At 48.7% G+C, this 550,357-nt stretch overlaps 12 protein-coding genes, 4 long non-coding RNA genes and 2 pseudogenes across 77 annotated transcripts in view; 6 read left to right on the top strand and 12 right to left on the bottom strand.

Annotated features, from left to right (window-relative positions):
• The window catches only part of MLXIP (MLX interacting protein), a 61,330-nt gene extending 8,375 nt beyond the window's left edge, over positions 1-52,955 (bottom strand). The window contains exons 1-11 of one of the 3 annotated variants that reach the window (XM_082418054.1): positions 52,418-52,954; positions 8,954-9,060; positions 8,206-8,291; positions 6,395-6,484; positions 5,929-5,970; positions 5,400-5,571; positions 4,655-4,744; positions 3,994-4,082; positions 2,371-3,025; positions 1,806-1,927; positions 1,488-1,704 (exon numbers count right to left, since the gene is read on the bottom strand). In XM_082418054.1, the coding sequence (XP_082274180.1) occupies positions 1,488-1,704; positions 1,806-1,927; positions 2,371-3,025; positions 3,994-4,082; positions 4,655-4,744; positions 5,400-5,571; positions 5,929-5,970; positions 6,395-6,484; positions 8,206-8,291; positions 8,954-9,060; positions 52,418-52,830 (2,083 nt within the window). In that variant the 5' untranslated portion in view covers positions 52,831-52,954. Of the gene's footprint in view, positions 1-1,487; positions 1,705-1,805; positions 1,928-2,370; positions 3,026-3,993; positions 4,083-4,654; positions 4,745-5,399; positions 5,572-5,928; positions 5,971-6,394; positions 6,485-8,205; positions 8,292-8,953; positions 9,061-52,417 lie in introns of all 3 variants that reach the window. The other 2 variants (XM_082418055.1, XR_014251982.1) reach the window with 2 other exon arrangements.
• A 13,371-nt stretch (positions 52,956-66,326) lies between these two features.
• Positions 66,327-99,817, bottom strand: BCL7A (BAF chromatin remodeling complex subunit BCL7A). 4 transcript variants are annotated; one of them, XM_082418110.1, is made up of 7 exons: positions 95,889-99,817; positions 95,364-95,459; positions 88,371-88,452; positions 84,499-84,595; positions 79,700-79,867; positions 72,317-72,501; positions 66,327-69,223 (listed from the first exon to the last, which is right to left on the bottom strand). In XM_082418110.1, exons 2-7 carry the CDS (start codon positions 95,453-95,455, stop codon positions 69,152-69,154), a joined length of 696 nt encoding a protein of 231 aa, XP_082274236.1. In that variant the 5' UTR covers positions 95,456-95,459; positions 95,889-99,817; the 3' UTR covers positions 66,327-69,151. The 4 variants fall into 4 exon arrangements, with proteins under 4 accessions (XP_082274236.1, XP_082274238.1, XP_082274235.1 ...); XM_082418112.1 differs by lacking the exon at positions 95,889-99,817 and having other exon boundaries at positions 72,380-72,501; positions 95,364-95,597; XM_082418109.1 differs by lacking the exons at positions 95,364-95,459; positions 95,889-99,817 and adding an exon at positions 93,594-94,566.
• A 7,970-nt stretch (positions 99,818-107,787) lies between these two features.
• Positions 107,788-174,481, bottom strand: CFAP251 (cilia and flagella associated protein 251). 10 transcript variants are annotated; one of them, XM_082418038.1, is made up of 22 exons: positions 172,937-174,481; positions 171,522-171,994; positions 170,455-170,868; positions 163,261-163,401; positions 160,447-160,556; positions 155,486-155,597; positions 155,148-155,228; positions 150,237-150,314; positions 148,476-148,526; positions 145,716-145,930; positions 142,751-142,945; positions 141,776-142,026; positions 141,289-141,440; positions 140,050-140,223; positions 138,845-139,029; positions 131,540-131,654; positions 130,748-130,911; positions 125,801-125,891; positions 125,447-125,590; positions 110,934-111,162; positions 109,714-109,815; positions 107,788-108,526 (listed from the first exon to the last, which is right to left on the bottom strand). In XM_082418038.1, exons 2-22 carry the CDS (start codon positions 171,972-171,974, stop codon positions 108,390-108,392), a joined length of 3,594 nt encoding a protein of 1,197 aa, XP_082274164.1. In that variant the 5' UTR covers positions 171,975-171,994; positions 172,937-174,481; the 3' UTR covers positions 107,788-108,389. The 10 variants fall into 10 exon arrangements, 8 of the variants coding, with proteins under 8 accessions (XP_082274164.1, XP_082274165.1, XP_082274162.1 ...); XM_082418039.1 differs by lacking the exon at positions 172,937-174,481 and adding an exon at positions 172,306-172,927; XM_082418036.1 differs by lacking the exon at positions 172,937-174,481 and having other exon boundaries at positions 171,522-172,927.
• A 147-nt stretch (positions 174,482-174,628) lies between these two features.
• On the bottom strand, positions 174,629-196,322 carry PSMD9 (proteasome 26S subunit, non-ATPase 9). Of its 5 annotated transcripts, none has more exons than XR_014251988.1 (6): positions 196,089-196,315; positions 191,874-191,976; positions 187,772-187,983; positions 185,263-185,375; positions 175,332-175,420; positions 174,629-175,008 (listed from the first exon to the last, which is right to left on the bottom strand). XR_014251988.1 is itself a non-coding variant. In XM_082418121.1 (6 exons), exons 1-6 carry the CDS (start codon positions 196,224-196,226, stop codon positions 174,981-174,983), a joined length of 669 nt encoding a protein of 222 aa, XP_082274247.1. In that variant the 5' UTR covers positions 196,227-196,316; the 3' UTR covers positions 174,629-174,980. The 5 variants fall into 5 exon arrangements, 4 of the variants coding, with proteins under 4 accessions (XP_082274247.1, XP_082274246.1, XP_082274249.1 ...); XM_082418121.1 differs by having other exon boundaries at positions 175,332-175,417; positions 185,274-185,375; positions 196,089-196,316; XM_082418120.1 differs by having other exon boundaries at positions 185,274-185,375.
• A 9,540-nt stretch (positions 196,323-205,862) lies between these two features.
• LOC309640031 lies at positions 205,863-221,124 on the bottom strand. 4 transcript variants are annotated; one of them, XR_014251992.1, is made up of 3 exons: positions 220,704-221,124; positions 220,257-220,310; positions 205,863-207,079 (listed from the first exon to the last, which is right to left on the bottom strand). It is a non-coding gene; the product is annotated as an uncharacterized lncRNA (long non-coding RNA). The 4 variants fall into 4 exon arrangements; XR_014251993.1 differs by lacking the exon at positions 205,863-207,079 and adding an exon at positions 209,662-210,575; XR_014251994.1 differs by lacking the exon at positions 205,863-207,079 and adding an exon at positions 217,831-218,403.
• Positions 219,205-228,839, top strand: HPD (4-hydroxyphenylpyruvate dioxygenase). The gene is made up of 14 exons (XM_082418087.1): positions 219,205-219,308; positions 219,427-219,453; positions 219,993-220,055; positions 220,395-220,499; positions 221,132-221,174; positions 221,366-221,448; positions 222,421-222,510; positions 223,450-223,553; positions 223,948-224,025; positions 224,543-224,705; positions 224,840-224,911; positions 226,552-226,674; positions 228,276-228,392; positions 228,467-228,839. The coding sequence occupies exons 1-14, from the start codon at positions 219,306-219,308 to the stop codon at positions 228,575-228,577; spliced, it is 1,182 nt and encodes a 393-aa protein (XP_082274213.1). The 5' UTR covers positions 219,205-219,305; the 3' UTR covers positions 228,578-228,839.
• On the bottom strand, positions 221,455-223,443 carry LOC309640028. The gene is made up of 3 exons (XR_014251989.1): positions 223,199-223,443; positions 221,745-221,876; positions 221,455-221,656 (listed from the first exon to the last, which is right to left on the bottom strand). It is a non-coding gene; the product is annotated as an uncharacterized lncRNA (long non-coding RNA).
• Positions 228,840-232,884: 4,045 nt separating the features above from the next.
• SETD1B (SET domain containing 1B, histone lysine methyltransferase) lies at positions 232,885-256,498 on the bottom strand. Of its 3 annotated transcripts, none has more exons than XM_082418001.1 (17): positions 256,428-256,498; positions 255,489-255,676; positions 255,143-255,241; positions 254,222-254,492; positions 252,012-252,124; positions 249,788-251,026; positions 245,171-245,998; positions 244,442-244,703; positions 244,012-244,355; positions 243,821-243,926; positions 242,786-243,271; positions 240,161-241,420; positions 239,137-239,303; positions 237,859-237,990; positions 237,653-237,772; positions 237,436-237,573; positions 232,885-235,563 (listed from the first exon to the last, which is right to left on the bottom strand). In XM_082418001.1, exons 2-17 carry the CDS (start codon positions 255,660-255,662, stop codon positions 235,390-235,392), a joined length of 5,913 nt encoding a protein of 1,970 aa, XP_082274127.1. In that variant the 5' UTR covers positions 255,663-255,676; positions 256,428-256,498; the 3' UTR covers positions 232,885-235,389. The 3 variants fall into 3 exon arrangements, with proteins under 3 accessions (XP_082274127.1, XP_082274126.1, XP_082274125.1); XM_082418000.1 differs by lacking the exon at positions 256,428-256,498 and adding an exon at positions 256,173-256,397; XM_082417999.1 differs by lacking the exon at positions 256,428-256,498 and adding an exon at positions 255,785-256,164.
• A 92-nt stretch (positions 256,499-256,590) lies between these two features.
• Positions 256,591-289,110, top strand: RHOF (ras homolog family member F, filopodia associated). 14 transcript variants are annotated; one of them, XM_082418102.1, is made up of 11 exons: positions 256,591-256,765; positions 257,179-257,221; positions 258,617-258,721; positions 260,685-260,781; positions 264,247-264,296; positions 266,973-267,142; positions 267,432-267,519; positions 275,051-275,202; positions 277,198-277,307; positions 277,395-277,529; positions 278,655-280,250. In XM_082418102.1, exons 5-11 carry the CDS (start codon positions 264,268-264,270, stop codon positions 278,817-278,819), a joined length of 849 nt encoding a protein of 282 aa, XP_082274228.1. In that variant the 5' UTR covers positions 256,591-256,765; positions 257,179-257,221; positions 258,617-258,721; positions 260,685-260,781; positions 264,247-264,267; the 3' UTR covers positions 278,820-280,250. The 14 variants fall into 14 exon arrangements, with proteins under 14 accessions (XP_082274228.1, XP_082274229.1, XP_082274230.1 ...); XM_082418103.1 differs by lacking the exon at positions 256,591-256,765 and having other exon boundaries at positions 256,837-257,221; XM_082418104.1 differs by lacking the exons at positions 256,591-256,765; positions 257,179-257,221 and adding an exon at positions 257,234-257,362.
• On the bottom strand, positions 280,217-327,942 carry TMEM120B (transmembrane protein 120B). 3 transcript variants are annotated; one of them, XM_082418088.1, is made up of 12 exons: positions 327,750-327,942; positions 306,487-306,605; positions 304,558-304,674; positions 300,614-300,673; positions 299,894-299,989; positions 293,974-294,063; positions 286,531-286,596; positions 285,956-286,017; positions 283,802-283,894; positions 282,882-282,946; positions 282,458-282,526; positions 280,217-281,944 (listed from the first exon to the last, which is right to left on the bottom strand). In XM_082418088.1, the coding sequence occupies exons 1-12, from the start codon at positions 327,816-327,818 to the stop codon at positions 281,831-281,833; spliced, it is 1,020 nt and encodes a 339-aa protein (XP_082274214.1). In that variant the 5' UTR covers positions 327,819-327,942; the 3' UTR covers positions 280,217-281,830. The 3 variants fall into 3 exon arrangements, with proteins under 3 accessions (XP_082274214.1, XP_082274215.1, XP_082274216.1); XM_082418089.1 differs by having other exon boundaries at positions 280,217-281,880; XM_082418090.1 differs by lacking the exon at positions 293,974-294,063.
• A 25-nt stretch (positions 327,943-327,967) lies between these two features.
• Positions 327,968-331,550, top strand: LOC309640029. Its single transcript, XR_014251990.1, has 3 exons — positions 327,968-328,092; positions 330,888-330,969; positions 331,227-331,550. It is a non-coding gene; the product is annotated as an uncharacterized lncRNA (long non-coding RNA).
• Positions 331,551-341,341: 9,791 nt separating this feature from the next.
• MORN3 (MORN repeat containing 3) lies at positions 341,342-359,352 on the top strand. 7 transcript variants are annotated; one of them, XM_082418113.1, is made up of 7 exons: positions 341,342-345,296; positions 347,690-347,862; positions 351,496-351,653; positions 353,230-353,389; positions 356,565-356,749; positions 356,986-357,069; positions 357,471-359,352. In XM_082418113.1, the coding sequence occupies exons 2-6, from the start codon at positions 347,718-347,720 to the stop codon at positions 357,061-357,063; spliced, it is 726 nt and encodes a 241-aa protein (XP_082274239.1). In that variant the 5' UTR covers positions 341,342-345,296; positions 347,690-347,717; the 3' UTR covers positions 357,064-357,069; positions 357,471-359,352. The 7 variants fall into 7 exon arrangements, 4 of the variants coding, with proteins under 4 accessions (XP_082274239.1, XP_082274240.1, XP_082274242.1 ...); XM_082418114.1 differs by lacking the exon at positions 357,471-359,352 and adding an exon at positions 357,236-357,448; XR_014251985.1 differs by lacking the exon at positions 356,565-356,749.
• A 1,945-nt stretch (positions 359,353-361,297) lies between these two features.
• On the bottom strand, positions 361,298-375,488 carry LOC309640018 (calcium release-activated calcium channel protein 1). Its single transcript, XM_082418094.1, has 2 exons — positions 374,981-375,488; positions 361,298-362,308 (listed from the first exon to the last, which is right to left on the bottom strand). The coding sequence occupies exons 1-2, from the start codon at positions 375,281-375,283 to the stop codon at positions 361,700-361,702; spliced, it is 912 nt and encodes a 303-aa protein (XP_082274220.1). The 5' UTR covers positions 375,284-375,488; the 3' UTR covers positions 361,298-361,699.
• Positions 375,489-399,777: 24,289 nt separating this feature from the next.
• KDM2B (lysine demethylase 2B) lies at positions 399,778-522,739 on the top strand. Of its 14 annotated transcripts, none has more exons than XM_082418013.1 (23): positions 399,778-399,899; positions 401,899-402,043; positions 404,998-405,076; positions 406,328-406,374; positions 427,029-427,207; positions 427,421-427,527; positions 438,131-438,224; positions 439,268-439,421; positions 447,324-447,439; positions 453,113-453,239; positions 455,352-455,833; positions 471,843-471,929; positions 503,154-503,378; positions 508,579-508,722; positions 509,934-510,021; positions 510,195-510,463; positions 510,640-510,753; positions 511,401-511,439; positions 511,570-512,249; positions 512,923-513,086; positions 513,176-513,337; positions 514,017-514,235; positions 521,428-522,739. In XM_082418013.1, the coding sequence occupies exons 1-23, from the start codon at positions 399,846-399,848 to the stop codon at positions 521,607-521,609; spliced, it is 3,957 nt and encodes a 1,318-aa protein (XP_082274139.1). In that variant the 5' UTR covers positions 399,778-399,845; the 3' UTR covers positions 521,610-522,739. The 14 variants fall into 14 exon arrangements, with proteins under 14 accessions (XP_082274139.1, XP_082274143.1, XP_082274133.1 ...); XM_082418007.1 differs by lacking the exon at positions 399,778-399,899 and adding an exon at positions 400,359-400,652; XM_082418014.1 differs by lacking the exon at positions 399,778-399,899 and adding an exon at positions 400,360-400,834.
• LOC309640025 (RNA guanine-N7 methyltransferase-activating subunit-like protein pseudogene) lies at positions 411,301-413,483 on the top strand (annotated as a pseudogene). The gene has a single exon. The product of its transcript is annotated as an RNA guanine-N7 methyltransferase-activating subunit-like protein pseudogene (transcript).
• On the bottom strand, positions 418,360-422,304 carry LOC309640024 (ferritin light chain pseudogene; annotated as a pseudogene). Its single transcript has one exon. The product of its transcript is annotated as a ferritin light chain pseudogene (transcript).
• Positions 486,365-490,809, bottom strand: LOC309640032. Its single transcript, XR_014251996.1, has 2 exons — positions 490,379-490,809; positions 486,365-489,113 (listed from the first exon to the last, which is right to left on the bottom strand). It is a non-coding gene; the product is annotated as an uncharacterized lncRNA (long non-coding RNA).
• A 3,012-nt stretch (positions 522,740-525,751) lies between the features above and the next one.
• RNF34 (ring finger protein 34) lies at positions 525,752-544,540 on the bottom strand. 3 transcript variants are annotated; one of them, XM_082418091.1, is made up of 6 exons: positions 544,106-544,540; positions 532,149-532,367; positions 530,723-531,130; positions 529,190-529,282; positions 528,728-528,929; positions 525,752-526,699 (listed from the first exon to the last, which is right to left on the bottom strand). In XM_082418091.1, the coding sequence occupies exons 1-6, from the start codon at positions 544,109-544,111 to the stop codon at positions 526,509-526,511; spliced, it is 1,119 nt and encodes a 372-aa protein (XP_082274217.1). In that variant the 5' UTR covers positions 544,112-544,540; the 3' UTR covers positions 525,752-526,508. The 3 variants fall into 3 exon arrangements, with proteins under 3 accessions (XP_082274217.1, XP_082274219.1, XP_082274218.1); XM_082418093.1 differs by having other exon boundaries at positions 530,723-530,773; positions 544,106-544,250; XM_082418092.1 differs by lacking the exon at positions 528,728-528,929 and having other exon boundaries at positions 544,106-544,250.
• Positions 544,541-550,357: the final 5,817 nt, after the last annotated feature.

Raw genomic sequence — 550,357 nt, 5'->3', positions numbered from 1 at the left:
CAGCTGCGCGGGGACACCCACCCTGAGCCTCCAAGGCAGCCCCACAGCAAAATCGGGAGGGATCCTTGCCACCAGGCGGGGGCAGGAGGTGGGTTCCGTTAGGCCTGACGGACGCCAGCGGGACACTGCAGTCGCGGGTCTGGGGGCTGCGAGGAGGCCTGCCTCCTGGGCCGCCAGGGGCCCCTCGCGCCTGCGAGGCTGCAGTTCTCACCCTGGGTGGTGAGCACACAGCTACCTGTCCTTTTTTTGTTGTTCTTTAATTTCTACATGTATGTTTTCTCACACTTTTTCAATCGTACCCACCCCCGACATTTTTTAATTAAAAAAACAAAAGGGCTATTTTACCCTCAAAGAACACGGTGGAAGAAACCTGTGGCCCAGGCTGCGGAGCCACCCGCAGGAAGCCCCTCCTTGGCCCTCCCGGTCGGTCCCGCTTCACAGAACGGATGCCTCAGGCTCGGCCCCCTCCGCTCGGCTGCTCTCCCCACCCTGCTCTCAAGGCTCTAACCTGCAGGGACCCCCGCTCGGTGGCCAAGGCGCCGTCTCCCTGAGCCCGAGCCCCATGCAGCATCCCAGGGCCTGACTCATAGCTAGTCTGCGTCCCCATCTTCCCAGATGAGGGTCCTTATTCTTCAAAATCTGTCCTGGGACAAGTCCCTATCTGACCCCTCTAAGTAGAGAGCCTTCCCCCTCGTGTCCTGCCCTCCACCTCGGGAAGGTGCCTCTGCACAGGGTGCCGGGAGCAGCTGCCACGGTTTTGCCTGAGACAGGAAGACACCTTGGCCTCCCTCCGACCTGGTACCTGGCTTCCCCCCAGCCCGCAGCAGCACAGCCTCGGGAAGATCATCTACCCTGACCTCTCAGCTCTTCAGACGTCCCTGGGCAGTATCAGTCCTACCCCGGCCACCTCACCAACGGAAGACCAAGCTGGGGAGGAAGGAAGGGGGCTCCCGAGGCACGGTGCCGGCCCACTGCGGGGGAGGGGACAAGGCCGGGGGCTCCCGTGGCTGCAGCAACAGCAGGCTCGTGCTTTCTGGAAACTGTCGACGCGGCCCCCTCAAGCCCTTTTGTGGATCGGAGCTGGCAGCTCAGAGCCAGGCCTTTCTTTGTTTTTTTAAATTTATTTTTTAATTTTTAAAATCTATTTTGGTCACTTCGCGTGGCACGTGGGATCTTAGTTCCCTGACCAGGGAATGAACCCGTACCCGCTGCGTTGGCAGCACAGAGTCTCAACCACCGGACCCCCAGGGAAGTCCCCATCCGAGCCAGGCCTTTCTGAAGGAGGCTGAGCGACGTCTCCGCGAGCATACACACCGCCTGCGCTGCGACGCGCCGGCTGCTTTCCCTGGTTTATCCTGCCCTTTGCCGAGCGCTTCCCTAGCCTGGGCCACTGGCAGCTTCTCATCACTCGGCCTGGAAACCCAGGCTCAACCCCGGGCACCCTCGGCAGCCTCCCCAGTCCAGAGCGGGCCCGTCACTCCACTCACGCGGTCCCAACCGTTCCAACCAGACAGCAGACTCACTGGCACCCGTGGCAGGGACCTGGGCGATGCCCCCATGGGGCGGGACCTGCTCGCCCTTTACCAGGGAGTCCGGCACTGTGCTGGGAGAGAAGAGCCGGGAGAGGGAAGCAGGCTGGCTGCCCGTGCCGTGGCCAAGGTCTGTCACCAGGATGCCGCCGTGGAACTCTGTGACCCCAGGAGCCTGAGGGGACACAGGGGAGAGAGGTCACCCCCGAACACAGTCATGCTGGGTGAGGGCCACCCAAGCTTACAGGATGCTGAGGGCCTGTCTGGGCCACTCACCCTGGCGATGGCAGCAGGCGTGATGACCATGTTGGACTGGGACACGGTGGAAGCCAACATCCCTTCTCTCTTCAGAGGGCCTGATGTCATGATCACTGCTTGGGGCTGTCCTGAAAAGGCAGCTGCCAGAACAAGGGGGAGGTGAGGGTGGCGGCCCAGCGGGGGGCCTGCTCCTGACGCCAGGGCTGGCCGGGCTGCATGGGGGGCGGGGGGGCCCTAGGAGCAGCACACGACCCCTCTGCTGCCACTGAGATGTCACCGCCTTGCCGCAGGGCATGGAGACAAAGCTACTTTTTTGCAACTTCTCCTTGGAGGGCACAGATTACAGACCGGGGAAAGAGATGACCAGGACCATGTTTTTTTCAAACTGGGTTGAGACTAACTAAAAGAACAACACAGAATAGAAAAAACAGACTAGATCTACGCATGTAGTCTTTCATAACCCTTCTGTTTCCCATCACAATGTGTGCGCCATGAGTTGGCAAGCCTGGGGACGGGAAACATCCCGGCGGCGGGGGATGAGGGCGGGGGGAGAATCCCACTTGCTTCCCTCCACCTGACTCACCTGGGGCGAGGCAAGCATTCTTCAATACCAAGGACATGGGCTCTGGTTTGGGAGCAGGCACTATTTTCGGGGGCTGCTTGTGCCTCCCCCCAGGCAAGGATACGGGCTTGGGGTGCACGAAAGTTAAACGGGGTTGAGGAGGCCCGACGGTTGGTGGCCGGGTGACCGGAGACAGCGCCAGGCCACAGGGGGACACGGAGGGGGTGGGGTAGTGGGTCGTGATGATGAGGCCCTGGCTCTGGCTGAAGGTGGTGGCAGAGGCGTCGTGGGTGAGGGTGGCAGAGGCCGTGTGGGTGATGACAGGGGGCGACTTGCTGACTTCGGCAAACTTCTGTGGCTGCAGGAAGGCAGGGGGAGTCGGGGCGTTCAGGGCAGTGGCGGGAGGAGGGCCTAATGGCAAGACGGGGGAAGCAGGTGCCGGGGCTGGGCTGGGCGACAGCAAGGGCATGGTGAACACGGGGAGGAAGGGCTGGGGGACACTCAGTGGTGGTGCAGAGGGACCTAAGTCTGCGGGCTGGAGAAAGGGGTCCCCCGGCTGGGAGGTGTGTTCACAGCCCTGCCCATGCGTGGGGTCCAGGGCCGTGGCTGCAGGGGGCGCGATGAAGCCGTCGGGGAGGCTTGCGGTGGGCAGAGTGGTGGTTGGCAGGATGCTCTCCTAAGAAAGGAAGAGAAGACGTGAGGAACGCACGCTAGAGCCACACTGCTCGCCGTCACTCTCCAGCGCTGCACACCACAAGGTCCGACACGGTACCCGGCGCCTGGGACGATGCCCCGGGCAGAAGGGACAGAGGCGACGTCTCCCGGCCCTGGGACTGCTAGTCTGCGGGGGATGGATCTGGGTCTCCCCAGGCATCTGCAGGGGTCTTGTTTCCACTAGGAACTCAGTGATAACACAGGGCTCAGACACAGTGACTGTCTGCACACGCTTGGCTCTCGGCCTGGGGATATCTTGTTTCTGGAGTCCGGCGGGGTCCCCCCGAAGTCCCTGCCACCTTCTGTTACAGAGCAGGGGCAGCCTGGATCACAGCTGCTCACGAGGCTCCCCCAGGACAGTTTCACGTGTCAACTTCTAGAGGGGTCACCTCTTCCTAAAAGGGAAACGCTACAAGGAATCAACTGTTCGGATCTCAGCCTCTACAGGAGAAACTCTTCACAGAGCCAGATGGAAGGAGAGAGGGTCAGGTCACGGGCGCCTAACTGGCTACGGGCACCAGCCTGAGAGTCTCTTAATGGCAGAGAGCCGTGCCTCACTCAGCTCAGCCGTCCCAGCAGCTGGTAACCAACTTGTGTTGCGTGCTGAGTAAAAAGTAAAAGAAATACACGGAACTTCCTCTTCTCAGCGATCTGCGTTTTTCTTTGCTGTCTCACTGGCCCTGTCTTAACTGGTCAAGACAGAGCCCGCTGCACACAGTTTATTTGGGCCTTAGGCGGGAGCATACGCTTACTGACAGAGTCTCCCACCTCACGGATACCTAAGGATGCTTCCAAGGAGGGCTAGAATAACTTCTTTACACATTATATGTGAGTTCACCGCTGGATCTAGCCACCCCTAGCACTTTGCTTATGGCTGCAAAGGTTTGATGACCAGTCCGGTGCCCCTTCCCCCAAGTTCCCTCTACCTACAGCAGGTGGGCTGTTGTGATCCGGTGTGGGCCCTGAGGCAGGTGCAGGCAGCATGGAGCCGAAAATGGAGCGGCTGGAAGAGAAGAGGTCTGAAAGACAACATCAGGGGCTCGTGAGCTCTGTGCCCATCACTTCACTGCATTAAGATCCAAACAAATCAGGCACTGAACCCCACCTTACCCAGAGGAATGCCATGGCTAGAGGGCATCTCCCCGCCCCCCACCGCGAGGTAACTCTGTAGAAAGAGGCCCTCTGATTGGAGCTGCACAGGCTGGCAACCAGTGTGGCCTCTGAAACACTCCCAGGCCTGGGTGGCACCCGCTCTTACAGTGGCAGGAGCTCAAGGACCAGTTCTAACTGCGGGAGACTGCGAGGAAGTGGCTGTCGTCGGCGCACTCTGCTGCCTAGTGGGGGAACTGCTTACAGTCAAAGCCAAGCCTGAGGCTCTGAGACGTGCAGGATGAGACAGAACAACATCCCAGAAACACTTTCCAGGCCTTGCAGCTACTAGCAAAAAAAAAAAAAAAGTTCTGGAAAAATTCTAAGTCCTCTCCCTGGTCCATTCTAACAGTTGCCTCTATGACAGGGAAGCAACATCCACTTTGTCCTGGGTAAAGGGAGATGCAGGTAGCCATGCTCTTTCTCTGCCCCAAGTCCTCACCCTGGAAAGGCTCAAAAGTGTCCATAAAGTCCAGGTTGGGCTGCAAAGGAATCAGCCCCGGTTGAATCATGTCTGCATTTCCCAGATGTGCTGTAAGAATCAGAAAGGAGACAGAGGAATCATTTTGCCTTCTCAGACCGTGCTGTAGGGACACATTAAGGGCCTGGAATGGGTCTTCCTGGCCCTGCTCGCATTCTAGATTCTTCCAAGGAGAAACGCAGGCCACTGGCTGGGATTTCTCGTCAGTCCACGGGCATCGTCCACCCTCAGAGGGCAGGAAAGAGAGTTTTCGTAGGAAAGGTAAACTGAGTATCCAGGAAGGGACATTCCCCAGAAGCCGTGAGCAGCTATGCAGAGACCCCGGGTTCTAATTTCAGCCTGCGGGCTCTCCCCTGAGGGGTTACTGGACAGCTGCACGCTGCCAGGTGAGAGGCCAGCCCAGGAGTGCGAATGATTTTCCTGAGAGTGAGTCACGGGCCCTGTCACGCGCCCCAGGCCCCTGTCCTCCGCTGAGGGACAGTATCAGAAATGCGGAACTGGTTCAGACCAGACCTCCACTGTTCCCTGGCGGTGGCACCACGGGCCTGACGGGGCCCTCACACAGCAAGGAGGTTGGTCAACCCTCCTCCTCACTGCTCACCCTAGACAAGCGACAGCAGCTCAGGGATGGCCCCGAGGCAGAGCCCGCCCTGGGGGCCTGGTGGAGAGGGCAACGTGTCCAGTCTAGAGTCTAGGGGCAGGTTACCTATTTCGCGCGGGTTGGGCCAGGCCACGGGCGGGTGCGAGGAGAGCGTGGAGAAGAGGGTGTCGCTGAATTCCGACATGAGCATGTCTGTGCTCAGCAGCGCGTCCTCCTCCATGGGGACGGGGGTCTTCCAGCCATCCCCGTGCTTGTGCCAGTAAAGCAGGTCATCGTCCTGCCACCGACGGGGGGAAGGACAAACCAAAGGGGCGGGAGTGACTCGGGAGTTCCCAGCGCGCCCCATCAGGGAAATACGCTGCACCGTTTCACAGAGCAGCAAGGGCTCCCGCTTAAGAGACGAGGCGAGGGGGTGGGAACTGCAGGGAGAACCCCCCTCCAGCCCCCCAGCAGAGAACTGGCTCGTTTCCTTCACATCCTTCACGTGAGAAGGGGGGCGGCCCCTCCTCTAGCCCCAGGGAGAGTCCACGCCCCCACCACCTTCTGCTGCAGTGCTGGGCCACCCAAGTCACTGCTGTTTCTTGTCAAAGGGGGAGGTCCCATGAGGGTCCCCATGGCCCCCAAGCTCACACACCTGGGCCAGGCTGGAGAGGTCCTCATCCTTGTGCTGCTGGAGCTGCGGAGAAAGGACAGAGAGGGCCGAGGTGGTCACTCAGGGCCCAGGCAGGGGACGAGGCCCTCGGCCTCTCCTTCCTGGAAGGGGCTAACCTCCAGAAACATCTAGGCCTTCTCCCTCTGGGAGGCGGGCGGGGCGAGGGATCCTGCCCCTGCCATCCCCAGGCCAGCGCTGGACACCGAGGAGACTCCCAACCAGCGTGTGTGGAGTAAAGAGCCCTGGCTCCCAGCTGGAGACGCTGAGAGCAAAGGTCACACGACCAAAGCAGGCCACCACTTGGGCTGGGCTAGAATGCTGGGCCGAGGAGAGGGGCGGCCAGCTCCGGGCCACAGCCTTGGGGGCCAGTGTTCTGAATCCGGGCTCACTTCTTCTCTCCCCTACGGGGCTTCCTGAACGTGCTCTCTTTGGAGCCCGAGCCAGATACCCTTTTCTTGAAGTAGGTTCTCCACTTGTGGTACTCCCGGATCACGATCTCAATGCGGCTCTTCCAGTACTTCCCTTCCGTGGTGATGGCCTGTGGGGAGACGCAGGGCAGAGTGACACGGCGGCGCTGGAAGAGCCACCCTGCCAACAAACACGCGTCTGGCTCCGGAAGTCAGGCCCGGGCAATCCAGCTCTGAGAAGCAGGCTGCCTGCCGGCGGCTTCGTCCACAGAATGCGTCCCGCCTCTGCTGGGCCACACCCGGCCTCTGAGTGATGGGGAGCTTTCATTTCATGGCCCATGATAACCCAAGGGGCTTCGGCGGCCCAGGTCCTGGAGGCTGGACCGGAGCAGGGGTCAGACAGAGTGCCTGGCAGGGGAGAAGCACAGAGTTCCCGGCGCTGGAGGAACCTCCAGAGACCCGGGCTAGCTCTCAAATGCCCTTAGCCTCCGCCACGTTTCCAAAGGGTGAAAACAAACGGCCAGTCACAGAAGGTTCGGGTGGAAAGTGACCTCTAAGATACAGTTCAGCCTCCCCACTGCGCAGGGCAGGGAGCCCCTCCACAGCAGCCTTGAGGACCTCTGGTGACGAGGAGTTCACGACGGCCTCCGAGAGCCCACCTCACTTTCAGATTCCTTTTTTTTTTAATGGCTGGAAAATATTAAAGCAAGTCCCAGATATCCTATCATAAATCCCACATAATTTCACCCAAAAATACTTCACTGTGTGTCTCTGACAGTGAATAATGCAATATTATTACCAGACCGAAAAAAGTGATATTCCTTAATACTAACACCAGATCATGTCCTATGGCTCCGAACTGTCTTTCATTAGGTTACTTTCCAAGTTTTCCCCTTTTCATGGTAACAGTGAGACATGCTTGGACAAAACTAAAACGGTGAAGAAGAGTAAAAAGTGAGAGAAGAGTCTTCCCTCCTCCTCACTCTAATCCCACGAGGAAACAATTTCTGTATATCCTTCAAGACATTTCCTATGCATGTACAATCACACAGACACACGCTTTAAAAAATTAACCTAAAGATACTCAAATACTGTTGTGCAACTTGCTTTTATTCATTTACTATTTCTTCAACATCTTTCCCTCTCAGTATATAAAGATCTCGAGGTCATTCTTTAATAATTAAAGATGTCTGCCTTGTAAGGAGTCAAGATCCCTCCCCGTGGGACATCCCTGGCGGCACAGTGGCTAAGAATCTGCCTGCCAACTCAGGGGCCATGGGTTCGAGCCCTGGTCTGGGAAGATCCCACATGTCGTGGAGCAACTAAGCCCGTGCACCACAACCACTGGGCCTGTGTGCCACAACTACTGAAGCCTGCACTCTAGAGCCTGTGCTCCGCAACAAGAGAAGCCACTGCAGTGAGAAGCCCACGCGCCACAATGAAGAGTAGCCCCCGCTCGCCGCAACTAGAGAAAAGCCCACGCGCAGCAACGAAGACCCAACACAGCCAAAAATAAATAAATAAATAATTAAAAAAAAAAAAAAAAAAAGATTCCCTCCCCATTGACTTCCAGAGAAATACTGACATTAAAAGAAAGTAGAGGGTAAGTCCCGGTTGGAGGACCCCCCCTCAGTCCCTAGGTCAGCCCAGTCTGAGAAGGCGGGAGCCTCTGTGGGGTGTCAGAGGCCACCTGCCCCCTGCATCGCCATCGCTTCTCAGGGTCAAAACAGCTGCCAGGACAGCACAGCCCCAGCACCCTGTCCTGCGTCCTCCCTCTGCAGGACCCAGAGCCCTCGGTCCCACCTTTGTGAGTCACCTCCTCCCGAGTGAGGGCCCACCACATGCCAAGTACCTCTGGCCGCCGGTGCTCGTCCACTTCCACGGAGCCGTCCAGTGGAGTGACAAAGTGGCACACGGGGTTCTTGCGCTTCTCCAAATCTGGGCGGGGAGAGGGTGAGATAGCGTCACTGAGGCAGAGACCCCCGCAGGAGCTCCGCCTCTTCTGTTCACACCCCACCCCTCAGGGGGGACCCTTAAGGGTTCTTTCCTTCTCCTTCCCTTGGAAAACGAGATTTCAGGGAAATAAAGGGGTCCAGGTCCAAGGAAAAGAGTCTGGCAGTGATGTGTGGGCGAGAAAGGGAGTCTGGCTGATCAAGAGAAACACCAGCCTAAGCCTAGGGGACCCCGGGCACGCCAATCTCCTGCAGAAGTCACCAGATCCACCTGTACCCAAGCCAGCTGGACACAGGACGCGGCCTGGGCCTGCATCGTCCCAGACCTGCTGAAAACGGGAACTGTTCCCCGACTCTCCAAATGCCACCTCTCGGCTGTACACCCGTCCCTCCTCCTCTGCCTTGACAACACTGAGCACACTGGTTGGGAGCAATCGGCCTACACTTCCGCCTCCTGCAGACGCTTGGCTGGGCCCCCAGTGCTGATGGCGATAAGGGTCCAGTTCACTCGGATTTGGCCGCACACGGCCCGAGAGAGACTTCTGTTTGACACACAGTGTTACAAGAGCAGGCTCCGGGGCCCCGAGGTGCAAAGGCCTCCTGGTGGCAGAACCTGGAGGGTCTCCGGCCCAGCCACGCGGCACTTACACTGCATGTACCACGCCCGCCAGATGGCATTGTTGAGCCGGATCTTGTCTCTCCACTGGAGCTTCAGGCCCTTGAAATTCTTCCACTTCGGAGACACTAACTTCCCACTGAAAGGTAAAATGAAGAGGGGAAACTCAGTGGTTTCTCTGAAAATGGAATGAAATCACAAAGTGCCACCCAATCACTCCAGGCCTCAAAATTCTGGATTAACCCATGTAAGCCACAGGCTAGGCTTGACAGGATACACAAGGCACTTTAGGATTTCTTCAAAGTGATATGGATGGGGTAAGGGGGGCAATGGTGTTGGGTATGGAGGAATCAGGACTGGCCGTGGGTTGGTAACTGCTGGAGTGAAGCGATGGTACACGGGGTTCACTATCCTATTCTGTCTACTTTCAAATATCATTAAAATTTTCCATAATTAAAAGTTAAAAATCTGCTGATTTTGCCTCATACGTGTATCAAATCATCATGTTGTACATCTTAAACTTAAACAATGTTATATGTCAATTTTATCTCAGTAAAGTTGGGGGAAGGAAAAAAGAAATCTGCTGACCACCGAACGAAAGCCAGCCCCCTTGAACCTGGTCTTGGCCACCTCCTTTGCCACCAGTCCCCCTGAGGCACTTACAATCCAGGCACACAAATGCCCCACTGGCCTTAGAACCCGCGGGCCCCCTCCTGCCTCCAGGCCCCTGTGCTCGCCGTCCTCACCCTTCACGGAGCTCCCTCCGCCCCTGGCCACCTGCTCAGCCTTCCGAGTGACGCTCAAACACCGTCTCCTCCGAGCCGGCACTGGCCTCTCCCAGGCTGCTGCCAACCCCTTCAGGATCCCTGAGCGCTGTTCACACCTCAAGGACAGCACTCATGCACTCCCCGTAGAGCAATGTGTCCCCACACCTCCTGCCACTAGACCGCAGCTTCTCGAGGGGAGGGCCCTTCCGGCATCCTCATCTTAAGTACCCAGCACAGAACTTGGCACAGGGCGGGGGCTCGTGTAATAATTCTCCATTGAATGACTTAAAGGGCCCTTGCAAACAAAGCTGACGGCAGGCAAGGAATGCTGCCTGGTGGCACAGGCTGCTCAGATAGTTTAGTTTTCCAAGGGCTGTGCCAGGAGCCACCTCTGAGCAGCTGGCATAGGGCTTCCCCTCTTCAGATGGCTTGAGAGGGGCAAGGCACTGTCACTGGCCCATACAAAGGAGGTTCTGTGGGTTCTACATCACTGCAGGCCACAGCCCTGCCCCTTCTCCAAACCTACTCAGAAATGCCACGTGACAAGCAGTCACAACAGCTGGGGTCTTCAAAGACAGTGCCTGAGCGATAAACCTTCCCTGAACCCGAACACCTGGTTTATAAAGCAGAAGCCCCTGGCAGCGCACCTGGCAAACCTCATGCCCCCGCCCCAATTCAACCCAGCACTGGCCTAGGCTTTGGAAGAAGGCTGTGACCACCCCCCTCCAGAGAAAAAGTCACAGCAAATCCTCTGAGAATTTGAGGGACAGACAGACAGAAGCCCCCTCAGCTCAAAGGGTCAAGGGCTTCGAGCCCATCACACGCCTTCCTCCTCCCGCCTCTCCCCGGTCCAAATGCACCTCCACCCCAACTGCCACCTGCGTTTAACTGCCAGCAGCCCACTGTTTCTGAGCCTGTGTGGCACGACTGCCCACTGGCTGTGAACTTTCACAGTCACTTAACTTCTCCGACACACCAGTTTCCTGGGTAAAATTACAATAACACCATTGCCTCCAGAGTGTTTTAATAAGGATTAAATGTACACACACACACGTTCTTAGACACACAGGACAGGTAACCCCTAAGGTAAAATGTAAATGTAAGCTATTAATAACCACCTCAGTGATCTGGATTTAAGTTATTTTCCGAAGGCCTGGCTTTTAACACCGCCTGACTTGAAAAGTCCTCTCTTTCGTGTTTGCCGCCACTGTTGTGGGGTGCCTCCTCCCCACAGGAAGAAAAGGTGACACCCATGGGCCCCCCTCTTGACACCAGCGAGCAGAGACCACGGCAAAGGTCAGCCCTGACCCCCGCACAGCTGCAGAGCCACTCGCTTCCTCAGGGCCCGGAAGGCAGGCCTGGGTCCATCTACTCACTCGACAAGTGTTGAGGACCTACTGTGTGTCGTGCACACGCTAGGAGGGGAGGGAAAGGATGGATGAGGCGGATGAGGTCCCGGCCCTCATGGAGCACATGAGCTGTTGAGGCATGAGTCCTGCCTACGTGCTGAGTGCCTCGAACAAGAGCAAAGGGCTGTGGGAACACAGTCGGCATAACTAGCCCTGTCTGAGCAGTCACAACAGGTGTTCTGGAGAAGGTAACATCTCAGCTGAGGCCCAGAGGATGAGGAAACTTCAGCTAAACCAAGGAGAGGCAGAAAGGCCCGTGCTGGTCCTTCTGCCTGGCTTGACAGTCCTCAGGAGATCAACACAGGTCCGGTCAAGGCCGTAGAAAACACCCAGAATGGCAGGAGCTGGAGGGGTGGGGGAGGCGGGGGGATGCTTCTAGGCCAGTCTGGAGGGCAGAGAATATACCAGAGTATATTGGTCCCGCCTCTGGGCAAAACCAACCCTCTTTCCCCTCTTCTGAAAGATCTTCCAGCAACCCGCTGTCTAGCCAGGCAGGGTGTTCCTGCCTGTTCCAGGAGAAAACAAAACAAAACAGAAAACCCTCCCTATTTTTTTATTTCCTTAAGGGAAAACAAAACTTTTCTATAATTGACAGCTTCCTATGTTGAAGGCCAGGCTTCAAACACCACTTTCTCTGTGTGTCTAGCAGGACCAGAATCCTGACCCGGCGTCTGCCACCTGCAGAGACAGCTGCCGAGGACAGAAGCAGGAGAAGAGATGGGATGGAAAACGAGGGCTCCTGCGGGGAGAAACTTTGGTGTCCTGCAACGTTCCGTTACATTTTTTTTTTTTTTTTTTTTTTTTGGCCGCACCGCACGGCATGTGGGATCTTAGTTCCCTGACCAGGGATCGAACCCGTGCCCCCTGCAGTGGAAGCGCGGAGTCTTAACCACTGGACCGCCAGGGAAGTCCCCTGCAACATTCTGTTAAGAACTGACCACCAGGCTTAATATAAACCCACCCTTACTCCTGCTTTGTTACTTAAGACAAAGTGGCTGATGTGAGCATACAGCATCTTCTCAGAGAAGTCAGACAATGCCAACAGCTTCAATTACTTACCACGAAGGGGGTGGGAAGATTCAGAGAGAGGTCAAACCCTGGAAGGCTAGAAACCAAATCTGATAGGGTATAGTTTGGGCTTCTCATCTTCTTCCTCCTCAACTGCTGGGATGTTTCCCTCTTCCCTGATGTTTATTTCCAACTGCTATCACCCATCAACTGAGGCTTCTGTAATATCTCAACAGCCAACAGGCGGCGCTCAACCAACGCAAAGAAGTAAGTCTGCAACCAAAACCAAAACCTAAACAGCCCTCAGAGGTGGAGAGACGTTTCCTTACTGATGGGCTCCCTGGAGCCTTTGATGTGCTGATGTCACTATCAATCTTCAACGGGGAGAGGAGACATTCCCTATACAGACATCCGAAGACAAGGACTGGGACCCTTTCTATGGAGGTACCCCAAGTCTAGTTTCCCATGGAACATACAGGAAACGCTGCTCTAAAGAGTTCTAAAAGGGACCGTGCAGCTCCTTGGTGGAGCTCCCTTGAGCAGGACGCCCACAAAGCACCCATGGCCGGACTCCTGCTCCCCTCAACCCCGTCCCAGCTTCACTCGGCTTCCAGACTCGGCTGATTGGGATACTTCTTAGTCTAACTCAGGGTTCTGCCATATTCCTTCTTTAAAGTGCTACCATTGGGACTTCCCTGGTGGTCCAGTGGTTAGGACTTTGCCTTCCAATGCAGGGGGTGTGGGTTCAATCCCTGGTCGGGGAACTAAGATCCCACATGCTTTGGGGCCAAAACACCAAAACATAAAACAGAAGCAGGGGCTTCCCTGGTGGCGCAGTGGTTAAGAATCCGCCTACCAACGCAGGGAACATGGGTTCAAGCCCTGGTCTGGGAAGATCCCACATGCCGCTGAGCAACTAAGCCCGTGTGCCACAACTATTGAGCCTGCGCACCTAGAGCCCATGCTCCACAACAAGCGAAGCCACCGCAATGAGAAGCCTGTGCACCGCATCGAAGAGTAGCCCCCACTCTCTACAACTAGAGAAAGCTCGTGCGCAGCAACGAAGACCCAACACAGCCAATAAATAAAAAAAAAAAAAGAAGCAGTATTGTAACAAATTCAATAAAGACTTTAAAAATGGTCCACATCAAAAAAATCTTTAAAATAAAATAAAGTGTTAGCAGAAACACATTATCAAAATTTCTGAGACCACTGGCAAGACCTCCTCCAGCCTTGCCTCCCAACCCCACCTCCTTAAACGCCTGGGAACCCACACACACACAACAGCTTCCTGATCAGAACAATGACCCTGATTCACCCCCCACTCTCCTAGTCTTACTCTGGGAAGGCCAGGGTCTGGGTCTGACTCAACCCAGCACAGTGCCTGGCACGTGGGAGGTGCGATTAAATATGGAATTACTGAGTGCTAAACTTTTCCATAAAGAAAAATCTTCATCCCCACCCTGCCACAGCAGCCCTTCCTAGAAGACAGGTTCATGACACGGGCAGGAAATCTACAGCACAACAAAAGTCTCTCTCAAAACTGCCATTGGGTGCAACGAGCAAACTGAATTCTTCAGAGGTCTGGCAAGAGACTGCTTTGGAATGAAAATTAAAATGCAAGCCTTGCACAGACAGGAGCTGGAATTAAGAAGAACGGGGGAGAGTGAGACTGGGGCGGGGATTTGGGGTTCTGTTGGTCCCAGGTAGGATTAGGTCCCAGGTCCTAATTCCTGGCCAGACCATTCTCTCCAAAAGAAAGCAGGCAAGGGTTCTGGGGTCTACCGGTGTGGGGCCCAGAGAGTGGTGGAGTCCATTCATTTGGTCATGCAACCATATTTGCTTGTGAGGCAATACTTCTTCACCATTCCTGATGCTTCCTGGAAACCCACGAGCAAAACATTCCGAGGCCTGTACTACCCAAAGCAATATACATATTTAATGCAATACCTATCAAAATACCCATGACATTTTTCACAGAACTAGAACAAACAATCCTAAAATTTATATGGAACCATAAAAGACCCAGAATTGCCAAAGCAATCCTGAGGAAAAAGAACAAAGGAGGCATAACCGTCCCAGACTTCAGACAATACTACAAAGCTACAGTAATCAAAACAGCGTGGTACTGGCATAAAAACAGACACATGGATCAATGGAACAGAATAGAGAGCCCAGAAATAAACCCATACACCTATGGACAATTAATCTTTGACAAAGGAGGCAAGAATATACAATGGGGAAAAGACAGTCTCTTCAGCAAGTGCTGATGGGAAAGTTGTACAGCCACATGTAAATCAATGAAGCTAGAACACACCTTCACACCATACGCAAAAATAAACTCGCAATGGCTTAAAGACTTAAATATAAGACAAGACACCATAAAACTGCTAGAAGACAGCACAGGCAAAACATTCTCTGACATAAATCATACCAATGTTTTCTTAGGCCAGTCTCCCAAGGCAATAGAAATAAAAACAAAAATAAACAAATGGGACCTAATCAAACTTATAAGCTTTTGCACAACAAAGAAAACCATAAACAAAACAAAAAGACATCCTACAGAATGAGAGAAAATATTTGCAAATGATGCGACTGACAAGGGCTTAATTTCCAAAATATATAAACAGCTCCTACAATTCAATAACAAAAAAACAAACAACCCAATCGAAAAATGGACAGAAGACCTAAACAGACATTTCTCCAAAGAAGACATACAGATGGCCAACAGGCACATGAAAAGATGCTCATCTTCGTTAATTATTAGAGAAATGCAAATCAAAACTACAATGAGGTACGACCTCACACCAGTCAGAATGGTCATCATTAAAAAGTCTACAAATAATAAATGCTAGAGGGGGTGTGGAGAAAAGGGAACCTTCCTACACTGTTGGTGCGAATGTAAATTGGTGCAGCCACTATGTAAAACAGTATGGAGTTTCCTCAAAAAACTAAGAGTAGAACTACCATGTGATCCTGCAATCCCACTCCTGGGCATACACTCAGACAAAACTATAATTCGAAAAGATACATGCTGGACTTCCCTGGTGGCGCAGTGGTTAAGAATCCGCCTGCCAATGCAGGGGACACAGGTTCGAGCCCTGGTCCAGGAATATCCCACATGCCGCGGAGCAACTAAGCCCATGTGCCACAGCTACTGAGACTGCGCTCTAGAGCCCGCAAGCCACAACTACTGAGCCCGCGTGCCACAACTACTGAAGCCTGCGCGCCTAGAGCCCGTGCTCCGCAACAAGAGAAGCCACTGCAATGAGAAGCCCACGCACCGCAACGAAGAGTAGCCCCTGCTTACCACAACTAGAGAAAGCCTGCACGCAGCAACGAAGACCCAACACAGCCAAAAATAAATAAATAAATTTATTAAAAAAAAAAAAGACACATGCACCCCTATGTTCATAGCAGCACTATTTACAATACCCAAGACATGGAAACAACCTAAATGTCCACTGACAGATGGATAAAGAAGATGTAGTACAAATATACAATGGAATATTACTCAGCCATTAAAAAGTGAAATAATGCCACTTGCAGTAACATGGATGGACCTAGAGATTATCATACTAAGTGAAGTAAGTCAGAAAGAGAAACAAATACCATATGATATCACTTATATGTGGAATCTAAAATACGACACAAACGAACAAATCTACAAAACACAGACTTACAGACATAGAGAACAGACTTGTGGTTGCCGAGGAGGGTGGGGTAGGGGAGAGAAGGACTGGGAGCTCTGGATTAGCAGATGAAAACTAGTATACATAGGATGGATAAACAACAAGGTCCTACTGTATAGCACAAGGAACTAAATTCAATATCCTGTGATAAACCATAATGGAAAAGAATATGAAATAGAATGTCTATGTGTATCACTGAGTCACTTTGTTGCACAGCAAAAATTAAACACAACATTGTAAGTCAACCACATTTCAATAAAATTTAAAAAAAAATTAAAACAAAAAAAAGGGCTTCCCTGGTGGCGCAGTGGTTAAGAATCTGCCTGCCAACTCAGGGGCCACAGGTTCGAGCCCTGGTCCAGGAAGATCCCACATGCCACGGAGCAACTAAGCCCACGCGCCACAACTACTGAGCCTGTGCTCTAGAGCCCACGAGCCACAACTACTGAGCCCACGTGCCGCAACTACTGAAGCCCGCGTGCCTAGAGCCTGTGCTCTGCAACGAGAGAAGCCACCGCAATGAGAAGCCCACACACTGCAATGAAGAGTAGCCCCCGCTCGCTGCAACTAGAGAAAGCCCGTGCACAGCAATGAAGACCCAACGGAGCCAGAAATTAAATAAATAAATAAATAAATTTAAAAAATAAAACAAGCAAACAAAAAACATTCCTAGGCCTGTCTCCCCTTTACTCCCTTCCAGCTAGGTGGAGTGGGTGAGCTACGGAGTGTGGAAAGCAGGACTGGCATGGGGAGCCAGGCCCTTCTCCTTTCCTCTTGCGGGAAAGCTGCCCACTGAGGGCCCAGGCCCCTCCTGTTCTGCTCCTACAGAGAGAGCCTGGGGTCGGGGAGGCCTCTCTTAGTCCCAGGCTGCCTGGAAAGACAGTCTGGGGTTCCCTTATAAGCCACATCCTCAGCTTGATCAACAACACGGAGAATAATTTAGCCAGCATCTGCTGAATCTTTTTCGTTGTGTAAAATACATGTAACATAAAAGTTACTATTTTGACCATTTAAAAATGTACAATTCAGTGGCATTCAGTACGTTCACAGTGCTGTGCAACCACAGCTGCTACCTAGTTTCAGTGCTGTTTTCATCACCCCCAAAGGGAGCCCTGTACCCACCAGCGGTCTCTCCCCATTACACTCCCCCTGGCCTCTGGCAACTACTAATCTACTTTCTGTTTCTATGGATTTCTTTCTTCTGGACATTTCACATAAACAGAATGATAAAATATGTGGCCTTTTATGTCTGGCTTCTTTAACTTAGCGCAATAGTTTCAAGGGTCATCCACACTGTAGCGTGTGTCAGTACTCCCTTTTTATGGCTGAATCATATCCCATTGGATGGAGAGACCACATTTTCTTTATTCTTTCATCTGCTGATGGACACTTGGGTTGTCTGACATTTTGGCCATTGTGAACAGTGCTGGTGTGAACTGACTCCAGTTTTATTTCCCAATCGGCTCAGAATGCTGGTTAAGGGGGAGAGGTCTGATCATTACACTGGCACCGGGGACATGATGATGGGCAAAAACAACTGTGACCTTTGTTGGAGGGCAAGCGGGCAACTGTCTATCAACATTTGAAATGCACATCCCTCTGACTCACGATTCCACTGTTAGGAGTTGAGTCTGTAGACACATTTGCACGTGGGCACAAAGACATAAATAGAAGACATTAAACGGCAGTACTGTTTGTGGGAGCAAAAGGCTGGGAACAACACACGTTTATATGGGCTGATGTACAGGCAAGACCTGCAAGATGTATTAAGTGGGAAAAAAAAAACAAGGTGCAAGATACACAGGATGGCCACCATTTGTATTTTCAACAGGGAGATATGCACACAGACACACACACACACACAGGAAGGGAGGGAGAAGGAGGGAGGAAGACAACCAGTCAATCTCAGGAAAGACACACAAGAAACAGGTAACAGTGAAACAGTGATTTCCCTTTAGAGAGCTGAATCACAGAATTAAGGGGGCTCAGTCAGAGAGTTAGTGTTCACTGTTTACCATTTTTCTACTGTTTAAATATAACACAGGAATGTATTATTTTTTCAAAATAAACAAGAGAAAAAGACCAGGTATAGTCCAAGACCTTATAGGGCTTCTAGTTAATTGGGGAAGGAAATTAATCACATGAGCAGATATAAAACTTGTATGCAAGTCAGTTTTGTGCACCGGATCCAAATATGAGGATAATAGCTACTAAGTGGTTTCTTTAATGAGTGACTGGATCAGTAATGCTCAGACTGGTCTCTCTATTCCAGGACTCCGATTCTTTTTCTTCAAAAAAGCGGTCTCTATTGGCTTTCCCTGGGATCTGGGCCTGGTTCCACAGGCTGCTAGGAGCCAAAACTAACAGGCTCCAGACAGACAAAGGTTCATTGAGGAGCCAAGGCGTGGGGAGCGGCCCTGCGAGCGGCATGGCAGGAGGAGGGCACCGTGTTCAACGGAACCGCCCTGGAGCCACGGGCCCTCCGCCCTGGGCCACCTGCCCAAGCAGAGTCTCCACCCGGAGAAAGCCTGTGAGGTTTTCAGGCCCTGCTCCCACGCCCAGGTGTGGGTCCTCTCTCCTGCACCCCAAATTCATCCTCCTCCTGGGGCACTTGGCATCTTTTTTTCTTTTTCTTTTTTTTTTTTTTAACATTCAAAGAAAGTCGTATTGGAGAAGCAGGATCGGAGGGCGATGGCAGCAAGGCAGGAATATGGGCTCCCGAGGTCCTCATTCCAGGTCTGTCCTACTGACGAGGGGGGTGTGTGTGTGGTTTGTGTGTGGTGCATGCATGTGTGTGTATGTGTGTAGTGTATGCTTGTGTGTGTGGGTATGTGGGTACAGTGTGGTGTGTGTGTGTGTGGTATGTATGGTGTGTGTGAGTGTGTGTGTGGGTGTGCCAGTGTGTCTAGGTGTGTGTCTGCTCACATGTGTGAGCATGTTTGTGAGGACTGGGGTTGTCTGCTTTGTGTAAAAAGCAGGGAGTAATCATGTCCATGACCATCGAAAGTTAGAGCACCACGATGGAGTTGAAAGAGGCAAAATCGGGCTAGCCGCAGCGGTGGCCCCTTCGCCCTGACTGTGAAGGTCAGTGACTTGTGTCCTTGCTGGGAGCGCTCCCTGCTGTGTCCCAGCCTCCCATCTGCGGACAGACACCGCCATGCCTACACCATTCCCAAGCAAATGAGGAAAGAGAGTGCTTTCCATTTCTGGGCTGGTGACAACGGGAGCTGTCGGAGCCCCACCTTTGGTAAAAAGGGTGCCGATGTCCCCTCCCCGACAGGAGAGCCGGGGACCACAGGAGGCGTGAAAGGACTGGGCCTGGTGCAGAGTAAGTGCTGCCCAAATCTGGGGCTTGCTGCTGAACACTGAAGTTGAGTCTTGGGCATGTTCCTGAGTGTTAAAGCCTGGCGTTTCCTGTCCGATTCGAGCCACCAATGGCCTTTCAGGCAGGAAGCAGGGATGCTGGGCAGGGCACCAGTTAAAGCCATAACCATATGTCTATTTGCCAGGAGAGTAAACTTGAATCCAGAACCCAGGGTGTTCCCGACTCCTCTAGACTGAGGATGGGACCAGACCTACAACGGGAACAAGTGGTGTCTCACTTCAACTGCATCACTTGTTAATAAAATACTTTTAAAAATCTGCATATTAGCTATGTGTCTCTTACTTTATGAGCTGTCCGTGCCTTCTGTCTTTTAAAAAACTTTTTATTTTGAAATAATTATACACTCACAGGAAGTGAAAAAAAATAGTACAAAGCGTCCCATGGACCCTTCGTCCAGCCTTCCCCGGTGGTGGCACCTTCTCTAGCTGTAGCACAACCTCAAAACCAGGAAACCAGCTTTGGGAACATTGTTGTTACCTAGACGACAGATCTTATTCAGTTTTCACCATCCGTTGAAGTGTTAGTTGTTTTTTTCTTGCTATTTTATATTGGTAATACTATAATATTAATGATATTAACGCTTTGTGATATTTCTGCCCATGTTTCCCCTAGGTCTTGGTTTTTACTTCTTTTTATAGCCTGTCTTTTAATAAGTAGGTTATATTTTTGTGTAGTCATATCTACTGGTCTTTAGAATTTCTTTTATTGCTTCCCTGCCTGCCCACCCACCCTATCCAGAGATTTACTTTTCATTTTAATCTCTTTTTTAGCCTTTTTAGTTTTATCTGATTTTTAAATAAATTATATACTCACATTGAAAGAAAATTCAAACAACACAGAACAGTACAAAGAACAAAAGCAAAGTCACCTGCAATTCCACCACCTAGAAATCACCATTGTTTAAATTTTGGTGATAACATTGTGTAGTGAAGAAATAACCTCATTCAAAGAGAAGTCTAGCCCTTGCCCTCAGCTCTTGAGGGGTAACCTCTAGGCCGCTGGAATGGCCTGCCCGACAGGAGTATTTGCGTTTGCCTGGGGCTTTGGCCACAGGACAACCTCACTATGTAATTACAATGGAGGCCCTGGAGCAGGGGGTGTCAGTTCCAATCTCCAGAGGAACCCACGACTAAAGGTATCAGCCGTCTCTGGGAGGGTCTGGAGACGAGAGGCCAGCCACACAGACAGTGATCCGGCCCCTGTAGAAACTCTGAAGACCGAAGACTCAGGTGAGCTTCCCTGGTTGACAGCATCACACATCGTGGCCGGAGGGAGGTAACGCCGCCCACTGGGAGAGGACAACCAGAAGCTCCACATGGGGACCCCTCCTGGACTCTGCCCTATGCATGGCTTCCCTTGGCTGATTTAACCTGAATCTTGTCCCTGAGATAAACTGCAAGCATGAGTATAACAGCGTTCAGGGAGTTCTGTGAGTCCTTCTAGCAATTACAGAACCTGAGGATGGCTTTGGGAACTTGCAATTGGTGTTAGAAGTGAGGGAAGTCTTGGGAAATTCCCCAGCAGTCCAGTGGTTAGGACTCCAGGCTTACATGCCGTGGGCCCAGGTTCAATCCCAGGTCGGGGAACTAAGATCCCACAAGCTGCGACACGTGGTCAAAAAAAAAAAAAAAAAAAAAGGGAGTCTCGTGGACTACCCTCTGCAACTTTGTAGTTGGTCCTAAATCCTTATAATATATATTTATTTGATTACGTATATATGTGTGTATTTATTCAGATTAAAACATATGAAAAAAGTATTTAAATATATGGAATTATTTTGTTTTATAATTCATTTTTTCACTTACAGGTCATGGACATCTTATTATAGTTGTATACAGCTTTTATTGGTTACAAAATATTCCATTATATACATTTATCACAATCTACTTAACCACTTTTCAATAAATAGGCATTCGTTTATATTAATGGACATACATTGTTTCTATTTTTCACTGTTATAAACATAGTGCTTTGATGACCATACTGCTACTTACTTTTTGTGCAATTGCACGACTGTTTCTGTGAGATAAATTCCTAGAAATTGGAAAGCTGAATCAGAGGGTATTTGTACATTTATAATTTTGTAATAGTCAAAGAATCTTTCAAGGTTTATACTAATTTACACTCCTAATAGCAGTGAATAGTACCTACTTCTGCAAACCATTACTCAAATTAGTTATTTAAAGATTTTTTTTTTTTTTTGATGTGGACCATTTTTAAAGTCTTTATTGAATTTGTTACAATATTGCTTCTGTTTTATGTTTTGGTTTTTTGGCCCCGAGGCATGTGGGATCTCAGCTCCCTGACCAGGGATCGAACCTGCACCCCTTGCATTGGAAGGCGAAGTCTCAACCACTGAACCACCAGGGAAGTCCCAATGTCTGCTAATCTTACAAACAAACATTTAGACCACTAATTTTTTAGTTCCCACTTATTAGTATCTTTTATGTTTATTGGTCATTGGATTTTTTAATGTTAACTGTCTGCATGTCTTCCGCTGGTTTTCTGTTGTTTGAAAGCTCTTACTTTGGTGGAAATGTCTGCCACACACATGGCAGAGTTAATGTGTCCGTCTTGACTATTTATCTTTGCCTCGACTATTTTTGATGTGCTTTGTTTTGCTGTTTTACTCTACTTAATTTTTTAATGTATGGTGAGTTTTTGTTGTTATTGTTTTAGTTGACATTGTTCATTAATGCAATCAAAATTTTAAAGTCCTTTATGTTTCTATCTTTTGTGTCATAATTAAAAGGGCTTTTCCACCCCAAGACTGTGAAAACACTTATCTATGTTTTCTTCTAGTTCTTTCACAGCTTCACCTTTTACATTCTTCGCTCCATCTGAAAGTTGTTTTGGTTTCATTAAGATACTGGGATCCTGCTTCAGTCAATGGTTCCTACCTATTCACTCAATAATTCATCCTTCCCCCGTCAGACTAAAAAACCATCACTATCATACACCACATTCTCATATATAATACCTGGGACCACTTCTGAGCACCCCAGCCAGTTCTTTTGGTGTTTTGTGCATATGTTTTAAATGGTTTCACTTTTTACATTTAACTCTGACTCATCTGGGGGAAAAATCAATTTAGTTCTTTACACAGCTCACCAAAATAAATTCCGACTAGCTATCTGATTATCTCATCTTCCCTCCCTAATTTATGACACTTCCATGAATATATATTAAATTATAATATACACTAGGGTCTGTTCTGGGGCCTCATATCACTGATTCATGTTGAATCCTGTCTTAGTATTACAGTGATTTAATAACTATAAATCTGTGATACACTTTACTACCTAGGTAGCGTTAGTCCCCAGCATTTTTAAAAAATATTTATTTATTTATTTTGGCTGCCCCGGCTCTTAGTTGCAGCATGAGGACTTCTTAGTTGCGGCACGTGGTCTTCTTAGCTGTGGCATGTGAACTCTTAGTTGTGGCATGCATGTGGGATCTAGTTCCCTGACCAAGGATCGAACCCGGGCCCACTGCACTGGGAGCGCAGAGTCTTACCCACTGGACCACCAGTAAAGTCCCAGTCCCCATCATTTTTTAAAACAAATTTTAGAATCTTTGCCTATTTATTCCTCCATGTTCCAACTTTACAATCATGTTGTCAAATCTCAAAAGAAAACTATTCTGGCATTTTGATTGGAGTTGCACTTAACAAATACACTACTGTGTGTCCACCACTGACCATTCCAGCTGGGTCATCTCCATCCTAGACTGGCCTATGTTTCTCTACTTATTCGAACAAGTTAACCTATTTAAAAAAGAGAAGTCTGAAGTTGTCTTCTGTAATTTTCTTCATAAATGTCCTTCGCATTTCTAATCATAATACTCAAAATAATGTCAAAAGAAAGTTTAAAAAGTGAAGCCAGCAAAACAAAACAAAATTACATAGTTACACACCCAAACACAAGCACTATTCACACTTTATTGTATTCAGCACAGCACCCGCAGCTGATATGGTAACTGCCACCCTCACCCGGATCAAAGTGGCCAACCCATAGATATAAGTGAGAGGTTTCTATTATATTCAGTACCAGGAATAACCAACTACCCGCAAAGAATACAGCCTTTCCCTAGCACTTTCATCCACCTACGGGAAAAGGTAATTAATAGGTTCAAGTATTCACCAAGGTTAAGATTTTTATGTAAAGAATGGAAGAACTCCACCCCATCTCAGACACCTGGTGTAAAGAGGAAGTAAATTAACAGAGGTCTCCGGCCAGAGTACACACCTGGAGTCAAGAAACTGGCTGCCAGAGATATAACAGAAATAGATCACGCTTGCAAATGTTTCTGAGTTCCTACGAAGATTGGCAAGAAACAACTTTGTTATTATCACCATTATTAGCCGTTTTTGAGGCACCGCCAGCTACATAACCTACTTAAAAGGCAGAGAAATCTGAAGCTGTCTGATGCATTTCAAAGGATAAGGTAACATCCTCCGGGTAGCCAAGACCTATAAATAGGCTTTAAAAAGCATTGGGTCCTTTTTTAAAAGTCAACGTTGACTATTAAAAAAAACCCATGGAATCTGTTCTTGATTGAATTTGAAACTTCAAACCTTTGACAATAACTTTGACAATATAACTAGGATCACAGTGACATTATGGGTAAGTTAACCGAAGTTGCTCTGGGTACACCTAACAAATTCTAACCTTTCTGGGGCCAGAAGCTGAAGCCAATAGTTCATTCTATGTAGTACCTATCATAATGCCCTGTGTAAAACAGTGCTTAACACCAGAAACGGGTTGATGGTAAGAAGTGGAACCTTTTCAGGCCGCACATGGGCTATACACAGCATGAATACTGTAGCCAGATTAATCTGGCTGAAATACCACTTTCTTTGTGACACTATCCTGATTCATCCACCCAAATCTGTTATTTAGGACTGTTCTAGGTGCAGAGCAGTGAACAAAACCAAGTCCCTAGCCTCGTGGAGCTTATATTCTCCGGGGAATGACAGACAGGCAGGCGCCCACAGGCCTGCGGTGTCGGGAAGTCCTCAGTGGTGTGGGGCAAACGCTAGGGGAGGGGAGCCGGGAGGCAGGGTGTACACGGGTCGCCGCCAAACTCCGCCAGGCTTCCTCTTTGGGCTCCTCCCCTCCTGCCTCCCCCCCCCCCCCCGCCCCCGCCCCACCCACCCAGGAGGCCAGAATGACCTGGACATCCCGTATGTGTCCATCTCTCTCCCGCACTGAGACTCCTTCAGGGGCTGCCCTGCTTGTTAGAGAGAAGAGCATCCCTGCGTATTCACCCCGGTGGAGCCCCGCAGCTGCACATGTCTGGGTTAAACAAGAACCTCATTCACCTTCCTTGTCTGCCTCCTGGATGGCTCTCAAGGTAAATGAGTTAGTTGGCTACGACTTCTCACAACACCCTGTACCTACCACAATCTGCGACTGCCTGTGTGTGTGTCTGCTGACGGTGTGTCTCCACAACCGACTGCATTTTCCATGAGGGGGGTAACAACTCCGTCTGTTTTGCTCACCAGTACCTCCCCCCGAGCCCAGCAAAACGCCACCGCACAGTCAGTGCTGAGGGAACTCCAGAGCGAAAACCCTCTTCCCTCGGGCCCCGCCCCCCCAGCCCCACTCCTGCCCCCGGCCCGGCCCACACCTCCCAACCCTTCCAGGACCCTTCCAGCGGCCCTCCCCCACCAGCCCCTGCCCCGGGGTGTCCCTGCCGCGGCACTCCCTCCTCCTGCCAGCCCCTCCCCCGTCGCTCCCTCCCATTTGTCCCTGCCCCGTCAGTCCCTCCCCTGACAGTCCCTCCCCTGACAGTCCCTCCCTCTGTCAGTCCCTCCCCCCGTCAGTCCCTCCCCCTCTCAGCCCCGCCCCCCGTCATGCTCACTGAAGTTCCCCTTGGCCTGAACTCCAGACTCTCACATGGATGTGTTACTGTCCGTTTGTTCTCGATTTATCTTCCCCCCCCATTCCACCTCCCTTCTCTTCCCCCCAACATTCAAAATCAGACCACAGGGCTTTGTAAGTTAACTGATTGTTACTTTTTCCAGGCTTGCTTCATTTTAGAGAAGACACCTAGATGAAAAGGAAGGGTCTTAACAGAAACTGAACAAGACAAAACCAGGTGGAAGGCTCCAGCGCTGCAGCCCCAGTTCTGACGCTGAATAGCAGTGTGACACCATCTCTGCTCCACAGGTCATTTCTTCGCCCTGGCCTCAGCTTCCCTTTCTTAGATGAGAGAGAACTGAATTAGCTTACCCCAACTTCCTTTCCAATTCATAGGGTCTAGAACTGCACCCCTCCCCAGAAAGGGAGAGGTTGGCCCTAAAGAATACACTGGAGAGGCACCCATAGTAGAGGGGTGTTAGGGTAACACCAGCTACCATTACGCAGAAGAGGGACTAGAAAGGTCTGTAACACCCCACGACAACCACAGGCTTCTGGCTTATCTCTGAGGAGGGGGACTTTAAAAAGCAATACAGGGGCTTCCCTGGTGGCGCAGTGGTTGAGAATCTGCCTGCCAATGCAGGGGACACGGGTTCGAGCCCTGGTCTGGGAAGATTCCACATGCCGCGGAGAAACTAGGCCCGTGAGCCACAACTGCTGAGCCTGCGCGTCTGGAGCCCGTGCTCCGCAACAAGAGAGGCCGCGATAGTGAGAGGCCCGCGCACCGCGATGAAGAGTGGCCCCCGCTTGCCACAACTAGAGGAAGCCCTCGCACAGAAACAAAGACCCAACACAGCCATAAATAAATAAATAAATAAATAAAAATTAAAAAAAAAAAAAGCAATACAAACAAATAAAAAACTCTGCACAGCCCTCTTCCCCTAATAGACATTCCAAAATAAAATCTGTTCTACCTCTGCCAGCTAAAGAGAATTTTCCTTCCGTCTGCTGCTGAGAATCAGTTGTCACCCTAAATCTCTCCCTCTTTTCATCCTTCTCCCATGCCTGCTTTTTAATCAACCTGCTAAACTTCCAAGTGGCAGAGGCTTTGGGGATGAGCAGGAGAGCTGGAGACGAACCCACTCAATCGAAGGCAAGCTAGATAATCTCATCAGATTGGTCTCTGCTTCAGAAACGCTGTATATCTCCACACCGACCCAGCTGAGACGAACAACCCTCTGCTGACACTGTCTCCTGAGACGTACGTAAATATTATGTCTTTATCACATTCAAAATACCTACATTTTTCCTTTCTGATATACTCATTTTCACTATGCCCTTTCCGTCAGAAGCAACAACTTGTTACTCATAAAACCAAACTTAAAAACAGCGGTGAAAGATAAAAAGAAGTTTTGATTTATTATCATATCCCAATTTTAACCTCAGACCTTTATATGTTATGAACCCAGCCGCATAGTTATTTCCCATCTTAACTGCTGCTGCAAATGCTTAAAAAGAAAAGAAACGTGTGTTTTTTATGGCTCCATGAGAGGGCAGACACACCTTTAGATACTACGGTGCTATAAAAATCAAGGTCAGGGTAACTTATCTCTTTCATTTCCCTGTTTCAAGGCCTCCTGGGAAAACAGACAAAAATAAAACGAGAATATTTAAGGCAAAATAATTCAACCAACTACAGAGCAGGGGAAAAAGTCAACTCAAAAAGTGACGAACATTTTATTTTCTCAAAATTGAAGTCCCTGATATGCTGAGTTTTTCCCTCCACATTCACACACAAAATCAACAAATGGGCCGGGCGGGAGCTTGTGCGATAACGACAGACTGAACCAAATAGCAAGGAGATTTTGTGCTTCTTATTCCACAGATCTTTGGGGACCAGTGTGCATTTTGGTGGAGGAGGAGTAGGGGGAGAGGTACTTGTGAACGAAACCTAAAGCCTACCATTTATGAGGATTTTTGACTGTAAAGTTGCAGAGTCTTCATATTATGGCAAGGGCCAGCTACACTTTCTTGGCATAAAGAAGAAGGATAACATCTGATTCATCTGATGTCAAAATTCCAGATTTTACTGAGGAAATCTGATCCTGTCCACTGTGCTGTCCTGATGTCATAAAAAGTCATCTATCAACAGAATCTCAGGCCAGGCCACCTTCACGGGTGGAAACACCACGTGCCTCCCGATTAGGGCTGACTCTGAAGTACAGCAGAAGCTTTTTACTCAGAAGGACGCTTTCCTAACCACCCACCCTGTGACCTGCCCACCGGTGTCCTCACCTGCCAGCCATGCGGCCTCGCACAGACATCTGGCCTTTCTGAACTTCACTTTCCTTGGGGAAAAGAAAAACAACCTATTTCACAGAGCTGTGGTAAGAATTAAACAAAGAAGGTATTTAGAATGGACTAACAGGGCCTGGAACACAGGAGGCTCTCAATAAAATGGACTAATGCATCCAGCTGACATTCCCCATGATGTTCGGAACTGTTCTGACCCTGGGCTGTGATAAAGCACAATTAAAGGCCTCTAGGCCACAGCAGCCAAGCCTCCCTCCTAGCGACTCGACTCAGGGAACAAAGAGAGAATAACTGTTAGGGGTGGGTGATGAGCAAAGGTCCTTGAGAGCCGGAGAGAACTACCATTTAGAGATTAGATACGCGGTTCTTCAATGAAAACGCAATAGAATCCCACCAGTATCGGTGGCACAGATACAACTGTCTCTCTTTTTTTATTAGCACTAGTTCACTCTCCACCACAGACGAGTATCTATGTAGTATAAAAGGCTAACAGCTCTTCAACAGGAGCTGAAGCCTCCCATTCTCTGCACTCCCAGCCTCCTGAGCAAGAAAAACCACCACCGGGAGCTGATCACTCACCCCTAACCGCGGCTCTCAGGCCCCCTTCACAGCAATGTCCCTTATCAAGCACCACTCAGGCAGACCAGCGAGGGGAAACCTGGGAGAGGGCGGGAGGGAGAGAGGAAAAACCCGAGAAGGAGTGCTGAGGACGCAGTTCTAAACCCTGCAGGTGCTCCAGGAGAAAGTGGACAGCTCTGTGGGTTTATATTTTAGGTCGTGTTGCTGACGGCTAAGCCTCTTTCAGTTCAAAGTCCATAATTCCATGAATCTAGAAGAATAAAGAATAATGAAAGGTACCAAGTGAGAAACGATTACCCTAGAATGATGAGAAGGCAGCTAGAAGGCAGCTGGAACAATTAAAAAGGGAAAGGCCAGAGTTTTCATTCCTCAGCTCTTTATAAGGTACAGAGAAATACATGTCTCAAAAAAAGCCTGCAACGCCACCTTGCTTTCACGCCCAGGAAGCAAACGCATCCATAACTGTAGGGGAGAAATCATCTGCAGGCCAGGAAGTGAAATCTCCCAGCGACATTTGTCAAGAGCCTGCGAGGTGTCCGGCTCTGTGTGGAAGACCGGGCAACAGAGCTGGTCCCGGGCTCTTAATCCTCGGACCTTACAAGCTAATGGGAAAGACAGAAGTGTCTTCCTTCGAGGGAGCGAAGGCATGTGTGCAGCGTATGGAAACACAGGGCAGGGCGCTCGATGGTGGGTCCCGGACAGCTTCCTCAAGTCGGATGCCTGAGCCGAGTCTCCAGGATGGGCAGGAGTTAACCAGGGAAAGGGAATGTAGAGAAAAAGCGTCTCAGGCAAGAGGCATAAAGAGGTCTTTCTCAAAATATCAGCAGTTTTGACTTCTGGTCCCCTCCCTCCTCCATCCTTAGCTTTGAGGAGAGGAGTCAAGATAAGAGCATGCGTTGTGTGGAGCCTCAAGGACCAAAGTCTCAATCTCACTGCTGGCTCCCCTTTGCCAGAGGGCTGTGATCAGCTACAGCAGTTATGTTCTTGGAAAAATAAGAGACAGCTATGGAAAGTCAGTGCGTCCGTATCTCACATTTGGGTTTAAGTGCAATTTTCTGAATCTGTAGTCCAAAAAGATGATAGAACAGAAGGAAGAGCTAGCTTCTCATACCAGTTATTTAAATAAAGCAGAACGAGAAAGTGTGGGGGCGGGGAGAGAGAGAGAGGAAGGAAAAACGGGGAGAGTAGGGTTTAGGAAAGGGACGTTTGGAAAGAAATCTCTTGTACTATTGGGCGTTTAAATATATAAAAGTGAAAAATCTCTTCTAAATCAAGAAGCAAAGTTAGAAGATCAGTGCCAAGCTGAAAGAAAGACTGTGAAAAAAAGTTACTGCATAAGGAGTTCTACGAAATCAGTTAAGCTCCCCAAATTACTAGTAATTGCACAGAGAAAAACATATCTTTAGTGTTGTATGAAAGGAGAGAAGGTTAGCACTCCCCTTGACAAGGACGGAAGAGGCCTTCGGGCCTATACAACACGCATACGGTTAAGGCATTGCCACTTACTTCGTGGCATCTAACCACTGTTTTTCAATTATACTTCAATAAAGATGTTTAAAAAAAAAAAGAATCTTTCCAGAAAAAAAAAAAAAAAATCTTTACAGTGAAGAGATCTGGCAGTTACCTGTAACCAAATGATCAGATTTGGTATCACTAATAGTGGGACACCCTGACACTGCGCATCTTCGACGTGACTATCTGTGAAGCAAACTCATCAAAAATGTTGAACCTAAATGTAATCAAGCCTTCGGGGCCTACCATGTGGTTTACAGGAAATACAGGACCCAGAGGAACACGTTAAACAAAACAAAACACAAATACGGAATGTAGGACGTTTTTCAAGACAACTGGACTGGTCACTTCCAAAAGTCGATGCCAAGAGGGAAAAGGTAGAATGATTTTTCTATGTTAAAAGAGACTGAAGAGGGGCTTCTCTGGTGGCGCAGTGGTTGAGAATCTGCCTGCCAATGCGGGGGACACGGGTTCAAGCCCTGGTCTGGGAAGATCCCACATGCCGCAGAGCAACTAGGTCCGTGAGCCACAATTACTGAGCCTGCACGTCTGGAACCTGTGCTCCACAACAAGAGAGGCCGCGATAGTGAGAGGCCCGCACACCGCAATGAAGAGTGGCCCCCACTTGCCGCAACTAGAGAAAGCCCTCGCACGGAAACGAAGACCCAACACAGCCAGAAATAAATAAATAAATAAATACAATTTTTTAAAAAAAAGAGAGACTAAAGAGATGAAAACCAAATGCATAGTATAAGCCTTGACTGAATCCTGATTCATAAAAATCAGTTACAAAAGACATTTTGACAGGAGAAATTTTAATATAGACTGTATGTTATATAAATATTTTTTGGCATGAAAATGACATAATGGTTATGAAATGAAATGCCTTTATTTTTAGGAATAAAATGTCATGATGTCTCCAACTTTTCTTCCTGAACCATTTGAAACTAAGAAGACAGACACATAAAGCAAATATGGCAAAAGCTAGCAAATGTGAGCTGTGCAGGTGGTGGTTATAAAGGTGATGGTTGCACCTTTATTTCAACTTTTCTGTTACAATATTTTTATAATAAAAAGTTGAAAAAAAATGGAAAAGGAAAGACCCACATCTCAACTAAAAAAAGAAAGAGCAAATCGGAAGAACTAAAAGGAAATTCACAAATATAAAATAAATGGTTAAATTCAGGGAACAAAAAAACACACTAGAGATCAAAGAAACGCAAATTAAAACACCAGAGGTGCCATTTTTTTTTGGCCTATCAGATTAACAGAGTTTTGAACGCACAGTAATAATGGTACACAAAATTTTTGTAAAGGTACAGCTATTTTGAAAAAGGATTCTTTGTTTTTCATTTATTTATTTTATTTATTTATTTTTGGCTGCAATGGTCTTCGTTGCTGCGCGTGGGCTTTCTCTAGTTGCGGTGAGCAGGGGCTTCTCTTGTTGCAGAGCACAGGCTCTAGGCGCCCGGGCTTCAGTAGTTGTGGCGTATGGGCTCAGTAGTTGTGACTCGTGGGCTCTAGAGCGCAGGCTCAGTAGTTGTGGCGCACGGGCTTAGCTGCTCCGCGGCATGTGGGATCTTCCCAGACTGGGGATCAAACCCGTGTCCCCCGCATTGGCAGGCAGGTTCTTAACCACTGCACCCCCAGGGAAGTCCCAAGGTACAGCCATTTTGGAAAACAGTTTGGCAGTTTCTTATGAAGTTAAACATACACTTACACATGACCCAGCATTTACCCAAGAGAAATAAAAACATACGTCCACACCAAGGCTGGTACAGAAACATTCAAATCCGTGCAATGATACTGATACAAGTACCATCACAGATGAATCTTAAAAATATGCTGAACAAAAGAAGTCAGGCAAAAAGTGTATATACTGTATGATTCCATTTACACAAAACACAGGACAAATCTAACCTATAGTGAGAGAGACATGGGGAGGAATACCTGGAAAGGGTCTGGGGGAACCTTCTGGGGTGATGGAAATGTCCTGTATCTGGACTGCAGTGATTACACATGTGAATACATTTGTCAAAGTTACTAAGTGTGCATTTAAAAGGGTGAATTTTATTGTTTACGTATTAAACCTCAACAGAGCTGATTTAAAATTTAAAATTCCAGCAGTGACAACCCAGCGCTGGGGAGAAGGGGGGGGAATGGGCTCCTGTGCACTGCTAGTGGGAATATTAGTTGGTAAACTTTTTCTTTTTAGGGGGTAACAGCTTTATTGGGACATAATTCACATACAATTCACTCACTTAAAGGGTACAATTCAATGGTTTTTAGTGTACTCACAGACTTGTGCAACTATCACCACAATCAAACTTAGAACATCTTCACCACCTCAAAAAAATATGCTGCACCCCTTGGTCTTCAGCTCCCAAACCGAAGCAATTACTAATCTACTTGCTTTTTTTTAAGTATTTAATTATTTATTTATTTTATTTAGTTTTTTGGCTGCACTGGGTCTTCGTTGCGGCGTGCGGGCTTCTCTCTAGTTGTGGCGTGTGGGTTTTCTCTCTAAGTTGTGGCGTGAGGGCTCCAGGGCGCATGGGAGTCTGTAGTTTGCGGCACGCGGGCTCTAGTCGTGGCGCGCGAGCTCAGTAGTTGCTTCGCTGCCCCGCGGCATGTGGGATCTTAGTTCCCCGACCAGGGATCGAATCCACATCCCCTGCATTGGAAGGTGGATTCTTTACCACTGGACCGCCAGGGAAGTCCCCCACTTCCTGTTTCTCTATATGTGCCCATTCTGCACAGTTCATATAATTGGAATCGTATAATGTGTGGTTTTTTGTGACTGGCTTCTTCCACTTAGCATGTTTTCAAGGTTCATCCATGTTGGAGCGAGTGCTTCATTCCATTTCATGGCTAATATCCCATTGTATGGATATATCACATTCTGTTTATTTATTCATTAGCTGATGGGCATTTTAACTGTTTCCACCTTTCGGTTACGACGAATAATGCTACTAAGAACATTCGTGTACAAGTTTTTGTACGGACATATGCTGTCATTTCTCTCAGGTACATACCTAGGAGTGCAACTGCTGGGGCAAATAGCACCTCTATGTTCAAATTTTTTTTTTTTTTTTTTTTAATTTTTGGCCACAGGGCATGTGGGATCTTAGGTCCCCAACCAGGGATTGAACCCAACACCCCCTGCAGTGGAAGCGCAAAGTCTTAACCACTGGACCGCCAGGGTAGTCCCTATGTTCAATTTTTTAGGAACTACTAGGCTGTTTTCCACAGAGGCTGCACTATTTTACATTCCCACCAGCAGTGTAGGAAGATTCCAATCTCTCCACACCCTTGCCAACATTTATCACAACCTAGTGGGTGTAAAGCAGTATCTCAGTGTGTGTGGGGGGGGTTTTTTTTGTAAAGATTTTTTTTGATGTGGACCATTTTTTAAAGTCTTTATTGAATTTGTTACAATACTGTTTCTGTTTTATGTTTTGGTGTTTTGGCCGCAAGGCATATGGGATCCTAGCTCCCCGACCAGGGATTGAACCTGCACTCCCTGCATTGGAAGGCGAAGTCTTAACCACTGGACCGCCAGGGTTCTCTGATGATTAATAGTGTTGAACATCTTTTCATGTGTTTATTGGTCCTCTGTATATCTTTGGAGAAATATCTATTCAAGTTCTTTGCCTGCTTTTATTTGGGCTGTTTGTCTTTTTACTTTTGAGTTGTAGCGTTCTTTATATACTCTAGATACACATCCCTTATTAGATGTATGATTTGCAAATACTTTCTCCCATTCTGGAGGTTGTCTTTTCCAATTGGTACAACTTCTGAAAACCAGTCTGGCAACATATATCAAAGATTTCAGTGTGAATGCTCTTTGATCTTACAGTTTTACTTTTAAGAGTTTATCTTAAGATAAAAGTTAAAGAAGTAGAATGAGAAAAGCTATAAACAAGAACATTCATCAAAGTACTTCTTAAACTGAATCTCAACCCTTACCTCACACCATTTGCAAAAATTAACTCAAAATGGAGCATAGTCCTACATGTAAGAGCTAAAACGATAAAACTTCTAGAAGAAAACATAGGAAAAAATCTTAGAGGCCCCGGGTTTGGCAAGATTTATTAAATAGGACACAAAAAGCATGAACCATTTAAAAAAACATGCACTAGACTTCAACAAAATTAAAAACTTTTGCTCTTCAAAAAACAACTGAAAATGATGGTACAGGTCTATTTTTACCTATACAGGCACAGAAAAAAGTAAAAAGGGCACAGTGACAAAATAAAGTAAATAAATCCAAGAAGAACGTTTCAGAGGATGCTGCTCTTTTCTATCTTTCTGAAATGTCTGAATTCTCCATCTGACAATGAGTATGTATTTCTATATGATAAGGAGAAGGGCTGGAGAGGACCCTCCATAAAGCTATTTCTATTTTGAAAAGGGGAAAAAGTGAATTTCTTTCTGGTAAGTAATAGAAAGTAATATTTAATTAGCCAGGGGACATAGTTTACCATTGTGATTTGGAGTTGTTTTTTTTTTTTTATTTGCCACATTTCAGAAATGAGAATAAACTGTAATTTTCTTAAGAGCTTAATATTCTTAAGATTTGCAGATAATTTCTTTCATACAAACAAGTTAACCTGGTCAACAAATTTCAGTGATGTAACTTGATAATAATGGCTTAAAATTACACTGTAAAAGAAGTTTATATGTATAGCATTATCTCGCAACTATCTGGAGCTTAATTTAGTTATACCAAAGTAAGTACAAATAATTCAAGATAGATAGTAAAGGTCTGTGCAATTGACTCAGAGAGTCTCTAAACCCTCACTAAGTTAATTACTCTCATTTTACACTCAATTTAACAAGTTATGCAAACCAATAGAAAATGAGAGGCACCAGACAAAAAGGGAGAGTAAATGGCAAACTCACTGCAGAACAAGTGGCAGCCAACAGCCTGGAGGAGACGATCCATTAAAGATTTGAAAACTCAACTCCCGAGGGAGGCTGAGATGGTTGAGTAGAGAAGTAAACATACCTGATCAGTGCAACTTCATCAAGAAGTCAGGATGGTACTAATACTGCAATAAGTAACATTCAGAAATAGGTTTCTAAATAATCAAATGTTATATTAGACTCAGTATGTTCAAGAAAGCAGTGAAGATGATTAAGCATTTGAGAGGGATTTCCATTTCCCATTAAGAATGGTTAATTTTATAAAAGAGATGATTAATGAAATAAACAACAGTGATCTGGAAAACTGGCTTATATCAAAGGAAACTCTAGTCCTTAAGAGAAGGGCAAATAAATGAGTCATTTTTGCAAACATATTTTAATAGCTATCCACCCAACTTTAATACCACAAAACTCAAAGGACTGAACTAAAGAAGTAATTTAGCTCCATTGATAGATTCTTCTGTGCTCCCCGAAGTACACCATGTAGGTGGTTTCCAATCCCTCAGGAAGAACTAACGCTGTGGATAAGGTCATTTTACATCACCCCCTCCCATCCGTCCGGCTCTGTCCTCCTCGTAGACTCTCCTTGCCTTTGCATCTCCGTCTCTGAGAAAAATCACTTTAACTTGCCAGTCTGGGGCCAGGGTCATTTAAAAAATGGTTTCTCATACTCTGCATTTCTCCTAAGTTCTTCAGATGTCATATTGCGACCACACTGCATTTGGAGAGCTATCAATTCAGAGGCAGGAAAATGAAGTTCCCGACTCTGGAAGCAAGTGGAGGAGGCTCTGTCTTCCCTATGTGAGCTCCTTCACTGCAATGGGAGTTCCTGTTGTCCTCACCCGAGAGGCTGGGATTTCCACAAACACAGCTGGGTCTGACTAATCTGACCACACAAACACGAAAAGCAACGAGGGGCAGAGGTGAGACAACGCAACCTAATCAGCATCAGAAAGAACCAAAACACTGAGTGTCTGTCCCAGGCTCGCTCGAGCGACTGTGTCTGGGAGTCCAGCCAGAGGAATGATTCGCTCTTTGGATTAACTCCGCAGCTTGAGCTATCATGACAGGGACAGACGGCAGGCTAACAGGTCGGCAGGGAGGTCAGCTGGGCAGCAGCGCAGCAGGCAGGGAACCTGGCCGGGACAGGTGAGCGCCAAGGGAGGTTGAGGCCATGAGCAGGCAGCCTGATTCCTAAAAGCTCCACTCCTCCAAGAGGCCACGATGGCTGCGGCCCAGCTGGGGTCCAGGAGTGGCCTGGGATGCCCGCTGACCAGGAGAAGACTGTCTGCTCTGGATGGTTAACTGATCTGCTGCTGAGCAGAGAGGGCAAAGGAGAGCAGTTTCTCCCCTCTGGATCGGGCAGTCCTCCTTCCACCTCCCCCCAGGAACGCCGCTGAGGTAGAAGAATAACAGCCGTTTCAGAGCACTGAAGCGATGGAGCCATTCAAACCGAACCAACTGGTACTTTAATCCAAACAATGATGGTTTTGTCAGAAGACTGCAACAGCCCACCAAATCCTGCCCTCCTCTCCTCACTTCTACCCCTGACTTTGAGACACCATGCTAAAAAGAGGGAAAAAAGTTACACACATAAACCAACATCGGCCAACGCACGTGACTCAACACAGGCGGGCCAGCTGCCATTCAGTGACGACACATCACCGGAGCTGACCGTTGTACAGCCGTGGAGCTCCTACTCCAGGGACATATTTGAGTCTCACATACTGACACATCTCCAGCAATCCCAGACAACAAAGAACACAGGGCTGAAAGGTCAAGTTGCTCTACGGTGCTGCTGGGTCACTGTTCCAGTCGATCGGGGCGGGCAGCACACCCAAGACCTCAGCTGGAGCTACTGAGCCGAGGCGGCTGCTCCCAGCTTCACGGGAGCCTGAAAGCTGTTACCCTCTAGGACAGGAAGCAGAAAAAATTTTCTCTGCAGGGAAGAACTGAGGGATGAGAGGCACCAGAAGATTACAATATTTCTCATACCACACCCTGCCCTGCTCACTTCATCCATACTTTACCAATCAGTGGCAATCACCTCAAACACTACCACAGACACACCCATCACTCCAAGGAGCCAGCAATCGGCATAAAAACAGAGATAAGCAAACAAAGTTATCGGGCAAAAAGCAGCTGGCCACATACAGGCTGAGCCAGCTCAACGGCAATCAGTAGGTCCTCCGGTAGGCTGCTCTACCAGAGAAGCATCTGGAGGAGGCCGTGCCCACCACAGGTAAGTTTCCCCAGCACCACCTGCCTGCTGGCTCTCAGGTACTGTGCAAGGACATCACCAAGGACAAGCCAGGGGCGGAGCTCATAAGTGGGTTCCTTGCTTTTCTGAGAAGGCTTTTTCCCCATGGAACAAAGTCTTCTGCCAAGGTTTCTCGTGGGGGAAAAAAATCATGAATTTCAAAGCCAGAAGGAAATAGAGGCTGGTCCAATAAATAGGGAACCAGCCTGGGAGAGCACTAGGAGGCTGGGGCCAGGCTCTGCTGGGGTAGGAGGTGGAGGCCGCAGTAAGGAGCTCTGGGCCAGAATGTAGCCGGTGGACCCGGATGTCACAGGGGCAGCCTAACCTTGCCACTGGGCCTAGGGAGTCGTAATGACCTGATCCAGCGTTTAAAACGTCACCAAAGTCCTCTTGTCTCGGCTCAGCCCCTCTGCCACCACTCTGTCACCAGTGTGGGTGGTCGGATAGACGGAACCATAGAAACCCCACCAGTGATCACGCTGACAAGTAAGGCTGCCGAAAAGCCAGAAATCAGCATCTCTGGACTCGATGTGACAGAAAGCATTTAAATTGTTTTCCAGAGAGCTGAGTCAGCTTTCCCTTCCGTACACCAAGTCATCCCAGCGTCTGGTCTGTGGCTCGCAGGAACACGCCTCCACTCGGCTCCCCATCTCAGGTGGGCTCGCCACAGCTGGGCAGACTCACAGCTGGAATCACCGCCTTTCGTGAAGCTCAACGCTCTCCCTGCCTCTGGAACCACAAAAAGCCGAGGGACGGCATCCACCTGCTGGCATGAGTGCGGAGCCCTGGCCTCGGGGCGTGAACATGCAAGCTCAGCCTGGGTCCAGGCATGCTGCTGAGGGGTGTGTCAGACGCCTTCCGCTGTGTCCCCTGCCCTTCTGCAGGCTCAGAATGCAGCCAGCCTTTCTCTCTGTCGCCTGAGGCGCAGACAAAGGCTGCTGCTGAGCTGCATACCTGCTCACCACCACCTCCACACACACCTTATCCATGCGGGCAGGAGGGTGGCACAGGCCAGGCCAGGTGCCTTTTTTCCAGAGTCCTGCTGAAAGGTTCTCAGGTAAATGGTTCTTTCCATCAGGAAGGAGGAAGAGGCAGAGGGACATTTTCATAGAAAGTAGGGATACGGTAAGATAAATAGAACAGGGGCTCAGAAACACAAAAATATCATGAAATATTCTCAATGACCACCCGAGAGGGATTCAATAAATAATAGTACATTTCATTGTGTGGACAATGAAATACTATTCAGCCACTAAAAAATACTGCAGATGAGTATTTGGGGACTTGGAAAGGTGTTCATAATCTATTAAATAGAAAAACAAAATACACTTACCCTGCCAAAAAAACAAAAACCCCACAAGGTCTGGAAGGATAAACACCAGGGAATTGACAATGGTTATCTGTGGGTGTTGGGATTTTTTTTTTTTTCTTCCCCTGTAAGGAGACCCAGAAATACAGTCAAATTCCAAAAAGTAAGGTGCTAAGCTCTGAAGAGTACTTCCCCAATTTCTCAGTAAGCGTGCTTAACTGCACCCCTGAGAAGTACAAATTCTATTTCAATCTGGCTTAGAAGCAAAGTCATGGCCTTTAAGAACCATAAAGCTATTTGCCAACACCTTTATAGATCAGATCAAATATAGACAGAAAATCCAAGAGCTGGAAAGGCTCAGAACGTGTGCAGGGTGGCTGCATGGGAACGTGTGTGAGTGTGTGTATTGGGGGGAGGGTTCAAAGCAAGCATGTCCATTCCTTTCTTAACCACCTCAAGTACACGTACACACACACACACACACACGCACACACACAAGTGCACACGCACACATACACACTTAGCTGGGGAAGCACACACACAAGTACACACGCGCACGTACACACTTAGCTGGGGAGGCAAAGCCAGAGGCACGTCACGTAACGTCAAATGCGTAGGTTAGAAACGTTAAACAAGAGCCAAGCGAGAGGCCTCCGCAGGCTAACTTCAAGTTATGATTTTGTTTCAACTACAACCAAATCAACTGTCTGGAGTTAAGTCAAATGATTACCCCTTTCTTTCACCCCAGAATCACCCTATGAAAACAGCCCCACCCCAGGCAGCTACGGTGGTGAAGTTAAGGGGTAACCGTCAGAAATGGAATGTAAAGCTATGAGTGACCTACCACCCAACAACTGCACAAAGTGCAGAGCCAACCCTCCAGCTCCACGTCAAGATTATTTAAAATAATTGCCCTAGTTCCTCGTAACTCAGAGTAGCTGTCTACCAGGAGCATGCATACCTCTGGGGTTTACCAGAAGGATAGTCTTAGATTTTGTATTCAGAAGATGATGGTCCTGTGATCATATTAACTTAAACACAGCATGAAGGGACACTAAGGGTAAGAACACCTAACAGGACTTTCCCCGTGCCAGGGCTGACCTGCGGCAAACAGCACCACACAGCACCCCTTCATCTCTTAGGCCAAGACTCACTTCTAAACTAGATGCAACCGAGATTAAACTCATTTCCCCAGAATTCCTAATACCTGAACTCAGACATTAGGTAGAAACAGAAATGTAGAGTTCACATACAAATTCAGATTTCTTCCAATTTTCAAATATGCCAGACCGCGTAACACTGAGCTCACATTCCCAAAGAGCAAAAGTCGCCTGGCGCTGAGCGCTGGCTGCCCCCTTTAGACCAGGCACATATCCTCCAGTTCACCACAGACCGCTCCACTCCCTGTTGCCCTTCCATCACGGAGGCCCAGTCAATTGCAGTTTATGCTTGCATGGTTTTCATAATAAAGAAATGTTTCTGTGTAACCATGACTATATCAAAAGCCAGAAAATAAAAGACAGCAAATGTCTTCTTTGCCTTACCGATGACCACTTTATTTCCTGGTCCTTGTGGGCATTTGACTTTGTGACCCCTGACCCAGACAATGTTAAAAGAAAAAAAGGTCTTATCAGGATAACCTTAGGGTGATTTGCCAAGCTATGAGGTAACTTGGAGAGCCGAATTCCTGAGTCGATTTTAATCTAGGGGAAATGCCCAGGACAGGTCACCTTCCCAGTCTCTCATTTACTGTACACAGAAGAGATGGAAGATAGAGAGTCATGGAATTTCTAGACACTGACATATTTAGGATCTTCAAGATCATATGGTCCAGTGCTTCCCAAGTAAGACTCCCTAAAGATAATGCTGAAAACCTAAACTGTTTGGATTTTTTTTTAAATAACAGCTTTACTGAGACATAATTTACACATCATGAAATTCACCTTTTAAAAGTGTTCACTGGTTTCTAGTATATTCACAATGTTGTGTAACCATCACCGTTCCCTAATTTTAGAACATTTTCATCACTCCTTCAAAATACCCCATACTTGGGCTTCCCTGGTGACGCAGTGGTTAAGAATCCGCCTGCCAATGCAGGGCACACGGGTTCGATCCCTGGTCCGTGAAGATCCCACATGTCGCAGAGCAACTAAGCCCGTGAGCCACAACTACTGAGCCTGCGCTCTAGAGCCCGTGAGCCACAACTACTGAGCACACGTGCCACAACTACTGAACCCCGTGTGCCTAGAGCCTGTGCTCCGCAACAAGAGAAGCCACCGCAATGAGAAGCCTGGGCACCGCAACGAAGAGTAGCCCCCGCTCACTACAACTAGAGAAAGCCCGCGCACAGCAACGAAGGCCCAACAAACACAGCCAAAAATAAATTAATTAATTAATTTAAAAAAAAACCCATACCCATTAGCAGTGACCATCCACCCTTCCCTCCCCCAGCAACCACTCCTCCACTTTCTGCTTTATGGGTTTGCCTAATCTGGACATTTCATACAAATGGAATCACAGCACGTGGTCCATTGTGACTAGCTTCTTTCATTCAGCAAAATGTTTCCAAGGTTCATCCATGTTGTAGCATGTGTCACTACTTCATTCCAAAAGTTGTTTTCAATATTTTCAAACATATTTATTTGTCCATGATAAAGCCAGGTGGCCACTGTTTAAATAATGTGATTTTCTCATTTTCCTAACATTATGAACATTTTCAAACATACAGAAAAATTGAAAGAATTAGATGGTGAACGCCCATGTACCCACCACCTGAATGCTACGATTGCCACTTTGATGTATTTACTTTATCAAAATTCATCTACCCACCCAAAAACCCATCTTATTTTGCTTAAGCAGTGGTTCTCAAAGTGTGATTTGGAGACCCCTGAGGGCCCCTGAGACCCCTTCTGGGTCCAGGATATCAAAACTATTTTCAAAATAATACTAAGAGGTTATTTTCCTTTTTCACTCTCATTCTCTCAAGAATGGTGAGGTTTTCCAGACATTCGCTATCGCAGCAGACGAATGCAAAAGCAGATATGAGGATCCAGCTGTCTTCGAACTAAGCATTAAGAGATTTGCAAATGGGTAAAACAATGTCATTCTTCTCATTATTTTTTTTGAAAATAGTTGTTCTATATAAAGATATGTTATTTATGTTAACATGGTAAATGGGGTTTATTATTTTTTAAAGTACTTTAACAAATATTTTTACTTTTCCTCAGTTTTCATTTCTAATACAGTAAACATCGATATAATCCACAAACAAAAGCTCTCTGGGGTTCTCAACATTCAAGAGCACAAAGAGGTCCTGAGACCAAAAAGTTTGAGAGCCACTGTTTTAAAGCATTTCAAAGATAAGATGCTGACATCAGTACACTTCGTCCCTGAGTTCAACATTTGTCAATGGCTCTTTTTGTTTTGGGTGAGATTTACACATAATAAAATGCACAAATCTTGAGTGTACCATTCAGAGAGTTCTGACAAATGTATACACAACCCCCTTCATGATATAAAACGTGACCATCATTCTAAAAGGTTCTCTCCTGCTTCTCACCAGCCGGTCCCCTCTTCAACCCCCCCTCACAAGCAGGGACTGGTCTGATTTTTTTTCACCGTAGATTAGCTTCGCCTATTCTAGAACTTCATGTAAATGGAATCAGTATATAATCTTTTGGGTAAGGCTTGTGTCACTTGACGTAAGGTTTCTGAGATTCATCTGTGTTGCTGCACATACCAGTAGTTTGTTCCTTTTTATTGCTGAAAACAATTTGTTTCTAAGGCTACATCTCTCAAAAACATAAGGTCCATGGAAGAAAAATAAGATTGGTAACCATGATTCTAGTCTAACCCCTCCCACTTTTTTTCTTTCTTTACGGTTAAAGACACCCAGACTTATGAGGCTAAGGGATATGCTGCCAGTCAGTGGCACCACTATCCAGTGGTGTTGAATCCATCATCTTTCCACCATACTCACTGCCATTTCCTGTTCTCACCTTGTAAGGAAGTTCCTAGCTGAATCTGCAAGAGACCTTTACTACAGGAAATGGAAAGTCAACATCCAAATGATGAAGCTACTAGGCTTCCCTCAGAAACTTGCCTGTCAATGAATGGATAAACAAAATGTAGTACATTGACACAGTGGAACACTGTCCAGGAATAAAAAGGAACAAAATATGGATACGTGTTATAAACGTGGATGAACCCTGCACACATTACCCCAAGTGAAAAGAGCCAGACACAAAAGACCACATACAGTATGATTCCATTTATATGAAATGTCCAGAAAAGGCACAGACAAGCAGATTATAGACGTAGAAAGCAGATTAATGGTTGTCTGGGGCTAAAGTGGGAACCGGGATTAAACGTAAAAGGGTAGGAGGGATCTTAGTGGGGTGATGGAATGTTCTAAAACTGGATTGCGATAATGACCGCACAACAAAAAAATAAATCAATGAACTGCACACTTACAATGACTGCATCTTATGGTACATGAATATATCTTGATAAAGCTGTTAACAACAACAACAACAAAAACTTGTCTGTACAAGTGGAAGAAAGAGTCTTGCTCCAAGGCAGAGAATGATCCGTTTAATAATTTAAAGAACAAAGGAGGCAATGTAAAAGACCCCGCTACTCAACTGGAAAATAGTTGTTTAAAACAGCAAGCTAATATAATCATATACTGTTTTAAGAATTCGCTGAAAGTGTTTCATTTTATATATTTATTTATTTATTTGTTTGTTTGTTTTTGGCTGCGTTGGGTCTCTGTTGCTGCGCGCGGGCTTTTCTCTAGTTGCGGCGAGCGGGGGCTACTCTTCGTTGTGGTGCACGGGCTTCTCATTGCGGTGGCTTCTCTTGTTGCAGAGCACCGGCTCAGCACGTGGGCTTCAGTAGTTGTGGCACTTGGGCTCAGTAGTTGTGGCGCTCGGGCTTAGCGGCTCCGCGGCACGTGGGATCTTCATGGACCAGGGCTCGAACCCGTGTCCCCTGCATTGGCAGGCGGATTCTTAACTACTGCGCCACCAGGGAAGTCCGAAAGTGTTTCATTTTAATAAATAAGAGGAATTTATAAATTCACTTTCTCTAGAAAGCATAGTATCCAGCTATCTGGGCAGGTCCCATAAGATGAGGTAGTCCATTTGCAAATGGGTCAGTTACCACCTGAGCATATGAAGGGGTTCTTTAGGTTGTTTTTTGTTGTTGTTTTGTTTTTTAATAAATTTATTTATTTTATTTATTTATTTTTGGCTGCATTGGGTCTTCGTTGCTGGGCACGGGCTTCTCATTGCGGTGGCTTCTGTTGTTGCGGAGCACGGGCTCTAGGCACACGGGCTTCAGGAGTTGTGGCGCGTGGGCTCAGGAGTTGCGGCTCACGGGCTCTAGAGCACAGGCTCAGTAGTTGTGGCGCACGGGCTTCGTTGCTCCGCGGCATGTGGCATCTCCCCAGACCAGGGCTCGAACCCATGTCCCCTGCATTGGTAGGTGGATTCCCAACCACTGAGCTGCCAGGGAAGCCCTTGGTTGTTTTTTAAAAAGCCAGAATACTGGGTAAATATCTGGAAGCTAGGTTAATTCTCCTACTTTCTACATAAGAAGCTGTTTTTTGTTTTGATGATTGTTCCATGGTGACAGAGCAAAAGAGGTTGCCTTCTTCCCTATGCCCACAAGCCACAGAGGGAAGAAGTGGTAACTAGCGTTCAAAACAGACCCTCCTATGCACAGAATATTCCTCAACAGTGTAACTGTGCTAACAACACCCCCACGGGGCCCCCTCCGCACTGCTGCTCCTACCTGCAGCCTCGTTCTCCCTGCTGCCCCTTTATGAGCTCTTTTCTCCCTGGCCTCACTCTTCACTGTTCCGCAACCGGATTCTTTACGTTCACTTCTGAGACTCAAAAGCTATCGACAAGGAATTCAGTTTCTGGAATTATTTTTCCAGATCTTGTACATCCTTCTGGAGCTACCAAATAACCTCTTCTACACTGCCTCCTTCTAGAAGGTTTGTCTGATGGTGCAGTTTGACCCCAAACACATTAGGAATGCTAGATCTGGAGAAGTTTCCTCGTAGGGCATTCAAGACCAGGCGGTACTCCTCTACCACAACCAGACCCAAGTGAGTAAAAAATATCATTCGGGATATGATAGTATATATTTCACAGCAAAAAACAAAAAACAAAAAAAACTGCCATCCCAAATACAAGCTCAAAACGCCAAAACCTCCCATGGCCAACTGGCCCCTCATGAGGCACAACAGGGGTTAGGGAGGCAAGACAGAGCAGCTGGGACAGAAGAAAGAAGCCCGGCGCCTGGACTGGTCTAGACTGGTCGGGGCTAAGTGGAGAACTGCTCTGGCGACAGTGAGGACCTCCCTGGACACCACGGTGTCCCCCGACGCTGACAGCCCCTCGCAGCCCCTTCCCAGGGAGCTGCTCCGCCCACGGCCCACGTGGCCAAGTTCAGTGCACAGCGCCACACAGCAGCGTCCCCAGCACCACTCACCAGCCACGCGGCTGCCGGGGCTCCCTCGGCTTCCTCATTGCAGCCCTGGCCCCCACGGCTCAGGCCCAAACCCTCAGGGTCCCTGCTGATTCTTTTCTTACATCCCCTAGGTCCGATCCACCGGCAAGCCCAAACCTGCCCTGAATCCACGCACTTCTCACCACCTCCACTGCCCCCACTCTGGGACCCACGTGCGCTCCCCTTGCCCTCCATCCCCTAGTCCCCACCGAGCAGCCTCAACAAGCCAACTCCCAGAGCAATGAGCAAATATCCTAACCTCTTACCACCCAGCAAGGCCCCTTCCCTCCTCTTCTCCTACCACTCACCCTGCCCTCAATGTTCTAGCCACGCTGGCCTTGTTCCTAGCCCCGGAATGTGCCAAATTCATTCCACCTGGGGCCTCTGCCTGGGGCTCTTCCACCGCCTGGAATGACTACCCACGTCTGGTTCCCACTCGCCACTCAGGTTTCAGTTCAACCTGAAATGTCACCTCATCAGAACACTTCTCCGACCCGCCGAGATACGGTGTCCCCCACCCTGCCCACCCCCATCACTTTCCATCTCCCAGCGTGTTTTATGTTCTTTATTGCAGTAACGATACAGACCTGGTTTGCACACTGAATCCCCCGACAACAAACTCCATGATTTTACAGTACCTGTAAGTCAGGTCATTGTGCCGTACACCTTAAATGTGTACAGGGCTGTATGTCACCTGTATCTCAATAAAACTGAAAGAAAAAAAAGAATATAAATGCCATGAAGGCAGATGACTAATCGGTCCTGTTTACTACTGTACCCTGAAGGGCTAGAACAGTGCCTGGCACACAACAGAGGCCTGACTAATACTTCTGGAAGGAAAGGGCATCCTGTCCAAAGGCCATGGCTCGACTCACGCTCTGGGGTCCCTGAGGTTCTGCTCAGAGAGGGAGGGCGCTGCTGGTCTCCTTCTCAAGTACCTGAATTGGAGACAATGGACTAATTTAATTAGACAATTGGCAAAGAGCACTGATAGTAATGGGAAGCTCTAAGCAGGTCTGTGTGCGAAACACAGGCCATGGGCGAGCTCTAGTCAGGCAGACGCAGAAGCTCCCATAAGCAAGAGCTTTGAAGCAGAGAAGAGCAGGGCAGCAGGTGAGAGAGCCAGCTGGAAGCAGAAGATCCCAAAGAAAAGCAGAGCCTGAGAGAGGAGCTGAGTCACTTGATGGGGGTGAACCTTAAGGAAAGGGCAAGCTCCCCCTGCCGAGGGCCCACAGTGCCCTGGGACCCAACTCCAGTGTCCACTGAAGTCCGGCAGTCCTGGTAACCCTGGAGGTTCACGGGAGTACCAGCACCCTTCCTGATCCCTGCAATAAACCCCCATTACATGCGCTAGCACCAGAGGGTCCCTGATCCACGCGGCCAAAAGAGCTCTACCTAAAACTCAAGCCCTGTGGCCTGGAATTCTAACCACAGACAGAATTCCAACAAGATACAAAATACCTAAGATATTTGCTGTCTGAACTGCACATTTCATACCCAAGAAGTAACTCAATTCTGGGGAACAGGAGCTCACACTCTGAATTTTTCATCAGCCATATAAGAATCTTTAAAGATAAGTACTATTAACTTTCTACAATACCCTACTCTGGAAACTGTGCAAGGGAACCAGGATAAGACCACTTTACAGACTTTCTTTTATATCGCGGGCCCTCCTATCACTAGATCCCCTGAAGTGGTGCCTAATACACTCAGCACAGCTTGACATAACTGCAGGGTGGGCTGCTATGCTCTCCTGTGGGGGAAGACGCCTTCAGAAAGACTTTTATACATGTGTTATGTGCTCAAAAACATCACCTCAAGAAACTTTTGAAACCAGTCTGCATTAGTTTCCTATTGCTGCTGTAACAAATGACCACAAAATCAGTGGCTTAGAACCACACAAATTTACTGTCTTACAGTTCTGGAGCTCAGAAGTCTGAAATGGGTCTCTGGGGCTAAAATCAAGATGTCAGCAGCGCTGGGTTCCTTCCGAGGACTCCAGGGGAGAATCTGTTTCCTTGCCTTTTCAAGCTTCTAAAGGTCGCCCATATCCCTTAGCTCATGGCCCCTTCCTCCACCTTCCAAGTCAGCAACATCAGGCCAAGTCTCTCTCCTGCTGCTCCCTCTCTGGTCCTCTCTTCTGCTTTCCTCGTTTACGTTCAAGGACCCTTGTGATTGATCACACTGGGCCCACCCACATAATCCAAAATAATCTCCCCATTTTAAAGGCAGCTGATTAGCAACCCTAATGCCTCTCTGCCATGTAACCTAACATATTCACAGGTCCCGGGAATTAGGACGTGGACGTCTCGAGGGGCCACTCATCTGCCTAAAACCCCAGTCCGTGTGGGTCACAACACAAACACCACCCAGCAAAACACCACCAGGCTGTCCCACTCCACACCAACACCCCTGAAGCAGTCAGTGCTCCACAGAGGGTGTATCTGTCTTTGCAGAGCTGAAGATAAACAAGGTTCACCAGAGGCAAGTTGCTGACGTTGGCCGCTAGGCCCCTGAGCTTCCCTTTGCGATTCCACGTGTAGTTCTCAGCCACCCAGTATGTGCCAGGCAACTGTTAGGCTCCGTGGGAAAGTCAAAGGTGAAGAGAGCAGGAATCTTGGGAAGTCAGGTCTATGGAAGAATACCACGCAGAACCAATAAGGTCGTGGATTTGCAGAGGATCGTGGCATTCACTCCCTTTGAGAAGGACGGCAGGGCCATAGTCTTGAAGGAAGGGCAGGATTTTACCAGTGGGGAAGGGCAGCCCGAGGAAGGGCATGGAGCTGCCTAAGGGCATTTGTTTTCCCCATCTTGGTTTCTCCCGCCTTACATTCCTAGAGGAACTGGCGCTTTCACCTCCTCTCTTACGGAACTGCAGGCTTCTGTGAGAAGATGAGGGAGGTGACTTTTCAACTCCTTTTCAGCTCCCAGAGACACCGCCTTGGACAAGCTGACTCACCTCCCAGCAACAGGGCAAATTAACTTCTGTGCTCAGGTCTTCTTTCCTTTTTTTTTTTTTTTTTTTTTAAGTTTTAAAAATAGGAATTCCACCATCACCTGCCTGAGAGGGTTATTGTGACTTAGGATAACATAGAGACTCCAGGAGGGCGGTAGTTGCTCAGTTGGTGCGAATTTTCTTCCCTCCTCCCACCCTAGCAAATGAACTCCCTCCACGCTCCGAGCCAACCCCTTTCCCCGGGCTCTTCCAATTTGATCACCCTTCTTCGCCCTTCCATGAGGACGGCAATCAGCCATTCAGCCTCTACAGAAAAAGGAAACTTGGTCCTGGACTACCAACAAGGAGAAGATAGGCAAAAGGAACTCTGGGGCTTCCTGCATAATTTTTGACAGTTAACACGGGGAAGGGGAGATAGGTATGAAACCCCAATGTCAGGGGAAACTGTCCACACTGATCCCGATTATGCAAACACACACACACACACACACACACACACACACACACTGGCTTCTCCACCCTGCTTGGTGCTGCCGTTGGACCTGGTTCACGTTGTTTATCACAGCCCTTACTAACTGTTTTACAACTGTCTGTTTACCCCCACCCCAGGTTTGTGAGTTCCTGGAGGACAGAGACGGTCTTTTCTCATCTCTGCAGCCCACACTCCCATCTCCGTGCGGCCCTTTAATGGACACCATATTATGATTAAAGACCAAAGAAAGCGCAAGAGAAGAGAAACTGCTTCTCTTCAGCATGGTTGCAGAAGAATAAAACTAATTTAGTCATTTGTGTGAATGGTTCCCATTTACAGCTAGTTATCGCACCTAGGATTAGAAAGTTCCTCTATGGAAAACTTAAAACTTGGAGGACGAGATGCTCTAAACCTTTAATCCTTGGGGATCAGGAACAGAGGGTAACTATACATACGTATACAGGGTTACATTCTAGAAACTTGTATCCCAAGGTTATCTCACAGGTCCAAATTAAAAGGTCTCCTCAAATATCCACTGGAGCAGAAATCCACTGTCCAGAAAGCTACTGCTTATCTTTAAATACATAAAAGGACTGTCTCTCCCCCCGCCCCCCAGACATTCCCACCAAGGTTCCCTAATAAAGAGTTACATAAAAAGAGAAGCGATGGGCTTCCCTCATGGTGCAGTGGTTGGGAGTCCACCTGACATTGCAGGGGACATGGGTTCGAGTCCTGGTCCGGGAGGATCCCACGTGCTGCGGAACAACTGGGCCTGTGCACCACGGCTACTGAGCCTGCACTCTAGAGCTCGTGGGCCACAACTGCTGAGCCTGCGTGCCACAACTGGTGAGGCCCGTGTGCCTAGACTCCGTGCTCCGCAGCAGGAGAGGCCACCGCAATGAGAGGCCCGCGCACCACAATGAAGAGTGGGCCCCACTGGCCGCAACTAGAGAAAGCCCGCACACAGCAACGAAGACCCAATGCAGCCAAAAATAACATAAATTAAAAAAAAACGAGAGAGAGAGAGACAAGTGAAACCAAAACCAACCACAAAAAGCTATCTACTAGATGTGTTCAGAATCCGCATGGGTGATTTACATGTGTGACATTCCTCACAGTGTTAAGAGGGCAAGAACCATGAACTATGTTCTAGAGTACATAGCTCCTTTGTGGGGCCTTAGAAAGTATGGACAAACCAAGAATGCATCCATCTAGCATTTGTCAGGCAGGCATTGGAAAGCCACACTGAAGACCCCAGTCAGACACGTTATTTCCCTCAGTTTACAGATGAGAAACTTGGGCTCCTAATAAATGTCAGCTGAATGAGGACGCAGAATGGATTCAGCCCATTGAACCTCCTCTTGCCTCTTATTTGCCGGGTACTAGACACATTCACAGACATTATCTCAGTTAATCCTCACTTCCACCCGGCAGGGGAACTTTATCCTGCCCATTTTACAGTGGCAGACAGGAAGCCTTAGAGAAGGTAAGCCATGAACTTCTAAGCTCTGCCTTGGGGAGAGGCGACTTCTTCCCCTCCCAAACGTCCCAGTAATTGAACGCACACCGTGGGACCGAAGCAAGATGTTTCACTACAGGGCTTCTCAGCATCACAGCGTGGGAAGGATGTGCATGCCAGCTGCATGAAGCTGGCATCCATCCGCACTGTCACTTGCCCACGTGGACCACGGGGCACATTCACACCTAGTCCCAACTCCTCAAAGACCCTATTCCCCCACCCGAAGTCAGTCTTGCCAAAGACCCTTCAGGAGTTCAAGACTTTGCACGTTCAGGAACAGATCACATTCAGAGCCCCTAGGCCACTTCACACGACTGGGGAAAAAACAACCACAACTTCCCCTGCACTTAGTTCCTCCCCCAAAGAGCTGTTGAGCCTCATCTGGAAACAGCTGGGAGGCAGCAGTTAACAGGAAACCAAACCAAAAAAAAAAGCACAGAGTGTACCAGGGAGAGTTAGGCGGCTAGAACGAAGAGGCCAGGGGACAGACAGGAAGTTGAAGTTAGAAAGAGCCTAGGCCACAAACAGTCAGACAGAAGAGGAGGCCCAGCTGGCCTTCCCCTCAGCCCCAGGAGCAGAAAACCTGGAAAACAGTGATGAAGGCTCACACCGCACTGAAAGGGAAGTTAGGTCACCTCTGGGGTTAACTCTTCTTTCCTCCCTGCCCCCCATATCTCAACCCCCCTTCTCTGAAAGCCAGCTAGTGGTCGTGACAGGACAGCTGAGGTCAGAAACTCACTTCTGTTCTCATGCTGCTTTCTGGGCCAGAGGCTACAGCCCAGACAACTGGTTTTGAGTCACTCCTCTGTCAATCTGTAGCCGGGTTCCACACTGCCAACTCAACTCTGGGGCCATCCAAACGAGCCTCATGCGGAGACACAAAGAGCATCTTCATGAGAAATTACTAGGTGGACACATATCGGGGACCTGTGGTGGCAGGACTCTGCCTGGGGAATAGCAGCAAAGCAGGAGAGCCAAAGGGGCTGGAGGTCCTGAAGAACAAGGTAAACCTCAGACCAAACTAAGGGTGCATTTTGCAACCAAGAAAGTTAAATGAGCAATGGACAGTTGCCAAAATATTTTTGAAAGAAGTGAAAAAAAAATACCATTACTAAAATTCTTTGGTGTTATTTAATAATAAGCCTTTAGGTTATCCAAACTGAGGGCAAAGCGGGGAGACGGGTTTATTTTTCCTTCAGCAGAGCTTAGGTGAGTGCTTTCGAGCCCATGCCTCCCGCTACTCAATCAACCATTCTCTCTTTGTACGCGGAGAAGTTTATATTAAAATAAAGAAGAGGATTAAGTTCGCTTAATAAAGCACATTCCTGTCTTTCACCTCCAATTTTGTTTGAAAGGGCTCTCTCACACTGTAGCATATGCTACAATCTAGTTGCGTTTGAGTCCAGTGAAGTGCTCAAAATTTGAGACTGGGTAAGCAGGGCTAAACGAGGGCAGAGGGCTGCAATCTCAATGCCGTTTGGTTTTTTTCTTAAAAAAAAAACAGAACATCTTCACAGGCTAAGTGCCAGCTCAAGCTGGCAAGACCAGAGAATCAGAGCAGAGCCTAACCAATGTGCCACGCAAGGGGGGTTGGAGGAGAGCTCTGGGTAATGTAATGCAGCCATGTGGCAAACAAACCATCAGGGAAGCCTTCAAGAGAGGAAATGGGGGCGGGAAGAGTGGGGTGCGTTTCAGGAACATAACAAAGGAACAAGTTGACTAATCATTTATTCCAGAGGGGAAAATGCCACCCGGAGCCATGTACATCTAGTGTTTCAACTTCAGGTAAATGTGTACCTTGGATATATTTGGGGCTCCCTACTCTCCAAAAAAAGGGGGGGGGGTGAGGGTAACGTTCCTACTCTTCTTTACACTGTTTCTGGAGTCTCCAAGGAAACTTCCCCTGCGCTGCCTGCAGACTAGACCTGAGACAACCCCAGCCAGCCCAGTTACGACTGCAGTCACCTCCACTCTGCGGAGATGCTATCATGAGCTTTGGGCAGGGCTGGGCTGCTCTGTACTGCAGCTGGTCCGCAGAGGTTCTGCTGCTGAGGCAGAAATTATCTGAAGCAAATACCTAACAAACACACCGAGAAAGGGAGAGTCGAAGGACACGTTAACCCGTGAGGACCACGCATTTCTGTGACTTAGAAAAAAGGGGTCTCCGCCTAGAGCCGGAGATCTGTGGGTCAGGAAGACCTGTGGGCCAGGATGGTGCCTGGGATGCCTGCCCTGAACACTGACATCTCCATATAATGTTTCAGAGCCAGCCCAAGAACCCTCCAACTTGCCAGGACAGCCTGCACCTCCAAGAGCTGTGGCTCCAAGTCTTCCTAGGAGGCACCCAGGGCCCCTCCGAAGTTGGGGGAGGGCTTCCCAATAAAAGGGGATGTGAGAGGACCCAGCTTCCCTCTGCTGGGGCAATAAGAAAAGTAGCTCACACTTCTGGAGCAACCAATTATGTGCCAGGCACTGGAATAAGCACTTTACCTATCTCGTTCCATCCCCACAGCAGCCAATGGAGGCAGACACTACCGTCATCCCCTCTTTATAAAGGAGGAAACAGGCTCGGAAATTTGACTCAACCATTAAGTACTGGAACCAGCGACTTTAAGCCACCCTGGACAGGTGGTCCTAACCACTACTGGCAATTGCTGGAAACACACAAAGCTTTTGGGGGAAGGGTGGATAAAGTCGCGTAACACAAGGTACAACCTGTATTTATAGCTTTTTCTTATCCGAAATCGGTGGCCTCGGAATTGGAGGTGAGGGCCTGGATGGGGAACGTGAAGCCGGAAGAACCCAAGCCCTGCTGACAGGGAAGAGGCCAGGACCCCCGCCCCTCTCGCTTCCACTAGGGACCCCAGACCCATAAACCCTCCCGAAGACGGAAGACCCAAAGGGAATGCCTGAAGCCAAGAGGTCCCCAGGCGGCCCAGCCCTCCACGCTTGTTTTGTCAAAGGGAGCCCCGCTCGAGAGGTGGGGCCGGCCGGTCCTACCTGTAGGCCAGGGTCATGCACTCGAAGAGCTTGGTGAGCGAGGCGTCGATGGACAGGTGGCAGGAGCTGGTCTTGCCGAAGCTGTAGGTCTGGCACGTCTGCTTGTTGACCGTGTCGAAATCGTAGCCCTTCTTGGGCGGGTGCTCGCGGTGCGGCGACGACACCATGAAGTGGCCGCTGTGGATGATCTGCTGGCGGCGCGGAGGCTCTTCGCTGCCCGACCCGGCCTTGGGCGGCAGTGGCGCGGCGCTCGCGTGGCCCCGGGCCGGGGTGGCCGCGCCGGAGGCGGGCGGCGGAGACGGCTCATCCGTGTCCGAGTCGTCGTCGTCCTCGGGCACCTGGGGCTTGAGCAGCACCGCGCGGCCCCGGCTGCGGGGCCGGCGCGGAGAGCACATGAAGACGTCGGCGGCCATGGGGGGGCCCGGCCGGGGGCATCCCCCGGAGCCCGGGGCGACGCGGGTGAGCAAAGGTGACGGGGCGCCGGCCCGGCCCGGCCCGCGCGCCGACTGTCCGCGAGCGCGCGGCGGGGCGGGAGGGGGAGGGCACGGGCCGTCAGGGCCGCCTCGGCGCCGGCCCCGGCGTGACGTCACCGGCGCGTCCCGGCCAATCGGGTGCCCGCTTCGGCCTCTTAAAGGCGCAGGGGAACCTTTCCGTGTCTGGGCGGACAAAAAAGGGGGGCAGGGGTAGGCACAGGCCACGCCTCCCGGCCCCGCCCCTCGCCACCCCCTTCCCTCCGGGGTGCTGCGGGACTTGGTAACCGGGCGGTGCCACTCTCCAGTGTCTTGGCCTAGGAGAGGCGTTGGCCGAGCGGGCCGTGCCGATCCCGCCCCACGCTCCGGGGAATCGTTCTGCGACCTCGCCGCAGGCCGGGCGGGCGCTCCACGTGGTGGGTGGGGGTGGCGCTCCTTCCGTCTCCCAGGCCCTGCAGGGCCCGGAACTGTGGCTCTTCACAGATGTTGCTGGGCGCTGTGAGTTTTGTCCGCATTTTATTGATAAAACTGAGTCGCTGAATACCAAAGGGGTTTTTCTAATGCGAAAGCAAGCGTCACTGGACTTCCTTGGTGGCGCAGTGGTTAAGAACCCGCCTGCCAATGCAGGGAACACGGGTTCGAGCCCTGGTCTGGGAAGATCCCGTATGACGCGGAGCGACCAAGCCCGCGAGCCACAACTACCAAACCCACGTGCCACAACTACTGAAGCCTGAGCGCCTAGAGCCTGCGCTCTGCGACAAGAGAAGCCCCTGCTCGCCGCAACTAGAGAAAGCCCGTGCTCAGCAACGAAGACCCAACGAACGCAGCCAAAAAATAATTAATTAATTAATTAAAAAAAGAAAGATCACTAACGCTTCTCACCTCCACAAAGGTGGAACCTGCCTTTTTAGTCAACGTTAGTTAAGGCACTTTCCCAGGGCATCGCAACTAGTACGTGACAGAGCCACTAAAACTCGAAATACTGTCATTATTGCTAAGATCTTAAATTTGGAGGGCGAACCAGCCCCTAAACAATTCCAATTCTGAGCCACAGTTTTCTTCTCTGTCAAGTGGGGAATGATTCCTATGTCTCAGAAAGTTGTGACAGTTAAAAAATGACTATAAAGTACTTAGCACAGTGCCTAGCAGAGAATGAGCACTGAGTGTTAAATGGACTACAGACTGAAGAAACTGAAGCAGCCAGACCAGAGGCACCTAGAAATTGCCAATACTCAACCACTTTTGACTATAGAAACAGCAATTTCCTATGGTCCAACCTAAGAGATGACATTTATAGAAAGCTGTCAAGGGGCTCAAAGCCAGCCTGGGGTGGGGGCCGCGTAGGGACGGTAGGGGATGACAGGCCAGCAAGAAGGCCAGTGACGTCCCTGGGGCAGGAGCTCCCACTCTAGTCTCAGCAGGGCCTCCAGTGTCCTCTGCTGCTGCTCCTGTGCTCTGCTTTGAAGCCAGTTTCACTTCCAGATTCGGGTGGAGGCTGAGCTCCCTCCCCTGCCTTCCTCCTGACAAGGGCCTCCTAAAGGGGAGCGTGTTGGGACAAATGTCTCTTACCAAAGTGGCGGCACTAACTCCTTCCCTGGATGTCTCCAAGCAGGGATAGGCCAGACGGACTGGCAGCTGGTGTGACTGTGAGGGTCTCCCCACTTGCCCAAACCACTGCTCCCAACTCTGGCTGCAAACGTCTGAAAGTCCACCCTTTGAGTTGCCTTCCTTTATTCGAAGACTCTTCTCCTTGGTAAACGCTTAAATGCCCAGCCACATTTGATACAGTGATCCCACCTCTATGATTTTATCCTAAGGCTGTGGGTACAAGGATGGTGAATACAGCATCATTTGTAAAGAGTGGGCATTAGAAACAACGTAATGTCTAACAAGAGGGAATTCATTGAATATATTATAGTCCCCAATATAACGAAACACTGCATTTTAAATGATGCAAATGTATATTTACTGACATGGAAAGATGTCCATAATATGTTGTTGGGTGGAAAAACAACTTTTAAAAAGTTAGCCGTGGGGATTCTCCGGCAGTCCAGTGGTTAGGACTCTGCACTTCCACCGCAGGGGGCACGGGTTGGATCCCTGGTTGGGGAACTAGGATCCTGCAAGCCATATGGCACAGCCAAAAAAAAATAAAAAGTTATCAGTAGCTTGATATCAATTTTTTAAAACTATTTATTTATTTATTTATTTGGCTGAGCCAGGTCTTAGTTGCGGCACAAGGGATATTCGTTGTGGCACAGGGGATCTTTAGTTGTGCATGCGGGATCTAGTTCCCTGACCGGGGATCGAACCCGGGCCCCCTGCATTGGGAGTGCGGAGCCTTAGCCACTGGACCACCAGGGAAGTCCCCAATTTTTTAAAATTCATATATATATGTGTGTATGTCAGAAGTGCACCATAATGTTAACACTGGTTATCTCTGGGGCGGGGGGGTGGGTGACTATTTTCTAATTCCCAAAAGAGACAATTATTACTTGTATACCTTTTTTCTTTGCAGGGTACTCTTTATTTCTCTTTGGTCTCTTAACACAAAAGGCATCTATGTGGAAGGATACATACTTTTATTTAAAAAAAATTTTTTTAAGGCCACACTGCTCGGCATGTGGGATCTTAGTTCCCTGACCAGGGATCGAACCCGCGCCCCCTGTGGTCGAAGCGTGGAGTCTTAACCACTGGATCACCAGGGAAGTCTCAAGGATATATATTAATACTTTAAAAATATATATAAATAAATATCAATTTCCTGGGAGGAGATAAACTCTTAAGGCTGAAGTTGCAAACTGGCAACGTATAGGCCACATTCCGTGCACAAACATGCTTTGTTTAATCCTCACCATAAATTCCTAAAGATTGTGTTAGAAGAGAAGCAAGACTTGAGGAAAAGCAGTTAAAAATTCAGTTAAAAGCAGAGGACCACCAAGAGTGAGATCTGGAGGTTGCTCCAGGCTCACAAATCAATGGCTAGAAAGAGGTCTCAAGGGCAGTTTTCTGGAAAATATAGAAGAGTTTGCAGATGACTGCCCGCCCCCCCTCCTACTGAGTAGTGGGCAGCAACAGCAAGTGCCCGGGGGGACACACAGGGCAGTGCCCCAGGGGAGCCAACAACTCCCATGAAGGACAAAGAGCTTCCACACCTGACAAACCATAAGAACAGAGAATCTCATAGGATAACCATCTTCTCCCCAAAAATCAGAAGCAGCACTACATGGTAATCAAATCAGCAAACAGGCAAATAAGAATTCCCAAATACAGGGAATTCCCTGACGGTCCAGTGGTTAGGACTCCGCATTTTCACTGTCGAGGAGGCGGGTTCAATCCCTGGTCAGGGAACCAAGATCTCGCGAGCTGCACAGTGCAGAAAAAAAAAAAAAAAATACCCAATACAAAGTATTACAGACCAGCAAAAGTCGGCAAACAATTAAGGAAAGCCAACACTCTGGAAGAAAGCTACCTGAGAACTAACAAGTGAAAGGATAAAGTTAACAGAACAAACAGAAGACTTTAAAAATAACTAATAGCCCGAGAAAGAATGTAGAAGATTCTGCACACATTAAGCAACAACCCATTATGAAAAAGAAGCAAATAGAGGTCCTGGAAAACAATGAATACAAAATTATGATTTTTTAAAAACGCCAGGTTGACTAGCAAAATGAATAAGTCTGGAAAACACAGTCATAAACTGAAAGATTAATCTGAGAATTTCTCCCAGAAAACTGCCGAAAGGACAAAGGGAAGTTAAGTGACGTGGAGGATTCTTCCAACAAAAGTTCCAGCACCTGCCTAATAGTTCCAGAAAGGAAGAAGAAAGTAAAAGTGAGAGGAAAAATTGGAGAAAGGAAATAATTAAAGCAGCAATAAAAGAAAATTTCCCAGTGCTGAAAAAAGCAAACCTTCTGCACGGGTCAGCATAGGCTGATTGTGCCCTGATAACAAACTACACCCAAATCTCAAAGGCTTAAAACCACTCAGGCGTACTTCTGATTTAAGCTACCTGTCTATTGGCTACGTGTCCATCACAGGGTGGCAGTGCTCTCTGCCGGTCAGAGTCGCTCCCAGACTCTGTTGCCCATCACTGTGGCAGGGGGAGAGAGAGCTCAACGAGGTCGATTAAATGGTCTGAGCCAGAAGTGACGAGTACTCGCAACTCACCAGCCAGAACTAATCACGTGGCCCCACCCAAGCACAAGGGAGGCAGGAAGTACAACCCCATCATAAGACCAGAAAACAGACAGCCAGAAATATCTGGTGAACAGCACTGATGACCGATGATGACTATACTTTTGGATTTCAAACGTTTCCATAAATACAATACTCTAGATGACTCTCAAAAGCGTTATGCCAAGTAGAAGAAGCCAGACCTAAAAAGCCATATATTGTTTGATTTGATTTATATGACATCTGGAAAAGGCAAAATGGTAGGAACAGAAACCAGATTAGTGCCTGCCAGGAGCTGGAGGGGCAGGAACTAACTACACAGAAGAACAAGGGAACTATTTGGGGTGATGAAAATATCTCTTGGTTATGGTGGTGGTTATATGACTGCGTAAGTTTCTCAAAATCCTTGGAAATTTATACCTAAAAAGGGTGAAGTTTACTTATGTAAATTATACCTCAATAAATCTTGGAGGATACAGGTTAAATCGCCTTTTCATGTGTAGTCCATGTTTGAAAGAATTACTGGAGGTTGTTCTCCAGCAAAACAAAAATTCAAGTAAGAGAAAGATATGGGACACAAGAAACAGCTCAGAGCAAAAAAATAAAGTAAAACTTAAAACTGAATTTTTTTAATTATAATTTTTAAAAATTAATTAATTAATTAATTACTTTTGGCTGTGTTGGGTCTTCGTTTCTGTGCGAGGGCTTTCTCTAGTTGCGGCGAGCGGGGGCCACTCTTCATCACGGTGCGCGGGCCTCTCACTGTCGCGGCCTCTCTTGTTGTGGAGCACAGGCTCCAGACGCGCAGGCTCAGTAGTTGTGGCGCACGGGCCTAGTTGCTCCGCGGCATGTGGGATCTTCCCAGACCAGGGCTCGAACCTGTGTCCCCTGCATTGGCAGGCAGATTCTCAACCACTGCGACACCAGGGAAGCCCTAAATTATGATTTTTAAAGATTTTTTTTTAAATAAAATAAAGTTTTAAAAAATTAAATCATGTTAGATGGCTTATTAAAAAACTCCCTGCATGCCTCTGTGCCTACTGCCTCTGATTCTGGAGCTTCTCTGATTGAATTTCTCCAGATGCTAAACCTCTTGTCTGCAGAAGGGAGAGAGGGGCAGTCAGCAGAGACTGTGCAAGATGGGGGTGTGTGCAGGATGCGGGGGGTTTGGGGGTGGAGGTCTGACTGTCTCATATACAGATTTTCAACCAAACCCCATTTTCAGTCCCTTGCTCTCTGCAGTCCTGGGGCTTTCTGGGATTCTCGGCGAGGACTGGCCTGCTTCTCACTGAGATCTACTTCTGCAGCACTTGGGTCTGGTCTTCCTCCGCCTCGCAGAGTTCATTTCCATCCCTCCACCCTCCTGTCCATGCATCTGGGTTTCTTGTACTTTGTGGGTGATTTTGGAGGCAAAGAAAGGGATGAACATGCCTTCACAAGAGTAAAAACTAATATCCAAACAAGTTTTTTATTTGCTAACATTTAAAAAACCATGGGACTTCCCTGGTGGTCCAATGGATAAGACTCTGCGCTCCCAGTGCAGGGGACATGGGTTTGATCCCTGGTCAGGGAACTAAGATGCCACATGCCGCATGCCACACGACGCGGCCAAAAAAAAAAAAAAAAATCATGACACTTCATATAAATGTGAGGGTGTTAGGATTTTCTTGAACTATCAGAAGATCTGACAACACTGGGCTCTTACTATTTCCACATGGTAGAAGCTGGAGTTAAGGAGGGACTATCCCCTTTAGACACAGCATAGCTCTCCAGTTTTCCACAGTCCCCACCACTCCCTGTCGTCCCAGTGAGTTTTGCTATTTACGTTACCTGCCTGGTTCCTGTAGGCATTTGAGTTTGAAATCTCTGCTAAACCTTATTATTAGCTCTGTGCCCCTCAGTGGAAAAAAGTTAAGGGAAACCTTTCCTGCTGTGTCTGTGGGAGAGAGAAGACAGCCACAGGAGAAGGTGAAGGTTACAGAAGGAAGAGGGCACTAGGGATCAGACCAAAGGCGAGGAAATTAAGAAGGTGAGACAGCTCTGGGGACAAAACTTTCACAAACTGGGAATAATTAATACCTACTTCTCTGGGTTATCTTGAGGATTGAGTGAGTTAATATATGTATATGTAAAGAGCTTCTAGAGTGCCTGCCACATAGTAGGTGGTGCTATGTTGGCTATTATTATTTTTGTCTTATTTTGTTGGGGTATAATTTACATAAATTTCTCTCTTTTTTTTGTACAGTTCCACAAATTTTGACAAACATATACCGTCGTGTAATCACCACCACAATCAAGATGTGGAATACAAAAAAAAATAATAATAATAATAATAATGGGACTTCCCTGGCACAAGTTCGATCCCTGGTCAGGAAACTAAGATCCTGAATGCCATGCGGTGTGACCAAAAAAAAAAAGATAGTTCCCAACACTGTCTCACACACAAATTCCGTCTCACCCCTTTGCAGTCAACCCCTCTCCCCACCCCAGCCACTGGCAACCACTGCTCTGCTTCTTCTCCCTATTGTTTTGCCCTTTCCAGAATGTCATGTAAATGGAATCATTCAGTAAGCAGCCTTGAGTCTGGTTTCTTTCACTTAGCAAAGTGCATCTGAGATGCTTCCCTGTTGCCAAGGGTGTCTGTACTTCATTCCTTTTTGTTGCTGAGTTTATCTTATGACTGTATCACAATTTGTTTATCCACTCACCAGTGGAAGGCCAATTTAGTCGTTTCCAGTTTTTGGTGATTACGAAAACAGGCTTTTGTACATTTTAATTTCTCTTAGGTAAGTACCTAGGCGTGGGATGGCCAGGTTGTAGGGTAAGTTTAGGCTTCACTTTATAAGGATCTGCCAAATGATTTTCCAGATGGCTGTACCATTTTACCGTCCCACCAGCAGTGGAGGAGAGTTTTCATTGCTCTGCATGGTCACCAGCACTTGGTATTCTGGTCTTTTCAGCTATGCTAGTGGGAGTATAATGGTATCTTGCTGTGGTTTTAATTTGCATTTCCCTAATAATTAATGATGTTCAATATCTTTCATGTGCTCATTTGCCTTCCGTATATTTTCTTTTTTTTTTTCTTTAATTTTATTTATGTTTGGCTGCGTTGGGTCTTCATTGCAGCACGCGGGCTTTTTCTAGTTGCATCGAGCGGGGGCTGCTCTTTCTTGCAGTGCATCACAGCGGCTTCCCTTGTTGCGGAGCACAGGCTCTAGGCGCACAGACTTCAGTAGTTGTGGCATGTGGGTTCAGTAGTTGTGGCTCGCAGGCTTTAGAACGCAGGCTCAGTAGTTGTGATGCACGGGCTTAGTTGCTCTGTGGCATGTGGGATCTTCCTGGACCAGGGATTGAACCCACGTCCCATGCATTGGCAGGCAGATTCTTAACCACTGTGCCACCAGGGAAGTCCCCGTATATTTTCTGTGATGAAATGTCTGTGCAAATATTTTGCTAGTTTTTTTGGTGCGGGGGTGGGAGCAGGGGGTTTGCTTTTTTATTACTGAGTTTTGAGAGTTCTTTATATATTCTAGATATAAGTCCTTTATCAGATAAGTGTTTTGCAAAGATTACCTGCCAGTCCGTGGCTTTTTTTTTCATTCTCTTAACAGTGTCTTTAGCAGAGCATAAGTTTTAAATTTTGATGAAATCCAATTTATCAATTCTTTCTTTTATAGTTAGTCCTTTGATGTCATGTCTAAAAAAGCTTTGCCTAACCCAAGGTCACAAAGATCCTCTCATGTGTTTTCCTCTAGAATTTTTAGAGTGACATTTTGGTCTATGAGCCATTTGGAGTGAATTTTGCAATAAGATGTAAGGAATGGGCTGAGGGTCATTCCTTTTGCACATGCATGTCAAACTATTCCAGTGTCCATTGTTGAATATTTGCAATGATTTCTTTTTTCTTCTTTTCTTTTCTTTCTTTTTTTCTTTTTCTTTTTATGGCTGTGCAGCATGTGGGATCTTAGTTCCCCAACCAGGGATGGAACCCGTGCCCCCTGCAGTGGAAGCGTGGAGCCCTAACCACTGGACCACCAGGGAATTCCTTGCAATGATTATTAACACTATCAGGATTCCTGTTCTGGGGTCTGGGGGCAACAAGGGAGCATACTGACCCCACACATCCCTCAAACCTATCAGCAGGGGCCTGCTGCCGTTCTCTGCCGGCAGAATAATTGGTCTCAGGTCACTTTACCTCCTCTCTTTCTTCCTGAAATCTCTTGCATAAAACAAACCATGAAAGGGCAGGGGGGGCCTAGCGGTCTGGCAACGTCCCTTTGAAAATAAACAAGTGCAGAAACTGAAAGGCAGAGGCCATCTCTGGGGACTACTTGGAGAAACAGTTTGGGGCCGGTGCATCCGCTGCGTGTGGCTCTCTGACCCCCGCCGGGCGCAGGTCGGATATAGCAAAGCCAAACAGGATCCCCATTGCTTCAGATGAAACCTCTGGGAGGGAGACCCCCGTGCCTTTGCAGGGAGAGGCCAGACTGGTGGGGAGCGACAAGAGTTCCACGGCTCAACAGCTGTGGACAGTTTGCACAGCCATCCTCACACCTCTAAGGAAAATTCAGGCACAGGGGTGGGGGGGGGTGCGTGAAGAAATAGATGCCTGCGGGTTTGGGATTTTTTTTTTTTTTTTGAGCTTTATTGAGGTGTAATTTACATCCCATAAAATTCACCAATTTTAAGTGTACAATTCAACGAGCTTTAATAAGTTGATACAGTTGTGTAATTATTCTCACAATTCAGTTGCCCCAAATCATTCCCTCCTGCTTCTTTGTGGTCAGTCTTTTGCTCCTAGCCCCAAACAACTCAGCCCCTACCTTCTGTTTCCATAGTTTTGCTTTTTCTAGAAATTTCGTATAAATGGGATCTAACAGTCTGTAGTCACAGCGGGATTCCAAGCCAGAATCTAATGAGGAAGCCAGAGAGCCAGGACGGCAGGGACTCCTGCGCCGAGGGCTTTTCCTACCTGCTGTGTCACCTCACGGGCACCATGGTCTCTAACCTCAGTCTTCACATCTGTACAATGAGGCTAATTGGTCCCCCTCTCATGTTGAAGCCGGGGTGAAATGAGGTCCAATATCTTGCGTATTCATAATACTCCATGGAGACTGGAAACAGGCCAAACGCCCATCAGCAGGAGTGTCGTGACTCCAATGACATGCAACAATATGGATGAATCTCACAAACACCTTGCTGAGTGAAAGAAGCCAGACACAAAAGAGCACATTCTGTACGATTCCATGAATAGAAAGTTCAGAAAATGTTAAAGTTTAGAAAACATCTGTGCAGAGAGATGTCGGGGTAGTGATTACCCTTCAAGGGGCAGTGACTAGAAGGGGGGTTCATCCAGGGGGTTGTTTCTTGATCCAGTTGCTGGTTTTGCCGGTGTACTCAGTGAAAATTCATTGAGCTATGCCCTTTCATATCAATAAAAAATTCAGGAAAAGTCTTGCATGGTGTCTGGCACATAGTAGGTAATTATTATTGTTATTATTATTATCATTAATATCATTATTATTATCATATTCTTTCAACCACACAGTGTTTCAACAGGAAAGTGTGGTCAAGTGCAGGGGTTGGCAGACTTTTTCTGCAAAGGGCCAGGTGGTAAATAGTTTCGACCCTGCAAGCCAGTCTCTGTAGCAACTACTCAATTCTGCTGTTGTATCATGAAACCAGTCAGGGACAATATGTAAGTGAATGAGCATGGCTGTGTACCAATAAAACTTTATTTACAAAAACAGTTGGCAGGCCAGACCTGCTGACCCCTGGTCTAGTGGAAGACAGGCTGGGTTCCAAAGTCTTCTTCACTGAGTCCCTGCAGGACCTTTGTTCAGTCACTTCCCTGGCCTCAGTTTTCTTATCTGTATAATGGGGAGGCTGATCCCTGCTCTAAACTACTATCCAGGGTGACAAGGAGGTCAAATGAGCTCATAACTGAGAGAGCCCTGAGGGAGAAAAGCAGGATTTAAGAGTCTCTTGAGATTCTTTGATGCAAAGCAGATTGTTATCTCTGGCCAAGTCTAAAGAGATAAAGCCATTGACTCCAAGTCATCCAGTGCATCCACTGGCACCAGTGTACCCAGGGGTACCCGAGAGGGAGACAGGACCCACAGGCCTGGCACCACATTCTGGTCCTTGCCTCCCAGAGGCCTTTCCCCCGCAGAGCCTGTGGAGGGAGAGCAATGGTAAAGGAGAGAGGCTGGAAAAATGAGTCCCCAGTGAGCTGTTCCTCTGAGACCCGGGCCTGAAGCTCCCTGCTTGGGCGTGTCTTATAGAGCAGCCAGTGCCTGCAGCGGGGATGTGTTGTCAAATCTCCAGCCCTTTGCTCAAGCCCTTCCCTCGACCAGGAATGTCTTCCCTTCTGCCTGTTTCCTGGTGGGCTTCTAGTCATCCCACAAGGCACCACGCAGGCTCTGGATCACGTTGGGCGAGCTTGGTGGATAACTCCAGTGTCAATCATTTGGGGGAGAGGTGAGTCTTCAGGGAGCCAAGTGTAACTCAGAGGGCAAGCCCAAAGCAGCTGGGAGTGGGCGATTATGCCTTTCCCTGTGCTTCATTTTCTAGCAGCTGGATTTCTGGAGTCTAGATGTGCCTGAGGGTAATAACTACAATGGTAGTAACAATAGCAGCTAACATTATTGAGGTTTACTATGTGCCAGGGCTTGTCCCGAGCACTTTACATGTACTTATTAATTTACATGTATTAATCCTCACAGCAACCTGAGTAGGCACAATTATTCTTTCCATTTTACAGATGAGGAAGCTGGGGCCCAGATAGGTTAAGATACTTACCTAAGGTCACACAGCTCTGAAGTGCTGGAGTTCTGAGGATTCTAGAAGGGGCTGCTTCAGAAGTCCAAAACAGGTCCATGTTAGTCTCTGTTTATTTCCTTGTTTGTCATCTGCTGTGAAACTTCCGAGTCCTTCTCATATGGGAGCATTGAAAGGGCAAAGTTCGGAGGAAAGAGACACTCCCTCCAAGAAAATGACACCCAGTCAGGAGTCAGAGCTACCATCTTAGCAACCATACCTCTTTCTGGATTTGTCCAGGAGACTCTCCAAGCCCTTGGGCGGAGGGGTGGGGGCTCAGGTGGGGAAAGGCCCAGTGAAAACTGACCTAAACTATCATGGGCATTTATTGGCTCACAAAATGGAAAAGTTCAGGAGGAGGGCTGGCTTCAGGGCTGGCTGGGTCCCAGTGCTCAAATGCTGCTCTCAGGAGGCTCACACTCACCATCTTTCAACACTCTCCTGTGTTGGCTTCATTCTCAGGCAGGCTTCTCCCCACCTTGGAGCGAAGGTGGCCCCAGCGGCTCCATTTAACAACTCCAGCCAACACTCTAGCAGAACTCTTTCCCAACAGTTCCCACAAAAATCCCAGGGCTGACTCTCATTGGGCCACTTTAGGTCATGTGATCCTTGACCCAATTGCTGTTGCCAGGGGGAGGGACCTGGGTCACGTGGCCAGACTTGGGACTGAGAGTGGGTGAGGGGGACCCCTACTGGAAGAAGGGAATGCAACTGGCAAAGGCAGCCAGTGTCTACTATGAGCCTCTGGAGGAAAATATGCATTCCTCACCAGCCAGGTGGGGGGGTGGACTTGGTCTTTAGGGATTGCAATTCCTCCTCAGCCCAACCATGGACTTCTATGACATTTATCTTGGACCTGGACTAGAGCTTTCTCTGCCTGCCTCCTTCCCAACCTGTCCCCACCCTACCTGGCTGCAGTGCTGACTGCCTTCACACCACCTGCAGGCACATGGGCCCTCTTGCCAACTCCTGACCTCCTGCTTGACCTACTGTCCAGTTCCATAGCTGCCCTGCCCCCACCTCCAGTCTGGCTTTTTCCAATCCACGCCATTCACTAGCCACACTGCCCCCAGTCCAGCAGAGCCCTGGCTCAGAAACCTCCAACCACTCCTTAGCGTCCACAAGGAAAAATGAGCTTCTTAGCTCCATGCCTGGACTTCCTCACCATCCTAGGAGCCTCCCTGATCCCTGCCATCAAAACGCACCTCCCCCCCAATTCCAAACTGTGCTGGGCATCCTAATGCACCAGCTTATCTGCCTAGAGAGAAAGGGTCAAGTTTGAGTCACTGCTGCCCAGGGCCCAGTACACAGATGGCGCTCAACAAATACGTGTAAAGCCTAAATTTCCAGCCCTTGGGCACAACTGCTCCTTGAGGGAGATGAGAAGTCAGACACCTCCACAGACAGGGAACTGAGACAGAGAAGGTAAAGCAGAATGCCTGAGACAGAGACCCAGGGGGGGTGGAGACAAGAGTGGCAGAGAGAAGGGGGGAGATCCAGAGAGACAAGTCTGGAAGGAAGGGACCTTCATCCAGAGACTGAGACCCAGGGAACAGACCACAGGGAGCACGGGAGAGAGTGAAAGTGTGCCCGCTAAGGCACTTTTTTTTTTTGTTAAGCAAACAAGGCCCCTATGATTTGTGTTTTGTCAGGCTGAACTTTCCATATCAGTTTATTTTGCTGAGCAACCAATCCCGGTAAAAACACTGGAACATGTTAAAAAGGAATGGGGTGGGGAAGAGAGTCAGACAAAACAAAAAGGAGAGAACATTTGCCTGCAGGTCGGTCAACGGTCAACGTGGGTGACTTAGCACAGGCCTCGCTAGAACAATCGTCCCACCCCCATCGGCGGCTCACCCAGGGCCCGGTTTCAGGTGCCAGAGTTGGAAAAGGAGGGACTGCACAGAGAAGAAAGGAAAAAGTCCACTGGGGCAGGGAGTCTGAGCTGAGCGAGAGAAAGGGCCTGAGTTGCTGGGGGTGGGCGGTGGGGTGCGGGAGAAGGGCCCTGGGGCGGTTCTGCCTCCAGCCTGACCGCGAGTTAAGACAAGTGAAGACAAAGCTGATAGTGAACTGACACCTCAGAGTCCCTGCCATGGGCCAGAGCCTCCCAAAGTCAGGGACGCAGCAAACTTGTGTCCTGGGCCAGGACCCAGGCTGGGGGGCCGGGCGTAGCTGTAATTTACACCGGGGCTCTGACTCAGCAAGAGGCTGTCTGCATAAGGTGGCAAATAACACCCGCCCACAGCATCCAGCTGGTGCTTAATGATGGCAGCTATCATGACCGACCTACCGTGGGAGGCGGAGGCCACAGTGCCTGCGTGCAAGTTGTGTACAAAGTCAGGGCCACGTGGCCGTGCAGGCGACGCCAGAGCGGCCGGTGGGGGACCTTCTCACCATCCACCGGATTTTACTCTGTATCATGATGCTACAAAAATCGCATGGTGTTCATGATTTGAGTTTTTATTTTCTGAAATGGAACCATTGTACATTGTACAAACCATATCTACTGATGGAATAAATAAGTGAAAAATTATACTGCTGTACAACACACCAAAAACAAAAAATCGTAAGGAAAAGAAAAAATTAGGTAACAGTGAAAAAAGGTCTTTATACCTCTAAGCAGGTCCTTGGCTGATAACGAACATTCCGAACCATGACATCGTTGGTAATGGGAGGTCACCACCCTATGAGCCGGTCTACCGCCTTCGGGTTACGGGGTAAGTGCCAGCACTTTGTGGAATGTGTACGCAGCATCCCCAACTTCAAGTTTTTCGGGGAGTTAAGTTTGCCCTGGGAGCCCTTGAGGCCGCGGGGCCTGGTGTCCGCAGAAGGCATTCGCTTAGGACCCCCGCCTCTGGCTCGCCGGCTGAAAGGTCTTAGATTCTGTGGTGGGACTGGGGGCGAGGGGTGGGGAAGGGCGGCTCTGAGGAGCGAGCCGCGTCGGGGAAGGAAGCACGTCTGGATTTTTGCAGTCTCATCATCCCGCGTGGAAGGCCTTCCCGGCCGGCGTGGATGGAGTGCAGGGCCGCTGGCGCTCTGCCTGGCATGGCCGTGACGGGGCCCCGTCGGTCCCCGACCCCCGGCCCATTCCTACCTTCAGGCACTTCAGAGAAAAACTAATGACAGCCTCGTATCCTGGGTGTCCTCTTCGTTCATCCTCAACCGTGTCCACTCCCCTTGCCTGTCGAGAGGACCCTGCTGTTGCCACGGATGCGTGTGTGTGATTCTCCTTCAGCTGTCTTGCTTGTAACCTCTCGTTTCCCAAAAAAGAAGAGGAAATAAATATCCAAATTCATCTTTCATCCAAATGGAGTTTTGCTGCAAAGGAAAAAGTTAACTCTAACTCTATAGGGTCTGGAGGTAAAGCCGCCTTGAGATACGCGGAGAGGTAACGCAGGATACAGTTCTCCGCAGAACTGCCTGCTGGAGGGGCGAAATTGATAAGGATTTTTTTTTTTTTTAAGACAGAAACCTTTCGGCATCGCTAACTTCAACATTAAGATTTTCAAAGTTCGTGTTTTTTTTTTTTTCTTCCCTTGTTTCAGGAGACATTTTTGCATGAGGTATTTGAAATTCAGGAACATTTTGATTCTTCTTGAAGTGCAGGAAATAGATTGGCTCCCTTAAAAAACAAGTAAGAGCCTCACCCTCAGACACTCTTAGAAAATGGAATCTGGCAGACACTCCCCATGGTGGTCAGGAGAGAGATCCACATGTGAAAAAGGTGGTACCTGAATATGCACCAATTAGCCAAAACAAAAACAAACAAACAGAAAAAAAGAATAAAACAACCAACGAAACCCGGAACCCTCCCTCCCCGCCATACAACTCAAAGGGAGTTGGAACTCCAGTGCAGTAAAGAAAGCTCAGGAAAAGGGTTAAGGTCTGAGGAGTCTGTATAGGAATTAAGAGCAAACCAGGCCTCAGAACCAAACAATTAGGCAGTTTGTCCAAGGGGGGGGGGGCATCTCCATTTTAGTGAGAGGAAGCTGTCCCAGTGCAGGCAGGGGATGGAGGCGGAGGAGGGACCCGGCTGCCCCTTTCTGGAGGAGTGCAAAGCTCTCCAGTTCCTCGGTGCCTCGTTTCTGGCCTTCGAGGTCCAACCCTCAAGGCCCGCTCCCCCGTCGCAGCGTCTGGGAGCGTCGGTGCACCCGGGAATGAGACACGATCCAACTGTTGGCTCTGGGAGTCAGAACGGTATGTAGAAGCAAGCGGAGTTTGGATTTTGGCCAACTGCAACCTCGCCTCCTCTGCAGGTGGGGACGGGTGGAGCTGGGGGGGGAGGGCGGCGAACAGAGGGCAGCAGGTGACAGTGGATTTGAAATCCAAGCGACGTCCTATGAGAGAAAGTTCAGCACCAGCTATTCCTGCCGTCTGCTCCCAGCCTCCTCCGCCCCTTTATCGTCTTAAGGAGACAATCCTGCAGTCAGCGGCAGAAGCCAGTCCGTCTTCGGAGGTGTGGGAGAACACGGTGTGGTGGCGGCAGAGTGGGAAGTGCCAGGACAATCGAAGGGCTCTGTGGAAGCCCTTGGGGACAGTGCCCAGACATCGGAGACTCCTCGGACCCTGGAGGCTGGTGCTGTCCCCACCTGGGGCTCAGGGTGTGTCCCTCAGCCCACTGGACCAGGAAGTCAGGCTGCCGGGGAGGTCCTGCTTTTCTGCAGCCTCGGGCTCTCCTTCTCCCTGCCTGGTCCGCTCCAGCTGAAGTCCTGGGGCAGGGAGGAGAGAGATGTGAGGACCGGGGCAATGGCTGCCTGAACTGAACCAAGAGGGCACTTGCAAGGGGAGATGCAAAACAACCAGGAAAACATGCCAGAGGTCACCTCAAGGGCACAAGGCACAAAAAAAGAAAGTGGAAGGAATCAGTTGAACAGTGAAAAGCCCCGATGAAAAAGCGAATTCCTGATCGGTACCACCCTCAAATAGCTTACATCGTTAAATAGAAAAGTGGAAAAAAAAAAAAAAATACAGCAGCAACACAAATGTAATCTTGGCTTCAGAGACAGTGTGCAGACGCTCCTGAGCTGTCGACCCCGCCTTCCCCAGGACAGTCACTTCAAGATTCGAGTGTTTTGCTTCACAGCAGAAAGTTCTTCAGTGTCTGAGAAGTTACGCCGTTCTAGGTTTTCTTGGATTTGCACTTGGTAAACTTGAAAAGTTAGTAGTTCCCTTCACACCCAACAGGGATCCGCTCGGGTGAGGTTGTTCTAGAATTAAGCCTGCTGATGCATCTCCCGTGAGAAGTGGATCAGAGGACTGAACTCGGTGTCTACATCTCCTCGGAGTTTTGTTGCGATGCCTCCAGTTTCATCTTTTTGGAGGGTGGCACTCCTTCCAGATCCTTGGGGGAAGGAGAAGAAAAGAGAAACACAGGTTGAGACCACAGGAAAGCGACTCAGGTCAGCCGGGAGGTTGCAGATCAGCCCAGGAAGGACCCAAGGGCGGGCGTCCGCGGTTCTGACCCTGTGACCCTTTCGTGGACTCAAAAAGGTTCATGGACCCACGGGGAGCCTCACACCCAAGCTGCTCCTGTGTCCACCAAGCCCATGTCACTCATGTCTTCCAATCTCTCATTAGCTGCAGGGTAATTATATATGCAGTTTCGGGTTTACCTCTGCAAGCTCGAGGGCTAGACCAACCTGGCCGTGTTAACAACTGCTCATCCAGGGCTCAGCACAGGTGCCCGGCCCGGGGCAGACACTCAGCACTGTGGAATGTATACAAGTCTGTTATTCTGGGGGAAGGGTCCACAGTTGCCACCAAATTCCCAAGAAGTCCCAGGACTCAAAAAAAAAAGAAAGTTCAATGCTCACTCGTCTGCTTCTCCCTCGACTTTCTCACGCCACCATCCCAGGCAGCTCCAACCTGACCCACCACCCGAATCCAGCTCCTGACTTCGCCCGTCCTAACTGGTGCTCCCACAGCTGGCGACAGCACCACTGTCTGCCCGGGGTACAGTGAACCCTGGAGCCCTCCCTCCTCTCCGTGCCCCCACGCCCTCGGCCCACCCCCTCTGCCCTCCGCCTGCCACCCCGTCCACACCTGAGCCTCCAACCCTCATCTGGCTGGGGCAGCAGCCGCTCCACGGCCGCCCTACCCGGCCTTGAGCGGAGCCCGAGAGATCTTCTCAAAGTAGCAATCACACGTAGAATACTGTCCCACTGGCCTCAGAAGAGAATCCCAGCTCCTCGCCAGGCAGAGAAGGCCTCCCTCTCTCCCCTTCGTCCCGCCATCCTCCTCCTCGCCCTCCTGCTTCGGCCTCCCCTTGTCCTCAGGGCGGCTCCTGTCTCTGGGCCTGTGCACCCTCGGTTCCCTCTGCCTAGAAAGCCTGCCCTCGCCACCCTAACTTCTCACCCCTCCCACTCCTCCCCGCTTACGCCATCCAGGAGGGCACTCTGCTCCTGTTACGCATCTTCTCACTGCCCCGCTCCCGTTCTCCTGCGGCATGAACCGTGGCCCGCTTGCGTCTGCTGTCTCCCGACTGTCTCTGCCCACCCCCCGCCCCGCCGACCCCATGATGAGCCCCGCAAGGGCCGGGGGACCATGTCTGCTGGCTCACCCTGGCTACCTCGTACCCGGCTTACTGCCCGACACACAGTGGGTACCCAATAAATGTGAAACAGAGAGCCCCGGGCCTCGATGTAGGATGTGTATGAGTTTCTTGAGGAAAACCCTGAGAGCAGGTACGGCAGGGAGGCACCCCTCCCTTTTCCTTATGAAAGTGATAAAAGCTCAGTCTAAACGTAATGGGAGAAAGCGGGCCGCCGTGCCTTCCGGGGAAGGTGGATCCCATTCAGGTGAAGTGTCTGCAGAGCACTTGCATGGGGGGCGCGGTGGGGGACAGTATGTGAGCTTGGGAGCGGACTCTGGAGACAGGAGAACTGTCCTGTGTAAGGGACAGAGCAGGAGGGAGGGGTTGAGAAAAGGGACGGGAGCCTTTTTTCTTTTTTAAACAGGAATGGCTGAACATCAATGTCAAGCTGTTTGCTTTAGTGTGGCGTACCCTTCGCCTTGCTCACAAACCTAGCAGCTCTGGAGACAGGTGGCGTGTCTATGTGAGCATGAAAACGGCAGAAGAGGTCCCATTTCAGGTCTGGGTCCCCGAAAATGGGAGTGGGGGGGCGTGTTAGAATGGAAGACCCCTGGACTTTTCAGATGTCAGTGGAGAGCATTACATGCCCCCAGAGTGTGGATCAAGGTTTCAAGCCGATCTTTCCTCCACTGAGTTCAAGAGGCCAGGAGACCCCAGCTGCTTCTTGGTTTTACCAGCTCTATCTACATGAGGCTTTGATTTGTATCGTAGTATTAATCAAATGGGCTCGTGCTATGCTCGAGGCTCTGCCTTGTGTTTTTCATTTTACATTGTGAGAATATTTCTTTGTTCTCTATCTGTACCTGGGTCAACACACTCTTTTTAACAGCTGCATAGCAGGCTGTTTTATCCATGACCCCAGGTTTATTTAATCCTTCTGATACACTTAGGTTGTGGCCGATTTTCCGCCACTGCAAACACATCTTTCATCAACACCACCTCTGTGTCTTTGGGCCTTTGGAAGGGTGTTCTGTAGGCTGAAAGGGGGCTGCAGATACAAGGGTATGGAGATGTGAAAATCTGAGAGGCACTTTCCCTTGCGGAAGGCCTGGTTGAAGGCTCCCCAGAGTACAGACAGACAGAAGTACAGACTTCTTTCTGCTACTTGTCAATTTCTCCCTAGGTATGAAAATACTCAGCAAAGTGGAAACAGTTTTATTAGTTGAAGTTTTGATACCTGAGTCCTCAGACCTCTTAGGTAAGCACAGAGGGCTGACGGTAAAAAATCACCATGGAGGCCGAGGCAACACTGGGGCATCTCGTGCACGTACCTCTGTGTTAAGTGTGTTACCCACATTCTCTCCCTTCGCCCGCACCCTGGCCCCAAGACAGTTCCGTGATCCCATTTTAGCAGCTGGAGATACTGACACTCGTGTGTGTCAAGTGAAGGATCTGGGATTCGAACCCGGGACCTTGCCTCCTGTCCACAAAGCCACCTGAGCCTGCACTGTCTGATTCAGACCAGATTCTGGCAAACAGTGATGACCCAGAAAGAGGTCCGAGCAGGGGGAGTGTTGTCAGTTGCGAAATTCCAAAGGATGATTCATCCGGCATTTAGGATTTTGAAGTCTTATCTTCCCAGCTCTGAGGGAAGTTGACTTTGGGTCACTGAGACCGGGCAGCGCTTTTGTGGACCCGAATAAACAAAGTGGTGAGGCTGAGGCTGGGATAAAGGACCCACCCCAAGGGCCAGACCCGTGTGTCTCCTCCTTCACCATGGGCCCCAGTGACCAGCTCAGACACAGAAGGATGCCCACGAATCCCGCTCAATGAATACCAGACAGTTCCAATCGTCCAAAGAGCAAACAACGAAACAAAACAGCAGAACACCTTTTGACGTACCCCCGACACCCCAACGGGCTCCTGGCCGATCTGGCTGCCCCTCTGAGACCTCGACCGAGGTACCTGAGAGATTGTGGGTGTCTCTGCAGCCAGACCCACATCTCCAGATGGCTGCCGTTCTACTTGCTCTGAACTGTTCATCGAGTTTTCCATTGAAGACTGTGAATTCTGCTCATCAGAAGCATCTGAGGGAAAAAGCAAGATGACAGAAGCTGTTTTCAGACACGGGAGATGCGGAGCCAGATGGACCAACTACTAAAAATACCTGGAATTGGGTAGTTTTGTGGCCAGGCGGTCTGTCAGGACTGCAAGGAGCTGGGGGGCTTGGGAAGCCTCTTGCTTATTCTTAGGGTTCACATTTTAAGCAGCCAGGCCCCACTCTGGCCCTGCGGCCTCTGACCCTTCCCCTTGCACACCTATTACCTACCAAGTGCCCTGAGAGCCCACCTAAAGGATGCTACAGGATGCTTTGTGCTGCGTACACATGGCGCCCTCTGGTGGACACAGCCCGCTCCAACCATCATGGCTGCTGACTCCTCCCTCTTCCTTTAGGGAGCCTGCCTTCTCCAGCTGGGGAATCCACAGAGGTAACTGCCCCTTTGTAAACATTTCTCTTAATAATATGGATATTTTTCTGATTGTCATTGTAAGAAACAGAAAATACAGAAAAAAAAAATTAAAAAAATTAAAAAAAAAAAAATTAAATCACCAACTATCTCGCCATCCCCAGCTACCACGCCACTAACATTTTAGAGGATTTAGTCCCATTTTTCTGGATGTTTTCTCCCTACATGCATACAGTTCTACACTCTCCCCAAATAGGGATCTCATAGTATTTTGGAAGACTTTCTCCAAAATACATGTCCTCAAAAATTCTGTAAATACAAGAGCCTACAAGATGGCTGCATAGCATTCTATCAAGCAATCACTTATTTAATGAGTCCTGTTTTGCCAGTCATTTGAGCTGTTTCTCATGCATCGGTCTCCCTGCTCCCCCCGCCATGTTCCTTTAGCAGAAGGAAGGTGCAGGCCTTAGCAGGTTGTGTGAGGTGATGCGACTTTGGAAGAAGGGGGAACGGCTGCTGTACCTGAAGCTTATTTTGGGCACAGAGCGCATGGAGGGAGCAGCCGCATCGCGCCCAGGGCCCAGCTCTGCTTGCATTCAAGACACCAACAACATATGTCACCCTAATTTGTAAAAAGCGCACTACAATACTCAAGAATGCCTTACTTTCTGGGGTTTCTGAGGCAGAGGCATAACAAAGGGGAAAAAAATTCCAGGCTTAAGTTTTAAAGCAGGCAAGTAACATGGGGAAATGGGGGAAAGTAGGCAGCACTCCAGGGCTTGAGGACAGCAGGGCACACAGGGCTGGGGACAGGGCAGGAAGGAGCTGCAGCCCTCCTCCCAAGGAGGCTGACCCTCAGCCCGTCCGTCCCAGGGGAGCTTCGGTTAACACACGCTCTTACTTCCTCTAAATCAGCAGTCCTGAACGCTCAGGGCAGTGCCAGGAAACCCGACACCCCGCCAGGGTCTGAGCTGGGTTCTCCTGCTGCCACGGGGAGGGTCAGGGGTCCACCTCACTGAGGCCCCTGGGCTACGCCTACCAGCTGGTGTCTGGGGCGGGGGACACAGGGTCTAGAAACCAGCCTGGGTTCTAATACTGCCTCTGCCATTTGTTCCTGGGTCTCAGATCCCTCACCCTCCGTAAAGTCAAGGTTGACAGTAGCCGCCCTGTTGAGCCGCTGTGAGGATTAAATGGAAAGACAGAAGTATCCAAGCAGCAAAATAATCCCAGGTGGGAGTAAATGAGGGATTATCTAGGGCAGAGAAACAAACTCCCCATAAACCTGACATATCTTTGATATTTTTAGTTTTACCTTTAAAATCCATGTAACAGCAGTTCCTCAAAAAGTTAAACATAGAATTCCTGTACGACTCAGCAATTCCACTTGTAGGATAGACCCACAAGAACTGAAAACAGGTCCTCAAACTGACACCTGTACACAAATATTCACAGCAGCACTATTCACGACGGCCGAAAGATGGAAACGGCCCAGATGTCAATTAACAGATGAACGGATAAACAAAATGTGCTCCATCCACACAATGAAATATTATTCAGCTATAAAAAGGAATGAAGCACTGACACAGGCTACAATGTGGATGAACCTTGAAAACATGATGCTGAGTGAAAGAAGTCAGCCAAAAGCCACATATTACACGACTCCCTTTATATATATGAAATGTCCAGAAAATGTTTCTGTCTCTGTCCACAGAGACAGAAACCAGGCTGGTGGTTGCCAGGGACTGGGGGGAACGGGGAGTGACAGCCAAAGGATACAGGGTTTCCTTTTAGAGTGATGAGAACAGTTTGGAACTAGATAGAGGTGATGAGTGCACAACATTATGAATGTGCTAAATGGTACTGAACTGTTCACTTTAAAATGCTTCCTTTTATGCTACGGGAATTTCATCTCAATTTAAAGAAAAGAAAATATCCATGTTAACCTTATATTCTAGTTCATAATACATGTTTGCTTTAACAAACCTTTGCAATTGTTATCGTCCTCCTTCTCTGTGACTACAGATCCTTTTCTGCCCTACCTGGTGGGCTTTGCAGAGTGGAGAGGAAGGTAAGGGCCCGGTTGCAGGCTTAGAAATCATGAAGGTGGCCGGTCACCCAGAGAGTCACACTAACCTCTTGACCGGCCCAAGAGCGTGGTGGGAACTGGCCTTTGAGCTGGCAGAGCGTTCCAGGCCTCGCTGCAGCGGCCTGATTCTCTTAACCCAACAGCACTGGAACGCGCTCAGGGGAAATTATTTTCCGAGGGCCTAAATTTAGTCCAGGGAGTTTGGACATTATGTCATTCCCTGAACTCACTCAGCAGTAAACAAGTTCAAAGCAAGGTCAACAGCTGGAGACCAACCAGCCCTGTCCCGCAGGCAGTAGGCCCCAACCTGGGAAGGCCCGAGGGTCCGCCTCTTGTCCTTCCCACAGGAGCTCGGCAGCCCCGGGCCGTGGGCAGGCGGGCCCGGCCGCCAGCGCGGTCCCGCCGGGTCAAAGCTGGGCAACTGTGCCGGCCCAGAGGCCAGGCCCGGCCAGGAGGGACCCCGGTGTGGTTCCCACCTGGACCTGTGATGGGGCGTGGGGCTGTGGATGGTAGGGTAGGTTGTGGAAGCACCGACCCCAGACGTAATCCCGCAGCCGAGCTCTACCGGACCCTTTAGGGCAAAGGAGCCGCAGACCCCAAACATGGGAGAAACGAGGCCATGGCCAGAAAGTAAGAAGCCACTGGGACTTCCTGGCGGTCCCAATGCAAAAAAAAAAAGCAAAAAAAAACCCCCAAAAAAACAGCAGGCAAGAAGCCAGGAGTGGTCCGCACCGGGCCCCGCAGGCCCCGCCCCCAGCTCCCCAGGATCGCTCCGCCCCCCTGCTGCCCCACCCCCACGAGCCCCGCCTCCTGAGGAGAGACAACTTTTATTGGTCTCATCTTATGAACGAGGAAGCAGGAAGGCACGCAGGAGGTGATGCCGCTGGCCTGAGGCCACTCGGCCAGCAAGGGTCGGCTCGGATGTGACTAGCTCGTCCTGTGTCAACGGCCCCGTCCCAGCACCTCCCCCCGGCAGGCCTGGGCGGGGGGCCCCATGGGGACGAGAGGGGATGCCCACGTGCTGTACACAGGAGAAGGCGGCGCCAAAATCCCTGGGACAGAGTTCTCAACTGGGGACGATTCTGTCCCCTGCTCCCCCAGGGGACATTTGGCCCCATCTAGAAACATTTTTGGTGTCACGACTGGGGGTGGGGCATGCTACTGGCATCTAGTGACAGGGGTGCTTCTTAGCACCCCGCCACGCACAGGACACCCCACAGCAAAGACTCATCCGGCCTCACATGCCCACAGTGCCCAGGCTGAAAGGCCCTGCTCTGCCGTTCCGCCCACCGGCTCGCTGGAGGAAGACCCCGCAGGGCCTACGGAGGGCGTGCCCTTCGTCTCCACAGCCCCCTTCCAGGGCCGCGTCGTACACACCCACTCACACCTGAGCAAAGAGGCAAAGAGGCGTGCACACAAGACTCCCTCCAGCACTGTCGGTGTAGGAAAAAGACAGAAACCACCCAAATGACCACCAACGCGGGGACTATTTAAATAAATCGTGGCACATTCACGTCATTGAATGATAGGCTGGTAAAGAAAATAAGACAAATCCGTGTGTCCTAACGTGGAATTATCTCCATGGTGATGGCTAAGTGAAAGCGTTCTAAAGAGAAAGGTTATCATCTCATACAGATGCTTCTAGGTGCAGACTACCTCTGGAAGGCTTCAAAACAGACTCAGCAGTGGTCCGCCCTGAGGAGGGGGCGGACCCTGGAGAGCTGGGGGCGCACTTCAGTCTGCGTCCTAATTCATGGTTGTTTCCCCTGTGTAGGGTTACCTGCACCCCCTGCACAGAGGTGCTCCTGGCACATGGGCATCTTCCCCCGCAGGTCCCCAGGCACTGCCGGGCAGTCCCTTCTGCCTGGGTTGCTCAGTTCCCTCCTACCTCTGCTCATCCTTTAAGACTAAGTCAGACAGCACCTCCTCTGGAAAGCCTTCCAGGCTCCCTTTCCTTACTGCATCTCACCGTGAGCTCAAAAGCCCCCTTAGGGGCCAGGCAGTGCCATGAATGAGTCAAATATTTAATTCAGACACAAATAAGCTTTGTAAAGAAAATCTAAAGGAATATTCTCTTCTTCCTCAAAGAAATGTGCATTCCCCCAACCTCTCAGCCTTTTACTTTTCCACTCTTACTAGAGAAAAAGGTTCAAGAAACATATTAACTTTCCTTTTAAATCAACAATGAGAAAAACAGGGAATTCCCTGGCGGTCCAGTGGTTAGGACTCTGCGCTTTCACTGCCAAGTGCCCGGGTTCAATCCCTGGTCGGGGAACTAAGATCCCACGAGCCACGCAGCCAAAAAACAAACAAACAAAAACGGAAAACAACAGTGATCTCACGTTGTAATACATGGCAACTGCCTTTGGCCTCAGCGTCAGGGAGACAATAGGGCGTGGTGGGGAGTGTGGTAACTGGTGAATGTAGGTCCTCTTGGCCCTCTCTGGAGAGGCAGCCACATCTCTGCTCTAGCTGGTTGCTGCTCAATGGAAATGCAGGTCCAGTATTGCCAGATCTTCCCACTTTTCAAGAGAGGCTGGAAATCGATCTTATTTTAAGTGAAATTGCTCAACTTTTACATTTCGGCATCGACAACCTGCTGTAAAGCACAGGGAGCTCAGCTCAGTGCTCTGTGATGACCTAGATGCGGGGGGCAGGAGGTCCAAGGAGGAGGGGATATAGGTATACATAGAGCTGATTCACTTCATTGTACAGCAGAAACTAACACAACATTGTAAAGCAATTTTACTCCAATAAAAAAAAAAAATTTCGGCATCGAGTTCCAATTAAAAATAAAAACACCACTGGGCTCCATGGTCACACCCGCACACCACATGCTTGATCTAGTCTGTCTGCGACCTCTGTAGACTGTAATTCTCAGCTTCAATGCTTGTCTTGCCCATGAGTTCTTGGGAGTCAGGAGTGGGACTCAGCTGACTGTCGCCCAGGACTGGCATGGAGCTTTGCATGGGGCTGACGTGGGTGAAGTGTGTGGAACAGAACGGAAGGGGATGTGAATGAACTCCACAACACAGGATGGTCTTCTCCCAAGGAGATGCACGCCCTCCCCAAGCATCTGGAAGCCCGGACTCCAGGCCAGCTGCCTTGCCCCACTAGGTAAGAGCATATCAGCCCGGACCTCTCCCTGGAACCCCAAACTCTGCACTCGGGCATCTGCAGGCACTCCAGATGGCCCTGGCCCTGCCCCTCCACACTCTGTTGGCCCCGCCCCTCCACACTCCACACCCTGTTGGCCCCGCCCCTCCACACTCCACCGGCCCCGCCCCTCCACCTCTCCCATCACAGGTGGCGGCAAGGCCGTCCCTCCAGGTGCCGGAGTCACTCTGCACTCCCCTCTCTCACAGCCCACACACCACCCATCGAACACACTCTCACCTCTGCCCCCGAAACACACCTCGATATTAGACAATCAGGAACTACTGTTCAATTTCTTAGATGCAATAATGGTCATCGTGACTACGTAAGAGAATGTCCTTATTTTTAAAAGATGCATGCTGAAGTGTTTAGAGACAGAACGTCATAAGGTCTACGACTCAATGTCAAATGGCCTCAGAAAAAAATACTTTTAAGCAAAGCAAAAAAAAAAAAAAAAAACCAAAACCAAACCACAACCCCCCTCCAACAAAAACCAAAAACCCCAAAACATTAAACGTTAACAACTGACGAGTCTGGCTGGTGGGTATACAGGAGAGTATTATACTATTCGTTCAATTTTTCTGTATACTGGAAAATTTTTCATTTAAAGAGAATCCAGAGGGACTTCCCTGGTGGTCCAGTGGCTAAGACTCTGTGCTCCCAATGTAGGGGGCCCGGGTTCGATCCCTGGTTGAGGAACTAGATCCTACATGCCAGAAATAAGTGTTTGTGCGCCGCAACCAAGACCCAGTGCAGCCAAATAAATAAACATTAAAATAAATAAATAAATAAAAGACTCAAGATTAAAAAAATAAATACATAAAAGAGAATCCGGAAACCTCAAAATAAACAAACCTATACATACACATATACATGTATACACACGTCCTCCACAATCAGACCCCTTCTTACCTCCTCATCAGCCACCATCCTCTCCCATCTGGACAACTACAGTAGCCCCCTCGCTGGTCTCCCTGCCTCCGCCCTGGCCTCCCCATTATCTGATCTCAATCACGGCAACCAAGGTGATCCTTCATATCACGGCATTCAAACTCCCAAAGGCTCCTGTCTCACTCAGTATAAAGACCCGGGTCTGTGAAGTGGCCTATGAGCCCTGACACTCGAGGTCCTGCCTCCTCTCTGACCTCATCTCGCTTGTTGAGACCCTCATGCCTTCTCCTCCAGCCATGCTGAGCACGCTTCTGCCACAGGGCCTTTGCACTGCCCCCAATGTTCTTCTCCCACCTGGCTTGCTCCCTCCCCTAACTTGAGCCTCATTTGCTCTCATGTCAACTTCTCAGTGAGGCCTTCCCTGACCATCCTATTTAAAATGCAACCCTACCCCACTCCCCTTTCTTACTTTACAATTCTCCAAAGCACTTATTTTCCAAATATTACATTGTATGATTTTTTTAATTGCTCCTCAAGAATACGAGCTCCAGGCATTACCTTTCTTCTACCGTCACCTTCTGGGGGCTGGCACTTGGCAGGACCTCCTTAAAGACCCTTCCAACTGCCTGGCTGAAGGCTGGCTGGAGAGAGGCCCCTCCGAGCCAAGCCCATGAGGGCACATACCTTCGGCCCCGGGGAGCTCCTTCCCATCGGCCTGGGCCTCGTCCGCCTTGGCGTCGGTGCCATCACCGGGCGCGGCTGAGTTGGGCTCGGGAGCGGGGCTGGAGTTGCTGCTGTTCTCCTGCTTGATGGGGGAGGCGTCTGCAATGGAGCTCTGGTTGCTGTTATCGTCTGCATGGGGGGAACAGAACCACAGCGTGAAATGCTGCGGGTGCTGACTCAAGGCGTGGGGGGGGGGCTCAGTCCCCCCGGCCTTGCTGCCCGCAGCCCTACAGGATGCTCTCCCGGGGGAGGAGACCCCTCTTCCCCCTGAGGTCCCTGAGCTGCCCACCCAGGGCCGCCCCACATGTCCTGCGCGGGGTGGAGGCTCATCTGAGCTCCCCCTCCCCGACTCACTGATGGGACTCCTGTGTTAGCGGCAGCCGACCGCACATGGTGGCCCAGCACATTGAAAATCTTTGGGCCAAAAAAAAAAAAGGGGACTTCCCTGGCAGTCCAGTGGTTAAGAATGCGAGCTCCCACTGCAGGCAACACGGGTTCGGGTCTGATCCCTGGTCGGGGAACTAAGATCCTACATGCCACGCAGTGCGGCCAAAAATAAATAAATAAAACAAGATCTTTGGGGGTCACGTGAGGTCTCATTCTGGGTGAAGAAACCAGACATCCTGTGGGCCTGGCTCTGAAGCACTGCAAAGGCCAAAGCGTGGTCCCACAAGGCAGCACTGTCAAACCGTTTCATCGGATCTGATCCAGCTCTGGACCAATTCCACTCAATACAAAATAAAAGAGAGAGAGAGAGCAACAAGTTCACAACAGAAAGTGGATATTCTATAGGACAACCAGCCCAGGCTTTCCAACACGTCAATGCAACTAAAGAAAAAAAAAATAAAAGGAGAAGCAGGGAAGATTATTGTCATATTACAGATTAAAGAAATTTAAGAGACCTAACAACTAGGCATGACGTGTGGGGTTCATCTGCACCCTGTTGTGAATGTGCCAGCTCTGAGAGACATTTGGGGACAAAAGGGGCATCTGAATACAGTCTGGAGTTTAAAAGTAAGGAATTAATTTTGTTAGCAGTGATAATGGTACAGTGGGTAGACAGAAATGTCATTTATCAGTGATGCGTGCTGAAGTGTTTAGGTACAGACTTAAGTATCATGATGTGGGGAAATGTACTTTAAAATCTTCTAGCATGGGTTGCATACAATTGTCAGAATTCCCTGAATTTTACACTCGAGGGCTGTGCATTTTTTTACTTGTAAATTGTAGTTCAATTAAAAAACTTAACACGTTAAAAAAAATAGATGAGGCAAATGTGGCATAACGTTATGAAAACCTAGGTGGGTAGGCATATGGGTTTCATCATACTATTCTCTCTTATGACATTTTTTTCATAATAAAAAGGAAAAGGGGAAGAAAGTTAGCTGGGCAAGGGCATTAGGGGTTGAGCTGGGGAGCCAAGCTGGGGATCCTGGGGCACATCCCCCCCTTGCCCTGGACACCCTTTCTTGGGCACAAAGAGTCATTTTATTTTATTATTATTATTATTTTTGGCCGCACCGTAAGGCTTGTGGGATCTTAGTTCCCTGACCAGGGATCAAACCCGGGCCCTCAGCAGTGAAAGTGCTGAGTCCTAACCACTGGACCGCCAGGGAAGGCCCCACAGTTTGCCTTTGGATACTGAGTTATTCCCCAAGGGGGTGCACCATTCCTGGGGGTACTGCAATACCAGGTCGACGTGTGGAGGGGACACACATCCACACATAGCAAGCTCCTATTCCAACTGCCTGCTCCAAAAATCCGTTCAGTATATTGTCCTTGGATAGAGGACGTATCAGATATTAAACTGATAAGAACAGATACCACACTTGATCTTAGCTGAAAGGCCGAGAAGCGAGCAAAGAGTCATTTTAAACCATGGATACCCACGTGGTGTTACCCTGCTTTTCTGGGCCATGCTGTGCACCTGGGACCAAGGCCATTTTTGTAAAAATGAGAGAGAGAGAAAGAAAGAAACAGAGACAGGGAAGGAAGGAGAGGAGAGAAAACGAGAAGCACATCGACACATCCAGGGCACCTACTACATGCTGGGCACCAGGCCAGGGCATTTACAGTCACCTCGTTTAATCTCAACAACCTCCCAGATGGGGAAACTGAGTCCCAGCAGCAGAGCCCCTGGCTCGGGCTGGTCTGCCCAGCCCCAAACCCCGAGTCTTTCCTCTACCTCAACCTGGTGAGGAAGCGGCAGGCAGCCCTGCAGCCCTGACTTGGTAAATTGCATCTTATTTTAAGTGTACTCTGGGGCGCTCATTACACAAAAGCATCAGCTCGTGAATTCTGGGACTTAAAAAAAAAAAAAAAAGATATAAACTCCCTTGATTTACCTTTCGAGAAAATCTCAGCCTCCTTCCTATGCCAAGATACATGGCCGTGTGTGTTGGAAGCACAGAAGGCAGAGGCTCAACCTATGGGTCCCAGCATTAGGTCATGCTAATTAAGGACAGTAAGCGCTAATGTTTAACAAGTCAGCTGCCCTGAGCCTTGCCTGGTAACCTGGTAACGGCGTGACCCTGATGCTTGGGCTGACCTCAGGTGGATCCTGGAGACTAAACAGCTGGATGCAGATGCCCTGTCCCTTCATGTCCTCCTGTGCCCATCCTCCCGCCTGTAGCCTTCCAGATAACTCTAACCAGGCCCATAGCTTTCCCTGAGCTTTCACTCCCTGCAGTCGGACTTGGTCTTTCTTGGCTGCACATGTACTAAAATGGAAGGTGAGTATGGTTCCTGAGACGGGGACCTGGGTCGCTCAGTATTCTAGGTTTTTCTGGGGTGTTAAGTCTGGGCTAGTGGCCATGAACTTGAATTCTGCCTCCTCCAAAGGACCGCAGATGCCAGCACTGGCATTTATGAACTTCCTAACTCTGGACAAGTTACTTCGCCTCCTTGAGCCTTAGTTTCATCACCTGTACAAAGCTGGCTCGTCACCAGGATTAAATGAGGCAATGCCCAAAACGGGCTTAGCAAGATGCTTGGCACACTGTGACGGCTTCTTAAATGTTAGCGACTGACACGCCAAGGCCTTTAAGGGATTACCTTATTCAATATTCATAACGACCTTGTGAAGTAGGCATTACCACCCCAAGGCTACGTGTTCAATACCTAGCCCAGGATCGTGCCATGACGGGTAGATCCTAGGAGAGGCACATTAGAATCCAGGTGGGATCCTGCCCTCCGCTCGAAAAGGTTCTCACCTGTAATTCTATGAATTAACTGAAACTGAGCCAGGCCAGGGGCCTCCTCGGTCCCCAGAGAGTGGGGCTGCTGACCAGTGACAGAGGGACAGGGTACGTCCCAACTCAAATACCTATTTCTGAAAATGAAATGCATCCCGACTACAATTATATGGCCAGTTGTTGGTGTGTGTGTGTGTGTGTGTGTGTGTGTGTGTGTGTGCGTGTGTGACACTTTCTTGACACGTTAACTGTCAGCGAACACCCGCCCTGTGCTCCTCTGAAGCCAATTCAGCAACAGGCAAGACTCCTTGCCCTTGGAGCTTGTGACTGTTTTCCAGACTAGTCAGTTTGGGCAAATGGGGAAGTTTGCTGGCCTCCCTTTCCCCAGAGTAAGACAGCCCCGGACCTGGAGGGTTAGGAACTAGATCCAACCAATATACCCTCTCTTGATTTACTTGTTTATTTATCTAACATCACCTTGTTGTGCAAAAAGGCTTGGGGGGTCAGAAGTACAAAGACACTGAAACTGTGATCAAGACAGAGAAAGGCAAGTGCTGGGAGCTCTTAGACCGGCAGGGCCAGGCAGGGGACAAAACAGGAGGTGAGCCTGGTGGGCCTGGAGAGGCCATGCTCTCCCCGCAGGGACAGCTGCTCCTGCTCCAGCGGGCTGCGGCCTCGAGGAAGAACATGCCCAAGGGCTGGCGGATCTGATTTCTCAAAGGATGGGAGAAATGCAGATTTTCTGATTTATAAATATCAGAAACTCAATTTTTTAGAAACTTCTGGTTCAAATCTCTGAGGTGAGAAGTCAGGTAGTGGTTTTCCATGGCGGGGAGGGGAATGACCGGGAGGGGACACCACGGGGATTGCCAGGAACATTCTGTCCTGATTTGGGCTGGTGACAAAGGTGTGTGCAGTTTGTGAACATCTCATGGAGCCACACACTTACAATTTGTGCCTTTCCTCTCAGATAAAAAGGTAAAAAAAAACCCCACCAGCAGCATCAAAACAACTGCAGACTGGCTAAAGCATGTCACCAGCCTGGATCTGATCAGTGGGACACTGGTTACAACTTTTGAAATAAGACAGCAAAGGAAGTTAGGCAGTCGATGTAGAAGGGCACGTCCCAGGGTCCCAGACTGATTCACATTAAGTCAGAAATCCAGTTAGAGCTTCCCAGTAGCCCAAGCGAAATAGGAAATAGGAAATAAGAGTCATTGATATGTTATGTCAGGCCCAGGAGAGAAAAAGATAAGATTCCCCCCAAAAACTTCCTGGGCACATGGGACTAACAGAACATGTCCTGTGACATTTGTGTCACTGGGTGGGAAGGAGGTCTTATTCAATGTCTCTGGCTCATTTTATGCTTCTTGGCTTTGCTGCTCTGGGAAAAGCAGCTTCTTCTCCTCTGCTGAGCCTCCTCCTTGGCACAGAAGCCTCCCGGTCCTGCCCAGCCCTCCTACCCCTCGACTGGAATGTGAACAAACCTGCTGGTAAAACAAAAACACAACCAAGTGCTGCGGGCAGGAGAGGGGCCCGGCTGGCCGCTGGCAGCGGGGAGCTCACCGTGCATGTCCATCATTCCCGGGGAGGAGCTATTCTCCGGCGTGGTCACCTCTGAGCCACACTTCTCATCTTTGCCCTTTTTCTTGTTCTTGTTTTTCTGGAGGAGAAAAAGGATGCAGGAACCGAGTCACCAACTGTGTGTGTGTGCACACGCACGAGTGAGACCCTGGGGAGCGGGGTGAATATTTTACTCCGCTGACTCATCCTGGAGCCCCCAGGGCCCTGGAGGGCTCCACTGGCCCGCATGTGAACACGTCCCATGAGGAGCCTCACCTGCTTTGGAATCGCGGAGCCCTGTGGAGGGGAGGCTTCCGGGGCTGGGCTGGGGGGCTGGGGGCAAGGCTGCCTTGCTTCTGCGGCCAGCCCCGCAGGCATGCAAACACCCTGGCTGGCGGGAATTTCCTCTGGGGAAAAGGCCATGGTCACCCTGCCCGAAGCAGGTACAGTACAGGGCTGCCAGGTGAGGGATGGAAAAGACAGCTCACACATTTCCACTATCTTCAGGCCCCTGGGACTGCCTTCCTCAAAGGCAGTCAGCTGACTTCCGGCCCGACACTGGGGACCAGGTGAGGAGGGAAAGCCCAGGGGAGGAGGGCAAGGTCAAGGGGATGTTTTTTGTACGTGCTTCCATTTTTGGAATTGTGTGGAAACAACCTGTGTCCATTGGTAAAGGCCTTGTTAAACACATTACAGTACATTCACTCAACGCAGTGGGATGCAACAATTACAGAGTCCAAGTACAAGCTCTCCCTGTACTAATATGGAAGGATCCGCAGAAATATCCACATATTAAAATATTTCAGTACCTCCAAGATGTATAAAAGAAAGGTGCAGAACATGTGAACAGAATGCTGCCACTGGTGGTAAAGGAAGAGCATCAATGAGCGTGTGTTTGTATTTTTGCGTGCACAAGCTCTCTGGAAGGATAAACAAATACTGGTTGTCTCCAAGGAAAAGAGCTGGATGGGGTTGGAGGTGTTCAGCGGGGATGGGAAGCAGATGTATAAAAAGATAAGACTGTAAAAAAAAGTAACACTTGAAGAATATGCAAACCTATAGAAACAGAAAGTAGACTGGTGGTTTCCAGGATCTTGGGGAGGGTATACATTTTGTTTTCAGGGTAATGAAAATGTTCTGGAATTACAGCGGTGATGGTTGCACAACTGTAAATATACCAACACTGACTGGCACACTTTAAAAGAGTGAATTTTATGGCATGTGAATCGTTTTAGTTTTAAAAAAGAGTTTTAAAGTAACAGTTGAATTTTGTAACATGTTCTACCTATTTAAGAGAAGACAATTTTCAAGAGTTCTGAAGAAAAAAAAAAATGTAACTACGTCATTATTGGGTGTTTGAAAACAAGAAAAGAGGGAGTTCCGTTGGCGGTCAGGTAGTTAAGCCTCCAAGCTTCCAATGCAGGGGGCGTGGGTTTGATCCCTGGTCAGGTAACTAAGATCCCACATGCCGCGCGGCCAAAAAAAAACCAACCAAAAACAAGAACATGAAAAGCTATCCCTTCCCACTGCAGATTACCGGCCACAACCATCAGAGATTCGGATTCAGCTATCCAGGGCGAGGCCCAGGAACCTGCATTTTGTTGTGACTCCCAGGGGATCTAATGCTCAGCCAGGCGTGGGACCCACCACCCTAGAGAAAGGGGGGAGGAGTATTGTACATCTTGGCTCAGAGATGACAGCGAATTAGCATCCCAGCACCGTCTGCACAGCTGTGCTGAGCTAAGTTCTTCCCATATGATATACTGCCTTTGCTCTGTTGCAGAAACCCCAGGAGCCGGATGTTACTGTTCCACCGCACAAAAGAGGGAACTAACCCAGCAAGGTGGGGTCACCTGTCTGGCATCACAGGTTAATTGGGGGTAGTCTGTCCAAATCCAAATCTTGAGGTCTTCGCCCAGCCCCAGGCTGCCCTGTCCTTCCTGACAGCCCATATATTACATTCTCTCCTTCATCACAATCCATTTGGCACTTCCCTGATGTCTGTTACATGCTATTCTATAATTATCTTCCCCCAACAAGATTATAAATTCCTTGAGAGCAGGGACCACGTCTTCTCAAATGCAACCGGCGTTTATACAACACCTAATGATGTGCAAGGCGCAGACGTGGGCAAGAGCCAGGAGCTGCCTTCGAGGAGGCTGGCTGCACTCTGCTCTCCCTCCGGAACGGCCGGCACCAAAGGCCAGGACAGTCTATGTCGGTGCCTCTGGGGAAAGCAGCCCTGGTGGCTCCACGAACCAGCCCAGGCGAGGACCAGAAGGGATGAAAAGCCCCCACGTTCTCAGCCCAGCACCGACCCACCCAGGGGCCGCATGGGATCAAAGGGTCAAGAATGGAGCCTCAGCCCTGCCAGGAGACCCAAGACTCGTGGGGCAGGTCACTGGAGACTGTGGAGGGAGGCTTTATCCCGCGGTTTTTTGTTTTTTTTTTTTGGCCACGCCGCACAGCATGCAGGATCTTAGTTCCCCGACCAGGGATCGAACCCGTGCCCTCTGCAGTGGTAGTGTGGAATCCTAACCACTGGACCGCCAGGGAAGTCTCTGCCCCGCCTTATGGCCCCTAGAAACCTACCAATCATGCCCACTGTCACGACTGGAGGCATGTGGTCAGTGTGAGTTGAGCCATCCTTGCATAGTAGGGAAGGCACTCAGGCAGGAGGAACAGTCCATGCAAAGGCCTGTCAGTGGGACCATTCTGGATTTTGACTGGAAATGAGAGCAGCTGACCTGGGGGTCTTTGAGGGTAACTGGCCTGGGAGCCACCAAGCTGAAAAACTATCCGTGATGCGGGGCAGGCCTGTCATCAATGCCTCCCTGAGATCGAGCACAGCCACCAGGGCTCCCCCTAGTGGTCACAGTCACCGCCCCTCCCGGAACCCTCCCGTCAATGGCCCCTGCTTCTCCGCACCAAACTTGCAGCTCCAACCACCAGAAGGCTCTCCAAGAGTGGAGAGAGTATGTGCTTTGGAGTCAGAAGACCTGACATTTGCTGTGTGACTCTGGGGAAACAGCTTCGCCTCTCTGAGCCCGTGTCCTCCCTTGTCCAGAGTGGATAAAGAGCTCAACTCCAGGGCCTCCCTGGTGGCGCAGTGGTTGACAATCTGCCTGCTAATGCAGGGGACACGGGTTCGAGCCCTGGTCTGGGAAGATCCCACATGCCACGGAGCAACTGGGCCCGTGAGCCACAGCTACTGTGCCCGCGCGTCTGGAGCCTGTGCCCTGCAACGGGAGGGGCCACGATAGTGAGAGGCCCGCGCACCGAGATGAAGAGTGGCCCCCGCTTGCCGCAACTAGAGAAAGCCCTCGCACAAAACGAAGACCCAACACAGCTAAAAATAAATAAATAAAAATAAATAAATTTTAAAAAATAATAATAATAACATAAATAAATGTAAAAAAAAAAAAAAAAGAAAAGAGCTCAACTCCACAAAGTAATGCCTGGCAGATGGTCAGGTGCCAAGAACGGCACTACAATGATGGGGGAGGGTCTGCCCGTCTGCAGGTACCGCCACGCCCACCGCAAAGCCATGGTGCCCAGGGCCTCAGGGAGGGGATACCTCTGCACTAAGCAGTGTGCCCACTGGCAAACCATAGGGCTGTCAGCCCCGAAGAGGTGACTTACAGGGGACATTTCCCACCTCTCTGAGGGCCAAACTCTGGGGCTGGATGATGGGGGGAGGGGTAGACACAGGTCCAGCAGCCTCTCCAGCCCTAAGCTGGGTCCTTCTGCTGCCCAGGTGGCCTTGGCCCCAGGGTCCCCGCATGGTGGGTGGCAGTGGACAGCCCCCTCTCCCTGTGACGGGAGGGAGTGTGGAGGGACAGCCCCACCCCAGGGGACTGGCCCCACATACTCACATCGTCAACCTTTGGCTCCGTCACAGGGACCCACTTGTAGATTCGCAGGGATGTGTCACCCACAGTCACCCACTTCTTCTCCCTGCAGAGGACGAGGAAGAACCCATTACCAGGGGGCTTCGGGGGCAGGCCCCTGCTCACGCCGGTGGGGGGCACAGGCCGCACTCCCTTGGAGCAGCTGTGACACGGTGACAGCTCCGGGCCGGGCTGAGAGAACATCTCCGCATCACACAGACGAGGGCTTGAATCCCAGCTCTGCCGCTCGCTGGCTGGGGGCCCCTGGGCAAGTCACTTCACCAGCCTGAGCCTCAGTTTCCCCATCCGCTAGACCACATGGGGTCGTCAATCTCTCCAGGCTGCCGCGAGCGAGACAAAGTATGTCGACAGCTTCCTCGTGCCTGGAAGAGAGCGCCTGGTAAGACTGGAGGGGAGGGCGGGGCTGCCACTGGGATGATTCCTCTGGATGGAGAGAATCAGCCCCGGTTCCTCCAGCCTTCACCCCACAGAGCCGGCGAACTGGGCCACCCGAGCCCCTCTGGGCAGCAGAGAGGGCTTCAGACCAACAGGGCATTTCCTCCGTGGGGGTGGGAGGGTCTTCCCCAAGGGCACCCAGGGGCTCACCCTGCCCCCTGTCAATGCCTCCGAGGTCGTGGGAAGGGAAGCAGGAGCCGACAGCATGAGTAACCACCCCAGGCTCTTCCGGGCAAACGCCAGTTAGATCAGCCCCGGGGAATGGAGAGCAGGGGGGAACCTGGATGCCCAGTGGCCTCGGCCCCAAGGGCAGTCCCCAGATGCTGAAACCGAGGGGCTGCGACAGGGAAGCACAGCCTCGTCTGCGGGCAGCCGCGGCCGGGAGGTTGCCTGCCCCGAGACCCTATGCCTCGGTTCGGAGACAGGCGTCAGTTCCAGGGTCTCAGCTCCTAACGTCTGCACAGCTGCCCCCGATCCACCCCCAGCCGCATCCTAAACTCCTGGGGCACAGTGCCCAGGGCCCCCCAGCGGCCAAAGGCAGGTTGATGGTAAGAAGCAAATCACAAGCCACGAGAAGGAAAGGGGGTGACTGCTTTCCACTAAGGGTAATGATGATGGTAATTACCACTCTCTCCCCCTACCTCTCTGCTTCGAGCATCGTCCTTCTCTAGCTGTATCACCACAGCCTCCCAACTTCGGTCCTCGACCTCTGGCAGCCTACGAGTCAGGTCCTGCCACCTCCTGCCCCTAACACTAGGAGTGACAGCCAGAGACCACGTGCCTGAGGACACCACGGCTAAGGGAGAGCCCCCCCAGAAGGAAAGCTGGGGTTTCGACCAGGGAGCTGGGCTCTGGAGTCCACGACTTGACGGGACAGCCGGACGTACACCTGCTGCGGGTGGTACAGCAGCCGGGAGTCCTCAGCAATGTTAGCGACACGGGGTCCACCAGAGCTGAGAGTTACGTGTGGCTGTGGGCGCCTCGGCCAGCCTCCCCACCAAGACCTTGGCCTTGGGTCCTCTCCTCCATGGGCAAGTAGCCCTCCCAAGCTGGTGGGACACGTTACCGCCACCTGGCACCCCTTCACCACCGGGGGTTCCGGGTGCCCAAGCACACTCAAAACCAGCTGACCCAAAACACGGACACTTCCACTCCCCAGACTGTGCCTGCTCGGGTCCCAAAGTCCGAAGCGAGGGCCTGGCTTTTCCTTATTCTACTATGACCATTTCTAGTGCCTTCTGTGTTCTAAGCACTGTACACACTCTTATCTTCCCATAACCTCTTGTGGCAGTAACTGTCACTTTTCCTGTTTGACAGATAAAGAAACTGAGGCAGGGGGAGGTGGAGTCATTCTCCCCAGAGCCAGTGTTCCAATCTCCAGGCCACACTGCTTTTTGCAGCAGCCTCCCCTGCCCCATCCCTGCCCCGTTTAGCCCTGAGAGAATTAAATAAAGTCAGGCACGTAAGTCACCACCACCTGTCCCCAGCCTCTCAGAGGCAGGACGGACGATCCACAACCCCAGTCTTTCCCCACCTCCACGCTGAATACTCAGCAGGTGCCTGGAAGGGACAGAGACATTCCAAGAAACAACCCTGGTGACAAAGTAACAATCATAATGGCCATTGTGCACTGAGGGCTTCCGTGCCAAGCACTTGACTTACATGCTCTCTCTCCCGACAATTGCCAGCAGGCCTATGAGAGGGAGACTACTGTCACCCCACTTTATAGATGGGGAAATGGGAGGCCCAGAGAAGTTATACCAGTAGCTCATGGTCACACAGCTCGTCAACGGCTGAACCAGGACTGGACACGGGCTCTGACCCCTGCCCTTCTGTCTCCCGTGAAAAACTAAGAAATGACTCCACAGAGCACATCGGTGACAGAAGCTGGACAAAGAAGCACAAATCGCCCAAATCCCAAGCAAATGGCCAAAGGCACTCACTACTCACAAGCCCCTCAACTGGCTTCCTTGGCCCGGGCCCCACTAGGTCAGCAAATCCAAGGCTTGATTGTGTTAAAAAAAAAAAAAAGTAATTGACTTGCAATACACAGGACACCTCTCAGGGCAGAAAGTGTGCCAGATCTGGGCTTCGCAGGCCACACCTGAGCCAAGATGAATGTGTCAAGTGGCAGGTGCTTCCCAGAGAGGTTACAGGCCCTGCAGGTTCTGAGCTGAACACAGCTAGGTTCTGGTGCCTCCCTTGGCCCGAGTTCCCAACTCACCCCAGGGATTAGAAACCGTTCTCCAGTTGCATTTCTAGGTGTGGGCATTGAGGGGCCGTGGGACAGAGGGAAGAGCCTTGAGAACCCGACCTCAGCCTGGTGTCTGGCCAGCAGCCACCCAGGGAGACACAGGCCCCAGAGCTCAGGGGCGAGTCACTGAGTGAGTAGCGGGTACTTCGGACACACGACCAGGGAGCGCCGGGTGTGTCACCAAGCCAGTGGCCCGGCAGCGCCTCGGGAAATGACACAGGGACTCCAGAGAGCAGCTCAGAGTTCCCAACACCACCTCCAAACCCATCACCCTAGAACACACAGCCCCCCCAACCCCAAAGGAAGGTATTAAGCTGTACTTAATTACATCTGCAGTGGCAAACAAGTGGCCAACAGGCGTGTTCTGCCTGGCCTGCATGGTACTTTTAAAAATTTGAATCAATTGCCAGACTTAAAAAAAAAAGAAGTCAGACCCCACATTAAAATCCAGATTCCTGGCCACTCTCAAAAACACGTTCTGGCCACGAGGGGCCCACTTGCCCCGAGGAGCACTGACTCTCTCCAGATGGGGCCCTGTGGCTCCCTCGGATCCCCCAAGTCTCACCACCTGTAGGCACTGGGCTCGGATTCACCACAACCACCAGGCCGCAGACCAACCTTGCCACAAAGCTGCCCTGGCACGGCCTGAGCCCTCCTGCCTCGCTGGCCCCTGCTAACCAGCCAGGCTTAAGTGCCTCTCTCTTCCCCACCAGGCTCGGGCTCCTGGACAAAAGGAGCAAATGAGGTCCCAGCTGTAGGAACAGAGCCCCAGACGCTCCTGCCCAGCACAGGCTCCTGTGTAAACCATGAGCACTCTTCTCCCCAGATTCTCTAGGCCGAGGGCAATTTCTAATGTTCCCCCAAGGTCAGGTCCAAGGAAGGGCTAGCCAGCCAGGGTGACCTGATTCCCTCAAAGAGGGCTCCGAACCCCTCACTTCCGATCCGCTTCCCAGGGCTAGTCCTTGATGCCGTAGGAGGCCTGGCTACGGCTGGCCTCATCCTAACTAGGCCCAGGCCCGCTTGACCTGCCCTGTGCCTGGTAGAAGGGTGCCCCTGGAAGTACCAAGGTGAGGGTCTGGGCACAGTCAAACCTCCGCCCGCCCCCAGAGATGGGCGGGAAGTCTCGGGGAACAGGCCTCTCTCTGTCTTCACAAGCCACCGAGGGACCCTTCAGACCACGGATCCAGGGGTCCCAGGCCTAAGCCTACTCTGAGGCTCAAGCCTTTGCCTCCCGCCCAGGGACTCCCCCTGCCCTGCTTTTCTCTGCCCACACCGGGCCTCCTAACCCTGCCCCAGCTTCCCCAAAAGGAGCCCACCATTTTGTTCTTCCTTCGTGCTCTGGCTGCCTCTCACTCCACCAACCTGCCTTGCTGGGACACAGAAAGGAGAGGAGAAACGGCCGGCAGCTACCGACAGGGTGGCCACGGCTGGCTGCTGGCTTTTTCCAGGGCAGGGGAAGGGTAGGGCTGGCAGAAGGGGGAATTTTTAGGGGTCCCTGGGACTGAGAAGAAATACCACCCTAGGCTTACAGGCTAAGTGGTATGCCAGGCACCTCCATTCTGGATTTAAAAAAACAAAGCAAAACAAAACAAAACAGGATGCAGAGTTCAATTGGAATTTCAGATAAATGACGAATAATTTTTTTAGTATAAGTAGGTCTCAATTAGTGCATGGGACATACTTAGACTAAAAAAGAAAAAAGAAGTATTTAAAAATATTATTTCTTTGTTTATCTGAAATTCAAATTTAACTGGGTGTCCCATAATTTTATTTGCTAAATCTGGCAACCCAGTGTCCCAGCTAGTGGTGAAATGCACGGTTGGTGGCCACACAGTTAATAAACAACCCCAAACCACAAGGGCTGACTGGAAGACGCATTCTGAAGGCACAGCGAGGGTGAGATTTGGCTTCTCAGGGCTGGGGAAACCCAGGAAACAAGGCGAAGTCCTTTTTTACTTAGAATGGGCAGGAGAAAAAGAAAAAGAAAGAAAGAAAAAAAAAATCAGCAAAATGCAAGTTTCTACCTCACAGTGAGGACCGCATTTAATGACTGCTCCTGTGTGCAGGATAAGTGCTTTTCGAGACATGATGTTATTCCAGAAGGGGAGAAGGTAGCACAGAAGCCTCGTGTCGCGGTTAGAGAAGTTATGCGGTTAGCCCAAGGTCACACTGGAAGCCCAGCCATGAGATCCCAAAGCCTGAGGTCTTTAGAGGACTTGACTCGTAGTTTCCCAAGACACAAAAAAGGGAGGGAGACACGTTCTCCTCTCGTCCCCCCAAACACAGGCCTGGCCGGCAGCGTGCTGAGCAGCACTGAGGGCCACCAGGCCGGCTGCTCTGGGGCCGGCAGGGTGGAAAACCCCACACAGCTCCATCTGCCCTCCCAGCAGAGCAGCTGTCAGGGTGCAGGAGCCTCCGCCAGGCTGGAACCTGGAGCGCAAGGCCCCGCCAAGCCTCCCGCAGCACGGAAAGGCAGCTGGCCCCCACCCCTTTCTCACCTCCAGGCTGGTGACAGAAGGGACTCAGGCCCAGACAACAGCTCTTTCTTTGCACAGGCGTTCAGGCAGGGGACGACTCCAGCCTTCCCTCTGGGAATCCCGTAGGAGAGGGGGTGGTGGGCTTGTTTTCCGGTGTGCATTTTGGCCTGCAGCTGTTTCTGCCATTTTTAAATGGCTCCAGTCCGGGCACTGGGCGCCCTGCGCACCAGGGGAGCTCCCACGGCAGGGAAGACTTGGATCTCAACTTTGGAAGGCCTTCCCTTCTCACGGTTCTGAAAATTCTTTGTCCCACTAGAGCCAAACCCAGCCCTCGGCCGGGCATCCGGCCATCTGCAGACAGCCCTTTCCATAGGAGGCCCGGGAGCACGTGGACTTTATTGATTTTCCTCTTGCCTTTTTTGTTGGGTTTGACTCAGAAAGGACAGCTAACTTGTGACACGGCTGGACTGGAGGCTCGCCCCCAGTGGTTTTGAGGGACCGAGGCGAGGCGTTACTCAAGGAATGACACCCCTAAACATAAACAGAGCCCGCCACGGGGCCTGCGGGGTTTGCAGGCTTTAAATAAAGAGTCAGGACGAGGCTGCGGGCGCTGACACTCGAACGGCGCTGCGGCTCCTCTCCCTCCCTGACCCTGGTGAGGCCGTGGGAAAAAAAATAATAAAGTTGAAATCCGGGAGCTGGGAGTTTTCAACAAGTCCGCCCCAACCTGGCGATCGGCTCGCGCCTCGGGCCTGGCCCTCGGGCCGATTCCGAGACAGACCCGGACGAGGCCGGGGAAACGTTCAGTCGTATTAATTAGAACCAGGCCACGCCGGACGGAATCTAACGTGAGCTGGAGAAACGGCACAGCCGACACCGAGTCCCCCTCGCCCCCCGCGCAGAGAACAAAAACAACGGCTCTCTCCGCAAAACAAACGCGAGCTGCCGGGTTCGGACAGGCAGACGCGGCCCAGGACCGGGGTCTGGCCCCCAACATTCGCTCGCCCGGACCCCCGCGCCCGGGTCTGGGCACAGCGGGGCGGGAGGGGGGCGCCCGGAGCCCCGGGCCCCGCGGCCGCCGCCGGCGTTTCCTCCTCGCGCTCGCCCCCATCTTTCTTCCTCGCCAAGAGCCCTCGCTCCAGGCAGCCCAAAGCGCTAAATTTAAACGGCTCGCGCTCTGCAAACTCCGCAGACTCGAGGGCGCCGGGCCTGGGAGGCGGGGAGCGAGCGAGCCAGCCAGCCGGCCGGGGAGGGAGGGAGAGAGGGAGGCCCGGCGCGGGCAAGGGCGCGGGGGCCGGCGCTGCGCCGCCCGGGGCGCGCGGGTAGGAGACGGAGACGGCGGCTGCGGCCCGCTCGGTGCCTGCACAATGGAGCTCGCGCTCTCCCCTCTGCCGCCGGCATCGCGGCCCCGGCGCGCGGGAAGCCGCTTTCATGTGACTTGCACAAACGAAATGGCTTCTGGGGCCGGCCCCGAGCCCCCCTCCCGGGAGCCGAGCGCCGCGCCGGGGACTGCCCGCCGCTCCACCGCCCGGCCCGGGGCGCCCGTCGCCTCCAGGCTGCCGCCGCCGCGCCAGGTGGGCGACAGGCGCGAGCGCACCTGGGCAGCGGCCGCGGCCCCCGCCGCGCGCAGGTGACCCGGCTCGCGCGCCGCCCGCCCTCTCCAACTCCCGGGCCCGCGGGCGGCCCGGGGCGCTGCGCCCCGCCGGCTTTTTGTATCTGGTCTCGGGGTTCGGGGCGGCCGCGGCGCGAGCCTGCAAACGAACGAGAGAACAAGCCGGCGCCTCCGCTTACCATTTGCGCACTTTCTCGATAGCCGCCATGACCCTCTTGATATCATCTTTGGCCCGGCTCCTGGTCTCGGCTCGAACCGACCTGCCCGACATGGTTCTGGCGGGGAGAGAGAGGCTGGGGGAGCGCGCCCGCCGGGTCCTGCTCGCGCTCCGCGGCGGCCACACTCGCGCCCGCCCGCCCGCTCACTCACACACAGACACACACACACACACAGACACACACACACTCGCACACATACACACACACACACACAAAGCCTAGTGCCGCCGCGCGCCCAGGGCCCAGTGCGCAAGCGCCGGGCGGCAGCTGCACCGAGCAGGGGGAGCAGCGCCGCCGCGGCCGCCGGTAGTGCGGCCTCCGGGCGCCGCTGCCGCCGCGGGGCAGCGCCGCGAGCCTCTCCGTCCACCCGGGGGAGGCGCCCGCGACCCCCCGCTCCCCGGGGAGGCGGCGAGGGGCACCCGGCGACCCCCGGCTCCGGGCACGCGGAGGGGAGGCGGGCCGAGGGACGTGCGCGCGGACACCTACTCGGAGGCCGCAGGTGCCGGGGGGTCCCCGGGACAGGGCGGGCCGGCGGGGCGGCCGGCCGTGGAGGGAGCGCATTCCTGGGGAGCCAGCGCGGCAGCCCATCCGCTGCCCGGGGTGTGTGGCAGCGTCTGCAGTAATGGAAGTTTCCTGTGGGGCTCCCGACTTCTCCGAGTTGAAGGCGCCGATTCGGGACGCGAGGTGCTCTTGGAAAGTGTTGAGAAACGCGGACCTGTGCTGACCCTCTGCCCGGTTTAAATACGCGAGCTAGGACGTCGCTTCCCTATCCTTCGTCCCTCTGGAAGACGAGGGTGGGAGGAAAGGTGCCTGGGGTGACCACTAGAGACATTCGACCTTGCTTATGAAACAGCTTTCGGCGCAGGAAAAGCTCGATGATTATTTATCAGCATTTCAACAGGGGCTCTTAGACCTTTCCTCCTAGTGATAAGTTGCCCTCGCCATAAATAAGGTGAGGGGGCCCACGCTGGGGTTTCTGTTCGAGAACCACGAGTTGAGTTTAAGCCACTCCTGATGTAAGTCCCAGGCTCAGCCCAGGTGCTGCCACATCACAAATGACCCTGGCAGGTAAAATGGACTGGCCAGCGACAAGGAGGACTTCCGGGCTGGTTTCTTCCCCGCGGTGCCTTAGGACAACTCCGCACGAATCTACAATTACCAGGATAAGCCAGGGGCCTCAACCTTGTGTTCAGCTGCAGCTAAACTATATTGACCAGAGCCAGTTCGTGCCCAGGTGGATGCTGGGGAAAAAGAGTAACCCCGTTAGCAAGCCGAGTGCCTTGGAGATCAACTAACCCAACATCAGTCATTTTACATGGAGGGAAACTGAGTCCCAGGGAAGTTCAAGGACACAGCCATAAGCTAGATGTTTGTCTTCCGCTCATTCTAAAACCAAGCCCTTTCTCCTGAGGTTTTGGTTTGGGGGAGAAAAGCTTCTGGCGATACGGAGTAGAAGCTACACTGCAGGCCTTTTCCTATGCATGTCCTTTTACCATCCCAAACCCCAGGTTCCTGATGTGAGGATTATATGGGAAAACATGTAACAGTGGGTCATAAAACAGTGGTCTCATACCATTGGCCCTCTGACTTACCTGGCCAGCAGATACATGCTTAAGGTTACATAGAACTTTTTAAAGCATATATTTGAACTAAAAATGGGAAGATATATTTAAAAATCCAAGTATTGAATGATGAATGGACAAATGGGCATATCTATACAATGGAATATTATTCAGCCATTAAAAAGGAATAAAGTACTGATACATGCCACAGCATGGATGAACTTTGAAAACATCCTAAGTAAGAGAAGCCAGTCACAAAAGGACACATATTGTATGATTCCACTTATATGAGTTATCTAGACTAGGCAAATCCCTAGAGACAGAAACCGGAGGGACTGCAGGGAGGGGGGGAATGGGGAGTGACTTCAGATGGGTACAGGTTTTCCTTTTGGAGTGATAAAAAAGTTCTCAAAGTAGGTAGTGGTGATGGTTGCACAACATTGTGAATGTGCTTTCTGTCGCTGAATTGTACCCTTTAAAATTGTTACAGTGGTCAATTTTACATTATGTGTATTTTGCCACAATAAAAAGAAATCCAAATATCCAGCTTCTCTAGAGATAGCAGAAGACCTGCAAACTGGGCCCCAAGTGCCACATGGCAACAATCAGCTGGAGCTGAGGAGCCCTGTGCCCCTCAGATAAAGCTCACTAGGTCACCAACGTGTCACTCAGTCACTGTACTCATTTGTGTTACCACGTGGCCCCTGAAGGTGTTTGTGTTTTTGATCTCTGATTAAACTATAAAGCTCTCTACAAATGTTCTTTATAAATCTAGTGTGGCACTTTTTATAGTTTCCTGTCCCCTGCGGATATTTTTACACTTCTTTCTTTCAACAAAGCACACTTGTTTTATAGTCTGTGTCTGATCATTCTGATATTTGAAGTATCTGAGAGTCGGTTTCTGCTGGTTCTTACTCATGGTGTCCTATTTCTTTGTGATCTGTCCGGTTCTCCTTGACCTTGCTAGACATTGTATTTTAAAATTTATTTATAGGGATGATGTGAGGCCTAGAATGGAGTTACCTTCCTCTCGAGTTGCTTTACGTTTGCTCTGCCAGACTCCTGAGGGCACTGCGAGTGCAGAATGACTAACATCCAAGTTCAGGGCTTGTGGGTCCCTGGACCCCCAGGTGATGCCAATATAGGTTGCCTAAGTGAGTGAGACTGATTTGCTTACTGTCCCCAGGGTGGGGTGAGTGATGTGCTGCGGCTGACTGGCAAGCCTGCGCTTCCCAACTCTGTTCGGTGACCTCCTATCAATAGTTCTAAATCAGCCATGGCGGAGCATTTACACTATGGAAATTGGCCAGTGCTATAATACATCAGGACCCTTTCCCAACCCCACCAAGAGCTGGTGATAAGCATTTACCAGCACACCACTGGGCAAGGTCTCATCTCCCACCCAGTGTGGACCCTGGACTTTGATTTCCGACCTCTTGCCTCAAAAAAACCATTCACACTGAAGTTCAAATATGCCAGACTTGCCAAATATCTACAGGGTTCAAGTGGCTTCCTTGCTGGATTAGCTTTCAGGGTTCTCTTTTTCCTTCAGTTTCGCCTATTCCTTACAATCTTGTCAGCATGTGGTGGCTTTTAGGATTTTTTAAAATATGTTTTCTAGCATATGTTCTAGCATTTTTAGTTGCTTTCAGCTTGAGCGTTAGTCTGTATAACTAGTTACCAGAGACTGGAAGTCAAGCTCTCTCTGAATGTTTGTGATTATCTTAGACACGTTAAAAGAGTGATCGTGGGGTTCCAGAGGTGAGTTACTTAGTTATGGCTTGTGTCTTGACCTAACTGTGCCTCATCTGTAAAATGGGGATGAAAATAAGACCTGCCTCACAGAGTTATGTGAATTAAAAGCAGTATTTGTCAGGGAAAGTGGGGGGAGGGATAAATTAGGAGTTTGGGATTAACATATACACACTACTATATATAAAATAGATAACCAACAAGTACCTACTGTATAGCACAGGGAGCTATACTCAATATTTTGTAATAACCTATAAGGGAAAAGAATCTGAAAAAGAATACATATATATGTATAACTGAATCACTTTGCTGTACACCTGAAACTAATGCAACATTGTCAATCAACTATACTTCAATTAAAAACAACAACAATAACAAAAAACAAAACAGTATTTGTCAAGAATTTAGAACAGCGCTTGGCACACAGTAAGTGCTAGATACCAGAAAGCATTTGTTAAATAACAGACCTGGATGATATTTGCATCAGTATGCCCCACACTGGGGTTTGAAGTCAAACTACTCTTCCTAGGCTGGTAAATTCAACCCTTACGTCACTCCTCCTCCTCCGGGGATGAAGGCTCATTCACCATGGGGTGGGAGGTGTGGGGAGGGGAAGAATAACTCTGGAACAGAGATGGAGATGGGTGATTGTGAGGAAAATGCAGGCCCGGCCCTGGTGCTTCTGGGCACCTTGGTCCTCGCCTAGCAACTTGCAACCGAGCGCTGTTTTCATAAACAGAGGTGCTTTGGTGTTTGGGGAGCAGGTCGTTAGCAAGGCCCAGCCAAGAGGGAAAACTATGAAGGGAACACTCCAACCACAGAATGAAATACAGTCCCTTCCTCGGAGACAGGAACAGAAAGGATGAGCTGCGGAGGCTGAAGCCTCCCTCCTTTCACAGAAGAGGATGCTACTGGGACTTCCCTGGTGGTCCAGTGGGTAAGACTCTGCGCCCCCAGTGCAGGGGGCCCGGGTTCGATCCCTGTTCAGGGAACTAGATCCTGCATGCATGCCGCAACTAAGAAGTCCGCATGCCGCAACAAAGATGCCGCATGCCGCAACGAAGATACCACGTGCTGCAACTAAGACCCTGTGCAGCCTACATAAATAAATAAAATATTTTTTTAAAAAAGGGACGCTACCGTCCAGTCACACAGCCAGTTAGCAGAGTTCTGGCCAGAGCCCTGTTCTCCTGACTGTGTCTCTGGACCGGTGCTCCCCACTCCACAGTCATCAGGATGTGGACAGAATGTCTTCTCTCGCTCCCACGTGTGCAATCATTTTGGCCGCCCAGCATCTGAATACCCTTCCTAGTTCTGGGTGAGCCTTTGTGGGTGGAGGCTGCCCCCCACTACAGGAGCTAGAGGGGGCTTGTCCCTCTTTTTCCCAGGGGGTTAGGTCCTGGGCATGGGTGCCAACCTTACCCAGGTGGATGGTCTAGTAGGTTGATTTTCTTTTTTATTGAGGTATAGTTGATTTACAATATAATATGTTTGAGGAATATAACATAGCGACTGGTTCCTTTTTCTCCACATCCTCGCCAACATTTGTTATTTGTGGTCTTTTTGATGATAGCCATTCTGACAGATGTGAGGTGATATCTCTTTGTGGTTTTGATTTGCATTTCCCTGATGATTAGCGATGTTGAGCATCTTTTCATGTGCCTGTTGGCCACCTGTACGTCTTCTTTAGAAAAATGTCTATTCAGGTCTTCTGCCTATTTTTTTAATTGGGTTGCCAGTTGATTATTTTTAAATAATAGCTTTATTGAGATATAATTAACATACCATAAAATTCTCCCTTTTTTGGTTGTTCTTTTTTTTTTTTTTTGATGTGGACCATTTCTAACGTCTCCACTGAACCCGCCACAATATTGCTTCTGTTTTATGTCTTGGCCTTTTTTTTTTGGCCCCAAGGTATGTGGGATCCCAGCTCCCCAACCAGGGACTGAACCCACACCTCCTGCATTGGAAGGCGAAGTCCCAACCACTGGACTGCCAGGGAAGTCCCCAAATTCACCCTTTTAAGGTGTTTTTTAGTATAGTCACAGAGTTGTGAAACCATCACCACAATCAATTTTAGAACATTCTTGTCATCCGAAAAAGAAACCCTCTACCCATTTGCTGTCATTCTTTCTCCCCCCAGCCTTAGGCAACCAAGAGTCTATTTCCTGTTTCGATGGATTTGCCTGTTCTGGACATTTCACATAAATGGAATCATACAATATGTGTCCTTTTGTGCCTAGCTTCTTTTATTTAGCATATTTTCAAGGTTCATCCCATGTATTAATACTTCATTCTTTTTATGGCTGAATGATATTCCATTACATGGATTTACCACATTTTGTTCATCCATTCATTCATTGATGGACATTGGGTTGTTTCCACTTTTTGGCTATTATGAATAATGTTGCTATGAAGATAAGTATACAGGTTTTTGTGCAGATGTATATTTTCATTTCTTTTGGCTACATACCCAGCAGGGGAATTGCTGGGTCATATGGTGACTCTGTATTTAACATGTTGAAAAACTGCCAGACTGTTTTCCAAAGCAGCTGTGCCATTTTACATTCCCACCAGCAATGTATGAGGGTTCCAATTTCTCCACATGCTCACCCACACTTGTTAATGTCTGTCTTTTTCATATTAGTCTTGTGGTGGTGAAGGCGTATCTCATTGTGGTTTTGATTTTGACTTTGATGTTCGAGGGTGTGTAGGGGCAGCGGAGAAATGACTTCCAGCAGAAGTGGCCATTGGAGAGCCTAAGTGTTGGAGGCACTGAGCTCCCAGTGGTGGCAGCGCCACTGGCATCCTGGCTGCCGTTGGTTCCTGGTCATTTTCAGAGCTTGCTTATTCAGTCGCTCCATTGAGCCTATGAGTTACCTGATAGCCTTCACATAAAGTCCCTTTCCACTGAAGCTAACCAGAGCCAATTTCTATTACTCCAAACCAAAGATCATGGCTGATACCCTATTTAAGCTGCCTCTTAGTCTGTATACTTATTTATCCTTCCTGAATGCCTTTTCTCTTGTTGCAAACTTTCACTTCTCCCCAAACTACTATAATAATCTCCTCGCTGTGGGCCCTTTCCCCAGCCAACCCCTCTTGCCCATCACCCAGTCCTACGCCTCTGAGATCCAAGTTTGATCCACTTCTCCCCCTTCCCTTTAATATCAAGTCTAACCTCCTTGATTCAGCACACAAGGCCATTCATAATGTGATCACTATCTTCTCTGGGTTGCTCTCCTGCCACTGCCCCCAGGCACTGCTCAGATGGGCTTAGAGTGCCTCATTTATGTAATTTCTCCTCCACCTGCCCTGATCACCTCCTCCTTCCCACCCCACCTGCTCTGGACGCCCCTATGTCATATCACAAAATACTGTATTGACATGTCTGTTTCCCTCGCTACAATATAACCTTCTAAAGGGAAAGAAACATGCTTCCCGCCACATTTTATCTTAGGCCTTAGCACCAGGGCACACACAGTTCAACTGAGGTCACTATTAGAGGATCTGGCACAAGTTACTGCTATTCTCTCCTCTATCCTAGTGAAAGGCACAGGTGACTGACAGCACACTGAGGAAGGGGTAAGTGGCGAGCTCTGCTGCAGCTTCGCTGTACACCTGGCTGCCTTTGGGATACCGCCAGCGACTCAGGGGACTGTGTAGTTAAACATGGTTGTGCACAAAGGGACAACAAGATCACGGGGAAAATTGTGGTTACATCTTTTTAAAATGTTGAAATCCCTGGAAAAGTAAGAAGGATGTATTGATGCCGACTCAGGGTTTAAGGTTTACGGGGCTGAAACCCACGGTGAGCTTCCCCACGTTTGTCCAGCGTCACGTGAGAGAACACACCAGCTTCAGGGCTGGCTCCTCACAAGACTTATCTACGGTCTTCCCTGGGATTCTCTGAGCGGCAGCATACCCCATATCAAGACTCTTGTTTTGTTTTGTTTTTAAAAGCTTCTCCAAGGTTTTGTAATTAAATTTTTAAAAAATTTTATTTATGTATTTATTTTTGGCTGCATTGGGTCTTTGTTGCTGCCTTCTAGTTGTGGAGAGCAGGGGCTACTCTTTGTTGTGCTGCGTGGACTTCTCATTGTGGTGGCTTCTCTTGTTGCGGAGCACGGGCTCTAGGCATGCGGGCTTCAGTAGTTGTGGTGCACGGGCTTAGTTGCTCTGCGGCATGTGGGATCTTCCCAGACCAGGGCTCGAACCCGTGTCCCCTGCATTGGCAGGTGGATTCTTAACCACTGCGCCACCAGGGAAGTCCCATATCAAGACTCTTTGAAAGTGAAGGAATGAGAAAGGCCAGATCATCTTCTTGAAGACTTGGCCTCCCTCCATTCCTCCTGCCCATTGCCCACATGAAAACATTCTTGTTCGGACTCATGAGGAAGCATCATGCAACGGCAGTGCTGAAGGAATGCCAGAGATCGTTCTAGACTCCTGAGGACCTCACCTTGAGCCTACATCCCTCTCTAGGGTCTGACCACACAAACCTCTGGTTCACTGAATGCTTCTGGCCTTGGTGGCACTGTCCCCTCAGTCTGGAAGGTTCTCCCCACTCTTTCCATGACTGTCTCTTAACTTACAAGCCTCATCTTTGGAGAGACCGGCCCTGATCACTTAACTAAAGCACATTTCCCTCATGATATTCTATCTCATAGGCCCCTGGCTCTTCCTCTATGACTGCAGTTTGCAATGACATAGTTATGTGTTTGTTTAACGAGAGATCCCCGAAGACAAGGGCCATGCCCGTCTTGTCCACCACTGTACCCCTAGCCCTACCACAGTGCTGGCGCACACTCACTCTTTGCTGAATTTGTGAATGAATGGATGGATGAAGTCCATCTCCGAAGCAATCAGATGCACACGGAGGAGAAGCTGGGTGGCGGCCAGCACTTTAGACAGCGCCTACACCTGATGCGCTCTCTCTGCATCAGACCCAGGGTCACAATACCGCCCACGGCTCCCTCCGCCAGGACAGACACGCTGTGGGGACTATCCTTCACAGCACACGCTTCTGTGTTGTCTGAAGTGCTGGCAAAGAGCTTGTAGTGGTGGTTGGAACTAAACTCGCCCCCGTCCAAAGGAAAAAACCCACTTGCTTTAAAGACTAAGATCTAAAAAAATAAATACTATGTTTACATTGAAGTGTTTTCTGACTTCCCATCAACAAAAAAGGAGAGAACAAGAGGGGGTGCAGGGCCGAACACAATGGCTCATTCCCTTCCGTGCGGGCGACCTTGGTATTGAACTTCCCCACTCACAGCTGGTGATTTCAAACTATGGAGAAAAAGGCAGGGGTGCCAACAGTGGAGAGTGATCTTCGGGGCCCGATGCCTCTCGCCTGGGCACTGATAAATACCTATGGTTATCGGCGGGGGCGAGAGGCCTGCCTCGGGCATCAGCAGCTCAGGAAACACGGTAAAGAACCCCGCGACGGGTTTACTGTCCCACGAGCTTGGTCCCTACACTCAGCATTGCACTGCCCTGGAAGAATGTTGCATCAACTCAGGTTGTGTGCCTCTGTGTGTGTGTGTGTGTGCGTGTGCGTGTGTGTGTGTGTGTGATATTCCTTTACGCTAAGCTAGCAGAGGATGTTATATGACATATGAATAGGGTGGCAACTTACTGTTGAGTCCCAGTGTCGTGTGTCTATTTATTACAGTCAGTTTTGAGCCACTGCCTGCAGGGGAATCTCTGTCATCCAGATCTCTCAAGAACATGGTCAGGCCAAAAACCCCAGGGTCTAGGGCAGCCATGGCTTTAGGACACAGATCCTTCTGGAAAAAAAAAAAAAAAGCCCCTTTTTGTCTGCACTGTCGTGACGCACATCGGCTTCACGGAGGACAGTTGGCACATGAGGTAACCCAGGAGCAGGGGCCCGGACTGGCTTCAGGAGCATTGGCTTGAGAGCTCGTGGAAACACAGGGCAGCTCGTGGAAACAATTCAGGGGTAGCTGAGGCAGAAAGGTGGTACAGGACTTTTTTTTTTTTTTTTTTTTGGCCGCTCTGCGAGGCATGCGGGATCCTAGTTTCCGGACCAGGGATCAAATCCGGCCCCGGCAGTGAAAGCACGGAGTCTTAACCACTGGACTGCCAGGGAATTCCCTCATTTTTAAATATAGCTTTGATTTTGACATATTTTCGATTTGCAAAGGTAGTATGGAGAGTTAACACAGGCCCTTCGCCCAGCTTCCCTCGTGTTCACTTTTAGGCAACCAAGATACACTGATCGAAACTAAGAAATTAAGTTTGGCACAGACTTCCTCTGGGTTGCACCGGGTTCTTCCTAATGTCCTTTTTCCGTTCCAGAAACCCAGGATCCTGCTTCACATTTAGTCATCGTGTCCCCTTAGTCTCCTCCGACCTGGGACAGTTTCTCAGTCTTTTCTTGTTTGTCATGACCTGGGTTTTTTTGGAGAGTACTAGTCAGGTGTTTTACACATTCGTCGCATTTGTAAAAATCTGTTGGAAAGAGTCATCCTGGCCTAGGAGGTGAAGCAAACTGCAACCTGCGGGACAGATCCGGGCCGCCGTGTCTGTGTGGTCCGCAAGCTAAGAATGGTTTTCACATTTTTGAGTGGTTGAAAAAAAATCTCAGAAGAAGAAGATTTCACGGTATGTGGAAATTCTCACGAAATCCAAATTAGTTTCAGCGTCCACAAGTAAAGTTTGATTGGAATGGGGCCACGTTTGTTCTTTTCTGGACCGGAGTCTGTGTGGCTGCATTTGTGCTCCAGCGGCCGAGGTGAGGCGTCCAACAGCCCACTCGGCCCACAGATCCCCACTGTTTACCCTCTGGCCCTTTCCAGAGAGTCTGCTGACCCTGATGCGACGGCCTGTGGGGGCCGGATTCACTTTGATTCAAAAGCTAAGTCAGCTATTAAAAGAGCACTGGAGCTTCACGTTCATTCATTCAGTCGTTCCACAAATATTTATCAAGTGTCCTTTGTCAAAGCTTGCAGAGACCCCTATTTGAGCAAGTGTTAACAGATGCTAAAACCCTGGCGTCGGGAGAGATTAATTCTCATCAAACGTCTTCCCCAGTCTCAGGCACAGTTTCTGCCTGCAGTGATAATAGCTGCTGTCCTACTTTGAGCACTACGTTATGCCAGGAACACTTTTATTTGCAATATCTCTTTTAATCCTCACCACCAGCCCAGGAGTTGTTCCACGGGGAAACTGAGGTTTAAGAGATTAGCCACACCCAAGGGCACACAGGGTGCTGCTAAATGGCAGAGGCAGGACGCAAGCCCAGGCCGCCCCGGCCCGTGGGCTGGTGCTGTGCAAACAAGACACTCGTCCTGCCCAGGAGGGGCCTGGGGGTCTGGAGGAGAGAGTCGAGGGCGGGGGAGGCTTTGGGTGGTTCCTGGACGACCATGGCTTTTCCACGGGCTCCTGAACTCTGGAAGCAACAGGCCAGGATGCAGAGGTCGGTAGCCAGAGGCCCCATCTGAAACAGTATTGTTTTTTCAAAAGAACATCACATGGTGCTTTTTGGTGTCCAGCGTCTCGTCCCTACGTCTGATGTACAAGCCCAGCGAGACCGTCTTCGGTCTCTGCTCCCTCCATTTCTGGTGTCGCTGCTCTGCTACCCACATGGCTGGGAGAGTCTGAGCTCTCTGCTCTCTTGGCAGGAAGGCAGCCCTCCTCCTCCTCCCCTGGACCCGGGTGCTGGGGCCCGGCCTCTCCACCGCCTGCGTGGCCAGCAGGTGAAGACGCCCCGCCGGGGCTGGAAGGTGCACATAAGCTGCTCTTCACCCTGGTCGGACAAGCTGAGAGATACCCCGAGAAAAGCACCAGCAGAAAGGGAGAGAAGGGGCGCCCGTGGCCTGGCTGGGCCGGGAGCAGGGTGGGAACGCCGCTGACATGGTGCTGCAGTCCCCTGCTATTTGGGCCTTCCCGGTGAGCGGCCGCCCTGACCCTCCCCCTTCCCGGTGAGCGGCCGCCCTGACCCTCCCCCTTCCCGGTGAGCGGCCGCCCTGACCCTCCCCCTTCCCGGTGAGCGGCCGCCCTGACCCTCCCCCTTCCCGGTGAGCGGCCGCCCTCCCCCTCTCCCTCCCCGGACCGACTCAGCGCAGAGGGAGCGGCTCAGCCCGGGCCTGAGGGCGGTTCCTGCTCCCCAGCCCCGCCACCGCGGGTCCAACTGGTCACGGGCCGGTTCTGCTCCAGACAATGACTCCAATATATGTCGTCAACAAGAACCAAAAAGAGGGAGCCGGACCTGATGAGAGAAGCCCCTGGTGGGTGTCCAGAGTGCATCCAATTCTGAGTTATTTTTTGAAGAGAACAAGTCACTTGAGAGTTTTCTGTTCCCTAAAATGTCCCCGGGAACTTTGTAACTGGCTTGGTAGTCTGTCTCTCCTAAGCCCTTAGCAGCTGCAAAGTTGATTCACAAAGCTTGTTTTTCTTTTTGTGTTTTTCAAAAAGAACCAAATGTAAACCAGGTTGCAAAGCCCTGGAGGTATACAGCGTGACGAGCGGGCACCGGCTGTCCCAAGGCTGCGATGACACAGCCGGGTGGGGATACGGCTCCGTTCCGTGCTCCGGGCTGTCCCAAGGACCCACAGAGCCAGGTTTCCAAATGGCCGCCACGCAGGGGGCTCCGGGCCTGGAGGAGGGCGCGGCGGCGGCCGCTCTGCTTCCCTCACACGGACCCCTGCTCCGGGGGTCAGAAACATCATCTCAAAGGCTGGTTTCCCCGGGGAAGGAGCTGGTAGTGGCGGGCGGGTGTGTCGGACTAAGCACGTGTGGAGAATAACCTTCGGCCCATTTGCCTGAGCGAGACCTCATAACTGAGGACAAAACTCTCAAAATCAGACCATAACTTCCATCTGTTTATATGACGAGGGTGCCCTATCTTCAAGGTCAGAATGCTGCTGAAGCCTTAGTCACGTTCCCTCCACATCCCGAGCCGGGGAACCGCTTCTGCCTGCTACGCGTTCTGCAGCCCAGCGGAGTTCAAGGCTGCGGATCAACCACACGGGCCTGTGCAGCGCGTGCGCCGTGTGACGGGGCGGCTCCCGTCCGCTGAGCTCTGCCGCGGGGAGGCCGGCCGGGGCTCCGGGGCTGCTCTTCTGCATTCTCTCTGGCAGGTGCCACCGGCGTTAAGCATGGCCAGTGATGCTCTTCATAACGGCCGCACACAACTGCTCAGGGGTTTTGCTGGTAAGAAGCCACAAGCCGGGGCTCTCGGGAGCCCCAAGCAGCCAACGCCCCCCCCCCCCGGCCTAAGAGCAGGCTGGGGCGATCCGTATCAGGCCGCATTAGGCTAAGGGTCCAGGTGCCGCTTGAGGGGATAGAAATAAGGCCACACTTGCCACGAGGAAGGCCTGCTGCTGGCTGAGGCCCCCTCTGCCCCCGGGGACCACGCCACCTTCTCGTCCTGTCCAAACCCCCTCCAGGCAGCACTGCCGTGGATTAGGCATGAGAATGGCGGCCGGGGTCTCCAGCCACCCTTTCCATCCAGCTGCCAGTGTTTTTCTTGCCTCCACCCACTTTTCTATTTCAGAAACAGTGGAAATGTCCAACTTTGTGAATTCCATTGCTTAACAGAAATTTGCTTTTAATGTCTAAACGTTCTGAAGATTAGAGTAGGGGTAGGGAAATGCGGGAAAAGCAGTGCCTCTTGGAAGAAACACACACACACAAAGTCCTTTGTGCTTCAGGCACTCCTTTCAACTTCACTGACCGAAGGATCTTGTCCAGAATCTTGGGAAATGGTTAGGCCAAGAATTTGAGTCGTGAATATTTCTGCAGTGATTTCGTCTGGAAGTTCTTCTTCAAAGCAAATTTCTGAACCTAACCAAACAAGAAAAGAAAGCAAATGCCTTCATAACAATTAGGTTTCTAACTCAGAAGCATTTTCCAAAAATATGAGGAAATGATACTAAACAAAAGTGAGAGGAGCTTTGTGCTGGGATTTGGCTCTGATTCCGTGAAAACCCTCGGGTGGAAACTGGTTAAAATCCCTCCTTTGTGGTTTGGGCTTGGAGCACCGTTACCCAAGTCTCTGCACACTTCACTGGAAAGCCTCAGCTACAAGGCATCATTGATTTTACTGTTTTGAGACATTTAGGAACACTGTATACGTGTGTGTATATAAAACAATTGGTAAAGTTACATTCTGAAATCCCAGGTACACAAGGAATGGCGTAGAGGAGCTTGCAGGTTGGAAATGACCAATCAGATCCTGGAGTCTAGAACTGTCTGTGTTAGGAGCTCTGTTCAATTTGAAATTGGGAACAGACAATAGAAGGAGAGGGAGAAGGAAGCCTGGTGAGGAGTCTTTGCTCCCGACCCCATGGGGGCAGCAGGGCCTCACTCAAGGTTGTCCACGGACACGTTCCAGCACAAGGGGGTCAGTGAGCTAAAAGACGGAGGTGGGAAATCCTCAGACAGGAAAGGAGAGGAGGATTTTTTTTTTTTTTGGCCACACTGCACAGGATGCGGGATCTTAGTTCCCGGACCAGGGATCGAACCCATGCCCCCTGCAGTGGAAGCACAGAGTCCTAACCACTGGGCTGCCAGGGAAGTCCCAGGATGATCTTTAAAGATGTTCAAGCTCTGGCAGCTTGAAATCGGGCTCGTGCCTGCCTGCCAAGTCCCTGCCCTCTCCTCATCCAAGGCTCTCCTGACAATACCTCTTCTGAAACAGCTTCCGAACTGTATCCTCTACTAGTGGCCAGGATTCGCCTACCCAAGCTGGACAGATGAGGACTGGATCGGGGGAATAAAGGGAAGAAACAAGGCTGGGAGACACAAAGGAAGGACGGAGCACAAGAACAAAAGCTTTCATCTCTTAGACATGACCACCACTCCCTGGTCTTTTTATAACTTATTCATGTTGGGTTCCCAACAGACTTGCTTTGTTGTGTGCATGGTATGAAGGAGAGTGGCTTGCACCAGTTAGAAGACATAAATGCACTTAAGGCGCCAACAAATTAGTGCACCTCAGCTACGTGTCCAGACAGAGCTCACTGTAGTACCTTTGACAGAAGAGGCTGCGGGCTCGGATTTCCAGCCCTCAGGATTCAGTCCGAACAGTGTAGCGAAGCAGTCAGACATCTCCTCTTCCGTCATGTGCTCACCTGGGCGTCACAAAGGGAAAAGCAGGCTGTTCAGCTCGTGGGACTGAGCCTCACGTCAGAGTTCAGCATCATCATTCTGAGGTCTTCAAGAGGATGATTCCACTGTTTTCTTGAGACACAAAAACAATCTAGGGAGTCCCATGTTACTGTCACATAGACTTCCTTATATAGCACTACAAATGGGACTCCAACCCAGGGGACTGTGTTGGGGCTTGTGCAGAGAAAGAAGACAGCATTCTGACAAAGACTGTGCTTAGCTTCATTTCTAATTCCCTCACATTAGAAGCACCAGTTTGGCTAAGATGAAATGATCGCCCAGGGAAAAGGGCTACTTGACTTCCTCACATAAAAGGATGAGGAAGGACTTCCCTGGTGGCGCAGTGGTTAAGAATCCGCCTGCCAACGCAGGGGACACGGGTTCGAGCCCTGATCCGGGAAGATCCCACATGCTGCAGAGCAACTAAGCCCGTGCGCCACAACTACTGAGCCTGCGCTCTAGAGGCCATAAGCCACAACTACTGAGCCCATGTGCCACAACTACAGAAGCCCACACGCCTAGAGCCCGTGCTCCTCAACAAGAGAAGCCACTGCAGTGAGAAGCCCGCACACCGCAACGAAGAGTAGCCCCCGCTCGCCGCAACTAGAGAAAGCCCGCGCACAGCAACAAAGTCCCAAGGCAGCCAAAAATAAATAAATAAATAAATAAATAAATAAATAAATAAATAAATAAATAAATAAATGTATTAAAAAAAAATACGATGAGGAAGAGAATAGGTAAAAATGAAAAGTTTTACTTTGGTGTGGTTTCATTTCACAAATGCAACCCAATCTCATAGTAGCTCTGTGAGGTTGATGGCTGGCACTTGTATTCCTGCTTTACGAGTGAGGGTCCTGAATCTTGCAGTTCCAGGAAGTTGGAACATAAACTGCATCTTTCTGATTCCTGGCATCCTTCCCTTTACCCCGTGTTTGCCAGCCACGTGGGTCAGTAAGCGGCATCCTCGCGGCTGAAGTCCAGTCAAATCAGAGATGCCGGGGGGTGGTCTGTCTCCCAGCTCAGTTCTCTCCAGTGGGAATGGCTCAAGGGTGTTACGAGATATACCTATTTAGGTATTTACCTTTGGTTTGAAGCAGTTTCAGAAAATCCTCTCTTCGAATAGCTTTCTTTCCCTTTGAATTGGTAAAACCAAGAATGTCAAAGCTCCGCTGGATGCCACTCATGGTGTTACCGAAGGGTGGCCTGTGATTAAGGTAAACTTTGAAGAAATCCGGTAGGTTGATTTTGTCAATTAGTTTTCCAGTGTCCACATACTCACTAAATCTGATTTCGTTAAACATATCTTCAATCTAGGGAAGAGGTTTAGGAAAAAAAAAAAAAAAAAAAAGACCATGGTAAGCAGAAAAGACACTTTGATAGCCGTTAGCTTAGAACATGTCTGTTATGAGTTGACTGTATCCACGCCCCCCGCCCCCGCCAAAGAAAGATAGGTTGAAGTCCTAACCCCCAGTCCCTCAGTCCCTCATGGCAGATGTCATTAGTTAAGATGAGGTTGTACTGGAGGAGGGTGGGCCTTTCAAACAATATGACCAGTGTCCTCATAAAGAGAGGAAAGAGACACTCAGGGCCAAGATGGACACGTGATGGCCGAGGCAGTGGTTGGAGGGATACAGCTTAAGCCAAGGAACATCAAGGATTGATAGTAACTGCAGAAGCTAGAAGAGGCGAGGACACATTATCCCCTACATGTTTCATAGAGAGCATGACCCTGCTGACACCTTGAATTCAGACTTCCATGAGAGAATAAATTCCTGTTGTGTGAAGCAACCCACTTTGTGGTACTAAATTTTACAGCAGCCTTGATCCACTGTCCAACTGGTCAATACTATTAGCGCTGGCATGAACAGTGTTTCATTTCTTCACTTTTCACCTAAGTATCTCACAGTGTATCTACTACATCCTTGCTTTGTGAAGAAGATATTAGTTTCATTTAAAAGATGGAATCCTGAAGAATTTAGAAGTTAGTTTAGATGAATAAGCAAATAATTCAGTGTGAAACTCAAATATAGGACCTAAGGCTGTGGTAAGTTTCTTAAGACAACTAACTGCACCATGATTCTTTTTTCCTTTCTTTCTTTTCCATCTTTATCCTGCAATGTTTTATATACTCAAAAGATTCTATGTAACATACATACAACTTAGGTGATATAATTTTTAAAATGAAGACCTAAGAAGCCATCATTCATTGAAAATATCAACACAGTTGACAAATCTTAAGTGAGACTAACCAAGAAAAAAAAGAGAAAAGACTCAAATTATTAAAATCAGGAATGAAAGAGGGAATACCAGTACCAATCTTACAGAGATTAAAAGGAGTATGAGCAATTATATGCCAACAAATCAGATAACTTAGGTGAAATGGACAAATTGCTAGAAAGATACAAATGACCAAAACTGACTCAAGAAGAAAGAGAAAATCTAAACAGACCTATAACAAGTAAATAGATTGAATTAGTAACTTTACAGCTTCAGCAAAGAAAAACCAAGGACCAAATGGCTTCACTGGTGAATTCTACCAAATATTTAAAGAATACCAATCCTCCACAAACTCTCCCAAAAACACAAGAAAAGGGAACAATTCCCAACTCATCCTGTGAGGGCTGCTTTCTGATTTGGAAAGTCATTCTTTGCGTATTTTCCAAATTTCCTAGAATGAGCAGAGTGCTGACATGTCTGTGGATTCAAATGGAAATGTGGTGCCAGTTAATGCAGGTCTCCACACCGGGCTCCATGCGTAACTGGCAAAACGCCAGGAGGAGAGAAATAGAACACAGAAACAAACAAAACCACTCCTCACTCCCCTCAGCCTTCTCTGTGCAGTAGTTTTGTACCACGCACACTGCAATCGGCTAAAATTCAGAAACCTGAACTGTGCCTGACAAAGGGCTAGAAATGAGTAATTTATTTTAGTGTCTACATTTGAAACTAATATGTGTCCCTCTAAATTGCAGGGTTTTGAATTTTACAGAGAGAGAGAGAGAGAGAGAGAGAGAGAAAGAGAGAGAGAGAGAGAGAATAAGAGCCACAGAAAAGTGGGAAATAATTTTTTTTCCCCAGAACATGAACTCTTTTGGTCTGTAGGAATGAATCAGGAAGAGAATCTATATTTGTACACAATATTTATCAATAGATAGCCAATTTCTCTCTGTCTACTAAATAAATGTAGAGCAAAAATTGAAAGAGCACCAGTTTGAAGCAACGCCAAATATTAGCCTGTCTGGAACACCCTAGTGTCTTGGTCCTGCCCCAAGTAACAGGAAGAAAATACAAACCTCTTGCAGTCCAACCATCATTTCTGTGAAAGATCTGGGGTACCTTCCTTCCACTTTTTCCCATGCATATAAAATACATGTGTCTATTTTTTTTGCAAAACTGGTATGTGTATATTTGTATCCTGCTTTTCCCCTTTTTACACTGTATCTTAGTAATCGCCTAATATTTTCAAAGAAGTCATATATCCTCAATGCAACATTCCAGGAATGGTCGTTAGATATAACATCATTGGTTATGGATACAAATGAACCATAATTGGTACTATGCAAGTAGCTCTAATTGGTAACATTTTCATATACAGCATTTATTGAGTTTATATTATGTACAACTGCATGTTAAATTATGTACAATTTTGTGTATAAATAAAACTATCCAGTAGCATATATTATTTACAGATTCTACTGTATGATTTTAATACTATTAGTATATGCATGTGCTACCACTTACTATGAGCCAAAGGAGACTGGGGCTAACACTATGACCTTTGATGGCAGACCTAGGTTCAAAACCTGGTTCTTCCATTTTCTATATGACTTTGGGTGAGTAACTTAACATTCCTTATCCTCAGTTTCCTGTCTTGAAAAAGGGAGTAATATGGTAAACCATTTGCAGTGGGCTGATCTGACGCTTACCGTGACAATGTATCTAAAGTGCTGACATAGTGCCTAACACAGTCAGCACTCAACTGGCAGTAATTGTTCTTGTGATTATTATACTTCCTATGCCCTTGCTAATTACAATGCATGTAATTATAACATAAATTATAATTTATAAATACATAAATTATAATGTAAATGATATGTGTACTTTACAAACGCAATATACGATTCAAACTCAATTCAGAAATAGGAGACTAACCCAAAGAGGACAAAAAAGGAATCCAAAAGTGCCTGGAGTTACTCATACCCGGAGCATTCCAAAGATCTCAGAGAACATTCTTGGCACAAACCACTCTGTAGGTGATTCACCTCTTACTCTCTTTCCCCAAATGACTGACCAAAAATCACTGCTCAACAAGCAGAGAGCTGGCAGTTTCAGCATCACAACATTTCTTTCCCGAGCCTGCTCTGTGTTAGTTGAAGAGGCAGGTGCTGCTACGTGTCTAAACGAGGGTCATGCTTGGGAGAGGAACCTCGGAGCCCGAATGGAATGCCCAGAGCCTTCCCAAGGCCCCGGTGGGAGGAGTGGGAGGCCCCGCGGTCGCCCAGAGCGCTCTGGCTGGCTTCAGCCCGGTCTTTTATTGGCATTCTCACGCTGGCCTGTCATCCACTAAGGCAGTGGTTCATTTGATTCACCCAGGGAGCTTTAAACATTCTAAGGCCTCGGCCCCATTCCCAGAGATCCTGATTTAATTGTTCTGGGGTGGAGTATGAGCGGTCATAGTTTTTAAAAGCTCCCCAGGGGATATGAATGTGTGGCCAAGGTTGAGAAGTATGGCTTTAAGGCAGGGGATCTCAAACTTTATCAGGCATCAACATGAGCAGGAGGGCCCGATAAAACACAGACTGCTGGTCCCACCCCCAGAGTTTCTGATTCCGTGAGTCTGGGATCTGGGCCGAGAATCTGCTTTGCTTACAAATCCCCAGGTGAGGCCTGTGCTGCTGGTCTGGGGGCCACAGCTTTGAGAACCAGCTCTTACCCCACAGCGGCTAGCGGAGGTGATGCTCATGCCAGAAAGAATCAGCACCCGGCTCGTGATTTTCATCAGAGAGTAATGGTGGGTGGCAGCTGTGAGGCATATTCTAATTCTTCAGGCCCACATCTGTCTCCTCCATTAAGCTGTAGCAATAGCGTCCATCTCTATTTCCACAGCAGCTTTGTTCAGAGCCCGGCACATGGTGGGGGCCCAGAGAAACGTTTACTGAATGAATGAATGAATGAATGAAACACCGTGGGCACAATGAGGCCATGGAAGAAGTTCTCTTAAAACTCAAAAAAGGGGGGCTTCCCTGGTGGCACAGTGGTTAAGAATCCTCCTGCCAAGGCAGGGGACACGGGTTCGAGCCCTGGTCCAGGAAGATCCCACATGCTGCGGAGCAACTAAGCCCAGGCAACACAACTACTGAGCCTGCGCTCTAGAGCCTGAGAGCCACAACTACTGAGCCCGCGAGCCACAACTACTGAGCTCGCGAGCCACAACTACTGAAGCCCTCACGCCTAGAGCCCATGCTCTGCAACAAGAGAAGCCACCGCAGCGAGAAGCCCGCGAACCGCAACGAAGAGTAGCCCCCACTCGCCGCAACTAGAGAAAGCCTGTGCGCAACAACGAAGACCCAACGCAGCCAAAAATTAATTAATTAATTAAAATTTTTAAAAAAGGTAGAACTGTCAAGGTCGAGTATCTATTCAACAGCTTGTCATTTGAGTTATAACTTTTTTTTTTTTGGCCACGTGCCATGCAGCTTGTAGGATCTCAGGTCCCCAACCAGGGATTGAACCCAGGCCCTCGGCAGTGAAAACGCAGAGTCCTAACCACTGGACCCAACCAGGGAATTCCAGATTTATAACTTTTAAACATTTACACAGTCGGCCCCTGGGTCTCTGCTGGTACCGCTGCCCAGGCCCCGAGACGTGAGGATGGCCTGTCCTTGGAGGGCTGGGGTCCCCTGGCCCAGGACTGCTTTACTCCTGCCGCTGTCATTCTCCCCATAGGCCTTTGGGTTTGCGATCCTGTTGTCAGCCGCAGGAAGCCACTGATGGCCTTAGAATTGTGTCTTATAATTAAGTTTTATAACCTCCCTGTTAAACGGAGAGGAACATGATACACTTGAAGTGGGGCCATTCCTCGTCTTTATAAACGGGCTCCTGGTGCGGGTCGGTTTCTTCTGTGATGGTTTCATAGCCTCTCAGGCTGGAAGGGCTCTCCCTCCTCCTTAACACACACCTAGTGCTCTCTAGACCGTCCCTGGCAAATGAGGAGACAGTCTTTCCTCACAGCATCCTCTTCGCCTCACACCCGCTCCGTGTGGCCCATCGCGGCGGCGTTTCGCACTGACCTGGGGCAGGGGAGGAGGGGCTGGGCAGCAGCTTCCAGGGCTGGAGATGCCTCTGCTGTTGGCGCATCGCTCTGTCACTCACAACTGCCCCCCTCTCCAGTAACTATCTGCACAACAGCTGCCTCCCGTCAGGTCCTGCGCACTGGACGCCGACCCAGGAGAAGGCCAGCCCTCGGTGCTGGGCCACAGCGCTCTCTCCCTGCTGTCTGCCGGCTGGGGGGAGACTCAGAGATGACAACACCACCATTCCCAGCACCCTTTATGGTGACCTCCACCCAGCCCCTCACGGGGCCCAGGCTGCAAGCACTTCTGGGGATTCTTCCCCACCCCAGGTGAACGTTTTTAAAGGTTTTAAAATCTGAATGACAGATTTCCCTGGTGGCGCAGTGGTTAAGAAGCCGCCTGCCAATGCAGGGGACACGGGTTCGAGGCCTGGTCTGGGAAGATCCCACATGCCGCGGAACAGCTAAGCCCGTGTGCCACAACTACTGAGCCTGCGCTCTGGAGCCCGCAAGCCACAACTACTGAAGCCCATGCGCCTAGAGCCCGTGCTCTGCAACAAAAGAAGCCACCGCAGTGACTTCTCTTTTCTTTACTCCTCTAGAAAAAGGAGTGAAGTACTGATGATGCTACAACATGGATGCACCTTGAAAACAGTGAAAGGAGCCAGACACAAACTATGGCACATCGCATGATTCCATCTACATGAAATGTCCAGAAGAGGCAAATCCGGAGATGGGAAGTAGACTAGTGGATGCCAGGGGCTGAGGAGGGGGGATGGGAAGTGACGGCTAATGGATACAGGGTTTCTTTTCAGGGTGATAAACATGTTCTAGGATTCGATAGTGGTGATGGTTGCACAACTCTGTGAACATACTAAAAGCCATTGACTCACTTTCAATAGGTGAATTGTATGATATGTGATATAGCTCAATAAAGTTGATTAAAAGGAAGAAAAATAGGGAGTTCCCCGGTGGCCTAGTGGCTAGGATTCTGCGTTTTCACTGCCATGGTCAGGGGAGATCCCGCGAGCCATGAGGCGCGGCCAAAAAAAAAAAAAAATCATAAAAGGAAGAAAAATAGGGACTTCCCTGGCGGTCCAGCGGTTAAGACTCCGCACTTCCAATGCAGGGGGTGCAGGTTTGATCCTTGGGCGGGGAACTAAGATCCCACATGCTTCACAGTGAGGCCAAAAAAAAAAAAAAAGAAATATAATACAGAAATGAAGCAATGGCAAAGGCAAGTAACAAAGCAAATAACATCAGTTTTTAAAAATGTAATTTTCACCATGACTATGATCTATTCTTTTATCATCATAAAACCAGTAAAGATGAATATGTGCTTGTTATAAAAAATGCAAACACTGGAGATGTAAGAATAGAAGTAAAGTGCTCTATCATTCCCCATCCCTCAGCAATGGCCAGTGTTCGATGTCCTGACTTTTGTTTGCACTAAGACCAGCCGGCTGAGGTAAAGACCGCGGCCCTGAGTGGCCGAGCAAGCTTCCTCATTCCCCTAAGCCTCACTGCCCTGGCTGGTAAGATGGAGATGATAAACGCATCTGCTTGCTGTGAGGACGAAACGCCAGGGGGGCTGGCACGGTCCTCGGCTCTCAGCGAGCGCTCAAGCGAGAAGGGCTGGTCCGCTGTTGCCGCTGTTGGTGTTATTGATATTATCAGCTGCATTCTTTTTTAGTGGCCGCGCAGCATTTTAGGATTTCTTTCTTTAGATGCTGTAAGTGTGGCAACAGCAGCGCTCCCTGGCGTAGGGTTCTCAGTGGACCAGGAAGGCCTCCCGACAGCAGTGGGCCATTTCTCTCACTTTCAGGATGGAAACACCTCCTGATATTCAAGCTTCAGAACAAATCCAACCCACTGAGGACCTTTCTTCAAAGTGCGAATTTCCAAATTCCCATGGGGTCTTCATCAGAGCAGAAACTGTGCCCATGACCGTTGGCTCAAATTTCTCCTCCTCGTATGGCGGGCAGCTGTGCCACTTGGCTATGCTCCCTCCACCCCAGCTGGGACCGAGGTTTAGCCACAAAGATTAGCACACAAGGCTTGGGGAGGATTTGTTCGTTTATCTTTCTGGGTTTTGTTCTGAAAACAAAAGCAATACAAGCTACCGCTTGTAGTTGAGAAAAATTCAATTCTACAGAAATGTGTGTATGAGCCTCACCTCTCCCCGGCAATTTACAGCCACGATGGTCTTCTAAGGAGAGTGGAGGCGACTAAATGGGAAGTTTTTTCATTTGTAAACCCTACAGATGGGCTTATACTGCAGATTTGGAAACAGACGCTAAGAGCTGAGCTGGCATGGCCAGCGGAGGGACAGGAGGGGACAGGAGGGGGCGCTCCTCAGGGAAGGAAGAGGGGGAGCAGAGCTCGGTGGGGGTCAAGACCAGCAGGGAAGCCCCCCTGGGGGTGGTCATCGGGACTGGGAAGAAGGTCTAATGAGAAGTTTTAGGTAAACTGCTGTGGAATGTGGTTATGCATGAATCTGTCTGGCGATTCCCAGTTTTCCAGGGAAGTTGTCTTGTGTGGACGGGCTTTCTGTTTTTGTGGAAAAGGAGGAAGACGCTGAGCGTCACATCTGGAATGACCTGGAGCGTGCACACGCACACGGGGGAGCCCCGAGGCCAGGAGAGCGCGAGCCCCCAGGGCAGCCCCGAACTCCGACTACGGGTGGCAACCAGGGCTGGGTTCCAGCTGGTACCAGAGGCCCCAGCTGATGGAGGTGATAGGCAGAAAGTAGACAGTACAAGCTCTCACGGATCCCGTGCCTCACAAGTCAGTGCTGTTAAGGGTTTGGAAGAAGTTCTTTCAGTTTTGCTAGGCATATATGAGATCTATATATTATTGTTAATGAAGTGAGGTCATGCTTTACATACTGTTTTGCAACTTGCCTTTTGTCCTTTAACAATAAAACCAGCACATTCTTTCTGAGTCAAGCAAGAATCATAGGTCAGGGACTTCCCTGGTGGTCCAGTGGTTAAGAATCCGCCTCCCAATACAGGGGACATGGGTTCGATCCCTGGTCGGGGAACTAAGATCCCACACGCTACGGGACAGCTAAGTCTATGCGCCGCAACTACTGAGCCCACGCGCTCTGGAGCCCGCGTGCCGCAGCTAGAGAGAAGCCCGCGCACTGCAACAAAGAGCCCGTGCGCTGCAGCTAAGACCCGACGCAGCCAAATAAATAAAATTAAAGAATTAAAAAAAAGAAGAGAACAGAAATAAAAGAATCGTAGGTCAATTTCACTGTTTAATAACTACTAAGTGTAGGTGTGCCTTACTTGATTTACCCCATCTCCTATCAACGGACCTTAAGGTTGTTTTAATTTTCACTATTATAAACTATCCTGCAGTACGTCACTGTTACACTTGCCTGAGTTTTCCTGTAGGATATACTCCTAAAAGCAGAATTGCTGGGTCCAAAGGTAAGCACGTTTAAAAAGTTAAGTGATTATTTCCTCTCCAAACCCTCCTAAACAAGGCTAAAGCTGCTGAATAGACCAAATAGTTAGGGCTACTATTAATTACTCTGAGATCAAACAATAATGTCAGGGATTCTATCTTCCTTATTGTTTTTGCAGTCAAACATGACTGGTGAGCGTATCATTCATTCGTTTACTCATCCGACCAAGATTTGCGGAGCCTCCACGATGTGAACTCTTGCTGGGCACACACCTCTCTGTCAGGATTGGCCTTAATTTATAGAACTAAGTGGTTGAACTGCTGCTAATTCATTGCAAAAACTTACAAAGAATCTAAAACGCTCTGCAAGCTAAATAGAAACATAGCCACAAGTGACCAGGGAACACATGTGACGCACAGGCCTGGCCCCGACATGATATTCCAAAGTCCCGGAGGGAAAAATATATATAAAGATGGAAGATGAAACTTTCTCGTATGTGAAATCAGCTATACAAACTGTGAAGAGCCCTAACTTAGGAACCCAAACTTAGGGTTTATAACATTATAAACATTGCAGATCTTTCTTTGAAAAAAAATGAAGATTTGTGGGCTTCCCTGGTGGCGCAGTGGTTCAGAATCCGCCTGCCAATGCAGGGGACACGGGTTCAAGCCCTGGTCCGGGAAGATCCCACATGCTGCGGAGCAACTAAGCCCGTGCGCCACAACTACGGAGCCTGCGCTCTAGAGCCCGCGAGCCACAACTACTGAGCCTGCGTGCCACAACTACTGAAGCCCGCGCACCTAGAGCCCGTGCTCCGTGACAAGAGAAGCCACTGCAATGAGAAGCCCGTGCACCACAACGAAGAGTAGCCCCCACTCACTGCAACTAGAGAAAGCCCGCACGCAGCAACAAAGACCCAATGCAGCCAAAAATAAATAAATAAATAAAAATTAAAAAAAAAAAAAATGAAGATTTGTAAGAGCAGCCTACCTCACTTCTTTGGCTGTGTTCTGCAGAAGATGGGACTGGTTAGGGATTCTTTGGGGAGGGTTACATTCTTGTATAATTTGGCTTCAATCTACCACACTGACTAGATTCAAATCCCCAAGGCAGTTAAAATTACATAAGAAAAATATAAATAATGTAGAGCCTTGGGGGGCTGGCTTGAGTCTAAGTTTCTAAGTCTTTCAAGTAACCAAGTGTGAAAATACTCTTATCAGCGGCACGTACTTCTTCATGCAACTTCTCGGGGGAGGGGGAACAGCTGCATCTTAATAGGAAATGTTTCATTAACCATGACGAAGCCTGGGTTTAAAAGTTTCAAAGCCCCGAAAACATTTTTACTAAAATCACTATAAATCTAAGGGAAACTAGAGATCAAAAAGTTCTCCCCGGGCTTCCCTGGTGGCGCAGTGGTTGAGAATCTGCCTGCCAATGCAGGGGACACGGATTCGAGCCCTGGTCTGGGAGGATCCCACATGCCGTGGAGCAACTAGGCCCGTGAGCCACAATTGCTGAGCCTGCGCGTCTGGAGCCTGTGCTCCGCAACAAGAGAGGCCACGATAGTGAGAGGGCGGCGCACCGCGATGAAGAGTGGCCCCTGCTTGCCGCAACTAGAGGAAGCCCTCGCGCAGAAACGAAGACCCAACACAGCCAAATAAATAAATAAATAGTAATTAAAGGTGCTAATAATTTAAAAAAAAAAAAAAAAAAGTTCTCCCCTCGGAGCTTCAGATATAAACTAATTCATCAGCGAACAGTGTTTGCACTCGGATGTGGCCACATCTGGAACGGGGGCCTTCAGAAAACATCTCCAAAGAGTAAATTTATTTTTTAAGTGGATTAAAACCCCTGGAGTCCAGGGGATTTATGAAGACACTGAGTGGGGCACTGAAACCCCTTTTTAGCAGCTGGTGGGGGAGGGGTGACATAACAGTCAGTGACACAACAGTCAGTGACAACCTTGCAATGACCATTTTAATGTGGGTAAAATAATATTCAATGTCATTTTATAACATTTGTTGCAGACTAACCTTTTTTTCTGGGTACTTTTTTTTTTTTTTTTTGCCACGCTGCGTGGCTTGTGGGACCTTAGTTCCCCAACCAGGGATTGAACCCGGGCCCTTGGCAGTGAAAGCAGCGAGACCTAACCACTGGACCACCAGGGAAGTCCCTCTGGGTACTTTTTACTCATCAGCAAGATTTCGATAGGTTGTTAAGCTTTATTATTTTTGGCCAATGATAGGACAACGGAGTGAGCCTTTGGTAATTACACTTCTTACTTCTAGAGGAAGCAGAAAAACCACAGCCACTCTGTGCCACCCTCCTCCTTCAGCGATTCGTGTGGCAGGTGGGTGACAGTCACAAAGGATAAACACCCAGAATTCCCTTATCGACAAAGCAGGACTGCAGAGGACACATTTACATGAGCCCGGGGTTTAAAATTAAGAATCCTGAGTGAGAAGGCTGCCATCAGTTTGATGACTTTCGGCCATTTACATAAAGTCTCTTTACCAGACAAATCAAGAAAATAAAAAAATGATTTTAGGAAGGGTATTGTAAACAAAGATCCACAGGGTCAGAGAGACAGTCATCTAAAGGCCTTTTATAATCACACATCCAGAGACGAGGATAGGATGGATGGTGGAGGTAATAATACTGGATAGTGTTTTTTCAAACATTTAACATGTGCCCTGTACTGTACTAAACAGATACTCATTTAATCGTCACAATAATTCCAGGGGCTGGGTATTACTATTAGCCCCATTCTATAGATGAGGAAACTGAGGCTTAGAGAGGTTCAGAAACTTGACCAAGTCTCTCAGCTGGCGAGTGCTTATAGTCAGGAGTCAAACCCAGAGCCACCTGACCCAGGAGGCTGTGCTCCCAGCTGCTACCCGGAGCTGCTTCCTTAGTAGGATGGCTTGGATCTGCAGCCATCAGAGAGAGGCTCCTGAGTGCTTACAGGAAATGTGAGACATATGGCCCATGATGGCATTTTGGTGAGTTTCATATGAATATGATCCTTAGACACTGCAGGTAGCAACTGAGTCTGTGCGGCACTGTGGAGGAGGGCCTCTTCCCGGCTGGACTACCAGGTAAGGGGCAAAGTGGAAAATGCAGACTCCAGGCCCCATAATTCGAGATTTTGATTGGCTAGATCTGGGATGGGACCCAGGAATCTGATTTTTTAGTAAATGCTCCAGGTAATTCTGTTGCAGGTTGCCAGTTTGGGAAACAATGTTCTAAGGGACATGCTTTAGAAACACAGCCCTAGGGAACACTTTTATGTGGGTTGCACAGACTTTCCGGGTAGTTGCTTCTGTTTCTGACCATGTACTTTTACAAAATGAACACTGGTCAAAAGACCTTTTGAGGAGCTTAAAGAATCCCTGACTTTCTTTTTTTTTTTTTTTTGGCTGCGTTGGGTCTTTGTTGCTGCACGCAGGCTTTCTCTAGTTGCAGCGAGCGGGGGTTACTCTTCGTTGTGGTGCGTGGGCTTCTCATTGCTGTGGCTTCTCTTGTTGCAGACCACGGGCTCTAGAGCGCGTGGCCTTCAGTAGTTGTGGCACGTGGGCTCAGTAGTTTTGGCTTGCGGTCTGTAGAGCACAGGCTCAGTAGTTGTGGCGCACGGGCTTAGTTGCTCCGCGGCATGTGGGATCCTCCCAGACCAGGGCTCGAACCTGTGTCCCCTGCATTGGCAGGCAGACTCTCACCCACTGCGCCACCAGGGAAGCCCGGTTATTCGGCTTTTTGTGCTCCGCAACAAGAGAGGCCACGATAGTGAGAGGCCTGTGCACCGCAATGAAGAGTGGCCCCCGCTTGCCGCAACTAGAGGAAACCCTCGCACAGAAACGAAGACCCAACACAGCCAAAAACAAAAAAACAAAAAAGGATAAATAAATAAATAATAATTAAAGGTGCTAATAATTTAAAAAAAAAAAAGCCAAATAACCCACTTAAAAAATGGGCAGAAGACCTGAATAGACATTTTTCTAAAGAAGATATTCAAATGATCAATAAGTACATGAAAAGGTGCTCACATCACTAACCATCAGGGAAATGCAAATCAAAACCACAATGAGCTATCACCTCACACCTGTCAGAATGGCTTTCATCAAAAAAACCAAGAGAAAACAAGTGTTCACAAGGATGTGGAGAAAAGGGAATTCTTGTGCATTGTTGGTAGGGATGGATAAAGAAAATGTGGATTGTGTCTGTGTGCATGATAGAATATTATTGGAATATTATTTAGCCATAAAAAAGAAGGAAATCCTGCCATGTATGACAACATGGATGAAACCTGAGGGCATTGCTCTAAGTGGAACAAGTCAGACAGGGAAAGACAAATACTGTCCAATCTCACTTGTATGTGGAATCTTAAAAAAAAAACCAAACTCATAGAAACAGAAACAGATTGGTGGTTGCCAGGGGCAGGGGGTGGGGAGTGGGAGAAATGGGTGAAAAGTGGTCAAAGGGTACAAACTCCCAATTATAAGATAAACATGTCCTGGGGGTGTAAGGTACAGCATGGGGACTCTAGTTAACAATACAGTACAGTATACTTGAAAGTCGCTAACATAGTAGATTTTTCAAGTTCTCATCACACACAAAAAACTGTAACCATGCAAGGGGATGGATGTGTTAACTAACCATACCGTGGTAATCATTTTTAATATGTACGTATATAAAATCACTATATTGAATATCTTAAATGCACACAATGTTATATGTCAATTATATCTTAATAAAGCCAGGGGTAAAAAGCATATTATCGAGGAGTTTTCGCCACATGCTCACAAAACAACAGTTACTGAGAATGTTGCTATACACGTATACATATACATACACACGTACTCTGTAAAATGTTGAGATATATACCTATATACACCACATAATGACAATTCTTTGTTTATCTATTTCTAAATATAAAACAATAGAAGGAAGTCCACCCAAATGTTAATAATGATTACCTCTGAGTCATTTCTATTTTCTTCTTTACAGGTCTATTTTCTAAATCAGACACAAAGTTTTAAAATTAAGCTATATCCTTTATAAATCAAGTTTTCAGAGAATGGTTAATGAAATGGGAAATGCGTATTACATCATATCAAGTGAAAATATAGGATAAAAATATATATTCAATATGGTACCCATTAGTTTTTTTAAAATTATGTATATATATATGTATTATATATAAATCAATCCAGGAAGATACCAGTAACTGTTGTCTCTGTGTACTGGGATTATAGGTGATTACTTTCTTCATTCCACTTGTGTATCTTTTCCAAACTTTCTACAATGAGAATGTGTTAGCATTTCAAGTGAGAGTACCCAATCAGTTGCATTCTAAGCCACAGTCTCCACGAGGACCATTTCCCCTGGCCCCCGCTGGGAGCCCCTTACAGCTGGGGTGTGCTACGAGGCCCTGCATCTCCTGAGCTCCATCCGCAGCCCGGCGTGAGAACCCACTTCGCAGGAGCAGCCCATTCACACAGGCCAGGTGAACGGCAGCTACAGGGACAGGATCACAACAGCGAGCATTTACTGAGCTCTCCCTACGTCGCCTACTCTGTGCCAAGTGCTGTGCGGGCACCGGCTCTTTGAACTGGATGAGGCTGGTCCTCATGCAGCTAGGGGCCTTCTGTCTAATTCCAAAGCCCATGCTCTTACCAACATCAAACTCTGGTAAGGAATCCGCCTTGCAGGAATATCTTTACGGCAAGTCTGTTTCTAAGCAGTGCATCGGCTATGCCCAGGACCTCCTTTCTGATCCATTTATGTAAGAACAGTGTTAAATTTTTACTTTGACCTATAATGATTGCTCCCTGAGGTCGTTTTTATAAATAACACATCCCACGGCTGTTCTTGTTTTCATTCTACCTACCTTCTCTTCCGATGGGTAAAAGCCAATTGCTCTCATGACAAAAGGAAGCTCCGACAGGCAGATGTGTTCCGACACCTCTCTGGTCTCCATTGTATCAATACCTTGACTACGGAGCTGAGAATAGTAAAAATAGTCTTCCAGCTCCTATGTGGAAATAAAGTGGAAACACAACATGCATTTTTGGCTTAAGTCTGAAGCAGCCATTTAGACTTCAAGGACATTTTCTAGAAAGTACATTTTAAGCTCAGTGGGGAAAACAGCTTTGGCAAAAAGCAAGAAGGTTAACCCCGGGCACATCTGTTTTACAGACTTAACTAGATGTTACCAGGAAGTGTTTACTCTGAGGACAATTACCCTGTAGAATTTTCCTTCCCTGCCACCAGACACCAGACCATAGAATGGGGTCAGGTCTTCGCCCCCAAGAGAAACTGCTGCCTCCAGGGCACTAGAACAATCAGAGAAACATCGTTATTAGCCAGCAGTCAGTCGGGAAAGCAATGCACCGCAAGGCTGCCCAGCTGCGGACCTCCGAAGGGTATTACAGCGAGGATACGATTAGGGTCTCTGTAAACTTGTTAAGCAAATTCCCTCCAAAATGAAGCTGCAAATGGAAAATTCAATCTCAAGTGTGGAACCCGGTGGTACAGGGCACCCGCCTTAATGACGATGATATTCTCTCGTGTTTGACAGGGCAGACGCCTGGCAATTTGTCTGCAGTCTCTCGGGGGGGGGGGGGCGGTGGGGGGAGGGAGGGAGGGTGGTGAGTCCACAGTCCCCCGAGCCAAGCGGCCCTCCTGTAACTTTAGATCTGCATGTGACCAGAGCCAGAAGAATGGGATGTGGCACAGGTGGATGGCCGTGGCTAATTGCTTCCATAAAAACTCTGGAGGCCGCAAGGGACCCACGCTGGTCAGATAAAAATAACCTCTGCTCTCTAACACAGGGTCAGATTTTTCCAAAAATAGCCCCTTTAAGTGGTAAGAAAACCTACTTTTTGTATGAGGCTGACTTTGCCTCATACAAAATGCTAATAATAATATGAAATCATCTTAATAATCCACTAACTGGATTTCTGCTAATCAGACCATTAGCCTCTTTGTAGGGTTATTAAGACACACTTTGTGCAGACCATGGCGGGGAAGTGGTTATGTATACAGAAGCTGGAGTCAAAGGGACGTGCCTGTGAGCCCCGGCTCTGCCACTTGCAAGCAGTGTGATCACGGGCAAGTGACTTAACCACTCAGGGCCTCAGTTTCCTATTCTGCAAAATGGAAATAATTACAGGGTCTGCCTCAGGGGATTGCTGTGAAAATTAAAGTGAATGCACAGAAAGGATTCGACATGAAGCCCTTTATTTTCCTCCTGTGATGAATCTTTGTTGAGGTGTGGGGTTGATGTGAATCCCAGCCCCAGCACATTACTCCATTGCTTGGGCAGATCACTGAACCCCTCGGAGCTAGTTTCCAGATCTGTACAACAGGGATACCAACAGTGCCTACGCCACAGGATGGCTGTGAGGACACATCAGACAATACACGGAAAGCGCTCGGCCCCGGGCCTGGCTCAGGACTATTATTACTGTGGAACTGGGTGTTGAGGTGCACCTACGGCTCTCCTGCAAGAGTCAGCCACAAAACAGTCCTCGGCCCTCTTGTCACGGCCCCGCACAAGCCCCACCCAAGCAGGCTGCGTGAGGTCCATGGAGCTGGTGTACTCTCCAGGTGGGCCTGGGGTCCAGGTGGACCTGAGGACCGTCTCCAGTAGGGCCCAGTCTTCACCCGGCTCCTGGCTCTGATATTCACCCCGCTCTTGGCCCAGTCTTCTCCCCGCTCTTGGCGGGCATCGAGGCAGGTGTCCAGCTGAGAGGGCTCCCGCTCTGTGGCCTCCAGGCCAGGCCCAGGCCCAATCCCGACAGGCTCTGTGGGCAGTGAGGCCACTATTGGCCATTTGATTCTGAAGCAGGGCCAGGTAAAGGCCCAGGTGACATGGAGGAGCCAGTCGCCACCAGGAAGGCCGCAGGGGACAGGCGCACAGAGCTCCGGATTCTCTGGGAACAGCCCTCCAGCCGTCAGGACTACCCCACGTACCCTGCTTCCTGGCCACCGTCAGCTCAGCTGACCTGAGAGCCAGAGGGACGGGGCTGGGCTTGTCCCACCAGAGCTGGGGCAAGAGACTCCCTCTCTCTGGTGTGCAATCTGGGGACTGTCAGTGGCCGAGTTCCCGCTGAGTGATGAAATCCAGCTCTGCAGAGAGTGACAGCAACAGCAGAGGCGAGCGGAGAGCAAATGCTGAGGGCGGGCTGGTCTGCTCTCCCTGCAGTGCAGTGACCCGAGACCCCAGGACCCGCTCGTAACTTCCCCTTTCTGCCTAAGTTGGGTTCTAATGCTTGCCAGAAAAAAAGAGGTCATTGGGGCACAAGATGGAGGTACATTTATTGAAAACCTACTGTGTGTGTGCCCAGAAATATATTCAGTGCTTTTGGGAAAGAGCTAAAGCCCAAGAAACAGTGAGCACTGCAACCAGCATATAGCAAGAGCTCAGTAAACGCTCCCTAGGGGAGAAGGGAGAGGGGAGGGGAGGGAGAGGGGAGGGAAGAGGGGAGGGAGGGGAGAGGGGGAGGGGTGGGGAGGGGTGGGGAGGGAGGGGGAGGGGAGGGGAGGGGAGGGGGAGGGGAGGGGAGGGGGAGGGGAGGGGAGGGGGAGGAGGGAGGGGGAGGGGAGGGGGAGGAGGGAGGGGGAGGGGAGGGGGAGGAGGGAGGGGGAGGGGAGGGGGAGGAGGGAGGGGGAGGGGAGGGGGAGGGGAGGGGGAGGGGAGGGAGAGGAGAGGGAGGAGGGGGAAGAGAAAGGGGACCTTACCCCAAGATCTGGCCCTTCACTTCCCTGTGAGCTCAAACCAACAGATGATCCTTACTTGCCAAATGTGTTAGAGTTGCACCTCCTACTCCTGGGCCTTACACACCATCTGTCGGGGCTTCAGACCAGGGTAATGAGCAGAACTGAAAGTCTTCCGGATTCACAACAAAAAATTTTATAAATAGACATTACTGTTTAAGAATACGTCAGTTTTATGTTTTTCACAGTTGTTACTGTAAATACCTTGTGCCTGTTCATGGATTATTTTATTCTAAAATATTTTGTCAAATGTGTATCAACCAAATTAAAAACAAAGGCTTTCATGTTAGCAACAACAACAACAAAAAAAAGGGGGGGGGAGGGGAGGTGGGAGAGGAGGGGGAGGGGGAAAAGGAGGGGACGGGGTGGGGGGAGGGAGGAGGGGGAACAGCAATGGTAGGAATCACCACCCTCAAAACAGCTCTGAACATGGTGATAATATCCCCATTTAACAGACGGAGAAACTGAGACTCAGGGAAGGGAAGGGACTTGCCTCAGGTCATACAGCAAGTAGTAGGGGAGGTGGGATTTGAATCCAGGTCTTTCTGCTCTTGTCTGAGCAAGGCAGCAGGATTACAGGGGAGTGTGAGGTTGAGCACAAAAATGGGGGATTTTAAAACAGATGCCAGACAAGGAGAGAAAGAGGGTGGCCTGCCAGCCAAGACAGGGGGAAAGATGAGGGAAGGGGTCTCCCAGGGGAAGTCTGAGATGCTGCAATGATAGATTGGGGGCCTAGGAGTGGGCTGGTTAAAATAATGTGAACGTGAGAGGATTTATCGCCTTCATTTCACCCGACGACTCGCCATCAGTAGATCTGGTGGGGAATTTTGTTTGTTTACTTGTTTAGGGTTTTTATATTTCTTCCCATTAGTGAAGCACTGAACATATTAAAACACCAGAAGCAGCAATGAAGTGCTAATTAGTTTATAATGATCTTTTGTCCCTGCAACAGATTAAATTGAAATTCTCAGAAGCCTGGACTTTGGCCATGCTCAGGAAAGCTACTGGAAAGTGGGTGCTTTTTTTTTTTTAAATCTCTACTAGTGCAGATCCCAAGATGATTGAGAAGAGGACAAAAACGAAAGAAGGAAGACTGTTCTCCCACCAGGGTGTTGCTTGCCCCATTGGTCCAGGTAACAGGCTAGGTGTCCAGGAATTAAGCAGCTCATTCTGGGGCCCTGATCAGGAGGTTCTTTTCAAGGGGAGAGCTCACCTCCAGCTCCTAAATTCCCAAGATCTGCCCTCTTAGGTGAAGGCAGAGGTGAAGGTCAGAGCTGCAACTGCAAACTGAAACCCCCGCGGTTCCAAAGCGGATTAACCTCGCTGTTCTTGCTCCTATTCAGGTTAAGGGGCGAAGCTTCGATGTCTGCACAGAAGAAAGATGTGCACGTGGCAGACAGTAAGGGGTGTGCTTTTACTGGGAGCCATGAAGCAGGTTTGTTCTTTTAGGAAGCTCGGCGCCTCCAAGCTGCTTTTACCCAGCTCCTCAATGGGACCCTGCCAGGCAGGGGGCCACCTGAGAGGCAGGGGCTTGGAGAAGGTGGTCAGGCAAGGAACTGGCTCTGCCCCGGGGCTGCTCGCTGAATTTGGGGAGATGAGAGGATCACCATAGTGGTTGCCCCCTTTTTTAGTAACAAAGATCCTGAGCTCATAAGCAAATGCCTTTATAAGGAAGAAGAGACAAAAGGAAATGATTAATTTACTGAGTCCTTATCTCTGTGCTGTGTGCTTTACATGTATCAGCCTACCTGATCCTTATAAGGATCCTGTAAAAGTCCCTATTTTTACCCCCATGTACCCCCATTTCACAGACAAGGAATCCAAAGATCAGAGCTGCTAAGAAACCTGCCCTAGGTCCCACAGCTAGCAGAGAGTAGGCTTCAGATTTGAACCCTTGTCTCTTTGACTTCAAAGTCCGTGTCTCTCTGATGCTCAACCATGCAATTCTCCAGCCTCGCCCTAGGCAGAGATTCTCAGCTCAGGGCAGGGGGGTGAGAAGAGTAGACTGAAAATACACATTTCAAATGATACTCTTACTATTTCTGTAACACACTCTTTGGAGATTCAGGCTAGATCTCTCTAACTGGTGTGAATTTGCAGGCGGCGACAGGGTGAGAAGTATCTCATGGGGCCCGGGTGAACAAGGTGGAATCACACGGCCTCACCTGCAAATACCATGGGTCCCTGGGACAGAACAGTAACCTTTTGTCTGCACATTAATACGAGCGGGTGTCGCAGGGAGCATCCCAGAGGCAACGCCTGAGTCTTGGCTGTCTTTGGACCCGCAGGCCTAGCACAGTGCCTGGCATGTCGTAGGGGTTTAATACCTGTCTGCTGTTCCTGAGTGAAAAGAAGGGGTCTCCACTCGGCACCCTTCTTATGGGGCCAAGCTTCTCGCCGCATCACGTACCTTAAATTGATTTCCCACTGCACCACCGTCCGGTCCTGCCCTCCTGCTGTGAAGGCATAGCGGCCGTCATAGGAAACGTCCATTCCAGCCACCCCGCTGGGGTGGCATATAAGAGCAGATGTCTTATGTGGGTTGCCATCAACTGGTAAGATCTGAAGTCCAACCTAGAAAGGAAGATGTAACTAGATATTCAGACTCAGATAACCGGGCCCCAGGCCGGGCCTGGCAGGGTCACCTGTCACCTCCAGATCTGTTTACGGGAAGGACCTGTGTGTCTAGAACCAGCCATCTCAGTGTGAGAGAGCTGCACTTCACATGGCTGGGGCTTCGCACACACTGCGCCCTGCACGGTGGTCCCTTGGGAGACAGACGCAGGTTCCACCAGGGACACAGAAAGGAAGCTTTCCTCCTATCTTCATGGTCACATGTCCAGGCTTTTCCAGGACAATTCTGGCATCTTATGATTTTATGCCTTCCCATATAGATTAGTCATCAAATATACAACTAAGTGTAACTAACTTGTATGTCTTTATAAGATTTTTCCTTGTAAAGAAATCAGAAAAGAAAAACCCTTTGGTGGACCATGTGTCTTGTACTTTTGGGAGTAGAGAAAATGAGGTAACTCTCCTGAGAGTCATTCCCGCTCATTTATGGCCATTTTCACTGTGGAGCAGGATGGGAGTCGCGGGCTTGGCTGTGAAAGCCGGCGTTCTTGAGTCTTGAAATACCTGAGACTGCCTCCGGCTCCAAGTACACGGTCACCTTACGGGGCAGAGAGCAAAGGGCTGGTACCTTGTCCCTGTTAACAAACACCATGTAGCGTTTCTGAAGTTCCAGAGGGGTTTTCACTGGGAGGATTTGTATCTGCTCAATGGGAGATCCGTAAACTGGCCCGAGGAGTGTCTTTCTGCAAGAGAAAAAAGGAACGCTTTCTAAATTCCACAAATCCCAAGGCAGGTTTTATGACTTGCTCCCTTTCACGTTGCCTATACATTTTAAATTCTGAATTTCCTGTCTTGTTGCTCAGCTAAGCCCATTGTAAGAACCTCTCCCTCAACTGCCAACAGCGGCCGTAAATAAGGGGCAACAGCTCCAAACGGCGAACGCTCTGGGGAAACTCTGCTTGTGAAGGATGCTTTTCACAGCCGCGGCTCTGACTTTCCTCCTTGACAGCTGAGTGAAGGGAACATTATGCCTCGAGAACGTGCACACGAACAAGGGATGGGAAAAATGCTGCAAGGAAGGGAGGAACGTCAGCAGGATGCGAGGAAACACCCCCATCCCCACGGCGGGGCCGAGACCTCAGCCTGGCGTCCAGACAGCTGACAGCAGGTCTAAAGGCAACGCGCGGATTCCAAAAATCCATCTGCGCATCAAACTGTAATGAATCGCACCCTCACAGCAGTCCGACTTCTGAATTCAGACACTCTTACGCTAATTAGGAATCTGATCTGAGGGGAGGCTCCCGGACAGGACCTCAAGCCCAGAGGTGGATTTCCCCTGAAGCTGGCCAGACCTGCGCATCAGGACCCCTTCCTTGCACACACACCTCCTGAGGCCTGGGAGGGGCACTGCAGTATATCCTTGTAGCTTATTTTATTTATTTATTTGTTTGTTTGTTTGTTTATTTTTGGCTGTGTTGAGTCTTTGCTGCCGCACATGGTCTTTCTCTAGTTGCCGCGAGCAGGGGCTACTCTTCGTAGCGGTGCGCAGGCTTCTCATTGCGGTGGCTTCTCTTGTTGAGAAGCTCGGGCTCTAGGTGCGCGGGCTTCAGTAGCTGTGGCACGCGGGCTCTACTGTGCAGGCTAAATAGTTGTGGCGCACGGGCTTAATTGCTCCTCAGCATGTGGGATCTTCCCGGACCAGGGATCAAACCCGTGTCCCCTGTATTGGCAGGTGGATTCTTAACCACTGTGCCACCAGGGAAGTCCCCACTTTTTATTCTTAATTATATACCTTTTTTAAAAAAAGAGGACCCACAAAGCCAAATACACTTCACACCCCACAAAACTTGGGTCTGCCCCAGGGTAAGGACAGTAGCTATTTCATCTTATTATATTTTAAGCCCCTCATCGTTTGGACGTGTTTTCTCCCTGTGTCCCCTGCACCCAGCCCGTGTCTGGTGGGAACAGGAGACGCTCCTTGTATGTCTTTCTTGAGCACCTCTCTGTGCCAGGCACCGTGACGGGGGGTCGGGACTCAGAAATGAGTGAGATGTGGTTGCTAATCTCACAGCCTTGCGGGAACAACGGACATGGAAGCACCATGAGGGGAGAAGTGAGGTGACAGGCAAATTCCCGGCACGGAGCCTGCGCTGCGGAAGGAGTGATGGTACATCTATCAGGAGACATCTGAGCTGAGTTTGGGAAGGTGAATTGGAAAGGCAGAGAAAATATGGAGGTAACGGAAAAACAGGCAGTGGGCACAGGAGATCAAAGGTATGGGACGTGGACTGTTGCTTGAAAACTGCAGAAACAGTAAAGGAGAAAGAAGGCTGGTGGTGGAGGGAGTAAAACCGAAGAGGTGAGCAGGGGCGAGCTCTGAAGGCAGACTTGACCGTGACCACTGGGCTGCAGGATGCAGGAGAGTATCAGGCTGGATGATCCAGGATCAGGTTTACGTGCACAGAGAATTAGGTGAAATGTTAAAGACACTAAAATGACCAGCTGGTAGACAATGCATCAGCTAATTGTAAGTCACCCTTATCTAGTCATTTGAGTAGAAATGTTTAAGGACTTTCCTCAAATATCATTGAGTGGGTAGAGGCAGGGAAGAGGATGGTTAAGAGAACAGACTCTGGTTTGAATCCCAGCTCTGACCCTTAAAAATTAGAGGCAAGTTGTGGAGAAACTGGAACCTTCATATATTGCTGGCAGGAATGTAAAGTGGTGCAGCTACCTTGGAAAACAGTCTGGCGGTTCCTCAAACGGTTAAATATAGTTACCATATGATCCAGCAATTCTACCTCTAGGTCTACATCCAAGAGAAATGAAACAGATGTCTACACAGAAACTGATACACAAATGTTCATAATAGCCAAAAAGTAGAGACAACCCAACTGACAACGGATGGATGAATAGACAAAATGTGGTCTGTGGATACAACGGAATACTATTCAGCCATTAAAAGGAATGAAGAACTGACACAGGCTACACCATGGATGAACCTTGAAAACATGATGCTAAGAATCAAGACACCAGAAGTCACATATTATATGATTCCATTTACATGAAATGTCCAGAATAGACAAATCCATACAGACAGAAAGTAGACTGGTGTTGCCAGGGGTGGAGCAGTGGGGGATCAGGGGGGAAAGGACGTGAATGGGGAGTGACTGCTAACGGGTTTGGGATATCTTCTGGGGGGTAATGAAAATGTTCTTGAATTAAATAGTGATGATGGTTATACAACTTTGTGAATACAGTAAAAAGCCACTGAAAATGGTAAATGTTATGGTATATGAATTATACCTTAATTTAAATTATAAATAAGCAAAAGAAAAAAAAGTCAAGTTAGTCAACCCCTCTGGGCCTCAGGTTCCTCACTGGTAAAACAGGGATAATGACAGTATTTACCCCATAAGACTGTAGTGAGCACTAAATAAGTTAATATATATAAAGCACTCATAACAGTTCCTGGCACATAGTAGGAGCTATATAAATGCTACCTAGTACTGCCAAAATTTCTAACAATTTCATAAAACTAATATCTTTTTCTTCTGATTGAAAACATTTTACATATTCATTGTGAAAATTTTCAAATATTGAGACATAAAGTAGAAAATCTACCCGTAACTCTACATGGCTGCACCCTTTATCCCAAGATAATCATGGGTAATAGCTTGGTGTATACGACTCGAGAACTTCTTTTATATATATTCTAGCCCATATAATTATAATTTTAGATGAAAATATATAAGTTACATAAATATAATTTTAGATGAAAATATATTCATGCATATTTGGCAATTTGCTTTATCTCATATTATGCCTTGGAGATATTTCCGTGTTACTATGCAGAGAGCTATCTTCTCTCTTTTCTTTTTTTTCCTTTTCTAAAAGCAGCATCATGTTTCAGTGTACTGACAAGCCATCATTTAACTAATTCCCTATTAATGGACATTTGGATTGTTTCCATTTTTAAAAATATTTTCAAACAAGACATCCTTTTACTTATGTCTTGGCATCCTGTGTGAGTACTTCTGTGGGCTACATTCCTAGAAGTCAGAAGACAGGCTATAATTTAATAGAGGGTAACACACTGCTGTCCCCACACCTCCCACCCCCGCCCGCCAACAGCCGGTTGGTTCCCTTACACCCTTGCCAACGCCGGGCGCTATCCATCATTTTTATCTTTGCTAATCTGATTTGTGAAAAATGAAGTCTTGTTTTCATTTGCATCTTTGATGTACTGGTGAGCATCTGCTCATAGGTTTTATTGGCCTTTGTCTGTGAACTGCCTCTTCATGTTCTTCCAAATGCTTTTAAATGCATTTTTTAATTATTTTGGATTTATCATCAAAAGGCAATTCCTTCCCAATTAAGTTGTGGTTACAGGGCTTTATTATTCCTACAACTTAAAAGATGCTTTATGCAAGGTGTTTTTACTTTGGAGCGATGAGAATGTTTTAACTAGATAGAGGTGGTAGTTGCACAACACTGTGAATGGACTAAATACCAGTGATTTGTTCACTTTAAAACGGTTGGTTTTATGTTATGTGAATTTCACCTCAATAAAATATTTTTTAAAAAGATGCTTTATACTAATTTCCAATTGATCTTCAATGGCAGAAACTCCTAACTTCATGGCTCTAAATGAAAGCACTAATTAGAAAAGATATACACATCCCTATGCTCATTGTAGCTTTACTTACAATAGCTAAGATATAGAAGCAACCTACATGTCCATCAAAAGATGAATGGATAAAGAAGATACACAATGGAATAAAAATCTTGTCATTTGTGACAACATGGATGGACCTAGAGGGTATTATGCTAAGTGAAATGAGTCAGACAGAGAAAGACAAATACTGTATGATTTCACTTACGTGTGGAAACTAAAAAACAAAACAAATGAACAAATGTAACAAAATAGAAACAGAATTACAGATACAGAGAACAAACTGGTGGTTGCCTGAGGGGAGGAGGGATGGGGGAAGGAAAGAAATAGGTGAGGGAGATTAAGGGGTACAAACTTTCAGTTACAAAATAAATGAGTCACAGGTATGAAATGTACAGCATGGAGAATATAGTCAATAGCTATGCAATATCTTTGTACAGTGACATATTGTAGTGATCATGTTGAAATGAATGGAAGTATGTGTAAATGTATAGAATCACTATGTTGTGTAACAAGAACTAATATAGTGTCATAGGTCAATTATACGTCAGAAACAAAGAAACTCATAGAAAAAGAGATCAGATTTGTGGTTACCAGAAGGGAGGGGTTGGGGGAAGGGGGAACCGGATGAAGGCAGGCAAAAGGCACAAACTTCCAGTTACAGGATAAATAAGTCCTCGGGATGTGATGCACCACATGGTAAACAGAGTGAGCCCTGCTGTGTGTCACACATGAAAACTGTTAAGAGAGTAAATCCTAAGAAGTCTCATCTCACAGAAAAAAAATGTTTTTCTAGGGACCTCCCCGGTGGTCCAGTGGTTGAGAACCCGTCTTGCAAGGCAAGGGACGCGGGTTCGAGCCCTGGTCAGGGAACTAACATCCCACATGCCGCGCGGGGCAACGAAGCCCACGCACCAGAACTAGAGAGGAGCCCGCGTGCCGCAACTAAGACCCGACACAGCCAAAAAGTAAGATAAATAATTAATAAATTTTTTAAAAAACTGTTATAAAAAGTTATACAAAAAAAAGTTTTTCTATTTCTTTAATTTTGTACCTATAGGAGCTGAGGGATGTTCACTAAACGTACTGTGGTATCACTTCACGACGTATGTAAGTCAAATCATTACGCTGTATACCTTCAACTTATATAGTGCTGTCTGTCAATTATATCTCAATAAAACTGGAAGAAAAAAATAATAGCGACAAAAAATGCAATGGATGGAAACACTTAAAAAAAAAAAAAAAGAAATTTGCTTTATGCTAATTTCCCATTGATCTTCAATGGCAGAAGCTCCTGACCGCTTGGCTCTGTGTCTGTTACTAAGTGTTAGCGGCAACTCCAAGCCTGGGCCGCTCCATCCCGCATCCCCCAGCCACCTGCTCAGCCAGCTCAGAGGTTCTCAGGACCGGGTACATCTATGGGATATTCTTTGTCCAAAAAGTTTTTGTCGGTTAAAGATGCTGTACAAAGATTCTGAAATCTTCCTAAAACTCCTTTTTACATATTTCTTTCAAATGTCTCCTTCCCAGTGTTTTAATAGTTTAAAAAAAATTGTGCTGGATTTCTCTCCTGTCCCTGACACATGAAACGGCATTTTTCAGTCATTTTTCCTTGGACCCTTCTAAAAAGGGTTATTGGGGGAAAAAAAAAAAAAGATCCTGGGTGATCCTGGCCTTTTGAGGACCTATCTTATCTGAGATACATTTCCAAAAAAAGGTCTTCCTCAAGCATGGGGCCAGCTGCTGTTGGTGTTTTCCGACTTCCTCCTCCTGGGTGGGGTCACTAAAGCATTCTCACCTCCAGTTTCTCCTGACTCTGCTCTTCCCGGCCATACCCACGAGGCAGCCAAACCACAGGCAGAAAGAGGCTGCCTGCCAGGGCTGACTAGCTAGGATTCCAAAGCCAGGGCTGCAACAGGGCCCAGTGATGCCAAGGAGAGAACAAAGTCACAGCTTGGTTCAAGGGTCAAGTCCTGCCCTGACCAGCTGCTTGACCTGGGGCAAGTTTTATCACCTCTCTGATCCCCAGTGGCGCAATCCTTTGCAGGGTTATTGCAGATGAAACGGGATGACAAACGCAGGGCCCCGACACAGGGATCGTGCACCATAATCAGTGCTGATCACGAGAGGCAGAGCCTGGACCCACGGGCCTAGCAGCACAAGAGGCCAGACACAGACGCAGACCTACTTCGGGATGGAGGAACCACTGCTCTAAGATGCGAAGCTTTCGATGCCCTGGGCTTGGTCCTTTGACCGCTTCTCCATCTACCCTTCCCCTCTGGAATCTTCTCTCATCTCACGGCTTTAAACCACCAGGTGTGCTGACCTCAGACATGGGTCTCCAGCCCAGCTTCTAACATGAACTCCACTTCCCCAATAAAATGCAGATTTCATGGTGACAGAAACATTGTTTTGTTTTCATCTCCATCTTCAGCACCTAGAACAGCACCTGGCTCAGGTAGGGGGCCAGTAAATAGTTACTGAGAGAACAAAGAATACTATCAGTTGAACTTAAAACTCCTTTAAGAACGAAGAATAAGAAAAATTAAACAACTGGTAGTATTCAGGTGAAACTATCTGTTGTTTTTTCTTTAACATCTTTATTGGAGTATAATTGCTTTACAATGGTGTGTTAGTTTCTGCTTTATAACAAAGTGAATCAGCTATACATATACATATACCCCATATCTCCTCCCTCTTGCGTCTCCCTCCCACCCTCCCTATCCCACCCCTCTAGGTGGTCGCAAAACACCAAGCTGATCTCCCTGTGCTATGTGGCTGCTTCCCACTAGCTATCTATTTTACATTTGGTAGTGTATATATGTCCATGCCACTTTCTCACTTCATCCCAGCTTACCCTTCCCCCTCCCCGTGTCTTCAAGTCCATTCTGAAACTATCTGTTTTTATCCACGAGGGAAGAACAGAAGATTTCATCGCACATCAGCAACTTCTCCGGGGCCCCAGGGTCCAGTTCCTTCATTGAGCCTCAGGCACTGAGCTCTGGGTACCTTATCCCCGTGCAGTGCTGGACTCAGAAACGAGGGCTCTGGGTTTGAATCCTGACTCTGGCACTTCCTAACCATGTGACCTTTGGTGAGAACGACCTCCCTTATCTGTGCCTCAGTTTCCTCCTCTGCAAAGTGAGGAGGGTTGTGATGGTAGCCAAGCTGCTTGCAGGTCCTTAAGGTGGGACTTGAAATAAGCCGGACACTGAGAAACGGATCTACGTGCCATTAGTGGGAAGCTCCCATGCTTACCTGCACATTTTTGTGGTTGAATTAAAAAGCTTCACTTTGTAGCCACTGTTGCAAATGAGCAGGAAGAGCTCCTTGGTAAGTGGCGGGTACCAGACCATACAGGTGGGGTAGTTGCCCTGGTCGGTTCGGTGAATGTCCAGGACTTCCAGGTGGTCTTTGTAGCTCTTGAGTAGATTATACTCGATCTACAGAGAAGCCCAGATGAACACACATGAGGACTGAGGTGAATGAAGTCAGTCAACAGTCCTTTTCTGGGGAGAGACAGCATCAGGTCTTCTAGGAGGAGACTTGCCTAAACTTCTACACCTAATAAGCTACCAATACGGAGTGTCCATTATGAGCAAGATGATGCCATTTAGTACTCACGACTCCCCAGCAAAGCAGTACTGTTGTGCCCATTTTGCAGATGAGAAAACAGATGTTCAGAGAGGTTCAGTGGTTTTCCCAAGGTCACACAGCTAAGAAGTGGGAGGGTAAGAATTCAAATCTAGGTCCAACTAACTCCAAAACCTGAACTCTTACAGTTATGTTGTACTGCTTCACTTACCATTATCTTGGGAACTTTTTGAGGGTAGGAGCTAATTCATATCTAAATCTCAGCACTTGACAGTCATAAATTAGCAGCCTGCTGAATTTCACACATATGTAGGCTTTGGTGGCCAGACCAGCATGGATGGACAGAAGGAAGGATGGATAGAATAAAGGAAGTAAGGGGGGGGGAGGAAGGAAGTTAAGATGGATGCACAGATAGATCGATTGATTTTGAATCCTTTTGGCTCGATCATGTAATATTGCATTTGCCACTGTCTCTACCTTTCCCTCTGATATTCTCTGAGTTGTCACATTGAGGTAAAAGCCTGGCCCTGTCCCCTAGACACACAGAAAGTGTAAGTGTTGGCTTCCAGACGCACACTGAGAGGCGAGGGTGGCTGGGCTGTCCGTGCTGTGGGGAGCACGCCCCCCCACCACCGTCAACATGCCACTTCCCAGGAGCCTTCTCACTCAGGACACGAGTCTCTGTGTGGTGTCAGAGCCGTGTGAAGGCCAAGCGCCAACTCGGAAAGGTTTTCGCTGCTTTGTCGTACATTCATTTTCTCAAACACACGCACGCATACTGTGGGTCTGGTTCTGTGCCAGACGCCAGGGAGGTAACGAGAACGAGACATGTCCCTGGTGACCAGGCAAAGGAAAATGAAACAGCTCACCAAGAGTCTGTCTCTCCCGAGGCTCAGCAGTCTTGGCTCATTGCTGTCCAGATGAACCCCGAACAGGACACTTCGAATGCTCTTGCGATGAGAACGAAGTCTTGCCAAATACTCCCAGACCCTTCGTCCATTTTTGACTCTCACCACGTAAACGGCCACGGTGAAACTTACATCCTGAGTATGAGCAAAAGAGCAGAAGTTGCTCCTTTTTAGATTTTGTAACTTAAGAATCATCACTATGTTTTTCATACTAACTTTGCTTTTAGAAATTTTATGCAAAAAGAAAACCTTAGTCTATTGGAGCAAGTAGTAAAATCATGCCCGTTTTGCAGATGAGAAAATCAAGGTTCAAAGTAGGTAGGTGGGGGCAGGGAGAGACGGTATTTGTCTGACACTATGGTCTTACTCTCCTTGCCGGTCCCCACCTCATTCTCTGTTGGAAACTGAAATCCCGACTCTTTCTGCCTTTGTCCTCCCTTCTCTTTATCCGGCTACACAAAATTTTAAAAGGTATGATTAAAAAATATATACATGATGGCTGAGAGTGACATGGGTCGGGGAGTGGGCGGGAGCAGCCTGAAGGAACCTGGGGCGCCTGAGTCAGTGTATTGCTGGGAAGCGTGTAAGGGACAGAGGTTTAAGTGAAGCCGGCTGCTTCCCTGCAGCCCACCCCATCTCCCAAGAGAACTGGAATGAAGGGAGAGGTTGGGGAGTCCCAGAAAAATCTTTACTGAGATTAAGAGCCCTATTCACACAGGGAAGGACCAGAATCCAAAATGCTCGGTGGAAGACTCTGCTTAAATGAGAATGTCATCTCGTGAAAAATCAAAGGGAAAGATAAAACCCTGGATGCAGAGAAAGGGTTCCGAAAAACTAACAAACCAAAACGAGCTGTCAGAGTAGCAGAATCCAAGTCTGGAAGTTCTGAGGCCCTGGTCTTGTTTTCAGGCAGAAGTATCCCCACTTCCCCCACCCCTTTCTCCTTTTGTAACAGCTTTATTGAGATATAATTCACCTCCTACACAATTCACCCACTGGAAGTGTACAGTTCAACGGGCTTTAGTATATTCACAGAGTTGTGCATCCATCATCACAGTTTTAGAACACTTTCATCACCCCCAAAAGAAACCTGTACCCTCTAGCAGCTACTCCCCAGCCCCCCCACCTCCCAGCCCCTCCCCCTTGTGGCTTTAAATAAGGTTGCTGAGCCCCTGGATGGCACTGAGTGAAAATACTCACAGCGGTCGCCATATACTGGGAGTCATGGGAGAAGCTGACGTGAGTCACACTGGTTCTGGAATATTTGAAAGGCTCTGGGATTTCACTTTCTAAGGACATTGCATCAAGAATGTAAACAGTCCCTTCTGTGAAGCCAGCTCCGAGGAGAGCTCCTGAAATCACAAGCCAGAGAACAATGATCGAAAAGGACTTCATTCACTCAAGAAACATCGACTCCACGCCAGGCCTTGTTCTAGGTGCCGAGGAGACAGCAGCGAACACGACAGACAAGGTCCTGAGAAGGAGAAGTAAACTGGAAAGCATGGCATCGTGGGATGAGACCAGGCGGTACGGAGCTCTGCAGGGTCCAGGGGGAGAAGGCATCCCATCTGGCCTGGTGTGGGGAGAGGGTCAAGGTAACCTTCCTGGAGCTGTGACAGCCAAGGGGTTAGACATTTGGGTCTGTTTTCAGTTTAGAACCTAAGACAGGCTGACAAAATGAAAATACCTTCGGGGTTGTAGGTCAGACTCTGGACTCCAAGCCCCTTCTCAAAGATCCTGCTGAAGAGGTATTTTTTCTGTTCATAATCCCACACTTTGATCATCCCACAGAAACTCCCGATGGCAATGAGGGGTTGGTACGGGTGGCAGGAGATGGCACAAATGGCATCCTTGGGCTCTACAAATAACTTCTCAAGTTTGGTCCCATCTGCTGTTAAGTGGTACACTGACGCATCCGACGTTCCAATGATAAAATTCCTGTTTGCCAAGGAGAGACCCAACAGCATCAGTGTTTGCAGGGAATGGGGCACGCCAGCTATTCTGCTTCTAATTGCACATGAAACGCCTCTGTCGTCTGTAATTTAGTGACATTATTAACCCAACATCTCCAAAAATATACCACCAATACCCAACAGCCTCCATTTGCAAGTGAAAAAGCCCACATTTCTACATGTAAATTGAGTCATTAAGTATGCAGATGGACAGTCAGTTGTACAATTAGCTAATCTGCACATGCAAATATTCATTTGTGTATGCAAATATGGAGTTTGGTGCACACATACAGATGTGCCTGCAAATACCACAAGGGTAATTAAGCAGACTCACAGATAATTCTGTCTTGAAATGTTATGGTTATTAACTATCAAATCCCTTTAACTGTAGTGCTAGGACAAACTCAGCTTCGAGAAAGGAGACCAACCTACAGCAAAGGACTCCAGAGGCAACAGAGATTAGAGCCCTTTGCGGCTTCCCATCACTAGACGTTCTTAACAGGAGAATGATGTTTCGCTTAAAAAATCAATTAAATAGTGATTGTAATCAGCCAAGGAGATCCATCTGCAAGCCAGATAAAGGACTGACTAGGGAGGCCAGCTCCCTCGAGTTCCCATCCCAGGAACAGGAAGAAGATCCCACTGTACACAAACTAAAAGAAGACATCACTTTTTGACCATGCAAATGATGAGATTCATTAACAACTCACCTTACAATAAAAAGGTCACCTTTTAAAGTGCAGTCTGGAGGATAGTTTGTATTTTCGGTCGGAGGAGTTGCCGGGGTCTTTGAGAACGACAGGCTTCTTATGGAGCTCAGTTTGAAGTGGCTGTACCAGTTCACAATGGACAGGCTGTGATCGTAGAACTTGATGTTACCCCGAATGTCACCTGTGACAATATAGCTGAAATGGAGAATAACATCGGCTTGTTAAATAATGGTAATGAGTACCATCTATTGAACACCTAATTATATGTCAGCCCCTGGACTCTGGGCATTGTAAAAACTTTCACTTAGTACTGCCCTGGGTTTCCCTGGTGGTGCAGTGGTTAAGAATCCGCCTACCAATGCAGGGGACATGGGTTCAAGCCCTGGTCCGGGAAGATCCCACATGCCGCTGAGAAACTAGGCCCATGTGCCACAACTACTGAGCCTGCGCTCTAGAGAGGCCGCAAGCCACAACTACTGAGTCCGCGAGCCACAACTACTGAAGCCCGCGTGCCTGGAGCCTGTGCTCCACAACAAGAGAAGCCACTGCAGTGAGAGGTCTGTGCACCACAATGAAGAGTAGCCCCCACTCGCCGCAGCTAGAGAAAGCCCACACGCAGCAGCGAAGACCCAACACAGCCAAAAATAAAAACAAATAAATAAATAAATTTATTTTTTAAAAAACTATTGCCCTATGTGGCTGATTTTACTGTCATCCCAGTTCACATCTAGGAAACTAAGGCTCAAGGCCTCGGATTGCCAGATTTAGCAAATAAAAATTCAGGATACCCAGTTAAATTTGAATTTCAGATGAACAATGAGTAAATTTTTAGAATAAGTACGTCCCATATATTGCATGGTCCCAAATGCAGTTGCCCCATGCAACATTTGGGACGTACATAAACCTGGCAACCCTATCAGGGCCACGTGGCTAGACTATGCCGGGATCCAGGTGTATCTTATGCAAAGTCCATGCTCTCTGCTCTCCTCTTCCCTGCCGCCCAAGATCAGCCCCACGCCACGGCAGTGGGCAGTGATTTACACCCTCTGCCGTAAGACTACAGATGACAACAGAGTCCATCAACCATCCCTCTGAAATCACGCAGGCTGGCAACGGGATACAGGAAGACACTGCTGTGAGAGCGATCGATGGTAAAACCCTGTCCAGTCACCACAGCCAAAGGCAGTGCTGCGTGACAAAACAGCTTTTATTTCCAGTCCTCAGAGCCATCCCAAATGGGCTTGTTTTTTCTAAAGCCTCTGACATAATTCTAATCACGGGGGGCGGGGGGAGGTGTGGGATGAATTTTCTCTTATATACGCAAAGTGATTAAATGAGGTTTCTGATTAATAAGCAAGGCAGGTGGGCCGAGTAATTGGCTAGAATGTCATTCACAGCCCTCTGCTGGACAGAAACGGCAAAACAAGCCAAGTGTTTTCTGAGACCTTTTCCTGCAAGGGCTCTGGGGTCCTGGCTGGGTTTTATTTAACATGGAGAAAAGGAAACCCAGGCCTGGTCTTCCCTGGGTCCTAACCCCCAACAATTAAAAGTTGATTGCATCATCAGCTGCAATTCTACTACTGTCTTTTCGCATCAAGTGAGTGAAGATGACGATTTGCATTTGTCTTTGTAAAGCCACGCCAGGACCTCACTGTTCCTCTGTATTAAAAGAAAGGGTCAAGAAAGCAATGGGCTTCTGGGAAGCAGATGGCACAGTGACTCCAGCCATGCAGGCAGGGTTCTTGTCACGAGGCAATCGTCTCCAGCACTGATAATGGCTGTTGTACCTAGAGCTCCCCTGTACCAGATGGCATGCTAAGAGTTTTACAAGGCTTGGGAATTCCCTGGCGGTCCAGTGGTTAGGACTCAGAGCTTTCACTGCCTGGGCCAGGGTTCAATCCCTGGTCAGGGAACTAAGATTCCTCAACCCATCCTCACAAAATCACTCTGGCGAGACAGTATTGTTATGCCTACTTTACAGATGGAAGAATGGAGGCTCAGCACATTTAAGCCCCTTGTCCAAGGTCACTTGGCAAGGAAGGGATGCATCTGGCAATGTGAACCCTTTTATGTCTGAGGCTAAGGCATAAGGCTTAGATCATCTATGTGCTCCCGCAGTCTCTCAAAATCAAAGAGTTAGGGAACTTTATAAAGTTATGTTGTAGTTCATCTTTTCACGATGGGTAAATGTTATTCTGTAATCAGAAAGAAATATATAGCTATTTATGTCCTCTTCTTAAATTTAAAGTATGGGCAAAATAAGTCTAATTAGGGCAGAGGAAAAAAAAATTAGTAACTTTTTGTTTCACCAACACAAAAGGACTGTTAAAAGTAATACATGCCTGGGACTTCCCTGGTGGTGCAGCAGTTAAGAAGCCAACTGCCAGTGCAGGGGACACGGGTTCGAGCCCTGGTCCGGGAAGATCCCACATGCCGCAGAGCAACTAAGCCCGTGCACCACAACTACTGAGCCTGTGCTCTACAGCCCGCAAGCCACAACTACTGAAGCCCGCGTGCCACAACTACTGAAGGCCACGTGCTCTGGAGCCCATGCTCTGCAACAAGAGAAGCCACCGCAATGAGAAGCCCGTGCACCGCAATGAAGAGTAGCCCCCGCTCGCCGCAACTAGAGAAAGCCTGCGTGCAGCAACGAAGACCCAACGCAGCCAAAAATAAAATAAATAAATAAAATATTAAATTACTTTAAAAAAGAAGGAATACATGCCCATGATTTTTTTTTAAAAAAAGCAAACCAATCAGTACAAATGAGACTATAAAAAGAAGTAAATCCACCCCCATCCTTGATCCTAGATCTCAGTTCTTTTCCTCAGAGGCAGCCAATGTTCCCAGTTAATTGGCTCTCCCAAGAAACAATCTATGCATGTACAACATACGTGTATACCTCCAAAAGGGTTTTAAAATAATTTTATAATCATCTATAGCTACTTTTTAATTAATTAAGTACCTGTCAACTGTAGTAAGCACAGTGATACCCTCCTTCTGCAAATGAACCAGTTTACAAGGTGTGATGTGGGGAAAGCCCAAAGAGGTGGAGGCAGATGGCGGTGGGCGGTAAACGTCCCAGACAACCAGCTTCCCTTCCAGTGTCGCCGACAGTATTTGGGTTAAATTCAGATGAAAGACTGACTGGCTAAATTTTCCCACAAGCTTGTTGAATGTCTGCGTTTCAAGAGACAGGTTATGAGTTACCTTTGGGAGTAAATATAAAACAAAACATTTATCAACACGACGTTTTATAATGTTTTACCTAAATATAGTAGGAAAAAAATAAAGTAAAAAAAAAAAATCATTTAAAAAAACCCTCCCCCATGGAGTGCCATGATCCAGGCAGTTCTGAACCTCTGAAGGTTTGCTAAGAGCAAGTGAAGGGTTATGTACTGGCTTAATTAAACTATTTGCTTAAAGCAAATGAAGGAGTGATTAATCATTGTTTATATCTGTTCAACTTCTCTTACTGAGGTTTCAGAGACTGATAAAGAAACTAATGTCTGTCATGGACAAAGCATGCTCCAGCTGTAAAATACTATAAAACAATTCTCTCAGTTTATTTTTGATCATAAATTATTTTCCCATCCGTGGAAATTTAAGTACTGTACATAGAAATGCCCCAAGACTTCTTATTAAATGTGTGCTACGTAGGATAAGGCACTAGGCCATCTTTCTTAGAGAGTGTCTTGGAAATGAAGTATAGAAAGAACCCAGAGCAGTGAGTGAACCCTCAGTGAATGTTTACTGAGTGAATACATGAAGGAAACTCGGCGATCCGTCATATGATACAGTAAGTCTGCTGCCTGACTCTCTACTTAGGCAGAGAAGATCCTAAGGTGGACCTCTTTGACTTGAACACAAGAGGGTCAGGAGAAGCACAATTGGTCAAGCAAGGACATCACGTTCTTTCTAAGAACAGCCCTGTTTCAACACGAGGCATTTTTATCATTTCAAACTGCAGCCGATCCTCATTCTTTGTGGATTCGGTATTTGTGAATTTACTTACTTTCTGATATTTATTTGTAACCCCCAAATCAATCCTCGTGGCACTTTCACAATCATTTGCAGATGTGTGCATGTGCCGAGTGGTGAAAAACGTGACTTTCCCAGCTGACGTCAAACAAGGCAACTCCGTGCCTTCTTGTTTCACCTCTCAAACGAGAGACAAGTGTCCTTTTCCTAGCCTGTTTAATGTGATGTTCGAAATTTTTTTTGGTGCATTTTGTTGGTGATTTTGGTATTTAAATTGGCTCCTGAATATGGTACTGAAATGCTGTCTAGTGCTCCTAAGCCCAAGAAAGCTGGGACGTGCCTTACAGAGAATACACCTGTGTTAGATAAGCCTCATTCAGGAAGGAGTTCTATCTAGTGAGTCCAACATTAAGGAACCAACATTATATATTGAATATGGTGTCTTTAAACAGAAACATACATAAAACAAGGTCATGCATCTGTCAGTCGGTGAAAGTACTGTGACCCTAGGCTGGCAGGAGCCTATTCCTGTATCTCTCCTAGGAGCAATGATTCAGCATCCGTTAATTCAGGTCTACAGAGACCTTACAGAACATAACTGCTGCAAATAATGAGAACTGACTGTATTTTTTTTTTGATACTTTGATGTATGAAAAGCAAAGTTTGCAGACAGAATAATCTTGCCTTGTGTCCATCGTCTTTTGGCATGCCCTCTTGAAAAATAAAGTTTTATTGGTCAAACCAAAAGTGAAGAAGGGAAGCAGAAAAATCATTGTCAGATGCACAGTGAGAGCAGGTTATGTGAGTATCAAAAGCAGAAACTGCTGCAGGAGACAGGACTCGAGGTCCACCTCAGGTGCAATCACTCAAGGAAAGCAGGAACGATAAAACGTTCCCGCCACCGCCTGGCTCACCACCTTTCTACTGGCTCTTAAACATCTAAATACCCAACATCATTTTTAAAAAATGGTCCTATCTATCTATCTATCTATCCATCCATCTATTGTCTTATTTTTGGCCCTGCGTCTTTCAGGATCTTAGTTCCCCCACCAGGGATGGAACCCGTGCTGCCTGCATTGGGAGCACCGAGTCTTAACCACTGGACCACCAGGGAAGTGCACCCAGTATCATTTTTATTGCTCTGAAAACTGAGCAGCTTAAAGGGATCCACTCATGTTCAACTACTTTACTTATTTCACCCCAAATTAACTTTCATCTTTTGTCATGTGCACACATACATTATAAAAATCATCACTTTCTTGGGTATTTTTTCATGGTAGTAAACTTTCTTTGCCATTTATTTATTTATTTATTGTTTTTTAAAATACTTATTTGGCTGTGCTGGTTCTTAGTTGCGGCCCGAGGGATCTTTGTTGCCGCCCGAGGGATCTTTGTTGCCGCGTGTAGGATCTTCAATTGCGGCATGCGGACTCAGTTGCGGCATGCAGGATCTAGTTCCCTGACCAGGGATCGAACCCAGGCCCCCTGAATTGGGAGTGCGGAGTCTTAGCCACTGGACCACCAGGGAAGTCCCTGCCATTTATTTTTATTCCATATTATTTTGAACAATCCTTCCATTATTTTTAACTGGCCATTCAGTATGGTAAAGGACCTAAGTAAAAATTTCAAATTATTTTGCAATATAAAGACATACAAAGAGTAGCCCAAAATGACTAAGCTGACACACACATATTTATTCTCCACAAAGTCAGATGTAAAAAAAAAGCACAACAGGCATACTCACTTTTTCTGTTAAAAGTGGGGCACTGTGAACAAGTATATCTCCCTCTTCATACTGATAAGCACAGAAAAAAAAAATCACTACTAAAAAAAGACTTGGTTTCCAAAAGAAGAGCTACATAACAGCAAAAATCAAAACAAATGCATCTGAACAGGGTCAGAGCTTTGCAATTTCTACAGGTAGGATAACCTGCTGTCTCTAGGGACATCTAGAAACATTCTGAAAGAAAAGTAAATACATAAAAAATGCCACAAATGATTGTGACTAAGTGGTAGTTAATGCAAATCTGAATTCTACATTTATAAGGCTTTGAAGCTATAATTAATACCTGAAGGAATGAATATCACTGAAAATCAGCAATTCAATGTGTTTTTGTTTAGCATTTTTCTTACTGAGGAAAATTCACTTAATATAAAATTAACCATTAACCATTTTAAAGTGTAAAATTTAGTGCCATTTAGTACATTAACAATACTGTGCAACCATCATTCCCTCTAGTTCCAGGACACTTTCGTCACCCCAAAAGGATGCCCTCTATCCATTAAGTAGTCACCTCCCATCCCCCCCAGCCCCTGACAACCACCATTCTGATTTCTGTCTCTATGAATTTACCTATTCTGGACAGTTCATATCAATGGAATCATAGAGTATGTGGCTTTTTGTGTCTGGTTTCTTTCATTCAGCATAATGTTCTAAAGGTTCATCCACGGTGTGGCAGGCGTCTGTACTTCATTGCTTTTTTTTTTTTTTTTTTTGTGGCACACAGGCTTAGTTGCTCTCTGGCATGTGGGATCTTCCCGGACCAGGGCTCAAACCCGTGTCCCCTGCATTGGCAGGCGGATTCTTTTTTTTTTTTATAAATTTTATTTATTTATTTATTTATGGCTGTGTTGGGTCTTCGTTTCTGTGCGAGGGCTTTCTCTTGTTGCGGCAAGTGGGGGCCACTCTTCATTGCGGTGTGCGGGCCTCTCACTGTCGCAGCCTCTCTTGTTGCGGAGCACACGCTCCAGACGCGCAGGCTCAGTAGTTGTGGCTCACGGGCCTAGTTGCTCCGCGGCATGTGGGATCTTCCCAGACCAGGGCTCGAACCCGTGTCCCCTGCATTGGCAGGCAGATTCTCAACCACTGTACCACCAGGGAAGCCCCCACTTCATTGCTTTTAATGGCTCAATAATATTCCATATATGGATAGACCACGTCTGGTTTATCCATTCATTAGTTGATGGGCATTTGATTTGTTTCTACCTTTTGATTATTGTGAATAATGCTGCTGCTAGGAACATTTGTGCATAAGCATTTGTTTGAACGCCTGTTTTCAATTCTTTGGGGTATATACCTAGAAATTGGTGGGTCATATGGTAATTTTATGTTTAACTTTTGAAGTTTTTTTTAATCTCATGATTTTGCCCTGTGTCAGTATATACATGACCAATCTGTTTGCTAATTCCTTTTTGAAAGGAAATAAAGTCCAAGATCTTGAAAAACCCTTGATCTTGAACATATTTTAGACCTTAAATATATTCAAATAAATATTGCCACATTACTTTAAAAAATTAAATGAAATTTAAATTATCTGCTTCTGATTTAATATGCTAATTTCCAATGGGACTAAAATAAATGCTATAATTAAATCAAAACATTTTAATATATGTTTATTGCTTTCTAAGTAGATACTATATTGTTACTTTACCAAAAGATCTGTACTCAAAGAATAAACACATACTTGTTTATACATTTAAAACAAATGAAAATATTTCTACTTACCCACATATAATATATTGCTTGTGTTTTACTATTGCTCACCAATTCTTTATTATTTGTTGGATTAAAAGTAAGGTAGCTCTGAAATATAAAGTATGAAAATATGTTACATTATAATACATTTTCTGTTTCTCTCTGGTTAAGCTGAATGTTAAAGTTAAATAATATTTTTAATTAAAATAAATAACTGAGTAGGAATATAAAACAGAAAAGACATGGGGGATTTCCCTGGTGGTCCAGTGGTTAAGACTCCACGCTTCCACTGCAGGGAGCATGGGTTCGGTCCCTGGTCAGGGAACTAAGATCCCACATGCCTCGCGGCATGGCCAAAATAACAAAAACAAACAAACAAAACAAAAAAACAAGAAAAAAAGTAATTTAAATACTGAATGTTAAAATTAATGGTCTCAAACGTGTTTCCTTTCTTATTTAGTCTTATTTATTATAATTTATTATAATTCATCATCTATAAATTGGAGCAAGCAAAAGTAAACTAGTATTCACCAATAACCTTTATTCTGTGTCCTTTTGGACAAAGACTGCTGTGTATTCATTCCTAAATTTAACAGGGCCACAAGGTAACTTGGAACGAATGCAAAATATCAGAAGGGGCTCTGATTCCTGCAAAGATGGTGTGCAGCATGGGTTGCCCGGCTCCCTCCCCAAAAATCCACCCTGCAGACACTACAGAAGTGAAGGAAACCTGAAATGCAGAAACTAAGTAACAACAAGTGAGAAATCCCTGGGGAGACAAGGCGTACGTCTTGAAATGATATACGCATGGGAGGCAGGCGGCTGCAGCCTGACGTGGAGGGCTGCAGGAGACGGATGAGAGACGGGTTGGAGAAATGCTTTTTTTGTTTGTTTTTCAAAGATTTTTTTGGATGTGGACCATTTTTAAAGTCTTAATTGAATTTCTTACAATATTGCTTCTGTTTTACGTTCTGGTTTTTTGGCGCTAAGGCATGAGGGATCTTAGCTCCCCAACCAGAGATCAAACCTGCACCCCCTGCATTGGAAGGTGAAGTCTTAACCACTGGACTGCCAGGTAAGTCCCAAGAAATACTTTTTTTTTTTCTTTGATTTTTTTATCTTTATTGGAGTATAATTGCTTTACAATGTTTGTTAGTTTCTGCTGTATAACAAAGTGAATCAGCTATACATATACATACATCCCCATATCTCTTCCCTCTTGCGTCTCCCTCCCACCCTCCTTATCCCACCCCTCTAGGTGGTCACAAAGCACCGAGCTGATCTCCCTGTGCTATGCGGCTGCTTCCCACTAGCTATCTGTTTTACATTTGGTAGTGTATATATGTCCATGCCACTCTCTCACTTCGGCCCAGCTTACCCTTCCCACTCCCCATGTCCTCAAGTCCATTCTCTACATCTGCGTCTTTATTCCTGTCCTGCCCCTAGGTTCATCAGAACCATTTTTTAAAATTCCATATATATGTGTTAGCATATGGTATTTGCTTTCCGAGAAATGCTTTTTAAGTTCCATTCCTGCCTCTCCCACCCCATCTCTTATTCCTTGCCTGCTGATTGCTGCCTCATTTCAAGAATGTAAACTACCAATGCCAATGCCAGATGATCAATTTCAGGACAACACAAAGGCCTGGGTGGGGTGAAGAACTGGTGAAAGCAAGTGCATGGATGAGGCCTCACAAAGGCTGAAAATCAGCCTCAAATCACCTCAATCTCTGATTAGATCGAGGTGACCACTTTGCCAAAGGCCTCTAAGAAGCAAAAGTAAGTCTTCCTTGGAGGAAGTTATTATCAACCTGAGCCTCAAATTATTCCTATTCTTTTTAAAGCACAACATCTAGCATTCAATGAAAAATAACCAGGCATAGGAAAAAGACATGTCCAAATGACTGAAAAACAAGGGAGAAAAGTAATCTACAGAAAGACACCCCCAGGAGATCCAGGTATTTTTTATGGCTGAGTAGTATTCCATTATATATATGTACCACATCTTCTTTATCCATTCATCTGTTGATGGACACTTAGGTTGCTTCCATATCTTGGTAATTGTAAATAATGCTGCTAAGAACACTGGGGTGCATGTATCTTTTTGAATTAGTGTTTTTGATTTTTTTCAGATATATATCCAGGAGTGGAAATGCTGGGTCATATGGAAGTTCTATTTTTAGTTTTTTGGGAAACCTCCATATTGTTTTCCACAGTGGCTGCACCAATTTACATTCCCGCCAACAGTGCACGAGGGTTCCCTTTTCTCCACATCCTCTCCAATATTTGTTATATTGTGGTCATTCTGATAGGTGTGAGGTGATATCTCACTGTGGTTTTAATTTGCATTTCCCTGATGATCAGCAATCAGATAACTCTATTTAAAAAAAAAATCAAATGGAACTTCTAGATCTGAAAAAAAAAATGGTTTAAAAAACATGAAATGGAAATTGAGTTATTTTTAGTGAGGTGGATGGACCTAGAGTCTGTCATACAGAGTGAAGTAAGTCAGAAAGAGAAAAACAAATACCGTATGCTAACACATATATATGGAATCTAGAAAAGTGGTACTGATGGACCTAGTGGCAGGGCAGGAATAAAGATACAGACGTAGACAACGGACTTGACAACACAGAGGGGGAAGGGGAGGCTGGGACGTAGTGAGAGAGTGGCATGGACATATATACACTACCAAATGTAAAATAGATAGCTAGTGGGAAGCTGCTGCATAGCACAGGGAGATCAGCTCAGTGCTTTGCGACGACCTAGAGGGGTGGGATAGGGAGGGTGGGAGGGAGGCTCAACAGGGAGGGGATGGGGGATACTAACACAACATTGTAAAGCAATTATACTCCAATACAGATGTATAAAAAAAAGTGAATAAAGCATAGGGTGGGAGAAAAAGAAAAAGAAAAAGAAAAAAGAAAAAACACGGGACTTCCCTGGTGGCACAGTGGTTAAGAATCTGCCTGCCAATGCAGGGGACACGGGTTCGAGCCCTGGTCTGGGAGGATCCCACATGCCGCGGAGCAACTAAGCCCGTGCACCACAACTACTGAGCCTGCACTCTAGAGCCCGCAAGACACAACTACTGAGCCCACGTGCCACAACTACTGAAGCCCGTGCGCCTAGAGCCCATGCTCCGCAACAACAGAAGCCACCGCAATGAGAAGCCCATGCACCACAACGAAGACTAGCACCCACTCACTGCAACTAGAGAAAGCCTGCACGCAGCAACGAAGTCCCATGGCAGCCCAAAAATAATAATAAAAATAAATAAAATAAATTAATTTTTAAAAAATAAGTAAAAAATAAAAAACACAAAATATGGTTTAACAGAAAATTAAATATAGCCAAAAAAATAGTTAATAGAAAAGGAAGATAAATTATAGGAGAAAATATCCAGACTGAAGCATAAAGACACAAAAGAATAGAAAAAAGAATAAAAGACCTATGGGACAAGCTGAAAAGGTCTAACTTACATGTAATTGGAGTCCCAGAAGGAGAGGAAAGAAAGAATGTGGCAGAAATATATAGCTATTTATGTCCTCTTCTTAAATTTAAAGTATGGGCAAAATAAGTCTAATTAGGGCAGAAGAAAAAAGATTAGTTACTTTTTGTTTCACCAACACAAAAGGACTGTTAAAAGTAATACATGCCTGGGGCTTCCCTGGTGGTGCAGCAGTTAAGAAGCCAACTGCCAGTGCAGGGGACACGGGTTCGAGCCCTGGTCCGGGAAGATCCCACATGCCGCAGAGCAACTAAGCCCGTGCGCCACAACTACTGAGACTTCACTCTAGAGTCCGTGAGCCACAACTACTGAAGCCTGCACGCCTAGAGCCCGTGCTCCGCAAGAAGAGAAGCCCCCGCTCGCCGCAACTAGAGAAAAGCCCGCGTGCAGCAACGAAGACCCAACGCAGCCATAAATAAATAAATAAGTAAGTAAAATAAATCTATAAAAAAAAACAAATAAAATAAACAGAAAGACATCCATGCTTATGGACCGGAAGACAACGAACGCTGTTAAGATGACAAGACTACCCAAAGCCATCTATAGATTCAATGCAATCTCTATCAAAATCCCCAACGCATTTTTGGTAGCAATAGAAAAACCCATCCTAAATACCCAGGTATGGCTGGTAGCTTTGAGAAGTAAGGAATTTTGGGGGGGGCACTTCCCTGGCGGTCCAGTGGTTAGGACTCCACGTTTTCACTGCCAAGGGTGCAGGTTTGATCCCTGGTCAGGGAACTAAGGTCCCGCAAGCCATGCGGTGTGGCCAAAAAAAAAAAGAAATTTTTTTGAGGGAGCACAAGGAACGTTGGCGGAGGGAGAGCAGGAGAGAAAAGGGACATAAAGCTGATGATGATGTGTGCCTCGCTGAAGCCAGTCACCCAGACCCCCTGCTTGGGTTCTGGTTCACACAAGCCACGTACATCCTTACCACAGTGTCTGGTACACAGTAGGTACTCAATAAATGCAGGTGAATGACAGCTGCGAGCATGAATGAGACGATGCAGAGCAGCACAGTCAATGGTCTGGGTGCCCTCGGCAAGTCACCTCACGCAAATCGAGAATAAAAACTCCCCTATATGAAGAGCAGTTCAGAACATGCTTCTAGAATAAGAAAGGCTGCTAGCTGGGTGACTTTAGACCTATTATTTGATAGTTAATAGTAGCAATATGAATCCCACAGTAACATCTTCTCAGCATGTTTGCGTGGATTACATGAGATACTGTATGCAAAGAACTTAGCAGAATCTGGCACATAAGAAGTGATCAAAAAACTTAGCTATTATCATCAAAAATAAAATGAGATCACGGACAGGAGTTTTTAAAAGGCTCTAGTGCACCATAAAAAAACCCTAGTAAAGCAAAAAGTAGTTTTGAACTGGCTTCAGTGTACCTTTAGGTGGATCCTTACAGGCTCGAAATGAACTCACCTGAAAACCATACTCTTTGGGAAGGTTAAGAGTGCAGGCCGGTGTTTCCACTGCTAAAGTCCACCTCCAGATGCAAACTTTCTGTAAGTGATGGCAGACAGAGGAGAGTGAGAAGGTTCCTGAAGGCTACTGGAGGAACCTACACCCCTTGTGGTAAGCCAGTGACTTCCGCTAACTAAGCAAAGCACAGTGAGCTAAGCCGCAGGCAGGGAGCCCTTGACCAGTCACCCCCCTCCACCCAGAGAACCACAGACGCCACACGGCCTGAGCAGAGCTGCTCACAGGGACACTTGTGACGGGCGGGCCAGCCGCTGAAGCTGCCGTGACAGGCCCTGTACCTGGATCTCAGCGTCTGAGATGGTCGCCAGGTACTTGGCGTCGCGGGTGATGGCCATGGCCCTGATGCCGTCACCTTCTGGGCAGCTGTCAAATATCGTGTGCACAGGAATGCTGCAAAACAGGACGGGGGACACCCAGGTCAGGAACAGAACAGCTACGGAGAAACAAACGTGGTCCACCCACATGACGGAAAGTTGCTCCGCCATAAAAAAGGAGTGAAGCACTGACACAGGCGACAACACGGATGAACCTTGAAAGCATGGTGCTGAGTGAAAGAAGCCAGACACCAAAGGCTACATATTGTATGATTCCATTTATATCAAACCTCCAAGATAGGCAAATCCATAGAGGCGGAAAGCAGGTGCGTGTTTTCCAGAGGGTAGGGGAGTGGGATGTGAAGGCTAATGGTTTCAGGGTTTCCTTCTGTGGTGAAGAAAATGTTTTGGAACCAGATAGAGGCGGTGGTTGCACCACACTGTGAATATACTAAATGCCACTGAGTTGTTCACTTTAAAATGGTTACTTTTATGTTATGTGAATTTTACCTCAAATTTAAAACAAAAACTAACTCAGGGCAGCATGTAAACGTGCTATTTGTTCTCTCCTGGAGCTCTAGTCTCTCCTTCATTTTCGAGTGCTGATTCTGTGCCAGGCGTGAAGGATGAGAACATGAAACAAGATGTCTAGGACACTATCCTAGCTTTCAGGAAAGCCGGCGTCCTCCTCCAGAAGGGGGAGTGTAAACAAGCACAGGCTTTCTCGACAGCAACTTCCCTGCATCTGTCAAAATCCTCAATGCACAGACCCTAAGACCCGCCAATTCCACTTCTACAACTTTTTTTTCCTAGAGAAATAATAGCAAAAGTAAACAGAGATAAATGCCAATTCATGCTTATTGTGGCACTGCTTTAATAGCAAAAATCTGGAAACAACACAAATATCCATTAATATGGGATTTGTTTTAAAAATATCATGGTAAACCATATAATGAAAAAGTATGCCACCTTCCAAAAGAATAAGGTAGATTTGGGAAAGTGACCAAAATTTTGTGGAAAAAAGCAAATAGCAAAACAGTAGACGTAGCATCATCCTGAGAGAGAGAGAGAGAGAGAGAGAATGTGTGTGTGTGTGTGTGTGTTTATTTATATGTATAGAAAAAACTCTGGAGGAATGAACTCCAAACTACATGGTGACTCTGGATATAGGTTTGGGTGAAGGGGGACTTCCTTTTTTTTTTTTTTTCCTACACGTCTGTATTGTGTCACTGGCAAGACTTTAGAACTGTAAAATGCAGACAAAGCCTTAACACACGCAGAATTTAATTAGATGATATCTGAATATCTGAGAGAGCCAAAGAAATGCAAGAAACAGCTGAAGCAATGATGGAAGTAAGCTGTGATGTGGTGGGGGTCCCTGACTTCCACTGGAAGAGTGGGTGGTAGGAAGACTTAATCCCGGAACGCGGGCTATGCAGACCCCCCCGTTGGTTTTTCATTATGGAGACCTTGTTATAGAGAATATGCACAGGCCTCAGTATGTCACATCGGTGTCCCAATTGGCTGGAACCAAGTCTGTGCCCTAGCTGAGGACCTGTCTGGTTCTCTGTCACTTGAGAAATTTTATCCCACTGAGACGTGGCCCCAAAAATTCCCCTGGGAAGGGAGTCCTAAAGTTGTTGGGACTGACATAATGACGTTCTTCGTGGGAAGGTGTATCTCATCCCTGGGGATATTTAGAATTAAATGCAGAGAAGATGAAGTCAGTTGGACCTGTACTCTTAACATATTTGTGACAAGAGAATTTGTTCCTTTTTTTAAGAATGGGTCATGTTTAAGAGAATTTAACATATTAGAGTCTCTAACAGATTAATTTGTGATTCTAATTGAAATCTGTAGTTGATTTAGACTTGTGATTTTAAATTCAAATTGTATTAGGTTTATAAACAATACTAGAACACTTAAGAGAACTTAGGACTTGCCATATTTATGTCTAATTTATTAGATTTACAAGAATTACTTAAGTACTGGTGAAGGATTTATTTGTTAATCAGACTACTAAAGAACTTAAAGATGAAACTGAATATATTCAATTTCTAAATGCAGTTTAAAATGTTTAAAAGGAGTTAATAAAATTTGTGAGACCAAACATTAATCAAAGCCCCCTTACAGGCAATTGCAAAAATACGCTAGATTTACACAGTAAGATTTAAGTTGAATTAATCTCAAGGAAGAAGTACCATTTATCACTTTAATAAGGTGAATATTAATTCTAAAACCAGATAATCCTTTCTGGGTTCCCAGAGTCATCATTTGCAATATCATAAAACTCATATCGACATATCATTTTAATTGTTGACCACAGATACACTTCACTTTGTAATTTTAAAAAATGACTGCCAGAGTCACCCCCGGTCTAGTGGGGGAGACAGCTCTATAAACAAGAAAAAAGCAAAGGATAAACACTGTTTGAATGGAGGCCAGCTCTGCCTGGGGCAGGGGAGCTGTCAGCAAAGGCTTGAGAGAAGAGAGGCACCAGAGGGGCCCATCCTTCCTGCCTCAGGACTTCCTGATGCAGGAGATGACTTTCCCTCGTGTGTGTCAGATGGATGTGCCATTTCTTGCAGCTGAAAAGCATGTAATCGCTAGAGATGACCACTAGGCAAGCAGACAGGAATTTGATTTCGTGGGGGAGGTGCTTGCATGGCTAGGATGTGAGCGTGTACTCCCTGTAACAAGGGCTGAGCTGGCAACAGGCAGCAGGGGAGCCCATTAGGATTTCGCACGTGGGAAAAGATCACGCTCAAAATGTTGTAGAGAAAAACCACATGATGATAGATGATGATGGCCACACATGTGTATTTTGTTTTGGCCTCAAGGCAGGCAGGATCTTAGTTCCCTGACCAGGGATGGAACCCGTGGCCCCTGCAGTGGAAGCATGGAGTCTTAACCACTGGACCGCCAGGGAAGTCCCCTTACACATGTGCATTTAAAACAACAGCAAATGTTCTGGAAGGAAACACACCAAATTGACTACCTAGAGGACTAGGATTGGAGACGGTGGCCAAAGGAGACTTTAGCTTCCAATTAAAATGTATTAAAGTGATTTTTAAAAAATCAACAGATGAATGGATAAACAAAATGTGGTATATCCATGCAATGGAATCTTAAACAGCTATAAAAAGGAATGGAGTACTGATTCATGCTACAACATGGCAGAATTTTGAAAATATTATGCTAAATAAAAGAAGCCAGACACAAAGGCCACATATTGTATGATTCCACGGACATGAGATGTCCAGAATAGGCAAATCTTCAGAGACAGAAAGTAGATTAGAGGTTGAGGGGAGGGAGAATGAGGAATTCCTTAGTTCAGATTTTCTGGTTGGGTGCTGCGAGTGTTCTGGAAAGATTGGCGATGGCTGCACAACACTGTGAATGTAATTAATGCCAGTGAATTGTATATACATTTAAAAGCGGTTCAGTGTCACGGAGGCTGGGTTGACGAGTGAAACTGCAGTGGGGGAGATCGGTCAGGAGGCTACTGCAAGGGCCCACGCAGGAGAGGGCGGGCAGAGGCGGTGGATGTGGGGTCAGAAGTTATTTGGAGGTGGAGGCGCAGGACTTTTGGACGTTTTAGCAGGAGATGCCCGTGGGACGTGCAGGTGGAGTGTCCTCTAGCAGCTCCCCCATCAGCACACAGGAAACACTGAGACGGCTGTTGAGAGTAAGATGGCGCGGTTTCAAACCCTGGCTCTGCTCCTGCCTGGCTGGAGAGCATGGCCACAGCTAAGGAAGGGCCACAGGAGGATGAGGCCGAAAAGAGTCTGAGAGGGAACAGACAGTGAGCAGGACGAGGGCCAGGGGGACACGCTGTCAGAGGGGCCAAGGGAAATGATGAGGTAATACGGCCCCAGGGAGGCCAGCGGTCACCCGGGAGAGAGCAGCTCCTGTGTCATAGGACATTCAACATACCTTCCTCCTAACCTTCTTCTCCACCTGGACTCGTCCACCCCCCACCTCACCCCCTCCCACCCCCCTACACACCCAACCAAGGCCTTACAATCTTGTCGGTGAACCTAGCACTGCTCTCTGCCTCTAGGACCAGGAATTACGAAAGGACACACATCTGTGAGCATCTATCCTGGGCCGGGTGCTGTGCTCTGGATCTTCCCCACAATCCCGTAGGGTAAGTAGAGAAGATCAAAGAGCGCCCCCTCGAAATTCATTCCACCCAGAACCTCAGAATGCGAGCTTATACGGAAAGAGAGTCTCTGCGGATGTAATTAGTTAAGATGAGGTCATACCGGTTAGGGTGGACCCTAAACCCAATGCCTGGAGTCCTTGCAGAGAGACACAGAGCGGGAGATGCCACATGAAGATGGAAGCAGAGGCTGGAGCGACGTGTCTACAGGTTAAGGACCACCAAGTACCCGAAGCAGGAGGGGAGCATGGGACAGATTCTCTCTCAGGGCCCCAGGAGCTCCCTGCAGACTCCCCGGTTTCAGACATTTGGCCTCGTGAACAGTGAGAAAATAAATTTCTGTGATTTTAAGCCACCCAGATTGGGGTAATTTCTTACAGCAGCCCAGGGAAATGAAGACAGTAAGTACGATTAGTCTTTTTTTTTTTTTTGGCAGATGGTGGAAGTCACATGATTTCTCTGGGTCTCCCAGCTGGGTGAGCGTGAGTTGGCCTCCCTCAACCCAGTCTGCCTGGGGGCCACCGACAAACCAAGTTTCTGGACTTAAAGAGCCAAGAATCACCCATGGGAAATTCACCAAAGTAATGTCATCCCAACAGGCCTTGAGGCAATAAGACAACCTCCCCTGAGAACCTCGCCCCTCACCCTGCCTCCCAGCACCGGCTTCTGTATCCCCGGACTGGCATGACTCCTTTTTTTGCAGGTCACGGTGGCAAACGCTGCACAAAAACGCGGGGGGAAGCGGCTGCGACATGCCTACCCCGAGAAGCAGTCCCATATGATTATCAGGCAGTTGGGCCCTTTGTCGGCCGTGGCGACCCAGCGCCTGTCTTCGCTGATGCAGAGGCACGAGATGACGTTGGGGTGGCCCTGCAGACGTGGAGAGAAGTCGCTCTGAGACAGGGGTTGGGGGGGTGCCCAGCCCTGGCACCAGCAGGAAAGGCAGGGCCCCGGAGGCACACCTGAGCTCCCTTTCCAGATGCCGCTGGCTGAAAATCCTACTCCCACCCGCCTTCCCTGGTGTTTCTCCACAGCCAGAGGTTTTCAAACTTCCCCTCGAAACACTCGCAGGGTAAGCTGCGCTCCCTGCAAGAACAGTGGCTTCCTAGGGGTCGAGGCGTATACCCGACTCTGAACCCACGTGGAGAATAAATGTCCAGGTCCCCCCACCTCCAGCTCCCCCAAACCTCCCTACCAGCCTCACCTACCCCAGAACTGCTCACTCAGGCCACTGAGCAGCTCTGGAACCAAAGCCTCCGCAAAGGCCTCTGCTTTCATTCGTATCCTCCTACAGTCTTCCCCACACAACAGAGGAATCTTCTGGAAACACAAACAAGATGGCAGCCGGGAAACAGCCCCTGTTTCCCTCCTTCCATGTCACCCCTCGCTCACTCTGGCCTCCTCTCTGGGCCTCACACACGACGCCTGAAAACTCAGAGCTCTCTCTGTCTGTCTGGGATGCTCTTCCCTGCAAAATGGCCCCGGGTTGGTTCATGCTCAGCCTTCAGGTCTTAGCACAAACAGCACTTTTTTTTTTTTTTTAATTAATTAAGTTATTTATTTACTTATTTTTGGCTGTGTTGGGTCTTCGTTTCTGTGCAAGGGCTTTCTCTAGTTGCGGCGAGCGGGGGCCACTCATCGCAGTGCACGGGCCTCTCTTGTTGCAGAGCACAAGCTCCAGACACGCAGGCTCAGTAGTTGTGGCTCACGGGCCTAGTTGCTCCGTGGCATGTGGGATCTTCCCAGACCAGGGCTCGAACCCGTGTCCCCCGCATTGGCAGGCAGATTCTCAACCACTGCGCCACCAGGGAAGCCCAAACAGCACTTTTTTATTCCCTGCCCACTCAATCCAGAGGAAGTCTCCTCTCACCCTGATTCTTCCCTCTTAGAGCATTTTCACGTTTCCTTTCGAGCAACTGTTAAAATCTTTAGGTATATGCTTATGTGTTCACTTGTTTAACGACTGTCTCTCCATGAGGGGGGACTAGATCTATTCTGGTCATGACTACAGACCCTTCACCTGAAACACAGTGGTTATGATAAATACATGTGGGGTGTATGAATGAACGAACGCATGGCCGAGGCCACCCCCAGCCATCCAACCCTGCGGAGGCTGGACGCCCGCCTGGCTGCTCGCTGCTTCTCAGCCCCTCTGCCCCGCCCGCCCCCAACTCTGAGCCTGCCCACCACACTGTGCCTTCTCCCCCTGCTGCCACCTCTGTGCTCAGCGCTACACGTTCAACTCAGCTCTGAGAAGGGCTGCTTGCTGACTGTGTGTGTATTTCAGGACTTCTAGAAAGCAAATTCCTTAAGTTACACCCACGTGTCTTGGATCCCTGGCACGATGCTGAGTACTGGCTGAGCTCTTGGAAAATACTTTGTGAAGTTTCTGATCTAGGCATTGACTAAGGAAGGTCCTTATATGTCAACTGAAAAGGGTAACAGGGAACTGTTTACCGGGTTAACTAGTAGAAAGTCGGACACCAGGAAAACGTGACATTTGGACAGGTAAATGATGAAAACGAAAGAGGTCAAAAACATCCGGAACAGAGGAGGCAGAGCGGTGAGGGGAAGGCAGGCATGTGGGGCATTTGGGGAGGCACAGAGCCGGGTGTAAATAAAGCCAAGTGCTGGAGGGAGGAGACAGGAGGAAAGACTGACCTACTTAATACTTTCAAGTCAGGAGACCTGGATGTAAGACCTGGCTTCAACATCTGCTAGCACAGCCTTGGGCAAGTCAGCTAAATCCCTCTGAACCTCAGTTTCCTCTCCTGTGAAATGGGAATATTAACACTCACTTCTCAGCACGAGTAGGAGGATCAAAGCCCTCTGAGCCCTGGAAAGGAGTCTGAGTGTTTAGTAGGTCCGAATCCCTGCCCTTTGCATCTCACCATAGTCCTGTGGAGACAACATGGTCTCTCCTGACCACATTTTTACAGAAATGTAAAAAATACAGATGCTTTAGATTCTAGTTACTATAAAATTAAAGTCAACTGCTATTTGTAAATTGATTCTGATTAGAATCAGAGAGAAAACGAGCAATAAAATGTGTTCCTAAAAACAGAATTTGCTATGGTTCAGAAAAGAGGAAGGAAAACGTGAATGAGATGGAATGAAGTTGACCCCTGAAATAAAAACCAAAGTGCTGGACTTCCCTGGTGGCACAGTGGTTAAGAATCCGCCTGCCAATGCGGGGGACACTGGTTCGAGCCCTGCTCCGGGAAGATCCCACATGCCACGGAGCAACTAAGCCGGTGCACCGCAACTGCTGAGTCTGCGCTCTAGAGCCCGCGAGCCACAACTACTGAGCCCGCGTGCCACAACTACTGAAGTCCCCACGCCTAGAGCCTGTGCTCCGCAACAAGAGAAGCCACCGCAACGAGAAGCCTGCGCACCACAACAGAAAGTAGCCCCTGCTCGCCGCAACTAGAGAAAGCCTGCACACAGCAACAAAGACCCAACGCAGCCAAAAATAAATAAATTAATTAATTAAAAAGCAACAACAATAACAACCAAAGTGCTATATTCAGGTTAAAGACAACCTCTTTCACTTGAAGTAAGAAAACCTGCAAACCTGAAGATGGTGCTGGTTATTCTTGAAGACATTGTAGATGACCGCAGTGTGAGCACAGGCATACAGAAGAACTCTCTGGTTTTCGTCTTGAATGTAGTAAACAGGAAGGGAACTGTTCCATCCGAACGACCAGGTCATGGTCTGGAAGACAAAGGCAAAAGCGGGAAGACACTACGGTGCGCGAACCCAGAGCTGTGACGCGGGGTACTCCCGGCCTGAGTCCTGGAGCAGAAGGATTCACGCCATCAGCCAATGAAGAGACATCACCTTGAGAAGTCCTCAAGAGCACGCGACACCGCGGACGGACGACCCCTGAAACGTGATGCTAGGAGCCAAATGCAAAGGACCACATACTGTGTGACCCCATCTACATAAAGTGTCCAGAATAGGCAGATCCATAGAGACAGGAAGCAGATCAGTGGTTGCCAGGGGGTGAGGGGAGGGGGACTGGGGAGCGACTGCTTACTGCATATGGGTTTCTTTTTGGAGGGACGGAAATGTTCTGAAATTAGATACTGGCAATGGTTGCATAACCTAGGGAACAGGCTAAAAACCAATCAACTGGGGCTTCCCTGGTGGCGCAGTGGTTGAGAATCTGCCTGCCAATGCAGGGGACACGGGTTCGAGCCCTGGTCTGGGAAGATCCCACATGCTGCGGAGCAACTAGGCCTGTGAGCCACAACTACTGAGCCTGCGTGTCTGGAGCCTGTGCTCAGCAACAAGAGAGGCCGCGATGGTGAGAGGCCCGCGCACCACGATGAAGAGTGGCCCCCGCTTGCCGCAACTAGAGAAAGCCCTCGCACAGAAACAAAGACCCAACACAGCCAAAAATAAAATAAAATAAATAAATAAATTTTAAAAACAAACAAACAAACAAAAAAAAACCCAATCAACTGTACACTTTAAAAGGGTAAATTTTCAGACATAGAAAACAAACTTATGGTTACGAAAGTGGGGAAGGGGGGTGGGAGGGATAAATTAGGAGCTTGGGATTAACAGATACACACTACTATATATAAAATAGATAACCAACAAGGACCTACTGTATAGCACAGGGAACTATACTCAATATCTTGTAATAACCTATAAGGGAAAAGAATCTGAAAAAGAAAAAAAAAAAAATATATATATATACACACACATACATATGAATCACTTTGTTGTACACCTGAAACTAACACAACATTGTAAATCAACTATATTTCAACAAAAATAAATTTTAAAAACTTTTTTTAATTTTAAAGGGTAAACTTTACAAGGATGTGGAGAAACTGGGACCCTTGTGCGTTACTGGTGGGAGTGTGAAATGGTGCGGCTGCTGTGGAAAACAGTATGGAGGTTCCTCAAAAAACTGAAAATACAATTACCATATACTCCAGCAAGTACACTTCGGGTATCTACCCAAAAGAACAGGAAACAGGGTCTCAAAGAGATATGTGCACACCCGTGTTCATAGCAGCATATTTCACGGTAGCCAAAAGGTGGAAAACAAGCCAGTGTCCATCGACAGATGAATGGATAAACAAAAGGTGAGTATTATGCAGCCTCCAAAGGGATGGAGATTCTGACACATGCTCCGACATGGATGAACCTTGAGGACATTATGTAAGTAAATTACATCAGTCACAAAAAGACAAATATGAACTGAATGGTTCCACTTATATGAGGTCCCTAGAGTAGTCAAACTCATAGAGACAGAAAGTAGAAGGGCAGTAGCCAGGGACCAGGGTGGGGATGGGGAGCTGGTGTTTGTGGGTACAGTGTGTGTTTCACAAGATGAAGAGAGTTATGGGGATGGGTGATGATAGTGGCTGCACAGCCATGTGAATGTATTCAATACCACTGAGCTTTTACATCTAAAAATGGTTAAGGTGGTAAATTTTATGTTATGTGCCTTTTACCACAATCTTTTAAGAAAAAGTTAAGAGGGTGGATTTTATGGATGTGAATTCTACCTCGATTTAAAAAGAAAAGAAAAGCTACGTGGTGCTTACACAGGAGTGTTTACTGTGTAAGAATTCAATGAGTTCTACACTTGCGTGTGCTCTTTCTGTTTATATTTCAATAAAGACGTTTTCTTTAAAAGAAAGTCTTCAACAGTAAATAGAAACAACTTCCTATTCATCTTCTCCCCAGAACCTAGACCCAGCTCAGTACCAGACATACAGTGAGCACTTAACGTTGTGAAATTCAATTTACTGAATGAGAGTATGTACAATGGACAAGTTATAATAAAGTCACTAAGTAACTTCATAAGAAAGGCAATTATTCAGCCTGGGTATCTGTTCCTTATACATGATTTTCCCTGGAAGGATAAAGTATAAAAGAGACAAAACTCCCTTAGGAGGATTAAAAATTCCACACTGCCAGGAACAAGTCCAAAATAAAAATTTCATGAAATGAAAAATAATAGGTATTATAAATCTGACTACTGCTTCCAATTCAATAGTAGTTTGTTTATGTATATTTTTGTATTCAACGTCTCTTACAAAAATTACGGATAAACTGTGGTACGTTCATACAACGGAATATTATTCAGCAATAAAAAGAAATGAGCTTGCAAGCCATGAAAAGATGTGGAGGAACCTTAAATGCATGTTGTTAAGTGAAAGAAGCCAGCCTGAAAAGGCTACAAACTGTATGATTCCAACCACATGACACTGTGGAAAAGGCAAAACTATGGAGACAATAAAAATCAATGGTTGTTAAAAAGAAATGAAATGGAGGTATTTGTAATGAGGTGGATGGAGTTAGAGTCTGTCGTACAGAGTGAAGTAAGTCAGAAAGAGAAAAACAAATACAGTATGCTAACACATATATACGGAATCTAAGGGGGAAAAAAAAAAAAAAAAAAGGCCATGAAGAACCTAGTGGCAAGACGGGAATAAAGACACAGACCTACTAGAGAATGGACTTGAGGATAGGGGGAGGGGGTGGGGTGAGATGTGACAGGGTAAGAGAGTGTCATGGACATATATACACTACCAAATGTAAAATAGCTAGCTAGTGGGAAGCAGCCGCATAGCACAGGGAGATCAGCTCGGTGCTTTGTGACCACCTAGAGGGGTGGGATGGGGAGGGTGGGAGGGAGGGAGATGCAAGAGGGAAGAGAAATGGGAACATATTGTATATGTATAACTGATTCACTTTGTTATAAAGCAGAAGCTAACACACCATTGTAAGGCAATTATACTTCAATAAAGATGTTTAAAAAAAATAAAAAATAAAAAATAAATTGAAAAAAAAATCAATGGTTGTCAGGGGCTTGGGTTGGGGGGATGAGGGGGAGGGAGAGATGAACAGGTAGGGCACAGGACATTTTTAGGGCAGTGAAACTACTCTGTATCAAACAACAATGGTAGATACATGTCATTATGCACTTGTCAAAGCCCAGAGAATGTACAACACAGAGTGAACCCTAAGGTAAACTATGGACTTAAGGTAATTCTAATTCATCCGTATTGGCTCATCAATTGCGACAAATGTACTGCACTAATGCAAGACGGTAGTAATACAGGAGACGAGGGGGGAAGGAGGCACAAGGGAGTATGTGGGAATTCTCTGTGCTTTTCATTCAATTTTTCTATAAATCTAAAACTGCCCCCAAATAATAAAGTCTATTTAAAAAATTAACCAAGGCTGATGTGGTAGAGTGTTTAAAGTGATGGCTAAGTGATTAGTTACCAAAAATCAGTGGGTTATATTGGAGCATAGAAATGAAATCTGGTGATGGGATTTCCCTGGCGGTCCAGTGGTTAAGACCCCGAGCTGCCACTGCAGGGGGTGCAGGTTCCATCCCTGGTTGGGGAACTAAGATCCTGCATGCCTCACAGCCGAAAGAAAAATAAATAAAGAACTGAAATCTGGTGAGTTTCCTTTCTGATCTTTGATACTTAAGGTTAAATTGATGTACCGTATATTTCTCCCAAGACAGAGTGGGCGACGTGGCCGATTTCTCTCCTACACGCTTCATTCCCCATTCTCTCCTGATTCTATCTGCTCATTCGCTGTAACTTATATTTACATTTAGGTCTTTTATTGCGTGGGCGTGAGTGGTAGAATTACGGAATCATAATTGCCTCAAGCTGCAACTTCTAGGAACGGAACTATTTCATATCTGGCTGGTTCTTAAGAGCCAATTTCTTCAAGTGAGATGGTTCTTTTGGAAACCTGCTAATTCTAAAAGGCCTGATAGTCGTCCTGGAAATTTATTTTGAGATTCAACAAATTAGTTACAAAAAGAAAACACTCTTAACTAGACTCCTGTCTCCAGGTAAGACAACTCTTTCAAGGTCAAAACTGGGCTGACCTCACTCAGTAGTAACAGAACTTCCTTGCCTGAGCAGCCCTCACGTTAACCGAAATCACACAGTACTAACACTCATCGCATTTTGCACTAGTTTTAACACTCATGGCGAATGATGATGGAGACAGCCGCCTCTCACATCGATCTTCTTCTAAAACATGGTCATCTGGAAAACAAAACTTTATTGTCAAAATCAGATTTCACTGTATTTGATAGTTATATGATTCCTTCTCATAAACACATGATACCTTGTTACTTGGCCGGAGATGGTATTCACGGTTAGGTCTATTTACCATGAGCACTGCGAGTTATTACAGGCCTTTGGGATAAGCCGGGGGAGCCCAAAGGAGAAGGAGGATATGCTGCGAGCACAGAGATGGAGAGGCACACACGCACTGAAGCACCTTTGGGGAGAGCAAGAAATCAGAAACAGCATAAATGGCCACCAATAAGGAAACAGCCGAATTTAAAATGAGGAGGTGGGGCTTCCCTGGTGGCGCAGTGGTTGAGAATCCGCCTGCTAATGCAGGGGACACGGGTTCGAGCCCTGGTCTGGGAAGATCCCACATGCCGCGGAGCAACTGGGCCCGTGAGCCACAACTACTGAGCCTGCGCGTCTGGATCCTGTGCTCTGCAATAAGAGAGGCCGCGATAGTGAGAGGCCTGCGCACCGCGATGAAGAGTGGCCCCCGCTTGCCGCAACTACAGAAAGCCCTCGCACGAAATGAAGACCCAACACAGCTAAATAAATAAATAAATAAATAAATAAATTTAAAAATTAAAAATAAAAAAATTTAAAATGAGGAAGTGGATATACATGCACTGATATAAAAAATCCTCTAAGACATATTAAGTGCAAAAACATTTATGCAGAAATGCAGAATATCTCACTGGTTAAAAACAAACAAACAAACAACTAAAAACACAAACCGTGTGTGTGTGCACACGCAGATACATGTTTATATATGTACCAAAAAAGGTCTGGAAAGATACAGTTATACCAAACTGCAAAAGTAGTCACCTCAGGAAAACGGGATTGGGATGGGAGTGTGTTCGAGAAGAGGAATCTTTGCCTTTGTCTATTTTTTTTTATAAAGAGCACCTATTCATTTTAACAAAAAGAAGAAACAATAAAGGCGAAAGGAAAGGAAAAAGAAAGACGGCGCACCCAAAGAGCTAAGCAAACCTGCAAAGAGAGAAGGCCTAGGAAAGTTTGGTTCTGCAGTGAGCCCAAGGCTAACAGGGGGCCCAGACCTGTGCAGTGGCTCTTGTCAAGTCCAGGTAGCTGGGGCCTGGATAAAAAGATCGCTTGCTCTTATTAGGGACGTTACCTGATTTCTGGTTAGTTGGTTAAACAAGATAAATGTCTTCATGGGCTCTAAAACTCAATTATTCTTGGGACTTCCCTGGCAGTCCAGTGATTAGGACTTCGAGCTTCCACTGCAGGGGGTGAGGGTTCAATTTCTGATTGGGGAACTAAGATCCAACATGCCGCTCAGTGCGGCCAAATAAATAAATAAATAAACTCAATTATTCTTTCTTTCAGACTGAGCAATTGCAAGCTTGAACCTTTAACTCCATTGCTCAAAGTCAGCCAAATCTACAGAAAGGAGGCTGTCAGTTCTCTGCACTTCCCCCTCGGCACCCTTCCGTCACCACCACTAGCACAACCGTCACCACCATCACCTAGTTGTTAACACTTGTCAAGTGCTCACTCTGTGTTAGGAACTGCATTAAGTACACACAGTCCATCACTTACGAATCTTCCAAAGGCATGAATCTACAGTGGGGGGAGAAAAAAAGATGAATCCTAGGAAACAATTTTCAGAAAGTAGCAGATGGAGGAAGAAAGAAGGAGAAGGAAAAAAAAAAAACTCCTCTTCCTTCTCTTGGCAAATGATAATATTTTTACCCTCGCAGATGGCGCCTCCCTGGAACACTGTCAGCGGCAGCAAAGGCAGACTCCTTGGGACCGCCTGGTGCTTTTCCCGGTGGCTTTCACTTTTTCCAGACCTTTGACTTACTGATCTATCTTGGGATGGATAGTTTTAGGAACCTGTGGTGGTTTTAGGAGCTGGTAAAGGGATCAAGCCAGTTACAGCAGAAGAGGCGAGGAGAGGAGGGAAAGGGAAGGAACTGGTGGTATGGACGAGGAGTATTATGATGTGGGAGAGAGAGAGGGAAAGGGAGGGAGAGAGAGAGATGGAGCGAGAAGAGAGAGGGGAGAGGGGAGAGGTCGATTTGGAGTCTCCCCCAAGAAAACAGCGTCCTATACAACGGACAAACCACGTGCGGAATTTCCTGCCTGCAGAGCAATGCTGCTGAACCCAGATGCAGCGTTCGTGTCCACATACTGTCACACATGTCCAGCCACAGCTCCAAACTGAACTTTAAAACGACACAGGTCTGTGATTAGCTTAAAAAGGAGGGGCTTCCCTGGTGGCGCAGTGGTTGAGAGTCTGCCTGCTAATTCAGGGGACACGGGTTCGAGCCCTGGTCTGGGAAGATCCCACATGCCACAGAGCAACTGGGCCCGTGAGCCACAACTACTGAGCCTGCGCGTCTGGAGCTTGTGCTCTGCAACAAAAGAGGCCACGATAGTGAGAGGCCCGCGCACCGCGATGAAGAGTGGCCCCCACTTGCCACAACTAGAGAAAGCCCTCGCACAGAAACGAAGACCCAACACAGCCAAAATAAATAAAATAAATAATTACTTAAAAAAAAAAAAAAAGACTCTGAGAGATTAAGCCTTTGCTGTGTCTCTATCTTAAAAAAAAAAAAAAAAAAAAGGAGCTTTCTGGTGGTATTTTTTTCCATATGCATAAAATTCCCGTATTTCACAATACTCTCAAAACACTGGGGGAAATTTAAAAGCATGTTGCACTTACCAAGGGATACACATTGGCACTGTCATCCTTTTGGAACAAAATGTCCTCGGTGGCAGTGGAGACCAGTGACACCTTAGGGATCCTTGCTTTGGGCTGGAATTCTTTTTCTTTTTTCTCATTTACGTATAATACTCTTTTTTCTTTTCTCCCTTCTCTCTTTTCTGGCTCCAAGTCTCCCCTTTCTGGTTCCAAGTCTCTCCTTTCTTGTCCCAATTCATCTTGGGGCCTCTGGTCGGTTCTCTCTGCAAGGTCGCCTGAAGGCTGCTTTTCAGGGGAACTAAGCTGTTGTTCCGCAGAAGTGGTTAGATCCAAATCAAGAAACTCTAATTGTGAGACCATGCTTCTTGGAAGTTCGAGTGTTTCCAAAAGCTCTGATTGTAATGAATGCTTTGACTCTCTACCACTATAGGTTTTCTTAAAAAAGAAATAAAAAGGAGATTGTGATTTCAAATACAGCACACGCTGCTACATGCCCTCATTTAGTTTCCTTTCTCTTCCTAATCAGCCAGTCTTAGTGTTAGCCTCACGTCGGAATTATGAAGCACTTTTTAAAAAGAGCCTGGGACATTCTGTACTCAAATAACATGAATCGTGGGTGTGTCAGGTTTATCCTTTGCCTACTAGTAGACCCACAACAGCAAAATTATTCTTCTAAGTGGCACTGGTGGCCTCCAAAACCACCACAGAGCCACAGAGAGTCACTTCTCCTTGGACCAGAGGTGATTTCTACAGGCTGTTTAGACAAGCACACTCCAGCTAACCCCTGTCCTTTAAGTCAGCTCTGGTACACACCTCCTCCAGGAAGCTTTCCCTGATCATCCTCTAAGCTGGGTCAAGTCGGCCTTTATATAGATACATATCTCCTAGGTACCTCTCAATCACTGCACTTAGTTTTACAATGTTTGCCTCCCTACATACCCTAGAGCTCCTTAAGAGAATGGACTGTGTCTTACTTGGTTTTATATCCGCAGAGCCTGGCAGGTAAGTGGGTAACAAGCATTCAATTAATGATTAGGAATGAATGAATGAACACACAAATGATTGAATGAATGAAAATTCCTACTTACTGGGAGTGTTCCTGACAAGACTGATTGGGAATCAGTTGGTGTAAGTCTCTCCAAACTGATCATGGACTTGGTGATTTCTTGGGGCTTCACCGTGGTTTCTTCCTGTGCTCCTGCAACCTCCTCCTCCACTTCTTCTCTGACAGCCTCCTCCTCCTTCCCAAATTCTTCCCCCTCTTCCTCTCCCTCCCTTTCCTCTTCCACCTCTTGCTCCCCCACTCTCTTCTCCCCTTCCCCTTCTTCCTCTTCCTCCTCCCCTTCCTCCCCCTCCTCTTCCCCCTCCTCCTGAGACCCTCTCCATGCTAATGTGTTATCTTCTTTTAATTCCTGTTGCATATTTTCTAGCCCTTCATCATTTGGATATTTTTCTTCTTCTTCTTCATCTTCTCCTTCTTCCATTTCTATTTCTCCATATTCTTCTGTCGCTTCCAGTGGGTTTTCCTCTGCATCTGACATTCTTCTCTTTGGAGATGTCTCTAGAGAAACTTTGAGCATAATAATCAGCAGGGCCCTCTGTTTTCCATTTTGATTTCCTGGTCCACAAACCTATCAATGAAATGTGCAATACCAGCTCTGCTCCTTTCCATGGGAATAAAAAGAATGCCATACTCCTGGGAAAGCCTGTCTCAAATCTTTAAAAATATTGATCCCGGGCCTCATCTTTCTGAGAATAATTTTAGAGCCCTCTAACTCAGTTTATATATATTCATATTCCCACAGGCAGCAAAATGATAACCCAGGTATTAGCAACAATTCTAATAATACGAATAAGGGAAGAAGCAGGTACCTTAACGGTTAAGTATTGGCTTTCCAGTCAGCCTCTCCTGGCATTGAATCCCAGTTCCACCACTCAGTTGCTCTGTGACCTTGGGCAAGTCACTTTACCCCTCGGAGTCTAAATCTGCTCACAGGCAAAGTTAAAATGATAACCCTAAATTCTGGGGGTGTTGTGAAGATTAGATGAAATGACGTATGTAAAATGCTCGAGTTGCAGCACAGAGTGCTTGAGAAATGGTAGCAGTCTAGAAAGTTAAAAAGCCTAACATATTCTCTCGTTCATTCCTTACAGCAAACTTAAGAGTCTGAAGCTCTGAGAGGTGAAGTGACTTATTCAAGATCATACAGCGAGTAAGAAGCAGACCTCTCAATGTTCAGTTCCACCATCTGAAAAATTATCGCTAAGACTTAAAGTCTAGGGCCCTTAGTACAGAGCCTCTTCCGACTGCCAAACTTTGCCAAATTCTTCATAGGGGGTGCGGGGAGCAGGTGTGTGCGTCCGTGGGGGCACAAAGCCCAGGCGCGGCCCCTTCCTGCAGCTCAGGTCTCCCTGGAGCTGCCCCAGGCCGAGCCCAGGTGGGGTGAGCGCCCCCCAAGAGGCACCAGGCCCCTCCTTGCCGGGGCCCCCGCCCCTGACTCACAGAGCGCGCCCACCCTGGTCCTCAAAGACCGGGGTCTTCCCGCCGCGTGAACCCCTCGTCCACCTCCCGGCCTCCAGCTGCCGCCGCTTTCTCCTCCAAGGGCTCCCTAGTTACGGTCGCCACCCAAGCCCCGTCTCCATGGTAATCGCTGCCGCCGCAGGCGACGGGGCCGTAAAGCGAGAAGGCTGGCCGGCGGTCACGTGCCCAGAAAGCGGCGGGAGCGGCAGCGGGAGCGGGGAGCTGGTCGAGCTCGCCCCCTGCCGCCGCGACTCGGGAGGTGAAATCGGCTTTCCTCTCACCTCTCCTCTCCTCCCCTCCCACTCTCCCGCATGTTTTCCCTTGGTGCCATCCCCTGAGAAGCTGCAGCGGCCAATCCTAGCAACTCTGACTTTCTGAAGACTTGACAAAGTTATGTGAAGAAGTACGAACGGTTTGATAAAATTCTGTCAAAAGCAAACTAAATTTCCCGGCCTCATTGGTGCAGCACACAGCTCCTCCCCACCTCCTCGCCCGGGCACTACACGTTGCGCAGAAAATTTTAGCCAGCTGGGATTAAATGTTTCATAGGTTACATTATCTTATCACATAACGTTTCTGCCAAACCAGTTAAGTCTATTAGGATGATTCCACCTCAAAGTGTCTCTCCATTATAATCTCACAAAAGACAGCCCACCTGTGTGGCCATCTTGAGGTTTCTGAAGGGGGGGACTTGCAGGAAACCAGCCAAAGGCACTGATGCAGAAGACTCTCTGCTGCTATCATTTTAGGAGGATGTGAATGAGTCTCTCCATCCCCACCCCACCCTCATACCCCAATGCTGGTTGATGCATTTGCATACATCTCAGAAAAATAAAAGGGATTGCTGGATGGGACAAGCTGTGTTTATTATAGCCTAGGGCTTATAAAAGATTGGAAAACACGTGGAATTAGAAAAACAATTTAAACAGCAAACACTGGTAAACACAGCACGTCTGTGGCTACAAGGGGGGAAATCCACGTGGATATTCGGCTAGAGTACATGGTGTTTGGGGGCAGACACTCAACAGGAAGGCTTTCCAGTCAAGCATGAGCACCCATGGCTGGAAACACACCCGGTACTGACTCCCGTCAGGGCGAGCTGGTATCTGTATCTAAGCCAAGCAAATCCAGTCCTGAGGAACCCAAGCATGCCTCAGTAGAATGTGCCAGATGCCCTGTGAAACAGAAAGTGGTCTCCAAGAACTGTGGAAATAAAACACTGTGATACGGTGAAGAGAGAAAAAAAGTAAAACACGGAGGCACTAGGAATCACTGAAACTCACTTTGCCATGTTAAAGAGAGAAAATAAAAGGAAGGAAGGAGGAATCAGCATTTGCAAGAAGACAGCTCTGCACACACTGCTGGTTCCCATCAGCAATGTCAACACACCTTAGCAGTCTACAAAAGTGCTGATCCGAGGGCAGGGCCAGGAGATTCAATTATCCTGCATCCAGAGCAGCACTGCTGCAGTGCAAACGCAGGTGCAGCCTGAGCGTTTGGAACCCCCATTCACTAAACGATGATGGCCCAGAGATGTTGTTGGTCAAATCTTGACTTCAGTACAATTGTTAGTTTGTTCTGCCCAACTTTCTATGAGGCTGATCTAACTCCCATCTGAGCTTTGGTTTGAGAAGTTCACAGGAAATTCAGTTGAGGTGATAACATGGTCATATCAACACTGTAAAACTGTTTATTTGGGGGGAAAAAACAAAATTTCTAGAAGAATAAAGTCACATCAGCACCTACCAGAATAACTCCAGCCCACTTGCTCACAATCCAGAGGATTCCCATTTAGGGCCATGGCCTAATTTGCAAAAGATGCTGAACACAGATCAAGTTTTTAACAATGTGTTAATCCCAAGAGATCACGCTGGGAGGCCACAGCGTTTCCACCACCTAGAAGTTCAGGCTCCCAGCCTCTTCCAGATCCTTGAGCTTCAGGGAGAGAAGAGAAGGAGGAAATGCCCACTAGACCCAAGTCTGGGGCAAGGGAATATGCTTTCCTGTTTCTGTTCCCCAGGGACAATCATCTTTGCAAAGGAATAATGTTGCAGCTGGAAGGAAAAAAAAAGGAACAGTGTAAGTTTGGTGGCTCCATTCAAGAAGATCAGAGGTGAGTCGGTCCTGAGCTTTTCACCTACATGCTTTCATTCTTTCAAAGCAAATGTCCAGTTAATAAAAGAACCAGAGCGCCCAGGGCTCCCTCCACCTCCATACCTGGAATCTTATTCCCGCCACAAGGATTTATCATGAGTTGCTACAGGCAGTCTGGAAATGCCCTTCATTTCCCAACGACCCCACCTCCTGCCCTCAGCTTTGTGTCTAGCAAACATTCAGTGCACGCTGCAGTGTGAATGAACGGACACGGATACTTTACCCCAGCAGTCCTTTTCCCGCCCAGCGTGTTGGCACGAGTCTAAGCTGGTATTTCTCCCCTCTGCGGATCACTGTCACATTCAGGGGCTTCTGAAAGGAAAATGAGCTCATTTTATGTTCAACCTCCTTAGTACTCAAAGAGATTCAGGCTAGAATGCTGAGATACTGTCCTTTTTTTTTTTTGGCCGCGCGGCATGTGGGATCTTAGTTCCCCCACCAGGGATCAAACCCACACCCCCTGCAGTGGAGGCATGGAGTCTTAACCACTGGACCTCCAAGGAAGTCCCACCCACCAGACTGGTAGTAAGGATGCTTATTTTAGGCGTAATTCCTACAACTGCTGAGAATGTGGAGGACGCGGCACTCTGGGGGCAGGCAGTGGGGCTACAGATTTGGTTCCGTCTTCCTGGAAGAACACAACTGCTCCCAGCAACAACAAAGCATCTTTAAAAGGTGCATATAAGATATATTCTGCAAAAGTACAAGATGATATATGAACAAAGCATTTATCCCAGGACTGTTTATAAATTTCAAACACTGAAAACACCCAAAATATCCCTGAATAAGGTATTGTTCAAATACAGTATAGTGAATAGCAGTTTGTTTAGTAAAAACAAAACAAAACCAGCAAAGTATGAATCCATTTGAATATATGTCCTAAAAGGTCATATGTGTTGTAAAACAAGTATACTTCAATTTAAAAATAATAATAATTTTAAAATAAATAATAATAAAAAATAAAAGCTCTAAAAATTCAATAAATAAATAAATAGACATAGGACTTCCCTGCTGGCACAGTGGTTAAGAATCCTCCCGCCAATGCAGGGGACATGGGTTCGAACCCTGGTCCGGGAACATCCCACATGCCGCGGAGCTACTGAGCCCGCGTGCTACAACTACTGAAGCCCGCACACCTAGAGCCCATGCTGCACAACAAGAGAAGCCAACTCAATGAGAAGCCCGCGCACTAAAACAAAGAGTAGCCCCCATTCGCCGCAACTAGAGGAAGCCTGCGCGAAGCAACAAAGATCCAACGCAGCCAAAAATAATAATATTAATTAATTAATTAATATAAATAAATAGACATATGTGTTGCTTGGTGCATACAAAGTTTTCTGGAAGATAAACTGTTAACAGTGGTTACTTCCAGAAAGAAGCACTAGCAGTTTGGAGTAAGAGAAGAAGACATTTACTTTTATATCTTTCTGTACCATTATTTCTTCTTTACTATGCGTATGTATTACCTTAACAAAAAAATTAAAGTAGGCACAATACACACCAAAGAAAATTACAAATTAAAACAAGATTCATCAAATTTAAAAACTTCTGTACATCAAAGGACACTGTCAACATAGTGAAAAAGCAACCCACAGAATGGGAGAAAATATCTGCAAATCACATATCTGATAAGGGATTAATATCCAGAATCTATGAAGAATTCAACAGCAACAACAAACAACCCAATTAAAAAATGAGCAAAGAACTTAAACATTTCTCCAAAAAAGATATACAAATGGCCAATAAGCACATGAATAGATGGCCTACATCACTCATCATTAGAGAAATGCAAATTAAAACCACAATGAGATATCACCTTATACCCATTAGGATGGCTATTATCAAAAAAAAAACAAAAAACAAAAACAAAATAACAAGAGTTAGTGAGGATGTGGAGAAATCGTAACCCTTGTACACCGCTGGTGGGAGTGTGAAATGGTGCAGCCACTACGGAAAACAGCACGACTATTCCTTAAAAAACTGAAAATAGGGCTTCCCTGGTGGCACAGTGGTTAAGAATCCACCTACCATTCCCAAGCCCTGGTCCAGGAAGATCCCACATGCCGTGGAGCAACTAAGCCCATGTGCCACAACTACTGAGCCAATGCTCTAGAGCCTGCGAGCCACAACTATTGAAGCCCGCACGCCTAGAGCCTGTGCTCCGCAACAAGAGAAGCCACCGCAATGAGAAGCCCGGGTGCTGCAACTAGAGAAAGCCCGCGCACGGCAACAAAGACCCAGCACAGCCAAAATAAATAAATAAATATTTTAAAAAATTGAAAATAGAATAACCATATCAACCTGCAGTTAAACATATTGGTATATACCCAAAGAACTGAAAGCAGGGACTCGAACAGATATTTGTATAACCATTTCATAGTAGCATTATTCACCAAAATGGTGAATAGCATTATAGCCAAAAGGTAGAAGCAACCCAAGTGGCCATCAATGGATTACAGGATAAACAAAATGTAGTATATACACACAGCAGAATATTATTCAGCCTTTTTTTTTTTAATATAAATTTATTTATTTTTGGCTGCATTGAGTCTTCATTGCTGCACGCGGGTTTTCTCCAGTTGCGGTGAGCGGGGGCTGCTCTTTGTTGCGGTGCGTGGGCTTCTCATTGCAGTGGCTTCTCTTGTTGTGGAGCACGGGCTCTAGGCATGAGGGCTTCAGTAGTTGTGGCCCGCGGGCTCAGTAGTCATGGCACACGGGCTTAGTTGCTCCGCGGCATGTGGGATCCTCCTGGACCAAGGCTCGAACCCGTGTCCCCTGCATTGGCAGGCGGATGCCCAACCACTGCGCCACCAGGGAAGGCCCTATTATTCAGCCTTAAAAAGGAAATTCTGACACATGTAACAACCTGGATGGACCATGAAGACGTTATGCTAAGTGAAACACATGAGTCACAAAAGGACAAATATAGTATGATTCCACTTAGAGGGCTGTATACAGAGCAGTCACATTCATAGAGACAGAAAGTAGATTAGTGGTTGCCAGAACCTTGGGGAGATGGGAATGACCAGTTAGTGTTTAATGGGTAGAGTTTCAGTTTGGGAAGATGAAAAAGTTCTAGAGACGGTGGTGGAGATGGTTGCCGAACAATGTGAATGTACTTAATGCCACTTAAAAATGGTAAGTTCTATGTTATGTATATTTTACCATAATTTTAAAATATTAAGGCAGATCTATCAATGGGATCTCTGAATCGGAAAAAATAAAGCATGAAGAAAAACAAAAAAAGACGCCATTTTTCACCTCGACTGTCACAGAATAAAAGACTGACAATAACACAGTTGGGGAGGGGTCAAGAAATAAGCACTCACATACACTACTGGAGAGAACATGAACTAACGCAAGCTTCTGGGAGGACACCTTGATGACACCTATCAAATCGGTAAATGTGCATTGCATTGCCTTTAACCAAGTAATTCCACTTCTAGAAATCTCTCTGACAGAAACCCTCACACAAGACAAGAATATTCATGACACCACTATTTGTGGTGACCAAATATTGGCAACGGCTTAAATGTCCAGGATGGGGGGCTGGTTAAATGAACGATGAGAAACCAAGCCAGGGAATATGGTACATGTGTACCGAGGTTTTCAAAGGGGGAAACATCCAGAACAGTACATAGAGTAGGTCTTGTTTATGACTTCTTTTTCAAAAAGCAATCACTGTAGACATACACACCCACACCCAGAAAACGTGTGAGAGCTTCACTGATGTGCTTCCAGTTCTGGAAATGATGGCCCTGGGAGAGCTAGAAATCCAGAAGGTTTCTACCTATGGCACATCCTAAATGTCTTTCTGATTTGCCCACTTGTACCTCCAGCCCATTCGTCAAAGACACCACCATCTCTTGACCTGGCTGCTAAAACTCTGTCAGCCCTCCAATCAGCTCTCTACCTGGCCTCTGGAGAAATCTTTTCAAGGCACGAAGCTGCTTACAGCTGTTATTCTCCAGCTTGGAAGAGTGCACGGCTCTCTACTGCTGCTCAGGAACAATGAAGAAGGGCCCTGCCTCCTCCCCTCTCCCCCTCTTCCTTGCTCTGGGTTCCAATCAGCCTTCTCTGATCCTCTCACCTCAGGGCCTTGACCCTGCTGGTGGGCTCCTCTCCCTGACGGTCTTGATAAACTTCAATACACTTACAGGCCACATCTTCAGGAACACTCTCCTTCAACCCCAAACTACATCAGAACCCCACTATTTGCTCTCCTAGCCCCCTTGAACTGTCCCTTCATAGCACTCGTTGGAGTGTACAATTACATATCTGTGATTATTTGATTAATGCTCATCTCCCCAACCAAAATGTTCCCGCGGACCCTCGGTTGACCTGTTTTGTTCCCTGTTGTAGCGCCTGCACCTTGCCCAGGACTCAGAGCAGGGAAGGTACTACAAGGCAAGGAGAAATCCAGGACTTTTATCCTTACTTGAAATACATTCACATTGTGTAATTTTTTTTCACAATAAAAACACATTATTTTTATTACTGAAATATAATTCATATACAATAAATTCACCATTTTAAAGTATTTAATTCAGAGACTTGTCCAACCATCACCACTAACTAATTTCAGAGCATTTCCATCACCCAAAAAGAAACCCCATACCCATTAGCAATCACTCCCCATTCCCTCCTCCCCCAGCCCCTGGCAACCACCTATCTGCTTTCTGTCTCTGTGCATTTGCCTATTCTGGACATTTCGGAATTCTAAAATATGTGGCCCTTTCTGGGACTTCCCTGGTGGCACACTGGTTAAGAATCCACCTGCCAATGCAGGGGACACGGGTTCGATCCCTGGTCAGTGAAGATCTCACATGCCGTGGAGCAACTAAGCCCGTGTGCCACAATTACTGAGCCTGCGCTCTAGAGCCCGTGAGCCACAACTACTGAGCCCGCATGCCACACTACTGAAGCCCACACGTGCTCCGCAACAAGAGAAGCCACCGCAATGAGAAGCCCGTGCACCGCAACGAAGAGTAGCCCCTGCTCGCCACAACTACAGAAAGCCCGCGTGCGGCAATGAAGACCCAACGCAGCCAAAAATAAATAAATAAAATAAATAAATTTAAATAAATAAATAAATAAAATATGTGGCCCTTTCTGTTTGGCTTCTTTCACTTACCAGAAATCCTTTGAAGGTTCATTAATGTTATAGCATATCGGTACACCAATCCTTTTTATGGCTGAATAAAATACACATTATTTTTATAATAAAGAAAAATTATTTTAATTCAAGGTTATTTTCCTTTGAAAATATATGCATTCCAGAAACTCACCTTTAGAAAATTATCTAAAGAAACAGAGCTTTGTCTACAAGAGTGTTAATTTTCAGGTTCCCATAAAATTGGAAAGTACCTAAAAGTCTAACAATAGAATGCTGCCGGGTTTTAAAAAACTTTTTTTTAATTCACAGAGCAGAGACCATGGAAACCCAGATCCTTGATTCTCAAGCTGGGCTCTGGTTCCAGGAGAACCCCAGGCCCTGAGGACGTGAGGTCCCCCCACCCCCTCTAGCCTATCCCAGCAGCTCAGCTTTTATCTGTTTGATATATTGGAATTCCCCAGGAAATTTCACTTGAAGAAAAGGTTCTGTTGTTAGAAAACATTCAATGACTACTTTTGTAAAGAAGGTCTTATACAGTATTATTAACTATAGTCACCACACTGTGCATTTGGGTATACAGTAATACTCTATGCATATCTGACAGTGGCTAGAGAGTAAATCTTCAAAGTCTTCCTCACAAGAAAAAAATGTGTAACTATGTACAGTGACAGATGTTAACTAGCCTTACTGTGGCAATCATTTCCCAATATATGCAAATATTGAATTACTATGTTGTACACCTGAAACTAATATTGTGTTATTTGTCAGTTATACCTCAATTTTTTTAAAAAAAGGATTTATAGGCCTATAAAGAGCCTAAGAATATATTTAACTGGAAAAGACAAATTAAAAACCAGTAGCTATTATGAGTAATCACCAAAAACTGGAAAACCACCTAAATGCCCCACACTGGGAAACGGATGAAGAGTCTGGGGCTCATTACACAGTGGAGCATTACTCGGCAGTGAAAAGGGATGAACTACAGATGCACGTGACAACGTGGAAGAACCGCAGATTCATGATGCTGGGTGAAAGTAGCCAGACTTAAAGGGCTTCATAGTTTGCAGTTTCACTCATATGACATCCTGGAAAAGGTAAAGCTACAGGGATGGAGCACAGATCAGTGATTTCCGGGGGATGGGGGTGCAGGGAGGGCTTAACTACAAAAGCATGAGGTCATTTTGGGCTGTAGAACTGCTCTGTATCTTCGTGTGGTGACATTTACATAACTACGTACAGTTGACAAAATTCACAGTACTGGACACTGAAAAGGGGGAATGTTGCTGTGGGTCAATTAGACCTTAACGAAAGCAACCAGTAGCTCTGTGTGATGTATGAAGGACACACAGTTGGAAAGTGGCTGCCTTTGGAGGACAGGAAATGCACCTGGAGGAGAGGGAGGTTTTTCATTACATGTTCTTTGGTTCTGTTTTTACCATGTGTATGTATTACCTCTACCAAAAAAAAAAAAAAAAAAGACATATTTACAAAACAAACCAGTAACAATGAGCCCAGACAACTACAAAGTTTAAAAGTATGTGCAGCAAGGTACCCAAGAGATGTGAGTAAACTATGACACACTAGCAAGCTGGGGGTGGGGCGGGGAGGAAGGAGTGAAAAAGAGACTTTGGGTAAACATAACAGAATGAACCTACATCTGCATCATCTCTAGAAATCTCACTAAAATGATGATGGGACAGTAAAGAGGTAACAAAGGTACCATGCCACAAGGATAAATTCTTTGAAATTCCTTCCTTCTAGAGCTGAAGCCTAATTCCCCTCCCTTTGAGTGTAGGCTGGACTTCGTCGCTTCTAACGAATAAAGTGGCAGTGAGAGTGTGAATCCTCAGAGACTGAGTCAGAGCAGATGCTGCTGACTCCTCTCTGCTCTCACCTGGACTGCCCATTCTTGGGGAGGTCAGCCACCACGCTGTGAGGGCACTCAAGCAGCACTGTGGAGAGGCCCTTGTGATGAGGAACTGAAGCCTCCTGCCAACAGCCATGTGAGTGAGGGATCTTGGAAACAGATTCTCTAACCTCAGTCAAGCCCTCAGATGACTGCGGCCTTTGCTTATATCTTGACCACAACCTCATGAGAGACCCCGAGCCAAAACCTCCCAGCTACACGGCTCCTGGACACTGCCTGACCCCCCAAACTGTATGAGATAATAAATGCTTGATGCTTCAAGCTGCTAAAGCTCTGGGGTGATTTCTCACTCACAAATAGACAAATAATACACCCTTTATGGCCAGGGGTTAAAGGGAAGCAGAGCAGAAACAAATGGATTTGTTCCAGGGAACCCAGAAAGGCTCTGAACAAACAGACCAAAGAAACAGAATAAAGAATCACACACATAAGAATTATATAACAGGCTTCCCTGGTGGCGCAGTGGTTGAGAATCTGCCTGCCAACGCAGGGGACACGGGTTCGAGCCCTGGTCTGGGAAGATTCCACATGCCGCAGAGCAACTAAGGCTGTGCGCCCCAACTACTGAGCCTGCATTCTACAGCCCGCGAGCCACAACTACTGAGCCCGCATGCCACAACTACTTTAGCCTTCACGCCTAGAGCCCATGCTCTGCAACAAGAGAAGCCACCGCAATAAGAAGCCCGCACACCGCAACGAAGAGTAGCCCTCGCTCACCGCAACTAGAGAAAGCCTGCGTGCAGCAAGGAAGACACAATGCAGCCAAAAATAAATACATAAATAAATTTATTAAAAAAAAAAAAAAAAGGAATGAGTTCCTGACACATGGATGAACCCTGAAAACACTATGCTAAGTGAAAGTAGTCATAAAATATCACATATTGTATGATCCCATTTATATGAAATGTCCAGAATAAGCAAGTCCATAGAGGCAGAAAGTAGTTTAGTGGTTGCCAGGGGTTGGTATATATGGGGGGAATAGGGAGTGACTGCTAATAGGTACAAGGCTTTTTGAGGTAAGGAAAATGTTCTAAAATTGATTGTGGTGATGGTTGCACAACTCTATAAATAGACTAAAAACGACTGGATTATGCACTTTAAATGGATGACCTATAAGTTATGTGAATTGTACATCAATTAAACTGTTATAAAAAACAATAATAGGGAATTCCCCGGCAGTCCAGTTGTTAGGACTCCGAGCTTCCACTGTAGGGGGCCCAGGTTTGATCCCTGGTCAGGGAACTAAGATCCTGCAAGCTGCACGGTGTGGCCAAAAAATAAATAATAAATAAATAATAATAATAAAAAAAGATACATTCCAGATGGATTAAAGAAAAGCTAAAGACAAAACAATAAAAGTACTAGAAGAATTTCTTTAAGAAGACACAAAATGCCAAAGCCATAAAGCAAAAACCTGATGAATTTGACAAAATCAAAATTCTAAACTTCCACATAAGTACAGACTTGATGAAGGTGTCAATCAGTGCAGAAATGAGGGCCCGACCTCTAGCAGGGCGCCAACACTGGCCAACTGTTTCTTGGCCCGATGCCTGCCTTCTGATGAGTTACACGTGGATGAGCAGCGTGGCCAAGTGGGGGCTGAGTGGGTGCAAGACAAACCAAGAATTGTCGGTTGAACTGAAGATTTCATTTGGGAACCAAAAACTTTAGTAATTTCTCTGGACTTTGAGCCCCATATTTCTCCTGCAAAGTATGGATCTTTGCCAAAAAAAGTTTTGTTGAGGTTACATTACTGAGAAACAGGATGAGATGGTTACGTGGAAGTGTTTTTTAATGGCATATTCTGCCAGAAACTAGAAGGCTGCAGCCTATTTTGAATTTCAACTTTTATTATATCTTTAAGGAATGAAATTATCAAAAGGCACACAAATCAAGTTCTAATATACTACTGTTTGAACAGTACTACACTATTATGCACTGTACTGTATTTCTTTATTTTAATCCTCAGGTATGGTTTTGGCAGCAAAGAGCCCTGTAATATTGATAAATTTAACAAAATGGATATCTAAGTGAATTAAAAAAAAAAACTTTCAAGTAATCAAAGTTACCATAAAGAAAGTTAAAAGAAAAGGAGCTAATCAGGAGAGACATATGCAATGTGTAAACAGGCAAAGATTTAATATATAGAATATAGAAAGAGTTCCTACAAATCAATTTTTAAAAAGGACAAATAACCCAATAGAAAATAAGTGGGAAAAAAGACTAACAGACAATTCATAGAAATGGTACTCAATCTCACTGGTAATCAGGAAAATACAAATTAAAACAAGATGGCATTTTAGCAAAGTTATTAAAAGATCAATAATAGAGTACTGCTGATGATATGATACACAGTTGACCCTTGAACAACACGGGTTTGAACTGCTTAGGTTCGCTTACATGTGAATTTTTTTCAATAAATACAGTACTGCACAATCCGTGGATATAGAGGGCCAACCACGGGACTTGAGCATCTACAGATTCTGGTATCTGCACTGGTCCTGAAACCAATCCCCCGTGGATACTGAGGGAAGACTGGACTCACATACTGTTGGTCAGGGTACAAATTCGTAAAACTTTTTCAAATTACCTATTAAAATCTTAAGTGTGCATTTGCTGAGAGCTTGTAATTCTACTTCCAGGTGTGCACAGTTGTGAACAAGTATGCACGACTATTCACACTGGCATAAAACTGGAAATGAACAAGACGTCCACTGATAAGGCAGCAGGTGGACAAACTTCTATCCATTCATACCATGGAGTGCTATGCAGCAGTGAAAAAGAGCGAGGTGTGCGCCGAGATGAAAAGATCTCTAAGAAACCTTGTTAAATGAAAACGGGGATAGGAAGCAGGAGAGGGGTATTTTAGACAGGGTGGCTGGAAAAGCCTCACTGAGAAGGTGGCATTTGTACAAGAGGAGGGAGGGAAGGAAGGAAGGTGGGGGGTAAGGGAAGAAGATTAGCATTCTAGGCAGAGGGAACAGCAAATGCGAAGGCCCCGAGCGGGGACTGTGCCTGAGAAACAGCACTCTGAGGGCAGCCGTCAAAGGCCCCGGCCACGTTTCCTGGCCCCGGCAATTCCAGGGTTACTGGTCAGATGCCACGTAATACCTCCAACTCACCCCCTCACTGTGCTGGACCACACTGCCAATGTTCTGCAGCGACTGGAAGTTTTGGGTGTTCACAGAGCCAAACTCCACTATCTCGTCATCCACTTGCAAACCCTAAAGAGAGAAGGGCAAACAGAAAATCAGGCTAGAGGTTAAATGTTCTTCTGGTGTTCTTTACCCTCCCATGCGTTCCCAATTTAATAAGCGTGTTTTCTACAGGGGAGAACGGCAGGCGCGATGCAGAGGCTGGGATTTAGACACCTCGGGCAGGGAGGGGCGGTGGATAACTGGGCCACCTCCTCCGGGGGTTCCTCCAGGGGCAGATCTAATAAAAGGTGGCCAGGTCTGCCCAGTGTCTGAGAACAGCTGGCAGTTGTAAAGGCCTGGAGGAAAATGGGGAAAAGCTCTCTGGGGTCCTGACCCAGGTTTGGGGGCAAGAAGAGGCAGGCCCATCTGGCCTATTTTGTTCAGGGGTCAGAATTTAGACGCATTGGCCCTAAAGGCCCCCAGGCAAGCAGCCATGGGCACAACGCTGACCCAGGACTAGAGTGATCCTGTCACTCTAAGAACACAGCTCACAATTCACCCATCCCTTCCACAAATACTCGTCACAGGCTGACAACAGCCCTGTGCCAGATGCTGTGCACACAGTGGTGAATAAAACAGAGCTTGTGTGTAACCTGCAGTCTTGCGATCACTAAAGATGACTGGCAGGACCCAGGTCCACCTTCTAGAAGCTGTGCGTCCTGGCACGAGGTACTCCAGGTCTTTGAGGCTTTTCCTCATGGGTGAAATGGGGTAGATTAGTACCTACCCCCGAGAACGGCTGTGGGATTAAATATTACACGCAGGTGCACATACACCAAGGGGGGAATGTGGTGGGGGATGGTGGGATGAACTGGGAGACTGGGACTGACATGTATCCACTAGTAAGTATAAAATGGAGAACTAAGAAGAACCTGCTGTATAAATAATAAATAAGGGCTTCCCTGGTGGCGCAGTGGTTGAGAATCTGCCTGCCAATGCAGGGGACACGTGTTCGAGCCCTGGTCTGGGAAGATCCCACATGCCGCGGAGCAGCTGGGCCCGTGAGCCACAACTGCTGAGCCTGCGCTTCTGGAGCCTGTGCTCCGCAACAAGAGAGGCCGAGATAGTGAGAGGCCCGCGCACCGTGATGAAGAGTGGCCCCCGCTCGCCGCAACTGGAGAGAGCCCTCGCACAGAAACGAAGACCCAACACAGCCAAAAATAAATAAATAAAGAATTATTTTTTTAAAAAAATAATAATAATAAATAAACACAATAAAATTCAAAAAAAGACTAGACTAAGGCTGAACAACAACAACAACAAAATGCAGGTACACATAAAAATTTGTACATCATGTTCACAGTAGCATTATTCATAATGGCCAAAAAATGGAAACTGAGGAATGGATAAACAAAGCGTGGTCTATCCAGACAGCACATTAAACTCAGCAGTAAAAAGGAATGAAGTTGAGGGAGGGATAAATTGGGACATTGGGACTGACATATACACACTACTATATATAAAATATATAACTAATAATAACCTTCTATATAGCACAGGGAACTGTACTCAATACTCCGTAATGGCCTACATGGGAAAAGAATCTTAAAAAAAAGAAAAAAAGAGTGGATATATGTACATGTGTATATGTATAACTGATTCCCTTTGCTGCACACCTGAAACTAACACAACATTGTAAATCAACTATACTCCAATAAAAAATTTTTTTAAAATAAAAAATAAAATTTAAAAAAAAATTAAAAAAGGAATGAAGTTGAGATACATGCTCCAACATGGCTGGACCTTGAGAACATGATACTAAGAGGAAGAAGCCAGTCACAGAGGACCACATATTGTATGATTCCATTTACGTATATATGAGATGTCCAAAATAAGCAAATTCATAGAGACAGAAAGCAGACTGGTGGTTGCCAGGGCCTGGGGGGATGGGAGGGTTGAGGCGTAATGGCGAATTGACACTGGGTTTCTTTTTGGGATAATGAAAATATTCTAAAATTGATTGTTAATACACTAAAAGCTACTGAATCATATATGTACCTTAAACGGGTTAAAGTTATGGTATGTGAATTATATCCCAATAAAGCTGTTAAAACTTTTCTAAACACACCAGGTAAGCTATAACTCACTTGGCAGGACACGTGGTGCAAAGCGAGGGCTCAGCAAGTGGCAGCTATTGATGTCATTCTCATGTCCATTACTCAACGCCCAGCTAAAATCGGCCCCAAGAAGAGAGCCTCTTTGCCTCTCCGGGGACATCCACCACCTTCACCCTGTGTCCCAGGGTCTCTCTGCAGCTAGTTGAGGGGGCAGCAGGGGCCGACTCCTGCTGGGCTGCAGCAGGCCTTCACCGGCGTCTGCTGCACTGGTGACAGCGTGGGTCTGTCTGTCTACAGCCTCCCACCCCCAACCCTGCCCCAAGGCGCCCTCGGGGTGTGGATTTAGCGGGCCAGGCCCTGGCTTACTGCGATGCTGGCAGGCGAGCCGGGGCTGATGCTGTTCACTATGGCGAAGGCCTGAGCGGGGCTGAGGTCCTGGCTCTGGCCCAGGCCATGGCTCATGGCCTCCCTGCGGGCCTCGGCCAGGTCCCGGGCCTGCTTCTCCTTGTCGCGAGCATGCAGCTGGTGCAGGGCCTCCTCCACCTGCTTCATCAACGCCTTGTGATCGTTCTGCAAGCCTGGAGGAGAGCACCGTGTCAGGGGCCGAGAAGACAGCTGAGGACACAAGACCCACACGTTCATTCACTGACTATTTAACGAGCACTTATTATATGCCAGACATTGTGCTAGAAGCTGAGGACCTAGCTAGAAGCTGTGAACACGACAGAGGGGCTGCCCTCATGAAGCTTACGGTCCTGCAAGGAAAGCAGCTGTGGGACAAGTGATTACAATGACACCTGATGACTTGGATGACCAGGAGATCAGGGAAGGCTCCCCAAAGGCAGCACCGTTTCAGCTGAGACCTGAAAGGCGAGCAGTAGGAGGGAAGTGACCAGCTGAATCCACGGCCACAAACTCAAACGCTCACAAGGGGCAAACACAAGTAGAGCAGGCTGGGGCTAAGAAGGATTTCGCTTTTCTCTTAATGCCTCTAGAAGAAAAAATGATGCCAAGTCTACCAACACATGACTGGTGATATTCAGTCTGGGAGAGGCAACAGGGAGAAAAGCTGGAAATTAGGAGTTCGGGGATGAAACCTTCTGATTTTTTTCAGTACTGACGGTTAACTCAAGTGTTGGGAACGACTGTGTGGGTCAAGTAAGTCATCTCTGCAGGCCAGTCCGCCAGAGTGGCTGGGATTTGGGTTAACTTTTTTTTAGCCTAAAGACAACTTCCTCTACGGCTCTGGATTCGGCACCTCATTCAAGCCAGTTCCCTAGGACATCCCTGGTGGTCCAGTGGTTAAGACTTCACCTTCCAACGCAGGGGGTGCAGGTTCGATCCCTGCTCAGGAAGCTAAGATCCCACATGCCTCGCGGCCAAAAAACCAAAACATAAAACAGAAGCAATATTGTAACAAATTAAATAAAGACTTTTAAAAAATGGTCCACATCAAAAAAAAAAAAAACTTAAAAAAAAAAAAAAAAGCCAGTTCCCTGTGAAGAGCTCCAGAGGCCTGAACAAACCAGCACTGCCTGCCAATCCACGTCTAGCATCCGTAGGCCACAGACTTTCAGACTTTCCAGGCACCTTGGACTGTGGGCACGCAAGGCCACCTGACCTTGTTCCTCTGCTCCTGTCACTTTGGAGCACAGGTGAGGCCCTCAGGCATTACGAGCCTCCAGCACTCAACCCACTGGGGCAGACACGAGAAGGAGCCCAGACTTGAATAAATGAAGACATAAACCTGGGCAGGAAGACTTAAAATGGTGTCAGTGTATAATACACGGTCACTCTGACTAGAAAAGGTCCCCCAGGTGATAAGCTCCACGAGGACCCCAGAGCCTTCAGAGAGGCCTGGCACATAGTAAGTCTCAAGCTACTGCTGCTGGGTGAAGGAATGAATGACTGTATATACCATATACTGCAATTCTAATCAGAATCAAAAAAATTTTTTCCTTGAACAAAATGTTTCCAAAGTACATTTCAAAAAACAAACTTGCAATTATAACAAATGCAACATATTAAGGGAAGATGCTAGTAACAGGGAAAACTAGGTACAGAGTATACGGGACCTCTCTGTGTTATTTTCGCAATTTTTCTGTAAATCTAAAACTGTTCTAAAAAATAAAGTTTATTTTTTAGGGCTTCCCTGGTGGCGCAGTGGTTAAGAACCCACCTGCCAATGCAGGGGACAGGGGTTTGAGCCCTGGTCCGGGAAGATCCCACATGCCGTGGAGCAACTAAGCCTGTGCGCCACAACTACTGAGTCTGTGCTCTGGAGCCCGAGAGCCACAACTACTGAAGCCTGCAGGCCTAGACCCCAAGCTCCGCAACAAGAGAAGCCACTGCAATGGGAAGCCTGCACACCACAACGAAAGAGTAGCCCCCGCTCACCGCAACTAGAGAAAGCCACACGCAGCAACAAAGACCCAATGCAGACAAAAATAAATAATAAATTTTTTTTTTAAAAGTCTATTTTTAAATAAAATAAACTTGTGAGAATAGTTTTTTAAAAGAAGACCAATAAGGAATCGCTCAAACAGACTCTTACGTATATTAAAGTCATTAAGATGGCATGATATTAGCACCCAAAAAGAGAGATCAACGGAACAGAGCAAAAAGCCCAGAGACATAAGCACGTCTAAAGATTTAATACGCAATATTGTTAGTGTTTCAAATTAACGGAGAAAGAACAGACTAAATGGTGTTGCAACATCAGGCCAACCATTTGGAAAAAAATAAGTCGGTGCCCGCCCTCACACTGTGGGCTAGGGCTTCTCAAATTTCTCCCAGAATCCTCCTAACTAGGGAGCGAGTGGACTGCTTCCCTGGGGCGTCCAAGGGTTTAGCCAAAATCCCCAAATTTCCCTCCAGTCTGACTGTCTTAACATGGTTTTTCCCTACTCTGTATCTTCCTATTTGTTTCAATATTAAAATGGCATGCTTCTTTTCCCAACATCTTCAAGGAAAAGTGACGCTCTAAGAAGTCCTATGATCGTAGTGTCGCTTTGAGGAAACTTTGGCATCTTCAGCTGTGTCTCACCCCAGGGCTACCTGTACTCTCACTGAGAAACCTGGCCTTAGACCAAAGCACGCTCTATATAGAGTCAAGATTCACAGGTAAAACAGAAGTCATTAAGGCAGAAAGGTGGATGATAAATTCCCTTCTAATATGACTTTGTGGTAGAGACTGCTGGTTGCCTACCTGTGGCAGCGTGAAAAGTGGCCCCAAAGAGGTTCCCATCCAAATCCCCGGAACCTGTGAATTTGCTACTTTACATGGCAAAGGGAGCTTTGCAGGTGTGATTAAGTTAAGGGCCCTGAGATGGGGAGACTGGCCTGGATTATCCAGGTGGTGGCCCAATGTAATCACAAGGGTCTTTGTAAGTGAAAGAGGGAGGCAGGAGAGGGAGAGAAAGAGACGTGATGCCAAACCCAGAAGCTGGAGAGATGTGACTGCTGGCTTTGAAGATGGAAGGGGCTGTAGGTCAAGGAGTGTGGGCAGCTTCTAGAAGCTGGAAAAGACAAGGAAATGGATCCTCCCTAGAGCCTCCAGAAGGAACACAGCCCTGCTGACACCTTGATTTTAGTCCAGTGAGACCCACTTGGATGTCTCATTTCCGGAACTATAATAAATTTGTGACGTTTTAAACCACTAAGTCTGTGATGATTTGTTACAGCAGAAACAGAAGACTAATAAACTACCCAACCTCTACTCTCTGTGTTCCTTGACAATAAATACATACGTATATACATACATACAATACATCTACACACACATAAATAAGAGATTTTATTCAGGATAGCAACATGCCCATTGTGGGGAACATTTCTTGCAGGCAGAGGAGCCTATGAGAGGAAAGCAGAAATTGATGCAGGGGGTGGGAGTGGGACTTGCAGGACAGATCCTTAACAGGAGGGGTGCTAGCTGGCATAGGAGCTTGTGCCCTTCCTACCTTCTTCCTTCCCTTTCTTCCTGCCTGGAACATGGACATGGTGACCCTGAAGATGGATGAATTTCCTAAGGATGGCAGAGCCTGGGTTTCTGATGACCAGTCCTGTGCTGCCTACCTCCGAATGTCTTTACTGAGGAACTGAGCTAGTTTCTGTTTGAGTGACCATAGTTAGGTCATTATCGTTAATAGCTAAACATATTTCCTAAGACGTAATTGATTTGATTGGGACCATAAGCAATATCTGACTTGGGTTTCTGCTGTTATCGCAATAAAAGTTTCCGCAATGAAGCAAAGTCCCTAAAAACAAAGTGAAAAATGAAACCATAAAGACAGACCCCTAGAGTCTAACCCATTCCCTTAGTTCTCAGTCCCTTGATGGAGACAGTGAGATGATCCCATCAAGGCAGAAGCGAGGGAAGCAGATGATACGGAATACTGGCGGTTCCTCTGTGTGCCTTAAACATCCCCTGCTGCAAGGTGGGGGAACGTCCCCAGAGAGGGTCACTCACAGACGATGTTGTGCCTTGCGGTTCGGACTCGGTACAGGTCCACGTCTGCCCGGGGGTAGCCCTCGCAGTCCACCAGTGGCTCGTTCATCCCGATGCCTTTTTGCTGGAGGGAAGAAATGAGGTCAAAAAGATCTCACAGGTATGAAGTCCTCGGGCCTCTTTCCCCAGACTCTCTTCCTCTGCAGTCATAATAAAGGTGACAGTAACGACAGCGGCCATGTATTGATCACTTGGCACAGACCAGGTCCCTTCCCACATCCTCTCACGACTGCCCTCTGTGGTGGGCACCATTTTTTAACTGACTTTTAATAACGCCAGTAATGCGTGAATCCACTCTCCTTTTCTGAAGTTAGAGCAGCGCAGATAAAACTAAGGACTCCTTTGAGCGTCAGCCCCAAGGCCGGCCTCTTCCTCCGCTCCTCCAAACCCTCCTTCCTACGGGCAGCTGGCACCTGGCTGGCGGCCTTGCAAGCTGGAGGGGAGGAAAAACCCCAAAGAGCATCCAGCTGCGGCAGGACTTTGGTTTTTCTGAAATAAAAAGAGATGTAAAGGGGCCTTCAAACAGGCTTTTCATCCCTGGAAGGAACACTGAACTGGAGCCCCAGCTGCCGTCTGGGGAGAGGAACGGGGTGGCTAGGGGACAGCGGAGGGAGAGAGACTTTCTATTATGTATCCTTTTGTAGATTCTGAATTTTGACCACGGCAATGTATTCCCTATGGAAAACAATACATTTGTTTTAATGTTTGTTTTTTCGGCTGTGCTGCGCACCTTGTGGAATCTTAGTTCCCTGATCAGGGATTGAACCTGGGCCCTTGGCAGTGAAAGCGTGGAGTCCTAACCACTGGACCGCCAGGGAGTTCCCCTGTTTTAATGTTTTAAAGTCTTGTCCTACATAAGTCAGAGCATGGTGCACAAAAGCAATGAAACATGTTATATGACATACAGCAGGGATTTTCAGTCAGACTTTGATTTCAAGCTCAATTCTGCCACATACAATCTGGGTGACCTTGGTTAAGAGGTTCACCTCTCTGGGCCTCAGCTTCTTCAATTATAAAATGGGAATAACGGCATTCACCTCCCTTCCCACCTGTTCTGAGAATTAACGAGCTGACCTATGTAGGGTGCTTAGCACAGTGCCAGGCACAGTCACAGAGTGGTGAACAGCGGCCCCCAAAAGATATGTCCAAGTCCTAAACCCCAGAACCTGTGAATGTGACCTTATTTGGAAAAAGGATCTTTGCAGATATAATTAAGTGAAGGATCAGCAAGAAGAGGTCATCCTAGATTTAAGGTGGGCCCTAAATCCAATGATGGGTATCCTGATAAAAGAAAGGAGGGGGAGATTTGGGACACAGAGAGAAGGCCACGTGAAGACAGAGGCAGGGACTGGAGTGATGCAGCTACAAGCCAAGGATGGCCAGCAGCCACCAGAATCTAGGAGCGAGGCATGGAACGGACTCTCCCTCAGAGCGCCCAGAAAAAATCAAACCTGCCAACACCTTGATGTCACACTTCTGGACTCCACGACTGTGAGAGAATAAGTTTCTGTTGTTTTAAGCCACCAAGCTGTGGTAATTCGTTATGATGGCCCTAGGGAATTAATATACATAGAAAGTAATAAGTGATGGCTGTAATTATCAGCACGGAGACCAGCTGCCTAGTGTACTCACGTGCTAGCGGGAGGGATTCCATTCGTGTCTGTACCTTTCTCTCTGAAAGTGTACACGGGAGAAGGATTCCATTCATGTCTGTCCCTTTCTCTCTGAAAGCCTCTGGGTTACACCTACTGTTTCCTGTTCGCGGGGAAGGGGGTCTCGTACACTCTCTTAGCTCAGGACTCTCTATAGATACAGTATAAATGTGCCAGGGGCTAAATATCTGTATCTGCCTCCTGCCTGCCCACGATGACTAAGAGTTGACTGGCCTCTCCAAGTCAATACCACATCAGACACTGCTTTCCAAAGTTGGGACCCACACATCTGGCAACTCACACACAGGGCATTAAATAACCCATTCCCTTTCTAATTATCTTCAACCCTTCAATAATCAGGGAGAAAGTCTCCATTTGGTGCTGGTCTTTATATCGCCTCCAGATCACTTGTTATCTCTGGGCCTCTCCATTTTGTTTTTAACAGCTTTATCAAGATATAATTCACACACCATACAATCCACCCATTTAAAGTGTACAATTCAATGGTTTTTAGAATATTCACAGAGTTATGAAACCATCACCACAATCAATTTTAGAACATTTCCATCACCCTCCAAAAAGAAACCCAAGATCCACTAGCAGTCACTCCCATTCCCCCCTCCCCTCAGCCCCTGGCAACTACTAATCTACCTTCTGTCTATGGATTTACCTATTCTGGATATTTTATATAAATGGAATTATAAAATGTGTGGTTTTTTGTGATGCACTTCTTTCACTTAGCATAATGTTTTCAAGATTCATGCACTTTTTGTGGCCATGTGCCAGCACTTCATTCCTTTTTATTGGCTAATATCCCGTTGTATGGATAGACCACATTTCAGTTATCCATTTATCAGGTGACAGAGAGTTGGATGGATCACCTTGATATACACTTTTATCTTATATTTAAGGAAAGAGAGTCTCATTTTTTCATATGCTGTGAAGTTATAAGACTTCCTTTAAAAATAAAACTAAGTAAAAAAGTGAGGCAGGGGCTTCCCTGGTGGCGCAGTGGTTGAGAATCTGCCTGCCAATGCAGGGGACACGGGTTCGAGCCCTGGTCTGGGAAGATCCCACATGCCGCGGAGCAACTAGGCCCGTGAGCCACAATTACTGAGCCTGCGCGTCTGGAGCCTGTGCTCCGCAACAAGAGAGGCCGCGATAGTGAGAGGCCCGCGCACCGCGATGAAGAGTGGCCCCCACTTGCCGCAACTGGAGAAAGCCCTCGCACAGAAACCGAAGACCCAACACAGCCAGAAATATAAAAATAAATAAATTAAAAGTGAGGCAACTTAAAGAAAAATATCAAGGGAGTAACAGTACATGAGGTATACAGATAGAGCATATCCTGCCTGCAGTAGCAAAGTAACTAAGGTGTGAGAAATTGCTGGCACAACACTTGAAAGCACAGATTCTGGGTTCAACAGGCGTAAGATCTGAATCCCATTTTGTGACTCTGAACAAGTGACTTCCCCTTTCTGAACCTCAGGATAACAAACCAACTTCACAGAGTAGTTCAGAGGAGTCCACGATATAACACATACATAAACCGGCCCCCTTCAGGCACATAGTCAGCGCCCCGTAAAATGGTACCCTGACCTCCATATGATACTTCATCTTACTCCCATCACCTAAAATGCATTCCATCCACCCTACATAGAATGTAATTCATTTACTCGTCCCCAGCAAATTGATTTGTGGTTTTACACTAGGTGGCTTAAGAAAAACTGTATCCGTTTTGGAGCCAGAGAGACCTAAGAACTAGACCCACCACTGCCACTTCCGACCTACCTGACCCTAGGCAAGGATTTGCCCCACTCTGGGCCTCAGTTTCCTCCTTATACCATAAGGATAACGAGCCTTTCCTGTCACTCAAAGCTGGGTTCTTAGGCCAGTGCCATCAGCATCGCTGGGAATTTGCTAGAAATGCAGTAGCTGCTCCCACACATCTGTCCGCCAACAGAATCTGAATTTTAACAAGCTCTCCAGGTGATTCGCATACACACTAAAGCTTAAGAAGCTCTAAGGTAAAGTGGTTAGTAAAGCACAGGACATCTGGTAACCGTTCAACAAGGACTGATGATAGAGGTGATTATCACCCTGCCTCTGCAAATTTATTGGCCCTGTGACTTGAGGCAGGTTTAAGTAATGCCTCTGTTTTCCATCCCTAAAATGGTGGAAATGACAGAACTCACCTCAAAGGGTTGTTGGGAGGATTAAACGAGTTAACCAATGTCAAGCGCTTAACAATTGCGCCCAGCACCCAACAAGAACTCCACAAATACTTGCTAGAACATCAATTCTAATTGTTCCTAGTTATTCACGTTATTTGCCTCACTGCCTGCTGCCCACAGAGGCCGCAATTGCGGCGCCTTGGGCCTCCCAAGGAGGGAGAGATTCACAGCTGAGAGCTCAAGCGGAGACCGCCCGGGTCTCTCAATCCCCGCCCCGGCTCTGGGCGCCAGGTCGAGAAGGCCTCGGGGCGCCTCCCACGCCCGCCCGGGAGCCCCGTGCCCGCACTCACGCTCTCCAGCACTTCATAATTGGCTTTGATTTGCGCCTCGATCTCCTCCTTGCGCTGTATCAGTTCCTGTATGTCGCTGACAGTCACCCCGCTGGCCTCCGGGGAGCCTCCGCTCTGCCTCGTTTCCTTCTCCGACATCACGAACCTCGGCCCGGGAGTCCGGACGGCCGGTTTCCCGACCGCGGACGCCCGAGGAGACTGTGCCTACGGCTCCGCCCGCGGACCAAAACACCGCGGCCTTTCGCGGGAGCCTGGAAAAGCGAGGGGCGGGGTTTGTCGGTGGGGCGTGGTCACCGGAAGCCACACACTGTGGGAACATGCGGTACTGTGGTGACTCATGGAGGGGAGGTTTAAAGACGGAAGGATTCCCGGTCCCACCCAAGCGCTGGCCCCGACCGGGACAAGATGAACTCTTACTAGTTAATTCATTTTCTTTCCTCATTCATTCAGCTATGTATTGAGCGCCTACTGCATGTATGTACCAGCGCCCTGTGCATGGCGCTCCATTTCAGCTCTGCATCTACACAGCGCTTGAGGGTTTACAAAATAGTCAGATTCCTCATGCCCTGTTTCACAAAGCCTACAAGCTTGGGTTCAAATCTGGGCTCTTGCCTCTTACTGCCAGTAGTGACCTAGGTAAACTACTTCACTCCTCTGAGCCTCAGTTTCCTCATCTGTGAGTTGGTTGGGTATTGATAGCAATCTATGTCATAGTGCTAACATTTTGCCAACAAATATTTATTGAATGCCTCCTTTGTACCATACACTGTCCTAGGTGCTGGAGGGGTAAAGTATTGAGCACTGAACTCAGTGCCTGTCTCATATTAAGGTCTCTATAAATTTTAGTAAAAATAATATTGATGATGACAATAATAGTAATACTAATAATTTATCAAATACTTACAATGCATCACACTGTTCTAAGGGCCCTATGTGTATGAATTCAACAACCTCATAAACGAGGATTATTATTACCCTCATTTGACAGCTGAGAAAACCATCTCAATAATCCACTTGCCCGACTAGCAAAATAAACAGCCCAAATTTGAACCCAGCTTAACCAAACGGTGACATTTAACATCTTAACATGTCCCCCCTAATATTTTGCACTGAAAAGGATACACCATCACCTATGTAGTAGTCAAACATGTTTGCCCTGAATCCAGTCATGAAAAACAAGCAGACAAACCCAAATTGAGGGACATTCTTCAGAACAACTGTCCTGAACCCTTCAAAAAGGTCGTTATTGTGAAATATCCACACAGAAGCTAGGCAATCACCTAGATTAAGGACTAAAGAGACACAACAATTAAATGCAATATGTGATCTTGATTGGATCCTGGTTCCCTTAAAAAAAAAATAGAAAGAAAAAAAAAACTATATAGAACATCCTTGGGACAATTGGGGAAATTTTAATATAGTACCAATGTTAAATTCCATGATTTTGATACTCGTATTGCGTTATTTAAGACAATGTCCTTAGAAAATGCACCCTGTAGTATTTAGAGGCAGGAGAAGCAACTTACTTTCAAATGGTTCAGAAAAAAATCTCTATATATATGTAGATAGATTTGTAGACAAGAGAATGAAAAGGTAAAAGTGACAAAGTGTAAATCATTGGTGACTCTGGGTGAAACATATAGGAACATTCTTTGTACTATCACTGCAACTTTTATGTAACTTTGAAATTATTTCAAAATAAAAAGTTGCTAAAATAACCTTTATACAGAAAAAAGTAGAACCGATTACATTAGGCCTCCTACATTTTGTTCAATTATCTCTTTTTTTTTTTTTCTAGCCGCACCATGGCTTGCGGGATCTCAGTTCCCCAGCCAGGAAGTGAACCCCAGCCACTGCAGTGAAAGCTTCAAGTCCTAACCACTGGACTGCCAGAACACCAGGGAACTCCTGCCTCAATTATCTCTTAAATAAACATTTCTAACATTGATGCAAGAAAAGAAAAAAGAGAGAGACACAATAACTAGCTGCAACACACAATCTTTGAATTTTAAAAATAAAAAACAGCAGCTATAAAAGACATTATTAGGGGACTTCCCTGGTGGTCCAGTGGCTAAGACTCCACGCTCCCAATTCAGGGGGCCCAGGTTCCATCCCTGGTCGGGGAACTAGATCCCACATGCATGCCACAACTAGGAAATCCCGCATGCCGTAACTAAGACCTGGTGCAGCCAAATAAATTAAAAAAAAAAAAAAGACAATTGGTGAAATTTGAATATGGACTTCATATTATAGTGTATGGATATTAAATTTCCTTAGAAAGATAATGGTATTGTGATTATATTAGAAAATCTTATTCAAAGGAGATGAATGCTGGGCTTCCCTGGTGGCTTAGTGGTTGGGAGTCTGCCTGCCGGTGCAGGCGACGCAGATTCGAGCCCTGGTCCGGGAAGATCCCACATGCCTCGGAGCAACTAAGCCCGTGAGCCACAACTACTGAGCCTGCGCGTCTAGAGCCTGTGCTCTGCAACAAGAGAAGCCACGACAATGAGAAGCCGGGCACCGCGATGAAGAGTAGCCCCCGCTCCCCGCAACTAGAGAAGGCCTGCACACAGAAACGAAGACCCAACACAACCAAAAATAAATAAATAAATTTATAAAAAAAAAAGGAGATGAATGCTGAAGTGTTTAGAGGTTCAGTGTCATGATTTCTGAAACAAATTTGCAAGTTGTTCAGGAAAAAAAGCTATACACACACATATGTATGTATGTATGTATGTATGTATAAAATGAGAGAGTGAGAAAAAGAGGCAAAATGTAACAATAGGTTAATCTCAGTGAGGATATATAGTTGTTCATGGAAACTATCTTGCAACTATTCTGAGGTTTGAAATTTATTTTTCCAAAAAAAATTGTTTTCCTATACAGTCGGAAACCAGAGCTATTGTTTAAGTCACTATATTAAGTTGTTATTATTATAATGGACCTAGATCCTGTCCCTTCATATGCTTTCATAGCTCTCAAAGCCTTTCCATCACCTCCACCTCTGCTCTCATCCCACCACCCCAGATCTCCGAGGCCTCTCAACTTGTCTCAGCTTCCAGCTGCCGCTTCCATCCATTCTCCACACAGCAGCCAGAATAACCTACCCAAGGAATAACATTGTCACTCCGCTGCTTAAAAGCTTTCAATGGCTTTCCAGCACCTTCTCTTATCCTTCAAGACCTTTCTGATCCCTGCTTGACTTTTGACCCCTACGCCCGCCCCCAACACACACACACACACACACACACACACACACACACACACACATCCAGCCACACTAAATTGCCAGCAGTTTCTGGCGCATTTATCGCTCAGTCTCTCTCAGCACTGGGTCTTAGCGCCTGCTCATCCCTTCTCTAGGACATCATCTCAGGCCAGTCTGGTTTCAGCTCCTCCTTTAAGATCCATCCAGCTCTGGACTTCCCTGGTGGCGCAGTGGTTAAGAATCCGCCTGACAATGCAGGGGATACAGGTTCGAGCCCTGGTCCAGGAAGATCCCACATGCCGCGGAGCAACTAAGCCAGCGAGCCACAACTACTAAGCCTGCACTCTAGAGCCTGCGCGTCACAACTACTGAAGCCCGCGTGCCACAACTACTGAAGCCCGAACACCTAGAGCCCGTGCTCCACAACAAGAGAAGCCACCGCAATGAGGAGACTGCGCACCGCAACGAAGAGTAGCCCCCACTCGCCGCAACTAGAGAAAGCCTGCGCACAGCAACGAAGACCCAAATAAATAAATAAATAAATAAATATAAAATAATAAGATCCATCCAGCTCAAATCACCTCTCCTGGGAATCATCCTCTAACCTGCTCCAAAGCTGGACTGTTTACTGCACTTCCATCTGGTATCCTAAATGCATGTTTACCTGTGTGTCCCACGCACTGAGGACTCAGAGGCTGTGAACTGCGGCTTAGCTTCAGATGTTTGACCGAGTGTTTAATCAAGGATTCTAAGGGAACACACGGAGGAAATACTCTGCTCCTTCCCTATTCTGATTGTTCTGGTTCATCTTTTTTTTTTTTTAATTTTTATTGGAGCATAGATGATTTACAATGTTGTGTTAGTTTCAGGTGTACAGCAAAGTGAATCAGTTATACACATACATATATCCACTCCTTTTTTTTAGATTCTTTTCCCATATAGGCCATTACAGAGTATTGAGTACAGTTCCCTGTGCTATACAGTAGGTCCTTATTAGTTATCTATTTTACGTATAGTAGTGTGTACATGTCCATCCCAATCTCCCAATTTATCCCTCCCCACCTTATCCCCTGGTAACCATAAATTTGTTTTCTACATCTGTGACTGTACTTCTGTTTTAGAAATAAGTTCATTTGTACCCTTTTTTTTTTAGAGTCCACATATAAGCAATATCATATGATATTTGTCTTTCTGTGTCTTCAGTGTACTTCACTCAGTATGGCAATCTCTAGGTCCATCCATGTTGCCGCAAATGGTAATCTTTTGTTCTTTTTTATGGCTGAGTAGTAGTCCGTTGTATATATGTGCCCCATCTTCTTTATCCATTCCTCTGTCGATGGGCATTTAGGTGGCTTCCATGTCCTGGCTATTGTAAAGAGTGCTGCAGTGAACATTGCGGTACATGTGTTCTGGTTCATCTTACCTGCAGTGGCCACAGGCAGGCAACATAGCCTTTGTTTTACAAAGCTGCCAAGATGTAGGAGAACTTAAATTGTTTGCCTCTTCCAAACATCCATACCTTTCTCATTTTCATTTCAGAACAAGAAGGAGGCCAGGAGAAAGGGAATTGGGAAGTAGACCCGAGAGGTACCCACAAGACCTGGGCGGTCACAATCATACTCCCCGCCTCCAGGACCCTGCAGATCTTCCATATTTTCCCTCTGCCCTGGCCTACTGGGAGCCAGGCAAACTGGGAAGTCAATTACCCTCAGTACCTGCATCTATAAATCAAGAGGCTGGACTCCAAGGTCTTTTTTTTTGGGGGGGGGGGCCACTCTCCGAAGCTTGATCTTAGTTCCCTGACCAGGGATCGAACCCGGGCCCAAGGCAGTGAAAGTGCAGAGTCCTAACCACTGGACCACCAGGGAATTCCCTCCAGGGTCTTAACTGGTGTCACGTTTGTGTGAGTTGGCTCACTGAGAGTTTTAAGAATTTTAGTTGCTGAGTCAGTTCAGGGCCCCATCATGAAATAGCGGGCATACTCAGAAGGGTATTTAAGGTATGTTTAATGAAAAGGTTAGAGTCACCAGCAAATTTAAGGGAGCAAATAAGGGATAATGAAACTGGCTAGGACTGGCAACAGTGGGGTGGGCTATCACTCCCAGATCTGAAGGGGCAAGGGGAGGGAGCAGTTTGGGATCCCAGAGAGGGCCATAGCCACCCATAGGAGTGTGGTCTTCAGTAGAGGAACACAGCTGATGTTAAAAAAAAATCTGGGGACTTCCCTGGTGGTCCAGTGGCTAAGACTCCACGCTCCCAATACAGGGGGCCCGGGTTCAATCCCTGGTCAGGGAACCATATTCCAAATGCCGCAACTAAAGATCCCACATGCCGCATCTAAGACCCGGAGCAGCCAAATGAATAAATAAATAAATATTTTTTAAAAAACATCTGGCAGGGCTTCCCTGGTGGCGCAGTGGTTGAGAATCTGCCTGCTAATGCAGGGGGCACGGGTTCGAGCTCTGGTCTGGGAGGATCCCACATGCCGCGGAGCAGCTGGGCCCGTGAGCCACAATTACTGAGCCTGCGTGTCTGGAGCCTGTGCTCCGCAACAAGAAAGGCCGCGATAGTGAGAGGCCCGCGCACAGCGATGAAGAGTGGCCCCCACTTGCCACAACTAGAGAAAGCCCTTGCACAGAAACGAAGACCCAACACGGCCATAAATTAAAAATAAATAAATAAATAAATAAATAAAAATTAAAAAAAAAAAATATCTGGCAGAGGGGTCTCCCCCACCCCCCATCCCCCCACTGCCGGTCTCCTCTCATTTGCTGGAGCCTCTGGTTGCCGGAGAGCAAAAGGGCTTAGGGCGTAGAATAAGACAGAGAGGGAAGAGCCTTGGAGGGGCACAAAGACTATCCAGCACAGGTGCCAATACTTAAACATTTGGGAAAGTAAGATGCAGAGAGCCACAAAGTGCATGATACTGTTTTCATACAACAAAGTCATTTCCCCCTTATATGTGCCTGTAACATGCTTGTATATGATTGCCTAAGCATGAAGCAAGGTAGGGGATTATACATGTGAGATCGTTAATATTTAGTACCTGGGCAGAGTAGAAAGGGCAGGAGAGAAAGCAATTTAGAAAATAAGATATTTGCTAATATGAATTCAGAGTAATTTAACACAGGAATGATTGTTTAAGAGCACAAAACTGTAACTTCAAGTGAGATAGATCATTGTAGATGCTGTTTCTAATGGCAAGATTTTGGCAACAACCTAAACATTTGGTTCTAGAGGTTGGTTAAAATCATCACGACACGGCCTTTCAAAGAAAGACACGCACACTTATGATCAACATAGGTATTTATTAGCATGAACAGTGTTTACAAAGTATACACAAAATGTAACAGAAAAGTATCATATGTTTATACATTTTTAGAAGGCAGTCTGGGTGGATATGCCCAAATTGTCCATGGTGGTTTTCTGTGGTTGAAGGATTATGAATGGGTTAGTTTTCTTTACTTTCTTTTTCCTTTTTTCTCTCTCTTTTTTTTCACTTTTAATTATGTGTATTTTTTTCTATATCAACTTGCATTAATTCTGTTACAAAATATAAAATAAAATATATATCTGAGCTGGTTAAACAGGTGTGGTCAGTTTGTGAAAATTCAGAAAGCCATATACTTTTTGCATTTTTCTATGTGTATTATTAACCTTTGATAAAAATTCTTTCTATCAATATCAAATAACACAGTCATAAAAAATGTTAGAACAAATACATTTTTTTATTGAGATGAAAGCCACATGACATAAAATTAACCATTTTTAAGTGAACAATTCATTTCGTACATTCACAACATCATGTAACCACCACCTCTATCTAGCTCCAAAACATTCTCACCACCCCAAACGGAAAACCCCATGCCCGTTAGCAGTGACTCCCCAGTCCTCCCTCCTCCCAGCCCCTGACCCACCAATCTGCATTCTGTCTCTATGGATTTACCTATTCTGGTTATTTCCTATTAATGGAATTAAAACAAATTTTTTTTTTTGGCCACACCGCGCGGCTTGTGGGATCTTAGTTCCCCAACCAAGGACTGAACCCAGGCTCTTGGTAGTGAGAGTGCGGTGTCCTAACCACTGGACGGCCAGGGAATTCCCAAAATCAGAATAATTTTTAAATCAATGGATTTCACATAAAAATTCAAATTTCCAGCTTCTCTTGAACAAAATCTGGCCAAACTAGCCCACATCCCCACAGGGGATAACTGGCTGAAGCTCAGTAATCATCACCCTTGTTGACAAGGCGTGAGCATACGACTCCACAATTCCACCCAGCTCTTCTCTCTTCTACGTCACTCTCCTGGCTTCTGGGGCATTTGGGTTTCAAGTCCCAGGACTAATGACTACTCAGACACACACCCCCCTTTTTTTAAAAATAAATTTATTTATTTATTTTTGGCTGCATTGGTTCTTTGTTGCTGCACGCGGGCTTTTTTTTTTTTTTTGAATTTTATTTATTTTTTTATATAGTAGGTTCTTATCAGTTATCTATTTTATACATATTTGTGTATATATGTCAATCCCAGTCTCCCAATTCATCCCACCACCACCCCCGCCGCTTTCCCCCCTTGGTGTCCATACGTTTGTTCTCTACATCTGTGTCTCTATTTCTGCCCTGCAAACCGGTTCACCTGTACCATTTTTCTAGGTTCCACATATATGCGTTAATATACGATATTTGTTTTTCTCTTTCTGACTTACTTCACTCTGTACGACAGTCTCTAGATCCATCCACGTCTCTACAAATGACCCAATTTTGTTCCTTTTTATGGCTGAGTAATATTCCATTGTATATATGTACCATATCTTGTTTTTTTTTTTAATTATTTATTTATTTATTTATTTATTTATTTTATGGCTGTGTTGGGTCTTTGTTTCTGTGCGAGGGCTTTCTCTAGTTGTGGCAAGTGGAGGCCACTCTTCATCGCGGTGCGCGGGCTTCTCACTATCGCGGCCTCTCTTGTTGCGGAGCACAGGCTCCAGACGCGCAGGCTCAGTAATTGTGGCTCAGGGGCCTAGTTGCTCCGTGGCATGTGGGATCTTCCCAGACCAGGGCTCGAACCCGTGTGCCCTGCATTGGCAGGCAGATTCTCAACCACTGCGCCACCAGGGAAGCCCGTACCATATCTTCTTTATCCATTTGTCTGTTGATGCACATTTAGGTTGTTTGCAGGCTTTCTTTAGTTGTGGTGAGCGGGGGCTACTCTTTGTTGTTGTGCGTGGGCTTATTGCGGTGGCTTCTCTTGTTCCCGAGCTCGGGCTCTAGGCATGGGGGCTTCAGTAGTTGTGGCAGGCAGGCTCTAGAGCGCAGGCTCAGTAGTTGTGGCGCACGGGCTTAGTTGCTCCGTGGCATGTGGGATCTTCCCAGACCAAGGCTTAAACCCGTGTCCCCTGCATTGGGAGGCAGATTCTTAACCACCGTGCCACCAGGGAAGCCCTCAGACCCCTTTCATCTGTAAAAATCTTGAAGATCTCCAGACGCAGGGAGACACACCAGAAAAAAATGAGAAACTTGGACTGGGAGTAGAGGGAATGAATCCCAACTCTACCACTTATAGTATAAGCCACTTAGCTTCTCCAAGCCTCAGTTTCCTTAACTGTAAAATGGGTATAATAATAACACCTACTTCATAGGGCTGTTATATTAAATGCAAAGCATTGGACACATAGTCACTCCTATCCCTGTAGGTACCGAAGACTCATAAGAGCGCTCCCTAATATTCAGAAATGGAAAAAGGGAGTTCAGAGAGGTTAAGCAATATGTTGAAGGCAACACAGCAAATTGGAGGCCAAAGCTAACTTCCCTATTGCCCGTGTGAAGAATGAAAGTCAGTGTTCCGAACTGAAGGGTGTCAGATGTTCAAAAGTTTAGGGACTTTGGATGGTGGGGACGCAGGTTCAGTTCGAAAGGGATCAATGGCTGATCTTGAGTAACCTCACCCTGGGCTTATGCAAATAATGGAGCAACTGACGAGATAGTTGTTTGGCCAGAGAGGAAAGAGAAAACCCTTTGATGTGCCCTGGGCCCTGATGTCATAGCAGTTGCTCCTCCTCCAGGGCCACTGATGTCCTCTGCCCTTTCCCCAGTCATGGGGGCCTCCCGCCCCCTAAACCTCAGGCAACCAGAGCAGAGCAGTTCCTACAGGCTCAGGAGAGCCCACTGTGAATTCTTCAAGAAGTTTGAGAAAAAATTTTTTTAAATACCAGATTACTTAAAATTAAATTATGTATATTAAAAATTACATTAAAAAGCAGAAAAAAATTTAATATAAACTTACAACTAAATAAACTATCATGAAAACAAAGGTAATAAATGCCCAAATCTCATCATTTCCTAATTATTTCACTACATTTTAGTACTACCTAGGCTTTTGTCTATTTTTCTGTGTGATACGTTACTACTTATACTGTTCTCAACTCCAAGTTCAAACTAGCTTACGTTGGTAGTTTGAAACAGGCCATAGGGGTACTTATAGCACAGAATTCAGCAACTGCTACAAACTAATGCTTAATTGTTTTATTGATTGTCTAGGGCAGGGGTGAGCAAACTATTGGCTCTCTGTCCAAATACGGATGCTTGTCTGTTTTTTTTGGTTTTTTGCTCACAGCCTGTTTTTTGTTTAATTTATTTATTTATTTACTTTTAATTTATTTTTGGCTGCGTTGGGTCTTCATTGCTGCGTGCAGGCTTTCTCTAGCTGCGGCGAGCGGGGGCGAGTCTTCGTTGCAGTGCGCGGGCTTTTCATTGCGGTGGTTCCTCTTTGTTGCGGAGCACGGGCTCTAGGCGTACGGGCTTCAGTAGTTGTGGCACTTGGGCTTCAGTAGTTGTGGCTCGCGGGCTCTAGAGCGCAGGCTCAGTAGTCGTGGCTCACGGGCTTAGTTGCTCTGCGGCATGTGGGATCTTCCCGGACCAGAGCTCGAGCCTGTGTCCCCTGAATCGGCAGGCAGATTCTTAACCACTGCGCCACCAGGGAAGCCCCTCACAGAATGTTTTTGCAAATAGTTTTTGTAAATAAAGATTTATTCGCACACAACCATGCCAATTCATTTACATACTGCCTCTGGCTGCTTTCATGCTACAATTGTAGAGCTGAGTAGTTTCAGCAGAGGCTATATGGCCCTCAAAGCCTGAAATATTTATTTTCTAGTTCTTTATGGAAAATGCTGGCCAGGACCTGCTTTAGACTTTAAAAATGATAAAGTCCGGATCAGAGCCTTCACATAGTTTTCCCCAGTGGATGTTAAGCTCCTTGAGACCTGGAAAAAAGGGATTGGTTTTATGTTTGGACAGCAGCACACATAGTGATATAAACGTGGTCTGGATCCAAGTTCTTGTTCAGCACTTTCTAATCACAGTGGACAATTTATTATTTTTTAAAAAATTATTCATTTATTTATTTTTGGCTGTGTTGGGTCTTCATTGCTGCCCATGGCCTTTCTCTAGTTGCGGCGAGCGGGGGCTACTCTTCGCTGCGGTGCGCAGGCTTTTCACTGCGGTGGCTTCTCTTGTTGCAGAGCACGGGCTCTAGGCATGTGGACTTCAGTAGTTGCAGCACCCAGGCGCAGTAGTTGTGGCTCGAGGGCTCTAGAGCGCAGGCTCAGTAGTTGTGGCGCACAGGCTTAGTTGCTCCGCGGCATGTGGGATGTTCCCAGACCAGGGCTCAAACCCATGTCTCCTGCATTGGGAGGCGAAATCTTAACCACTGAGCCAGCAGGCAAGTTCCGACAATTTATTATTTGGGCAAGTCTTCATCTTCCTGAGTCTCAGTTTCCTCATCTGTAAAATGGGAGAAATAATAGTGAGTTGAGAAGATAAAATAGGCACGGTGCTTGGGAGTGGCACACCCAGCGGGGAGAGGCAGGGGGTGCTGCCCACCCCAGGTGCAGGTAGCAAGGCTGGTCATGGAATGGGTTCTCCAGAAGCAGAGGCTGAGACAGAGCTTGGGGTACAAGATGTTTTTAGGTGTCAACACCGGTGAAACGAAGGGGGGAAGCCAGACTGGGGAGAAGGAGTAGTCAATGGTGGAGGCCCAACAGGCCTTGGCCAACCCCAACCAGGGGCTCTGGAAACAGACTTGTGGGTCAGAGTTGTCCCCCACTGGGCTGAAAGGGCCACCTTTCCACCCCTGCCTTGTTCAGCCACCAGGTGCGGGCTGCCCTGGGAAGAGGCGACCTCGGGCAGAGTCTGTGCAGCTGCGGGAGATCCCATAGGAGCTGATAGCCAGCCACTCCCCCCATCCCCACCCCCGCACCTGGGCAGCAAGTCCTTCCTTGAAGGGAGGTGGAACAGAATATCTATCTCCATGCCTACCCCAGGGCTGCACTGTCCGTAGAGAATTTTAAAATAATAATAAAAACTGCTAAAAGTCTGTTGACTTTATCATTTTGTGCCAGCAAATCTAAACAATATCAATGCCAGTGGCTGAACAGACAACCGCCACCGCCCCCACCTTGGTTCCTGATATTGGATAAGTGCTCAGAGACAGTGTTGTCGTTGTTACTATTATTCTTAGTCTTAGTCTCTTTGTGTTACTCAGAATGGATGCTGGAGAGGCAAAACCAACAAAATCCAGGACACTGCTCAACGCCCTAAAGCCAAGCACAGAGGACAGCCTTCTGTCCTGGGCACATCAGACCCTGGGCACCCATTGCTTACACAGTTTGGGACACTGAGACTCACAGAGGAGCTGGAAGTGGCCCAAGATCACATCGTCTCCAGAGCCCAGGGATGCCGTATCCCATGCCATCAACTCTCTGGACCCTCCAGGCCACCACTGATGCCTGGTGATACAGCTGCCTGTCACCCCAAAGCTCAGGCACGTGGGCTCTGTGCCCCAAGAGATAAGGACCAGCCCCACCCAGCTGGCCCTGCCCCGCTGCACTAGCCCTGATAACAGCTGGGCACCCCGGCCAGCCCTCACACCCTCTGCTCCCCAACTGTTATTTCAGCCCTTGTTGGGGAGTCTGTGGAGCCTGACAGAGGAAGGGGAGGCTCTATCCACGGGCTGTGCCTCTGAATCCTCATTAGTTCTGTCTGTTTGGGGGTCTGGAGTTGTAGACTCTAGGAAACAGGGCACAGGGCTGTTTGACTGTTTGGGGGTCCAATTTTCAAATGTAAAGAAAGCCTTTTGGTTTATTTATGTTCCTCAAATATAATACAGAATCACAAATAGGCCACTGGGCCACTCCGGTACAAGCACAGCAGCTATCCACAGCTTTTCCCTATGCTGACCTTGAGCAGAAGCCTTTAAAGTCCTGATGATGTTGCAACTCTGCTATAAAACCTTCAAAAGCTCCTCATTCTCTCAAAGATAAAGCCCAAGCCCCCTAACCTGATATTTGAGACCCTCCCACATTCCTTATAATAATAAGCATAATCAGTAACTGTTAATTGAGTCTATCGTGTTCCAGGCACCAAGCAAAGCACTTTACGTACACTAGCTCAGATGATCCTCGTAACAACCCTATGAGGGAGGGACTACTATAATTCCCATTTTACAGATGAGGAAACTGAGGCTCAGAGAGGTGAAGTGACTTGCCTAAGATTGCTCAGCAGGAGTCCCCACCTCTGCCTACACCAGGGCTTTGCTCCCTGCTAGCCTGTCCACAGAGCCCCCCTGCAGGCCTGTAGTGCTCCTACCTCTCTCACATCCCCTCCCTGCACCCCCGCCAAGCCAACTCTTCCCAGTCAGCCACAAGCCAAAGGAAGAGGAAGCTTCTCCAGGGTCCAGGAGGCTGGTTTGCTCCTGCTGCTTGAAAATGGGCTCAGGGGTCATTCCCAAAGCATTTTCCAAAAACAACGACAGCATGGCGGGAAGTGGCTAGCATATAGACTTTGGAGAGAGTCAGGCTTGGGTTCAATTCTCAGTTCTGTCACTTTTTAGTTGTGTTCTAAAGGACACGCCTGTAAACCTCCATTTTCCAATCTGTAAAATGGAGATGATAGCCACTACCTCACAGGGTTGTTAGAGGATTTAATAATTAAAGGGCATAGGGACCTCCCTGGTGGTGCAGTGGTTAAGGATCTGCCTGCCAATGCAGGGGACATGGGTTTGAGCCCTGGTCCGGGAAGACCCCACATGCCACGGAGCAACTAAGTCCGTGCGCCACAACTACCGAGCCTGCGCTCTAGAGCCTGTGAGCCACAACTACTGAGCCCGTGTGCCACAACTCTGAAGCCTGCGCACCTAGAGCCCGTGCTCCACAACAAGAGGAGCCACCGCAATGAGAAGCCCACACACCGCAACGAAGAGTAGCCCCCGCTCGCCACAACTAGAGAAAGCTCGCGCACAGCAACGAAGACCCAACGCAGCCAAATATAAATAAATAAATTTATAAAAAAAAAAAAAAGAAGAATCTGCCTGCCAGTGCAGGGGACACAGGTTTGAGCCCTGGTCCAGGAAGATCCCACGTGCTGTGGAGCAACTAAGCCCGTGCACCACAACTACTGAGCCAACGCACCACAACAAAGAGTAGCCCCTGCTCGCCACAACTGAAGAAAGCCCACGCTCAGCAACGAAGACCCAACGCAGCCAAAAATAAATTTATTTATAAAAAATAAATAAATAAATAAAATAAAAATAAAGGACATAGCCCTTAGCATGCTTAGCCCAGTGCCTGGCACATAAAACAAAGCGACCAGAAAATCTGAGTTTTTGTTGTTCTTATTATTATCTTTTTTAAAGTGCTCTGCTTCCAGAGGTGACAACTTGAGACAGATCACACTCCTTCAGCTGAAAATCTTTTAAGTTAAAAAATCAGCCCCCCTCCTTAGATACAACACCAAAAGCACAAGTGACAAAAGAAAAAATAGATAAGTCAGACTTCACCAAAATTAAAAAATTTTGTGCTGCCCATGATTCCAGCAAGAAAGTGAAAAGACAACCCACAGAATGGGAAAAAATATTTGCAAATCATATATTTGACAAGGGACTTGATTCCTGAAAAGGGAATACATAAGGAACCATTACAACTCAGTAATAAAAAGACAAATAATACAATTAAAATGTAGGCAAAGAATATGAGTAGATATTCCTCCAAAGTAGGTATGCAAATTAACAATAAGCACATAAAAATCAACACCATTAGCCATTAGGTAAATGCAAATCAAAACCACAATGAGGGGACTTCCCTGGCGGTCCAGTGGTTAGGACTCCGCGCTTCCACTGCAGGGGGCATGGATTTGATCCCTGGTCGGGGAACTAAGATTTCACAAGACGTGCAGTGTCGGGGGTAAGGGGTGGGGGAGACCACTTCAATAAGAGCTGCAACAGCTAGAATAAAAAAGGTAGATGACAACAACTGTTAGCAGAGGATGTGGAGAAATTGGAACTCTCGTGCATTGCTGGTGGGAATGTAAAATGGTGCAGCCGCTGTAGAAAACAATCTGGCAGCTCCTCAAAATGTTCAACAGACTTACTCTATGACCCAACAGTTCCACTCCTAGGTATATCCCCAAGAGAAATGAGAACGTATGTCCACACAAAAACTTGTATGCGAACAGTCCTAGCAGCATTATTCATGATAGCCAAAAAGTGGAAATCAACTCACCAACTGATGAATATGGATAAATAAAAATGTGGTATATGCATACAATGGAATAGTCAGCCATAAAAAGAAATGAAGAACTGGCACAGGCTACAACATGGATGCACTTCGAAAATATTGTGCTGAGTGAAAGAAGCCAGTCACATAGGACCACATATTGCATGAGTCGATTTATATAAAATGTCCAGAATAGACAAATTCATACAGATGGAAAGCTGATTAGTGGTTGTCTAGGGTTAGAGGGCAGGGAAACTGGAGAGTGACAGCTAAGGGGTATAGGATTTCTTTTTGGGGATAAGGAGAATGTCCTGGAAGTAGGTAGTATAGATGCTTGCAGAACATTGTGAATATACTAAATGTCACTGATAGTAAATTTTACATTATGTGTATTGCACCACAATAAATTAAATTAATAGTTTTCTTTATTGAAAGATAATATCCATCCTGAAAGTACACAAATCTTAGGCACACAGATCTCAATGAATGTTCACAAAGTGAACACACTCTGTAATCAGTATTTCCAGCACCCCAGAAACCCTCACTGTGACCCTTGTGGTCACTGTCCTCTAAAAGGGCTTTAAGGGACTTCCGTGGTGGTCCAGTGGGTAAGACTCCATGCTCCCAATGCAGGGGCCTGGGTTCGATCCCTGGTTGGGGAAGATCCCACACGCCACAACTAAAGATCCCGCATGCCGCAGTGAAGATCCTGCATGCCGAAACTAAGACTGGGCGCAGCCTAAATAAATAAATAAATAACTTTTTAAAAATAAAAATAAAAAGACTTTAAGAAATAGAAATGTCCTCCCTCCCTGCTCCCATACATCTCCCTCCTCTTCTTAGAGGCCATACTCATTTGGGAGTTTCTTGTTTTGTTTTCTGGACTTACCTACTCACTGACATCTCATTATGAAGGATGAAGACATTTTTTTTTTAAGAAAAAGGACTTTTTCACACCAGCTTTGCCCCTTTCCACTCCCTGCTTCCATACAACTTATTTTAGTTGGGTTTCAATTGCTTTTCTTTATTGCTTTAAATAAAATTCTAGGGACTTCCCTGGCGGTCCAGTGGTTAAGACTCCACGCTTCCACTGCAGGGGTCACAGGTTCGATCCCTGGTCAGGGAACTAAGATCTCGCATGCCTCGTGGTGCAGCCAATAAATATATAAATAAATAAATAAAATTCTGAAACTTCTGTTTCTTGAGGTAACATGTTTAGAGAGCATAGCATAAATTCTTCTCTTTGTAAGATGAAGGAAAGTGTCTCTAAGCCCCTACTTTATTTTTTTTAAGTTGCAAGTTTTTTAAAAAATAAATTTATTAAAATTTATTTAAATAAATTTAAATTGGCTGCGTTGGGTCTTCATTGCTGTGCGCGGGCTTTTCTCTAGTTTCGGCCAGCGGGGGCTACTCTTCGCTGCGGTGCGCGGGCTTCTCATTCCGGTGGCTTCTCTTGTTGAGCAGCACGGGTTCTAGGCGTGCGGGCTTCAGTAGTTGTGGCGCACGGGCTCTAGAGTGCAGGCTCGGTAGTTGTGGCGCACGGGCTTAGTTGCTCCATGGCATGTGGGATCTTCCCGGACCAGGGCTCGAACCCACGTCCCCTGCACTGAGGCAGATTCTCAACCACCAGGGAAGCCCAGTCCCTACTTTTATATTGTCTTGTAACCAAGACTCAAGTCTTGTTCGATTTGTCAATCAGCTGATTTTAAAGAGTTAATAAGAAGTGTTAACAAACTCTGGTAGACCAATGCAATGAAACTCTTCTCAGCACTGAAAAGAAACACAGTCCACATAGAGGCACCAACATGGAGGACCCTCAGCCAGACTCACAAAGCTGCTTGCTGTCTGACTCATTTATACGACATGCTGGAAAAGGCAAAACTATGTGGACAGAAAATAGATCAATGGTTGTCAGGGATTGGGGTGGGGGAGGGATTGACTATAAAGGTACACAGCGGTGAATGGGTGGGTGGGTATGTTTTTGGGTAATGGAATTGTTTTATATCTTGATAGTGGTGATAGTCACGTGACTATATGTTTTCAAAACTCATAGAACTGTACGCTGAAAAGGGCGAATTTCACTCTATATAAATTACACTTCAATAACTATGACCCTCAAAAAGCCATTTTAAAACTTTTGAAATCGTGTAAATCATGCAAATATCTTTTGCTGCCGAACCAGAAGTGAAATTAGACATGAAGAGAAGGAAATAAACTATATATAGCCTGGGGTACTCCCAAAAGAAGAAGATTCCAAACAGCAAGGCTGAACTGGTTCTCGGTATTTAAATTCCATTTGGGACTGATTCACTTTGCTGTACACCTGAAACTAACACAACACTGTAAATCAACTATACTCCAACTACACTTAAAATCAACAAATACTTAAAGTTATAAAACTTAAAAATAAATAAATAAATTCCATTCAGTGGCTGACAATCAATGACATGTTTTACACTGTGGAAAATTCAAATAAACTGAAAGAACAAAATTTTAAAAGATCCATAAACTGTTTTTTCTCTACAAATGGTAAGTTATAAACACTGTTCTGTGCCTTGTTTATTTTTTTAACTTAACAATGTATCTTGGAGGCTTTTCTTCACCACTAGATAGAAAGTTTCTTCATTTGTTTTATAGTTAATGTTTCCTTGTATTTAACCAACCCCCTGTTGATGGACATTTAAGTTGTTTACAGTATTTTCGATGATGGTAGATGAACCAAGACAAATGAACAGCCTTATAAATGAGGGTGGGGATTCATGTGGTAGTAGCTATAGCGCGAGATCTTATGCCTTTTTTTTTTTTTTTTTGCCATGGACATCTTTGGAAATCCTGCGAAGCCTCTGCCTGGTACAATGTACCAAAATTCCAGACTCCCAGAGGCAAGCAGGTGATCTGCATAAGCCACATTGTCGAGTTTAGACCTGATGAGCTTCTCTTATCGGTACTTTGTCAATTACTCCTCAATAAAGCTGGCGGGGGTGGGAGACAGCAGCTTCTCTTCTGCTGCAGCAAAACCAGAGAGCTGTGTCCCAAGTTCAAGAGACAACCGAGGCCTTCCCATGCCCTTTTTGTCGTGTTGGTCCTAGAACACAAGCTGAGTCCCTCAAAAATAGGCAAGTCATGGCAAACTGTCTCTAAAGTCAGATGTGATTTCACAGGAGCTCATTAGCAACTAAAGACTGTTTCCAAACCTCAAAAGTGTATCTCCATTTAGAGATTGCCTCTCTTTTTCATTGTCTCCTTTTTATTCTCAGAAGGATCCAATAGGCAAAAATCATAGTAATAATTGTTCTGTTTCCGATACTCAAAGAACTCAAATTCCAAGCTGCCCACGTGGCAAAATGCAAGAAAGTTTTGTCCCAGTGACGCTTTTTTTTTTCTTGCAGCTCTCCCTAATGATGATCCCTCTCGTACTTATGAAATTATAATCATGTAACATTTTATATCTGCTTCAATCGTACATCCATATGTAATAGCTATAAAACGCAAAGCCATTAAAAAAATTCCTCCCCCTTTATTTTCATTGCAAATCTATTTAAACCCCTAGCAATAAATTCAACATTCACGGCAGAGGCGGGAGGCGGGCAGGGGGTAGGGTGGGCGAGGCTATGGCAGCAGCAGCTAGAGCATCCCCCCCACCCCCACCGCCCTTTTTTCCCCTCTGGTTTATCTAAAGCTTTTCTCCAGCTCTGGGAACAGATTTAACTTTTTTCTTCCCACTTAGAGGAAAAACTAATGCAAACTTTCAACATCTGGGGGGGCCACCTAAAGCTCACCTTTGGGAATGTTTGGGCTGTTCTTCCTCCTGTCTAGAGGAGAGAACAAAAAACCAAAGGCAACACCCACACTGGGCATTTCCCCCTCGTTTTAGCCTGTGCAGCCTAGAGAAACCACGGGGATGCAGCTAGTCAGCTCTCTTGGGGCTCCATCTGTTGCTGTCAAATCCCAGAGGTAATTTTTACCTCTCACAGCAGATTCGGCTGTAGTTAAGCTGCTATCTCACACTGCCGGCAACTCCACAGCCACCCAGGCATCAAAGGCTGGTCAACCCTTCCAGGAGGCCACGCAGGACACCCCAAGGCCCCTGGGCAGGTACTAGTGCTCAGCAAGGTCTTCAGAAAGGAGCTCAGGGCCAAGGCCACTTTGGTCATGGTCATGCAGAAGAAGATAGACAGTATTTACACAGCTAGGCATCTCACATTCACATCTTAGGAAGGACATCCCTTGCAAATCCATCCTTCCTTTCCCAAAACAGTATTTCTACCATCTTTCAGTGAGTCGAGGGTCTATCAGGCGAATCTCACTGCTGCCACCACTGTGTCAGGGGTTCCCAATACCACCCCCAAGTCTGATGATGTATGAGGAGGGATCACAGGACCCAGCACATAGTCATACTCACGACTAAGCTGGATTACAGCAAAAGGAGCAAACTCAGCCCAGGGAAAAGAAGTGTGGGTAAGGTCCAGAGGAAACCAGGGGCAAGATGCTAAGGGTCTTCTCCCAGTGGGGTCACACAGGATGCACTTATTTCCTCCAGCAAGAGGTTATAAAGTGTTTACCAGGGAAGTGTGCCTGAGCCTAAAGCTCCAGGGTTTTCATTGGAGGCTGGTCACCAAGGCACCCACTGCACAGCACGTACCAAAATCCCAGGCTCCCAGGAGACAAGCAGGTGTTCGGCGTAAGCCACATTGTTTGTACAGTTTAGGCCCAGTGAGTGACTCTTATCATTTCTGGGGATGGTGGGAACCTTCCTGAAACCCAAGTTCCTTGATGCCAGCCAAGGCTCAACCTTGCAAGCAGGTCTTTCTACAAATAGCAGCCTCAAGCCTGCTGTGTTCACCCTTTTCTACACACCAGGGCACAGTGGAGGGCGAGTCAGTGAGCCCATCTGCATAGTGGGCTCCTTGAGCAAGGCCTCTGGAACCCAGCTCCTAGCTCAGGAGGGGCATAAACTGGCCACTCGGGAACAAAGAGCCAAGACAGCCATACCCATCCGCTGCTAACCTCTTCTCCAACTGGGCCCAGCCTGAGGGGGAGCATCTGGGAGGGGACGCGGGGGCTCCAAAGACTGGGTCCTGCAGGTCCCCCCTCCCCCACCCCTGCCCACAGATGGGGGAGGCACCTAGGGCTGTATCCCGAGTGTGACTGCGACCCACAGCGTTTCCGGGAGCAAAGTCCAGAGGGTAGGAGGGACGAAGACAGCAGCCCTGGCCAGCTGAGCCGGACACTTGCCTTTGGCATCCAAGGCTGCTGCTGCTGACATGCTTCCTTGGTTCAGCAAACACTGACTTTGTGCCGAGGACACAGGCCAGGCCAGGCCAGGTTCCGCGAGCGGGGGTTTGAGTCGGCTGCCAAGAGCAAGGGGACGAGGTCCTCCTCCTCTCCCGGGACGGGAGGGCTGCGCTGAGACACTTCCCCACCGTGGAAACTTCTGGCCTGTGAGCGCCACTCTGGGCCACCTCCACCCCCATTTTCTCAGTTGGAAACCTAGACCCAGGAGACCAAGGTGGACCCAGAGGGCAGGCTGGCCCAACAGGGACAGGATAAGGAGGTGGGGCCACCTCGCCTGCCTCCAGATTTGCCCAGAAAACAGAGAAAAGGAAAGAGGTGTCTGGACTGGTGGAAGGGGACCCAGCTTCAGAAGCAAACAGGCCGGAGCTTGGATCTCTGTTCTTACCAGCTCCACAACCCTAGGGACGTACGTTCCCTCTCCGAGCCTTGGTTTCCCCATCTGTCTAGTTGGGGGATCAGCATCTCCCATTTGTCTAGAAGGCAAGACAGAGATGAAAAGTGTGGGCTCTGGAGTTAGAAGAGCCTGATTCCCATTCCAGTTCTACCCTGCCACTTGCTAACTGGGTGGCTTAGGAAAGTTCTCTGATTGTCCTGGGCCCCACCTCGGGGGTTGCTGACTAAAGCTGACCCATGGCAACTAAGCAGCTGAACCTCTGACCTGGGGCTGGGGAGTTCTGAGAGGGCTTCCTGGAGGAGGTGGAAACTTGAGAGTGGCCCAGGGGACCTAGCAGGTTTTGCTGAGGAGGGTGGGGAGGGGGGCTCCTCCCTGGTACAAGCCCCTCTCTACTCCCTGGTTGGGAGGGAAAGACATGGGAGGCAGGGAGGGAGGAGGGGGAGGAAGAAAAGAGGGGAGTGATGCCACGCACCTTCTTGCTGTTTGTCAGTTTTTCTCATCTGAGAAATGAGAATGTTGGATTGAATGATCCTAGAGGTCATAACTTGCCAAGATTATCTGTTTTTCTGTATTAAAAAAAAAAGGCTTCTCACACCAAAAGCAAAAGCAAAAATAAACAAGTGGGACTAGCATCAAACTAAAAAGTTTCTGCACAGCGAAGGAAACCATCAACAAAATGAAAAGGCAACCTACTGAGTGGGAAGAAATATTTGCAAATCATATATTTGATAAGGGGATAACATCTAAAATATATTGAATGTAAAGAACTCATAACTCACTAGCAAAAAAACAAATAATCGGATTGAAAAATGGGCAGAAGATCTAGACATTCTTCCAAAGAAGACATACGTACAGATGGCAAACAGGTACATGTAAAGATGCAGAACATCACTAATCGTCAGGAAAATGCAAATCAAAACCCCAATAAGCTATCACCTCACACCTGTTAGAATGGCTATCATCAAAAAGACAAGACATAAGCATTGGCAAGGATGTGGAGAAAAGGAAACCCTTGTGCACTGCTGGTGGGAATGTAAATTGGTGCAGCCACTATGGAAAACAATACGGAGATTCCTCAAAAAATTGAAAGTAGAACTATGATCCAGCAATTCTACTTCTGGTTATATATCCAGGAAACAAAAACACTGACTCGAAAAGATATCTGCATCCCCATGTTCACTGCAGCATTATTTACAATAGCCAAGATACAGAAGCAACCTAAGCGCCCATCAATGGCTGAATGGATAAAGAAAATGTGGTGTGTATATATATACACAGTGGAATATTTTTTTTAATATTTATTTATTTAGGCTGCGCCAGGTCTTAGGTGCGGCACGCAGGATCTTTAGTTGCAGCACCTGGGATCTTCAGTTGTGGCATGCGGGCTTCTTAGCTGCAGTATATAGACTCAGTTGTGGCATGCATGTGGCATCTAGTTCCCCGACCAGGGATCGAACCCGCGACCCCTGCAGTGGAAGCGCAGAGTCTTAACCAGTGGACTGCCAGGGAAGTCCTATAAACCTTTTTTTTAGTTTAAATAAATTGGAAAAAAACACTATGAATTATTTATAATTAGGACAAAATAAATATTACTCTCAAAAGACAACAACAACAAAAACGGCTAATGCAGGACATCTGGGGAGCCAAAACGCAAGAGGGTGGGGTGGGGTTGGCACAGTCCCTGGCTGAGACTGCCAGCATCAGGGTCTGGGAAGAGTTTCCAGGCAATGAGGATAGTTGATGAAGTCAGTTCCCCAGGAAGATGTCTCAGCAACAGAGTTTCTGGGGACTGACGTGGAGCTAGAGCCAGGGGGCTGTCCTGGAGCTCTCGGGTAAACGCCACAGCTGGCCAGCAGTCACCACTCCATCTTCCAGGAAAGTGAGCCTTGAGGATTCGGGTATGGGGGATGCTGGGGCGGAACCCAGGCCTTCCTCCTCCCAGGGCCGTAAGGTCCCCCTTCCCACCACTCTGGGCCACGGGTAGGGCCACAACCTCTTTCGCAACACCCAGGCTGTGGCAATGCCAAGGCCCCCCTATTCTCCATCAGCCCCCCCAACCAAAGCCCCAAAGAAACATAACTAATCATAACCAGCATTAACAGAGATCTTACTGTGTGCCAGATTCTATTCCAAAAACTTAGTTTATCTCATTTAATACCCTGCCACACTACTATTGCTCCCATTTTACAGATGGGAGACTGAGGCTTAGAGGAGTTCGGTAACTTTCCCCAGTCACATAGTATGTAGAGCTCCAGGATTCAAACCCCCATACCCATGCCTCTAACCACTATCGAATACAATCTTTTTACCTAAATATAAACCATACACTTGCTATGAAAACAAGTGGCTGGCTTCAAGACCAGTCCCTAATCCCCCTCAAATTCTCCCTGAATAAGAATTCTGGAGCCACCTCTGCACCTAAGCTGGCCTTGGCTTCTCAGCTTTGGATTCTGGAGGGCAAAGATCGCAGTCCCAGCCCAGGGTCCTGGAAAGAATGCGCCCTTGGCTTCTGGCCCCAGCTCTGCCCCCATCTGGCTGGTGGCCTTGGGCGAGTCACTCCCCCTTTGTAGGCCTGACAGCATCACCCTGTCCAATGAGGCCGTGGCTGGATCAGAGGCTTCCAGGCCTAGGAGCTTCCAGGATCAGCTCCCACCCCCAGAAAGGCCAGGAGGCCAGGGGCGGGACTTGCTGGGTGTTAAATATTTCTGTCCAGCACTCTGCTGGCCTCTCATCCCAGTCTTGCCAGCAGGAAGTGTGACCAAGATCAGTCATGGTAAGAGCCTGCCTGGAGCCATGGCAGCCTTTGCCAACGGCATGGATCTGCAGTGAGATTTCCAGAAGCACCTTGTGTCCAAGTTTCCATGTCTTACTGTCCTTTTCTTTCTCCTTAGACAACTTACAGCAACAAAGGACAGAAGGTAAGCAGGAGGGGAAATGTTGGGTCAGGGCCCCGGGAGACTGGAATGTTAGCAAAGAGCAGAAGAGGAATAATAGCTACAATGGTTATGTGACATTCTGGATGAACACTCAAGTTCATCTCTGCCCTCCCCCGCCACGTCTAGACTGAGCTGGACTCAACCTTGCCCTCCTAAGAAAAACTTTTACCTCTTCTTAAATTCCTGCCAATCTCTTAATCCTGTCTGGAAGTTCTTTCTAAGGTCTAACTTAAATCTGTGTCGCTGTAGCATAAGGCTGTTTCCCCCTGTGAAACTTGGGCAGACCTCCTGGGGGAGAGGGGGGCTCACCAATCCTGAGACCACAGGAGCTCAATTTCTACATGAGAAACCTCTTTCGAGGCTTGGCAAGCCTTCAGGGCAGCGGGGTGGGGTGGGTTGGCTTCTCCTCAGTTCTGGGATTGAGGGTGGGACAAGGGAGGTGGCTAGGGGACACCTCTCCACTTGCACTTTTCTAGACCCGCTTCTAGGGACTCAGCCTTGCCCCTTCTCTTCTTCTGCAGCCTGAGAGAGGCCAATTCCTCCACTTTCACTCCGTGACCTTCTGGGTTGGCAACGCGAAGCAGGTAAAAGCTGGGCAAGGTGTTGGGAGTGGATAGAGGGCAGGCAAGGGGGCCTCCAGGACAAGGGCAGGTCTCCAGCTGGGTCTGTGATTGGGCCCTGGGAGGGGAGGATCAGGGCCAACGCTGGGAGAGTCCCAGGACGGACAGTCACTCTTTGGATCCTAATTACACAATCAGGGCCGCGGACCCCAGTGGGAAACTTACCTGAGATCAGCATGGGCCAGGGAGCAGGCTTTCTTCCCAGGAGGATCTCGGCACCTGGGGCAACAGGGCAGATAGGCTGGGGGGACTGGGGGCCGGCCCCTCGACCCTCACGGGCCCGTCTGCAACTCTGTGATTCAGGCTGCGTCGTACTACTGCAGCAAGATGGGCTTTGAACCCCTAGCCTACAAGGGCCTGGAGACGGGTTCCCGGGAGATGGTCAGCCATGTGATCAAGCAAGGGAAGGTGAGTCTACACCCAGGACCCCACCCATCCAGGAGGGCCATCTCTCTCCCTGCTGGTCTCTGAGCTCCGTGACAGCTCTGGCACCTCTGGGTGCAGGAGGCCAGGAAGCCCTTCCTCCAGGTGGCCCAGTGCTCTTCCAGGCTGCCCGGTGTGGTTAGCGGAGCGTGCACTGAGGTCAGCCCCCGCTGGGCCCTCCACTGGCACCTTTGTATGACACGCAACAGGGACCTTCTTGGTTTGGTCTACTTCTTGGCCTGGCCCAACGCTGGTCTCACAGATGTTCGGGAACAGTTGGCAAAGGCCCCAGACGTCAGACCTGGAAATCTGAACAGTGCCCTGGTCCATGGGTCCCTGGGGCTCTCCCCACCGGGAGGCGTGACTGGCAGCTCATCCCAAGGCCCCAGGAGGGTCTGGCACGGGAGAAGCCCCCATCCCTCAGGACCAGAGGGGAAGCTAAGGCTGAGAAAGGACAGGAACCCAGGGTCAACAGTCCTGCCTGGCTGGGAAGAGAGGTCTTGTCCTAATGTCCCACCAGGGGTATCTCGCTGGTGGGCAGGGAGCGGGGCTGGAGGTGCACCTCCAGAAGCTCGCCTGAGCCACCAGCCACGCCTCCCTTCTCCTCTACGTCTTAGATTGTGTTCATCTTCTCCTCTGCCCTCAACCCCTGGAACAAAGGTGAGGGGGCCCCAGAGGGTTCGGGGTGCCAGGGAGTGGAGACGTGGTATTGTGGGTGGGGTTAGGGACACAGGGGTGGATCAGGGTTCAGGGAGGGGGCCTCAGCCTAGAAGGAGATGAAGCCCAGAAGGCTGAGAGTACAGGGGAGGGGCCTCGACTCCAGCGTCACCCGCCTCCCCTGACGGCCACAGAGATGGGCGATCACCTGGTGAAACACGGCGACGGAGTGAAGGACATTGCCTTCGAGGTGGAGGATTGTGACTACATCGTGCAGGTGAGGCCGCACCTGGGCTGGCGCGGAGACGAAGCAGTGAGGCTCGGCCTGCCCTCTGTCTGCGACAGGGACCCCCGTCAGTCAGGGCTGGAGGACACGGCCACGCTGGGGTGATGCACCCAGATGTGGGTTGACACACATCTGAGTTCCAGTGACACTCTGCCCCTTAGTAGCCATGCAACCTCTGTCTGAGCCTCAGTTTCTGCATCTGTAAAATGGGGATAACCACCTACCTCACTGAGTTGTTACAAAGAGGAAACGAGATCACAATTATCATTTCTTGAGCATGACTGTACCAAACGCTGTATTCAAGAGGCAGTTTAGATGTTCAGAGTGTAGATTCCAGAGGCAGACTGCTGGGTCTCAATCTTATTAGCTGTGTGACTTCAGGTGAGTGACTTAAATTCTCTGTGCCTCAATGTCCTCATCTATAAAATAGAGACAATAATAGTGCCTTTCATGTAATGTTGCTGTGCAGATTAAAGAGGCTAGTACTTACAACAGTGCCTGACATGTGATAAGCATAGATATGCAGTAATAAGGTTTTGCTAAATATCAGATACATGATTCATGCATGTAAGGCACTTGGCAGAGGGTGTGACACATAGTAGGTGCTCAATAAATGTCAGCTTGTATTTGTCTTATCCAACCACCCTTTTTACAGATGAAGAAACTGAGGACTAGAGAGGGGGAAGGGCCACAGAGTGAGTTAGCACAGGACAGGCAGGACAGACCCCCACCCCCACCTGGTTTGTCTTCCATAGCCCCAGCTCTGGGCCTGGACCTCAGTTTCCCTATCTGCCAAATGGGCATGAGCCATGGGTGTCAAGGGCAACAGCTAAAGTTCACTGGAGTTCCTGCCTGGGGCTGGAAAAACTGGAGGAGGCTGCGGCAGGACCACGCAGAGGGGATCCAGCAGGGGCAGCCAAAGGGTCCAGCACTGACCACCTCCCCACCCCATCTCCTCTGCAGAAAGCCCGGGAACGAGGTGCCAAGATCGTGCGGGAACCCTGGGTAGAGCAAGATAAGTTTGGGAAGGTGAAGTTTGCCGTGCTGCAGACGGTGAGTTAACCTCAGTGCCCCACCCCTCCTGCTGTCAGCACCCACTTAGATGCCAGGACCCCCCTCCCCAACCCCCGACTCCATTACACCATCCCACACTTGTGCCTCAAAGTGCAGACATTCTCCCTGGACCCTGATTTCCTGTATTCTTGGCTGGTGTGCAGAGGCTGAGGAGGGCTAACAGTCACGCCTCTGGGCTTCCCATCCTCCCCAGTGAGGGCTGATAGCATGGGGATGCAAGGAAGGAGATGGGTGGGTCTGGGGAAGGAGGTGGGAGGGAAGCCCCGCCCCATTCAAGCTGTGTGACTTTGGGCAAATCACTTCACCTCTCTGTGACTCCGTTTAAATGAGCAAGTTACCACCTGCGTGGTCCACCTGTGTGATCTGCCACACGCTAATTAACCGTTCTGTGCCTGTTTCTTCAGCTATAACTCCTCCCACGGTCATTTAAAGGATCAAATGAGATGATTCGTGTATAGCACTTAGAACAACAGCGCTTGGCATATCACAGACATGCAGCAAAGATTACCAAGTCTGTTTAGCACCTGATACAATCATAGGTCCTTCCTCCTCAAGATTTAATACAACTTAAAGATTGTTAGAATGACTGAAAAGGCCCTTCCATATAATTAGATCCAACACCCTCATCATTCTTCATTCAGGCAACACATTTTAATTGAGCACCTACTATATGCCAGGACAGCATCATGAGCAAAACGGCATCCCCGCCTCCACAGAGCTTCTGGTCCTGTGGGGCAGACAGACTGTCAAATTCCCAAATGTCAGACTGCAATTCATTTTGGAAAGGGGAAGTGACTTGCCCAAAATCACACTTGGAGTTAGGGCCAGGTCTGGGTTGGAACCCAGGGCTGTGTTGGCACCATGAAATGCAGCCTGGCCTCAGCAGGGATGGGAGCTCAGGCTGTTCGCCACCCACAGTATGGGGATACTACACACACCCTGGTGGAGAAGATGAACTACACCGGCTGGTTCCTGCCTGGATTCGAGGCCCCAGCATTCGTCGACCCCCTACTTTCCAAGCTGTGAGTGCCCCTTGGGGCAAGGGTGGGGTGCCCTCTCTTCCATGCAGAGGGGACAGAGCATCTTGGTCCCTGCTGGGGAGCCCCTGAATATCCCCCAGGATGGCTTGAAGAGGCAGCATAGAGGCCAAGAGCCTAGGGTCTGGAACCCAACTGCCTTGGTTCAAATCCCAGCTCTGTCACTTACTAGCTATTTAACCTGGGCAAGTTATTTTTCTAAGCCTCAGTTTCTTCGTCTGTAAAATGGGGCTGGTAATAGTGCGTGAGTTGATGCAAATAAAGTGTCTATAGTAAGTGCTATGGAATAATGAGCAGTTACTGTTATTGAGGGGCCGGGGGAAGGAAGAGATTTAGGGAGTAGCCTTCTCCTCACCCCCTAACTGCCTCCCTCTCCCAGGCCCAACTGCAGTCTCGAGATAATTGATCACATTGTGGGAAACCAGCCTGATCAAGAGATGGTGTCTGCCTCAGAATGGTGAGTCCCTGGCCCAAGCCCTTCCCACATGTGTGACAGGCCCACTCCCAGGTCTTGTCGGGACCTCAGACTACTGAGGTCACTGATTCATCTGTTCCCTGTAAAACTGTCACCATGGAGACCAGAGGGTTTAAGGCCCAAAGTGACCCACCGGTCCTCCCTCTGAGGAACCTTGGGGAATCAGCACAGGGGGTGTCACAGTCCAGGGAGGCTTGGAGGAAGGCTGTCACTACCCAAAGAGCACGTGTGTGCAAATTAGAAGCAAGTACCCTTTCTCAAAAGCACCTCCATCTGTTGGAGTGGTGCCATGTACATGGACCTTGTTATCAGATGCTTTACTTCCACCCAAAGGAAAATTGCCATAATAAAGGTACAAATCTATGATGTGCGTGATGTGAAAGGTGGTACCCTTTTTGGAGCCTGCTCAGGGAACAAATTCTGGAAGGTGGAGTAGGGGCAGGGGGCAGGTCCCAGGCCAACATCAGAGCCATTGTGCCCTTCCGGCCACCCCCCACAGGTACCTGAAGAACCTGCAGTTCCACCGTTTCTGGTCCGTGGATGACACGCAGGTGCACACGGAGTACAGCTCTCTGCGGTCCATCGTGGTGGCCAATTACGAGGAGTCCATCAAAATGCCCATTAACGAGCCAGCGCCGGGCAGGAAGAAGTCCCAGATCCAGGTGGGGCCTCCCTCGGGCCCCAGGGACCTTGGCTGGGGAAGAAGGAAGCAGGGAAGAGGTTTGAGGGCTCTCGCAGGGGCAGGGGTGTGGGCGACGGGGCCACTGACAATGGTTTCCTTGCTTCCCTCCCACAGGAATATGTGGACTATAATGGGGGCGCTGGGGTCCAGCACATCGCTCTCAAGACTGAAGACATCATCACAGCGGTTAGAAGCCCGTTCCTGGTCCTAATTCACCTCCCATTCAGCTCCAGAGCCAAACTCTGCAAAACGGAGTCAGAGTCTGGGGATGCGGGTGACGAGTGGCAGTCCTGGGTCCCCTTCGTCAGCCCAGACGGCTGACAGGGCTCCCTTACTGGCTCGTGCATGTGCAGGAATATTCCCACCCTAGAGAGTCTGGTCTCTCTGCTACAGAAGTAGCAAGTGCCAGAGTAACAAGAAGCCTGGGCTCTAGACCTGGTTCTGCCAGTAACTTACTGTGAGTCTTTAGGGGATTCAACCCCCTCTCTGGGCTTCAGTTGCATCAACTTGAAAATGAGGATATTAAGCTACAAGATCCACTAGGTCCTTTCATCCAAATTAAATGTCCTGAGTCTATGGCTCCAGCCCTTGGGGAGGCTGGGTCCCACCTGTTCTTAATGTGGCAGTATGACCAAGTGGACAAGAGCCTGACCTGTCCCATTCAGTCCCGGCCCAACCAAGAATTCACCATGACCATGGCAACTTCATTCATTCATTCATTCATTCATTCACACAATAGATGTTTATTGAGCACCTACTACGTGCCAGGCACTGTTTCAGGTACTTGGGATACATTAGCCAACAAGACAATAGTTTCCACCCTTATGGAGGCACAAAATAAAATTAGTAAAATAGCTCTGTTAGATGGCAGTGAGTGCTCTAGAGGAAAATAAAGCAGGGCCACGGGCGAGGGAGGGTGAAGGACTTTTTTTTTAATTTCAAGTTTTTCTTTTTCTTTTCTTTTTTTAAAAATTTACTTAATTTATTTATTTTGGCTGTGCCAGGTCTTAGTTGCGGCACACGGGATCTTTGTTGTGGCACGCAGGCTTCTTAGTTGCGGCACATGGGATCTAGTTCCCTGACCAGGGATCGAACCCAGGCCCCTGCACTGGGAGGGCAGAGTCTTACCCACTGGACCACCAGGGAAGTCCCAGGACTTTGTATATTTAAATTAGGCGGTCACCAAAGTCCTGGCGCTAAGAAGGAGACATTTAAGAATGCAGAAGACAGAGAGGAAGCAGTGGAAATCTGGGGAAAGCGCCCCAGGAAGAAGGGACAGCCAGGGTAGAGGAAGGTTAAAGGAACAGCTGGAACAGAATGAACAAGGAAGAGAAGGGTAGGAGATGCGGTCAGAAGGTAGGAGTGGGGGCAGACGGTGAGGACTTTGAATTTGACTCTGAGACACCACCGTTGGGTAAGCAGAGGAGTGACATAATTTGACTTGTATTTTAATAAAATCCCTCTGGCTCCTATGTTGAGAATAGATATCAATACTTAATTTCTCAATGCCTCAGTTTTCCCAGCTATGAAATGGGGAGAATAATCATCCAAATGTCTCAAAAGATTACTGCATCGACATAATCAGACAGTACATAGAAAGTGCTCAAGAGAGGCACGTAGTGAGGTCCCATGAATGTTAGTGATTGCTGTTCTTCCATCGGGACCCACAAGGCCCAGAGGAGGAAGGGGATGAGGTCACACTGCATCCTGGCAGTTTGGGGAAGCTGCAGTAGGGACCCTGCCTCCTCCCGGCCCAGCACTTCCCCCTGGCTGGGAGTGTTGAGCATGGAGAGAGAAGGACTGACCTTGACCCTGCTCTGAGACAGATTCACCACTTGAGAGAGAGAGGCATGGAGTTTTTGGCTGTTCCGTCCACATACTACAAACAACTGCGGGAGAAGCTCAAAACGGCCAAGATCCGGGTGAAGGAGAATATTGATGTTCTGGAGGTAAGGCCTAGAACAGGATCCTCGGTCAGTCGAGGAGAACAAGCCCTGAGTTCCATCTTGCCTCACAAATGTTGTCTCAACCTTGCATCAGGCACTGGGATGCAGCCGGGAAAGCAGACCAGGTTCCTGCCGTCATGGAACTTGCATTCTAGTGAGAAGACAGATGACAAATAAATAACACAAACACCATCAGAGAGAGAGAGAGAGAGAGAGAGAGAGAGAGAGAGAGTTGGTGCTGTGCAGAAACTTAAAACAGGCTATGACAGAGAGTGATCTGGGGCTGCTACATAGGAGGCAGTCAGGGAAGGCCCCTCTGAGGAGGTGACATTTCAGTGAAATCGAGATGATGAAAGGGAGTTGGCTGTGTGAAGACCTAGAGAAAGAGCAGTCCTGGCAGCGGGAACAGCAAGTGCGAAGGTCCTGAGGCAAGAGCAAGCTCTGAGTATCTGAGAAACAGAGGGCCAGAGTGAATGAAAGGAAGTGTTTGAGGAGTGGCCCAGGTCAAAGAGGTAGGCAGGAGCCGATTCCTCTGGTAGGCTATTTAGGAGTTCGGATTTTGTTCTTCTGTGGCCAGAAACCATTGGAGGTTTTTCTGGTTTTGTTTTTGACAGCTTTATTGATATTTAAGGCACATAACATACATCATTTTTTAAAATACACAATTCAGTGGCTTTTGGCTCTTCACTATATTATGCAGCCATCATTGAAATCAATTTTGGAACATTTCCATCACTCTAAAAGGAGACCTCAAACCTCTTAGCCACCACCTCCCAATCTCCCCATTCCACCTCCTCACCCTCAGCCCTAGGCAACCACTGGTCTTCTGTCTCTACAGAGCTGCTTTTTCTGAACATGTCATATAAATGGAATCATATAATCTTTTGTGACTGGTTTCTTTCACTCAGCATCATGTTTTCAAGGTTCATCCATATTGTAGCACGTGTTAGTACTTTGTTCCTTTTTATAGCTGAATAATATTCCATTGGATGAATAGACCACATTTTGCTTACCCACTCATCAGATGATGGACATTTGTTTCCACTTTTTGGCTATCATGAATAATGCTATGATCATCTGGGTAACAAGTATGTGTGTGGACATACGTTTTAATTCTCTTGGGTAGATACCTAGGAGTTAAATTGCTGGTCGGTCATATGGTCCTCTTTTACTTTTTTGAGGAACTGCCAGACTGTTTTCCACAGCGGCTGCATCGTTTTACCTTCCCACCAGCCACATATGAGGGTTCTGGTTTCCACTAGAGAGTTTTAAACAGGGGAGTGAGATGATCTGATTTTTGAAAGATCCCTGAATGTGGGGAAGATGGTCTGTAAGGAGGCAAGAGCAGAAGCAGGGAGAGCTGTGTGGGTGCTACTTGGGTGGTCCAGGCCGGCCTTGGGTGGCTAACACAGGGGCTGAGGCGGGGAGGTGGTAATAGGACAATTGGGGGATCTATTTGGAGGTGTCTGGAACTGCTGCAGAAAAGGGTCTTTTCTTGGCTTTGGGGGTGCAGGAGCCCCCACGACCTTTCTAAATATCCCACCATTCCAGGCTAGAGGGGCCAGCCAGCCTCCCCCTTACCCAGTCCCCTGTCTCCCACGTAGGAGCTGAAAATCCTGGTAGACTACGACGAGAAAGGCTACCTCCTGCAGATTTTCACGAAGCCCATGCAGGACCGGCCCACGCTCTTCCTGGAAGTCATTCAGCGCTACAACCACCAGGTACCACTAAGGACCGCCTGTCCCCAGCGGTTGGCTTTCTGGGCCCGCAGCTCACCTCCTTTCTCCCGCTCCAGGGTTTTGGAGCCGGCAACTTCAACTCACTGTTCAAGGCCTTCGAGGAGGAGCAGGACCTGCGGGGCAACCTCACTGACATGGAGACCAACGGCCTTGCGCCCGGAATGTAGGCCGCTCTGGGCACGCCTGACCCACCGAGGCCCCGCCCACCTGCCGGCGCACGGTGGGCCACGCCCCCTCGTCCTGGAACACGCCCACTCCACAGGCCCTGAACAGCGAGCCCTCCTTACTGGCCGCTCCCTTTAGACCCCGCCCACCAGCCGGCTCCGGGACCTCCCCGCCCCCCACAAGACTCCGCCTACCTCCTAACTCGCTCCCTCGGTTGGGCTGTTCAGTCTCCCGCCCTCCGGAATAAAGCGGACTGGGGTCCAAGGCGGTGTCCACGTGTTTGTGCCGGGCTGGAGCAGTGAGGTTCTTTGGCCGCCAGGGGGAGCTCAGGGCGGCAGCAGTGTAGGAGACATCCGCGTTAGGGGTTGAGAGGCTGCGGGAGCCGAGGAGGCGCCGGGGGCAAGCGCTGGGCTGAGTAGGACCGCGCAGGTCGCGGGGAGTTCTGGAACCAAGAGGTGCAGAGGGCCTACACGCTAAAGGGAAAGACAGACAATAGCGTTTTGTAGAGTGGTAAATGCTATTAAGAAAATAAAGCAGGTGATGAGCTTGTGTAGAGGTGAAGGTGGGAGGAAGGACTAATGTCGATCGAGGGAAGGCCCCTCTGGGAGGTGACATTTGGGAGCCAGCCATGGGAAAATATGGGGAAAGAGCATCCCAGGAAGAGGGTACAGCAAGGGTAAAGGCCCTAAGGTGGGACAAAGCTTGGCAGCATCCTGTCCGATGGCGTTATGATCTCCAAGGATGAGCTGTACCCAACTTTGCTGCCCTGAACCCAAACTTCTGGACTTAGGAGAGTGTTAGCCCAGGGACTCTGGGGCATCATCCTCGCTCAGCACCCACGGCACATGGTTCCTGGTGTGAGAGCTGGTAGAAGGGATCTGCGCCCCTCAGCTTCTGCCCTCTGCCCGCAGCACGACAGACACCAGTGCCTACTCCCTCACACCCCCCATGCAGCTCTACTCCCCCCAACCCTGCTCCAGGCGTGGACTCCACTTGAAGAGAGGCTAGTTCATACTCAAGTGTGAATGGCCCTTGCAAAAAAGAATGACACAGTTGGGAAAGGAGCTACTGGTCCTAAAACACTTAGAAGGAAAATTTTCTTCAAAACCGAAGAAGAGGAGGTGGGGGCAAATAGGATCTCTTCTGCTTCTGATTTTTTCTTTCTTTTCTTTTCTTTTTTTTTTTTTTTTGGCTGCACCACACAGCTTGTGCGATCTTAGTTCCCTGATCAGGGATCGAACCCCGGCCCTGGGCAGTGAGAGCGTGGAGCCCTAACCACCGGAGGGCCAGGGAATTCCCTACTTCTGATTCTTGACAGCCCTCCCTGGGGAGGAGTCAACTCAGAACTAGGAGCAGGTGGATCTCAGTGTAAGAAAAAAAAATCGGAGTTCGTATAATGGAGGAATTGGGAGGAATTTTTCCACCCCCCTCAGGTTATAGAAATCAGGGCTTCTAGAATCATGAATTCAGAAATGAAAAGAACAGCAGTGAGAAACCAGAGGAACAACGGCAGGTCCCAGGCCAGTGCTGCTGGTCAAGGATACCCTCCCTCTATTTTCCCATGGTTCATGCAAAGAAGGGAAATTCTGTAACACATGGGGTTGCAAACTGGTGGCTCACGGGCCAGATCTGGCTCACAGATGTATTTTATTTCGTCTGCCTGGTTTTAACAAACTCGATTCAACCTTTCCGAAGGTCAGGATATTTCACATACAAACTCTACGGTTCTGGTTCCACCTGGGACAACCAGGCAGTTCTGGCCTTGCCTTCCTGTGCAGTGACAACCAGCTGGTGCAGGGCGGTAGGTGCCTCTTCAGATGGGGCATGGGCAGAGCCGACCCTCATTAGCTGAGCACAGACTAGGGAGCCCCACTACCTCGTCAGCCGCTCGCTAGCTGTGTGTGGTCTTGGGTAAGCTACTTGATCTCTCAGTGCCTCGGTTTCCCTTGTCTGTTAAATAGGGATAATACCTCCTAGCGCTGTTTTTTGGTTGTTGTTTTTTGTTTGTTTTGTTTGTTTGTTTGTGGCTGAGCGGCATGCAGGATCTTAGTTCCCTGATCAGGTATCAAAGCCCGGGCTCCCTGCAGTGGAAGCACGGGGTCTTAACCACTGGACCGCCAGGGGAGTCCTACACTACGGTGAGTTTGATATCGAAGATGTTTAAAACTGTTGCTGGCACAGCGTCAGCGCTATGTGTTTGCTCTTGTTATTTCTGGAGAGGGGCCTGGATGAGGGGCTCTCGCCCAAGTCTACCTGGCACCTGCCCCTCACCAGCACAGCCCCTTCTGCTCTGTGCACGCAGACGTCTTGAGTTGAGGCTTCGCTTTGGCCCCCACAGCAGAAGCAGTGAAGAGAGGACTTTCCCTGTGGGACTGAGGGACAGAGGGAGAGGTGGATGCATTTGAATACCGTAGAAGAACCATCAGCCTTGGTAGCTGAGGGAAAGGAGAAGCCCAGGATTTCCAGCCTTTGAGCTTAGGTAACCAGCGGCAGCAGTGGTGGGTGGAGGCGTGGAATAGAAATGCCATTGATCGAGGTGGAAAATACGGCAGCAGGTTGGAGAGGAAACCTGAAGGAAACTCAGATTTGCATGTGTGTTTCTTTTGTGAGCCTTGGGCTGGACGCCCTGGGTTGTCCCTGTGCTGCCCTGCAAGGCCCTGCAGCATCTGCCTCCCCCACTCCCCCACCAGGTCTACCTCTCAGAGCTCATTTCCTTTACTCACCCTTCCCCGTCACTCGGCTACAGCTACACAGGCCTCCTTGCTGGTCCTCAAATACACCAGGCAGTCTTCCGCCACAGGACCTTTGCACTCACTGTTCCTTCTGCCTGGAATACCTTTCCCCCAGGTCTCCACAGGCTAACTCCCTATCTCCTTTGACCCGGGTCTCCACAGGGCTGACTCCCTTTTCTCCTTTGAGTTTTCTACACATGTCAGGTAAGTGGGCTTCCCTGACCACCCTGTTTAAAATTTCGCCTCTCTCCCACTGACACCCTCTTCTCATAGCTATTTTTCTCCTTATCATAGCATTTATTCTTCATGTTTGCCTGACTCACCCACAAGGACACAATCACCTTGAAGACAGGAAGCGTGTTTTCTCCACTCCTGTAGCCCCAGTGCTTAGAGGAGTACCTGGCACATAGTAGGTGCTCAATAAATATTGGTTGAATGAATAAGCGAATGGCCAGCAGCTGCCCCTACCTTCTCTTTTCTGGCCGTGCCTGTCAACTCTTTTTCTGTTCCCACGAATCCAACTCTAGTGGTGTCCACCTGTCTGGATGGACAATTCCAAGAAAACAGCCCACCAATGAGAGACACTTCCCTTACCTTCATTTCTTTGCTCACAGGTAAGGCTGCAAAGAACGTCCTTGTACAGTATCCTTGCCTGCTCGTGGCTCTCAGGTTCAATTCCTGACAGTGGAACATTTGGGCCAAGAGTTTATGTGCATTTTAAGTATTGATCATTAATATCTAATTTTTCCTCCTAAAGGTTGCAGCAACTAATGCTTCCACTAACGGTGCGTGAGTGCCCCTCACCCCGCGCTCACCAACATTGGTATCTGCCACTTGACAGGGGAAGTGGTATCATGGTATAATTTGCGCTTCCTTAGTAAGAAGTGAGCTTCTTTTCAGTGACGCTGCTTTTTGCTGAGGTTCTGAGCCTGTCCTTCTCAAAGATAAGTGGACATCTTCTAACAAACTCTCTGTGGGTCCCTCAGTTACCCCACCACTGGATCAGGCAGAGTTGAGACCCATGGGGCACAGAACCTGTGGAATACCCACAACACTGCATACATTTAATTCTCAACTGGTGACTGTTTTATCAGCCCCCTCCTGCCTCACAGACCAGAGTGATGTCTCCTTAGTGTTAATCATTTCTGAGGTACCACCTTTCCAACATCTTCTAGTCATAGAAATAGGATATTTGATCTTGTTTCCTTTAATTGTAGACCATTAGCAGTGTTAGATACCTAAGGTTCTAAGAAGAGTTCTAGAAGGAAAACTTGAAAGCTGTGGAAGGTCTAGCCTGACTATAACTTGTCCCAGTTCAAAGAATCCACCTACAGGCTTAGAGTTTAAGAACAGCTGGTCTTACAGTGCTGTATGTCAATTATAGCTCAAAAAAGGTGGAAGAAAAAAATATATAAGTTTTTAAAAAAGCAGATGGTCTGAATGGCTCACGCCCCACCTAGCTCCTTCCACCCCTACCCCTGACTACCGGAGCACCCGCTCCTTAGCGAGCAGGGTGTGTCCCCAACAGAAAGAAAGAGGGAGGAGAAGAAAGAGAGAGGAGAGCAAGGGAGATGGCGTATCTGTAAGAAAAGTCAGTATATTTATGGTTTGCTTTATAAAAGTTACTATAATACAATGGTACATAGTATTGAATTCACAAAAATATGAACAAATATTTACAGCAAGACACACCCACAACGGAAACACTTCTCTTCAAAACAAGTTACGTACGATGAGAGTCTATATGCACAAACATCCCTAAAACTTATGGGTTCTCTTCTTTGCTGGAGGAGGGAGGCGGTGGCGGGGGGCAGGGACAAGAAAAAGAAAAAGCCGAAACCCCCAATTCTTCAAAAGCAGAGGTGTGTTCAATGAAAATGAAGGCATTGAAAGAAAAATGAGTTGACACATTTCTGGCTATTGCAAGCCATTTCAGGGGTGGGACGGGGGTTCCTGGGGACAGGGAGGGTCCAGTCCCTTGCTCGCCCTTAGGGAAGGCTGGTTGGGCAAGGTGAGGCCAGGGTGAGGGGTGAGGCAGGACCCTGGACCCTGGTTTCCTCACATTCCCCCCGCCCCACTTCTTTTACGGGAGGAGGGGACAGACTGAAGACAGCCCCTTGGGGGCTGCAGAAGTAACTTAAATCGGCCGTCTCTACAAACTACACATTTCCTCATGTGAAAAATAAATATTTCCTCAGTTGCACAATGAGGCAGAAAACCGCAAAAGGAAGAGAAGTTTGCCGCTGTGCCCAGGTCCCCCTCCATGTCTTAATGCCACCGATTTCATGGACCTTGAAACCGGTGGGCATAGTCTCAAACAGAGAGGGCATGGGGTAAAGAAATTGAAAAAAAAAAAAAAGAAAAACACAACAAAATCATCAACGACAAAAAAAAAAAAAAAGAGAAAAATAACAATTCTTTGTACAGAATTTACATGATAACAAGCTTGACACAAGCTGAGATACCAGAGGCTCCGGGCCTGCATCCGGGGCAGCCCCGCCGGGAGCTCTCCCGTCTTGGTGAGGATGACTTCTGGTCACAACAGTCACTTTCCATAAATTATTTACATGCCTGCTTTGCTTCCTGGGGTGCAGGGGACTTGCTTGTGTGTGTGTGTGTGTGTGTGTGTTTGTGTGTGTGTGGTTTTTTGGAAGTACAAAGAAATAAGCAAAAAAGTCTTCCCACATGTTTCTACAAGAAACAATGTTCCCGAAAAAAAGTCCTTTATGGCAGCCTATGTACAGAAATCTGTTCTGAACTTCAAAAACCTATTTTTTTTCCCCTTCGTTTTGATTTTATACACGCACAAGAAAAAAAAAAAATCCATGGAAAGGAACTCTAAAGAAGATGATGCCAAGGGTTAAAAAAAAAAACCAAAAACCTGTCAGACGTAGATCTGAGTTTTTAAATCTTTTCCAAGATTTTCCTTTCTCTGGGAGAAATAAATCTTCTCACTCTGAAAATAAATATGCTCTTGACTTCTTGGGGCGAGGGGCTTGCTGGCAGGGTGAGTCAGGCTATGGGCTTGGGGCGAGCGGGTGAAGCTTATAAGCAAACAAAAATACGCCACACGCATTCGGTCAGACACCCGTAGTGGCAGTGGCGGGACACTCGGACTGCCTGCCCTGGTGGGAGGTGCTTCTCTCCCCTGGGGGTGAAGGTGAGGGCAGGAGAGGGTAAGTAAACACAACCTTTCCAGCGCCCCGCCCCCGCCCAGCCCCGCTCCCCCCACCCCCCCGCTGGCATTTGAATGAGAAAGTAAACACTGAACCCAAGATTTGGGGGGTGGAGGGGTGTGGGGTGGCAGGGAGAGCCCCGAGGGGAAATTCCTGCCTGGGACCAGCTCGGCTCCACCAGGGTCTGCTGCGGGAGCGGGGAAGGCACCCCCAGGCTCCTGGGGAAGGAACAGACTGGAGGGGGGTCGGAAAGAGGGGGGGTCTTCTCACTGAGTCCACCGGCAGAGAGGGGGCCTTCCGGCAGAGAGGGGGCCTTCCGTAGTGTTCTGAGGTCAAAGCCGCCTGGCCCAACCCCCCTCCTCTGCAGCACCTGGCCCGGCGCCCGGGCCCGGAGGGTTCCAGAACGTGGGCCGACACACCATCAAACCACGCCGGGGTCCCCGCTCTCTGATTCTGCCTTCACATTTCAACGGTTAAAGCGTCTTTTCTTATGAAGAGGAAGAAAAGAATGAGAAGACGAAAACAACGTAGCAGCATTCATGGGAAGAGGCTGATGGGGAAGGGAAGGCGGGACAGAGAAGACAGAGAGAAAGAGGTGGAGGAAGGGGACACGGCCAGGGAGGTAGGGGGGTGGGGGGAGACATTTACACCGGAAACCAAAGTCCGGAAAGGAGCATTTCTTTAAAAAAATGAAAGAGACATGGGCTGAGAGACAGAGAAGCCCTTTCCCACTGAGGGGCCGGAGCTGCGGTGGGTCCTGGGGGTAGTGTTGGGGGCGCCAGGCCCTGGCATGGCTGCTGGGTAGAGGGACAGCACCTGAAATGGGGGTGGGAGGTGGGGTCTGGCCCCGGGGCCAGGGGTCCACGCTCGGGCGCCGGGGGCGGCTGACATCCCCAGGCACCGGGCCTAGTTGAGGGTCCCCCGGCAGTTCTCGGAGCCACAGAGGCAGGGGATCTTGACGTCCTCGATGGGGAACTTGTAGTCGTAGGTGATCTCCTCGTTGACGTTGATGTGCTGCTTCGAGTAGATGACGATCTTCTTCTGCGACTCCACGGTGATGACCTTGGCATAGCAGTTGGGCTGTGGGTGGGATGTGGGGGGGAGGGTGAGCCGACCCACCTGGGACCCCACCCGGGCCCTCCCTGACCGCAGTCCCCCAAACCCAACCGAGCCCCTGCTCAAGGCCTGATGTACTGGCCCCACGACCCCACTGCCCACTGGCCACCTGCCCTAGGCCTCGGCTTCCCCATCTGGCGGACCAGGCCCCCCTGTCTCTGATATTAAATAAGAATCATGATTGTAATAATAACAAATTTCGCAGGGAAATATTCAATTTACTTTTATACCGCAGGTGATCCCCAAATTTATGTTTCTAGCCCAGGCCCTACTTCTGAGCTTTAGAGAAGGGGTCAGCAAACTCCGGCCCCCAGCTGCCTGTTCTTGAAAATAAAGTTTTATTAGCACACGGCCACTCTCATTCATTACATATTGCCTATGGCTACCTTTGTTACAATGGCAGTTAAGTAGTTGCTATGAGATGGTCTGGGCCACACAGCCAAAAATACTTACTACCTGGCCCTTTACAGAAAAGGTTTGCCTGCCCACACTCCAGGCCCCCAGATCCAACTAGCTGCTTGATATCCACCTTTGGCAGCTCAAGGAGACAACTTGGAGTCAGTAAACTCAAACCTAGGGAGTGGCCATTCCATGCACCCAGTCCCCCAAGCATCTGCCCCCCGCCTCCCCTCCAGCAGTACTGGATCCAGCCCACCACGCCCAGCGGCTTCTGCCTCAAATGGCCTCTTGATTCTGTCATCACTTGCCTGGACTGCAGCGGCTCCCGCTGCCTCTCTGAACTCGGAATAACTCCTGACCCAGCTGCCAGGGAAATCTTTCCAAAGGGACAGCAAATCCTGTCACCCCAGGGCAATAGCCGGCCTCGGCTTTTAGAGAAAGTTCTCAGCTCTGCTTACATGGCTGAGTGACCCAGCCACCACCAACCCCGCCAACCTCATCCTCTCACCCTGCCCTCTGCCCCCTACCTCATCCCACTGCCCCTCAAACAGGTGTTCTCCCTCCCTGCCCCAGGCCTCACCTCACTCACTACCGCACCCGGGTAATTCCCTCTTATCCCTCAGCTCTCACGGGAGACGCACAGCGAAGTCCCTACGGGCCCCAGGGTATGATCAAGTCACAGTCGTGTGAGCTGGCACGTACTGAGGGCCCGCTGTATCTGCACAGAAGGCCTGCCCTCAGTAACCCGCTTGGTCCTCCCAACAACCTACGAGGAGGGATTGTTATCATCCAAGTTTTACAGATTAGGAAACCGAAGCACCAAGACGTGAAGTAACCTGCCTACGGTCGCTCACTAAGTAGCAGTGCCAAGACTTGAACCCACAGCCAGGGGTACCTGTCCTCCATTTGAAGCTCCCTGTGCTTATCTTCACGAGAGGACCACCCTTGTTATCAACGCCCACCTCCACACCCAGACCCGTGCCATGTCAGCCGTCAGTAGCCGAGTGTGACTCTTTAATTTAAATTAAACACTCAGTTTTTTAGCCACACTGGCCACGTTTCAAGCGCTCAACACCACACGTGTATATCAGCGGACAGCAACGACGCAGAGCACTTCCGGCACTGTAGCAAGTTCTACTGGCCAGCACTGCCCCCGAGGCATGGAGAACGCCCAGCACGGAGAAGGAGCTCCGTGATTACCAGCTGTACGGACCACGTCATGAGCACCTCTGCTCTCGTTACGTGCATTTTACAGGTGAGAAGACTGAAGCTCAGAGGAGAACGGCTCCTCGGATAAGGCCTCACACCTCCACCTCCCTCCCCGCTATCCTCGTGGGCCCCGAGCTCGGGAAGGAGGCCGTGCCGGATCCTGCGCCCTCGGGTTCCGGGTCCTCCTGGCACAGCAGCAGGGGCGGCGGCCCCGAGCCGGGCACTCACGTTGCAGCTGTGGTTGATGAAACGCGCGAAGTTGCCACACTTGGTGGCGTCGATGATGGTGTCGTGGTCCACCCGGAACATGTAGCTGCTACCGATGCCCTCGTCCTCGTAACGTTTCTCCCGCATGTCCGCAATCACCTGGCCAGGAAGAGGCCTCAGTCTGGGCGGGGCTGGCCGCAGCCCCACCCCGACACCTGTCCTGGCCGGCAGCACTTACCTGGCGGATGTTCTGGCCCACATACTCGATGACCATCTCGTCGGCCGCGATGGGCTCCATGGCGAACAGGCCCCAGTCGTGAATGTGACTCTTGCAGAATTTGAGCTTTTTCTTCCGGAACTGGGGGAGGGAAGAGGATGGGGGTGAGAGCCCTGGTCCCGGATTCTGTGGCCGCCCCGGCCGCCCCAGGTGGGGCCCAGCCTCACCTTGAGCTGGTTGAACTTGAGCAGGTCACTGTCACAGCTGCCAGTGAAGGAGGACAACAGGCGGCGCTGCTCGGAACGCCGCTCCGAGCCGGCCCGTGTGGAGGCGTGAGGCTGCGCTGGGATGCTCATGCCCTGTGAGGATGGGTACAAGGACGGGGACGGCGGGTGACAGATCAGAGAGGGGTGCGGCCGCCTGGGGGAGCTGGCCGCAGGGTACCTGTGTCCCCGTCCCATCCTTGGCAACCCCACTGTAAGCTCTGTGGCCCTAGCTTCCCAGCTTCCTTGCTCTGGGCGTCCTGTCCTAATAGCCACCTCTCCTCTACTGGGTCCTTCCCGTCAGAATCTGAACGTGCTCAAGTTCCTCTAATCTTAAACATGACGACGCAGCGTTCTCTTCACTCTTGCCATCTTTTCCCTTCTCAGCTAGATTTGAAAGCATCTCCACTTTTTGGACAGAGATGGGGGGTGTCTATCTACCTAACGCCCCGTGGCTTCATTCTAAATCACGGCTCTTCCTAACACCCTCGCATCCCTTCCCTCTCTTGGCCTCCCTCTTCCTCTGTCCCAACCATTGACACCTGGAGCTTCACTCCCCTCCAGATGTTCTCCCCGGGTCGGCTCACCCCTGCTGTGGCCTTTGGTTAACATTTCCATCCTCATGATGCCTAAATTTAGGTCCCCAGACCAGACGTCCCTCTCCCAAGCTCTCTACTGTACCCATATATCTAACTGTCTGCCAGACCTCACGACCTGGATGTTCCCCAAACCCCAAAACTCAAACCATCCCAAAGTGGGGGTCCCACCTTCCTTCTCACCTCAGTGCTTGGCATCCAGCTACGCAGTCCCCAAGGCCGGACCCAGCAGCGTCCCACCCCATTCTGCCTCCTGTAACCAGTCAGGCCCCCAGTCCCATCCATTTGACTTTCTAATGTTCAAATATTCCTGAGAGTCTTTCAAACGCATCCACTTTTTCCCACACGGCCCCCCATGTCCAACCTACCCGATTTATTTCCTTAAAGAAGAATGAAGGAAACTTCTGGAAATGCAACTCAACTCTGTCTGTATCCGTGATTAAAACCCTTCGGAGGCTCTCCCCTGCCCGCCCCTCACCTCACCTCTCACACTTGAGCACCCAGGGGAGTAGCACCCTCCGTGCTCCGTGCACCAGCCCCTCTGGCTCCACAACCGCCCCCGGCGCCTGACACCCCCTCCAGGAGGGCCCCCACCCTCTGCCCAGCCCGGGAGGCTCCGGGGTGTCCAGGCACCTGATGGCCGTACCTGGGTGTCCGTGGGGGGCTCATCGGTGCTGGCGCGGCTGCTGTTGAGGTATCTGAGCTTGTCCTTCTTGTCGATGGTGTAGAAGCCCTCGCTGCGGGCACAGCCTGTCACGTGCTCCCGGATGCCGTCGTCCCGTTTCTTCTTCTTAGCTGAAGAGAGGCTGGTGGGTGGGTGTGGGTCAAGGGCCACATGGACATTCTCGGAGAGCCCCTCCCAGTCCTGCTGGAGACCCACCCTCCTGGGCCTGGCCTCTCCACCCTCAGACCCATCTGCAGGAGGCCAACGACGCCCAGCTCCACTGCCCACACCTACACCACTTCCCTGCACCTGCCCACTGGCCAACTCCACCGTGGTCGGAACTCTGACAGGTACCCAGCTGCATGGCCTTGGGTGTGTTTCTTTTTCCACCTCCTGCCTCAGTTTCCCCATATGCAAATTGGGGTAATTACGATGCCCCGTGGAACGACTACAGATGCTTAGGCTGCTTAGCAGAGTTCCTGACACAGAGTACATGCTCAATAAACTCATTTGGTACAACAGGGATAAAGGCAGCGCCAACTTCATACGGTTGTGGTAACAACCGACAGTGGTGTGGCATCATGGCTGAGAACCCAGATTCTGGAGCCAGATTTGCCTGGGTTCAAATCTCTACTCTGCTACTTCACAGCTGTGTGACTTTGGGCAGGTAACTTAACCTCTCTGAGCCTCAGTTTCTTCGGATGTAAAATGGGAATAATAGCAGCCCCTACCTCACTAGGCTGTTGGGAAGATTAAATTAGGCGATGAGGGGGGGCCAGGGAGAGTGAGCCTTCTGTCAGCCCCTGCTTCTGTCACATTGTACAATCACATTGTTACATTTAGCCCCGAGACCTGCCAATTCTGGCACAGAGGGCAGTGTTTAAAAGTGCCAGTGATTACTCTGTACAGAGCCTGGCATGGTGCCAGCATAGACACTGCTCCATAAGTGTCAGTGACGTGCGCTATCCCGGGAGGTGCGGCCCCCCCACCCTGCCTGGCAGGATATAGGGATGGTAGACCCAGAGCGTGTCATTGAGCCAGTCCATGCCGTTGTCCTGCTGCAGCAGACGCTCGTAGGTGACACACAGGAAGCGGATGTCCTCCTCGTCGATGCCGCCATTCCAGATGTCATACAGGATGGTCATCTCCTCAAACTCCGAGCGGGGCCGAAAGAGGGGCTGCGGCGGCGAGAGCTCGGGGGAGGCTGAGGCCACTAGGTCCTCGTGGCGCTTCTTCGGTGGCCGGCGCCAGGGCCCCCGCACCTTGGCTAGGTCCATGAACTCCTCGGTGACCTCGTCGCGCCCACGGGGACCCGGAGGGATGGCCTCGGAGGGCCACTGGTTCTCTATCTCCTTAAAGGGCAGCTTGGTGGGCTCAACAGGTGGTGGAGGCGGGGGCGGAGGAGGCTGGGGGGGCAAGGGTGGGTGGGGAGCCGGGATCCCCGCGTTCCGGAAGTCCAGGGTCACGGTCCGGGGGTCGTGGGTGCTGGGGAAGACAGGGGTCTGTGGCTGGCCTGGCAGAAGCAGGAGGTCCCTGCCCAGGGGGGCCCCTCCTGGCGGCCGGACCAAGGGCCCATCCAAGGAGAGCACAGCCGGCGGGGATCGCCGGGGCCGGCCCGGCTTCCTCTTGATGGGGGGTGGGCAGGGGGCCAGCGGAGCAGGCAGCAGGGGTGGCAGCTGGGTGGGGGCCCGAGTCTGGGCCCGCAGGACGGGTACGGGCAATGCCAAGGGCAGGGGCAAGGGCAAGGGCAGAGGGAGCGGCAGGCGTGTCTCCAGGAGCACAGGGGAGGCCAGGGGGCCAGACCGGTCATCACGCCGGCCAGCTGGGAGGGGACAGACAGGCAGCAGTAGGGGCCCACCAGGCTCGGGGAAGGTGGGTGTGAAGCTGAAGTCCCGGCCAGGTGTCCTCGGGAGGCCCCCGCTGCTCAAGCCGGGGGATGGGGATGGGTAGGAGAAGGGGCTGCCTGGCAGCTGCGGGGAGCTCAGGGGCAGGCCGCTGCTGCCCCCCGATGGCAGGGGCTCCCCGCTCGGTGTGGCCGGCACTGCCTCTGCGCTCTGCGACTTGGCCAAGCTGCCACAGAGGCCTGGAGTACGCGGGGGCTGGTCCTCATGGGGAGGCTCCAGAGGGACTGGTGGGAGTGGGAGGTCTGGGGTCTCGGGCTCTGGTGGTGGGCTGGGTGGCCGGGGTGGTCGAGGGGGCGGCAACGGTGGCTGCAGGGGTAAGGAGAGCAGCGCCGGGGACTCAGGCTCCACTTCCAGGTTGTTCTCTGCAGAGAGGTGGGCAAAAACCAGACCTTTATTATTATTTGATTCAGATGTCCCTCTCAGCGCCCTACTTATGCTGCCCTACTATGCACCTGACACGTCTCTGGGTATGCACTCATACCCTCTGGGTCCCTAGGGGTTCTGTGAGTATACAGACTGTCCTTCTCCAGCTAAGCCACTCAAGGACTGCTCAGCACCCGGCCCAGTGTCAGGCACACAGTAGGTGTCTGATAAATGCTGGTGGGAGTAAATCAAAGATGCAGGAGACATGGTTGTAGCCCTTGACACTGTCTTTAGAACGGTGTTCCTGTGAACAGGGAACATTCCATGGACCAAGAAAATGAGGTCTATCAAATAAAATCCAACAAGTCTCTTTGCTGCAGGACTTGTCAGAGCCTTTAAGGTTTTCTCCTAGCATTTATCTCTACTGTCATAGAATACATTTTCTAACTTATCTGCTGTCATCCATCAACCTGCCCCAGAGTGTAAGCCCCAGGTATTTTTGTCTGTTTGGTCCACTGTTGTATTATCAGTTCCTAAAACAGTACTGGGGACGACAATAGAGGCTCAATTAATATGTTTAACAATATTCAAAGACCTGTGGTTCTATAGCCAAATAACACAGAATTAAACAAAATACAATGGGTTTCTTTCCTCAAGGACTATTACAGGTACAAACTAACCACATGTGGCTACGTAAGTTTATACTAATGAAAATGAGACAACATCACAAATTCTGTTCCACAGTGGCACTCTCCACCTTTCAAGTGCTCTTAGCAACACTGTGTCTAGTGGCTACAGTATTGGACAGGACAGAGAGAGAACGTTTCTATCACTGCAGAAAGTTCTATTGGACAGCACGTTTCTATCACTGCAGAAAGTTCCATTGGACAGCGTTGTTAGAGCCTTTAACATGCTTTGTGCAGCTCCACCAAGATGGTGGAGGGGGCAGTGTCCATGGCCCCTCTCAACTGGTCCAGCACCCCGAGGCCTTCTCTGCTGCTTTCTGTCACTGAAATGACCGTACGCACCCGCACCCACACCCCCTCTTTTGGGAGCATCTCATGGGACTAATTAATGGTCCAAGGACTAAACCCCAGGGAGATACTGACAGAGGAGTGGTGACAGCAGCAGACCCCTCTGGGATCTAACAGGTGCCAGGCTCCATGCTGGCACATCATAAGTCATCTCACTCTATCCTCCCATATGACCTCATAGGGGAAGCACAATCCACGGATCCCATTTTACAGATGAGGAAACTGACTCGTTAAGGTTAAGTGATTAGCATAAAGGAGCCTGGGCTCATTCTCATGGTGAGGACATCCTGCTTCCATGTCCACCGCCCTCCCAGGGGCTGCAAGTGTTACCTGGGGTGGGCTCCGGGGATGGCAGGGGCCGGGCCTCCATCTCTCCAGCAGGGGGCTCTGCAGACAGCAACCTGGCCCCTTCCTGGTTCAGGCCTGGCTCCTCGGGGGGCTCCTTGCAGCCAGCCAGCTCCTCGACACCCACAGGCAAGGGGGGCTCTTCCAGCATCGGGGTCCGAGCCTCGGAGGCTTCGTCCTCAGCCTCGACGTCCACCTCCTCTTCTGGGACCAGTGACTCCGTCGCGGATGCTCCTGTGGCCATGTCCTCAAAGTCCTCGTCAGGAGCAGCGGGAGCCATGCTTTCATCGGCAGCTGCCTCCTCCCCTTCCTCCTCATCTTCCTCCTCCTCCTCCTCCCCCGCTGCCAGCTCTTCTTCATCTTCTGAGGGTGATGAGGAGGACTCGGAGCTTGATTCGAAGTCAGAAGACTCAGAACTCTCACTGGAGGACTCAGCTCCAGCCTTGGAGGTGGCGATGCTCACTGTCTCCTCTGGGCGGGGGACACAGGCAGGGGCCCTGTCATTATCTGCTGTGCTCCAGCCAGGTACTTCGCCAAAGGTCTCACAACTGGCGGCGCTGGGCTGAACATGGCCCTCAGGTATGTGGGGGCGTGTGTGTGTGTGTGTGTGTGTGTGTGTGTGTGTGTGTGTGTGTGTACTAACGAGTCATCACATTTTTTTTAACTGAGGTGAAATCCACATAACATAAAACTAACCATCTTAAAGTAAACGATACAGTGGTATTTAGTACATTCACAATGTAGACAACTAGCACTTGTCTAGAAGAAGCCCGTTCCCTTTAGCTATCACCCGTCTGTCCACCATCCCCTAACCCCAGCAACCACTAGTCTGCTTTCTGTCTCTATGGATTGACCCGTTCTGGATACTTCATGAAAAAGAAATCATAGGGCATGCCCTGTTTGTGTCTTACTGAGTTCACACTTCAAAGTCAAGAAATTTGCCCCCAGAGTATTGCTGACTACTGCACGGGCTCTGCCCTCTGCAGAGGGACCCCGGGCTGGGCCAGGAGCCCCGCTCACCTCCATCTGAGTCCGCTTCTTCCTTCTCACTCGTCTCCGACAGGGCTGCGTCCTCGTCGTCATTCTCAGACTCATCCCTGTCTTCACTGTCTTCATCATCGTCATCCTGGGGGAGGGGGATGGAGGAAAGGTGAGCCGAAGGGCCCCCTCCCCTGGCCCAGCACCCCAGGCCTCCCCAGCCCGAACGGTACCTTATCTGACATGGATGAGGTCGAGGAGGAGGAGATCTGGCTCCTGGGGCCTTCCTCCTCCTCCTCCTCCTCCTCCTCCTCCTCCCCCTCCTCTTCCTCCTCCGTGCTTTCTCGCTCCTCCTTGTCCGAGGCTGAGGAGGAGGGTGAGGTTGTCGAGGACCCCGAGGACGAGGACGACGACGAGGACGAGGACGCCGACAGCGACTCCTTCTCGTCCTCCTCCCCGCCACTGTCCAGCTCCAGGGGCCGGGCCGGCCGCCGCCGCACACCCACGCCCTTGGGGTCCCGCTTGGCGAGCTCACAGGGGGCATCCGCCATGTCGCGGTCCCGCTCCCGCTCAGACTCTGTGGGGAGGGAGGGCTGTCAGAGAGGGGCCAGGGGCGCAGCGGAGGAGAAGATGCCAGCACCCGGCGAGGGGAGGGGCGCAAACCTTCATCCTCCTCATCCACGGAGGTTGAGGGTCGCAACCGCTTCTGGTCGCCGGACGAGGCGGTGTCCGGCGGCTCTTTCCTCTTGACCTTGAAGGAGGGCAGGCGGATGGCCCCGCGCAGCCCGATGCTCAGGCCCAGGCCCTCGTAGCCCAGGCCCTCGCCCTTGCCCCACGACTCCAGCAGGCAGGAGGCGATGCGGTCCTTGGGCTTCGGCCTGTCCTCGTCCTTGTGCTCACCGGACTTCACCGGGGTCAGCGAGGCCTGGGGTGCAAGAGAGGAGGCGGAGGTCACCATGGTTACGGCGCTGCCACCAGCCCTGTCCCCTGAGCAGCCTGCCATCCTCTCAACAGTGACAGCCACATGGTAACCGGGCACTTCCTTTCCTGGAACCTACCTCATTTTGTGCCGACTACTCAGGATGCCCCCAGGGCCCCACTCTGCCTCCCTGACCCTCGGCTTCCTCACCTGCAGAGTGGCTACTACGGCTGCCCGCATCGGAGCAGGGGCTCTCGCACTTTGGAGGTTGGAATCCAAAAGAAACGCGTTGTAAGTAGATGACACCTGTGTCATCGACACACCGGTTTCACAAAGTAACACTCACACTACCCTGCTTTGGGGGTCTGGGTGGCGGTGTTGCCAGTACTGTGCCTGGGGAGGAGAGGGGCTGCCTGGCCAGGTCTCTGCCTCCGGCCCGCCCGCCCCCCTGCAGGGCTGCGCCGCCCACCCACCTTGGCCATCCTCTCCTTCTTGTCCCACCACTCGTCGAAGGCCCGGAAGGCCACCACCTCCACCATCTTGCGGTTCAGGTCCCGCTTCATGATGGCCTTGAGCTCCTTGAGCACGACCAGCAGGACGCCGTCCACCGTGGCCTTGTGCGGGTCCTCCTGGCGTGGCACGTAGCCTGGTGGCGGCACTGACGGGTCAAACTTGGGCAGGGGTGGCCAGGGCTGCCCGCGGCCGGGGCCAGTGCTGCTCAGGGAGAAGGGGCCCCGGTAGGGCGGCAGGTTGACGAACTGCAGCCCAGCGGAGGCGGCTGCGGCCGCGGCGGCCATGAAGGGCGGGTAGGGGCAAGCGCCCTGGCCCGTCATCAGGCGGCTCAGCATTTGCGTCTGCATCTGGAAGGACATGGGCATGCCGCCCCACTGGCCGCCCAGCACATGGCTCATGTCCACCTGCATCACAGGAAACAGCCCCGGCGGGAAGGGCGGCAGCGGCGGCAGAATGGGCGGGGGTGGGACACCGGGCGGCGGTGCTGGCAGCGGTGGCGGGGGCACTGTCACAGCGGGGTGGGCTGGGGGCGGTGGGGGCGGGGGCGGGGGCAGAGGAGGGGGCATGGGGAAGCCGGGCTGGGGCGGGGGAGGCGGTGGGGGCGGGGGCAGTGGTGGGAAGCCAGGGGGCGGGGGCAACGGCAAGGTCGGGGCCAGCACGGAGGGAGCTGCCACAGCCCCCGTCCCGGGGGTCACCACCATGGGCTTGGGGCAGTCAGCGCTGGTGATGGGGGCCGAGGGCATCTCGTCATCTGAGATCTCCATGTCCTCCCCCGAGGACTGCTGCCCCTGCAGGGAGAGCAAGGAGAGAGAGGTGAGGGTGAGCCCGGGCGGCCCAGCAGGCTCCCAGATCCCCCTGCTGAACACCGGAAGGTCAGAGAAGAAGCCTTCTGCAAGACTAGCGAGCAACGTGGCTTCCGCAGTTCTGATCCTGGTCCCCTCCCTTCCCAGCCACGTGGCCTCGAGCAAGTCGTTTAATCTCTCTAAGCCTCAGTTTCCCCATCTGCATGATGAGCACCACAGTACCTGCCTCACGGGGTTATCATGCAGATTCACTCATTCATTCATTCAACAAACATTTGCTCAGCACCTGCTGTGTAGCAGGCACTGTTCCAGGTGCTGGGAACACAGTGATGAACAAGACAGACGAAATTCTTGCTCTCTTGGAGCTGAACTTCTGGAGGGACAAGGCAAAGGATAACCAGGAAGAATGTGAAATATATAGTCCTTCATGGAGAAAAAGCAAGCCGGGAAGGGGAGTGAGGCATCAAGAGGGAAAAAGATTCTGTTTCAATTTGAGATACTCTGTTTCAATTTGCATTCAGAGAAGATAATACTAATAGTTAAAAGTTCTGTAGCCTTTTCTATGTTTCAATTTGCATTCAGAGAAGATAATACTAATAGTTAAAACTTCTGTAGCCTTTTCTATGTTTCAATTTGTATTCAGAGAAGATAATACTAATAGTTAAAACTTCTGTAGCCTTTTCTATGTTTCAATTTGCATTCAGAGAAGATAATACTAATAGTTAAAACTTCTGTAGCCTTTTCTACGGGCCAGGCACCTTTCTAAGCACTTTACATACGTTAACTCAGTTAATCCTCAGAACAACCCTGTAAAGTAGGTCTGTTATCACCGGTTTTAGTGATGAGGAAGTTGGAACACTGAAAACTTAAGTAACTTGTCCAGGCCACACAACCACTAAGAGATGGAGCCCCGGTTTGAACCAGGAAGTGGCTCACTGGCCTTTGTTCCCAGTTGGCCTGTAGTCTTCACTGTGGCAGAGAGGGCCTGGCAGAGAAGGTGACACGAGCAGGGGGGGCGTTTTAGCAGTAGTAAGAGTGCACGAATAGGAGCTATGTCTTTACATTTTTCCTTAGTTACTCTTTTCATATAGTCTTAGTACGGGCCGCGGTGGGGCTGAGTGCTGTCAGCACATAATATCTCGTATTTCTCATCTGCACCCTAACCTCACAAGGTAGGGCTCTAGTCCAATCCCTTTTGACAGGTGAGGAAACACACTCAGAGAGCTATACATAAATCACTGGCCCAAGAGGCACAGCCAGTCAGAGGGCTGGGATGCAAGCCCAGGGTGCCTGCGGAGTGAGGCGTCAGGGGGCTGTTGTGGGAATCCAGGACCGTGGCACCAGGTGAATGGGAGGAGTCGAGCATGACCTGGCTGTGAAACGGGAAAGGGCCTCTTTTCATTCAGACATGGAGCTTTGGGGAGCTGGATGCACATGCCTGGAACTGGAGGGGGGCATGGGGTCCACAAGGTAGAGGTGGAGCAAGAAGGCAAAGCAGGGGTGGGGAGAGGAGGGATGGGCTACCCCCAGGCTCTTGTGTCAGGACCCGAGGCGAGAAGGGGGCTCAGGCCCTGCCCTGGATGAACATGGCTGGGAAGACAGAGCCTTTATAGGTTACCAGGGACAGGGAGTGCATTTGAAGGCTGAGGGGGCAGGGTCTGTGCAGGCTGTAAGGTCAGAGGTCGGACGTACAGGTGAGGGAGGCTTCAAAGGGAAATGGGGGGCGGGGGAGAGAGAAGAGGAAAACCAAACCTAAGGCAGCAGAAGAAAGCGCTTGCTTTTGCTCTGTCCCTCTACAGACACACACACTCTGCCTCTCAGGGTCCCACACACATGCTGAGGGAGGCAGTGGCAGGCTCAGGCGGCTACCCAGGGACAGCGCCAGATCAGTCCTGGACAGCGCCCAGCACAGCAGGCGCAGCACGCATAGGGTTAACGCCGGCACCGGCCGCCAGCCAATCACAAGGAGACCCGGATCCAGCCCGGCCCGCGGCCCTGCCCCTCCCTCCGCCCCTCCCTCGTCCGCGTCCGGGGGGGCGAGAACCGGCGGGAACTGGTGGCTGAGTGTTCGGCCTCAGCTCGAGCCATGCCTGGCTGGAGGTTCCCATGCAGCACCTCACTCAAGCCGAGATTAGTGTGAGGCAGCTACTCTCACTATCCCATTTCACAGATGACGAAACTGAGACTCAGACAGGGAAAGTAACTTCCCTAAGGCCACATGACCAGTAAGTGACAGAGGTGGGGCTCAAGACTTAAGGACTGGAGCCGGAACTTTTAACCATCAGCCTCTGTGAAGAAAGGGAGTGTCCCCCTGTGCTGCTCTCCTGTGTGGTCAGCCTAGGCTGGGATTCCCTCGGGTTCAGGCCGGAGGAACCCGGGAGCTGCTCTCCCGACTGTCAGCAGGGGGCTCCCGAGGGCCATCTTGGAGGTTATCAGTACTCCCGGGCTTCCCTGGGCTGATGTCCCGGGGCATCCCCGACCCCAGCTCTCTGGGCCTCAGTCTCCCCTTTCCTACAGTGACACCGTGGGAAAGCCCATTCCCTCTAGCTCCTCTGGGCTTCCCAGCCCTGGATCAGCCAGTGAGCATGGTTAAATAAACATCCCCTAACCTCAGGCAGGAGAGGGAGGGAAGAAGGGAGGATGGCAGCAGGGCCAGCAGCCCCCCACCTCTGCACACCTGTCAGCTCTCCCTGCCTGAACCCCTTAGCGCCAGAAACCACTTCCCCAGAACAGCCTGGAGGCCCCCAGGAGCCCCAGCCACCTGCAGTCCCCTCCCAGGCAAGCCAAGTTCCTCTCTGTTCCTCCCTGAGGCAGCCAAATTGGCCTAATCAAAGGACTTGGGGAGGAGGGACCCTCCTCCCTACCGCCCACAGGGGCACAGAGCTCTGTCTGAGCTCCTGGCTGCTCATGCCTGCCAGGCCCACAGGTTCCAAAGCAGGTCTCCAGGAGGGCCAGGGCAGGTGCCTGGATCAGGAGGGGGGAGGAGCAGAGCCAAGGAAGATGACCGAATCCTCCCCCAAGGGAATGTGGCATGCAGCAGCACCCACCCCGACCCTCAGGCTGCAGTGAGACCCCAGAGGAGGATCTCTGGGTGGGCAGAGGGTGGGGGGTGGTTAACTTTGCCTGCTTCTGGCTGTGGCCCTCCCCCTGGGCTAGCCCTTAACTCCTTCAGTCCTGGAGGCAGGGGGAGAGGGAGAAGGAACATTTCAATGTCCTCCCTGCCCACCACGGTTTCCCATCTCTTCAGAGGGCACCAGGTTCTAGGAGACAGTGCTCCAGAGCTGCCACCTGACCTAGCTCAGCAGAACACTCTGGCTGATCCCTCTTCCCAAATCTGCCTGAGTGTCAGGACCAGTCCTGATCAGGTCCCAGCCACCCAACAGAGAAGGAGGCCCAAAACCATCACCACAGTCCAACTCTCTGGGATCTCAGCAAACTCCAACCAAAGAAGCTCAAGTCAGAATTTATCCCCAGAAAAAGGTCTTGACTTCCCATACCTAGCAAGGAGAGCAACAGATCTAGGTCATGTTTCCCTTTTCACCAAAGCTGCTAGGGAGCTCAGAGCAAACCAGCTGCTCAGTCACAGCCCCTGGTGCTTTTCGTATCCTCTTTTCATTCTCTTTTTATTTTTGATCTGTTATTTTGGCTGCCCTAGCCCTGCTGCTTCTGTGTCTTAGCTAGTTATCCTAAGGGGAGGATGTTTCAAGGAGGAAAGAGGGAGCCACAAGACAGACAAAACCAATCCCAGACAGAGATGGACAGACATCATGGTACCTCATCCATCTTCTCTGAGGTTGGGGTCCTGTCTCCAGCCAGGTCCAAGGCCACCTCAGTTGTCTGACCCAGAAGACCGGTAGGGTCTGGGGGACCTGGCTCGGGTGGGGGCCGGGGCCCCAGGCCCAGGTCAAGCTCATCATCCTCATCCGAGTCGGGCAGTGGTGTGGGGCTGATGTCCTCCAGGCCAGTGCTGGATGGGCGTGAGGAGGGTGGTGTGGGGCCTCGAAAGCCAGGCTGAGAGTTAGCGCCAAAGGGGGCCAGTGGGGAGAGCTGGGAGGAGGAGGATGAGATCGGGCTGCCCTCCATCTGCAGCTCGGTGTCTGAGTCCTGCTCCCGAAGGAAGGGCAGCTTGGTGCGCTGCTCCTTCAGCAGCATCTCGATCCGTGAGTCCAGGCTGTCGTGGGGCTTCTCCGGCCCTGCAGGCGACGACTCCAGCGTGGGCGTACCAGGACTGTCACAGGGCTCGGGACTCCAGCCGAAGGTCGGCCGGCCGCCCAGCTCCATGCTGTTGGCATCAGGGGGCGGGGGTCCAGGCGGCGTGCCTGGCTTCTCCTTCGTCAGGGGCTCAGTGGGCGGCAGGGGTGGGGGCACAGGTACTCTCCGGAACTCCCCACCGTCACGGGCCCCAAAGGGGGTTGCGGCAGCGGGCTCCTCGGGGGGCGGGGGGAAAGGGGGCACAGGAGTCTGATACGGAGAGAAAGCCGACTTGAATGGGACTCCAGAAGCGGAGGCTGCTTGGGTAGGCGGTGGAGTGTGGGCAAACGTGGCTGAATCCTGTGGCTGGGCCTTGAATGGAGGGCCACTGCTGCCCCCACTGCTGCTGACTGCCCCAAATGGGAGGTCCACGGAGCCCCTGAAGGTGGCTGCGGCCCCTGCCACTGCGGTGACTGCAGAAGAGTTGTGGACATAATGATGCTCGTGGCGGCGGTTGTAAGCGTCCGTGAACTTGCTCTCGTGGCGCCGAGCCTTGAAGGTCGCTGTGGGGTCCTGGCTGAAGAGGTAGGAGGGCGTGGGCTGGCGGCTGGAGTAGCTGGAGTCCTGCGAGAAGGGGGTGCCCAGGCGCGGCGTGAGCGGTGTGCCCTGTCCGTAGGAGTTGGGCGTGTCCAAGCGGCAGCTGGAATAAGCAGTGTCCTGGGAGAAGGGTGTCCCACCACTGTTGGGGGTGACAGAGGATGAGCCAGAGCCACAGCCTGCAGACAGGCCACCATCTTTGAGGCGCTTCAGGGCATCTGACAGCTTGAGAGAGAGAGAGAGAGATAGGTCTGAGATCACTGGGGGAAAAACGTGCAATAGAATGGGACTGTTTTCCCCTCTCACTCCAGCTACCGGGGAGCTCGGAGCCAAACTGGTCACTCTAGAACTGCAGCATAGTGAACGGAAGCGGCGGCGGGGGTGGGGGGAAGGGGGGAGATTAAAGAGGAGTGTCTGGATGGTCCTCACCTTCTCTAATCTTGGGGTAGCCAATTATCCTCAGAGAACCTTGAGGGTTTTTCCTAATCCCTAAAGCAGAGTAAAGATAAGACCCTGACATCTTGGTTTGAACTGGGATTTCCGTCCTGCCCCAGGCTGTCAGATATCAAAGACCTTCCAGGTAGAGGTAGCAGACGATGGTCTTGGAAGTGAGGGGGTGGCCAAGGGCCTTGTCCCTCCAACCTCTTGATGTTTTAGGGTTTAAATAGTGTAACACTTAAAGTGCCTGATAAACAGCTGACCAGCAAGTAAGCGAAGACTCTTCACTCTGGAAAAGCTATTCCAGAGGGTGGCTGGGTTGATGCTGGGGTAGGAGCTGGGATGAGAACCTCCCCATGAGATGGTGGTCCAGGTGAGGTCCTGGGAGGCAGTGGTTGGGGAAGGAATCCATCTTGCTCTGGAAGGAGGGACTTGAACTCGGCTTTCTGGGGGCAGGGGTAGAGGGGTGCAGGGGACACCAGACGCTAGAACCCTGGACACAGCAGTGTTTCAGCGTTAATGTGGAAAGCACGTGGACTCTGGATCTCTGGGATGGGAATCCCAGCGTGTGCAGGGAGAGGGCTGGGGGCCGTGCCAGAGGAGAGCTTTGGCAAACAGGGCTTTCAGACCCACTGCTGGAAGCCTTGGTGGGCATAGCCAGGCTCCTTTCCTGGTGTCTGACACCGGAGATGGTGAAGTGGGGTGGGGGCCACATCAGGGAGCTGGTGATGGGGTGGGGAGGTGGGGGAAGGACTGACAGCCATAAACCCACCTGCAGGGTCTCATTCACGATTGGAGAGACAGCGTCCAGCTCGCCCACTGGGAGGGTTTGGGGTGTGTATCGGCCCGTGACCAACAGTTCGTAGAACCGCATGCGGGTTTCCCCTGGGGAAAAGGCAAGGGAGGGAGGACTCAGTGAGGCTCCAGGATGGGGCAGCCCGCACAGGTGGGCATCCCTGTGGGGCCCCTGTGCCTGGGACCCCAAGCCTAGGGAAGCTAAGTGACCCTGACCAAGTTCCCACTTCTCTCTCTTTGTACCTCACTCAGGAGTCCTATCTGTTCAATGAAGCTGCTAAACTGTATGATTTTTCTGATCCTGAGATTCAGAATTTAATGCCTCGTGGCACTGGGACTCCCCCAAATACAGAAATGCCAGCCCCAACACAAAGCCCCTTCCTGTCACCTGGGCCATGCCACCCAAAGAAAGAGGTAATCCCCATCCTCTCACCTTCCCACTTAACATCCAGGGCCTTGTAGCAAGTGAAGAGGAAACCCAGTGACACAGGAGTGACAGTTTTGTTGTTAACTCTCTCAGGTGACTGTCAGAGTTTGTAAAATGCACTCTGGTGCTGGGTTACTGTGAACTCCACATGGTCCTCCCCCGTCCCACTGAGCCACGTCTGGTAACCCTCCACCCCAGCCCCACCCCATGGCAGAGAGAGGCCTCTATAGACCAGGGGGCCAGATTATCGATATTTATAGTGCCCTCTGAGGCAGCTGCTTACATATGCAAAGGAGACGCATTCCTTGAGCTACTTTTTACCGGTCTCTTTCTTGAAATACAAACTTGGTGGCAGCCTCTAAGGGCCTTTTCTTTTTTTCTTTTTTCTTTTTTTTTGCAGAAATGAAATTTTGGTGAGGGCTGACTGCTCCTTAAAATGGGCATGTGATGGGGGAGGGGCTCTACATTTGATTCTCAGGGAGAGATCAGCCTGCAACCACCCAAGGGGTCTCCCCAACAGAGATGTGAGAAACTAGAGAAGGGAGGTGAAGGGCGCTGTGGCTGGAACAGGAACCTGGCTTGTGCCCTGAGGAACCTCAGAATTAGGGACAGGTTTGGCAAGAGTTTATAGGATAACTGTGCCCACCCAGGAGCAGTGTCCCTCTGCATCCCCAAGCAAGGTCTTAGAGACTCAGTCAATATGTGCTCATTATTAAAGGCGAAAAAGAAAGGTTTAGATTTTCCAGTCTTGGGTTTGGTGTGCCCGGGTTGCCCCTAAACCCCGTGCTCACGAAACCTCTGGAAGCCACTCACCTAAACCCTCCCATGCAGGGTCTCCCAGGGGACGTCCCAGGGGCTCTGGACCCAACAGTCTCTGCCCAGTCACAGGGCTGGCTGGGCCTCAGGGCACCCGGCACTTTCTTCTGTATTGGTAGGAACTTCTCTAGAGAGGCCACAGGCAAACTTTACGGGATGCCCTAGAGTCCTGCCAGCCCCCCAGCCAGCACGGAGGAGAAGCCTCCCAGGACCCTGAGGGTGGGAGGTATGGCTTCCCCAGCCCGGCTCTCCCAGCAGCCGCTCAGAGGCTCAGTGAGCACAGAGCGGGATTCCGCTGCTTGGGAGGTGGTGCTGTCTCTTTAAGAAAGAGGAGGGAAGACACAGTGTCAACCCTAGAGCACCGAGAGCAGCCCGCCCAGCTCCAACGGGAGCATTATCAATGAAACCACACTCTAGGCCCAGATTGGTTCCCACTTCCAAGGGGAAGGGGCGGCCTGTGGGGGAGGGGCACTCCAGATCCCTGGAGGACTCTCTTTTTAGTGGAGGAACATACTCCTTGGGTATTTAAAGGCGTCCTAGTGGCTCTCCCTCAGCGCCCCCCCCCCACAAATAAACGAACCCTGCCTTCTCTCCTAACACAGACGGCAACACTGGGGACTGCCTAAACCCAGGCCACCAGGGTTCCGCGCGGGGCCCGAGGGGGTGTCAGCGGTGGGGAAGCCTCCGGGTGGTCCCTTGGGGTTCAGTGGCCATGGACCGGCACATTTGGTAAATTATAGCTTGTCTCCTAGCAACAGACAACACATTTAGCTCCACGTGACTCTACCCTCAGGAGGGGGCGAAAGAAAAGGTTGTAAGGGGGCACCTAAGGAAGAGTGAGGGGCTCCCCAACACTGCAAGAGGGGCTCTGGGAGAGGAGGGGGTCACACTGACAGGTCTTGTGGCTCCTCCACGGTGGCTGTCCTGAGCGGGCCTCCACTCACCTTTGGTGTCCAGCTCCACGTGGATGATATTGCCCATGACCGAAGTGCTGTGCAAGTGCTGAACCGCCTCCTTGGCTCCCCTGACCGTGGCAAAGACCACTTTGGCGATGCCCAAGTGCTTCTTGGTCTTGGGATTGTACAAAATCTCCACCTCCTCCACCTCCCCATACTTCTTGCACATGTCCCTCAGGAAGTTTTCACGGATGTTATCATTCAGCTTGGCAAATGTCACCTGCTTCGGAGGCACCGGGCCCACATAGAACTCATCGATCTGGCAGGGGACGAGGGGGAAGGGAGGTTGAGAACACTGAAACCGAAGGGAAAACACAAAATTCCCCACTCGCCCGCCCTTTGAAAACAATGAAAGGTAGAAAATAAAAATTTTTTTTGGAAAAAAAAATGCACGCGGGCGGGCCCGGGAAGCGGAGGATTAAATCGTTTGGAACGTGGAAGTCCTCTGGGTTCGAAAGGAAAGGGGAAAAAGAAACAGTTTCTCTTTCCCCACCCCCACTCTAGCCTCCTCTCCCTGCTGCCAGGGCAGGGGCGACCCCTTGGGCTAGGAAGTTGTCCCCCTAAAGCCACAAGGCTGGGAAGGGGGGCGGGTCCCAGGGCCGAGCCCCTGGGCTGGCAGGAGCCAGGTGGGGACCCGGAGCCCCCAGCTGGGCGGGCAGGATACTGTATCAGCGCCTTGATTACAGTTTCACCGAGTGTTATTCTGTTTACAGTAGCCGAGAGGGGACACCCCTCTCTTTGCAATCTCCCCCTCCCCGCCAAAACTTCCCAGGCCCCGGACGGCGGGAACTCAGAATCCGGCTGGGCTCGGTCAAGCCTGGCGGTATTTTCGAATTCGGGGCTTGGGGAGAGGGGGAAGGGGCGCGAGGCAGGGGGAAGGGGGCGCGGGGCAGGGGGGAGGGGCCCTACCTTGAATTTGGGCACCGACAGCTCCAGCTCCTTGTTTTTGGTCCAGATCCCGACGACCCGGGGATCTTCGACAATTTCCACCGGGCGGTTGCTGGACATCTGTGGGGAGGAAGCGGGGGGGGGGGGGCGGAATGGGTGGCCTGGTCCCACTCCCCAGGGACAGGGGCAAGCCCCCCCCCCCCCTTCTCCAGGCACTTGTCAAACTCCAGGACTGCGGACCCGGCTGACAGCTGGCCGGGTGGTCAGGAGGGGGGTCCCCGGGCCGATCGGACCCTTCCGCCCCCACCCTCTTCGGCACGGCTCGGAGGGTGGGTGCGGGCGGCGGGGAGGCGCGCCGGCTACTCACCGCCAGGCTGAAATGCTGCCCATCGTAGCGGTACAGTTTATGATGCCCCTTTTTCAAAGCCGGGTCAATCATCAACTTGTAACTTCTCCAATGGTGGTTCCTCCTCTCGCCCGAAGGGCCGGGCTGCGGCGGGGGCTGCTGGTGGTGGTGGTGGGGGGGGTGACTGTTCTCCATGCCGTTAACCCAACCTGAAAACGAGCAAGTTGTTGTCGTCTCCGCCGCGGTGGCGGCGGCGGCCGCTTCTACACACACGCGAAGGAATCAAATCGTCCAGCCCCCACCCCCTCCCACCTTACCAGCGCGCCCCAAAAGGAGCTGTCTCGCTGGCTCCCCCCAAAATAAGAATGGAGCGAGAGAATAACCCTTCCGGAGAATTAGGCGCCCGCCCGCTCGGCCACCATCTCGGGGCGGCTGCGAGGGGCTCCCGGGGGCCCCTGATGCAGACTGGCGGGGCCCGGGGCACCCGGAGGACCCGGGCTCCGGCCCATGGTGCCCGCCCGGCCGCCCGGCGTGGCGCTAGCTCGCTCGCTCCGCCCGGCTCGGGCGCGGGGCTCGCGGCAGGCCTGGCGCCGCCCGCCCGCCCGACCGCTCGGCCGGAGCGGGGGCCGGGGCCGGGGCTGGGGGCTGGGGGCTCGGGCAGCCCGGCTGCCGGCAGCGGCCTCTCCCTCCCCGAGCCGCGCTTACATCCCCGCCGGGCGCCGGCCTCCCTGCGCCGCCAGCCAGTACATGGTGTCCCCCGCGGGAACCGAGGCCGGGGCGGCCGGACGGGGGGCCGGGAGGGGGGAGCGCCGCCGCCGCGGCTGCCGGGCCCGGAGCTGCTGCCGCCGCCTCTGCTGCTGCTGCTGCTGCTGCCCGGGAGGCGGCTGGCGGCGGAGGCTCGGCTCCCAGTAGCCGCACATCCCACAATACACCGCTAAGGAGCCCGACCCGAGCGCTCACCCTCCTCCTCTTCCTCCTCCTCCTCCTCTTCCTCCTCCCCTCTCCTTCCTCGCCGCTTCCCCAGGCACTCTCCCGGCGGCGGCAGCTGCGCCGCCAAAGCCCCGGGCCCCAGCGGCCCCCCACCCCTCACTCTCGCGCTCCCACACTGCCTCCCCCCTCCCGGGGGGAAGGCCTTTTAATTTATTTATTCTGCTGGGACTTAGGTGGGGGGCTTGGCTGGCGGGGGAGGGGGTCCCCCCGAGCTCTACCTCCCGCGGCTGGGGCTACCCTCCGAGCCCCGGCCGCCGCGGCGTGCGCCTGGGGCCTCCAAAACTGTTTCCAAACTGCCAAAACCGGAGGTGGGCGCGTGGGGGCTCAGGGGAAAGGGCTGGGTTTTGGGGTGTGTGTGTGATTGTGTGTTTGGACGCTGAGAGCCGTGAGGGGCGGCAAGGAGGCTCCAAGACGAGTTGCAATCGAGGTATCTCGGCTCCGGCTTCCTCTTCTGCCCCGCGACCCCCTCCCCCCGGAGCGGAGCTGGGGAAGGGAAACCAGGATTTTAACCAAATTAGCATTCACATTCCTGGGAGGATGCAGCCCTTGCCTGGACCTGGGTGATAGAAGCTTCTTTCTGTTTTTATTTTTGGAGAGGAGCGCCCTGTAATTGTGAACACATGCTTCTCTCCCCGCACCCCCCCCCCTTCCTCCAGTCACCGACGGAGGAGAGAGTCCCCCTTTTTTGCATTTATCTTTCCTTCCCCTTTCTTTATTAAAGGTCCGGGAGTAGCGGCGGCCAATCAGCGCGCGGCTTCCATTTTGTGAGTTCAACTCCAAGGCTCCCGGGCTTCGCGAGGACGCGTTTGTAGCCCCCTCTGCCTCTCCTGTCGGGCGGCCGAGGCGAGGAAGTCGCCTCGCTGGGGCTTCGTGGTGGTGTATTTCACATTGGGGCTCTTTTCGGGGTTTGTAATTTGGCCGTGGGTAGGTAATTGGCTGGAGCAGGGCGGCAGGGCGCGGCAGCCAATCAGCGCGCGGCTTCTATAGGGCTTGAGTTATTAGACGCTGCTCTCAAAACATCCTTCATCAGACACCAAGGAGAGGCCAACAGATGAGGGGAGCCATTTTTCTGCAATGGAATTAAATGGCCAAGTGGGTTTTTCCTTTGTTGCAAATGGGGAATGTTTTTCCTTTGACTCCACCATCCAGTTCAGGACGCCTCAGTGTTGTGTTTAACATTTGTCAACAGGCTAAAGGACTCACAATTGGAAGAATGAAGAAGACTTTTTAAAAAGATCTGGATTTTTCCTTATGACTTGGAATCCATCTTTGTCTTGTATAACTAGGTCATAGCACACCATTAATGTCAGCAGTTAACAATTTTGAATTCCAAAAAACCTAAGTAAACGACATATTTAATTTTTTTTCCTCTTTTTTTTTTCTTGGGTGGGTGGGGGGAGCTTGGAGCTGTCTTGATCTGTATTCTCTTGACTGAACAATAAATTTTTATATATATATAGTTTCCTCTATTAAACACTTAAACCTGGCCATCTTATTAACTCCTTCTGCTCTCTTTTTAACAAGGTAATGTTTTAAATGTATAGTTTTAGGACTAGCGAAATGGCAGCAACAAAAAATTGTAAGCAGTCGTTACTCTTTTAAGTTTTTAAAAACCTTTTACATTGTAAGTACCCAGTCCATTCTGTCCTTACGCAGTGCAGTTTTCATGTTAATGTTGCTGAGATGTCCTTAATTTTCTGAACCTTCATCTGCATGTATGTCTTTGTCGCTCTTGTCTAACAAAAGTTAAAATGCTTTTAGACGATTTTGCTTTTATACAGCTAGGGTTTTAGCTTTAAGCTTTTGAAAATGTTTACAGCAATAAATGCTAGTCAGCTTTCTTCCCAGTAACGTGTACACTTTCTTTGAAAATCGATCTATTTGAAGAAAAACATCTCTGTTTTTCTCGTCTTGGTGGGGGGGGGGGGGGAGTGAGGGAAAGGAAGACCTCTTTGTGTAAAGAGACTAAAGCCGTCACAGGAAACTAGATTAAAACTGGAAAACAAGTCCTAGCTGGTTCTAGCCAAACACCATCGTTAACTCGGGGGTATTTTCTATGGTGGTTGGGATGGCCGGTGCGTCTTTTGCCTTTTGTTTGATTTGACTGTGTATTTTCGCCTTTTGTCTCTTAATGACGGTCACACCATTGCTATATCCAGAGCAGTAAACAGTCCTCAGCGAAGCCGCCTTTTGCCAACCCAACCCTGGAAAATTTGCAGAAGTGGAAGGAGCAGAAAATGCCATGAGAGTGTAACTTTAAAAAGGTAACAACAACAAAAAAGACACCACCACTACCCCAAATATTCCCAACTAAACAATCCCCCTAAAAGATATTTTTTACAATAACACCTCCAAAACCTCCGCCCAGCTTGATCTTCCAGACTCCATGGCACCGGGCTGAGCGGGTAAGTAAAAAAAAAAAAAAACCAACAACAACAGAAAAAGTGCCTTTTACCCCTTCGAGGAAATGTTTTTTCGAGCAGGCCAAGGGCTGCAAATGTTTGGGAGCTGAGGGGAGAAGGTTTCTGGAGCTTCATGTTTGGCAGCCGGATCGGGGAGGGGTGGGGGGGTGGGGGAGTGGGGACGAGGAGGGCTCTTCAGACCCTTTTGCCCCTTCTGCCCCGGAGGCGAGAGGAAGGTCTCCCCAGCGACCTCGGGCATCCACGGAGCCGCCTCCGCTCGTCCTCCTCGCTTTTCTAGGTCTGAGCCTTGGTGGGAGAAGAAATTGAAGTGCTTTGGGGAAGGGGGGCACAAAAGCCGAGGAAACCTCTCCTTCCGGGCCTGGGGCCTCTTTCCCTTTTGATTGTGGGGGTCTCGCCCTCCGAAGCCGGCTTTTCGGGGCTCCGGGGTGCGCCTGCGCTTCCTGAGCAAAAAAGGACAAAAGGCCGGCGTCCATATTGGCACCATGACGCAGCATCTCACCCGCCTGCAGCCCGAGCGCTGCCTGTGCTCCCGGCCGCGCTCGCTCCTCCCTCCCAAACACGAGTTTTATTTTCAGGTTCAGAGCAGAGCCGCCGGCTGGGCCGGGGCCGGGGCCGAGGCCGAGGCCGGGGCAAGAGCCAGGGCGGGACTGCGGGTGGCTAATGGCGGCCGCTCTCTTCCTTCCTCCCTCCTTTCCCGGTTGTTGTTGGGAGCCCGGAGCAGGCGGTGGCCCCTCGGCCGGGCCGGGCCCCGAGAGCCCGCAGGGCACAGCGCCCCGGGTCGAGGCGTGGTCACGGAGGCCGTTTTGGGGGCCGCGGGCCTGGGGGCGTCGCGCGCCTTGGCTCTCGCGCTCGCCTCCGCCGGGCGAGGCGGTCAGACGGGCGCCATTTCGCGCGCCGCCCGCGGCTCGGGCGGTGGCGGCCGCCGCGCGCCAGGCGGGAGGAGGGAAGGAGGCGGCGGGGCCGGGGGTGGGGGGAGGGGAGGCCGCTGCGGCGCCGCCCGCGTTCCAGGCCTCCGCCTGCGGGGACGCCCCTGGCCCGGAGAAGCCTCGACGAAGAGCGCGGGTTCCGCAGCCCCCTCGGACCCCGCTCCCGACCTGGGGGCCCCCGCGGGCACGAGGAGGCCGGCGCGGCCGCGGGGTCTTTTCTCTTCCCTCCCGCGCGGGAGCCAGTAGCAAAGGGCCACGGGGCCAGTCGGGGCCTCGAGGCCGCCTCCTGACCCCGACCGGCTCCTCCAGAGGCCGCGGACTTCTTCCCCGCAGCCCGGCCCTGATACCAGGCCGTCTCTGCTGCCCACCCCGAGCCTCGGCACCCACGTCCGGCTTCCAACCGCCCTTTGATAGCCGAGCCCGAGGGGCGGGTGGGCCCCTTTTGTCCCCACTTGGGGCGTGAGGCCCTCACGCAGGCCACCGACGTCCCTAGGTGGCCGTCCAGGCACAGCCGGCCAGCCGGCGCTCTGGAGGGTGGGGTGGGGTTTGGGGCCTGGGAAAGCCGAGCGGGCCTTCCCCGGGATCCCCAGAGGCGGAGGGCTCTGGGGTAAACCCTCGCGTCTCCGGCCCTTCCTGGGGGAGGGGATGCGGACGGGGCGGGCCTTTGGAAATGCAGATGAGCCGCCGCCTGCTGCTCTGCGCCCGGGCTGAACCTTAGTGATTCATCCACACCCCCCTCCTATTCATTCTGGAGTGAGGGCCGCCTTGGCAGCTGGGAAGGGGGGAGCGGCATTTGTAAGGCTCCCCTTCCCTCATGGAGACCGTGTCCGGTTTGTGGCCATCGACGCCCTAAAACACCCTCCGATTTTTCCCCCCAGGATCATGACCGGAGAAGGGGCTCGGTACCCCCAGAGTGGACCGTCCTCCTTTGGACAGAAGCAGGCCTAGTTTGACTCTGACAGTCCTCCCACTAAGGTAGGTGTGAGCCCTTTCCCAGCCTGCGAGAGAGATTTGGGGGGCTTTGGCCTGGAGCCCAGGGAGGGCGGGCACCCCAAACCTGCTAGTCTGGTTCTGCAGCCCTTCCCCCACACAGATGTGTGGGACTGTGTGTGAAATCGGCTGCCTGCTGGGCCTGCTTGGTCCATCCATCCCCGCCTGTCAGCTTCCGTTGTCAGGAGTTTGGGGCGTGCAATTCTTTGTCATATTTAACAGCATAGGAGAGGCTGCACTTGCATGTATTAGGTTGGCTCAAAAGTTCGTTCGGGTCTTTCCATAACATCTTACAAAAGCCCGAACGAACTTTTTGGCCAACCCAGTATTTCCCAGTTGTGTGTTGTTTGGTGGGTGGAGTGCCCTGGATGCCTCTTCTGAAAGACACAGGCAGCTGCCAGGAAACCGGGCCCAGCCCTGGCCCTCCCTTCCGGCCCCCGCTGGGGGCGTGTGGGGTGACTGTGTGAGCTGGCCTCTTCCCCTCTGATGTCTGGCTGCTAGGGAGGTGAAGAACAGAAAGACCTGAGATCTGGGCCAGCTTTCTTTAAGAAAGAGGTTTCTTGACTCTTCCCCTTCCAGGGAATTCCCACGATTACACCTCACCCAGGGCCCCCCCACCCAACCAAAAAAAAGAAAAAGTCCTGTTTGTAGAACTGGACAAACCCGGATTTGAAACCTGGCTAGCCATTTTACCTGCTGTGACCTTGCGTAAGCAGCATAGACCCTCAGCCCCAGTTTCACCATCTGCACAGATTGTCAAAGTTGAGTGTGCAGCCGAATCACACGGGTGGCTCATTAGAATCGACTCCGAGGCCCGGTCCTTGAGTTTCTGATTCAGTAGGTGGGGCCTGAGAACTTGCATTTCTAACAAGTTCCCAGGTGATGCTGATGCTGCCTTGTGGAGACATTTTGAGAACCTTTGGGCCAGGTTACACCTGGGGTGTTGTGAGGACCCAAGCATGTGCGCTTGGAACCCCGACCTATTTCTAGGTGCGGAGGTGTCGCTTCGTAGTGATGGCAGCTCTCTGCTTATTCTCACGCAAGCTGACAGCATGCAGTGTCCCATTCTCTTTATCTCCAGGAAGCTCCGCAGCTGGAGACAGTGCGGCCCTTGCTCTGACCCCTCCCCCATATGATCTCTAGTTTGCGATTACTTTGATGAGCCATTTGGGTCCAGGTGCTGCTGATTGCGCCGCCTCCCTTGTTCGGGCCCAGACTTGACTTCCGGGTCTGATAGGCTCTGCTCACTTTTATCCCATCCCTCAGCTTGCGGGCTGGAGTGAGGACTGGGGGAGCCGTAGGGTTTGACCCAGAGGCTTTGTTGGGGGCGTGTTGGTGCTTAATCGAGGGAGGCTCTAAGGCAGGCAGCTGTGGGCTTGACTCTCCCCTGTGCTGGTTGACCTTGGGCGAGCCTCCTGTGTAAAGTGATGATAATGAAGCCTTGCCGTAAAGGGTGGAGGGCGGATTAAGTGCGATTAAGGGGGCCGGCCTCACAGGCTTCACACTAGTTGGCCCCCCTTCGGAGGTGGCTGCGGGGAGTGGTGCTGGGCTGTCTGAGAGCTCCTCCCCCAGCAGCCCACCTCGTAGCACGTGGCACAGCCTCAGGGCAAAGGGGAAGGCTGACATTCTGCAGGATGGGCGCCAGCTCCATTTTTACTCCAGTGTGTGAGGTGGGATGGTGGCCTTTCTTAAAGTTCACAGGCTGTTCCATGATGGGTCATGGTTTGGGGGGTGCCCCCCACCCGGAGAGTAACGTGACTCACCCAAGGTCAGGAGGTCACCACCGGCAGTCAGGATGAGATTCCAGGTGTCTTCCAGCCCAGCACCTGTGTCCATGGCACCCCCTCGCCCCAGCTGCTGGGTTATTCTGGGCTCCTGCCCGTGCTAGCTGTCTGCTGGCGTCACTGCCTGGGAGCTGGGAAAGCTATTTGGTTGAAAGTAACCAGCGTGGTACTCTTAGCTCCTTCTGGCTGCCATGCCTTGGCGCCATGAGGGTCTCCAGATAAGCTGGATTTGGTCCATGCTGTCTTTTGCTGGGGGCAAAGGGGGGTGCAGCCGACCACACCTGGCACCAGACTCCCTTCCCCCTACCCAGGGTGAGCACTTTGTAAAAGTTGGCGAGGCTCACATTATTAGTATCGTATGAGCCTTTCCCTCTTTCCACAGTCTGCCCCAATCCGGAGGTTTAAATTCGGCTCTGCCATTGATGAGTTCATTCAACTCCCTGAATTCTCAGGTGACCTTTCTGCTCCCTGAGAGTGTCCTGCATCCCTTCTGATAGAGTCCTTGGGGCTCCACGGGGCTGGGGTCTTTACCTCCCGTGGGCATTGGATAGTTAAATAATTGATTTAAACCTTTTCCTTCAGCAGCAGCTTGGAGGGTTACAGCCGGTTCCTCTGCTCCCGCCCTCGGACCAATTAGGGAACAGTGAGGTGCTCCACTGTGGTCCGGGTGTGATTCTTGGAAGGGAGAGGTGTGCCGATGACCTGGAAGGATCGTACCCCTTCCCGCTTCCTTTTCTTTTTCACCCACTCTAATTTCTTTGTCTGGCACGCCAGTACCTCCTAGGTGAAGGGAGGGGCGGGGCAGCCTATCAGTCCTCAGACTGCTTCCTCTGCCGAGAGGGTGGCTCCACCCACCGGTCACCCAGCAAGCTCGGGGCGGGGCTGCTCCTGGCGCCCAGCCGGTGGAGCCTGCCTGGAGAGGGCCACGCCAGCGGAAGGGCGGCCGGACCTGCCTTCCTACTGGACGCCAGGGCCCCGCCCCTTCCGGCCCATTGGCCGAGAGCCCAGGCGTGGAGTACGACCTTCTGGACCCCCTGGGTGGAAACAACCTCTGCCTGGACTGTGGAGATGGGCACCCCGCCATCTCAGAGGCTGCCTGCGTCCAGTGCCGTCTCCATCTGGCCAGTGACCTCGACGAGCTCCTACCCCTCCAGGAGTCGTGGTCTCCCCTGTGAACCAGGAGGAGGAGGTTGGCAGATAACCCTTGACCTGTCTCTGAGTCTGGCTTTGTGGAGGTATCTCTTTGTACTCCGGCGGTGACTCCCCTGACCCCACCACCAGATGTTGAGCCTGGAGAGAGTCCTGGGACAGGGATAGACAGCCTTGATCCCCCAGGCTGCGCTGGGCCACCTCCCATCCCTGGGACCTCAGAGGATGGTCAGTTACTTCTGTCTCACGTGGGGTGGATGACCCCTCAGGTGTGTAGTGACCTCCCAGAGTGTGCTGGGGCGCCAGGGAAGTGGAAGCTATTAGCATTGTTGTTAACATCCCCATCCTGACCTGTGCTGGCCAAACCTTGCCCTGACAAGACAGAAGTGGATCTGGCCCTACTTCTCTCTTGTGATCAGTTTGCCTCACTAGATCCCAGGCCTAGATGTGAGTGTCAACAGCTTTGTGGGAAGAACCAGTTTAAAGAATTTTTTCTTATCCTCCTAAATCTCTCCAGGAATTCCTGGTGAACAGAAGAATGGCACGGGTCCTCGGAACATTTTGCAGGTAAGGGAGTAGGGCTCCCCGGGCCTGTGTGTGTTCCCAGTGCCTCAGCTGGCCTGCCCTGGCCCAGCACCTCTAAGGAAGCTCCGAGCAGCTGGCCTGGCTGCTGGGTATTTTTAGCTCCAGATCCATCCCCTACACCACCACTGGAGCCAGGTCCAAATCAAACACGCTCCAGGCCGGGTGAGGCTGGGGCTCTGTGCCAGCCTCTCGGCCAGGCAGGGGTGGGTGGGCAGGCTGGGGCCAGTGTCAGCTGTCCTGCCTGGACCTGGGCCAGCCTGGGAAGACCTGCTTTCGTGTAAGTCATTTTTTCTGTTATAAGTTGAAATCCATTGGTTAGACAGAAAAGGTGGAAACCGAGGTCTGAGGATTTTGAGGAAAGTCAAGTGCCCTCTCCCTACGGGCTGGAGCAGTTTCCACAGTTTGCTCAGAGTGGGCTGACCCTTCTAAGTGAATTCTCTCAAGGCCCTTCCCAGATGAGGTAGTCTTACTCTCCCAGTCACTCCTGAGCTTCAGCGTACCTGATGTGAGGTCAGGCCTGTGCCTGGCTCAAAGGTAAGTGGTCCTCCCCTCCCTCAAAGCCCTCTTCCATCCTCCCTCTCCCTGAGTGATGGCTTCCTCCCCCTCCTCTCCTGCCAGCCCCAGGCTGCCACTGTGCAGAGATGGCCCCAGCCCTGTCCTCACCAACCAATCACAGCTCCCCCCTGGTCACCGGAAAGAGCTTTGGCTGGGCTCCTCTCCTGTTCAGAGCCTGTCTGACACCCATCTTGAGCCCAGTAGCCAGGCCTCTGTGATCTAACCCTCATCACCTTGACAACCATGTCTGGCCTCCCTCCTCACGCCCCAGCCACTGCCAAACCTGATGGGGTTTCCAGCCACCATGCATTTACTCAGGCTGGGTACCCATCCTACTTCCACTGGCCCTTCCTGCCAGCACTGCCAAGCTTAGTTCATGTGTTGCCCAGCTCTCAACCTTCTCTGAACCCCACAGGGGCTCCAGTGTCTGAATTGTTCTCATCTTGCAGACTCCTTTAGACTGCTTCCCCCAGGACTGAGTTCCTCCTCAGAGGCAGGAACACAATTGCCTCTCAATAAACGTGTGCTGCAAAGAAGGAATGAATGAATTGCTGTAAATTTGTCTAGGGGTGCTTGACCCAGCAGATGCCCTCTGGCCCGGTGACAGGGTAGGGCTTTCCACCTAAGAACCTGGAGCTGGGTCTTCTCTTCCCAGCTCTGGGCTCTTTGGGGGCTTCTGGGGGGCAGTCTCTGCTGCCATCTGGTGGTCAGATTATGCCTTGCATTTTCTGAAAACGTTGACCTGGCATTTATGGTATTGCGGGGTTGGCGATTTCCTTTCCGAAGTAAAGTTTACCTGATCCTTGCTGAGAACCTGAAAATGGGGAATCTTCTGGGTGGGGTGAGGGCAAGAAGATCCTGAATCCTGCCAGCCCTTCTCTGAGGAAACTTTCAGATGTCCTACCCCAGCTGGGAAAGATTCTGCTCTCTCACCTAGCCATGTCTCAGTGCCTGCCTGGTACATGCCTGCTCCTGGGGGTCCCTCTGCCACTCCTGACCACTGGCCTGGTTTGTGCAAAAGACAGTCCAAGGGAGGGAAGGGGTGGGAGGCAGGGGTTTCACCCAGCCGCCCTGATAGTACCTGGCCAGAGTGAATGCTCAATAAATAGCAGTTTGGGTGAGGGGGTTGAGGAGAAAGGTTGGGATGAAGGATATGTGGCTGCTGGCTGGAGAACACAAATTTCTTGGTGGGAGCAGGCTTATCAGTCTCCAAAGTGGACGGAAGGGGGCCCAGCTTATCTCAACTAGATTTACCCTGACCTTCCCCTTCCCCTTCTCGACGGCGTCTTGCTTGGTTCACACGCCTCTGGGCCTTGCTAGAAAGAGGTTCTCGACCGCTTGGTTTGGGGCCAACCCTCGAAAGGGTTCTGGGGCCACTCACCTGTTCCCAAACTCGCCGCGCCGAGGCCGTCGCCCGGCAGAGGGCGCCAGACTTCCACCTTCGGGAGGTGGGGTGATAGGTAAGCGGAAACGCTATTCCCCAACCCACACACAGGCTCACTCCCACAGGGCCAGACCACGTGGGCAGAGAGGACCCCCTATGCCGGGATCTTAACTGGCACCACCGATGCTACTTTCTGGGGGGGGGGAAACTGAGGTCAGAGTGGACTTCCCCGAGACCACATAGTTGGGGCGGGGCGAAGCTGGGGGGCTTTTCCCAGAGCTTGAGACCAAGGCTCCTCGAACCCGAGGGCTGGGGGGCAGTCCGCCAATCAAAGAGACCCTGCCCGATGGAGGAGGCCGAGTCGGCCAATCAGAGGGTCCCTGCCCGAAGACAGAGACTGCCAATCAAGGGTGCCAGGCGGGAAGGGGCGGAAACTATCAGATCTTGCCGGTTGGGGCGTGGGGGGCGCCGTGACTCGCAGGAGAGGAGATGGGAGCTGCGCTTGCCGCTGAGCACTCCGTTTCTCAGTTGCCTCAGTTTCCCTGGGAATGAGAGGTGAAGACTCTGGGCCGAGAGCCTAGCAGGAAGGAAATAAGCTGGGAGGTCGACCAGGCTGGCTGCCTGGCGGAGGAGGTGCCGGGTCCGAGGGCGGGGCTTCTCTTAGCCCCGCCCTGGGGCCCGCCCCGCCCCGGATCGCTCAACCGTAGCGCTCTCCTCAGGGCGCCGCCGCCAGTGCTGCCTGCTCCTGGCTATGGACAACCCTGGGGCCCCAGCCCCGACTGCCGCCCCGGGCCCGGGCAAGAAGGAGCTGAAAATCGTGATTGTGGGCGACGGCGGCTGCGGCAAGACCTCGCTGCTCATGGTGTACAGCCAGGGGTCCTTCCCCGAGGTGAGGCCCGCCGGGGGGCTGGAGGCAGGCTGGGGGCGGGGGAGACGGGCTTGGGACCACTGGGAGTAAGGGACGGACCTCAGCCTGCGCCCCGAGCCCGGACCCCAGGTCCCTGGCGTCCTGCGCACGGAGAGGCGGCCGTCACCCCGGGGCGCCCCCTCGGGAATTCCAGAGCCCAGCAGAGTGAGAGGGGCTGAGCCGGATGGGGTGAAGGTGGGGGTGGGGATCCAGTCGGACCCTGGGTCCCCGCCGCACCCCTTAAGAACCAACCCTGCCCGTTCTCCGACAGCACTACGCCCCATCCGTGTTCGAGAAGTACACGGCCAGCGTGACCGTGGGCAGCAAGGAGGTGACCCTGAACTTATACGACACCGCCGGTGAGTGCGCCTACGCGGCGAGGGTCCTAGGGACCGCCAGGAGGGTTTCCCCTGAGGGGCATCCCCCGCCGGGCATCCCCGCCCGCCCTTCTGCCTCTCCCGGGCCCTGACATCCCGTCACTCCTGGAGGCCGCGGAGGGGCGCTGGCTGGGAACCGGTTGACCACCGCCTGACTGGGTGGTGCTGGAGGCCGACAGAGTCGCCCCATCTGTAAAAGGAGGGTATTTGGAAGAGGTGAGTTCCTGAGCCACCCTCCTAGCGCTGATGTTCTGAGGGCTCACGGGTTCCTTCCTCTCCTATGGTTCTAGAAAACCGTGGGCTTTGCTTCTGCTTATCATGGTTCCAGGATTTCGTGTGTTACATGCTGTGGTCTCTTAGGATTCCGTGGGCTGCAGATTTGAGTCCCCTGGTGCTAGGGTTCAGTGGGCTGCATTTCTGGGTCCTATGTTCTAGAATACTTTGGGTTACAGATCAGAGCCTGTGACTCCAGGATTCTGTGGCCAACAGTCCTGAGGCTCTAGGGCCCTGGAGCTACACATTATGAGTCTCATGTTTCTGGAATTCCATGGACTATGGTGCATGACTCTGAATTCTATGGTCTATAATTTTGAGCCTGTGGTTCTAGGATTCTGTGGCTACAGTTCTGTTTCTTCCTGGCACTGAAGAAGGAACAGAGCTCTAGGGAATGTAGGTCCAAAATAAGGTTCTCTCTGCCACCTGCAGCTCCTAAGGCAAGTGTATTTATGCTAATTGCGTCACAGTCATCCGCGTTCCTATTGTTGGGTGCTGGGTGGAGGAGCACAGCCAACGGGAGGATCTGGGTAACACTGCTGGTACTGGTACCCTTGGGGAGCTTCCATCCTGCCCTGACTCCCCTCTGGGCTGAATCAACTTTGGGGAGCAAAGGTCAGGATCCCAGCCGGGGCCTCACCCAGCCTCTGTGACTCAGTGTTTAGTGATTTGCAGGGAACTATGTCATCAGGTGTCCCTTCCCCTGTTGGCCAAGCCTTGTATGTATCAGGTGAAGTCTTCCAACTGGCCTTGGATAGGGCCAAAATCCAGGACCACCCCTCTCCTCCCCACCGCTCCATAAGGCTGTCAGTAACATCTCTCATTCCACCCTGGAGAGGTTCAGGAAAGGGGCTCTCCCAGCCCCAGGCCCCTCCTCCATTCCTGACTTTGCCATATGGGTGTGTCCCCCCTATAGTGGCCTCTAAGGACCCTCTCTTGTTGGATGAGGGCCCTGCAGGGCTGCCCCCAGAACAGGGCCATGCCTCCAGCCCCTTGAACTGGGAAAGCCAAAGGCGTCTGAGGAATTCCCAAGGGTGTGGCCACAAGAGCAGTACAAATCATGGTGTGTCTGGGACACTTTTAGTTTCACATGTTTCCTGTCCGGGACCCAGGTAGGGGCAGGTTCATTAACCCCACTTTGTGGGTAGAGTGCTGGTGGGGCAGGGCGAGTCAGAGGGAAGATTTCACTCTCCCTTCCTTCCTCTGCCCTCAGGGCTTCACCGCAGCCTCCCTCATCGGACCCAGAGTAGGGATCACTTCTGGTCTTTCTGGCCTCACCCAGAGAAAGATGCTCAAAGAACTTATCAGTGTAGATTGTCCTGTAGAGGTTCTGGAAAGCTTCTACTTGGTATAAGGAATGATTTTCCCTAAGAGCTACTGTGGGAGGGATGGGGAGAGCTCCTTCCCAAATCATCAGAAGTAGTGACCACTCGGGGCAATGATTACCTGTCCACAACTTCCTGCCACATGCTTTGGAGTCAGACCTGGGCTTTGATGCCGGCTCCCCTGGCTGCGTGTCAGTGGGGACACCTAGGCCTCAGTTTCCTTCTCTGTAATCAAGGCTAAAATAGTTGTGAGGATTACATCAAATTCATGTGACATGCAGCACTTAGCGCAGGGCCTGGCTTTTGTGAAGGGCTCGATAAGTGTTGTCATTGTGATTTTTTAACCTCCTGCCATTCAGGCCCAGGCCCCAGCCCAAGCCTATTCTTTTGAACCCGCTGCCTGCAGAGCTCTGTGCTGGCCCCCACCCCCTGCTTTCCCAGCAGGACTGTTCCAGGCGGCAGAAAAGCAGAGCTGGGGTTTGAACCTCTCAGTGGCATCCCTGGGGGAGTAGACTGGCCTCGCAGTCAGCAGGACGGCCCAGGAGGGATATTCTGGGGGGAAGAGACGTGGCTGCTCCCTCAAGGGTGTCCCACTGTGACTTGGGACGCCCCGCTGTCAGGAGGAGCATGAAGGAAAGCCTGGGTCATTCCTCTTCCACACGCCAGTGCCCAGCATGGTGCTTGTCCCAGAGCGAGGCTTGTGGAATGAATGAACGAAGAAGAAACCTGGGTGCAGAGCCACCCCTGGAGAAGGTCCTTTGTGATAAAGGTGATGAGATTCGTCTCTCTCTCTGGGGTGGACAGATATCCGAAGAAAGTGGCAGAAAGAATGGCCAGGTGATCACCTAGAAAAAGAGACAGAGGGTGAAGGGAGTGGCCCAGGTAGAGATGAGTAACGGTGGTTTTATTTATTTATTTATCTATCTGTTTATTTACTTATTTATTTATTTATTTTTGGCTGCGTTGGTTCTTCGTTGCTGCGCGTGGGCTTTCTCTAGTTGCGACGAGCAGGGGCTACTCTTCGTTGCGGTGCGCGGTCTTCTCACTGCGGTGGCTTCTCCTGTTGCGGAGCACGGGCTCTAGGCGTGCAGGCTTCAGTACTTGTGGCACGCGGGCTCAGTAGTTGTGGCATGTGGGCTCTAGAGTGCAGGCTCAGTAGTTGTGGTGCACGGGCTTAGTTGCTCTGCGGCATGTGGGATCTTCCCGGACCAGGGCTCGAACCCGTGTCCCCTGCACTGGCAGGCAGATTCTTAAGCACTGTGCCACCAGGGAAGCCCCAAGTCTAGTAAAGGTTGTTGTAGAAGGTTCTAGAACCTGATGAGCTAGACCCCATGGTGGGAGGTGGGGGGGGCAAGGGAGCATCTTTCCAGCCAACCAGTGGTGCCCAGAGCTGTGGGATGGGGTGGCCCCCCCGAGAGGCTGAATTTCTTCACACCCAGGACCTCAGCCACAGGGGTCCGCGTGGGAGGACAGTCTGGCTACTTGTCTCCGTCCTTCGGAAGCAGTTACAGACACCACTGCGGCGGGAGGGTGGATGGAGGGGTGACGGAGCTCTCAGTGCGCACAGGTGAAGGGGGCGGACGCTGTGACCACCCGTTGCCCTAGCAGCTCATCTGCCGGCCCTGACACCCTCAGAAGCAGGAAGCTGCGGTGAAGTCTGAAGTTTCCTGGGCAGAGAGAGGGGAGGTGGGGGCGAGGTGGGATGTTAAGACACCAACCAGAGACAGAGCTAGCTGGGCTTTGGGGTGGGGCTCCACAGGACTGGCTGGAGTTGCCCCGGGAGGTGGGGAGCTGTGGTCCCCTTCCCAGCCTGAGATGGGAACAGTAGGAAAAGTGGGGCGCAAAGCAGTCGCTAAGACAGGAATCACGGACAAGAGGGTGTGCCTAGGAGCCAGGAGCCCTGGAGGCGGGGGAGCTGACGCTGCGGGTCTGTCGGCGCATGCGTGGTCTGAGCTCCAGGCCGCGGTTAGGAGACACAGGTGGGCGGGCCCCAGTAGCACTAGTAAAAGTAGGTTCCTCTTGTGGCAGCTTCCCCTTCTCACGCTGCCTGCACCCCTCCCCTGACCAACACCCCGGGCCAGATCTGGGAACCACGTGCCCTGTGGATGTCCTCTGGCCGATTTGGGGACCACTGTGGCCCGATGACACCCTCTCCTCAACCCGGCACCAGGTCTTAGAGACCATACCCCCGAAAGATGACTGTCATGGCAGAGCTTCCCACAAAGGAAATAATGCTCGCGTGAGCCTCACTTCCTCAGGCCCCGCGGCACCGCCAGCTTCAGGAAGATGGGCAGCTTCTGGGGGAGCTGTGGCTCAGAAGACCTTTCCTCTCCAGAAGCAAATGTGTCCTTTTGCACATAACTCGGGCTTTTTTAACCTCTCAAGCCCGTCTGCAGAGGCCAGAGTGGGACCCCTGTTTGCCTCTGGGCAGATGACTTTGCCCCCTTTAAGTCTTGGCATCACTGTGGGTAAATGGGGAGGGTAATTGTATCACCTTGTGGATGGGAGACCTTCTAGAGCTCGTGGGTCCAAAGATCTGGGGTTAGAATCCCCCACCCAGGTCCCCATTCAGTTTCTATTTCAATAGTAACTGCAGGCCCACACCTTTGCCCAGCATTGCTTAGCCTACAAGTCCTTTACTTCCAATATCAAGGGCAGGGTTATCACCCCCTTTTTCAGATAAGGAAACTGAGGCCCAGAGAGGGAAGGTGCCAAGATCATGGAAAATGAGTCTGAGTGGAGCTTGGCTCTCCTGACTCATAGGGGTGGGGTGTCCAGGACACTCCACTCCTCCCAAGGAGACATGACGTCAACAGCACCCAGGTCTGCAGGCCTGGTCCCTGTGTGGAGGCTCACACTGAACTCCTGGGGAAAGCTGAGCCAGGCACAGTCAAGTCAAGAAGACAGCTGGGAAGAGGCGGTGGGATCTGGGCTGGCTACCCATCCTCTCCCAGAGTCCCTCCCTCTCAAGATCCCCTTGTTGGCAGCCTTTCCTCACTGGGTCAGGGTTGGAGCTTGTAGGGTGAGGACAGCTCCCTATCCTCTGGGGTGGATTGAGAGAGAAGCACCCCAATAGTCCTACCTATGGTCTTCTGTCCTTTATGAAGCTTCCCTTTGGCTGTGTGACATTGGGCAAGTCACTTCACCTCTCTGTGCTTCAGTTTCTGCATCTGTAAATTGGGGATAACAATAGCAGTAGTGGGAATTCCCTGGCGGTACAGTGGTTAGGACTCCGCGCGTTCACGGGCAAGGGCCTGGGTTCAATCCCTGGTCGGGGAACTAAGATTCCACAAGCTGCGTGACTCGACAAAAACAAAACAAAACAAAACAAAAAACAATAGCCAGTAGTGAGGAATCATAGTGAGGAGTGATGAGTCTATGCAGGTAAAGGGCTTTGAATGGGGCCTGGCATGTGATGAGTGAGAGCACTGCCAATAAATATTGTTGATACTAATCATTTTTACTATTATCGAGGCTCAACTGCTCCTCACATATCCATTTCACAGATGAGGAAACTGAGGTCCAGAGATTAATTCCCAATTAGGAAGGCTTCCCAGGAGGATTGGAGCTTTTACAGCGTCTGGGCAGGAAATTGACCTTGGAGCTGGGAACTGCGTTGGTGCTTCAGCTCACAGGGAGCCCGTCAGTGACCTTGAAACCCGCCTCCCCACCCCCAGCCACGTGGGCTCCTGACAGGAAGAAATTGCCCGCCCAGCTTCCTTGGGGGGGGGGGGTGACTGCTTAAATTAACACAGGTGGGACTTCCCTGGCGGTCCAGTGGTTAAGAATTGTGCTTCCACTTCACGGGGCACGGGTTCGATCCCTGCTCGGGGCACTAAGATCCTGTGCGCTGCGAGGTGCGGCCAAAAAAAAAAAAAAAATTAACACAGGTGATGGAAGTGAAATGCCCTTGCAAACCTGAAAGCCATAGAGATTATTATTCCACTTTATTCACCGGCTCATTTGTTTGTTCGTTCATTCCCCAAATGTTTATAGAGCCTGTCTGTGCGCCAGGTGATGTAACAGTGAGCACTACAGAGATGGCCTGTCCTCAGGGTCTTACGTGCTCATGAGGGACATCTCCCCCCACAAACAAAAAAAACTGTGATGTCAGGTAGTGATACTTGTTAGGAAGAAAAATAAAACCATAGTTGGTCATGGGACAGACTGCAAAGGAGGCTCTTGTTTCAGAGCAGTCTGGAAAGTTCTCTTGGAAGAGGTGACATTTCTGCAGAGACCTGAAGGAAAGGAGGGAGTGAGCCATGCTGTTACCTGGGAAGAGCCTTCTAGAAGAGGGAACAGCAAGGGAGAGGCCCTGAGCCAGGAGCAGGCTTGGTCTGACTTCCTCATTCAACCCACTGCAGTCTGACTCCGCCCTCATCAAGCCTGTTGCAGTCAGCACAGGCCCTAATTGCGAAGCCCAGTGGCATGTCTCAGCCCTCGTCTCTGCTGCATCTGACAAGAGTTGAACAACTTCTCAACCACCCACCAGCCAATAGTGACTGGACACCTACCCGGTGCCAGGAATGATTTTTAAGGACAGACACGGACCCTGCCCTCAGGGTGCTTAGTTTCTGGGGAGACAGGCGGTAAACAAATAAATGTGTGAGTACAGGCTGTGGATGGACTTTGCATGGTGAGGGAAGGCCTCTCTGAGGAATGAGCCGGGCAAGATGGGAGGAGACGTCAGAACACCGTAGCCCCGTTTTACAACTGCTTGTCTTCTCCTGCCGTGTTTCTAAAAGGGAGTCAGAGTGTACGTGAGGCCAGAATTCTGAGGCTCGTCATTATATCGTAGAGGCCCAGAACCTGTTTTTGCGCCCTACAGCGCAGAATAGAGCATTGCTGCGTATCAGCAGAAGGAACACTGGCCTTGGAATTGAATGAATGTGGAGTCAGGCCTGGCTCTGATTCGGTGACCTCAGAGGGGTCACTTCACGGCTCATGTTTCTTTATATGTAAATGGGAGTATTCATAAGATCCTTGACTAGCACATCAGGCAGGTGGTTGTTGTCAAGGTTTCTTTTTTTTTGGCTGCGTTGGGTCTTTGCTGTTTTTTTTCTTTTCATGGGTCTTCGTTGCTGCGCGCGGGCTTCCTCTAGTTGCGGCGAGCGGGGGCTACTCTTCATTGCGGTTCGCAGGCTTCTCATTGCGGTGGCTTCTCTTGTTGCGGAGCACAGGCTCTAGGCACGTGGACTTCAGTAGTTGTGGCTCGCGGGCTCTAGAGCGCAGGCTCAGCAGTTGCGGTGCACGGGCTTAGCTGCTCCGCGGCACGTGGGATCTTCCTGGACCAGGGCTCAAACCCGTGTCTCCTGCATTGGCAGGCAGATTCTTAACCACTGCGCCACCAGGGAAGTCCCTGTAAAGGTTTCTTAATCATTTATAGGCAAAGGCACTCTAAAAAGTGTGACGGGAGTTCCCTAGTGGCCTAATGATTGGCTAGGATTCTGGGCTTTCTCTGCCAAGGGCCCAGGTTCAATTCCTGGTTGGGGAACCAAGATCCCGAAGCCGCGCGGTGTCGCCAAAAAAAAAAGTGTGACGTATAAGGTGGCGTTACCAGTAAGTAGTAGAGAGAAGGCAATTATCTTGAAAAAGGAAATACTGTGGATGGTCAGTCTGAATGTTTAAAAATAAAATGCTGGGAAGGAAATGGGGGAAAAAATGAGGGAAAAGCATTCCAGGTGTGGCACAAGAGCTTGATGGGTTTGAGAAACAGCAAGGAGGCTGCCTTGGTTGTACTGCAGCGAGTGAGTGGGGCAGGAGGAAGGGGGATGAAGTCAAGATTGGTGGGCACCAGGGTCATGTGGACCACTGGGAGAGGCTTGGATTTCCTGCAAAGGGCAGTAGGGAGCCACTGAAGGTGTTTCAGTTGAGGGGAGAGGTGTGTGATTTTACTTGTGTCACCATCCATCCAGCTGCCAGGTGGATAATGGATTGAGGGGCAGCAGGAGACCAGGGAGGAGGTGGCACGGAAGACTGACGGTGGCTTGGATGAGGATGGTGCCATGCCGTCCAGTAGAACTTCCTGCAATGATGGAGATGTTCCGCACTCGCACTGCCCATTACGGTAGCCACTAGCCCCGTGTGGCAGTTAATTACTTGAAATGTAGCCAATGCAACGGAGAACCTGAATTTTTAATGTTAATTAACTTAAATAGCCACATGGGGCTAGTGGCTACCCTATCAGAAAGATGTGGACAAAGGTCAGGAGAGGGGACAGTTTGGGGACATGTATGGGAAGGGGAGATGGGCTGGAATAGCATGTTGGGCCGGTTTCCCACCATCTTACAAGGATTTCTCCAGCTTTCTGGTAACGAGGGCAGGAGGGCCTGAGTCTGCCGGGCCCTGACTACCCCTTGCCCCTTCTCCAGTGTTGAGGGAACTTTGGCTGAATGACAGCACAGACAGTCCTCCCGGCCCAGCCATCACTAGATCTGGGTTCCCAGTCACTGCACACCATCAGGGATCCCTGGGCTGAGGGGGGCCAGTGGGAAAGGAGATGGCAGCCGTGCCCTGTCATCAGCAGGGGTCTGGGAGCAGGATGTGGCCTGTCTGTGCTCTTGGGAGAGGCTGCTTGTCCTGAGAGGCCTTTGGCAGGGAGGGATCAGAGGGCTGGCGGCACCTCCCCGGCACCCACAGGCTAGAGGGAGGGGCAGGAATTCCTGGGCTCCGAGTTCTGTGTTCCCTGGAAGGTAGTCACCGCCTGAGTCTTTCTGCAGAGGTGGCCAGGGGTTGCCATAGGGCCTGAAAGACTCTCAGTTCTCACTGTGGTAGTTTTAAAAAAAAATAGGGCATGACAACCACGTGCAGTGTGTGATCCCGGGCCTGCTTCTGAACCAGGGAAAAAAATACTACAGGACATTATTGGTGCAATCTGAATACAGCCTATGGATTGGATTAGAAGAGTACAACGTCAGTGTTGGTTTCTGAGTTTCATACTTGTCCTGAGTAGGTGAGAGAACGTCCTTGTTCTTACAAAAACCGCACAGGAACTCTCCCGGGGTGGGGGGGGCGGGGAGCCGAAGGTCTGCAGTTCCTTCTCATGTGGTTCAAAGTGTATATATACAGATAAAGCAAGTGGGCAAAACGTAAGGCCTCGGTGAATCTGAGTAAGGGAGTTCTGTGCTCTCTGTTGAAATTTTTCTGTAGGTTTGAAATTGTCAATATAAAAAATTACTAAAAAAGTTTTTTTTAAAAAAACCAAACCCACCGTTGCCCAAGCCCAGCCTTGGGTTCTGATTCAGTTGGTGCTGGGAGGGACCAAGTGTCAGAAGTTGTCAGTTCTTCCTGGTGAGTCTGGTATGCAGCGGGGGTGACAGCCACTGTGCCGAGTGGACCTGGATGGGCGCACGTCTGTCACCTCCAGCACCCCCCACCCTCCTCCTAGTGTTGGCAGGAATGGCAGGAGAAGTTCAACCAGAGGCCATGCACCTCTCAGCCCTGGGGCACACTCCACTGTTAACTGCAGTGTCCTGGGCCTACCCAACCCCACCGGTCTGAAACTTCAGGGAGGGGAGGCTTCACTTCGGATTTGGTTTCAGAGTCTGCGCTTTTAACCTGAGCACCAGGGATAAGGATGGCAGGGAGGGGTGATCATCACTGGCATGATTACGAGCAGTTTTTCCAGCACTTACCCTGCAATCAGGCCTATCTCTGATCACTGCGTGGCTTTTTTTTTTTTTTAATATTTATTTATTTGGTTGCGATGGGTCTTAGTTGCAGCAGGTAGGCTTAGCTGCAGAACGTGGGCTCCTTTGTTGTGGCATGTGAACTCTTAGTTGCGGCATACATGTGGGATCTAGTTCCCTGACCAGGGATCGAACATGGGCCCCCTGCATTGGGAGCGTGGAGTCTTATCCAGTGCACCACCAGGGAAGCCCCTGCATGGCTTTTATCTCGTGTAGGACTGTGGGCTGCCACCTGTTTTACAGATGAGGAAACCGAGGCCTAGAGTCTCTTGCCCAGGAGACCCCCAACCCCTCACCCATCTGAGCCCAGACAGGGGACTCAGGTAGAGAAGTAAGTGGTACCTCCCTGACCTCCACCTGCTGTCTGGTTTCAGGGCAGGAAGATTATGACCGGCTGCGGCCCCTGTCCTACCAGAACACCCAACTCGTGCTCATCTGCTATGACGTCATGAACCCCACCAGCTATGACAACGTTCTCATCAAGGTAAGGCCCCTCTCCCAGCCCGCCTGCCTCTGGAGGAGGGGCCACGGACAGGGCCCCAGCCCTGATGCCCGCCCTCTCCTTCCACAGTGGTTCCCTGAGGTCACCCACTTCTGCCGTGGGATCCCTACGGTGCTCATTGGCTGCAAGACAGACCTGAGGAAGGACAAGGAGCAGCTGCGCAAGCTCCGGGCGGCCCAGCTGGAGCCCATCACCTACACGCAGGTGGGCCAGGGCCCCTCCCCCGCCCCGCTCCGCTCCACCCCATCGCCAGGAGCCCAGGAGGCCAGGACACAGCCATGGCCACAAAGCCTCCCAGGTCTTTGGCCTCTGCATTTGGTGTGCCTTAGTGGCCTTTTGGGAGCTGAAGCCAGCAGGATTCTAAAAATAATAATTTTCTTTTTTTTTGCCGCCCCGAGCAGCTTGCAGGATCTTAGTTCCCTGACCAGGGATTGAACCCAGGGCCACGGCAGTGAAATCACCGAGTCCTAACCACTGGACTGCCGTGGTTAAGAATAATAATTTTTAGATATTAATAACGATAGGCCACTTGTCTGAGCACTTTACATTACTTACCTCATTTAATCCTTATAACCTTGAGGCAGGTACTATTAGCGCCCCCCATGTTACAGAGGAGAGATGGAGACTCAGAGAGGTTAAGTAGCTTGCCCGGGGTCACACAGCTAACCTGAAGTGGAGCCAAGATCCCATCCCAGTCACTCTGGCCCCAAAGCCTGAGCCCTTAACCACCACCCTGTCCCATCCCCCCAGAGGCCTGGAAGGGCAAGTCCGTGTCGGAAACCAGGGTTCCTTTCGTGAGCCTGACCAAACCCTGTGGCCTTCTGGGTAAGGCATGGCAGAATAAAAGGAACACAAAGGAAAACTAATGAAGTTTAATAAAAAGGAAGAGGCATTAATAAATTTGTGTTAGAAATACTGTTTTTACTCTAACAGCCAGCTCAGTTGCCCGAATTGTGCTTTCGGGAAGAGCGGGGGAGAGAAGCATGTAGGAAGCCCTCTTGTCTTGAGGCCTTCAACTCTCCTCACAGGCCTGGCAGACACAACACACCACCCCAGTTCTCAGCTGAAGTCAGCCCCCCTCTCTGCCTGAGTTTGGGGGAAGCGTGGGCTGGAGGCCAGGACAGAGCTCGCAGCAGCTACAGCCCATAGGCCACACCACACTGGCCCTCATGGTCCATCCGCACACACTGGGGAGGGCCGGCCCTGGGGTGGAGAAGCGTCCCCACCCCAAGGCCTCCGCCCCCAGAAAGCCCCCAAATCCGTGAGGGGTCTCACAGGAGACCCCATGCTCCAGGCCCCTCGTCTAATCGCGGCCCCTCCCCCCACCAGGGCCAGAGCGCCTGCGAACAGATCCAAGCCGCCCTCTACCTGGAATGTTCTGCCAAGTTTCGGGAGAACGTGGAGGACGTCTTCCGAGAGGCCGCCAAGGTTGCCCTCAGTGCCATGAAGAAAGCACAGCGGCAGAAACAGCACCGCCTGTGCCTGCTGGTTTGACACCTCCCGGCGGGGCCCACGGCCCTCATGACAGAACTGACAGGACCCAGGCTCCCAGGTCCAGACTGCTCCCTGGATCCTGCCCCCTCCCCAGCTCTCGAAGGGCACTTGGAGTCGGGCGTCTCCAGGGCCTGGTGTCTGGAGCCTGTGGCCAGGCTCTTGGAACATTCTGGAACTCTCCTTTCCCAGCTGGGGCTCTGACCACGAGCTCCCCTCCAGCCTGCGTGGTGGTGGTGGTGGTGGTGAGCGAGGGTGCTGGACTCAGTCCCTCTGCACCCTGGAACGAGCATTTGTCCCCAGGACTCAGGAGTGCCCTCATCACAACCAACCCCCAGCTGTGTGTCCCCCTCTGCACACCCAGTAGGTCCTCAGAGCCTGTGCTTGAGATGAGGAATGACGTCTGGTATGAGGATAAATGTGGACTTGGCAGCGTTCCACACGGCCCCCAAGCCTGCTCTCCCAAGTCACCCGCCTCCCTGGTTTCCTGAGATAGGCATGGCTGCATCCTCCAGCTTCTTGCTTCCTCCCCGCAGGAACTCAGGCACCAGGATGGGACCGAGGCCTATCAGGAGAACACAGGCCCCAGCCCCAAACGTGGGGGGCCAGCACCAGCCCCCTCCCTCCTCCCTTACAAACAGAGGACTTCAGTCTCAGCCCTCAGCTTGGCTGCCATCTTTCCAGAGCTGGACGCACATGAGGCAGAGAAGAACCTCTCTCAAAAAGCAAAAAGTATTCCCTGGACCATCCACGTGACCCTTGCTCAGCGTCTCCTCACCTGCAACCCCTCCGCTCGCCACTACTTGCCAGAAACCCGAGATGAAAAGTGACATCAGCTCCGAGTGATCTTGGGCAAGTCAGGTCTCTCTACAGACTGTCTGCAGAAGGACGGCACTGGCTCATTTAAATAGTCATCGGGCTCCCACCTCTCACAGCCTCCAATTCTGCCAAGATGTGGAGATCTGGAACCAAGGCCATCCTGGCCTCCTGCGAGAACAGACTTGATTAACCCCCAGTGCAGATTCACTGAACCTCCTAGAAGGTCTGGGGTCAGGGGCCCAAGAGTTTTTAAACAAGTGCCCCAGGTGATCCTGATGCCCCAGAGATTGAGAGCTGGTGGCTCCTGAGTAAGCCCAGGAATCAGCGTTACCTAAGATGAGATAATGGCTTCAGGTGGCTCCTGCCATCCCCGGTATCTCCTGCCTCAGCCCCCTCCCTTGCCCAGTGCTTCGGCCCCCACTAGGCCTGAGAAAGAGACTTCTGAAGTCTACCCCACCCCACCTAGGTTCCCCAAGGCCCTGCCACACCCTGGGGAGTCAAGAAAGCATTCAGTCCAAGGCTTCGTGGACAAATGATGGTCTAGGACAGAGGTCCACAAACCACAGTCTGTGGGCCAAATCTTTATTTTTGTAAATAAAGTTTTATTGAAAAACAGCCACGCCCATTCGTTTATGCGTTGGCTGCTTCTGCCCTCCAGTTGCAGACTAGAGTAGTGTGAGAGACCATCTGGCCCTCAAAGCCTAAAATATTTGCCATCTGGCTCTTCACAGAAAAAGTTCGCCAACTCCTAGTCTAGGGCAAACCCAAGTGCCTAAAGGGCCAGATGGGAGACCCAAATGAGTGAAGTAGGGCAGGGATAAAAGGGAGTGGTGGGGCCTATGGCAAATTAGAAAGCAAGCACCCCACCCTAGACAAGGCAGCTCAGCCCAGCCAGATGCTGCTCTGTGGGAATGTTTCTAGATCTTTCCATTTCTCTAGGGAAAGTGGAAATCTGGATTTTTATGTGGAATCTTACTGGGGGGAGAGGAGGGGAAATTTCATACTTTAAAAGTTTAAACCCCTTTGAGGCCCAGAGCATGATTATGGACACCATCTATGTACTCTGGTCGGCAGGGATTTCTAAGTTAAGTCGTTAAGGACGGCTGAGGCCCATATGAGGAGAAGACGCAGAAAATGCAACCAAACCTGTTGGCTTCTTCACTCTCCCCACAGATACAGAACCTAACGTGAGGTGACCAGCAGACCTGCCCTGGCCTCTAAAGTGTGGCCTCCTCCTCGAAGTGAGCCTGCTCAGATGCCCCCCACATTCCAGAACCTCTGAGGTGAAGGGAGGCAGCCTGAGCATGGGAGACCTCCACGCTGGCTTACGTCCCAACCAGCGCCGAGGGGCTTGACCCCACGCCCTGAGTGCTCACGGAGAGAATCTGGGAAGGTGGGCTGAGGGGCGGGGGTCATGAAGGCCCCCAAAAGTGGACCCAAACTTTGAGGGGGGGGGAAGCCCTCATACCAGCCAGACGATGCAGGGGCGCCCTCTGGTGGTGACCCTCAGAAAACCCTCCCGCCACAGGCCAAGCCCTGGGCCAGTGGGAGGCAGGGCCGCCTGGCGGCCAGCAGGCTGCAGACTCAGGAAGCACAAAGAGCACGAGGCACAGACGGACAGCGGTTCCCCGAGAACCTGAACACCCGCGCGGCGGAGACGCGGAGGCCGGGAGCTTACAGCAGAGGCGGTGCCCCGGGGAGGGAGGCTTCCCGGGACACGGAAGGGCTTCTTTCCACCCGCCTGGGACTCAGTTAAGTAGCAGGTCAGCGGAAACCCAACCCCAGCGAGGCACGTCCTAAGCCCAACCTGAGGGGCTCAAACGACAGGATGGGGGACAGAGGGGGGTCCCTGAGGCTAAGCCTCCCCCACCCCCCAGGAAGACTGACGCAGTCTCGCTGAGAGCAGCGGGGGAAGAGGGCGGCAGATTCTAGGGAAGGGGGTGGGCCGATATTAAATATGTCATAAATAGGGAGGCTGGGGCGGGCTAATACTGCACGGACAGGCTGGGGTCACATTCCTCTTGTCCGGCCGGGGACTGGGGCCTCGGCTCTGCTCCCAGCGATGCCGCTGGCCCCTGAGGTCACTGCTGCCAGTGGCCACTGGCACTGGTTGGGAGGAACCCGGCAGCGAGGGTGTCGCCTGGGATCCCCTGCAGTCTCAAAGTCCGGGGGTCGAGGGGCGCCGGCCCCGTGGCTCACAGCTTCTTGGCCTCGCTTCTGTTCTTCTGGAGTTTGGTGTGCACGACTTTGAGTGTGGTCAGGAAATTGCCGAGGAAGAGGACAAGGAACGTAAGCGCCAACACGAACACCTGGGCGGGGGGCACGCAGAGAAGGGGGCGCCCAGGGCGGGGAAGGCGAGGCAGAGAGCACAAGAGAAAGAAGGCAAAGGCCGCGCCGGCTTGGGTCAGCTCTCCTTGCTGAAATGCCCCCCGCGCCCCCCCGGGACCTCAGAACCCCCTTGGCACAAGCTACCTGCGAACTGCAGCGTTTGCCAGCAGAAGGCAGAGATCTGGGCTAACTGGGTGAAGCGTGTGAGTCCTAGGGGATCAGGCAGAGTCCTGGGGGGCTCCTCCCGCGGCCCCCCTCCTAGCGCGAACCTCCTTGGGTTTCTCAGACCACTGAGGGGCTCCCTGGTCTCCCGAATTTCCTCCCACGGTCTCCCAGGCCCCAGCTGCAGCGAGCTCTGGACTGCAGGGCCCTACAGGGCAGGCAGGGGGCAGGGGGAGCTGAGGAAGGAATTCTCCCCAAGCGGCCCCAACCTTCCCCAGGAACCCCCCAACCAATGCGCACACACGCTCCACACACACACACAAACACCATACCTGCCATTCTCTGCATTCCTCGTGGCTGGAGAGCTCAAATAACGTGATGGCATTGTAGAGCTGCCAGAACTGGAGAGAGGGGAGACAGGCACTGCTCAGCCCACCGGAGTCCCCTGGAGACCCACGTGGGAAAGCCCAGGGAGAGCGCCAAGGCCCCCAGCTTCTGCTGTCAACTGCCCTTGAGACACTGACAACCCCCCAAAATGAAACTGGGGCACCCCGCCTGGGGTTGGGCGTGCTGGTGCCGAGGGCCAATTCCGGCTCTTGCCTTTGGCATCCCTGGACACTGGGGCCGTCCCAGCCCCAGGACCCCGTGGGGCCCAGCTCGGGGATAGCTGGTGAGAGAGGGAGAGCCTTGAAGACCTTCTGTTCCCGGGACGTCTGCCCAGTGTAGGGGATACCCACAAACTCCAGGGGGACTCACGTGGCCACAAAACAGGAAGGGCAGAAGGAACGTGAGGCCTCGCCACATCCAGGACTGAAATCCTTCTGTGGAGAGGAAGGAGGGAGCGAAGGGCCCGTGTGAGGTGGCCCAGGCATGCCAGTCACTCTGAGATTAGCCAGGTTCAAAAGCACGGATGGGGGAGGGGCACAGCCCTCACCTCCTCCAGGTGGGTGAGCGCTCACTAGGAAAGTAACCCAGGAAACATGCAGAACACCTGCCACCAGGCCTGACTGCCCTAACGCCTCAAGTCACCATGAACCAAGTGGGCTGACAACTCTTACAGAACACTGATGTGCCGGCACTAAGTTTCTAATAATTTCTTTAATTTGCACGGGATTTTGCATTTTATAATTGGCTTTTGCATGCTTCACTTCAATCGAGTCTTGATGAAATAGAGCCTACTGTGCAGAGTAATTCGATGGAAATGACCATCTTAAAAGATAGAAGATTTTTATTAACCACACTTTCCCCTGGATTCTCCGAGTTTTTCTAATGGGGCACCCACCTCGCTGAGTGAAAGTTAAGCACACATAAATTGCATAAGTGTAAAAACACTAGACTAAGATTATGTACATCATAAAACACAGACAAAAAATATCCATTTAGAAAGAAGCTAGAGGCCAGCATCCAGGGCCTGGCACACAGCTGGTCTCGCACTTGTCAACTGAAATGGAATCCCACGACGAATTATGAAAAGCAACTGTATTAGTGTATATATGTCAAACCAAAGAAAAAAAAAAGAAAAGCAACTGGGGTGAGGTCGGCAGACTGGCTTTGCATGTGGCAGGTCTTGTCAGGTTCTTACTGGCACCTGTTCCCAGTGAGGAGTGCACGGCGAGGTCTGGGGGAACAGGGAGGGCCGGTGCTTGTCCCTCCACCCCCCAGGCTAGGCTACTTACCCACCGTGAGGTCCAGGTGATTCCTCTCCCCTAGGGCCCGCAGCCGGTAGAGGCAGCCCCTCTGGTAATAATATTGCAGGAACTGGACACAGCCTGCAGGGGGAGCACAGCGCCCAGCTCAGGGACTGGAAGACCCAGCGACACCTCCACTGCAGGCTGGCAGGTCTCCACTGCCCAGAGGGTACAACCTCCTCCCACCCCCAAAACACACACACACACACACACACACACACACACACACCTGGGTACAACCTCCTCCCACCCCCAAAACACACACACACGCACACACACCCCTGGGTACAACCTCCTCCCACCCCCAAAACACACACACACACACACACACACACACACACCTGGGTACAACCTCCTCCCACCCCCAAAATACACACACACACACACACACACACACACACACCTGGGTACAACCTCCTCCCACCCCCAAAACACACACACACCTGGGTACAACCTCCTCCCACCCCCAAAACACACACACACACACACACACCTGGGTACAACCTCCTCCCACCCCCAAAACATGCACGCACACACACACACCCCTGCGTACAACCTCCTCCCACCCCCAAAACACACACACACACATGCACACACACACACCTGGGTACAACCTCCTCCCACCCCCAAAACACACACACACACACACCTGGGTACAACCTCCTCCCACCCCCAAAACACACACACACACACACACACACCTGGGTACAACCTCCTCCCACCCCCAAAACACACACACACACACACACCCCTGGGTACAACTTCCTCCCACCCCCAAAACACACACACACACACACACCCCTGGGTACAACCTCCTCCCACTCCCAAAACACACACACACCTGGGTACAACCTCCTCCCACCCCCAAAACACACACACACACACACACACAACCTGGGTACAACCTCCTCCCACCCCCAAAACACACACACACACACAACCTGGGTACAACCTCCTCCCACCCCCAAAACACACACACACAGGTCTGAACCTGCTTTTATTCCTTCAAAGAGAGCTCAGGTTAACTGAGACTGCAACTAAGCCCCAACTAGGTTAGAAACTTCTGGAGCTTTCCTAGGCATGCAGTTAGCACTCATTAGATGCTTGCTGGAATGGTGGCACCATGCTGGGAGCTGTGTGCTCCCAGCACCAAGACATCAAAGAGACAGTTCCATACAATGGGGTACTTTGTAGTCACTGAAAATTAAGGGGGCAGAATTCCGTGTTGATGTGGAAAAACACCCATGATAATTGTTAACAGAATATAAACTAGGTTATAAACAGAGCTGTGTGGCGGGAGCCCATGTTTGTAGACTATACATAATGCAGTATATGTGTATATATATATTCATGAATAAAAATGTTTGAAAGGACATAGATCAATTAACACCCTAAGGGTGGGATTATATGTAATTTTCCTTCTTGGCTTATGTTTGTATTTGCCTGTAAGCAGGGTTTTATTTAAAAATTAAATTGTATTTTTTGAATATGTAATATGCACTTGGCATAAAATTCAAGGGGAACAAACAGGTACTTGGTGAAAAGTAAAACTCTCTCCCTGTCCCCAACCATCCAATTTCTGCTTCTCAGAGGTAACCCCTCATTGTATATAAATCCAGAGCTATTCTTCAATGAGAAAAAGAACATAAATTTCCATTTTGAGGAAAACAGAGTTAGTGCCCCCAACACCCCTCAGTTCCTGAAGGGTACAACTGGTCTGGTTTTGATCCAGGGAAGAAAAAGGCAGTGACTTGGACTTCCCTGGCTGTCCAGTGGTTAAGACTCTGCGCTTCCAATGCAGGGGGCACGGGTTTGATCCCTGGTTGGGGAACTAAGATCCCACATGCTGTGCAGTGCGGCCAAAAAAAAAAAAGAAAAGAAAAAGGCAGTGGCTGGAGCTCCAGGGCGTGGGTGTGGGTCAGACATTCCCCTCTTAAGGCCAGGGGCTGGGCGGTAGGATGGAGTTGATGGGGGGTGGATGGCTCTTTCTGGATTTCTGGGACCCTCCCCTGTCCCTGGCCGACCAGGGGCTTCCCCCAGTCTCATCTCCCTTCCACACAAGACACACCCTTCACAAAACAGCCTCCATCGGTGAAAACCACACCAAGCCTCCTCCCCTGAATCCGAGCAAGAGACACTCACTCTGAAAAATGGAGAACGCTAAAAACTGATCGCGAAACTTCTGATAAATTAGTCCGTTAGGCCTGCAGAGAAGTGGGGGAAAAGCCAAGATAAGCCCCCGCTCTGAAATCATTTGTTCATCCCCACCCCATCTCTGTTCGAACCAGAAGAGAAAAGAAGATTTAAAACCCAATTCTACCTTCTTTATCGCCATGTCCCTGGGGCTGGACCAGTAATTTCCATCACTGCTTTAATCCATTCTAGAACCAGGGGAGGGCAGGTAGGCATCCTGAAGCCTCAATTCCCACCGATTCCCCCTAACCCTCCATCAGTCACAGCCTTGTCCCTGTGCTTCTTCTGTCCAGACTTGCTTGCTGTCACCCTGGCCAGGAGGCAGACAGGACGTTCCTCGGAAAAGTCCCCAGCTGACTTGGGGTGTCCCTGCAGCCCCGCTGTAAGCTCACGCTTCACTTCGTGGCCCAGAAGTCAGGCCATAAGGCCCCTGCACCTGGACCCCTCAGCCACCACCAGTCCTCATTCACTGGCTCCCTGGGGAGATTGAGCAGAGGCCCTGGGGCACAGCGGGGGACACTCACCAGGTCAGCATCACTCCAGACAGGAACGTGGACACGTAGTGGTGAGACACCCACCAGCCTTTGATTCTTGAAAGAAGAGAAGGAAAAGGAGCTCAGGCGGGGAGAGAAACGCAAGTGTCTCCCTGCTTCCCAGCCTGTGTCTGCGGGGGGCGCCCTGTGACCCAGAGACAGCTCCTTGGAGGAAGAAACGTACCCAAGCCAGGACTTCTCCTCTCTTTTTGTCCAACGAGATGCACAATCACACAGAGACCCAGAGAGGCACTCGGGCCTCCAGCAGCTTCCCACTACCCTCGGAACACATCCCTAACCTCCTCATGACCCCAAGCCCCGCCTCCCCGTCCCCCCTCCCCCCACCCTAAAAGGCTCCAAGCATCCTTTTCCTTGCATCTGCCAGGCCCATTGCTACCTCGGGGCCTATTATGGGCTGAATTGTGTCCCCCCCCAAATTCCTACGTTGAAGTCCTAACCCCAGTACCTTAAAATGTGACTATATTTGGAGACAGGGCCTTTAAAGAGGTAATTAAGGTTAAATGAGGTCATAAGGGTGGGGCCCTAATCCAACAGGGCTGGTGTCCTTAGAAGCAGAGGAAGAGACACCAGGGGTGTGCCTGCTCACAGAGAAAAGGCCATGTGAAGACACAGTGGCCGTCTGCAAGCCAAGGAGCGGCCTCAGGAGAAACCAACCCTGCTGGCACCTTGATCTTGGTCTTCTAGCCTCCAGAGTTGTGAGAAAATAAATTTTTGTTGTTCTAAGTCCCTTAGTCTATGGTATCTTTTCATGGCAGCCCGAGAAGACTAACAAAGTCTTCGAACTTGTTGTCCTCTCTGCTCCAAGACCTTGGCCAGCCTGGCTCCTGGTCCAAGTTCAAATTTCGGACCAACTGTCACCTCCTCCAAGAGGCCTTCCCTGACCACCTTATCTAAAACAGCTAGACGGGCAGGACAGGAATGAAGACACAGACGTAGAGAATGAACTTGAGGACACGGGGAGGGGGAAGGGGAAGCTGGGACGAAGTGAGAGACTGGCATGGACATATATACACTACCAAATGTAAAATCGATAGCTAGTGGGAAGCAGCCACATAGCACAGGGAGATCAGCTCGGTGCTTTGTGACCACCTAGAGGGGTGGGATAGGGAGGGTGGGAGAGAGACGCAAGAGGGAGGGGATATGGGGATATATGTATATGTATAGCTGATTCACTATGTTATAAAGCAGAAACTAACACACCATTGCAAAGCAATTATACTCCCATAAAGATGTTAAAAATAAATAAATAAAACAGCTAGACAGCCCCGCTCTGGAACACATTACCCTGCTTCATTTTCTTCATGGTGCTTGCGCTATCTGAAATTATTTTCTTCTCACTTGTTTCCTGAACCCCCTTCCCTGCTCAAAAGGAGCAGGGATTTTATCTGTTCATCTGTATCTGTGACACCTGGCTCAGAGCAGGTGCTCAATAAGCGTGTTGAATAAACACAGAACACTCGCACACGTTTATGCAGAGCTGTAGCTACCTACGTTACCCCACACAGATGCAGAGAGACAACAGACTGCACGCGCTGCATCTCGCACCATCCCAGACGCAGCTTCTCTCTGGGAGCCCCGTGCCCTAGCCTCATCTGCTCCTCCATGTACAGCAGGCCCTCGCCCCAGTCAGTCCAGAAGCTGCGGGAACCGTGCTGTCAGAGCCCAGCGCTCCCCCGGCTCAGGGCTCTCACACCACAGCAGGACAGGGAGCCTGGCTGTCACCCCCTCCCCAGAGTCACAGGCAGCTCTTATTCTTCGAAGTCCCCGCGTGTGTTTCAGGCCTCTGCTGGGCTCCCCCGCCCCTCTCCGGGAGCTCAGTTATCGGAACATGATGTGGCAGCAATCTGCTTTGTCAAATGCACCCTGGGATGCCAGGAATTGGGACCCCCGAGGCATCCACGTGGGGGTTAGCACTCAACCTTCATCTTTCCAGAACTCTCTCGGGAGAGAACTGGAGTGGAGCCAAGTGGGGAGATGGGGCCCAGGGCACTCCTGCTCACCAAACGGTGGCACCTGAGGATCTGCTGGTTTGGGGGACGAGCTGCTGGATTAGACTTTCTTTGGAACTAAAATCATCCTGCAACTTGCTTTCTTGTCTCGACTCCCAGGCCGCTATCTGTGGACCTGTCACTGACTTCTTAAATGCGAGACGACATTTCAGGATGTGGCTCTGCCGTTCCTGAAACGTTGCCATCCTCCTCCACGTTGCCACGACATCCTGTGGAAGCCCCCTGCGCGATGACGCTGTTTCCCCACGGCAGCTACCAGGAAGTACGCAGGATGGCTGGGTCAGTGGGCACGTGCATGGTTACTTCTCAAATTATCCTCCAAAACAGCTATCCCCATTTACACTCCCATCCTCAGCAGAGCCTATCGAGCTCCCCAAACCCTCACCAATGCTGGATACCCAATTTTAAAATTTCTCTCAGTCTTATTATGTGACAATTGGTGTGTCATGGAGGTTTTAATCTGCATTGTCCTAATAAGTGGATCTGACTGCTCTTAAAACCTTCCAACCCGAACACAGACATCATAAAAGCAGGAACAGCATCTTACCCCTCTCTTCTCTTTGCAGCCCTTCAATAGTTCTGGCCATTAAAATAAAAAGAGAGAAAGAAATGAAAAGGACCTCCCTGGCGGTCCAGTGGTTAAGACTCTGTGCTTCCAAGGCAGGGGGCGTGGGTTCGATCCCTAGTCAAGGAACTAAGATCCCACATGCTGCAGGGGTGTGGCCAAAAAAAAAAAAAAAGAAGTTCTGGCCATAAATTGGGTGTTAAGGCAATGGCCTGTGGACACTTGAGGGGTCGTGGTGAGGAACCAGGTTTTAGGTGGCTCTTTATTCCCAGCACTAACAGCATCAGGTAAACAGTAGGCACTCAAGAAATGTTGAAATGAAAAAAGTGATGTCCAGGAGGTGCAGCTGGTGAAAGCAGCAGCTGGTCTAGATGCCACCAGCACAGAGGTGACAGGAGATTGATGCAGGTGCCACTGAGTTCACGGGACAGGATGAGACATCCGTCCACTTCTTTGTTCCCAGTCTCCCCTTCCCCCTGTCCCTGTCTTGCCCGTCAAGAGTCTACAAGGACCCCTGGCTCTAATTTTCTGACTGGAAACACAGTTGGCCCCATCCTTAGACTTTCAGCTTGAAGAGCTACCAAGAAGTCTCTGCAAGCCCTGGAGGCCTGGCAAGCCCCACTGTCCTTTGTCCTACCCCCCAAAGGTCCCTTGAGAAATGCCCTCTCTCTGTACAGGAACGGCTGGAGCCAGACACAGGCTCTGGGCAACAAGCTTGGCTGAGCAGCAGCTTTTAATTTCACAGCTCACTGTGCCCAAAGCCCAGCGCTGACAGATGCCACCAATAAACACAGCTCAGCGGCATTGGGAGAGGCTAAAAATGGCTTCTTCCCCAGCGTGCATTCACCAGCCCCATCGTCCATCTGCACACCCCAGAGCTCTGGGCTGGTTTCGTTCACATGTGTGTGTTTATATAACAGTTTTATTGTGATGTCATTCAGACACTGTACAATTCACCCATTTAAAGTATACAACTCAGTGTTTTTCAGTATATTCAGAGAGTTGTGCAAACATGACCACAATCAGTTTTAGGACATTTGCATCACCCCAGAAAGAAAGCTGCACCTGTTAGCAGTCATTCTCGGGGCCCGTTCTGCCACAGAAATGAAGCCTGCAGGAGCTTGTGGGCTTTTTAAATGAGCAGACAGTAGATGCCCCAGGAAGGGTGGCACACTGCGTGGCCAGAATGTAGGGACAGCATGTCCTGGTATCTGGGGATTGTGCCTGGAGAGCTCCCTTCAGGACACTTTAGCCATGTTTGCATGTGTGCATAAGACATGGGCACCAGTCACTATTCAACCCCTGGCTGTTTCTGGCTTTGAGCTTCGGGTCATCTGGGCGGCTGGGGGAATGGCTTCTACACGAAGGCGCCCTCTTGCCCCTGCCACCCCTACACCTCTGTATCCTAGGAAAGGCCCTTATAAAAACCCATTAGATCTAGGCATTGGTGGGTTGGCTTGCCAGAAAAGCCAACATGATTCCTGATTCATTATTCATTCTGGCCCGGAACTACGGTAGAGGACATCTGTTTTGCCTGTCTGTCAATCACTCCCCATTCTGGGTCTCCCCCTTACCTTTCCTTCCGGGAACTACCTCACCCCCACAGTCAGTCTGGGTGGCTCAGTGGAGCTAAGATAACTGGGCACATCACCCAGAGCCAGCCAATCAGGGCTCTGCATCCCTCCAGCCACAGTGATTAGGTCAGGGATGAGCATGTGACCTGCACCTAGCCAATCGGAAGTCTGTCTCAAGATCGCCCCTAGGCCAGTAGAGGAAAGATGCTCTTCCCTCTCGGACTGCTGATCTGGTAGGAGGCTGGCCTGGGCTGTTGGGAGCCAGTGAAGGAGATAGCAGAATAAGGAGAAGGAGGGGGGCTGTTACATTGTTTGAGCCCTTCTGACCTCCTTGAACTATTTATATGCTCCCATAAATACCCCTCATGTTTATTCCTATCAGGTGGTTTTCTGTCATTTGCAAAATTTGCAAGGGAAGTTGACTTGCTTATTACACTAATTGAGCTAATGAGCTACATTTCACATGGGAAGCATCAGACACAAACCAAGGGTGGCTCCAGCCCATGATGGGGGCATCCTCCCCACACCCCACCTCTCTAGGTCTTCTTCCCCCAATACACCCCTAATTCAGGTCTCGGCTGCAACTGGGAACAGGACGAAAAAGGCCCCGTCAGACCAAAACTGGGCAGCAAGCCTCCAGGAAACCCATATGGCTCAGTTCCAGATGTCTTTCGAACACGGGTATGGCCCCAATGACCTTCCCACATTGCAGAGCTTGGGTTCAATTCATTTCTACATAGACCCTGGGGTGTTTACTGGGTACCAACTGTGAGCTCCAGAGCTAGCCCTGAGACGCTTCAAAAATGAGAAAGGTAGTATTCATACCAATCCGGACCCACTCCTTCTTCCTCACTGTGCTTTCTTGAAAGGGTTTCTTAGCGATTCCCTAATAAGGGCCAAATGTGAGGGGAAACCTCACAGGCATCTCCCTTGCCCGCCCCCAGGAGAGAAATCAGCTCTGAGAAGGAGCTGGGGGAGGATGGAGGCTAAATACCCAACAGATGTTGAGGATGAGTCACAAGTTTTAATCACGCAGATTCCATCCACCTGCCATGCCTCCCGCCCCCACAAATTGGCCACAACTCCCATAGTCATTCCAGAAAGCGAGACACCTTTACAGGCCCACCCCACTCATTCCACACTCCCCACCACCAACACATCTGTTGTCCCGTCAGAGCACAAGCCCTAGGGAGGCCCCAGAAAAGGCCCCATTAAAGTGTCAGGAAAGTGAGGTGCCTTTGGAACCCCACTTTCCCCCTTCAGTCCTCCTCCCTGCTTCCCGGGTGTGCCCCACACTTGCAGGCACCTCCACTCAGTTCTGCTCCCTCCTCTCGGGGACCCGCCCCCCCATCCACATCCACAGAAAAAAGTGACCAGGGTAACTCTTACTAAAGTGTTAGTGACTGTTAGAGACGTAGCATGTCCCTGAACACTCTTAATATGAGTCCAGCAGAAGGAGGAAACTCCAAGGCCGACAGCAAGCCCAGGGATGCACAAAGAGAATTAGTAACAAGAAAGCCTGGCCCATTTCCCCACTATGTACTACTCTGAGTCCCCTCCGACCCCACCCAAAAGCTGGAAGACACTATTCACTAAAATTAAGGAAAACTACAAATGTTATTTATTTGGTAAGATTTTCTACTTCAGTGTTTCCCAAAGCATGGGGCATGTACCACCAAGTTTTAGATGGTACCTGAGTGTAACACTAGATGATACTGGATCATGTGGTGAGAAGTCATGTTTTCTGTTCTTTCCATTCTCCTGATTAAGTCAAGGAGAGAGTCTCAGTTAAACGCTAGGACACCTTTAATGTCTCTTGAGATCTGCTAATCTCCCTTTTTACACACATACACATGCTTAAGAGAAATAGCAGGCCTCAGGTTCAGAGCCTTCAGGAAGCAAGATTATTGACTTCAATAAATTAGACAATGAAAATGAAAATCTATTTTTACACTATTTCCTCCTTCCTGCAATTGATGCTGGTTTTCCACGTATGGTGGTGAAATAAAGTTTCCTTTTAAAATAAATTAATGTTTATTTAAGTAGAAAAAAAAAGGAAGGATGGATTTAAAATGTGAGAAAATTATCATCCAGGTGATATTGGACATGGTAAAAATGGTGTGCATGGGACAAGAATGAATGCAGTTTGAGACACACTGATCTTCTCTAAAGGGCTACATGCTACAGGGCTGCATACCTAAGAACTGCTGTTCCCCTGGTCCTTACCTCTTGGCTCTACGTTCAGGGTAAGGCCCGGCAGGGCAGGGATATGCCGTAAGAGACCACTGGGCAGAGAAGTAAGATGGTGGCAAATTATTGGGGGTTTGGCAAACACCCCAATCTTAAATACACAGCTCCTGGCCGTTCCTTATCAGCCCCCAGGAAGGAGGAAGTGGGGAGGGGTGGGAGGTTGTTACTTTTTGTTTCAGGAAAAACAGGGACAAGAATGGCGTGCAGAGGTTCAAATGGACACCCCCAAAAGGCATCACACCTGTGGAAAATGGGTCCTGCAAGTGGCAAGTCGTGGATCTTAACTCAGTCCCGAGACTCTCATTGCCCTGTGAGAGGACCTTCCACTTTTCTCACCAGAATCCATTCAACCTTCTGGTGACAGTACCCTAATTTTCCTCTGGGAAACCATTCCTCTCCTGACACTCAGCTTCTAGGCTTTCATTGACAGCCCTGGGGGTGGGCACAAGGCTCACAACCAGCCAATCACAGCGGCGCATTCTCTGGCCACAGCGATTGGTTCAGAGATGGGCACGTGATCAGTGAGTGCCAGTAGGACCCAGTGAGACTCTTGGAAGAGAGGAACGTGCCCTATTTTGCTGGGAATGCTAGAAATAAAGATGTGAGCCTGGAGCTGCTGGGGGCTCCTACCTGGAATCTGAGAATAAAAACAGCACAGTAGAAGGCATAGGTGAGAGACAGAGAGAAACTGGGTCCTGATGACATTGTCTGAACACCTGGATTAAGCCTTACCTGAAGTCTGTGCCAATGGACCCATTCCTTGATATGAGAATATAAATTTCCTACTGTGTTAAGAAGCCCATTTGAGTTAGGGTTTCTTGTAAGCAAGAGACTGAGCACAGCAAATGAGGTGTAGCAGCCAATACCGTTTTCCTCCTCCCTGGGTCTGAATGGTCATGAATACCCCACCCCCACAAGGAGGAAGGGAATGCAAGGCGAGGGTGACAGCCCTCACCTCCATGACAGATTTCCCTTTGGCTCCCCATACCCACCACAAAGCTGGGCCCCCAATTACCTCGAGCCGTTGCTGATGAGAATACTCTCCCGAATCGTCAGGGTGCAGTAATACCATACCAGCAGGAAGTTAAAGACTTCGTCTGTCACCCTGGCATAGAGAAACAGCGCCCGGGAGGGGGGCAGGCATGAGAACCAGGGACGGCTGTCCCCGCCACCACAGCTGGACAGCAAACCAGGATGAGAACTGCCCACAGAGGCGTGCCTCCAGAAACCCCCAGTGACCCCGGGAAGGCGGCGGCGTGTCTTCTCTCCACCTAGAATGCCCATCCCCCCGCTCACCTTTCTACATGAATCCTACCCGCCCTTAAGGCTCTAGCTGAGGTTTCCCCTCCTTCCTTGACCACTCAGCCCACGGCAACCTGTTTCCCTTCTAAATTTCACATCTGTCTGATATGAAATTTCTGGTGGGATGACAAGAGAAGGACTTTAAGCCAGAAACCTAATTTGCAATTTTAAACGATCTGCAGTGTTAACTCCAGTGTAAACTCCTTCCATCCCCTTAAACTGTCTGTAAACTTTGCTGCACATACAAAAAGATGAACTTAAGAACTCCCTGGGCTTCCCTCGCGGCACAGTGGTTAAGAATCCTTCTGCCAATGCAGGGAACACGGGTTCGAGCCCTGGTCCGGGAAGATCCCACATGCCACGTAGCAACTAAGCCTGTGTGCCACAACTACTGAGCCCGTGTGCTGCAACTACTGAAGCCCGCGTGCCTAGAGCCTGTGCTCCGCAACAAGAGAAGCCACCGACCGCAATGAGAAGCCTGCGCACCGCAATGAAGAGTAGCCCCCGCTCGCCGCAACTAGAGGAAGCCCACGCGCAGCAACGAAGACCCAACACAGCCAAAAATAAAATAAATAAATAAAATTTTAAAACTCCCTACCTCCTCTACTGTGGGCAGAACAGGCCTTAAAGGCAGGCAGAACATGGCAGCTAGAGTCGTGCTGTGCCCTGGTCAGAGGGGAGAGCCTTAGACACGCTGTGCATGACCTTGACTGGCCTCCACTTTGCCGTCTGTACAATGGGAAGGTTGACCCCCTCCATGAGCATTCCTGGGTGAAGGATCCTGGGACAGAGCCAGCAACAGACAGCCCCTCAGAGGGCTCCCCCGCCACTGGCTCTCTCTGACGGGCCCTCGATAAAGACTCTATCTTTGACCCCAACAGGAAGCAGCTCTGTACCTCCTGGTGTCACACAGATCCATTTGTCGTGGGAATAGAAATGACTGCATGGGGAGGGAGAATACCCCCGATCTCCTCCATTCTATCCCCGAACTGGGAGATCCTTTTCCCCCACTACAAAGGCCCTGGGAGGGAAATGGGAGGATACAACTTTAACAGTAACAAAAGAGGTTGGGAGATGTCTGGGAGAGTTTGGGAGAATGAAGATGAGAGACTCCTAATTACTTAAACGTGTAAAGTCCCCAGAGAAGAGATGACATTTGAGTAGGGCCTTGAAGGTTAAATATATGGAAATGTGCTTTCATTAGTGTTGATAATAACTAAATTTGACCTGTTGAAATGGATACTTGTACCTATTATGCTCACTTATATTGTTCCACTTTTTATTTATTATTTATTTATTTATTTTTTATCTTTTGGCCACGCTGTGTGAGGCATGTGGGATCTTAATTCCCCGACCAGGGATCGAACCTGCGTGCCCTGCATTGGAAGTGCGGAGTCCTAACCACTGGACCGCCAGGGAAGTCCCATGTTCCGCTTTTTATTTTGTAGACAATTATAGCATAAATGCTACATATTGCATAAATGTGTATATTAAAATATCTGTTTAAATCTTAGACCAAATAATCAATTTGATATACTAAATGCTATCTTTAAAAAAGACATTGGAAGGTGTCTTTTAAGCTATGTGACCCTGTTTCATGGTCACAGATGACAGACTCTCAGCCCCGCTGAACCACTGCCTGCAGAGGCAGTCTCGGGAGGGTCAGGAACAGACTCTGGAGACACGGGGCCTGAGTTCCAATCCAGACTCTGCCTCTTCCCAGCTGTGGGACCAAGGACAAGTCAGTGATTCCCCCGTGCCGTCACTTCCCCATCTGTAAAGTGGGGAGAGTCACGGCACCTCCTGGGTTAAGCTGCTGTGAGCATCAGCTGAATTTAGAACAGTGCCTGCAGCCTAGGAAGAGCTATGGATGTCCCCTGTCGTAATAATTTTGGAAGCACCACAGAGCGTCCAGAGTCCAAGAAATGAGTCTCATATGCCTAATAACTCTGCGGAAATCAAAGGCCTACTTGACTTGAACAGGAAACGGGGGAGCAAGGACGGCCTCCCACTGCAGAGGGTCACTTAGATATCTCCAGACAGGAGGCAGCCCCAGGAGCGAGTGGTGGTTACCAGCATATTTTCCACTGGTCCCTTCCTATATCAGTAAAGAGAGGAGTGAAAATAGTTTTATGGCCCTGGCACGTTAGGGACATGCTTGAGGTGCTGGTCTCAGTCTGCCCCGCCAAAGCGTATGAGTTTCCTGTTGCTGCTGTAACAAATGAGCACATACTTAGTGGCTTAAAGGAACACATGTTTATTCTATTACAGTCCTGGAGGTCAGAGTCTGAAATAGGTCATCAGATCAGAGCTGTGTTCCTTCTGGAGGTTCTAGGAGAGAATCCATTTCCTTGCCTTTTCCAGCTTCCAGAGGCCACCCGCATTCCCTGTCTTATGGCCTCACATCACTCTGACCTCTGCTTCTGTCATCACATCTCCGACTCTGACCCTCTTACCTCCCACTTATTAGGACCCTTGTGATTACACTGGGTCGCCCGGATAATCCAGGATAATCTCCCCATCTCAAGATTCTTAACTGAATCATCTGCAAAGATCTTCTGCCATGTAAGGTCACGCGTTCGCAGGTTCTGAGGACTGAACACGCACATCTTTGGGGACCATTATTCAGCCTGACACACTAGGCGAGCACTAACTACTGGGAACTTGCAACGTTGCAGGAGTTTTACGTGGACGATCTCTCTGGACCCTTGAACAACCCCACAGGGCTGGCTCTCATGGCAGGTGCATGTACCCCACCCATTCCCGTCTGCATGGCTTCCAACAGCCAGAACGTGCAACTCCTGGTCTGCCTAGGGGCTTTCTCAGGCCACCAGAGCTCACCCTGCTGGTGCCAGAGGCAAATCAGGAGGGCAGGGGGATTAACACTCTCTGGGAGTCAATCCTTCCTAGCCTGACAGCAGTCGGAGGATAAATACCACCTGCTCCCTCACCCCTCGGGCGGGATAACTGAGACACATCCTTCGCTGTCCCACAGTTCCCCAGCAGCACTGAACTCCAGGTGCCCACAGGATAACCCTTCCTTGTCTCACTTCCATTCCCCTACCAGTGTTTCCTAGGATCACCTCCCAAATAAACTATTGGCATTCAAATTCTTGTCTTGGGGGGCGTTTCTTCTGGGGGAACCCAAACTAAGACAGTACTACTTCCCATTTTACAGATGAGGAAACTGAGGTTCAGAGATGAGCTGCCCATCCAGGCCCCCTCCCCTGCCCTATTTTTAACCCACAGAAGGTGTAGTGGGCTAAACAGTGTCCCCCCCCCCCCAAATTCATATCCACCCAGAACCTCAGAATATGACCTTATTTGGAAATAGGATCTTTGTAAATGTAATTAGTTAAGATGAGGTCATACTGGGTTACTTTTTTTTTTTTTTTTTTGGCCATGCCGCACGGCTTGCAGGATCTTAGTTCCCCGACCAGAGATTGAACCCGGGCCCTCAGCAGTGAAAGCGTGTTGTCTTAACCACTGGACCGCCAGGAAATTCCCGAGGTCATACCGGGTTAGGGTGAGCCCTAAATCCAATGACTGTGTCCTCATTAGAAGACCATGAGAGAGACACAGGGAAGATAGCCACGTGACGACGGAGGCAGAGGCTGGAGTGAAACAGTCTTAAACCAAGGGTACGCCAAGGACTGCCGGTCACCACCAGAAGCTGGGAGAGGCAAAGGAGGATCCTCCCCTAGAGCCTTCAGGGCGAGCACGGCCCTGCCGACCGTGATTTCAACCTTGAGTTCAGCCTTCTGGCCTCCAGAACTGTGAGGAAATATATTTCTATTGTTCTAAGCCATGCAGCTTGTGGTGCCTTGTTACGACAGCCCCAGGAAATGAATACAGAAAGGGATGGGAGACATGGAAATGCCAGGCCCTCAGTGAGCCTTAGATCTCCACAGCACACCACAGGTTTGTCCTTTGAGGGCCCTAGAGGCCCCAGGGCAAGGAAATCTGGTTGCACATCAAGAACTTCTACCCCTTCCAGGGGGCATGTGAGCAGGCATTACTGGCGTGAGCAGCCTTTGCCCTCCAGGGAAATGGGCCAGGCCTGAGGCAGCAGGCAGGCACGGGCCCAGGGCCTGAAAGAGCCTTTGTTTGGACACTCAAGTGGGCAGACCAGCAACTGGACTCCCAGCCAAGCGCCTGTCAGGAAATAAACCCTTGACACGTGGGCCAAATGCCCAAGCCATACTTGGGGAGAAAAGCCAGGGCCAGAGAGAGGAACGAAACCCCCGGGGCAGCGCAGCCTCAGCTCACTGGCCTCGTCCTACACAAACAGAGCAGCCGACCCTCTCAACCACACCACTGGGTGCCAGGCGCTGGGCAGAGCCACGCACAGTGTTAACACACTGAATTGTCACAACACACTGAATTGTCATGACAACCCAGGGAGCTAGGGCCTGGTGTCACCCTCGTTTTACAGATGGGGAGACTGAGGCATCCAGAGGAACCTGCCCATGGGAACAGCCAGTAAGTTTCAAAGCCAGGATTCAAACACAGGCCGTCTGTGGTCAATCTATTTCTTTCTTTCTTTTCTTCCTTTCTTTTTATTTCCTTCCTTCCTTCCTTCCTCTTTCTTTCTCCCCACCCTTCCCCCCACTGCCTTTCTCTTTGTAATCGAGATATAATTCACATACCATAAAATTCACCCTTTTAAAGTATACAACTCAGTGGTTTTCTGTATATTAACAGAGTTGTGCACCCATCACCACTATCTAATTCAAGAACATTCTCACCACTCCAAAATAAAAACCCCTGTCGCCCTTAGCAGTCACTCCCCGTTTCCCTTACCCCCAGCCTCTGACAACCACTAATCTGTTTTCTGTCTCTATGGTATTTGCCTATTCTGGACATTTCGTATGAATGGGTTCATATAGTAAGTGACCTTTGCATCTGGCTTCTTTCACTCAGCATCATGTTTTCAAGATTCATCCATGTTATAGCATGTGTCAGTACTTCATTCCTTTCTGTGGCCAAATAGTATTACATTGTATGGGTGGACCACTTGGGCTCTTTCTTAACTACTATGTTAAAAGGTCGCTTCAGCAGCCGTTTAGTAGATATTTGTTGGACAGATGTAGGACAGACAGGACTGCTATTTCCCGTAAGAAATGGTCCTTCCTGGGCTTCCCTGGTGGCGCAGTGGTTAAGAATCCGCCTGCCAATGCAGGGGACACGGGTTTGAGCCCTGGGCCGGGAAGATCCCACGTGCTGCGGAGCAACTAAGCCCGTGCACCACAACTACTGAGCCTGCGCTCTAGAGCCCGTGAGCCACAACTACTGAGCCCACGTGCCACAACTACTGAAGCCTATGCGCCTAGAGCCCGTGCTCCGCAACAAGAGAAGCCACCGCGATGAGAAGCCCACGCACCGCAACAGAGTAGCCCCTGCTCACCGCAACTAGAGAAAGCCCGCGCACAGCAACGAAGACCCAACGCAGCCAAAAATAAATAAATAAATTTAATTTTTTTTAAAATGAAAGAAAAAAAAAGAAATGGTCCTTCTTTACCCTACACCTTATCACACCAAATGCTGTAGATGCAAGAGAGACCTTGGATCCCTCTCTCATGGCCCTCCTCACCCCCGCATGCCCACATACACACACCACCACACCCCATCACCTGTAGTAAAGGACAAATCGACATGCCACAGCACCCAGGAGCAGGATGATGGTCAGGTAGAGCTTGAACTTCTCATACTCATCCTTGTAGGCAAATCTGCAGTGACAGACACCCCCAGGAAAGGTCACATAACTATAGCCCATCTGGGGGAAGGACCCTGACCCCATCAGATTCTTGACCTGCTGATAACACTAAGGAAGAGACTTTGAATTAACGGTGAGATTAATTAGGGAAAGAGGGCCAGTGTGCAAAGCTTCCATGTCCCTGGACTCCTGGTTTAAGGTTCCAAGCCTGTGATGGGCAGGAAGCAGAGATAGGGTCTCTTCCCCCAACCAGCTACTTCAGTGGAAAAGCCACGGCTCCATGTCCCCTGGTAACTGATGGATTTTGGGTGGACAGGACTGGACTGCCTACCTCCCAGGAGGAATGTGTGTGATCAGGCGTGGAACGGAGCAGGGGCCATTTCTCATGGGAAAGTGGCAGTCCTGTCCACCCCATGTATTGACTCTGTGAAAGGAAGGAAGGAAACCTCCCCCAGGTGGTCTACCCACTGAGGAAGAGACCTCAGAGTCTCTTCCAAAAGACCAAAAGCCAGAGTCCCAACTGTGAACGTTTTTTTATTTATGCCAAAATACTAGCTTGGTCCCATTTCTCCTGAGTTGCAAGAGCAAGACGCCTGGATTCTGTAAAGCCAAGTGGAGGGTTGTCTGGGATACTTACTTGGCCTGGTTGCTGAGAAGGGTCACATTCACATTGCCGAGAACCAGATTTAAGTAGAGCCTGGAAGGAAAGACCTGTGAGGGCCACCATGTTAACAGCCCCAGGAGTGGTCCCCAACCAAAAATATTCAAACTTAATAAGCATAGCACTGAGCACCGGATATTAGAAAATAGGGTGCTAAGCTCAGCGGTAAAAGCCTCACATGGAGCGAGAATGAAAACGATTAAGTAGAGAACATGACAGCTGTGACATGACCTTCATGATTAACCCATTTCTCGCATTTCAGCTGGCTTAGAGACCATATTTCCTAGCCTCCCTTGCAGCTAACGTGAGCACGTGACTAAGCTCCAGCCAATGAGGTGAAGGCATGTGTACAGTTTCTAGGTCAATTTAAAAAGGGCTCTTTCCTAAGCGTACAAATCTTAAGTATACAACATGATGAACTTTTATATATTTACAAATCCATGTAAACAACACCCAGATCAAAGAATAAAATGCTTCTAGCCCCAGGAGGCTCCCTCGTGCCCCCTCCCAGTCAGTAAACTGCACCCCCCCCCCCCGCCCCACTTCATCCACGTTGTCTGCATCAGTGGTTCCTTCTTTCCCATTGTGTATATTATTCTATGGAGTGGAGGCACCACAATGTAATTATTCATTCTACTGTTGATGAACATTTGACCTGTTTTCAGTTTTTGGCTATTATGAATAGAGCTGCTGTGAATGTTCTTTTTTTTTTTTAACTTGAGATATAATTCATATGCCATAACATTCACCCTTTAAGAGCATACAATTTAAGATGAATAGATAAAAAAGATGTGATTGATATATATATATATAAACAATGGAATACTACTCAGCCATAAAAATGAAATGTCATTGGCAGCAACATGGAAGGACCTAGAGATTATCATACTAAGTGAAGTAAGTCAGACAGAGAAAGACAAATATCATATGGTATCACTTATATGTGGAAACTAAAATATGATACAAATGAACTTATTTACAAAACAGAAACAGACTCACAGACATAGAAAACAAACTTATGGTTACCAAAGGGGAAGGGGTGGGAGAGGAATAAATTAGGAGTTTGGGATTAGCAGATACAAACTACTATATATAAAACAGATAAACAATAAGGTCCTACTGTATAGCACAGGGAACTATATTCAATATCTTGTAATAACCTATAATGGAAAAGAATATGAGAAAGAATATACATATGTGTGTGTATATAAATGAATTACTTTGCTGTACACCAGAAACTAACACAACATTGTAAATCAACTATACTTCAATAAAAAAAAATTATGATTATATTATGTACATATGTGTGTATGTACATATATATTTTCATCCCCCACTTCCTTCTAGAATGTAAGCTTTGAAAGTGCAGAAACTTTGACTTATTCGGAGCTTTATCCACTGTACATAGAATGGTGCTGGGCACAAAGTAGATGCTCATGCAACTTGATGAAGAAAACAATAAATATTAAAAAAATTAAAAAAAATAAAGTATACAACTTAGTGGTAATCATTTTGTAACATACAGAAATATCAACTCACTATGTGTACCTGGAACTAAAAAAAAAAAAAAAAAAAGAATAAATAATAAAGTCAGCTCATAAAAATTGTTTAAATTAAAAATTTAATGGTTTCTAATATATTTACAATGTCGTGCAACCATCAGCATCACCTAATCCCAGAACATTTTCATCACCCCCAAAAGAAAGCCCATACCCACTAGCAGCACATTCCCCACTCCCCCCAGCCCCTGGCAACCACTAATCTACATTCCATCTGTATGGATTTGTCTACTCTGGACATTTCGTATAAATGGACTCATGCAATATGTGGCCTTTTGTGTCTAGCTTCCTTGCTGTGAACATTCAGCACTCATTTCCACCATACACACACATACACACACACACACACACACACACACACACACACACACCCAGGAGTGGAATTTCTGGGTCGTATGGTATGTATGTGTTCGGCTTCAGTAGGAAATGGCAAACATTTTTGTAAAAAGGGATCTGCTTGCCCTCTGCTGCCTGACTCTTCCCTGTTTCCTGAAAATGAGATGGTGTGAGCCAGCTTTGGCCATGTAGAGGAGGACAACTCCCCAAGCGGGGGTGAAGTAGTAACTTGGAAAAGGACCCTGAGTCCCTAGGTGACCTTGGGAGCCCACCACGCGGCCTTCAGAGTCCACTCACCTCTGGACTGTTGTGTGTAAGAGACAAAAACCATGCATGTTTGAGCCATTGTGCCATTAGGCTTCTGTTACAATAGCCTGTACTCTAACACACTAATAAAGGTGCAAATAAAGGGTTATGAGATCTCAGGGGAAGAAGGGTTAATTTCACAGAGGGAGAGAGAGGGGTTTGGAAAGGCTTCACTGAGGTGGTAACATGTGAACTGGGCTTTGAAGGATGAGTAGAAGTTTGAGAGGAGAAAAGGGAACAGGAGAGCCTTCTTTCTAGCTATGAGTAAATTCTAGGGGCATTTCCAGTCTGGTGTACCTGGAGCAGAGGTGTGAAAAGACCATCCATTTTTCCCACCTAGCATACAGTCCCCACTTCCTAGAAGGGCAGTACAATTTCCCTTCAGAGAATCACTTTTCCCCTAGGCTCTAGGGTAAGGCACATGACCCAGGTTCAGCCAAGGTGGTGCAACTTCCTGATTGGGTCACTAATGATCATGTGACACAATCTAGGCCAATGAGAATCAGTAACAGGACTTTTCCCAGAACTACTAAAGAACAAAGAGGCGTTCTCTACTGGATTTGCTAAGTGGGTAGGACGCAAACCCAGAGCTGCTGGGGCCAGCTTGTAGAGAAAGCCTGCCTAAGAATAAAACTCAGACACTGGAAAAGAGAGTAAAAAGAAAGCTAAATGAGGGACACAGCCTAACAGTATCATTTGAGCAGCAGGATACAGCCATTCCTATAGATACACCTGGACTTCTCAGTTACAAGAGCCAATAAATCCCCTATTTTTAATTAAGCAACTTTGAGTCGGGTTTTCTGTCATTTACATTCCAAGGACTCCTGACTAATGTAACATGCACAGAGGACTAGGGAGACTGGAGCTGGGAAAGTGGATCTGAGCCACACTCTAAAAGGTTATGCTGTTTCATTCTGTAGAAAGCTATCGCCACCCAAAGCCTGGAGTTTTTAACCAAATACAGCAAAAAAGAAGACAAGAGGAAGGGCTCTGGTAGAAGGCTCTGACTTAGGGCTAGGCCAAACCAGGAAAAAAGTCAGGGTGCTTCCCAGGACGTACTTTTAGCTGCCCACGTCAAGTCATGATACAATATTGTAAGGATCTCTCTCTGGAACAGGGTGGCGGTGATGTCACTTGAGGAAGGAGATGGGACTTCTCTGAAGGAGGAAGATGGAAAGAACACAAGCTCTAGAGTCAGAATGTCTAGTGTTCACATCCTGGCTCAGCCAAACCCGGCTGAGCCACCTGGGCAAGATACTCCCTAATGTCTCTTCTCTGAACCTTGCAGAATGGAGATTCCTGGATCTGACTCACCAGGTTGCTGAGGATGAAGTGAGTGACGTCAGGAGAGCCCCCGGCACGATGCCAGGCATACAGCAGGCTCTCCATAAATGTTTGTTCTCTTGAGAGAGAACACCTTTCCTCTGGACCCCAGGTGGCATCAGGCATGTGGCAGATCCTGGGAACCAGAAGTTTCATCTTGTTCCTTGAAAAAGCCCTTCCAGGAATGTCACTACCACACGGGAGGGGCTGAGGTCCCCTCCTGGGTTCATGGAGAGGCGCGTAAGGAAGCTTCCTTCTCTTTCCTGCCCTTGTTCCCTCCTTTTCACCTCAAACTCAAGCCCCAACAGGGAGGCAGGAGTCACACAGACCAGGTGTTCCAGGCCAGGGCATCTGCCCACAGCGCTGGGGGTTGGGGAGTAGGTCCCCAGCTCCTACCCGTTCTTCTTAGGCAGGTAGGCCTCCATGTCAAAGAAGATGTTCTGCCGCTCCTTGATGCTGGCGCCCAACTGCTGAACGAGCTCTGCCTCCTCCCGACTGGCATGGCGCTTGTACCTGTGGTCAGAGGTGTGGACGTAAGGGAAGCAGGGGTGTTACACAGACTGCAGGAAGAATCTGGAAACTCTGGGTACCGCCCTCCCATCTTTCCATCGCAATGCTTCTCACAACCTCAGTCCTCCATCTGTATTCTCTGCGTTTGATGCTGGCTCCCTGCTAGTCTTATGACCTTGGGAATGTCCTTCAACCTCTCTGCCTTATTTTCCATACCTCAAACACAGGGATACCATCAGTCTTACCTTATAGACAATATCACTGTGAGAATAAAGTGAATAAATGCAATGTTAAGCATTTAGAATACCGGACACAAAGTACAAGTTCAATGGATATCTACTGGCAGTACTACTTTCCAGGCTATCCTACAGGAACAACCTGAAGATTACTAAGAGTACAGACAGGAAGGACGCTTTGAAAGTATAAGCAGTCAACCAACCAAGGTCTGACTGTTATTCTTTGGTGACACTTAATCTCAAAACCAGAAAAACAAGTCATAGACACTCTCAGAAGAGCAGGGGTCCTTGGTGTAAGAACATAACTCACGGGTCAACCTTCTAACTCAGTGGTTCTCAACTGGGGAAACCTGGGATGAGAGCACTTCCCAAACCATGAAGACACTGTCTGGGAACATTTTGGTTGTCAAGACAGGGGTAGAGGGTTCTCCTGGCATCTAGTGGGTAGAAGCCAGGGATGCTGTTAAACATCTGACAATGCACAGGACGGCCCCCAGCAGCAAAGAATTATCGATAGTGCCACGACTGAAAAACCCTAGGCAGATGAAAGACTCTTGAGTCCTGCCATCAGTAAGATGTGTTTTTCCAAGGGTGGTGATGTCATTACATGGAACCATCCACACTCTACACCATGACTAATGGGCCTCCATTTCCAAAATGGTCAGTCAAGGATAGGGGTATAATCAGTAACCGTCCCAAAAACTGTCCACCAGGGAAAGGAAGAATTGACCAGGATTCCAGAATTATCACAAACTCTGGGATGGAGGCCCAGCTAAGTGACCTGGGACAAGCCACTCAGAGCTTGTTTTCCTGCCTCCTTAGGGGGTCACAGTATCCCGCAGACGCCTTCACCTGCAGGGGATGAGAGCACTTCTCAAGCCGTGAAGACACGGGATTAGGAAGTGAACAGGTGATCCTGGCCTCAGGAACTGAACTAAGTCATGAGCTCAAACATATCCCCACCAGGGATGCCGGACTTCTCACCCCCTACACCAGAGAGCCTGGTGAGGGGCGAGCTCCCACATCCGTGAGAAGGATACTTGCTATTCACCTGCCCAGTAGGACTTATTAGAACAACTTTCCTCTGGGGAACTACGCCTCATCCTCTTCCCCCTCCCGTATGGTTCAAGTAGGGCTGTCCCATCCCCCAGCTCCATAAAGTGAACATATGACCGAGTCTTGTCCAACCAGAGTCTCAATGATTGGTTTGCAGACGGGTACATGACCAATTCCAGGCAATGAGGATCATGCCCAGAACTTCTGCTGAAAGACAAGTTCTTACTCTGCTGGTACGGCCAAGCCAGTAGGAAGAAAGGCTAGAGGATAAAAGCCTGGCACTGTTGGTGGCCATCTCAGTGACCATCTCAGCCAGAGAGTAAAGCCAATCTAGAGGAAGGCAGAATTGAGAGGAAAAAAACAGATTCCTAAAAACATCCTTTGACCCCTGGATCCAGTGATGCCTGAAGCCACTCCTGGTTTTTTCCATTAAAATTTCCATTCTCTGCTCAAGCCAGGCCAGTTTTGAGTTGGGATTCTGTCCCTTAAAACCAGGGGAGCCTTTGAGTTGCAGCCAGCCTACCTCTGGAGCGTGTGCTTCAGGTCCTTCAGTCGTGTCTTCTGCTTGTTGATGGAGCTGCTGCACGAAGTCTGGAGTGCGGTCAGCTCCTCCAGCTTCTGCCTGTAGATCCTGTGAGTATCCTAAGGGATGGAGCAGCCCAGGTAGGGTGTGCAGGAGGACATAATGGGGTCATTTTTCAGTTTGCTTGTGTCTGGGGATGTCACTACAGAAATCACAGTTTCACAGTTAAGATGATACAATTATGGATACCAAGGGGGAAAGGAGTGGGGTGGGAGGAAATGCGAGACTGGGATAGACACTTATACATTACTGATACTACGTATAAAATAGACAACCGATGGGAACATACTGTAGAGCACAGGGAACTCTACCTAAGGCACTGTGGTGACCTAAATGGGAGGGAAGTCCAAGAGGGAGGGGAGATCTGTATGTATATGGCTGATTCATTTTGCTGTGCAGTGCAGGCTAATGCAACATTGTAAAGCCACCATACTCCAATAAAATTAATTTTTAAAAAAGAGAGAGGAAAAAGAAAGATGATACAACTACACCTATCAAAGATGTGGCTTATAAAATTGGGACTGGATTTGGGGAAGGCAGCACAGCACAGCATTTCTGTAATAAGGAACTACTGTTTTTTCCTGCGCAGGTTCCATCCTTCCTGATGGGAACAGCAACCAAATATGCCTTTGAGAGGTCAGCCACCTCTTGTCAAGTTTTAATGCAGACAGTTTGAGTAGAGCTAACAGTCCCCATGCCAAGAGTGGTCATGTGATCCAGGCCTGGCCAATCAGTATCCTCCAATCCCCTGGCAACTGATTGGTTCAGAGGTGGATACATGACTCAAACTGAGCCAATGAGAGTCAGCCCTGGGACTTTTACCTAGAAGTATTGGTTTAGTGATGCCTTCTTTCTCCTGGGTTTGCTAATCTGGTAGAAGGTACACCTGGGGCTGCTGAGTGGAGAGAGCCTGCCTAAGAATGAAGCCAAACGGAAAACAGAATTGAGACATGGTAAGAGACAGCATTCTCATAGCACCATTTCAGCCCTTGGATCTAACCAAGTCTGAATGTAATGCTATCTAATACTCTTAGTTACATGAATTAATAAATTTCTTTCCAGTTAGTCCAGTTTGAGTTGGGTTTCTGATCCTGGCAATGAAGAGAATTCTTGCTAAGTCAACTAAGAAAACGACACACCTCTTCCCTTAAAGCCAACCCTCCCTAGCCCAGGCACAGTCACTCCAATACACTCAACATCTCATTCCTGGAAATAACCATTCAGGGCCATAAGGCCAGAGGAAATACAGGAGACTTCACCCCAATGCAAGGAGAATGGAACACAGTAATTTCTCTACATTGCTGCCACAGCACACCTCCCCCAAAATAATGCCATATGCAGGGAAACAACCAGTTTCTTCTAGAGTTTGATAATCTAAGACAAATACCAACAATTTGGAGAAAACAATATGGGGGACGGGGACCATAAAACTAAAAACAATAATCCAATGAACATATTTAAAGTGGCTGTTAGCTTGGGTGGTGGAGCATTGTATTAGCAGAGAGAGAGAGAAAAAGAGGATGGTCAGACAGGGAGGCCAGAGCCTAAACTCTCATGTCTGTCAAGCAGGTTCCTAGATATGAAGGTTAAGCCAGAAAATAAGGAAAAAGTGAAGGCCAAGAAGTGAATAGATAACAATGAGCAGCAACATGGAAGAATGCTGTGAGCAAGACTCCCTTGGCCCCCAGATGAGAGGGCTCAGTCCCCTGGATTTATACAGTTTCCTCACTCCTTCCTGGGCCCCAAGAGAGGAAAATTGTGTCTCTTTTTTAATTTAACTTTTAATTTTTAAATAATCTCAAACTTCCAGGAAATTCCCTGGCAGTCCAGTGGTTAGGACACGGTGCTTCCACTTCAGGGGGCCTGGGTTCGATCCCTGGTCAGAGAACTAAGATTCTACAAGCCGCACGACATGGCCAAAAATTTTAAAATAAATAATCTCAAACTTCCAAAAGAATTGTAAGAGTACAAAGAACTCCCCTATACCTTTCGCCCAGATTCACCAACTGTTAGCATTATGACATATTTGCTTTATTCCCGTGTGTGTGTGTGTGCGTTTATGTGTTTTGGGTGTATTCTTTTTCTATATCAGGCATCAGTAAACTACAGCCCACCGGCCAAATCTGGCCACCTGATTTTGTATGGGCAGTAAGCTAGAAATAATTTTTGCCTGGTTGGAAAAGATCAAAAGAAGAATACTTCGTGACACGTGAAAAGTATATGAAATTGAAACTTCGGTATCCATAAATAAACTTCACTGGAGCACGGTCATGCCCATTCATTTATATATTGTCTGTGACATCACAACAGCAGAGCAAGAGTAGTGTGACAGAGACCATATGGCCCGCAAAGCCCAGAATCCTCACTACTTGACCTTTTTGCCAAAAGAGTTTGTCTACTCCTGTTCTAAACCATTTGGGAGTTAGTTGTAGACAACAGGCTTCTTTACTCCTAAATACTTTAGTGCATATTTCCCAAGGACATGACATTCTCTTATACATTCAATTATCAAATACAGAAAATATAAATTTGATACAATACAATACTATCACCTCAAATACCATCCAAATTCAAATTTGGATGCTAACTATCTCTTGATGGCAATTTCCCCCCAGACCTGGACCCAATTCAGTTTGATGCCCTATATTACTATTCATATCACTTTGGTCTCCTTTAGTCTCGACCAGCTTCTCAACTTCTGTCTTTCGTGACATCGGCATTTTTAAAGAGTTCGGTCCAGTTGTTTTGGAGAATGTCCCTCCACCTCGGTTTGTCTGAGATTTCCTCATGATTGAATTTTGGTTATGCACCTGGGACAGAAATGCCAGTAAAGTGACGCTGGGCCCTCCGTGTCTCCCATCAGAAGGGATGTGGTGTCTGTGATGTTAACTTTGATTGCCTGGGAGAGGTGGTGTCCACCTGTCTTCTCCACTGTACAGTGACCAGCTTTCTACCTGCAATTAATAAGTAATCTGTACAGAGAGAGGCTTCAGTGCCAAAACAGTCCTCAATGTTCAACCAATATCTGCTGGTAATAAAGGAAACCCTCCAGAACTGGACGAGGAGGACGGGGGTTAGAGAGACCCCCAACTAAGCAGCCTTTGAGAATGTGGGGTCTTCGGACTGAGAGTCCCCAGCAATGCCAGCTGGGCCATGCCACCTCCTGGCACTCTTTGGTGTTGGGTCCCACCACGGCACGAGAAGACCAAGACTGGAAACATCAGCGGCCAGATGCTGACCAGGCCTTCAGTTTGAATTAATATTTAATTCCACAAGTAAACATGAAGACATTATCCTCGTTAAAAATTAAAACACTGCAGCTACGGCTAGAGTCGGCTTTGAATATACCCCTATCCTGTCTTCTCCCACTTCTCCAGAAGTAACCACTGTTACCAGTTTCTTCTAGATCTTTTTCTATGTATTCTTCCAGACTGTATGTAACTATGTATTTCTATATTCCACATTGACCTATTTCTATATACACACACTTAACTATGTATACATATATATGAAAAATACACACTGTTGCAAAAACTATTGTCCTTAAACTTACTCTCCTTTGCTTCCTTTTAATAACAGGACCCCACTGAGTGGTAGCCAGGAACATGGCTGTCCAGCTACAGACATTTCCCAGCCTCCCTTGCAGCTAGCAATATGACCAAGAGTTAGCCACTGGGTGGCAAGCAGAAGTGATGTAAGTTCTGAACCACATTTTTTTTTAACCACTACACCTGCCATTTCTAGCTATTCAGTTTTCACATGTCAAGCCGACATTTTCTGCCAAGAATAACTGACCAACATTTTTATAAGGAATGGCTTGCCCTCCACTCTCTTTCCCTGGCTGGCATATGGCAACAATGGATCCAGTTACCTTGAAACCAGAGATGGAAGCCACATAATACAAATGACAAAGCCCACTGTGCCCTGCTCAGCCAAACGAACCTGGATCCCGGGTGACCTCATGTGACAGGGCCTCCCACCTGTGATTGTTTTACAACAAGACCACCAAGTCTTTAGCACTCCTCACATAGAGAAGTGGGTTCTCTGTTCCCTCTCCTTAAATACAAGTAGGCTTGTGGCTGATTTGACCAATAAAATATGTCGAAATTACCCAAAAAGCAAACAATCTGATTAAAAAATGGGCAGAAGATCTGAATAGACATTTTTCCAAAGAAGCCATACAGATAGCCAACAGGCACATGAAAAGATGCTCAACACTGCTAATCATCAAATAAATGCAAATCAAAACCACAGGGAGATATCATCTCACACCTGTCAGAATGGTTGTCATCAAAAAGACCACAATTAACAAATGTTGGCGAGGATGTGGAGAAAAGAGAACCCCTGTACACTGTTGGTGGGAATGTAAATTGGTGCAGCCACTGTGGAAACAGTACGGAGGTTCCTCAAAAAACTAAAAATAGAACTACCATATGATCCAGCAATTCCACTCCTGAGTATATATCTGAAGAAAATGAAAACACTAATTAAAAAAGATATACGCACGCAGCATTATTTACAATAGCCAAGATATGGAGGCAACCTAAGTGTTCATCAACAGATAAATGGATAAAGATGTGGTGTATATATACAGTGGAATACTACTTGGCCATAACAAAGAATGAAATTTTGCCATTTGCAACAACATGGATGGACTTGGAGGGTATTATGCTTAGTGAAATAAGTGAGACAGAGAAAGACAAACACGGTATGATAGCACTTACATGTGGAATCTTAAAAAAATAAAACAAACTAGTGAATATAACAAAAACAGACTCACAGATACAGAGAACACACTAGTGGTTACCAGTGGGAAGAGAGAAGGGGGAGACGGGCATGATAGGAGTAGGGGATTAAGAGGTACAAACTGCTATGCATAAAATAAATAAGTTACAAGGATATATTCTAGTAGAAAATGGACTTGAGGACACGGGGAGGGGGAAGGGTAAGCTGGGACGAAATGAGAGAGTGGCATGGACTTATATGTACTACCAAATGTAAAATAGATAGCTAGTGGGAAGCAGCCGCATAGCACAGAGAGATCAGCTTGGTGCTTTGTGACCACCTGGACGGTGGGATAGGGACGGTGGGAGGGAGATGCAAGAGGGAGGAGATATGGGGATATATGTATATGTATAGCTGATTCACTTTGTTATAAAGCAGAAACTGACACACCACTGTAAAGCAATTATACTCCAATAAAGATGTTAAAAAAAAAAGGATATACTGTACAACACAGGGAATACAGCCAACATTTTATCATAAGTGAAATATAACCTTTAAAAATTGTGAACCACTAGGCACTTCCCTGGTGGCTCAGTGGTTAAGAATCCGCCTACCACAAAAACAGAAATATACATCAATGGAACAGGAGAGAAAGCCCAGAGATAAACCCACGCACATATGGTCACCTTATCTTTGATAAAGGAGGCAAGAATATACAATGGAGAAAAGACAGCCTCTTCAATAAGTGGTGCTGGGAAAACTGGAGAGCTACATGTAAAAGAATGAAATTAGAACACTCCCTAACACCACACACAAAAATAAACTCAAAATGGATTAAAGACCTAAATGCAAGGCCAGACACTATAAAACTCTTAGAGGAAAACATAGGCAGAACATTCTATGACATAAATCACAGCAAGATCCTTTTTGACCCACCTCCTAGAGAAATGGAAATAAAAAGAAAAATAAACAAATGGGACCTAATGAAACTTAAAAGCTTTTGCACAGCAAAGGAAACCATAAACAAGACAAAAAGACAACCCTCAGAACGGGAGAAAATATTTGCAAACAAAGCAACTGACAAAGGATTAATCTCCAAAATATACAAGCAGCTCATGCAGCTCAATATCAAAAAAACGAACAACCCAATCCAAAACTGGACAGAAGACCTAAATAAACATTTCTCCAAAGAAGATATACAGATGGCCAACAAACACATGAAAGGATGCTCAACATCACTAATCATTACAGAAATTCAAATCAAAACTACAATGAGGTATCACCAGTCAGAATGGCCATCACACCGGTCAGAATGGCCATCATCAAAAAATCTACAAACAACAAATGCTAGAGAGGGTGTGGAGAAAAGGGAACCCTCTTGCACTGCTGGTGGGAATGTAAATTGATACAGCCACTATGGAGAACAGTATGGAGGTGCCTTAAAAAACTAAAAACAGGACTACCATACGACCCAGCAATCCCACTACTGGGCATATACCCTGAGAAAACCATAATTCAAAAAGAGTCATGTACCACAATGTTCACTGCAGCTCTATTTACAATAGTGAGGGCATGGAAGCAACCTAAGTGTCCATCAACAGATGAATGGATAAAGAAGACGTGGCACATATATACAATGGAATATTACTCAGCCATAAAAAGAAATGAAATTGAGTTATTTGTAGTGAGGCAGATGGACCTAGAGTCTGTCATACAGAGTGAAGTAAGTCAGAAAGAGAAAAACAAATACCATATGCTAACACATATATATGGAATCTAAAAAAAAAAAAAAAAAGATTCTGAAGAACCTAGGGGCCGGACAGGAATAAAGACGCAGACGTAGAGAATGGACTTGAGGACACGGGGAGGGGGAAAGGGAAGCTGGGAAGAAGTGAGAGAGTGGCATTGACATATATACACTACCAGATGTAAAACAGATAGCTAGTGGGAAGCAGCTGCCTAGCACAGGGAGATCAGCTCGGTGCTTTGTGACCACCTAGAGGGGTGGGATAAGGAGGGTGGGAGGGAGACGCAAGAGGGAGGGGATATGGGAATATATGTATGCATATCACCGATTCACTTTGTTTTACAGCAGAAACTAACACAACAATGTAAAGCAATTATCCTCCAATAAAGATATTAAAAAAAGAAAAAAAAGGAATCCACCTGCCAATGCAGGGGACACAAGTTCGAGCCCTGGTCCGGGAAGATCCCACATGCCGCGGAACAACTAAGCCTGTGCACCACAACTACTGAGCCTGTGCACTAGAGCCCGCGAGCCACAACTACTGAAGCTCCACCACAAGAGAAGTCACCACAATGAGACGCCCACGCACCACAACAAAGAGTAGCCACCGCTCACCGCAACTAGAGAGAGCCTGTGCACAGCAATGAAGACCCAACGCAACCAAATAAATAAATAAATTTATTTTAAAGAAAGTTATGAACCACTATATTGTACACCTGAAACATATAGTACTGTTAAGTCAACTATACCTCAATTTTTTTAAAATGGCAGAAGTGACACTATACAATTTCTGAGAAAAAGTCACGGAAGGCCACGTAGCTTCCGCCTTATTTGCTGGAACACAAGCTCTTGGAACAAAAATGTTCAACTACCCTGGGGCCACCATGCTGCATGGAAACCCTAACCACATAGAGAAGTCACATGGAGGCAGTCTGATCAATAGCCCCAACTAAGACAAACCCTGTTATTCCAGCTCAGGTCCCAGACATGAGGGTCAAGAAACCTCCAGATGATTCCAGCCCCAGCCACGTGAGTTACTCCCAGCCATTCACGTCTCCTCAGCTAAGGCCGCTGACCTCGTGGAGCACCGTCAAGCCACCCCCATCGTGCCCTGCCTAAACTCCTGACCCCCAGAATCTGTGAGCAAAATGCAATTACTGTTGCTTTATGCAGCAACAGATAACTGGAACACCACTCACCCTGGACCACACCCCGCTCTGAACTGTTATGTGGGAAAGAAAGAAGCTACCTCATTTAAACCCTTTTATTAGGATATCTCTTTGCTACAGCAGCATAGCTTATACCCTAAAGCACATACTTCTGATTTTTTAAAATATATTAACAGTATCAGAATATAGATATGATTTCACAACTTTCTTTTCTCACTCAACAATATGTCTTATAGAGCTACCCACATAAGAATATACAGATGTATTTCATTTTTTTTAGACCTGTGCAGTACTTCATGCTGTGGACATACAACAATTTAGCCATTTTCCTATCACTGGGTATTTAAGTTGTTTCCAGTCTCTGACTATAACAATGCAACACTGAATAATATCCTTGCACTGTCTCCCTGGGGAAATGTGCAAGTGCCTCTGGGGAAGAGAAGTGGAATTGCTGGGTCATAGGGTACAGGCTTGATTTTAGTTTTAACAGATCTTGGCAAATTGCCTGCAGAGTGACTGTGACAATTTACACTCCCACCCACAGCATATGACAGCTGTCCTCCACACCTCACCAAGCAACACTCACTGCTATCCCCACTGACTTTTTTTTGTTTTGTTTTGGCCACCCTGCACGGCCTGCGGGATCCTAGTTCCCTGACCAGGGACTGAACCTGTGCCCTCTGCAGTGAGAGCACGGAGTCCCAACCACTGCACCGCCAGGGAATTCCCCCCACTGACTTTCTTAAGGGCACTTTTCTGATGTTTCACTGGTGATATTTTCTGCCCAATCCTAAGGCATCAGACTGAGTAGGGACAGGAAGTCCATGGCCCTTCCCATAACTTTGTCCCTTGGCACATACAATCACTCCTGATCCCTAATAGTTCTCCGTCTCTCTCTCTGCCACTGGCTAGAACCACTTCCCATGGGAGACCCGATACTGGAGACCACACCTCCAGCCCACCCTCTCCTCGGCTCCAGGCTCAGGATGTGCCAGCCTTGAGGACAACGTGGGGTCTGGGGGGCTGGAAACAAGGCCCTTAGTGTGACACACTCTCCATTCCCAGGGCACTCCTCGCCCACGCCCAGTCTCTGCAGATTCTACCTCGTGCCAGTCCCACAGGCAGCAGGAAAGATTATCAACTCATTTCTTGGATTCTAACTTTTTTCCAGACTGCTGTCTCTCAGTCTTTTTTCAACTGTGGTAAAAATATATAACATAAAATGTACCATGTTAATCATTAAATTTTTAAAAAATTTTCTACTTGTAATAAAATATACATAAAATTTACCATCTTAACCATTTTATGTGTACAACTCAGTGGCATCGAATATGTTCACATCACTGAGTGACCATTACCACCATCCATCTCCAGAACTTTTTCATCATTCCAACTGAAACTCCAAACCTGTCACACAGTAATTCAATTTCCTGTTCCCCCCCAGCCCCTGGCAACCACCACTCTACTTTCTAGTTCTATGAATTTGATTCCTCTAGGTATAAGTTGAATCATACAGTATTTATACTTTTTGTGCCTGACTTATTTAGACATATCATAATGGCTTCAAGGTCCATCCAAATTGTAGCATGTAGCAGAATTTCCTTCCTTTTTAAGGCTGAACAATATCCCACAGTATGTATATACCACATTTTATCCACTCATCTGTTGATGAACACCTGGGTTGCTTCCATCTTTTGGATATTGTGAATAATGTTACTATGAACACGGGTGGATAAATATTTGTTCGATTCCCTCCTTTTAATTCTTTTGGGTATATAACCAGAAGTAGAATTTCTGGATCATAAAGTAATCCATGTTTAACTTTTTTAAAGAACTGCCATACCATATGTTTTCCAGAGAGGCTGTACCATTTTACAACAGCTGTCTCTTTTTTTTTTTTTGGCTGCGTTGGGTCTTCGTTGCTGCGCATGGGCTTCCTCTAGTTGTGGCGAGCGGAGGCTACTCTTCGTTGCGGTGCGTGGGCTTCTCATCGTGGAGCACAGGCTCTAGGCGCGCAGGCTTCAGTACTTGTGGCACTTGGGCTCCGTAGTTGTGGCTTGCAGGCTCTAGAGTACAGGCTCACTAGTCGTGGCACATGGACTTAGTTGCTCCGCGGCATGCGGGATCTTCCTGAACCAGGGCTGGAACCCGTGTCCCCTGCATTGGCAGGCGGATTCTTAACCACTGTGCCACCAGGGAAGTCCAGCAACAGCTGTCTCTTGATGCACTGTCCGTGAGGTGGTTCTGGAAGGTGGGGGAGGGTACAATTCCTGTTTTCCCTCGGAGTCCCTGGCTGCCCTCTACACTTGAGGATGGCCCCACAGACCCTCAGTTGGACTTGTGCTTTGAGATGTTTTTTCCAGGAGCAGGATGAGCCACACTGAGGCAATCCAATCCTGCCTTTCATCCAGTCAGCCCTGTGGCCTTGAATGCAACTAGTCGCCAGATGGAAGCTTTCTGTTGTTTTTGCCAGCTCAGCAGCTATTCCCTTTCTGGCTAATGTCCCTATGGTTTCTTTGGAGATCCATCCCTCCCCAACACTCAGTCCATGAGATCTGGCTAGGAGCAGGTTTACCCCAGGTTCCAGGGCAAATGACCCAGGCCTGGCCAATCAGAATATCAGCCTCCTGACCAGGCTGGTGGACTCAGGGACGAGCATTCAAAACCAATGAACCTCAGTTGTGGGGCCTTTATCAGAACTGTTGAAAAAAAAAGAAACTCTTTTTCCCCTAGTTCTTAAGGTAGCAGGATATAAGCCCAGAGCTAATGGGGCTGCCTTGCCTGGGTATGAACCCAACTGAGAGGAAAACAGGATGGAGAGGCAAACAAAGGCTGAGCCCTGATCGTTTCATTTAAGCCCCTGGATCAGCTTATACCTGAAGGCGGTACACCTTTGACTTCCCTATTAATGTAAGCAAACAAATGCCATTTTATTCTGTTTGACTTTGCCAGTCTGGGTTGAGTGTCTTCATTTAAGAGGCAAGTGTCAGAATCTAGATTAACATGCCAAAGAACAGAGCTTTCCATCTGGGCAAAGTTAACCACACCAGGTAAGAAGAGAAGCCATAAATCTTGGACTCATCATTACCAAGCTCTTGCCCTGGGTACTGTCATTTTAAAGATGCCAAAAACAAGGACTTGGAGCCTGGTTGAAAAAAATCCTTCATCAAGCCAAAAACTAAATAGGCACGTAAAAATGTAGATCTCTGAACAACCATATTGGGTGTTTTTCTACCAAACCAAGAACTTAAATCATCATTTTTTTTTTTTTATAAATTTTATTTACTTATTTATTATTATTATTATTATTATTTTTGGCTTTGTTGGGTCTTCGTTTCTGTGCGAGGGCTTTCTTTAGTTGCGGCGAGCTGGGGCCACTCTTCATCGCGGTGCGCAGGCCTCTCACTGTCATGGCCTTTCGTTGCGGACCACAGGCTCCAGATGCGCAGGCTCAGTAGTTGTGGCTCACGGGCCCAGTTGCTCCGCGGCATGTGGGATCTTCCCAGACCAGGGCTCGAACCCGTGTCCCCTGCATTGGCAGGCAGATTCTCAACCACTGCGCCACCAGGGAAGCCCCTAAATCATCATTTTTTAACAACTTTATTGAAGTATAAGTTACATGTCATAAAATTCTCATTTTAAGTGTACAATTCAGTGATTTTTATACATTTACCAAGTTATGCAACTATCACCACATCCAGTTTTAAAACATTCCATTATCCAGTAGGATCCCTAGTGTCTATGAGCACTCGCTCCCCACTCTTCCCTCCTCCCAGCTCCTGGCAACCACTTCTGTCCCTATAGATTTGTCTTTTCTAGATACTTCATATAAATGGAATCATACAATATGTGGCTTTGCGTCTGGCTTCTTTCACGCAGCATACTGTTTTTGAGGTGTATTTATGTTGTAGTATGTATCAATTTTTATTACTACTCAGCATTTATATCACATTTTGTTTATTCATCCACCAGTTGTTAGACATTTGGGTTATTTCCACTTTTTGGGTACTATGAATAATGCTGCCATGAACATTCATGTACAAGTCTTTGTGTAGATACATATTTTCCTTTCTCTTGGATAGATACCTAGGAATGGAATTGTTGGGTCATATGGTTAAGTATATATTTAACTTTCAAAGAAAATGCCAGAATGCCAAACCACTATTTTTATTTCTAAACTAGGTAGCAGTGTATCGGAGCAAGGGAGACACTCACTGAGAACTGGGAGTCGGGTCTCTGCACACAGTGCCAGGAGTACCAGCTTATTAAACGTGATTGACTCCCACTTCAAGTTGCTACCTCCAAAAATAACCCAGAGTGCTGGGGGCACCAAAGCAGACAAGCAGCTATGGAAGAAAGGACTCTATTCTGCTGCCCGAAGCAAGTCCCAACCCCCCAACTATCCAGTTCAAGACCAAGCAAAGAAAAGAGACACACTTAAGGAACCTCCATACTGTTCTCCATAGTGGCTGTATCAATTTACATTCCAACAGTGCAGGAGGGTTCCCTTTCCAGCACACCCTCTCCAGCATTTATTGTTTCTAGATTTTTTGATAATGGCCATTCTGACCGGCGTGAGGTGATACCTCATTGTAGTTTTGATTTGCATTTCTCCTTAAAAAACTAAAAATAGAACTATCATATGACCCAGCAATCCCATTATTGGGCATATACCCTGAGAAAACCATAATTCAAAAAGAGTCATGTGCCACAATGTTCATTGAAGTTCTATTTACAATAGCCAGGACATGGAAGCAACCTAAGTGTCCATCAACAGATGAATGGATAAAGAAGATGTGGCACATATATACAATGGAATATTACTAGCCATAAAAAGAAATGAAATTGAGTTATTTGTAGTGAGGTGGATGGATATAAAGTCTATCATACGGAATGAAGTAAGTCAGAAGAAAGAGAAAAACAAATACCATATGCTAACACATATATATGGAATCTAAAAAAAAAAAAAAGGTTCTGAAGAACCTAGAGGCAGGACAGGAATAAAGACACAGATGTAGAGAATGGACTTGAGGACACAGGGAGGGGGATGGGTAAGCTGGGATGAAGTGAGAGAGTAGCACTGACATATATACACTACCAAATGCAAAACAGATAGCTAGTGGGAAGCAGCAGCATATCACAGGGAGATCAGCTCAGTGCTTTGCGATGACCTAGAGGGGTGGAATAGGGAGGATGGGAGGGAGGCTCAAGAGGGAGGGGATATGGGGACATATGTATGCATATGGCTGATTCACTTTGTTATACAACAGAAACTAACACAGTACTGTGAAGCAATTATACTCCAATAAAGATCTATTTAAAACAAAGAGACACACGATAAAATATCTAAAGATGGAGCTTTGGAGGCAGGGGGAAAGAGTATAGTTATAAGGTAAATATTGTCAGTAAAGAATCAAATGCTGGACTTCCCTGGTGGCGCAGTGGTTAAGAATCTGCCTGCCGATGCAGGGGACATGGATTCGAGCCCTGGCCTGGGAAGATGCCACATGCTGCAGAGCAACTAAGCCCGTGCGCCACAACTACTAAGCCTGCGCTCTAGAGCCCTCAAGCCACAACTACTGAGCCCACGTGCCAGAACTACTGAAGTCCACGCGCCTAGAGCCCCTGCTCTGCAACAAAGGGAAGCCACCGCAATGAGAAGCCCACGCACCGCAATAAAGAGTAGCCCCCGCATGGACATACATACACTACCAAACATAAAATAGATAGCTAGTGGGAAGCAGCCGCATAGCACAGAGAGATCAGCTCTGTGCTTTGTGACCACCTAGAGGGGTGGGATAGGGAGGGTGGGAGGGAGGGAGACGCAAGAGGGAGGAGATATGGGGACATACGTATATGTATAACTGATTCACTTTGTTATAAAGCAGAAACTGACACACCATTGTAAAAAAAGAAAAAAAAAAAAAAAAAAAAAGAGTAGCCCCCGCTCACCGCAACTAGAGAAAGCCCGCGCACAGCAACAAAGACCCAACGCAGCTAAAAATAAATAAATAAATTAATTAATTAAAAAAAAAATCTCTGCAAAAATGCAAGCATCATACACTACTCGATTCTTCAGTAAATGATATTTGCATGGTCATAACCACATAAATGACTGAGACTATTTTTATTTATTTTATTTATTTATTTATTTATTTTTGGCTGCGTTGGGTCTTTGTTGCTGTGTGCGGGCTTTCTCTAGTTGCAGCGAGTGGGGGCTACTCTTCGTTGCAGTGCGCAGGCGGTGGCTTCTCTTGCTGCAGAGCATGGGCTCTAGGCGCGTGGACTTCAGTAGTTGTGGCACGTGGGCTCAGTAGTTGTGGCTCGTGGGCTCTAGAACGCAGGCTCAGTAGTTGTGGCGCACGGGCTTAGTTGCTCTGCGGCATGTGGGATCTTCCCGGACCAGGGCTTGAACCCGTGTCCCCTGCATTGGTAGGCAGATTCTTAACCACTGCCCCACCAGGGAAGCCCGAGACTATTTTATTTAATAAGCTTTTTGGTACTGTTAGTTTACTTCTTGGTCTCCTGCTCATTTTATTATGAAATATTTCAGGCATATTGAAAAAGACAGAAAATCATATAACAGAAAACAAATATAACATTAATACCCATATTCTCACCCTCAGTTTAAGAAATAATAGGGCACAAAGAGTTGAAAGGCCCTATGTACTCTTTCTACGTGGTATTCCCATCTGCTGCCCCCAAAGAGGGGAACCTCTGTGCTGGTTATGTCCACCCCCACGCCCACCCCAGATCAATTCTGTCTTTCTCTGTGCCCTGGGAGGTTGACCTCTATGGACTGCATCTCCCAGGCTCCCTTGCCCTGCCTCCTACCTAGCCAATGGGATGCCAGGACAGAAGACTAGAGAGCGGGAGGAGAGAGAGGTTGGGGTATTGGTTCCTCCTGCCTCCTCCCTGCTTTGCTACAGCTTTTGACCACTGCAGCTCCTGTTCTGCAGCTCCCCTTTCCCTGCAACAAGCTCTGGTGACTGCCCCTTCCCTCTGCCCCTTTAGGATGAGGACTGGTTCCAGCTCCAGGGACCTCGTCTTTAAACTGCCACACCTCTGTAAATAGTTCCTTCCTTAGACTCTTTTCAGTGACACCCATTCAGAAGAGTCATTTGCTTCCTGCCAGGGCCCTGCCCAAATCTCCACTATACTGAATCTGGCCCATATCACTCTCTTGCAAGTCTTTATATTTGTACTACATAGACATGTATCAGTAAGCAAAACATAGTGCTGTTTTGAATGCTTTTAACTTTATTATACATGTCATACTATACATACCCCTTGGCAACTTTTCACTCAATGTTGCTGGTTTTTTGTTTTTTTGAGGTTTTGGTGTTTTTTTTTTAACATCTTTATTGGAGTATAATTGCTTTACAAGGGTGTGTTAGTTTCTGCTTTATAACAAAGTGAATCAGCTATACATATACATATATCCCCATATCTCCTCCCAATGTTGCTTTTCTTTTTAAAACATTTATCCATGTTGACACATATAGCTCTAGTTTATTCATTCTGATCTTCATACCACACTCTATGGATGTTCAGTGGAATTATCCATTCTGATGGACAGTTAGGTGTCCAGTTTTCAGCTGTTACAGAATTCTTATACATATCTCCTATTTGAGTTTTTAACTATGTGGATATGTATTACTTATAAAAATGTAGAATAGATCAGACACAGACAGACAGACACTAACATTGGCTCTGTAAGCTGAGATACCCATAGCTCCTTTCCTACATGTCTGATTACCATCCTTTTATACCAGGTATGGGAGACACAAACAATTGAGTTTCTGCTGGAAGATTTGGAGATCTGCCGCCTCTCCTGTCTTCTGAGGCCCCAAACTCTGCCCCAGTGGGAAGATGAGGTTAATGAGTCCAGGTCCCAGCACAGCTGTGAAACATCTAGAGATGCCCTTTTAACACAACTTGGCTGAGTCACAACTCCTGAGTCAACGTTTATTGAAAGAACTGCCGGCAATCAAGAATTCCCTGGAGGTCCAGTGGTTAGGAGTCCGCACTTAGGAGTCCACACTTAGGAGTCCGAACCCTGCAGGGGGCAAGGGTTCTATCCCTGGTCGGGGAACTAAGGTCCTGCAAGCCATGCGGTGCAGCCAAAAATTAAAAAAAAAAAAAGAAAGAAAGAATTGCCAGCAAAGGAATCATATGCCATTTTCAGACAGGGCCCTGGTCTAGGAGCATTGCAAGTTGGTGGGCAACCCAGCAGACTGCAACAGAGCCATGGCCACCACTAAAATGTGGTCACTTACAGGTGTGGCTGGTGCTAAGTTTTCAAGAGACTGCATTTACATAGTTCTCCTTCCAAGGAATCAACATCAAATAAAGATTTCTGAATGCTGAATATACTGAACTAAGACTCAGTATGCCATGGAAACACTACCAAAGATGGCAAGTTGACTTCACCTAAACTGTATCAATTCTATACTGGGAAAGATTCTGAGTCATGTGCCAGGATCGATTAGTAATGTCTGTTGTAGGAGCAGTAAGTGAGGGCATCAGCATGCATGTCAGGCATTTGGAAGACAGGATAACATAATGGTTAAGTGATTAGGCTTGAGAGTCAGACTGCCTTCATGTCCAGAGTCTGCCACTTCTTAGTTTCCTCAGTTGTGGAAGAGCTAGGGGATGAGATATCTGTAACAGGCATGTACTGGTTTTTTAAAATCAGCTTTACAGGTAGAATTTACATATGAATTCACCAATTTTCAGGGGTACATAATGAATTTTGGCAAATACATATAGTTGTGTAACCACCACCACAATCATGACATAAAACAAAGGTTCCCAAACTTTGTTGGTTCACCACACCCTTAATGTCTCAGTAAACTTTTCACAGAGTCCTTAAGCCAAATAATTGAAAAGTATTTATGTCCTACCAACTTAGTAGCCTCTTGGGAAAAAAAGAATACACAGAAATTGAAAAAAGTATTTTTATTTCATTCAGAAGTAACCAAAATTATTTACGGATGTGTGTGCCTGTCGGGCTCTGCACAAATTCTCAAACCTTGGGAATAGATTGGACACTGTCATCCTCATTTCTTATTCTAAATTGATTTTCACATAGTATTTGATTTTAATCAGCCCCAAAAACCCAACTTCACAAAGATACGACATCATTAAGAAGATGTGTGAAACATTCTTTTTAATGACAGATATTGTGTTTCCCTTGAAAATTTAAATTATCCCACAGTGCTCCTGTGAGCTTGCTGCAGCTCCTTGGAGGTGCCTTAACACAGTTTGTGAGGCACAGACATAGACTCTTTCTATTACCCCTAAAAAGATAACTGTCCAGCATCCTTCTTTGTTTTTTTTTTTACTACCAGTATTTTGATTTCCCTTCATGGGACCACCCCTCCACCACTCTTATTTCATGTGGTTTGAACAGCACTTATCCCAGTCCTGGGCTCCAGGGGAGACATGTTAACCAAGACCTAGTCAATTAGTGCCACAGGGTCTGGTTAAGTAAGGCATAATCACATGACCCAAGTCGGGCCAATGAGGGTTAGCCCTGGGACTCCTGCTAGAATTACAGGAGAGAAGACGCTCTGTTTCTGAGGTTTGCTGAACTGGTAGATATCAGCCTGAGGCTGCCAATGCTCATCTTTGCCACAACATGGGAGAGGCTGTTGAGAATGAAGCTGACATAGAGGAAACATACACACACTCACACATATAGACATCATTGAAGCACCTGGATCCAGCCTTGCCTGAAGCCATTTCCCACTGGACTTCCCACTACGTGAGCCAATAAAACATTTTTTTTTTGTTTGTTTTTTGGCTTAAAGCTAGTTCAACTGGGTTTCTGCCACTTACTACTAAGAATCCTTACTAACGCATCATGTTAAAGCACCGTACAAATGAAATGAGTCCCCACAAGTCCAAAAGTTTCCTTCTAGAGCCAAGGGTCTCAGGATACTGTTGGAGCCCACTGTGTTAGGAACCCAAAGAGTATCTGATGAATACAGCAGGCCTGGGTTCAAATTCTGGCTCCTCGAGTTTCAAGTTACTTAACATCTCTTAGCCTCACTCTCATCTATAAAGCCAGGCTGTCGTTCAGATTAAATGGAATAATCCATGTATCATACAGTCAGCTCTTATCGTTGCTGCTATTATTGTCAGGCTTTGTTTTCTAGATAAAGAAAAGCTCAGAGAGGCGGCTTGCTAAAGGTCAGATGCTAGACAGTGGCAGAGTTCAGGCCTGAACCTAGGAATCCTGACTCCCTGTCTGGAGTTCTTTCCGCACAATCCACTTCTAGGGAAAGAGGCCCAGAAGGCAATGCAAGATGGGAGAGAAACAAAAGAGTACCCAGGGCACAGACCTGCCTTGGGTAGTGGTTAAGAGTATACAGACTCTGTCACAGATATAGAAAACAAACTTACGGTTACCAGGGGATGGGGGGGGAGGGATAAATTGGGAGATTGGGACTGACATATACACACTACTATATATAAAACAGATAACTAATAAGAACCTGCTATATAGCACAGGGAACTCTACTCAATACTCTGTAACAGCCTATATGGGAAAGGAATCTTAAAAAAAAAAAAAAGTGTGGATATACATATATGTATAACTGATTCACTTTGCTGTACACCTGAAACTAACACAACATTGTAAATCAGCTGTACTCTGATAAAAATTAAAAAAAAAAAAAAAAGAGTATAGACTCTGATGTTCAATGCCTGGGTTTGAATCCTGAATCCAGTACTCATAAGCCGTGTGATCTGGGGTATATTTTTCACTCTGTAAGATGGGTATAACAGGATCTATTTCACAGGGGTTTTTTGGGGTTGTTTTTTTTTTTATAGGGTTTTAATAAAATAATACTTATCTTCCTGCTTCCACCCTGTCCGCCTCATGTCTATTCTATACACAGCAGCCAGAGGGATGCCCGGTTCATTGGTAACAAAAGCCAAAAATCTTACAATGGCCTACCAGGCCCCTGCATTTCTGTGAGGTCAGGGTTAGGGAAAGGCCTCTTCAGGCCACCTCCTTCCTGGGTGCAGAGGGATGAGGTCAGGTTTCCAGAGAGGCAAGACAGGAAATGCTCATTAAATCACCTGCCACCACATCTGTAAGTGACCTTCTGTGGTCACACCACAGGCCACAGGGCCAAACACGCACTGGTCTCAGACTGATGCGCAATTCACCGGCACGGCCGAAACCACAACCAGGCAAAACCAAAGTCCTCGCGGTGACTCGACCTTGCCCCTGAGTCCAGAGAGGCCCTGGCAGATGCAAATCACAGGCAAAAGAAAACAGATCCTTTCCTCTAGAAAGTCCCAGAGATTAGGACTTTTTAGGGGTGGGGAGGAATTCCAAATACCTTTCAAATCCCCTAGGATCTGAAATTAGATTTCCTCTTTCCTCCCTTCACTGGAAAAAGGGAAGAAGAGGTAAAACACAGAGATATTATACATCATCCCAAGAAAGACAGAATCAGAGAGATATGAACATGAAACCCACAAATCTCAGATTCTGAGGCAGATATAGGCAAATTAAGATAGGGTGGAATTTTCTGGTGAAAAAAAAAAGACCCTTCCTATTGTTAACCTCACCCACCTGCCTACCTGTTGTGACCTCCCTGTTCCCCAACAAATGTCTCATATCTGAAAGTCCACCCAACACATACATAATGACAACATATACCCTACTTATTATATGCGTATTTCCAGAGACTTTCATCTCAGGAGTTCAGAGCTCTCACATTTATTATGGGGGTTGGGGGGGCGGTGAGAAGTCAGACCTAGTCCAGTCCAGTTCCCCCACTGCCGAAGACGTGAGCAGGGGACATCACGGTTTCCACCCGGTCAGCCTTTCTACAACCCTTGCTGTGCACCAGGGGACAAAATCCAGGGTTAATTCCCAATTCCTCTCTGTCCCTCACACACCTGAGCCCCAGAGACACCAAGTAAGAACATAACAACAAATCAAACGTCTCCTTTACAGCCTCCTCCTGCCAAGACTAGCTATCTAATTGCTGTTAATTGCATTAATTGCACAGCTCTGAAGTGTTAAGACTCCTCCTCCTCCTAGTCTAAAGCAGGGCCAGGGAAAGGAATTATGAACAACAAAAGCTCCACACAGCAAAACTCTCCTCCCACTCCCGACCCTAATACCCTCCATGGCTCCACAGCTGGACATGATCTGAGAGCCTAGCAGGACAAAGCGTTAAGAAATAGCTGAGTCTTCTCGATGGCAGTGGAGCCAGAAGGGTCCCCTGGGAACTGAGTGGGCCCTAAGCCCTGGGCCTGAAGGAAAGGGCACAAACCCACACATGCTGGACAGGCCAAGAAAAAGTACCCTTCTGGTTCTGGTACCTTACTCTGTGCTCGTGCCTAAAAAAGCACCCGCTTTCCTGCTCAGTCTCTCCAGCAACCCTCTCTCTATTCATCTGGACCTACTACATCATATCTAGAAAGACCCATCACAGACACCCTTGCCAATCTCCCCTCCCCTCCTCTGGACACAGTAAGAGGCCAACCAAACTGCAGACAAGAGCTACATGGACAGAGAAAATGTCATTGCTCCAGCTGAGTACAGGAAGGAGCGGGCTGGGGTGTTCCATGTGATTTAAGGCAAACAGAGCCCAACTCTGGAGAAAACAGACACAAGCCGGTAGCTGGGGAGGGGACAGCCTCATCTCCAAAAATGGTCCAGGCATCCCTCCTGGCCAACACTAAGGTTTCCTGAGGCGTCTTTAGTCACCAAGGTAGGTAGCTGAGGCCTGTGCGAACCTCCTGTCAGAAACAACTCTCCCTGCCAGGCCCGAGCAGCGGCAATGCCCTTCTCTCGAGGGGCCTCTTACACCCGCCCTCACCCCACCCAGTGTAAGGCTCTGGGCCAAATGGGTGAGGGCTGGGAGCAGCGTCTATCACTAAAGGAGGCAGCCCAGCTGTCACAAGTGACAGATGTCATCCACAACGCCAAACTCGGCCTGCAGCAGCGTCGGAGAGGCGGGCACAGACACAGGAGCCCCAAAGACTGAGAACAGGGGTCTCTAACCCCTAAGCTAAGTCTACGGGTTCAAGGTGAACGGCTCCCAAGCACGTCTCTCAAAATGGAGCTGCAGAGGACAGGGCTGGCCCGCCAGAGTAAAGGAGGAGTGGAACTGCCGAAAGCTGGAGGGCGGCGGTGGGGTCAGGGAGATCCCTGAGGAGGTGGGCGCTGGGCTTTCTCTTTGAGTCCCCAAACATACCTGTCCCCTCCGGCCTCCCCCACAGGGACACGCCTGGAACTTCCCCTCAGACGCCACAGACCAACTTTCTGCAGCGAAGGAGGTGCGCGGAGCAAAGAACCGGCGCGAGGGCGGGGGAAATGGGGAGCTTCGACTCGGCGCCCCAAGGGGATGAAGAACTGAAATACTGGGAGATGGGAGGGGGCTGGCCCGCGCGAACCACCAGCCCCCAGGGCCTAGCCAGGGGCAACCTCTGGGCCCTAATGGTTCCTACCGCCCGGGCTGGGCAAGCAGGAAGGGGAATACCCTGCACATCAGGTAGCAGAGTTTCAGGACTAGGTGGCCCGGTCCTACCTGCAGTTCCTGGAATTCTCCCTCCAGCTCGTGCCACTCGCGCTCACAACGCTCCAGTTGGCTGGCCATGGTGCAGTGGTGCGAGGCGGCGGCGGTTGCTCCTGCAGCGTGGCGCGGCCGGCCACCAGCAACCCACGCCTGTCCGCTCGCCGGCCGCCTTCCGAGGCACCAGCTGTTCCTGCGCAGCGGGAGCCACGCGCGCACCTGACGTCACAGCCCCGGCCCTGGAGCCCGTCCCACCCCTCGCCGGGAGTCAGGCCCTGCGCATGCGCACGCTCCGCCCCGGCTCCGCCCCCGCGCGCCGGGCGCCTGCCGGGGGATTGCTGAAGCTTTGCAGAACTTGGTAGGGTCTACTGCTGCCCCCACTTTGGGAATGCTTCTGCGCCTCCAGAATCTCTCTCGCCTAATTTGGGTGGGGAACTTGTCCGCAAACCGCATTTGTAGAGCTTATTTTACTCAGATTGTGTGTATTGGGAGTGTCTGGGGTCGGGAGGTAGAGGGGAGATTGCGGGGAAGGAGCATTGCCTTAACTGAGCCAAAGCCAACGACGGCCTGGAATGCCAGAACTGACGTTCACCATCCAGCAAGGTCGCCGGGCAGGGCGGGGAAGCGCAGAGAGCGCCCTGTCATCTCACATTGTCATTATTTACTTCAGCCAATACATCCTAGATCCTGCCTTCTAAGACTCTAGGTGACTCTCTTGACAGCTGTTTCTGTCGCTCAAATGACACAACCCCCTCAATGCTAATTGAATCCAAATTCCCTCACCTCCCGGGCGTGGTCCTGCAAGATCTATCCCTGCCTAGTTTTCGAGTCACATCTCCTATCTCATCCCTCTCGATAAGTACTCTCCAGCCACGGTTTTTGTTTGTTTTTTCTTCCTGCTCTTGCATGGAATATTCTTCCCTCTAAATCTTCATATGGTTGCCTTTTTCTCATCATTCTAGCCTTAGTTCAAATGACACCTGTATTAGTTTCCTAGGGCTGCCCTAATTACAAACTGGGTTAAGTACCACAAACTGGGTGGCTTGAACAACAGAAATGTATTCTCTCACAGTTCTGGAGGCTAGAAGTGAGAAATCAAGGAGTCAGCAAGATCGTACTCCCTCTGAGACTCTGAGTAGAATCTTCTCTTGCTTCTTCAAAGCTTATGGTGGTGGTGGTCAACCCTCAGCATTCTTTGGCTTGCTGCACCCCTCCAATCTCTGCCTCTGTTTTACATGGCCTCTTTCCCTACGTGCTTGTCTCTGTGTGTCCTCTCCTCTTATAAGGACACCAGTCTCCTTGGATTAAGGGCCCACCCTACTCCAGCATGAACTCATCTCCATTTAACTAATTACATCTGCAAAAACCTAGTTCCAAATAAGGTCACATTCTGAGGGAGTGAGTATTAGAACTTCAACATATCTTTCTGTGGGACAAAATTCAACCTGGAACAACACCTCTAAAAAAAAAAAACTGTTCCTGAACACCCAAAGGGTCATGCCTCCTCCGAGTCACTTACATTTCACCTGCTTTATTTCCTTCATACAACTTACCATTATATGAAAGTGTTTGTCTCCATGTTGGTTGCATGTTTCCCTCCATGGGTATATAATATAATCTACATGAGATCTTAGGGATCTTGTCTCTGTTTTGGTCATCATTGGATCCCTAAAGCACACAGTAGGCCCTCAATAAATATTTGTTGAAGGAATAAACATTAAAGATCATCTACTGCAGAGGTTCTCAACTTTTGGGGTTCATAGACCCCTCTGAGAACTCTGAATGGGGAAAATGCACAAGAGCACACGGAGAAATATTTGCAGTTCTTATTTGAGGTGTGAAAAAGAGTGTGACTTACTCAAGATTCCCAGCTAATTAATGACCAACTTTGATTTATGATTCTCATCTCTGGGGGTTGGGGCTTCAACATATCTTTTTGGGAGACAATTTAACCCAAAACAACACCTCTCAAAAAGGGTGAAACAGGATTTGTTTGCAAGCCTGGTTATTGTTGACTGGATGTCAGATGTTGTGAAGTCTACCTTATTGCCTTCTTCCACCTCCCTTTTTCTCCTTCTCCTCCTCCCCCTCCTCCTCCTTTTGTATTTTAGTAGTTCTAAAAAATATTCTTGAGCTTTATATTGGATGTGGTTATTTGGAAACCATTTGATCCTTTTGAATCTTGCTTCTTTTTTGGCTGCGTTGGGTCTTCGTTGCTGCGCGCAGGCTTTCTCTAGTTGTGGTGAGCGGGGGCTACTCTTCGTTGCGGTGCGCGGACTTCTCACTGCAGTGGCTTTTCTTGTTGCAGAGCATGGGCTCTAGGCACGCAGGCTCAGTAGTTGTGGCGCACGGGCTTCGTTGCTCCGCGGCACGTGGGAACTTCCCGGATCAGGGCTTGAACCTGTGTCCCCTGCATGGCAGGCGGATTCTTAACCATTGCGCCACCAGGGAAGCCCTGAATCTTGCTTTTAACATTTACCTGGGACCAAAAGAGTGCTCAGTCTGGAGCTAATTTTTCTCCACTACTGAGGTAAGACCAGTGCCCACGAATCATGAAGTTTTCTAGTCTGGCTGGTGCAAGAGCAGACTGTATTCCTGGGCCTGTGTAGGTGCCACACACTCTTACCTCTAGTCATTTCAGGTAGCTCTTTTCCTGGCCTCCGGTAGTTGTACTTGCAAGGGCAGGTTGACCAGGGCTCAGCTGATCCTAGAGGGGACTCTTTGCAGACCTCTGGATTCTCCATGTGCAGCTGTCTCCTCTCTAGAATTCTAACCTCCTTGGTTTCCCTGGACCCTCAGCTCTGTCCTCTCAACTCAGGGGGTCTGCCAGGCTCCACCTGGGGTCCCCCTGCCCTGTACCATGGCCTGGAAACTCTCTCAAGACAATAAGCTGGGGGACTTCCCTGGCAGTCCAGTGGTTAAGACTCCATGCTTCCAATGCAGGGGGTGCGGGTTCGATTCCTGGTTGGGGAACTAGGATCCCACATAATGCATGGTGCAGCCAAAAAAAAAGAAAATAAGCTGGGCAATCACAGGGCTAACCCCACTTGTTTCCTGTGTCTCAGGGATCACCGTCCTCCACTGACTGATGTCCAGTGTCTTGAAAAAACACATCATTTCATATTTATTTTCTCCATTTTTTTGTTGTTTCAGGTGAGAAAGTAAATCTCGTCCATATTACTGCATCTTGGCCAGCAGAAGTCAGCATGATGCAGTTGAGATTCAGATGATTATTGTATGTTTCCGTAATTCATTGCTTTTTCCTTTGCTGAGTGTATTTCATTGTATGGATGGATCCATTTGTTTATCCGTTCACCAGTTGAGGGAACTTTGGGATGTTTCCAGTTTGGCTGGATTATAAACAGAAGTTTTTAAATTAAGTTTTTAAATATAGAAGTTTTAAATCTAAGTTTTTAAATGTAAATTTTTTTTAATTAAGAAAAAGATGACAGTTTCATATAAAAATCCAGACTTTTACTTTCTCTTGAAAAGTGGAAAGACCTGGCCAGGGCTTCCCTGGTGGCGCAGTGGTTGAGAATCTGCCTGCCAATGCAGGGGACACGGGTTCGAGCCCTGGTCTGGGAGGATCCCGCATGCCGCGGAGCAACTGGGCCCGTGAGCCACAACTGCTGAGCCTGCGCGTCTGGAGCCTGTGCTCCGCAACAAGAGAGGCCGAGATAGTGAGAGGCCGGCGCACTGCGATGAAGAGTGGCCCCCGCTTGCCACAACTAGACAAAGCCCTCGCACAGAAACGAAGACCCAACACAGTCATAAATAAATAAATAAATAAATTTTAAAAATAATCTGTTAAAAAAAGACCTGGCCACACTGGGCTCATGTTCGTGCTCGGCAATGGGCTGGACCAGAGGAACACATGTCCCCTTCACAGGAGGCTCGCCAGCTGCCACAGTCCCCTCCAGGCTCGGTTGTACTGCCCCAGCCTACTTCATGTAGGCTGGAGACAGCTGAGCTTGAGACTCCTGATACAATGTGTCATGAATCTTGCAAAACCAGATAAATCACTCACTTGGTGAAAAAGCAGAAAATAGTTTTTAATTGGGGTTAGTAGAATCAAAAAGGAAATCCAGGGCCTTGAAGGATGAATTAAATGTCACCAAGCAGAGGATTTGGGAAGATGAACCCCCTTTGCCTATGCTTGCAGCCGCTCAATCCTGGGCTGAAGAGGCTGGCCTTGCCCCCCAGGGAGAGCTAGGCAGATGTACCTTCTCTGCAAGCTGGCCAGTGGTCAGGTTGCAAATCTTAGGGACCGTTCTCTGTGGGGTCAGGACTTTACGTGCATTATTCACAAGCCTTTCTGTAGATGGCACGGGCTGGCCACCCCCATCAGTGTAGCTGCTTAGGTGCCAGAAGTATCAGATCTTACCTGGCTGCCACCCTGTCCCGGTTTCTGCCCAAAGAGCTTTCAGACTCACTCATCAGCTTCCTGGGGCTGGATCTGCCTCTTCTTAGGGATTTTGACCATGATAGGTGAGAATGTGTGTTGCAAGATTCCTCCCCCACCCCCTCCCCACACCACCAGGGGGAAATCTCTCCTATTTGCTTATTTTAAGGCACTCTACTTAGGGACCTACCAGCCGCAGAATTTGCTCAGTCAGCTGGGGAGAGTCATAAAAGTAGCAAATGGGAATTCCCTGGTGGTCCAGTAGTTAGGACTTGGTGCTTTCACTGCCCAGGGCTAGGGTTCAATCCCTGGTCTGGGAACTAAGATCCCACAAGCCTCGTGGCGTGGCCAAAGAAAAAAGGAACACAGAGCACCTACTATGTGCTTGGTGTTCTTCTATGCACTTTATGTATATGTATTAATACATTATGTATATGTATAATGCACGACGACCTTATGAGGAAGGACCTTTATTATCCCTATTCGACAGGTAAGTACTCAAAGGCATGGTTTCTCCAGCTTTCAGTGTGCTTTAAACCACCTCCTGGAGATCCTGTTAAAATGCAGATTGGGATTCAGTAGGTTCTAGGAAGGACCCGAGATTCTGTAATTCTACAAGCTCCCAGCCAATACTACTGGTCCAAGGACCACACTTGAAATAGCAAGAGTCCAAGGTACAGAGAGGTGAAAGAACTTTCCCCAGCTCATCCAGCTACTGGTAGCTGTGTTACTTATGCACTGCAGGATGCCAAGAGCCTATTCTAAAATAAGAGCAGCTGCCCAGGGAGAAGTGAAAATTCCAGGGACTTTTCCTTCGTCTGCTTCCCACAAACGCCCTTGCTCAAAATAGTCCCCCCTCCCAAAAAAAAGTCCCCAAGATTGTAAAAAGCAATTTGTGCAAAGATGGTTATAGCAGCATTTTTCAGATCAGCCACACACTGGAAGCATCCCAAGTGCCCCACAAGAAAGAAACAGTTAAGTAAGCTGTAGTCTGTCTTGGGAATTCCCTGGCGGTCCAGTGGTTAGGACTGAGCGCTTTCACTGCGGTGGCCGGGGTTCAATCCCTGGTTGGGGAACTAAGATCCCGCACGGTACGAGGTGCAGCCAAAAAATTAAAAAACAGGAAAAAAAAAAAAAAAGCTATAACCTGTCTATTTCATGTAATACTATATGGCTCTTAAAAATCATTATGGGAACTAAATGGATACCTTTAAACAGGTACATTAAAGCATGTTAAGTAAAAAAATAGAGCTCCAAATAATGTATATATACTGATTAAAGTTATATGATCATTCGTGTACCCTGAAAGAGATTGGGTGAATTTAGTATAACAGAAATAGTCCAGCATATGGTAGGAGGGAAGAAGGAAAGAAGGGAATTGAAAGAATTTCTCTTCCAATAAATAATATTGGGGCAAGTGAAAAAAAAAAAGGAAATAGTCCATCATATAAACTGATGGAATTTTCTTTTTTCTGTTAAAATTTAAAATAATTTTTAAAAGAAGAAAACCAACAAAAATTTATTGGTGGCACTAAATAGAGCAGTTTTGATAGAGGGAAAACGTAGAGGCAAAAGGGTTTTAAAAGTAGTCTGAACACAGTAGATTAAACCCAGTTTGTTTTTTTTTTTGCATTTTTGAATTTTATTTTATTTTTTATACAGCAGGTTCTTATTAGTTATCCATTTTATACATATTAGTGTATATATGTCAATCTCAATCTCCCAATTCATCACACCACCCCCCCCCCCGATAATCTTTTTTTCCTGAAATGTTGTTCAGGTGTTTGATAGAAATTTTAAACCCCTATCTTTCTGTTCACAGGTTTATAATGTAAACAGTATTATCTATTAAAATTTATTTGTTTAATATTTACTCTCCAGGTATCAAAATGTGCTTTATGTCCTTATTCAGTTATTTGCATTACTGGGCCTACCTGGGACTGTAAAGTCCTGGCTGGCTGGGGCTGTGTGATTTACTAGTCGACAGACCTGAGTTCAAATCCCAGCCCTGCCACTTGACGGATGTGTGACCCTGAGTACATAATTCGCCTTCTCTGTAAATTGGGGGTTGCTCTGTAGGATTGTTGTGAGGACTAAATGAGATGATGTAGGTAAAGTGCCTGATATGTAAGCACCAGAAAGCACTAACTTTATAAATTTTGGTTTTAAAAAAACAAACATTTTATTTTGGGATACTTTTTTTTTGGCTGTGCCGCATAGCATGTGGGATTTTAGTTCCCCGACCAGGGATCAAACCCGTGCCCCCTGCAGTGGAAGCACAGAGTCTTTTTTTTTTCCTTTTTAAGTATTTATTTATTTGGCCGCACTGGGTCTTAGTTGCGGCATGTGGGATCTAGTTTCCTGACCAGGGATCAGACCCGGGCCCCCTGCATTGGGAGCGCAGAGTCTTAACCACTCACTGGACCAGCAGGGAAGTCCTGGGGTACTTTCTTTTTGGTTTTTTTAAAATTTTATTTATTTTTGGCTGCGTTGGGTCTTTGTTGCTGCATGCGGGCTTTCTCTAGTTGTGGCAAGCGGGGGCTACTCTTCATTGCGGTGCACAGGCTTCTCACTGCAGCAGCTTCTCTTGTTGCAGAGCTTGGGCTCTAGGCGCGCAGGCTTCAATAGTTGTGGCACATGGGCTCAGTAGTTGTGGCTCGCGGTCTCTAGAGTGCAGGCTCAGTAGTTGTGGTGCACGGGCTTAGTTGCTCTGTGGCATGTGGGATCTTCCCAGACCAGGGATCGAACCCGTGTCCCCTGCATTGGCAGGCGGATTCTTAACCACTGCACCACCAGGGAAGTCCCTATTTTTCCCATTCTGTGTGTTGATTTATATACATATACTTTTTAACTTATCCAGAAAATCTCAAACTTAAAGGAAAGTTGCAAGTACAGTACAAATAACTTATTTTTCAAACCCATTCAGCGTAGATTGCTCATCCAGTTCACCCCATCACTCCTGAATACTTTAGTGGGCATTTCCCACAATAAAGAACATTCTCCTAATCAACCAAAGTACAATCATCAAAATCAAGAAATTAACACTGATACATTACTCCTGATCTTCCCAGACCAGGGCTCGAACCAGGTAAGCATTCCTGGTTCCTTCCAGTGGAGAATGGCATTTAGAAACCAAGTTGGTTTTTTTAATTAATATATTTATTTATTTGGCTGCGCCAGGTCTTAGTTGTGGCATGCGGGATCTAGGTCCCTGACCAGGGATCAAACCTAGGCCCCCTGCAATGGGAGCGCAGAGTCTTAACCGCTGGACCACCAGGGGAAGTCCCACCAAGTTTGTTTTGTTTTGTTTTTTGTTTTTGGCTGAGCCATGCAGGATCTTAGTTCCCTGACCAGGGATTGAACCCAGGCCCTTGGCAGTGAAAGCGTGGAGTCCTACCCACTGGACCACCAGGAAATTCCCTAGAAACCAAGTTTTGGGTACTAGATGTGTGTGTTCATCACTATGGGATGTCACTATTCTCTTCTCTCTGAGGACAGATCTAGGGACTGTATTTATATATTATGCATGTATATATGTACACATTTACACCTCTATTTATAACTCTATTTATAAATATTGAAAACCATGACTTCACACCAATATCCAATTCCAATCCACAGAGTTCATTCTAGTTTGTCCCTTTCCAGATTCACTATTCCCCTCTCCAGCAGTGGGAAACCTGGCTCCTGTCATCCTTAACATATTTACTTATCTGATCATTCCTCCTCATATGTAACCAATCTCCCATGGCCACCACCATCCTGTCCCCAGTCCTGAGGCCAACGCTGCCCCAAATAAATCTTTTATTTTTAAAAATATTTATTTATTTGGCTGCACCAGGTCTTAGTTGAGGCGTGCAGGATCTAGTTCCCTGACCAGGGATTGAACCCCGGCCCCCTGCATTGGGAGCGTGGCATCGTAACCACTAGACCACCAGGGAAGTCCCCCAAATAAGTGTATCTTAATGAGAAGGATGAGCACGTTGATCTCTTTCTTTGGCTTGGTGTCCAGATTAAAACGTCTTTTTTTCTTATGTGAAAACTTACCCAACCTCTAGTGGCTGTTATCAAAGAGATGTGAGTGGAAGGAAGTGCTTGATAAAGATTTAGAAACTGAACACTTCCTAATTCGTCTCAAAAGCCATCTAAGAAAATTAGAGGAATGTATTTATTATTAGACATCTTTGTTGTCCTCATTTGTTGCAGACACAAAAAGCCCTACAACCTGGGTCCCAGCCAGCCCTGTTATTTTGGAGGCCCTCCATCAAGCAACAGGGAGAAAACATCCAGTGTCTTCGATGCATTTGAAGAATTAGGTCTGACAGTTCCCTAATGAAGCCATATTTACCAGGTTCTTTTGTATAATGGTGGATATTGGAGGAAGATTGTAGGTAGTGGGAAATTCACCAAAATGTTTTCCAGTCACCAGGGGAAGTGTTGGCTGCTTTTTGGTTTTGGTTTGGTTTGCTTTTGAGCCTGAAAGACTAAATCTTATTTAATTGCGCCACCTGCTGGCAACTTCACAGAATTTCTTTTTCTTCCAACAAAAGGCAAAAATCAACAAAAGATTTATTCACAAATAGCCTTTTTTCTTTCACCTGAAAAACTACTACTCACAGAGCTGGGGTGGTGGAAATATGTCAACATTCTTCATCTTTAGTAAAAAAAAAAATTTGCTTTCGACGTTTTCAACAATGAGACTATATTACCTTTTTATGGTGACATATAATGTATACAGAAACATGCATAAATTGTATATGTACAGTTTAAATAGTAATCATAAAGAGAATCTGTGTGACTAAGACCCAGGTCAAGAATAAGACATTGCCAACAACAACAACAAAAAGAAGACATTGCCATCACCTTAGATAACCCCAGACCCCTCTTCCCTGATCCTAACCTTCTCCCTCCCTTCCCCTAAGGTAACCACTATCCTGATTTGGGGGATAATCATTTGAGCATGAATTACTTTTAAGCAGAAAACAACTAAAGTATTAAGTTTAAAAAATAATGTAGGGCCTTCCCTGGTGGTGCAGTGGTTAAGAATCCGCCTGCCAATGCAGGGGACACGGGTTCGCGCCCTGGGCCGGGAAGATCCCACATGCCGCGGAGCAACTAAGCCTGTGCACCACAACTACTGAGCCTGCGCTCTAGAGCCCGCAAGCCACAACTACTGAGCCCGCATGCCACAATTACTGAAGCCTGAGCGCCTAGAGCCCGTGCTCTGCAACAAGAAAGCCACCGCAGTGGGAAGCCCGTGCACCGCAACGAGGAGCAGCCCCCGCTCGCCGCAACTAGAGAAAGCCCGCGCGCAAAAACGAAGACCCAATGCAGCCAAAAATAATAAATAAATAAATAAAATAAATAAAAATTATTAAGAATTTCAAAACAGTGACAGCAGAGCATTAAGCCAAGCACAAGGCACTTCTGAGCAAGAGGCCCTGTGTGACTCCCCTGTGAGGAGGGTTGTACTAACTGGTGTATTTTGAGTCCATTTAAGGGTTTCCTTGTTTGCCATTTTCATTATTCTTCTGTTCTTTATGAGGTACCTATGAAACAGTTCATTCCTTTCACGGCAGGTCCATTCTTGGCTTGGGACCCTTCTAAGATGCTATGTCTCAAGGAGAAAACAGTTTAAAGAGAAGGTGTCTACCCAAACGAGAAAAGCCCAGTAAGTGTCTGAGCAACTTCCTAAGGATACCCAAGAATCACCTTTCCTTTCCTTTTCATGGTTTGCATCCTTAATTAGAATTCATAACTTGGCAGTTTGGGAGGTTTTACTGCCTGCCAGGTTGAGACTTTGTTAGAGTTTTCCCAACTTCTCCCTGTTCAACCAATCACTGTGGTCAAAAAGTCACCTGCCTCATTCCCTGCCAGCAGGGCAAGTTCAAGAAAACACAGTGGTTCCTGGCCACTGGATTTGGAGCCAACCTTCCTCAGCCTGGCATCTGGACCTCCTCACTCCCAGTCTACCCCACTCTGTTCATAGGGCGTTCAACACGCTCTCCCATGTTGTGTGAGGCCATCCTTCCACTTTGGTCAAGACAGTGGCCGGAGTCACTACACTATCATGCTTACCTCCAGGACCTTGCCCAGGGTATTCGTATCCCTGAACCCTGCTGTCCTTTCTTTCTGAGTGTGAACTCGTCAAGGGCAGGGGCTGGATTATATTCATCTTTGAATCTCCAGTATCCAGCACAACGTACATATAAAAAAGATAACACGTTTTCCACAAGGAATCAAGTTTATGAACTGACACAGGGGACTTCCAAAACATTTCTAACTTTTGCGTCACAAAATCACACTTACCTCTATGCAGACTTGTTTCTTTTCTGGCTCTTATTCAACATCTCTTCCTAATGATTTCCTGACTGGGAATCCTGACTAGGACCTACTTTGATGTGGGCGAGGTGTACTCTATTTTTTTTTTTTTAAATAATACTTGTTTTCAACCTGGCACATAGGCACCCAAATGTGTCCTTATTGAGTCCTGAAGTCTTTTAGAATATAAGAATTCATGGGGGGACTTCCCTGGCGGTCCAGTGATTAGGAGTCTGCGCTTCCACCGCAGGGGACCCAGGTTCCATCCCTAGTGGGGGAACTAAGATCCCACAAGCCCCGCGGTGCGGCGGAGAGAAAAAAAAAAAAAAAAGTCATGGGGAAAAAGAAAACAGGGAAAATTCTTTCTCCCTAAAACCTTTATTTAACACACATGTGAAAAAGAATAATCTTGTAAAACCTTTCTAAAATCGAAAATTAAGTTCCAGTGATCACATTCTGGCCTTACATTTCTAGGTTCCGTAATTCCGCAGCAGGGTATTTGGGCGGTCCCGAAATTCAGCTTTCCATTCAGCCACACTTGCCGCGCTTTCTCCCTCCGCCCTTTCGGTTTTGGAACACGATCCCGCCCACTTCCGGCAGAGGCGTCCATAGCGCAGGCGCAACTCCTGGAGCCATTCACGGACCTCCTGGTCTAGTGCCGAAGTACGCGCATGTGCAAGAGGGGGGCGGGGCTGGTTAATTGGGCGGGAGAAGGCAGGTCCACGGAACTCACGCGACTGTCTCCGCCCACCTAAATAGGCAGGAGGAGCCGAGAGCCGCCTCAGGGTTAAGGCAGCGCACGCGCACTGAGTGAGGAACGTGGCGAGGAACAAGGGCAAGCCTTTACGCACGCTCATTTAAATAAGGCAAGCAGCTTCTCGCGTCAGCTCTTTAACCCGCCTCCTTTCTCTCTGTTTTACCCGCCTCTGACTTTTAAAGGGCCAGAGACCTTTTTCACCGAATTGCTTTTTTAAAAAGAATTTTTTGAGAGCCTTCTGTGTGCCGGGACCAGCTTACATTGTCTTCTGTGTGCATTTTCCAATTTTTTCCTTTGTAACAGTGTAGTAATTACTTTAATATGTATATTTTTGCGTAAATTTATTTCCCCGCCCTAATTGTACCATTCCCTTGGAGGCAATTCTCTGAAATGGGAGGCAATGTGGTGTTCTGAGCAGGTCTTCCTAGGTCAAAAAGTCTAAGATTGAATCCTGGCCCAGCCACTTATTTTGCTCTTTTACTCTGGGTATCTTCCTTAACTTTTGTGAACCTAAGAGTTTGCAGATTTTTTAAATGAAGGTAAAGCTACCTACCTACCTCATAGAATTGTTGTGAAAACACGCGTACATTTTTTTTAAAACTCTGTAAAGTACCAAGTACTGTGCCTCATACCAGCTATCTATTAAATATATAGTAGTCAGTAGTCATTAAGTGGAATTAGTCAGAAAATAGCTTTATAGTTTCTGTAACATGGTTCCAGATGGTTCTTCAGGAGGATTTAACTAATTGCCAGGATGGCTAGTGGTAGGTAATGGTGCGTTTTTCCCCACAGTGTTGGCAATATCACAGTCCATCATTTTTACACATTTTTCTAGTCTAGACAGTATGTAATGCATGGCAGGGTTATTTTAACTTTCATTTCTTTAATTGCTGGTGAGGTTGTGCATATTTCCTTGGGATGATTTATTAGCTGTATTTCTTTGCCTAACAACTATTTTCAAACACCGTAATTTCCACTGGCTTATCCCGGTAGACATTATGTTAGGTTCTGACAGAGCATTTCCTTGACCAACTTAAAAAAAAAAAAGGATGGGGAGCTGTGGGCAGTGAAAGGAAACCTTGCAAGGAAGGGATAAAACGAGATCAGAGCTCATCCCTGAAAGCAGCACTGTCCAATAGAACTTTCTATGGTAAAGGAAATGTTCTGTATCTGTGCTGTCCCCTAGGATAGCCAGTTGCCACAAGTGCCTACTGGATACTTGGAACGTGGCTAGTACAACTGAGGAATTGAATTTTTATTTTTAAAAAATTCTTTGATGGCATAACCCTAGAGATTAAGAAAGAAGGAGAGAAAGGAGAGGAAAAGAGGGGTCCCATAGAGTCACTCAGAAGTGACCTCATTCTGTTTGGGGAAGGAAAAGCACCTCTTACTGAGGAGGCTGTAAAACGTTTAGGATCTAGTCTCTTATGGTCTTACATCTTGACCTTAGGATTGATTTCTAGTACTACTGTGCTGCAGGTAAGTGGCTCAGTTGAGCACAGCTGTATCTGAACAACTTTTATCCCCTAGTGTGGTAAATGGACCCAGAGGTGACCATTTGTAAAACATTGGAAAAAATATTTTCATTGTTCCACTTTAAAAATATTGCTTTTGTTAAACCCAATGTTTAGTTTTTCTTGTAATACATTTTGTTAACCTGTGTAAAAGGATTAAATTTCATTATGGTTTTTAAAATGCTATTTTTATGTGAATTTAAGTGCAGCCACATATTGTTTTTTAAAACCATATGGTTTACCACTAATATCCCAAAGTTGCAATAAACTCTCAAAAGAAAAAAAAAGTGGCCTCATGTATATGACGGGACTCAAATTTAGACTTTTGGCATCGTTCCCAAGAGAGAGACAGTCCCAGAGAGTCAGTCGTGACAAGAATGGTGTGCTCAGTTTGCAAAAATCTATCAAACTATACACTGAGGATATTTCCACTTTTCTGTATGTATTTTATACTTCAGTAAAAATTTAAATAACATTTTCTGCACTTTGTGTTACCCTCTTTAGGCATTTCTCTGATTTTTAATTTAGCAGAAGTCTCAAAAAAAAAAAAAAAAGTGGCCTGTGACTCTCTCTGGACATCTGAGAGCCACTAGAGGGCACTCGTTCTGCACCGGAGACTTTTTAAAACAGCTTTATTGAGAGAATTCACCATACAATTCACTGGTTTAAAATGTACAACTCGATGGTTCTTAGTATATTCACAGAGTTATGCATCCTTCATCACAGTCAGTTTTAGAATATCTTCATCACTGCAAAAAACAAACAAACAAACAAACCTGCCCTTTAACTATCACCTTCCCATCTCCCCACCTCCCCCTTCCCAAAGTAACCACTAATCTACTTTCTGTCTCTATAGATTTGCCTATCCTAGACATTTCATATGAATGGAAACAAACAATGTATGCCCTTTTGTGTCTGGTGTCTGGCTTCTCTCACTTAGCATAATGTTTTCAAGGTTCATCCATGTTGTAGCCTGTGTCAGTATTTCATTCCTTTTTATGGCTCAATAATATTCCACTGTATGGATAGATGACGTTTTTTATCCATTCCATTCTCTTTTCTTTTTTTGGCCATGCCATTCGGCTTGTGGGATCTTAGTTCCCTAACCAGGGATGGAACCCGGGCCCCCTGCAGTGGAAGCACCGAGTCCTAACCACTGGACTGCCAGGAGATTCCCCTATCCATTCATCTTTTGATGGACATTTGGGTGGTCTCCAGGTGGGTCCTTTCTGCCACTTCTGGGAAGGCTGAGACCCAGATAGCTCAGCTCCAGAAGGCCCCATTCTCGTTTTATTTAGACAGTGCTCTCAGGAGCAGGCTACAGTGTGAATGTCGGCCCCTGGAGTTGACAACTCAGTAAGCATTAGACAGAACCTTGGGATTTCTTGCCAGGGTGGAGCATCCAGGCTTCCAGCCAAAGCTCTGTGCCCGGGAAAGTATATGCCTCCCCAAGGGAATGTGTATCTGTGGGTGTGCGGAGGAGTCCCTCTCACCCAAGACTACACAGGAGAACTCCCTTCATCCCAAGCTGTAAACAAGGTCCTTGAGAGGAGCCCAGCTAAATTCTAGCCATTCAAAACTGACTACCTTTTTTTCTGGTTTGTTTTTGGCCATGTCAAGCGCAGCATGCGGGATCTTAATTCCCCGACCAGGGATCAAACCCACGCCCCCTGCAGTGGAAACATGGAGTCTTAACAACTGGGCCACCAGGGAAGTCCCAATTCTAGCCATTCAAATCTGGCAAGTAATTATCAGAAGGGTGTATGGGACAGAAGACCTCAAGCTTGATGTTCCTGGCACTTCGGTACTAAGGAGTGGCCGGTCCATAGCACCTGCTCAGGAGTTTGTGAGTTATGCGACCAAATTCTGACTCCATAAGGAGAATAATCTCATAGATTTGTAACCTGCCCATCCAGATTGCCTGCCGAGGCAGATAAACGTTAACCTACCCCAGAATCTTCTCTAGGGGACAGTCCTTGCTTCCCCTGAGCCAGGGTTTGATTAGTGGTTGTAAAAGGACTTCTTGGAGGGCTGGGACTGAGGCTTGAGGCTGTATCTTAGCCTAGCCTTGGGAGAGAGAAAACTAGACCATTGAGGTGCCACTCAGTGGGTGGCAGGGCAGCTCTGGACAAAGCCACAGCACAGGGATAGTTTGCACCAGGATAGAACCTGCTGGAACAGCTGACCAGGTATCTGAGTAGGAGAGGAGAATGCCTTGAGGAGAACCACAGCATCTGCGCCACGACTGGCCCTGGGCAGACTCCAGACCCTAGGTGAGCCAGTCATGAATTTGGGATTGGAATTTGGAAAGAGCCAATTAATTTCTGTGAGTGTTTGGAACCGAACCGAGGTGGGACCATGAGCATGAGAAAGCTGATTGGCAGAATGAGAAAGATGAAGGAGACATGTAGAGAGAGAGAGAGAGAGAGAGAGAGAATGGCTTTGCTGTTGACAGCTTTCCAACACTGTTGTATCCTTAATAAATTTCCTTAATTAGATAGTGTGAGATGGTTCTCTACCTGAAACCAAAGGAACCTTGGATAAGGCATAAAGATACATTGTATAAGTTCTATGTCAAGTACCTGTTAATGAGACAGAGAGACACCCAACAAATTAACTACAAATGATGTGATATGTGTGGAAATTAGAGCAAAATTCCCATTCCAGTGGGAGTGAAGAGCAAAGCAGTGAAGGGGAGCCCACTGGTAATCAAAGACAAGCCATCAGAACAAGACTTTTTTCTATGAGATGGGTAAGAGCTTTAAAAATAATACTCAATGTGGGCAAAGGGTAAAGATCGGGGAAAAAACAGACACTCTTCTATTCTGTGTATGGAACTGATACAATCTTTCAGGAGGGCAATTTGGTGATATATATCAAGAGTTCAAAAATGCTCACACCCTTTGACCCACAATTCTGTCTCTAGGAATCTTTCCTAAGGAAATAAGCTGCAATGCATAACCACATTTAAACGGAAGGACATTCATTAGATCAACATTTATAATGGGGAACATTGGCAATAAATCTGATGCCCATCACCAGGAGACTGGTGAAGAAACTATTCAGGTGTTAAAATGATGTTCTTGAATGTATTTCATCATGGAAAAGCTGTACCATTCTCTGGGTCCGTTGTGTTTCTTCTGTGGTCACAAGTTGGCTCCAGTTTTGTAAAAAAGAAAAAATGTATATATAATATTTATATGATTTGTTAAGGAACTGCTTCCAGTAGAAACTGGCTAATACATGGGGGGAAAGTAAGTGAAGAAGCCAAGTGAGTACAGCCTGATCCTGTGGGGAACTCTAGAGCAAAAATTATACCTCAACAAATATTCTGGGAATTCCTTGGCTGTCCAGTGGTTAGGGCTCCACGCCTCCACTGCAGGGGGAACGGGTTCAATGATCCTTGGTTGGGTAAGATTCCTGCAAACGGCCTGGCACAGCCAAAAAAAAAATTTTTTTTTGCCTTCAAAGAGACGGACAATAAATAAGGGGTGTGTGTGTGTGTGCATGCAGTGCTACAGAGAACATGAAACAGGAATGAGGTTGGGAAAGAGGAAAACATTTCAGAAAGTATATATGGAGATTCCAGTTTTAAATAGGGTGGTCCAGAAACTCCATACTGAGGTGATTTGAATAAAGCCCTGGAGGGCAGGGAGTGATCCAGGCCGCTATTTGGAGGAAGAGATGGCCTGGCAGAGGGCACAGAAGAGGCAAAGGCCCTGAGGCAGGAACACGCCTAGCATTTTCCAGGAACCGCAAGGAAGCAAGTGTGAAGCTAGAGCAGAGTGGGACTGGGCGCACAGAGTAGGGGACAAACTCAGAGAGGAAGGAGGAGGGAGGTGGGCAAATGACACAGGGCTTTGAAGACACTAGGCACTGTGGCTTTTACTCTGAGTGGTCAGGGGAGCCACTGTAGGGAAGTGAGCTGAGGAATGACTTGGGCCGACTTGTGTCTATGTAAATCGGGTGCATCTTCCGGGGTGGAGGGGCAATATAGCTTCCCTCAGATTCTCAGAGGAGTCTAATAAACCATCAAAAAACAAAGAACAGGTGTAATGTTGGCTTTCCCTTTAATTTTGCCCCTTTGTCTTTGCAACAAGGCAGAAAAGCCTTTGACACTTTCCTACCAGCATCGGGCGTGGTATTTGCTCTGGGGAAACCGGGACGGGAGGGAAGCGGGGGTGGGGAGGGCAGTAACCTCCCGGGGCACACCGTGGCCCAAGCTCCGCGGATATCAGGTCTCCCGGGCTCGCCCACCAGCCTTTGGCCACCGGGCCGGTGCACCAGCCAGTACTCGACCTCCGCAGGCCCGAAGACGTCCTTCCTCGTCGCAGGAGGATCTGCAGCCTTCCCCACACGCGGCCCCGAGCTCACAGTCTCCGCAGGAAGGGGCGGGACCTGCCGGTTGGCTTTGCTGGGGCCCCGCGTTGCCATAGCGACCCCGGCCCGGCTTGGGACGCCGGAACGCGCGCTGCAGACGACGATTGAGGTTGGAGGCTGCGGGCGGCGACTCCACCGCTCTCGGCCCAGGACTCCAGATGCAGGATCCGCCCCGCAGGAGAGCGCAGGTGAGCCGGCGTAGGTGTGACGAGGCGCGGGCTAGCGACTGACCCCCAGCCGCCTGGGCCCTGCTCCTTCCACCTTCCATGGTGGTAATTATTGTTATTCAGTATGAAAACAACACGAGTAGAGTACGCGCACCGAGTGGCAAAGCTTTCTTTCCCTTTTTTTTTTTTTTTTTTCTGGCCACGCAGCGTGGCTTGCGGCCACGAACTAACTCGCGCCCTGGCAGTGAAAACGCCTAGTCCTAACCACTGGACCGCCAGGGAATTCCCCAAAGCTTTCTTTTCCTATCAGGAGCTCTATGTATTAAGACCACAACCTCCTCTAGGGTAGAATCTACGTTCCTGAAAGTGTGGGACAGAGGATGAGTTACACTGATGAAGCATTAAGTATCACCCAATGACATCGTAAGAAAGTTATTAGATTCTGAGTTCTCTTACAGTTCTGAGTAAGCCAAGGAGAAAGTGTCAGTTTGGGGCTAATATGGCATTAACAACACCTTTCTGAACATTTGCTAATCTCAACTGTAAGCCCCAGTGTCTAGCTAAGACTTAAGTAATGTTTGCAAAATCTTTCTTGGATAAATGTATTGATTTTTTAAGTGAATTAACTTCAATATAAAGATTAATCATAGTACACATGGTACATGCAAATGGGAGAAAAAAAAAACATTAAATTTAGGACATGAGACTGTTTCCCTCTGCCCAGTTTTCACCCTGGCTGTTTTCCTTGCCTGGAGTGACTTTCCCAATTCCTAGGCATGATTGTCAAAATATGTACTAGCCAGTACAGTTGGCCAGCTTAGTCAGAATCACTGAGGCCCCTGCTGTGGCCCTACAGGGAACTCCTTGATAAGCAGGGCCCAGTGCAAAATGAAAATGTGAGGCAGTAGCTCATAAAGTATTAAGAATTTCAAAACAGCGACAGAGCCGAGACCAAGTACATGCCCCTCTAAGGACCAGGCCCTGTGCAACTGTTGAGGTTGCACACCTGTGACGCTGGTCCTGGGTGGGTGGATGCCTGGGACACCAAGATCTCCTGAAACCTGCTCAGCCCTGAGGTCATTCTCATTGGTCAATACCTCTGCCTGGGAATTCCCTGGCAGTCCAGTTGTTAGGACTTCGTGCTTCCACTGCAGGGGGCCTGGCTTCGATCCCTGGTGGGGGAACTAAGATTCCGCTGGCCACGCAGTGCGGCAAACAAAAACAAAACCAAAAAAGACCTCTGCCTGCTGATGGTTAAATAGTTCACTCTAGTCCCCCACCACTATCCCTTCATTCCCCCATCCCTCCACTCCCCCACCCCCCATCCTTGGCTGCTAGCACTGCTTGAGTGTGTTTGTGTATTTCCCATCTATGGAGCAGGATAGATGGTACCTGCTGAGGGGAAACAGGGATCCCCAGATTTGGAGACCATCTTTATCACCTTGCACAAGTCCCCTGGAGACAGACAAATAGACAAGAATGTCTGCACTGGAGATCCTGGGGACATGAAGAGCATAGATGGGGGGCTTGCAGTCTGGGGAGAGACCCAAAGTCTCTCTGCAACCCCACCAGGCAGGGTGGGGAGGAGAGAGCCCTGGTCTGATGAAAAAAACCTAACCAGGCAGACAGGAAGAGTACCTAGGCAGAAGGCAGAGGTCAGAGGTAGAGGGTGATCAACCATCCCGGTGTGCCTGGGACTGTCCCAGCTTTAGCACTGAAAGTCCAATGTCCTAGGAAACCCCTCAGTTCCGGGCAAACCGGTACAGGGGGTCTCCCAAGAGGCAGTCTCTTTAGTTGATGGGCTCTCCTGACAGCTCACAAACCCCTGCAAAGCCAGCCCCTAGGCTTTTCTACCATCCTGTCCACCAGGCATAGGGGGCAGGACCCCAGGGGCTAAAGCGTTGGGTGTTGAGCCAGTGGTGGTAGCGGGGGTGCCCCTGTGGGCTGTGCCATCATGGCTGTCTGCCAGCCCAGACAGAGTGGCCTGGCTAGGCCCCAACTCCCCAGAGTGGGTTGTAGTGCTCACGACTGAGGGCTCCAGGCCAGCATCCACTCTGGCTGGTCATACTGGTTATTAAATATGCGACTTTCACCCTCTCCCCCGGGGCAGCTTCTTCCTGATGTCATCACAAACCCCTCTGCTCTGTTGGTTTCCCTGGGTTCCCATCCCAAGCAATTGTGCCATCAGATCCCCCGCCCCAAGGGGCCTCTGGAGAGGCAAGGGAAGAGAGAGCCTCCGAGGGTCAGTCCAGCACAAAAGGATACCCCCCAGGGGCTGCTCATCTGCCCTGGGGACTCGGAACACACATGACTCATCCCACTTGACCTCAGACAAGTGTCTCCCTGGGAAGCCCCAGGATCCTGGTATTACTTAACGGCAAACTGAGCCCCCGATGTCCCTAACCCTTTGCCAGCACCCTCTGGCCCACAGAAGCAGCCAACATGCCTATCTCCAAGTGCCCGCCAAAGTCAGAGCCCCTGTGGAAGGCGTGGGACCAGAAGGCCCAGAAGAACGGACTGAGGCACCAGGTGTTCGCTGTCAATGGTGATCACTATGTGGGCAAGTGGAAGGACAACATGAAACACGGTAAGTGGGGGAACTTCGGGGGCTCAGGCGGTGAGTATGGGGTCTGGGCCATGGTGGGCAACCGGGGCCAAGGAAGCAGCTTGCATAGCTCACTGGGGATATAACATGTATCTCTGAGGAGTGAATGCCGACTTGGACCAACCAGGGGCCTCCTCCTGCTGGGGCTCTGGAACCCAACTCGGCCCTGGCTTCAACTGAGCAAAGGGACCAGTAGGGGACAAAGCAGTCTTTAGGCACCAGCCGCAGCCTCAGCCGGGACTCTCAGGACACCAGCTCATTCTCTACCTCTGACACCTGGGCTAAGCATGGGGCTGGCTAGCAGGAGGAAAAGGTGGCCCCCAGAAAGCAGCTTGCAACTGGGATTCTGGTCTTCAAACTCAGCCCTTCAAACCAGTAGGGGGCGAGGGAGGACACCCACCATCCCCCACCCCCTATCCCCCCACCCCCTATACTTCCATCCCCCACCCCAAGTGGCTGGGGCTCTGACTTTAACTGGGCTGGGCTCAGTTTAACTAGCAGGGAGTACAGGGCTCTTTGTGATACAAACTAAGCCCTGAAGAAAAAAAATAGTTTTTATTCAAAAAAGGTGTTACGGCTTCTCAGTCCAGTCTTGCAATTTCAGATTCTCTGCTCTTAACCATTCTTCTCTCCTACCTTCCTGCATTAAGTGCTTGAGTCCATAAAACTGGGTCAGAATCTCAGCTCCAGTAACTATGACCTTGAGAGATCTACTACACTACTCTGAGCCCCAGTCTCCCCATCTGTAAAATGGGAATAATACCTATCTGTTAAGAGATGACATCTATCAAGTATTTAGCCAAGGGTCTGTGCAGAAGGGAACTTCTGGAGTGTTCTCAGAGGGCTGACCATGGCAGGAATCACTACTCAGAGCTTCCTTGTCCAAGAAGGCCCCCAAAGTTGACCTCACCCAGTGTGTAACACAACACCCACCCTCAGCACTGACTTAAAGGCCAGGGTTTAAGCAGCTGCTTGGAGCTCTATGTGCGGTTAAAGATGTCTGCCTGCATGTTTCAATCCTTGTGGGCAGCCTGTGGTGTGGACAGAGCCCTGGACTAGGAGTCAGGACCCTGAAGTTCTGAGCCTGGCTCTATTACTGAGTAGCTGTGTGACTTTGGGTAAGTCATTTCCCTTTCTCTGGACTTGGCTGCCCTACCTGTGATATGACCTTGTGGGCTGGTGTGGCCCTCTGAGCCCTCCTGTGTGAGTCCTGCCTCCCCTCAGACCCTGGAGGCATAGAGCTGATGGGGCTGGGGCTGCAGAAAGCAGATCTGTCAGAGAACCCAGGTCCAATGCCCCCTCTCTTGACTCACCTTTCGACCAAGCTGAAGTGGGTTGCTGTCGTATAAGCAGGCTGGAAGCAGTCCAGAGAGCCGTCATTCAGGGCAAGGATAGGGTGTCCCCAGTGGTTACCCAGACCACTCACTCCACTAATACTTATTGTGCTCCTAGGCTGTGCCAGGCCCTATCCTGGGCATCTGGAATAATCCCAACACTCAGGGTCCTTCCAGTCTCACTGACAACCTGCACAGTAGGTAATGTCCCATTTTACAGATGAGGAAACTGGGGCTCAGAGAGAGGAAGTGACTTACTCAAGGCCACACAGCTAAAAGTGGTATCATCAGGATGTAAAGGGGACCAGAGAGAAGCCATGAAAGGAGCCATGAGAACATGTTTGAGCCGAGCCCAGAGGATGAAAATGATTAGCAGGGCAGGGGGGAGCATGTCTTCTAGATAGTGGAGTCAGAGATGGGGGGATGTTTTTCACTATTACCTCTTGTTCAAGAAACGGACTGGAAGCCAGTGGGCTGGAACACAGAGAAGGAGGGGAGAAAGGGGCAGGTTAGGAGGGCGAATCATATAGGGCCTCTTAGGCCTTGGTAAGTTCTGCCTTCATCTGGGAGACAAACAGTCTCATTGGACCAACTTGGTCACATGCCCTTCACTGAACCAATCACAGAGGCCTGGGTGGATAGAATACACTGATTGTCTAGGCTTGCCAGGAGGAGAAGTCAGCCCCATGCAAACCTCAAGGACTGAGAGGGAGGGCTGCATCCCCAAAGGAAATAAACTAGAAGAAGGACAGATGTAAACAACGCTTCATCCCCTGCAATGTGACTGGACCTTACCTCAAGGGCAAAACTCATTGATATCATCTTTTCTATTTGCAGGCATTGTCCTAAGTGTTCTACATATATTAATGAATTTAGTGAACAGAACAACCCCATGAGATATTCTTATCCCCATTTTACACACGAGGAACCTGAGGCCCAGAGAGTTAAGTTACTTGCACTAGATCAAAAAGCTCACAGGGACAATGTTGGATTTGTTCCTGAGCTACCAAGGACCAAGACATGAGTTGGTGTGCATAGGTACTCTGCAAATATTGTATTCATCTCTTTGTTCAACAAATATTGGTCACCTACAACATGCCAGACACTGTTCTTCCGTGCTGGATATAGAGCAGTGAACAGAACAGATCAGTCTGTGCTCTTGTGGAGTGTACATTCTCCTGGAAGAGACAGACAATAGACAATAAATGATAAATAAGTGAATTATCTATTATGTTAAGAGCTGACAAGTGATATGGAAAGAAACAGAACAGGGTAAGGGATTAAAAGAAGCTTATACGGAATAATTTTAAACGGGATGGTCAGGGTAGGCCTCATTGAGAAAATGAGATTTCAGCAAAGACTTGCAGGAGGTAGGGAGTGAGCAAATATAGAGGGAAGAAAAACATATATATATAGAGGGAAGAGTTTTCCAGGCTAAAGGAAAAGCAGGTACAAAAGCCCTGAGGCGAAAGCATAACAGGTGGGTTCCAAGAACAGCATGGAAACCACAGTGGTTGGAGAGCAGAATGGAAAACGGGAGTGGAGGACACAGAGGGGTTGGAGTAGTAGGAGATGGGTCTCCATGTGTGTTCAGGAGAACTGAAGAAATATGCAGAACATTTTCTAAAAATCCTGACCATCTGGTGTATCCATTCAGTATTATTAAAAGATGAAGCTTGGGACTTCCCTGGTGGCGCAATGGTTAAGAATCCACCTGCCAATGCAGGGGATACGGGTTCAAACCCTGGTCCGGGAAGATCCCACATGCCGTGGAGCAACTAAGCCCATGCGCCACAACTACTGAGCCTGCGCGCCACAACTACTGAGCCCATGTGCTACAAGTACTAAAGCCTAGAGCCTGTGCTCCACAACAAGAGAAGCCACCGCAATGAGAAGCCCATGCACCGCAACGAAGAGTCGCTCCCGCTCACCACAACTAGAGAAAGCCCGCCTGCGTGCAGCAACGAAGACCCAATGCAACCAAAAATAAATAAATTAAAATTAAAAAAAAGATGAAGCTGAAACACTGAAGGGGCAGATTTCTACTTGGGGTCTGCTATGTCAGTTTGGCTTCAGGGCAAAGGGCTGTAGAAATAGAACTTTTTGGGGGTTTTCCTGGGTGCTGGGGGGTCTAGAGACCGGGCACAGACCCTGACCTAGTTCTTGAGAATTGTCCAGTCTAGGGACCCCTGAGGCCCAGGCAGACACAGCACCTGCCTCCCAGCACCCCCAGCCCCATAAAGGCCGTGTCTACCATGTTGGCGTATCTTTGTGTCCCTAGGGAAAGGAACACAGGTCTGGAGGAAGAACGGAGCCATCTATGAGGGGGACTGGAAATTTGGGAAGAGAGATGGCTATGGCACCCTCAGCCTTTCTGACCAAGAGACCGGAAAGTACAGGAGAGTCTACTCAGGCTGGTGGAAAGGCGATAAGAAATGTGTGAGTGGTTCCCATCATGCCCTGGGGTGCGGGCCAGACTGAAAGCAGGCTGTGCGTGTGTGTGTGTGTGTGTGTGTGTGTGTGTGTGTGAGGGCGGGTGGGGGGGCGGGGTGGAGCAGTCAGAGAGGCCTGGGAGAAAAGGGTGGGGGGATCTAGGGGAGGAGAACAGGGTTGCTGTGTGGGTGGGAGAAGGAAGGGGTGGGGGAACATCAAGGCTTCTCAGAACAAAACCCAGGAAACAGGAAGCAAGAGGAGAGGGCCCAGGGAGGAGCCCATGAAACCCTGTGGCTACAAGAAGCCAGCCAGGCTGTGAGGGGCCAAAGTCTCCTCCCAACCTCCCCACTCATTTCCTGGCTTTCTTTTCCCCTGGCAACCCTTTCTGAGAACCCCCCTTCTGTTGGGACTGGATAAGAGGTGGCAGCGGGGGTTTGGAAGAGTGGGAGCAAGAAAGAAAGCAGGGGCCACACCCTTGGCCAAGAGAGGAAGGTCCTGAGGGATAGAAACCAGCCAGAGGCATGCCCCCAACCCGTAAACACCTGAATCCTCACCATAGGTCATGGAGACAGATAATAATACAGTATTGCTATCGAACAGCAGCTACTGTAACCCTGGAACATGATATATTGTAAACTCTCACATCAACAACAACATCATCATCATCGTCATTATTATTATTCCCGTTTTACTGATGAGGAAACAAGCTCAGAAAGGCGCAGAAGGTGAAGTGCCTTGCTTGGGGTCACACCACTGGCAAGTTGTAGAGCCCAGCATTTCATGATCTCTACTCTCAAAATGTTTATTGGCCAGTGGGGATAAAGCTCCCAAAATAAATATTTTACATATAATATGGTGCTAGGATAGAGGTTTTTACAGAAAGTCCAGAGGCAGTTCATTGAGAATTCAGGGCAGGCTTCCTGTAAAAGGTGACACCATAAGATGCAAGGAGTTAGGGAGTAAAAAAGGAGAAGAGGAAATAGCAAAAGGAAGGATATAATAAACAGCAAGGTGTGTCTGCCCACAGGGGTGGGAGTGAGGCCTTGAAGGTTATGTAGGGGATCAGGATTTTGAAGAGTAGACTTGGGCTGCATAACGCAACCTCTTTAGGTGTGATCTGCGGGGAGTTTGTGGTGATTCTCTGCGGCTGCATGATAAGTGCTTATGTCCATTTTTCTGGGGAGAAAGCCCGTAGCTTTGATCTGATTGTCAGGCATCTGCGACTTTTAATAGGGTCAAATCAGAGTTGGGGAGACACGGCAAATGTGATCGGATAGACGACGTAAAGATCCTCCTAGGAGCTGTATGGCAGATGCATGGGGTCAGGGGAGAACGGGAGAGTGGAGGAGGAAGACCAGTGAGAAGGGGTGAAATGATGGTGGGCTGCAGGAAGGTGGTAGCACAAAGATAGAGGAGAATGGACGGCCTGGGAGATTCTTCGATACATGACCGTCAGCTTGGATGTAGGGCTGGGGGAGGAAGCAGGGGAGAAGCCCAGGTGTGTGGCTTGGGTGCCAGGGAGGATGGTGGGAGTTCCTAGTGGTGTGGGACGTCGTGAACAAGGACACCTTCGTGCTTTCAGGGCTATGGGATCCAGTTTTTCGGACCCAAGGAGTATTACGAGGGTGACTGGTGTGGCAACCAGCGCAACGGATGGGGCCGTATGTACTACAGCAACGGAGACATCTACGAGGGCCAGTGGTGCAACGACAAGCCAGAAGGGGAGGGCATGTTACGCCTGAGTGAGTGCTTAGCCCTGCCCCCAATGGCCTGTTGATCACGCCCACCTGACCACGCCCTCAAGTCACACTCCTCTGGGCCCTGCATGGCCAAGCCCCCCGCCCCCCCCACCCCGCATAGCCCTGTCCCGGCTGGGTTAAGGTGAATGACAGGACCCGGTCCTTGCCCTCAGGAAGTTTATACTCTAAAAGGGGAGCCTAACAATAAATATAAACAATTAAGACATTGTCTTATGGTCGTAATAATCATAGCCTACACTAATACAGCCCTGAGCTCATTTAATCCACAATTCAATCCTATAAAATAGGTGCTCTCATCATCCGCACTTTACAAATGAACAAAGGCACAGAGAGGTTAAGTCATTTACTCAAGGTTACGCAGTCTGTTCTGAGGTCAAAAGTGCTAAGGACTTCCCCTTGAAAACAGGAAGACGTGTTGGAGAATGACAAAGGAGTTGGGGTCAGGGCTGTTTAGATTGGCTTAGGGTCAGAGAACGCCTCCCTGAAGAGGTGTTGTTTGAATGGAGAATGGAAGGAGGAGAGGAAGCGGGATATGTATTGAGCTGGGGAAGGACGTTCCCAGGCAGAGGAAAGAGTTCTGAGAAGCTCGCATTTGTATCAGGACTTAATCCATTCTCTACAAAGCAACCAGACCGAGCTTTTCATAAATTGGACCTTGTCACTGCCTTGCTTTCAACCTTTCCATAGCTCCCTATTGCCCTCAGACTGAGTTCAGAGGCCTGACTGTGGTCTGTGGGGCCCAGCATGATCTGGCCCTGCTCACCACTCCAGTTTCACCTCCCCTCTTCCCCTGGACTCCCTTCTTTTTGGCCATACTAACTTTCTTTCAATTCCTCCCAGTTTCTGCCTCAGGGCCCTTGCACTGCTGTTCCCTCTTCCTGGAATAGAAAGACGATTCCCCCAGGGACTTCCCTGGTGGTCCAGTAGCTAAGACTCCAGGCTCCCAATGCAGGGGGCCTGGGTTTGATCCCTGGTCAGGGAACTAGATCCCACATGCTGCAACTAAAAGATCCTGCATGCCTCAAGGAAGATCCCACGTGCCGCAACTAAGACCTGGTGCAGCCAAATAACTAAATATTAAAAAAAAAAAAAAGGAGATTCCCCCAGATCTTTGCATTTGTACATTCCACCTAAAGCACATTCTTCTCATTATTCTCAGCACTTGCTTCCTTTGCTTCTTAGAACTAGGTGTATAATCTTGGGCGAACTACTTTGCATCTCTGTGCCTCAGTTTCCTCTCCTGTAAAATGGGAATAATGGCAGTACCCACTTCATAGGGCTATGGGGAGGATTAGATGAGGGAGTCTGTGTAAAGTGCTTAGAACAGGGCCTGGCACGTAGTAGGCTGTCGATAAAGCTAGTATCATTGTCCCTCTAGACTGTGAGCCTGCAGAAGGACTGGGAATGTGTCTGTTTTGTTCCCCACTGTTTCGCCAGGGCCTGCCATGTAGTAAGTAGATACTCTTGGTGAGGACACAAACCAGAGCCCAGTCTCCTGAACACTCAAGATTCCAACTTCCAAAGAGATTTTTTTTTTTTTGGCTGCGTTGGGTTTTCGTTGCTGTGAGCCGGCTTTCTCTGGTTGCGGCGAGCAGGGGCTACTCTTCGTTGCTGTGCATGGGCCTCTCATTGCAGTGGCCTCTCTTGTTGCGGAGCACGGGCTCTAAGCACGCAGGCTTCAGTAGTTGTGGCACACGGGCTTAGTTGCTCCGTGGCATGTGGGATCTTTCCAGACCAGGGCTCGAACCCGTGTCCCCTGCACTGGCAGGCGGATTCTTAACCACTGTGCCACCAGGGAAGTCCCTCCAAAGAGATTTGACTAAACCAAGGCATTGGGCAGCTGGGGAGGGTTAAGGGCAGCCACTCTGTCATTCTCAATCCCTCGTGCATCCGCCTCCGTGCCTGATTTCAGTGTGCATCTCCTAGTAGTAATAACCTGCTTTCATTGAGCACCTTCTGTGGCCTGCACAGTGAAGGAGCTCTAAGTGCACTGTTTCTAAGGCTTGGACTCTGGAGCCGGCCAGCCTGGGTTCAAATTCTAGCTCAAGCTCTTACTAGTTGTGGGACCTTGGGCAATTAATTTCCTTATACTCTCTATGCTTCAGTTTTCTCAACTGTAAAGTAAGGAAAAAATAAAGCTTAACTAGAGTTATTGTGAAGGTTAAATGAGGTTTATATTTGTAAAATGCTTAGCATGACACGGAATAGTAAGTGCTCAGTATCAGTACATCCTTGTATGGGCTCAGCAAACTATTGGCCAAATCCAGCCCAACACGTGTTTTGTAAATAAAGTTTTATTGGCACACAGATGTGCTCGTTCAGTTATGTATTGTCCATGGGCTGCTTTTGTGCTGCAATGGCAGAATTGACCATGCGCAGCAGAGACCCTATGGCCCGTGATGCCGAAAACACTATCTGCCCCTTTGCAGAAAAAGTTTGCTGACCTCTGACCTAGAGTTTATCCAATACTCTTCTAGGTCCTGTCTGTGTATGGACTCATTTAATCTTCAGAATAATTTTATGAGTGAGGAGCTACTCTTGTCCCCGTTTTACAAATGAGGAAATGAGACAAAATGGTTCAGTGACTTGCTCAAGGTCACACGGCTGGTAAGTGTCTGAGCTGAGACATGTTGGCTTTATTATTATTTTTACACCACCACCACTGCGATCCAATGGGAAGTGGAATTGATTCCCGATTAAGAGCCGGGGCTCCTGATATGAACAGGATTTGGTTTGAAACCCTGCCTCTGCCACTTCCTAGTTCTGTGACCTTGTGCAAATCAGTCAAATTCCTGGAGCTTTTCAAGTTCCATGTATAAAATGGAATCCTTCATCCTTCACAGAACTGTTTTTGTGAGAAGTGAGGTCAGAAACAGCATGGAACCAGGCACAGAGTCAGTGCTGAGAAAACATTGCCTGTCAGTATTATTAGCTATATTTTTTACAGCTAGGAAACTATGGTGCTCATCTAAGTTCGGGGAGGTAGTGGAGGTGAGATGTGAACCAGGTCTGAAACCGGAAGTCGCTCACACCCTAGGGCTCTATGGCTTTCTGGTGGGCATGTCTAGCCTGGCAGTGGCAAGGGTCCAGCCCGGGTATATGTAGTCTGGCCTGGTTTTGTGGGCCAAGACCCCCGACTCCCTGTTCTTTCCCCCAGAGAACGGGAACCGCTACGAAGGCAACTGGCAGAGAGGCATGAAGAACGGGTCGGGGCGCTTCTTCCACCTGGACCATGGTCAGCTGTTTGAAGGCCTCTGGGTTGACAACATAGCCAAGTGTGGCACAATGATTGACTCTGGCCGTGATGAGGCCCCCAAGCCCACCCAGTTCCCCATTCCTGAGGTGGGAAGCTCTCCCGGATCCTGGGGCCACACGCAGCCCAGGGAGAGATAAAACAGCACCCACAGCCACACCCAGCCTGGCCGAGCCCAGACTGGCCAGGAAACAGACAAGGTTTTGTTTTCAGTCAGGGCGACCCCAGGGAGGCTGGCAGTACCCCACAAAGCAGGCAGCACCCCGAAGGCTGGCAGCCTGGGCCTTCCATGCTCCTCAAACCAACCCTTGCTGCTTCCCTCCAGGTCAAAATTCTAGATCCTGATGGCGTGTTGGCGGAAGCTTTGGCCACGTTCAAGAAGACAGAGGAAGAAGGAGATTGATGCCAGGTGAGAGGCGGGCACAACTGTCACCCTCTGATGTGGTCCAGGCAGCTCCTGGGGTCTTCTCTGGCCTAGAGGCTCAGGGGCTTGACCAGAGAGGGTGAGTTTCTTGCCTCCTGCAGTCCTGCTGGTCGTTTTTGCTTCCTCCCCTTCAAAACTCTTTTCCCTGCAGAAGTCCTGCCAAATCCTCCCATTTGCATCCTGGGCTTAATCGGATTGGAGTCAGGTGGTCTTCTCGCCCTGGAGGGCCCCGGGCCTCCACTTGCCTATCTGTCTTGTGGGGCCTTGTTCAGTGCTACCCCTCCTGGTGTTGGTATAAGTGGGGTCAAGGAGAGAGCACTGATACAGCATCTTGGAGACGCCAGCCCCGCGCCCCTGCCCACCCCCCCCCCGCCTTGCCCCTGCAGAAAGAACACCAGCGCTTCAGGAGGAATTCAAACCGGAGTCACCCAACTGCTCGGACCGGTGCGGCTCCCACTGGTGGAGCAAGGGGGGACTTGGGCACACCCTCGGCACCCTCAGAAGGCACCTTACTCCTCCCAGCACTGGATCATTCCTTACCAGTAGGAGGCCAGTACTTCTCTCCCCTGCTGGCCTTGGGGACGCCTTTATTCTTGGACCCCATCCCTGAGCAACCCAGAATAAAGGAGAGCCTGGCAGCGTGAGCCCGGGGCCTGTGGTGGGTGGCCGGGGTGCGAGGGAGCCTCAGGAGGGATTTCAGGTGGAGAAGAGGGGTCCCCATGGGTTGCATGAATTTACCTTGGGGCAGAAAGGGGCGGTGCCTCCAGGTCTCTGATCTCCGAGTTATTCCGAGAAGATAGAGCCTGCATCTGGTTACATTGGTCACTAAGATTTGGCATTAAAATGTGATGTGGCTTCTCAGCCTAACACAGGGGCTCCCAACCTTGGAATCCTGTGGGAGATTTAAAAGCTAGGAATGTCCGGATCCCATGCCCAGAGATTCTCATCTGTCTGGGGTGAGGCCTGGGCCTTCAAAAAGCTCCCCAGCTGACTCTAATGTGCAGCTGGGGCAGAGAACCTCTGACTTAACTGGCTTTGTGATCCTAAGTAAGTGACTTCAGTTGCCCCATCTGTAAAATGGGACTTCAGAGATCTCACAGAGGTGTTTTGAGGATTTGCTAGCAGATGTAAAAATAACAAATAACACGTATTAAGGTTAGTTGTAAAGCAGATTTCTGGGAAGGGCTTTGCATAATTCTAGACAAAATTCTTGCAAGATAAGAGGAACTCTTACATAATGGGTAGAAACAGGAGTTCTGCAGTGACTCCTTGAGTGTGAATCCCAGCACTGACTTATTAGCTGTGTGTTCTTGTGTACGTCACCCAACCTCTCTGTTCTTCAAGTTTCCTCTCCTCTAATATGGGACAATAACAGTACTTACTGCCAGGGGTTACTGTGGTTACTGGAAGAATGAAATAAGGTGTGGTTCTAACCTGAGGGAGGGTGGTTTTGTCCCCCTTCCTTCCCCGGGAACACCTGGCAAAGTCTGGAGACATTTTTGGTTGTCACAACTGGCAGGGAAGAATTCTACTGGCACCCAGTGGGTAGAGGTTGTGATCCTGCTAAACATGTTATGATGTAAACACTCTACAGAAGAATTATTCAACCCAACTTCAATGGTGTAATACCATGAAATAACCCTGAAATACCACGATGTTCATAAAGCCCTCAGCAAGTACCCGGCATGTAGTAAAGCGTTCACTCATGCTGAAGTTCTCTCTGCCATCTAAACCCCAAGCAGGTGGCCCGACCCACGGCATGGTTCTCAGTCGGTACCTCTGAAGCCGGGAAGCTGAGCCTGGCTGCCTCTGGACACATAACTAACCAGACACAGAGCCACTCAGTGCTAGGCCCAGCACTGACAGCTTTACACAGGTGCTCTCCCATGACCCCTCAACAACCTACGAGGTGTCCTGCTATTATTCATGTCATTTTAGAGGAGGAAACTGAGGTTCAGGGAGACTCACAAGTCACCAAGCTAGGAAGTGACTGTGCTTAAACTTAGGCCTGTCTGCTCTTAAGGTGAGAACGGTGGCGGTGCGTATAGAAAACTACCATTTTTTCAGAAAAGGTAGGATGTGTACTTGTTTATGTATAAAATCTCTAGATGCGAACAAAATAAACTGGCAACAATGGTTGTCTCTGGGGAGAACTGGGAACCTGGGAACAGGGGAGGGACAGCAATTTTTCACTGCTGTGTTTGGAACCTATGAGTGTATTATCTATTCAAAACATAAAATTGAAATTAAAGACTGTGTTCTTAACTGTCCGTGCTTCCCTAAGTTGCCTGAGTCTGAGTACCTGAAGTGCTTATGAAAAAGAGATTCCAAAGACACCCAGACCAACTTGAACTGGAATCTGCAGAAGAGCTTGGAAATCCACTTTTTACAAGCCAATCTGATGATTCTTGAGTTCAGGCAAGTTTAGCCCAGAAATTATTCCAGCAGGATCCCAGATCTCTGCAGATGCAGGGAGGTGGGTATCTTAGGGGAAGGATGGAAGATGCCCAGGTTTTCTCTGGGGAGCAGTGGAGCGTTTCACACAGGGGCACCTGCCCCACCCTACTCGGTCCCAGTCAGAGGGCCTTCTGGGGACAGGGGAGGGTGGGTCCTGGTGTATGTGATGCAGGATGGAGGCAAGAAGCTGCAATAGGATAAAGGAGGGCCCCCTCCCCCACTCAGCCCACCAAGCTGCTGTGGCCATGTCCAAGTCTGCACAGAAGGACAAAAGCTTAAGGCCACACTTTCCCACAACCAACTTTCACTTCAGCCAGAGCACTTTGTTTTTATAAAACCACTTTCTATATCAGGTTTATGGGATACAACGAGCTGTCAAACACAAAGGCCCTCTGGGGCCAGGTAAGTAACATATGAAGCTGGGCTGGTATCAGACAATAGGGAGTGGTGGGGACTGTGGCAAATACATCTCCTGGGTAAGAGGTAGCTGCAACTCAGCTCCTGTTCATTGTTGCTCTGCAAGAAGGCGGGCCCAGTAATGCTGCTGCTGGATCTTCCGATTTCTTAAGCAAAGCCAGAATCAGTCTACGTAAGATTTTTTGAGTGTCTAGGCTCTGAGCCAGATTTCCAGGCTCGAAAACTTATCCTCTTTGGACATCAATTTTTGTCATCTGCAAAATGGAGAAAAAATTCCTCCCAAAATGCACAACCTGATCATAAAGATGAGGAAGTATCAGAGAAACAAGACAGAGGCAGCATTCTACAAAACCACTGGCTCAGACTCTTCAAAAATGTTGATATTACAAAGGACAAAGAAAGGCTGTCCCAAATAAAAGGTGACTAAACAGACATGACAACTCAATGCAATGCATGATCCTGGATGGAAAAATCACTTCAAGAAAGGACATGATTGGGACAACAGGGAAACTGAAAACGAATGTTGTATTAGATAATAGTATCACATCAATGTCAAATTTCCTGAATTTGATCATTGAATTGTGGTTATGTAGAGGAATGTCCTTGGTTTAAGGAAGAAATCTGTAACTAATGCATATGCCTCAGGGGGAAAACATACTGTCATTCTCATTATTCACGGTTTCAGTATTTGTGAATTTGCCTACTTGCTGAGGTCAAACAGGGTGACCCTCTGCCTTCTTTCAGCTCATGCTGTAAACAAGTATCCTTTTCACAGTCTATTTAGTGCTACATTTTTCACATTTTGGTGCTTTTTGTTGGTGATTTCACTGTTTAAAATGGTCCCCAAGGGTTACAATGAAGTGCTGTCTAGTGTTCAGAGCACAGGAAGGCTGTGATGTGCCTTACGGAGAAAATACGTGTGTTATGTAAGTTTCAGTCACAAATGAGTGATAGTGCTGTTGTGATAGCGATAGCATATAAGTTCAATGTTATATATAACATATATTAAGGCGTCTTTAAAAAGAAACACACAAAAAACAAGGCTGTGTTTTGATTGGTTGACAAAAATGTTGTGACCAGAGGCTCGCAGGAATATAACCCCATATTTCTCTTAGGAGAAATACTCACTAATTCAGTGTTCTGTGACTATAGAACAGAACCACTGTGAATAAGAATTGACTGTATATATATTTCAGTTACTCTTCATGGAGCTTTTGGGGGTAGGTTTGAAATTTCCCAAAATGTTGAAAAAATTTTTTTTGTTTAGAGGCTCACCTATTGGGGCACCAGGAGAAATACCAGGCAGTCCAGACCCAACAAATACAGACACAAGAGGAGGTGTCCCTTATGAGTATATTTCTGTGTTCGCACACGCACACACACGCACACAATCGACACTGAACGGGGAGGGGGGTCAAGACGGAAAGGACAGGAGGCATCCAGGTGGCACTGGCACAGGGGAGGAGGAGGGACAAAGGGAGCGTTTGTCCCCTCTCTGGCTCCCACCGGTGGCTTCTGAACAGGAGGTGAACCTGGAGCTGGAAGAACAGGAAGTGCTTATTCTCTTAGAGGAAAGTTTCAAAGTGCAGTAATTTCTCTTTAAAAAAGGCCTCTTCCCTCCACTCTCTGCCCCCTGACAAAAGCCCAGCCCCCTACACAGGCTGTCCTTGAGGCTGGGCCAGGACAAGGTCGTGGGGAAGGGTGTAAGGCCAAAGCTCCTAAGTGCCCAGCCCAGGAGGGCTTAGGCATAGTGGCTGCCGGGGGTCAGGGGGTGGTCCCCTCTGTGGTCCAGCTGGTCCTGCAGGCGGGCAAACTCGGCCAGCTCATTGAGCTCCTGGAACTGTCGGTCCGTCTTATGGCTGACCAGTGAGCGGTAGAAGTGGACGGCGAAGACGATGAAGATCAGGCCGAAGGGGACCATGATGGTGGTGGAGGCGATGGCGGCGGCCTGGCCCGGGGTGATGCCGCCGGTGCTGCCGCTGACGTTGGCGGCCGCGCCGCTGGCCGGGGGCTTGCTGGTGGGCCGCGCCTGACCCGGCTGTTTCTTGAGAGGCAAGAACTTGACCCAGCAGAGCAGCACGACCTCAGCCAGGAACAGCAGCGTGCCGATGACAGTGGAGAAGGCCCAGGCCAGCTCGATGTGGCGGTGCATGCGCTCGTGGGGAGACTCTTTGACTGAGTTGAGGTTGTGCACGTTGCTCACCGCCTCGATATTGGGCAGGATGCAGGTGCTGATCATGAGCGCAAACAGGTGCACGGCCACCAGCACCGTGGTGCAGGCGCTGAAGGCGATAAGCAGCCCCGGCGGGTAGTCGTGGTCAGCGTCCAGCTGCACCTCCACCATCGCCACCTGGGGTTGGGGGGGAGGAAGAGGTGGGCTAAGTGACAGGATAGTCATGGCTCAGAAGCTCTCCTCCCATCAAGCTCTGGGACCCTGGGTAAGTCACTTGGCCTCTCTGAGCCTCAGTGTCCGTATCTGTATAGTGGGGATTATAAGACCCACCCACTTAGGGTTGAGAAGTGGCAGAAAGTACTGGTAGAGAGCGCAGGCTTGGAGCCCGGGCTGCCTGGATTTGAATCCCAGTTCTGCCACTCACGAGCTATGTGTCCTTGGGAAAGTCACTGAACCTCTCTGTGCCTCAACTCTCCTATTTGTAAAGTAGGGATATTGTATCAGTTCATAGGATTATTTTAAAAATTAAATGAGAGCTCCTGGTAGATGGCAAACACCTCCCAAATAGTAATCATCACAAATGGTTAAAATGGTAAGTTTTATGTAAATTTCACTATGACAGAAAAAGTTTACATGAATGAAAAAAGGCTCCCTCCCTGTTGGCACCACACTCCCAATTCCCAAGCAGAGGTTTCTTTTTGAAAATTATTCTATTTTTAAAAATAAATTTATTTTATTTATTTTTGGCTGTGTTGGGTCTTCGTTGCTGCACACAGGCTTTCTCTAGTTGCAGCGAGCAGGGGCTACTCTTCATTGTGGTGCATGGGCTTCTCATTGCGGTGGCTTCTCTTGTTGCCGAGCACGGGCTCTAGGCACGCGGGCTTCAGTAGTTGCAGCACGCGGGCTCAGTAGCTGTGGTGCATGGGCTTAGTTGCTCCACAGCATGTGGGATCTTCCTGGACCAGGGCTCGAACCCGTGTCCCCTGCATTGGCAGGCGGATTCTTAACCACTGCGCCACCAGGGAAGTCCCAAGCAGAGGTTTCCTCACGCCCTGCTCTGGGGACAAGGAGAGGGGTGGGGTGAAGGGATGAAGGCCCTCCCAGGTCATGCCCAGGCCCTTTCTGAGAACACAGTGCACCAACCAAGAAGGAATTAAGAGAGGCTTCCCAGAAGAGATGGGCTCTGGCTGGGTGCTGCGGTGCAGTCGGCAAGCCCCAGGGCTGATGCACTAGCTGCTCCCCAGTTCCTGGAGACCTGTGGATCCGGGGTCACCAGGGGCATGCTCCAGGCCGGCCACCCACCTCCTCTCACCTGGGCCTTGCAAATCACCCCCATGTGAAGAAGCCAGCTCATCAGATATGGGCCGGGAGAAGCGGGCAGTGGGCACACTGCCAGGGTCTGCCTGCCGAGGCTGGAGGGAGTGGGGAAGCAAGTGCCAATGGCAACAGCATTAAGGAGAATGACCCTTCATAAAGGGTTCGCTGTGTGTGCCAGGCTCAGAAGGGGGAGGCCTGATGCTGAAATGTACCCACGAGCCCCACACCTGCCCCGACCCCTCCTTACTCCTGGGGAGCGGGTGGGCTCCTTCCTTCCCAGCTTTCTTGTTTGTAATGCCTGGCCCTGTTTGCCTTCATTTCTTGTACCTCCACAGCCTTCCTAGGCCTGGAAAGGCAGTGTAGGGCAGTGGTTAGGAGCACGGGCTCTGGAGCCAGGCTGCCTGCTTTGAGCCCTGACTGCTCTGCCCTTTATTAGTCTGTGAGGCTCTGGCAAGTTCCTTCAAATTTCTGGGCCTAAGTTTCCTTATCTGTAAAAAACAGAATATTGCGGGACTTCCCTGGGGGTCCAGTGGGTAAGACTCCGCACTCCCAATGCAGGGGGCCCAGGTTTGATCCCTGGTCAGGGAACTAGATCCCGCATGCCGCAACTGAGACCCGGAGCAGCCAAAATTAATCAATTAATTAATTAATAATTAAAAAATAGAAAATTGGGGGTTATTCCCTGGCAGTCCAGTGGTTAGGACAAGGTGCTTTCACTGCCGGGGCCCAGGTTCAATCCCTAGTCGGGGAACTAAGATCCCACAAGTTGCGCGGTGTGGCCAAAAAAAAAAAAAAGACTGGTACATAGCTCAGAGAGTTGTGAGGACTGAGTTAATCCCACATCAAATACTTAGTGCCTAGCACAGAGTAAACCCTCAAAAAAAGAGGCTTTACTATTATTATTGTTATTCAGTTTAAAAACCTCACCCTCAATCCCAGTGTCTTGATATGAAACCCTCTGGGTTTCTATCCTCCTGTCCGGCCTGAGAACACCAAAGCCAAATTGGCAGCCCTGGGTTTTGGCTCCAGAAACACCCCTGCTTCCCTGGGTGACCTTGGTCAAGACCTTCCCTGTTGTCTCTGAAAAAGGAGGGTATGTGGCAAAATTAAGGTCACCGTCTAGAGCTGATTTGGGGTTGGACACTGAGAATTTGGTGAAAATATTGGATACTCCTTAAGACAGCCAGGTATATACAGTCATATGACTTTGCAGACAATTTCAACAGGAGTCACAGACTTTTGTCTTAGAATTCCCACAACTGATGATTGTATAAACTTTTCATCCCAGGAGTTTGTAAAATGTTTCAAGCCCATATAAATCTGGGGCAGTGCCATGAGGATTTTGACCATTTTTAGGATCACTCACTGGTGGCCTAAGGCCAATGCTGAGATTGCTTAGCACATGCGGGTGAGGGATGCAGGGCAGCAGGGCAGGCCACCAGGGCACGGCAGGTTAAGGCTGCACCCCGGGCTCCCTGGTCTCTGTCCTCAGGCCTGACCACACTGGAAAAGGGGGGCACCTCCGGCAGGGCGTACCTCCTGCCACATCCCCACCCCCAGCACTTCCTCTTCCTGTTTTGGCCTGCTGCCCCGGAACCTGAAACCGGAGAAGGGACCAGCAGGAGAGTCTGTTGCTTGGCTGCCTCAGGTCCACTGGCTACTGATTCACTCACCTGAAATGTCCGGACCCATTAGGCGCATCAGGCCCTGAGCTGGGTGCTGGGGGTCTATACGGCGGCAGGGGGAACGACACACACATATACAGGTAACCAATCTGTTCCCTTAAGCCCGGTATCTCTACCTCTACAGAGCCATTAAGAGTGAACTGGCTCCTCCACTTACAAAGCTGGTGACCTCTCTATGCCACAGGTTCTACATCTATAAAATAGGGGCTGTTATGAGGATTCAACAGATTAATGAATACAAAGCCCTTAGCACAAGACCCGGCATATATATATATATATATATATATATATATATATGCTTAATAAAGTGTCAATGATTACTAGCAACACTATTATTACTTTTTTACAAATGAGGAAACTGAGGCTCTGTGCAAAGGGGTAATAGCATTTTCCTCACACCTGCTACTACAGACTGAATGTCTGTAAACCCTCTAAATTCATATTTTAAATCCTAACCCCCAAGGTGATGGTGTGAGGAGGTAGGGCCTCTGGGGGTGACTGTGTCATGGGGGTGGTGCCCTAGTGCCCTTATAGGAGAGTCACCCCCAGCAGAGACCCCCTCACCACTCCTGCCAGGTGAGGACAGTAGTCAGTGTCTATGAATCAGGAAGCCAGCCCCTCACCAGACACTGAATCTGCTGGCACCTTGACCTTGGACTTCTAGTCTCCAGAACTGTGAGAAATAAACATCTGTTGTTTATAAGCCACCCAGTCTGTGGTATTCTGTTATAGCAGCCCAGACAGACTAAGACAATCACTGAGGGGATTAAATGAGGTCTTGACATGGGTTTTAACAAAGGGCCAGCCCCCAGAAGGTACTCAATAAATCTTAGTTAAAAAGAAAAACGCGGGGCTTAAAGTGGAAGACAAACAGCCCCTGCACGCCCTCAGCTGAGGCTGGTGAGAGCTGACCCCGTGTGCCTGTGTTCTGCTCCCTGGGGAGGGTGAGGGGCTCAGACCCCCACTCTGCGCCTGGCCTGCTCCAGCTCCAAACCCTGGGTACAAGGAGAATGTGTGCCCCACGGCACAGCTGGCGAGATGGCCACCTTGGCAGGACAGAGACCACCTTGCCGGACCCCCAGGCTCCAGAGCCGTACACACAGCTGTTGGGACACACCTGGCCTGGGGACACCCGAATTTCCCCTGAGGTCTTGGGCTGGTGGGGAGCCTGGGCAGCTCAGCCTGTGACCCTGGGCCTTCTGAGGAGAAGGAAGGGGCCTTGCCGTGCTCCGGAAGAAACCCCATCAACCTCGCCGGACCCTACCGTTCCTGGAACTTGGAGCACGCTGGCGGGCTGTGTGTGCCGTTCCCACATTGGGGACCAAGCTCAGTGTCCTGGGGCTGCGCAAACGAATGGCTGGCACAAATGACGGCTCCTCATGAAAACTGTGCACAGGAATAAAAACTACTGCTTTTTTCAGAATGTGTCCCACTTAGGAAACCTCCCCAAGGGCAGGGAGGGTAAACCCAGGGGGGGGCCTCTCGGAATCTGGCAGGCAACTCCCAGGGCCCCAGCTGAGTCCCAGAGAGATCAGATCAGATTGCAAGCAGCTTCGCAAGGTAAATATAGCCAGAGTGCTGTGCCGTTAACCTAAAATAAACAGCTCCCAGCCAGCCACGGGCCTGCTTAAACCTGGCCATATGGGTCCTAAAGGGTGAGGAAGGGCGGAGGGATGGACAGCCCCACCTCACTCTGGTCCGCGGACCTCTGACACCACCACCCCACCACGGGGACACCAAACCTCAAACACGAGCCAAGAAGAGGCTCCTGAGAAGGGTAGGGCCTCGCTGGCCTTGCTGGGTGTCTGCCCACCACGCCCAGATGCCAACCACTCTTCTCACTCCTGTTGGGCTCCATGGAGACCCCTGCCACCTGGCGCCGAGGCCAGGCCCTTCCAAGGCAGCCTTCCCATGCCTGGCCTGACCCGGGCGCCCAACAGCTGGAAGACACAACTCTCCTTTCCCAAGCCTGGGCTTCTCCTGTTCACTGGCTCCGCCAAGCCACAGTCACCCTGGGTCACCCAGCGCTGCCTGAGCCTGCTGGCCCCCCCTCCGATGCAAACTATCTATTAAGAGAGGATTGAGGGCTCATCCAGTAATTTGCAAACTCTTCTGACCACCACAGACCAGTATTCCAAAGGTTTCCATAAATAGACACATACCCATTTATAACAGAAACAAGTTTCCCCAAACAGTAATTATCCTTAAAGCACGCTAAGCCAGGCTCCTCTCGCAACACGTGATGCATGCTGCTGCTTTCTATTTCATTCCACTCTTATTTCAAAAAAAAAAACAAAAAACAAAACACACACACACACACAAAACCTGCTGGTTGCGACTCACTCAATGTCACAAGCCACTAACAGGCTGAACCTGCAGGTTGCGGGGACGGGGTAGAGAACAGGCCTAGCCTTTCTCTTCATCTGGCTAATTTTGACGTCCTCAGGTTTTTACCTTCCAAGTCACCCCTGTTCCACGGCCTCCCAGGTGAGGACGGGGCCATTCATTCGTTCACGGACATTTTTTTTTTTTTGGCTGCGCTGCGCAGCTTAAGGGATCTTAGTTCCTCAACCAGGGATTGAACCTGTGCCCTCAGGAGTGAAAGTGCGCAGTCCTAACCACTGGACCGCCAGAGAATTCCCCTCACGGACAACTTTCATTGAGAACTTACTATGTGCCTTAAGGATCTTGTGGCTCCGCTGGAGAGAAAGCAGGAAGACAGCAGAATCCCTGCCCCAGCGAGGATGACAGGTACTAAACGTTTAGGCAAGTATTTTCAGACGGTGATAAGTGTCCCTCCACCAACGCTCCTCCACCACTGCACTTGCCAAACACGTTCTGAAGATGTAATGACACGTCTGGTTTCCTCCACTCTACTTCCCTGTTTCTCCAGCTTCCAGCACTGGGCCTTGTCCCTCTAGGGGCCTCAGTAAATGAATATTAAAGGCAAGACTTGACCTTCGGGTATTTCAGCCCAGGGTTTCTAAAGTGTCCAAAGACAATCCTATGTAATCCATTGGAAACCCTAACAACTCTCATGACATTCCTTTTTCAGCTCATCCTTTCAACTTTTCAATGTTGTATTTTTATGTACTTTTTTTGTTGTTGTTTTGATTTGTCTTAATGTACTTTTTTTTTTTTTTCTATCTGGCCGCACAGCTTGTGGGATCTTAGTTCCCCAACCAAGGATTGAACCCGTGCCCCTGCAGTGGAAGTGTGGAGTCTTAACCACTGGACCGCCAGGGAAGTCCCCTATGTACCTTTTAATACTCATGTTTTATTAGCACACATATCATTCATTACCATACATATATGTATACATATACACATAGTGTGCATACCTATGTATACATATACACATAGTGTGTGTACATATGTATACAAATACTGAGCCTAGTGTTGACAATATTTTGAGCGGGGTGTGCACTCAAAAAGTTTGGAGACCACTTAAATCAGGGGTCGCCAAACTGGCCTTCAGTGTACTTCTTTGCAAATAAAGTTTTACTGGCACACAGCCATGCCTACTCATTTATCTAAGGTCTGTGGCTGCTTTCGAGCTAAAATAGCAGAATTGAGTACAGGTTTCCCCCTATAATGCACCTCTGAAACCTTCTGTAAGGGGAAATGGACTAAAGGGATGGAGCAATTACCTTAGGAGACATCTTGCTAACAGACGCACAAATAAACCGAGATTAAAGCACAGATGCTCACAGACACAGCTCAAAGCTCTGGCGACTTGATGCAGAGATGCTGAGTGCGGTTCCCGGGAAAGGAGTTTGGTGGTGCCAGTCTCACCCCTCGGGGTGCCTGCTGCCTCTATAACGGCTCGCTGCAAACCAAATGCTGCATGCTATTTTCACTTTTTACCCTTTTTTGGTAAAAGTAAAAATTCTCTTTGGGTTTTTTCAGGTTAGTGAAAACAGGTACTAACGTAGGTCTTTCGTAAAAGCGAGGTGGCATAAAGCGAACTTTCAAAAAGTAGGGGACACCTGTAGTTACCACTGAGACTGTGTGGCCCGCAAAGCTGAAAATATTTACTTTATAGAAAAAGTTGGTCCATTCCTGGGTTAGACCAATGCTCCCAAAGAGGGCTGTCAAACCACAGTCCCAGAAGATTCTCCTCTGAAGAGTTTGTGGTTCCATCCGTTTTCTTTTTGTTTTTTTTGGCCACACCGCACAGCTTTCGGGATCTCAGTTCCCCGACCAGGGACTGAACCCAGGCCGTTGGCAGTGAAAGCATGGAGTCCTAACCACTGGACTGCCAGGGAATTCCCGTGGTTCTATCAGCTTAAGGCATCCCTTCTGGGGAGCATATTAAAGGCCTCCCAGAAGAAGTTCCACCAGGGAGAAACTTGCTCTTGTTTAAACTTTCTCAGTTTCATTTCTCCAGGGAATCGCCTTCCCAACATTAATTACCACAGTGCCACCTTGGGAAGCCCTAGAGCTCTTCTTCATCAGCCCTGGACCCAGCAGAAATCAGCAGAGCTCAACACAGACCCTGGCTGAAAATTCCAGACACGTGCCACAGGCACTTGTGAAGTTTTCCAAAAGGCTTCTCAGCTAGGCAGGGAGTGCCTTCCCCTTGGAGCATTCAGCAAAATTCCATTTGTACACGGCCCAGAGTGCAGAACTGCACATCTGGAAGACTTCAAAGGCCCAGTTTTCAACTAACAACAAGGGAAACGGTGAGAGGGTGGTTGAGTAGAAAAGACTCCAAGTCAGACGGACCGGGGCTTGAACTCTACTAGCTGGGTGATCAGAACCTCTGTAAGCCTCTGCGGAGGCGACAGTACATATGTTTAAGAGCTGTTCTGAGGCTTAAGTAAGAATGAAAGAAAAGGGTCCAGGCTCTTGCCTGGTGTTCAGTAAATAGTAACATCTTCAACTTTATTCAAGAATGCATCATGGAACTCCTCTGCTCCAAAACCTTCCATGGCTCCCCATTGCCGATACCAGAGTTCAAACGTCTCAAACAGCAAGTCAAGGCCCTGCACCATCTAGTCTGGCTAGATTCATCTTCCTCTACTATCCCCAACACACCCTCAACTCCAGCCACACCACACTTTCTGCCTTTTCCTGGAGACCCTATAATTCCTCGCCTTAGTAACTTTGCTCCTAATACTTCCTCTGATAGAGGGTTCTTCCCCAAGTCCTAACTCTACCACCCTCAAGGCTTAGCTGGAATCACATTCTTCTAAATCAGTTAACCCTTATAAAAGAAGCCCTGGGAATTCCCTGGCGGTCCAGTGGTTAAGGTTCAGTGCTTTCACTGTCATGGGCCCGGATTCAATTCCTGGTGGGGGAACTAGGATCCCACATGCCGCAGCATGGCCAAAAAAAAAAAAAAAAAAAAAGCATTCCCAACATCATGGGAACAAGGGTGAGAGAGTTTCCATCATACCGGGACCAGGTACATTCTAAGTGCTTTGCAAATACAAATGAATCCTCACACCAAGCCTATGAGGTTGGTATTACTATTACCCCCGCTTTACAGAAGAGGAAGCTGAGGCCCAGAGACATTAAGCAACTTCCCCAGGATCTCACAGTTATAAGTGGTAGAGCCGGGATTTGAACCCAAGTTGTGTGGCTCTAGAGTCCCTGTTCTTACTCTGCTCTACAATACGCGAGCCTCCCAGCGCTGTCCTCCCACCACTCTCTCTGGTGCTTCCTCTCCCATAGCAGTGGGGCCACACCATGGTCACAGGGCCCCGCAGCTAACCAGCCAGGTAACCTCAGACAAGTCATTCACTGGGGAACCACACCTACCCTCACTCCCCAGGCTGTGAAGATCACAAGAGATAGTACAAGGAGCATACTTAGTACAACGTCTAGCCTATTCCAAGAGCCCAATCAACAATGGCAATGATTACCATGAGTAACGAGCACCGGGACTTCCCTGGTGGGGCAGTGGTTAAGAATCTGCCTGCCAATGCAGGGGACAGGGGTTCGAGCCCTGGTCTGGGAAGATTCCACATGCCGCAAAACAACTAAGCCCGTGCGCCACAACTACTGAGCCTGCACTCTAGAGCCCAAGAGCCACAACTACTGAGTTAGCCCACAAGCGGCAACTACTGAAGCCCGCGCGCCTAGAGCCCGTGCTCCTCAACAACAGAAGCCACCGCAATGAGAAGCCCGCGCACCACAATGAAGAGTAGCCCCCGCTTGCTGCAACTAGAGAAAAGCCCGCGCGCAGCAACGAAGACCCAATGCAACCAAAAATAAAAAAGTAAAATAAAATAAAGAATCTGCCTTCCAAAGCAGGGGACGCAGGTTCGATCCCTGGTTGGGGAACTAAGATCCCACATGCCGTGGGGCAACTAAGCCCGCACACCGAAACTACTGAGCACGCGGGCCACAACTAGAGAGAAGCCCACGTGCCGCAGTGCAGGATCCCACAAACCACAACTAAGACCCGATGCAGCAAAAATAAAATAAATAAATAAATAAATATTAAAAAAAAAAAAAAAAGTAATGAGCACCATAGGAGTAATTTGTTGCTCATCTCCATGCCCCCTGAACTCGGAACATGTCACAGAGGCTCAATAATGTCTTATGATTTGAGCCCTTCCTTCCAACTCATTTTCAGAGAAATTCCAAGCAGCTTCTGAACCCACTCTGGAACCTGGGAACAAAAGGGTGCTGGCAGGTGGAGAACTTGAGGAGGCAGATAATCCAAAAATAATTGATCCCAGGTCACAGAAAGCATTTTGTTTACCCTTCCCAATTATCTACTGCTTAGGCTAACGTTACAGGCTGCCCGCCCCAGCACACCACGATGGCTGCGTGTGCTCACCACGGCCCCAAGGGGACAGGGTCAGGCCGAGGCTGGCTGCCTCTTGCTGAGAGGTAAACTGAGGCACAGATGGCCCGAGTCATGGCACCCTCGGCTCAAGGAGCACTTGCAGGCTGCTTATCATGTGCTACATCCAGGGCCCCTGGTTAAGAGTCTGGATGCTGAGCCCAGACAAGGCCTGCTGTTTCTGGAAATGCCATCAGGAATGGGAATCTTGTCTGCAGACTAGAGAGGGTCCAGCTAAGGTGTACGTCATCAGATCCTGATAATTCCTCAATCCTTCATGGGCCCAGTGGGACCTTGTAATGGCTCCACATGCAAGTCCATGGGAGAGCAGGATATGTGCCTCCTTTGCACACATGAGAAAACTGGCCCCAAAGAGTAAAGACGCTGTCTGAGGTCCCATGGCCTATCTCCCCAGCGCATCAGGGCACCTGGCCAGGCCCTTCCACCCATGAAAGGGGAGTCTCTCCATCCCCTCCAGGCTCTTGGGAGACCCTCCCTGAATCTCACCTTGTGCGCAGGTGAGTCTGGCATCCTCACCAACTCTCCCACCCTTGGAAATCAAAGGTCACGTCATGTCACTTCTTCTGGTTTTCCAGGTCTCTAGGAAGGAAGCCCTCTGGGGGCAGGAAGTTGGTTGTGCTGACTCACAGGCCACGGGAAAGTAGTCCAGGAAACCTGCTCACTCTAGCTTCCACGGCGCTTGGCTGCGTGGCACCCCTTCCTCTCCAAGTATCCTTCACGAGGCTGGGTGTCTTTGGTGGGAGCGGGGTGCGGGCAGACCCGCCCTGCTGAGCACCCGCTCTCCACCCCAACGCCATCTCTCCCATTCATTTCCGGATTCATGGCAAAGGCAGTCACTCTCCTGTAACTGCTTCCGCAGAACGGAGGCTGTCATGGGGTTTAGCCTTCCCTGCTGGCAGAATTTTGGGGATTTCATCAGTGGCGCCAGGAAGCCTTCTCCACCCCGACTGGGTAAAATAAAGGTCCCCAAGAAACAGCCTGGGTTGAGTCAAGGCCCACCAAGTGCCGCTGGCCGCCCCTGCTGCCTGACTTCCCCACACTGTTTTTAGCAAGAGGAAGAGGGAGGTGACATCTGATTAGAAGGCCCGGCTTCTAAGAGACGATTCAAGAAGGCAGGAAAGCTTCACCCATCAGCTCCTTACTTCTCCTGGAGTGGGAAGGGGCCTGGGCAGCTGTGAATTTATGACCCCAAGAAAAAGAGGAATAGGCATATCACCATCTGAAACCCAGAGAGCTGCTGTGAAGAGCCGACACCCCCTAACTGTAACATTTTATTTTGCTTAAGAGAAGTTTTTCTGCTCTATTTCTCGTTCCCTACAAGGCCTGCTCCTAACAGGTCCCTGGCAGGACATGGCTCAAAGCTCCATACACCACAAATGGCACAAGTGTCCAAGAGAGTTCTGGACGTCAGCCGTCCTGGGTTCAAATCCCGCTCCAGCAGGTGAGCTGTGTGGCCTCGGGAAAGTCCCATGACAAAACTACCTCAAAGGGTGGTCGAGGACTTAGTTTATAAGTTAGGGAACCTACACAGTGCCAAGCACCTAGTGGGTGCTTGGTAAGTGTCAGCTATTCCTAGGATTTGGGGCTGACAGAACAGCATCCCTTCATATAGACCTAAATTAAAAGCTAGAGTGACACTTCTTACAAACACATACATTCTCTCCTCCCCTCTCAAAGGCTTCCTCGATTAAATTCTTAGCTGATAGAACAGCATCCCTTCATATAGATCTAAATTAAAAGCTAGAGTTACACTTCTTACAAACACACATTCTCTCCTCCCCTCTCAAAGTCTTCCTCGATTAAATTCTTAAAGTCAGAGAAACTTGAGTAGCAGCCTTCATTCACCAATTCAGAAACCGAGGCCCACATAGGGATTATTAGTCTGAGGCCGCACAGGCAGCAAGCGGCAGAGCCGGGAGAGCTCTTCCCCAACCTCAATCACCTGGCCTTTCCACCGTGGCCCCAGGGTGCTCTGGGACTGCTAAGGGCTTCTAAAAAGCTCTTGCTCCCGTGCATCGCCCACTAGTTTGCGGAGCACAGGGAGAGTGCCAGACACGCTCCTTTCCCAAGAAAACACGAAGGGTGCAGCCACTCCCTCCCTCAAGGCCAGGAGCTTACCTCACTCACTGGTGAGGCAAGAGTGCTGTGGGCTAAAAACCTTGGGGGAGGGGGAGCAGACCCCATTCATGCAGGCTGAGGTCACTGAAAGGTGATAATCAGGACTTGTTCTGTAGCTCCCTGCCCCGGGGAGACTCCAAGATCCCCAGCATGAAGGCATCCTCGGGGCCACTTCTCAGCCCAACTTGCAGCCTCACCTACCCCACTCCCCAGAGGCTGGTTCTCACTCCGACCCAGCCCGAATGGGGAGCAGAAACTAAGCCCACCGGCTACATCAAGAAAGAGCCCATTCAACGGGAACATGTCCCACGCTCCTCCCCCACACCCAGTGACTCAGTGGCAAGTTTCTGGAGAAGAAACTGAGGTGGGGAGCGGTTGTCAAACCCCCAGGCTGAGGCCTCGGAAAATGCCATAGGAGACAGGGTGTCGGGAAATCCCCTCTACTAGGTAATAAAAGAACCTGGCCCCAAGTGTGGGGGAAGTAGGGAGACGGCTCAGGGGTCCTTGACCTCCCAACCTCCTGATACCTGCTTCCAAAGAGATCAGACCACGTTGTCTTTCCTTTCCCCCTGAACATATGTGGGAATGTCTTCTTACAGATCTACGTCGAGGATCCTGTTGTTTCTCCCTCCTTGCTGCATCAAGCTTGCCCATCTGAAGGTATCTGAGCCCCCCAACCCTGGACATGTGTATGATACACAGTCTCCCACATCAGGTGTCACTTGTCGCCCACCTCTCATGTCCAGCACCTCTGGACCCCTCCAGCGTCCACGACAGCTTTCTCCCAGCTCTTCCCTTCACCCCCAGCCCGCCTGGCCCGCCCAGCCAGCTCCCCTGTGGGCCCCGTCAGGGCTGCGGGCGACAGTGGCCAGACCTGAAAGGGGGCAGGGCAGGGTGGCCCGAGCTCACCATGGCGAAGCCGGAGAGCAGAGCCGAGGTCCGGCTGGAGGCTTTGAGCTTGGCGCGGCTCAAGTAGAGTTTGCGCCAGGACAGCGCCTGCATCGAGTGCTCGTTTAGGCTCATCACCTCCGAGTAACTCTGGCCGATCCAGTCCGGGTAGGTCACGGCGGGCGGCGGGGGCGACGGCGACCCCGGCGGCTCCCCGTCCCCGCTGCGGCGGCGGCTCCGGCGGCTGCCGCTGGTGGTGTTGCCGCAGCTGAGGGGAAGCTCGGGGCTGTTGCTGCTCGGGGGCGGGGCGGGCTCCGGATGCATGGAGCACGCTGAAAAGGCGCGGGCCGGCCCAGGCGCCTGCGAAGGCAGCGGCCCCCACCTCCCCGCACCTCCGCCTCCGCCTCCGCCTGAGGCAGCCGCCGCCTGGCCCCCTGCGCGGGTCCGGCCTGACCCGGCCGGCCGCCGAGGACGAGGAGGTCGAGGAAGCTACTACAGCACAAGCTCACAGGCCCGCCACGCCGCTTGCAAAAGCCCGGGGCTGCAGAGACGAGAGCCTGCGCGCGAGCCAGCGTCCCGGATCCCCGGGCCCTGGATCCCCGGCGCGCGCCACGATTGGCCGCCGCCGCGGGCTGATTTGCATGCGCCCCGCCCACGAGGAGGTGGGCGTGGCCTGAGCCAGTCAGGTGACTCGTCCCATCGGACGGTACCGCCCACAGTCCCTGGCCCCGGGCTGTCAGCGCCCGCGCCTCTTCCTGGAAGTGCCCCAGCACCCGGGCCTCACCGCTCTCCTGCTGCCGGCGCCTCCCATCTCCGCAGCTGCCCCAATGGCCCTTCTCCCAGAGCTCGAACTCCTGGGTGGCGCCTCCTGAAGCCCGTTTCCCCCTTGGAACAAGGTGACTTAAGGTCTGCAGAAAAAAAGAGCAGACTGTGATCTGGAGTTCATTCATTCTCTATTTATTGAGCACCTGCTGGGTGCCAACACTGTTCTGGGCACTGAGGGTAGGCTGGTGAACAAAATGGACAAAATCCCCTGCCTTCGTGGAGCTTACATTCTAGTGGCGGAGACACGCAAACACCGAGGAGTAAACTATAATAGTTTAGAAGGTGATACATGTATAGAAAAAAATAAAGCAGGGAAAGGGGGCACTGGTAGTGCGGGGGCTGCAATTTTAATTGAAAATGCTCTGGACAAGGCGTTTTGTTGTTGTTGTTGTTGTTTTAGGGCAGGGGTTTTTTTGGTCTGTTTTGTCCAACTCGTTCACTTACAGTTCACTATCTTCTGAAACAAGCCGGGGTGCAGGATCATAAACCCATTCAGTAAGTTTGCTGCGCACCTATCAAATGCTAGGCTGAGGGATTCCAAGAAAATGGTAACTTTCATGGAATCTTATATTTTAGTGAAGAGAACAGGCAAACAACAAACAAAATAAGTTCACGTCTTTCTGACTTGGTCACTTTTGAGCTGAGACCCGAACCAGCAATGCAAAGAAGCAGGGACCTGCTTTCCAGGGGCGGAAGGGAACAGCAGATGCAAAGACGCTGAAGCAACAATATCTGCCCGTTGGATCATTAGGAGGCCAGCTAAGCTGCAGAATAGTGGAGGGCAGAGGGGAAGTGGGGGTAGAGTAGTGAGCTAAGAAATGTTCCCTAGGGTATCGACTCCAGGAGGGCAGGGACCTTCACTGTCGGTTTGACAGCTCTACCCCCAGCATCTAGAGTATTGCTTGGCACACTGCTCAGTAAATATCTGTTGAATGAATAGATAGTGTGGGAGAGAAAGGAATGAGTGAAACTCATAATTAGCCCAGAGTCAAGTCACAAGCATGAGGCATTCCAGGTCAGCTATGTGAAATTTAACTCTTGTCACCACTAGAGGGCGCCCCTCCACTCACCCACATTATGGGATAAAACTGAAGGCCCCCGCCTCCCAAAAGTCTCTGGGATTCTCCCAGAGACCTTTCTGTTTTTATGAGACCGGGAAACTTGGAATTTTAAATCTCACCCCATTGGGCTTGTTTCTTTGGTGGCCTTTGTACTTGTTACCTCTTTCACTTACCATCTGTGTCTCAGCTCAAATATCACCTCCAAAGAGAGACCTTCCTTCTCTGTTTAAAGTTGCCCCCATTTCATGTTCTGTCACCTCGCCCTGTTTTATTTCCCTTATAGTTCGATCACTACAGTATCTGAAATCACTTAATTTATGTACTGACCTGTTTGTACTCCCCTCGCCCCGCCCCCGCCCCGGCTCCCCCAGGAGATGAGTGTCTGAGAGCAAAGTTCCCCTCTGTTTAAATTACTTCCTTATCACCCAGGGCCTCTCACAGGATATGGCACACCGGAGATTCCCAATAGGAACAGGTTCAGTGAAAAAGATAATGAAATGTCCTTGGTTCTAAGGGCCCCCCAGCTCAGAACTGGGTACACACAACGTTTTGAGGGCCCATGGGGCCTGAGGGAGGCTAGCAGGTCTGGAAGGGAAGAGCCTGGAAGCTGGGAGGAAAGATTTGCTGATTAAGGAGGAACAAAAGAGGTGGGAGTGGCAGTTCAGCAGGGGGCTTTGGGGTGGGGATGGGGCCAGGTTTCCTTTCTCCAGATCCTACATCATGCCCCTCCCACTCTCCTAATTCTGTGCGGTTTGAGTCCTACCACGTGCACAGAGCAAAAGAAAAGAAAAACAAAAATACTATCAAGACTTGGGTTGGTGGCTTGGGAGAGGGGTGAGCATCTGAGTAATTCCTGTTTCCTGCTCTAGGGTCCTAGAGCCCTGAAGGGCCAGTGGTTAATAACTTTTCCCCACTATTGTTAGAGCTAGCTGGGGCCATGAGATACACCCATCCCATTCCAAGCCTCTACTTAACAGAAACTGAGGCCCCAGAGAGAAAGCACCTTCCCAAAGAACACCAAACAAGCCAGTGGAGAATGAGCCTGGGAACCCCAGAGGCCCACCCGGGCAGTGCCTCCAAGCACCATGTATGGCTCCCCCTAGTGGCTAGAGGGTGTGTGCTCTCAGCCTTTTGGGGTTTGTATTTGAAAAAGCCAAATAGAATTTTTCAAACAACTCTGTGTATGAGGGTATAGAGATCCAGCTGAAGGGACTGCTGCAAACTGCTTCACCACTGTGGCCAGTGGGCACAGCCTGGGGATGACCAAAGACGGCAGGAACTGCCTTGGGTGGTAGCAAGCTCCCCATCACATGGGGTAAAAAAAATACTTAGCACTTAAGTAGTACTTACGAGTGACAGGCACTATTCCAAGTTCTTTATTAGTAAATACTTTATATACTTATTATAAAGAAATATATAATATAAAATATATTAATAAAATAGAATAATTGATACATTTATTAAATACATTGTTATGTTAATATATCTATATTATCTTGTATTAAGTATGTTAAATTATTTTGTTGTTTATTATTATTTTATTGTATTGAATATATTATATTGAACTCGAGAATTCCTTACAACAACCTGTCGTATTAATATCACCATTTTTAAAAAATTGAAGTGTAGTCGATTTACAATATCGTGTTAGCTTCAGGTGTATATCACCATTTTGCAGATGAGAAAAATGCACAGAAAGCCAGTAAGTAGTAGTACAGGACATTAAACCCAGTTCGTGGGTCTCCAGAGTCTGGGGCTTAACTACCACCAAAGTCACCCCTACCCCTGCTTCAGAATCTCCAGAGCTATTTTTTTAAATGCAAGTTACTAAAACCCACCCAAACAGTTTAGTTTTAGCAAGTTTTTTGGGTAAAGTTTGAGAACCACCAAACTAGATGAGCTTTAGTTTTTAAGTACTTTTAGTCTTCTGCAGTGGTTAAGGTTGGCTGTTCCCTTGGCCACTCAGTTGCAGTGTGACCTTGGGCAAACTACTTAACCTCTCTGAGCAACCAATACCCTTAGCAAAAATAAAGATATTACAAATACCTATTCATGGACCCTGAGTCTGGACACCCAGTCACCTTCCCAAGGCAGATTTTTAGGAGGGGTAAATCTGATGCCCAGCTAAAGAGGAAATGCCTTGCCTGTTCCTGCCCAAAATGGCCTCAAAGAGTTCCCCACTTTCAGTTTGAAAAGAGAGCATTCTGTCAGAGCCCATCATGGTTGCTTGCCTCTATTTCCTTCCCCCATCTCTGCCTTGCCCTCTGATTGCTCTAGGTTTGAAACCCCTAAATTAATAATAATAAAAGAGCCATCGTCTCTTATTTTTTTTTTTAATATTTATTTATTTATTTATTTATTTATTTATTTATATTTTTGGCTGTGTTGGGTCTTCGTTTCTGTGCGAGGGCTTTCTCCAGTTGCAGCGAGCGGGGGCCACTCCTCATCGCGGTGCGCGGGCCTCTCACTATCGTGGCCTCTCTTGTTGCGGAGCACAGGCTCCAGACGCGCAGGCTCAGTGGTTGTGGCTCACGGGCCCAGTTGCCCTGTGGCATGTGGGATCTTCCCAGACCAGGGCTCGAACCCGTGTTCCCTGCATTGGCAGGCGGACTCTCAACCACTGCGCCACCAGGGAAGCCCTTTATTTTTTTTTATAAATTTTTTTTTAAATTTTATTTATTTATTTATTTATTTTTATTTATTTATTTATGGCTGTGTTGGGTCTTCGTTTCTGTGCGAGGGCTTTCTCTAGTTGTGGCAAGCGGGGGCCACTCTTCATCGCAGTGCGCGGGCCTCTCACTATCGCGGCCTCTCTTGTTGCGGAGCACAGGCTCCAGACGCGCAGGCTCAGTAGTTGTGGCTCACGGGCCTAGTTTCTCCGCGGCATGTGGAATCTTCCCAGACCAGGGCACGAACCTGTGTCCCCTGCATTGGCAGGCAGATTCTCAACCACTGCGCCACCAGGGAAGCCCTATAAATTTTTATTTATTTATTTTTGGCTGTGTTGGGTCTTGGTTTCTGTGCGAGGGCTTTCTCTAGTTGCGGCGAGCGGGGGCTACTCTTCACTGCGGTGCTCGGGCCTCTCACTACCGCGGCCTCTCTTGTTGCGGAGCACAGGCTCCAGACGCGCAGGCTCAGTAGTTGTGGCTCACGGGCCCAGTTGCCCTGTGGCATGTGGGATCTTCCCAGACCAGGGCTCGAACCCGTGTCCCCTGCATTGGCAGGCAGATTCTCAATCACTGCGCCACCAGGGAAGCCCCATCGTCTCTTATTTATGTATATTTATTTATTATTTTTGGCTGTGTTGGGTCTTCGTTGCTGCACGCGGGCTTTCTCTAGTTGCGGCGAGCGGGGGCTACTCTTCACTGCGGTGCGCGGGCTTCTCACTGTGGTGGCTTCTCTTGTTGTGGAGCACGGGGGCTTCAGTAGATGTGGTGTGTGGGCTCAGAAGTTGTGGCTCGCAGGCTCTAGAGCGCAGGCTCAGTAGTTGTGGCACACGGGCTTAGTTGCTCTGCGGCATGTGGGATCTTCCTGGACCAGGGCTCGAACCCCTGTCCCCTGCATTGGCAGGCGGATTCTTAACCACTGCGCCACCAGGAAGTCCAGAGGCATCATTTCTTAAGCTCGTGCCTTTATAGACCAGTGCTTGTATACCTCTGGTGATGGGAAGTGCCCTCTTTCTGTACCAGTTATTTCTAACAGTTCAAAAGTTCTCCTTCTGTGGAGCTGGTATAGGCCTCCCTGTGACTCCTTCTATGTGTCACACAGAATGTGTGAAATCCCTCTGCTGCCCAGCCCTGGTGCCACCTCCACAGGACATCTGGAAGGCAGCATTAGTGAGTGATCCAAGGGCTTTCAGAGTCAAAGAATTGGGTGATGGAAGCAGGGGACTGGTTACAAGATTCAGAATTAGGGTTTGTGTTGATTTCAAAATGATTCTCTGTGTCTGAAGCTCAGAGACCATGTCCAGGGGAACCCCTGCCCTGCCTCCCTGCTCCCCAGGCCCTGGGTTTTTAGGGCTCACTCTTCTCTCTGGTCAGAAGCCATTGCTCGAACTGTGTGTCTGTGCTCATGCCTTTTATGGTTAGTGCTTTTTCTGTCCTGGCTAAGAAATCTTTGCCAACCCCAAGGTCAGGGAGATATTCACCTATGTTTTAAAATTTTAAAACGTAGATTTTTAAAAAGCTTTAGAAGGACCTCCCTGGTGGTCCAGCAGTTCAGACTCTGCGCTCCCAATGCAGGGGGCCCGGGATCAATCCCTAGTCAGGGAACTAGATCCCGCATGCCCTAGATCCCACACGCATGCATGCCGCAACTAAGACCCTGCACAGCCAAATAAATAAATAAATAATTTTAAAAAAAGTTTTAAAAAGTAAAAAGCTTTAGAGTTTTCGCTTGTATGTTTATGTCTACGATCCATCTCAAACTGATTTTTGAGTGGAGTAAAGTTTCCCCATTGAAATGCATGGATCATTCTGTCAAAAATCAAGTGACAATACTTGAGGGTCTGTTTCTGGATTCTCTATTCTATTCCATTGCTCTATTTGCTAATATGCCAATATATACTTTCTTGATTACTCTAGCTTTAAAATGTGTTGAAGTCAAGTAGGTTAAGTCTTTCAACTTTGTCCTCCTTTTCCAAATTGGTTTGGCTATACTAGGTACTTTACATCTCTCTCTATATTTCGGGGTAAAATGTTGGGATAAAGTTTGGAATACATACATGACTTGGGAATCATTGCATCTCTTAAAGGGGTGGGGTCTTCCTGGAAATCTAGCATCCTCCATTAGAAAAACAGGTCCGGGAATTCCCTGGCAGTCCAGTGGTTAGGACTCAGCACTTTCACTGCCGTGGGCCTGGGTTCAATCCCTGGTCAGGGAACTAAGATCCCCCAAGCTGTGCAGAGCCACCAAGAAAAAAAAAAATTAAAACAGGACCAACTAGGTCACACTGTAGAGACTGAGCACCTGGGTCAAGAAGGACTGTTATGAGTCAAATTGTGTCCCCCCAGTACCTCGGAGCATGATCTTATTTGGAAACAGGGTCTTTAGAGAGGTAACCAAGTTAAAATTAGGTCATTACAGTGAGCCCAAATCCAATATGACTAGTGTGCTTATAAAAAGGGGAGATTTGGACACACAGGCAGGCCCAGAGAGAAGACGATATGAAGAGACACAGGGAGAAGATGGCCATCCACAAGCCAAGGAGTGCCTGAGGCTTCCAGAAGCTGGGAGAGAGGCCTGGGTCAGATCTTTCCATGGAGACTTCAGAGGGACCATGGCCCTGCTGATACCTTGATTTCAGACTTCTGGCCTCCCAAAGCGTGAGACAATAAATTTCTGGTGTTCTTGGCCACCCAGTTTGTGGTACTTTGTTACAGCAGCCCTAGGAAGCTCATATACATACCCTAGAGTAAGTTGAGGTGGGATCTTCAGTCAGCCAAGGGACTTGAGTTCTAATAGGTTTATCAGGGAGCTGCAAGTATGTTCAAGATGTCAGCAGAGATTAGAAAAAGACAAGCAGATTTTGGAGCTAGGAGCTCCTCGATGAGAATCCCAGCTTTGTCAGTTTATAACTGTACCACTTTGGGCAAGCAACCCAACCTCTGTGAGCCCCACCTGTCAAATGGGAATAGTAATTAATGGGGTTTGGCAGAAAGGGCTGCTATGACTGTTCCACAAAAGAACATTTGTCTGGCAATGAGCGCAATGCTCGGTAAATGGTGGTTACTCTTTTCCCTTTTGTGGGATGTGCTGTGCTCAAGGAGAGGGAATTGTTTCATTCCGAACCTGATGAATTGGCTAATCTGTGAGTATTCACAAAAGGCAGAAAATCAGTGAGAATCCAACCAGGAAAAACAGATACTAGAATAGGGGAATTTATGCAAAGAATTGCTTCCTAGGTAATGGAAGAACCATGGAAGCAGGCAAACAGGGGAGGGAGGGTAAAGAACTTACAGATTAGCAACAGCAGGAAGGCCAGTACCACCCCTGGGATTGGAGGGACCAAGGGAGGAGGTGGTATTTCTGGTAACCAGGAAGGATTGAGGTCACCAACAGAAGGTGGACCCACAGTGGGCCTGTCTGGTGGGAGGTGGAGACATAGGAACTGTAGCTGCTACTGGAAATATTACCTGAGGCAGAGAGAGGGAGAAATACCCAGGCTTCTCCCTTCCTCCCGCCCACCAGGCTCCTATCACTGACTCCCATTGGTCAATCTATACAGGAAGTCAGTTGATTTGGCAGCCTGCAGAGGTTGGCCTCCCTGTGATACAGAGCTAAACAGAGGAAGGGCAAGGAATGGATTTGAGGGCAAACAAGCCCAGGTCCGACACTGGGGAGCTGGAGTTATATTTAATCTCTCTCAGCCTCAGATCCCCCATCTAGAAAATGGGGATAATGATATCTATGAGTATCTACTCACAGAATAGCTGACTGCATAAAACAAGATAACACACGGAGAAACAGTTGAACCTGGTGCCTGGCATATAGTAGGGAGTACCCTGTAAATGTGAATGAATCATCTAGTTAGCTGTTTTCTGCTCAGAGGATGAAAGGAAAGAAGAGAACAGAGGCCTGGGAATAAACTCAAGGTGCTGGAGCAGTGCTGGTGCTAGTGATATTTTTATCTTGCAGACGTGCCCATCTGTCCTCTTTCTGTTCTAAGCTGGTGACTGTCATTCTCCTTTTAGAAACCCTGAGTCAGGGCTCACCACACCAAGTTCAGGGTAGTCTCCACACTCCTTCAAAAGGACTTCAGTCCACTAGATTTTAAGTTGGTGTCTCTGCATCCAACTGCTGCCAAATTTTTTTTACCTCCCCCGGCCTGGGGCTGAGCTGTTTCCAGGATCTCTCTTTGTATAATTAAAAAGAAAAATAGAACAGCAGATGTTGCCAAACACGTATTTAAAGTGACACCCTGGGTTCAGGGAGTGAAAAATAAAAATGTTTAAGGTTTAGATTAAAAGTCTCCATGCCCAGCTGTCTCCTGACCTTGGAATTTCTCCTCAGCCTGGCCGCCTTTAATCCCCTGCCCTGGCTTGTAAAAGCCTTTTAGACCGAGGGCATTTGTTTCCCAAAGAACTATTCCAGCCTAATCACATAAAAATGCCCAGCATCCCAGGAACGGCTTGTCAAGTGCAATGTGGTTCTGCGGTTCTCTCCAGAGGCCCTGGAGAAGGTGAGGAAATTGGGGCTCTGATCACCCTAGGAGTCACCCCTGAGTCTTTGCTTCCCTTCACTGTGCCCTTTCTCCACCACATCTAATCCATCAGAAAACCCGGTCGACTGTAGCCCGTCACATTTTCTTACAATCTGAGCTCTTCTTGTCAGCATCACCTCTTCCATCTTATCCAGGCCACCATCATCGCTCGCTGAGAGGTCTGCAGTAACCTGCTCCCTGATATCTCTGCTTCTAAAGCCATTCTGTAACAGCAACCAAACAAAAATCTTTCTAAAACAAATCTGACCCTGTCCCTGCTCTGGTTGTGTTATTTTCCCACTGCTGCTGTAACAAACTACACAAATTTGGTGACTTAAAAACAGTACAAATGTATTCTCCTACACTTCTGGAGGTCAGAAGTCCAAAATGAATCATAAGGAGCTAAGATTAAGGTGATGACAGGGCTGGTTCCTTCTGGAAGCTCTGAGGAGAAGTCCATTTCCTTGCCTTTTTCAGCTTCTGTACTCCTTGCCTTGTGACCCCTTCCTCCTTCTTCAAAGCGTATTAGTCCAATCTCTGCTTTTGTTGTCATATCTCCTCTCTTGAGCCCTCCTGCCTACTTCTTATAAGGACCCTCATGTTTACATTAGGCTCATTAGGATAATTCAGAATAATCTCTCCATCTCAAGCTCCCCCCTTTTTGCTACACGGCATGCAGGATCTTAGCTGCCCAACGAGGGACTGAACCTGTGCCCTCTGCAGTGGAAGCGTGGATTCTTAACCACCGTACCACCAGGGGAAGTCCCTCAAGATTCTTGACTTGATCACATCTGCAAAGCCCCTTCTGCCGTACGCGGTAATGTATGCACAGGTTCCAGGGATTAGGACGTGGATGTCTTCGTGGGTCATTATTCAGCCTACCACACCTGCTTAAAGCCCTCCAGTGGCTTTGCATCTGAGTTAGAATAAAACCCAAGCTCCTTACCCATGAGAAGAGGTATGAAAAAGCTTCATCTGATCTAGTGCCTTCCTACTGCTCCAACACCATGCTCTGCCCCACCCCACCCCTTTTAGCTTACTTGCTTCTCACAGTTCTTCCCACAGCCAAGTCTACTCTTGTCTCGAGGTCTCTGCACATGCTGTTCCCTCTGCTTGATTGCTTTCCCCCCAGATCTTCACATGGCTGGCCACTTCTTCCCTTCTAGACTTTAGCTCAAGTCTAAAGAGACTTCTCAGAGAGGTCTTTCCCTGATATCACCCACCGCTCCCTGCTGTCTCTCATATCACCTAGGTGTACTTAATGTCAACATAAGCACTTAATGTTACTGTTTTGTTGTTGTTGTTTTTAATTTGTTTACTTATTTATTGTCTTTCTCTTCCATTAGAATGTGAGCAAATGAGAGAGAAAAACCCTTCCTTGCCTTGGTCACTGCTGTATCCCCAGTGACTGGTACACAGTATCCTTGATAAATGTTTTTTGAATGGATGGATGGATGGATGGATGGATGGATGAATGGATGATGATGATGGTCTGGACGTCCAATTTGGTCTCAGGGCTCCAGTGTCCAGGATTCAGGCTCAGGATGGAGGTAGGTGAGAAAGGCAAGAGGGTACTTCCTGTGTGCCAGGCCCTGTGCTAGTCTTTCCTTTATGCAATTCAACATTTATTGAACACCTACTGTGTGCCAGGGCTGGTGCAAGTTACTTATTCATGCATTATTTATTCAATTCTAGGAGCATTTGAGTGCCTACTGAATGCTAGGCAATGTACATTTAATAAGCCTCTACTGTATACCACCTGCCCCAAATTAGTGCCTGGGTACACAGTAGTTAAACAAATGTCTGAATCAATGAATACCCTCAAGGAGTCCCCAGTCTTCCTGCTAAAATGGCCTGTAAATAAATAACTCTAACACACAAAGATAAGCCTATAACATGGGTGTGTTCAGAGTGCAGAGGGGCCCCTTATCACCTTGTACTGGCAGGTACCTTTCCCAGTCTTATCTTCTCACCTGGGAACTAGCTTTTTGAAGGTCAGGTAGACTCACCCTTCATTCACCTGCCTCTCCATCCCCTGGGCACCCAGGAAGGATCTTGCCTGTAGCACGTGCTCAGGCAATGCCTGTTGTCTGATTACTGCTGATCCCCTACTGGCAGTTGTTCCTTCATTCATACCCCGGGCAAGAGGGCAGCAGCTAAGTCCTAACCCTGGTGCTGCTGGCAGTGAGCTGGGAGCCTCTGACAGGCTACCCACCCTCCCATTTGGCCTGACTTTTCCAGCCATCAGTGAAGGATTTGGTCTCCTTCCTTGGTGTAACACCTTGCCTGGACTTCTATATAATCTATTCTTATAAAAATTCAGGCAATGCATAGAAATTGTTAAAGATTCAAATACTCACCATAAGGGATTTCCCTGGTGACCTAGTAGTTAGGATTCCAGGCTTTCACTGCGGTGGCCTGGGTTCAATCCCTGGTCGGGGAAGATCCCACAAGCCATGCAGTGCGGCCAAAAACTAGAACAAAACAAATCCTCACCATAGTCACAAGACTTTGCCTGATCTGACACTTTCCTTCCCTCCTTCCGTTCTTCTTTTTTTAAAAAATAGTGGTAAAATATACATAACGTAAAATTTACCATTTTAACCATTTTAAAGTGTACAGTTCTGTGTCATTAAGTACATTCCCACTGCTATGTCACCATCACCAGCATCCTTCCCTTCTTTTTTAATAATAAGTTAAAAATTCACTACTTGCTCATTGTCTTTTATTGGGGTCTTACAGTTAATGATCAGTTCGTTTGAATATTGACAAAGATAACTTTAATAATGTACCAATTGTTTTGATAATAAATGGCTAATATGGAGTTTGTCATAGTAAAATGAAGTCGTGAAATTACTTTTTGGAGTTACTGCCATGCAAAGTAATAAAGATTGTGCCACTGTGAGCAAGTAAAAAAATAAAGAAAAATACTATGCAGTTCTAAGCTTAAAAAAAATAGGAAATAAACATATATATGGTTTAAAATAATAATATATTATTGTTATCAATTTAAGAAACAAAACTTTACCACTTTCACAGCAGCATTATTCACAATAGCCAAAAGGTAGAAACAATCCAAATGTCCATCAGTGGATGAATGGAAAAACAATGTGCTATATACATACCATGGAATATTATTCAGTCTTAAAAAAGAAGGAAATTCTGACACATGCTACAATATGGATGAAACTTGAAGACATTGTGCTCAGCGAAATAAGCCAGTTACAAAAGGACAAATATGGTGTGATTCCACTTATGTGAGGTACCCAGAGTAGTCAAGTTCATAGAAATGGAAAACAGAATGGTAGCTTCCAGAGGCTGGGTGGACGGGGATTTGGGGAGAGTTATTTACTCATTAGGTGTAGAGTTTCTGTTTGGGATTGTTTGGGCTGAATGTTTATTTCCTCCCGAAACTCTTTTTTTTTAATATATTTATTTATTTATGGCTGCGTTGGGTCTTCACTGCTGCACAAGGGCTTTCTCTAGTTGCGGCGAGCGGGGGCTACCCCTCATTGCAGTGCGCGGGCTTCTCATTGTGGTGGCCTCTCCTGTTGTGGAGCACAGGCTCTAGGCACGCGGGCTTCAGTAGTTGTAGCTTGTGGGCTCTAGAGCGCAGGCTCAGTAGTTGTGGCGCACGGGCTTAGTTGCTTCATGTCATGTGGGATCCTCCTGGACCAGGGCTCGAACCTGTGTCCCCTGCACTGGCAGGCGGATTCCTAACCACTGCGCCACCAGGGAAGCCCCTCCCGAAACTCTTATGTTGAAGCCCTAACCCCCAGTGTGATAGAATCTTTGGAAGGTGATTAGGTTTAGATTAGGTCCCGGGAGCAGGATCCTTATGATGGGATTACTGCCCTTATAGGAGGAGGAGAGAGAGAAAGGTCCCTTTCCACACACATACCGAGGAAAGGCTCCATGAGCACACAGGGAGAAGGCAGCTGCCTACTAACCTAGAAGTGACTCCTCACCGGGAAATGAATCTGCTGGCACCTTGACCTTGGACGTCCCAGCCTCCAGAACAGTGAGAAATAAATGTCTATTGTTTACGCCGCTCAGTCTATGGAATTTTGTTATACTGGCCCAAGTTAACTAAGACAAGGATAATGAAAAAGTTCTAGAGTTGGATGGTGGTGACAGTTGCACAACAATGTGAATGTACTTAATGCTACTGAACTGTACACTTAAAAATGGTTAAATGATAAATCCTATGTTATACGTATTTTGCCACAGTTAAAAAAAAAAGTGCTCACCTCAGTCTACTAAAATTGGAACAATACAAAGTTGGCATGGCCACTACACAAGGATGACATGCATATTTGTGAAGTGTTCCACTAAAAAAAAAAAAGAAAAAGAAAAAGAAAAAGAGAAAAGAACAATAGTAACAAGAAAAACCCTAACATTACCAGCATTTCTCATTGAAATTCTCCATCATCCCATCCCAATCTCCTTCTCACTCCCCAGAAGTAACTACTATCCTCGGTTTTGGATTTATCCTTTACTGTAACATTGCTTTTCTATATACACTGTTTACTTTGGCCTGTTTTTGAACTTTATATAAACTTTACTGTGTGCCTACTTCTGCAACTTGCCTTCCAGTTCAACAATTTTTGGTCAGAGTCATCTTGTAGACACAAGGAGCTCTAGGTCATTCTTTTTCACTGCTGCGCAGTATTCCACCTTACAAGGTACCTGTCACAGGCTTCTTCAGAGCCTCTCCGCCTCCCCTCTCAGGTGATTTCCTTTGGCCACTTGTTTCATCCTAACCATTAATTACTATGTTGACCGATTCTGCGTGGGCTCTGACCAAATGGCCTCCATCTGGACTTCCCTGTGTGACACTGAGCCTAGGTGCTCACATGTGGGTAATGCTGAAGAAGAAGGAAGTTTACACCCCATGGGGCAAACCTTTGATCAGGAGCCAGTAGATAATTCTTCTCCTTTCTTCCTCTCCCCAGAACTGTCCTAAGTTGCCATGGTAAATATGGCCTCTTCTCCGTACTCTCATTGACTCACCCGCTTTCCCTGCCTCACTCCCCCTTTTCTGCACTCTTGTTTCCTTGGACTGCACTTCCCAATAAAGTATAATGCAAACTTTTGATTCAGATTCTGCTTTCTGGGGAACCCAAGAAAGACATATCTGTAATGTGTCCACTACCCTGCCGATGAACGTTTGAGTTGTTCCAAGTTTTCTGAGATTGCATACAATGCAGCTGGGGCTACCATCCTTGTTCATGCTTCCTGGTGAACTTGTGTCTGTTTCTCTAGAAGGTTCCTAGCACAGAACTGCAGGATCATAGGCTGCATGTTCCTTCAGCTTTATCAAATACTGCCCAATTAGTTCTTAAAGTTCCTACTTATTTTTCCAGTTTATTTCATCCCTAACCCCCACCAGCAGCTCACTACATTTGGGTCATATGGGCCTTTTTTCAGTTCCTTTACTGTATGTGCTCCCCCATCATGAGGCCTTTGCATCTGATATTTTTTCTGCTGAGAACACTTCCCCCACACTCGGCCTAACTCCTCAGAGCTCAGCTCTGTGCCTCACTTCCTTGGAACAGCTCCTTGACTTCCTCCTCAATCCCAGCCTGGGTCAACCCCCTCCTCATCCCACCCATATTATATATCTCGTAGCCTCATATACTTCTCTGCTGTGATTCACTGATCCGTTGCAATGTTCTATCTGTGCAACTGTTGGTACAAAGTCTCCCCTCTGCTAAGTTTCACTAGCCTGAAAGTCGTGACCACCATGTTTGTTTCAGCTCGTTGCCATATCTCTAGCACCCAACACCATGCCTGGCACACAGTAGGCAATTGATATTATTATCCTAATAGCTATTCTATGTTCTCACTCAGCGAGCTCAGTGTGTAATTTTTCCAACATGTTTTAACATTAATTAGCATGTACTGGGGGCCAAGATCATGATAATGTAAACAAAATCCTGTTCCTTGAGGAACTCACGGATAAAGTTTAACAAACATTAATTGAGCTTGCTGGACCCTTACCTATTTTAAGTGCTTAGAGCTAAGCACTTAAAACTGTTTAATTGGCTCAGAAGTTACCCCTAGTCTGAGTGTTACTATAATGAGTAATGATGGCCATTGTTTATTGAGCACTTATTATGTGCCAGGCACTCTACTAAGTGCTTTGCATTTACCATCTCATTCTATCCTCACATCCTACCAGGGAGGTAGTATTATTACCTCCATTTCACAGATGAGGAAACTGAGCCTTAGGAAGGTGAAGTTACTTTTTCCAGATCACACAGCTAGTAAATGGTGCAGACAGGGTTTCTCAGCCAGAGTGCCTAACTTCCTATCACAATGTTAAACTTCCCCTGTCCCAATTACGCTGCTTTCAGTTAGATTCCAGAGACTGAGTTCTTAATCAGAATGGTAAACTATGATAGCTACCATTATGGGGCACTTATTGAGTACTAATCACTTTATATCCATCCATTCATTTATTCAACAAATATTTACTGAAAACTTACAACATGCCAAGCTCTGTTTGAGAGGATGAGGGTACAGAGGCAAACAAAACAGAATAAAATCCCTGCCTTGCAGAGTTGACATCCTAGTGGGAGGAGAAAAAAAAACTAAACAAAATAAGTAAAATATATGATAGATGGTGATCAGTGCTACAGAGCAAATGGAAGCAGAAAAAGGAAATATGGAGTGTTACGGCTGGTGTTTCCATGATCTCATTTCACCCCCCAACAATCTATTATTTTTCCCATCATAGAAATGAGATTCAGAGAGGTGAAGTCACTTCCCCCAAAGGCACACAGCTCACAGGCTAAGTCTGGAAAAACACAGGAACCCATCATGCACTTTTTGCTGTGCACCTACTGAGTGCCTTGCGTTGGAAACAAAAGGAGCATCAAACTTTGTTCCAGTTCCAAGAGTTGAAGATCTGGAAGGCTGGTAAGTTAACCCAGGTGAGTGGAGGGCTCACAAAGCTGTATTCAGGTGTCTATGCTTTGCCGGGGGCAGACATTAAGCGCAAGATCGCTTGTGGGGGATGCCGACGTTGAGACTGGACTCGAAGCTCAGGCTGACGAATCGATTTTAGAGATTAGGAGCAGAAGATGAAGGCCGCCTAGTTCGTTTTGGGGCTGTTAGTGACCCAGAGGCCCACCAGTCCTTGCCCTGCCCCCAGAGCTGGCTCTGCGCCCCACCCCCTTCTGCCTTAGGTCTCCAGCCTCCAGGCCATCAAGCTGGGAGATCTAGAAAGTGGCTATGACAGAGTGCTACCGACCCCACCGAAAGCCACACTCACATGCAAATAGGGCCTGCCCCACCCCCTTCTGCCTTAGTTCTCCAGCCTCCAGGCCATCAAGCTGGGAGATCTAGAAAGTGGCTATGACAGAGTGCTGCCGACCCCACCGAAAGCCACACTCACATGCAAATAGGGCCTCCCCCACCCCATCCAGCATTAACAGCTTGAGGGGCCTCCCAGACTCCGAGGGTCCGGGGTCTGGGGTGGGATGCGTGTTTGCAGGCCTCAGCTGCCAGCGTTGACAGCTGGTCCCCTGCCCCCTGGTGGCCCAGCGGCTCGGTTTCTGCCCAGCAGGTCTCATGAACCCTGAACCCGGGAGGCAGTCTGGAATAGAGTGAAGGAAGCCTGGGCTTTGGAGCTAGAAAAGCGTAGAGCACTGCCTCCCCTAGGCCACCACCTTGTCTGTTGCACTTCAAGAGGGCCTCTTAGAACCCTTGCCTCTTCTTCAAAGAGGTACACTTTAAGGTTTAGTTGATCAAGCTGAAAAGAGACATATTTTGGAGTTTGTAGGACTCATTCATTCAACAGATGTTTGTTGAGTATATTTTATGAGCCCGTCCCTAGGGGTTGAGGATAAGCAGTGAGCAAGACCACGTCTCAGAGACTTCTCCTTTCAGTGGGACAGACAGACAGTAGACTATTAATACATGAGCATTTTATTATAATTGTGAGAAGTGCTCTGGATGAGAAAGGGTTTTGTGCTAAGGTAAACTGGGCAAACTTACCTGCTCTCAATTTGCAATGGGCAAGATTTCTCTCTTCAGGCTGGGGATAAGAGCCAACGGTCCATCTCATTTCAGAACATCCTATTCTTACTGGGATAAAAGGGCTGCTCTCGGCCATAGATAGGTGTTGCGGGGTGAAGAAGAGGGTTTCCTATAAAGTCCGCTCTGTGTATGAATCTAGGAGGCACTTAATAAATAATTGGTGAATTACTGACCGTCATTTCGAGGAGGGTTAAAAAGCCACTGACTCCATCTGCAAAGGGTGTTATACAATGGATCGCTAGGAAAAGAGAAAATCTTAGCACTTTTATTGCTCGTTTTCTGAAGGGCAGGGATTTGGGGACTAGGGTAGGAAAGTTAGGGGTGCTGGACTTCCATTAGACACGTTCAGAGTAGGTGCTGGCACTGTGCTACCTGGAAGATACATCAGTGAATGAGAGAGACGGGCTCCTTGCCCTCCCAGGGCTCACTGTCTGGTGAGGGCGTAAGCAACGATAAAATAATGTGATAAGCATTATGAGGGGCCAGCAAAGAGAAACCATCTCGGTTGATGCCAGGAGGATAAATAAGAGCTATTATATTATTCTATTGTAAATAAGAGGAGGAGGGCTGGCAGGAGAGAGTGCCCTGAGTGGAGAGAGCATAGGCAAAGGTCTGGAGGAGAGAAAGCAGGTTTATTCAAAGGACGCAAAATAGTTCGGCGTGTTCAGACTTTGAAGGAGACCTGTTGGGGAGAGAAAGAATGTTGGAGAGAAAAGCAGGGCTGTTGCACTCATCTCAGGCAGCCTTCCTCTTGGGGGAAAACTAAATTTCTTCTTTTTCTTTTTTGGCCTTGCCACGCCGCTTGTGGGATCTTAGTTCCCGGGACCAGGGATCAAACCTGTGACCCCTGCAGTGGAAGGGCAGAGTCCTAACCACTGGAACGCCAGGGAATTCCTGAAAACTAAATTTCTTTCTTCCTTTTATTTGAATAATTAATTAATTAATTTATTTATTTTTGGCTGTGTTGGGTCTCTGTTGCTGCGCGTGGGCTTTCTCTATTTGCGGTGAGCGGGGGTTACTCTTCCTTGCAGTGCGCATGCAGGCTTCTCATTGCGGTGGCTTCTCTTGTTGCAGAGCCCGGGCTCTAGGTGCGCGGGCTTCAGTAGTTGTGGCTCGCGGGCTCTAGAGCACAGGCTCAGTAGTTGTGGCACACGGGCTTAGTTGCTCCACAGCATGTGGGATCTTCCTGGACCAGGGCTTGAACCCGTGTCCCCTGCATTGGCAGGTGGATTCTTAAACATTGTGCCAACAGGGAAGTCCACTCTTTCTTTTTTAAAAAATATTTATTATATATTTATTTATTTGGCTGCGCCAGGTCTTAGTTGTGGCTTGTGGGATCTTAGTTCCCTGACCTGGGATTGAACCCGCGCCCCCTGCAAAGGCAGCGCGGAGTCTTAACTATTGGACCACCAGGGACGTCCCGAAAACCAGATTTCTTGATTCCCCAACTAGTTAGGGTTATGAAGTCCAGGTGGTCGCCTTCATTTTACTGAAGACACACCATTTACTGACCACCCTGTTGCAGAACTTTCACTCATTCAATTGTCATATTAAGTCTTATACGTTTGATATCACGACCCCCATTTTACAGGTGGGATAACTGAGGCTCACTTTGGGCCCTTGGTCCAAGGTCATGTAGCTCATTACATCTGGGAATTTATTTATTTTATTTATTTATTTATTTGGCTGCGCCGGGTCTTGGTTGCGGCACGCGGGATCTTTGTTGCTGCACGCGGGATCTTTGTTGCTGCGTGGGGGGATCTTAGTTGCGACATGCAAACTCTTAGTTGCAGCATGCAGGATCTAGTTCCCTGACCAGCGACTGAACCCAGGCCCCCTGCCCTGGGAGCGTGGAGTCTTGGCCACTGGACCACCGGGGAAGTCCCACATTTGGGAATTTAGAATGTTCCTTTATGTAAATACTTCTGTTCTAGCAGTTTTTTTACATGAGGTAACACATGTAAAAGCTTTTTTGTAATAGAACCATGTAAACATGAAGCATTATTATTAGTTTTGCTGGATTTCTGGCTCCATCCAGTTCAGCCTGCAACATTCAGGGAGCCCAGGAAGGGGCAATAATGAAAACCAAAAGCCCCAATGGCCTCTCTTAATATTCCCCCACGTCTATTCTGGTTCCCTCTCTGGGGCACCTCCAGATGTTACCTTCTGCCAAATAGAGTTTGTTTTTCAGAAGTTACAAGACGTGGGAGGTTAAAAACAAAAAAACAAAAAAACAAAAAACAAAACCAGCAGCATCAACAACTTTAAAAACCCTTGCAGCAGCCTGAACACAAAGAGTTTGAATTTTGAACAAAGGGCAGGGTGAGACGGAAAGTAAATGCTGACACATCCTCTCTCCAGCTGTGAACTGGGGGGTCTGAGGGCTGCTGCAAAGGTCATCTGTCTCTACATCTTTGGGCAGGAAATGCAATTCAATCCTCTCAATGACTGATCGCTCTGTAAGATTAATGGAATCATCTCCAACATTGGTCTCTATTCTGACAGCACAAAAAGTGAATCAAGCTTCTCTCTCCTCCCCTCTCCTCTTACTAAGCAAGGTCAGCTGATTCTGCATTTTAAAAGTTCAAAACTTTTCTCCAGGAAATTTGTCCCCGGGTGTTTCTTTGCAGGGCGAAACTCTTTCTTCTGGGGTGAGAACCAAAGGTGGCACTGGAAGGTTTGGGGACCTTTCTAGGCTTTTCATCTGTCCCTGCTTCATCTTTCCAAATGAAGTGAATGCAAAGGGCATGATCGTCCCTGAAAGGGTTAACTGCCAGCCCGGCTGTCCAGCCCTCTAGGATTGCCAACCAATGATAACTTAGCATGATGAAGTAATGCTTGCATTTTGAGTTCCATTGGTTAACACACTTGTCCATCAATCCAAAGATGCAAGTTTTGAAAGTATCTTTGAACTTTTATGACTCTCTTCCTGGCGTTAACCCCTTGATTAACTCACCTGTTATTTCCAAGATTCCTTCCAATTCTCACGCAGGAAGAGAGATATTAGAATATGCAAAACTCTAGACATAAACCTGTCTTCCCCAAATGACCAAAGCCCGACACTAAGGCCATGTGTAATTCTGCTCTTTCTTACTCAGATACTTCAATCCACAAGGACTGAGGAGCAAAACAAAAACCAAAACAAACAAAAGTCTCTGGGAACTACACCCACTTTAACTGTAATAGTGTGTGGTCTGTTGTCCCAGAGTACTTACTGAATTGCAAAAATAACACAAAATATGGCAAAACTCTAAGGTTTGGAAAAAGTAGGTGCTGGATACACAAATCCTTGCTATATATATATTTATTTTCTATGCGTTTCTTTATGTTTGAAATATTTGATAAATTTAAAAGGGCATACTGGTTGTTAAAAATGCAAGTAATATATAAGTATAGACTATATAACCCCCTCAAAATTTTCTCCTCTCCTCAGAAGTGATCAAACAATGGTTTGTTATTCTATTCAAGCCTTTCTTTCTCTTTCTCTCTTCCTTTCTTTCTTTTTCTCTTTTGCATATCTATACGTTACCTATATATAGTTTGTTTTAATATAAATGGGATCATTACATACATGTTATTCTGTGACTTATTTTGTTTCTTAACCAATCTTGAATTTTTCTGTATCACAACATTCAGATTTACCTCATCCTTAAATATTTTAGAATGAGGCAGTTCTACAGATCACATTAAGTGAAAAAGGAAGGAGAAGGACAGTGTGTATATTTGTGTGACACAATAATGAAAGAAGATACATGTAGATGTTCGTAAGAGCATAAACCATTTCTAGGAGGATACCCAAGAGACTTGCTAAGTTTTCTGGGGATGGGAGTGTGGAGAGGAGAAACTGGGGGTGGGAGAGAAAGAAAGCAATTTTAAAACAATTTTTAAATAGTAGAACATTTCATAAATACAATCGAATTTATAAAATATTTATGTACTCTTAAAGAATTACACTCAGCTGTCCACCATCTAGATTAAGAAACAGAAAATCACCAGTACCTTTCACTGTTTATATTCCCTGCCCCAGAGTTGAGTTTTTTCCTGCATTTTGTGTTAATCACTCCTTTGCTTTTATTTATGCTTTACCACTTATGTATTTATAACTAAATAATATTTATTTGGTTTAGACTGGCCTGATTTTGAAACTCATAGGCTCAAAAAGCACAAATAAAATGAAATTCAATTTTGAGTAGGTAATACATCTACATAGTATAAAACTTAAAAAAGCACATATAAAATGAAATTAAATCTATAAGGTTCAAAATCAGGCAACACTAATGCATATACATGGTAAAAATTTCACACTGTTCCAAAGAAAAAGTTTTCTTCTCTTTTCCCAGTTCTTTTCCCCATTCAAAAATTGTATTTCTTTCCAAAGAAAATTTTCTGTGCATATAAAAAAAATATGTAGATATAGATATATCCCCTTTGGTTTACATAAGTGGTCATCACAATTTAGTATTATTCTGCACCTTGTTTTAATTTAAGGATATCATGAAATCATTTTACATCAGTATATATAGAGCTACCTTATTCTTTTTAATGATTTGATAGCATTTCATTGGGCAGATAAATGGTCCAAGAATTATTTAATCAGTTCCCCAACTTTTAGATCGTTTTCAATCTTTTCCTATTGGAAACAGGGCTACAATGAATTGCATCTTTGGGTTTGAGTCTGACAATAGGATATATATCAGGAAGTAGTTATCCATTTCTAAGGCTTCCTGCCCCATCACCAATTATCTGTCCTTGAGAAGTTTGTCAGATCTGCGTAGGTGGGACAATTTTATATCTGACTGGCATCCCCAGGTGCCTACAGTGCCATGCTCTTGGCAGGCACTCAGAATGGGTGGTTTAAGGGCTAACACTCCAAACATTCACATTGTACCAGATGGCTCCTTCTAGAAAACCTTTGCAGATATCCCTGGCCTCCTTCCCCCGAGATAAACTCTGGAAAACACTCTAAGGTTGCACTGTCCAGTAAGATAGATACTAGCTACATATATTTAAATTTAATTAAAATTAAATAAAATTCAACATTCAGTTCCTTAATCCCACTACCCACATTTCAAGTGCTCAACAGTCACATGTGTCTAGAAGCTCCTATATTAGACAGCACAGAAATAGAATATTTCCATCTTTATGTTCTATGGGACAGCCCTGCAGGGAGTTATAGTGAGAAGCCTGTGGGCTCTGGATTCCTACAAGCCCTGGGTTCAAATCCTGTCTTTGCCATTTCACAGCCCTAAAATGTGGGCAAGTTACTTGACCTCTCTGTGAGCCTCAGCTGTAAAAGTGGGCAATTACAGACCCTCCCTCATAGAACTTTGATGAGTATTCAGAGATAGCAAATGTGAGAGGCTTTGCTCAAAGACATAGTAAGCTCTCAAAAATCAGCAGCTATTATAATTATACATGAATATGACAGCTTCAGTTTCTCACAGTGTGAAAATGCTGGATTCTGAGAGTTCCATAGAGTATCAGCCCTTCCTAACTTGCTTGGGAAGCTGGCGGCCCACCCCTTGCCCAGCCTGGAGTAAGCCTACAGTCGGAGCTGGTTTTTCTATCTTCTGTCTTTAGAGCACAGAGCTGCTCAATCAACCTTTGATGAATGAAGAAATGAATGAAGGGGGCCAATACAGCCAGGATCTGACTGGGCCTTTTGTTAAGAAAGAGCAAGAGGCTCCAGGAAGTCATTATTATTATGTTTCAAATACAACTGGCCTGGTCTTTTTTTTCCTGCAAGACAAAACAAACAAACAAACAAACAAACAACCCTCTCCTGGGGAATCACCTTAAGCTTCCCTCCGCTCTCTCACCTACAGTCCACTCCTCGGGGACAATTAGCCAAGGAGCTCAAGGGTCTTGGCCCTTCCCCCTTAGGCCCAACATAACCTCCTCCCCCCACTTTGAGCAAATGCCTGGAATTCTTTCAACAGGAGGACAAAGCCTTTCATCTGCCAATTACTGATAAAGAGAAAATGCAAATATTGCTGGGAAGGTGATCCATCAAGGGCCCAACATTTATTGAGTGACCACTTAGTCGCGGGCGGCAGGGTAGGCATTCTGGGGGCGTCAAAGGGGAACAAACCCCCGGCTGGCCCATTCTTCTCTCTGGTCTGTGGTTTCCTGGCGGTTTGTAGAGGGAGGGGATTAAATTAGGTGACTACTCAACCCCTTCCCACTCTGACAGGCCAGGAACTCCCCATCGGGGTGATATATGGACTTAACTGTTTTTACACTAAGGTGTCTGCCATTGGGTCTTTTCCTGATACCAGCTTTTGGGGGCACCATGAGACCACATGGGGAGGCAGTAGGGTCTTTGGGAGGAAAGGAGCATTAAGACCAAGTGTTTTATTTCACAGTTTAGCTTTACTGCACTTAACTCATGACCTTCCAGCCCACTGCACCCTCCTTTGAACACTTTTATCTCATTACGTGGGAGCAGTGAAGATGGTCAATATCCAAAAAAAGGATGTGATGGCACAGCCAGGCTCCAGTCTGAGCCCCAGCAACCCCATTTATATAAGCTGTGTGATCTTGGGTGATTGGCTTTCCCTTTCTGAGTTACAGTTTCCTTATCTGCAAAATGAGGACTAACAAAACTATTTCCCTTAAAGGGTTCTTGCGAGAAAGAGAGAAGCAAATAAAACGGTCCCTGGTTCTTGACAGAGGCTGAAGGCAAAACCCTTCTCACGCCCATTAAGCCAAGGTGGGCGATTTCAGTTTGGAAAAAATGTTGATGTTCGCCAGCTAGTGGACTTGGATTAAAACAGACTTCAAAGAGTCGTCTTTGGAGGGTAGGTGGAAAAAAATACAGAAAGATGGGACAGGAAACTTCAAGGTGAGTGAGGGGGAAGCTGTCTCTTACGGTGACCAATACTGAGCTGACGGCTCACATCTGATCTCTGATGGGGAAGCCACTTCCTCTCCACTTATCTGTCTGATCACTGTGTTGACACGGGGAGGATATGAGGGTAGAGCAATCATCCAGATTCAAAACTCCTCTGAGCCTCAGTTTCCCATCTGCAAAATGAGTTGCTCCAACTATCCCACAGGGTTCATGAGAGAAGCAAAATGAAAAGTATGGCAAGTTTGTTTGCAAAGCCTGCTATGAGCAGGTATAAGACTCCTTTACTGTAGCCCTGGTGCCATGTCATCTCATCGTGATCTTTACCTCCAAGATCAGGCCTAGTTGGGCTGGAAGAATGTTTAGGGCCAGCTTTCCTCACAACTAAAGTCGACCTGACTGTTGTTCATGATGGACTTAACAGGATAACACGTTTAGGATTCCAGTTTTGGGGTTGGTCACAGTGAACTAGGTATGTGGACAGCATACCGAGATCTAATGATACTCCATATTTGTATAGAGGGTGCCCATACCTCCGCCAAGAAGCGCTGTAGCCTTAATCAAGGGGTGCCCAAAGTTCCCCGCGCCCCATCCCAGCGCCTTGCACCTTTCCACCGACATTTCTCCTGTAAACCGCCAATAAGGGCTTACCCTTCGCATGTTTGCCAGCTGCGTTAGGAGGCGCCAGATCCGATTCTCTCGGTAGTTCACTCCTGAGCATCTATTTCCTCCGCTTGGCGAGCGCAGGGACCTTTAAAAAATGTCCAACTTCTCTTCCAGGGCTTGTCGCCTAGTAAAGGACTCCACAGACGCGGACAGAGTGAATGAATGAAAGGCAACGTCTTCCGGTCAGCTCGGGTCTGAAAAGGCTTTGGTCTGGCTGTATTTCCTGTACCTGTGTGTATGTGGATCCTTATCTTTGAGTCCAGGAGTTTAAAAGCTATGCAGTCCGTACAGGTATGGAGCTGCGCTAATTTCTTCCTGAGCCCCCAAATGCCTCCTCCGTATGGCAGGTCCGCTTATGGGGATCTAGAGAGGACCCCCCCAAAAAAAGACGTAGTAGAAAATTAAAAAAAATTATATATACACAAAATGTTTTGAATTTGGGTCGGCCACGTAGGTAACGAGGTGGGGTGAGTGAAGGAAGAGGAAGAGGGGTAGCCCGTGGGGGCCGTGGGCAATGGGGGCAGGGGGATTGAGGTGGGAGGTCGTTTTTGGGGGGTGCCAGGCCCCGGGGGCTTTCACTCCAGCATGCTCGGCTTGCATTTCCGCGCCTCCCGCTGAGGCCAGCCGTGCAAATCTGCACCTCCCTCCCCACCCCCTCCCTCCTTCCCTTCCTCCCTGCCCCGCCATCTCCGGGATGCGCCCGCCGCCTGCAACTCAGCCCTTCCAAAAGTCAGCTCTGCACACAACTCCCGGGCGGCGGCGGCGCCTGCGTGCAGAGGCGCACTCGTGACCCAACAACAAAACAGCGATGCCAGGGCGCTAACGGCGCCCGGTGCCTCCCGGGCGCCCTCCCCGCCCCACACCTCCTCAGGCCACCGCCCCCGCCCACCCCCATCCCGGGCCGAGTGCCCCCCCCCAGCCGGGCTGCGGGCTCGGAGCGCGATCGGCAACAATGTTTACGTTCCGGGGATTATGACGTCGACGCCTCCCCCCACAACTGCTGAAAATGGTTTCCTAGGACTTTGCAAACGGATCTGCTTAAGTGTTGGTGCAAAACTTTGTAGATCTCGGCTCTGGCTAGCTTTATTTATTTATTTTTTGGTTTGTTTTCTTTGGTCTTCCCTCCTTCCCCCCTCCGCCAAAATGCAGGGGGCAGGAGTGTTGACAATTAATTGGTGAACTCTCCTAAAAAAATGGAGGCAGAGAAAGACTCTGGAAGAAGATTGGTGTGTAGCTTTTTTTTTTTTTTCCAAATCTGTATCTGGTATATGATAGATCTATTTTTTTTGTTGTTGTTTCTTGCTGCCTTTTCTTTCCTTTTCTGTATTTTGCAAGAGGACCGGAAAAAAAATATAATAAATTGCATGCAAAAGGAAGCAAGCAGCTTACTCCTCCAGTCCCTTGTGAGGCTCAGAGTCTCAGACACTTAAGTGGGGAGGTGGTAGCGGGGAAAGGCGTGGAGGGGGGGGGCTCAGCGGGCTCGGGGTTCGCCCGGAATCTGGGGGGCTGCGGGGCTGGGCGCTCGGCGGTGGAGGGAGGAGGCAGGGGATGCGGGGAGTGGCGGGGGATTCTCCTTAGGAAGTGAGTGTGCGCGCGCGCTTGTGGGGAGATGAGACAGCTGCTGGTGCGTTTTGGGGTCTCCGATGGGAGCTTTGTGGCGGGCCGTCTGCCTCTCCCCCTCCCAAGCCCCGAACCCCCCCTCCCATCTCTTCTTCTTGCACTGGCGGTCGGTCGGCGGGGGCGGCTGGGGTCTCAGCCCTTCCATTTCAGCTTTCCAGCTTCCCCCGTAGCTCGGGGGCGGCTCCAGGCTTAGAAATGCCGCCGGCCCCCGGTTCCGGCTTCCCGGCTCTGCCGCTGTGGCCGCCAGGGCTGCTGTTAGCGCCGAGCCGGGCGCTGCGGCGGCTCCTCCCGGGGCCTACAAATGCCCCGCCAGCCCGTGCGCCGAGCCCCCCTCGCGGGTTACATAACCAGGCTCCCGGCCGAGTGGGCAAAACCTAACACCTCTCGGGGGTGGGGGACAAGGGAGACTCCCCCAGATATCCCTCCCATGGCCTCCAAAGATGCAGGAGGGGAGTGCCCTGTTTAGGGCGCAGCTTGACCCTGGGGGCGCGGGCCCCTCTCATTATCCCCATTTTCAGCATCTTTGGCTTTTGCGCAAAGTTGCTCCGGTCGCAGTGGTGGGGTGCAGGGGGCGCGCGGCTCCTGCACCTGTTCGAGCTGCGCCCAGGGTGAGAGGCGACCCCCACTTCCCCCAGTAATGTCCCGGGCTCTCTGGTTTGGGTCCCTGCAGCGCCCGATTGACCGCCAGAGATACGACGAGAACGAGGACTTGTCGGACGTGGAGGAGATCGTCAGCGTCCGCGGCTTCAGCCTGGAGGAGAAGCTGCGCAGCCAGCTGTACCAGGGGGACTTCGTGCACGCCATGGAGGGCAAAGGTGAGGCGCCCCCTCCTCGGGCAGTCCTCCGCGGCGCGGCCCGAGCGCACGTGGGGAGGGAGCTGCCGGTGGCTGGGTTCGTATTTCGCGCCCGCGTCCCCCATTCCAGGGGATCCGGTGACGAAACGAGGCCGAGCACTGGGGGGGTGGGGTGGGCTGGGTGGCGAGGGAGGAGGGCAGGCGGGAACCGGGGCCGGGCGTGGGCCTAGGCCCGGCCCGCGCCCACCACTAGCCCCAGGGTGGGTAGAGCCAGGGGGCCGGCGGACTGAGGGACCTGGGGACCGACGGGCGGACAGATGGAGGGCGGGTGCGCCGCGTTCTACCCCTCCCGGAGCCGGGCCAGCTCCTTGCGCTGCACGAGGTGCAGCCGATTGGCTGGAGCGGGGCTGGGGCACCCCAGGGGCAGTGGGGTGGGGGACCCCCAGGCCTGTGGCCTCCCAAACCCCATGCCATTTCGGGCCCTGCCAGTTAGGACCTGGCGCTGGGGACGCCCCCGGTCACTTAGTGACACCTCCTCAGGCCTGGGGTCTGCTGAGCTCCATCACCTCGTGAGCCCTGCTAGATTGGAGCAGGGTGGGTGAGCCGGAGTTGTTGGCTGGCCCCCGCTTAAGCCTGAGGTCTCTAGCCCTGCAGCCCTGATGCTTGAAGTGGGGACTGTGGGTAAGGGGGTTATCCCCCCATCAGGCTTCAGGCTGCCCCGTGGCAGTTTGAGGTGAAGACTTGGGGCACCCCCCCTGGGAAGCAGGGTCTCTTCCCAGGGCTGAGGCCTTGCGAGCTCTGTCCCTCTTGTGGGCCCTGCCAGTTTAGAGCAGAAGTTGGAGAAGCCTCTGGGGTTTGGGAATGTCACCCTAGCCTGAGACCTTCAGGGCCTACCTCCCTGACCCTGGTACTAGCAAAGTGTCTGGGAGTGTCTTCCAGACTTTGAGGTGATGCTCTGGCTTGGGTCTAAGGCCTGCAAGGCCCCTGGTTTGACCTGTGGGATTGGGGTTTTGGATTTGCCCTGCCTACTTAAGCATCTCCCTATGCTCTTCTGGGGTTTGTAAGTTCATTTTTGCCCCTCAGACATTTGGGTTTCCTTTATATTACTCTGTTTCCATTTTGTTTATCCCCTTCCCCCTTGGAAAACCCTCCCATCCCTCAGGAGCTGATCACTGGGCAGCGCCTCCCGCCTCCAGGTTCCGGTTGAGTGGCTAGGGCTATAGGGTTAGCCCCTAGGAGAGACCGCCTAGCTTTGCATTTTTGAAGTTTCTCTTTTGTGCCCATTGCTTCCTGGAGTGCTGGGCTTCGGTGGTAGGGGGTAGTTGTGAGGGGAGGGAAGAAGAAGTTTCTTCCAGCCTGCCAGGTCTTAAGAGCATTGCACCCAGAGGCCAGACAGTTCAGGGGTCTAGTCTCAACTACATTTAAATTTCCTTAGCACAAATGGGATTTTAATTCCTCTCCTTCCCCATTTTTCTTGAGTCGTTTGGCGGATCGTAGGAGAAAACAGTATGCAACTCTTCCTGGTCATTGGTGAGGAATTCTCTGCCCAGGATCTCAGTGTTTTCTCAGGCTCATTTGAGGAAGTTGAAGCTGACCCTGGGGGTGGACTCTGGGTGTGTGTGTATGGGGTGGGCTGGGGGTGGGTTTCCAGCGAGGGAGAGCCCTTAAATCTGCTGTCCAGGCTCCTTTCAAAGGAGAGGGCTCTAGGGTTTTTGGTTGTTAATTCAGATCTTGCCCCAAAACTCGAGGGAGGAGCTGAGAAACAGAAGGAGCCCTTAGCCTGGATTCAAAATAGAAGCTTCTTAAACTTCTCTGCCTTTAAATCCTTAGGAATCCCCATTCACTGGGAGCTCCTGGGGATCTGAGCTGCTAAGGTCAGGGCTTTCCCCAGCTCTGGTTTTGTTCTCTCTCCTCTGAGCAGAGTTGCCTTGGCCTCATCCCTACCCCCACTCCCCCAAGCTGCCCTAGTGAACTGTTCCCTGGGGCAGGGTCTTCAGTGGCCTGGGATCTCCTCTATCTCCCTTCTGACTGGCCAGGGAGGGCTTGTGCCTTTGTGAATTGCTTCAATTACCTGAGGATTTGGGGATGTGAGGATTTATCTCCGCCTCCCTCACCTCCATATTTAGGGATATGGTTGGGTCAGATCCCCTACTTTTGGAACTCAGGGAGATAGAAGCTAAGGCTTCCTTCGTGCTCTAGGGCTTTCGTTAAGGATATTGGGGGTCTACACTAGGCAAGCGTCAGTCAGACAGAGAAACTACGCGGTGTATTTTCTTCAGGCCTCACTATGTCCCCTTCACACAGCCTCCACCTGGGGAGAATCCCTCTTGGTTATCCAGCTGAAGCTAGTGTTCTGATGGCTGCAGCAGAATTTCACTATTAAGACAGCAAAGCTGTGCCCAGTTCCCTAGTTATTTTGGCACCAGATACACAGTTTCCAGGGAAACCGGCTTTTCCCCCCTCCCCTTCACCATGCAGGATATTACAATAAGATCTTCCCTGATGCTCAGCTACAATGAGAACCCTCCTCCCAGCCTCCTCTCTGGGGCTTCAGATCCTCCCAGGTGGCATTCTTCAATTTTGCAGTTCCTTTACTTTCTGAGCTCAGCTTGGGATGTGTTTCTCCATCCGTCCCTCTCTTGCCATGATAACTGAGCTGTGTGGGGCTCTTTCATGAGGCTCCCTCCCCAGTCCTCTCCGGCCTTGGGCTGTTCATTGACAAGTTCTGACCCTTGGGGCATGCAGGCAATGACTGAGTAGGCAGAGGAGCTGACAGTTGGCATGGCTTCTCTTGGGCTTTGCCTAATCCATTTCCTTGTCATTTTCTAGGGAGCTCTTGCCCTTTGAGCTGGTGCCTGCATCTAGTATAACCCCTGCCCCTTCCTCCATCATTTTTCTTCCCCTAACCAATGGATCCTGGTTCATTTGCTCCTTCATGACTTAACCAACCTGTTTTAATTCCAATCTCCAAACAGATTTCAACTATGAGTACGTGCAGAGAGAAGCTCTCAGAGTTCCCCTGATATTTCGAGAAAAGGATGGCCTGGGAATTAAGTAAGTTGCTGAAACCAATTGCTTCTTCCCCTGTCTCCTTCCCTAACACAGTTTGTAGCTTGGGATGGATTTCTTCCACCCTTTTCCTTACCTCTCATCACTGAGAAGGATTTTTCTTCATTATTTGGGGATTGTATCTCCTTATTCAAGGCCTGACAGAGGGGAAAAACTCTTTAAAGATGAGTCTGGATTTTCAGAGAATTTGGATGGAGACGTCACAGGGTACTTAAACAGCGTGGATTTTTCCCCCTGACCCACCCCAGTTACACGCAGTGACTTCCTGAAGAGAATTGTGTCCTCCCCCTGAATCAGGAAACTGAGGCAGGGCCTGAGCTGCAAAGGGATTGGCCAGCTTCTGGGCCCAGAGGCAGGACGCCTACATGCATATTTTCTACTCAGACTCACACTATGTGGGAAACTGGCCCTTTCTGTGGAGGGTGTGTTTCCTAGGATGCTAGGCCCTCGTCTCCCCTTTCGGCTCGGGCCCCAGCACCTGCCTCCCATGGTGTCCTGTCTGGTTTACATTCTCTTCGAGATCTGTCAGAGCTTCCGAGATCTGTCAGAGCTTCCGCTGGGGGAGAGAGCCATCCGGAGGCTGGATGGAAGAACAGGTTTCTGTCCCTTGGGCAGGGGTGGGGTGGGGGAAGCTGAGGGTTTCATCACAGACTCCCTCCCTCCACAGCGTCTACTGCCAGTCATTCCTACCAACAGAAATTAAACCTTTGGCATCACTATTAATTAATAGTGAACCTCATCACAGTCGTCATAGCCAGTGTCACCAAATCCCTGGAATTGATGCGATATGTTTTTTTTTTCCTCTAAACTTAAAAGGGGTCCCTCCCACCCTCCATACAACTCCTTATGGAGAGTATTTTCTAGAAGAGGAGCCACAGAGAGGGCTACCCACCCTAAAAGAAAGCAAGTGTTTGAATGCCCAACTCTGGCGCTTACCTTGACGGTACGCTTCAGTCTTCCCCGGATAAGCGGCAGGGGAACAGTGGATGTCCATCGTCTTCTCTGTAGCTATGCTGAGTTCAGGTGCCAGGGAGAGTGAGGGGTTTGGTTTGCCGTTGAGGTGAGGAAGCTGCTGACCGGTTTGGGGGGGTGACCCTCCCGCTGAGTTATCCCATTTTGGATTCCCAGCATGAGAACCAGGCAACTCTCTTGGAAAAATGGCCTCCCTCTGCCCCCATTGTTGGGTCTAACCCTGTTATTTCTTCTCATCAAATGCCTGTGTTCCTCTTTTTCGAGGATGCCTGACCCTGATTTCACAGTCCGAGATGTCAAACTCCTAGTGGGTAAGTTGCTGTGTGTGTGCGTGGCCCAGAGATGCTGAATTGGGGGGGCGTGGTGGTGGCGGGGGACGAGGCCTGTACCACCTGCCTGTTTGGATATTTAACTGCCTCTGAAAAGAAAGTCCCCATGCGAGGAGGCAGGAGCAGGTGTGAGCTGCAACCGTCTCGTTCTGGAGAACAGGTCAGATTGCAAAGCCGTAAGAAGCTGTATTAGAGGGTGTTTGCCAGTGCAGTTTTATGAGGCTGATTTGGACCCTAGCCTCCAGCTTGGGTGTCATCAAGGCAATCTTAGATCTCTCCTTTGCGTTTGTTTGTGGGTTGCTGGGTAAACACTGGGTGCTGTGTGACCCCTGAAAGACTTTCAGAACTTTCAAGGGGAGGGATCATTCTTCCTGCTTCCTCAGGGTTCCAGACAGGTCTAGGGCAGAGCTTGGTGCTGAGCACCTACAGAGCTCGGCTGGACTCACTGAGTGCCCCGGACTCCTGACCAGGTAGCGGGCTGCCTTTCAGATTTTACAGGAAGTTGTTCAATACATCTATTCTTTCCAAAAGTGTTTCTCAAGTAGCTCCTACGTGGTAGGCTAATTCAGAGCTGTGAGCAGGACAGACAAGACCCCTGCCCTCTTGGTTGGAGTGACAGGCAACAAAGAAATAAATAGTTTTAAAAAATTTACATCTTTTCAGAGGGTGACAAGGGATATGAAGAAGTAAAGCAGGGTAATGTGATGGAGCTTGCTGGAGCTGTGTTTTGTTTTAGATGGGGGGTGGTCACGGAGGGCCTCTGGGTGGAGGTGATGAGGACGTTTGGACAGAGACCTGACTGATGAGAAGCCAGCTGTGGGAAAGGACATTCCAGACGGAGGAATGAACAAGGGCAAAGGGTGGGGGAGGAATGGAAGGAGTGAGGGGGGAAGTAGTAGGAGAGGTGGGAGAAGTTGCAGGGCCAGGTCCACGTAGGACCTTCTAGGCCCTGGTGGGGAATTTGGGTTTAACTGCTGGGGTGATGGGAGGCCACTGGGGAGTTTTAAAGTGTGGTGAGGCGGTAGCTTTGTGATCTGATTATTTTCTTGAGGGGGGAATTAAAAATATTTTTTAAATTGAGATAGAATTCATATACCATAAAATTCACCATCTAACCATTTTAAAGTGTGCAATTCAGTGGTTCTTTTTTTCTTTTTGGCCACATTGCATGGCTTGCAGGATCTTAGTTCCCTGACCAGGGATTGAACCTGGGCCACAGCAGTGAAAGTGCCGAGTCCTAACCACTGGACCGCCAGGGAATTCCCCAGTGGTTCTTAATATATTCACAATGTTGTGCAACCATTACCACTAACTAATTCCAGAACATTTTCATCACCCCCAAAGTAAGCCCTGTACCTCCCAATTCCCCTCTCCCTCCATCCCCTGACAGCCAATCTGCTTTTTGCCTCTGTGGGTTGGTCTCTTCTGGATAATCCATATAAGTGGAATCATAATATGTGGTCCTTTGTGTGTGGCTTCTTTCACTTGGCCTCATGTTTTCGAGGTTCATCTGTGTTGTAACATGTCTCAGTACTTTATTACTTTTTATGGCTGAACAGTATCCCATTATATGGATAGAGCACGTTTTGTTTACCCATTAGTCTGTTGATGAACATTTTAGTTGTTTCTGCTTCTTGGGTATTATGAATAATGCTGCTATGACTATTCATGTACAAGTTTTAGTGTGAACATACATATTCACTTTTTTGGGGTATATACGTAGGAAGGGAATTGTTGGGTCATAGGGTAACTACATTTAATCTCCTCAGGAACTGCCGGACTGTTTTCCAAAGTAGCTACGCCATTTTAAATTCCCATTAGCAACATACGAGGGTTCTAATTTCTCTACATCTTTACCCACACTTGTTATTGTCTGTCTTGTGTGTGTGTGTGTTTGTCTGTCTTTTTTTTTTTTTTTTAATTTATTTATTTATGGCTGTGTTGGGTCTTCGTTTCTGTGCGAGGGCTTTCTCTAGTTGCGGCAAGTGGGGGCCACTCCTCATCGCGATGCATGGGCCTCTCACTATCACGGCCTCTCTTGTTGCGGAGCACAGGCTCCAGACGCGCAGGCTCAGTAATTGTGGCTCACGGGCCTAGTTGTTCCGCGGCATGTGGGATCTTCCCAGACCAGGGCTCGAACCCGTGTGTCCTGCATTGGCAGGCAGATTCTCAACCACTGCGCCACCAGGGAAGCCCTGTCTGTCTTTTTGATGGTAGCCATCCTGGTGGGTGTGAAGTAATGTGATCTGATTTAAGTTCTATAAAAGCTGACTCTTGTGGTTGTATGGAGAATGAAGGCAGCTGACCAGTGGGTGTGCAGAGATCCAGCCTGAATTATTATTATTATTTTTAAAATTAATTAATTAATTAATTAATTTTTGGCTGTGTTGGGTCTTTGTTGCTGCCCGCAGCTTTCTCTTGTTGCCGCGAGTCGGGGCTACTCTTCGTTGCGGTGCGTGGACTTCTCATTGCGGTGGCTTCTCTTGTTGCGGAGCACGCGCTCTAGGCGTGCGGGCTTCAGTAGTTGTGGCACATGGGCTCTAGTGCGCAGGCTCAGTAGTTGTGGTGCATGGGCTCAGTTGCTCCGCCGGGTGTGGGATCTTCCTGGACAGGGCTCGAACCTGTGTCCCCTGCATTGGCAGGTGGATTCTTACCCACTGCACCACCAGGGAAGTCCCCAGCCTGAATTATTGACCCAGAGATGTGTTAACTCAGAAGGGAGAACCAGGGACTTCCTTGGCAGTCCAGTGGTTAAGACTCAGCACTTCCAGTGCAGCGGGTGCGGGTTCCATCCCTGGTTTGGGGAACTAAGATCCCACATGACATGTGGCGGAAAAAAAAGAAAAAGAAGAAGGGAGGACCGGTTGGCTATACGGAGGTGCTGCTGTTGACAGAAGGATCTCAGTTAACTGGTGAGGGCTTGCTCAGGAGATAGATTTTTTTTTTTTAAAGCTGGATTCTAGAAATGCTGAAGGAAGTGGACGTCAGAGCAGAAAGAGGCAGCCTTCCAGCAGTGAGCAGAAGATGGGGTGATGGACCCCGTAAATCAAATCTTGGCACAGGTGACTCTCTCTGGTGCCTCAACCCACCCCCAGCCTTTGTTGTTGGGACTCAGCTCTGCTGCTTGGCTGAGTGATTTGGGGCAAGCTACTCCTCAGCTGTAAAATGGAGCTAAGAGCAGAACCTGCCTCAAAGAAAGGTCCTGTAAGAGAATGAATGAATGCTTAGCATTATGGCGGACGACGAAATGGTCCCCATTCTTCTTTTTTTTTAATTTTTTAAAATTTATTTTTGGCTGCTTTTTGATTCTTCCTTACTGCGCACGGGCTTTCTCTAGTTGCGGCGAGTGGTGGCTACTCTTAGTTGCGGTGCGCTGGCTTCTCATTACGGTGGCTTCTCTTGTTGCGGAGCACGGGCTCTAGGCGCGCGGGCTTCAGTAGTTGCAGCACGTGGGCTCAGTAGTTGTGGCTCGCGGGCTCTAGAGCGCAGGCTCAGCCGTTGTGGCGCTCGGGCTGAGTTGCTCCGCGGCATGTGGGATCTTCCTGGACCAGGGCTCGAACCCGTGTCCCCTGCATTGGCAGGCGGATTCTTAACCACTGCGCCACCAGGGAAGCCCCCCATTATTATTCTAATGGCAGGATGTGGATCCAATGAGGTTCTCTTTATGGACAAGGATTAAAGCCAGATTCTCAAATCTGGGGATCAGGGAACATCACAGTCTCGGTAATGTTGCCCTCGGTGCTTTTGAAGAATTTTCAAGCCCTTTGTAGTTTTGTTATTCTCTGGTTGTACCCAGGCTGCCTCTTCTTTCCTTGAGCCTCATTCTTCTCATTGTGAGAGCAAGAGGATTCAATTAGATGGTCCTGACGTCCTTGCCGGCTCTCAGAAAAGTCTAGGATGGCAAAGAAAGTGGGAATAGTGAGACTTCCCTGGCGGTCCAGTGGTTAAGACTCCTTGCTCCCAGTGCAGGGGGCACAGGTTCAATTCCTGGTCGGGGAACTAAGATCCCGCATGTCGCACAATGCGGCCAAAAAAAAACCCCAAAAAAGTGTGAATAGTAATACCTGCAGCCTATGTCTCTTGGCATTTCTGTAATGATCGAACGGATTGGTGAATATGAAAGTGCTTTGTAAAGGTATAGCCCCGTGAAGGATGCCTGTAATGGCAGTTAGCAGCGGGTAGGATTATTCCCACTGAGAGTGCACACAGGCCTCTGGAGAGTGGCGAAGGGGAAGATTTGTCATAGTGACATAAGTGACAAATGTAACTCAATCTGCCCTAAGCAAAGCAGAATTCAGCGGTTTACGTAATAAGTTCAGGATGTGACCTTAGGCATTTCTAGATCTAGGTGCTCCAAGAAGATCTCAAGATCTTGGCTCTTACTTTTCATTTTTGCTTCCCTTTTTTTGCTTCCTCTTTCTGCTTCATTCTCTGGCAAGTTTCTCCCCACATGGCAGCAAAAATGGGGAGCAAAACCCCACACCCAGCCCAGCTGAACCATGTGGACTGAGAGTGGGGAAGGAGTGACTCCCCAGGGTTGCTGGGTGACGTAACCATGTCCCTAACACAAATGGGAATTCTTTTTTTTTTGGCTATGTCACATGTCTTGCAGAATCTTAGTTCCCTGACCAGGGATTGAAACCACGCCCTCGGCAGTGAGAGCGTGGAGTCCTAACCACTAGACCACCAGGGAATTTCCACAAATGAGAGTTCTGCTTTGGATGGCAGAGTATGGGGGAGGCTGGACCATCCCTCGAAGTTAGTGGGGCATCTCAGCCTGTCTTCCAGCCTCTTGTCCCCTCCCCAGGCCCTGTATCTTGGGAGGCGACTGTCTGAGAAGCGGGTTGGTGCACAGCCAGCTATTAGGCCACAACCTGGGGCTACAGACTCTTCTCTAATCTCCTAAAATTGGGCTTTTTTCTCTCAGCCCTGTTTATCTGCCCACTGGAAGACAGGCACCTAGCCTCTGTTTTTAGCTCCTCACCTCTGAAGAACCAGAACAAAAAGTGGCACTTTCCATTTCTTTGGCACTGTACGCTTAAAATGAAAGCTTTTTATTAAAGTCTAATATACAGCTGTTACCTTGGAGAGCTGAAGGGGTCCGGAGGTCCTGTGATGGTGTTCTGGGCCGGAGATCTAAACAATCTAAACATTAAACAGTACAGCTGCCTCAAATCCCTGGGAATTTCAGAATGACTGACACTTCTGAAGCTGTTCCAAATTTTGAAGAGATGTTTGCCAGTAGATTCACAGAAGATGACAAAGAGTACCAGGAATACCTGAAACGCCCTCCTGAGTCCCCTCCAATTGTTGAGGAATGGAATAGCAGAGCTGGTGGGAACCAAAGAAATAGAGGCAGTCGGTTGCAAGATAACAGACAGTTTAGGGGTAGGGATAGCAGACGGGGGTGGCCAAGTGACAATCGATCCAATCAGTGGCATGGACGATCCTGGGGTAACAATTACCCGCGGCACAGACAAGAATCTTACTACCCCCATCAATATGGACACTATGGTTACAACCAATGGCCTCCCTATGGCTACTACTGATAGAAATGTCAGCAGCTTTTAGTACAACCATTTACTCTGTCAACATGACAAAAGTTTATGTTGTATTTTCTGTTGGTCATAGTTTTACATCTGACTGTAGAGAGTGGATTGATTTTTTTGGAACTTGAGACATTTTTTAAATTAGATCTTACTGGAGAGATATGATGGCTGCTGGAAATATCAATAAATACTCCCCTAAAAAGGTTGTGGCTTACAAAAAAAAAAAAAGTCTAATATACATATAGAAAAGTGCACATATAGTAATCCTGTAGTTAAAATTTGTATAATTTTAACTACATTTTAATTTTAATTACACACCAGCGTAATTGGAAGCCCAGGATCAAACCCGCCTTGAGTTCCCATCCAGTCACTCCCTCCACTGTTCTCCTGACTTCTTCTAATAGTGTGGATGAATTTTGCCTGTTTTCATACTTTGTGTTAGTGGAATCATACAGGGTGTCTGTCCTCTTTTGGTTTTGGTGTTTTATCACTCAACCTTGTGTTTACGAGATTCATCCATATTGTTGTGTGCAGTTGTAGATGATTTATTTTCATTGCTATATAGTTTTCCATTATGTGATTATTTCACAATTGATTTATTCATTCTATTAGTGGGCACTTGGGTAACTGCCAGTTTGAGGCTGTATGCATAGTGCTGCTATGAGCATTCTAGGCATGATTGGTGAACAAATGGATGCATTTCTGTTGGGCATACACTTAAGAGCAGAATTGCTTGGGTCAGAGAATTTACATATATGTTCAATTTTAGTAGATCCTGTCAAGTAATTGTCCAGCGGATTGTTCTGGTTCTGATTGCCCCATATCCTTACCCAGAGTTGGTGTGTCCATCATGTTCATTGTAGTCATGCCTCCACGCTGATGGGAGTATAGTTCTATTTCATTGTGTTTCACTTGGCATTTTTCTAATGATTGATGAAATTGAGCTCCATTTCATATGTTTATTTGCTATTTGGATATCTTCTTTTATGAAATGTTTGATCAAGTCTTTTCTTCATTATTTTAAAGATTGTTTCTTATTTAAAAAAAATTTTTTTATTGAAGTATAGTTGATCTACGTTGTGTTAGTTTCATGTGTACAGCAAAGTGATTCAGTTATACCTATATATATGTGTGTGTGTGTGTGTGTGTGTATATATATATCAGATTCTTATCCATTATAGGCTATTGCAAGGTATTGAGTATAGTTCCCTGTGCTATACGGTAGGTTCTTATTGTTTATTTTATATATAGTACTGTGTACCTATTAATCCCAAATTCCTAATTTATCCCTTCCCCCACATTACCCTTTGATAAGCGTAAGATTGTTTTCTATGTCTGTGAGTCTGTTTCTGTTTTGTAAATAAGTTCATTTGTATCATTTTTTTAAGATTCCATGTATAATTGATATAATATAATATTTGTCTTTGACTTACTTTACTTACTATGATAATTTCTAGGTCCATCCATGTTGCTGCAAATGGCATTATTTCATTCTTTTTAATGGCTGAGTAATATTCCATTGTGTATGTGCATATATATATATAATACATATATATATATACACACACACACACACACACACACACACACACACACACACACCACATTTTTATTCATTCATTAGTTGATGGACCCTGAGGTTGTTTCCATGTCTTGGCTATTGTAAATAGTGCTCCTGTGAACATTGGGGTGCATGTATCTTTTCTAAATAGAGCTTTCTGTCTTTTCTGGATATATGCCCAGGAGTGGGATTGCTGGATCATATGGTAACTCTATTTTTAGTGTTTGTTTTTTTTTTAATTAATTTATTTTTTGGCTGCGTTAGGTCTTCATCACTGCACACAGGCTTTCTCTAGTTGCGGCAAGCGGGGGCTACTCTTTGTTGCGGTGCACGGGCTTCTCATTGCAGTGACTTCTCTTGTTGCGGAGCACGGGCTCTAGAGCACGTGGGCTTCAGTAGTTGCGGCACATGGACTCAGTAGTTGTGGCTCGTGGGCTCTAGAGCGCAGGCTCAGTAGTTGTGGCGCACAGGCTTAGTTGCTCCACGGCATGTGGGATCTTCCTGGACCAGGGCTCGAACCTGTGTCCCCCACATTGGCAGGTGGATTCTTAACCACTGCGCCACCAGGTAAGTCCCTATTCTTAGTTTTTTAAGGAGCCTCCATATTGTTCTCCATAGTGACTACACCAATTTACATTCCTACCAATGGTGTAGGAGGGTTCCCTTTTCTCCACACCCTCTCCAGCATTTATTATTTGTAGACTTTTTGATGCTGGCCATTCTGATTGGTGTAAGGTGATACCTCAGTGTAGTTTGGATTTGCATTTCTCTAATAATTAGTGATATTGAGCATCTTTTCATGTGCCATCTGTATGTCTTCTTTGGGGAAAGGTCTATTTAGGTCTTCTGCCCATTTTTTGATTGGTTTGTTTGTTTTTTTGATATTGAGTTGTATGAATTGTTTGTATATTTTGGAAATTAAGCCCTTGCTGGTCTCATCGTTTGTGAATATTTTCTCCCAGTCTGCAGGTTGTCTTTTTGTTTTGTTTATGGTAAAGATTGTCTCTTATTGATTGTAAGGTGTATCAGTTTGCTAGGGCCAAACATAACAAAGTACCACAGAATGGATGACTTAAACAACAGAAAATTTTTTTCTCATAATTCTGGAACTGGAAGTCCAAGATCAAGGTGTCAGCAGGGTTAAGTTTCTTTGAAGGTCTCTCTCCTTGGCTTATAGATGGATGTCTTCTCCCTGTGTCTTCCCATGGTGTCCCCTCTGTTTGTATCTGTGTCTAATCTCCTCTTCTTATGAGAACACCAGTCTTACTGGATTAGGGGCCACCCTAAAGACCTCATTTTAATTACCTCTTTAAAGACTTTATCTCCAAATATGGTTACGTACTGAGTTACTGGGGGTTAGAACTTCAACATATAAATTTTTGGGGACACAGTTCAGCCCATAACTTAAAGGTTCTTTCTGTTATGGATGTTAGTACATATTCCAAAATCATCTCCTACTTTTCACACTCTTAAAGATGTCTTTGAACTAACAGACAGTCTTAATTTTAACATAGACCATTTAACTCTTCCTGGTCCATTAGTTTGTTTTGTGTCTCATCAAATTAAGAAAATTTTGCCTACTCTGAGGTCACAAAGATATTCATATGTTTTTCTTGAAAAGCTTTAGTGTTTGAACTCTCACATGTACATATGTAGTTCATCTGGAATTGATTTTTGTGTTTGGTATGAGATAGGGGTCAAGATCCTTTTTTTTCCTATATGGATATCTGGTTGATTAGTACCATTATTGAAAAAACACCCTCTCCCCATGGCACTGAATCAGGTGACTTTGTTGTGAATCAGGTGACTGCATTTGTGTGGGTCTGTTTGATGCTGTAATCTGTGCCCCCCACCCCCAGGATCGCTATTCTGGAGAGTTCATGTAAAAAGACTGGGATATTTTCACATCTATGGGTTGGGAGTTGGGGGGATAGGGAGATTGGGGAAGAGATAATTCTTGTTGTCTCTGAAGATGCTTTAAACCCTCTGAGAAAACGTATCCGTAAAGTACAGTGTCCCCACTCATTGTCTGTACTTATGTCACTGAGGGTTGGGAGGGCCCATGGCTATGGGGAGACTTGCATATTGTCTCTTTATTGTATTTCTGTCTAATGAGGGTACCCAAGCCAACTGATGCTTTCTTTGGCCCCTTTTCTTAAAAAATCTTCATGACAAATCACCTCATTCAGTATTCATTTATTCATCCCATTAGAATAATAATCACCTATCTTTTACTGTATGTTTACCATATGACCTCATTTTGTCCTCACCAATAATCATAAAGTAAGTGTTATGTTCTGTTTTCCAGATGGGGGATCTGAAGCTCAGAGGGAGCTGCTCACACAGCTAGTGGGCGGTGGAGACAGGATCCAAACCCAGCCCCGGGTGCTTCCAAAGCTCATGCTTTTGCTTTATGACTTCCTACTCTAATCCTAACCCTCCTCCATTCTTTTTTTTTTATAAATTATTTATTTATTTTTGGCATTGGGTCTTCGTTGCTGTGTGCGGGCTTTCTCTACTTGTGGCAAGCGGGGGCTACTCTTCGTTGCGGTGCGCGGGCTTCTCATTGCGGTGGCTTCTCTTGTTGTGGAGCACGGGCTCTAGGCGTGCGGGCTTCAGTAGTTGTGACGCACGGGCTTAGTTGCTCCGCGACATGTGGGATCTTCCCGGACCAGGGCTTGAACCCGTGTTCCCTGCATTGGCAGGCAGATTCTTAACCACTGCGCCACCAGGGAAGCCCCCTCCATTCATTCTTCACTCACAAATTTACCAGGTGTCTGTGTTGTGTCTGGCCCTGCGGGAAGTGCTGAGACTCGTCAGACATGGGCTCTGCCCTTGACTGGCTGTGTTTAGGGAGAAGACTAAATTCTCACACCTTAGAAATCAAAGGTAGCTGATTTGTCCCCAGACCTTATTTTTATTTTATTTTTTGGACCTTGTTTTTTTTTTTTTTTTTTTTTTTGGAGTATAGTTGATTTACAAGGTTGTGTTAATTTCAGGTGTACAGCAAAGTGAATCAGTTATATGTATACATATATCCACTCTGTTTTAGATTCTTTTTCTCATATGGGCCATTACAGAGTATTGAGTAGAGTTTCCCTGTGCTATACAGTAGGTCCTTACTAGTTATCTATTTTATATAGAGTAGTGTATATATGCCAATCCCAGTCTCCCAATTTATCCTTGGCCCCCCAGACCTTATTTTTATTTTTTATTTTTACTAATATTTATTTTTAATATTTATTTATTTATTTATTTAGGTTGCTCTGGGTCTTAGTTGCGGCGGGCGGGCTCGTTAGTTGTGGCATTCAAACTCTTAGTTGTGGCATGCATGTGGGATCTAGTTCCCTGACCAGGGATCAAACCAGGGCTCCCTGCATTGGGAGCTCGGAGTCTTAACCACTGCGCCACCAGGGAAGTTCCTAATCTTTTTTTAAAAATTGAAGTATAGTTGACTTAACAATATTGTATTAGTTTCATGTATATAGAAAAGTGATTCATATATATATATACATATATATATGTATACATATATATATTTTCACATTATTTTCCATTATAGGATATTACAAGATATTGGATATATACACTACCAACTGTAAAATGGATGGCTAGCGGGAAGCTGCTGCATATCACAGGGAGATCAGCTCGATGCTTTGTGACGACCTAGAGGGGTGGGATAGGGAGGGTGTGAGCGAGGCTCGAGAGGGAGGGGATATGGGGATATATGTATACTTATAGCCGATTCACTTTGTTGTACAGCAGAAACTAATACAACATTGTAAAGCAATTACACTCCAATAAGATTAAAAAAAAATAATAATAAAAAAATAAAAAAACAAAAAAAGCAAGATATTGGATATAGTTCCCTTTGTTATACAGTAAATCCTTTTTGCTTACTATTTTATGTATAGTAGTTTATATCTGTTAATCCCATACTCCTAATTTATCCCTCTCTCCTTCCTAGACCTTTTAAAGTTGGTTTAAAATCATAGACTTCAAAAAATTTTAGGGAATTACCTGGAGGTCCAGTGGTTAGGACTCTGCGCTTTCACCAGCGAGGGTGCAGGTTCGATCCCTGGTTGGGGAACTAAGACCCCGCAAGCCGTGTGGTGCTGCCAAAAAAAAAAATAATAATAAATAATAAAAAAATAAAAAATTTTAAACTCTGGAAGAGTTTTTAGAACTCTCCTAGTCTTGCTTTCCCATTTCACAGGTGAGAAAAACTGAGGCCTGGAGAGAAGTTACCTGTAAGTTGCCCAGACAGTAGATGGCACATCAGATTCAAACGTAGGTTTGAATGTCAGCAGTTGGGAAATGATGCTTGTAACAGAACCCAAGAGGAAAAGTAGACTTGGGTGGGGTTATAGATGAGTTCAGTTCTAGCCACTTTGAATTTGAGCTCAGGAGTGATGTTAAGGTTGGACAGATATATGGAGGAGGCATCCACCTGATAGGACAGATAGAAATGCTAGGAGGGGAAGGTACATGAGGTCAGGAGAGCTGAGAATCCCAAGGGAGGAGGGTTTCAGAGGGGTTCAGTTATGTTCTCAGGTATGTATTCTCTCTAAGAGAAACACCCGCCTCACTGATTTGTTCTGTTTCCCTTTTCCTAGAAATCTAGTGCTCTATAATCAAAATCTTGATTTTGATTGTGCTAGGGGCCTAGGGAAACTGTATTTGCTTCTGCCCATTATTTTCCTAATAGGAATCACTCCCCTGTGGGGTAGCTCCTTAGAGTGTAAATAATAGTATTAACTACTGTTTACTAAGATCTTGTTATAAGCTGAGGATCTTTCCTATTTTTTTTTGTCCGATCCCATAAAACCCTACTTATCACTAGCCCCATTTAAAAAAAAAAAAATTTTATTTATTTATTTGCTTTTGGCCACATTGGGTCTTTGTTGCTGCTCACGGGCTTTTCTCTAGTTGCGGCGAGCAGGGGCTATTCTTCGTTATGGTGTGAGGGCTTCTCATTGCGGTGGCTTCTCTTGCTGCGGAGTGCGGGCTCTAGGCGCGCGGGCTTCAGTAGTTGTGGCGCATGGGCTTAGTTGCTCCGTAGCTTGTGGGATCTTCCTGGACCAGGGATCAAACCCGTGCCCCCTGCATTAAGCAGGCGGATTCTTAACCACTGTGCCACCAGGGAAATCCCTGTCTTGGGGATAATTTTAAAAGGTGCAAAGGTGAGGGAGTCAGAAGATATTAGTGCTTAGGGAAAACCTGCGGACCTTTGCAAGCATCCTCTTATTTCACAAAGAGGAAACTGAGGCCTAGATCTGGGAAACGATTTGTCCCAAGTTGTGCAGTGACTCAGTCCTGTGTCCTCTCTTTCGTGTACCCTTGCACCTTTAATTTGGGACAGCGTTTTCACTAGGATCCCCACTTTTAAGTTTACAAAGTGCTTCCAAAAATTGTGTGAAGCCACTAGGGCGGGTCCTATTATCTCCACTTTGCAGGTGAGGAAACTGAGACCCAGAGAGGTTCAGGGATATACCTAAGGTCTCACTGCTGGGAAGTAGTGGAGCAGTATTTGAACCGTGGCCGGTGCTCTTGATAATAAACTCTGGCTCTATGAGGTGGATGAGGAGATATTCCCAAGGAGCAGAAAAAAACCAGTCCAGAAACTTGAGGATGATAGAGAAGGTTCCAGAACTATGATGTGGGACACTTGTGTGCAGTCTCTGAAGAGCGGGCTCAGTGGGGGTTTGGGGTCAGTGCCCGTGCATGCTTTATGTTAGCCTTCAAGGTGACTTTCCACAGCCTCCTTCTGGCTCTGAGCCCGTGGCTCTTGGAGCTGACTGACGGAACCTTCAAAGCAAGGGCCATGGGGCCACGGATTAATTTCTGCAGCTGGAATTTGTTGGATGTGTGTGTAGCCTGTGAGCTCAGAGAACCAATGAGGAGGGGAGGGGCTGCCGCTGAGCAGGTGGCCTACTTAGGAACTCCAGGCACCGCTCTGATGTGGAAAATTTCTCCTGTAACCCCTTGACTTCAGGAGCCTGAGTTTCAGCTCTGTGGATCCCTTGCAGGCTCCAAAAGGCACCTTGACCTTGTTACCTGCCCCAGGGGTGGCTGCTCCCCAGAGCTTGGAGTACCACATTCCATTCTTAGCAGCCATCTGTCCCTTCTGTCCATTTGGGCCACTTGCCTCCTGCCTGGGGCTGAGCTTCCTGCTGGGAGACCCAGCACTTAGGCCCAGCTCCCCTTTGCCACCAGTGGCAGACCGGGCTGGAACCTGAGAAGATGGAGGCCTGGTGCTTAATCTCCCAGCTCAGACTGCAAGGGACTGGCAGGCCTCAGGTGTCCCCAGTGACCCCTTGGGCAAGCATCTCCATCTCTTCCCTCTTCCTTCCTTCTACTCTGCCCAGTTCATAGTTAAGGGATATGATCTGAGTATTTAAGAACTAGGCGACACAACATTGTAAAGCAACTATACTCCAATAAAAAGTAACTAGAAAAAAAAAAACTAGGCTAAAAATCAGTGTGTTGGCCCTGGAAGAGGACCTAAAAATGACCTAACCCAGTGGTTTTCAAAGGGAAGTCCCAGGAATCCAGCTCTGAATTCTGAATGCCTACCCCCTTCCCACTTCAGCCTGAGCTGCTTGTTTTTATTTATGTATTTGGCTCTCATCAAAGCTTCTGTTTGAAGGAAGAGATCTGCGGCAACGAAAAAAAAAAATTATAAAGGCCAACTTCTTCCTGCCCTTACATGCGAGGCAGCTGAGGCCTGGAGCAGGGGCAGTCGGGGTCGCTGGGCCTATAGGGCTCAGTCCAGCGCTCTTGACACTGTCCCAGGGGCCCTTGAGGCTCCCACTGCACGTTCTGGGGTCTCCTGTGCGCCATCACTGATGGAGAAGCAAGTCAGGCACCTATGCCTCCAGCCTGGCTCTTCAAGTGACCTAAAGAGCCTGCATGGGGCTGTGGCTTCAGCGCTAAAACTGGTCTCTCTGAGAAGTCCACGTATGGGGGAGAAAGAGCTCCCTTTCCCTTTCTGTCTGATTCACTTTGTATTCAGAGCCACATGGATCTTTCCAGACCTGCTTATTAGCAGCTGGTGGGTAAATGTGTTGCAGACCCTACCGTGTGCCAGACATGGTGTTAGGCTCTCTTACATTGAAGGGCCCGTTTTGCAAATAAAGACCGTCCAAGTCTAGAAAGGGTAAGCGAGTCCCTGAAGTCATAGAGCTGGTAACCGCTGGAATTTATAAAAATACTTCTGATTGGAGAGAATTTTGAAAAGTAACAAGAGTAGACAGATGGGGTCGGGGGGTGGTGGTGGGATGAATTGGGAGATTGGGATTGACATGTATACACTCATATAGAAACAAAAAATAGAAACAAAATTCTATTAGATCACAAAATCTAAAAAAAAAAGAATAGATAAAGTATAATGAACTCCTGTGTACCCATCATTCAGCCCCAATACCCATTAATCTGTGGTCTTGCCCCTTCCATACCCCCATCCACTTCCTCTTTTTGTGCAATATTTGAAGCATATTGAGACATCATGCCATTTCATCCCAAAAGTTTTCAGTATATAGTTCTAAATGTATATAGTATAGTTGATTTACAAGAGCAGGGGTTTTTAAAAACGTAATCACAATAGCGTTATCACACCTAGCCTTTTTTTTTTTTTCCTCAAAAAGCTGAATTGTTCCCATTTGGTGCAAGGCTTGGGAGAGGGCTCCAAGGTGGTTAAAAAGCTGGCTAGTGGCTGCATTGAGAGGCTTCAGGCAGAAGCCCTGATACCAGAGGCGCTCTTCAAAGGCTGCTGGGCTCCAGAGCCTCCTAGTCCTGCTTGAGGGTGAGCGTTTCAAAGAGATCCTGGCCCAGCCCAGCCTGGGGACCAGCCAGCCTGCAGAGGTTAGTCAGGTGGTCACCCATCTTCTTGATGAGTTTCACCTCATTTAGGGAGTGGCTCCAGGGAGCCACAGAGGTGGGGGTCTGCATGGGCAGAACCCAGGGCATACAAATCCAAAAGGGCCTGGTTCAGGTTCTTCTCCATGAGAATGGTGGCTTCCGTAGCATCCTGGGTTTTACCCCACTCATCTTGGGATGGCTTCTGCACGCTGGTTTTGCGTTTTCAAGAGATGCTTGGTGCCCTCGTGCTTTTCCTCTGCCAATTCGTGGAAAAAGTGGCCCACGCCCTCCAGAGCCACCCCCTGGCACATCGTCACCATTGAAATAGAAGCCCAGAGAGAGGTAGGTGTAGGAGGCCCGCAGATGCATGTTTACCAGGCGGTTGATGGCGGCCTCCACTGCAGTGGAATATTTCTGACATATCTGGGAGCTCACGGTTGATAGGTAATAAGGAGCTAAGCGCAAAAAATGGTGTTGGCTGGTCCTGGAGGCCCAGGATGCCTGAGTGGCTCGTTCTGAAAGTTACCACTGGAAAAATGGTTGGAGGGTGGTTGGAGGCTGGGGGAAGGGGCGTCGCTGGGTCTGTTCCTTCCAAACATCGTTGAAGCAAGAGACAGATCCTCAGGACCATGGAGTGCACTCTCACACCTAGTCTTTTAAAAACTAGGAACCTTAAAAACTAAGGAATTTAAAAAATTCCTTAAAATGTGTAAATATCCATAGCCATTGTTCAAATTTCCAGTTGTTTCATATATAGCATAAATGTTTCTTTTTAAAAAATATTTATTTATTTATTTAGGCTGCACCAGGTTTTAGTTGTGGCATGTGGACTTCTTAGTTGCATGCGTGTGGTCTAGTTCCCCGACCAAGGATCCAGCCTGGGCCCCCTGCATTGGGAGTGCGGCGTCTTACCCACTGGACCACCAGGGAAGTCCCTACTTTTCTTTTCTTTTTTTTTTTATAGAAAGATTTCTTTTTTTTTTAAATTTTAATTAATTAATTAATTTATGGTTGTGTTGTGTCTTCGTTTCTGTGCGAGGGCTTTCTCTAGTTGTGGCAAGCGGGGGCCACTCTTCACGTGGTGCGCGGGCCTCTCACTATCGTGGCCTCTCTTGTTGCGGAGCACAGGCTCCAGACGCGCAGGCTCAGTAATTGTGGCTCACGGGCCCAGTTGCTCCGTGGCATGTGGGATCTTCCCAGACCAGGGCTCGAACCCGTGTCCCCTGCATTGGCAGGCGGATTCTTAACCCCTGCGCCACCAGGGAAGCCCCCCTACTTTTCTTTTAAAGAGGTCTTTTTTTATTTATGGCTGCATTGGGTCTTTGTTGCTGCGCGCAGGCTTTCTCTAGTTCCGGCGAGCGGGGGCTACTCTTGGTTGCGGTGCGCCGGCTTCTCATTGCGGTGGCTTCTCTTGTTGCGGAGCACGGGCTCTAGGCACGCCGGCTTCAGTAGTTGTGGCTCGCGGGCTCTAGAGCGCAGGCTCAGTAGTTGTGGCGCACAGACTTAGTTGCTCCGCGGTATGTGGGATCTTCCTGGACCAGGGATCAAACCCATGTCCCTTGCATTGGCAGGCGGATTCTTAACCACTCTGCCTCCAGGGATGTCTCCCTACGTTTTTCTTTTTTTTTAACAGTTGTATGAGTCAGAATGTGAATAAGAGTCTTGCATTGTGATTGGTTGAGGTGCCTTTTCAGTCTCTTATAATCTCTGGGCTCTCCCTCCATCCCCCTTTGGATTGTTTGACCTGTAGAATTTTTCATTGCCTGGATTTTACCTTGGAGTAGCTTAACATGCTCTTCCATTCTCTGTCGTTTCTGTAGATTGGTAGTTGGATATAGATGCTTGATCAGATTCAGTCTGTCTCTCTCACTCATTCATTAATTAGTCCATTCATTTTATTCTGACTGCCTCATAGATCCATCAGGAGGCACATGTTAGGTTCTTTCTCTCTCTCCCTCTCTCTCTCTGTTGTTAGCAGTCATTGATGTCTATCTCCATTATTGTATCAGGGGCTGCAGGGTGGTGATGGTCTGATTAATTCTGTCATTCCTCCCCCACTGCCCCGTTTTTTTTTTTGGGCCGTGCCACACTGCATGCAGGAATCTTAGTTCCCCAATCAGGGATCTGATCGAACTTGTGCTTCCTGCAGTGGAAGCACAGAGTATTTTTTTTTTTTTTTTTAATTATTTATTTATTTATTTGGCTACTCCGGGTCTTAATTGTGGCACGTGGGATATTTAGTTGCGGCATGCAGGCTCTTAGTTGCCACATGCAGGCTCTTAGTTGATGCCTGCAGGATCTAGTTCCCTGACCAGGGATCGAACCTGGGGCCCTTGTATTGGGAACATAGAGTCTTAACCACTGGACCGCCAGGGAAGTCCCTCCTTTGCCATTTATTGGCTGGAATATATTTATGGAGAGAAACTTTTCCTCAACTGCTGTTTGCTTCAGAGCTGGCCTTTATCTCAGATTCCTCAGACTCCTAAGCCGGTCACTTCAATTTGTATTGTTCTGCTTCCCTAGGAAGTGTGCTAATGTTCCTGCATTTCTCCTCCTCACCTGCGGGCTGGAACCCAGCGGGGTTGAACCTGGTTACTGGTGCACTTGTGTTTCCCTGGAGGTTTATGGAGCCCAGGCACCCAGAAGAACCGACTTTCCTTCCTCCTCCCTCTGTTCCCACTCCAACTCCTCCCACCAGCTGAGGCTTCCAGGACACCTGGGGAGCCGGATGGAGCTCCCTGCACACTGAGGAAGCTATTCTTAGAAGCGCTCCAGATACAGTCCCTCGGCCTCTCCCACCCCCGGGCCTCTTCCCTCCTGCCCGGCTCAGCCCCAGCTGCTCCTCACAGCTCTAACCACTCCAAGTCCTGACTTCCCTTTTTGGCTGAGGGTGGGGCAGGCCGAGGTGGGTCAACTGGGGACCTGCACCTGGCTAGGAGCAGAGTGGGGCGAGGGTGCACAGGGAGCCCTGGGGATTGTGTTGGGGAGAGGGGGTCTGGAAGCCTTGTTAGTGCTCAAAAAAGTAAAAAACAGGCCTTTTCTACCCACATCCTTCTTCTGTTCAGGAGAAGAATTGCTTTAAAAAAAAAAAAAATTATTGAGGTGAAATTTACGTAACATAAAATTAATCATTTTCCCGTTTTCTTTTTTTTAAAAATATTTATTTATTTTGGCTGCTCCAGGTCTTAGTTGCAGCACGTGGGATCTTTGTTGCGGCATGCGGGATCTTTAGATGTGGGCATGTGGGATCTTTTAGTTGAGGCATGCGGACTCTTGGTTGCAGCACGTGGGATCTTTTAGTTGCAGCATGCAGACTCTTAGTTGCGGCATGCAGGATCTAGTTCCCTGATCAAACCCGGGCCCCCCTGCACTGGGAACGCAGAGTCTTACCCACTGGACCACCAAGGAAGTCCCGAAATTAATCATTTAAAAATGTACAATTCAGTGGCATTTAGTACATTCACAGTGTTATGCAACCATACCGTCTGCTGGTTCTAAAACATTTTCAACACCCCGAAAGGAGATTCATACCCCTTAGCAGTCACTCCCATTCCCTCACTCCCAGCCCCTGGCAACCACTCACTTACTTTCCGTCTCTGTGGATTTGCCTATTCTGGACATTTCATATGAATGACATCATGCAACATGTGACCATTTGTGTCTGGCTTCTTTCCCTTAGCATCATGTTTTTGAGGTCTATACATGTGGTAGCATGTATTGCTATGACAGATCTTCCTCGACTTATGATGGGATTACATCCCAATAAACCCATTGTAAATTGTAAGTTGAAAATGCACGTAATACACCTAAGCTATCAAACTTCATAGCCGCACCTCGCCTACCCTAAATGTGTTCAGAGCACTTACATTAGCCTACAGTTGGACAAAATGATCTAACACAAAGCCTATTTTATAATAAAGTGTTGAAAAGCTCATGTAATGTATTGAATACTGTACTGAAAGTGAAAAAACAAAATGGTTGTAAGTGTTTCGGTTGTTTGTGATTGTGGTTGACTGGGAGCTGCGGCTCCTTAATGCCGCCCAGCATCACAAGAGAGGATCATATCACTAGCCCGGGAAAAGACCGAAATTCAGTATTCGAAGTACAGTTCTATTGCATGTGTATCGTTTTTGCACCATCTTAAAGTCGGAAAACCTAGGTTGAACCATGGTAAGTCGGGGACCGTCTGTACTCTCCTTTTTATGGCTGAATAATTTATATTTTTTATTAGGTATGTTTTAAGTGGATAGGAGACTTTTGAAAGAAAAAAATATTTTTTAGAAAAACCAACTTTGTTGGTCATTTAGTGCCTAGTGTTTTTGTTTAATAACAGCTTTACTGAGTTATAATCCACATACCATACAATTCACCCATTTAAAGTGTACAATTCAATGGTTTTTCATTTGTTCACAGAGTTTGTGCAGTCATTGCCACAGTCAATTTTAGAACATTTTCATCACCCCTCATAAGCCCCCCATCCCCCCCCCTTAGCCATCCTGATTATGTTTTAGGATGGTAAGTGGTCAGTCCTTTTGGACTGGCTGGCAGAGATTTAACTGGCTCTGATTTCCCACCACGTCACTTTCTCCACCTGTAATTATAAAAGAAATTGGCCAGTTAGGTAACACTTCCTACTTGCAGGCACTTCTCAGGAATGTTTCATGTACATTATCTCATTTAAGTCACAGGACAACCCCATAGGTTGGCTGCCATTTTTGTCCCATGTTACAGATGGGGAAACTGAGAGACGCTAAGAGGTCCGAGGTCCAGCTGGGGTTCAAACCCACAAAGTCTTAGCTTAACCACTGTACTGTACTGATGGGGCAGCTGAGCTCCAGGCCTTTAATGCTGACTTGCACCAGCCTCTAGGGCTGTGATTCCCATCACCTACCTGCCCAGCAAATCCCCTTCCTCAGGGGGCTTTGCAGGTGGGACCCTGAGCAAGGTGAGGGAGGAGAGGCAGAAGGAGGAGAGGCAGGGGAGGTGGAAGGCTGGAGGCCAGCCAGAAAGCGGAGAGAGCTTGGGGGCCTGTTCTCTTCCCCTCCCCCACTCTAACATAGCAGGTTCTCTGACAGGTGGGCTTTCCAGAACAGCTGAGCAGAGCCCACCCGTTCCAGGAGCCCTGGTAAGGAAGGAGCCAGCACTGCCCAGAGCATGGCCAGAATTTCCAGCAAAGTTCAGGGATGCCCCCTGGTGGATTTGCACTCCTGACTCAAAAACAAAGCGGTTCTCCAAGGCTTCCCTGGATCTGTGGGGCGAGGAGCCAGCCACTGAAGGCGGGGATCATTTTTCAACCTTAGCATGTGATCAAGATTCAGTATTGCATAGGGCAGAGGTGGGGGTCGGGGGCTAAGAATTAAGAACCTGGGTTCCAGCATGAGATGGAATTGGCTTCAAATCCCAGCTCTGCAGCTCAATAACTGAGCATTTCGGGGCAAGTTAGTTGTGGTGGAGGGAAGCAGATGGACTGGGGAGGGATTCGTTTTAAGGTTGGAGAGTGACTTGGTGAGGAAAACTGATAGGACCAGGTAATTGAGCAGACAGGGCGTAGGGCGAGGCATATGGGGGATGCTAGGGCAGGGGCAGGTTTTGTTTTACGGGGCCTCCCGAGTAGGATCTGCACCCCCAGCTGGCTGGAGCCACCAGCCTGTGGATTCTGCCCCCAGGTAGCCGGCGGCTGGTGGACGTGATGGACGTGAACACGCAGAAGGGCGCGGAGATGAGCATGTCCCAGTTTGTGCGGTACTACGAGACGCCCGAGGCCCAGCGGGACAAGCTGTACAACGTCATCAGCCTTGAGTTCAGCCACACCAAGCTGGAGCACTTGGTCAAGCGTCCCACCGTGGTAGGCAACCCCCCCCCCCCGCTCCCCGGCCGCAGTCCGGTCCCCTCCCCGGCTACCTTCCGCCTGCGCGTCTTGCTCGAGGCCAGCCTGCGCTGGCCCAGGGGGAGGGCGGGAGGCGTTTGGGCGCAGGAGGAGGGGTGGAGGTGGTGATGGGGCCCAGCTTCAGGGCACTGGGAGCCAGGAGGCGCTGACGGCGGCCTGGCTGGATTGCAGGTAGACCTGGTGGACTGGGTTGATAACATGTGGCCCCAGCACTTGAAGGAGAAGCAGACGGAAGCCACGAATGCCATTGCGGAGATGAAGTACCCGAAAGTGAAGAAGTAAGGCTGCCCGGCTGGCGGCGGGACCCGGGAGGGGGTGGCTTTCAGCCCTGTGGGGGGCGGGGGCTGGAAGTGAGCCTGGGCTGAGGCCATGGCCCTGCAGGCTCGCCGCTAGGACGTGAGGGCTGGGGGTCCTTGGTGTGGGCAGGTTGGCGTCTTGCTTCCCTGGAATGCAGGGGCTCTGCATTCTGCTCCGGGTCTGGATTCTCCATCCAGATCGTTCTTTGGCCTCCCTGCCAGCTCTCCCTGGGGGGATGTGATCTGAAGAGGAGGAGGAGTAATGGGAACCATCTCTGTGTGCATCTGTGTGTGCGTGTGTGTGTGTGCATGCGCGTGTGTGTATGTGTACTTGTCAAACATTCGTCTTCTCCCTGCAAGTGACAGCATGTCCTGGGAGTGGCTTTTTAGGGGTCTGCCACGGACACTTTACCTTTGCCAAGGGCTGGGTAGGGGTCTGGTATTTTTTGCTTCCTGCTGTTGGGACCTCTGATTGAGAAGAACGTTTCCTGAAAAAAGCCAGGGGCCACTTCCTCACCAGACATTCCTTAGAGAGACGGTGCCCTCTAAGCGGGAGGTTGGTGGTGGGCTGGGAACGTGGCCACATCTAATTGCAGGGACATCACTACATGTGGTGTGACCAGCAAGTTCTGAGACTGATTATTTAACATAGGCAGAGGTAGCTACGAGCACCTTCCATGTTCTAGGACTTGAGTGGCGGACCCTTGGGATGAGGAAGTCACCTTGGGGCCCCTACCATCTCAGGCCCTCTGTGTTTCCATCTTCAAAATGAGAAGGAGATGCTGGTGGCCCAGGCAGAACTATTGCTTTGGGCTTCCTAGAAGAGTTGGCTCTGGTGACTCCAAATCCATTAGCATCTCTCTGCTCAGCCCCACTGCCAGGAGTGACCCTAGGAGCTTAAAGGCTGTGAACTTTTCATTCACTCAGCCCTTCATTCAGTGCATACTGAATGCAAACTGTGTGCCAGGCTTTGTAAGGGAGGCCAACACGCTGGCCCTGGGCTTCTCAAGGTTTTGCTTTCAGGCTCTCTCTCTCTTTAATTACCTCTCAGACATTTTTTTCTCCCCTCAAAGCTGAAACTCCTTACACCCCTTGGATCTGGGCTGCCTCAAAGGGAAAGATTGGGCTCAAGGAGGGGTTGGTAGGAGGGTTTTCAATTCTGTTTTGTTCCGATCCGATCACATCAAAATTTATGGAGCCCTTGAACAGGGAAGTAAAAGATGAACAGGACTAAAAGCCCCTACCTTCTGGAGAATGTGCCATTAACATGAGGGTAAGGTGCAGCTCTCATCCTAGGCAGAGGGAAACGGGTTCCCAGAAGGCAAATGCAGAGAGAAGGAATCCTTTTGGGTTGCTGGCATCAGGAAATCATCTCGGAGGGGATATTGACCTGGACTTTAAAGGACAGAGGAGATGGGACGGAAGTGGGGGAGGGATGGCAGTAGGCAAGTGCCAAGGTCCTTGATGGAATCACGGAGGCAGAGCTTGAGGAAAGAGTGTGAGACTCAGATTAGTGAGAGGCAGTTCCTGACCCTCGTTGATTGAGTGATTGATTGATTCAGCCTATAAACTGAACATCTGATTGGTGTTGGGTACCGGGAATACAGCAGGGAGAAAACCAGATGAGCTCCCTGCCCTCATGGAGGTTACAGTCTATTCAGGAGACAGATGTTAATCCAACAGTCAGAGAAGCAAATGGAAATTTGCAACTGTGATGAGGCCACAAGGCAGAGACCCACGGTGCTATGGGAGCATGTACCGGGGGATTCACCAGGTTAGGGAGGGCAGGGCAGGCCACCCTGAGCTGCAGTCTAAAGGGGAGAGGGGTTACTTAAGTGAAGAGGCCTGGGAAGAACTTTTCTGGCTGTGTGCAGAGAGCCTGGGATGGTGGGGAGGGCTGGGGACAGAGCGGGGCTGAAGGACTTGCCAAAGAAAGGCCAGTGGGGCTGGAGCAGATCAAGGGAAGGTCAATGGTGCAGGATGCGGGGTGGGTCAGGCTGACAGGGCCTGACAGTATCATAGTGAGGGGTCTGTATTTCTGCCAAGAGCAGTCGGAAACCTCTGAGATTTTAAGGAGAGAGGTGTGTGTTCAGATTTGTATTCTGCAAATTCTGCAGCTGCCGCGTGGATTGAAGGAGGTGGGGGCAGACTGGTAAGAGGAGCCACTGCATCATCTAGATGAGGGTTAGAGGAGAGCAGAGGACAAACAGGACTTGTATTTAGGAAGGTAAAATAGACAGCCTTGGGTGACAGATTTCAATTAATATCTACTTTGCCTCTCTGAGATATTCAGTATATTCTACACTTTATTGAAAGATTCCTTTAAATAGTAAGCTCTGTTAATACAATGAGAATTCTATCTAATTACCAGAAAAAGGCTCACACACAATTTTCTAGAACCACATGTCTTGGACATATTGGTTGGACTATGTGGCAAATAGATTTACAAACCCTGTCAGTGGCCGTGGGAGCTTGTTATAGGATTTGAACCTTGTTAGGAAGGAAATTGTCACCTTGGAAGTAGTCCACTTGTTCGGCTGAAAAGAATGCTGATTTCAGTTAATAAGCAAGGTAAAAATCCCATGATGATGAAGTCCTCTGGGATCGTAGAATGGTTCTTTGGAATTTAATTAAAACGACACTTTCTAGAAATCACAGAGCCTCCATGCTGTAGGTGCCTGGAGAGTAGAGACAGCTGAAGGGCCACCTGAACCGAGGGTTTGCAGGGGGGACGAGAGGATGGTTACAAACCCATGACTGACTTCTCCCTGGTTCCAGGATTTATGTCGTTTGATCATGGTGAGGGGGTTAGGAATTTTAATGGGTTTTGGTTCAGGTGTTTAAGACAAGAGGTGGAGACAGTTGTCGAAGGGGTAGTTGCAACTTTGTGGGAGACAAAGATTTCTGAAGAGTATACTGGTGTGGGAATTCCTGGGCGGTCCAGTGGTTAGGGCTTGGTGCTTTCACTGCTGTGGCCCAGGTTCGATCCCTGGTTGGGGAACTGAGATCCCACAAGCCGCATGGCGGGGCCAAAAAAAAAAAAAAGAAAAAGTATACTAGTGTATTAGTTATACCTCTTGCTGCATTTACTTTGTATTTTGTGCAAGACACTCTTCTAAGTAGTTGGTAGAATACAGTGAATAAACAAAGTCCCTCTTCTCATGGAGCTTGTATTCTGGCTGGGAGAAGAGACAGGCCAGCAAACAAGTGAATAATATAACTTAGGAGGTGATAAGTGTCATGAAGAAGCAGGATAAAGGGAAAAGATGATGGCAGGGTAGGCTGCATATCAGCTGTGCCACGCATTTCTGCCACGGCCTACCCCCCGCCCCTAATTGCTGCCCCACAGAAATGTTTTGGCTGTACAGAATTATTTGTCTTGGAAAATTCCATAATCGTACAAACAGTGACAATGATTTGGAAGTACCCCTGTATTGGTTGTTTACTGCTGCATAGCAGATTACCCTAAAACCTCACAACTTAAAAAACTTTATGTCTTAGCAGCATCAGCTCACAGCTTCTGTAGGGCAGGAATCTGGGTGTGGCTTAGTTGGGTGATTCTGGCTCAGAGTCTTGCATGAGCTTGTGTCAAAACTTAGACCTGGGGAATTCCCTGGCTGTCCAGTGGTTAAGACTGAGCTTTCACTGCCGAGGGCCCAGGTTCAATCCCCGGTCGGGAAACTAAGATCTCACAAGCTGCGCGGCATGACAAAACAAAACAAAACCCAAAACTTAGGGCTGGGCCTCAGTTCTTCACTATGTAGGCCTCTCCATAGGGCTGCTTGAGTGTCCTCATGACATGGCAGCTTCCTGCCCTCTGCCAGAAATGGTTTGAGAGAGAGCAAGGAGGAAGCCACAGTGCCTTTTAAAACCTAATTTTGGAAGTCACATACTGTTTACTTCTGCCATATTATAGTAGTTAAAAGCAAGTCACGAAGTCTAGCCCACACTCAAGGGAGGGGAATTTGGCTCTGCCTCTGGAAGGGGTGGGGAGCTCTCAAAGACTTTGTGGACAGGTTTTAAAACCTCTACAATCTCCTGGGTCTATGACATGGGCACACCTTTTTCACTTAGGACCGTTGGGTATTTTAACACATTCCAGAAAGAAATTAGTGAGTCTTTTCTGTTCTCATCTGCTCCTGTAGCCCACTGGGCTTGCAGAAATGAGGTTTGCTGGTGTATTAGAGATATACAGTGGACTGAAAGAGCTCAGAAGCCCAGCCAAAAGGGGATCCCGTGTAAAGCCTACATTTGGCCCCCCAAAATTGAAAATTGACTGCATTTTCTTCCCACGTACTTTCTGGGGGTACGCAGCTGAAACAGGATGGAGGCAGGCACTGGGATGACCAAGTTTCGGGGCTGCCTCTGTCTCTCCCTGAGCTACGGCAAATCTTTTATCTCCTCTTAGAGACTCAGTTTTCCCTCTACAAAGTGGTGATCCTGTCATCCCTGCCCTGCCTCCCTCCCATGATGTGGGGAAGATGGAGCCTGCAGTGGATGTGAAATGTGGTTGGGAGAAGATGTTTGTCTACGTGGCCTCCTGTAGACACACAGGGGCTGCAGCTGCCATTGGAATCCTGGCATCCTCTGCTTTTTAATCTACCCTCCCTCACATTGGCATAGGGCATCTCTACAGCCAATATTTACCTTCTCACTCTCATCAACCGTGTTTGTTGGCATCATAAATGATCGTCCCTGTGTAATATATCACATAGAGAAACTGACCTAGAGAGGCTGCTGATGTCACATGTGGGCCACGCCCCGGACCCAGGTCTCTGGATTCCTGGCTTTTCCCTTCTACCTCAAAAAGAAGAACAAAGAGAGCCAGCTTTTCCTGTGGTGCCATGTATGGCCCCAGGTGCTGTGTTAGACACTTAGCACACAGATCTCAGTGATACTGGAAGCAGGTTACTATCCCCATTTAACAGACAAGGAAGCTGGAAATCTTAGTGGTTCAATGCAGTAATGGATGTAGCAGCTGAGTGTAAGACAGTAGGGGCTGGTGTGGCTTCTGGATAACTGGAGAGGCAGCCTTTAAAAAAAATTTTTTTTTTTAAAGAGTACTGGCCAAACCAAGCATATCTAGGGCCTGGTTTGATCTGTAAGGGCCACCAGTTAGAGGGCCCTGACTAGTTTTAACAAATGGGATGCAGAGATCCAGAAGGGGGAAAGATTTGGTCCAGTGTCACATAGCTGATTAGAATAATTATAGGGCTGTTGCTGGGTGCTGCACTTACACAGATGAATCTGGTGTGGTCCCTACTCACAAGGATCTGGGCATTTGTGACTTAAAAAGTAATATGGGGGAGTTCCCTGGTGATCTAGTGGTTAGGATTCGGTGCTTTCACTGTGGAGGCCCGGGGAACAAATCCCTGGTCGGGGAACCATCCTGCATGCTGGGTGGTGCAGCCAAAATACAAAATAAAAAAAAAAGAAAAAAGTAATATGTCTCCCATGTGGACAGCCTGATCCTGTTGTCAGGGCCTTCTCCTCTCTGAGTTCATTTAATTCAGTGACTGGTGCTCAAATCCAAGGTCGGGGATAGTCTTTGTCATTACTATCTTTTCTTTTAAATAGGCAAAGCATACATAAGGTAAAAAATTCAACCAGTTCCAGGGAGTTTACAGTTTAACCTCACAGCAGGCCATCAGGGAGGTACTAATGGGTGAGCCATCCAGTAAATGACACAAGGAAGCAACACCCTGGGCCAGGGCGTTGACCACCTTTAAATGGCTTAATGTTCAGTTCCCTAAAATGGGGATTATTAGGTTGTTTTAAGGGTAAAATGATATCATGCATGTAAGCAGCTATTATTATGAGCACTTGATAATTGGAACCTATTAATTAATAATTCTGGGCAGCCCAGGGAATGGGATTTGGCCAAAGAATCGAGAAGTTTGATTTCTGCCCCTGCAGACGCCATACCACCATCTCCTGGCCCCCCTTGTGGTTTATGGGGGAAGGGTGGGATGGGAAGAGGGCTGTGGTCCTGATGAGCGTGCCCTGGAGGGGTGACTTCTGATTTGAGCTGGACTGACTTCTTCAGTTAGTGGTTGAGGTTTGGCTGTAGCCTGCAGACTCTGCTTCTTGAGATCTTGGGATTTACCAGGGAGACCTGGGGAGAAGGGCTGAGAAACTCTGAGACAGGCTGCTTGGGTAAGCACCCCACTACGAGGGTAGTGATCATGGTGAGTCACCACCTCTGAGCCTGTCTTGCTTTCTCATCTGTAAAATGGGTACAGTCCTGCAAATGACCTTACAGGGCTGTTGTGAAGATTGGATTAAGTAATCAAAGTGTTTATCTCAATGAATTCCCACAATAGTTCTATGATGTGGGGTTACACAGCTACTAAGGGGGCAGGTAGGGGCAGGCGCAGCAAAAGAGCATCTTAGATTGCAGATGAACGTCAGGTCACCTCCCTGCCCCCAGGGCAAGGAAACTGCTGAGAGAGGGGAAGTGGTTGTCCAAGGTCACAGCTAGTCTGTTTTAGGGCCAGAGCCGCATCCCTGATCTCTGGGCTGCCATACCCGGAATCAGACAAGCCCTCCAACCCCTGGCACTGGTCCTTTCTATAGCTTTGCCCCGAGGGGTGCGTTTCAGGAAGGTGGTTTTGCTGGGTCGTCGCCTTCAGCAGCAGGACGGCGTCCACACTCCCTGAAAACGGGCGTGCGGGAGTCCCCGAGCGCCTGCCAGTAGAACGGAGGTGGGGAGAGCTACCCTCGTGCCCCCACCCAGCCCGGGCGAGGGGGCGGCCGTGGGCGGCGGCGGCGTCCCCTGGCGCTGGTCGGGCGCGCTTCCCTGTCGCCGCCGCGGCCTCCCTCCGCCTCCCTGGCAGCCGCCGTGCCGCGCGGGTGTTCAGTTTCTGCGCGGGGATGAGCGCAGGCTGCGCCCGGCTCCCCGAGAAAGGAACGAAGCGAGCGAGGGCTCCGCGGTCCTCGACCGGGGCCTGGCAGCACCGTGGAGGGGGCTCGGCTCTGGTCGCCGGGGCCGGACGAGCGTCGAGCCTCCGCCGCCAAAGGGGACGCCCGGGAGCCGCGCCACAGTCGAGGGTAACCGCGGGCGGGGCCGGGCGGGCGTTTCTGCGCTGCGCCCCGCGGGCCCGGGGCTGCCCTGGAGCCCCCCACTCCTTCGGGGCGCGCCGGGGCGGGGTGTGGGTCGCCTCCCTCCCGCGGGCTGTACGGCCGGCGTCACGGAGCCGCTCTTTGTGTCTCCCGGGGCTGCGTGTAAGTGTGTAGCGTGTGTGCACGCGCGCTCGGCGCCTCCAGCCCCGTCACCCGGTGCCAGCTTTCCAGGTCCCCCCGCCAGACCTTTGCCCGAGGGGACACCGCCTGGGCTGCCGGGGGAGTTTCGCTAAGTTGGAGGGAAAAGGGCGGGGTGGGGCTGCCCCGCCTCCCCAGACCCGAGGCAGCGCCCCAAAGTTGGTGCTGCAGGTGCAGCGCCCCCTCCTACCACGCTCCTCCCTAGCCAGCCCCGGCCTTGGGAGGCGGGAACCCCCCAAAGGCTTAGCTCGGGGGCGCGGGATTTTCAGCCGCCAACTTGGAGGGTGTCCTACACAGAAGCCGCCCGCGCCGTGAGTGGGGGTGTCGAGGGGCGCGGCTTTCCGGGCAGGGGGCAGCCGAGGCGGAAACCAGGCCGGCTGGCCGGCAGCGGCAAGAGCTTAGCGGCCGTGGCACCGAGCCGGGGTGCCCATGTGACTGCGGTGTGCTTTGGAAGAGGAAGCTGTTAGAGGTCAGTGCAAAGGCGTCACGCCAGAGCGAGCGAGAAGCAGGAGTGAGGGGGGAAACGCGGAATGAGTGCGGGGCAGGCGAGGAGGCAGGCGGGGTGACGGCTGCAGGGCCCCGGGACAAAAGCCGCCCCGTCCCAGCTACCCTGGCCACCCTAAAGCGTGCACTTGACTTGCAGGAGGGGCGGCCCAGGCCTGGCAGCCAGGAAATGAGGGACATGGGAGGAGGGGCCTTTCATGGAGAGGCGGGGCTGGAAGTGGCGCCCCCAAGCTCCGAGGGGCCTCGGAGGGTGCTGAAGGGTGACTGGGAGGGCAGAGCAGACACAGGCTCAACTTGGAGAACTTTCCCTCGTACGCAGCAGCCGCAGCTCGCAGGGATTCCGTTTCCGCGTGTGCTGGGCAGGCTGGGGTTGCGGCAGGAGATTGGCAGGTTGGAGGTGGACGACCTGTTTGGCCAGGGCGACTTGGGTCCTGGAGCCCAAGAGCCAAGCTCCTCTCCTTTCTGCTTTGGGCCCCTGGGTGGGTATCCAGCTGCAGACCGAAGGAAGCACCTCACCTTTCTCTACCCCACAAACACTTAAATTGTTTTCCCCAGACTATTCTGCTCAGGCCTGGAGGAGGTGGAAACCAAGGTTAGATTAAAGAAAGAGAAGAAAACCGAGGAGAAAAGGTGGTTTTAGGAAAATGAGGACTAATATTTTGAAGTGGTGCTTGGAGAGAAGAGGCCGGTGTGGTACATGGGGGTGGGGTGGACTGGGGCTTTAGCAGGCCCCCTACCCCTCCAGTTCCTTGGAGAGAAGGGAATCACCCAGGCCTTCCGAGTGGGGACCTGGCTTGGGTGGGCTGGGAGGAGGCAACAGGGTGTGCAGCCGGAGCCGGAGCTGGAGCCGGAGCCGGAGCCGGAGCCGGAGCCGGAGCCGGAGCCGGAGCTGGGACTTTAACAACCCCAGCGCCAGCACCACAGCCCGCGCCTGTCTTCGTGACAGGGCTGCGTCCTGTGCTGTCAACTACACCCCTCCGATGGGGTTGCTAGGCAGCGGGGCTCTGATGTGCAGGAAGGCCTTCTGATTTGTCAGCCTCCTGCAGACACATGGTTAAGGCTCCTTCCAGCCTATCCGGAGGAGGGACGCGGGGCACGCCGCCTGCATACTGCCGAGCCCCGGGTCCACCTGAATGTGAGGTGCAAAAGGCAACCAGAGGGAGGGGGCGCCTGGAACCCTCCAGCCTCCTAACCAGCTCAGCCCACGTCCCCCCTGGCCCCCACCGTTATCTCCTCTCAGGCTGCTGGCTCCTCCCTGCCCGTCCCCGCCCCATTCCTCTCCTCTTCCCAAACCATGGAAAAGCAAAGTGCATCGGGGAAAAGAGGTCAGTGGGGTAAGCATGTGTATGCGGGCCTCCGGAGGTGCCAAGGTGTGGGAGCATGAGCTGTGGGGGACTGCCCCAGCCCTGCTCTTGTGGCTCTTGGGGGAAGGGGTGGGTGAGAGGGAGGGGGCCCTGGCACTGCCGTCTGCCAGGCCCGGACCTGGACGCCTGTCTGTCCCCCCTCCTCCTAAGCTCTGCCCACCCCTAGAAGGGCAGCAAGTGGAGGGGGGAGGGAGGGGACGGGTGAGTTCCTGTAAGGAAGGGTGGGTTGTCTGGCAGTTGCTAGAGCTTAGAAGGGGGGCTGCTGGCAGGTTTCTTCTCCCGAATGCCCTCCCTCTGTCCAAGCCGCTCAGGGCCAGGCTCTCCCTCTCTGTCTCCTTCCCTCCCTCTCTGCCACTCCACCACCCCACCCCCCAGGGTCTTTATCACTTTACTTTTTTTGTAGCAGCTTTATTGAGGGACAGTTCACATACCATTCATCCACTTAAAGTGTACAATTCAATGTTTTTAGTATGTTTACAGAGCTGTGCAACCACCATCAATTTTGGAACATTTTTGTCACCCCACAACGAAGCCCTGTACCCATTAGCAGTCACAACCCATTTCCTCCCAACACCCCCAGCCTCTGGCCACCACTAACCTGCTCTCTGTCTCTGTAGATCTGCCTACTCTGGACATTTCATACGTGGAATTATACACTTTCAGCTGCATTGCTTACTTTGCAATCATTTGCAGTTCGTCTTGCCATTTAACTTTCCCAGGGTAGTGCTCCCTTAAGAGTGTTTCATCCTTAATGGCAGGGGTCTTACGCGTTTCAAGTGGAATTATACACTTTCAGCTGCATTGCTTACTTTGCAATCATTTGCAGTTCGTCTTGCCATTTAACTTTCCCAAGGTAGTGCTCCCTTAAGAGTGTTTCATCCTTAATGGCAGGGGTCTTACGCGTTTCAAGTGCCATGCCTAGCTCTGGGCTGGACCACTGGTTGGCTCTCAGTACATGATTGTTGAATGAATGAGGAGATGAATGGGGACTAGTAATTGGCAAGCTATACAGGTGGTTTACAGCTGAATTCCAGAGGGCCCAGCTGCTGCAAAGGGGCCTGGCAGCTTGGGAGAACTGCAGGTATAGGAGCTGAAAGGAGCAGAAATGAAGCCTCTTGCTTGGGTAGGAGGCAGGGGTGGGGCAAGAGTAAAAACCGTCTGCGAGGAAGGAACCAAGTGGCCTGTGGGTTGCCAGCTCTCTCTTGGGAACCTGAAAACAAAAATGCCTCTCCCAGCCTTGGGGGCAGGTAGCCAATGCTTGAGATTCACCACCTGATCACAGGGGCTTCCCCCATGGGGAACTCCGATTAGATTTGGGTCTTAAAAAAAAAAAAGAAAATTCCCCAGTGTCAGCATTTATAAAAGGGCAGCAGGTCAAGCATCTCTGAAGCTGTTTGCTCACCTCCTGTGATTCAGGCATTGAATTGTTTTTCTGCTTCCCCACTTCTGTGCTGCAGGTACTGTCTGATGAGCGTGAAAGGTTGTTTCACTGACTTCCACATCGACTTTGGAGGCACTTCCGTTTGGTACCATGTTTTCCGGGGTGGGAAGGTGAGTTGAGTCTCTTCAGATCTCTGTGCATGCCTGGCTGTTTGTGCATGGAGGGGCTCGCTCACCTTTCTGCTTCTGCCCCCCGCCTCCAGCCAGACCCCGCCCTGTGAGGACTTTCTCGCCCTCTGTCTTCTTCTGGAGGGAAAGATCAAGGTCAACTCCTCACCCTCTGTCTTCTTCTGGAGGGAAAGGTCAAGGTCAACTCTTTTGTATCACATCTGGTCAGCCTTTCACACCTGCTTACCCAGTCCAGTGTCCTACGCATCTTAGGCCAGATTAGAACTCCAGATTTGGCTCCCAAGAACCTCCAGCATTCATTTCCCCCAGCTATAATTTCAGCTGCAGCACTGGGACCTTTTAACTTAAAAGTCTAGTTGCCTGCAAGAACAGTTTACATTAGGGACAGACATCACCCAGAGGAAGGACGTGAGGCATGTGTTCAGGGTGCGCCTGCTGCGTCTGCTCCTGTGTGCACGTCCACGTGGGGGCGTAGGGGCCCCTGCACGGGTGCGGGTGCTCCTTGAGAATACGTGTGTGCTGCCCTGCTCCTCTGGGTCTGCGTGTGCATTTGTCTTAACCGAATGTGTTGGAAGAAATTCCGGGTAGGAAGTCATCCCTCTTGGTTCCAGATGTTTTTCCTCCTTCTCCAGAGCCAGCACAAGCTGGTTTTATTTATTGGGCCATTTTATCCTACAACTTAGGAAATTCCCCTTCTTCTCCTTCCCCCACCTCCCTGACAAGCCCACACGGCTCAGGAGAAAGAATGTTCCACTCAGTCCAGGAAGTCTTCCCACCCTGGTGTTTCAGCTGGAACGGAGATTCTCTAAAGGCGGGCAAGGGGTGTCCCAGAAGGGCGGCACAGCCTTCCCTGCCACCCCAGAGACCCTTTGGGCCTGATCCTGGAAGGGTCCCCGGGGATGGGTCCTCCCCCATCCTCCCTGCTCCCAGGCAGGTGGGGCTGTCTTCTGGGTTGTGGCAGAACCTGGAAGAAATGAGAGACTTTGGCCTGGATCTTTAACTGATTGCTTCCTTTTCCTCCTAAGATCTTTTGGCTGATTCCTCCAACCTTGCACAATTTGGCACTGTACGAGGAGTGGGTGCTGTCAGGCAAACAGAGCGACATCTTCCTGGGAGACCGTGTGGAGCGATGCCAAAGAATTGAGCTGAAACAGGGCTACACGTTTTTCATCCCTTCCGGTAGGTTCCCGCGAGGCTGGCTCTGGGCTCTTGCTCGGCCACTGACTCTTAGCAGCCTCCTGTATGGCCCGGTGGCCTCAGCCCAGTGTTTAGGCCAAGTGATGGGGTTTCTCTGGGCCTCCTTGCCCTTGGCAGTCCCTGAGAGAAGGAGAGAAGCAGGCCTCAGGCTGCAGGGAAAAGTAGCCTCTCACATCTTACCTGTTTTTTCCTGCCTGTGGGCTAGAATTCTCTCTTGGGGAGAAAGCCTCCTGAGGGCCCTCCCTCAGGGGAAGTTTGAATGCCTTCCTCCAAGATGTCCTGCTGAGATTTCTGAGGGTGGTCCCTTGGGGAGGGGAGGGGCAACTTTATCCTGACGGCTGGGGAGGGGAGAAGGGAGAGTTGGCCCAGGGGAAGAGGGTAGGGGGGAATGCGCCCAGAGTGGCAGCTTCCTTCCTGCAGAACAAGATGAAATGTAATTGGGATCAAGGTCAATTTCTGTACTTGGACTCTCCCCTTTCAAAAAAAAAAAAAATTAACTACAACTATAGAAGAGGGCAATAATTAAGAGCATGGGCCCTGGGGCCAGAAAACCCCGCCCTAATTCAAATTCCTGCTCTGCGGCTTACAAGCGTGACTTCCTGGAAATGACTTAATCTCAGTGCCTCAATGTTCTCATCTGTAAAATGGAAGACTTCCCAGGGTGGTAGTGAGGACTGAGTGAACCGAGACCTATTTGCCTACAGCTCCTGGGAGATGGGCTGAGGGCTTTTGGCCAGTTACAGGCTGAGTCACTAGTGGATGTGGCAGATGACCTGGGAATCTTAGGCTACATTTTAGTGGAAGTGTTTTACCCAGCATGAGGGAGGTGACAGTCCCACTGTATAGAGTGAGAGGGTCGGGCCACATGTAGGAGATTGTGTTCCTCGTGGGTTGTAATTACTTACCCTCATGGGTAAGTCAACCTCGAGAGAGAGAAGAGTCTGGATACCATATCAGGTGAGATGAATTTGAAGGAGGAATTGGGTTGTTTTACCCAGGAAGTGAAGGTGTATGGTAACGGCCATCAGCCAGTTGAAGGATCATATCTTGGAAGACGAGGTATAGCCAAGTGGTATTGGAATGAGTTGCTCTGCTAGGCACTGAGCTCCCCGTCACTGGAGGTACACAAGTAGAGGCCATATGCCAAGGAGCCTGCAGGGAAATTGCCACTGAGAGGAAGCTTGGATCTTAGGGTCCAAGGCCTCCTTTGAGGCCACTAAGATCCATTGGATGGAGAAGCTGGTCACACTTAAGTTTCTGAGAGTTGGACTGGAGTTGGCCTTGGGTCTGGACATCAAGTCAGTGTCAACTGAAGGGGGAGCGGTTGTGGTGGCAGTTCCCACCATGGGGATGGGACCTGCACACGCGGGCTCTTCTAGAAAGTTGTGCAGAGATTTCACTATTAGGGAAGTTTGGGATTTGGAGGTGGCGGGGTTTAGTGGGGGTGACTTTATTGTCAGGGCCTCAGGTCCATCCTTGGAGCTGCTTGACTCCGGGAGGGGAGGGACTGCTGCTTGGGACAGGAGGGAATTGCAGTTGGTGGGCAGCATTTATGGAGCACACCCTGGAAGGAGGTGGTATCCTGCAGAGTGTTCAAGGCCACTCTGTAGGTGTTGGAAGATTGGCCCTGGTAGAGTCAAAGGGAGGCTGGCGTGCTCTTGGCCTTGCTGCTGTCTTTGTGACTTTGGGCTGATCTCTTCCCCTCTCCGTGCCTCAACTGTCCCATCTCTACAGTGGGGGCAGGGTGAGGCTGAACTCTGGGATCCTCAAGATCCCTCCCAACTCTGTCCCCTGAGTGCAGGCCTCCTTAGCCTCCCTGGGAGGACAGGCGTTTTTCTCTCGCAGGGCCTTTTTCAGAACTGGGAGGTGGCCCATTGCTTTCCCCCGATCTGGGATGGGAAGGGTGTTAATTTTGGTGCCTTAAGCAAGTTGGAAAAGGTCTCAAGAAGCAGCATCTAAGCCCCAGCAGAGGTGTGACTGTGTGTTGAAGGTAGGAAGAGGGGACGTGATTTGAACTGCCGCTGGTAGGAGTCTATTTAGAACTCAGCAAAGACTTTTGACCCTAACAGTCTTGAGTGAGACACTAGGAATTTTTTCCTGAGTTTTGGGAAGCAAAAACGGGACAGTTGGAATTTGTCACCTTCTCAAGGGCAGGGTGTACATGTGATTCCCAGACATTGATTTCATGAAGTTAAAAAAAAAAAGTTGGGAACTGATATCAACGTTATTATCTTGTAGTTTTGCTAAATATGGGCATTAATTTAAAAAAACAACCTGTCAGCTACTTTTGCTGATGTTTCATGAAAGGAGGACTATTCTGACACTAAAAAAGGTGGGAGTACATAATTCCAAAATAAAGGACAGTTACTACTTGAAATTTGATGGGTTTGAGTTTATGAGAATCTATACCATCTTCATTTTTCTTATTTTGTTGTCAACCAGTGAAAACTAAAGGACCAGAGTTTTGGAGTCACTGAACTAGCTGAGCATCTTGGGTCTTCACACCCTCTGAACCAGACGCACATCTGAGATTTTGGTAGCTGGGATGTGGCTTTGGGGAGAGAGCCTTGGGGAATCCCGCCACTGCACGTGAGCTTTTGGGTGTGGAAAGTGGAGAATCTAATTCTGGCATTTCCCACCTCTGACCTGGGTTTTCACCTCCACAGTGTGACCTTAGATGTGCCCTACCTCACGCTGGCCTCAAGCCTCACCATCAGCTCTGTGAAAGCTCATGGATGCCATTGGGTTAGGAAGATTTTAAATGTCACAGTATCTTTGTGAGACTTGGTTTATCTTTTTCTTCGTCTGAGGGTGAAGGGGTTGGGTGCTAGCTATGCTTCAGAGGTGGTGGTTCTTCAGGCCTCATTCCTGGTTAGTCCAGGAAAGCTGCCTGGAAGAGGAAGACTATTGAAGGTGACTGAGGAGTAAGATGACCTGGAGAAAGGGGCTTGGATTTGTCCCGTTGAGCTGGCCAGCTCTCGAAGGTGGAGGAGGTGGGAATACAGTAGCCTCGCCAGGGCACAGAGAGTCAGAGTCAGAGTTGGGAGTGGCCCGGGAGTCACCAAGATTCAGCCTGATCATTAGGAGTAAGGAAAGCTGGAGTTGGAACTCAGCAGTGGAACTGGTGACATCTTTTTCCTTCCCTTGACCTGACCTATGGCCAGTTCCCCCTCTGGCTTCACCTGCCCAGGTGAACTGTAGTTAATAGTAATAACTTGCATTACTGAGCAACAATCATTTTATGTACATCACTTCTCCGTAAGAATGTAAGGGAACATCCCCCTACCCCCACTCCTACCCCGTTTTTAAAAGTGAAGTTTCCTGAGGCCCAGAGAGGTGAACAAACTTGTCCAAGGTCACACAGTTAATAAGTGACAGGGCAGGATGAGAACCCAGGTGTGTCTAGTTTGAGAACCCACCTGGTTCCCTGTCAGCCTGGGAATCAGCAGGCTTGGGATCTGGTCCCCCTTCTCGGCTGTGTGACTTTGGGAGAATTATGTGCTCATTTAATAAACTTTCTTAAGGGTCCACTTGGCAGTGCAGAACGTGCTGGGGAGGACGTGAGATGTACACTCCATTGTGAGTGTATGTCCAGCCAGGTAGCAGCAGGTGGCGCCCAGTACAGGGGCTTGGGAAGGACCCTGGGGTCCGTGGCTTGGGCTGGCCTGAAAGTATTTCCCATCCTTGCCTTGTAGTAAAATTCACAGTAGCCCCAGGTATTTCTTAGACTTGGGCAAGTCTGAGAAACAGTAACTCCTAGCTATTTAATGGTATAACATGGCTTGGACCTGAGATGATCTATCTGTAAAATGGGTACAGAGCAGAGAAAGGCTGGCAGTGAAGCAGGCTGGGGTGGAGGGGCTCTGGGAAACTGGGGAATTGCTGCTCAGCTCCAGCCTGGTGGGCCCATCTTCTCATTTTTCTGGAGAGGAAAGGAGTTCAGATAGCCTTGTGAAATTTCCCCATTTTTTTTTTTTTTAGTTAATTTAATTTTTTGTTTTTGGCCGCATTGGGTCTTTGTTGCTGTGTGCAGGCTTTCTCTAGTTGCAGCGAGCGGGGGCTACTCTTAGTTGTGGTGGGCGGGCTTCTCACTGCTGTGGCTTCTCTTGTTGCGGAGCACGGGCTCTAGGTGCGCAGGCTCAGTAGTTGTGGCGCATGGGCTTAGCTGCTCCGCGGCATGTGGGATCTTCCCGGACCAAGGCTGGAACCCGTGTCCCCTGCATTGGCAGGCGGATTCTTAACGACTGCGCCACCAGGGAAGCCTGAAATTTCCCCATTTTGATAACACAGGTGGGTCAAACTATACACGCCCCTGGGTCTGATGCAGCCCGTGGCCTGGCAGTTTGGGCCCCTGGTACCAGCTCTGAGGTCCCAGAGAGGAGAGGCCCTCCTGGCTTCATCCTGGCAGCCACAGTGCCCAGCCCCCAGTGGCCAGCACAGGGAGTTCGTGGGTGCTCCTGAAGGAAGCAGGCCGTGGGCCTCTGTGAGGCACCCCTGAGTTCTGGGACCTTTGGGTTTATCCCTGCAGCAGCCACACAAATGTGGGTCAGGGGCCTTTTCATTCCGAACCCTGAGCGTTTGGGCTGTGGGTCAGACACCATGTGCCCCCGCGGCCTTCTCGGCCCTTCACGTCCCAGTGAATACCCGTCAGTTGGTTTTGTGGGTTGCCTGCTTTCCTTCCATGACTGGATCTGTCCCTTGTCGCTTGGCCTGATAGCCTCTGTTAATCGCCTTCATGTTGTTGGGGACTCTGGCCTGGAAGCAGGAGGCAGATGCCAGCCTCCCCGGTGCAGTCACCAGTCTGGGAACAATTGCTCTCTCGTGCTTCCTGGGATGCAATGAACGAGTATTGGGAGGGTGGGTTCAGATGGGGCTTCTGAACGCTGTTATTTCCACTCCCTGGTTCTTCTGGAGGCAAATGTTTATTTTCAAAAAATTTGTTTTTAATCTTTTTTTTTTTTTTTTTTAATTTTTAAAATTTTTTGGCCGCGCTGCACGGCATGTGGCATCTTAGTTCCCCGACCAGGAAAGGAACCAGTACCACCTGCGGTGGAAGCGCTGGGTCTTAACCACTGCACCACTAGGGAAGTCCTAGAAGCAAGCGTTTAAGTAATGGAGCAGATGTGAGGAGGGCTGGGGGCAGGGGCTGGGCAGCTACTCTAATCTAGGCCAGGCTGCCTGACCTACCTGCGAGGCACCGGCCTGGGGAGGAGAGGAGAGTGGAGAGAAGCTTCTAGAACCCCTGGAATGTCAGTACAGATTCCCTGCCCCTCTCCTCGCAACAGCACCTCTCACATCAGGGGAATAGGTGTAAGTCAAGTGAGTCTGCGTTTCCAGAAGGGAGAGTCCGGGGCTGATGAATGCAGATTCACGAGGGTGCTGTTCTTTCCAAAGCCCTCGTGATGGACGGGGCTACCACGAATATCAGCGGCAGTTGCTTACACGGTTTGAGTTCTTACAAGGGAAGCAGTGGTCTTCTTCATTTCACAACGGGCACGTGGAGGCCAGGAGAGGGGACAGTCAGGTGCCCCGGGCCACGTGGTGAGTCAGCACTGGGGACAGTCTCCAACCCGGGCCCCTGGACGTGGGCTTTCATAGGCATTAGGTGGGCATGCGAGGAGCATAGGAAAGGGACCCAGGAATCCTTGTCCCATTCAGGCTTCACCCCACCACGAGCATGTGCTTGAACCCGGCCGTCCTAGGTCCCAGTCTTAGGAAATGTTGCTTAAATAATGCTGGTGGTGGTAACAACAATAGTAATAGACAGTGTGGCTCCGCTTGGTAGAAACAAAAAAAAAAATGTACAGTTGAGGATATCAGCTGGTACACAGCTGAGGCGGAGAGGCTGAAGCAGATGTGGAAACCGGGACTTGGTTTTTTTGTTTTTTTTTGGCCCCGCCGCGGGGCCTGCAGGATCTTGGTTCCCGGACCAGGGATAGAACTTGTGCCGCCTGCAGTGGAGGCGCGGAGTCTTAACCACCGGATCGCCAGGGAAGTCCCGGAAACCGGGAAACCGGGAAACCGGGAAACCGGGAAACCGGGACTTTAGAGACGCAGCCGCACTGCTGCGCGGGGCGGGGCGGGGGGCAGGGAGGTGGTGGGGAAGGATCCCAGGTAGCTCCGCAAGGGCACACCTGGCAGGCAAGGGCACACCTGGCGGGCAGAGCGGCGGGCAGAGCTGTGGGCGGGTAACTGCAGAAGCGGGTTACATAAAGCCTTTGCTCCTGTGCTCCTGGCTGGCGGGTTTCCCCTGCCCTCCCCTGAGCACCACCAGCTCTGTCCCACCTATGGTCCCCAGCAGGGGAGGGCCCGCCGCCCAGAGTGTTGACACAGATGCCAGCAGTGGCCTCGCAGCCTCCGAGCTCTCTTCCCAGGTGGCAGCCCGGCTCCCGGCAGCCGTGGCCACCCGTGGCTGCCCGTGACTCACGGCTGGCGTGTTCGGCTCACCGAGGAAAGAGGCTGGAACTGCTCCCGCTCGGCGTGGGCGGGGAGGCCTCTATACTTTGCCTCCGAGCGAATGAATTAGGCTCAGGGTTGTGGAGAAGGCTTGGGATCTCAGGTTGCCCCTGTCTGTCCCCTTTCCCCTCTGCTGACCCTCTGTCTTTCACCGTGAGTCCCTTGGCCTCCGTCTGTCCTTGTCTTCACCTCTGTCTTTCTTGGTTCCCTTTTTGCCTCCCCTCCGTGTTTGCAGGCCTGTCTCCCGGGACTCCCAGGCCTGTGCTAATAAGCCTCTGATGCAGCGGCAGTGCAGCATGGCGGTTAAAAATGGAGCCGCTGTCACTCACCTGCTGTGACGTCATTCAGCAAGTGACTTCCTTCTCGGAGCCCCGGTTTCAGCATCTGTAAATGGGAGTGGGTTATAATGCCACCCCTCCCCTCGCTCTGCACTGTCCAGTATGGTAGCCAGGAGCCGCATGGAGGACTGTTGAGCACTGGACACACGTTCAGTCCATCATTGAAGGAATTAGGCGGCTTGCTTTGTCTCTAGCCTTCACGGACCAAGCGGAGGCCAACTCCCTGGGTTCCAATCCTTATAAGTGACTTCGCTTTTCTGTGCCTCAGTCTTCTCGTCCGTAATTTGGGGGTGAATATCGCATGTACCTCGTAGGGGTCCTGTGAGGATTAAATGAGAGGAGCCCTGTAAAGCCCTCAGGCCAGTGCCTGGCACAAAGCTAGTCCTCAGTTATCCTTCTCATGATTGCAGTGCCAGCCTTTGGGCCAGGAGCTCAGGGAGATGAAAAAGCCGCGCCCCAAGGTGTCAAGAAGCTGCAGTCGGCAGGAGAGAGACTTGTCAGCAGTTATAGGGCAGAGCAGAAGCAGAACTGATATGGGGATGCAGGTGTCGTGTGGCTGAGGAGACCACCTGGAAATGGGCCTTGGAGGATTTTGATGGCAGGGGGTGGCTTCGGGCAGAGGAGGCATCTAGGTTCTGGCGGGATGTCACGACCCTTAGTTGTGGCCCCGAGCAATCCTTGACACCTCCTGATGAGGAAAAGGCTTAAGGGCATATGAGTAGCCTGAGTGAGGGGTTTTCAGCTCCCTGGGCTGCAGGGGAGAGGGACACGGCCTGCCTCTCTGTTGGCTGCTGCAGCCAGGTCCATTGTAACACTTCATCACCAAGGTCTTCAGGACAAGGGGGTTGGTCTGCAGCTGCCCAGGACCGACTTGAGCTAGCCAGGGGTCACTGCCAGCAGCAGTCGGCGGCGCTGCGGGTCTGGGTCCTCTAGGCCCGCCAGGAGCTCAGCCCTCGGCGTCAGGCGGCCCGAGCATCCTCCCTCTGGCCCTGGGTGCTCACCTGGGCCTCCTGCGCCCTCCTGCATGTGGGCGTAGTGAGGGGCCCCGAAGGGCCAGTGGCTGACCCTCTCTGTGCCCTCCCCACCCCAGGCTGGATCCATGCAGTCTACACCCCCGTAGACTCTCTGGTGTTCGGCGGAAACATTCTGCACAGCTTCAACGTGCCCATGCAGCTGCGGATCTACGAGATCGAGGACAGAACGCGGGTGAGGCGGCTTCCTTTTCTTCTCGTGGCCACACCGGCCCCCGAGCTCTGCCTGGTGCTTGGGGCACACGGGACGGTCATTCCGAAGTCCTTCCTGGTCCCTTGTCCCTCCTGCTCCCTGCCTCAAGCCGGGTCTTGGTCCTGGTTCTGCAGGGCAGGGGGTGCCCGCGAGAGCCCCACCCAGAGCCCCGGGAGTTTCTGTTCACCTCCAGGCCAGTGACAGCCGAAACCCCCTGTTGAAGAGGAAGTATCTCTTGAGAAAGCACCGTGAGATGTCAGGAACCGTGCCTCTTCCTTCTTCCCACGTGTATAAAGGGATGTGAGGGAGTGGGGGGATTTCATGGTTGTTGTGGTGGTGGTTTGGAGCGGGGGAGGCTGGACCTTGGAAGGTAGGTCAGGTCTTGACCATGTGGGGACCCCAGATGTGATGTAGGACCCCGAGGAAGCCAGTGTCTGTGAGTCCCCTAGGGACTGTCTGAGTTTTGCCTCAGTGTCTGCTTGTGGCTGGGGGAGGGTCCCCTTTTCTCCTTGGTGGTTTCTCAGACACTGCATCCCACCCCCAGCCCCATGCCCTAGGAGCAGGGGCCAAGGCTCAGACACCTGACATGGGCCCTCTGCTGTGCTCTGTTCCATTCCATGAGGTTCCTCTGAAAAGCACTGGCTCTTCCTTGCTGGAACTTGACCCAGCGTCCCCAGGCATTTGAGACAGGTCTGAGAGTGGGAAACTGGGGCAAAAAGGGCCTACGTCTTCTTTTCTCTTACAGTTCTTCAAATATTTCTTCTCTCTCTTTTTTTTAAACTGAGATATAATCCACAGACACAAAGTGCACAATTCAGTGGCATTGAGCACATTCACAATGTTGTGCAGCCATCACTTCTAATTCTAAGACATTCTCATCACCCCAAAAAGAAACCCCATACTCAGTAGCAGTCACTCCCCATTCCCCCCTCCCCAGCCTCTGGCAGTCACTGGTCTGCTTTCTATCTCTATGGATTTGCCTGTTCTGGATATTTTATGTAAATGGAATCATATAAAATGTCCTTTTGGTCTGGCTTCTTTCACTTAACATCGTGTCTTCAAAGTTCATCTGCGTTGTGGTATTTGTCAGTGCTTTGTTCCTTTTTATGGCTTAATCATATTCCGTTGTATGGATAGACCACACCTGGTCTTCTTGGGCTTTGCCTTGGAGTTGACTTTTTTCCCAGAGAGGGTTGTCATGCCTGGACCCTAAAGAAACATCTCATAGAAGCAGATGCTCTGTGCCCAGGGTTCGTGCCTTTCTTGGTCTTGTTTCCAGGCCTTGGTCTGCATGGAATCACATACATGAGTCAAAGTCTTAGCCACTGTGTATGCATCTGACCTTTTTAATAGCCCCAGTGTTGAGGGACCTCGTCCAAGGGTGTCCTGGGGACCACTTTGAACCATATTCAGTGGGCAGGTAGGTGTGTTAACAAGGTCAAATGTACATTCTTCAGATAGGCCAGTTTGCTGCTGGGATGCCCAGATCTGCAGAGACTGGGTCTTGCTTTGTGGATTTTTGTGCCTCTCTTTTCTGTTGCCTGCCTACCATCCCTTTCCGGGTCTGGCGGGGAGGCCAGTCCCAGCCCTGGTCTGGGGGATGCTGCCCTGTGGCGTTCTAGAGAAAGGCACCATTTGGGTGTGAGTGGTCATCCTATCATCTGGGTCAAGTGTTGTCTGGGACTCTGGCCAACTGTTCTTTGGCCAGCCCTGAAGAATGGGCCAGTTTGTTTGTGAGCAGACAAGTAGGTGTGGGATAGAAAAGGAGAAAAAAGTCAAGCCCACAACTTTCCAGGCAATTCCTGAAAGCCAGAGTCGGGCTGGGATTTCTAAAGGCTTCAGGAACTCACTTGGCAGCCGTCCCCCTCCCCCAGGGAATCTGGATCATACATCTCAGTGGATTTGGGCCCCATCGTTCCGTTAGGAGCCCAGATCCCCCTCCCCCGTCTGCGGGAGGTGGGAGGGAGGGTAATGCAGTAGAACCCCGAGCACCATGCTGAGCTGCCATGGAATATCGCACCCACGTGGACACGAGTATGGCAGCGCCCCCTCCCCCAAGGCCCACTGTCCCTGTTGTCTCAGTGGGCACCCCATCTGGTTTCCTGAAGCAGGTGGATGGGGGGGCGGGCGGGCGGGCAGGCGGGCAGGCTGAGCGGGAACCAGCGGCAGGCTGTTTAATCTGCTTTGATTTCTGGTCTTTGGAGAAGGCTTGGCTACAAGGCCCAATTGTTTATGTCTTAGGAGCCAAGGCAGACAAAAGATGCTGGGGAGAGAGAGCACTGGAAGCCAGATAAAATGCCAGGGCTCCTTGTCAGCTTGCTACAACTTAATTCTTTATATCCCTGCGAGCTTTCTTAAGAAGGTTATGGCCATTTAAAAATAGTTTTTCAAGAGTCCTAAAACATGGCTTTGCTTGGAAACCAAATGCTGAGGGTGGGACAGAGGAAACTGTCAGTCTCTAAGCCCCATGGTGTGGGTTTGTTTTAGAGAGATGAATTTGCTTTTGTGGCCCAAGGTGGGGGACCACCCCATAGAGACCAGGGGAACCCCAATGTTCTCCTGTGTGTAGGAAGCATGTCTTGCTCTCATGATTTGAATTTTTCTGGGCTGCATGATAGGTGATTTTACCCTGCTGTCCATAAGGCAAGCACGCACAGGTGCAGGCATTCTGGGACTGGGGGGTTTTTCATTTCCCGACCCCCTTTTGTAGATTAAATCTTTCCCCTCTCATTCTAAAGGTAAGCAGAGGGGTGAAGAGATAACACCAAAGAATGGTTGTGTTGCATGTTTATCATTTGAAGATAACATCTCGACAACTCTCACTACATATTTTTAACTCCAGTTAGCTTGATAAGGGATAGGAATGGTCCAATTGATCATTAAACTGCCGTCTCTCTTATATTTATCTTTTTTTTTTTTTCCCTAATGGCTCTAGTGAAAGCAGCCTTCTCAGGAAAGGTAATGCCAACATGCCCTATTCCCTCTCAGCCAGTGAATCTATTTGGAAAATTGCAAATAATTTACCCTTCCTCTCACCTTTCCCCTACCATTGGATTTTTTTTTTCTTCCATTGATTTTTTTTTTTTTTTTCCAGGAGAAAAACAAATTTTAAGACACTTCCCACCCACCCTATTTTAGTTTTTCAAGTCCTTGAGACCTGGGAGCTGTAGATGCACCAAAACATCTTTGGTTCTGATCTCCTGAGGTCACTCAGCTCCAAGAGGAAGGGCTTAGGCCAGGTGCCACTCAAGTGGACCTTGGGGAACTCAAACTGACCCCTTGAGACCTGCTGATAGATTGATTACCCACCCCCAGGCTGGGAGCATGGCCTGCTTTCTGACTGCCTTGCCTTTCGGCGAACAACTCAATTTGATGAGGCTCCGAAGCTGTCAACAAATAATGTTGAGCAATCGTGTGTTTAATGTTCCCAGGCATGTGGCTGAAACCTTTTGAAGGAGAAGGGTGGAAGGCGACAACCCGTTTGTAAGTCAATTCTTTGCAAGTTTTGTTCCCTGTGGTGCTCTCTTGGAAAAAAAAAAAAAAACAAAAAAACAAAAACGAAAAAGAATTTGAATTCCTTCATCAGCATTTGTTTTCACCCAGCTGGTTTCCCTTGGGTTCAGCAACAGTGAGGGGAGACTTATCTTCCTCTCCTGAACTACAGCCAAAAAAAAAAAAAAAATTTTTTTTTCCTAACCTAGAAAGATTCTCAGGCGCCATGGTGCCCATCAGGGCAGAGTGGCTCAGACGGTTTCCCAAATTGGAAAAGTCAAAAGCAACTTGAGTGTTTTACCAATCGAGTCAGGAGATGTGAGTGAGGGTCTGAGAAGAGGCAGGCCTACCTGTCCTCAGCCTGCTCTGTAGGTTTTGATGATTTGTTTCAAAATTGCTTGGCCCTTGTTCTGGAGTGGGGGTGGGGCTGAGAACTGCCCCCTCCCCAAACTCTCTTCACAGAAGGACAGGGTCTGCCTCAGGCCAAAGAGCCTTTTTCTCCTTTTCAGACTCTGGAGGACACTGATCCAATGACTGAAAAAAGATTAATACTCTCCCAGCGATAAAACTGGGGTTCTCGGGAAAGTAGCTGGAGCCAAGGAAACCGCTAGATGATGTTCCCAACTCCATGCATCCCCCTGAAGAGCTCAAAAGCATGTGGCGGCCAGGATCTCATTCCAAAGCACACCATCCACCAGAGGCAGGGAGGTCAAATGGACCCAGGACGCAGATGGGAGAAGCGAGGCTCCCTCAGTGTGGGAAAAAGGCCTCGCAGCTGGAAACTGAGTCAGTGGGGCCTGGGGTGGATGGGGAACTGGAGCTGAGACTCTCAGAGGGCAGGGTGGGGGCCTTTTCCAGGTGGGCACTGAGAGATGCAGGAAAATAGTATTTTAGGGCAGATGGAGCACCTAGGTCAGCTTGTATTCAATTCGCCTTCCTCCCAGATGTAGAATGTCGCCTGTTGGTTGTGAGCAAAGCAAGGTGGGAGAGTGTGCTTCCTTGACATCCAACTCCCTGAGTTCCTGGAGGACAGGAGAGGTGAGGAGGGGTCTCTGGCTCCTGCACAGGTTCCTCAAGGCAGACCCACCCTTGGTGAGGGGGTCCAGGAGTGAGTGTGGACATGTGGGATCCATGTGTAGCCTCGCAGAAGAGGGCCCAGACATGGGAGACAGGGACCACCTCCCACCACCCTTGCCTGCTCGGGATGTAGTTTCTGGAAGGCTCTTCTGTGCCAGGGCCATCAGTGGTATTTCTTCCTCCCCATCTCTTGCTGCCATCTCATCGGTGTAGACCCCATGCTGCCACCCGTCAGAATCCCCCTGGGGCTGGGCCTTTCACAGCTCTGATGCACAAAGCTCTCTGCACCTATACTTCCTCCCCTGTAAGAAACAGCCAAAAGGGAATCTCCAGCTGGACTGCTGCTCCAGACTCGGGGTTGTGTCCCCCAGTGTTAGGATGGTCCAGGGTCACACCAGGAACTTGTGTCAGAGGGAGTCATCTGTGGAGATACAGGCTGGAAGTGCCAGGTGTTGTAAGGGAGGAGCAGGAGGTGGACCCCTCTGAGGCCCCGCCCCTGTGGTAGGAGAGGCCACGCCCCCTCCATCCTCATTGGTCCGCCTCCTGCGGCCTCCCTCTTTGGGTACTGGATATGCTTGACTGCCTGTCTCTGCAAATGGTTAAGGTTTGGGGTTTGATTTCTGTTTTTCAAGGGGGGAGGGAGGGGTAGTAGAATTTTGGAGAACCAGCAAGGAGCCTGTGCCTGTTGTAGCTAGAATCAGGCAGGGGCTCGCATCCGCAGGTACCCGCACCCTCCGTTAGCAGGTCAGGAGACAACTCTGTTTCTCTGCATCTCACAGAAGCACAAAGTGGACCCCGTACAGCTTTCCCTGCGCAAAGCTCAGGGACCTTTGAAATGATGCTCTTACGTAGGCCTCTTCACCCGCTCTTCCTCCTCATTTGTGCATGCTGGTATCTTGCCCCTTCCAGCACTTCCCTCCAGCCCACCCCCATTTTTCCTTCCCATCATTTGTGCTCTTGCTAAGATGATGAAAATAACTCCCACCCCCAGGAATTTTCCCCTCCCCCGACCCCAGTGCCGTTCTCTCCCTCCTTTCCCCTCTGCCATCCAGAAACTGACCTCTGCACCTGGATCTTTGCTTTCAGGTGCAGCCCAAATTCCGTTACCCCTTCTACTATGAGATGTGCTGGTATGTCTTGGAGAGATACGTGTACTGTGTGACCCAGCGGTCCTACCTCACTCAGGAATACCAGAGAGAATCAATGCTTATTGGTGAGTGAGCCTTGCAGTCTGGCCGCCTCGACGGCTCAGCTGGGGCAGGAATAATTTTTTTCAGTGGGGCTTTGGGAGTCCTGGGTTCTGGGAATTTTTGAGCCTGAGTGTCAGCAGATTCCTAGAGACCCTTGAGGAGGGGAGGGGAAGCCATCCTTGTCAGTTTCCCACTTGGAATACAGAGTCCAAGGGAAGGAAATTGTGACCCCAACAGAGTCATCTTGGTGGCCCGCAGGTCTTGCTGGTTGACTATGCAGATGTGGGGTGGGGCCAGTCCCGGGCATGGTTGCTGATGACAGGCTCCCTACAGAGCAAAGGATCCTGGTTCTTTTTTTTAACCCCTCCCTGGCCACCAGCTGATTCTTTTTTCTCCCTGTGTTGGGGGTTAGGTTTTTGTCTATATAGAAGGAGGCCTAAGAGATGCAGCCAGTCCCTCAAAACCCAGGCCAGCTAAAAGCTAGAGGGAGGGGTGACCAGGGCTGGGGATGCAAGCTTGGCAGAGCAGTGGGTGGTTTTGACAGAGGCAGGGAGAGAGCTTTTATAAGCCACAGCTGCAACGCCCTGCCCTGCTGCCATTATTTAAAGGGACATCATCCCCCCAAAATGGCTCAGTCCTTGAATCTTGACTCACAGGCACCCACCCTAAAGTTGCATCTAGCTGTGACAGCCCCGAAGAGCGATCTGTAGGAAGAATGTGCTTCTTCCCCTCTGCCTCTGCGCTGTTACTGCCGAAGGGTTTTTCCTGGATGCTAGAGTCACTGTGCCTCATTCACTGCATCTTTCTCATCATGGGATAGAAAAATGTGACTGGTCTGTCTCCGTTAGGGTCTGCACGATTTCTCCTGCAGTCTCCAAGAGTTTTAGATTCTTTTTTTTTTCACACTGTAAGCCTCTTCCTTCCTTCCCTTGACTCCCCTCCTGACTTTAGGGGTTTCAGGGCAGACATGTGATGGGGAAATGTTTCTCCCGGGGTCTTTACTGGGGAGTGCCTCCTGGAAATTCAGTTCTGTTGGCTGGGGTGGGGTGGGTTGGGGGTGATTCTCTTGTGAGTTTCATTCCTGTTAGATGATTCAGGCATTGAAAAATACCAAAATCCTACAGCCTGCTCTTCTGAAGTTTCCAGCCGGTAGGATATGGGAAATGACTGTGAAGTAGTGTGATAACCTCTGTTGTTGCAGTAGCTACACGTTCCCGTGGGGACCAGAGGCTTGATTTTGTGGCATTCCCCAGGACCAGGCAACTGAGGGTCACTTCTCTCATTTGGAAATTTAGGGCCATAGAAGAAAGTTCCCGATTTCATTCCAGGCTTGAGAGGAAATGTTGAGGCAATGTTTGGATCATTGGTGCCCATTTTTTTCTTAAATTTTCTTGCCACTGTTTCCCCCTGCCTCTCCAGTCCATCTGCCAAAGAGAAGGGGGGATGTTCGGGAGACACCTCACTTTTTTGAGTGCTAGTTGTGTGCCAAGAACTGTGCTCTGTGATGCCTTATTTAATCCTCACTACAAGCCTTCAGGGGAAGTATTCTTTGCCTATATTTTGAAACAGCATTCTTGGGATATAGTTTATATATCATACAATTCACCCATTTAATGTGTACCATTCAGTGGTTTTTAGTCTATTCCCAGGGTTGTGCAAACATCAGAACAGTCAATTTTTAGAACATTTTCATCATCCCAGAAGGAACTCTGTACCCTTGAGCTACCACCTCCTCCTCTCACCCCATGCCCATGCCCTCAGCCCTAAGCAACCACTCATCTACTTTCATTCTCTATAGATTTCCTCCTGTTCTGGACATTTCATATGAATGGAATCATATAATATGTACTCTTTTTGCCTTATTTTTACACACTGAAAGGTACAATGCCAGGTGTGTTCAGAGAGGTGAGGCAACCTGTCAGGGTACACACGGCTGGGGAAAAGCAGAGCTCTGACTGACCCCAGCCTTTCTAGAGCCTGAGGGAGGCAGAGGCCATTAGAATTGTCAAAAGAACTCGATTTGCAGGGTAAAGGGGAGGGGTAGTGCGTGGGGGTCCTGGTTACTTCCAACAGGGAGTTTGGGATGTTCATCTCAGTCTTTCTTGTGACATTCTCCCCCACTCCCCACCCCGTAGATGCCCCAAGAAAGCCCAGCATAGACGGCTTCTCATCTGATTCCTGGCTGGAGATGGAGGAGGAGTCCTGTGAGCAGCAGCCCCAGGAGGAGGAGAAGGAGGAGGAGGGGGAGGAAGAGGAGGAGGGTGCAGATAAGACGCCCAAAGCTCCCACCGATGGCCCTGCCTCGCCCACCAGCACCCTCTCCGAGGACCAGGAGGCCCCCGGGAAGAAGCCCAAAGCCCCTGCCATGCGGTTCCTCAAAAGGACTTTGTCGAATGAGTCAGAAGACAGCGTGAAGTCTGCCACGGTGCCCATAGACTACCCCAAGACGCCCACCGGCTCTCCCGCCACCGAGGTCTCTGCCAAATGGACCCACCTCACCGAGTTTGAACTGAAGGGCCTGAAAGCTCTGGTGGAGAAACTTGAATCCCTCCCGGAGAACAAGAAGTGTGTTCCTGAGGGCATCGAGGACCCCCAGGCACTCCTGGAGGGTGTGAAGGTGGGCAGGGGGTCACCCCGGGCTGGGCAGCTGAGGAGGGTCAGGCAGGTTCTGTTTAACAAGCAGGTTCCTGAAGGCAGCTCAGCTCCAGGGGGCTTGGTGCAGACTGTCCTGGGGGTACGTCCATGTGCGGAGAGGGTCCTTTGGTCTAAGCAAGCCCATCTAGGGTGTCCCAGCAGAGGCCACTGTTGAGACTTGCAGGGGTATCTCATGGTGGAAGCTGGCTCTGCAGTTGACAATGAACTCTCAATGAACTCTCTCAGGACTTGTTGAATATTGGAGGCTTCATGGGAAGTAGGCGTTACTGCCTACAGTGCACCGGTGATGCTGTTGTTGGGCCTGGGGACAGACTCCTCCATCCTGGTCAGGAGGACTTGCTGCTCTGGGCTGGCTTCCCCCGGAGCATGCTTCTGTTTCATGTGAGCAGGTTGTACATCCTGATTGTCTTCTAGGTGGCCAGTTAAGGGCCACCTGGCCACCCAGGATTCAGAGGTCTCCAAGTAGAGCCTAATTATTGAGCAAACTCATTGAGCACCAGCTGTGTTGGCCATGGGGGAATGGGAAGCAGGCAGATAAAGAAATCAGGAGGGAATTCCCTGGTGATCCAGTGGTTAGGAATCGGTGCTTTCACTGCTGTGGCCTGGGTTCAATTCCTGGTTGAGAACTAAGATCCTGCAAGCCGTGCAGTGCGGCCAAAAACAAACAAAAAAGAAATTAGGAGACAGGGAATTGAGTGCCACAGTGTGTACCCAGGGCATGGGAGTGGTGTGAGGGGACACTTATTGGCCACACCAGGGGCCAGGGCTCTGGGACAGTTATGCAGTGGGAATTTGAGTTGGGCCTTAGAGACTGCGTAGGAGTCCTCCAGATGGGGAAGGCTGTTCTAGGCAGAGTGCAAACGTGCAATGTATTTAAGAAACAGGAAATACATTGGGAGGCCTTGTTTTGTGGTAATCATAACATTTGTTGAAAGCTTACCACCTGCCGGGTACCAGTGCTAGGGAAGTGGTAGGTACCCGTATTATCTGCACTTAACCGATGATGAAGTAGACTCAGGGAGGTTAAGGGACATGCCTGAGGTGACAGAGCAGGTAGATAGTAGGGCTGGGATGAAGCCTCCAGAGTGCCTGTGTGGATATCACTACTTGGAACTGCCTCCTGTCTCAGCATTGGTAAGGCTTTTTGATGTGAGGCCTCAGAGACATTTGGGCTTCCTTCTCCAATGTCTGATTCTCAAGTGAATCCAGCTGCCCGCTGCGGTCGGAAACTGAATTTGTCTCTTCTTTGATGGCTGCAGACTCAACCGAGGACTTGTTAATTAGTTCATTTGTATATTTGTTTGTTTAGAAAACATTGCATCAGGCCCTGGAATCTAGAAATATTAAGACTGTTCTGCTGCCCTTGAGGTGCTCAGTGATGAGGTGCTGAACTCTTGGGGTCTAGTGGAGGGGAGACCTGGGGCCCAATCAGGTAGCTTAACAGGTACCACCAGCAGAGGGAACTGGTGTACAGGATCTTTAATCCAGGTTATGTCTTACTTTATATAGCAGGTGTACCCCCTACAGGTGCCACAAAATTAAAATCTTATAACTCTGGGAAATTGCCAGGTAAAAGAACTCTGTGGTGAATGTCCCGACAAAACAAATCTTTACTTTCAAATAGGTCTTTTTCATTGACTGTTTTGGAGGTTGCTGACCTCTCTTGAGAATTTTGTGAAAATACGCTTATACACACAAAATTTTGTGTGCAGTATCAGGGGGTCTTGGACTCCTGAGCCTATTCCTGGACCTCAGAATAAGAACCTCTAATCTTGTGGAATGGAGTTTTTGGGTTTCCTGAAGGAAATATTGGGTTTCCTAAAGGAAACCTTAGACTTCTGTCATGTGGCTACTTTTTTCTTCTAAGATCCTATAAAGTGAAAGCAAGCTATTTTCATCAATAATAAAATCACTAATAGCATTAAGGTTCCAAAATGTTGTAAATGAGTTAAAAAAAACCCCACATTCATCTGAAGAGGAAATGTTGTTCTGTGCTTGTGAAGAGCCTTTTTTACTTTTTTATGTTTATGTGCAGTGTTCCTGGTTGGTCAGATTTCTTTCTAGGGGTAGGACTCAGACCCTTGTATCCCTCACCTGTACCCACCTGATCGACCTCTGAGACTGGATTCAGCCTAGGCCCCGTGATGGTGTGAAGGAGGCCTGGGGTAGGGGCTTAGACAAATTTCAAGGATCCCAGTTTCCATCCTCCCCAACCGCCACCATGGGGTTCAGTGGCAGCTCATGATAATATGTGGTAATGAATCTCAATTACTGTCTGTTGTTGTAGATCTTTTTCATATATAAACTCATTTCAACCTCCTAGCAATCCTCTGTGGTACTTTTGTTACCCCCATTTTACAGATGAGAAAATTGAGGTACAGATAGGTTAAGTAACTTGCCCAAGGCCACACATACTGCTCGATGGGGGAGTCCATGCGCTCACACACTAGACTATGCTTTTTTGGCCGCTATAGAGAAAGTGATTTTCTCTCTTCTCAGAGGCGACTCTGAATTTAGGGGGAAGGTGATAAGGTGACTGTTTGGACTTCCTTTACAGAACAAGCAACAGGTTTGTTTGGTCCTGGGACAAAAGTTGTAAATTGGCAGTCCCAGGGCCAAATCCAGCCTCTAGGCATTGCATTTGGCCTGTATAGTGTTGAACATATTTTTGTAATTACTTGCTAACATTAAAAAATCAGGAGAATAAATTAAAGTCAAGAAAGTTATATAAAATATCCTGGCTATCCTGGCTTATGTTCCTGACTGGCTACAAGCAGCAGGAAGTGAGTAGCAGGTGATCTCATACACCCCAGTTCCCACCACTCCCTACTGTCTCCCTAATGTCTACTTACCATTTGGCTCACACATCTCTTTTTAGTATAATCTAACCATTTAGCTTACTTATTGAACTTACCTGTCTCCAGAGATAGTTATGGTCTTGAGCCTTGTCTGAGGAGGGCCTTTTTCAGGCTAAAGAGCTTATAAGCTGGGTGGACAGGTCTCCTTAGAGCCCCAGGAAAATTGGAGCCTCTGCTAGCATCTCTGAATGCTGTGTGGCCTGTATGGGGGAAGTGGACCACTCGTCTTTTCCAGAGTAGGTAGATAGAGCTACTTCCTTGCTCTCTGGCCAGGCCATTAGCCCCAGTCCCTCCCAGTCCCTGGAGACCCAGAGGAGATTTTGAACCCAAGACTGGCCTCTAGAGCGAGTGTTGTCACAGAAAGCGAGCAGCTTCTTCCTGGCTGCACGCTTAGGTCCCTTTGTTCACTCTTCTCAGATGTTGGGGTTTCTTTTACACTGGCTGAGAACTAAAAGTCAGCTCAGGAATGTGGGTCCAAGACAGAATTCTTAGCCGATACCCACTGCCTCCACTACCATTGAGTGATTTGTGTTTCTCACCAGTGGTGGTTCACCCTTGACGGTTGATCAGTTATGATCTTTGGCTTGTGTTGCAAAAAGATGTCTTCTTTACTTCTCTCTCTTTCTCTGGGACCTCAGAGACTGCTGCTAATGGTGGCTCATGGTAACCAGAGCCCCTGGGATTAGAGACAGTCCCCAAAATAAGTCAGTCTCCAGATGGCTAGGTTTTAGCTTTTATCAAAAACCCATTTTTTCCTTTCATTTTTAATGTATGGTGTTTTGTTTTTTTTTAAATTTTATTTATTTATTCATTTTTGGTTGCGTTGTGTCTTCATTGCTGCGTGGGCTGTCTCTAGTTGTGGCGAGTGGAGGCTACTCTTCGTTGTGGTGCACGGGCGTCTCGTTGTGGAAGCTTCTCTTTGTTGCAGAGCACGGGCTCTAGAACGCAGGCTCAGTAGTCGTGGCGCACGGGCTTAGTTGCGCCGCGGCATGTGGGATCTTCCCGGACCAGGGCTCGAACCTGTGTCCCCTGCATTGTCAGGCGGATTCTTAACCACTGTACCACCAGGGAAGTCCCTATGTTTTTTAATTGTGGTAAATTATATACAACATTTATCATATTCATTAGTTAATTAATTATAATTACCAGGTCACCAGTTTAGAATCTTGAAGGAAGAAACATACCATTTTAACCATTTTAAAGTGTACAGTTTAGTGGTATTAAGTACAGTTACAATACTGTGCAACCACCACCCCTATCTAGTTCAGAACTTTTTCATCACCTGAGGCAGAACCTTGTACCCATCAGCAGTCTCTACTTCCCCCTCCCCCACAGTCTGCTTTCTGTCTTTATGGATTTACTGATTCTGGATATTTCATCTATTTAAGAGTTTTAAGTGTAGGGAGTTACCTGGTGGTCCAGTGGTTAGGATTCAGGGCTTTCACTGCTGTGGCCTGCGTTCAGTCCCTGTTGGGGAACTGAGATCCTGCAAGCTGCGTGATGTGGCCAAAAGAAAAAAAAAGAGTTTTAAGTGTAATGTTGTTAAATGATAAGTGTAAAAAAAAAAAAAAATTAAACATTATAGGCTAGAGGATAGAAAACGTCCCCTTCCTCAATTCTCACATCCTGGAAAATAACCTTTGTTAATCACTGACTGAATGTACTTCTGGAGCTTCCCCCTCACTCCTATGTATACAAACATATATAAATTTGTTTTTAATTAGTTCATACTTGCTTTTGTCCCTTAAAGCTTGCTTTTTTGTGTCTGTTTCTATAGTTCTAGTTTACTCCTTTTTGTGGGCAGGACTTTTGAAAGTTGAGTTTTTCCTTGCAGCCATGCTAATGAGAGTACCTCAGTGACCCTATGGTTTAAGCAAGACCAAGTGAGCTCAGTCGGACCTTGAAAACTTGACTGGGGGTGGGGGTGGGGTCTTGATTTAGATTCAAGTCAAAATGACCATCTACTTTTTTGCTTTTTGACAGGAAAGGAGATGCCAACATCCTGTAAAAATCTAAGAAAGCCATTTCCTTCCCCATTGTTGTGAAACTCTTTGGGATTTGGCATTAAGGTGCCTTAAGTGACTCCCTTCTTTTAAGACAATTATTCTGCGGAGGGTGCAGGATACTGGCTTGTGCGTAATGGGAAAAACAAGAAATCAGGACACGAGAGATGCTTGAATTCAATTTCAGTTTCTGTTCTTAGCTATTTGCTGTGTGGCCTTGGGCAAGTCACACCACCTTTCTGTTTACATGTATGTAAATCTAAGATATTAGACTAAATGTGCTTTGTCCTTTCAGGGATCAGATTCTGTTGGTTCCTTGGCCATTCTTAAGTGCATAACTGATTGAAATCTGAGTATTCTCACTGTAAAATGGGGATAATAACAGGGACCTAGGTCACTGATTTATTTTGTGGAACAATGAGGTAATGAACACTTAGCTCTCCTAGTAAGTCCTTGGAAAAAAATTAGGTGTGCTTAGGTAACAGGCAAAGGAGAGTCAGACTGGCTTTGACCAGCTCCCCACCCTTCCCATGCTCTTTCACCACCTTTCAGCTTCCCCCATCCCTGTTTTAGGTTAACGATTACCGTCTGTATTAGTTTCCTAAAGCTGCTGTAACAAAGTACCACAAACTGGCTTAAAACAACAGAAGTTTATTGTCTTACAGTTCTGGAAGCCAGAAGTCTGAAATCAAGGCCATGCTCACTCTGAAGGCTCTGGGGGAGGATCTTTCCTTGTCTCTTCCAGTTTTTCTTGGTTGCTGGCAATCCTTGGAGCTCCTTGGCTTGTAGCTACATCCCTCCAGTCTTTGCCACAGTCTTTACATTGGCAGTCTGTGTTCTCTGTGTGTTTCTGTGTGTCTTCTCTTCTCATAAGGACGATGTCTGTGGATTAGGGCCCATCTAACCCAGTATGACCCATTTCCCAATAAGGTCACATTATGAGGTTTTAGATGAACTTGAATTTTGAGGGGCTCACTATTCAATTCATTGCATTGTTTTTTTCCCCTTTTATCTCTTGGATTGGCAATCATTAATCGGTGGACAAAGTAATTCCTAGTGAGATGGGAGTTGCCCTGCATGCTGTCCCTCCTAGAGGAGTCTATACTTTCAGCTAGAACTCCAGAGAGCTGAGGCTCCTGATGGGAGGGAAGGAGGGCATGAGGCCATTCCTCTAATCATTTGTAAATGACTTGAAAATAACCAGATGCATTACAAGGTTGTGAAGGCTTGGGCCTAAGTGCGCAGTGACCACCAAGATAGGAAGTGGGAGGGTCTTTGTCAGATATGCTTTTGCAAGGTGATTCTGCAGCTGTCCTTGTCAATTAAGATAATGCCAGGCTCTCTTTCCTATCATTCCATGCTCTTCTGGCTGCCAGAGTGTCAGCTAGGGGTGGAAATGTCAGCTCACTATAGACAGCCACCTTTCTTATTGCATGGAATTATGGGGCCTCACAGAATTATGGGACTGATGGAATTGTGAGGCCACATGGAATTGTGGGTCTGCATGGAATTATGGGGCTGCATGGAATTATGGGACTGCATAGAATTATGGGGCCACATAGGATTGTGGGTCTACATGGAATTATGGGGCTGCATGGAATTATGGGACTGCATAGAATTATGAGCCACATAGAATTGTGGGGCAGAATGGAATTAAGGGGCTGGAAGAGACAGTGAGGGGCCACTGCTTTCAGCTGTTACTTAAAAAAAAAAAACCCACTAAAAAAGAGATCAGTTGTATTGTTCTTTCATCAAAACCCAAATAGGAAAGAAAATAATGCTAAATTAAGAGTACATCGCCCCAAACAGGTGTTATCTTTTAAGATCAAAGGTTGTGGAGCCAGGCTGACTCCCTTGTACCATCCATTAACCAGCTGACTGCTCTGGGGGAATGCAGTCAAATGGGGATAGTAAGAATCATGCCTCATCGAATTAGTGAGGTGACATGGGTAAAGAAAGCCTTAGCACAGGGCCTTTAAGTGCTCAGTGAGCTAGAGCTGATATTATTATTTCAGACACCGTGGAGTAAGAACAGGCCCATTTAGGGTCAAGTGTGAGAGTCTGTGAAACCCATGACTGTGAAAGGAAGGTGTGTACAGCTTTTCTCCCTTGGGGTCATCAGCTGGACCCCAGAACACACCTGCTTATCTAAGTTGCCCTTTCTGGGTCTTGCTCTTTTGCAAAACAGTGAGGCGTAGAGCCCAGACCTCCAGCACTGTCAGCTTTTTAAAAATCTTCACACCCCTCCTGCTTCAGAGGAGCCAAAAGGCAGGAAGCCAGTGGGAGGGCTGCAGCCTGGCTTTCTCACACCCTGAAGATGACCCAGAGTACAGAAAACAGGGAACAACCAGATGCAGCCTGGCCAGGGGGTCAGGCCTCCAGAAGTCACCAAGGCTCTTCTACTGGGGGCTGCATGTAATATTGAGCCCTGTGTTTGGTATTTTTGCTGGGCTGTGAGTGGATAGAGGGTTGATACAGGGATGAATCCTGTCACCTAAGGAGCCAAACAAGCTACGTGTTTTTCTGAGTCTGCTGCTGGTACCACCTCAGGAGAACGAAGGAGAGCAGTGAGGGGCCAGAGATCTGGAGTTCCAGACACCTGTGCAAACCCTAGACTTGAAAAATGGGTGGGTTGATCCATGCCACTTGGGGTTCCTTTTAGCCTAAAACTGACTTCTGGGTCCCTGAATCACATTTTTATCCCCACTAGTTATGCAGCTAAATCAGCTTTTAAACTGCCCTTCAAAATTAAATAAACTTAAAATTTTTTCCCTATGCTTAGAACTTGTTAAATGGATGAATTCTGCAAACAGAGGATGGGGACTGTGTATCCCAACAGGAAATACGGCGTAAGCCAAAAGGGATTGGCTAACATTTGTTGAGAATTTTCCACATGCCAAATACCTTGCATGTATTATGATGCTGGCAAGGTGGGGACTGTTATTATTCCATTTCTTAGACGGGAAACTGAGACTCAGAGAGATGTGGTGATTCGCCCAAATCATGTAGCTAATAAGCTTTTTTTAAAAAAAAAAAAAATTTATTTATTTTATTATTTCTTTTGGCTGCACGGGGTCTTAGTTGCAGCATGCGAACTCTTAGTTGCAGCATGCATGCGAGATCTAGTTCCCTGACCAGGGATCGAACCCAGGCCCCCTGCATTGGGAGTGCGTAGTCTTACCCACTGGCCCACCAGGGAAATCCTGCTAATAAGCTTTTAATCATGATGCACTATGGCAAGTGTGGTCTGTTAGTTTCCTGTGACTGACATAACAAATGACCACAAACTTGGTGGATTGAAACAACAGAAATTTATTCTCTAACAGTTCCAGAGGCCAGAAGTCAGAAGTCAAGGTATTGGCAGGGCTGTCCTCCCTTGGAAGGTTCTGGGGAGGATCCTTCCTTGCTCTTCCAGCTGCTGGTGGTTCCTGGTGTTCCTTAGCTTGTGGCTGTGTCACTCCAATCTCTGCCTCTGTCTTCCCATGGCCTTCTTCCTTATGTCTGTTTGAATCTCCCTCTCCGTTCTCTTATAAAGACACCAGTCGTTGGATTTAGGGTCCACCCTAAATCCAGGATTATTTCATCTCCAGATTCTTAACTAATTATATCTGCAAAGCCTTTTTTCCCTGAGTAAGGTCACATTCACAGGTACCAGGGATTAGGACTTGAACATAGCTTTTTTTTTTTTCTTGGCCGCACCGTGAGGCTTGTGGGTTCTTAGTTCCCCGACCAGGGATTGACCCCGCAATGAAAGCACGGAGTCCTAACCACTGGACCGCCAGGGAATTCCCTGAACATAGCTTTTTTGTGAGACACAGTTCAACCCAGTACAGATGGGTTTTTACAGGCAGGCACAAGATGGTTGGGCTGGAGTAGAGGCAGGGATCTTGGGAGACCTAAGGTGCATTGACGCCTGGTTGCAGGGGTCCTTACCTATGGCCAGGAGGGACCCCTGAGACTGCTGGGTTCCCTACAACAGCAGCCCGAGCTGCTCCATGCCGTGTTATTCTCCCTCTACTGGCCTGTGGTTGGTGATTTTTTCCTGATGCCTGCTTCTGCTTTATTGTCACAGTGTTGGTATTTTTAGTCACAGTTATAGATGGAGTTTCTAATTATTAATGCCCCATTCTGGGGAGCAGTGGGGCCTGAATCCAGTGTTAACTAATAAAGCTCTTTGAGAGAAGTTGGCATAAGGAGGAGCAGAGGCCCAGCCCGTCCATTGTCTGTGGTTATCTTTTTTAAGTCAAAAGCAGGGCAGTTTGCATCAGAAAGGCCCTGGTGGCCCCAGTCTTTCTCTTCTAGAAAGCCTGCCCTATTCTTTCCTACTCAGAAGGGTTGTATGGTATAACCCAATGAGTGCTGGCTGTTACAGGCACCGAGGCTTCCTAGTCTCTGCTTCCAAGGGCCCCAGGGAGTGTGTGTAAATGCTAACAGAGCCCAGGGAAGTCAGTGACAAGATTCCCTCCCTTCAGCACAATTTATTTCTCAGAGAGAAAATCTCCAATTAGAATAATCTCCTCTTCCTGCAGCCTGTCACATACAGACGAAAAATACTTCCCTGTGGGACAGAGGCCAGAGTGCCCCCTGGTGGCCACTGACAGCCACACATGGAGAGGAACTCTGCTTCCTCCAGGAAGTGTGTGTATGAGCTCCGAGACTCAAGGATACTTGGCGAGGTCTCTTTATTAATTTGAATTATTATTTATCATTATGTATTAATTATTAATAATACTTATGCCTTCAGTAATAGCTTTTTTAACTAGCCATTCCTCTAAAGAGGCCTTACTTCAATGCTTGTGAGTTACTGACACCAGCTCTGATACTGAAATGACAGGAAATCTTGAGACAATTCAGAAGGAAACTCAAAGCAAACCAAGGCAAGTGGGCATTATTTTCAGTCACATGCAGAGCAGTGTTTGTAAACTGGTCACCCATGGCCCAGGCCAGCCCACAGATATATTTGGCTCACAGTGTTTTTTTGAAATTTTCAGTCAGTTGCCAACATTTAAAATTGGAGAGATTTTGTTATATTTTATTTTTAAGATTTTTTTTTTTTTTTTGATGTGGACCGTTTTTAAAGTCTTTATTGAATTTGTTACAATATTGCTTCTGGTTTTTTTTTATGTTTTGGTGTTTTGGCTGCGTGGCATGTGGGATCTTAGCTCCCCGACCAGGGATTGAACTCGTACCCCCTGCATTGGAAGGTGAAGTCTTAACCACTGGACCGCCAGGGAAGTCCTGAAATTGGAGAGATTTTAAATAAAACTCTGGATCTTTGATTTCTTCTGAAAAACCAGAGATCTGGTAGGGTTCATTTCCACAGGAGGTTAATAAGTTGAAATTGAGAAACATTTGCCATCTTTAAACTGGGCATGTGGTCTCTAGTTTGCCATACGCTGCACTACTCTCTGTCGCTCTAAGAGTCCATTTATATTTTTAACTTTCCCTGCTTGGTTCCTGGAGGCATTTGAGTTTGTCACCCCCCAGCATAGAGTTTGAGATTGGGATAAGGGGGCAGAAAATCCTGTGGAAGTCCTCTGCCCCCCAAGCTGTAGGGTAAGATGTATGTATATAGCTTTGGCTAAACATGGCGCATCTTCCTGAAAAGCTTTTTTCTTAATGATTGGTGTGGGGGGGGGGCAGGAAACATTATTTTTAGAAGAAGACAAACCCTGATGTATTGTGGAGGAGGGTGTGAAATTCATATGGGTTATTAAGAACCATGAAATGTCAACAAAATTTCATTCCTGTGCAGGCCCACTTTGGTCACACGAGCCTCTTCTGTGATGGGGGGGGGGAATGTTTCAGAAAGGCTTTATAAAGGTGTTAGTGGCTGAATGGTGTTAGTTAGTCCCTCTCTCTGTTTTGTAAGGAATAGGTGGGAATAATTCACTTCTGTATTTGTGAGTCGAATGGTAAATATGAGCCCAGATTGTCTCTTGGGTGTCTTTTTTTTTTTAAAATTAATTAATTATTTATTATTTTTGGCTGCATCGGGTCTTAGTTTCGGCACGTGGGCTCTTTGTTGTGGTGCAGGCTCTTCTCTCTTGTTGTGGCGCGTGGGTTCCAGAGCACGTGGGCTCTGTAGTTGGGCACGCAGGCTCTCTAGTTGAGGCGCGCGGGCTTAATCACCCCGCGGCATGTGGGATCTTAGTTCCCTGACCAGGGATTGAACCTGCGCCCCCTGCACTGGAAGGCGGATTCCTTTTTTTTTTTTTAATAAATTTATTTTATTTATTTATTTTTGGTTGTGTTGGGTCTTCGCTGGGCGTGGGGGCTTCCTCTAGTTGCGGCGAGCGGGGGCTATTCTTTGTTGCGGTGCGTGGGCTTCTCATTGTGGTGGCTTCTCTTGTTGCAGAGCACGGGTTCTAGGCACTTGGGCTTCAGTAGTTGTGGCACACGGGCTCTGTAGTTGTGGCTCGTGGGCTCTAGAGCGCAGGCTCAGTAGTTGTGGCACATGGGCTTAGCTGCTCCGCGGCATGTGGGATCTTCCTGGACCAGGGCTCGGACCGTGTCCCCTGCACTGGCAGACGGATTCTTAACCACTGCGCCACCAGGGAAGCCCAAGGAAGGCGGATTCTTTACCACTGGACCACCTGGGAAGTCTCTTAGGTGTCTTTTTAATAGTGGGGTAGGGATCAGTTCGAGACGTTGCTAGCATGGTTTCCTGAGGCTTTATCACTCAGTGTTACTCGTTAGGTTTGTTGTCAGATGGACCAGGTCAGTGCCAGTTTTCACCCACCTCTCAGCTGTGTGACCTTGAACTGTATCACTGAACCTCTCTGAATTTTAGTTTCTGCTTTTGTGAAATGGGGAGAATCAGCCCTACCCCACAGATAGGATTATTTTAATGTCTAGAGCAAGCACTCAACAAATGTTCCTAAGAATGGTAGTAAAATCACATCCAGCTTCATAGCCTACAATCAAGGTGTAGACGTCACTGTTCTACTCCGAGGACACACAATAGGAATCTGTGGCTTACCCGAGGTGACACAGGTTGTAAGTTGTAGAACCTGAACCCAGATCTTCTGAGTCTAGAACTAGTGTTGTCCCAGGCATAACAGCAGAAGTTTAACTAGTGAGATAGTATGTCCCCAATCTGTACTTTCTGGAACCTCTGAATCCATTCCTTAGGGAGGGACTGCCTTGCCCCACTCCTTTCTCCCCTTTTTAAAAATTGCGGTAAGATATACATAACATAAAATGTATCATTTTAACCACTTTTAAGTGTTCAGTTCAGTGGCATTAAGTACATTTACACTGTTGTGCAACCATCACCATCTATCTCCAGAACTTTTCCATCTTCCCAAACTAAAACTCTGTATCCAGAAAAAAATAAAATAAAACAAACAAACAAACAAACAAGAAAACCCCCTCTATATCCATTAAATAATAACTCCCCATTTCTCCCCTCCTCCAGCCCAGCAACCACGCTTCTACTTTCCGCTTGTATGAATTTACTGCTTTAGGGACCTCATATAAGTGGAATCATATGGTACTTGTCCTTTTGTGTCAGGCTTATTCCACTGAGCCTAATGTCCTCCAGGTTTATCCATGTTATAGCATGTGACAGAATTTCTTTCCTTTTTCAGGCTAAATAATATTCTATGGTATGTATATTATACATATTATTTATCCATTCATCCATCGGTGGACACCTGAGTTGTTTCTACCGTTTGGCTGGTTTTTGTTTTTCTTTTAATTTTTTTTGATGTGGACCATTTTTAACGTCTTTACTGAATTTGTTACAATATTGCTTCCGTTTTATGTTTTGGTCTTTTGGCCGTGAGGCATGTGGGATCTTAGCTCCTTGACCAGGGATTGAACCCACACCCCCTACACTGGAAGGTGAAGTCTTAACCGCTGGACCGCCAGGGAAGTGCCCTGTTTTGCTGCTGTGAACAGTGTTGATATGAACACGGCTCTCTTCCCTTTTTCAGAGATGGGCCGAATGATGCAGTCGTTAAAGAGCGCAGGTCGCGGAGTGGAGGAGTCTCCACCCCTTATTGGCTGAGTGGTCTTGGACAATTCCCTTCATCCCCTAAGCCCTGCTTTTCTCATCTGCACTGTGGAAATGATGATAGTTCATCCCACAGGGTGGTCAGGAGGATTGGGTGAGAGTGTAGATATGAAATATTTAGTACGGTACCAGCCACAAAGTAAGCACTCAGTACTTCTTACTCTCATACGTTCATTCAGCAGAACATGTGGTGCCTGCTCTCCTCCTGACGTTGACAGTCACCCCTCCCCTGGCTAGTCTCACCTACCCCAAGTGGTGACCAGGTGGGTAGAGGGCCGTGGGAATGACCCACTCAAGTGCAAGTTGTGAGAGGTACAATGTCCGCAGTGCATGTAAAAACAATAATGAAAGAACAAAGCTGATAAAAAGTTGGTTTGCTTTTTGTCATCATCAGGAACTGGCAATTCTAAACAATGTCAGTGATGAAATACTCCTCCCTCCAGGCACGATCCAGGGAGCGATCGTTGCCACTGCTGCCAGCCTTTGGTTGCCTCATACACCCCATGTGAATTCCACGCCTGAGTTGCATCGTGTCTGTATACTTGTTTCCTTTCTGTTGTATTTCTTTTAAAATATGCTGCATAGGAGTTAGAAAAATTGGCAGCCTAAGAATCCTGTTTTCCTTTATTGTAGCTGTTTCTACTGTCTGATTGGCATTTTAAAACTTATTTTTTATTAATAGCCTTTATGTTTTAAAAGTTTTATATTTTCAGAAAAATTCTGCAGATAGTACAGAGTTGCCACATAACCCCCACACTCAGTTTCCCCTGTTATTAACATCCTACGTTAATAGAGTACATTTATTACCTTTTTTATATCTATATAAATTTATTTATTTATTTATTTATTTTTCGCTGCGTTGGGTCTTCGTTGCTCTGCATGGGCTTTATCTAGTTGTGGTGAGCGGGGGCTACTCTTTGTTGTGGTGCGCGGGCTTCTCATTGAGGTGGCTTCTTTTACTGCGGAGCATGGGCTCTAGCGCGCAAGCTTCAGTAGTTGTGGCACTTGGGCTCAGTAGTTGTGGCTTGTGGGCTCTAGAGCGCAGGCTCAGTAGTTGTGGCGCACGGGCTTAGTTGCTCTGTGGCATGTGGGACCTTCCCAGACCAGGGCTCGAACCCATGTCCCCTGCATTGGCAGGCGGATTCATAACCACTGCACCATCAGGGAAGGCCCTGCATTTGTTACTTCTAATGAACCAATACTGGTACATTATTGTTAACTAAAGGCTATCACTTATTCACATTTCCTCAATTTTTACCTAATGTCCTTTCTCCCTCCTTTTGTCTGTGATAGTTTCTCAGAGTTTGCTTGTTTTTGTCTCCCTTGACAGATTTAAGGTGTACGGGTTAGGCATTTTGTAGATAGTCCCTCTTCGGGGATTTGTGGCTTTATTTATTTATTTATTTAAGTCATTTACTGGAGACTTACTGTAGGTTAGTCATTGTGCGAGGCTGGGGATATAGCAGTGAACCAAGACATTTTATAGATAGCATTTATAAATCATTGACATTGACTCTGGGACTTGGAGAAGGTTGTACGTGCTGAGAATTGAACCCAGGCACCCCCAGAGGCCAAACCCTTGACCACGGTGCTGTTGGCCCCCTTCTGTGGGGAGAGGAAGGAGTTGTTCAGGTGGGTTTGAGGTAATAGGCACATTTAAAGAATTTTTATTTATTTATTTTAAAAATTATTTATTTTACTTTTTATTTTTACTTATTTATTTATTTTTTGCCGCCACACAGCTTGTGAGATCTTAGTTCCCTGACCAGGGATCGAGCCCGTGCCACCTGCAGTGGAAGTGTGGAGTCTTAACCACTGGACCGCCAGGGAAGTCCCAACATTTTGAAAAATCGGGCAACCAAATGATGATCATAAAAGTAGGAAATAAGTAGATAAGTTAGAAGTGAGTTAGATTCTTTCTGGTGAAGATTTGGGAAAGTGAGTTAAAATCATCTTCACCTACATTTATCTTCTCAGCTCTTCTGCTCTTCCTGTTAAGTGCTACTGTGCAACTTACTCTGTTCTTAAATGTCTCTGCAGGAATGTTTTGTACAATCCAAAAATTAATGGTCGAGGTAGGCCAGTAATGAATAGGCCAGTAACACATCTGTGTCCATCCCTAAACACTTTTTTATGGCATGCTGCAGATGCAGCCAGAAAACCCATGTGTGACATGGTCACGGGGCAGGTAGTCTGGTGCCAGAGAGCAGGGTCCAGGGGCTCTGTCCTCCTGGTCTGGGGCGGCATTCAAGTGCTTTGAGCATTTCTGAACCTTGGTTGCCTCACCAATAAGTTAGGGATGATTCAGTGGAGTGACATCTTACACCTTGATGAGATTCTAAAGTTAGCAGCACACGAGGCCAAAATCTGGTAGAGTCAGGATTATCCTGAAAAACCTTGAAACCACCCACAAAGGAGTGAACACAAAGTGCCTGTGTGGGGGACCCTCACACAGTCTGGCAGTATGTCCATCACAGCCCGTTTTTCTGCCAGCACATGGCTAGCAGACTCCAAGCTTGGTCAGACCAGATTGAGTATCTACTTGTGTTTAGGGCCCTTGATGCAAAAAAACAATGCCATGTGTTTACACACCAGGATGAGAATACGTACGGCTTGCCAACTGATGGAAAACCAGAGGCAGGGCTCATGGGTGAGACCTCGTGGTTGCTTTTGTTTCTCTGAGTACGTAGCCGAATTGTGTACATTAGAGGATCAGTTGGGTCACTGCCCAGCCCCCTGCCAGAGGACATGGTAAGGATTAAATCAGGTTGGGTCCATGAGAGTCCCTGGAGCTCTGGACAAATGTTTGGTGTCAAAAGTATGATCAGTGAGTGATACATTCATGCAAGTCGTAGGGAGGTGTGTGATTTGGTTTTAAAAATTTTTTTGGAGAAGGGGATGTTCTGTGTTTTGTGGATCCTGGGGAAGCCCGGCTGCTTGGTTTCTATTGAGTGTGTGGGTATTGGTGGAGTTGGGGGGACAGGCAGTGACTCTGCAGAGACTTCCCCGCTGGGTAAGGTGCAGCCTCCAGCCCCCTTCAGAGACATCCCCTCTACCCTGGGCTAATATGGCTCCTTTGTTTCACCACAGAATGTCCTGAAGGAGCACGCAGATGACGACCCCAATCTGGCCATCACTGGGGTCCCGGTAGTCACTTGGCCAAAGAAGACGCCAAAGGTAAGACACAGATCACCCACAGCTGGGAGACCATAAATCCACTGCTTTTTCACATCTCCTGTAAGATGAATGTTGGCAGCCTTTCAGGGGGAATTCCTGGGAGAGGGCGCCCCGGTTAAGATGAATGGTGTTGATGAGTTGTTCATTGCAACTTTTTTATTTTAAAAGGGATCATTTTCCCTAGCTGTGGAAACTGCAGGCACTGCCCCCTGGTGGTCACTCAGAAAACTGGGGAAGTGATGCCTCACCTTTCTTCCTTTCCTCCCCTCTCTCCTTTCTTCTATATTTCCTTCCTTCCCTTGACCTCTAGCTGCATTGTGGGCTGTTTTCTCCTCTTTTGAAAGTAGTTTTTTTCTCTTTCTAAATGGGTTGATGCTGGGGAATTCCCTGGCGGTCCAGTGGTTAGGACTCTGCGCTTCCAATGCAGGGGGCACGGGTTCGATCCTTGGTAGGGGAACTAAGATCCCACATGCCTTGCAGTGTGGCCCAAAAAAAAAAAAAAAAAAAAGGGTTGGTGCTCATCATGAAAAATTTGATCAAACAGGAAAGGACAAAGATGCTGGGAAGAATAGTAGTGACGTCACTGAGAATTTACCAGGGGCGGGTTGCCTTGCCTAGTCCTCTGCATCCCCTGTCTTATTTAGACTCCAGCAATCCTGTCGGATAGACACTTGTGATTTGTTTTACAGATGAGGAAACTGAGGCTTAAAAAGACGAAGTTACTTGTTAGGTTACTTGGCAGAGCCGAGGATGCAAAGATCAGTCTGACAGCAGAGACCAAACTTTCAACCAGTGCCCTACCTCGGCTGCACCACTTTCTTGAGCAAGTTATATAAGCTCCCAGAATCTTACTTGCCTCATTTGTAAAAAGGGGTTATACCAGTACCTACTTCAAATGGTCATTGTGAGGACTAAACAAGATAATGCATGCAGAGTCCGTAGGACAAGGGCTGATTCATGGTAAGTGCTCTAAATGTCAGTTGTAACCTAAGCAGCCTTCCTGTTGATGGGTATTTTGCTAATTTCTGATTTTTTTTACTGTTATAAAGAACACTGAGAGGAACTTTCTAGATCTCTACTGTCCAAAAGGGTAGCCTCTAGTCATATGTGGCTATTGAGCACTTGAAATAAGGCAAGCCCAAATTGACAGGTGCTGTCAGTATAATATACACAATAGATTTCAATGACTTAGTACAAAAAAGAACAGTGCACAATACCAATTTAATTTATTTTTTATATTGATTGCCTGTTGAAATTAAGGTTGCCAGATTTTGAAAAGGAAGCCCATTTAAATTTGAATTTCAGGGCTTCCCTGGTGGCGCAGTGGTTAAGAATCCACCTGCCAATGCAGGGGACACAGGTTTGAGCCCTGGTCCAGGAAGATCCCACATGCTGTGGAGCAGCTAAGCCCGTGCGCCACAACTACTGAGCCTGCGCTCTAGAGCCCGCGAGCCACAACTACTGAACCCGTGTGCCACAACTGCTGAAGCCCATTCGCGTAGAGCCCGTGCTCCGCAACAAGAGAAGCCACGACAGTGAGAAGTCCACGCACTGCAACGAAGAGTAGCCCCCACTCGCTGCAACTAGAGAAAGCCCCCGTGCAGCAACAAAGACCCAACACAGGCATAAAATAAATAAATAATAAATAAATAAATAAATTAATGAATTAATTTGAATTTCAGATAAACAGCAGATACATTTTTTTTACTGTAAGTATATCCCATATAGTGCACGAGATATACTTATGCTAAAAAGAGTTTTTGTTCTTTATCTGAAATGTAATGGGGCATACTGTATTTTTATTTACTAAATCTGGCAACCCTAGTTGAAATGATAAAATTTTGGATATATTAAACAAAATGGATTATTAATATTCACTTCACCTGTTTCTTTTTACCTTGTAAAATGTGGCTTCAAAAAAATTTTAAAGTACATATGTGGCTCACATTATATTTCTATTAGACAGTGCTGTTCTGGGTTATTCATTTCACTTTTGTTTGATTATCTTCTTAGGGTATATTCTTTCTTTTCTTTTTCTTGGCCACGCTGTGCGGCTTGTGGGATCTTAGTTCTCTGACAAGGGATTGAACCCGGGGCCACGGCAGTGACAGCACCGAGTCCTAATCACTGGACCACCAGGGAACTCCCATTAGGGTATATTCCTAAATGTGGAATTGTTAATAGGGAAAGTACTTGTGGGTATTGAATTCTAATTCTCTTTGAAGCTTAGTGGGAACTGAGGTGGCCATAGGAATGAAAAGGAGTTGCCTGCACATCTGCCTTTAGCTCCCCAATCTGTGGATGTGAGTGGGGTTTTAGAGTTGACTTTCCCCTACATGGGCCATAAATATAAATGTCACTTATCAGACCACAAACCGTGCTTTCAGACATAGCAACTTGAAATAGCCCAGCCAGGTCCCACGGCTGCTTTGAACCTGCAGAGGAAACCGTGGCTTTGCCTTGCTGCCGCCTGCTTCCCTCCTAGCTGAGGAATTGCTCCACAGGACGGATTAGGGTTTGTAGAGGGCATGGGCTTGGCTTTTTTTTTTTTAATTTTTGAATTTTATTTATTTTTTTATACAGCAGGTTCTTCTTAGTTATCCATTTTATACATATTAGTGTATACATGTCAATCCCAGTGTCCCAGTTCATCCCCCCACCCATCCCCCCCGCCACTTTCCCCCCTTGGTGTCCATACGTTTGTTCTCTACATCTGAGAGCATGGGCTTTTAAAGAAACACACTTGCCACTACTCACTGTAATCTCAGAATTAATGGAGGGGTCCAAACCAGCCTCTGGGGGAAATCACTTAAGGACCACAAATGTGCCCTGTCTGGAGACCCTTAGCCCACTCCTCAGGGGCTTCTAGGCATTTTCTTTTTTAAAAAGAAAGCTCCGCCCCTTCTCCCAAGGCCTGGAAACAGGAAGCTGGCTTCTGGCGGGAGTAGCCCTTATTTAAGATTCCCTTGGAGGACTGGTTTATAAGCACTGGTCTGTACGTAAGTTGGGTGTGGCTGGTATCAACACTGGTGGGAGAAATTGGAGCCCTTAGGCTGGTTGGGAAGGAGTGGGTGAGAGGGAGAAAAAGTAAGAGCCTTTGACGTTTAACAGTGCTTGTGGAGCGCCAGGCTTTTTTTTTAAACACCTTATAATGAAACAAATAGAACTCACATACCTTACAGTTCTCCCACTTAAAGTGTACAATGAAATGTTTTTAGTACGTTGAAAATATTCAGAGTTGTGCAACCAACACCACAATCTAATTCTGGAACATTTTCATACCCCCTTAAAAGAAGCCCCATCAGCGGTCAGTTCCCACTCCCCCAAGCCGCCCCTCCCCCAGCTGCTGGAAACTTTGTCTCCATGGATTTGCCTATTCTGGACATTTCATATAAATAGAACTGTACAGTATGTGGCCTTTTGTGACTGACTTCTTTCACTTAGAAGAACGTTTTCAAGGTTCATCCAAGTTATATATCTGTCAGTATTTCATGCCTTTATAGGGTTGAATAATATTCCACTCTATGGATGGACCACAGTCTGTTTAATCTTTCATCTGTCAATGGGCATTTGGGCTGTTTCTACCTTTTGGCTATTGTGATTGATGACGCTGTGTCATGTACAGGTTTTTATGTGAACATATGTTTCCATTTCTCTTGGGTAGAAACCTAGGCATAGAATTGACTAGTCAGATGGTAACTCTACGTTGAAGTTTTTGAGGAACTGCCTGTTTCTCAAAGTGGCTGCAGCATTTTCTATTCCTCCCAGCAATTATAAGAGTTCCAGATTTCTCCACATCTTTGCCAACACCTATTATCTGTCTTTTTGATTAGAGCCATACAAGCACAATCGTTTTCTTTTTAATTTAGTTAGTTTTCTATAAATTATTTGAAGTTTATTGTATGAGTTTGCAAGGGCCGCTGTGACAAAGTACCTCAGACTGAGTGGCTTAAATGACAGAAAATTAATTTTCTCACCGGTCTGGAGGCCAGAAATCTGAGATCACGGTGTTAGTTGGCAGGATGTATTTCTTTCTTTCTTTTTTTTAATAGAGCTGAAGAGTCTTTTTTTAAAAAAAATAAATTCATTTATTTATTTATGGCTGTGTTGGGTCTTCGTTGCTGTGCGCGGGCTTTCTCTAGTTGTGGCGAGCGGGGGCTACTCTTCGTTGTGGTGTGCAGGCTTCTCATTGTGGTGGCTTCTCTTGTTGTGGAGCACGGGCTCTAGGCACACGGGCTTCAGTAGTTGTGGCACGTGGGCTAGTAGTTGTGGCTTGCGGGCTCTAGAGCTCAGGCTCCGTAGTTGTGGCGCACGGGCTTAGTTGCTCGGCGGCATGTGGGATCTTCCCGGACCAGAGCTCGAGCCTGTGTCCCCTAAATTGGCAGGCAGATTCTTAACCACTGCGCCACCAGGGAAGGCCGGCAGGATGTATTTCTTCTGAGGACTCTCTCCTTGGCTTGTAGATGGCTGTTGTCTCTGTGTCTTCACATGGTCTTCCTTTTGTGTGTGTCCTAATCTCCTCTTCTTATAAGGACACCAGTCATACTGAATTTGGGCTCACCCTAGTGACCCCATTTTAACTTAGTTACCTCATTAAAGACCTATCTCCAAATACAGTCACATTCTGAAGTGCTGGGGGTTCAGACTTCAACATATGGATTTTGGGAGGATGCAATTTAAGCCCATAACATGTATTATAAATTATACAAAAAGGAATAAATAACATAATAATGAATACCATGACTCCCCCCTGCCCCGACTCAGCTCTAGAAATAAATTATTGCCAGTATAACCAAAACCCCTCTGGGTATTCCTTCTAAATGTATGCAACAGTTTTTAGATTTTATTTAATTCTTACGTCGAGGCTGGGAGGGGGTTAGGATTGTCTTCATGATGCAGCTGAAACTGGGGACTCAGAGAGGTAGGCTGGTAAGCCTGGGGCCACACAGCTTGTGAATCGAAGGTGTTCGTCCCCAGATTTGTCCCTGCGCCTGAGGAACTCAATGAAACGTGGTGGAGGGCAGGGGGAGGGGAGGCTGGCTGCTGTATTTATGCATTTCCTGGCTGGTGGGGTTAAAAAGTTAACAGGAAGGGAAGAAGTAAGTAAACGACTGACTGCCTGGGCCGCCCGCGGTCTCTTGATTCCCAGGTTTGCAGTCGGCTTCCTCCCAGTTTGATGCGGGTTGGGTTGAAAGATCAAGGCTGCTCATTGAGGCTGTCAGGATGCAAAGTCGGATCGTACTGGGTCTGGCTCAGGTTACTTAAGTAATTAATGCTAAATGATGATTCGCAAGAAATGCTTTGATCTCCCACCTTGCCTCCTGGAGAAGAAAGTCCCTTTCTGGAACTCATTAGGTGCCGTGAGGTCATTTCTGATGTGGTGTCTTTCAAATCAAAGATGCTACTGAATCACCCTCTGTCACAATTCCCCTGATTGGCTGTTTTCCCCAGTGGTGATGGATTTGTTTTGATCTGTCTGTACTCTGGCCACTTCCTATTATGACCGAGTGGTAGGAGTTGGGGGCCTGTCTGTGACCTTAGAACCAAGCTGAGGGAACTGAACTTCTTTGAGGCCCGACTTCTGACCTCAGCCTTATTAGCAAGTTGACCTTCTGCCCACCAGCCAGACGCTTGTACTCAGCCAGCTTGTGGGTTGGTTCCCAGAGAAGGAAACCGAGGAAGGAGGTGAGATGAAGCTTTCCTGGAAAGCGAGCATGTTGATGCATTTGCTTCTTAATCTCTAGTGGCCAAACCAGGCTGCTTCTTGAATTTCAATTACTGGCAAGTTTTTCTGCGTGGAGGAGCAGAGAGGCTGGAGAGTATACCAGTGAGAACCCTGCCGGGGACATGGGGACAGCCCTCTTCAGCAGTTAGTGGATCACCTCCCTCACGGGGACGTCACAGGAACCGCGGGAGGAAGTCTCACACACACACACCTGATGTCTGTGTCACCCTCAGTTCCGCTTTGTTTCTCTTCCCCTTCCTCCACACTTGGTCATTCAGATCTGGGAGACCTGAGAAGTCTGGGGTCCCCCGGGAGTGACACGCAGCCTTTCCCTGAAGGACAGGCACATAAGTCTGTAAAAGAGGCCCCCATGTACTTCCTGTTCCCACTCTGCCCTGCTCCCAACTCCTGTCTCCCCCGAGTAATTAAGCTGGTGATGTACAGTGGAGGAGGAGGAGGGGGAGGATGACTGCCATTTATTGTTGCCTACTCAGGGCCAGATAATTTTCTAGAAAGGCAGTGTGGCCTAATGAGGACCGGTCCTCAGGCTGGTGGCATCTGCTTTACCTGGGGAATGTTTCTGTTTTTGTTTTTTTTTTAAATACAGTTTCCTGGGCCCCACTGAGACACTCTGATTCAGTAGGGGTGGGTGGGACCTGGGAATCTGCACTTTCTAAATGCTTCACAGGTAATTCTCATGCACAACTAGGGTGAACTCTGGGGTCAGATGCACCCGGACATTGACTCCTGGCTCGGCCACTTACTAGTTGTGTGGTCGTGGGCAAGTCTGAGGCTTAGTTTATTCATCTGTAAAAAGGGCCGATAGTGCCTTTCTTACAAGTTCGCTGTGAGAGGCTGTCTGTAAAATACCTCTATAGTAGCCTATCAGTCAGTGATAGCAATTATACTTTTTCATAATTATGGTTTATAAGTAAACATGAATTCTGAATCTGCTCACCCAGAAGGCAGAAATAGAAGACACTGAAGGAGGAGATGGATCAGAAGGGGGTGATTGGTTTAGAGACATTTCCCATCCCTAAATTATTACTGGCTGGGACAAACACTGAATCTCAAGTAAGGGCCTGAATGGCTTAATTTCGCGGAAGTAGTCACAGCTGGCGTTTCCTGCGATGGGGCTGGTTTAAGAAAGTGCTTCTCCTCTAGGTCCTCCGCACTCCACCTGAGGGAGAAGTCCTAGGCCTGTGAGCGATAGGGTAACTGTTGTCTTAGAATGTGCTGAAAGAGGCCTCGTGAGAGCCTGGTGGGAGACGGGAACAGGAGATGCTCAGCAGGTGTGGGGAGGCCGACAGCAGGGACCACAGGGCCAGGATAGCAGAGAGTGGACGGCGGGGAGGGTGTAGAGAGGGGAGCCAAGTGGACAACAGTCTGGGACCCTAGTTTGGAATCCCCAGGGCTTCCTGAAGTGACTGCTAAGTCATTTGTGGAGTTTGGAAGCCCGCAGGTTCCCAGGAGCGCAGGCAGCAGAAACCCCTGATCAAAGAATACCCACAAGGGCTTCCCTGGTGGCGCAGTGGTTGAGAGTCCGCCTGCCAATGCAGGGGACACGGGTTCGAGCCCTGGTCTGGGAAGATCCCACATGCCGCGGAGCAACTGGGCCCGTGAGCCACAACTGCTGAGCCTGCGCATCTGGAGCCTGTGCTCCGTAACAAGAGAGGCCGCGATAGTGAGAGGCCCGCGCACCACGATGAAGAGTGGCCCCCGCTCGCCGCAACTGGAGAAAGCCCTCGCACAGAAACGAAGACCCAACACGCCAAAAATAAATAAATAATAATTAAAAAAAAAAAAAAAAAAAGAATACCCACGAAAGATGGTCTGCTCATTCTGGGTAATGTTCTCTCCAACATCAGCAACAGAAAAATCCCACTGAAAGAAGATTGTTGGCGGTCAAGGGATGCCACGGTTTCTTACAAGCTGAGACCCAGGTCTGACCAGTTATTTGAGCTCGGATTCCAAAATCATTAGTGTCTGAACCATATGACCAGAATCCCATCAGGGCCCCCCTTTTTTTAGTGGTGTGAACTGAAGCCAGAAAGTGGAAGTTTGTAGAGTCTCCACACATGAGATCCAGGCAGGAGAGAACAGTAACCTTCCCTGATGGCTTTTTTTTTTTTTAAATAAATTTATTTATTTATTTTTGGCTGCATTGGGTCTTTGTTGCTGTGCGCAGGATTTCTCTAGTTGTGGCGAGCTGGGGCTACTCTTTGTTGTGGTGCGAGGGCTTCTCACTGCAGTGGCTTCTCTTGTTGCAGAGCATGGACTCTAGGTGCATGGGCTTCAGTAGTTGTGGCACGTGGGCTCAGTAGTTGTGGCGCATGGGCTTAGTTGCTCCGTGGCATGTGGGATCTTCCTGGACCAGGGCTCAAACCTGTGTCCCCTGTGTTGGCAGGCAGATTCTTAACCACTGCGCCACCAGGGAAGTCACCTGATGGCTTTTTGTAGATAGTCTTAACCGTCTTCTCCCTATGTCTTTGCATTGTCTTCCTTCTGTATGTGCCTGTGTCCAAATTTCCTTTTTATAAGGACACCAGTCATATTGGATTAGGGCCCTAATGACCTCATTTTAACTTCATCATCTCTGTAAAGACCCTGTGTGTAGGGGCTTCCCTAGTGGTGCAGTGGTTAGAAATCCGCCTGCCAATGCAGGAGACACGGGTTCGAGCCCTGGTCCAGGAAGATCCCACATGCTGTGGAGCAGCTAAGCCCGTGCGTCACAACTACTGAGCCTGTGCGCTACAACTACTGAAGCCCGGGTGCCTGGAGCCCACGCTCCGCAACCAGAGAAGCCACTGCAATGAGAAGCCCATGCACCGCAACGAAGAGTAGCTCCCGCTCGCCGCAACTAGAGAAAGCCTGCGTGCAGCAACGAAGACCCAACGCAACCAAAAAAAAAAAAAGACCCTGTGTCTAAATATGGTCATGTTCCGAAGTGTTGGGGAGGTAGGGCTTCACCATGTGAATTTTGGGACACAATTGAGCCTGTAAACTTGTCACACCTTCAGTGACTCTCCATCTTCTTTATTTCTTTTATTTTTATTTTTTTTTAAATTTATTTATTTTTATTTTTGGCTGAGTTGGGTCTTCATTGCTGTGCGCGGGCTTTCTCTAGTTGCGGCGAGCGGGGGCTACTCTTCGTTGGGGTGCGTGGACATCTCATTGCGGTGACTTCTCTTGTTGTGGAGCACGGGCTCTAGATGCACAGGCTTCAGTAGTTGCAGCACGTGGGCTCAGTATTTGTGGTGCACGGGCTTAGTTGCTCTGCGGCATGTGGGATCTTCCTGGACCAGGGCTCGAACGCTTGTACCCTGCATTGTCAGGCGGATTCTTAACCACTGCGCCACCAGGGAAGTCCCTCCATCTTCTTTAAAGTCATCTCCCAAATACCTACCCTGGCCTTGAGGTCCCATGACCCCAGATGTTGCTCTGCCTTAGAATCTCATGCTGGCCTCTCTACACTGCAGGGGAACTGAATTACTCCATATTTTCCATCTTCTTGACAGTCTTGGCCTTAGCTCATACTGTTCTCCTTCTGGGAATGCCCATCTTATTTTCCCACATATGAGTTCTCTCTGTCTCGAGGCTCAACCTGATTCCTTCTTTGCCAGGAAGCCTCCTGAGCTGGATGTCTTCTAGCTGTGCCTCCAGATCCTCTCCAGCCTCCTCAAGCCTGCTGTGTGGGCTGCATCAGAGAGGTTCCTTGCATCTCTGGCTTCTGGTTGGGCTCAGCCTAGGGAGGGAGGTACCGGCAGGAGATGGGAAGACAGGAGGAGAGAGAGGCTGGGGTATTTATTCCCCCAGCTTTCTCCCTATGGGATCATTGCAGGTTGGCTGTCTCCTTCCACTGGGGACCACGGCTCCTATTTCTTGGCCTTCTCCAGCTTTTCTCTCTGAATTTCTGGTAACAAAGGGAGGTAATGGCTCATCACTGTCCTTAGGCTTGGGATGCATCACCATGCCTTGCTGGCTTCTGTTAACCCCACTTGTACTCTGCAAATTGAGCCTCTGTTAAACTCCCCTCCATGACCTAGTGTGAGGGTGCCAGGATGCCATCCATTTCCTGCCGAGATCCTGACTGATAGATAGACTTCCCGCATTTCTCCCTCTGCTGGACATCCACATTCTAGTCTGCATTTTGTTGCATATCTGTCTTAAGCTTCCGTTATCTTCTTGAGACTGGAGCTCGTCTTATTAATTTTTTCTTTATCCATTTTTGTATCCTGTCATGCAAGATTGCTCCCAGAAAATGTTTATTGAATGAATGAACTTGATAGCAAAGTTTCCCCAGAGCTTCTAAAAGATGAAGTTGTATTCAATCAGTTCATTCTGTTTGCCCTCTTTCACCTGCTCTGCAAATGCCTCTGAGTCATCTCGTTGGTGAGAATAAGTTTCTCTCCTTACTTTAATTTGTGTGTCCCAGTCCCAGCCAACTGTTAAAAGAATGGTAAATAGAAGAGAACTAAGAAGGGCTCTTGGTATTCCCTGGACCCTTTTGTCCCTCACATTTAGGCATCTCCCTTTATCCTCCTGGACTTAAAAAGATCTTATCTCTCACCTGGAATTTTTCAGCCATCATCTGTATCATTTTAGAACCACTTTATTGGAACTTTAAGACAGCGTTCAGCTGAAATATCTTGTAATTAAAGTCTGCAGCCCAGGATTTCTTTCTTAGTCTGATAACCTGCTCAGCTGTCTGTGTTAATAATGCCAAAGACAAATTTTTGGAAAGCAATTGAGATATTGAGGGCTCCTGCCTTTGGTGCAGTAATTAGAAAGCCAAGCAGGCACTGTAAGTGATTGCTTGCCATTATCATGGTTATATTTCTGGAACACTGGTCTATCCTTCAAACTTTTCTTTTTGTCAAATGCCATTGTATATTTCCTATTTTAAGGGAGAATACTTGATCACTGACATTGGGAATAAGTTGTCATGTTCTCCCCGCCACGCTCACTAACCCGCCTCTCTAATTTGGCTTTGTTAGGACAGTGGATATGTGTGCAACCAAATGATGTTGTGAGATAATCTGCTCCCCAAATTTGGGTGATCTAGAGAAAAAAGGGGCACAATTATGTGAACACAGGTGAAACATTTGCATTATTTAAGTTTGATTCTTGTTACAAAGGTGGGAAGGGGGAGTATATTTATTGGGACAAGGGGAACTTTATACGAAAAGAGAGTAGGTGGGAAGTGAACGCTATAGTAAAACCTGCTCTAAACCACTGAACTTCTCCACCAATGAATGTAAAGGACTAAACAGCAAAGCACTTTGCAGGAGTGAAGAGATAATCTCACTTATAAGATTGATTTTGTTGTTGTTGTTGTTATTTAGATTCATTTCTCTCTTAGTTAATGTTTATGGTACAAGATGGCAGGAGGGGCTGGGTTGGGGATTGCCCTGAGGAAGCTTGTTGATTTGAATGTTCCCAATTGATTGATTCTTCTGCGGGATGGTGTTGTTTCTTTGATTTCTTTTCATTTATTTATTTATTATTTGTTATTTATTTATTTATTTATTTAAATGGAAGTATAGTTGATTTACAGTGTTGTGTTAGTTTCTGTTGTACAGCAAAGGGATTCAGTTTAATATATATAAATATATAATTTTCAGATTCTTTTCCATTATAGATTATTATAGGTTATTATAAGATATTGAATATAGTTCTCTGTGCTATACAGTAAGACCTTGTTTTTTATTTATATATAGTAGTTTGTATCTGCTTATCCCAAACTCCTAATTTATCTCTCCCCCCTCTTTTCCCCTTTGGTAACCATAAGTTTGTTTTCTAGGTCTGTGAGTCTGTTTCTGTTTTGTAAATAAGTTCATTTGTATCATTTTTTAGATTCCACATATAAGTGATATCATATGATATTTGTCTTTCTGTTTGACTTACTTCACTTAGTATGGTAATCTTTAGGTTCATCTTTTAATTTTATCTTTTATCACATCTTTTTAAATTGTGGGAAAAGATACATAACATAAAATTGACTATTTTAACCATTCAGTGGCATTGAGTACATTCACATTGTTGTACAACCATCACCACCATCAGTCTCCAGAACTTTTTCATCATCTGAAATGGGAACTCTTAATCCCTTAAACACTAACTCCCCATTCCCCCTTTTTCCAGCCCCTGGTAACTTCTATTCTACTTTTTGTCTCTGTGAATTTGACTCTTCTAGGTACCTCATATAAGTGGGATCATACAGTATTTGTCTTTTTGTGACTGGCTCATTTCACTTAATATAATGTCCTCAAGGTTCATCCATATTGTAGCTTGCACCAGAATCTCCTTCCTTTTTAAAGCTGAATGGTATACCATTGTATGTATACACCACATTTTATTTAACCATTCATCTGTCAGTGGACACTTGGGTTGCTTCCACCTTTGGCTATTATAAATAATGCTGCTGTGAACATGGGTGTATAAAAATCTTTTCAAGTCCTCATTTTCAATTCTTTTGGGTACATACCCAGAAATGAAATTGCTGGAATCATAGAATAATTATATGTTTAATTATTTGAGGAAATGCCATACTGTTTTCCACAGCGGCTGTTTCAATTTATATTCCCATCAACAATACACAAGGGTTCCAATTTCTCCACATCCTTGCTATTGTTATTTTCTGTTTTTTGTTTGTTTGTTTGTTTTATGATAATAGCCATCCTAATGGGTATATTATTTCTTTTTAACTAACTTAATTTTTTATGCTGAAGTATTCTTTAGAGAATTACAGACATCATGACAATTCCACCCCTAAATACTTAGGTTTGCATCTCTGAAAAAGAAGAATATTTTTCTCCATACCTGAAATAACATTATTACACCTAGCAAAACTGACAATTCCTCCTAATGCTGGGTCATATAAATTATCTTTTACAGCTACTTTGTCCCAACCAGGATCCAATCCAGGTTCTTAATTCTCTCTTTTAATCTTGACCTTTCTCAGGATATTGATTGGTAGAGAAGATGGAACCATGTCCTGAAGAATATCTCACTTTATGCATTTGTCTGATTGCTTTCTTGTGGTGTCATTTAGCTTTTTCGCTGTCTCTTGTAATTTCTGTAAATTGGAAACTAGGTCTAAAGGCTTGGTTAGATTGAAGTTAAATATCATGGATTAAGGTGATGGTGGTCTGATTATTCCCCCGTTATTCAGTTATGTTCATCCCTCTTTTCCTCCAGAGCATAATCTGGAAGGGAATACGTGGGGCCCGTGCTTCCCTCTACCATTCACTGATAGTTTCAATACCCGTTATCATTCTTTCCTGTATCAATAATTTTATCAGGAGATGAAATTGAAGCTTTGGGACTTCCCTGGCGGTCCATTGGTTAAGACTCCCCACTTCCATTGCAGGGTGCACGGGTTCGATCCCTGGTGGGGGAACTAAGATCCCACAGGCAAAAAAAAAAAAAAAAAGAAGAAGAAGAAGAAGAAAATGAAGCTTTGAAGTTTTTTCTGTAGAGCTTTCCCTCATCAATTGGAGCTACCCTTAAATACAGTTCCTCCTGATAAGGCAGTACACAGGCTTAATTCTTTCCCTTTAAATACCAATTTTCAAACTAAGGAGTTGGTATAATGGCTGCTTAAAATGGTGACAGATGAGTTTTGTCAGACTTTTTCTATTTTGAGTGTCATGGTAAACTCGTGAATTTTCATAGATCCAGGGGGCTTTTAGAGGCAAATTGGCCTGCTGGAGATGAGCCATTTTTAAAGGAAAGCAAGAATGTAAATGAAGAGAGTCCCTAGGGAGTAGCCAAAGTGTGTATCAGTGTGTGTGTGTCTGTACCCCCCCATCCCTACTCCTGACCATACCAACCTGTGTGTATTTGCATTTGTCAGGGGTCCCTAAGTGAAGGGCTTTCAAGTGCAGTCAGAGCCCATCAGATCCCCACAGTGACTGTTAGCAGCTCATTGAAGAGGTGATTCAGCTGTCACTTTGGTTTGGTTAATTTCAACCTGCTCCAGGACTTAGGGGCTACATTTCCTAACCAGGTTACCTTTTAGGAATAGGAACTAAGATCACTCTTAAATGATGACTGATGAAAAGAAAAAAAAAAATGTATATATATACACACACACATACACACTTTTTAAAAATTGAAGTAAAATTCACCTAGCATAAAACTAACCATTTTAAAGTACGAATTCAGTAATATGTAGCATATTCAGAATGTTGTGCAAGCATCACCTCTTTCTAAATTCCAAGATATTTTTATCACTCCCAAAAGAAACCCCATTCCCATTAGGGGTCACTCCCCATTCCCCCTCCCCCCACCCAGCCCCTGGCAACCACTAATCAGCTTTCTGTCCCTATGGATTTGTCTATTCTGGATATTTTATATAAAGGTAATTATACAGTCTATGGCCTTTTGTGTCTGGCTTGTTCCACTTAGCATCATGTTTTCAAGATTCATCACACTGTAGCTTGTGTCAGCGCTTCATTCCTTTTTATGGCTGAATAATATTCCATTGTATGGATAGAGACCACGTTTTGTTTACCTATTCATCAATGCACAGAATTTGATTTGTTTCCACCATTTGATCATTGTGAACAGAGCTGCTAACTGTAATCCTCTTTCGCCTCTTTACTGTGTGCTTTATCATCCCATTTTGAGTAAGCTTTGGATTTGGTCTTTTGGGTGCTCTGGTAAGGAAGGAAACCAAGGGGGAGATTTGGTCCTGTTAAGAGAAATATTTTTAAATTACAAAAGTCCTGGTTGTAGGTCCGAATTATACTGGCATTTTATGTATTTTTAGCCCCTATTTTCTGGGGGTTGGGGGTGGGATTGTAAAGTCCATCCATTAATGTTGTCTGAATTGTCTGAGGGCTCAGCCTTAGCCTGGATTTTTGTAGGGAAATGAATGGAGAAGGGAAGTAAGTTTCTAGGGTCAGTGATTGAGTTGGAAATGGGGTGGATGGCGGGAAGCATTTCTCAGATCAATGCCAGTCACCTGTTAAATTAGCTAATTAAAAAAAATCCTGTGCACAGTCACAAATCTTCCAGGGAACGTAAATATTTATTGGTTGATCTTGGTAATTTAAGGAGACAGTATTAGGAGAGGAACCCTATTTAACGGAAAGCTTGGTCTCTTTAAAGGACCCATATGACAGATATATGTGGGTTTTAAATGCTTGTGGAATGATTTTTCAGGGGGAAAATAAAAAGCAATTAAATAACACTAGTAATTTCCTTAAGAGAAATCACTGTAGCCCTTTGTCTGTCATACGGTCACTCTTTGAACCATAGTTTTATCCAGGCAACCCTGGAATTAGTTCTAAATTGCTGTGTGACACGATGCAAAAATTTCTCTTATTTATGTTTTATTAGAAGAATAACTCTGCAAAAGACCTTGTCCTTGTGCTGTTAACAGGGAAAAACCTATTGAAGAACAGAGACAAATGGCAAAATAATAGTAAAATAGCTGAAGCATGCATTCTCTATTACCTGTTAAACATACATTATTACATGTATTAGGAAGCAACCCTTTGTATCATTTCTGTTCCTTCCTTAGGGACACGCTTACAAATGGTGTCCCTTGGTTCAGGAGCGTGCCAGCCAGTCACTTGTCTGGACACAGAGAATTCATTCTCTTTCCCTGACCCGATCCTTTGGAAAATAATGTTCCCAAGCTTTAGCCATGCCCTTTGTGACATGGGCACAAGGAAAAGGGCCACATGCCAGGGAAACCCTCCCCTATGGATCCCAGATTCCAGGGGGCACTTATCTAGTCTGTCCCTTTTCCTACCTGTTCCTGGATGTGGGGATGGAGAGGACTGGAGGGGATGGCTGCCCTCTTCCTTTTACCTTAGGTCACTGCCTGTCCCTGCCCTGGGACAGCCTGCAGTGCCCTTTGGTGGCTAAGTCTGGGCAAAATCTCTGGGCAGACTGGGATCACTCCCGGTGTCATGATCTGCTAGGCCGACCAGAACATTAAATGATACTCAGAGAGAAAGCAGGGAAGTGGGTGACGGCTGTGACTGAGGCTGACTTGGCTTCCATCTGTTTTTGTTTTATTTCCTCGCCACTTGGTGAGAGTTCTGGATCCTCCTGGTTCAGGACAAGCATCAATGCCCTGGTGGCATCAGCTTTGGGGAACTCTTTCTAAGAATGTAAGCCTTGGCTAAGTGGAGCTGGGAGACCATTCAGTTCTTAGGGTCACTTGAAAAGGAGGTCAAAAGGGAGAAAGGACGAGCCTAAGGCACAATATAAATGCTAAATTTTTTTTTTATAATAATTTTTTTTGTTAATTTATTTTTACTTATTTATGGCTGTGTTGGGTCTTCGTTTCTGTGCGAGGGCTTTCTCTAGTTGAGGCAAGCGGGGGCCACTCTTCATCGCGGTGCGCGGGCCTCTCACTATCGCGGCCTCTCTTGTTGCGGAGCACAGGCTCCAGACGCGCAGGCTCAGTAACTGCGGCTCACGGTCCCAGTTGCTCCGCGGCATGTGGGATCTTCCCAGACCAGGGCACGAACCCGTGTCCCCTGCATTGGCAGGCAGATTCTCAACCACTGCGCCACCAGGGAAGCCCCTATACATGCTAAATTTTAAGGTGGCAGTTGTACTGGGCAAATGCTGGCATAATGTATTTTATATACAGTCCAGCACACTATTAATACAAAACAAACGTTGGATAGTTGTGTGTACCAGTTAGCTAAAGGAAGCTTGATCGAGGAAGTAGAGATGTTAAGAGGCCCTTTGCAAGTGTCAGATGAGGAATTTTTAAAAGATGTTAGGGTGGTGACTGCTGGCAGGAGCCTTGTTAGAGTTTGGAGAGGACCCACCTCCTTCCACATCAGCCCCCACAGATCCATCAGACAGCAGACTGGTTACCAAAACCATACCTATCCGTCCTGAAATATCTGAACTAAGAACACAGAATTTGCAAAATTTAGTAAGGGACAGTTAATTTTCTGCATAAGTCTGAGTATTTCACTTGGATGATCACACTGGTTTCACTTGGCATCCTCCTCTCGTCTCTGGCACGAGGCATTGGTGCGATGTGATTAACAGCCCAGGCTGCAGGCTCCAGCTGCTTATGGGTTCAGATCCAGGTCCTTTCACTTCCTAGCAGCGATGTGCCTCAGTTTCCTCATATGTAAAATGGGTGAACAATGGAACACTCCTCACGGGGCTGTGTAAAAGAATAAATGAGATATATCTACATCACACTTAGCATGGGGTCTAGCCCTTCAATCATGCTTAGTAAACATTAGCTGCTGTTATTGTCCGGACCCCTGGAGGGGGTCTCTGGATGGTGTTATGTAAGGAACCCTGGGCTTCAGAGCTACCTCCTAATTTTCTTTGAGCCTCAGTTTCCTTACCTGTAAAGTGAGAGGGTCTGGTGAGGCCCCTTCTAGCTCAGAAATGATGTGACGGAAGGAAGTTTTGTGTTAGCTGCAGCTTCTGTGTATCAACACTTTCCCTTTCTCTTCTTTGAGCTATGATAAATGAGAACTTTTTACTTCCTTAAATACAGAAGTGAGCCTTTGAGAATTCTCACAAGAAATCAGCCCAAAGACAAGTCTAAATATTCTTGCGCTCCTGATTCGGAATGAGAAAGACCTTTGAGAAAAAGTCCTGTTTCCATACCTCTCTTGAGGTATTATGATATTTGTGTATCTCTGTACCTTTGCAGTTTTGACCAATTACAGTGAAGCAACAGCATGATTAGCATTTTTTTCAGCCTCTCTTTCTTTAAGGGACTTCCTTCTGGGTGGAGTGGCCCCCAAGAGGTCATGGGATACACCAGATACAGACTTCAGTCCAGACAAGGTAGTTTGATAAAGGCTGAGACTTTGGGGGGTGGACTGAGATGGAGGGGGGAGTATTCTTTTCAAAACCACAAGTTTTTGTTAACCTTGAGTGAATTGTGAAAAATGTAAGAAGGGAGAAAGGAAACTCAGAACAGGTAAAGAGCAGGTCTGCTGGGAGTTTTTCCCCATAGTGTCAGTGGGTGTATAAATTTCAGAGGGACTTTAAATCCACTCAGTAAAACTGACATCCCTGTTTATTCACTCCTGCAGACTCCCTGCTAGAAGCCTTCTGAGTTTTACATCCACTACACATTCTGCCTTCCTTGAAAGCCCAGGCCATGACCTGCCTGTGGGTCCCTTCTGTTCTCAGAGTGGATTTCATGGCCAGTGGCCTGGGCATGACTAACAGTTGGACGACACTGCACAATTGGTCACCAGATTTCACAGCTAATGAACTTTTTCTTGGGAAAGCCTCTGATCCTTTGGTTGCGCAAACCTTCCCATTTTACAGATGAAGAAACTGGTGCGTGTATGCATGTTTAGTGTCACCTTGGACATTCCTAGTTAGATGATGAGTATGCCAGCTACCTAGCTAAGTCACTCTGCTCCTTAGCTTGAGTTTATCTGTGGTTTTGATGCTTATAACAGCATTGATCACTCTAGCTAATGGTCACTGAGCTCCTCCTTCAGAGTAAGGGCTGCTGGCATAAGTGCCCCCTAGACTTTTTTTTTTCCAGTTAAGAGTTTTCTGCAAGGGTGGGCTGCTTTAGGAGTAAGCATTAGGAATGTTTCCAGTTTAAGAATTTAGAAACCCACACCTTCTGGGCCAGCTTCAGGCACTTGCCAGTCTTTTAGGAGACTGGGTTCTGGCCTGCCCTCACCCCTTCCGAGATCGACCCCTGGGCACCTCAGGAAGCGGGGGTTCCTGTCCAAGAGAGTGGGGCGCCCACCTCAGGGCAGAGTGCATTCATGGTGTTCTGTCTGGCAGCCTCCAAGGCAGGCAGCTCGATTGGAACTCCCGTCTGTACCACCCCACGTTTTACGCTGATTCCCTCGCGACCTGGAAAGGCAAAGCTGAGGGTAGAAGAGGGCAACGTTAGGGGACCAGCCCAGCACAACTGCCGGCGTCCTGGGGAACTGGCTCCCCAGACTGTACCCGGGCCAGCGGGCCTGCAGTGGGTACGGGACTCCCGGGTTCGCAGGCATACCAGGTCCTGGTCCCAGAGCTTGTACAAACCCGAGAGCCCGTGTGCCCGCTACTGGGGGCACAGGGACCCGTGCCTGGTGTCTCGTTCAGGGCCGCTCCCTGTGACCGTGCACCCCGGGGCTCCTGCGAGACGCCCCGCAGGACCACACAAAAGACCCCACCCCAGGTCGGGCGTGCATTTCCTGTTAGAGCAGTGGCGGCGTGCAGCCACCCATGTGCACCCCGCGGCGCGCGGGCCGGGCGGGGCGCGGGGCACGCCCCCACGCAGCCCCAGTCCCGGAGCTCCGGCCGCGAGGGGCCGCCCTCGGCGGGCCCGCCCCCGTGTCACCGCAGGCCGGGCTCCCTTTGTGTGCGGCCCGAGCGCCGCGGCCGCGCCATTGGCCCGCCGGTCCGGGGGGCCAGCCCCTTCCTGGATCGCCTCATGCATATGCATGAGCGCCCCGGCCCTCCCCGCGCCGGCCCCTCTCCACCCCCTCCCGCGCGGGCGTGTGAGGCGCGCGGCGCGGCTCCCTCCTCGCGGCAGCGGGAGCCCGAGCCCGAGCCCGAGCCCGAGCCCGAGCCAGGGCGAGCCGAGCCTGCTCCGGGCGGGCGGCGGCGGCGGCGCCGCTCCAGCCATGTCAGCGCGCGCGAGCCTGGGCCCACCATGAGCCATGGCCATGTCCGTAAGCGCCGAGGACGACGACTATGAATCGGAGCCGGACCAGGTCGGTGGGTCGGGGTGGGGCTGAGGGAGGGACCCGCCGCCCTCCCGCCAGACCTCCCCACCGACCTACTGACGCGCCCCGGGCGGCCGCGACGCCGCCGCCGCCACGATGAGGAGAAAGTTTTGCAGCCGCCGCCGGCGGGGCTGCCAGGGCCGGGCCCGAGCGGGGCGTGGAGGAGCGCGGCAGGCCGGCGGTCGCCCGAGCGCCACGGGCCCCGCAGCCGGCTGGGGCAGGGGGCGTGTGCGAGCGTCTGTGCGCGAGGGTGGCCGGCCGTGCCGCGGGGACAATGTGGGCCTCGCCGTCGGGCGGGCCCTGCGGGGCGCGGGCCACGGCCCGCGGGCAAGTTGCGGGCGCCGGCGCGGGCGGCCGGGCGCGCCTCGCCCTCCCCTCGCGCCCTCGCCTGCGGCCCACGCGCGTGCCGGCCGCCTTGGGCGCACCCGGACCTGCGGGCGCCGGCGCCTCCTTCCTTTCTGTTTCCAAAGTTGCACCGGGACCCTCGGCCTCTGGGCTGGAGGACGCCCGCGGCCCGGAGGGTGGGCGGCCCGGGGCCGGTGGGCCCGACGGCCCGAGCTTTTGTCTGGGCGCCGCGCGCCCGCCGCCCACCGTGGGCAGACGGAGACAGGAAGGGGTGCGAGGCTCGGGCCGGCGCGGGGAATCCGGAACCCAGCGAGTCCGCTCCACGGCGGCAGCGGCGAGAGGAAGCCGTGACCCCAGATGGCAGTATTTGGCCTCCGTTGGATCTAGAAGGGAAAGCAACCTCTCTTGGGACCAGGGGGGAGAAATCTGTATAAAACAAAGCCCTGGGTGTGTTTACAGCGTGAATTTACTCCGGGAAGATTCGTGTTTAGGAAGCAGGGGAAGAAAGTTGAGGATTTATGAAGTAGAATCTGCACGATATTTGAAACAGGGTACGGGCTAGGTAGACTTGTCTGAGGAATAAAGCATTAGACGGGTTGAGTTATCGTGTGAGCATGACTAGGTGAATAAGATGCTTACATATAAGCCCGGGTGCATTTCCTCAGTGGAATGAAGATGTTTCGGAATGTTGAGGCCGAGATGTAGAACGTTTTTTCCTTCCATCAGGCGTCGTTGAGGAAGTACTATATATGCTGCATTTAAATCGTAATACACATATTATTAAGTGGTTTTATATGACAGAGACAAAGTTAAAGTGTATTTTCTCAGTTTTGTTGGACGTTTTTCAGGCTTATGTATCTTATGAGGTGTTCCTGAATCTCACTTGTCTTATGGATCAGGGGAACCCAGAGACAGCCCAAGCGGTTTTGGTTTGGAACTTTCATCAAGTCAGTAGGACAGCATGTGAACGGTTCTCAGTTCTTGCTGCTTAGTTCGTACCTCAACTCTTGGTCTGAAAATTTTCAGTTCAGTTTGGATCTGCCTAATCCCTGCCAACAGTGTACGCTTTCTGCATCTGGTCATTCGTAAGACCCTTGTATTCAGTGTTGACTGCGCTTTGGTGTTTCATGGGTGAGGTTCCTGTTACCTGTTTTGTTTTGGTTTTTTAATTCGACCACACCCTATGGCCTATGATAGATATCATTTTTGACACTACATCAGATAGGACTCCTTATGTCTCCTTTTCACTTACTGCCACTCCTGAGAGAGACTTCCATCACGTGAGGACCCATACGTCCTGTAGCTGGATTTGTTCCCTCCTCCTCGCATTAGTCAGCCCAATCACGGCACTTCTGGAGTTGTTGGCAACTTAAGTTCTCCTGGTTGCCTTGTTCACTTTATTTATTTATTTATTTATATTTTTGGCTGCGTTGGGTCTTCATTGCTGCGCACTGGCTTTCTCTAGTTGCGGTGAGCGGGGCCTCCTCTTCGTTGAGGTGTGTGGGCTTCTCATTGTGGTGGCGTCTCTTGTTGCAGAGCACAGGCTCTAGGCGCACGGGCTTCAGTAGTTGTGGCTCAAGGGCTCTAGAGTGCAGGCTCAGTAGTTGTGGCTCACGGGCTTAGTTGCTCCGTGGCATGTGGGATCTTCCCGGACCAGGGATCGAACTCGTGTGCCCTGCATTGGCAGGCGGATTCTTAACCACCGCGCCACCAGGGAAGCCCGCCTTGTTCACTTTAAGATGTTGCTACCGGGCTTCCCTGGTGGCGCAGTGGTTGAGAATCTGCCTGCCAATGCAGGGGCCGCGGGTTCGAGCCCTGGTCTGGGAAGATCCCACATGCCGCGGAGCAACTCGGCCCGTGAGCCACATTTACTGAGCCTGCGCGTCTGGAGCCTGTGCTCGGCAACGAGAGGCCGCGATAGTGAGAGGCCCGCGCGCCGCGATGAAGAGTGGCCCCTGCACCGCGATGAAGAGTGGCCCCCGCTTGCCACAACTAGAGAAAGCCCTCGCACAGAAGCGAAGACCCAACACAGCCATACATACATACATACATACATACATACATAAAAAGAATGTAAGCAGACAAGAATAGCATTAAAAAAAATTTAAAAAAAAAATTAAAAAAAAAAAAAAGATGTTGCTACCACTCAGGTACATTGAGGGAGACGACCTCTGAGCCAGGCCACTGGGCAGCAGGTTTTCCCCATAGTCCCAATAGAGAAGTTGGCTGTCAGTCATGGACCCTGCATTTGCCGACCCTCCAGGCGGTGGCTCACTGCTGCTTGTCTCCTCTAACCTTTCCTCAACTTTTATCAGCCCCACAATTTCTTGGGCCTGAGAAGAGTGGCTTCCTCTAAGGACCTCTAAGGCATCTGTGTCTTTCAAATTGGAGCCAGAGTCTCTGGAGTCTGTAGCTCGCAGGCTATAGACCCCACTCTTCTCTAAAGAAGTCTCCTTCAGGCTTCCCTGGCGGCGCAGTAGTTAGGAATCCGCCTGCCAATGCAGGGGACACGGGTTCGAGCCCTGGTCCGGGAAGATTCCACATGCCGCAGAGCAACTAAGCCCCTGCACCATAACTACTGAGCCTGCGTTCTAGAGCCCACGAGCCACAACTACTGAGTCCACATGCCACAACTACTGAGCCCGTGCGCCTAGAGCCCATGCTCCGCAACAAGAGAAGCCACCACAATGAGAAACCCGTGCACTGCAATGAAGAGTAGCCCCCGCTCGGTGCAACTAGAGAAAGCTCGCACACAACAACGAAGACCTAACGCAGCCAAAAATAAATAAAAATAAATAAATAAATAAATAAAAATTAAAAAAAAAAAAAGAAGTCTCCTTCAAGGAGGGGTGGAAGTCTTGGAGTGTAGGCATGCAGGTATGCTCGGCCACCTACTGCGTGAAAGGTCCCAGCGGAGACCCTGTTGGGACATTTCTGTTGCCCAGTCTGTCCCTGCAGCTGAGCCTAGCCCCTCACCCTTCATCAGAATTTTGCCTGCTCTGTCTTAAAAGTCTGTGTCCTTCCCTCATCCCCACTCGAGGCTGGTGTTCAGTCCTGGGTGGTATCAGGCTCCCTTATGCCTGTCCTGCTGGGCTGGCCTGTCTGCCCAGTGCCTTCCCACAGCAGCTTGGGTTTCAACTGCTCCCGATGTTGGGCCCGGGGCGGGAGAGACCCTTGGCTGGGCCTTCTCCCATGGACTTCCTTTGCTTCTGCAGTGCAGAACGTGCTGGAAAATTCTTCAGCTCTGCTTTTTAGTTTGAGGAGATGACGCTCAAAGAAGGGCTCTTAGTAAGGAGAATTCCATCTTGTGTTTTTTTAACCCCTGAAATGAAAATAGCATTATTCCTTTTTTTTTTTACTAAAAATGATTACTGCCTGTTTGTTAAAAATAATAATTAGAGGGAATTCCCTGGCAGTCCAGTGGTTATGACTCCGTGCTTCCACTGCAGGGGACATGGGTTCTATCCCTGATCAGGGAACTAAGATCCTGCATGCCGTGTGGTGTGGCCAAAAAAAAAAAAGAAAATTAGGAAATTATGCTGAAGAAGATCTCAGAAATTTATATGGCTGTAACCACTGTGTTACTCATTATAATTGCTTAAAGAGTGAAATTTTCATATGGGTCCCTGAACCTTCCCAAAATTACATACGAAAGTTTTGTGACTTTGTGCGTAGGGGCATTTTTCTAGAGGAAAGGTCCTTAGCTTTCCTCGGATTCTCCAGAGGTCTGCCCATCCGCTGGGTTTCTGGTAGCTCCTGTGTTTTTATTCTCTTGCTCCTTACTCTCAGTGTGTAAACAAACCGAAGCCCTCCCTGGAGCCTGCAGGTGTGTGTTAAGGGCCCTGCAGCGCAGCTAAAATCCAGCTTTTCCTGGGATATCCATTATACTTGAAGATTTGGGAACAGACATGATGTTGAAAGAAATTTGTTATACAGTTGAAGGCAACGTTAGCATGACAAGGAATTCCACGCTGTTTGGGGGCTCTGGCTATCCTTCATGGGGCTACGCGTCAGTGTGCTCCTGTTAGCAGCAGTTTGGTGAGGAACAAAGAACTGTCTGAATTGTAAAAACAGACAGCCACGTTTACTGTTCTTCTCACTGACTCCTCTTGACAGTTGAAACTCTAGCCCGCTGCCTTCTTGAAACTCTTCCCTGGCTCCAGTGATACCACAGGCTCCTGCTGCTTTTCCTGCCTTTCTGGCCATTCCTTAGCAGGTTGCTGTTTTTCACCCGGCCCTTGGATGTTTTCAGTCTTGAAGGTACTGCCCAGGACCCACTTTTCACTCTGCCCATTCTCCCTGAACAACCTCGTGGACTTAAGTAGTGTTCAGCACTACGCGATGCTGATTCCCAGCTGTGTATCTCAGCGCCAGTCCCTCCTGGCTGCTGCTGGCCACCTTCCTTGGACGTCCCGTGGGTCCCTCAGATTCCAAGTGTGCATGGTGGTTTCGTGTTGTCTCTCCTGAGCCCCTTGTTCTTCTGTTGCTCAAGCCCGAAACCTCAGAGTCTTCCAGGACTCTTCCTGCTTGCATGCTCCCTATGCAGTCAGCCTCCTGGGTCTTCTAAACCGGCTCTGCTTCTAAAACATCCATGAATCATCCCCTCCTCATCGTTCCTTCTATGGCTTCTCCTCAAGCCTTCGTAACCTTCATCCTGGACTACTGTAGCATCGTCAGCTCATCTCCCTGGCTTTCATCTTGCCCACCACCAAAAAAATTCTCTCCCCACAGTGTTGCCAAAATACGATCATGTTGCTCCTGCATGTAAAGCCCTTTAACTGCTCTTACAGGGGCCACTATTTCTGTAATGTGGTGTACGGGGCCTGCAGGTTTAGGCTCCTGCCACTTCAGGGCAGTTTTCCAGCAGCCATATCAAGCTATTCCTTGAATGTGTTATCTAGTTTCACATCTCTATCTTACTCTTCCTTCTGCCTAGAATATTCACTCTCTAACCCCACCCCTACTCCTGGCCTGCAGTGTCCTATCCTCCATCTAAGACTCGTTTTAGTCACCACCCCCTGTGTCTGACACTTTTCCCAGCCTCCCTTCCCAGTGAGATGAGGCATTCCTTCTGGGTCAGCATGCCAGAGCCCAGGCTTTAGAGCCATCGCCTGGGTATCTCGGCTTCTTATTTATTGGCAGTATGACACTGGGGAGACTACTTAAATGCACCGTGCCTCAGTTTCCTTATTTCTAAATGGAGATGATAATAATTCCTGCCTCATAGGTTATTGATACAAGTATTGAAAAGAGTGTTGCTTCAGCACATGTTAGCTTTTGATATTATCATCACTGTGTTGCAGTGTGTTTATGTGGTAACATGTCTTTCTTCCCCCAGACTGTAGTGCCTTTGAGAGTATGGAACAAACACATCTTACTCATCTTTGTAGTCCCAGCACCTAGCATTGAGTCTGTACATAATTCACAGCCAGAAAACGGGTGGGTAGGTGGGTGAAAGTGTGAGTGAGGGGGTGAATGAATGAGTCTGTAGCACAGATCACATGCTCTATTGGCTAGTGATGTAGAACATTTTTTCATGTGCTTATTGCCCATTTGTATATCTTTTTTTTGGGGCGGGGGAGAGAATTATCTGCTTAAATCCTTTGCTCATTTTATTTTATTTTATTTATTTATTTTTGGCTGCATTGGGTCTTTCTTGCTGCGCACAGGGTTTCTCTAGTTGCAGCGAGTGAGGGCTACTCTTTGTTGTGGTGTGCGGGCTTCTCATTGTGGTGGCTTCTCTTGCTGCAGAGCACGGGATCTAGGCACACGGGCTTCAGTAGTTGTAGCACGTGGGCTCAGTAGTTATGGCTCGTGGGCTCTAGAGCGCAGGCTCAGTAGTTATGGTGCAGGGGCTTAGTTGCTCTGCAGCATGTGGGATCTTCCCGGACCAGGGCTCGAGCTCATGTCCCCTGCATTGGCAAGTGGATTCTTAACCACTGCACCACCAAGGAAGTCCTCCTTTGCTCATCTTAAAATTGGGATATTTGTCTTTCTATTGTTGAGTTGTTTTATACCTTAAGGATACAACCCTTACCAGGTGTATAATTTGCAAATAATTTCTCCCATTCTTCTTCTTACTTGATGGTGCTCTTTTAAGCACAGAAGTTTTAAATTTTGAAGTTCAGTTTATCTTCTTTTGTCACCTGTGCTTTTGGTGTCATATCCAAAAAATCATTGCCTCATCCAAGGTCATGAAGAGTTACCCTTATGCTTTCTTAGAGTTTTATGGTTTTAGCCCTTACATTTAGGTCTTCTATCCATTTTGGGGTTAATTTTTGTGTATTGTGTGATGTAAGGGTCCAAGTTCATCCTTTTGTATGTGGATATCCATTTATCCCCACACCATTTGTTGAAAAGTCTGTTCTTCCCCCCACTGAATTGTCTTGACACTCCTGTTGAAAATCAGTTGGTCATAAATATTGTGAGGCTTTATTTCTGCAGTCTCAATTCTAGTTCATTGATCTGTATATCCATCCTTATGCCAGTACCACACTGTTTTGTTTACTGTAGTTTCATAGTAAGTTTTGAAATCAGGAAGTGTACGTCCTCCAACTTTGTTCTTCATTTGCAAGATTGTTTTGGCTATTTCAGGTCCCTTGCATTTCCACATGATTTTTATCTTATCTTAATTTTTAAATTTTATTTTTGGCCATGCCACACGGCTTGCGGGATCTTAGTTCCCTGACCAGGGATTGAACCCAGGCCCCCTGCAATAGAAGTGTGGAGTCCTAATCACTGGACCACTAGGGAATTCCCTCCACATGAATTTTAGGATCAGCCTTTCAATTTCTGCAGATGAGCCAGCTGTGATTTTCGTCGGGGTTGCATTGAATTTGTGGACCACTTTGTTTCCACTTTAGTTGGAAACTTCCTTTTGTTTCCTTTAACAATATTATCTTTCAGTCCATGAACATGGGATATCTTTTCACGTGAATTAGTTAATCCAAGTAATGTTAATTCCAGTATTTTAGAAATGAGAGAGATTGAAGGTTCTGCCCATGAATATTCTGGAGAATAGGATCTGATAGGAGGCACTTAGTTAATATTTGTGGAATGAAATGAACTATCTCAATAGTATTCCTTTTTTTTTTTTTAATTTTTATTTTTGGCTGCGTGGGTCTTCGTTTCCGCACACGGGCTTTTCTCTATCTCTAGTTGCAGCGAGCAGGGGCTATTCTTCGTTGCGGTGCACGGGCTTCTCATTGGGTGGCTTCTCTTGTTGCGGAGCACGGGCTCTAGGCGCACGGGCTTCAGTAGTTGTGGCACTCGGGCTCAGTAGTTGTGGCTCGCAGGCTCTAGAGCTCAGGCTCAGTAGTAGGTGGCGCACGGGCTTAGTTGCTCCGCGGCATGTGGGATCTTCCCGGATCAGGGCTCGAACCTGTGTCCCCTGCATTGGCAGGCGGATTCTTAACTACTGTGCCACCAGGGAAGCCCAATAGTATTCCTGTTTAAATTTTATTTAAAAAATAGTACTCCTTTTAAGGACGATACTTGTGAGATGTTGATGGAGAAAAAGTGTTGGAATACTAAGATTTGTGTGTATGGGCGTGTGGACTCAATTTTCCTAACCAGATGGAGCTGAGGATATGAGTTCTGGGCTGATAAAATCAACAAACGGCTTTGGGGTTTGGGAGGCTGGTTTGTATGTGGAAGTCAGTGGATGCCATCATCCCTTTCGCTGAGGAGAACATTTCAGGCTGAAATTAACAAAGGGGCATTCTGGGTTACTTGAATGAATAGAGGCACAGGTAGGATAGAGCGGAATTGAGTATTGGTTTGTGAACCTTTAGATGTCACCGAAAAGAGGTTAGGACAGAAGCCAAAACGAGGCTTGTTCACCTTCCCTAATAGAGACCCTCCGATGTCTTTCTTACCTGTTGATTTTCTCAGTGGTCTTTAGGAGGATCCTGCATTACAAGTGTTGCTCAGTTGACTCCTGACCAGCAAGCTGGCCCGCGAAGTTGCAGGCGGCAGCAGCTTTTCTAGCTTGTTTGGCAGCCTGGCAGAGAGGGCCTGAAACAAGGTCTTTGGAAACAGCCACCCTTATATCTCTTCCTTCGAGGCGTTGTCTGTCGTTGGCTCTGTCATTTTCCAGGATGTCTCAGCTGCCATCAAGATCCGGGCGGATTTGGTTTTTTCCATCGTTTGGAAAAGTGCCTCTTCAGATGAGAATGAACTTTGGAAAGCACAGGAAAGTGGGCTTGTTTCACAGTCAAGTACGAGCTTTGTGACTGTGGCCGGATCGACCCAACTCTCTTACTTTTGAGTGGCCAGAGAGGCCAGAGGTGCTCAGCTGCTATGTATACCTGACGCTCCTGAGTGGGAGGCAAGAGCCATGTTTGGACTCCTGAAATTTTTTCTTTTTTTTTTCAGTCCTTCACCAAAGAAACTAGTCCTTAGACTCTCCTGCTCCAGGGTCAGAGTGTGAGCCCTTCACCTCTGGTTTTGTCCTTGGAGGCTGAACCTCGGGCTGCCTTCTCTGTACCTGACTCGAGGCTTTGAATCGCCCACCCCTTGGCCCATGTTTCAGGGATTTGAGGAGTGGGTTGCTAACAGGACGTGTGCTCTTTACCAGAGAGTCTTCCAGGCTGTGAAGAGAGGGAGAAACCTTCCTGGTCTCCATTTCTCTGGAAATTGATGTGCTTCTCTGCACCTCCTGTTGGCACCTGTCCTACTAAGGGCATCAAGGCACTAGCTGTGGGCCCCTTCCAGGGCGTGTGGTCAGTTCCCGTGGACTCTGGGGTCTCTTGTCCTACTTGGCCTGTGCATCGCTGTGGTTTATAGTGTTTAGATGTGGTTTTAGTGTTTAGACGCACATCCTCCGCTGGCTCCGTGACCTTGAGCCGGTCACTTAACCTCTAGCTCCAGTTTCCTCATCTGAAATATGGCATCTCTCATAGGGTTATTATTGGGAAATTAGGTAATATCATACGTAAAATGAAGAGCAAGATGACAGGCACTTGGCAAGTACCCACCTGCACTGCTGTCACCGTCCCTGTCATCGCTGCTTCCACTCAGCACTCCTTGCTGCTTAGTTTTCAGGTCCACAGTTCCTTACGTGCTGTTCTCAAATCTAAAGTCTCTGAAAACTGATTTTTTTTCCTTTTTTTTTTTTTTTTCCCCACTACTCATCTGGCAGCAAGACCTGACCTGAATTGACGGGCAGTGCCACGGCTGTGGAACTGCCCATGTCCATGACTGGGGGCCCCAGACCTCCCTGGGCTGCGGTGCATGGGGAGGCCCTCCACTGCTTGCAGGAGGAGTAACTTGCATTGGGGCAGCCCCTTACCCCACCGGGTGGTGTGGCTTGTGGGAGCGGCGGGGTTAGGGCACAGGGAGGTGAGGACATGTGGGCCAGTAGAGCCGGGTCTCCTTTCCTCTTTGGAGTTCAGAGCAAGTTGAGAGGGATAAAGATTCAGAGCCGCAGCGCTTCCTGACGTGGGTGCCTCACCACCAGAGGCTTCGCAGTTTCCTTGAATGCTGCAGGCTCTTGGGAAAATAAATCGAGGGAAGGGATCCACTTAGGTGTCAATACCAAAAGGTGTGTGTGGGACCTTCGGGTATGCACAGGGACCACGGCTCTGCAGGATAAAATGGTGGGGGTCAAGGCTTGATTCTCGGAGAACCATGGACTGTTTTCCTTGCTGATGTGGTTATAAGTTTCTAAGCAGCCCCAGTAGTTTGGGGGTGGGGAGCTGTGTGCATTGTGGGAGAGCGGGTCCCTGGAAGGAAGATCCTCTGCACTGTGGTACATTGTAACCACACTTCTGGGCCCAGGAGCTAGCGAGCGATGGGATTTTGTTTAGGGATCCAAGTATGACAAGCAATTAAAATGGAAAGCCTAAGGTGGACTGAAGCTTGTTTAATTGGCTGAGAAGGGCTTTAAGCATTCGATGCCAATTAGATCAGATAATTTTGCAGTGAGAGTGTGTCTCTCTGACAGAGGGATGAGCAATTTTTCAGCAAACTCAGAAAGGCGCTTCAGATGAGACACTCTCCCTACCACCCTGGTCCTTCCTACTTGTCATCCTGGGTGGACAGCGTCCCAGCGGCTGGTCTCTGATCCTGGTTTGCAAGAGGCTCTGGGGCTGGTGGCCAGGTTGTAAGGACCTCAGAGCAGGACATGTGGCTGGCTTGTGCCCTGTTCAGCATTTAGTACCACTTTCTGTTCATCTGCCTGTCTCTGTTTCCCTGAGTCACAGGGAGAAGGTCTCAGAAATCAGTTCCTTAGGGTTACTGTCTCATTCTCTTGGGGTCTGGTTTATTGAGCACATGCTAGGTGCCAGCCATCTTGTCGAGGGACAGTGGTGACAAGACACCCTCCATAACTGCCTCTCTGAGCTCCCTGTCTCAAAGGGAAGACCCATGAGAGAACAGACAGTTATGCTGTGTCAGGGGCCCAGTGCAGGGCGGTCAGGAAGGGCTGCCAGGAGAAGGCAGTGTTTAAACTGGGTCCTGCAGCCTGAGCAGGCATTAGTCGAGTGGGGTGGGGAGGGGTGGGTGTCCCTGGCAGAGGGAACAGAGGCGGATTGTGTGGCCTCCCTGCGGAAGCACAGGTAGCCCGAGGAGCCTGGCCTGACGTGGGGGGGCTGCAGAAGGCTCTTGAGCCAGGCGCGCTGCCCTCCAAAGCAGGGTGTCCCTGTCAGCTTCCCGGGGCTGCCATAGTGGAGCACCACAAATGGGGTGGCTTAACGTACGGATGCCAAGGGAGGAAGGGGTGCTGGTGGGATGACTTGGGAGACTGGGATTGACATAAATACACTATTGATGCTATGTATAAAATAGGTAATCAATGAGAACCTACCATATAGCACAGGGAACTCTACTCAGGGTGACCTAAATGGGAAGGAAATCTAAAAAATAGGGGATATATTTGTACATAAAGCTGATTTACTTTGCTGTACAGCAGAAACTAACACAACATTGTAAGGCAACTATACTCCAATAAAAATTAAAAAAAACAAAACCAAAAAAACTGGGTGGCTTAAAACAACGTATTCTCTCACAGTTCTGGAGCCTAGAAGTCAGAAGTCAAGGTGTTGCAGGGCGGTGCTTTCCATGACGGCTCTAGGCAAGGACCCTTCCTTGCGTCTTCCAGCTTCTGGCATTTGCTGGCTTCCTTGACGTTTCTTGGCTTCCAGATGGCGGCATCCCTCCAGGCACATGGCCGTCTTCTCTCTGTGTCTTCACATAAGACTTCTCTGTGCTTGTGTCCAAATTTACCCCTTTCACAAGGACACCAGTCCTATTGGATTAGGGCCACCCTAGTGACCATATTTTAAAAGTTTCGTCTGTAAAGACCCAATTTCCAAGTAAGGTCACGTTCTGAGGTTCTGGGGTTAGGACTTCAACATACCTTTTGGGTGAACACACTTCAACCCATAACCCCCCAGACTCGGGGCCTGGCCGGCCCTGCGGGCCCCCATCTCACCAGTCCTGTGTGTGCTCCCACAGAACCGGGCCGTAGGTCGGCCCAAGGGGAAGCTGGGCCCCGCCTCCGCGGTGAAGTTGGCCGCCAACCGGACCACGGCGGGAGCTCGCCGGCGCCGGACGCGATGCCGCAAGTGCGAGGCCTGCCTGCGGACGGAGTGCGGAGAGTGCCACTTCTGCAAGGACATGAAGAAGTTCGGGGGCCCCGGGCGGATGAAGCAGAGCTGCATCATGCGGCAGTGCATCGCGGTGAGTGCCCCCAGGGGCGCCCCTCCCAGTGGCTGCGGTGCTTCTCCCCCCGGGAGTGGAGGTGGCAGCCCTTCCTTGCTCCAGGACGCGGGGGCTCCTGAATGCAGGCCCCACCTGTGCCTCAGGCCGGTCTGTTCCTCTGCTCATTGGTCTGTCCAGTCCCTCCGCTTGAAGAGAATGTGGCCACAGCAGAAACCCCGGAGGGGTGCTGCCTCCTGGGAAGAAAGGGGAGACTAATGCTGTTTTCAGATTCCACGCTGCAGGACTCTGGGGTCCTGCCATGTGCTCAGGCTCCCTTTCCTTCGTAGTCTGCTGGTCTTATAACTCCTTCCTTCCCTAGATGACCGAGTACTTTGAAGTCTCTGCCATTAAAGATGTCAGGGCAGCCTGTCCTGTCTGTGACCCTGTTGCCGACATTTATGGTCCAGTTCATGACGGTTCTGGGCCCTCCCTTCCTTCCTGTCCTGCCTTCAAAGTCAGAGGTCTGGGTGGAAGGTCAGTGCCCCTCCTGAGGGGGCTGTCCCAGAGAAGGAGGACTGATTTACGGTGTCCAGGAGGAGCTGGGCCGCTGGAAAGCCTGGCCAGCCCCTCCAGGCCATCTCACCTGGCCTCCGGCCTTGCCCCAGGACAGGGCAGTGGGCTCAGGCTCTGGCAACTCAGCAGGGTCCTGGCTCTGCCCGTGTATCCCCCCTGCACACACTTAGGCATTCTGCCTTCCTTAGGGCACTGCTCCGGGCCCCAGGGTCCTCCCTGAGGGAGCGGTGATCTCCGTGCTCCCACAGGAAGCAGGCTCAGCAGGAGGGACAGGATCCTTGGCCCTGGGTAAGACCCTCACAGGCCCAGCCTGGCATCAGGCGAGGCTTCCTCCCTGGCTGCTGATGCCCCTCCAAGCCTGGGGCGCCTTCCCCTTCTCCTTCCAACACATACTGCTTGTGTTTTTGTGTTTTCCTTATGTCTGTCTCTCTTTTTAAAATTGTGGTCCAAAACTTGTACAATTTACCATCTTGACCATTTTTAAGTGTACAGTTCAGTGATATTACCTATATGCTCGTTGTTGTGCAAACTGATCTCTAGAACTTTTTCATCTTGCCAAATGGAAACTCTATATCCATTGAACAGCAGCTCCTCATCCCCCCTCCCCCAGCCCCTGGCAACCACCTTTCTACTTTCTGTTTCTAATTGTGACTGCTTTGGACACCTCATGTAAGTGGATTCAGGCAGGATGTCTCCCTCTGTGAGCTTATTTCACTCAGCTTTAATGTTCTCAGGGTTCGTCCACATGGTAGCATGTGTCAGGATTTCCTTCTTTTTAAAGGCTGAATAATATTCTGTTGTATGGATGTGCTGCATTTTCTTTATCCGTTTATCTGCTCATGGACGTTTAAGTTGCTTCCACCTCTTGGCTATTGTGAATAATGCTGCAGCGAACATGGATGTGCCAGTATCTCTTTGAGATCCTGCTTTGGATTCTTTTGGATATATTGCTATATCTAAAAGCATATTGCTATATATATATATCTCCAGAAATAGGATTGTTGGATCATATGGTCATTTTGTTTTTAATTGAGGAATCTCCATACTGTTTCCCACAGTGGTTGCTCTATTTCACATTCCCATCAGTAGTGCACAAGGGTTTCAGTTTTTCCACATCCTTGCCAACACTTGTTATTTTTTTCTTTTTTGATAGTGGCCATCCTAATGGGTGTGAGGTGATACCTCACTGTGGTTTTGATTTACATTTCTCTGATGATTAGTGATGTTGAGCATCTTTTCATGTGATTGTTGGTCATTTGTAGACCTTCTTTGTACAAATGTGTTGAAGTCCTTTGCCTATTTTAAAATTGGATTGTTTGTATTTTGTTGTTGAGTTATAGGAGTTCTTCATATATTCTGGATATTAACCCCTTATCAGATAACATGGTTTGTAAATATTTTCTCTCATTATGTACATTGCCTTTTCACTCTGTTGATTGTTTCCTTTGCTGTGTAGAGGTTTTGAAGTTTCGTTGCTCGTGTTTTTGTCACCTGTACCAGGTCATTTGAATGGATTTCAGGGAGTTTGAGCACCCCCTTGAAATTAAATACAGATTTTTATATGTGTGCCTGTGTGTATGTGCACTTTTCTGGAGTGAGGGTCCATGACTTATTGCATTCTGTCATGGTTTAAGAGAAGTTGTCCATAGGGACTCTGGGTTTTGAGAACAGTGTCACCTAAAACTTGGCATGTTAGCAGTGCCCCAGGACCGTCTCTTCCTCTTAATTTTTTTTTTTTAATTTATTTATTTTTTTGGCTGTGTTGGGTCTTCGTTGCTGCACGTGGGCTTTCTCTAGTTGCGGCGAGCGGGGGCTACTCTGTTGCGGTGGGTGGGCTTCTCATTGCGGTGGCTTCTCTTGTTGCGGAGCACGGGCTCTAGAGCACAGGCTCAGTAATTGTGGCGCCCGGGCTTAGTTGCTCCACCGCATGTGGGATCTTCCTGGACCAGGGCTCGAACCCATGTGCCCTGCATTAGCAGGTGGATTCTTAACCACTGCGCCACCAGATAAGTCCCCATCTCTTCCTCTTTAGCCATACTTTCTCTTTCACCCTCACCTTCCCTCCAGTGACCCAGGTCCAGTTATAGGAAGCTGTCTCTGCTGTCACCTGTTCTTTGCAGCCCTGGTGTCTGGCCCAGTGCCTGGCACAGGGATTGTCGGTTGAAGGAAACCTCACTTTTGTGTGTGTCTTCCTCTCCAACCTGGGACTGATGGCAAATGCAACCTTAGCCCGACCCTCACTCGAGGTCCTTGCTCTACTTCCAGGCTTCACACTCTGTTGGGGCACTTCCTGCCACGTTTTACCCACCTCTGACCCAGGCAGACCCACCTCTACTCCTCTTCCAGGCCCTTTTCCCTGATGAGTGAGTCTCTCTCTTCCCATGGGGGAGGCTTCCTCCACAGACTTTATCCCTTCCCACTGCCCAGCACCCTCTCCCTGTAGCCCTGGCCGGGGTTTCCCCTCCTGCAGTAACTTTGCAGAGACTGGTTCTTTCTCTCCTCGCCTACTTCAGAGTCTGAACGAATGATGACTCTTTTGCTTTCAGTGTTCTATCCATTTTCCAGACTTTTCCAGTTATTGGTGGAGTGTATATCTCAGCTTATTTGAAGCTATTCTAACTCAGTTTAATAAAAATTGGTTGTGTGTTTCCTCTGGATCCCAAGTACTGGGAGGTGGACGTGTATAAGGAGGAGAGACTGAGAGCCTGTCCACAGGGGTTTATAGTCTGGTACATCAGCTCTCAAACTTTGTGGTCTTGGGACCCCTTTGCTCTCTTAAAAATTATGAAAACCCCAAAGAGCTTTCGTTTATGTGGGTTATTTATTTATTAATATTACTGTAATAAAAAATTTTAAATATTTTGAATTCATTTACAAATTACAAGAAACCCACTACATATTAACATAAATAACATTTTTAGGAGAAATAACATCTTCCGAAACAAAAACGATTAGTAGGAAAAATAGCATTGTTATATGTTTTTGTAAATCTTTTTTATGCCTGGTTCAGTAGAAAAGACCTAGATTTTCATATATGCCTCTATATTCATTCTGTGATGTTGTTTTGGAGGCACTATATGAGGAAAACCTGGCCTCATAAATATGTGGTTGAAAAAGAGAGGAGTCTTTTTTGGTGGGTGGGTCTGCGCTGCTCAGCTTGTGACTGTGAAAGCTTGGAGTCCAAACCGCTGGACTGCCAGGGAATTCCTGGGAGGAGTCTTTTAATAGCCTTTTCAGATAATCGTGGATATACTTCTCATCCACCACCAGAGCTCAACAGGTGGCAAGTGCTTAAAGGTTAGTTGTAATGTGGCATCTGAAACTGTATCAGTGAACTTTTCCTACTGTTACATTAAAGTTCATTAGTCGTTCTTGCCCCTCATTTGCTCATGCCTAATGTTATAACATCAGATATTGGTCATTTGGAAAACACTGGCTCACTGAGTTTTACAGATTTTCCAAATAGGGGTACATAGTGTTATACAGTGTTTAAAAAAAAAAACACATTTGTTAACACCAGCACCAATGTCCTCAGAAAAGTCTTTAAGTATCGAGAAGCTGTCTAGTTCACGGTGGCTGATGTAAGTTTTCCAAAATTCTAATTTTTGTTTGAAAATTCAAATTTCATCATCTGCAACAAATGTTTTATTTTTCTGAAAGTGACAGGCTTACTTATTTCATCTTTGAGAAGATGTGCCAATACCCTTTTTTTTTTTTTTTTTTAAATAATCAGTCATTCTTTCAAGTAAAATGGTGTTCTATGGAGTAAATGACCAGTTCAGTTCACGGCTTGGTCACAAGAGCTTTTCCTTTAGATAACCATCATCCTTTGGTATTCAGCTGAAGTAGTTGATGCATACTTCCTATTTTGTCATGCAGAATATTAAAAGAATGTGTACTCGGAGGTCAGAGTTTTAATAAAATTAATAATTCTTACTGCTTTATTAAAGATATCCTTAAATGAAACTGGTGATCTTTTTAAGAAGCTTGTGGCCAGGAATGGCCCAGTGACTGCCTGGGCACATTGGAGCCTCTGCCCTGACAGGTGCCAGCAGTTTCACCCACCAGTGCAAGTGTCAACACAGTGAAAAAGGCAGATGATGTCTTAGTGGTATTCTGAAGATAGTTTGACCTCCCTGTAAAGTCTTGAGGACCCGGAGTCCTTAGACTGTGCTTTGATAGCCGCTGGAGAGATGCGGCCTCAGCCCCTACAGATCTGGGCTCAGTTCATGCCCCACCTCCTCCTGCAGGTCTTTTCTCATATGTGAGGCTGTCCCTGACCCCTGCGTTTCAGATTAGCCCTCCTTTCCTCCACCTCACTGCTGGCCTGGCCCTCCTTGCTTTATTTTTCTCCATTTCCCTTGTCACCATCTAACAGACTCTTCTTCATTTTGCTCGCCTCCCTCCACTAAAATGTAAGCTCAGGATGGCAGAGACTTTTATCTCTCTGGTTCAGTGCTATAGCCAGCACTTGGAGTGGTACCTGGCACGTGGAGGTAGTAGCCAGATAAGTATTTGAATGAATGAATGAATGAATGATGCGCAGTGCCTGGGCTGGTTCTCCCCCAGCTCCTGGAAGGCCCCAGGGCAGCACCTCATTGCCTTTGATGTGTTTCCCATGGGGTCCCGGCCGTGCTGACTCCTGTGTGTTCTCCCCGCTCTTCAGCCAGTGCTGCCCCACACCGCCGTGTGTCTAGTGTGTGGCGAGGCAGGAAAAGAGGACACAGTGGAAGAGGAAGAAGGCAAGTTTAACCTCATGCTCATGGAGTGCTCCATCTGCAACGAAATCATCCACCCTGGATGCCTTAAGGTGAGCAGCCTCGGGGACATCTGGCTGTGCCGCTTGGCGCCTCACCCTGGGCCTCTGGTGGTGCCGATGCTCCGGGGGTTTGGGGGGTGGAGGGGAGTGAGACTAGGTTCCCTCCCTGGAGGACTCTGAGTCTGGGGAATTCTCTGTGTCCGATGATGAGCTGAGGGCGAGAAGGTTCTGGAGTAGCTCAGACCTTGCACCCATGTCTTTGCGGGAGTGAACACACACACAGACACACACATTCCACCTCCCAGGACCTCAGAACCACAGAGAGTTCCCAGAGTCTTGCACCTGGGCCAGAGGGAGAGAGTGGGTAGTTGGGCTGCTCTCAGGGCTTCTGGGAAAAAAGGCCTGGGCCAGGGGAGGGCGGGTCCTGTAACAACAGGTGGTTGCATTCCTGTCCCATGTGCCAGGAACCTGTTCCCTTGGTGTGCCCAGGGCAGGACTGCCTCCTGGGGACCGTCGTGCTGTGCCTGCCTGTCTTAGGCAGCAGGTTCCACCTTTGAAAGGAAGAGACAGCTCTGGGCTGGCACATAGCTCATACCTTCTGCCTCAAGAGAATGTCAGCCTACTTGGCACCTCCCATCAGCCCAGCTGTACCTGTGTTTAGAGAGATGAGAGTGGGCCTGCCCCAAAGGGTGCTTCAACTCTGAGGTGTCAGTCCCCTTTCCCTCGGTGCTGGTAGTGGGGTTTGTCGTGACTCTCCCCTCTCCCCAGCACACACACCTCCCCCTCTGAAAAGGGGTGCTATGCTTTTCCCCTGGCCCCTGGTCACTCCTCTCTCTCCCGGATCAGAAGCTCCAGGGAAAGCACATCTGACTTGATGACACCAGGCACCCAGTTTGGTGCTGCTAAATGACTGAATGGTGCGTGGGTCCTTGCTGGGTGCCAGGCCCTGAGCTAATTGCTTTCACCAGGTTACCTCATTGAATTCTCACATAACTCCAGTGAGACAGGCACACTCCATTTTATGGCTGAGGGCACTGGCCCACAGAGGTGGAGTGATTTGCCCAGGGTCACAGAGCTAGGAAGAGGCACTATCAGGATTTGAATGCTGACCTGAATCCAGAGCCGCCCGTCTTAACCACTCTTGTTCTCTCTTGGCCAAAGGTGGTATGGAAATGGCTTTTGGGAGGGGGTGTTGATGCCCTTGGTGGAGCTGGCCTTGTCCACCCCTTCCCTGCTTGCTGACTGCTGTGTGTCCCTCCCAGATTAAGGAGTCAGAGGGCGTGGTCAACGATGAGCTTCCAAACTGCTGGGAGTGTCCAAAGTGTAACCACGCCGGCAAGACCGGGAAAGTGAGTGCCGGGCTCCACGTCCCAGGGGTCAGCCCGGGAGGGGGTAGACCTTGGCCTTGCCAGACCCAGCCTGTCTCCCCGCCCACGGCGATGTGGGCTTGAGGGGTACCGCGGACTCGGGGGCAAGGGCATGTCCAAAGATATACAGTTCGTGTGTTCCTTCTCTGTTTTTGGCCTACAAGCAAAAGCGTGGCCCTGGCTTTAAGTACGCCTCAAACCTGCCCGGCTCCCTGCTCAAGGAGCAGAAGATGAACCGCGACAACAAGGAGGGGCAGGAGCCTGCCAGCCGGAGGAGTGAGTGTGAGGAGGCGCCCCGGCGCAGGTCGGACGAGCACCCCAAGAAGCTGCCCCCTGACGGCATCCTGCGCCGAAAGTCAGACGATGCGCACCTGAGGAGGAAGCGGAAGTACGAGAAGCCCCAGGAGCTGAGTGGACGCAAGCGAGTACGACTGCGAGGGGCGGGCAGCGAGGGGTGGCCTGGCTGGTCCCGGGTGCAGGGGCGCGCGGGCGGGGGCGGGGATGGGCGGCGGGGAGAGCTGAAGTCACGGAAGTCCTGAGAGCCCGGCCCGAGAGAAAGGAGGGGAAAACCAGCGAGTCACTCCTCTTCCCACCCCTTTAGGCCTCGACGCTTCAAACGTCCCCCGGTTCCTCCTCTCACCTCTCGCCGAGGCCCCCTCTAGGCAGCAGCCTCAGCCCCTGGTGGAGATCCAGTCTCACTTACTTCCAGCAGCAGGTGCTCCCACGTCGCCCCGCCCTCCCCAGGCCCCGGAGACTCACGAGTCCCGGGCGCCCCCGCCCCGCCCCGCCCCGCCCGCCCCACTGGTCCTCGAACCCATTGCCGCAGACGCTCCGAGGCACCTGTTCACCGTAGCTTCCCAGGCCTCAGCCCCGAGGCTCTGACTCGTGGTTCCGGCGTGGGGTCTGGGAAGCTGAAGCTGCCGCGGGGAAGCCCTGTGGATCTGGGGGACCTCGGAGGATCCTGGCGGCCCCCTCTTCGCCCACCGGCCCTTCCAACATCAGCCACGAGGTGGCGCCTGGTTGTCTTCTCGCTCTAGCCATTAAGGCTCGGCTGGGAATCCTGCAGACCCTGCCTCTGGGACAGGCTCCCCGAGCCAAGTCCGACCTGAATGGGAGACTGCATATCTCTGGGTCTGTCCAGGGGTGGGAGGTCAGTTGGGTGGGGACAGCTCGATCACCCTCTGCCAGTTCCAGCTTCTTCCTTAAAACCAGCAGGCAGGGCCCACCCATCTGTCAGAGCAGAGAAGATGGGATTTGTTGGGAAGGTGACCCTCCAGCCTCTGTTGGTGGGGCTGGGTGTAGAGGGGACCAAATCCCACGAACCCTGGGAGCAAGCTCTGCATCCTTTCTTTCCTGTGACAGCTGAAACCCGGCAAAGAAGATAAGCTTTTCAGGAAAAAGGTACCGTCTTCCGCCCTCGCCCCAGGCCCGCTCCTGGGGCAATGGGTCCTGGGGTGGAGGGTGGGAGGCCTGGGTAGGCGCAGCCCCGGGTCTAGGGGCTCACCCCCCCACGCTCCCCCTCCTCCCTCAGCGGCGGTCCTGGAAGAACGCTGAGGACCGAATGGCTATGGCCAACAAGCCTCTCAGGCGCTTCAAGCAGGAGCCGGAGGACGACCTGCCCGAGGCGCCCCCCAAGACGAGGGAGAGCGACCACTCCCGCTCCAGCTCCCCGACCGCCGGCCCCAGCACGGAGGGGGCGGAGGGCCCCGAGGAGAAGAGGAAGGTGAAGATGCGCCGGAAGCGGCGACTCCCCAACAAGGAGCTGAGCAAGGAGCTGAGCAAGGAGCTCAACCAGGAGATCCAGAAGACGGAGAGCAGCCTGGCCCACGAGAACCACCAGCCCATCAAGTCGGAGCCTGAGAGCGAGAACGAGGAGCCCAAGCGGCCCCTGGGCCTCTGTGAGCGCCCTCACCGCTTCAGCAAGGGGCCCAACGGCACCCCCCGGGAGCTGCGGCACCAGCTGGGGCCCAGCCTGCGCAGCCCGCCCCGAGTCATCTCCCGGCCCCCTCCCTCCGTGTCCCCGCCCAAGTGCATCCAGATGGAGCGACATGTGATCCGGCCGCCCCCCATCAGCCCCCCGCCCGACTCGCTGCCCCTGGATGATGGGGCGGCCCACGTTATGCACAGGGAGGTGTGGATGGCCGTCTTCAGCTACCTCAGCCACCAAGACCTGTGTGTCTGCATGCGGGTCTGCAGGACCTGGAACCGCTGGTGAGGGGCGCCGGCTGAGTTCGGATGGGGGCACCAGGGGGTCAGGCTAAGGCTTAGGCTAGACCAGGGATGGCACATGCGTCCCCACTGGAGTCGCTCGTGATGCTCTTTCTTTCTAAGCCCCGTCCAGCTTAAGTGTCCTCCTCAAAGAGGTCTAGCAGCTACAGTGTGGTCTTGTCAAAAGAGGGGAACCCTATTTGCTTTCCTGATTTAGCTTCTTGGAAGATGAACTGAGGACCAGGGGGAGTCCTTGTCCTTAAAGAGCTAGCCCAGGTTACGAGTGCCGTGCCAGTTCCTGACCTTAATCCCTGCTTTGATAGTTCCCAGCTGGAACGGTCTCTGACCTTGGCCAAGTTACTTACCTTCATCTGTGAACAGGCATGATGCAGGGTTGTTCTGAGATATGGCCTGTGGAGGGTGTAATTAAGCCCCCAGTAAATACTTTACAGCTTCTGGTACTTTCCACGGGGGTGGGGGGGAAGGGCTGTGACAATCAGAGCAGAGGCTCTCAGGTGCCAGCGAGACGGAAACTAAACAGAAGGGTCCAGGGGACGAAGTTAAGGAGCCTCCCCCTGGGCTTGGTAGGTGGGGGACTGACCACAGCCATGCAGGGGGGCTCCCCAGGAGAGCTCCCAACTCTGACGTTGCCCCCTCTGCTGGGCCTGGCCCGCAGGTGCTGTGATAAGCGGTTATGGACCCGCATCGACCTGAACCACTGCAAGTCCATCACACCCCTGATGCTGAGCGGCATCATCCGGCGACAGCCTGTCTCCCTGGACCTCAGCTGGACCAATATCTCCAAGAAACAGCTGAGCTGGCTCATCAACCGCTTGCCTGGTGAGCACTGGGCCAGGGACCCTCAGTGTGCAGTAGCAGGGGCTGGGGTGTATCACCTGACCTGCCACCCCGTCTCTGTCCCCTGCCAGGGCTCCGAGACTTGGTGCTGTCCGGCTGCTCATGGATCGCAGTCTCAGCCCTCTGTAGCTCCAGTTGTCCGCTGCTCCGGACCCTGGATGTCCAGTGGGTAGAAGGACTAAAGGACGCCCAGATGCGGGATCTCCTGTCCCCGCCTACAGATAACAGGCCAGGTGAGTGTCCGGGACAGGGGTGTACCCAAGGCTGGGGGTCACAAGAAGGTGGTATGACCAAGCTGTGCCATTGGATCTGGTCTGACTACCAGACCCCATCTGGTAGTCATGTCTTCAAGCCTTCTCTGGCTTCAGCAGAGCTGAAGTCCCAGCTGAGTCCCAGCTGCTGTTCTCAGTTAGCTTTGGGTACAAGAGGGGACCCGTGAGAGAGCAGAGGCTCCCAGGATGCCACTTTGGGAACTCTGTGTGCATCTCACTGCTCCTATGTTAATTTGTCCTTCGTTGGCTTTAAGCCTCAAGCATCGGGGTCAGTGTGGCCGGACAGGGCCTCACGGGATGAAGCCCTCCTAGGTCGGGTTGCAGGGCTCACTGCTCCCCACCAGTACCTTAAATGAGGAATCTGTGGTGACCCAGAGATGCTGTGCTGTCTGTACTCCAACTGGCTGAGCACTGCTGGGTGGAATGCAGGCTCTGTGTTTCTAGGTGTTCTGACTTTTAAAGAATCTACAAGTGTAAAACTTGATGTGGAATATTCCGACTTTTAAGTGTTGGAACCAGTTTTGATCTTTTGGGGGAGACACTCAACGGCTAAATGAAACCCAGGTGTTCCACCTGGCTGGTAGGCCTTGTAAAGTGTCATGTCAGGGTGACATGTTGCCTCTCTGTCCTGCTCCCTCAGGTCAGATGGACAATCGGAGTAAGCTCCGGAACATTGTGGAGCTGCGTCTGGCCGGCCTGGACATCACAGACGCCTCCCTGCGGCTTATCATTCGCCACATGCCCCTGCTCTCCAAGCTCCACCTTAGTTACTGTAACCACGTCACTGACCAGTCCATCAACCTGCTCACTGCTGTGGGCACCACCACCCGAGACTCCTTAACCGAAATCAACCTGTCAGGTCAGTCAGGGGCACCCATCGGGGTCTGCCCAGGACCCCGGGGGACAGGCTGGGCATTCTGCATTCGAAAGGAAATACTTGTGTGCCTGTTGCTATAGGGTCACAGTGTTAGACGCTACGACACACCAGTGAACAAGACAGACCCATGGCCTAGTCTAGAGGGGAAACACACATTAAACAAATAAGCATTATAAGATTTTAAATAATTGCTACCAAAAAATAGTGCTAGTAGCAGTGAGAGCACATGAGCACATAGCAGTGGATCTTGACCCAAAATATGGGCTAGAAAAGCTTCCCTTGGGTGCTGTGGACGACCTGGCGCCTGGCAGCAGGGGGTGTGGGAGAGTAGCTGGCAGTGAGGCCAGGCCGGGCCAATGGAGTAAGCAGCTTGATTTCTGCCATGGTTGTCGTCGCTTACGTGTCCCCCTCCTGACCCTGCTATCAAGGGGCCTGTTGTTGACAAGAAGGAAACCCCACAGTGGAGTCCTCACTCCCCCCACTTACTGATGGGGCTGGAGTTGGTTCCTAAGGACTTGGGGCACAACCAACAGGGAGGTGGACAGAGGCAACGCTGCCCGTTCTCAGCCCAGCTAACCCAGTTCTCGTCTGATCACTCAGGATGGTCAGGTTGGGCGTGTAAGATTTGGACGCGACCAAAAAAAAAAGAAGGAGAAAAGAAACTTTTTTCCTCCAGAAATTACCAAGTAATAAATGATACCCTCACCTCATTTAAATTACATTTTGACAATCCAATCTGATGTCTGGCTTGGTCAGGATTCACATACTGTTTAGCTGTTTCCCTCTCTCCATCCCACGTTCATGCCTGAGAAACGCCTTCCTGTTACCAGTGCCACATCCGAGTGGGAGCTGATGCTGTACCTTAGTGCCTAGGGAGCCCACCCTCCTCCTTGGGGAGTATTGGTGGCGAGGTGGGGGGCAGGGGGGGTGTTGCATTCCATGGAGGCAGAGAACAGAGAGCCACACTGAGGTGAGCTTTCACCAAGACCCCAGCTCCAGGCTCAGCTCGTGGTCTTGAATTGATGCTGGGGCCGCCCCGTGGAGGAGGGCCTGGGGAGCATCTTGTTCTGAAGTGTCTGGTAGTAATGAACTCTTCACTTATTCTCATTTGGTTACTGTGCATGTGTAGCAGAGATGCCAGTATAAATCCCCCTCCCCTGCAGCACAGTCCATGATGTGTGTTTGTATAAATCATCTTTTTGCATTTTGTTTTCCACCACAATCCTTTCAGGTCATCTTTTTGTCTCAGGACCTACGTACAGATCTCTGCGTTTGCGTTAAGAGCTGTGATGTATATGAAGGCCCATCTCTCTCATACCCGGTCTCTTCTAGATTCAGTTCTTTTTAAAATGTTTCCCCCTCCTGTCAGTATAACTAGTTAATGATAAAATAAGTCTCTGCCACAAAATGGATGGCACTTGACATGTTTCCAGATCCTTCAGTGTGGTTGGAGGATCAGGTCTAGTGGCAGAGTGAAGCCGTGGTTGTCTAGTTTTTGATATGCAGGCTGCATTTCGTGTAGAAGTGCTAATTGGGTGCTCGAGGTGGCCCTTTGGCTTCCCCTTCCCTGCCCCTGATTCTCACCTTGAGGCAACCACCTTCAACTCTTGAGCTCTTTGTTTCTGTTTACCTCCATTTTTTCCAAACAGCAAGCCTACATTGCTATTTCTTATTGTTTTTTGTTTGTTTTTCCTATTCAGATGCTCTGTGTTTGTTAACTTGCTATGCAGAGAACAAGGATTACCATTCTTACATTCTCTTACCCTGCTCCTTTTTCTCCCTTCATCTTCCCAATTTGTGGTTAAGTCACTATTATTTACCTTATTATGGCCATGTAAGTATTGTCCACTGTTGAGCCAAAGTGTGTATTATGGGTATGTTTCCTTTCTTGCACATTTTTTTGGTTTGTTTTCCCTAGAGTTAATAATTGCCTCATTTTTGTTTGGTTAGTTTCTAAACAGACTCTGTAACAGACTTGAGTACTATTCTTTCCCCACGTGAACTCATCAGGCCCTCAACCAGTCTGTGTAGGAAACCACCCTCTTGGACTTCTTTTCCTCCTGCTCCCACTTGAACTTGGCTGTCTCTGCCTGCTGCACAGCTCCCGTCCTGGGACTTTCTTGGTTTCTGTCTTGTGCAGGGACCCTTCTTTCCTTGGTCCCGTATCTTCTTTCTTGGTTTATCTACTCATTTGGTAGAGGACATCTTCCAGACCTTATATGTCTGAAAATGGCTGTATTATACCTTCATGTTTAATTGATAGCTTAGCTGGTTATATAGTCCTAGTTTGGGAACCATATTGTTTCACAAAGTGGGAGGCACTGCTCCTTTGGCTTCTGCCTTCCAGAGTTGATATCCAAAACGATTTGATTCTCCATCCTTCAGTGAATATTTTTTTTTCTCTCATTGGAAGTTTGTAGAACACGATCTTTTTATTTATTTAATTTTTTAAAAAATTTATTTTTAAAATTTAATTAATTAATTTGGCTGCGCCGGGTTTAGTTGCGGGATGCAGGATCTTCGTTGCGGCGTGCAGAATCTTTAGTTGCGGCATGTGGTCTAGTCCCCTGACAAGGGATCGAACCTGGGCCCCTTGCATTGGGAGCGTGGAGTCTTAGCCACTGGACCATCAGGGAAGTCCCGTGTAGGACATGATCTTTATCTCAAAGTCTTTTGCAGTTTTTGATGATGAGCCTTGGTTTGAGTCCATTTTCAGGGATTATACTGAGCATTCATGAGCGCTTTCAATCTCTCAATTTGGTTCTGGAAAATTTCCTTGAATTATTTAATTTCCTTCCCTTCTGTTTTCTTTCTTTAGTAGTCCTTTGATACCTTTAATTTTTTTCCCTTTTTCCCACCTCTGTATCTGGTTTTCCTCCACTTATCACAGAATTCATATACAGCTGACCCTTGAACTAGTTAGGGGCTAGGGGTGCAGCCCTCCTTGCAGTAGAAAATCCAAATATAACTTAACAGTTGGCCCTTGGTATCCGCACTTCCTCCATAAACTCAGATTCAACCACTAATTTGTAGCCTGTAATATTTACTATTGAAAAAAATCAGCATATGAGTGGACCCGCACAGTTCAAACCCGTGTTGTTCAAGGGTCAACTGTAGTGAGTTTTTCATTTCTGCTTTTTTTTAGGTTCAAACATATGAGGCTGCTTTTTATGTAGGTCAGAAAACAGTCAAATATTGGCACTTTTCATATGGTTTAGCCTGTGTTTTTAATTTTACAGCTATAGTTTGTTCTCTGAACTTTTGGAAAGTGGCATGTTCTTGTTTCTTGGATCCAGATATTGTCCATCCTGAGGATATTGATGGTTTTATTTTCTTCTCCACATAGACCATACATTCCTTCAGATGCAGTCAGTGGGCCTGCCTAAGGGGCCCTTCTCAGATTTAGTGTCAACATGAGGTTGTCGGCTCAGGTGATTGGAGGCTCTGGGGACACGGTGGGAGCTGGTCTGCTGTGGGTATCATTGGGTGGTCAGCATGGGTTGTTTTCTTTGGGGAAACCCAGACATGACATCTGTCAGTCTTTCCTCTTAAGCTGGTCAAGGTTGCCAAAGGACACTTTTTCCTTGACCTCCCAACCGAAGGGCTCAGGCCGGGCTGCCAGGGTTCTAGGGCTTGGCAGGGAAGGAGTCTGGAGGTCTCGACAGTTAGCAGGTAAATTTCCCTGTAACCCCCATTTTTCATGGGGTGCCCCTACCTTCCATGGTGCCTGGTGGTGCCTGGTCTAGAGACTTTCTCTTGCCCATCAGAGACAAACTCCCCTCTTTTGCTGGGGAAGGGAGTTTCAGCCTCTTACTGCTCCTTAAATAGATTTTCAACCAGTCCTTCTGTCTCTAACCCCATCTTTAGCCCCACTTTCGTTGTACTTGTTGCTTCCAGTACCTGTACCTTTGAGGTCTTCTGTAGAAGAAATCTGCTTCTCTACTTTTCCTTCAGCCAGTTTGGGGTTAAGCTTTCTCAAGTCTAGTGAATTGTTACCTTTTCTCCAGCTTTCTAAATTAAAAAAAATTTTTTTATTGTGGTAAGATACACATAAGATTTACCATTTTAACAATTCTTAAGTGTCCAGTTCACTAGCATTAAGTACGGACATGTAGTTGTGCAGCCGCCACCATCCGTCTTCAGAACCTCTTCTTCACCCTGTCAGAAACTCTGTACCCACTAAATACTAACTCCTCACTCCCTTTCCTCTCCTGCCCCCGGCAACCACCATTCTACTGTCTGTCCCTGAATTTGACTCTTCTAGGTACCCCACATAAGTGGAACCATACAGTAGTTTTTCTTTCGGGACTGGCTTATTATATATACACCACATTTTATTTATCCATTCATCTGCTAATGGACACTTGGGTTGCTTCTGTCTTTTGGCTATTGTCAGTAATGCTGCTGTGAACATGGGTGTATAAATTCATTGTTCTTTGGGTATATAACCAGAAATGGACTGGCTGAATCACATGGTAATTCTGTGTTTACTTTTTTTTGAGAAACTACCATATTGTTTTGCAGAGCAGCTGCACTGTTTTACATCCCTACTAACAGTGCAAAGGGTTCCAACTTCTCCAAATCCTTACTAACATTTTCTGGGGTTTGGGGGTTTTTGTTTGTTTAAGTGAAAACCATGCTAATGCGTATGAAGATCTCAATGTGGTCTTGACTTGCATTTCCTTAATGATTCGTGATACTGAGCATCTTTTCGTTTGCTTATTTACCATTTGTGTATCTTCTTTGAACAAATGTCTATTCACGTCTTTTGCCCATTTTTTAATCAGGTTGTTTGTGGTGTTGTTGAATTGTAGGATTTCTTTATATATTCTGGATATTAATTCCTTAACAGATACATGACTTGCAAATATTTTCTCCCATTCTCTGTGTTGTTTTTTCACTCTTGATAGTGTCCTTTGTACAAAAGTTTTTAATTTTGATGAAGTTCGGTCTTTTCCCTTTTATGGCCTGTGCTTTTGGTGTCGTGTTTAAGAAACCGTTGACAAATCCAAGGTCATGAAGATCTCCCATGTTTTCTTCTAAGAGTTTCATAGTTTTAGCTCTTATGTTAAGTCTTTGAATAATCTTAATTTTTGTATATGGTGTGATGGGGGGGGGGTGGTCTAGCTTCATCCTGTTGCATGTGGATACCCAGTTTTCCCAGCACCATTTGTTGAAAAGTCTGTCTTTTCCCCCACTGAATTGTTTTGGCATCTCACCAAAAATCATTTGACCATTTGAGGGTTTATTTTTGGGGCTGTCAATTCTATTCCATTGGTGTATATGTTTGTCCTTATGCCAGTAACACATGCTGTGGCTTTGTAGTATTGAAATCAGGAAGTGCGAGTCCTCTGACTTTTTCTTTTTCAAGGTTGCTTTGGCAATTCAGGGTCCCTTAAATTTCTACATGATTCTTAAGATGCATTTTTCTTTTTCTGCAAAAAAAAAACGCTTTTGGTATTTTATAGCAATTTCATTGAGTCTGTAGACTGCTTTGGGTAATACTGGCATTTTAATATTAAGTTTTCTAATCCGTGAACATCGGCTGTCTTTCCATTTATATCTTTTAATTTCTTTCAGCGTTTTTAGTTTTCAGTGTACAAGTCTTTCACTTTCTTCATTAAATTTATTACTAAATGTTTTCTTTTTGATGCTATTGTAAATGAAATTTTCGTAATTTTCTTTCAGATTGTTCATTGCTAGTGTTTAGAAATTCTACTAATATTTGTGTGTTGATTTTATATCCTGCAACTTTGCTGAATTAGTTGTGTGTGTGTGTGTGTGTGGAATCCTTAGAGTTATCGCATTAAGATCATGTTGTCTGGAAGCAGAGATATTTTTACTTCTTTTCCATAAGTATCATTTTAAAAAATTTAATGCTTTGATCTGTCTAGAATTTATTTTGTTGTGAGGTATAGGCCACATGGTTTGAGGTTTATAATTCCTTTTTTTTTAAGAGGGAAGGATTTATTTATTTATTTATTTATTTATTTTTGGCTGTGTTGGGTCTTCGTTTCATGCGAGGGCTTTCTCTAGTTGCGGCAGGCGGGGGCCACTCTTCAACGCGGTGCACGGGCCTTTCACTATCGTGGCGTCACTTGTTGCAGGGCACAGGCTCCAGATGCGCAAGCTCAGTAATTGTGGCTCACGGGCCTAGTTGCTCCGCGGCATGTGGGATCTTCCCAGACCAGGGCTCGAACCCGTGTCCCCTGCATTGGCAGGCAGATTATCAACCACTGCGCCACCAGGGAAGCCCTGAGGCTTGTAATTCTTAACCCAGATTGTCCTTTCATTGGACATCTATTTTTCACTCTTAAACAGACTTTGTTTAACCCATCATGGGCCTATCCATAATATTCCCCACACAACCAATTTTAGTGATGATGAGGAAAGGTCTCCAGCTTAATATACCACTGAGATGAAGGAATCATTGGGCTCAGAGTGGGGACTCAGCCTCAGTTGGATGCGAGCTGGCGTTGCAGCCCGTTGACTGAGGATTCAGTTCTAAAAGAAAACAGTGCTACAGAAGCAAAGTCCAAATTGATAGAAATACTCGGTTGAAGAGCACATCTACCGGTGAGGGCATGGTGGAGGGTTCTGAATTCTGGTTTTGCTCCCTGTGGACAGAATCTCTCCGGCCCCTTCTAGCACATGGGTCTCCTGCATAGGTTTGAGGTAAACGTCCCACAGAGGGCAGGCAAGCACACGGGGCCTCCGTCTAAAGGGCTGGTGCCCAGGGGAGTGGGAGGATCCCAGGATGACCTTACAGGCGTCCTCACTCCCCCAGCACTTCTCCCCTGTGAATAAGCAGACAGCACACAAGAACCTGCAGAGAGAGGTGTTCTCAGCAGTAGAGTAGACATGAGAAGCAAGCTATTTTCATATATTGTGTGATCCTATCTTTATAAAACAACATAGACAGGACCTACTGATGTGAGAATATATACATATAAGAGGCGGCCATGGGGTAAGAGTCTAAGCAATTTCACTTGGAATGCGTGGATGCTTTTCAAGCATATATGAAACTTCTGTAAGTGGTAGATGAAACCATTCTGCATTTGAAGAGAGCTTTCCAGCAAGGACAGTTGCTGCTCTGTTGCTGAGTGCCTGGGGCTTGGGGAGGGCCCTCGGCTCCACGCTTCCTCCACCTCACCTTGTGTCCTCTTCCCTGCAGACTGCAATAAGGTCACTGACCAGTGCCTGTCCTTCTTCAAACGGTGTGGGAATATCTGTCATATTGACCTGAGGTACTGCAAGCAAGTTACCAAGGAAGGCTGTGAGCAGTTCATAGCTGAAATGTCTGTTAGTGTCCAGTTCGGGCAAGTGGAAGAAAAACTCCTGCAAAAACTGAGTTAGTCCAAGGACAAGTATGTAAATATGGGGTGGGTGAGGGGAGGGGACGCGGCAGGGGAGGGTAAAAGACTTTACAAAAACTAGGGCTTTTATTTTCAATTTGGAACTTGGAACAACAGACCACAGAACGATTCCATTTTGCAAGTCTCGCTGAGGGAGAAGCCAGTCCGCCACCGTTTTGGGGATGAGTGAGTCAGGCGCTTTCCTTTGGTCTTTCTGAAACAAAACTGCACTGCTTTCTGGACCATTTCTAAGGCAGCCTTTACCAAGAAGACATTCCTGTCGGAGAGGAGGATGGACTTGGGAGAAATTCTCTTACTGGAAGCATGAGCTTAGGAATTTTTTTTTTGGTGGTGGTGTTTTTTGTTTTGGACACCTTATTCCTGGCAACTTTGGGGGTTTTGGTGTCAACATAAAATGGACCACACACCACAGCTGCCGTCTTGACATGTTTGTTTGTTTGGTTTTGTTACATCTTACATTATGCAGAACTATTTTTGTACAAATTGTTTAAAAGTTATTTATGCAAGGTTTGAATGCATACCAGTGTTTTTATTGTTTTGAGATTGCCAACTTTCCTGGTTTCCTTAAGGTAGGAGAGAACTTAACCTGTACTTCATATGAATTCATTTACACACGTGCCCAGATCTGGCAAAACAGGCTAAGACCTTCCAGTTAAAAGCATGTCTAACTGGAAGTTGAGAGCCTGCTTTGTTTGTCAAGAAGTTACATAAGCATGTTGTGGATATGTGTAAATTTTAGTCAAAGTGAGACACTTTGCTAAATTTCCTCTGTATAGAATTCACCTTTCTCTCAAAATTTTAAAATTCAGACTTCAGCCTTTGCACTCAGGAGGGTTTTGCTCCCGCATATGAGCTCTTGTACTCTACACAGATCTAATTTATACAGTGAGTCAAGAAGTTGAATAAATGATCCAACATAGCCTTTCTTTTCCTTTTTTCTCTCTGAAGTGTGAGTTGAGTTCTCGTTTAAGGTTTATAACGTGGCTGTTTCCTAGTTGTAAAGTTATGCATTCATAAGTGCCATTGTTGTAAGGTGGTGTTTTCCTAGACCTTCCCTGACGCGGTTTTACCTTTGTTGAATTTGTATAAACAATTGTACAAAAAAAAACACTCTTGGACTTGGAGGGTTTCTGTTCTAGGGGTGCACTAGAAATCTGACTAGGAAGTCCAGAGGCAGTAGTCTCGATGCCAGTGTATACTGTTTTGAAGGCAAACAAAGTATAATTTCTTATTCATCTGAGAAATGCGGCAGCCCCTTGGTACATGTTTTTTCCATTTTCAGAAAGAGATCTTGCTGTTTGTAGCTAATAAAGATAACAGGAAAGAACTATGCTACACCAATGTCCATGTGTAAGAATTAGGTACGAACTGCCTGAAGGGGCAGGGTGGCTTACCTGTTTGGGTGCTGCTGACCACACCCGTATAAAATAACTTCCACAGCCACTTGGCATTTCCACTGCCAAAGGGGGACAGGGGTTCATCTCCTCAGCCGCCACTGGACGGAACTCAAGGAGGCCACATCCTGCACTGGTAACCTGGGGCTGGGGTGCTGGAGGCACCTGGTTAGGTGGTAACTTCCCCAGGTGGCAGACATAGAAACCAGTGAGAAGTAGACTTTAGATCACAGGATTTTTATACTGGAACAACTGCTCTAGTCATCTGAAAATGAAGATAACCCAGCTTCCTTCCTCAGTCATCAACAGCAACATCAGACTTGGGACGCATGGGACTAGCCTTTCCTGCTATGGTAGTTTCATACTGCCCCTGCCCCCCATCCTTTTTTTTTTTTTTTTGCCACGGTGAAATGGTTTTACATCCCATCTAGTTTGTGCCGCCGCCTATTAATTTAAATCCAGAGATACTTTCTGACTCAAATTGGAGACATCTGAAGCTGTTGCACCCCAGAATTTAACTCAGGAGATGCATTTAAAAGAGGTTAAGATTAGTTTAACACCCTGTGGTTTATTTACAAAAATGTGGCTTACCTTTGCAAGCCTGATCGTTCATCGTGGAGCGCCCACACAAGAGGTCAAGTTGCAGTTTTCCTGGCAGCCTGAGTGCTGTGAGCCTCCGAGTTAAGAGCTACCCTGATGTCCAATAAAGGCATCTTCTCCCTTGGGAACCGTTGAAGGAGGACAGTGGTTTTCAAGTGGAATCTCGGCATTAGAGGGCCCTCTTTCCCCCATAATGTTTCCAGGAGCACACAGGTCGGCCAAGAGAGGAGGTGAAGGAAGGGCTGCCAGGGCTGAGCAGCCGGAGTTACCGTAAGGACACACCATGGTGTGTCGAACAGACTTATTCCTTCAAAAATGAGCTTTAGATGAGGCCAGGCCAAGCTAGATGCTTGCAAACAGCTGCTCTGAGCCCATACACTGTATCTGATGAAGTAATGGAAGGACCATAAACCAGAAGGACCACTTCCTGTGTGAGATCACAACTTCTTAACCCAGGAAAGAGGGAAGGCCGTAACCCTCCTTCCTCTAGGCATCCTGGCCTTTACAAAGGCAGGCACCACGGCCCATCCAAAACATGGAATGACATTCTTCCATCCTGTGAGGACAAGGACAAAGAGACGTCATTGCATTCCATTGTGAACTTCCAGAATTTTATCCATATGATAGATGACCGATTCAGAAAATTAAAAGAGGCATGGCATGCAGCTAGAAAATGCAGATTCCAGGGAGGAATGTTTGCCCTCTGCCAGATAAGTTAGTGCCTTGCAATTCAGTTATTCTAAGTGTTGAGCCTATTAGGCTAAAAATTTGTTGGCTTCTCACTGAGCCAAGGTTATTTCAAAATGCTACCTTAGAAGATCCACCATTAAGAGTTTTTGTTCATTGCTGAAACAAACACCTGAAACTATAGATAAGTCCTAAAAGAAACAGTAAACAAGCTGTTCTAAGCTGAGACTATGAGCAAATAAATCTCAATTTTCTAATTTAAGATACACCAACACCTGCTGCTCAGCTTCTATTTCAGTGTGTTTACCATCACCCACTGGCCTGGATTTGAAGACTTCTCTCCACCAATTTAGGGATTTGTGGGGAACGCTGAACTTCTGGAGTTCACTGTCTCAGGAGAAGTACAGACTAAGTGCTCCTAAAGCTTCAGCAGGGGCTGAGCTTTTACTGTCCATGTGAACTGTAGCCAGTACCCACCCTGGGCTCTTCAGGCAAGCAGAGGAGAAGGGTATTTGAGAATATCCACAAGGCTTTGATTTACATGCTCTGACACTCAAAACCAGAAAACGTAGAAAGGCAACTTTTTTTTCACAGCTAGCCAAACTTTCTGCCTTAAGCACAGCGGGGCAAGACTGTTTACCTCCTTTGCTGTAATTTTCAGGTCTTGTTGATTGACTTCTGGACCCTGAGCACCTGAAGGCATGTGTTATCCACTGCAGAGTCAAAAAATAAAAAACCTACAGGACTCAGCCAAGAAGTTACGTAGTTTCCTAAAAACATACCTGCCCACAAGGCGTGGGAATGAATCCACAGTTGGTCTCAACTAAACCAAAAAAGCACCCTGATTAGAGCTGGACCTAAAAGAAAAGAGATTTCAGATCATTAATGTCCCAAGAACCTTTTAGCATAAGCTAATGTCTCAGGTTTCTCAGTTGTGGTATTAGAAGAGTTAAGAAAAAAACACTGTCATCAGAGCTAGGTTCAAATTCTGATGTGGTGACTTTTTTTTTTTTTTGGCTGCACCACACGGCTTATGGGATCTTAGTTCCCTGACCAGGGATTGAACCAGTGCCCTCAGCAGTGAGAGCATAGAGTCCTAACCACTGGACCGCCAGGGAATTCCCTATGGTGACTTTTTAACTGTGAGATTTTCGACAAGTTCTTTAACTTCTCAGATATTGAGTTCCCCATCTGTGACGTGAGGCAATATCTATTTCAGAATGCTGGAGGTAACCATAAAGCATCTGGCACAATACCTGGTCACAGTATGTGGCAAACATGTAGTTAAATTTACTGGTAAATTAGCAGCCAAGGTAGACAGGTACAGCATCTCTGAAGGTGCTCCTTTCTCTCATGAAGAATGTGCTAGACCAGGCCTGGACACCCATTCATGCTGTACCGAAGTAAATTAGGAACTGACCAGGACAAATGTAAACAAAAGCATTTTTTAAAACCTAATTTTATTCCTAAAGTTCAAACTAGCTAGTGGGTAGCACTGAAAATACACTTTCACTATATAAAACAGTGTAAACTGATTACACGTTAATAAAGAATTTAACACACACACTTCTCTAATGAAGGAAGCTAGATGCAGCCCTTGCTATAAAAAGCTGTACCTGAACAAAAATGGACATGTTTAGTCTCAGGCCCTGGCAGTTGACTATAGAATGTCAGTTGTTCCCAATTACGTTTAAACGCAGAAATAGCAACAATGTGGAAAATTACATTCATCAAATAGTAGCATTTAAAATATACATGACTAATAAAATGAACATTCAGAGGTGCCCCTGTTCGGCGTGTACCATGTCGGCCATTTGCAGACAGTGACCTCATCCAAAGAGAGCAGAAGTTTCAAACATCTGAGTAGTTAAAGTTAAAAATAGGATGAAGGAGAAATAAGAGAACAGGATAAATGTCCTCCAAAGAGAACAGTAGCTGATGCCATAAGCAGTCTGACTTCAGCGATTAGTAATCAGAGATGTGTGAAGAAGCCCAGCAGAAACTGGGAAACTGAGCCAGTCCTCCAGCTGACAGGCATACGGCATGGACCAGTGTTGCTGCAACTTAGGATGAATCTTTCCCGTCCCCAGTTAGTTGTGAAAATAATTTTAAAAAATAGCTTCAAATTTTGAACAGGAAGTTTCCAGTCCCTTCTGTGCACTGAAACGTCTGGGATCGAGCTTGGGGGGTCCTCGGCTTCAGGACTTGAACACGTGCACAGCGCGCACCACGTACTGCCGGCAGATGGGGCACTCGCTCATGCGCTTGCCGCACTTGGTGCAGGTGACCATGTGCCCGCACTCGAGCAGGACGCAGTCGATGATGGCGTCCATGCAGATCCGGCACAGGCTGTCGTCCTCCTCGTCCTGCAGCTGCAGCCGCTCGCCATCTGAAAGGGAACAGAGAGCTGGGGCTGCGGGCACAGCCTCTGAGTGACCCAGAGTGACCCCACTGTAAGAGAAATAGTCCCCGCTTCTCGGCACATCGATTCCTTCCACTAGAAATGGCAATAATTACACCTCGTAGGGTTTTGTGAAGAATAAATGAGAAATACTTATCTCAGGACCAGGGATGAAGTGCCTAACACGTTAGCTATTTAATTCTTTTTTTTTCCCGCCCCCGCCCCTATTTAATTCTATTTTACATCTGTATATAATACAAGGTTTTTGTGATAGCTTGCTTCTATAAATAAAAATGAAGAAGCCCTAGGCTGTCCTACACATGGGCCTCAGAGTCAGAACACGATTCGAATTTCCAGCCCAACTGTGTGGCCTTGGGAAAGTCACAGGCTCCAGAGCCTCATCTTAGTAGGAGGAGGAGCTTTATTTCTACACCGACGGGAAAGTTATAGAGTCATACATCAAGTAGCCTGTAGTTGAGGGACGGCACCCCCTGAGCCTTGGAATCATCTCAAAATTCATCTGTGTTTCTGGCTACGATGGTACTGTTGGAAGTTTGTCTAACTCAAAAGGCATGGGACGTTCTGGTTCTGAATAAGAAAGGTTCAGAATGAGTTTAAAAAGTTCATTGCAGCCTGAGATTTGGCCATAGAGCTATGGACAGTGAGGCTTCCCTTTCTACAGGTCACAGAAGGGATTAATGGGAATCATGAAGAAGGTTAGAAAGAACCAAACAGGAATTCAAGCTTGAAAAGCCAATAGTCCCTGGATTTAAGGAAATAAACACTGTCGTGTCAAGAGAATCCTGTCATCTGGGGTCCTAGTTCATGGCCCATACCATTACTGGAAAGTGGGGAGAAAGGATCCATGAATAAGATAACAGATGAGCCTCTGTAGGCTCCAATGATTAAGATGCCTGTATCTGCTACTGTTGCATCATCTTTGAAGTAGGTGTGGGACTTCCTTGGTGGCGCAGTGGTTAAGAATCCGCCTGCCAATGCAGGGGGCACGGGTTTGAGCCCTGGTCCAGGAGGATCCCACATGCCTCGGAGCAACTAAGCCCGTGTGCCACAACTACTGAGCCTGTGCTCTAGAGCCCGCGAGCCACAACTACTGAAGCCCACGTACCTAGAGCCCGTGCTCTGCAACAAGAGAAGCCACCACAGTGAGAAGCCCGCGCACCGCAACGAAGAGTAGCCCCTGCTCTCCACAACTAGTGAAAGCCCGTGCACAGCAACAAAGACCCAACGTAGCCAAAAATAAATATATTTTTTAAAAAAAGAAAGAAAAGAAATAGGTGTGCCAAAATACTATCTGCATATTCTGGGCATAAACCTGTTTATCAACAAATGCTGTATTATAACCAGGTTTTAAAGAAAAAAACTCAAGATGATACACGTTAATGATGGGAGGACTGTTTTCTAGATAAGAACATAATATTTGTCAGTCTGAACACCACTGAATTCTTTTTTCTTGCCTATAAATGCTCTGTGGCTTGGCCCTGTTACCAGCTGAGGATTTCTGCTCCATGCTCCATCAATAAATAGTTCAGAAGTTCTTAACCTTAGCTTTTCGTGACTTAACAAAGAAACCTACTGATACTTGATGTTAAGAACTACTTAACATCTTGGCTCTAGGGAATTTTTTCCCCCCCACTGTTTGATTATCTCAATGGTAGCTTTTAAATCCTAAGTACTGGCCTGCCAGACAGGTTAGTGAGAAAACAAGCCTTTTTTAGATACAAGGAGTTTCATTAGAGTTCTAACAAATTATGACCAGAAAAACCAGACTGAACAAAAGATTATCTAACTCATTGGCAATGGTGATCTCAAAGCCAACATCACATAATGAACTTACTGCTTAACAGATCTATAAGCAGGTTTATATAACTAATTCACACTCAATAAAAGGATACATAGGTTTCTCAAAAATAAAGTGGACTTAACTGACAGAAACAGGCCAGTTTTTAAAGGCCTAAAGAAAGCTACTACAGGGAAACAAAGGAAAAATAAACCTACATGACTTTTGATTTTCTTCATTCTCTTTGTATAACCGGTTTACTTTCTCTACTAGCTCCCATTTTTCACAACAGCCAGAATAGTTGACAAAATTCCGAGCCAGGATTTCCTTGAGCTGGCGCACACTCATCCCTTCCACGTCTTCAAGGCTTGACAGGTCAGACAGAGAAGCTCTCACTCTCTTCTTAGCGAGGCCAGATGTCTGAAATCACAGAGTGTGTCCATTACCTCTGTTCCTGCAAATCCAGCAAGGAAAATAGCATGCTGCCTTCACCCTACAGTCATCACTGGCCCTGGATATTCTCCCCAGACTTCCCACCGGTTCTTGAAGTGTTTTATATATTGTGCTGCATTCAAACCAGAAGAAACATCCTGTGCTAATCTAGCGACAGTCCACATGGGCATTTTCCCTGCCTACCAAGGTGACGTGTCAGGGAAACCAAATTTTATAGGCAGTCTCACCCGCTCCTCCAAGTTTTCTTCATCCTCGTCATCGTCGTCTTCGTCATCTTCTTCATCATCTTCTGTGTTTGCTGAAGCTATTTCACTTCGCACCTGCACACATAATGCATATTAGGTCAGGAATCATTTTCCTAATGGCACCAACCCATATTTATCACTGGAGAAAACCCTTCCAATAGATCCTCCCCAAGAATGACCCTAAATGCCTGGCATACTCCACACCTTCCTAGGATCCTGAGTGCTGCTGCCCCTCCCAAGGAGTTGGGCACCACATGAGTCCATAAACAATTTACCTTCCATAGTTATCTCAAAAGTCAAATTCCTATGTGTGTGTGAATTTGTAAAACCTAACCATAGTATTAACTCCCCAGAAGTTAAGAAGGTCCCATCACAGAATGTCAAAGCCAAAAGTGTATGGAATTGCACTGTGTCCTTAGCAAAGGACCCGCAGCTGGCTGGTTTAACTGGAGCCTCTAAGATGCAGGTAGAAACTAAAGCTCTAAGATCAGCCCTAGTGTCAAGGGTATTCGATTTCAAAGATCTCAATCCTACTACCTCATGCTTAGACATTCTAATTCCAAACGATGCTTTCTAGACTAATTCACTGATGGTTGATGCTATTTCTAGTTTTCAGAAATTCCTCAACCATCAGATACTCTTTTCTTTAAGGAGAACAGAAAGCCTAGGACAATGCCCAATTTCAAGTATTCTACCCCACTAGTTCACAAACACCATATTGTATCATCCAAAGACCCACATCTCCCAAGTGGTGTCATATACCCAAAAGTGACACAAAAGTCAGATGTGTCTTATCTTTGCATCATAATTATGCCAGCTGCCATTTGGGAAAATAATAAAACTTCTAGCTTGGGCTTATCTAATTGATGACTATTTAGAAAGCAACTAGACCACATTTCCCTCTGCTTCTAACCTCTTTCCTCAGAGGAGAAAATTAAATGTGGAAATAAATGTTCAAAACAATTCTTTCAGCATTTTAGAATCATTCATATATACAAATTGAGTATTAATTACAAGACTTGGCATGTTATTCAATTAGTATGCCCAAGGACCTCACTGGGACAACATTCTGCACTGGCGTTTCTTTGCAATGAGTAAATAACCATATCCTGTCACTAATTCAGATGGCTGTTTCCCAATATCTAAATTAGAACAATTTTACGGTAGCAAGGCAACTGGGCATTAGGTTAACTTATAGTTTCCATGGTCACTGACACACAAATAGTCCTGCAAACGTTTATATGCTACATTTGACAGTCATTATTTCGACAGCTAGTATTTAACTATATAAGATAGGGAAACTGAGGTAACTAAGGTCAAGAGACTGATGAGCTCTTTTTGGGCCCTTCAGGCAGCATCTGAGCTTGGAGCCTCACATCAGGAGAGCCTGCAAGTGCAGAGTTCAGCAGCACGTGGAACCCCGGCTCAGCAAGGAGTCTTCAGCCCTAAAGCCCCCTCCATATTGGCCAAAAGCAGACAACATGCCAGGCCCTCAGGGTAATTACACCCTCGTACCTGTGCCAGTACTCCAGATCCTAAGGTCCGGTCTCCACCCATAAGCTCTCCCTGAAAGGAAGACACGGTAGCAGATGGGGCTGTATAGTTTGAAAAAAATGAATGTGTAAAAAAGCTAGAAGTCTGGGACCTTGAGGAATTCAGACTGCTCGTGTCCAGGTTGTCCTCAGAGCCCAGCCCACGGTGACACAGTACCAGATCTACCAAGTCTTCTTTCTCTCGACAGGTATCGATCGGTATGTTTCTAAGAATGAGATACTGCCGTAGATCCTTCACTTTCAGTCGCATTAACTGAGGGCGCTGAAAGGCTGTCTCTTGTAATAAGTGACAAGTGGAACATCTACGGAGATTTTCTTGTAAGATCGAACAAACGGAGCAAAAATCTTTCTTGCAGTCACAACATACATGCTGAAGAAACAGATAGGAAAGAAGCATTTAATGAGAGCCAGATATAAGCCATTGTGAAAGCACTAGTTTTCCTTTTGCCTTCTATTAAAATTAAATTTTAGTTCTTATGAAGTCCCCCATGGCACCAGACCCATGGGCATTTTCGTGTCCTAAAAGCGGTGAAAATCAAAACAGTCACTGCTGAGGCAGTTTGGATTCACAGAAGTTCAAATACAGACCTTTAAGAAAAACATACTCTAGTGTTAATGAATTAAAACCTTTCCACCCCTTTGGGCAAACGTAATCAGCAAAACAGAGCTGACTTGAACCACACAGAGCAGAAAGCACAACCACAAACTCTCTTCCTGCCCTTTGCCTATGTGAAAATTTCCCCATTTAAAGAGAAGGGGGACTGCGGGCTTCCCTGGTGGCGCAGTGGTTAAGAATCCGCCTGCCAGTGCGGGGGACACGGGCATTGTTCCCACAAGCTAACACCTTGTTTGTTAAGTATTTCAAAGGACTGAATTGACAAGCCTGGGAGATGGCCCAGCAATATGATGGTTCTCAGAAAGAACAACTTTCTGTCCTAAAGAAAATAACGGTTTTAGCCGTTATTTTGCATGCTGAATCTTTAAACAGTAGCTAATGTTAATATACTCATTTCTTCACTTGAGTTAATGTGGGTGGGGATACATTTTTTGAAACTTGAGATCAAAGTTATAGTAAATCTTCTCTGAACAAAATTGCAGACTAATTAAATCTCTTGCTTCAGAACATAAGAATCAAAGTGTACGAACAGGTCAGAGTCCAGGAGAAAGGATGGCTGAGCAACATAAGAAGTGACAATGTCTAGTCAGAAAACCTGAGCAGTGATACAGTCTCTGCAACTCAGTACTTTTCTAAATGGGAAATGGTTATTAGGACTAACTTTCTGATATTTGTATAAGAAGAAATGAATATTCATTAGTACTCAAAATAACATACAATCAAGAATTCTGATACATGTGTTTTTTTGTATGTAACATTTCATCCAACTCACCTTCTTTCTAAAGACTGAAAATGAAAGTCCACAGGCTTTGCAAACTATATTAGGCCCTTCTGTAGGTGCTGGTGGGTAAGTGGAAAAATCAGAGTTCGGTGTAAATCTGAATGGACCAGTGCCTCCTGCAAATCCTGACTGCTGGCCCCTGACAGCTCCAGTCCCCATGACTTCATTCAGCAGCCCACAGCATGAAGCCCACATAGACGTGGCACCCGCCTGAAAAGGAACAAAAATAGGCACCAGTTTAAAGCTGATTGGAACCTGGGCTCTCTGGGATTCTCGGGGAATGCCATTCTGGAGAGGCACGTTAGCCCTAAATAATTTCGAGATTATTCTTTTAAGCATCAAAATTTTAAGCTATTTGGAAGTGGATAATTTTCTGGTATTTACAAAGAATATTTGGCTTTGGTGATACTCATGATATATTGTTAACAAAAGGAGAAGATACAATATGAACCCAATTTCGTAAAAAAACAACAAAAAGCACACACACGCTTAGAGATACACGTGCATGCACACAGAAGAAAGATGACTAGATAGAAGTAAGTGTTGTGCAATATTTGGGATATGCTTACACCAAAAAAAGCTGTTCATTGTTTATCTGAAATTCAAATTTAACTGAGTGTCTTGTATTCTATCTGGCAACCTTAGACTGGTGACTACAGCACCATTCTATAGGCTGAGGCAGATTTTCCTAGCTATCATTTAGCAGAAAGAATATAAATTCAAATTACTTAATTTCATTAAACTTCTGTCCTCTCATTTGTATCTGGGCATAATAAACTATGGCATGTGAAAACTTTTTTGATTTTTTAAAAATGACTGGGAAAACATCAAAATGCCAACCGAAGTGCTCTCTAGGTTTTCATGTATATCTCGTATAATTTGTTTTCTGGAGTCTTCCCCTGCTTTCCAAATCTTTATAAGGAATATATTAATTTAACATTAAGGAAAATATTTTAAAAAAGCAAACTGAGAATACTGAACACAATTTTTGATGACCTGATAATCATAATGACATTTTGAGGTGTAAGGGCTATTTGCCACTCCACTAAGTGCTTGAAACTAATATGCTGCCTTTTATGTTTTTTTTCTCTCATCTCTTCCCTTTCTGTGAATCACCACTGCTATCACTATATCTACCTCTAGCAACCTGTCTCTCCTTTTTTACTGCATTCAGACACCTGATAACCAAGCTTGTTAGAAGCGTATATAATAATACATTTTCAGTGAGGGGTCAAGGCATTTTCCCATGCTTAAAATATAAAGCTACACTGTTTGGAACCAATGAGCTTTTGCCCCTTGTCCTAATTCTTAAGCATATTCTAGACTCTAGATAATGTGGTAAGTAATGGAAGGCCAGGTAGGTGAGGTCCTATTAGTTAAAAGGGCATAACAAAGGCACTGTTCCATTTATTTTATTATCTAATTCTGTCAAACATTTACTGCTTGTCCAATGAGCTCTTAAAAAAAAATTTTTTTTAAACAACCTTAAAAGGCTATTTGGAGGGACTTCCCTGGCGGTCCAGTGGTTGAGACTTTGCCTTCCAGTGCGGGGGGTGCGGGTTCGATTCCTGGCTGGGGAGCTGGGATCCCACATGCCTTTTGGCCAAGGGACCAAGGCATGAAGCAGGAGCAATGTTGTAGCAAATTCAGTAAAGACTTTGGAGATGGTCCACATCAAAAAATAATAATAATGGGACTTCCCTGGTGGCGCAGTGGCTAAGAATCCTCCTGCCAATGCAGGGGACACGGGTTCGAGCCGTGGTTCAGGAAGATCCCACATTCCGCGGAGCAACTAAGCCCATGTGCCACAACTACTGAGCCTGCGCTCTAGGGCCCGCAAGCCACAGCTACTGAGCCTGCGAGCCACAACTACTGAAGCCCGCGTGCCTAGAGCCCGTGATCCACAACAAGAGAAGCCACCGCAATGAGAAGCCTGCGCCCCACCACGAAGAGTAGCCCCCGCTCGCCACAACTAGTGAAAGCCCGCACGCAGTAACGAAGACCCAACGCAGCCAAAAATAAATTAATTTATTAAAAAAAAAAATACATAAAGCTCAAGTTCTTTAAAAAAGAAAAAAAAAGGCTATTTGGAGGGACTTCCCTGGCAGTCCAACGGTTAAAACTCCATGCTTCCACTGCAGGGGGTGCAGGTTTGATCCCCCGGTCGGGGAACTAAGATCCCACAGGCCGCCTGGCGCGGCCAAAAACAAAAAAAGTCTATTTGGAATGGTATAGAAGGATCAGACCATTCTTGCTACTACCCAGAGTAATATGCTATATTAAATGTAGGGAAAGGAGAAGGTAAAGTAATATGAAACCACAATATAGGTTCAAACATTCTTAAGCATCAGAGTCACTGACTTAAGTATTACATGGCTTCAAACCCTGTAATTCTCAAGAAATAGTGATGTCTTTAAAAGTCAGGTTAAGTTATTATTAATAGTTTATACCTTTAAATAAATATATACCTCAGGGTCTAAGCCATGGTTTGTTTAAACATAAAGGCATAAAAATCCAGATTTAGGGGCTTCCCTGGTGGCGCAGTGGTTAAGAATCCGCCTGCCAATGCAGGGGACACGAATTCAAGCCCTGGTCCGGGAAAGTCCCACATGCTATGGAGCAACTAAGCCCGTGCGCCACAACTACTGAAGCCCAGGTGCCTAGAGTCCGGCTCCGCAACAAGAGAAGCCACCGCAATGAGAAGCCCGCGCACCACAACGAAAAGTAGCCCCCGCTCACTGCAACCAGAGAAAGCCCGCGCGCAGCAACGAAGACCCAACGCAGCCAAAAACAAAATAAATTTATTTTTTAAAATCCAGATTTACTAATAGTTCATTTAAAGTGAGTGTTCTCTTAGCAAAGGATTCATCCGCAGTGCCATTTTTAAAAAAAATTAATCATCCGCAGTGCTTTAAACAGTGAGTTCTTAAAACAACTGAGAATGTTTTTAAAAATTCAATTTGAGCATAATATTTTTTTGGGAATACCTCAACTACAGAAAGTACCACCAGGAGAAACTTTCATTCCAGGAGTTTAAAGAAGTATAGTTTTTGAGAAGCTTCAGCTTCCTGCTGACCTAGCTACTGAACAATTAAATTGCTTTTAGCTTTTATCCTCCTTTTGATGCCTGGGTGATGTTGTCTCCTCAACTTCAGTGAAAGTTCCTTGTGGACCGAACTTCTTTCCTCCACAGCATCTAGTTCCATAATTATGACTAATAAGTAAAATAACTGTGTAAAAGGTTTCTTTATGTTACCTCTTTAAAGGCAACATAATTAAATTTTTTGTTCGTTTTTGAACTTAAATTTTAAGTTCAAATTGTGTCTTGTAGATAAAGAGTAATAAAGGTAAAAAATATTCTAACCTAGCAGGCCAAAAATCTCAAATGAGGGGCTTCCCTGGTGGCGCAGTGGTTGAGAATCTGCTTGCCAATGCAGGGAACACGGGTTCGAGCCCTGGTCTGGGAAGATCCCACATGCCGTGGAGCAACTAGGCCCGTGAGCCACAACTACTGAGCCTGTGCGTCTGGAGCCTGTGCTCCACAACAAGAGAGGCCGCGACAGTGAGAGACCCACGCACCGCGATGAAGAGTGACCCCCGCTTGCCGCAACTGGAGAAAGCCCTCGCACAGAAACGAAGACCCAACACAGCCATAAATAAATAAAAGAGTGCATTTCTAAATTCATGATTAAAAAAAAAAAAAATCTCAAATGATACTCCCTTTCAAAAGCAGCACTGTTACACATTTTGTTCTTTCTCTCAGAAATCAGTTTTACAATGAGAGTTAAGGAAGGATACAAATTTTCAAACCATGTTAATGAGTATGATCATTAAAATTCTAGGCTGAAAATATACACAGCTCTGGTGAAGGGAATAGAAGGATTTGTTTTGGGAAAACAAGTGAATCTCTTTGTAGACATCAATATTGGAGGGTAACTATTTCATCCAATTCCTCATGTTTCTATAAAGGGGAGGGAATTTCCTCTTCATTCCCCAGAAGGGAAAATAATGAAAAGAATGCTTCCATCTTCTTTCAGCCATTTCATTATAAAATAAAAATTTTAAAAGAAAGCCCAAGTCAACTCCCAAAGTGTTGTCCCAGGCAAAAACATGTTGTATAACCTAATATTTGGTACAAATCAGCCAGAGACCATAACAGAGGGAAAAAAGAAACACTGAAAAATCTGTTTCAGCCTCATTAGTCCTGTAAGTTTAATTTTGGACAAAATCTCCCAATAAGAGAATAATCTCCCAATAAGAGAATATTCCTAGCATCATACTGAAGGGTAAATCCACCTGTGTATACTGTTACCCTCTGACAGTAGCATTTGCAACACTCCAGCCTTTCTTGAAAGAGTTCAGAAATTTCAAAGTGGAAGCCCCAGTCACCAGTTTTATTCGATGTACCTTTCTTTCCCATCCAGCATATTTTAAAAACTTAATTTCCATTCCCCTATTAAGACTGTGTTTTCTGGCACCCCAGTGCTGAAATGAAGGTGATCTCTTTAGTGATTCGACCTCCCCAACTTCGGAGCATGTATTTTTCGTCCTGCACCACAGCGGCTGCTGTCACTGCCTCTTGCTAAGGAGCCGCCTAGGCCTGTGAAACTGCCCTTAAGACAGTGGTTGGACTTCCCTGGTGGCGCAATGGTTAAGAATCCGCCTGCCAATGCAGGGGACACAGGTTCAAGCCCTGGTCCGGGAAGATCCCACATGCCACGGAGCAACTAAGCCTCTGCGCCACAACTACTGAGCCTGCACTCTAGAGCCCGTGCGCCACAACTACTGAAGCCCGTGCGCCTAGAGCCCATGCTCCGCAACAAGAGAAGCCACGGCAATGAGAAGCCCACGCACCGCAACAGAGTAGCCCCCGCTCGCCGCAACTAGAGAAAGCCCGCGCACAGCAACGAAGACCCAACGCAGCCAAAAATAAATAAATATATAAAATAAAAAGAAAAAAAGAATCTGCCTGCCAATGCAGGGGACATGGGTTCGAGCCCTGGTCCGGGAAGATCTCACATGCCGCGGAGCAACTAAGCCCGTGCGCCACAACTATGGCGCCTGTGCTCTAGAGCCCGCGAGCCACAACTACTGAAGCCCGTGCACCTAGAGCCCGTGCTCTGCAACAAGAGAAGCCACCACAGTGAGAAGCCTGCGCACCTCAATGAAGAGTAGCCCCTGCTCGCCACAGCCAGAGAAAGCCCACGCGCAGCAACGGAGACCCAACGCAGCCGGAAAAAAAAAAAAAAAAGAAAAAAATAAAGACAGTGGTTGGACTCACCAGGAGAGCCTTAAAAGATACTGGTGCCTGAGTCCCAGCCCCAAGATTCTGATTTAACAGGTCTGGGGTACAACCTGGGCCTCAGAATTTTTTATAATTCCCCATGTGATGTGAATGTACAGTCAAGGTTAAAAGGTTAACACCTGCTCGGTCTAGGGGATTTCTCCTTTCTGCCTACATCATTTCAGCTGGAGAATCACTCAGATTCCCTAATGGAAGGGGCTGTGGTTACTTCTGAAGCCTGTGCCTCTAGAGTTCTAGGACCAACATCTCCGCACGTGCTCCTCACTACCTGTGTACGTACCGCTCCTTCACACCCCCATCCCCAAGTAGTGGGATTTGCCTCTAGTGTTTCCTTTCCCACTCTGGTTTCCCCTAATCCTTTCAGAAAGTATTAGCTCAGCTGAGTTTTTAACAATTTAATCTGATTTTTAAATCAGTTCCTTTCCTTTTTTTAAAAAAACTTTTTTTTTTTTTTTTAATGTTTTTGGTCGCACCACACGCGCATGTTTTAGTTCCCCAACCAGGGATCGAACCTTCCTGCAGTGGAAGCTCGGAGTCTTAACCACTAGACCGCCAGGGAAGTCCCCAATCAGTTCCTTTCTTTTACCACATATTAGCCTGCAAGTTAAGCTGAAATTTGGTGCCCTCCTTCATTTTATTTGCTCTTTGCTTTTTGGCTCAGATTTCTTACTTCCTAACTTATTCCTCTACATATTTGCTTGGGTGAACTCTCCAATACTGGGAGAAAGACAGTGATTTCTGGGTCTGTCAAAAAGCCATTTGGCAAACTATTTTTGTCCTTCTTCACCTCCAAGTTGAAGAATCCACCCAGAAGATGAATCTTCCAAACTTAGGGTCCATCTCCCTGCCTCCCGTTAGTATGTTTCATCTTCTTGCACTTTCCCTTAAAGTCCCAATTGCCTGAATTTCTTCTGTGTGTCCCCTCAGGGCACAGGGGATCCCTAGCTAAGGACTATTACCTTGCCCTTCACCTAATAATGCTTGAAGTGTCCTATACTGACCTTTCTCCTCTCAAATCTATCCAAATTTCTGTTAATACTTGATATAACAGTCCCATTTTTCAAGTGACAGAATCTACAAAAGCAATTAGGGAACAATTTAAGAGAGCATTTTCCCAACAGTTTATTGAATGTGTGCTCTTGGGAAAGGGGCGGGGAGGCGAACATGAATTTATTCTCTGAGCTCTTGACTCTCTGTCTTTGTTGTATTTCCTTAGAGCCCAGTTACCGTACCTGGTAGGGTCATAACCAAAAAGCTTCCCCTTTTTGCACCCTCCCCTTAAAAGCTTTAGAGACCCAAGTTCATGTTCTCTCTACTTCCATAGTCCCTATCCTCTAAGATCTTCCACCAGTTTAATCAGCCTGCATTCCGTTATTTTTTTATTCACACTCTGCTCACCTTTTGATAGTAAGATTGAAGCATATTTTCCAAACTACTCCATTTCCTCCTAAATTTTCTGAGTGAATCCAATTCCTAGGCAGACAGTACACAAACCACAGCCCTTTGGTTTTTGGATTTGCAGTAAATTCACTGAGTTGTTGCTATGCCTCACTTCGAAAGAGGTGTATTACTTATATAAAGGTCTCCATCCATCTTTCAGTTGCTTGCTTTGTAAAAAAAAAAAAAAAAAAAAAAAAAATCTACTACCCTTCCACGAATAAAGCCAAAGTCTGGATCTCTGCTATGACCTGGGCTTATGTGACTAACAATTCTAAACCCTACTTGGGACCATGGTTGACAGCAGGACTCTACAGACTAAACCACATGAATCCAAGAGGTGAGAAGGATGTAAAGATGGCTACATTTCCTCTCTTGACCATGAATATAGTTCAAAAACAACATAGAGAATAACCAAATAAGGCAACCATCTACTTACGTCTGATACAAAACTCCTAGTTCAGAGAATTTATCTGTGTTTGTAGTTGACTTTCTAGCCATCAATGACTACTGAAAATAAATGACTTTTTCTTGATAAACCTAATCCCTTTCCTACACATCCTCTCAGACTAAAATTGATCCTGAGTAGATTAGCCGTGGAACCATGGCCTGCCTGGCATCAATTAAGAACCAGATCTCATATTAAAAACGTATATGGCCCACAGTAAGAAATTAAATTCTAAAGCCTCCTGTTTGGACTGCCCCAGACACCTAGATCTCTTCATGTTATTCTGGTATCCAATGCCAGTTCTCATGTTTTTTTCAAAGACAGTGCACCAAGATTTTAGGGAGCCAATAACACTACCTTTTTTTCTCATTCCCATTTTAAAACCGAATAAAGAAATAAGACAAACAGAAATTTAAATATTTGCTTTTTTACTGGTAACACCAATTGGAGAACATGACTTAGCTCTGCAGCCAACTGGTCTTGATAACATGCCACCCAGCCACCAGCACAGCTGACCAACAGCAGCTTACCATCTAGTTGACCAGAGTCCCTTCCCTACCCACAGGAAGATAGATCTGAGAAGGTCCCAGAAAAGTACTGAGGCAAGCATGTTCAGCTCCTTTGCTAAAATCACCAACATAAAAGTTCCTCTTCATTCTCTAGTAGCAGAAAGGCTGAACGTGTTCCTCCTGTATTGTTCCTTCCTAAAGAATGAATTAGAAATTCCCTCCCCTCTGTAGGAGTATAGAGGAGGGGAGGGGGCTGTGACCCACAAATGTAAACACTTTGCAGGAGAGTGGGACTGACAGTTTCCAGTGCTGTGACACTTATTTCCACAATAGCAGACCACCAATTTTTTAAGCACTCTCTTGGGTTCCTCGGTCAGATTCACACAATAGAGGCCCATTCTGAATCATCATTTCAGTCAACAAAAGCAAGAGGGAATGCGTTCTTTCTTTGCAAGAGCAGTAGCCCAGCCTTCTTTTTGGCAGAGTGCCAGTTTTCAAATGGCTCAAGGTTCAGCTGTCTTTGATTGTGCGTGTGTGTGTCTGTGTGAGATCTAATGTGCTTTTTAGAATATCTGGGGGTTGGGGCGGGGAGACTTCCAAAATGCTCAACTTACAGAATTAACAAAAAGTTTACTACGAACTTTGAATCCTATTCTAAACTACATCAGGATGTGATCCCTTTTAATGATTCCACCAAATGTAATAGTAGCCAGGCAAACTAGAATGAAGACTAAGAAAAGCTATAGTGATTTCCATGAAGATTAAATGACAGCCAGAGAGAGAGAGAGAGAGAGAAGGGGGAGTAGGGAAGTTGATGGGTTTGAAAACAGCAAAAAACTAAATGATCATAGTCTAAATCATTTGCTTTTGATTAAACTAGGTAAACAGCAGTAATCATAATGCCAGCTCCTAAGAGTTTCTTGCCTCAACTCTAAATTAAATATGGTAATATTTTACACAGTTATTTTAAGGATAAACCTAGAAGTTTCAATTTCAAGAACATTAATTTTCTTGGATGCTGTAAGAAGCTACAAGGACCAGGCAGGGATTCAGTTCTTCCACCAGTGGAAGCTTCTTCAGAGAACTCAATCACCACAAGCTTTGTCTTTAAACTCTGAACAACCTTCAGTTTGCTAAAACTCAATGTCCTTGTGTTAAACAATATGAAAAGATGTTTCAAATCTCAGTACCAGTGATATAAGAGAGTAAGTTTTACAGTTTAAATTTCAATTAGGTTAAACTTCCCTACAGAAATTAAAGCAAACCAGAAGAAACGATTAAGATAATAAGCAAAAATCTTTGCCCTATTTAGAGCCACTGGAGCAACAGTTCCTTAAAAAGGGAAAGGATTTCTTACTGAAACTGCTGATTCAACTGAAATATAATACACCAGGAACTCTGCGATCTTAATGACTAAATTATCAGGCTATATACCACAAAGGAGGAAATTCTACATCCTAAGTTCTTTCTCTCATACCATTTGGACATTAAGCAGGATGCAAAAACAAATGCTAATCTTAAAAATGTAATATTTTTAGGTAAGACATTTGGCCAAATTGATTGATTTTTACAAATAACGTGTTCTGGAGATCATAAATGTTATCTTCTTCATGTTTGGGTTTTCTTTTCTTTTCTTAAAACAAACAAACAAACAAAAAACAGTGTACTTGGGACTTCCCTGGCAGCACAGTGGTTAAGAATCCGCCTGCCAATGCAAGGGACACGGGTTCGATCCACAGTCTGGGAAGATCCCACATGCCGCGGAGCAACTAAGCCCGTGCACCACAACTACTGAGCCCATGTGCCACAACTACTGAAGCCCGCGCGCCGCAACGAAGAAGAGCCCCTGCTCACCGCAACTAGAGAAAGCCTGCGCACAGCAACAAAGACCCAATGCAGCCAAAAATAAATAAATAAAATTAAAAAACAAAACAGTATACTTGACCCTTAGCATCACTCCCCCACCTTTCAGAGAAAAGAGAAAAAAAAAAAAGGATAAGGAAATTATGTTAAACAGATTACTTTCTTCTTGATGTCTCGTTTTGAGCTTGGAAGAATGAACATGATTAGTACAATTAAGGGTGAGATCAATATAAATATGGGAAAACAGGAAGAAGATTAAATCAAATTAACATAAGACACTAATTTGGATTTTTTTTTAAATCCGTTATAGGAAGTTAATTAGATGCTACTCTAAGGTAAAACGGTTACTTGAATCTTTGAGACAAACCTATTTCAAAACAACAGTTTCTAAACAATAACAAACAAAGACAAAAAAAATTAAAGAAAAAAAGTAAAGAAAATACCCATTCTACACATATACTAAAATCAGCTCCTGCTCCTGGGTTTGTGTGAAGATGTACTTATCTGATTGCTTGGCTTTTAAATTAATTTTAATTCCACTGAAATTTTAATTTTAATTTAATTTTAATACTTGCTTAGATGAACATTCACATGTTAGAATTCCATGACATCAGGAATCAATGCCCCTGCCCAGAAATCTATAGATACTGCAAAATTAGACAATTTCAATACGAAACAAAGTTAATAAATAGCCCCAATCCTAAATTTTGTGAATCCAGTTTTCACAAAAACTTAAATGAAAAGCAGTATCTTCATAATTGTCATCTTGTTCAGACTGATGTCTATTTAGGTCTGCATTTTGTTTCATAAAATATACCTTTTTATATTTTCAAATCCCATCCAACTTTGTTTCTAAAATTTCAACTCAGAAAGCAGTATCCTCCACCTAAATTCAAAAACACTTCTGAAAAAATTTCAACACTGTACTTGCCCCTAATTCTCTCTCCTTCTACACCTTGTTTCTTGATGGGTCACAAATTTAATATTTACTAATAAAGGTACTGACATTCTTTGAGGCATTATGTATAAAGATCCCTTATTTGTTTTTGGATCTTAACACAGAGCGGGATGATGGTTTCCAGGAAAGAAAGCTAGTTTTAGATATTTTAAGAGGTATTCTAAGTTGAAATATTTTATAGCTGAACTGGGAAGTTAAAAAGTAAGCTCTTTGAATATCCTCATACTTTAAACCCAGTTCAGAAGTTACCTATTCCAAAAATCTTCCTTGCTTCCTACAGCCAGAAAAAATCCTTTCTTGCTCCTGAGGGTTTTGTATTTTTTTGATACCTTACATCAAATTCTGCCTCATCATGTGGTTTCTTGAGAATGTCTCTTCTCTTTTGGTTGGCAAACTCCTAAAGGGTGGGATTGTATTTTGAATTACTTCTACGCATGATATATCCCTCTTAGCTAACACATAGGAAATGCTCAACAAAATATCTTCTTGGGGCTTTGTGAAGGTAGAGTTTTAAGCTAGCAGTTCACTCTGTTATTTTTCTTACCCACGCCAATCACACCTCTTCACTGAGATTAATGAAATCATCTATGTCTGAAAGAGTATCACCTTATGACTCATCCCACTTGGTTTGAATCAATACGTGAATTGATTGTTGTACCCAGAGCTCTTTAGAACTCTCAGCGATCAAGTTGAGAGAATCAGCTCCCAAAAGTAGGCCAGAACCTCCCCCCTCCCCCCTCTTCCTTAAACTTCTCACTCAGCGATGCTCCCACGCTCTCACACCCACCTTGAAGACTCAAGCTGTCAAATTACTTGCTGCGTACCTAGCGGCGATGGAGACACAACGGGTTTGCTAAGAGCTCTAGGTCACGGCCCCAGTGTTAAGCCTGCAAACAGATCCTTCAGGGTGGGATCCCCGCCCCGAGACATTTCTAACCAGTTAGCCGGGCCCCAGCCTCACGACTCCCCGCACAACTCCTTTTCCCTTCGTCCTGCAGTTTCCGTCCTGCGACAGTCCCGTGGTGCTCCCGACATTTGGGTCAGTTCAAGGACTCGGGGCGGGAGAGGGCACGCTGTGGGCAAAGGCACGGAGGGTGAGTCGAGCACCAGGGGGTCTGCCTCCGGCCCCAGAGGACGCGGACAGGGCCCAGCGCGGAGAGGGGCCCACCAGGCGTGAGTGCGGGCGGGCCCGGCCTCTCCCCCGGCCTCGGGCTCGCTGACGGAGGCGCTGTGGGAGTTGGAAACGTCCGGGAGCCCACGACATCCGCCCTGCGGGTCAGGGCCCCAGAAGCCGGCGGGGGACCCCCCCTCCGCGGAGCTCTCCGAGGTGCCGGCAGGGTAACCGCTGAGGCGAAAGGAAGGCACTTTGGGCGCACTGGCCGGATAGGAGAGGAGAGGAGGGACTGCCCGGCCCCACCGGCCCCTCACCTTCATGGCCGCGACCGCCGCGTCTGGGTCGGCAATGCAGGAGAATTCAGCACCATAGCAGCTCCTAGCACAACCGCCCTCCTTCCTTCTCGGCGGCGATACTGAGCCTCCCGAGGCGACCCAGCGTCCAGACGTAAGGGGCGTGGTCACGCCCGCCGCGCGCCCCCGGGAAGAGCGCCGAGCGGCGGCCGAGTCGGCCAATCCGGAGCCGACACTCGGGGGGCCGGTCACCAAAGCCAATGAAGTGGCGGGAACGGGGCGGGGCCTCCGTCGCAACCTGGAAGGCCGAGAAAGAATCCGTTCCGCCCCAAGCAGAGATGGGCGGATCTGGGCGTGGCGGGAGTCTCCGGGCTGTTTTTTCCGCTGGATCGCTGAGCTCGGAGTCAGCGTCCCCTTAGGAACCTGCAGCAGAAATTTGGGTTTAGGGCTGGGTGGTCAAGTTACCCTGGAGATGAAGGCGGGAAAGGGCGTGGTAAATTTGAAAACGCCGGTGGGTTGGAACTTTTTTGCTATAACGGTCAAAGCAGGGCCTCGGATTTCCTCCCCAGACATTCAAGCCTCTCACAGTCGGTAATGACCTCAGGTCTCCTCTCTGGAGAATCCAATAAGCAGTGACAGCTGCGCACGCAAGGACGCGGCTTTAAAAAACGTTTTATTGAAAACACTTGAAGAACCAACGGTTCTCAAATCCCAGCTGCTCTTTTAGAGCGACATACAAAATAACCAAATCCTAGCACGGTGAGAGAATTAGGGTGAGCCCTTGGAGTTGACTTTATTTGGACAGAGAAAATTAGTTTGTAAATTAAAGTATCGATTTCTTCAGCCTGACTTGATGACACTCCGTTGGTTTTCCGATACTTCTTCCTCTCCTCTCTAACTCAACCAGTACTTAAATAAATATTTAAGTAGAGAAAGAGATATGAAGATGTCAATTCACGTCTCATGAGGACCTGACTGTTGTATTCCTTTTGAATAGATTTGCTTATATGTACTATGTCAGTTTAAAACACAAAGCCACCCCACTTCCTTAGGCTGCAATAATACTTGGGGTTTTTTTATTTTTATTTTTTTATTTTTTCTGCTGCGTTGGGTGTTTGTTGCTGCACGCAGGCTTTCTCTAGTTGCGGTGAGCAGGAGCTACTCTTCCTTGCGGTGCGTGGGCTTCTCATTGCGGTGGCTTCTCTTGTTTTGGAGCACGGGCTCTAGGCGCGCGGCCTTCAGTAGTTGCAGCACGCGGGCTTGGTAGTTGCAGTGTGCTGGCTTAGTTGCTCCATAGCATGTGGGATCTTCCTGGACCAGGGCTCGAACCTGTGTCCCCTGCACTGGCAGGCAGATTCTTACCCACTGCGCCACCAGGGAAGCCCGATACTTGTTTTTTAGCTTACTTAATTTTCTTGCTTCAAGCATTGCTCAGATAATATAATTTAACATCTACAGTCCTGGATTTTCTTCTTTGGAAAAATGCAAAGAAAGCCTTTCATTCACCATGTGGGAGCAGCAGCTGAGCCTCAACGGAAGAAAAAGTACTAATCCTTCTAATGATCTAGGCACAAAGAAACTCAATAAAAACTTGGTGGTGGTACAAAGTCATGTTTCTCCCTCATTAGAAAGGAAGCTGGCAGGTCTACCTGAAGAGTTAACGATTAAGCACATGAAAAGGTGCTCAACATCATTAGCCATCAGGGAAATGCAAATTAAAACCATGAGATACCACCACACCCACTAGGATGGCTAAAAAATAATAATAATAATAAATGCTGTTAAGGATGTGGAGAAATTGGAACCTTAATTACATTGCTGGCGGAACGCTAAAATGGTGGATCTGCTTTGGAAAGCAGTCTGGCAGTTCCTCAAAATATTAAACATAGAATTACCATATGACCCCACAATTCTACTCCTAGGTGTAAAAACCTAAGAGGAATGAAGATGTATGTCCACCAAAAAGCCTTATACATAAACATTCATAGTGGCATAATCACAATAGTCAAAAAGTGGAAACAACCCAAGTGTCCATTATTTGATGAATAGATAAATAAAATATGGTCTATCCATACAATGGAAAATTATTTAGCCAAAATAGGAATGAAGTACTGATACCTGTTATAATGTGAATGAACCTTGAAAGCATGATGCTAAGTGAAAGAGGCCAGTTACAAAGACCACATATTGTATGATTCCATGCATATGAAATGTCCAGAAGAGGCAAATCCAGAGAGACAGAAAGTAGAGTAGTAGTTGCTTAGGGTTGAGGGGGTTAGGGGGAAATGCTAATGGGCCCAGGGGTTTCTTTTGGGGGGCAATGAAAATGTTCTAAAATTTATTGTGGTGATGGTTGCCCAACTCTGTAAATACACTAAAAACTATTGAATTGTACAATTTAAATGAGTGAACTGTCTGTGAATTATATCTCAATAAAGCTGTAATCATAATAAAGATATTGAGAATCAGCACCAAAAAAAAAAAAAAGAGTTAATGCAGCTGGAGAGTGACCAGAGAAAAGCAATAAAAACAACAAAAAAAACCAGGAGTACGGAGAGATTGTATTGAAGACCATTTTAAAACTGCAATTCTTGAGGAAGACTTGTCTTATTCTGTGCCTAACTTAAAGTAAAGCTCCCAATAAATGTTTGAGTGAATTCGTCCTTCTGGAAGACTGAGAAGGAATATAATATTGAAAAAAATAAGGGAGAAAAAATTTTTCAAATAAGGAAGTAAATAGGGTACACATGAGTTCACAATTGCTAAATACTTGAAATTGGAACGTCCTGAAGCTTGAGAGGCATTTTTGTGCTTAAACATCATAGTTTTTCAGTAAAAGAGACACATTATGTGATCAAAATTTTTTCTTTGTTTCAAACTTTATATAATGACACTTTTCTTTCAACTGTGTACTAACTGTACCAATTGGGGTTCAAGAAAATGTGGTCTGTTGCTAACATAATCATCAACAGCCTAATACTTTGTATTTCAGAGTAAAAGTATTCCCAAGACATGTGGGATAATTTATTGCAGCTAAACTACTTGCTTAATACGTAATGGGGCTGATCTCTGAGTTTGTCTTTTTTTAATCCCTCAAAAAAATTCTTTTATTGAATTCACAATGCACTCTTTTATTTATTTATTTTTTAAAGGTCACTGCAGTAGTGGTTGGAATAAGAGGCTGAAAGGATTGTTTTTTTTTTTCTTTTGGGCTGCGTTGGGTCTTCGTTGCTGCATGCAGGCTTTCTCTAGTTGCGCGAGCGGGGGCTACTCTTTGTTGTGGTGCACGTGCTTCTCATTGTGGTGGCTTCTCTTGTTGCGGAGCACGGGCTCTAGGAGCACAGGCTTAGTAATTGTGGCTCGCGGGCTCTAGAGCACAGGCTCAGTAGTTGTGGTGCACGGGCTTAGCTGCTCCGCGGCATGTGGGATATTCCCAGACCAGGGCTCAAACCCGTGTACTCTGCATTGGCAAGCAGATTCTTAACCACTGGGCCACCATGGAAGTCCCATAATGCACTCTTAAGTCAAATAATTTCAAAAACCTTTCTCAAATTCAAGAAGCAGCATAAGGTTTATTAAAAATTTTAAAAGTTACTGAATAAATGATTTCTTTCAACATCACGTGTACTCTTTAGACAATAGGGTAGAAGAATAGCAATTTTTATTCTAGCAAAGGATTGTCTCAAAGATAGTAAATCATGAAGGACCATATGAGCCTTTTGCAGAGTTGGTTAGCCACTTGCTGTACTAAGCCATTTCTTATTTTGGAAAATTTCAAACATATATGAAGTAAACAGAATAGTGTAATGAACTCCCATATATCCATCACCCAGTTTAAACAATTCTCTGCATTCTGCCATTCTTGTCTCACTTCCAGCACTTGCATCTCTCCACCACCTCCCCACCCCCACCCCTCATCTGAGTTAAGCTGCATCATTAGATTAGTGCCTGACTCGGGTTGCCTAGATGTGAGCCAAACAAAAGTAACTGAGCCTTGTATCTGGTTTGCTATGTTGTTTATTCTTGGTCACCTTCACAAATACAGTATAACTATTTCACCCAGTCAAGATAATCCACCTTCTTTGTGGCCACTGCTTAAATTTCATGACTTAAAAGACCAAAGGGACTCTCCATCCTCTTTTAATCTGAGTTTGCAAATGCCAAAGTTGTAGATAGGTCATAAAATCTGCTCACCTTTAGAATGAAAAAGCATCTCTTCACTGGAATGCTTAATTCAGGCCTTATCTGAATCCTGATTGCCTGATCGACTTCTGCTACAGTAACAATGGTTTCAACAATACTGCACTTTAGCAAAGCACCTTTGCAGCTGGAGAACAGATGGTTCCACAAAATCATTTTGTTCTGGACTCAGAATCTTTTTGGAATTCTCTTGGTGAATTACTTTGCTGACTTCAACATGTAACCCTCTTCTGCCTTAAATTTCTCCATCTGTAAAAAAGTAGATAATGATTACTAACTGGGCAGCTTTTGTCTTCCACTCTGCTGAATGGTTGAAGAATCCTGATATAGAAAGTGAGACAGGAACAGAACTTTAAACTGGTTTCCAGAGAGTAAAATAACGCAGGGCCATTTCACATTTCTCTTAACTAAGCTGGAGCACGTTACAGGCTCCCCACCCCCACCCAGCCTGGCCCCCCATGATCCTCTTTTTTTTTTTAATTTTTATTTATTTATTTATTTATGGCTGTGTTGGGTCTTCGTTTCTGTGCGAGGGCTTTCTCTACTTGTGGCAAGCGGGGGCTACTCCTCATCGCGGTGCGCGGGCCTCTCACTATCGTGGCCTCTCTTGTTACGGAGCACAGGCTCAGTAATTGTGGCTCACGGGCCCAGTTGCTCCGCGGCATGTGGGATCTTCCCAGACCAGGGCTCGAACCCGTGTCCCCTGCATTGGCAGGCAGATTCTCAACCACTGCGCCACCAGGGAAGCCCCATGATCCTCCTTAGTAGGCAGAAAGGAGACAGGATTTTCTTTTCATGGCTTGGGAAACTGAGTCACAGAAGTGAACCCTCTTGCCTGAGGCTCATGAGGCAATGATGAAAGTTAGAATAGTTGCCAAGTCTCCTATCCCCAGCCCAGTACTATGCTCAACTGTATTGCTATTCTTCTAGTAAAGAGACAGACCTGGCAAAGCAAGTTAATTCTTTATTAATTCTTGTACATTAGATTTGTGTTCACATAGAACATCTTTATAAACATCATACAGTATTGGGGAAACAATTCACCTACCACTGAAATGTGGAGTCGATACAATTTCCCACTGGTATTGATATCTCATATCATTTGATATATATTAAGCACCCACTACGTGCCAAGCATTGAAAAGAGGGACTCAGCCCCTCTCCTCATAGAGTTTAAATGGCCATGATGAGAGAAAAATGTCTGAAGTGGCATCTATGTTTCCCGGGGTTGCCATATCAAACCCCACAAGCTTGGTAGCTTAAAATAACAGAAATGTATTCTCTCACAGTTTGGAGGCCTGAAGTCCTAAATTAAGGTGATGGCAGGGCTATGCTTCCTCCAAAGGTTCTAGGGGTGGACCCTTCCTTGCCTCTTCCAGCTTCTGGTGCCCCAGGCATTCCTTGGTGGTGGATGCATCCCCAGTCTCTGCCTCTGTCTTCACATGGCCTTCTCTGTATTTTCTCTTCTTTTTCTTTACTTTTTTTCTCAGTTTAATTGAGATGTAGTTGACATATAACATTGTATTAGTTTCAGGTGTACAACATCTTCTCCTCTTATAAGGACACTGGTCATTGGGGTGGGGGGTGGGTGATACGGGTGAAAGGAGTCAAAAGGTACCAACTTACAGTTATAAAATAAATAAGTCAGGACTTCCCTGGTGGCACAGTGGCTAAGAATCTGCCTGCCAATGCAGGGGACCCAGGTTCGAGCCCTGGTCCGGGAAGATCCCACATGCCACGGAGCAACTAAACCCGTGCACCACAACTACTGAAGCCCACACAATAAGAGAAGCCCCGCAATGAGAAGCCCGTGAACCACAATGAAGAGTAGCCCCCGCTTGCTGCAACTAGAGAAAGCCCACGCGCAGCAGCAAAGACCCAACACAGCCAAAAATAAATAGATGAACAAATTTATTTAAAAAAATACCGAATCATTGTTATACGCCTGAAACTAATGTTATATTCAATTATACCTCAATTTTTTCTCAAAAAAGGACACTGGAGGGACTTCTTGGTGGCGCAGTGGTTAAGAATCCGCCTCCCAGTGCAGGGGACACGGGTTCGATCCCTGGT

Source organism: Balaenoptera physalus (assembly GCF_965194825.1).
Source record: "Balaenoptera physalus genome assembly, chromosome: 12".
NCBI lineage: Eukaryota > Metazoa > Chordata > Mammalia > Artiodactyla > Balaenopteridae > Balaenoptera > Balaenoptera physalus.
The sequence above is the reverse complement of the archived record's forward strand: the minus strand, read 5'-3'. Positions and strand labels throughout refer to the sequence as shown.

Excerpts from the sequence above, each read along its gene's own strand:
- BCL7A (XM_082418109.1), bottom strand. The coding sequence starts at position 93,733 with ATGCACACCGGAAAACAAGCCCACCACCCCCTCTCCTACGGGATTCCC. Across the intron at positions 84,596-88,370 it reads CGGAGCCAAAGGTTGACGAT|AAAAACAAGAACAAGAAAAA; the intron begins GTGAGTATGTGG and ends TTTCTCCTCCAG. Across the intron at positions 79,868-84,498 it reads GGGAATGATGGACATGCACG|ACGATAACAGCAACCAGAGC; the intron begins GTGAGCTCCCCG and ends CCCCCCATGCAG.
- CFAP251 (XM_082418036.1), bottom strand. The coding sequence starts at position 172,013 with ATGCTCAAAGTTTCTCTAGAGACATCTCCAAAGAGAAGAATGTCAGAT. Across the intron at positions 160,557-163,260 it reads ATAACCAGCACCATCTTCAG|GGCCACCCCAACGTCATCTC; the intron begins GTTTGCAGGTTT and ends CCACGTCTGCAG. Across the intron at positions 140,224-141,288 it reads CCCAGTATATGGCGACCGCT|GATGTAAGTTTCACCGTGGC; the intron begins GTGAGTATTTTC and ends GCTCATACTCAG.
- PSMD9 (XM_082418120.1), bottom strand. The coding sequence starts at position 196,226 with ATGTCGGAGAAGGAAACGAGGCAGAGCGGAGGCTCCCCGGAGGCCAGC. Across the intron at positions 191,977-196,088 it reads ATTATGAAGTGCTGGAGAGC|CAAAAAGGCATCGGGATGAA; the intron begins GTGAGTGCGGGC and ends TCTTCCCTCCAG. Across the intron at positions 175,421-185,273 it reads TGGTCCAGCACAGTGAGGGG|AAGCCCCTGAATGTGACAGT; the intron begins GTGAGTTGGAGG and ends TTTTCCTTTCAG.
- HPD (XM_082418087.1), top strand. Across the intron at positions 221,449-222,420 it reads ATTGTGACTACATCGTGCAG|AAAGCCCGGGAACGAGGTGC; the intron begins GTGAGGCCGCAC and ends TCTCCTCTGCAG. Across the intron at positions 224,706-224,839 it reads GGAAGAAGTCCCAGATCCAG|GAATATGTGGACTATAATGG; the intron begins GTGGGGCCTCCC and ends TCCCTCCCACAG.
- SETD1B (XM_082418001.1), bottom strand. The coding sequence starts at position 255,662 with ATGGAGAACAGTCACCCCCCCCACCACCACCACCAGCAGCCCCCGCCG. Across the intron at positions 244,356-244,441 it reads CGTGGATGAGGAGGATGAAG|AGTCTGAGCGGGAGCGGGAC; the intron begins GTTTGCGCCCCT and ends CCCTCCCCACAG. Across the intron at positions 237,991-239,136 it reads AGCCCCCCACGGACACCCAG|GGCATGAGCATCCCAGCGCA; the intron begins GTACGGCCATCA and ends CCATCCTCACAG.
- RHOF (XM_082418102.1), top strand. The coding sequence starts at position 264,268 with ATGGCACGGGTCCTCGGAACATTTTGCAG. Across the intron at positions 267,143-267,431 it reads GCCAGGGGTCCTTCCCCGAG|CACTACGCCCCATCCGTGTT; the intron begins GTGAGGCCCGCC and ends GTTCTCCGACAG. Across the intron at positions 277,530-278,654 it reads AGCCCATCACCTACACGCAG|GGCCAGAGCGCCTGCGAACA; the intron begins GTGGGCCAGGGC and ends TCCCCCCACCAG.
- TMEM120B (XM_082418088.1), bottom strand. The coding sequence starts at position 327,818 with ATGGCCAGCCAACTGGAGCGTTGTGAGCGCGAGTGGCACGAGCTGGAG. Across the intron at positions 299,990-300,613 it reads CTTCTCAGCAACCAGGCCAA|ATTTGCCTACAAGGATGAGT; the intron begins GTAAGTATCCCA and ends CTGTCACTGCAG. Across the intron at positions 286,018-286,530 it reads TCTGGAGTGATGCTGACCTG|GCCTAACGGACTAATTTATC; the intron begins GTGAGTGTCCCC and ends ACTTCTCTGCAG.
- MORN3 (XM_082418113.1), top strand. The coding sequence starts at position 347,718 with ATGCCTATCTCCAAGTGCCCGCCAAAGTCAGAGCCCCTGTGGAAGGCG. Across the intron at positions 347,863-351,495 it reads GAAGGACAACATGAAACACG|GGAAAGGAACACAGGTCTGG; the intron begins GTAAGTGGGGGA and ends TTGTGTCCCTAG. Across the intron at positions 351,654-353,229 it reads GGAAAGGCGATAAGAAATGT|GGCTATGGGATCCAGTTTTT; the intron begins GTGAGTGGTTCC and ends TCGTGCTTTCAG.
- LOC309640018 (XM_082418094.1), bottom strand. The coding sequence starts at position 375,283 with ATGCATCCGGAGCCCGCCCCGCCCCCGAGCAGCAACAGCCCCGAGCTT. Across the intron at positions 362,309-374,980 it reads TGCTCTCCGGCTTCGCCATG|GTGGCGATGGTGGAGGTGCA; the intron begins GTGAGCTCGGGC and ends CCCCAACCCCAG.
- KDM2B (XM_082418007.1), top strand. The coding sequence starts at position 400,581 with ATGACGTCGACGCCTCCCCCCACAACTGCTGAAAATGGTTTCCTAGGA. Across the intron at positions 453,240-455,351 it reads GAGAGAATCAATGCTTATTG|ATGCCCCAAGAAAGCCCAGC; the intron begins GTGAGTGAGCCT and ends CCCACCCCGTAG. Across the intron at positions 510,022-510,194 it reads CGCCGGCAAGACCGGGAAAG|CCTACAAGCAAAAGCGTGGC; the intron begins TGAGTGCCGGGC and ends CTCTGTTTTTGG.
- RNF34 (XM_082418091.1), bottom strand. Across the intron at positions 531,131-532,148 it reads TTTCAGTCTTTAGAAAGAAG|CATGTATGTTGTGACTGCAA; the intron begins GTGAGTTGGATG and ends CTGTTTCTTCAG. Across the intron at positions 526,700-528,727 it reads TGAAGAAAATCAAAAGTCAT|ATGGCGAGCGGCTGCAGCTG; the intron begins GTAGGTTTATTT and ends GTTCCCTTTCAG.